The sequence below is a fragment of the Anabrus simplex genome, chromosome 1, assembly GCF_040414725.1.
Source record: "Anabrus simplex isolate iqAnaSimp1 chromosome 1, ASM4041472v1, whole genome shotgun sequence".
Classification (NCBI taxonomy): domain Eukaryota; kingdom Metazoa; phylum Arthropoda; class Insecta; order Orthoptera; family Tettigoniidae; genus Anabrus; species Anabrus simplex.
The window spans coordinates 42,815,753-43,392,468 of NC_090265.1; the positions used below are offsets into that span (position 1 = coordinate 42,815,753).

Below are 576,716 nucleotides of genomic sequence, written 5' to 3' on the forward strand. Positions count from 1 at the left end.
GGTCTACCAGATCTCCAACTTAAGTATAAGATTTGGGGATGGAAGAGTTAAGGGTGGGTTATTATGGTGGTTGTTGGGGTTGCATAGAAACAAAGGATGGATCAGAAGCAAAGAGAACTCTCAGTGTATTCTATGCAAGGCTAAGAATGATGATTTACATTTACTTTGTGACTGTATAGGAACAGAGGAACTAAGAACAAAATTTCTAAATACTAAGCAAAAGAAACTGTGTAGACAAAAAGATGAGCAGAAAATTATTATATGAATAGCGAATCAGTGGAGAAACGACAGCGGCCTGAATAAGTTCTTATGTGCAGTGAAAAAGCAACGTCTGAGAGAAATACGAGGTAGTATATGATTCAAGATCTTGGAATGTACATAGTGGAGTAGATAGCATAAATAGGTCAGTAGGAGATTGGCACTCAGCATTTTAAATGTTAGAAACGTCAGATTGTAGTAATAATTTCATTAGAAAAGCTGACAGGGTAGGATGCAGATGTAGGTTTACATTTAGGCAAGTGCGTTTCTCTCACTATTCACGCATAGTAGGGGATGGTAAGGAATGAGGGACAAGGGAGAACAGGATATAACCGTAAAAGAATGGGTGGGACGGGCCCACCCGCAATATGTAAAAGAAGGGAGAAATGTGAGGAGTGGGATAAGAGAAGAGAGCGGTTCCAGCTTTGCGTGGCCGGCCGCAATGGAATGGTGAGAGAAACACATTGTTATCTGGTAAGTTGTGGGGGTCTTCCTTAGGGCCTCAAGGATAGGGCCGGTCGTGTCACCATCGGGAGGGCGGCTTCTTCTCACCAGGGGCGATGACACGGCCGGGCAGTAGCGGTAGATTGTCCTTAATTTTAGTTCTTGTTTTTACTTTAGGATTAGGGTTGCGGGGTTGGCCCTTACATGTGGACTGGTCATCCGCCCATGTAAGAGGCCGCTTAGTAGATTTAGTTGGCGTGTTTATAGATCTGTTTATAATTGTTTAGTTTCGTTTATTTTAATGGTTCTTTCTGTTTCATGTAGTGGCAACTTAGTAGATTTAGTCTAGGGTTGGTGCCTTGCATGGAGACTGGTATCCCGCTCATGTGGGGGGCCACCTAGTTAGTTGTTAGATTATAGGGTTGCAGGGTTGGCCCTTACATGTGGACTGATCATCCGCCCATGTAAGCGGCCACTTAGTAGATTTACTTGGTGTGTATATAGATCTGTTTATAATTATTTAGTTTCGTTTGTTTTAATGGTTCTTTCTGTTTCATGTAATCTGGCACTGTGAACATGTATCTGGGCGAACAGCCTGTCATGTTCAATAAATTACTACTACTACTAATTTGCAGACCACACCCGATTCGTTCCACCTGCTTACCCAGTTTCATTCACCATGATTAATTTCATCTTCATTAGATTCTCAAGTGAGGTTTGCGTCGGGAAGGGCATCCGGCCGTAAAACATTCCCTATACATTCATCACACTCCATTGGCAACCCCAAATCAAGAAACAGAACTAAGGGGTACACAAACAACAACCTGACGGGATTTGAACTAATTTTCTTCTGGATGAATCAAGTACCACCTCTCCAACTAGTCATCCCTGTGGATGGGGCGGTAGAATACATCCACGATACCCCCTACCAATTGCGAGAGGCGACTAGATTTGGAATCTAGATTAGCGACCACTGTTCACTTAACTGAGCCTGGCAATGTTTCCACCTACTTGCGTCAGGCTCCTCACTTTCAAAGTTTCTACTGACCTCTCCTGGTCAGCTCTTAATCTTTTCCGACACCGAATATATTAAGTTTCTGAGGGATAGGGAATCTTTCATTTTCACGCCCGTCATGACCTTTCATCTCCTTTTACGGATACCTTAATTCTTCGAAGTGTCAGACCTCTTCCCTTTTTCCACTCTGATTAGTGTTAAGAGAGAATGGTTGCTCAGTTGTACTTCTTCTTAACTACTACTATCACCACTAAATGTTTTCATTCCTATCCTGAAGGGGAAGGCGGGTCTCTTTGACGGCGACGCCGTCTCTCAGGCGAGGAGATTTGTTAAGGTGAAGGAGATGTTCGGAGAAGGTGAGGGGCTGGCGACCGTGGCCTATACTAGGAACTGCCCCAGCATTCGCCTTAGTGCAGGAGAATGGAAAACCACGGAAACCCATTCTCAGCCCCACTCCGTCTCCCGAATCAGAGGCGTAGAGCCACGGTAGAGACGTGGCCACCCACGGCACGCATTGCTTATTGTACTCTTGTTCTTGTTGAGTAATTATGTTTTTAACTTTATTATCACCTGTAGTGTTAAGTTAGTAAGTTCAACCTAGAGTATTGTAAGCTGTAGTGTAAGCAGTGGAAATACTTAAGTTGTGTGCGAATTTGTATATGACGATACTGGATTTAGAATGTTGAACTAGTAGTATTTCCTATAATAGTTTATTTCCAGGGAATTGCTTGTTGTGCTCTTCTTCTTGTTGTTGTTATTGGGCAATTATGTTTTATTTTTACTTTATAATCAGTTGTAGTGTTAAGCTAGTACTAAGCTCAACCTATAGTATTGTAAGCCGTAGTGTAAGCAGTGGAAATACTTAAGTTGTATGTGAATTTGTATATGATGCTGGATTTAGAATGTTGAACTAGTAGTATTTCCTGTAATATTTTCTTTCCATAGAACTGCTTGTTGAACTATTCTTGTTGTTGTTGGATAATTCTGTTTTATCTTTACAATCACTTGTAGTGTTAAACTAGTAGTAAGGTCAACCTACAGTATAGTATTGTAAGCCGTATAGTGTTAAGCACTGCACCGGGCGAGTTGGCCGTGCGGTTAGGAGCGCACAGCTGTGAGCTTGCATCCGGGAGATAGTGGGTTCGAATCCCATTGTCGGCAGCCCTGAAGATGGTTTTCCGTGGTTTCCCATTTTCACACCAGGCAAATGCTGGTGCTGTACCTTAATTAAGGCCATGGCCCCTTCCTTCCAACTCCCAGCTCTTTCCTATCCCATCGTCACCATAAGACCTAGCTGTGTCGGTGCAACGTAAAGCCACAAGCAAAGAAAAAAATGTTAACCACTGGAAATACTTAAGCCGTGTGTGAATTTGTACATGATGATGATGATGGATTTAGAATGTTAAACTAGTAGTATTTCTTGTAATATTATCTTTCCATGGAATTGCTTGTTGTAATCTTGTTGTTTTTGGGTAATTGTGTTGTGTTACAACAGTAAGTGACCATTACCACCGGAATATTTCCCAATTGCGATGTATTTGATGATACTAATTATTTAAAAAAAAACTCCTCTGCTCGGTTGGTCGACCAGAATGCACAGCTGTGGAACCATGGATGAGCCTTGGCCATCTGTAGGCCGAAGCCTAATCTGCAATCGCCGACCTTCCTCTTAAAACAGTAATGACCACCAAGACCAATACAACTTGGGAACGTGGAATTAAGGACATGTGTCTCCTAGCTGATTCTGATTTTTCTGTGCCAAGCTCCTCACTTTCATCTTTCCTATCCGACTTCCCTTAGTAGGGGAAGGGAGGGTGGCAAGACGGGGTGGGGATTTCCTTGTCTCTATGGTGCTGCCACTGGCCTGAAAACGGAAAAAGCTTGAAGGGCAGATGTCGGTTACACAGTTCGTATGACTTTTGGTCATTGTGAGCTGTCTGTATGCGTGGAGTGGCCTTTTTACTGTTTCTCACCCCTGTGATCTTAAACATCTGTATCCTTTGGACTTTGATGAGGTAAGCTGGAATTGCAATACATTTGTTCTTGAACACTATCCATTGGACTGTACCTTAATGTATATACAGGGTGAAGCGTAATTCGCGCACTTGGGCGTCGCAGCGCGACTCCTCACATGCCAGCAATAAAAAAATGTATCTTACAAAATTTCGTCTTGCGAGTGTATCCGGTAAAAAACGGACGTTGAAGAGTAGCGATCTGGCAACACTGTAACCATATGTAGGGTAACTACCGCTGTCAGCATGTTCTCGTCGTGCCGTACAGTTGGTGCAGGGGGTAGAGTTTTTGGTTGGCATGCAGGAGGTCGATGGTTCGATCCTGGGTTGAGGAGCATTTTTTATTTGCTAATTTCCATCTGACATTACCTACTGTAATACAGTAAGACACCGTTTCTGAGGTCACATGTATCCTACATTTACAACATTTTGTAACGCTCAAACAACAAATACCTGGTTAGACTAATAAGAAATAGACAGCTGAAACAAACAGGTTACACATCTAGTAGATGAAGTGGTGCGAATAAATTCACGCCCACGACGTGGAAAGGGCGCCTTTCAAAGTTGACCAATGAAAACGATTGTTCGTCCATTTCTAGGATCGTAGTATGTAAGTGCAAATGGTTTCTAGAGGACCCGCTGCAATCGCTGTTGACGATTAAGATGCCAGATACCATACCACCTGGACTACATTTCATCATCATCATCATCATCTGTTTACCCTCCAGGTTCGGTTTTTCCCTCGGACTTAGCGAGGGATCCCACCTCTACCGCCTCAAGGGCAGTGTCCTGGAGCTTCAGACTCTTGGTCGGGGGATACAACTGGGGAGTATGACCAGTACCTCGCCCAGGCGGCCTCACCTGCTATGCTGAACAGGGGCCTTGTGGAGGGATGGGAAGATTGGAAGGGATAGACAAGGAAGAGGGAAGGAAGCGGCCGTGGCCTTAAGTTAGGTACCATCCCGGCATTCGCCTGGAGGAGAAGTGGGAAACCACGGAAAACCACTTCCAGGATGGCGGAGTTGGGAATCGAACCCACCTCTACTCAGTTGACCTCCAGAGGCTGAGTGGACCCCGTTCCAGCCCTCGTACCACTTTTCAAATTTCGTGGCAGAGCCGGGAATCGAACCCGGGCCTCCGGGGGTGGCAGCTAATCACGCTAACCACTACACCACAGAGGCGGACTGGACTACATTTACGAAATAAAAAACACACGCCTCAACCCAGGATCGACCACTCGACCCCCTGCATGCTAACCCAAAACTCTACCCACTGCACCAACTGTACAGTACGGCTAACTGCTGCTGACAGAGGTAGTTACCCTACATGTGGTTACAGTGTTGCCAGATTGTTACTCTTCAACGTCGTTTTTCTGCCGGATATACTCGCAAGACGAAATTTTGTAAGATACATTTTTTTATTGCTGGCATGTGAGGAGTCGCGCTGCGACGCCCGAGTGCACGAATTACGCTTCACCCTGTATATAGAGCTTGTGGAGGTAATTCATAAATAAATTAAGATATTTTTATCCCGTTAGTCTCCCCATCTTGCCCCTTAGGATAAATAGTATTTCCCCTTTAGGTACTTATATGATTTCTAGTCATATTTCATTTTTATAAATTATGTCCCCTAGTATAGGCCAAGGGATCAAACACTGAGTGCAAAGGGTAGTGGATTTCTCAATCAGTCATTACCGACAGCAGTGGCTACGCTGGCTAAAGCACAGCGATAGGCCATGGGGCCAAGCTCTCTGCTGACTCGGTAGACGCGTGGGTTCGAGCCCCACCGTCGGCTGTCCTTGAAATGGTTTTCCGTGGTTTCCCGTTTTCAACACCAAGTCAAATGCTGGGACGGTACCTTCTGACAGTCCACGGCCACTTCCTTCGAAATCCTTGCCTAGTTTCATTCATCTTCATCCATTCCATCTCTCATCCCGACGCGCAGGTCGCCCGCGGGAGTCCACTTTAAAGTCCTGCACACGGCCTCTCAGGAGGTCACACGAAAGAATAGGCCAATTAAAATCCAAACATTTTTACCATAAGAATTAATTTAAATTGTATTCTTGCTCATTATGCTATCTACGAGCCTTATGATGGTTTATTATGGTGTAATACTTTACGTTAATATTAGTAATTCAAGGTTATGGGAATAGATTCAAATTTAAGTATAATTTTTACTGAAAAATTCAAGTTTCCAAGCCAGTGCTAGCACCATGGAGGCAAAGAAACCTCCCTGCACGATTTTGTGTGTGTGTGTGTGTGTGTGTGTGTGTGTGGAGTTTTTGTGTTTGACTTTTCAAAAAATATTTTGGTGCAATATGAGAAACAGATAGTGACGCAACAAAATGGAACTATTTAGGAATATATTATCAACATGTATAGGCTAATGCACCTGAACTACTTTTTTCTTAGCATCCCCATCTTGCTCCCCCCTTCCCCTACTTACTTTCCGTGTCCAGGTCAATAATGCAGTATTTCGAAAATTCAGCAGTCGAAACAGCATTTCCATTTGCTTCCAAGAGATCCCGATTCGTGTAGCGTTCGTCGAGTCACCTGCAGATTAGTAGATGTGCATGGTCGTGTCAAATCACATTATTATTCAGTGCAGCTCCCGGCCGGAAGGAGCCCTCACTTCTGAAGATTCATTTTGCACCTTGAAACACTAGTTCTAAACCTGTTAATGGTTCTCCAGATGGGGTAGGGTGATCTCGTTCAGGAGGTAGTAATTCACAACTCCCACGTCCAAATTTCTCGTTCGAACTCGAAGTCCAAGAAGTCTTTCATTTTCACGTCCCCTTACCCCAACCTGGTAGCCATGATCGTTAAAAGGTCAAGTCTTTATGGCCAGACACCGTGAGAGGGTATATGACGCTGTTGATAGTGATTCGCCCGTCAGATGGACGCCTTAAGCCTTGAAATGTACTTGGTGTTTTTTGACGGGAATAGGCTAACACCACGGTTCACCCTCTCCCTATCTACTTGTCACCATTATTCACAATAATGCGCAGGCTGTCCATGGGCATGAACTATAAAGTCCTACGCCAGGCCTCTTCGGACGCCACGCGTTATCACCACGCCCTTCCCTTTTCTTTGCCGATACCTTCAGTTTTCGAGGGTTCGGACGTGTTGCATTTTCTTCTCTGATTACCGTTGACAGGATGGTTTCCTAGTTATGCTTGAAGCAATAAACACCACCACCTACCATCTCCATTCAGCTCGAAAATCAACTGAAGATTCATTTTATGTATTGTACACGAAGAGCATTCCTGATTTGTTTGTCGGTACAGTTTTGATACAGCCTGCATATTCGTCGGCATTGCGGAACTGTATAACGTGGCAGTCAAAGTTCTAAAGCAGACCCTACACGATCAATAAAACTGTCAGTACCGAAAAATATTGACAGTAATACTGATCGCGTGTGGACTAGAATGATGGAATGAAGGCCAGTACTGAAGCAGATCCGGATTTCCTGATCTGCGAGCGTCAGTACTGTAGAGTGGTGGGGATACTGACAGTTATACTGACCGTGTGAGTGCGCTTGTCATTATTTCTGTCAGTATCAACGGAGCAGCGGTGGACGACAAATGCGTTTCTCACCAAGGCCAAGTAGAGGTGCTTGTGAAACCGTCAAGTAGGCCTATTGCAAAAGTTTATCGAGCTATGAAACGCTGCCAGAATAAACGTACTTAACACAATACTTTACACGTTTCCACAACTGCTGTTCTGATGGAAACTGGTGACATTATAGCGGAAAACTTTAAATCTTCAAAATTTATACCAGTTGTAAGATACCTCACTGTCACCGCTAATCTCTCTGCCACCGATAAACAGCACCTCATGTTTGTATTTTGCCTTATTACAAAAGTCTCTACCATTCGTAGTAATTTCGCAAAAGTACCCTTACGCATTTGGAGATAGTTCTGATAATCTTCTGCTTCGGTATATTGTGTTTCCCTCAACACTTCATATGAGAATACTTTTCTCTTTTCCTAAGCCAATCTTTAACCCACCGTTTACGTTTAAAACTGCGTTTCGTGCAGTACTAATATGATAGCTACAAAATGCCCGTCTTTTACGATCCATTTTGATAGAATACCGCAATTGCATGTTATAAATCTCATTCCGTAGTGACGGTTATTGACTTTATTTGTAAAGTGAGAATGCCGCAATGGTAAGCTAGTGCACTGGTACTGACCAAAATATTGACAGTAATAATGATCGTGTAAGGTCGCTACAATATTGATGCGTACTGTCAGTATTACTGACCGTGTAGGGTCTGCTTAATGATTGCATAGACCGACATGCAGTATTTACAGGACTGACACAGTAGATTCTCCTGCTTCAAGACTGTCAGCAAAAGTTCGCTGTACTCACCGACCGAGAAGGAGCAGAAGAGCCGCCCCCCCCCCCCCCCCCCGCTTTCTTTAGTCTACGTTCTCTCTCTCCTCTAGGCTGATACCAAACAGTAGCCTACATTTTGGGAGCCGGCTGGTTTTCGTTCTCTCCATGTGTTCAATCCATTTCTGTTTATATATGGGTCACATTTTCAGGATGAATCTTCGATAGCTCTTTTATGCCGCTTTGTCGTCACCCAGATTTCACTTTCATAAAGCGAGATTTAAAATTTTTATTTATTATTATTATTATTTTTTTTACTTTACGTCGTACCGACATAGATAGGTCTTATGGCGACGATGGGATGGGGAAGGCCCAGGAGAGGGAAGGAAGCAGCCGTGGCCTTAATTAAGATGAAAATGTGAAACCACGGAAAACCATCTTCAGGGCTGCCGACAGTGGGGTTCGAACCCACTATCTCCCGGAAGCAAGCTCACAGCTGCGTGCCCATAACCGCCCGGTCGAGATTTGTCTAGATAGCACTTTACTGAATCTTGTTTGGCTTTTCTTAAAACAAGTCTTCTTGTTGAACCACAGGTTACCTGGAATCTATTCAGTTTCTTTTCGCTTTGTTTATACAGGCCTACTAAGGACTGGGCTTTGATCTTTGCCCAGTGCTCCTTTATTCATTGCCGATGTTTTCACGTCTTTCCCGTCCTTAACTTTGGCCTTTCTTGAAAACCTGGTGTCTTAACTCCCCCCCCCCCCCCCGCCGAGTGGGTTTCGTTCTTGTGTGTCTTCATAACTGATCCCCATCTCATGTAGGTCCCTTTTCACCTCTTTGAACCAAGTTGGCTGGGTCTTCTTATCTTTAAAATATGTAAAGATCCGATCTGATAATCATGTTTGTTTCATTCTTAGTAAGTGGCCATAAAATGCAATTATCCTGATCCGCATGACGTAAGAGATCTTTTGGTTATGGTTATACGACTCATGGCTATGCTGACGTTTATCTTCGTCTTTAATTGGGCCAATAATTTTTCTTAAGATACTTCTCTCTTTAATTTTCAATTTTTCTGTCAACGCATTCTTCTTCATATCAAGGCATTCCACCGCACACAAAGCCTCTGATCTTATGAAAGTGCAATAATATATGAATTTTGCGTTCAAGGATATGGACTTTTTGTTGTAAACGTCTTTGATCAGTTGATAAGCCATTCAATCAATCAATCAATACTGATCTGCATTTAGGGCAGTCGCCCAGGTGACAGATTCCCTATCTGTTGTTTTCCTAGCCTTTTCCTAAATGATTTCAAAGAAATTGGAAATTTATTGAACATCTCCCTTGGTAAGTTATTCCAATCCCTAACTCCCCTTCCTATAAATGAATATTTGCCCCAGTTTGTCCTCTTGAATTCCAACTTTATCTTCATATTGTGATCTTTCCTACTTTTATAAACGCCATTCAAACTTATTCGTCTACTAATGTCATTCCACGCCATCTCTCCGCTGACAGCTCGGAACATACCACTTAGTCGAGCAGCTCTTCTTCTTTCTCTCAATTCCTCCCAACCCAAACTTTGCAACATTTTTGTAACGCTACTCTTTTGTCGGAAATCCCCCAGAACAAATCGAGCTGCTTTCCTTTGGATTTTTTCCTGTTCTTGAGTCAGGTAATCCTGGCGAGGGCCCCATACACTGGAACCATACTCTAGTTGGGGTCTTACCAGAGACTTATATGCACTCTCCTTTACATCCTTACTACAACCCCTAAACACCCTCATAACCATGTGCAGAGATCTGTACCCCTTATTTACAATCCCATTTATGTGATTACCCCAACGAAGATCTTTCCTTATATTAACACCTAGATACTTACAATGATCCCCAAAAAGAACTTTCACCCCATCAACGCAGTAATTAAAACTGAGAGGACTTTTCCTATTTGTGAAACTCACAACCTGACTTTTAACCCTGTTTGTCAACATACCATTGCCTGCTGTCCATCTCACAACGTTTTCGAGGTCACGTTGCAGTTGCTCACAATCTTGTATCTTATTTATCACTCTATAGAGAATAACATCATCATCATCCATTTTATTCCTTCACAACGCAAAACCTTCTTTTTCAGAGAAGTTTGATTCTATCCACTCACCAAGATGTCTGTCCGTTTGACTGTCCCTGGTTTACTTTTAGCTCTATTGGTGCTGGCTTGATGTTAGTTACGAATTGTGTTTCCTCCAAAGAGATTTGGAGGCCTGCTTTTTCTGCCTGTGCCTTAACGTAGTTAATTTGCTTTGTACCTATTATTATTATTATTATTATTATTATTATTATTATTATTATTATTATCATCTAATGGTTTTTCCCCACTTTTCAGGTTTCCACGTTGGGGTCAGGGAAGGGAAACACTTGAGTAGAGAAATGTAATACTAGAGTTGAGATATAGAAGGTAAATAAAATAGGATCACTTTATTTAAATATAACAGTTCACTAACCAAAATAAATAATAATATCCCATTCAAAATAACTTTGAAAAACGCTCATGAGCTTGTATCCAAACACAGGAGAGAAGGCAGACTACTGTTTATTGTCTCCAAGAGAAAACATTAAATCCCTTCTCATTACAGAGCATTTGTATAACATAAGAACAGGTACAGTACATTCCCTTCACTGTCGACAAGAAAGAGATTAAAACCAATCAAAATGAATGAAAGGAAACAGTGAACGTATCTAATAATTATTAGATTTAAGAAAAACACATGGAAATGAGATAGTAAATGCTAAAGTAAATTCAAGTTCTCGGTAGCAATTTATGACTGGATATTACTAATTTCCTAGAACATGAATTCAAGTAACAAGGAAGTCTCCCAAATGCAACATTATTACTGTGTTTGAGTATGCTCATTTTAAAGGTCTTGGAAGTGTTCTGAGCACACTTACATCCATCTAAGCAAAGCCAAAGAAGTACCATAGTTAGCAGTAACACTTTTAATTCACTTGTTTTGTGCAAAGAAAACAAAGTACCAGAATCAACTAAAGTACCAATTAACTTTTACTTTTTCTGAAATGGAAATGATCTAGTATATTCACATTATGAACACTTCAGTCTTCTATGCCATGACGACGATAATTTACACACAAATCAACGTGAAAGAGTTGATGAGTAACAGCTGGATTGATTTGTTCTTTATTTTAATAACATGGTCATACAATAAATAAAATAAACAAACCCAGCATTGAAAGTAACAATATAATTAAAAATAAAATAATATATTTCATTAAATTTATGTAAAAACGATGTGTTAATATTTTTATCTTTTTCATTTAAAACATCTAATTGTTGAATTAATCAACGCAGGTGAAGCCACGCATACATAAATGTATAATAATTATTAATAATTAGTAACTAATCACAGAAAAGGCTAGAGAATTCAATGTTCCAGTATACCTGTGCTTTATTGATTACAAAAAGGCCTTTGATACTGTCAAATGGAACCATCGGGTTTGCCACTACATTTAACTGATCTCCGCAAGTTCTTGTATAAGGAAAATACAGCCACTGTGAAGATTCAAAACGAACAGTCTCAGCAGTTTCGTACAAGGGCTGGAGTTCGCCAGGGATGTATCCTGTCACCGTTACTTTTCAATCTCTATGGTGAAAATGCAATGAGAACCGCTTTAGATGGCTGGGACAAAGGGTCTTCCATTGGGGGATGCAAGATCAACTTGAGATTTGCTGATAACACCACCTTGATGGCATCATCTGAAGAGGAGTTGACAGAGCTGATCAAGAGAGTAGAGGAAGCAAGTTTAGAAATTGGATTACGCCTAAATCGACAGAAAACTAAAGTCATGATTGCTGATCGTAAGAACAACAACAGTCCACATATCAAACAGATTGGAGGGTGTGAAGTTGTACATCAGTATGTATATCTAGGCTCCTTACTATCCAATTCTGGTGGTTCCAAAGATGAAATAAAGCAAAGAATTGAAATAGCAAAGTTAGCGATGATCCGTCTGCGGAAGATCTGGAAAGATAACATCACCATCAATACAAAAAAGAAGCTCGTTGAATCTCTAGTCTTCTCGGTCTTCTTGTATGGTGCAGAGACGTGGACCATCCTCAAACGTGATCGTGAACGGATAGGAAGCTTTGAAATGTGGTGCTGGAGGAAAATGTTAAGGATTCCTTGGACAGCTCATCGCACGAACACATCAATCCTGAACCAACTTCAGATAAAAGTTCGTCTATCGTGTAAGGTCTCTCAGCAGATTGTACGCTACTTTGGACATATAATGCGCCGAGATGGTAGTCTTCAAAAGCTGATTGTTGAGAGCAAAGTCCAGGGAACCAGACAACGAGGACGAGTACAACGCGATGGATTGACATGGTGAACAGCCCCCTACAGAGTTCTCTCAGAGCAACCACATTGAAAGCTTTAGATAGCGAAGAATGGTGGAGTATGGTTCATCGGCTAGAGGGCTGAATATTATGATAGTCACGACGCCTCAGTCATGAGGCAAAACGAAGAAGAAGAAGAAGAACTAATCATAATTAATAATAATCATCAGAACATGACATTCTACTAGTCACGATCATGGAAGCGATGTGAAACCAAGCAATGTCGCCACGACATCACAGCTACTAGGTAAGGACAGAGCTCTCGAGATATTTCTTGAGACACATCCAAGCACACGCTTTCAAATGAACCCCTACTTTGCAGTCTAGCTTTGAACTAACATGAGCTATCTGAAAATCATTATCAGGGATTTACAGTTTATATTCTCTAATATTTTGAAAATTCTAATACAACTAGGACCTGTTTTGAATAGCAAAATTCATTTAGGTTTCTGGGAATTTTCACTTGATCCGTGACTGGTCCAGGTAAGAGAGAAATGCGATGAGAACCTTCCACGGCAAATTTTACGATCAATCGTGAAAATGAAAATCTTGCTATTTTGTCCCATAACAATTCGCAAACATTGAAAGATACTCTTCATTTCATCTCAATCAATAATGTATTCTTGCTTTGTTCTATATTCCTAAAAATTGTGAAGTTATGCCACTCAAGTACACAGGAGAGTTGTTAACAAATTACTGAACGTAAAACATTAAATGAATGAGAGATTTATTCATAACGGTTTCATTTATAAGTACTTTATTACAAAAAACAATACATAAATATACGAATGGTAGGCAAAATACCACCCAAAATTATAAAGAGGACCGGAATAGTTAAAATGAGGCTAGGAACTAACACTCTAACTCGTAATTTTCATCTAGAGTCAAATGGAGCAAGTACAGTAACCCCCGAACTACAGGGTGCAGAGCCATTTCGGATAAACCATGGGAACTATTGCTGAGCGAAAGGCACAAATATTCCACTCTTATGTGCATGCAGTATTGTTTGAATTCAGAATAAACTTTACTTAAACAACCCAAAGTACAGACAGTATTTAGACACATCGGAAATTTTCTTTTGAACGCTTGCGAGCAGCTATATCACAACGCTTGATGATCATTGTAACAGCTGGTGTGGATTCGCTGCTTTGTTCGACAAACCGTAAGTATAGTTCCGCAAAACACATTCGTTTAGCGCGTTGCTGGGTAAACCACAGATACAGGGCTCCGTTTAATTTCTCATATTCAGCCTTTTTTCGTACTTCTGTGCGTTGAAATTTTCGAAAAATGTTCCTGAAATTTTGGCCAACGGCATAATCTGTTGCTACGTTTCGTAGCAGCCTCATATCTTCCATCTAACTGATTTTCTGTGCAATTGTTATCAGAACAGGTTTCCTTCTTGCAGCCATGTTACACTGATAAACGTTAAAAGTAAAATGCAACAGTATGTAGAAGGACCTTCCCGTCAATACACTGTGAAGCAGGCACTGTAACACTTGTTGTGACAGCAAATGAGTGGGATATTCCGTAGAAGGGGAAATTAACGGTACGCAGGGTACTGGAATGTGGGGAAGGGGTAGAGAAATATGTCACTTTGTGCAAGCAATGTTGCCAGCTTGATTCTGAGCACCGGTGCCACAAATTTTTTCATCATAGTTTCGGTTAAGCCAAGTTTCAGTTGAGGGTAGTTCGGTTAATCAGGGTTTTATTGTAACGCAGTATCGTTTTAGACGAAGTCTACTGCTTAAATGCCTCAAAAAGTACCCTCACGACGTCTTAAATCACAGTTACGGTATTCGGTGTCTGGTGGTCATGAGATGACAAAATCTGTCACAAACCAGACGTCAAATATTTGCACACCGTCGTTCGAAAGTTAAGAATCGAACCAATAACAAGCAAAACGATCGCGAAGAGTCACACCTATATTAAGCAAGATTCCATTACCTTACTTTTCCCAGTTGACTCTCGATGAAAATTGCAAGTTAGAGGGTTGCTTCAAGTTACGGGTGAAAGAACTTTATGCCATGTTGTGTAATAGGATATGAACTTGTGATACAGCCTCTACTTGTCACGAGCGGATTTTAGGCGGAAGCGTACCTATTTTTAAACATATGCGGCTAATTTGGACTTATCACCGTATGTGGTTATGATTAACCTTATTGGTTGTAAAAAGAATTAAACGCTCGTATGTCTGGTCCCCTTTCTCACAGCCAGCGATGTTTGTTGTTTAAAGGGGCCTAACATCAAGGTCATCGTCTGCCAGTGATTTATGGACAGCATTTTTTCAAACACACTGTTAATGATGTTAGATGTTGCTAGGAGAGACTCACCGAGATTATCAGTCATTAGATTCTTCATCTATAAACAATACTGCTATAGGGCCTATATACAATATTTCAAGTATTTATTTGGACTTCAGTCGACTACATGTGAGGGAGGAAAAGTCATACTAAAAATTATATAGCTTTGAACATAAGCTACGAGCTACTCCGGGTTTATACATGGAAATGCGACCAAAAAAAAATTGTGCGCAATACATGTAACAAGGAAACCCTTTCATCTGTAAGTCTCCGAACTGACAGATTTGGTACAACGACTGCGGTAGGAATATTTTATTCAGTCATATCGAATGTAGATGCAGAGTCGTATATTTAGTACCGGTTTTGGGTTGTCAGGTTTAAGCACCGCATAGACAGGAGTGAGCGGTGGGAAGCAGGTAGAGGCGGCGTGCGCTACGCTGTCACTCTTTCTCGCACAAACATTACTTCCCTTACCTCGGCTTCCCGCACCTCACTGCTGTCTATGCGGTGCTTAAATGAGCACACGTTGACACTCCAAAATCGATGCTAAATGTACGACAGGGCATCTAATTTTGATATGGCTAAATAAAGCATTCCTACTGAAGTCGTCGTACCAAATCTCAATCAGATCGGAGACTTACAGATGAAAGAGTTTCCTAGTCAGTACAATGTACTCTTTTAAAGAGTATTTAAAGTCACAAACGACATAAAACAGAAACATCGTGTCTACTAAAATAGTCACTTCGCTTTTCTTGAAGTCTTTCTGAGCGAACTGGTCAGCCCGTCTCAGCGTTCTGCTCCTCACCATCCGTAGCAGAGTTTACATATTCTAGAGCCATGAGCCGTACTTTCTCGGCGCCTTCAGGAGTGCCGTGCTGTTCTTCGAACTGCAGGAACTTCTTGAACAAGACCTTCATCTTGCGAGCGGGCAGTTTCTGTACCACAGCACGTTCCAGCACTTGTCTGCAACAAAGAAAGGATTTCTGTTTATAACACTCATCGACATACAACAATACACTAACGAGTAAATACGAGACGAGTCTAAGGTGTTCGATTCCGTAAGTTCTAAAACAAAACAAAAATGCGCAGGTTTTGGGCAAGCATTAATGCAGTTTCCTCTACTGTAGATCAGCATAACAAGGCCACGGCCTAACCGAAAGCTGTTACGAGTGCTAGCACAGGACGTTATCAGACAGCGCGAGCCAGGAGAGGTGTACAAAGTATATTACACTTTCACAACTACAGTACTCCGTACAGTACATGTATATATTATTTCATTTAAGGACGTACATAATGTGTTCTACAAGGCGTTTGTATAAAATGTGCCGAACACCATGCTCTGTAATCACCGTGGAAAATAAATAATTACTTTAAAGATTGCCATAAGCAATAAAGTACAAAATAAACGGCATTTATTTTTCAGACGTTAGGGAACCGGGAAGTGTGAAACGATAGAAAAATGTAACTTCCGATGTTTAGTTACATATCTCAGAAACTAAAAGAGGTATTTCCTTGAATGTTCTTTTGATATATTCAGAACACATTCATCATTATTTGGGTAGGTAGAATATGAAGCATCTATGTTTAATATTTCGTGTCAGAAAGAACATTATAAAATATAATTTTTAAAAATATTGTTAAAAATTCCCTCAACGAATGTGCCTTTTTTGAGAAAATACTCAAATTAGACATAAGAAACTTTGCATGCATAATATTTAGACCTTTTTTGAACTGCTGAACTAAAATTATTGTCCTATTGCTTACAGGAGTTCAGAAGTTATTTTTGTATCCTAGTTGAAAACTTAGTTTCTGTAAAATTTTAAGTGCTCTTTAAGCTGGCCTCCATGAACTAATCAAGATATCTGATTAAATTTACATCAACAGGAAGGTCTATATAGTGTCTAAAAGACTATACCAAGTTTCAAAATACATTGATGTGATAGTTTCTGAGAAAAAGGTACACAACGTTTCAAAAAATACGACTTACGAAAAATTCATAAATGATATTCAGCGTGCAGAGTTATGTTTAAAATTAATGTTATTGCCTCAAATATAACTTCAGCACAATAACTGATACATAAAATTCTTCAGGAAAGACCTGAGATATTTGTAAGCTCAAACACGAAAATTGAAATTTTAGAGCCTATCACACTTCCCGGTTCCCTTAACATGCTCAACTCTTCTATGAACAACTATGAAGCAGAATAATACCGAATACTATGTCGCTACCATATCGCTTCTGCAGCAAAACGGAATGCTTTTTATAAACGTAAACAAAAGAAAACAGGCTACGATGAAAGAGGCTACGATGAAAGTAGCATCTCTTCAACCAACAACACACCAACACACTAACAAATTACTGTATCAATCATTATGCCACAGTCTATGTAGGTGTATGTTTCAACCATTACATGTAGACCAAAACAGGTAAATAGTGCCTATCGCCGGTATGCGTGCACAATCCTGAGTCAGCAACGTTGGAAAGTACAAGCCCACTGAGGAGAAGGGACTTGCGCCCTGGTGCACAGGTATTTCTAGCACGGCCACGGCGCTTACGGCGGGCAAGCTTATACACTCGTGCTCTAGATCAATCCAGGAATGTTATACAAACACTTGGAGTATGATCTTTTTAAATATTTCTTTCTCGTAGAAATAGCGTATTTCTTCCAATGTCATAAGCACCTATTCTATGAACAAATTCAGGATCAATCCAACATTTCCAACAGTGCACTTGTACATGAAAAACCTTCTAGCGTCCCTATTATCTTTTTTTTTTCTGGCGGGAGGGGGGCGTGAAGTATCAATTAACTTTTGAAAGAGGTATCATAGGATTTGCTCCGCTTCCCCACGCCCATTTCGTCTCTTAATAAACACTCCAACGTCTTACCAACTGATCGACAATCACTGAAATGGCGTATGGCTTTTAGTGCCGGGAGTGTCCGAAGGCATGCTCGGCTTGCCAGGTGCAGGTCTTTTGTTTTGACTCCCACGGGCGACCTGCGCGTCGTTATGAGGACGAAATGATGATGAAAACACACACACCCAACCCCCGTGTCAGCGAAATTAACTAATGATGGTTAAAATTTCCGAACCTGCCGGGAATCGAACCCGGGACCCCACGCTAACCATTTAGCCATGGAGCCGGACGACAATTTCTAACTCCATCCCAATCGTTTAATCACTGATTAATGTATTTGAAGACGTCACGATTGTTATTAGTTGTACAGGCCTAACTAAATATGGTTGCAGAACTACATTACCGTACTTTACTTTCCCTAGTTGATTCTGCATGAACATGGCGAATTAATGAATTGGTTCCTATCCTCATTTTTATTGCTATTATCTCTTTTACCACGACCCGTGGTGTTTCTTTTTTTATGGACGACAGTTTCCGTACACTTCCAGTCTCTATTCGCCTTTGTTAAGGGCGCATTTGAATATTCAATTTATTTAAGAATACTACACGTTCAAGGCAGGTTACGTCTGCTAAAATTAACATATCGAGCAATTTAGACATTCAGTTGAACTTCTATTGGCAGCCTAAAGTGATCTGGACTCGAACTGAATATTGCATTATTTTTATTTTTTCTTTTTAAATTGGGGTGGGTAGGAATGCGAGCAAGTAAGGAGGAGCTGATATCGGATGGGATACGCACCATACTGATAACTCTTGTAGAAATGTTCATATACAATAGATGTACAATTAGTAATGTTTAAATTATTTAATCTGTAATGCTCGTAAATCTAGGTATTTAACAAAATATATAAGTTCATCGACAAATGATCCCGGTCCCCCACAAACAAGTTTCCCAAACCGTGTCAGAATCTTAGGTCATTTATTTCATCTCTCACACCCTTTATCGCTGTCACTAAATTCCGTGTAAGTTAATTACACAATTAAATGAGGCTGTTAATTTTACGTTTTAATGTCAATCTAACAAGTATCGTTACATTATTTAAATCGACCAACTGTACGAAATCAGAAATGTATCACGTTATGACCGACTGAAAAGCCCACCTTATTATTTACGAACACAATGTTATTTGCTGGTGATGTAGTGGGTTGAAAAATAAACACGAAATCGTAGTCAATTAACAGCTTGATGCAGTAAATGAAAAATAAATGGAATGAAGATCAGTGCGAAAAAATTAAGTTGTGATACAGGGAAACAGGAAGGAAAAGAAAGATAAAAATCGAAGACGGAGATACTGAAGTTCCGAATAATTTTAGGTAGGCCTACTTAGCAAATGAATTAATGGGGAATTCGCGGTGGATATTGAAATCAGCAAGAAGATAATGTCTAGGAATGGTTTTATATCTCAGAATGCACAATCTATCACGGAACGAAGATGGCGCTACGGATGGTTTAACAGCCCAGTAGCACTATCAATAGCTTCTGAGCAAGGCGCCCGCAGTTCGAATCACTGGCGAAGCATGTGGAATTTCTAAAATGAAAAACTCATACATGTGGTTCAGATTCCAAGTAGAACTGTAACTCCCGTGTCTATGATCACGAAATAAGTAGTCAGGTAAAATTACAATCTAGCTAGCTTGCTTCCTTGCTTAAGTAGCAAGCTATGACAATCCTGAACGTAGGTTTTTCTTCAGAACTGTCCGCAAACTTAACCTTAACAGTGTTTGTAATTTTCACTTCGTCTTCTCGTTTTATGAGAAAGACGTCACCAACATCGTAACCGAGCTCGTTCAATGATTCACTGAAAGGCAGTAAACCGTCCAAATACCCTAACACCGCTGAAAGTCATTTTTTAAAATGTTTTATTTAATTATTAGATACAGCCGTGAAGCAGTGCGCCGGCCTCTCACCGCTGGGTTCCGTGGTTCAAATCCCGGTCATTCCACGTGAGATTTGTGCTGGACAAAGCGGAGGCGGGACCGATTTTTCTCCGGGTACTCCGGTTTTCCCTGTCATATTTCATTTCAGCAACACTCTCCAGTATCATTTCATCTGTTAGTCATTAATCATTGCCCCAGAGGAGTGCGACAGGCTTCGGCAGCCGGCACAATTCTTATCCTTGCCACTAGATGGAGGCTTCATTCATTCCATTCCTGATCCGGTCAAATGACTGGAAACAGGCTGTGGATTTTCATTTTCAATATTTTTCATTAGATACAGCCGACGGAGGGCTATTTTACACTAATAAAATAATACATTTAAGTACAATAGGATAACAATCGGTATAAACAACAATATTAAGCATCAACAACAATTAACAACAATAACTATTGCGTTGGCCACAGATTACTCCTGGTTTTCACCAGACCCTGAAAAATGCGGAGATAGTACCCTTTCCTTATGGCACCTATTAAGATGGATATTCTCTACCGTCACGACGGTGACGTACCTGAGCATCTTAAAATAACAATCGGACTGGGCTGGGATCGAACCCATCCAATCGAGCTCACAAGGCCAGTGTTTCACCTTCTGACCCAATCGGTCCGGCAAGAAAAAGAAGAGCACTTTTTGGAAGAATTAAGATATTGGCAAAAGAGGAAAAAAGTCATAAATGTGTGAAATGAAGACTGTCAGAAGACAACAGGAGTTGACCAATGAAAGTCGGATAAGAAATATGTTAGTGAGGAATCTGGCAGAGAAAAAAATCGGAATTTTACACTCACGTGCTTGCTGACCTAATGTATTCCAAGATCTCAAAAAGTTACATGTACTACTTTGCCCGCCAAGACTGCGGACTAACCCGATGGCCTGTGGACAATAGAGAGTCACGTGGTCGGCGCGACGATAGCTTCAGCTAAACTGTTGCCTTTTAAGACCGGGAAATGAATCTACAACAATACAATAACTGAATTCATTCAGCACACCCGAGCGAGTGAAAGGAAGGAATATTCTCTCGCTTCCTACTGAGAGAGATTCCACCCAACCTTCGAGTTCCATGAGTAACATACCATTATTGTGCTGTGTCCGGCAGAATTCACCCCATGGCTGTCACTGAGACGGAGCAATTCATTGTTGACGCGAGAGTGGGTCGCTCGGTGGCCTACTTCCAGGCGCAGGATCCGGAACACACCTGCTGTATGTAACACAAACCAGTGCGAGTGGCCCTGGGCAGAGACGAGTACAGTCGTAGCCAAGAGCTCATAGCAGGAAGTGTTAACACTCGATTATTGGAAATAATCTTCCGTGAAGACTGAATGAAAAATATTCTCTCCCTCTCTCGCCAGAACTTTATCCTGGTCAAACCATACATTTAAAATAACGTCGGGAAGTTCGCGGCATTAATGCCCATTCTGGAATTTGTTAAGAAGGAAGCCATACTTTCCAGTGTCGACTCAGCTAAATGTAAGTGGAAAGCTTTTTTGTCTGTCGAACACACAAGTTAAATATACATTTTACACTAGAACATAACTGTAAAGAAAAAAAACCCCACATTATTAAACTAGGAATATAAATATACGCTATTAACCAAAGAATGGCATGTTTCGTTCTTGAATTCGATAGCTGCAATCGCTTAAGTGCGGCCAGTATCCAGTATTCGGGAGATAGTGGGTTCGAACCCCACTGTCGGCAGCCCTGAAGATGGTTTTCCGTGATTTCCCATTTTCACACCAGGCAAATGCTGGGGCTGTACCTTAACTAAGGCCACGGACGCTTCCTTCCCATTCCTAGGCCTTTCCTGTCCCATCGTCGCCATAAGACATATCTGTGTCGGTGCGACGTAAAACAAATAGTAACGTTCTTGAAAGAACATCAGGTTCCATCGAACCACACTCAGATATTTAAAAAATTATGTTTATTTCTGTTTAATACTTAACTCGAAATCTGGAACTTATCTTACCAAAGGGTACCATTAAGATAAGTTCTCCTTTGATAAGTCTACTGGAACTTATTTTATTGATGTCCTTAGATAAGTTTCAGATTTCAAGCTCCTAAGTATTAAACAAAAATTAACATAATTTTCTAAATATCTGAGTGTGATTTGATAGAATCTGATGATGTTCTCTCAAGAACGAAACATGTCATTCTTTGTTTAAGTGTGTATTTTTATTCCTTATTTAATAATGTGGGATTTTGCAGATGTGTTATCTATATAAATAAAATCGTAACGACCGTGTGTCTGTATCCCGGTCTAGAAAGCCGAGAGGATCCGTCGTGCTGACCACACGACACCTCGTAATCTGCAGGCCTCCGGGCTGAGCAGCGGTCGCTTGGTAGGCCATGGCCCTTCGAGGCTGTTGCGCCATGGGGTTTGGTTTTTGGCGTGTCTGTACATTGACTATTTTGGCGAAATTTTCAATTTTCATCTGCATAGTTTTTAGCTTTGGTGTCTATTTGACTGTTTGTCACTTTGTCTGAGTTCTTATAATTCGAAAACTACCAGATATATTTCTACCAAACTCCATATTTAGAATCCACCTGTCCTTGGGTAGGTTTGAAGGCCAAGACTGTTTCTAAATCCCTGAACTGACTGGGGGTTTATACGAAACCGAAATCGTGATTTTGCACTCCCACAAAATATACACAATCAAACTTAACGGAAATCTACTTACCTTAATGGAAATAAATGTCTAAATCTTTTTTTTCTCATGCGCACCATTTCGATACGAGGATTAATATGGGATATAAGTAATCATTATCGGACCGTTTTTCACTCTAAATCGAGCCGACTATTTTTAAGCTTTTTTTAGTCGATTTGTCTGTTCGTCCGTTTGTTGAGTTCATTGAACTGGGAAATTACTCTGTATATTTCTACCAAACTTTATATCCGTCCTTGCGTAGGTATTAGGGTCAATATTATTTCTAAATCCCAGATTTGGGGGTTTATATGAAGTCGAAACAGTGATTTTACCCGCCCACAAAATATACATGATCAACCTTACTGGAAAACTAGCAACCTTAATGGAAATCAATTTCAAAGAATGCTTTTTCTCATCTGTTCCTTTTCGATAGGAGGACAACAAGGAAAGGTACAGGCTGCGATGTCATTTCAAGTTGGGTTAAATGGTTTAACCAACGAGCCATTTTATTCCTTTTGATAGAACAGATAATAAGAGAGATTATCGTCATCGATTGGTTTAACGAGTTTCCAACCACTGTGACACTCCCCGTTTCAGATGAGCAATATGTAACCGAGAATTACGCACAACCTCGGACAAGAAACTTTGTCGTTCAATAAACTCTGTGATCTACCCCATTCTTTCTCCACTTTGTTCAGCTTTATTGCACTTCACATTACCACCACCTGCTTTCGTAGAAGAATATCAGTTTAACATGCCGCATTAAACGTCAGAATACAGGCATGTAACTTCGCATAAACTAATGTAGGAATCGTGAAATCGATTACAAATTCCCGTGCGAAGAACGGGTACATATGCTAGTAGTGAAATATTTATATTTAACTTGTGTTCGACAGACTGAAAAGTTTTCAAGTTACATTTATTCTAGAACGTAATGCTTCGTGTCCACCACGCTACAAGCTATAGGTATTTGTTAAAAGTCTGATACATCCGATCACTGATTACGGATTAGTTGTGTAATGATTTATCTGTTTTTAAAATGTAATTTTTATTATTTTTGCTTGAGATTTAACATTGCGCCAACTCAGGTTTTCGGCAAGGAAGGAAAACGAAAGGACTAGGACTGAGAAGGAAGCAGCCGTACCACGCAGCGAACTCGCTCGACGAACAGAGAACAGAGGCAAAATGCACAAGCTTATGAATGCCAACATACAATTGCCATACTTGATATTTTACCAACGTCAGTAGATTTCAAGCACTACGAGCGGAATAAATCTAAACACAAAGCTCCGTTTCTACCTTCATATTGAACCCTTTGGTCCACTATGAAGGATACCTACCTTCCTTACCTATCAGCAAAATTTCATGAGCTCTGTCTCTTGGTCGTATCGGGTTCTTCGTCACTTGCTGAGGTAAAAGGTAGGGTTCAGTAATTATAATATATATACTCAAATGAAAGGTCTGTTTAAAAATATTCCTATTTATTCAAGTAATCTCTGAAGAATTAATAATTTATCATCGGTATCATTGGGATCCAATCGTGTCCCCTGGACACCACAATCATTTTACACAGGTCAGAACACTGGTGAGAGCCTTTAACATAACCGCCTGATGGGCATCCTTACTAGAAACCATTGTCTCAATTATTAATTAAAGAAAAGAAAGTCTGGAAATCCTTAAATTCGGCTTCCATGTGAGACTACATGTACCATCATAGTGATTCTTTATGGTCCAGTCCTCGTAACACGAACTCTGGACTCTGGGTATAATTAAGGCAGTCCAATCGGTGTGTGCCACACACTGGTTATACGGCATGGACCCTTAATTGAATCGATGTGACCTGCGACTATGTCATGGACCGACATCTAAACTTCTAAGTTACTTTAAAATCATTGTGGATGATGACCGCAAGGAAAATGATGCTACGATGGCATATGGCCCTACTCTAAGTCACTGAGGTTGATGACCCCATGACCATTCAAGTTTCTAAGCTGAAGGCTAAACACAATTAAGTTACATCGGTTAATGCCCAAAGTTTCCACTTTACTCACCCCAGCACATTTACTGCCCATCAATCAAAGTCAAATAATGCAACAACAACAATGCTCACAATACTTTGTGGCAGTAAAATCCATTGCCTTCGGATATGTCCCCTTAATCGTTACGTTAACATTTACATATTCCCCAGAAAAATAAACTAAGATTTCCAGAATGCATCTTCAAGTTATTCGCTTGATTTAAAGTTATTTCAAAATGTTTCCACTGAATTTAATAATTAAATAAATTTAAATGATTTAATGAAATCTTAATGAACAACACATTCTATCTCCGCGGACGAATGGTTTCTTTCACAAGTCCCTATACAAGTCTTGACGTAATTCATTTTTAATCATGTTGGATGTATATCGTCGGTTGTTGATTCCTGTAGCTGAAAAAAAAATACATCATTTATTTCCAGTATTTACCTTGTTTCGTGACATCACACTTTAATTTAATCTAATACTAACCATGATTACTACTTGGATAACCCTGATAATCAAGTACAAAACCATAAGTAACTCGCCGTACAATGTAAACCGATTACGATGTCATATCTTGTGATAACATTTCCGTGAAGCTTTGTGCGCCCCTTACAAACAAAACAATCATCATTACCATCGCTCTATATTTTGGACAACCCTGAAGTTGGCTAACCTTACTCATTCTACTCTAAGTTTGTGGTCTCAAATTTACATTACAATCTCAATTAAACAAATTCACAGTATCTAATAACCTACACGTTATTCCAGGATGAAAAATTCAACTAGATTTCGTAATTATTGATATCCACTGCCAAGAAATGCGATCTCAATTCTAACACACTACCCAAATCCCGTTATTCTCGAGCTGCGAACTCCTATCAGCTGACGGCATTGAAACACGACCCCCGCTCCGCTGTGATATGAAACATCTGTTTCGTCTTGCCTGACTGGCCTCTCAGAATGAAACCTTTAACTTCGCCGACATAATTAAACAAAATACTATATTTCTGACCAATAAAATGCACATAGATTATACTTCAAAATGCCCTACAATAATTGTACACGTCGCAAATTAATACCGGCATGGATTCTCTAGTTCTACTTTCCATCCCAAACATTAAACAATATCTCCCTCGGGCTTATACATATCCAGGCACATTTACAGACTTCCAATCACCTGATTAACAAATCCTATCTCGCTGACAAAAAACTGGAATAAAAATACTTAGAATCCACGACGCATAATACGCACGAATACATTAATAATGAACGCTTCGCATAATGATCTCGTATTTTCAGAACTGGATTTTCACAAAATGACTGTCAAAATTCTACTATTATATATTGTCAGTCAGACACAGTTTAAATGGTCATAGAGTTACGTTTCACTTCGTGACAAAATTCACCACTCTACGTTTCTCAACACGACAGCGCGCTTCCACTCGATTGGAAATGGGTAACCATGGATTTCTTACATCATTTACGTCAAAATTCAAACAGAAAGATTTTACGTCAGATAAAATATCTTAATTTGACATCACAAAAGTATAGGCAATAAATTCACGGAAATGACGATCTACTCTGGACGTGATATCACTTCGAAACCCTCACTAATAACTTTTACATGTCACACGGCACTCGCAATATTTTAAAATTTATCCAAGCAGAAAATTAAACAAATGACCTTTCGTCAAATTTCTGACATTCGCCAACAAGAAGTATGGGTGACCAACTGAGTCATAAAAACCCATTTCAAATGCACATAAGTTTGACATCACAAAACAAGATATAGTACGTGGTAAGATGGCAAGGCACCTACCTTAGGTTTCGTCGGATTCCATCTTTCGGCTCACCCGTGACCTTCCGTCGCTTATCAAGCCATTTTACATTTCTGGCTGTACACCATAATATTTATTTTTCCTGGAAATAAAACATTAAAAAAAATACCCTTCACACGTGTCTCCGTTGATCGCACTCGACTGATGGTAGTTACTGCCCGCACACGAATTACTTTTACTACACACACACACAAAAAAATTACCACTCTCTAATACTACTTCTGCAGTACCTTGACCGTCCATTTTATAAGACTACTTTTGCTCAAACAAAATCCACTTGGATCAAGACCCCAGCTACATCGGCCAAAAATCTGTTCGTCGGACTTAGTCTACTTTTGTCGCTTGATTTGCAGAACAGTCTAACTCTCTCGCTCAAGATTCAATAACACAATGCAGGGGTTTCAAGATGGCGTCCCTTCTATATTTATAGCCATTACCCACTCTCTCCAGGCATTTTCCCTTTGCCGCCAAGAAAATTTGCGTAACTTTTTCGACTTAAATAAACCGTATTTAAACGAGTTTTGGATGTAACCACATACTTGCTACATGGCTATCGGTAGCGTTCCTGGACATTTAAAATTTATGCATATTAACTTAACTGGTTAGATGACCTTATTTGATAGGCACTACTTTTCTGTCGACTTCGCGTGGGGACGCTAGACACGCGCGCCCTTCTGAAATAATCCACCAAAATGGCTTAGCAGTCTCAAATCTGTCTTGCTTGCTAAAGACCAATGGGCCTATAGATAAATACAGGACCCTCATTATATTGCATTCACCACTAATTCTTTCATTTAATTATATTTATTCAACATAAACTTGTTTCCGTATCCTTCCACTGCCGACACGTGCGGATGACGTCATATCTCAGAGCGTGGGACGGAAAGTAGCTACCTCCTTGCCACGTGTCACTCCCGTGATATCAAAAAATGTTCAGAAATGTAGTAACTTTTCATACTTAAAATTCTTAGGGCACAAAGGTCATGGGTTCAATATCATACTTAAACTTATGGAGTATGTTCATAAGAGAGGTAACAAGATTACAAAGACTACTCTTCAAATTTCCATCCGCCGTACCTTTAACATCAATTCCCCGCTTCACAAATACCGCAACTGTACCCCCCCCCCTAAAAAGTCCTTAAATTCCTTTTTTTCTGTAGGGGTACACAAGGGGCCACTCTAAATAATTACTTCTGAGAAGTAGACGACGGGTAGTTGTCAATCAGAAACTCGGTAGTCTCTTAAAACCCTTGTTTTTATGCATTTATTTCATTATTTTCCTAGTGAGATATCAGCTTACAAACAGTAAGTGACCACGGGGTTCCTGAAATAAGAACACAATTACTTGCATTGTTGAGTATCAGTAAGTGACCACGGGGTTCCTGAAATAAGAACAAAATTACTTGCATTGTTGAGTATCAGTATGCATAGTTTAGTAATAACATTGACTCCCTATCGCGTGACGTACAAACGGTGATGGAGAATTTTAAGTGAATCTTTAAAGTTTAGGGCGATGTCATTTAGACCAGTTAAAGAAAATCGGAGGCTTATCATATGTTTTCAGGTCAACAGCGGCACAGCATCCTTACTATCAAACAGTGGTCCTATAACACACCAGTTTTTCAATGGAACATGATACCGATCAGAGACTCACGGTAGACAGGGTTCGTAGATGGACCTCTTCTCCTGGTTGACTTCAGTTGTCTGATGTTGATACCTTCCAAAGCGAATTGTTTGAGCTTTTCCGGTGCGCCGGTTTACTGCGACAAAATCAGCTCGTCTAAACCATCCTTTAGAGAATTCACAGTGTACTTTCTCATGGGTTTCCCATCCTAACGATCTCAAGGATGAGGCTAAAGCACTTCTCAGTTTGTGATGTCTTGCGTTCACCAGCATAGTATTTTAAATTCTCAAAAATAATGTTAGCAATATTTTAGTTTCCAACTTAACGGATCTTCTAATCCAAGCCAATTCGTGCCAATATACAAATACAATCCTAGCATAAACAACATAAAGATTAATTATGTTAATATATGTTCAGACGTATCTTTGCAGTCGCTGCGTAAACATGCTTTTCAGTCTCAGTGACATACCAATAAATGTAATTCAATTCCCTCTGACCAACGGCCGTAGACGTGTTGAAACACCGGATCCCGTGAGATCTCCGAAGTTAAGCAGCATTGCGCGTGGTCAAGATTTGGATGGGCTGCCACGCGCTGTTGGTGGGGGGGGGGGGGTAAGGGAATGGAGGAGCGGGAAGGAACTGGCCACTCTACCGTACAAAAACTCCGGCTCAGGCACACCTCCGTGGAGGTTCGGGCTTGCCTTCGGGCAGAATACACCCGTGCCTTACAACTCCCTCTCTGAAAAGCTGTGGTGAATCTCAGGTTTATTATTTAAAAGCAAGCCTGTATTAACAGGCTGCCATGAAAGACAAGGTAATACAGATCACATGTGGTGGGAGGCGTTACAAAGGAATAAAACACAGAAATTAGAATATTTCGAAAGTTTTTGTTAGTAAGGACGTTATGCACTTAATATGTAGTAACTAAGAAGTACCTCGTAGGGCCATCACAACTATTTCGTTAATGTCCTCCATGGGTAGCTAGAAACGCTTCCACGTGTCGGCGAAGTGTCGAGGTACGTGCCGCAGTGCTCCACTAGTACTATAACTTATTTTACAGTTCACATGACTCTGCAGAAGATCGGAAGAAATTACTGAATGGTATAGACACAGCCTTGGAGAAGGAGTACAAGATGAAAATAAATAATCCCAAAACAAAGGTAATGGAGTGCAGTCGAATGAAGTCTGGAGATGCAGGAAATAAGTTATTCGATTACGAAATGTCTTAAAGGAAGTAGATGAATATTGTTACTTGGGCTGTAGAATAACTAATGATTGCAGAAGTAAGGACATACAATACAGACAAACACAAGCAAGGAAGGCCGTTCTTAAGAAAGAAAAAAAAAAATACTTCGAACACTGATACAGGAATGAAAGAAGTTTTTGAAGACTTCCGTCTGGATCGTGGCACTGTATAGAAATAAAACATGGACAATATCTAACCCATAAAGAAAGAGAATTGAAGCTTTCGAAATGTGGTGTTACAGAAGAATGCTGAAGGTGAGATTGGTAAATCGAATCACAAATGAATGATGAGAGGAAAACGATTTGCGAAATTTGACCAAAAGAAGAGACAGAATGATAGTGCACATCTTATGACACCCAGGTCTTGTTCAATTCATTTTTTTTTATTTTTTTTTTGATTTACGTCGCACTGACACAGATACGTCTTATGGCGACGATGGGATAGGAAAGGCCTAGGAATTGGAAGGGAGCGGCCGTGGCCTTAATTAAGGTACAGCCCCGGCATTTGCCTGGTGTGAAAATGGGAAACCACGGAAAACCATCTTCAGGGCTGCCGACAGTGGGGCTCGAACCCACTATCTCCCGATTACTGGATACTGGCCGCACTGCAGCTATCGGGCTCGGTCGATTCGTTTTTGAGGGAAGTGTAGGCGGTAAAAGCGGCAGGGGTAGACCAAGGTATGAATATGACAAACAGATTAGAGCAGATGTAGGATGTAGTAGTTAGATAGAAATGAAAAGGTTGGCGTATGATAGCGTGGCATGGAGAGCTGCATCAAGCCACTCTATGGACTGATGACCTAAACAACATGACATTCAGTTAACATAGGCTACAGTAAAGGACGGCTAAAACAGTAATCGAAATACTACAGTTCATTCCATGCTAAGAAAACAGTATTGCTCTTATGACAACAGGGTTGCCATATCGAACAGCTCTGCCCAACAACATCACTGGAAAACGGCAACACACAAATTTCTGAAATTCAGTATTTAAGTTCAAGATAAAAAGCGGAAGAAACTAAGCTACACATTATTTTTATGAACTAACGGGGACAGCGAGTTCACAGGGACTATTTTTGGTTTATACAGAATCAGAGGTAAGCTACGGCACATAAAAGAAACGTCAGCATTGAAGTGTACGGCAAATTGTGGGAGAAAATAGACAAATAATTTTTATGGGATGCATTTCATAGCATTTAATGAATTTCTCCAGGCAATACGGGCTGGAAAACAGACGCAACAAATACATACTGTAGATGACTCTACAAAAGATCCCAGTATTAATGTTAAAGAGAGAAATCGCAGACGTGGGCTCATCGCACAACTCTCACTCAACATAGAACAATTACGCACTGATTTAAAGCCTAAAAACACACATGCAATAAATAAATACTGTAGATGACTTCACAACAGAAGTGAGCTGCCGGCGGTTCACAGAGTGAGATGCTACACGAGGCTTGTATCAGAACAACACAGAAGAATGAAAATGAAGGCAACGAAGAGATTGCTGTTCCCGCCATTGTGCTTCCTCCCTACAAACGTATATGTGAAAAAGAAAATGTTAAATAATTACTTTAATAACTCACGGGCAAAAACGCCTCATCCTTTTTATCTGTCCTTCATAATACATGACAAAGTACAGTATAATATCCCTTTAACACGAGGAATTATGGATGCCTCAGAGGGGGTGTGTTCACTCCTTGTAGGTCCATAAGAGCAATGCTGTTTTTTTTGTTTTTTGTTTTTTTTTTTGCTTTACGTCGCACCGACACAGATATGCCTTACGGCGACGATGGGATAGGAAAGGCCTAGGAATTGGAAGGAAGCGGCCGTGGCCTTAATTAAGGTACAGCCCCGGCATTTGCCTGGTGTGAAAATGGGAAACCACGGAAAACCATCTTCAGGGCTGCCGACAGTGGGGCTCGAACCCACTACCTCCCGATTACTGGATACTGGCCGCACTTAAGCGACTGCAGCTATCGAGCTCGGTCAATGCTGTTTTCTTAACGTGGAATCAGCTATAATAGAGTTGTGTGTGCCCTTGAATTTACTTGTTAACGAATCATACCACCGCACAATATATAAGGATGTGCAGTGACGCAGTTGGTAGTCGCTATCATTCTGTTCCCAAGATAGAAGGTCGATCCTGGCACTTGCGCCGAGCTCCCGGTGCATCAAAGAAATCCTGAGGGATTCCGGCATTTGTCGAGGCCGTTAGGCATCAGTAAGGACGTTAAACGCTTAACACTGCCATCTGTTGGAGTGTGAAACATCCTTTCCTGGCCAGCTGCAGCATGACTTTGAACAAGAGTTTTTGAGACAAACACCGCAACAGAAAAACAATATTAAATTACTGCTGCAGGGACGTAACGCAATTACGAACGATTTAGATATACTCCCAATAACACACAATAAAAACCACTAACTGTAGCGTGATATATTATCATGATTAAGATCCGGAGATCGCGCGCACCGTGGGAAAAGTCTGATACCTGCATGTTTAAAATAATTCTCATAAAAGCAATGTAGGCTACTACTAAAGATATTCGCACGTACTTCATTTATATCACTCATCAATGATCTGCATTTAGGGCTGTCGCCCAGGTGGCACATTCCCTATCAACTGGTTTAGCTTCTCCTTAAACGTTTCAAAGAAACTGGAAATTTATTGAATATTTTCCTTTATAATTTATTCCAATCCCTTACTCCCCGTCCTAAAAATGAATATTTGCCCCAATTTGACCCCTAGAATACCAACTTTTTCATATTATGATCTTTCCTAATTTTACACGCTCCGTTCAAGCTTATTCGTCTACTGATGCCATTCTACGCCACCCCTCCACTGACAGCTCGGAAAATACCACTTAGTCGAGCAGCTTGTCTCCTTGGTCCCGAGTCTTCCCAACAAGTTAGCAACATTTTTGTACCACTATTCCTTTGTCAGAAATCAGCCAGAACAAATCGTGCTGTTTTCCTTTGAATCTTTTCCACTTCTCGTATCAAGTAATCCTGGTGTCGGTCCCATACACTGGAACCTTATTCTAACTGCATTTTGGCAGACACTTACACGCCTTCTCGTTTACATCCTTACTACAACCCCTAAATCTATATATGTAAAAAAAAATAGAGTTTCGTCTGTACATTGCCCAGAATTGAAAAAGAATGGTATTTCAGTATCGATCATGTCCACAGTAACAAGGAAATGCACTTTTCAATTTTCCGTCATTTCTGTCTTGTCTGTATGTACGAGTATGCAAGTATGTATGCATGTATGTGTGTATGTGTGTGTGTGTACGCGCATGACGAGAAAATGGCTGAAGAGAAATTCATGAAAATCGGTACGTAACATCGGGGAATGAGCCACTATAATCTAATCTAGACTATAAATAATTTTATTCACGCTGAGGGAAATCGTAGTTTAGGGGAAGGCCTACAATTTAATTCTCTAATATTTATGTTATTAGTGATCCTATCGATAAATATTGCATAACAAAAGTTACAGAAAATTAAATTTCCGACCATTCATGTCTTATACATTTTTACCGTACCGGCTATGGTAACAGAGATATACATGAATTTCGATTTTTGTTGCTAAGTCCGTATCAACGCCGAACCGCGAGAAAATGGGTAAACAGAATTTAATGAGAATCGGTATGTAAAATCGGGGAATAAGGAACTATAGTCTACGCTATAAATAATTGTATTCACCCTGGATGGTGTGGCAATTTGGGGGAAGGCTTCTAAAACTTAATTTTTAAATACCTATGTTATTATTCCTATCGAAAATAATAATAATAATAATAATAATAATAATAATAATAATAATAATAATAATAATAATATGATTGGCTTAACGTCCCACTAAGTACATTTTTACGGTTTTCGGAGACGCCGAGGTGCCGGAATTTAATCCCGCAGGAGTTCTTTTACGTGCCTGTAAATCTACGGGCACGAGACTGACGTATCTGAGCACCTTCAAATACTACCGGACTGAGCCAGAATCGAACCTGCCAAGTTGGGGACAGAAGACCAGCGCCTCAACCGTCTGAGCCACTCAGCCCGGCTACTACATGACAAAAGTGATAGAGAATACAATTTCCGATCATCTATGTCTTATTCAGTTGTTTTAAGAGGAAGTACAACTAGGCAACCATCCTCTGGGTATATAACACTAATCGGAGAGAGAAAATGGAAGGGTTCCGACACTTAGAAAAATGGAGATATCGGCCTAAGAAAGACAAGGACCACAAAGGGCGTGAAAATGAAAGACTCTTTAGGCCTCCAATATGTAATAATGTCGGGGTCAGAAAAGAACAAGAGCTGACTAAGGGAGGTCGGATAGGATAGAATAGGATAGATGAAAATGAGTAGCATGGTACAAGTAAGTGGAAGTAACGCCAGTAGGCTACTCAGCTAAGGCCCCCATGGTCGCAACTCACGCTCCCAAGTCCAGTGCCCCCTGGCGCCAGTCTTAGTCGCCTTTTACGAGAGACAGGGGTTACCATGCGTGTTATTCTACCGCCCCCACCCACAGAGGGACGACTGTGATAAGGGAATTAATGAATTTACATTAATTTAGACTTTTGTTGCTTAGTCCATATCAATGCCGAGCATGGCTGACGTGGATATATTGATCAATGGTGTTAACTGGCGATGGTTTTTGTCATGTGTAAAAGCGCGTGGTCATCGGTCCATGTCGACAACGATAATTGTGAAGTTGATTACAAAATATGAGAAAAAAAGTACAGGAATGATCGCCTGAAGAATAATATAAGAGGGATTCATGAAAGGAAGGAGGACTCCCTAGATGCTCTAATATCACAGAGTCGGAAGACAACTAAATATGTGAAGATCTACAATATCAAAAGCTCATAAAATTAATCAACAATAACATTACATTGGCCACTGTTTGTTGTGATGTGCTTTCCCTCTTCTGCTGCCGCTCATCTCCGACAGATGGGATTACTGCTGCGTACCGAGTACAACAGCCTGCCTGAACATTGGCGGGAAGTAGCTGGGGAACTATATAACTTAGTTTTATGCTCGACGATGCCGAAATATAAATATTATATGCCAGAAAACTGAATCTTAATGAGGCTCATTATACTTCAAGTTTCATTATGATACAGGTTCTCCACCAATCAGAGTTCAGATTTTCATTGTGATACAACTGTTTGACCAACGCACTAGCTTCGCATTTGTTTCCAAGATCAAACATGTCGGACACACACATTAACATCAATGCACCTTCTTCCAATATTCCACAACCACACGGCAAATTCCCGCAAATTCACCAACTGTACAATAAACAATTCGTATTTGAAATAAAGCTACGTTATGATAACCTTCTATCGAAGCTTTGAAAATATAGGACATTGTCAAGGTCTCTGATCCACTCACGGAATATCAAACAACCCAGCGCATGCGCTCTGCGCTCTGTTCAGTAAACTCAACTGTCAAGCGACATCTCGGCAGAAATTTATGAATATTTGAAAAACAGATTTATAATTTTCGTCGAGCATAAACAGTCTTATGCAAATCGCCTATAATGGTAATTAAGACACTCGTATGGAAATTATAAAACGAGCGAAGCGACGTTTTATAAACATACTCGTGTCTTAATTATCGCCATTATAGACTTGTTGCATAATGCACTATTCTATCATGCCATTCTTCTGGTTTATAAATTTTCTGATACTACTCGTACGCAACGCACTGGTTCATCATACTATTCCAGCTATTCGATACCAACTCTGGGGCGTTGATTGGAATGAGCAGTGTGCACACTTAACGGAATAATGGCAGAGGAGTGTTCACGGCTGTCTGCTGGCTGGTCATTCCAGCTTTGTAACTTTGGACTGTTCGATCGGCAGCGTAGTCATGTTCGTTAAAAGAGAGAAAATGTGCAGTTTTTCATTTGATCGAGTATTTCATATTATAACATTGATTGTAATCGCGACATTCCTACTGACGTCATTGTAATGATCTATGTTGATTTCAGTTGGGAGAATGTAAAACGGCAGGTGGAGTGTGTCTGCCATTATAATGAAGACTCCCCAACTTGATTGTGAGTGATAGTAGGCAAGAGGGCCTGCGACTACAATGAAAATAACCCAGTCTTGACATGAGAAAAGACGTATGCTGACTTACCCGTCGCGTTTCTGGGGTAATGTTAAGAGCTATTAAATTCAATACAATCGTCCCCACAATGTGTACACTACTTAACCTAGAATTCTGTATACATTTTAGGACTGTCGCCCAGGTGGCAAATTCCCTATCGATCGTTTACCTATCTTTTTCTTAATCATTCCCAAAGAAATTGGAAATGTATTGATATTTCACTTGATAATTTATTCCAATCCCCAACTCCTCGTCCTATAAATGAATATTTGCCCCAATTTGTCCTCTTGAATTCCAACTTTACATTTACAACGTCCGCTCAAACATATTCGTCAACTATTGTCATTCCACGCCATCTCTCTACTGACAGCTCGGAATACACCCACATAGTCGAACAGCTCGCCTCCTTACTCCCAAGTCTTCCCAGCCCAAAGTTCGCAACATTTTTGTAGCACTACTCCTTGTCGGAAATCATCCAGAACAAATCGTGCTGCTTTCTTTTGGATCTTTTCCAGTTCGGGAACAGTTATCTCATTTCGTTTACCTTAAAAGAATAATTATCTCCATCATCAACAACAACTTGGATCATTCACGGAGGCCTGTAAACTGAACGCTGAAAAGTATGGCAGCCTATGATTAATGTTGCAGTTGTTATTTTTAAAGACGTGTAATAATGTGTGGGTGAAGATACTGTAGAAGGCGAGGCACAGTGACCAGCTGCCTGGAGAGACTAATTACCTCGGATCGAGAAGGGGTACATCAGTGACCTTGTAAATATATTGGAGACGTCGGCAACCTGTACTTAGGTAGCCTACATAAAACAACACAGCCCTACCAGGAAAAAATTAAAAAATAGTAATAATGTAATCAGATTAAATTCCCCTTCCATTGCTACCTACTTTAAGAAGGGCTGGGATGTCGAAATTTAATCCCACAGGAGTTTTATAACGCGCTGGGAACCAACATCGCGGATTTGACGCATTTAAACATCCTCAAATAACGCCCATCTCAGCAAGCATCGAACCCACTACCTTGGGAACAGAAGGACGATTAACCGATTGTGCCACAGATTGGCAACAATTTTCATGAATGGCAGTGCTGCCAACCGTAAACAGTGCAATCCTCCCACATCGTGCAGAAGCTATTCCATATTTTTAATATGAAAGAAATTTTAGACATTAAAAAAGGTGGTCACCGAGACTGTCTTGTATTATCTGATACGACCGTAGTACCAACTTCTTAAATTAAGATCTTACCTTATTATTATTTATTCATATTTCACTCGCTATGACAATTTACCGATCAGGAGACTGCAAGTTCTCCCGATCTCTATTGCTGTGTTGGGAAAGGATGCGGCAGTCGTCACAATGACAGCCTTCTGTAATTGCGGAAGAGTACAGGTGCTGATCAGATTCTGCAGGTGTTGTTGCAGCTTACTGTGCACAAGTCTTGTGGCGGAGATGACTAAATGCCTCATTGTTGCCACGACTATTTGCCACAGTTATCTAACTTCAATCTCCTGGACACAGGCCTGGTGGACAATGCGAACTGAAGGGACCGTCACATCCAGGAGATCAGTCTTCCTGAGCTGTCTGTCAATAAGGACAATATCCGGCAAGTTTGATCCTGTCTGCAAAGCTCGATTCCAGTACAGCTTGAACCTTCCGTTTTCGAGCACACGAGATGGTCTGCACTAATATTACGGGATTTTCTCACCCATAAGCCCCAACTTGATTCCCAGTTTTTGGAGCACAGTTTTCGCTACCCCATTATGTCAATGAGCATATTCTTTACCGGCCTTACATTCAACCACAATTACGATCTCAGCCGTTTCTCCACATCTCCTGCATCTGTCGGTCACTTCTTCCTTTAAGATATACTTACAACAGTTAAGGGCGCTTACGATTTTATCCCGGATTGCTTTCAAGAACCCTTCTGTTTCTCCGTAAACGTAGGCGTGTTTTAGCAAGAATGGATTTCAGTCCGTCAACATATGGTTGACTCAGATGGAGAGGATGTGAACCATCGAGTTCTTTTTACTTCCAGGCATGATATTGTTGTTCTGTACTGGCGAAGTTTGGAGGAGTAGTTGACATGCTTTTAAGACTGAGTGAAGTAAACTTATCATCGGCACAACAGACAACTACGAATATATATTGATCTCGCTTTCAGTGGAAGTATGTTCGTAAGTTTACAGTCTATTCGTGGATATCTTCCTGAGATTGAGTATTCCTCTTCCTCCATCATTATTATTATTATTATTATTATTATTATTATTATTATTATTGTTGTAACTGTAGTACGGCCTCCCTATAGTTGTAGGCAAACCTTCCAACAAGCTGAACTAAACTATGTCCACTTAAATTACGGAGTCATTACTAGATGCCACTACTGTTGTGTTTAACTTCGTTGAGAACTGCTTCTGTATTGGGGTGGGCGAGTGTTTTTTGTTTCTAATTTGGCACTACTGTCTGATAATGTCATTAACTAATCAGCCTACTGCCTGTTTACATCATCTCTACCGCCCGTTATGCCATTTTCTACCAATCAGCACTCAGCCCATCCTTATAAATACTGTGAGTTCGAACGTAATGAATTTGTCATGATCTGATCTGGGACTGTGCAACATTAAGTAAGGCTCTCCTTCAAGGAGAAGAGGTTGGAGCAGCAGCGATAAGGTAAGCAGCTATCTAAACTCACATGTGACGTGTGACGACGAGAAGATAACAGCGCTGTCCTCTAGCATGTAAGTGTTAGAATGTGTAGGTTTTCTAGGCTGTCTGCGGACATGGTGTAAACCACTTATGGGGACCATGTAGTTTTAAGGACGCACGAGTGTGTACCTTCGTTTTCCTTATTCACTTTGTTTGCTGGTGACTAAGTTTCCTTACTCTAAATTTCCATCCTGTGTTTCGGATTTTAACTTCCTTTTGGTCTTAGTCACCTTGTTCTATGGTACATCCTCTGTCACATGAGGTCTCCTGCCCTTCTAAGTTTCATGACAAGTCATGTCACGGGACTGCTTGAGGTGTGCAGCACCCCTTTCCTTTTTATCTCGACCTTTCGATTAACCTTCTGTTTTTCCTTTCCTCGGCCGACCAGGATAAGCTTTGGTTCCTGTTTTCTGGATCTTTCGATCTCCAAGTAGTGGATGGCTCCCCTACAGTGTAAGGCTAGCGAGTGTAAAGGCCGATTAGCTTTTAAGTATTACAAGAGGCGTTCTTGTGTGAACTCGTAAGTGTAAATTTAAGGCTCTTTACAATACACTGAAAATGAAATTATGGTTCAGGGTTCGACAACCTTCTGACATGTCACTTCTCAAATCTGAGGGTTTGTTTCCCCTTTTCATAAATTTGTTTTGGAAACTCTAGCTTCTTAATTTGTAACAAGATTCAATATTCCTTCCGAATGGTAACCTTATTCGTAGAGGCTAATGCATCATTGTTTTCTTTCAATAACCAAAGATGTGTAGACCTATTGGTCAGGTAAAGACCTAGCCTTGTGTGGAAATATGGGAGCTTCTTCCCCTCGTTTTGTATACTAAGAGCTGCCTCTGTGGATCAGTGGTAGTGTGTCGGCCTCTGGGTCCCAAGCTAGCGGATTCAAACCCGGCAGAGGTAGTCGGATTTTCGAAGGGCGGAAAAAAGTCCATTCGACAATCCGTGTCGTACGATGTCGGCATGTAAAAGATCTCTGGTGACACATTTAGTGTTTACCCAACAAAATTAATTAAATCTCAGCCATAGACGCCCAAGAGAGTTTCGGTTTACTCTGTCCGCCATCTAGTAGGCCTAAGAGTAAAACAGAACGTCGAAATTGACGAGCAGACAGCCAGATGGCGTCAAATTGAAATGTCTGCACACGGTAGCTGAGGCCATACGATTATTATTATTATTATTGTATACAGTACTAAGCTTTAGAGCTCCATTATTATTTCTTGTTATACCCTTTCTATTGCTTGTTAAAACCTTCCTGTTCTTGTTGTTCTGAAAAAATTGCAATCTAAAAAAAGGAAAGATAACCTTGAAAATATATTCCAAATTTAAATTTTCTTGATGTGCTTATATCCAGTGCCTGGCCCTGCCGCTTCTTCCCTCTCTCCTGCCACCTGGTGGTTACAATTATTATTATTATTATTATTTCAGAACATTCTCGAGCAAATCACAAGTTTGGTCAAATTTCGTACACAGCTGTTGGTAAGTGATACGAGAATATTAAATAAAACATAAATGATACGTAACCAAGAATCACCCATCGAGGGTTGATATGAACTATTTATTTATTTATTTATTTAATTAATTTATTTATTTATTTGCCTTGCTTCGCTTGACAGATCCACCGTCAGTAACTATACACAGCCTACGCGCCAGAAGCCAGGAAGAGTTTACATGTCAGTCAGTCTGCCAAGGTCACTGAAATGCGCACACAATTCGACCCTACAAACGACACTTTTATAGCGTTCACCACAGGCACTGGCAGCATGAGGAATGGCGTTACTAGCATCACTCATAGTCTACTTTAATCAGTTTCGAGAGGTCAATGGTAGTGAAGATTGTTTTAAGAGGAAGTACAACCAGACGATCATTGCCTATTAACGCTAATCAAAGGGAAAACATGGAAGGGGTCCGACACCTCACAAAATGACGGCATCGGCCGAAAGAAGATAATGGTCACGAAGGGCGTGAAAATGAAGGACTCCCTGATATTAACAAACTTGATACCGTCGGGGTCGGAAAAGAACAAGAGTTGAACAGGGGAGGATGGATAGGATAGATGAAAGTAAGGAGCCTGGCAAAAGTATGGGGAAGCATTGTCAGGACTCAGCTAAGGGCCCCGTGGTCGCCAACCCACGCTACCAAGTTGAGACTCTAAAGGCCCTTTTAGTCAACTCTTGGGACAAGTGGGAGATACCATGTGTGTTATTCTACCACTCCTCTCTAGAGGGGGAGAGGTTAATGGCAGTAACAACGTCGTTCTAGCCCATGCCAGACACAAAGTGCAAACACTAGGTCTCGCCAGAGATTGATATGAGCTGTCATTTTTTTGACAGAGGTGATACTACAAAATAGGCAACATTCGTCCGGTTCCATGACTAAATGCTTAGCATGCTGGTCTTTGGTCCATGGGATCCCAGGTTCGATTCCTGGCCGGATCGAGGATTTTAACTATTATTACTTAACTCCTATGGCTCGGGGGCTGGGTGTTCATGCCGTGTTTTAGCATTAGAAGTCATCTTACGTAGGGCTCCGTCCTAATAAAGGCGCAAGTCGCCTATACAGAGCCAAGTCGCCTATACAGAGCCAACTCGCAAGTTCTACAAGCCAACTACACCAGGCCTTCTTGGAGGCCACATGCCATTCATCTTCAGCAGCTTATCAAGTGGCTTCTTTATTCGTTCCGCTCGGCTGTGTAATGAACTCAAACCACAGAAAAACGAGCTTCCTACCGTAAAATTTTGTAAAGAGGTAAAACGAATGTATATTTAACGAAACCTTCAGTACATAACGTATTTCTCTTATGTAAGTGAATGTTCAGTATGCGTGGGAGGGTGAATGAATGGTTATCTGATATCGAGTGTGAGCCTGTACGTGGGTGTGAATGAGTCGGCCGACCTGGAGTATACGTGGGAATCACGTATGTGCGAGTAGAATTACTCGATAATGTTCAACAGATCCTGTGAATATTATGTAAATAATACATTATGTAAACACGGTATTTGTATATAAGAACATTCTGTAGCCTTCGTGTACGCGAGACTGTGACCTTTCTTTATTCACCATCTGTGAATAATATAAACAATTTGCGGAAAATAAATAAATAAGTAAATAAAATAAAGCCCACCTGGTGGCCATAATTGTTAAGGCGTCAAGTCTAAAAGGTCTGACACCGTAGGTAGCCGGTTCGAGTCTCCTTGGCCGAAAAAGTGTTCATCAGAATGTTGGCCAGCAGGGTAGGATAGGAGAGGTGATGGTATACAATTTCTGATCACTAGATTGCGAACCAAAAAACTCAATTTCAAACTTCTCCACACTGCTCATAGGGAGTGACGGCATATGACACCGTTGATAGTGATTCGTCCGTGGGATGGAGATGTTAAACCCTGAGCTGACCCCTTGGTGCTAGCCAACAGGAGTAGACTATGTTCTGGCACCGGCTTTCAACCTCTCCCTTCCTACTATCAGATACCACGTCAATCATCTCATCTCATCTCATTGACTCATCTGACGAAGGTGACAACAGGAAGGGCATCCAGTCGTAAGACTCGATAAGAAGATTCATCTTAAGTCATACCCGACCCCGTAGAGAAACGGGACAAGGGTTAGTCATACAAATAAATAAATAAATAAATAAAAAATAAATAAATAAAATATAATCTTCCTTATATACTATTACGCCTTTCAGCGTTCAGTCTGCAAGTTTCTGTGAATTTAGTAAACGCTACCACAATCCTTTTTCTGTAACTAGGTCTGTTGCCTCGTTTAGTTCTATACTTTATCTTTAAATCGTTAGAAATTGAGTCTAACCACCGTCGTCATGGCCTCCCTCTACTTACCCTCCATAACAGAATCCATTACTCTCCCAGGTAACCTATCCTCCTCCATTCGCCTCACCTGACCGCCACCACCGAAGCCGGTTCATCCGTACAGCTTCATCGATTGAATTCATTCCTAACTTAGCCTTTATCTCCTAAGTCCTAACTTAGCCTTTATCTCCTAAGTCCGAGCGACCTCCTGCCATAGTTCCCACCTGTTGCACCAGCAATCATTCTCCCTACTTTCAGATCTGTTACTTCTAACTTGTTTGTTGTTTGAGTCATCAGTCCATAGACTGGTTTGATGCAGCTCTCCATGCCACCCTATCCTGTGCTAACCTTTTCATTTCTACGTAACTATTGCATCCTACATCTGCTCTAATCTGCTTGTCATATTCATACCTTGGTCTACCCCTACCGTTCTTACCACCTACACTTCCTTAAAAAACCAATTGAACAAATCCTGGGTGTCTTAAGATGTGTCCTATCATTCTATCTCTTCTTCTCGTCAAATTTAGCCAAATCGATCTCCTCTCACCAATTCGATTCAGTATCTTTTCATTCGTGATTCGATCTATCGATCTCACTTTCAACATTCTTCTGTAACACCACATTTCAAAAGCTTCTATTCTCTTTCTTTCTGAGCTAGTTATCGTCCATGTTTCACTTCCATACAATGCCACGCTCCACACGAAAGTCTTCAGAAACATCTTTCTAATTCCGATATCAATGTTTGAAGTCAGCAAATTTCTTTTCTTAAGAAAACTCCTCCTTGCTTCTGCTGGTCTGCAATTTATGTCCTCCTTACTTCTGCCATCGTTAGTTATTTTACTACCCAAGTAACAATATTCATCTACTTCCTTTAAGACTTCATTTCCTAATCGAATGTTTCCTACATCACCTGCCTTCGTTCGACTGCAGTCCATTACTTTTGTTTTGCACTTATTTATTTTCTTCTGGTACACCTTACCCAAGATTCATCCATACCATTCAGCAACTTCTCGAGATCTTCTGCAGTCTCAGATAAAATAACAATATCATCGGCAAATCTCAAGGTTTTGATTTCCTCTCCTTGGACTGTGATTCCCTTTCCAAATTCCTCTTTGATTTCCTTTACTGCCTGTTCTATGTAAACATTGAAAAGGAGAGGGGACAAACTGCAGCCTTGCTTCACTCCTTTCTGGATTGCTGCTTCTTTTTCAAAGCCCTCGATTCTTATCACTGCAGACTGATTTTTATACAGATTGTAGATAATTCTTCGTTCTCGGTATCTGATCCCAATCACCTTCAGAATCTTAAATAGCTTGGTCCAATTAACATTATCGAATGCCTTTTCTAGATCTACGAATGCCATGTACGTGGGCTTGTCCTTCTCGATTCGATCCTCTAAGATCAAACGTAAAGTCAGGATTGCTTCACGTGTTCCTAATCTCTTTTGAAGGCAAATTGATCTTCTAATAACTCAGCTTCAACTTGTTTTTCCATTCTTCTGTAAATAATACGTGTTAAAATTTTGCAGGCATGAGATACTAAACTAATGGTGCGGTAGTTTTCACACCTGTCAGCACCGGCTTTCTTGGGAATAGGTATAACAACATTCTGCCGAAAATCGGATGGGACTTGTCCTGTCTCATACATCTTGCAAACTAAATGAAATAACCTTGCCATGCTGGTTTCTCCTAAGGCAGTCAGTAATTCAGAGGGAATGTCATCAATTCCCGGTGCCTTGTTCCTATTTAGGTCATTCACAGCTCTGTCAAACTCTGACCTAAAAATTGGGTCTCCCATTTCATCAGCATCCGCAGCCTCTTCATGTTCCAGAACCAAATTATCTACATCTTTACCTTGATACAACTGTTCGATATGCTCCTGCCATCTTTCTGCTTTGTCTTCTTTCTCTAGAAGTGGCTTTCCATCTGAGCTCTTAATATTCATACACCAAGATTTCCTTTCTCCAAAGGTTTCCTTGATTTTCTTGTATGCAGCATCTACCTTTCCCAGGACGATACAGCCTTCGACATCCTTGCACTTCTCCTTCAGCCATTCTTCCTTAGCTACCTTGCACTTTCTGTCCACTTCATTCTTTAATCTTCTATATTCTTTACTGCCCTCTCCATTTCTAGCATTCTTGTATTTTCGTCGTTCATCAATCAGGTCTAGTGTCTCCTGAGTTAACCACTGATTCTTAGTTGATCTTTTCTTCCTTCCTAACATTTCTTCAGCAGCCCTACTGACTTCATTTTTCATGACTCTCCACTCTTCCTCTATAGTGTTTCCTTCAGCCTATTCATTTAGTCCTTGTGCAACACGTTCCTTGAAACAATCCCTCACACTATTTTCTTTCAACTTGTCTAGATCCCATCTTTTTGCATTCTTTCCTTTCTTCAATTTCTTCAAATTCAGATGGCATTTCATAACCAACAAGTTGTGGTCAGAGTCCACGTCTGCTCCTGGGAAAGTTTTGCAATCCAACACCTGGTTTCTGAATCTCTGCCTAATCATAATGAAGTCTATTTGATACCTTCCAGTGTCTCCAGGTCTCGTCCACGTATACAGCCGTCGTTTGTGGTGTTTGAACCAAGTATTGGCAAGGACTAAATTATGATCAGTGCAGAATTCAACCAGCCGACTTCCTCTTTCGTTCCTTTGTCCCAATCCAAATTCTCCTACTGTACTACTTTCTCTTCCTTGGCCTACCACTGCATTCCAGTCTCCCATCACAATTAGATTCTCGTCACCTTTTACATATTTTATTAAATCTTCTATCTCCTCGTATATTCTTTCGATTTCTTCATCATCCACTGAACCAGTAGGCATATAGACCTGCACTATTTTGATGGGCATTGGTTTGGTGTCTATCTTGACAACAATAATTCTTTCACTATGCTGGTCGTAGTAGCTTACCCGCTGCCCTATTTTCTTATTCACTATTAAACCAACTCCTGCATTTCCCCTGTTTGATTTTGTGTTGATAATTCGGTAGTCGTCTGACCAAAAATCTTGTTCTTCCAGCCAACGTACTTCACTTATACCAACTACATATAACTTTAGCCTATCCATCTCCCTTTTCAGATTCTCTAACCTACCACAACGATTCAAACTTCTAACATTCCACGCTCCGACTCGCAGAATGTCAGTATCCATCTTCCTGATGATCGCCCCCTCTCGTGTAGTCCCCACCCGGAGATCCGAATAGGGGACTAGTTTACCTCCGGAATATTTTACCCGGAAGCCATCATCAGTACACCATTCATACAGAGAGAGCTGCATGTCCTCGGGAGGTAGTTACGGCAGTTTCCCGTTGCTTTCAGCCGTGTAGCAATATCAACACAGTATGAACAAAATATCCTGAGTCCATCCAGTTTTCATTCCCGTACAGCAAAGTTGGTCTGACCACAGGTGTAAAGTTAATTTCGTCCTGGAGATGATTTCCTTGTTATTAGTCTCAACTAGTCTAGTTGATTGCAACTGGGAGCTAACTGCATTAGCTTTGCTGCGCCTTGATTCAATCTCACTTCCCGTATTATACTACCATCGAGGGAGAATACTTGAAATGATCCACCCGTGCCAGCTTCGTGTTACCAACCTGACATTCAATTCTCATACTTCTCTTACCTATTGACACCACTTCAGTACCGTCGCACCGACACAGATAGGTCTTATGGCGACGATGGGATAGGAAAGGCCTAGGAGTTGGAAGGAAGCGGCCGTGGCCTTAACTAAGGTACAGCCCCAGCATTTGCCTGGTGTGAAAATGGGAAACCACGGAAAACCATTTTCAGGGCTGCCGATAGTGGGATTCGAACCTACTATCTCCCGGATGCAAGCTCACAGCTGAAATATTTTATTGCTGTCTTTCTTTCTTTCTTTCTTTCTTTCTTTCTTTCTTTCTTTCTTTCTTAATCTGTTTACCCTCCAGGGTAGGTTTTCTCCTCGGACTTAGCGAAGGATCGCATCTCTCTCGTGTCAAGGGCAGTGTCCTGGAGCGTGAGACTTTGGGTCGGGGATTACAACCGGGGAAGAGGACTAGTACCTTTCCCAGACAGCCTCACCTTCTATGCTGAACAGGGGCCTTGTGAAGGCATGGGAAGATTGGAAGGGACAGGCAAATAAGAGGGAAGGAAGTGGCCACGTCTTTAAGTTAGAAACCATCTCGGCATTTCCCTGAGGAGAAGTGGGAAACCATAGAAAAGCATTTCGAGAATGGCTGAGGTGTGAATTTTATTTTTTTGCTAGCAGCTTTACGTCGCACCGACACAGATAGGTTTTATGGCGACGATGGGATAGGAAAGGTCTAGGAGTTCACGCCCATAAACTTACTTCACGATGGGTGAAACGTAGTTTAGGGAAAGGCCTAAAATTTAATTCTCAAATATTGATATTATTAGTGGTGCTATCGATAAATACTACACAATAAAAGTTGTAGAGAATACAGTTTCCGATCAGTGTGTCTTAGAGTTTTACCCTACTGGTTATAACAGAAATAGTCATAATTTAGACTTTTGCGGTTTATTCCATGTCAACGCCGAGCATCGCTAACATGGGAATATTGCTCAGTCGTGTTAACTTGCAATGGTGGTGTATTTGCCATGATTGTCTTAAGGTGCTTCAGGCAAGCAACTCGATGTTGAAAACATACTGGGGATATGAGCTACGAATTTTAGGTAAATAAAATATAATTAAGTATGATAATATATTCTTTATTTATTCCTAAAATTTACATCCTTTTCTTAATCATCGTTATCCGGTCGATTAGATTAGCAGTTTGCCTTTTTCTACCACTACGAGCGCTAATGTGAGTAAATGCAATGTTTCACTTAAGCACCACTACGAGCGCTAATGTGAGTCAATACAGAGTTTCACTTAAGCTCTTATAACTACATTCGGCGTGGACATTAAAAAAAAAAATCAAAACGCCTGAGGATATTGAACCAGCAACAACTTTGTTTTGCCCAATCACTTTCTGTGATGTTAAGAGATTTCTCTCACTACAAAACATTCTGCCCGACAGGAGAACAAGATTGTTACCCGAAAACATTGAAACGTTGCTTGTTGTAAATTCATTTTATAGTAATTGAGTGTTACTGAATTATAAGTATTTTTTCATGCCTATTTTGTTGCCTATTTTACACGTTAGTGCCTATTTACATGCCTATATTGGCTAATTTAAGAGCCTATGTGCCTGCCTATTTTAACTGTTTTTAGTGCCTATAATTCTCGTCTCTAGTGATGACTCAAAAACAATATCATCACCGGGCGAGTTGGCGGTGCGCGTAGAGGCGCGCGGCTGTGAGCTTGCATCCGGGAGATCATGGGTTCGAATCCCACTGTCGGCAGCCCTGAAGATGGTTTCCGTGGCTATACCTTAATTAAGGCTACGGCCGTTTCCTTCCAACTCCTAGGCCTTTCCTATCCCATCGTCGCCATAAGACCAATCTGTGTCGGTGCGACGTAAAGCCCCTAGCAAAAACAAAAACAACAATAACATCATGCGTTACTTGTTCACCGATCTACTCACAGAAAGACTCGCCACGGGCAATGTCATCATGTCGCAGACGTTGAGTTGTGACCCGTTTGAACGGGTGCTATTGCAAATTATGTTTAATCATTCTATGACCTTACAGCATTCCTAATGCGTGTGGCATAGCTGTACTAATTGTATGAGGTTCTAAGGCAACAGATTCTCTCATCGCATTCACTTCCTCCGGTTATCTTTCTCGTGTCCTTAATGGACGAGTTGCGTAGTCTCTTCTCCACATTTCGGAACATACTTAAAGCAAAGCTGCTTGTTCATTCTGATTAGTCTCCAAACACAAGTGTCCGGCTCCATGACTAAATGGTTAGCGTGCTGGCCTTTGGCCACAGGGGTCCCGGGTTCGATTCCCGGCAGGGTCGGGAATTTTAACCATAATTGGTTAATTTCGCTGGCACTGATTGCAATTTATCGCTTCTTATTTAAGGTAGATTGAGAAATCAATACTTTTTGAGTGCAAATCAAATGTTATAGTTAACTACAACCCTAATATGCTCATTCTAAGGCTCCTTGGTTTCATTCGTGATATAATCCTAATAATAGAATTAATAAAAATGTTGTACTAATAATTGATCATGATAGGATAATTGATCAACTTATAATAATAATAATAATAATAATAACAGGAAGAAGTAAAGCAATTTCTACGTCAAAATAAGGAAATTACAGCAATTAGGAAGAATCGTCCTCATCACGACGCGCACGACGCCTACAGGCGTCGAATCAAAAGACCTGCATCTGGCGAGCCGAACTTGTCCTCGGCACTAAAAGCCATACGCCATTTCATGTCCAAACACAAGTAGCATATCCGTAAGTTCGTCATCCGTACCCTGAGCATTGCACAGGGCCCTCAAACAGTGTTTCAGCAAACTGAGTTTCTGGTTACTCTGCAGACCCTTCAACTCGGCATAATCTCCACGTTCACACATTACGTTGTTGCGCGTAGCTGTTTCATGCATGACAATGAAACGTCCTACATTGGACCGAGATAGACCACCCATTCTACCGCGGAGTACGTAGCATCCAATGTAAATGGAGTCCATTTTCTTCTTTTCATGGCGTCACTTCACTATTTTCTCATTTTAATAGTCATACTGTATTTACAATTTTTCCTGCCGAAATGGCTGATCATGCGGCTTTAACGTTGTACCGTTTTCATCGTCCTGATAACGGAATAAAGGTTGTCATACGACATTAAAAGTTTGCCATGCACGGTAATGAGATCGCGAAGATTGCGGAATTGGGACATACATCTAAAAAGAACGAATATATTAAGTGAAATAGGCCGTGATTTCAGAATATATATATAATACGAACGTATAAAATCAAGGAGGCCATGCACGTGACGGCAAAGATGTTCATTTGGCGAATTAAGTATGCCTAGGTCATGGAGTGAGACGTAAAGTTATAAAGGATCCATGCGGCCGTGATAAAAAAAAATAATAGAAAGTTTTTAAAATTGTTAAAAAAGAAGAAGAAGGTGAACAATAAAAAAATCTGGTACGCAAAACTACGACGTAAATTTATCCACGAGAAAAAAATAATCCTCGCAGAAAGAAGAAGGGAGATATTTCAGTTATTAAGAGCTGAAGAACCTGCACAGTGAAGAAATATTTGAATTACACCTATATCTGAACAAATATCGTGACGGAAAATCAGAGCAAGTTGAATAGTATCCGGACAGTAGTCGGAATATAGACCGAAGGCCGTTACGAGATATCAAGTCAAGTTTAACGCATTATAGGTTGATTAGCTGGATAAAAAAAATTTAAAAACTAATTTGATGATTTTTACCCGTTAAAATCTGTCACAAGGAATTAACATTGAATTACTGATTTAATAACCTGAAACAAAGATATAATCTAGATTCTCATTCTCAAGGATATGGACGTGATATTAATTGCCATTTTGGAAATGTTTCTTTCGCATATGACTAACGGCTACAACATGAGAGGCTAAATCGGAGATGGAGCCGACTTTCCGACGTAGACCGCCCAGCTGTTTCTACTATCCCGGGTCCCAAAACTACAACCTGATGGTGACGTAACGGATGTTGGAGACGATCTACGCAGTCCTAAGATGACAACATCGAAGCTTAACCCAGTCATCTAACGTCAGCAGCCGCAAGCTAAGTTCCAAAGAATTACTTTATTATCTTTAAATTAATGTGTCGTAGATGTAGTATTCATATATTTATAGTGAACATCGGTATGTTGTTTTTTACGTAGTTCTTCGTAATGAAATCTCAGTCGATGCTATCTTTGCAATGAGATTGTCCTAATTGATTTATCATTATGGGAGTAGGTATTTCTTCCAGAATTTACAATCAATATCATAATATAGGAATGTTTATAATTGAACAAGGAGAGATTTAGAGTGTGATTTTCAACCATTATGGGACTGAAACAACGTATACAAAGAGACGTATCCCAGATTTAATATTTTCAAAGAAGATAGTTGATTTCTGAGTAACTAATATCTGGTTGATGTTACGACGCGCTGACATGTGAGTAAATATTAACTTGTTTAGTTTATATATGTGTTTCATTTTCAGGATAACGTGTTTATGTGTATTACATATGAAATTTAACCCAAAAGTGTACCGTTGCAGTACATTAATCATATGTTAAGATGATTTGCCGCCTTGTTGGAAATGATAAATGTTTACGTAGGGAAGTTAGGATTTGAGTGGCATGTTGATGTGGATTTACGAATAATTATTCGCTGAGATATATTTGTGGGAAAGAATGATAATATATTATGGTAATTAATATTGATAAATGGAGAGATAGATATGCTTAAGGATAATTTTGGCGGTAAATACGGCGTATTACTGGCCAATGGTGATGTTTGACATATGCGGCAAGATATTAATATGGTAATGCGAGATATATTGGGTTAGTGGTACATGAATACAATGAAATACATCGTAGATTTCGTATGTGGGTTACCGTAAACTGTCTTCAGATTAAATATCCAAATAAGAAATAAAAGAAGGGAAACTTGTTGTCTTCATAGAGAATATGTCAACGTTGTACTGAATATTATTTGAAGTTTGGTGTCGAGAATGTATTTAATTCATAGAACAACTTCATAATTTAAATCTCTACCACAATTATATAAAATAGGTTACCAAATGCATTCCTACGGAATTTTTGATATTTGATTGGATATTGGTGAAACCATAAATCATGTTAGGTATAATTTCTATTTGAACTACGATAATAATTGATCTTTACACGATACCTACAATTAATTTTAGGATGTTATCTGAATATTTTAACCAAATGACATGGTCAAGGTGACCAATATTTCTCATTTAATGAACGATATATATTTTGTAACTTTTTTGATGTGCTGATAATAATTATAAATAAAAATATATAAATAAAATTACTCAAAAACTTAATAAAATTAATAAGCATAATTAACCGAAATGTCCGTAGTATGGGCGCCAGAGTTCACCAGAATGGATCCCTCGAATTTAGATAAGAGCATGATAGACTTTATATCCCAGGGCGTGTACATAATGCTGCGTACTGGTACATCTGCTGCAGGCCTTACCTAACCTCCTGAAAACGACTAATTAGGTAGGAACTGCACCTAGGTTTATCAATAACACTGATTCTAAAATAGCTAACTATATTCTGAACAAATTCCGTGCATGAGCACCTCAACAACATACAACATTATACATATAATACACACATAAAATATTGCTGGAAGACTCCATATTTACAACAACAACAATAATGAAAACCGTGGGAAAACAAAAGTGAGAACTAAGCTACCATTTGTAGATGGTCCGATGAACAATGTACATGTATGAAGATAAATACCCTTCACTGTCTCTTTATCAATTCGATTTACCGATTCTCATAATCGGCAGTTATCACATCACACAGATACTGTACCTTGTACTACTGTGTTCACATATTTTAACACTTGTAAAGATATATACACACGTCTGTCGATCCTCAGCATAAATTATGGAAAGTCTCGGATAGCTTTCACCAACATATAATGCTAGGCCGCCACAAGTGCTACAATACTTAATGCGCAAGCACTCTCCACAATCAGCCACTTTCCACAAACATAACTAGACTACGCTCCACGAACGTTTGAAGTCCAGTCCATTGCTGCCGTGTCACTCCAGTACCGTGTATCAGCACCACTTCCTTCCCGTACAGTGCCTCAGTTGTAGTTGTAGTTGTCTTCCTTCTCGTTCCTTCATACAGTGTTACTGCTTCTAGTTGTAGTAGTTACCTTACAATCACCTTCACAATCACTCTTACAATGTTTCTTCACAATGTCCCATACAATGTGCCGGTTGCCGCCGTATGATCAACCTTTATACACATCAACATCCCCCTCCTCTCAGATGATACGTCTGGATTGGTACTTGCCAGCCAATCATGAGTGAACCTCTTGTCAAGACATGCCCTGAACTTCTCCTTTCTCCCAAGAGATAAACAAACACTCGGGAGTTTTACATGAATCACCAAATTTTCCCTGGTACAACAACAAGCTTATCTCAACAGGCTGGGATATATACATGCCTAATGGAATTTCCCGACACAAGTACATCACAACAAGCACTGGGGCAGCCAGATGACTCATTCAAATTACCAGAGTTATTAAAGCAATGTTTTCCCACTCATGCAAAACAAATTACTCATACCTACAAATGTGGATATCTTTCAGCTTACCAATATAAATGGCAAAATATACAAATGAAATAATAATAATAATAATAAAAATCGAATACTGACAATAATATCTCTAACTTCTACATATAATTCGGGGGTGTGATATATGTACTATCACATAACGCCCCCTTGGTGAATCGATGATATCACATATTATGATTCACCATAAAACAGAACTTCATACATAACCTTATAATGGCATAACTGAACACATAATTTACTGTAATAATGATATATACATTGCGTCTACTGCATTGTATTCGCACACACGAAATACAATTTGTCCAAACAATAATAATAATAATAATAATATGGCTATATACACACAACTCCGATTGTTTCATATACCATAGAATACAATCCCTTCTTGCTACTGTACACGTACATTAATTCATAATTGATAATATATACATCCAAGGTGCAGATCCTATCTCTTATATCTGCGAAGGCTATAGATATTAAATGTCCCAAGAACCTTATTTTCAGCGGTTAGGAGCCTATAAGCACACTTGCCTATTCTACTGTCCACAGTATACGGACCCTAATGTAAATTATAAAACTATACATAAACTTAACATTGGCATCGATAAGCGAGGAATGCGTACCGCAATAAAACTAACTACTTCTAGAATACACTCTATCTCACACACAAACATTCGTACCATCCAGTCACACAAGAATCATACAAGCTTTCATTCAGGACATTCATAACAAAGAAATCCCTCTTTCTGAAATGCGCGGGAATCTCACAATGTTTTCTCCTCCACAAAACCATAATTAATGCAAATAAACAGATCACATACTTTTTCACACATTCCACATCGCTATCACTCAGCACGTCATTCACACAACTCTCAGTCTTAAATAAAACATTACGCACTCGCTTGTCAAACATACGCACTTCATTCTCACTCACGCTCACTGGATTACTGAAATTCTTACCATAATACACCTTGAAATTGCTGTCATTACTACTTAATGACCCAACAATTAATCCATCTTCACCACATTCCATGTCAGCTCCCACTTGCACCACTTTCATGCCAACAACACTGCTACTTTCGACTCTCTTATCAGAAGTTTCATTAATCTCAAAGTCACCATTTTCACACATAATGGTCCTAACTTTACTCTCCTCACTTACACTTAAATCAACAAAAACATCCTCATGATGTATACTCTGTAAACACTCTTCACTTACTAAACAACCTTCATCAACTTCACAAAAAACTTCACTTTCAATTTCAGAAACTTCTACAAGATTATCGATCGCAGCACCGCTATTACCATCACCACTAGCACAAAGTAAGTCATCCGACACAGCTTTCTTACCTTCATCACGCCCCCTATACACAAAATCTCCCTGAACACAAAACATATGGTCATACAATAATTCCTCTTTCACGTCTACCTCGTAACTTACCTGTTTCATCGCGTGAATAGGAATTTCGGTATCGGACTGCCTATCTGACCCAACTAAGAAGTCCGATTCCGGTTTAAATTACTTGACGTGGACTGTTCACTATTATCATGTCTCTGCACTTGATCTGGAGGTCTTTGATCCGTACGCCCCCTACTTTCTGATTCCGCTTGATTAGGTCTTCTGCCATAATATTCCTGGTGATTAACTCCCTGATTAGACTGTCTGTTTCCCCTTCCGGAATTACCACCCTGGTTCCCTTGCCTAGAATGACTGAAATTCTGATTATTCCTATCTCCCCCTAGCTGATTACCTTGTCTCCCATTATCCCCGTAATTCCTACCTTCACTTTGCCTAGTCCTCCCCTGCCCTTCCAAAGCATCAAACCTCTCTAACAGCTGCTCTAATTCTTTGATCGTAACAATATTCTGCATACATGCAGCTAATCCGACCTTCTCAGGAAAATGCCTCAACATCTGGCGGACTGTATCTCTCTCCGATGCTAGACCTTCAATATTCTGGCTGATCAGAACATGCGCCAAGAAATATTCCGTCATAGATACACCTTCCTGAAGTTTATACTTGTCAAACAGCACGCGATCTCTTTCCCTTCCCTGAATAGCTTCACTCCAAAATTTAGAACTAAATTTCTCCCTAAATTCCTCTAAACTCGAAATACCCCGTCTATAAACTTGAAACCAGGATCTCGCTTCTCCAACAAATGCAATATCCAACATCTCATCAACCATACTCCACTCAATCAAACCATCGTCAAGATTCTTGGAAAACCGTTTCTCCACCGTTTTCAAGAATTCCATCGGATTAAACTGCCGACCATTAAACTTGGGTAATTCAGAGTCCTTCGTACAAGATATGTACCTATTACATATGCTGCTACCTACTTGGATTTGACTGATCTCCTGCCTTAACTTTACATGACATGCTTTAATTCCTTCTTCAACTACTATTCTGGCATTTCCTTCTACTGACTTGAGGTCTTTCTCCAATTTCTCAGTCTTTTCATCTATTCGCTTCGCTAAAACATTCTGGCTGGTTTTAATTCTATCTATTTCTTCGACTTTATCTTCTACTATTTTTATTCTCTTATCACATTCCTTGCTGTTTTCAACAAATTCCTTCCTAACAACATTAAATCGGCATTCGATTTTCTCAGTCAATTCCAAGCGTTGAGATTCAACCTTATTATTGACTTCCTGAATTTCCCTGCTTTGATGGTCAAACTTCTGGTTCAATTCATCTATTCTACCATTCACAGCACTACTTAAACTATCAATTTTACTAGACAATTCAACACTCACTAAATTTAACTCCTTACTTTGATTCTCAATCTTACTGGACAATTCCGTACTAACTGAATTTAATTCACTATTAATACTGTATATTTCATTACTTAAAAAACTCAATTCACTCTTCAACTCTTTACTCTGACTATCAATCTTGCTAGACAATTCAACATTATTATTATTATCGATTTTAATGGACAATTCATCACTCTTACTATTAGAAACAACACTCTGATTATCGATTTTACTGTTAACAGCATTTAATTCACCCTTCAACTCATTACTGAACTGATTAAATAGTGATTGAAGCATACTAAGAGTTAAGGTCGCCCCTTGATCCCCTACATTCTGAGTTTGAGACGGCTTACTCTGTTCCTCACCCATCGTTGCCAATAGATCCTTCCTACTATCAGCCATTTTGCTACTCTCACTTAAATTAGATGAACTCAATGTGGTGGAATTCTTTTGACTTCTCTTATCCTGATTCATAGTACCAACAACTTTAACAACCACTCTGCTTCTCAATTTTATAATACTCGACTCGCTACAACATTTCTTCATACTCCAACATACATATCACGTACATATAAAACACTTCACTGACATAGTTTGTAGAATTCCATCCACACCTGACAAGTGCACCTACGCTTATAAGCCTAACAGATGTACCAACCATTCAGCCCCACGTTGGGCGCCAATTGTAACTTTTTTGATGTGCTGATAATAATAATTATAAATAAAAATATATAAATAAAATTACTCAAAAACTTAATAAAATTAATAAGCATAATTAACCGAAATGTCCGTAGTATGGGCGCCAGAGTTCACCAGAATGGATCCCTCGAATTTAGATAAGAGCATGATAGACTTTATATCCCAGGGCGTGTACATAATGCTGCGTACTGGTACATCTGCTGCAGGCCTTACCTAACCTCCTGAAAACGACTAATTAGGTAGGAACTGCACCTAGGTTTATCAATAACACTGATTCTAAAATAGCTAACTATATTCTGAACAAATTCCGTGCATGAGCACCTCAACAACATACAACATTATACATATAATACACACATAAAATATTGCTGGAAGACTCCATATTTACAACAACAACAATAATGAAAACCGTGGGAAAACAAAAGTGAGAACTAAGCTACCATTTGTAGATGGTCCGATGAACAATGTACATGTATGAAGATAAATACCCTTCACTGTCTCTTTATCAATTCGATTTACCGATTCTCATAATCGGCAGTTATCACATCACACAGATACTGTACCTTGTACTACTGTGTTCACATATTTTAACACTTGTAAAGATATATACACACGTCTGTCGATCCTCAGCATAAATTATGGAAAGTCTGGGATAGCTTTCACCAACATATAATGCTAGGCCGCCACAAGTGCTACAATACTTAATGCGCAAGCACTCTCCACAATCAGCCACTTTCCACAAACATAACTAGACTACGCTCCACGAACGTTTGAAGTCCAGTCCATTGCTGCCGTGTCACTCCAGTACCGTGTATCAGCACCACTTCCTTCCCGTACAGTGCCTCAGTTGTAGTTGTAGTTGTCTTCCTTCTCGTTCCTTCATACAGTGTTACTGCTTCTAGTTGTAGTAGTTACCTTACAATCACCTTCACAATCACTCTTACAATGTTTCTTCACAATGTCCCATACAATGTGCCGGTTGCCGCCGTATGATCAACCTTTATACACATCAACATCCCCCTCCTCTCAGATGATACGTCTGGATTGGTACTTGCCAGCCAATCATGAGTGAACCTCTTGTCAAGACATGCCCTGAACTTCTCCTTTCTCCCAAGAGATAAACAAACACTCGGGAGTTTTACATGAATCACCAAATTTTCCCTGGTACAACAACAAGCTTATCTCAACAGGCTGGGATATATACATGCCTAATGGAATTTCCCGACACAAGTACATCACAACAAGCACTGGGGCAGCCAGATGACTCATTCAAATTACCAGAGTTATTAAAGCAATGTTTTCCCACTCATGCAAAACAAATTACTCATACCTACAAATGTGGATATCTTTCAGCTTACCAATATAAATGGCAAAATATACAAATGAAATAATAATAATAAAAATCGAATACTGACAATAATATCTCTAACTTCTACATATAATTCGGGGGTGTGATATATGTACTATCACAATTTGAAATAGCCATTTTGAGCTGATATATATTTGGAACTTACTTGCGATTGCTAACGTTATAATATCGGAAAATACGCGTGTGTTAATGACAGAATATCAATTTGATAATGATGAAAATAAGCATTTTTTAAAAGAAAGAAACAGGAACTGATGGACTCAGATTAAGCATATTTATTATGTTTACTAAGGCTTAGGGACTTAGATTTATTTTTTAACCTATATTAACTTTTTCTGCTTATCAATTAATTGTTATTATTATTATTATTATTATTATTATTATTATTATGAGATAATCAATTTCAGAGAACGTTATACTACGTCTTCAACAGATAGAATATGTACTTTCGATTTATGTAATTAAGAGAATTTATCCTTTATTTTTGTGATGCGCATAATTAATGCAAGAGGAATAGTTGAATCAGATCGAAGATTAAATTTAAATTTAATTTTTTTTCATATAGAGAGAAGGAAGATAATTGATGACAATAAATATTACCAGATTTTCTTTTATGATTCTAGAATCATGAAATAAATTATATATTATCGAATTTAGATGTTATTATTTTAGGAGATAGGCTAATATCATTATGATATAAATGATTTTGAATTAATTCATTTAAAAACATATTTTATTTATTTTCTTTTCTTTTCTTCGAATGATTGGACTTGGAAAACTTGATATTGATTCTGGAGGACGAAGGGTATCGATGGTAATTTATTAAAAAGGAAATGTGGTGTCCCAGTTGACCTCACGTAAAAATTATACGGTTCACAGATGCAATTTAATTATCGCTGAGAGGTGTCGCGTCGCGTGGCAATTTAAGGATTATCATATCAATAGATGTGATAAGAAAAATGAAGATTACGATATCGCTTAAATTTTATGATGCGGTAACTGTTGATACAATGAATATTAGAAGCGAGCATAGCTACCGACACTTAGCATCGTTCTTTTTAAATGCATTGATCCATTTAATGATCCGTAAAAGTGATGGTTGAATGAGGGGAAAATAGCCGGAGCAATTGTTAGGTCACCCAATAGGGTGCAAGAAAGAAAACCCCTCAGGATGGTGCAACGTTGAAAACATTTCTTAGCAGACAAAGTATAGTAGAGTCCCTATACTACGAAAAACGTAAAATTATCAATTTCCTCAAATGTGCCGAGAGTTGAAGGGCTAAATGGTCCGGAAAGATTTCAAATTGTGAGCCTTGGGTGTATCTATTTAAAAAATCGAAAGATCACTTCCGGTCTAAAAGCAGTTCCGGAAAAACAGCGTAAAATCGCTTGTTTCTTTGCTCGTTTTCTTTTTTATTCAAATCCTTGCTAAATTCATTCTTTCTTGGTTCAATACCCTCAGGCGTTTTGATTTTTTGAAAAATGTCCAAGACGAATGTAGTTATAAGAGCTTAAGTGAAACTCTGTATTGACTCACATTAGCGCTCGTAGTGGTGCTTAAGTGAAACATTGCATTTACTCACATTAGCGCTCGTAGTGGTAGAAAAAGGCAAACTGCTAATCTAATCGACCGGATAACGATGATTAAGAAAAGGATGTAATTTTTAGGAATAAATAAAGAATATATTATCATACTTTATTATATTTTATTTACCTAAAATTCGTAGCTCATATCCCTAGGATGTTTTCAACATTGAGTTGCTTGCCTGAAGCACCTTAAGACAATTATGGCAAATACACCACCATCGCCAATTAACACGACTGAGCAATATTCCCATGTTAGCGATGCTCGGCGGTGACATGGAATAAACCGCAAAAGTCTAAATTATGACTATTTCTATTATAACCAGTAGGGTAAAACTCTTTAAGACATACTGATCGGAAATTGTATTCTCTACAACTTTTACTGTGTAGTATTTATCAATAGCACCACTAATAACACCAATATTTGAGAATTAAATTTTAGGCCTTTCCCATCGTGAGCAAAATTATTTATAACCTAGACTGTATTGCCCTTTTCCCCGACTTTGCATACAGAATTTCGTCCAATTCTGCACAGTCATTTTCTCGTGGTTCCGCGCTGATATGAACTAAGCAACAAAAATCTAAATTCATAAAAATCTGTTGACATAGCCAGTACGGATAAACTGTATCGCAAATTGTATTATTTATAACTTTTGTTACGTAGTGTTTATCGGTAGGAACAACAATAAGATTGAATTAAATTTTAGGCCTTCCCCTAAACTACCATTTCACACAGCGTAAATAAAAAAATGTATAACCTAGATTGTAGTGCCCTATTCTTCAACTTTGTATACCGATTTTCGAACATTTCTCTTGAGCCATTCTTTCGTGATGAGCGTACATGCATATATATAGAGATGGCGGAAAATTAAAAATTGCATTACGTTTTCAAATCTTACCTATTTTCGTCTCGCTCAACTCTTTAAATCGGCATTCCCATTTACAAGACGCGTTTGCATTAAAATTAAAACAAATTAAAAAAAAACAGCATCTACTAATCTACCAACGAATTTAAAAGAAAACGGATTAAAGATTCACAAAACAAGACGGATTAAATGTTCACGGCAGAACAGACGGAATTTTCTTACACAAAGGTAATGATTATACTGTAATTTGAATATTTAATTTTCGCGACCGATTTCAGCCCGGAAGTAAAGTTTCGATGTGCCGTATTTATTTTTTACTTTAATAACTGATAACATTTTTCTTCCCAGCCTTTTTCCCAATTTTCTTGAAAAGTCGACCTTTGAGTAAATTTGCCGGATGCCCTTCCCGACACCAACCCTATGCGGTGGAATGTGATCACTGATCACTATTGCGTATTTCTGTGGTGGCTGGCAGTGTAGTGTGACGTGTGCGTAAATGAGAAGTGTATTCAGACGAATACAAGCACCCAATCCTCGAACCAAAGGAATGAAACCTACAATGCTTAGAATTCCCCAGCCCGGTCGGGAAGTGAACTCAGGGCACTCTGAACCGAAGACATAGAGGCGGACAATAAATAGTAGCATTATAAGAACTAATAACACACTAGCAACTCTGTCATCTAACAGCCAAGAGCAAAGAAGCAGGCGGTTATAATATTCACTCCTTTCAAATCTGTAATATTATTTCTTTCGAACAGCATACTTCGGTGTGTTGTAGAAGGCTGAGTCTATGTTTCATCTGAAATATATATTGTCACTTTCCCACATCAATGTGAGGGAGGTCTGCGGTGGACCCAGGGTTCATTTAATACTTGGTGAAATCACACCCAAAATCGCTGAGATTCGAACCTCGGTCAGAAATCTGAAATTTGCAATTCCCACTTCATATAGCACTCAATGCCAGGCATGTAGATCAGCAAGCTTCAAACCTGTCTGATCTGTTGATTACTATGCAAGCTGGTGTACTACTTTCGGAAGTATTGTGATGGCACCACTAAAATTAGTAAGAAATGGGGCACTGCTTGAAAGTGGAATAGTTGAAATACCACTGCAGTTTCATTTTCATGACTCACTGAATATTTAATCACCACGCAGCTTCCAAGACAGTATCTCTTAAGAGCAGGAGATGACAATGGCAATACGGCTCGAAGTGTTTCTATTGTTACAGTTTCACAATACAGCTTTGGCATGTTATTCTTGGCTTTTGTTGGCATCCGATTTAGAACATAATGAAGTAATTAGTTTTGCGTACCATTTTTACGGTTTTTGGAGACGCCGAAGTGCCGGAATATTGTCTCGAAAGAGTTCCTTTACGTGCCGGTAAATCTGTCGAAGTCAGCCAGGCCCTAAATTCGATTCCTGGAAAGTCCAGGGATTTAAATTCTTGAACACAGTTCACTCAGCCTCGTGAAACGATCCGAGGAGTTGTGTGATACAAAAAGGATGGGGACCCTGTCAAGAAAGCCAAGCAATACGGTGAGGATGCCGTCACGGCGATCATGTGGCACTCCAGTATCTGTAGGCAATCTGGCTGGGCAGCACTAGCGGCAGTAGTTTTGAAAGGCCGAGGCCTTTATGGGAAGAGAGGATCTATAACAGTAACGAGGCGGAAGAAGATGCAAAGAATCGCCTCAACAACATTAGCAAGATAGCCAGAAGTGTTGGGATACGGATCGCCTACGGAAAGATTAAGACTCTGAACACCAGAAGGCACCATGCAGAAGGTAGAAAAGTTTAAATACCTTGGAGAATATGTGACAGGAAGGAACAAGAACAGCGACAGGTTAAAAGAGAGGGTGAAAAAGATGACTACCTTGTGACCAGAGAATAAAAGGAACATCAACAGACAGAAAGTTCAGGCATTACAAGGCAACAGTGAGGAACGCAGTACTGTACGCGGCCGAGACGATGATACTACGAAGGCATGGGGCAGAGTAACTGGAGAAAGAAGAAAGAAAAATAGAAAGATACTGAGACCGAAAAAAAAAGGGGGGAGTGAAAGATGTGAACGAAGATCAAGGGACAAACTGTACCAAAAATGAGGACGATCTCCGAAGAAATAAGACTCAAAAGAACATGTGATCAGTATGGGAGACAACGGATAGGACGAGAGGAAAGACAGGAACTAAGTGGGATGTCGAACTCCGGAAGAACTTGACTGAGATGGGGATCAAGGTGAAAAGGACAGTGGCAGAGAAAGGTACAGGAACAGGATAGAGAAGCACCAATAGGGGAGACAAACTGAAAATATCAGCGGAAGAACGGGAGAGAAGGAGAGAGAGGATGGAAATGCTCTGGGAGAAGAAGAAAACCCAAACCATGACAAGGCTGTCCGTGGTCCTACAGAGGTCGTAAGGGAAAGAGAAGAACAAACAGAAAAGGAAGGAGGAGGAGGAGGAGGAGGATGAGGCTAGTGTGTTTGAACACCGTCAAATACCACTGCTCTGAGCGGGGATCGAACTCACCAACTTCGACACAGAAAGCCAGCATTCTAATGTCCGACTGTGAACCATTCAGCCCGGCTCCGATTTAGAGGTTAGTTTTATAGCCATCTTCCACATCCTGTTAACTGTAGTGAAATTTCTGTTCGGCTGGGTAGTTCAGAAAGCTGAATGCTGGCCTTCCGAGGGTAAGGTTCGATCCTCGCTCAATCCGGTGGTATTTGACGATGCTCAAATGCATTCGTCTCGTGTCCGTAGTCTTACTGGCACGTGAAAGAACCCTTCCCGAACAAAATTCCAGCAACTCGATGTTCCCGAAACCCTTAAAAGTAGTTAGTTAGCAGGACGGATCTTTTCTTTTTACAATTTGTTTTACATCGCATTGACACAGATAGGTCTTATGGCGATGATGGGATAGCAAAGGGCTAGGAGTGGGAAGGAAGCGCCCGCGGCCTTAATTAAGGTTCAGCCCCAGTATTTGTCTGGTGTGAAAATGAGAAAAAACGGAACATCTTCAGGGCTGCTGACAGTGGGGTTCGAACCCAATATCTTCCAGATGCAAGCTCACAGCTACGCGCCCCTAACCGCACGGCCAACTCGCCCGGTAGGACGGAAAACACTACTAGGGACCAGTTTTGTCACAGAATCTTGATTTAAGAAGTAATTCGTAGATTCCAGAAAAATTATTGAATACCCATGCAGTTAGTACTAGTATTATCCCTGGAAAGAAAGGGAAGGAGCATACAGGGCACTGAAAACAGATGTCAACAAAAGAGATGATAGAGAGGAGCCAGGCACAAATAAATGGGTGCAGATTAACCTGGCCCTCCAGTAGTGATGGGTCGAACTAGCTCTTTTGAGGGAGTTAGCTCATTCGCTCCCGCTCCTAACTGAGAGTCGTTCAAAAGAGTCGACTCTTGGGAGCGGGAAGGTAGGAGCGAGCCAGGAAGTCAGAGGCCGCTCACCGCTCCAGGTTCGTTCGTTCATTCGTTCATCCGGTTTAGGGCAGACGGCTCTTTATGACTTCCGGTCGCTCTTCATGACTTCCGGTCGCTCTGTATGACTTCCGGGAACGAATGATATAGCGCAAATAGTTTATATTTTCCACAACAGATGGCAGCACAACGTACAGTTTAGAAAGCTACTCTTGAAATAAAACAACTAATATATGCACTCCTGGCAACATTGGCAAATAATCTAACGATAAAGCTTTATATACAGTAACGAAGAAATGTTTAACAAATATACAGTATTAATGGATAACATCTAATATTACTACTTTGCCCATGTTCCTTTCTTCTTAAAATGATGCTTTTCAAGACTGAATGCACCGTGACGAGACGTATGTTCATGATATTGGCAATACTTACACGTTAATAAATAATTGTTTAAGAATGTAATGGGATGTAAGTTACTATAGTATACACTAAGCCATGAGTTATTTATTCATAAACGCCCAAAATAGCGTGATTTTACATTTTCTAGATTAATCATGACTCCCGATTTTATTTGAAGGAGCGAGATGGCGCGAGATAGTTCACCTTTCCCACAACAGATGGCAACACAATATACAGTTTGGTACGCTACTCTTGGAATAAAACAAATGTACAATGCTGGCAACATTCGCAATTAATCCAATGATAAAGTTTTATACACAGTAACGAAGAAACGTGTCAAAAATATACAGTGTTGATTGATAACATCTAATATAACTTTGCCTAAGTTCCATTCTCCTTAAAATGATGTCTTTCAAGATTGAATGCACCGTACGGGACGTATGTTCGAGATATTGGCAATACTTCCGTTCGACCCCGACAATCCAGATAAGCATAAGAAGAATCTCTATTCTGTGCACGTAGTTTACATTTCACTCAAAAGATGTCATCAGAAAATCCTCTTTCGACTGGAGCTACAGAAAGTTTCTCACTTGACATTCCGCGTTGAAACAACAGATTCTTTCATTCATTAATGGAGCGTAGAAACATAGCTGATTAAACGCGATCTTTAACGAAAAAAATGGAAACTACTATCAGCACAAATGTACATATAACCAAGTATACTACAGTACGCATAGCATTTTGCCTATTTTTCGTGTACAGTATGGTCACACTCTCTTCTACTATTTTTTTCAAGAACGATCAAACCGTATGAGTCGTATATGTTCGATATATTGGCATTCCTTACACTATCTAAACTTACTTCTTCTTCTACTTCCGCTTCGACCACTTTTCCCACACTTGTGGGTTTGCGGGTGCGAACTGTTCCGCAAATGTGGATTTGCCCCTGTTTTATAATAAGTAATAATGTTACCGGCTTTACGTCCCACCAACTACATTTATGGTTTTCGGAGACGCCGAGGTGCCAGAATTTAGCCCCGCAGGGGTTCTTTTACGTGACAGTAAATCTACCGACACAAAACTGACGTATTTGAGCACCTTCAAATACCACCGGACTGAGCCAGGATCGAACCTGCCAAGTTGGTGTCAGTAGGCCAGCGCCTCAACCGTTTGATTCACTCAGCCCGGCTGGCCCTGTTTTATGACCGGATGTCCTTCCTGACGCTAATCTGATGCGGAGGGATGTAATCAATATTGCGTGTTTCTATGGTGGTTGGTATTGAGGTGTGTTGTCTGAATATGAAGAGGAAAGTGTTGGGACAAACACAAACACCCAGTTCCCCAACCAGAAGAATTAAATTCCCGACTTGGCCGAGAATCGAATCCGGGACCCTCTGCAGTGAAGGCCTCAATGCTGACCACCCAGCTAAGGAGTCGGACTTCTTACACGTCAATAAATAATTATTTGAAAATGTACTGTGGTAAACACTTTGATATGAGTTATTTAGCCTATATTTTAAAGCCAAAACTAGTGTTATTTTCTATTTGCCTTAATTCGATTTAAAACAACGGTATATTATTGTATCCACTGTACCGTAAAACCGAAAGATTTTGGCAATATGTTAATTCATAACTACGAAAGCATTTAAGAAACAGGTGAGGATTTGTCAGAGTATTTCTTAATTATTTCAGACAGAATAAAACTACGCCGTTTCTACTTGCCGAGTGGTATATTCAGTATTCTGGATAGTGACTGTTCGTGCTTAGTTGAGGTTAGTTAACCCGAACTTCGTATTGTTTATTTGCTCCTAACCTACTGGATCTATACTAGGCCCTACATCCTTCATAGATTATGAGTGCATACAGGAAGTGAACAGGTAAGTATTGCTCAATAACATGTTGTTTATTTCATTTCATTGTTTCGTTACGTTGCAAGTTGCCAGAACTATGGCACAAAAACGTACCTAACAAACAGAACGCAACCACCGCGCTCAGAGCACCGACTGAATAGTGAATACGGGAAGAGGCTAGACTGGGCAGCCTATAAAAAAGAAAGCGGCTTCTGTACGTCACGTGATTATCTGAGGCATGGTATTGGCTAGAAATGAACGAGAGTCGATGTGACGAGCTAGCTCTTTCTTGGAGTCGCTGTTGATAAAAGAGTCGGCTCATGTTAGCTCTCAGGGAGCAAGGAGGAAGCTAGCTCATACAAGAGTCGACTCGTAAATGAACGACTAGCTCTCAAGGAGCAAGGAGGGAGCTAGCTCTTACAACAGTCGACTCTCATTGAGAGAGCTAGCTCTGAGCTAGCTCTCTCGAGCTAGCTCTCTCCAATGAGTCGTTCAAAAGAGTCAGTTCGTTCATGAACGACCCATCACTACCCTCCAGGAAGGCTGGAAATACATTCCACATATCGATCATCTGCAACGTTCTGTGACAATTCATTCACGGGTTAGTATTTGTACAATTGCAGCAGCAATGCCCTTCAGCGGAGATGAGTGGCAGCAGAAGATAAAGAGTACACCTCAACTATAACACTGTTACTGTAAAGCTACTGTTTGTTTTCTTCCGACTCTGGGATGTTAAAGCATCAGAGGTCTAGTGGAGTTCCTCCCTTCATTTCCCCCTCATTCTTCGATTGCTCATTCTTGAACGTGTGGCCGGGCTGAGTGGCTCAGACGGTTCAGGCGCTGGCCTTCTGACCCCAACTTAGCATGTTCAATCCTGGCTCATTCCGGTGGTATTTGAAGGTGCTCAAATACGTCAGCATAGTGTCGGTAGATTTACTGCCACGTTAAAGAACCCCTGGGGGAGACTAAACTCCGGCACCTAGGCGTCTCCGAAAACCGTAAAAGAAGTTAGTGGGATGTAAAGCCAGTAACATTATTATGATTACCGGTATTATTATTATTATTCTGTAAGAAGGAAGTGAGCTCCCAGACGAAACTATCTTTACATCGGTCTGTTTTCAGACCAACTTTGCTTTACGGGAGCGAAAGCTGGGTGGACTCAGGATATCTTATTCATAAGTTAGAAGTAACAGACATGAAAGTAGCAAGAATGATTGCTGGTACAAACAGGCGGGAACAATGGCAGGAGGGTACTCGGAATGAGGAGATAAAGGGCTAATTTAAGAATGAACTCGATGGATGAAGCTGTACGCATAAACCTGAAAGCCCACTTACTCTACAGTGCCATGAGGAAAGTGCCGAAAACCTGTTCGGCAGTACGATCGAAAAAATGTTAAAATATAAACATCTAACCCTGGACATAATGTGGACGTTTTATAAGTGCGAACATTTGACGAAACTCATTCCGTCTTCAAGCAGAGCTGTCGAAATGCACTATGTCTCCTTACAATTGTTGTGGCCACACTCTGCTTTATGATTTTCCGAGATTCTCTAAACAATACCACCCGAATGCGATGCTAAGATGGTCCCTTATGTAAGTTCACCGCTGATCGCTTTTCCAGTACCGGTACAGTACTTGCTCTAATTATTGCAATGACAGGGCGTTAACGCCAAGATCCATAAGTATGCCATAGCCGTCCTTTCGTGAGATACAGTTTATTAAAAAACAACTGGTCGAGGATTTAGCGTTCAAGGGACTGGGAATTCTGGACGGTTGATCCTGGAAATCGTTTCTTCGAGGAACGGATAATGCGGGATTTTTACGTGATTTAATTACGATGCTCGCGGGACCATGTAATTTGAACGCATATTCTGGGAAAACGTAGTTTCCGGGAACGGGTAACGAGGTTCCATTGTACTTATTATGATGCTGACTGACAGTTTACAAACTCTTTTGTAGATATAGAAATATTTTTGTGTGTATGGTTTAAGCTTTAATTTGAGATTATTTACTTTTATGTTGAACTATTTACTTGTGGCACACCAGATTGTCTGGGAAGTAGTTGATCTTTCCCAGCAACTAATTAAAGTTATAACCGTATGTATTTATGCATCATGCTATGGATATGACTAGCTGATGAACCCGCGCTTCGCTAAGGGATTCTCAGAAAGACTGAGCTTGTGCTTTTCCTAACTGAAGTAAACAAAGGCCATTACAAAAACGTCAGTAGGAAAGTAGCGATGTTATAATAATAATAATAATTTCATGTGGCTATTTCTAGCCGGGTGCAGCCCTTGTAAGGCAGACCCTCCGGTGAGGGTGGGCGGCATCAGCAATGTGTAGGTAAATGCGTGTTATTGTGGTGGAGGATAGTGTTATGTGTGGTATGTGAGTTGCAAGGATTTTGGGGACAGCACGAACACCCTGTCCCCGAGTCAAGGGAATTAACCATTTAAAATCTCCGACACGGGAATAGCACCTGGGACCTCTGGACCAAAGGCCAGCACAATATCCATTTAGCCATGGAGCCGGACAATGTTATCATATAAGATACTCAATCAAATGAAAAACCGCCTCTTTTCTCACTTTTAACGAACAGTACTACGGTTGTTTATAAGTTTCATTTCCGTATTGATAGATATTACTTTACAAAAACAATATAAATATAAGTCACCACCTTATCAATACAAAATTTATTCACATTCAGCTAGTAAATATGGTCAAGACCGGTTTCGACCCCTAAGGGGTCATCTTCAGTTGACATGCATAAAAGATATATTTTACAAAAACATCACATATAATGATTAAAACTTAAATTAAGTCCAACTAATCATAAATGTTGGTATGTATCCTCTATTGTTTTTGTAAAGCAGTACTACGGTGCCGATCTAACAGTCCCAAGTTCCTGAGCTGGAATGACCAGGTCACAGACATCCGTGATCACTCTTCTGCCATGATTCTCATATATATGTAAACTGCTCGTTCCAATCAGTGCCTCAGAGTACGGATTGAATAGCTCGAATGCTATGATGAACCAGTGTGTTATGTACCAGTAGTATCAGAAAATGTATAAACCAGAGGAATAGCATGCTAAAGAAGAAAGTTATCTAACTCCCCAGCTACTTCCCGCTAATACTCAGGCAGGCTGTTACCCTCAGTACGACAGGGCGAATTGGGCATGTGGTTAGGGGCGCGCAGCTGTGATCTTGCATCCAGTGGATTCGAACCCCACTGTCGGCAACCCTGAAGATGGTATTCCGTGGCTTCCCATTTTCACACCAGGCAAATGCTGGGGCTGTATCTTAATTCAGGTCAAGGCCGCTTCCTTCACACTTCTAGCCTCTTCCTATCCCATCATCGCCATAAGACCTATCTATGTCGGTGCGACGTAAGGCAAATTTAATCCTAACTAATGTACCTGAGTGGCAGTAGAAGACACAAAGCCCACCACAACAAACAATGGTCAATATAATGTTATTGTTGATCAATGTTACGCGCTTTCAATTCTGTAAGCCCTCACATTTAGTTTTCTTCCGACTCAAAATTGAATAAAACATAAATGGTCGGAAATTGTATTCTCTATAAATTTTGTTATGTAGTACTTTTCGATAGGACCAATAACATAGGTATTTAAAATTAAATTTTAGGTGCCTTCCCCTAAACTACAATTTCATACAAGGCGCATAAAACTGTTTATAGTTCAGACTGTAGTTTCTTATTCCCCGACTCTATACACCGACTTTCATTAAATTCTGTTAACCCATTTTCTTGTGGCTCGGCGTTGATATGGACTTGGCAACAAAAATACAAATTCATGAATATCTGTGTTATCAAAGCCGGTGCGGTAACAATGAATGACACAAATGGTCGGAAATTTAATTCTATATAACTTTAATTACGTAGTATTTATCGATAGGAGCACTAATAATATAAATATTTGAGAATTAAATTTTAGTCCTTCCACTAAACTACCATTTCACTCAGCGTGAGTAAAATGATTTATAGCCTAGACTGTAGTGGCTCATCCCTCGACTTCATACCGATTGTCATTAAATTCTCTTCAGCCGTTTTCTCGTGATGCGTGTACATACATTCATACATACATACATACATACATACATACAGACAGACAGACAGACAGACATTATGGAAAAGTAAAAAGTGCATTTCCTTGTTACTGTGGACACGACCGATACAGAAACACCATTCTTTTCAAATTCTGAGCAATGTACAGACAAAAACTCTTATTTTATATATAGATGTACATGATTCCAGCAGTCAGTGGGTCTGTCACCAATCAGTCCAGGGACCCTGAAAACTACAGAATCAACATTCTTCTCTCTTCTCTCGTTTTGGACATTTTCTACCTCACCCCCTTCTGAAACCCCATGCCGATGGAGACCTGAACTTGGACTTAAACAGCATCCACAGTGTCACTTTCATCTCAACAACCCTGAAAACTATATATTCGACACCAATATCAGTTGTTTTTGATTAATTTTATATGTCATCCCCTCTCCTAGGGGTGCAAGGGATGTCTTACCCCCGCAGTATTTTTTTCCAGATAGTAAGTCATATGTGTACCAAGTCTGCTTGACAGCTCTGCTGGAATATTGTCATACATCCGTAATCGCAGTCATTTTGGACATTTTTCACCCCTTACCACCCCTCTTGCCGATGGAGGCTGAACTTAGATTGAAATGACAGCATCCGGAGTGACAATATTCATCTCAGCGACTCCCAACAACTATGGTTCTACCATTAATTGGACCATATTCTATTATTTTTATAATTTACCCCCTTTCCACCCCCACCACTCGGGCTGCTAGTGGTTATCTACCCCCACAGTATTTTTGCCACATACCGTATTTACTCGCATATTAATACCCACCTTTTTTTTTCTTTTTCTTTTAACTTTTACAGTCAAAAAACGTAAGGGGGGATCCAATATGCGATAACCCCAAACTTTGTGCACTGAACACACAACTTCAAGGCTATAAATTGTACATGTAAACATTCTACTCTATTCTTTAACAAACTTATAAATGTATTCCGAGTTTTACCAGCTATTTTCGTTGGAAGACAGTATTTCTAAATTTAAAGAAAAACAATAAATGGTGAACACATGCCTTTCAGGCCTAAAGTAAATATAGTCAGTTTTAATTACTCTTATATCACGTCATTCGTTTCATCTCAAACTCCTCCAATGAGTTTGATGTCAGGAAGGGCATCGGATCATAAAAATCACTATGAAGATTCGTCTCACTTCTTACTCGACGCTGTAGAGAAAAGATGTAAGGGTATCGTATGATCGTATTATGCAATATTAATCAAGAGAACTTAATGGCCAGTAATTTGTCTACCGGGCGAGTTGGCCGTGCGTGTAGAGGCGTGCGGCTGTGAGCTTGCATCCGGGAGATAGCAGGTTCGAATCCCACTATCGGCAGCCCTGAAAATGGTTTTCCGTGGTTTCCCATTTTCACACCAGGCAAATGCTGGGGCTGTACCTTAATTAAGGCCACGGCCGCTTCCTTCCAACTCCTAGGCCTTTCCTATCCCACCATCGTCGCCGACCTATCTGTGTCGGCGCGACGTAAAGCCCCTAGCAAAAAAGTAATTTGTCTCTGTCAGTAGAGCAGTAGGCCTACCACACAGTAAACCTGATCAATACTTTCATTTGAATTATCGTCATCTTGTGCCACCATTTTCCCTGCTACCTGCGTGTCATCATTCCAAATGATATCATCTTCACTATCTCATTGGCCATGCACTGCCATCAAGAGAATTCCAGATCTCATCTTTTTTTAAATTTTGAAAATAGTTTCATTCCCGACTATGCAGTCCAAAAGTGAGAATCTATTCGCGAATGGTTTCTGGAGATGGTTTCCGTTGTTGCCAGTTGGTGTATGTGTAGCAAAAGCACCCGCCCTACCGAATAAAGTCGTGCTGTAGAAAGCGTGCCAACCCACCAACTGATAACTGGCGTATCTTATATTTTGTACCTCCAAACATAATAAATAGTGACTGGAAGCATTCTTTGAATAATTGCGGCTGTTAAAAGCCAGAGCTTTATTTTTAAGTATATTTCATGCTTGTTCTCTACATTTGTCACATCAGAATTTACCTAAACAGCTATAATTGAGCTGACCGCAATGTTTAGGTGAGGTATGCTATCAAGTGCCCAGATAGTGCCAGTAGTTCCACGACGGAAAGAATAAAAATAAATAACAGGAAAGCTTGCAGCATTTATGGATATCTACAGGTGTAGTGGTAATGCGTTTTATTATCATTATGTTTAATTTTGTACGTTCCTTGTCTCCATTTTTTATTAACGCATAATACGGTATGTTTTGCTTGGCGTCTCCAAAAATCGTGAAAGTAGTTAGTGGGGGACATAAGATCAATATTATTATTATTATTATTATTATTATTATTATTATTATTATTATTATTATTATTATTTGTGAGGTAGGCCTACATTGGCAAGTAAAACATTACCACATTTCATACCTACTTCTCTCCAAAAATTACGCATATTGGCTCGAGTTACGAAATATTAAACGATCACTTTGTTAATGATTTTGCCTGCTATAGCAACAACCATGAATATTTCTTAACTACAGTAAACTCGTTTCTTCATTCCTAGGTGGTGCAGCTCTTTTTTTTTAAGCACGCCCCCAATTGAGGGGATTTGCATGTACCATTTTTACCGCATATCAATCTTCCTGACATTTGTAAATCTCAGGCAGTACGGTACCAGGAATTGAATTCAGGCCCCCAAGAACGGCAACTATTTGTGCTAACCATTACGCTGGCAGACATTCTTAACTACAAAACAAGACACACAGCACGACTGATGCATGCTTGCAATACGTTGGTCGAACATGAAACTATTCACCTATTTGTGCAGCATCATCAGAGCTGCAGTAGGCCTACGCTATGCAGGCGGACATTTCTTAACTACGAAACACAGATATACCGCATGACTTTGACGCGTGTTTGCATTGCGCGGGTCGTACGGACAAAACTATTAACAAATTTGTGTGATGTCATCGGAGCTGCAGCAAGGCTTGTACCCGCTTCAAAGCGGAATCATTCTTCTCTGCCAAATTACATTGGGGGTCTTGTATGCAAGATTTATTTTTCGTTTTCTTTGTCTCAAAACGCCAGGGGGTCTAATATGCGAGGGGGTTTAATACATGAGTTAATACGGTAATTAGTCATACACACACATCCATAATCTTGGTCATTTTGGACATTCTTTGTCATCCCTTCTCAACCTCCATTCCGACTGGGGCTGAACTATGACTAAAACAACATCCAGAGAGTCACAGTTCCTCTCGGCGACCCCAAAAACTATGGATTTGACACTAATATCGGTCATTTCCACTTATTTTTTACATTTCACACTATTCCCTATAGGTAGTGTCTTGCCCCCATAGTCTTTTTTTTTTTTTTCCTTTTTTTTTTCCCTTCCAGATAGTAAGTCATATGTGTACCAAGTATGGTTGAGAGCTATACTGGAACATACTCACATTCACCCGTAATCTCCATCATTTTGGATATTTTCTTTTTTTAACCCCTTCTCACCTCCGCGCCGATGGGGTTCAACTTGGGCTTAAATGACATGTGACGTGTGTCAATTCATCTCAGCGAACCCAAAAACTATGGATTCTACATTAATATTGGTTGTTTTCTATTCTTTTTATACTTCATCCTCTTTACATCCCCTCCCAAAAGGGTGCTATGGGTGTCTTACCCCGACAGTATTTTTTTTCTAGATACTGTAGTACGTCGTGTGGACCAATTTTGGTTGACAGCTATGTTGGAACAAACATCCACAAACTCACTACTGTAGAATCCTTCAGCTGACATTGCCATGGTTATGGCTGGTCATTTCTTCATCCAATTCCTAGAGCAGAGGTAGTGTGGTGCCAATATCTTCATACGGCAAGCAGGGCTTTACCGAGTTTTGTTCTTCGCATCGTGAGGCTTAAAATGAGCTCTGTCTCGTTCTTGTATGACAAATCTGATATTTCACCTGTATTAGCCTACGACAATGTGCCAAGGGACCTTAATCTAGAGAATGGATAGGGCTGTTAAAATTTCTTGTAGACAGGGCTACCCACAGGGTCCTAAAAGGTGTGGGCCAGTCTTAGTTCCATCCTTGTCTTTGACAATATGAAAGTAACTGAGGTATGAGCAATGCTAGTAATGCCATTCCTTACGCAGCCAGTCCTTGTAATGAATAGTGTAAAAAGTGTTGATCATAGGATTGACAGGTGCATGCATTTAAGTGGGCTTTACGGACTGATATGAAATAGCACTTTCTGGCATAGTAAGGAAAGTAATAGGGAACTTCACTCCCCATTTCCAACATACATCTCTTCAGTGATGACTGAAGTGATGAGAGTGGCCCTCATTGCTGAAAAGATGTTGGAAAGAAGACTACAATGGTATGGGCATATTAGGAGAGCACAACCCACTTCTGTGACAGCAATAGCAGTCAAATTTCAGGTATATGGAAAAAGACCTAGAGGAACCACCAGCCTTTGGGCTGAGAACTCCACATACACAAGCTGGGAACTCAACTTATATCTCTGACTCAGGGAAAATTCAAAGCAAAAGTTCAAATGAGGGATATTATTTACCTTGCTATATCTAGAGATCCTGACTTCACCAACATGTCCACATAGCTGCTCCACACATCCACACGCTTGGGATATGAGGTCAGGATGTGCTCCATCAGGGTATGAGCCCTCTCAGGTTCACCAAACTTGTTCTCCAACAGTGCAAATTTCATGATTATTTCCACATCTGTAAACAGAGAAAAAACAATTTTACTATGCAAACAATGACATTTGTAACCAGTAGAGTTTATAATTTTCTAAATGTTGAAAACATTTCTTAGCAAAGTATGTGTCTCCGAAAGTTGAAGGGCTACAGGGTCCGGAGAGGTTTCCAATTGTGAGTCTTGGATAGTTCCATCAAACTTTAATTTTTTTTTGAAAATCACTTCCGTCCTAAATGCAGTTATGGAAAAACAGCCTAAAATCACTTGTTTCTTTACTAATTTTCTTCTCGATTCAAACCCTAGTCAAATTAACTTATTTACATAATTCTTTCTGTAATGTTGAGCCTCCGTGGTGCAGGTGGTAGCGCGTCGGCCTCTTACCGCTGGGTCCCGTGGTTCAAATCCTGGTCAATCCATGTGAGATTCATGCTGGACAAAGCAGAGGCGGGAAAGGTTTTGCTCCAGGTACTCCAGTTTTCCCTGTCAAATTCCATTCAGCAACACTCTCTACTATCATTTCATCTGTCATTCATTAACCATTGCCCCAGAGGAGTGCAACAGGCTTCGGCAGCCGACACAATTCCAATCCTCGCCGCTAGATCGGGGCTTCATTCATTCCGTTCCTGAATTGGTCAAATAACTGGAAACAGGCTGTGGAATTTCATTTCATTTTCTGTAATGTGTTCCTTGGTTCAATACCCTCAAACTTTTTTGATTGTATGAAAAACGTCTACACCGGATGTAGTTATAAGGGCTTAAGTGAAACTCAGCATTGACTCACATTAGTGCTCGTAGAGGTGCTTAAGTGAAACACTGCACCGACTCACATCAGCACTCGTAGTGGTAGAGAAAAGGCAAATAAAAGGTAAATAAAATTAACGGTTGTGGGGTGAAAAGGGAGTTGTGACTAATTGATTTTACAGTTCATAATGTACTTATTCTGATCATAAACCAATCATTTTTAATCTTTCCTGGGTTCGTTTTCAAGAGCCATCTTCAGAACTTAAAGTTAGATTACAGTAGAATCTCCTGGCATATAAATAAAAATTTAGGCACATTTAAAATAAACGATAGAAATGATATTGACCATGCAATTTTTACCTCTATAATAAGGTCAATAATGCACAGAAGTTTATAATTCGTATCACCAGAAAACCGCGCACTTGCCTACGCGCGACAATTGTGCTGGTCACATTTTCAACAATGGCAATAGCAACAGATGTAATTTACCTCCAAGTAGCGGTCTTGCATCTTGCTGTGGGGTCCAGAACATAAACAACAATAATAATGAGAAGAAAAAGAATAACCTAAATTCAACTAATATCACCCACCCTAATAATTATGTTCTGGACCGTCGTCGAAATGAGCGGACCGAGCTGGAAACGGGTCCTGGCCGGGTAATTACTACGAATGAAGTCCAGCCGCGGGTTTAGTACCGCCAAGGCACCCAAAATGACACCACGCCGGATCTCCTCAAGGATCTGATCCATATTAAAAATGCTTATAAAAAAAGATGGCAAAGATTTAATGACCCAACTGACCGGGTGGAATACCTAGACCTAGCCCGGCAAGTACGAAATCGATTTCTGGAAGGAAAGATTGAAAAATGGGTGGAACTTTGGCGTAATCCCTCAGAAAACGAGTCAGATCGCAAATTTGGCAGGTTCAGAAAACGAGTCACGTCGCGAATTTTGGCAGATTATATATAAAATGTTAAGCATTCAATTATTAATTTCAGTATAATACTGTAGCAAAGCACGGGTATCTTGCTAGTTTCGGAATGATAAAGAATATACCTCATATTGTATTATATTTTATTTACCTAAAATTCGTAGCTCATAATCCTTAGGATGTTTTCAACATTAATTTGCTTGCCTGAAGGGCTAGAACTATGGATTTTGTGAGGTCTGACTAAATTCCTATTCTCCCCATATTAATTTATTTCAAATACACGTCTTTCATTTATTTGTTTCTTTACACTTATGTGGACATCAAAAATATCACTTACATGTTTAAATATTCATTTTGAAAAATACTACATTCGATGCAGAAAACTATGCTTTAATGCAAATATTTGCCACAGACTACTTTTTAAGGTAACAGTCCCTAGAAGCCTAAAGGGTGCTTGCCCAAGCAGTAACCTTGAGGATATTAATCTGTTCACTGCCCAGTATGCGTCAGTAAGCCATTACCGCTGGTATCGTTCCCACATCATTAATTACTGTGCATCTTGACAACATGACTGGTAGAAAGTGTGTTACATTCACTATGATATGGTGCGTGGTCTCCAAAGAGGGCTGGTGCAGGTCTTTCAAGCTGACGCCATACAGAAGACCTGCGTGTCTATGAGGACGGGGCCCTACCTATAATTAATTTCCGAGCCATCACAATGAACCAATGAAGGTTAAATTTTCCAACACGACCGGGATTCGAAATCGGGACCCCCTGGACCAAAGGCCAGCACGCTAACCATTTAGCCATGGAGCTGGACGTTACAGTCACTGAGAAGTTGGGAAGGAAAGTGGCAATAACTAGCAAGCAGACATTGCTAAGGAATTAGGTACTGCCCCATCCCCCTTAAATTCTTCATCGTGCAAGCTGGCCGTATGGTTAGGGGCATGCAGCTGTGAGCTTGCATTCGGGAGACAGAGGGTTTGAACCCCACTGTCGGCAGCTCTGAAGATGGTTTTCCGTGGGTTCCAATTTTCACACCAGGAAAATGCTGGGGCTGTTCCTTAAAGGCCACGGCCACTTCCTTCCCACTCCTAGCCCTTTCCTATCCCATAGTCGCCATAAGATCTATCTGTGTCGGCGTGACGTAAAGCAACGTGAAAAAAATTTAAATGCTACGGTGGCGAAAGCATCTGAGACTGAAGAAAGTGCACATGTATTCAGAGTGGTCAGCAACAAATGTACCTGGATGCAAGACAGAAAACACGAACGCCTTGAAGACGATTTATTACAGAAGTTTCAGCAGAACAGAGCAGAAAATATCCCTAGTAGTGGACCTATGCTTCTTGAAAAGAGTAACTGAACTAGTGACCAGGCACGGTATAGAAGATTTTCATGCCTTGTTGGGCTGGTTACATAAATTTAAGACCAGGCTTGGAATTAATAGCAAGTGAAAGTGGTAGTCACTGGTGAAATTATGGTACATGTTAATTAATTAATTAGATTTATTTATTTATTTATTTATTTATTTATTTATTTATTTGTATGAAGCACTTATAATGATTGAAGTTAATAAGGTAATAATAATGCAGAATATGTACATGATACAATATAACACTGAACTGACAGTTAGTTTACACTTTTGCTGCCCAGAAGTTAGCAACATCGATTGCATTTGGTGTAGCACTAATCAGGTCCTTCAGAGTACACGATGCCGGATACCAACTACACTGGAGCAGGTGGGAGGATGTCTGCACCTCGCCACACTCACATAGCGGCAACTCCGTACGGAAACCCCACTTTACAAAGTCATTCCTGCATTTAGTAACACCTGAGCGTAATCTACTGAGCGATCTCCATGTGGTCCATTTCTCTGTGTATCCAGCAGGAAGTTTTTCACATGGTGTGAACCATCCCTCAGGGCTGTTAAACCTTGCACGCCAGAGATCAGTTCGAGAATGCTGTGGTGTCCCGATAAGAGCCTCTGTTGTTCTGAGGATGCTGTTCCTTGAATTTAGCCATGGGGTTTCTGGTTGACATCCATGATAAGGATGTGCTTGAGAAGTGTGCACCTTGTACATCTCATGTTTTGCCGTTACCTCTCTACGGATGTCAGGAGGTGCAATACCAGCAAGGCTATAAAGCTTGTCAAGTGGAGTGGGCTTTAAGCACCCGGTGATGATCCGACAATTATGTAATGGGAAGCAAAGAGACAAAGCCCTTACAGTTTGCAGACGACATAGTAATATCAGAAGATGAAATGGAAGTACAGTAGAGTCTCGATTATCCGATGTAAACGGAACCTGGAGTACGTCGGATCACCGAAAATGTTGGATAATACAGAATAACTTTGAAAATGAACTGAAGAAAACAGGAAGGCTAAAATAATGACATCTTTTACGGTGCTCTATTTATTAAATTACCAATTCAATTGTACAGTACATGCAGTATTAAACGAAAACTTTCCAGATGTCTTACGAAAAGAAACTTTTCTCCACAGATATTAAGCTACCTAATACCGTACCGTTTTTGCCACCGATCACGCCACCCAGCACTGGCAGGAAAATTAGGGTCCCCTTCTTTAAACTCCTTCTGGAAATACACAGCCTTTTCCTGCAGAATGGTGCCAGATATTGGCAGGCCCTTTTCCCGGTGTTCAGATACCAAAGAAATAGCGCTTCACTTACTTTTTCGTACTGATATTTTTCATTGTTTTTCTCTGCTCTGGTAGAGCACAACTTTTCAACTTCTTCCCTCTGTTTTTTTCAGTCCCCCACTGTAACACGTCCAACACCATAATCTGAAGCTACATTTTGAAGAATTTCCCCTTTGTCCAGTCTCTTTAATGCACTCAATTTGTGTTCCATAGAAACAGTCACTTTCTTCCATTTACTCGCCATACTCACAGAGGATATGAAAACTATAACATCCGCACCCAACCAATACTACATTGATTGAAGACTCACTGCACCTGTCCTTGAGAAAAACCCAGTCCTACCGCCAGCGTTCAGGCCAGTGCTTGTCCCATGGTCGCACCCTCCACAGCGGGTGTGTCTGAATTTAGTCTCCACTAAAAGTTGAAATTAAGTCTAACAGTGTCGGATAACACGGAATGTCGGATAAGCGAAGGTCGGATGAACGAGACTCTACTGTACAAGGACAAGTTACTGTATGGAATTGGGAGATTAAGGAATATGGAATGAAAATACAGTAAAACTTAATTAATTCAAAGTCATTGGGATGCAAAAATCGAGACTTCAATTACGTGATTTCAAATTAACCGCCGCCAACTCGAAATTCAGAAATTCCAACCCTTCCTGCATTACAACATATTCTAAGATCGTTTAATGCATGCAATCACCTCGATTCACAGTAAAATCTTTCAAATACTGTGGAGAAAATTTATATTTCCGAAATGTACCCAACAAGGTGCATTTATTCAAATAATGCTCTTGGATAACGCCATACACTGTCAAATGTAACTTCACACCCGGGAAAAATAAAACACGATTCAAAGACAAAGAGTAATCTACTGTATACGCACGACACAATTTAAGTACAGTATAAAGCACTTGCACAGGGGAGCCAACAAGACTGTCCAATTGGAAACACATGACATCAACAAAACAAACTTAAAAACCCAGACATGTACATTACACAAATATCAATAATAATAAATGACTGTACAGTACCTGAAAAGTTCGCAAATATTTAATGGTCCAGTAGGGTGGTTTTTTTTTTTTTTGTCACACATTAAGCTTATTGCCTATAAAGAAAGAACCTATGAGAGATTGCTCCATCTTTTTTAAAATTTTATAACACTAGCTACGAACTGCTCCATATGGGCCATAGCATTAATTGTAGCATAGCATCACTTGCAATTATCACAGAATCCAACAAGGCTAGAGCGGCAAGTACATAATTTTTCGACGGAATAGTTGCCGCCTGCACAGTATCTTCGTCATGTTCAACATCAGCTGTAGCTGCATCTCCCTCTGGCATCACATGAACACAGCTGATCATCATGGCGGTATTCCGCTTTTCTGAAATAGTCTCCGCATGGTCTATGGTGATGTATTCAGCGAAAGTTATACTGACATTGGACTTGTGCCATAACTCCTCCCATTCATCTTCATTGCCGTCTTCTTCTTCTCCTTATTCTACTTCATTTAACGAAACAAAGCCACGCTTGACGAAGCAGCTCTTGATTGTCAATGAAGGAATAGTGTCCCAGGCAACTGTCACACTCCGCATAGCATCCATCACATTCCACTTGCGTATTTCTCCCTCTGGAATATTTCTAGCAGCTTCACAGAGAAAGTAATGCACCAGTCGCTTTCTGTAGGCACATTTCAAAGATGAAAGTATACCTTGATCTAGGGGCTGCAAGTAGCTCATAGTGCTGGCCAGAAGAAAAAGAAGCAGCACATGTTTTAAAATTAAATTATGTTTGTGTGTAGCGCACTGATCCAACAACAGAAGTATTTTTCTGTCCTGGAATTCCATTTTGCGCTCAAGGCATATCATAATTCAATACGGACCAAAACCATAATGTTTATATCCTATGACAGGGCATATCAACCACTCCTCAAAAATGTTGCCTGTCATCCACGAATTTGAATTTTTAGACGCCTTGTATTTGCACGGAAAGTGCCTGATGCCCTTAAAACATTGTGGGTTCTCAAACTTGCCTATGATGAAGGGAGGAAGTCTCTCGCTTTCGTCCGCATTGCAACACAAGACTGTGGCCCTATCCTTGCAAGATTTCCTGCCATGGCATTTCTCTCCTTTAAAACCGCAAGTCTGTTTGGGCTCGGCATTAAAAACAAATGCAGTCTCATCGGCATTGAAGATACTGTTCGGTGCATATGAATTAATTATGTGAGCTATGCTTTCTTGCCAACTGTCTGCATCGCTGTGTTCACCGATTCTGCTTCTCCGCACACTGCTTGCCACATGATATTGTGACGTTCCTTAAAACGCTGAAGCCACCCGTTTGAACACAAACTCTAGCCCCATATTTAACGCCAGTTCACTCCTCAAATATGCTGAAACCACTCGATCAATTCCAGTCTTTAGCTCCTTTAATGCGCATTCGCTTTGCTGTATTTACACCCTGCATTTCTTGAGTTTCTATGGTCTCACGATTTTTTTTAAATGTTGAAAGCATGGACACAGGAATTCCAAAGTCTTTAGCTAGTTCAGTTTTCGTTTTTTGTCCTTTGTCGACCTCACTTATAATTTTCATCTTCTCAGTGTCTTGGAAGAATACTGTCCCTTAGCCATCTTGCAATGGAAAAACGGAATACATGTGCCCTAAACTAAAATACCGTAACAATAAACGAAAACACGGTAATAATAATATACCGTATAATAACTTCGAAGTTTATAACTGCACATGAAAACTTAAAGTAAAATGAGTAACTACAAGAATACAAAAGAACTATGACTTCACTAGAACGCAGCAACTCTGAAGCACTTTGTATGCACACCAAAGTCAAAGTTCGGAAAGATTCTATCATGACATGCAGAATTTTTAATTTAAATTATGCCGTAAAATACTATTTTTAACAAAATGAAAGACAATTTTGAATTAAAAGTCTGAATTTCAATACTGGGACCAACATTGTTCTTTGAATTATGAATTATCTGTATTTCGAATTAATTTAAATAACATGCAAAACCGTACCTCGTGTCTCCAAGAACGAGAGATTCTTCGAATTAGGCGGCATTTTGAATTAACCGATTCCGAATTATCGAGGTTCTACCGTAAATGTGGAGAAGAGTGAGACAGTAGTGATGACGAGAGGTAACAGAGAAAGAAGAGGGAATATTGAAGTAAATGCAAGACCATTAGAAGTTTTAAAAAGGCTTAAAATATTTGGGCAGTATAACTGTAGAAGTCAGGTAGCAGGTAGGGACCCCTCTTCGGAGGCAGCCCTGCCCACGGAGTGGCGCCCGTGCCTATGCGAGTCTCAGAGCACAAAGACCCAGTGTGTATAATCTGGTAAGTGTCCCAGCTCAGTGTTACGAGTGAAGACCTCAACAGAATCTACAGTGGAATGGTGGAGATTGTGGAAGAGGCAGCCCAGTACTCAGGGAAGAATATGAGTATAGTACAGTATACTAGTCATCAGCAGCATTTGTTTCCCATGTTAGGGACGGCTGCAAGGGCATTTGTTCACCATGTAAGGGGCGCCCTAAATAATTGCTGACAGTAGCTCTAAAATGACTTTGGGAGTGGTAACCCCATCATCAAGGGGAAATGAAAATGATGATGAATTAGTGTTGACCCTAATACAGTACTGTACGCGAGTGGAAAATCAGTAGTGTGACATCCTAGCATCGTCCCAAAGAGATACTGAATAACGACAAGTTTTATAATTCAATGCCTGCCCAAACAATGGCATTCAAAGGTGAGAATTGTCACAGCAGGAAACGCAGTGAGGAATGTGCGACAGTGTTGTTATGCACAAATAATGATGGAACAAAAAAGCTGCCTCCTTTAACTGCAGGAAAATTCTCAAAGCCACGATGTTTTAAAAACAATGCTACCCTTCCGAAGAAGTACACAAGTAACAAGAAATCATGTATCATGATGGGCGTGTTTGTACATTGGTTGAGAAGAATTTATGTAAAAATGGGTGAAAAAGGTAGGAAGATTCTCCTGCTTGTGGACAAATGTACACTACACTCTCCTGGCACATCACACCCGAGAAATGACTGTAGAATTGGGATCATATGTCATTTTAACCCAATGGTTGCCAAGATCCGATGTAAGCCGGTTGCTCTGTGAATCGTAAAACTGCAATAATCCGATGAGATCCGATGCTGCAAAGGCTGGTTTCGAAATAGCGTTTGTTCAGATTTAATGCAACAGATGACTCGCGTATGCATGTTGGCTGATCCACGAAATCTCTAACTACAAGTACTGTAAATACCATTTTCTCTCTGACAAAGAGAATATAACATTCTTATTTTCTATTTCTTTGAGAGGTTGCCATGCGCTGACCATGTCATGTGTGCCACGAACGTTGTGTGGCAAGTTTGTTTGATGCGACGTATTGCTTTTATCATGTTTTTTTTCGTATTATACTGCTAATTTATGTAGGGCAAGATGTTAAAATATTATTTGGAGCACTTGCATGAAAATACTTTAGGCTATGTTGTTAGGAAGTGACAGTGATATATCTTCTAGCGATGAAAACAGACATACATACATACATACATACAGGCAGTAACAGTTCATGTCACAGATATTAGGCCTTATGGTGTTATCCTACCTCAAACTACTACTACTACTACTACTACTACTACTACTACTGCTGCTGCTGCTGCTGCTGCTACTACTACTGACGAAAGTGAAGATGACAATGATCTTAATGTTAACCAGCAAAATGCAAGTCAACATGATGACGAATCTAAGCTCAATTTTCAATTTCAAAAACTAAAATAATTTGGACATTTTTAAATATGAAGATTTAAAACTTTTAACATTAAAAGACAACACAGTTCAGTGACCAACAGTGACATTAACATGTACGTGAAATAATTATTACTATGCCAAATACTAATTCAAATTTGCAAAATTATTACAAAAAGTGGAAATTAATAATTCATTAATTTTTTAATATAAAGACATAAGTGCCAACAAAGTAAATCACAGGACATATACAAGGATATATCATGAATCATTAAAAAAAAAAAGAAAATCATCTATATAACTTCAAAACTGAGACAAAGTACAACATTTTCAGTAAGACCTTACACTTTGCCTTGATTTAGGTTGCCAGTTTCAGCAGTACTATAGCATTTTAGCTTGGCAGGGAAAAGGTTAAGCTCTACTATCATATGATGTTGGTGCAACACACCACTTGCTGTGTAGACAGGATGCAATGAAGATCATTTTACAGGTAGGATTTTTTGCTTCTTTCTCCCTAGTAACCAATGATGTGGTAGTCACACACATTTCAGATGCTTTCACACTCACTCTCTCTCTCTTTTTTCTCTCTTTTTTTTCTGGTATTAGTAACTGTAGTTCCAAAATTGTACTGTATAGACTTTCAAGCGCAATTTCTAAATAATGGTTCAACAATTGTTTAATTTGTATGTTTACATTTTAATAATGTGTCAATTGAACATATTAAATAATGAATCCATGACATTGCAGTTTCATAATGAGGACTGCAAGTCACTATATACAACTGTTTTCATAAAGTGGTATTCAGCATTTGCAAAGACTCAGGCAATGAAGATGATGGTGGTGCTCTCAGTGGTGACAAAGAATGGGACAGTTTGGGAGAATGGGCATTGTTTGAAGAATACATAGGCGTTGACAAGAACGTCATTACTACAAAAACACACAACCATAAGTACAGTAAAATTGTTGAAGGAATTCAGCAAGAGTTGGGGGAGGAAGGGGAGATAATGATGATGATGATGATGATGATGATGATGGCCAGTTCTCGAATACTCCCGTGCCTTTTAATGAGGTTTTTAGTGCCATAAAATAGTTTAGGACACATCATAATGTGTCTGATGAAATAAACGAAGAGTTATCACTATTTGACAGCGTAGTTAATATGATATATACAGTACTGTAAATAGATAGTAATTTTTCCAATGTCATGTATATTTCTGTAACTTACGTTCTTTCTTTTCCAAAGCACCAAGGGCTTTCTGCATAAGAGCTCGGGCCTTATCTATCTGCTTGAACTTCATTAATATATCGCCCGCCTGGAGCCAAGTGTCCTTCCTATCTCTGAACTTCTTCGTTAAGAGATGGATGAGTTTATCAGCTTCCTAAAACAATAAGTAATTTACAATGAAGCAAAAATATAAGAAAATCTGTAAGAATGTGAGATAGGGGTTTCAAATTCAAATTTTAAACATTTCAAATGACTACATCTAGGAATCATTAATGTACAAAATATATCTTAAGTGACATATATCTACACTGGATAAAATCATTTACTATTTCAATTTTCCAAACATCTGTCCTTTTAGTGAAGCTTCTCTTTTTCAGTTCTTTTACTGAACATTTTTGACTCCAACTAACTACACAGTAAATTCCTTTAGAATTACCATCTTTGAAAGATTCACCTACACTAACTCTTATTATTCTTTTATACATTTTGCATTTACACATTTCTTACGATTTTTTTTTTTTTTTTTTTTTTTTTAAGTCCCGATAAAATTCCTAATTCTTCCCATGTTAATTTATTACAGATGTATGTTTTTTGTTTACTCACTCTTTACATTTAGCCATGCAATCATATTTTAAGTCTTTGGGAGACATACAATGAGTCAAAGTGAAACTCATATATCACTGTAAATAGTTTGTGTTTATGAATAGAAATGTGGACAATAATTTATGTTCGCATTTTATGTGTAGAACAATAAGGGCATGTCTTGAATTATTAAGTCACCACAAGGCTAGTTAGCATATCTCTTAACTTAGTAAGATATAACAGATGCCTTGTCTATATGCTGCTGGGACGCGTCAAAATGAAACTAATGGGCAGATAATAGGGCAATGCAAATGCTGTATGTTTGTATTTTGACACCACAGTCAGGTCAGATTTTTCAACCCTGTGTTAAATTTTACTTAACAAATGTTAACTAACACTTGTTATTCATTTAACACCGGTTAAAAGTACCCTGTTTCACTAACATATTTCCAACATTAGTTACGAAACAACTGTTATAAGACAAATTAAGACATTTCCGTGAGATTTCTGAATGCGTTTGACAGTGAGCATCTTTTGTTTCTTTACATAAAGTGCTCCTTGTGGTGTGTTGAAATAGTATTTTGTCACACAGACACATGGTTGACATTATTATAGGTTATGGTTACCAGAGACCACTAAGATGTAAACATGTAAAGTAAGAGGCAACAAAAGGGTTATTATGATGAATGCGAGACAAATGTTGTTTTAGTTAATTTGAAAGCATGCGAGTGTGCTTAAAAAATGAAAGAACGGACTGTCATATCATAACATTCGATATAGCCTATTCTTGTATGAGTGCAATCTAAGGCTCCTACATTTTTTTTTGCTAGTGGCTTTACGTCGCACCAGCACAAATAGGTCTTATGGCGATGATAGGATAGGCCTACGAGTTGGAAGCGGCCGTGGCCTTCATTAAGGTACAGCCCCAGCATCTGCCTGGTGTGAAAATGGTAAACCACAGAAAGCCATCGTCAAGGCTGCCGACAGTGGGATTCGAACCCACTATCTCCCGGGTGCAAGCTCACAGCCGCACTCCCCTAACAGCACAGCCAACTTGCCCGGTAGGTTCCTACATTATCGGGAAAATATGATAATTGATATGTCTTGAATGATTTTCGGGCATTCTTTTATTGCGAGGAAAATAATGTAATGCCTTGTTAATGCTGCAATGGCAGTAGGAATTCTTTGCAGAATTCTACACACACTTATCTTGCACTCACAAATATAGTCGCCTACAATTACATGAAAAGTGTCTCAAGCATAATATCTAACAAGGAGAGGTTCAATGTACCTGTGTAATTACACAGGATCCATTTCGGACAAAGTGGAGGTGATAGAACACTAAAAGGCAAACACATTTTACTTAAACATGTCAGGTCTGTAACCTAATATTTTCTGAAAAATTGATGAATCCCCAATTACAATGCAATGCATATATACTTGGAGTTACATCACAGTCAAACGAAGTGGGGTCACCGTACTTGTCTGCGAACTTCGTAGACATGAGTTTGTGTCTCATCGCAGCTATAATTGTTGTACAAAATAAATATTTGAGGGAACGTTAAAATAAAAATTGGAACAAAAATATTACGCAAATTGCAGTACACTTTATTTTCTACCTGAAATTAATATACGCCTAAACGTTCTCACAGTTACTGCTGGATCTCCTTCTCTGTGTATATATATATATATATTTATTAGAGGTAGAAAATAAAGTGCCATTGCAATTAGCTTAATATTTTTATTCACATTCCCTGAAATAATTTAATTTGTACTGTAAATAGATATAAAAGTACATGCAGCATTGAAAATAAAGTGAGTGGGAGAAAAATTTTCAACTTTAGGGAGGAATGTTGGATAGTAAGACAAATGAAGAAAAATCCAGTGATAAGTCCTCCAAAACTGGCTGTGATGGCTGAGGAACATACCGAGAGAGCACATCCAAAAACTATTGGACTTATCCTAAGGAAAAGTAACAGGCATGGACAAATAGCTACAAATAAACCACTTGTTAGCAAGATTAATAAGAAGAAAAGGTAGATCTTTATTAAGGAGTACACGGACAAAGATTTTGACTTCTGGAAGGCCGTTATTTTTGCAGATAAAAGCAAAAACAATCTCTTCGGATCAGATGGAGGAAACCAAATGAGGAGTTGAAAGCTAGTAATCTGCGTCCAAGTGTCAAACATAGTGGAGGTAGTGTAACTTTCAGGGGGTGCATGTCAGCTAGTGGACCAGGAGAGTTGACTTGTTGATGGGACCATAGATCAGCATGTGAATCTAAATATACTGAAAGAACATTTACAACCTAGTGCTCAAAAGCTTGGAATACTTGAACGATTTAAGTATTACCGAGATAATGAACCAGAGCACAAAGCTCATAAAGTACAGATGTAGCTGCTGTATAATTGCCCAAAAGTACTTGAGACACCTCCACAGTCACTACATTTAAGTGTGATAGAAAATCTATGGCATTACTTGGAAGTAGCGATAAGAAAACACCAGATTTTGAACAAAGATGATCCAAAAATGGCTTTATGTGAAGAATGGAAGAAAAGAGATCCATCTTACTGTGAAAAGTTGGTATAATCTATGCCTAATCGTTTAAGAGCCGTGGAAAGTGCTACAGGGCATCCTAGAAAGTAGTGACTGTTAAAAACATTGTGTTATTAGAGATTGCTGAGGAATTACTTCAAGGTGTATGAGTTTTACTCTGATCTGTTTCATGCATGTTTAAGAATAATGTATTAATTTTCTTTGTATGTATAAGAAATAGCGGTTGATTTACTTTGTACCTTAGCAGAGAAATGTGTATTTGTTAAACAAGAACCAAAGATGGTTATATTTTTCTGTCAAATCCAAATAAACAAGCTTTCCTCTACTGTATGAATTTCATTTGACTTACTGTATATCATCATTTATCCCCTTTAAGCATTTATTTTGATTTATGCTGTGTTTGCTCAGTAAGAACATATGTTAGAATGTAAATAATTACCAGACACTACTTTTCCAAGTAACTATCCATTACTGCCATGAGGGTGAGCAGCGACCTTAAAGATATTTGTGGAATCTGTTTACTCTAGTAGTGTTATTAATCCTCCCCCATGGTCTGGTACCTTGACGTGGTGGGGAGGCTTGCATGCCTCAGTGATCTCAAGAGTAATGCCGGCGGGAGCTTCGGCTCCTGGCAGGGTCACCCTTGCCGATAAAGCGAGAGTGAGGGGCCAGACTAAATGACAGACCTTCAGCTGTAGGCCATGACGGAAGAAAATCTTTGTCTCAGGGAGTAGGGAATGAGAACACCATCAGTCCTGAAGTCGCAGCATGGCAGGGGCAGAGGCCAAAAGAGGGCAGCCCCCTCACTGCCCTATAGGCACTGTGGGCCCATATCTCGCATGCCCAAAATAACTTCCATGAAAAGTCAAAACGAGAGATATACCGGACTGCTGAACCCGATGGCAATGTAGCGAGGAAAAAGGATTATGAGATTTGGAACATGGAATATACGAGGAATAGCTGGAAAGGAGAATGAACTAGTGGTGGAATTCAAGAGAGCAAGAATTGTAGTGCTGGCACTGACAGAGACAAAAAGGAAAGGGCAAGGGGTGGATACAATGGTGAACGATCATGTACTCATTTATAGTGGAGTTAGCAACAGACTAAGGGCCAAATCAGTAGTAGCACTACTGGTCCACAAGAACTTCAGAAACAAGATTCAAGAATGGAAATTCCACATGGATAGGATTCTCACGGTCAGCATACGATTAGATCCTGAGATAGAGCTGATGACGTTTATTGTGGTTTACGGAGTGAACGACGATGTAAGAAAGGAGGAGAAGGATAGGTCCATGAAGATCTCCAGAATTTGGTGGACGACACTCGAGGGGAAATCATTCTATTAGGAGATCTCAGCAGCAGAGTCCAAAACCAGCCAGAGGGGTGTGGCGGAGCTGTTGGCCGGCATGATGAACACGTGGTTAACAACAATGGTGAGAATGGAAGATAGGAAAACTTAAAAGGGTCCACCTTTTCAATACAAAAATGTTATAGTTTATTTATAACATGTGTTTGCACTTGGAACTAGTTTTGACGCTGTTTGGCGTCATCATCAGCCAAAATGTGGGAAATAGGCCAGCATGTAGGCATTTATATTACACAAGGCGTTACATTAAGCAATACACATCTTACAAGGAGATAAAAACAGGGACGAATACAGAAACAAATGAATCGTTGAGAAAGCAAAAGTTATACATATTAAAAATAACCTTAACCACACATCTTGCAGTGCGAAAGTATTCTTCTTGAATGATTCCTGAATATAAAACACACGCGCACACATTTCTGAAGAGCCAGCAGGCAGGACAAAGTGAAGTGAAACCTTAAGAGTTCTTCTGAGAAGAGTTCATCATTTTTTCTATGTTCCGACTAACTAATGAAGTCTCCCTTGAGTTCCTGATAAACATACACAACAGGAAATTCTCCTTCACTCTCAACAATAGCTATAAAGACCAACGGTAAATTTCATTTTAAATACTGTGCAGAGACGTGAAAGCATGATCTTGAACATGATATAACTCCTTCATTTAACCCAATTTTTTACACAAGGTGTTACATTACATAATACACATCTTACGAGGAGATAAAAACAGGGACGAATGTAGAAACACATGCATCGTTGAGAAAGCAAAAGTTATACATATTAAAAATAAGCTTAACCACACAACTTGCAGTGCGAAAATATTTGCCTTGAATGATTCCTGAATACAAAACGCACGCGCACACACTTCTAAAGAGCCAGCAGGCAGGAAAATGTAAGGTGAAACCTTAAGAGTTCTTCCGAGAAGAGTTCATCATTCTTTCTATGTTCCGACTAACTAATGAAGTCTCCCTTGAGTTCCTGATAAACATACACAACAGGAAATTAAACAATACACATCTTACAAGGAGATAAAAAAAAGGAAAGTTATACATATTAAAAATAACCTTAACCACACATCTTGTAGTGCGAAAATATTCGTCTTGAATGATTCCTGAATACAAAACACACGCGCATACATTTCTGAAGAGCCAGCAGGCAGGAAAAAGTAAAGTGAAACCTTAAGAGTTCTTCTGAGAAGAGTTCATCATTTTTTCTATGTTCCGACTAACTAATGAAGTCTCCCTTGAGTTCCTGATAAACATACACAACAGGAAATTCTCCTTCACTCTCAACAATAGCTATAAAGCCCAACGGTAAAATTTCATTTTAAATATTGTGCAGAGACGTGAAAGCATGATCTTGAACATGATGTAACTCCTTCATTTAACCCAATTTTTTACACAAGGTGTTACATTAAACAATACACATCTTACGAGGAGATAAAAACAGGGGCGAATGTAGAAACAAATGCATCGTTGAGAAAGCAAAAGTTATACATATTAAAAATAAGCTTAACCACACAACTTGCAGTGCGAAAATATTTGCCTTGAATGATTCCTGAATACAAAACGCACGCGCACACACTTCTAAAGAGCCAGCAGGCAGGAAAAAGTAAGGTGAAACCTTAAGAGTTCTTCTGAGAAGAGTTCATCATTCTTTCTATGTTCCGACTAACTAATGAAGTCTCCCTTGAGTTCCTGATAAACATACACAACAGGAAATTCTCCTTAACTCTCAACAATAGCTATAAAAGACCAACAGTAAATTGTATTTTAAATACTGTGCAGAGATGTGAAAGCATGATCTTGAACATGATATAACTTCTTCATTTAACCACCTTTGAAAGTCTCTCTCTATATTACATAGATTCATTAACACACCATTCTGTAGATGCACAAAATAATCTTGTAATCTTCACAGGTCCGGTATTCAGCTCGACAAGAATATAAAATTGGTATTAAGGAATACGTTTTTGAGAGTTTGGAGGTTGACCGGACCTGTGAAGATTACAAGATTATTTTGTGCATCTACAGAATGGTGTGTTAATGAATCTATGTAATATAGAGAGAGACTTTCAAAGGTGGTTAAATGAAGAAGTTATATCATGTTCAAGATCATGCTTTCACATCTCTGCACAGTATTTAAAATACAATTTACCATTGGTCTTTTATAGCTATTGTTGAGAGTTAAGGAGAATTTCCTGTTGTGTATGTTTATCAGGAACTCAAGGGAGACTTCATTAGTTAGTCGGAGCATAGAAAGAATGATGAACTCTTCTCAGAAGAACTCTTAAGGTTTCACCTTACTTTTTCCTGCCTGCTGGCTCTTTAGAAGTGTGTGCGCGTGCGTTTTGTATTCAGGAATCATTCAAGGCAAATATTTTCGCACTGCAAGTTGTGTGGTTATGCTTATTTTTAATATGTATAACTTTTGATTTCTCAACGATGCATGTGTTTCTACATTCGTCCCTGTTTTTATCTCCTCGTAAGATATGTATTATGTAATGTAACACCTTGTGTAAAAAATTGGGTTAAATGAAGGAGTTATATCATGTTCAAGATCATGCTTTCACGTCTCTGCACAATATTTAAAATGAAATTTACCGTTGGTCTTTATAGCTATTGTTGAGAGTGAAGGAAATTTCCTGTTGTGTATGTTTATCAGGAACTCAAGGGAGACTTCATTAGTTAGTCGGAACATAGAAAAAATGATGAACTCTTCTCAGAAGAACTCTTAAGGTTTCACTTCACTTTGTCCTGCCTGCTGGCTCTTCAGAAATGTGTGCGCGTGTGTTTTATATTCAGGAATCATTCAAGAAGAATACTTTCGCACTGCAAGATGTGTGGTTAAGGTTATTTTTAATATGTATAACTTTTGCTTTCTCAACGATTCATTTGTTTCTATATTCGTCCCTGTTTTTATCTCCTTGTAAGATGTGTATTGCTTAATGTAACGCCTTGTGTAATATAAATGCCTACATGCTGGCCTATTTCCCACATTTTGGCTGATGATGACGCCAAACAGCGTCGAAACTAGTTCCAAGTGCAAATACATGTTATAAATAAACTATAACATTTTTGTATTGAAAAGGTGGACCCTTTTAAGTTTTCCTATCTTCCATTCTCAGTTCAATACGGACAAAAATGAAATTCTTAGGTTTAAATGAAATTCTTAGGTTTAAACAATGGTGAGAGGATTGTTGATTTCTGCGTTGCCAATAATCTCGTTGCAGTGAACACCATGTTCTCATATGAGATGATACATATGTACACGAGGAAGGAACCCAGCCAAGATGAGTGCTCCATCATAGATTATGTGTTAGTGAAGAGAGATCACCTCCGCAAGGTGACAGATTGTCGAGTTTACCGTGGCTACGAAATAGGAAGTGACCATTTTCTTTTGATAACAACAATGGAAACCACAGCAAAGGTAATGAGGAAACAACCTAAGAACAACAACCAAGAAAAGATTAAGGTGTACAAGTTAAGAGAGAACAAGGAGGTACAGAAGCAGTTCACACAGGAAGTGGAGGAGGAGTGTCAGAGGATAGAGGAGGGGATCAAGGGAACGGTCCTGGAGGGAAAGTGGAACAAAGGTGGAGGAGTACAAGAAAAGAACAAGCTGGTGGAATGATGACATCAAGGAAGAAGTAAGAAAGAAAAAGGAAATATGGAAGAAATATTTAAAAAGCAAGGATGCTGAGGACCATGAGATGTACAGGGACAAAGAAGAAAGGTTAAAGACCTAGTGATAATAGCGAAAAGACAGTCTTGGGAAGAATTTGGACAAAGAATGGAGTTAAATTATAAAGAGAACCAGAAGCTGTTCTATAGAGGACTGAAAAACATGAGAAACAATGCCCTCTAAAATTTATAAAAGACTAGCTGATGTACCCGTGCTTCTCAGAAAGACTGACCTTGTGCTTTTCCTAACTGAAGTAAACAAAGGCCTTTACAAAAATGTCAGTAGGAAAGTAGCGATGTTATAATAATAATAATAATTTCGTGCAGCTCTTGTAAGCCAGACCCTCCGGTGAGGGTGGGCGGCACCTGCAACGTGTAGGTAAATGCGTGTTATTGTGGTGGAGGATAGTGTTATGTGTGGTATGTGAGTTGCAAGGGTTTTGGGGACAGCATGAACACCCTGTCCCCGAGCCAAGGGAATTAACCATTTAAAGTTAAAATTTCTGACCCGGGAATAGAACCCAGGACCTCTGGACCATAGGCAAGCACAATATCCATTTAGCCATGGAGCCGGACAATGTTATCATATAAAATACTCGATCAAATGAAAAACTGCCTATTTTCTCTTTTAACGAACAGTACTACGGTGCCGATCTAACAGTCCCAAGTTCCAGAGTTGGAATGACCAGGTCACAGACATCCGTGATCACTCCTCTGCCATAATTCTCTTAAATATGCAAACTGCTCCTTCCAATCAGTGCCTCAGAGTACGGATTGAATAGCTTGAATGCTATGATGAACCAGTGTGTTATGTACCAGTAGTATCAGAAAATTTATGAACCAGAGGAATAGCATGCTAAAGATAAAAGTTATCTAACTCCCCAGCTACTTCCCGCTAATATTCAGGCAGGCTGTTACCCTCGGTACGACAGGGCGAATTGGCCGTGTGGTTAGGGGCGCGCAGCTGTGAGCTTGCATCCAGTGGATTCGAACCCCACTGTCGGCAACCCTGAAGATGGTATTCCGTGGCTTCCCATTTTCACACCAGCCAAATGCTGGGGCTGTATCTTAATTCAGGTCTAGGCCGCTTCCTTCATATTCCTAGCCTTTTCCTATCCCATTGTCACCATAAGACTTGTCTATATCGGCGCGACGTAAGGCAGATTTAATCCTAACTATCGTACAATACTGTAGGGCCCTCACATTTAGTTTTCTTCCGACTCAAAATTGAATAAAACATAAATGGTCGGAAATTGTACTCTCTATAACTTTTGTTATGTAGTACTTTTCGATAGGACCAATAACATAGGTATTTAAAAATTAAATTTTAGGCGCCTTCCCCTAAACTACAACTTCATACAGGGCGCATAAAACTGTTTATAGTTTAGACTGTAGTTTCTTATTCCCCGACTCTACATACCGAGTTTCATTAAATTCTGTTAACCCATTTTCTTGTGGCTCAGCGTTGATATGGACTTGGCAACAAAAATACAAATTCATGAATATCTGTGTTATCAAAGCTGGTGTGGTAACAATGAATGACACAAATGATCGGAAATTTAATTCTATATAAGTTTAATTATGTAGTATTTATCGATAGGACCACTAATAATATAAATATTTGATAATATATTTTAGGCCTTCCCCTAAACTACCATTTCACTCAGCATGAGTAAAATGATTTAAGCCTAGATTGTAGCGGCTCATCCCCCGACTTCACATACCGATTTTCATTCAATTCTCTTCAGCCGCTTTCTCGTGATGCGTATACATACATATAGACAGACAGAGAGAAATTACAGAAAAGTTAAAAGTGCATTTCCTTGTTACTATGGACATGACTGATACAGAAACGCCATTCTTTTCAAATTCTGAGCAATGTACAGACAAAACTCTTATTTTATATATATAGATAAGAAAGGGGAAATCTTAACAGAAGAGAAAGAAGTACTGGAGTGATGGAAAGAATATTTTAATGATTTACTGAATGGAAATGAGAATGAAGACAGGCCACGTTCAAGTGAGGAAAGAGAGGAGACGGGGAGATTAGGAGAACAAGAAGGAGAAGACTTAAGGATAAATGAAATGCAGCTGGCTATTAAACAACTCGAGAATGGAAAGGCCCAAGGGCATGATGGAATCGCCCCTGAAATGATTAAGAACTTGGGAAAGAAAGCAGAAGGCTTTTTATTCAAGATTATGGTGGAGGCCTGGAGAACAAAAAAGGTACCTAGGGATTCGGAGGTAGCAGTCATCACCCCCATCTTTAAGAAAGGAGACAATCGAGAGTGCAGTAATCATCATGGCATATCCTTGTTTTTATCAGTCCCTGGGAAGGTCTTCTCAAAGATTCTGGAGACTAGATTAAGAAAGGAGGTAGAGGCTAAACTTGAAGAAGCCCAGTGTGGCTTCCGTCCAAATAGAAGCACACAGGATCCAGAATACAGCCATCCGGAAAGTATTGAATATGAAGCCACTAGAGAAAACCATCCAAGAATATCAATTGAGATGGTTTGGCCACGTCCACCGAATGTCGACAGACCGCTTGCTGAGGTTAATGAGGGAGGTGAGAGTGGAAGGAAGGAAGGAAGGAAGGAAGGCTCAAGGAAGACCACGGAAACATGGGAGGAGGGGATTAGAGAAGCACTGCAGGAGAGGGGACTCTCTGTACGAGAGGCTGTTGCCATTACCGGAGGATGGAGATCTCTCATATCCTCGACATCTCATAGTACAAGAGGACCAGATTAAGTAAGTAAGTAAGTAAGTGTTATTAATGTCAACACTTTATGTGTTAGGTTTCATGTTATTATGTCATTTAATTTTCATTATGAAAGGGGATTTTTTATTGAGCTGTAAGCATTCACAAAAATGACACAACATAAGTATAAGCCCATGAGAAAAGAGAAAAAGTGAAGGTCTGTGCTGGTCTACACTCTACAGCTGACAGTTGATTTAAAACTGTTGCTTGTAGCCAGATAGGATATAGGTTATACAAGTACACTAACATAAAACAACTTTTTTTGTACTTGTCTTCACAATTTACTTCACATGAAATTGATGTCCATATGTTAGCTTTCAACACTGTATCTCTGTGTGATGTTATATAGTGGTTTTTCTTCTCATACGGGCAGAGATGAGTCTGATAAATTGAATGTGCAACTACGAGCATCTAAACAGCTGTGTGTTCTGTTTGGCTGATTTCTTAGTTCATTAAGTTCCACATAAACTTATGAGTAGAAGCTTGGATCTTGCAAGATCTTATGTTAAAGTTTATTTTTGTTTATGTGAACAGTTCCAGTATATTACATAGCACCCAGATTTTTTACGTTATGTTTAATTTTATTTCGAATGGGGATTGCAAGGGTGTTCATGTTCATACCATATGGTACATGATTGGAAAGGAGGTCATTGGTAGGAACTGACATCGTAGTATGACACACCAAAGACATATTTAATGCTGATGGACGAGGCAGTGGGGGAGGAGTGTGGCAAGAAGAATGTAACGTTGTTATTTGCAGAAAACGACAGAATAAAAAAAGCTACCTTTTTTATAGTCATGTCCTAATTCGTGAACCATGGAAAACGGCTGAGTGGCCTAGTACATGGCCCTGAGAGTCAGGATACCAGTTGCTATGGAATGGGAGTGGGCACCTTGGACATATTCTGAGTCCTGGCCCTCCTTGTGCTCAGGCGGCTAAGACTATACAATCCACCGGTGGTCCATAACCCGTTGGAGGAGAGATCCTCGCTTGGACTATGTGCAAGTAGGGTAGCATCCTGCTTCATGAATTTACCGAGCTCAGAACATTTTAAGCAAGCCTCGGACCTATGGGAGTAATGGAGTCCCACTCCCATTTGATAGGCAAGGGACTCCTTGGAAACAACTTGGCGAACAAAATGGAATTCGATGGGGAGCTATCAATATTAATGGGGCTTGTGGAAGAAAGAAAGTAGAACTGGCTGAGTCAGCAAGGAGGATGCATCTGGATGTGCTAGGAGTAAGTGATATTCGGGTAAGGGGAGGTAACGAGGAAGAGATGGGAGATTATAAAGTGTACTTGACGGGTATTAGAAAGGGAAGGGCAGAGTCTGGGATAGGGCTCTTTATCAGGAATACCATTGCACGCAACATAGTTTCTGTTAGGCATGTAAATGAGCGAACGATGTGAGTATATTTGTCAGCTGGAGGAATTAGGACGACAATTGTATCAGTGTATTCACCATGTGAGGGTGCAGATGAGGATGAAGTTGACAAGTTTTATGAAGCATTGAGCGACATCGTGGTCAGAGTCAACAGCAAGGATAGAATAGTGCTAATGGGCGATTTCAATGCGAGAGCTGGGAATAGAACTGAAGAATATGAAAGGGTGATTGGTAAATGTGGGGAAGATATGGAAGCTAATGGGAATGGGAAGCGTTTGCTGGACTTCTGTGCTAGGGGTACCAGATCCATAATAGACTATATCTTAACAGACTTCAAATTCAGGAAATCTGTTAGGAATGTACGAGTTTTCCGGGGATTTTTCGATGATACAGACCATCATCTGATCTGTAGTGAACTAAGTATTTCTAGGCCTAGGGTAGAGGAAGTGAAATCTGTCTGCAAACGAATAAGGGTAGAAAATCTCCAGGACGAAGAAATTAGACAGAAGTACATGGATATGATTAGTGAGAAGTTTCGAACAGTAGACAGTAAGCAGATTCAGGATATAGAAAGTGAACAGGTGTCATATAGGGATGCTGTAGTAGAAACAGCAAAAGAATGCCTAGGAACAACTGTGTGTAAAGATGGGAAAAGGCGAACATCTTGGTGGAATGATGAAGTGAGAGCAGCTTGTAAACGTAAAAAGAAGGCTTATCGGAAATGGCTTAAAACAAGGGCCAAGGCAGACAGGGATTTGTATGTAGATGAAAGAAACAGAGCGAAACAAATAGTTGTTGAATCCAAAAAGAAGTCATGGGAAGATTTTGGTAACAACCTGGAAAGGCTAGGTCAAGCAGCAGGGAAACCTTTCTGGACAGTAATAAAGATTCTTAGGAAGGGAGGGAAAAAGGAAATGAACAGTGTTTTGAGTAATTCAGGTGAAATAATAGATCCCAGGGAATCACTGGAGAGGTGGAGGGAATATTTTGGCTAGTTGATTTACGTCACACCGACACAGAAGATAGGTCTTATGGCGACGATGGGACGGGAAAGGGCTAGGAGTGGGAAGGAAGCGGCCATGGCCTTAATTAAGGTACAGCCCCAGCATTTGCCTGGTGTGAAAATGGGAATCCACGGAAAACCATTTTCAGGGCTGCCGACAGTGGGGTTCGAACCTACTATCTCCCGAATACTGGATACTGGCCGCACTTAAGCGACTACAGCTATCGAGTATAGATAAGAAATGTGTTTTTCCACCATTCAATATTGAATGGTGGAAAAACACATTTCTTATCTATACTTTGAATCTGTCAATACGGAAAATGAAATTTATAAATAATAATACAGCTATCGAGCTCGGTGGAATATTTTAAACATCTTCTCAATGTAAAAGAAAATCATCCTGGTGGTGTTGTGAACAGCCAAGCTCATGGGGAGGAGGAAAATGATGATGGTGAAATTATGCTTGAGGAAGTGGAAAGGATGGTAAATAAACTCCTTTGTCATAAGGCAGCAGGAACGGATGAAATCAGACATGAAATGGTGAAGTATAGTGGGAAGGCAGGGATGAAATGGCTTCATAGAGTAGTAAAATTAGCATGGAGTGTTGGTAAGGTACCTTCAGATTGGGCAAAAGCAGTAATTGCACCTATCTATAAGCAAGGGAACAGGAAGGATTGCAACAACTATCGATGTATCTCATTGATTAGTATACCAGTCAAAGTATTCACTGGCATCTTGGAAGGGAGGGTGCGATCAGTCGTTGAGAGGAAGTTGGATGAAAGCCAGTGTGGTTTCAGACCACAGAGAGGTTGTCAGGATCAGGTTTTCAGTATGCGCCAGGTAACTGAAAAATGCTACGAGAGAAATAGGCAGTTGTGTTTATGTTTCGTAGATCTAGAGAAAGCATATGACAGGGTACCGAGGGAAAAGATGTTTGCCATACTGGGGGACTGTGGAATTAAAGGTAGATTATTAAAAGCAATCAAAGGCATTTATGTTGACAATTGGGCTTCAGTGAAAATTGATGATAGAATGAGTTCTTGGGTCAGGGTACTTACAGGGGTTGGACAAGGCTGTAATCTGTCACCTATGCTGTTCGTAGTTTACATGGATCATCTGCTGAAAGGTATAAAATGGCAGGGAGGGATTCAGTTAGGTGGAAATGTAGTAAGCAGTCTGGCCTATGCTGACGACTTGGTCTTAATGGCAGATTGTGCCGAAAGCCTGCAGTCTAATATCTTGGAACTTGAAAATAGGTGCAATGTGTATGGTATGAAAATTAGCCTCTCGAAGACTAAATTGATGTCAGTAGGTAAGAAATTCAACAGAATTTAATGTCATATGGGTGATACATAGCTAGAACAGTCAATAATTTCAAGTATTTAGGTTGTGCGTTCTCCCAGGAATGTAATATAGTAAGCGAGATTGAATCAAGGTGTCGTAAAGCTAATGCAGTGAGCTCGCAGTAGTGATCAACAGTATTCTGTAAGAAGGAAGTGAGCTCTCAGACAAAACTATCTTTACATCGGTCTGTTTTCAGACCAACTTTGCTTTATGGGAGCGAAAGCTGGGTGGACTCTGGATATCTTATTCATCTTATTCATAAGTTAGAAGTAACAGACATAAAAGTAGCAAGAATGATTGCTGATACAAACAGGTGGGAACAATGGCAGGAGGGTACTCGGAATGAGGAGATAAAGGCTAATTTAGGGATGAACTCAATGGATAAAGCTGTACTCATAAACCGACTTCGGTGGTGGGGTCATGTGAGGCGAATGGAGGAGGATAGGTTACCTAGGAGAATAATGGACTCTGCTATGGAGGGTAAGAGAAATAGAGGTAGACCAAGACGACGATGGTTAAACTCGGGTTCTAACAATTTAAAGATAAGAGGTATAGAACTAAATGAGGCCACAACACTAGTTGCAAATCGAGGATTGTGGCGACGTTTAGTAAATTCACAGAGGCTTGCAGACTGAACGCTGAAAGACAAAACAGTCTATAATGATAATGTATGTATGTTTTAACAGCAGGATGTGCAAAGCTGCATTTTGAAAACAAGTAACAAGATCCCATGGATCACGACAAAATTGGCTGAAGATTGGTTGAGAGGAATTAATGAAAAAATGGGCGTGAAAGGTAGGCCGATACTCCAGCTTGTGGACCGACGTACAGCGCACCATCCTGACGCATCATACCTGAGAAATGTGACTGCAGAACCCTTCCCTGTACATTGCACAAATGAACTGCAACTGGACATTGGGATCGTATGCAATTTTAAATAACACCGTTGCAAGATATTAGTACAACATGCCATCTGCTGCACAGATACAGGAAAGAAAGATGCAATGAAGATTCGCATTTTACAGGCAAGATTTTCCCTGGAGAAATCTGATTGGCAAAACTTCAGCAGCTGACAAAAATGATAATGGCGCAAGATATCAAATTGTTTATCAGTACGACCAACCCTCTAACGCTCATTTACCCAGTTCACATTGTTTCCGACCACCCTGTATTTTAGATCAAGAATAATGGTACCATTATAGTACATTACATTAACAGTTCTACAAAAAAATCCATGTTTTACACTTTTCTTGCTTGTCAAGTGTATATCTATTAATCAGTGGGTGAGGGAAAGAATCTAGTACAAAGACCTAGGCCTATTCTGTAAAGTGGTTTCATTTTCCAGGTAATTTCCTCTTTTCTCAACATTACCAAATGCTAATGGTACTTCCTGGAGGATCTAAGTGACATACTCTCATCCACAACCACCTATATACAAATGCAGTAAATACAGAGTGCACAAGAGGAAAGATTTCTCAGAGAGTACCTATTTAAATCATACTAACCTGAATCTTACTGCTTTCTGCATAGATCTGTAACATCTGTATATAGACTTTGAAAGCATCATTCATCTGAACAGCATCCTGCAAGACCTTATCAAGGCTTTCCTGTAAAAAAAAAAAAAAAAAATCGAGAAAATATCACAAGATTTACTGAAAATAGTGCCAGCTGTATTTATGATCTCTTATCATGAACACTACTAAAAAATGAGGATTTTTAAAATATCCTTTGGAAACCAGTCATACACTCATGTCATAATTAACTTCAAATGACAATCAATTTCGTTTCAGGAGTTAAAATATGGCTTCTCTCAGGAGTATGATACATTTTGAGAAGAGTTGCCTTTAAGGTACCCACAGCAGATTACTAAGTACCTATCGTCTTGCGCCGTCAACTTCCCTGCTACCGGCGTGTCATTATTCCAAGTGACATCATTTTCACTGCCATCTCGTCAGCCAGGCACTGCAATCAAGAGCATTCGAGGTCCCGTCTTTTTGAACCTTTTAAAAATAGTTTTGTTCCCGACTATAGAGTCCAAACAGTGTGAATCTATTCCCAAATGATTTCTGGAGATGGTCTCTGGTATTCCCAGTTGGTGTATGTGTAGCAGAAGCCACTCCTTCTGAATAAAGCCATGTAGAAAGCATGCCAAACCACCAGCTGATAACTAGCGTATGTTATGAGTTGTACTTCCAAATGTAATACATTTGTAAGCATTCTTTTGATAACTGCGGTTGTTGAAAGCCAGACCCTTATTTTTAATTTCATGCTTGTTTTCTATATTTACCGTATCAGGAGTTACCTAAACAGCTGTAAATGAGATGAGAGACGGCATTGTTTAGGTTAGGTATGCTATTGCTCGGATAATGCCAAAGGTTCTATGTCAGAAATAATAAAAATAAAAAGCAGGAAAGTTCCACGACAGAAAGTATAAAAATAAATAACAGGAGAGTTTGCCACATTTATGGATATCTACAGGTGTGGCGGTAATGCATTGTATCATCATGTTGTTTAATTTTGTACGTTCGTTGTCTCCATTTTCTTATTAATGCATACCCTAGCATGTTTTGTTTCGCATCTCCAAAAATTGTTAAAAGCAAGCGGACACATAAAATCATTACTATTATTATTATTATTATTTATTATTCGGTAATCGGCCAACTAGGGACCACGATAAGCTTCATTATACAGTCTGGAGTTTACTCAGTTTTTGATTGATCCAGTAGGTTTTCATTCTGCTCGTGTTGAGCACGGCATTCATCCGATCACTTTGCACCTGCTGTCCACTTCACATCCTGGAAAGTCCCAAAAGTCACAATGCTTTTTCTGAAAAAGTCTCGTTTGTGTGTGTCATTAATATTACTACTATAATACTACCAACTAAGGACCACGATGTTCATTCTGCTTGGAGAGGGACTTGATATTTTTCCAATAATCGTGCATTCTCTGGCTATGCTTCTCTCTTCTTTCCTTTGTCCAAAGGGCACCTCTTTTATTTACATGATGGTCTATCCTGAAGCCTCTTTTGTTTGATTATTCTTCTGAGAGGTGGTCGGTTTCTGATGTCATTTTCAATTACTCCCAGTTATTGAATGTCTTTTTCACTTCTGTAAATCATGATGTCCCTATCTTTCTGTTTGCCCAGTAGTTGAGAAGCCGGTAGGTCATCCTAGTTAGGTTCATTCTCGTGACATGTCCATAGAAGATCAGATGCCTCCTCCTGCCTATGTCTGTGACTTTTTCAGTATAACTGTATAGCTCCTGGTTTGGTCGCCTTCTGTACTCGCCATCTACTTTTATCGGTCCTAGTATCTTTCTCAAGATCTTCCTCGCCTGGACCTCCAGTTTATCCAACAATCCTTTCCTGTTCATCATCAAGCATTCTGTGGCGTATAGGGCTTCTGGGCAGATAACTGTCTGGTAGTGCCTCAATTTGGTGTTATAAATGTTCTTGGTCAGTCGATATGCTAACTCTAATTTGTTAATCTAGGTTGTTAGTGCTACAATAGCAACCTTCAGAAGATTACTTAGTATTTCCTCCTCCTCCTCCTCCTTCTTTTATGACCGCATAGGATCACTTTAGTCAGCCCATCGTTCAGGTCTCTTTGAAGGGATTGTTCGGGCTATGCGGTCCTCCCAATACTTCTTCAGACGCTCCAATTTTCGTGCCCTTTCCTCAGTTGAAAATATGCGTGTTGTTGGTTTGTTTCGTGTAAGGGTAAAGTGGAGGTTGGTATTCTTGAGTTTTGTATTCAATTTTATCTTATTTGTGGTGCCTTCTGTTGTAATGCCCATTTCCTTCAGATCCTCTCTTACTTCTCCGATCCATTACATCCAGTTGTGGTATTTTTTGAGATGAGATTGTGTTGTACTAGTTGTTCCAGAAGTCTCGAATCCTGCATCCTCATGATATGTCCAAAGAATCCCAGTCTCCTCTTATGCATAGTATTTGTAATGGGTTCTAGCTATTTGTACACGACTTTGTTAGGTATTATCCACCACTGTCCATCTTTCTGGTATTTTTTGCAGATGCAGGTCCTTCTAATCCTCCATTCAATTTTCTGAAGTCTGTCAATCTTTGATTGTTTATTCAGGTGAAAAAGTGTTTCTGCTGCATATGTACCTTCCAGTTTTATAACTGTGCTGTAGTGTTTTATTTCAGCATTTATTGACAAACATTTCCTTTTGTAGATATCCCATGCTAATTTTTGTGCTTTAGCTAATCTATTTGTTCTTGTTTGGATTGAGATTTTTCATTTAGGTAATGAGTTATTACTTCTCCAAGATATTTAAATTGAGTTACTATTTTGATTTTACTACCATTTATGGTAACTTCTTTTAGTTGTGTTGGTTTTTGGGGCATAATTTCTGTTTTTTCAAAAGATGTTTTGAGGCCAATATTATTTGCAAATGTTTTGAAGTTCTGATATCTGGGTTTTCGCTTCTTTTATGTCCACTGCTAGTAATTCTAAATCGTCAGCGAAACCCAGGCAATTTGTTTTGATTTTTCGGCCAATCTTTATTTTTGAGGGACATTTCCTAAACCATTCCCTTATTACCATTTCTAGAGCACAATTAAATAAATTTCTTTCATTAGAAAAACATCAATAGATTATCCACGTGTTCTACAAAATGTGCCATTTTGCTGGTGTTTTAAGTGGAATAGTCTTTCTTCCTCCTAATTGTCATGTTCATGATTTAACAATCAAGAATCCAAAAATCTGGAGGCAGTGGATATGAAATATGCCACAATCAAAAGGGCTACCTTTTTCTATTAATGTTCAAGTGATTAACGATGCCAACCTCCAAATCAGGGAGTATATAGTTCTGGCCAAGTTCTGTAAATATCCGAGGCTATATGAAGTGGGGACAAGTTACAAAGGAATCCTGAATAGTGTGGAAAGAATGATAAATATCTATAAAAGATGGTTTCCTGTTCTTAGCTGAGGACTGCGATTCAAATATTGAGACAGCCTGAGTATTTATGCTGATTCCACGCGCCATCTATCACATATGTACTCAAACATAATTGTATTGGAGCCCGCTGAAAAACAGTTTGGTTCTGCCACTGCTTTCTAGATTTTCCCTGTTCGTAACTCTCGTAAGGGTTAACGAATTATATCTGCCATCCCAGAAAATGCTTGAAGAAACCGACGGGAGCAGTGACGGAGTGGCCATGGCTGGCCTGCGGCTCTACAACTCTGCATTTTGACCAATCAACTGAGTAGGGGCCTATTTTGAAATGCTGCTGGACAGTACTGTGAGTGTTAAGGGGTCAAAAAGTGTTACCATCAGAATGGGTGGTAATGAAAAACAGAGGTGTACAGAAATGTTGATGGAACTAAACTTCTACCGTACGTTGTCTTGAAGAGAAAGGCGCTTCCAAAAGAACATCTACCTGCTGGTGTTATATTCAGAACTCAGGACTCCGGTTGGATGGACAGTCTCTTAGTGGAAGACTGGCTGAAATGTGCTCTGCAAAGTTACCCTGGTCGATTGCTTGGACGGAAAAGCTTGCTTGTTATGGACAGCTACCGCGGTCACACAACAGAATCTGTGTAGAAGCAATCCAAGGATGCAAAAACCGATCCAGCAATCATTCTGGGTGGATTGACATCATGTTACAGCAGTTGGATGTCTGTGTAAACCATCCATTCAAAGCAGCCTTGAAACAGCTGTATACCGAGTGGGTGGTGGCTGACAATCATGCACTGACGCCAACTGGTCGTATTAAGCACCCAGAAATTCAACTGATTTGTTCGCGGGTAAAGACGGCGTGGGATCGTAGTATCTCTGGTGACCTTGTCCAGAAAAGTTTCCAGAAGTGCAGTATTTCTAATGGTGTGGATGGCAGCAAAGACGATGTTGTGTGGGAAAGTGATGGTGAAAGTGATAGTGAAACCTCCGCAGTTGGTGCCAATGCACTATGAGAGCTATGTCTCATTTCCAAAAATAATGTCCAATAACGGACCATTATATTGGTATTATAAATTTACTCATTCAGGACAAATATTTTAGGTTCCCTATGGGAATCAAAATCTAAATCATTTGATGGCCAGGCAGGCATCTATTTTTGGAAATGAGACATAGCTCTCATAGTGCATTGGCACTGCTGGTGGCTTCAAATAGCCTATGTAGTGGCCTCCACGGTATGCACTAGCCTTGCGTCTTGGGTGGTGTGCTAAGTCCCAACTGACGAGCCTAACTTAGCACACGAGGGCGAAACGCAGGCAACCAAGAATGAGTTAGCTGGAAAATTCATCATGTCCAATAACGGACCATTATATTGGTATTAACATCACTGATCTCAGGAAATAGTGAAAAGAGAATGGCGTTCTATTAGCCTCTACAAAAACATTTCTCAAATCTACAGAATGGCATCAAAACATGCGAGCTTACAAATTCTTAGAAAGGCCATGGCTCAGTGGCAGAGTTATAATGCGTTTACTGTATCTGACGTTTAGTAAAATTAAGTTTTATAGACAGCACGGATAATTTCGTGACGGATCGTCGTATTGTAAAGATATGTGTAATGGGTATTTCCGGAAAAATTTTCATTGGGTTCTCGTCGATACTAATTTTCAGTTAATGTTTATTAAACACTTGGAAATGTAGAATAATTGTGCAGCCGCAAGAAAATATGGCATAGGCCTAACTAAAGCCAATATTCGGCGTTAGCGTTGTCCCAATGGGGACACGTTTTTTAGCCCCTCTCCACCACCCTTTTGCCCTGGCTAAACTGCCATTGAAATTAGTATCACTTTAGAATTTTATTCCAACTCAGTTTTAATTTTATTTCCCGTGCGACTTGTGTCACTAACTGTAATTGCATCTTCTCCGTCTCCGGAGTTATTTTCCATCGTTATCTTTTGGTCTGGTGTTGGGCCAGGTGTGGGACGAGTTTCTGCTGAGGCTCGCGAACCTTCCTCCCAGCCGTGCTTCGCGTTGCTTGCTGGCGGAGTCATAGTCGATTGTTGCCCGCCATTAAGGTTGGTTCGGTTGACCAAGATGCAATGAAGGCATGCTTGGTGTCTTCTCTGGTGCTGGAGTTTAGCCCAAACCATGGATGTGGGTTAAATTCCCATTGAAAAGGGGGTCTTCTCACCCTTACATCATCTGTAATCGTCCTCTTAATTTGGATTTTATTTGCATCCTTCTGATAACAAACGTCGTGAGTATTGTATCCGGGAGCTAACGCGTCCCCATCAGTCTGCTGGAAAATGTTTCTTATCATTTACTTGGAAGTGACCTTCAACATCTGGACTGTTGACTTCGGAAATCATATTATTATGGATTTTGGTGCAAGCTATTTCTCTCAAGTTTCTCGGCATTTTCTTTAGTCTGTTTTACTTATCACCATTCTCGGGTTTCATTTGTTATATTGTGTTTGTTTCATACTATGTGTACTGAACTTTAGAAAATTATTTGTAGCTTGGTAAAATCAAAATATATTTATTATTATTATTATTATTATTATTATTATTATTATTATTTGTATCAATTTAGGAAGGCTTGGCTTGGGCTGACTCGGCCTAAGCAAGGAGTCACCCTCTTTATTATAAAACTACAGGTACATATATGTACAAATATTTACAACAGAAATAATTACAACATATACATTTATACAATACATACAAACAACTTCAGACTTCTTATGTCCCCATTTTGGGAATCTGTTCTTCAGTATTACTGGAACTGCGGCCTGGAACTTCATGCTGTTTGGCGTGAGTCAGAGGAAAAGTCGTTCCTAGGAACTTTCTCACAATGTGGCAAGTGCTCAGGAGGGTGGCTTTCTGTAGTTCTACGTATGTGTGATGATTCAGGTTTAATGTGGCCAGAGAGCTGTGCAAAAATTTTGGAATAACACCGGTACATGATATTACTATTGGAACTGTGGTGACTGATTATAGTTTCCACAGGCGTTGTATTTCTATTGCCAGTTCTGTGTATTTTGATATCTTTGTGGCTATTGTTTGCAGATTGGAGGTATTTGGACAAGCAATTTCTGTAAGGGATGCGGATCTTTTTGATTTATCGATTAGAATAATATCTGGCCTATTGTTGCTGAGCGTGACATCGGTTATGACTTCTCGGTCCCATAGTAGTTTATATGAAGAGTTTTCGAGAATGGGTGGAGGTGTATATTTCCAATATGCAGTTGATGACTGAAGAAATCCACATTTTACAGACAGTTTCAGGTGAATGATTTTTGCTACCTGATCATATCGGTGCTTATAATCGGTGTTGGCCAAGTGTGGGCAACCAGAGACGACGTGCTGTATGCTCTCTGTAGTTCTGGAACAGCGGCGGCAGTTGTCTGAGACAACTGTCGGATCCTTCATGATAAATCTACGGTAGTTCCGTGTAGCAATTACTTGAACTTGGATGGCCATAACAAATCCTTCTGTTTCTGGGAAAAGACCGGAGTAGGTCAGCCAAGCGTGCGACGCAGGTTTATCGATATGAGGCTGATCCAGTTCATGGGGGTATTTCCCATGAAGAGGTTTTTGCTTCCACATGGCCATATTCATCTCTTTTGTAGGTGGGGTAGAAACAGGCATTTCTGGCGACGACAGATTGAGAGGTGTATAGTTTATATCAGCTCTGCAAACAGCATGATGAAGACACGATGTATCAGCTCTCGAGTGGAAATATTCTCTTAGACTTGATATCAGATTGCTATGTAAATTGACAATGGATAAGAAGCCCCTACCACCTTCTGATCTCGGGAGTGTAAGACGTTCGGTTGCACATTTAGGATGGTGCATATGGTACCGGGTGAGTGAAACTGCTGTTTTCGTTTGTAACTGCTGAAGTTCTGTTTGGGTCCATTTTATGATACCAAAGGAGTATGTGAGCAGTGGTACGGCGTACGTATTGACTGCTTTGGTAAGATGTTTAGCTGTCAGTTTTGATGATAGTACCTTGTTGAGGAGTATTATATATTGCTGCGTGACATTTCTCTTGATGTCGGCACGTTTCATACGAGTGCTCTGATGAAAACCGAGGTATTTGTACATTTCTTCTTCCTCCAGCTGTTGTATGGATTCGTCGCTTAAACTCGAAGGTGTCCCTTGTGCTGAGGAGGATCCTCTGATGACAGTTTGGGTTCTGCATTTGTCCAATCCAAACTGCATGCCTATATCTAAAGAAAACGTCTTGGTAATTGAGATGTTGGAGATGGGGTTTGGTAGAGGCATACAGATTAATGTCATCCATATAGAGTAGGTGGCTGATTTTGAATAGTTCTTCTCGCTTATTCTTAATGCTAAATCCATACCCACTTGTGTTCAGGAGGTAGGATAGTGGATTTAATGCCATGCAGAACCATAATGGACTCAGTGAGTCCCCTTGGAAGATCCCTCGTTGTATTGGTATGGGTCTTGTTGCAACACTGCAGTTTCTTAGAGAAACGTGAAGTGAGGTGTTCCAGTCTGCCATTACCATCTTCAGGAAGTGAATGATTGAGGGGTCAACTTTATATAGTTCCAGAACATGTATGAGCCAAGTGTGTAGTACTGAATCAAAGACCTTTTGGTAGTCAATGAAGCACGTGTATAGGTTCCTGGATTTATGGTGTGCTTGTTCCCGGACCACAGTGTCTATAATCAGTTGCTCCTTGCACCCCTTGGTATTCTTCTTGCAACCCTTTTGCTCCTCGGCAATGATGTGGTTTTCCTCGCAGTGTTTCAGAATTCTGTTGGGTATTATAGATGTAAATATCTTATATAGAGTAGATAGACATGTTATAGGCCGATACTTCGCTGGATTTTGCAGATTTTCATCCTTTGGTTACAGATATGTGATGCCAGTGCACAGGAAAGCTGGGAATGTTGCCGGGTTGTCTAAAAATTTCTGGAAATGTTGAGTCAGAAGGAAATGAGTACATGTAAATTTCTTGTAGTAATAATTGTGTACACAATCAATGCCTGGGGCCTTCCAGTTCTGCAGTTTCTTGATGCTCTGTTGTATTTCTCCGATCTCAACAGCCTTGGTTGCCATATGCTTCACTTCTTCTTCTTCTTCTTCTTCTTGCGTTCCGGCCTTCTAAGGACCACGTTACAATTTCAATTGTTCCTCCTTAGTTCTTTCCTTTTCTTCCAGTATTCTTTCATTGTTTCACTGTGTTTCTTTTTCCTGTCTTCAGTCCACTTTGTGCCTGTTTTCTTTTCCTTCCTCCCTTGGAATCCTTCCATTTGTAAGACTTTCTTCCTAAAAATCTTTCTTTCCAATAATTCTTCTTCTCGTATGTTGTTCCTTTCCAGGTCTTTCTTGACTTCTTGAATCCAGGTGGTAGTTGATTTCTTTTCCCAAAGGTACTTGAAGATTCGTTTAGTTAGTCTATTGTCATCCATTCTGTAAATGTGTCCAAGAAATAGCAATCTCCTTTTTCTTATTGTTTCTGATATGTTTTCTACGTTCTGGTAAATTTCATTGTTACTTCTTAATTTCCAAAACTCTGCAATTCTTGGAGGACCTAATATTTTCCTTATAATTCTTCTTTCTAATATTTCTAATTTATCAAGCTTGTAGTTCAGTGCTAGACATTCGCTGGCATAAAGGCATTCTGGTTTCACTACTGTGTTGTAGTGCTTTATTTTAAGTTTCCTTGATAAGCACTTTTTGTTGTAAGTATTCTTAGTTATACCGTATGCTCTTTCCATCTTTTGTATCCTCTCCTCTATAGCAGATTTTTCTAAACCATTTTCTTGAATTGTCTCACCCAAATATTTGAATTTCTTTACCTTTTCTATTCGACCAATATCCGTTGCTAAAAACTTTGGGGCACTTTTTATATTCGTCAAAAATTTTGTTTTCTCGGCAGAGATTCTCAAGCCTGTCATGTTGGCTGTCTTTTCAAGGAGATTGACTTGCATTGCTGCATCTGTAAGGCTTTCTGAAAGTATGGCAAAGTCATCTGCAAATGCTAGGCAATTTATTGCAACACCTTTGCTCTTCTTCCCCAGCATGAGTGGCAATATTTTATATTCTTTCAGTTTTTCATTCCAAATTCTTACAATTTTCTCCATGACACAATTGAAAAGGAGTGGAGATAGACCATCGCCCTGCCTGACACCTGTATTTATTTTGAAAGGTCGAGATACTTCACCCATAAATTTTACTTTCGAGATAGTGTCTGTAAGTGTTTCACGAATTAGGTTTGCCAATTTAGTTTTAACTCCAAATTCACGGATTACTTTATCTAGGGTTTCCCTATCAACAGAGTCAAAGGCTTTTTTAAAGTCAATAAATGTTACAACTATGTCTTTGGAGTTTATTAATCTGTGTCGAATTATAGATTTCAGGTTGAAAATCTGTTCGGAGCAAGATCTTCCTTCTCTAAATCCACCTTGATATTCACCCAATTGACTGTCCAGTGTCGATTTTACTCTATTTAGTAGTATTGTTGAGAATATCTTGTAAGCAACTGGCAAGAGAGATATACCTCTGTAGTTGTTGACATCCTGGTTGTTACCCTTCTTGTGTAATGGGTGTATTAGAGCCACTTTCCAATCCTCTGGGATCTTTTCTGTTTCCCAAATTTCTTCAAAGATTATTTGTAGATCTTCTATAATTTTTGGTTCAGCCCATTTTAAAAGTTCAGCTGTTATGGAGTCTTCCCCACTAGCTTTGTTATTTTTAAGATTTTTTATTGCTTCCTTTATTTCTTCCGCTGTTGGAGGTGAATCAGCTTCTAGATTTTCCTGAATTTCTGAAAATTCTAATTTATGATTTGGCTCAGGGCAGTTCAGCAGGTGTTCGAAGTGTTTTGCCAGAATCTCACAATTCTCGGCATTGTTAAGGCCAATATTACCATTTGCATCTCTGAAGCAAATGCTCCGGGATTGATAACCTTTCAGGTTATTCTTAAAGGTCTGATAGAAATTTCGGGAGTTATTTTTTACAAAATTATTCTCAATTTCTACTAGCTGCGATTTTTCAAAAGATCTTTTAACCTGCCTTATTATTCTTGTTGTTTCCTTTCTTTGTTGTTTAAATAGCTCATAGTGTTCATTCTTTCCTGAACATTTCCATTTTTTCCACTTTTTCACTCTTTCCATAAGTGCTTCCTCACATACGTTATTCCACCATACTTTCTTTTTAGTTTTAACTGATCCAAATACTTTCTTCGCTGCACTATTAATCTGTTTAGATAATTCTGGCCATTTGCCATGCTGAGTTATTTTAATTTCTTCCTGAAAGTTTTCTATAGTTGCTTGTGTAATGTTGAGCCTATCTATGTTGTATTTCATTAATTTTCTCGGCCTTCTTTGATTCCTGCGAGGTAGAAGCTTTAGCTTAATTTTAGAGAGGTAATGATCGGAGTCAAACTCCCCACTTCTTATTACTTTAACATTCATAATTTCCTTAATACTTTCTTGAGAAATAGCTACATGGTCCAACTGAAACTCACCTAACATCAGATTTGGGGACACCCATGTTTTAGCCTTTCTTGGAAGTTTCTTGAAGAAGGTCGACATTAATTTTAGGTGAAAGGATTTACAGAGATTAATTAGTCTCATGCCATTTTTGTTTGTTCTTTTGTGTGCCGGATATGCCCCTACTGTTTTGCTGAAAACTTTTTCTTTGCCTATCTGTGCATTAAAATCACATCTTTCAGTTCACAGATCCAATGGGCTTCCGCATTGTGCTCTATTGGGTTCGACCATACTCCCGACCAATAGCTGTGAATTTTTTCTTCGCTGGGCGTATTTCCATCTCGTGCTGCATCTTGTGTTCTCTCGTTCAGATTGATGTAGAACTGTTTCTCATTTCTTTCGAACATTGCGTTCTGTGATTTTATCTCTGTGGTGTCTTGGTATCTTTTTATTATTATTATTATTATTATTATTATTATTATTATTATTATCATTAATTTGGTAAGAAGTTAAATGTATCCGATCTTCAGTTTTAAAGTATTTAGCCTGTGTGGGTTTTAGGCCTGTGTGTGTTTTCACCCAGAAGTCCGGGTTACATTTGTGCTTTTCTTTCCCCATGGTTAAGTTTTTATTTTTTTATTTTGGTTCTGAGGCTTGTGCCTTTGGGTAACGATCTGGGTTTAGCATTATGTGGATTGGTGTGGCATTCCTAGTTTGTTTACGTTGCCATCACAATACCTATGTACTAGTGGTTATTATTCTGCGGTTGTTTCCTGTGTTGTCTTGGGGTTGATTTGTACCTTTGTGATACTGTGGAATTTTGGTTATTTTGACTCAACCCTTTATGTTATTTTATTAACCTTTCTACTTTCTCGGGGTTGGCAATTATGTCCTTGCGACAGTTTTGTTTTCATTTTACGTTGACGTATGTATTTTGCATCGAACTCTTTTGGGGAAACTCACCGGATTACACTGTAGTAAGTTTAAAAAGGTTGAAAATTGTTCCTTTTAAGTGACCTAAGTAAATGCTAGTCAGTTATACCTCTACGGTCGTCATGTTATCAGAAACATAGTATTAGTTTATTTTATTTGTAAGTGAGCGGCTCACAACTAGTTGATATTTGATCCTTCTGTTTTGTTTTTGTTTTTTTTAAGATCGTTAAATCATTTGAAGTCTATAAAGTCTGTATTTGTTACGAGGACGATGTTATTGATTTACAATTTAATTTTATGAATTAAAATTTTCTCATTTTTCTTAATGTAAAGGTGTTCATTCTTTCACTCATTTTATGTGTTCTGATGTCCAGTACAGTGGTTGGTTTTAATTATCCATGGCTTGTCGTGACACCCCTCCACTAGTTAAGGTAAGTCCTTGTTTATTTGTTGTTTGGTGTGGAGTGAATTGTGTCTGTGATTCCACTTGTTACTGATGAACTGGGCAGTAGTGTAACTGCTAGTTCGTATTTTGGACTGCCATTACGGTAGTACTTATGGTGTTTAACCACGTCACGGGTCAGTGTGAAACAAAGATAGCTAAAAACTGCGTACTACTGTATACAAAAATTGCATTCAATAGCCCGCAACAAGGACGCTTTAAAGAAGTCGAAGATGAAATTGTGAGGTATGTGCTCGAAAAACGCAAGGGCAACTCATTCGTTGCCCTTCAACGCCCGCGATTAGGCGTATATATCGCTAGCCGCCGAAGTTGGCCGAACCCGGCAAGCGAGGCGTGCGTGTCGCGGCCGGTTGTAGCTGACGCTGAGTAAAAGTAACAGTTTTAGAGACAGCAAGAATATTTTCCTGATGGATCGTCGTATTGTAGAGACACGTGGAATAGATATTGCCGGCAAATTTTCAACGGGTTCTCTTCAATAATACGATGCCAGTTTTCATTTTTCATTTTCACACCCACGGAAATAAAGAATAATAATGCAGCCGCAAAAAAATACGGCATAACTAAAGCCAGTGTTCAGCACTGGCATGAAGACAAAGATAGTCTAAACATATGATTTTACAAAATACTTTTTAGGCCTGATTTACATTTTTGAAGGAAAAAGTGGAGGTCATATTGCATTCAGGGTAGTCTTAGATGAAATTAAACATACACTTTCACATAGTATCAGGTTTCGAAAAACAACAAACAAGTGAGCCGTAGTGTGGGTATCATCCGTCAAAACGCAAGTTTTGAACAAACTGATTGCCGTTTCATACCGATTTTAATGTGTATACGGGTTTTCCAGACTTTTACAAAAAATCGGATATAACAACAGTCCTCTATAGCGAGTACATTTTTTGCTATTATGAATTCTCGCTATAGCAGACTTCTACTGTATTTGTGTCGTCTTTAACATTAGAATTCACCTAAGATAGAGCCCTATCCTCGCAGATATGCAGTTTGCCCATAGGGCATCAACCTGCAACAGGCCTCTCCAGAGGCTATACGCCATCTTGTGCTTCACAGAATACATAGATGGTAGCTTGTTTACTGGTAAACACTGGTATCACAATCACTGAATTTTGCAATAGATTTTGCAGAAGTTTCTCATTCATCCATTTTTCGAAATGTCTAATGTTCATTTGATCCAGTCGCTCAGCCAACTTTCTACAGAAGCTTAGAATTTGGGAAGAAGACATTTGAATTATCCACATTAACAATTGAGACTCTGTTTCCTGAATCTAAATTAGCTTCTTCCACTCCAACTTTTCCTACTGGCCAGGGTTGAAGAGCTAGGAACTGCACAGTAGCATTGCTCCATAACTCACTATTTCCTATCTATTACTTTCCCTTTGTTGTATCACAAAAAAAAAAAAAACAAAAAAAAAAAATCAAGGATTTTTTTTAAATCCCATCATTCCAAATATTTAGTACAAATTAACTGTATAAATCAACAATGCCTAATAAAAATTTGACTATTGTCTAATGTTTCTTCCGGAGTGTATTACACTACACAACATTTCACCCATACTAAGACGTAAAAAAAGCAAGACATAACAACAACAACAACAACAACATCAGACACATAAACCTATAAATGGAGATTGTCAAGTAACTACTGAAAATGTCTGCTGAAATAAGTCCTCCTGAAATGGAAAAATGAGCAGATAATATGATGTTACTAACATGGAGTGGATAACCTTGTACGGTCATTTCCCTTCTTATTTCTGACTCATGAGAGTAATTTGCTAACCTTTGTTCCATAAAGATTCTCCAAATTGAGTAGCGCAACCCACACATTTAACTTCTCTTGCTCCTCTCTGAAAGAAATGGTCTTCAGTGCACGATCTGCAACTGCTCGTGCCTTTTCAATTTCAGTAGCCTGGAAAAGACAAAAAGAATAACAGAAGATAAATTTCAGGCTGGAAAACATAGGTCACATAAATTCACAGACTACACAAATAACACCACCAAAATGTAACACATTGTTACCAGATTAATACCTATTTATTCTTTCATTAACACATTGAGTACTATAACTATTTTATCAAACTCTTTAGCTTTACAGCTTAAAAAGCATCCCAACCCCAGCATTTTAATTTTCTTTTGAATGTTTAAACATTACCTAAGATTAAGGTGTGGGAACTACAACAGATTGGAAAAAGACCAACTATCAGGACCGTATAACAGGACAACTGCCTACAGAAGAAGTGGAGAGTGGTGAGGCAGAGTGGACAAGATTTAAAAACACCCTGATAAAAGAAGCAATAGAGGTCTGCAGGAAGACAAGTGCGAGAGTAAGGGAAAAAGAGACACCCTGGTGGAATGAAAGAGTAAGATCCTCAATAAAGGAGAGGAACATAGCACAAAAAGAACGAGATAGAGAGAAATCCAAGCCAGAACAAGTAGGGGACAAGGGGAAGATCAGAGACCTCGAGCAAGTTTACCGGGATAAGAAATTGAGAGTTAAACGAGTAGTAGAAGAGGAGAAGATAAAGTGCTAGGAGAAATTTACTCAAAAACTGAAGGAAGACAGCAGAGGCAATATGAAACTATTGTTCAGAGTGATGAAAAACAAAAGGAATTCAGTTGAAAGCATGAAAGCAATTGAGGATCTTAATAGAAACCTGGCTAGGAAATAAGAGGACATCAGAGAGGTTCTGAGGAATCATTTTGATCACCTATTGAACAAGGACAAAGCAGATCAGAAAACAAAAGCACTACCTGTTGAAACCTGCACAGAGGAACCTCCCATTACATGGGCAGAAACAGAAGCAACCCTTAAGAAGATGCCGCAAGGGAAATCCCCAGAAATCGATGAAGTCAGCATGGACATGATTAAAGCAGCAGGAGTCCAGGGTTTACAGTGCCTACACAGAGTGCCCAATGCAATTTGGAAAGATGGCAAGATACCTACTGATTGGAGCAAGGCTGTCATTATCCCCCCGTTTAAGAAAATAAATCACCGAAAATGCTCCAACTACCGGGAAATAACACTCCTTTCTCATGGGCTTAAGATTCTTGAGAAAATCTTAAGAGAGCAGATTGCGAGTCATCTTACCTTATCTTCAGTGTCCGTATGTTAGCGGGAAAACATTGAGGAAAAGGAGATGATCTGTTTATTGTTTTCCTTGACAATGAGAAGGCATATGACAGCATTGCAAGAGAGAAGATATGGGAATGCCTGAGAAAAAGGAATGTGCCAGAGGGACTGATGAGGAAAGTTCACATGCTGTATGAGAACGATACCAGCTGTGTGCAACTGAGTGATGGACATTCATCCTGGTTCAAGACCGAAAGTGGAGTCCAACAAGGCAGTGCACTATCCCCATTATTGTTTATCCCCATCATGGATAACATAATGAAGAACATCAAGAAAACCTCTGGTGAACTAAATGCAATGGCCTTCGCTGATGATGTTATGGTCTGGGGAGAAACTGAAGAAGAAGTACAGTAACCTTAACAGGAAGGTTAAGTTCCAGGAGTTCAATCTCAAGATAAGCGAACTCAAAATAGTAGTGATGGCACGACCACCGAACATCATGCTAGGAAACCATCCACTAGAAACTGTGGAAAGCTTTACATACCTCAGCAGTGTAATATCTCGAGATACACTAGCCACAAAGGAGGTGGCAAACAGAGTGCAAAAGAGCTCTCACTTTTACCAGCAAGTATGAACACTCCTCTGGGATACCAAAGTACCAACAAAATCAAAGCTGGTGATGTTCATCAGTACTTCATACCAATCTTAACCTATGGTATTGAAACCTGCACCCTCACTAAGAAAGACTAATCAAGGTTGCAGGCATTCGAGATGAAGTTCCTTAGGTCCACAACTCAAAAAACCAAACTGGACAATTTAAGGAATGATGTGGTTAGGAAGGAAGCTGGGATTGTTACACCATTGTTAGATCAGGTCAGTATGTCCAGACTGAGGTGGTTTGGGCATGTAATGAGGATGGAGCCAACAAGGACGGCATACATTAACTTGGAGCGACATGTGGCAGGGAAACGGATGTTGGCAAGACCAAGAACCCGCTGGACGGACATTGCAGATCAGGGAAGGACACTGGAGGACGTCAATAACAACAGAATGTATCTCAATAAGCCAGAATGGCAGGAGTTCATTAACATGCCAGTAAATTTACCAATAGGAGGCTGACATATCTGAGTCCGGATTGAACCCACTAACTTGAGCTCAGAAAGCTAGCGCCCTATAGTCTAGGCCACACAGCCCAGCTAGCTTCCAAAATTTCCCCCACATTCATTACTTTGTCATATCCTTCAGTTTCATTGCCGATTCTTGTGATGAAGTCGCCCATTAACACTATCTTGTCCTTTCTGTTAATCCCAACTATGGCATGTCTTGGTTCTTCATAAAACTTGTCTACACTTTGAATATACCAAGATGGTTTCCATTCTAATTCCTGCAACAACCAAATCTCCACAACATTAATTCATTTACGTGCCTCACAGAAACCATTATGTGTGATATAGCTTTCATAATGAATGATCCCACCTCACACTCTGCCCCTCGCATTTCAACATCTGCTAAGAACACTTTCTTAAGAAGGAAGCCATATGTTCCAGTGTCGAAAGACTGAAAAGCTGTCAAGTTACATGTTAAGAACGCCTCATAATCTAAAACATGTAAACCTATCTTCTTTGCTGATTCAGCCACTTCTACTCTGTGTCTTCCAGAAGCCCCATTAATATTGATAAGCATCCCAGCAAATTCTGTTTATTTTCCTAAGTTTTTTCCAAGGTGTCCCTGCTCATCAATTGAAGTGGGATTCTATCATTCATATAGGTCTGTGGCTTACTGCTAACATTCTTACTTATACCTACACCCAGTGATCACTCTCACTATAACAGTTTCTGGACCACAGTAGACTGGGTAGTCCTAGCCACATGAGCAGGAGGAGGAACAGAAAAATGTCCAAAATGCTCACTTTTATCTCATAAAAACTGGTATACCAGCTCTCAGGACCACGCACTGGGCCACTCGGCCATTGCTCATCGATGGCGATCTGGTATGTAATCTCTACTCCAATAAATATACCTTTGATAATTAACAATCAGTCTTGTCAATACTTAAAGAATTGTTTAATTAATTATTATTTTTTTTTTTTTGTCACCTCATACACTGTACATGTTTTGAGGACCTTACTGTCCTCTTCCTCACTGGTTTTTCTCTCTCACTATCAATTATCTCTTGGACCTCTTTATTACATATCAAACACCAAAGTTCTAAACATCTCTTAATAGAAATCCAATATGTGTCATAATTAAAATAAAATAAATCCCAAATATCATAAGAATACAATCAAGTTATTAAAATCAGCATCTCATAAAAATTTTACTACAATCTTTATCGAGGACAGAGGGAAATACCAGCAAAGTTTAACTGACATGATCTCTGAATTGGAAGATTTTAGTAAAAATTTTATGAGACACTAATTTTAATAAATTGATTGTATTCTTAGGTAATAGACAAGGATGATATTTTTAGAAAATTGTAAATAGAATAGTGTAGTTTTAGTGTTCTTTTATGACATTTAGGATATATATTATTTTAATAATGACACACATTAGAACTTTGGTGTCTGATATATTATAAAAAAGTTCAAGAGATAACTGGTAGTGAGAGAAAAAAAAACCGCTGAGGAAGAGGAGAGTAAGGTCCTCAAAACATGTATGATGTATAATTAAACAACTCTAAGTACTGACAAGGCTGATTGTTAATTATCAAACGTATATTTATTGGAGTAGAGATTGTAGTCAATACAGGCCATTATAAAATCAAACCACAATGGTGAAGATAATAAACTAGTATACAATGACAGAAACAACACCACGGACCAAGATTAAATAGTTAACTAGGGAAAAATATGAAGATGAAAACTGATTTGATTAGAGGATAAAACAAATGATCTGAAACTGAAGAAATAGCAAACAGCAGCAGTTCTTTAAGAATAAGCAGACCAGACTCACATAGCACTGTATACCCATTGCGTGAGTGAACAATCAGTCTGTAAACACACTGTTCATATCAGAATGTGATCGGAAAAAACTGAAATCATTTTTACTTGCATAGCTAGTATCAAATTATACACAAATTATAATCTGAGGATCCAAAAACAGAGCAATAAACACAGTGATAGAATTGTGGAAACGAATTAGGTCTCTCCAGAGGAATGCAAGTTTCTAATTCCTGTCTTTTTTTTCTAGATTCTTTACCTGAAGATGGAAAGCCATATACTTGATCCAATACATGGAGTTGTTAGGAGATGCCAATACAAGGCGATCGAAGTCATCGGCAGACTGTGGGTTTCTTTCCGAGTCCATCAGCTGTTGTTCCACTTCCCTCAGGCGCTTCTCTTCCAACCGAGCAAGCTCACGCCTTTCAGCAGGAGTCAGTTTCTTCTTTTTCTTAACTTTCTGCAAGGAAGAAAGAAAATTATTTGTGATGACCTTCAAGAAAATAGCATGTCAAATTCAAGTAGAAATATATCAAGCCATAGATCACTGATCGTCTATGGCTTCAACTACAGAATGAAGGCATTTTGATTAAATGCCATCTGGACTGCCCACGTGTCAATTATGATGATCCATTTTACTCCACCAGTTGGCAGAGAAAGAGATCTCTGTTGAATGCAACTTATTAAAAGCAATAGATTAATCAATGTTCATGAGTTTGATTTTTAAGCGACTTGAGTTTTTTGGCTTCGTAATTTGCCTGACTGGACAAATAATTTGTTAAGAAGGAAGCCATACTTTCCAGTGTCGACTCAGTTAAATACAACTTAAAAGCTTTTCAGTCTGTCGAACACACAAGTTCAATATAAATATTACACTATAACACAGCTGTAAAGAAAACACATTATTAAATGAAGAATAAAAGTACCTTTTGACGAGTGCACGGCATATGCCATATTTGAACATATTTGACCGGTAAACAACCTCTGGGGAGTAAGAATTAAAAAAAAATAATTACAATAAACTTATTTATTACAACTTTGAGAGACTTTGAGACACATGAAAAGACATTTTAGATTGAGAAAACACTGTCATTTCAAAACTTTTTTAATTTATCACCTTCACTAATATCTCTATTTAGTTCATCTATAATATCACTTGTGTCCAGAAACTCCATAGCATCACTTATAATTTACTAAAGAAGAAACATCCACAGTTACATTTACAAAAACCAAAAATATTTACAGCTACGAAGAGCACAAACAACTATCCACATCGGCGGCAATCATAACACTGCGGTAACCTGTAGGCTAATGGCGCATCAAACTCTTACACCGTAGGGAGTATACGCATTTCTGTCAGAGATCACCACCATACAGAACTATTCAACACTATTCGAATAATTGAAGAAGTTCCAAAATATGCCGCCAGTTGTCATATTACATCAGTAAGCAATTAAGTTTTTAATATTAGCCTAAAACGACAAATGGAAGATGGGAAAACTTAAAAGGGTCCACCTTTTCAATACAAAAATGTTATAGTTTATTTATAACATATATTTGCACTTGGAACTAGTTTCGACGCTGTTTGGCGTCATCATCAGCCAAAATGTGGGAAATAGGCTAGCATGTAGACATTTATATTACACAAGGCGTTACATTAAACAATACACATCTTACAAGGAGATAAAAACAGGGACGAATCTCCTTGTAAGATGTGTATTGTTTAATGTAACGCCTTGTGTAATATAAATGTCTACATGCTAGCCTATTTCCCACATTTTGGCGGATGATGACGCCAAACAGCATCGAAACTAGTTCCAAGTGCAAATATATGTTATAAATAAACTATAACATTTTTGTATTGAAAAGGTGGACCCTTTTAAGTTTTCCCATCTTCCATTCTCAGTTCAATACGGACAAAAATGAAATTCTTAGATTTAAATAAAACGACAAATGTCGTGCTCCCTCTTGTGGGACCAAACGGCAAATGCCGTGCGCACTCTATTGACTGTCCTTAGGTGCACATGTCAACGGGTTAAACAAGGAATGACACGTTTCATTCTTAAAAGAACATAATCAAATTGTACCAAGTCACACTCAATATTTGGAAATATTTATGTTTATTTCTGTACAAACAGCTACGACTTTAAAATTTGGAACTTATCTTAAAGAAGTTCTCCTTTGTCTCCACTCCAGCATACAATGCGAGGAGTTTGAAAAACTGCTCTCTTTCATTGGCTTGAATCCAACTGACTGCCAGTCTGCTGAACTTCCATTACATCACGCCTCTCACCCTGGTCAGGCCAATGACACGTTGCACTTCCCCTTAAGCTGCTTTACTCCTAGTGTTCCCTCAGTATTATCATTGTTGTTACTATCCTTATTATGATCATTATTATTATTATTTGTAGTACAATTCTTTTTTTAAAAACCATGCAAGGGTTCGTAAAGAGCATTTAATGGTCTGCCTATTATACCGGTAATTTTATTATACCTTCGTAACAAAACAAGTCTCTGTTGGGCAATCTATAGCTGAGCTTTTAATTATTGACAGCATTTTGTTAGGTAAACACCAAATAAGCCACCAGAGACATACCTGCCAACATCACAAAACATGGAGTGCCAAATTACATTTTTTCACTCTTTAAAAATGAGACTACTGCTCACTTCGAACATTGATATACGAATTAGAAAGATGGTTTTGAAGACTTTCATCTGGAGGGTGGCATTGTATGAAGTGAAACATGCACAATAACAATCTCAGATAAAAATATAGAACAGAATCTTTTGAAATGTGGTGTTACAAAAGAATGATGAAGGTGAGATGGGTAGATCGAATCATGAATGAAGAGATACTGAATGGAGTTGGTGAGAGATCAATTTGGCTAAATTTGACCAAAAGAAGAGATAGAATGATAGAACACATCTAAAGACACTCAGGACTTGTTCAGTTTGTGTTTGAGGGAAGTGTAGGTAGTCGTAGTTAGGTAGAAACTAAAATGTTAGCAGGGGATAGGGTGGCATAGAGAGCAGCATCAAACCAGCCTATCGACTGGCGGCGACATAGGGAGAGAGATAGAACATGAAAAGGATCACAATCAACATACATCTTGATTTGATTTAACTTGTTTGTTTCTTTCCATTACTCATACACATACAAAAATGGTACAATCAGTCTCAAGCAAAACCTTAGAGCTTCAAATATAAATCCATTGAAATGTTCAAGAAAACATCAAGAAGGAGATAATTAAAGTTTTGCTATTGGCTGACAGCACATGCCTGTCACATCGGGTATAAAGACAAATAAATGCTTACAGAATAAATAAATAATAATAACAATCGCATGGCCTCAGCTACCGTGTGCAGACATTTCAAGTTGACGCTGTCTGGCTGTCTGCTCGTCAATTTCGACGTTCCGTTTTACTCTAGGCCCACTAGATGGCAGACCGAGTAAACCGAAACTCTCTTGGGCGTCTATGGCTGAGATTTAATTAATTTTGTCAGGTAAACACCAAATGTGTCACCAGAGATCTTTTACATGCCGACACCGTACGACATGGAGTGTCGTATGGACTTTTTTCAGCCCTTCAAAAATCCGCCTACCTCTGCTGGGTTTGAACCCGTTATCTTGGGATCTGGAGGCCGACACTCTACCATTGATCCACAGAGGCAGCTTACAGAAAATGCCATACACTATTCTTCAGCAGGATAAAGAATGAAGTGATGGTCATAACAAGAGATTGGCCAGTAGGAGAATGTGTTGAAATGCAGGAGAAACAGCTGCCACAGATTGTAATGAAGCCTCCATGGCTCAGGCGGCAGCACGCCGGCCTCTCACTGCTGGACAAAGCGGAGATGCGCCAGGTTTTTCTCCGGCTACTCCGGTTTTTCCTGTCATCTTTTATTCCAGCAACACTCTCCAACATCATTTCATTTCATCTGTCAGTCATTAATCATTGCCCCAGAGGAGCGCGACGGCTTTGGGAGCCAGCACAATTCCTATGCTCGCCACTAGATGGGGGCTTAATTCATTCCATTCCTGACCCAGTTGAATGATTGGAAACAGGCTGTTTTTTCTTCTTTCTTTTTTTTCTTTTCTTTTTTTCTTTTCATTTCCACAGATTGTGAAGGACTGTATATAGATAGATAGCAGAGTTGCGCGAGTTTAGTTGCTTGATCCTGGGTATCTATATTTACGTTGATGTGATTATAATTTTTTGGAACAGTTTATAGTCAAAATTCATATTATTAAACCTAGTTGGCTTAAGAGACGACAAAAGAATAACTTTTTCAAATCAAACATCAGGAAGGAGAAAATTAAAATCTTGCTATTGGCTGACAGCACATGCCTGTCAGATCGCGTACAAAGGCAAATAAATGCTTGGACAGAAATTGCCATAGGCTATTCTTCAGCAAAATATAGAATGAAGTGACTGTCATAAAAAAAAGGATGGCCCAGTAAGAAAATGTGTTGAAATACAGGGGAAACAGCTGCATATGGTTAATAATTCTATGTATTTGGCAGCATTATATTAGTGTGTATTTTTATCCCTTGTTAATAATGCATTGTTTTTTTTACAGGTATGTTGTAGTCATCATCAGCTGTAACTTGATCCGAGTATATATAACTTCTTCCTGAATAAAGTGAGCAGCTCAACTCATTTATGGATGTGTTCGCAATGACTAAACAGACCAATCTTGGCATAAAACATATGCCCACACACTGAATGGATGCAGGAGGGCGGGGTTGTAATTGACAGAGTTTTCTTGCTTGTCACTTGGCCTCTTGATGTCTGCGGCGTTCTCTTCCAAACGATTTTACAGTGGTGAATGTAGTGCTCCGCCACAGTGAACGGTCCACAGCACATTCTTCCCATGGCTGTGTATTTATACCAGTTGTCTCCATGATGTTACTCAGCTGGTCCTTAAAACACTTAAGAGAGGCTCCATGAGGTCTACTGCCTGAGCAAAGTTCACCATAAAGATTTTGGCGGGGAAGCCTGGTATCACTCATGCGGTGAACATGGCCTAACCATTTCAGCTGATGAGCGATTGTTGCCTCAATGCTATTTAACTGCGCTTTGTCGAGAACTGCAGTGTTGGTCACACAGTCCACTTGATATTCAAGATGTATCTCATTTTTTGTTGGTGGAAGCACTCAAGTTTTTTGATGTCACGGCAATAGTGTGTCCAAGTTTCACAACCATACAGTAGCGAGAAAATGACAACAGCTTTGTACACCATGAGTTTGGTATGCAATTTTAGATCGTTATTCATGAAGACTCTGGGCATTAACCATCCGAATGGTGCATAAGCAGCCCCAATTCTTTTATCAACATCTTGTTCACAGGTACACCATTTAGACAAGATGCTTCCAAGATATGAAAAGTGATCAACCTGCTCCAGTGTTATGTCTAAGATGGAGGTACTGAATTCTGGAAAAATTAATCCTGGGGCAAGTTGTACTGAACTCTGGAAAAATTAATCCTGGGGCAAGTTGTGCAAGTACCTTCTTTTTTTTTTTTTCGCATTAATGACAAGACCAAAGTGATCACATGAAGTTTTAAAGCAGTTGACTGACTGTTGTAGTTCAGCAAGTGTTAGAGCAGATGTGGTATCAGCATATTGCAGTTCTGTCACCCGTGTAACCAGAGTATGTCTTTGTGAGCGGAGTCTTGCCAGATTGAAAAGGCCTCCATCAAAACAAAATTTAATCTCCACGCCTAAGTTGTTTGGAGATGGTTCATGCAGCATGGCAGCCATGTACAGTGTGAAGAGTGTAGGAGCAAGCACACAGCCTTGTTTCAATCCATGAGTGATTGGGAACGAATCTGATACTGACTTACCATGAAGAACCTGTCCAGACATACCATCATGAAGAGCTTGAACCAATTCCACATAACATTCAGGACATCCAAAATGTCTCAATACTTTCTACACAGCAGATCTTGGTAGTGAATCAAAGGCTTTTTCCAGATCATAGAAAACTAAATACAGAGGCTGCTGTTGCTCTCTGCATTTTTCTTGAGTTGTCTAGCACAGATCATATCTGTTGTGCCTCTGGAGGTTCGGAAACCACACTGAGATTCAGGCAAAATCCTCTCCGAGATAACTTGGAGCCAGTTTAATACAATTCTTGCAAGAATTTTACCTGCAGTTGACAAAAGCGATATACCACGGTAGTTCCCACATACATTACGATCGCCTTTCTTGAAGAGAGTTATGATGGTAGCATTATTCAAGTCATCGGGTACTTCTCAAGTTTCCCAAATCAAGAGGATAAGTGTGAAAAGTCTAGTCTTCAAGGGTATACCTCTATCTTGTATCAGTTCCAGAGGGATGTTATCAGGACTAGGAGCCTTTCTTGGTTTTAGTTGATTGAGTGCTTTGGTGAAGTCTCTGTATGTGGGTGGAACTGCCATCCATGGTTGTTGGGGCTGCGGAGGGACATTACGAAGAAAGTCCTCAGGGACACTGGAGGTACTATTTAGAAGTGCAGATAAATGTTCCTGCCAACGCTCTAAAATGTTTCCATTATCAGTTAAAATGCTGGAGTTGTCAGCAGTCTTCAATGACCCCGATGATGATCGAATTGGACTATATACAGTATCTCCTTTATGCCAGCATAGAAGTTTTGCACGTTACGGGCATCAAATAGTCTTTGTAGTTCTTCATCTTTCTTTCTGTTGCCACCAGTTATTCTTGATTTCCCTAATCTGTGCCTGACATTTTCCTTTAAGTTCCAAGAAATGTGATTTCTTCAATTGGAAAACGGATCTTGAAGATAGGATAGATGGACTTCCTGTTTGGCATTGATCAGACACTTAATTTCTTCATTATTTTCATCAAACCAGTCTTGTATTTTTTTTCCTCACAAAACCAATCATTTCCTCAGCTGACTCAGTGATGACTTTCTGAAGTGTGGCCCACTTCTGATTTGTACTATTACTGCTGACTGGATGTCTTGCCAGTTGAGATTGCATTTCAGTAATCTGTAGCAATGGATTCAATTTGAATTTTAGAAGTATCAAATTTCTTTCTGGGCAGGTTGTGGATGGATCTTTTTGGTTTGCGACAGACTGAGATTCTGAACCGGCAAAAATGGAAGTTATGAGCTGTCCAGCAGTCATCGACATTTCTTGCAGTCCTTGTAACAAGGACATCTTTTTTATCACATTGCCTGGTGATGATATAGTCAAGGATGTGCCAGTGCTTTGAGCGAGGATGCATCCAAGTGGTCTTGTAGCAATTAGGCAGGCAGAATTGAGTATTAGTAACAAACAGTTCATGTTCAGCAGATAAACCAAGCAGCAGTAGACCAATGGCATTACAGTTGCCAAGTCCAGTTGCCCCATAATTGGTCATCTTTACCAACTCTGGCATTGAAATCACCAAGAAGTAAGAGTTTGTCTCTTGGTGGTACTTTGGTGATGGTAGTACTCAGCAGGTTGTAGAATTGGTCTTTAGCTACTACATCAGCATCTAAGGTGGGAGCATATGCGGAGATGAGTGTCAGATTTAGCTCCACAGAGTGGGATTTGGAGGGTCATAATTCTTTCACTGACAGCAGTTGGAGTCAGCTGATAAACATTCACCAATGTGGTCTTCACAGCGAATCCAACAACATGAATGTGGTGTTCTCCCTCATCTTTTCCCTTCGAGAAGATTGTGTAAGCTGAGCTGAACTCTGTCAGTTTACCTTCACTGGACAGTCTGGTTTCACGTAAGGCAGCAATATCGATGTCATTTGTCCAAGCTCATGGGTGATAAGTGCCGTTCTTCTCACATGTCTATTATTGTTTTTCAAATCGAATAGGGTTCGAACATTCCACGTTCCTATAATCAAAGTTTCGGCAATCTTTGTTTTTCGACCGCATAAGAGCTGACCCCGTAGGTGCGGCCTCCCAGCCAGCCGAGAGTGTGACTACCGATGTTTAGCCCACATTTTCTAGGCCTTCCCCATTCAGGGTGGGCAGCCATGATCCTAAATAGGCCTGCCCAGACACATATGCAGGACTGAATTCCTGAGTAATCACGGGGTCTCACAAAGACGACCATCACACATCTGCTGCCAACGTACAGGTACAAACTAGAGGCTTCCAATTTCACCCAAAAACCTGCCTCCACCATCCTTATCTCATAGCCATTAGGCTTGAGTTGAAGGGCGTGAGAGTAGGAAAAAGTGCCACAAGCGGGATTTTGTTTAAGGTGAATCGCAGCGTGCAAGGAAGTGACCCACACACTATGATCTTGGAACTATACCCTGCGGCACGAATGAAATGTGACATGCAGGTTCTAGTACCACGACTGTAACGGACTGCCGCAGACTCAAAATACCATTGAGTTGCGCCTTCACAGCCAGTCCGTCTGGCATGACCTCATCCGCCTTCATAACCATTGATAACCACAAAAAGACGGTTCCTCCGTCCGTTTTGCTGTTGGGCCAAAAACACAGATGATGGGTTCCAGTGTCATTTCCTACAATGAGGGGACCATCATCCCACCCAAAGGGGCTCATCCGCCTGAAGCCGTTAGCCCTTATTCGGGGGGGGGTCTAGTTATTTACCGCCGCTCAACACTTGGCGTTGTGTTGCAGTATAATATTTATATTTAACCTGTGTGTTTAACAGACTGAAGAGGTTTTAAGTTACATTTGCGCAAGTACTCTATTTTCAAGTTTTTGTCAAGCTCAATAAAATCCTTAAACTCAAGTACAGCTTTTTGCAAAGTTACAAACTATATAAACAATATTGATCATTACAGATAGTGTATATGAACAGCTGATGAGCATGTTTGATAATATTTCTGTCGATCACCAAATTGGTTGATTAGTGACTGAAGAAGAAGAAAAGGAAATGGGTAGGACTTCCATGGCCAAGAAACCCTGAAACAGAACTGAAAACAAAATACCCTGTGTTGCCTTAAAAAGTGCAAGGTGCACATGGAGTCATGCATAATCTCATTCATCTTTGCTCACATGAATGTGCATTCAGTTCACTGTTTTTGTGTAATGTGTGTGAATGAGCAACTTATTTTCTGAAAAGTTATTGGACTCTTGAACAAAAAAATGGGAAACAAAAGTCCAGTTGTGGGATGTAACAGTTGGATCCAGGCTGCCAGATTAAACTAGCGAAGCAACATGCAATCCTAGCCTCAGCAAACTGTTTAAACGACCCACAATGGCTGTTATTAGGAAATACTTCACCAAAAATCATAGGACAGACGGTACTTGTAACTCTTGCTAAAAACCTCAAAAACTCTGAATGTCAGTACAACATTGTTCAGATGACATTCACAGGTTTATCACCAAAGCATATTTTTGAGGTACTATGAAGAGCAGAAAATTCAATAAATCACAAGATAAACAATACCCAAAAAAACTTAGCAATATGATAGGTTTGCCCAGTAAATAGGATGATGAAGACAAAAATGTACAACACGTTATGAATATGATAGGTGAATAGATAACAGGAAGCCTTCATTCTTGCAGTATAGAAGAAGATAGTTTTTTTTTTTACTAAACCCAAATATACAATTCATTATACAATATTTTCATGGCAAATTATTCCAAAACGTTTGTAGTGAAAAAATCCCCAGAAGGAAACTGCAAGAAATGAACGAATAACATCACAGGGTCTACTCAAGGCTTTACAACCCATCCAATGGTCAAATCACACGATGTGGAAGAAATTTCAGAAAAAAAATCGGCAGTATGCTTTCAGAATGGGAAATAAAAGGAACATGGCCTTATGCCTATTTCTTGTGTTAGAAACAAAGCAAAAAAAATAAAAGTGCAAAAATTTTCTTTTTCTCTACATAACGATAATTTCAAGCATTCGACATGTTTTGCTACTGCAATTCAATTGGCATTAAAAGATACTAAAATGAACTTTCATAAACGATGTTCAAAGCTTGGAGTATTGTAGGGCACTGCAAGCACAGTGTAGTACACCAGCTTAATGCAGGCTGCATACCATTCAAGAAAGTTTTGGAAAGAAGCCACTAGAATTCAGGATTGTAAAACTTGCTGGAACAGTATAATATGAACAGGTTACTTGACCAGAAACAAGCAATTTCAGCAGAGCTGGTCAGCAAAATATAACATTAATAATCTAACTACTGAGGAATGTGATCTGGCTGAATGTTACATTAAAATCTTGAAACCGGTAGACGATGCAACCACTAAATCCTCCAGCAACTCTTTACCTATCTTTACAATGTATGATACTCAATCGGATTGTATATTTTCTTGAAGAAAAGCTTATCCTACAGCAAGGGTAGGATTTCAACCTGGAAGATTTCTAAACCTCAAACAACAAATACTGAAGACGGTTTTGAGCAAAAGAAGAGTGTAGGAGTTAATTTTATAGACCTTACAGTTGTCCATTACACTGTACATCACAAAAAACAGTTGAAGGTGTATTATTACATAAAGAACTACAAACTGGCTTCACTAATTGGTATTTTTCAGTGTATCAGAAGCTTCTTTGTCAGTCTTCTTTGTCAGTCTGAATGTGAAATGGAGAAGATGAAGAAATCAGAAGCACGGTTTACCACAGGGAAGTGTTTTTACACCAGCTCTTTACAACATCTACACCCCTCCAGGCATTACCAATAATATCAGGCAGGTAAACATTAACTGCAAAATATTGAACCTACAGTATTTTAGTATTATTATCACTACAAACATGACATAACAGATTATTTTGAACTTCTAGCGTTCTATCGTTCGTTCATAATCATGTAACACCCAAGCTTACCCTTCGGTTGCTGTGGAGTACAACACGGCTTTACGATGTCATACAGAATTGAATGCTCACATGCTATTCCACGCTAATACAGACACCGCTCACATACGACACTATGTGATAAGAAATTATTATATTAATAAAACCACCCTTCCAATACACAATGTCCTTTATATTTAGGATAAAACCATTTAATTACAAGTAGGACATGTTTCGCTCAATCTTAGTGAGCATCATCAGCTATAGATAACATAATCCATGGTGGGTCAGGGCCCAGATCCTGGTATATATAACAAAAAAACGCCTAATATACATTGATAAAATACGAATTTTAACAATTTAAAAATAATCAATAAGATTATATTATGTCTATTAAAACAAATATTGATCATTAAAATTGCTTAAAATGTAAACTGGAATGAATGACATGAAATGTTACTATAGCATGTAGTGATTAAATGTTCGTATAAATCAATGACCATAATAATCTTCGCTCAATTGCATTAGACTCTTTATGATTAAAAACAGTTATTCACATAAGGATGAGCTCTTGTAATGAACTATGATGATGATTTTTAAAATAAACATGATGAGGAATGCTAAAATCACATATATTGGTTGAAAAACGAACTGCACTGATGATAAAACGTCGTCTGGATCGGCGTAAATAACCTTATGGGACTTCCTCGCGTTGTGTTTCAAACATTATTTTGTGTAGTAGTGTGTTAATATTGGGCTTCTAATGGGGAACTACTGATCTCGTAGGTAAAATAATATAAATCGGGTGTATCCTGTAAAATGAAGAAAAAGGAAGAATAGTATGTGTGCCAGGTGCTGGAATTTAAAGGCCGTACTACTGTAAGGAAATAATAACAGAAGGCGCTTACCCGTGTGTGAATTGAGGGGAGATTAGACCCTTGGTTGTTTACTGAGGTTTGATGGTCACTGACTTGCTGCTACGCGTGTTGTACGAATGCGATCGTAGAGACGGGGAAGGTAGCGGGAAGGGGAAGGGAGGTGGGACGTTACGCGAGTTGTCAGCCAATGGAAGGGATGCAGTACTAGGGGGCGTTGTAGGTGTGGCTACTGTTGCTGTTGTTACTACAGGAGGATTGAAAGCATGTTTATAATGGAAAATCTTCATGAAATTATTGGCATTAATTCCAAAGTTAGCAATTGGATTGGGGATTTGCTCAATTATGGGGCTATTAATGTCCGAGACGTCATTTAAATTACTATTTTTATTAAAGTACTGGTCCAAAGAAATGTAAGCATTTTCATACCCAGTCATTAGACTGCTTTTATTTACGTATTTGAGTATTTGCATATCTCGATCGATAGTACTGAAATTATGCCCTGTGTCCCTCGTATGAATACTCATGGCGGTATGCTTTTTGTGTTTCAAGGCATTATAATGTTCTAAATACCTTATTCTAAAGCTACGGCCAGTTTGCCCTATATAAGAAAAATTGCACTGTGTGCATCTGAGTCTATATATTCCCGAGTTTGAGAATCTGTCGTAAATTGTATTAACGGAGTTGGAATTGAAAAAAAATATTACGGTTGGTGTTGCGGGTCCGGTATGCAATGTTAATATTGTGCTTTTTTAATGGTTTTGTGACATTGTGAATAGCTGGGTTGGTGAAAGTAAAAATAGCGAAATTCGTTTTTTTTGTTTTTTTGGGAACTAATGTAGTTGTACTCTTCGATCTAATTTTGCCTATGATTCTGGAGATATGCAAATATCAGATCAAAAATTAGATGTATGGCTTTTCAGGCGTTTGATCTATTAACCAGCGTTTCGTCTTAGGTCTGGCACTAGACTCATCAGAGTGGGATGTGTCAGACCCTACCCACTGACGCTGGGGTGTATGCAGGTGAACTTATCAGAAGCCTATTTAAGAGGCACAGTCTGATAACTGCATACGGAAGATAAGACTCAACAATGGAAATTAATGCCTGCCTAGCAATTCCGAATGGAAATTCTAAGTTCCCATGGAGGGAATTAGATATATATTTTCCACCAATAGAGCATATCAAAAACTGGATAAAAAATTAGATGTATGGCTTTTCAGGCGTTTGCTCTATATGCAAATACTCAAATACGTAAATAAAAGCAGTCTAATGACTGGGTATGAAAATGCTTACATTTCCTTGGACCAGTACTTTAATAAAAATAGTAATTTAAATGACGTCTCGGACATTAATAGCCCCTTAATTGAGCAAATCCCCAATCTAATTACTAACTTTGGAATTAATGCTAATAATTTCATGAAGATTTTCCATTATAAACATGCTTTCAATCCTCCTGTAGTAATAACAGCAACAGTAGCCACACCTACAACGCCTCCTAGTACTGCATCCCCTCCATTGGCCGACAACTCGTGTAACGTCCCGCCTCCCTTCCCTTTCCCGCTACCTTCCCTGTCTCTACGATCGCATTCGTACAACACACGTAGCAGCAAGTCAGTGACCATCAAACCTCAGTAAACAACCAAGGGTCTAATCTCCCCTCAATTCACACACGGGTAAGCGCTTTCTGTTATTATTTCCTTACAGTAGTACAGCCTTTAAATTCCAGCACCTGGCACACATATTATTCTTCCTTTTTCTTCTTTTTACAGGATACACCCGATTTATATTATTTCACCTACGAGATCAGTAGTTCTCCATTAGAAGCCCAATATTAACACACTACTACACAAAATAATGTTTGAAACACAACGCGAGGAAGTCCCATAAGGTTATTTACGCCGATCCAGACGACGTTTTATCATCAGTGCAGTTCGTTTTTCAACCAATATATGTGATTTTAGCATTCCACATCATGTTTATTTAAAAAAAAACATCATAGTTCATTACAAGAGCTCACCCTTATATGAATAACTGTTTTTAATCATAAACAGTCTAATGCAATTGAGCGAAGATTAGTATGGTCATCGATTTATACGAATATTTAACCACTACATGCTATAGTAACATTTCATGTCATTCATTCCCGTTTACATTTTAGCAATTTTAATGATCAATATTTGTTTTAATAGACATAATATAATCTTATTGATTATTTTTAAATTGTTAAAATTCGTATTTTATCAATGTATATTAGACGTTTTTTCGTTATATATACCAGGATCTGGGCCCTGACCCACCATGGATTATGTTATCTATAGCTGATGATGCTCGCTAAGATTGAGCGAAACATGCCCTACTTGTAATTAAATGGTTTTATCCTAAATATAAAGGACATTGTGTATTGGAAGGGTGGTTTCATTAATATAATAATTTCTTATTCTGAAATCCAATACGGTTTTATAATGAGATTTATAACTATGTGATAGTCAAACAATTTTTTTTTTTTTTGTGTCGCACCGACGCAGATAGTTCCTATGGCGACGATGGGATAGGAAAGGCCTATGAAGTGAAAGGAAGCAGCCATGGCCTTAATTAAGGTACAGCCCCAGCATTTGCTTGGTGTGAAAATGGGAAACCACGGAAAACCATTTTCAGGGCTGCCGACAGTGGGGCTCAAACCCACCATCTCCCGATTACTGGATACTGGCCGCACTTAAGCGACTGCGGCTATTATGCTTGGTAGCAAAATATCTTAACTCCAATGTAACTGACGCAACTATGCTGACAATAATGAAGATTTTTCACTTAAATGAACAGTTTTATAGTACTTACGTTTTAATTTGGAGAAGCCAATGACTCAAATATGTATGAATATGTAATTAGCACATATCTAGGTCACATTTGCTGCGCAGTTTGTAAAAACGGCAGGAAAGTGTGACCATTAAAATGGTCCTATGGGGAACACTGTACACCAATGATCAGCCACTGCCAAAACATACCAGTCCGTTCAAGTTTTCCAGAAGTCAAGGAGAAACTAAGGCAAGCTCTGGATGAACTCTCCCTCTACTATGCTGCAAAACCCCATCTCAGGCCAAATTCAACTAAAATACAGGTAAGTACCTTCCATCTAATAAGAAACAGACAAGCAAGAAGAGAACAAGAAGTCGTGAGGTGATGCAGCAGTCCCCAACACTGCCAAACACCAAAATATCTGGATACCATGCTAGATTGTAATATGACATTTAGACAGCTTTATGCCAATATAAGGGGGAAAAGCAGCATCTTGAAATATCATCAGGAAGTTGACAAATAGGAACTGAGGTGCCAACCCTCACACGTTAACCCTTTGAGGCCCATGACATGAAAGTCGGAAAATAAAAATATACCTTTTCTGAAAATCTACTAGTGAGGACTAGAAATACATTAATATCAACAACAATACTTCAGATTTATTGACCATTGTTACAATTTCCACGTGGTTTCTGAATGAAACCACTGGGAATCTATGCATCTGTTACATGATTCATTGTTGTAAGTCACTTTCAAACCAGTTCTTTTTTTCAATGAACAAATTGTCATATCGCATGTGTTACACTTTGAACTAACGTACTTACAATCTTCTGTGGAACTATGCAAAGCAGTTCTTGGTTTTCAACAGGCAAGGTCCCACTGTGCATGTTTCACACCATGACATTGTGCGGTGAGGTTGATTATCTTCGCTATAACTACTGTTCACACACTTATTGTTATCAGCAAAGTTAGCTTCCTTGACATTCCCACCACGTGTCACAGATGAATTTTCATCATCGTCAACGTGATAACAATCTGTGTTTCTAGCACTAATTCTTCTTCACTCTCACTATCCACATCTGAAATTTCTGATTCAGGATCACTGAGTATTTCATCAAGAATCTGAATAATTAACTCATTGTTGAGGACGCCTCTTCTAAAAGAACGTGAACCTTCCATAGCAACACCTTATAAAGAAAAAAAGTTTTAGAAAATTTTGCTGTAAATGCACTGCGTCCCAGTGGTTTCAAATTGAAACCACGTACATTTATGTACAAAGCCTCTACAGTCAATTTTTAAAATGCTCAAAAATCATTTAATCTAGTCCAAGATATATGTAATACAAAATATATTACTTTCTGATCTTCATACGCACGGTTGAGACCTCAGAATAAAAATTTATTTACTTCACGCTTGAACAGCCACAGCACAGAATGCATCAACTAGGAACAATGGCATCAGGTCAGTCACTAACAATCTAACAGTCCTGCTGTTGTGCGCACTCTACGCTAGAGGACTCTACAGAGCTGCGCGCGCGGCTGGTATCAGTCTGAAACCAGTGGGCCGCGTTAGCAAGGCCAATGAAAATGTGGTTTCAAAGTGAAACCACTGGGCCTCAAAGGGTTAAGAACCTCAGCCCTGGCCTTATGTGTGTCTGCTGTAGAGTATGTTGCACCAGTATGGGAAACAGGTTGATGACACAGTGAATGAAACTGTGAGGTTTGTGCCTGAGATGCCTTATACAAAAACCTGTTCAGAAACTTTATCCAGTAATTGGAATAGCACCGCCTCACATCTGGAGAGGAGGAAGCAGTAAACAGACCCGCGTCATCCAATTAATGTACAACACACAGCTTAGAGAGACAAAGCTAGGAAGAGGTTTCCTAACTATAGTGGAACCTTGATTATCCATTCCCGGAAACTAGGTTTTCCGAGATTATTCGTTCAAATTACGTGGTCCCGCAAGCATCCTGATAAAATCACGTAAAAATCCTGCATTATCCAGTACTCACGTTACTCAAAGAAACTTTTTTTTTTTTTTTTTTTTTTTTTTTTTTTTTTTTTTTTTTTTTTTTACGCTTTCCCTCCAAAAACAGACAATCTAGGTTCCACTGTAGATTGCAGGTTCTGGACGGAACGCCAGAAAGGAATCATATCACCAACTGGAGGAATGAATCGGGCCACCAGGCCATCATCATCATCATCATCATCATCATCATCACCACCACCACAATTTTCCAACTCCAGTTTCCCAGATGTGGTGTATAAGTGCTCACCATTCTCTTCTTGAATGCATACTTCTTCTGTTCCAGGACATCTTCTCATCTGAGACCTCTCTTCTCCACATCTGATTTCACTGTCTCTATCCAGCATTTCCTTGGTCTCCATCAGAACATCCAGGTCAAAGAAAAACTAGGTGTCAGCAGTGATCAACCCTACATGATATGGAAGACCATGAAATGAATGAGAGTGAGTGTGCCACAACATGCAGCATGCAGAGATGGTACCTCCTACCAGCTGATGCAGACGTTCTGTGCGAGCGCGGTGCTGTGCAAAATCCAGATTATTTGAGGACCTGCCCATGGCTAGAACATTCCTGTACAGTTCAAGATATTATGTAAGCCAATGATGCAACCATGTCTGCTCATATCTTTTGGAGAACTATTGTTGGATGGGACATGAATATACATACATATTTTCAAAGGCAAAAGTTTTAGGGAAGAAAGGGAGAGGTCGAGCAAGACAAAAGTGTCTGGTGGACATCAGATGGAGAGTGGGATATGGAAATTACACGAAGATCAAACTAGCAGCAGAGGACACAGAAGAGTGGATATATCAACAAGGCATAGCCTTGAGAACATGAATGAATGAATGAACGAACAGGTCAGTCATTAGAAAACAAAAGAAAGAGCATCTTTAATGTTGACAGGTAGTTCTAAAAAGTATTAAATAACGAGTTGTGTGTGCAATTGGAAAAGTACTTACATTAGTATCATCTTCCTCATCATCACTGGAACTCTCAGCATCAGCTTTACTTCTTGCTACAGCTGGAAGGAGATTTGGCTTGGCATCCCAGACAAACCCAATGCTTGCTGAAAGAGTCCGTGGTTTGGAAACATTGTTGACTTCATGACGATCTATAATCTCCACCTCACTTTCCCCTTTCTTAGCTTTCTCTTTCTCACTTAAAGTAACAGAGTCTGTCTCCCTTTCACTTGAACTGGTTCTTTTTCTTCTTTTACTGTTCTTATTAACCTCTTCCGATTTACTGATACTTTGTAATGGTTCTTTACCTCTCGCACTCCCTACTTTCTCATCATGAGATTCTTTTTCAGGCACAGCATTGTCCATTTTATCGCTTTTGATTTCCTTTCCAGTCCTCTCACTGACGGCTAGCTCCTCGAGTTCCCCTCGCTGTACATTTACTTGCTCTTCGGACAACTGCTCCGCACGAAGATTTGTGTTGCCACTTTTCTTCAATTTCTTCTTCCTTGGTTCCATTGTACTATCATTCATGTCGGTATCCGTTAAACTAATAACACTTGTTTCGAAACAATTCGAACTCACCGATCCCTCCTCAGAAATACTTTTACGCTTCAGTTTCTTTCTTTTCTTTTTCTTGGCTTCAGATATATTTTCCTCAACTGTAGGATTTAATCTGGAGTCCTGATCACTTTCCATAACAATGTTCCCTGATGAACTGATATTATGCTTTAACTTCCTCCCTTTGCTAGAATCCAGAGCACTGTCTTCATTCGCAGCAAACCCAGACTCAGCTAAACTAGTTTCATGTATTTCTACACTGTGCTGCTCAGGAACATCTTTACTTTTAGACTTCTTTGACTTCTTCTTAGCACTGCCTCCCTTACTTTCAGTAGTAGACGTATTCAGTTGATCTGCCTGAATATTTTCAAGTTGTTCTTCAGGACTATATTTCAGTTCAGATTTCTTCCCCTTCTTTTTAGTGGAATCAACTGTACTCTCTTTCTTCAAATCAATTACATCACCAAGACATTTTTCAGAATCACTGACTAGTTCCATGGAATTTTCTTTATGTTTAGTTTTCTTGCTCCTCTTTTTGTTCCCCTCCCTCAGGTCAATTCCAAGATCATTGTCATGCATTAAATCCATATCCAACAGTGAATTTGAACTGACATTTGGTGAACCACCTTTTTGTTTATATTTCTTTGACTTCACGTCAAGGTCTATCTTGTCCTCATTAATTCCAGCATCAAAATTAAAGCCATTTACTTTTGTTTCAGTTTCACTTTCGCTTTCAGAATTTTGTTGTTCAGTGACACTTTCATCCTTTACGTTTGTAATTCCACTGTTCTCCTTATCAGTTTTTAATTTTTTAACTTTCTCTGCCAGGTTTTCCAAGTCACTGCTTGCTTCTACATCTGATGAATATGCCTCATCTGTTTCACTGTCTGTCACTTTGACAGGTGCAAGTTTGGAATTCTCTTGTTTTATATTTGCCTTTGTCTTCTCCAAAAAGTACCTACTCCTTTCATTTTCCTGGATCACCACCTTTGGCAGTCCTATGATGATACCACCTCCCACCCTGGAACAAGGAAGAAAGAAAAAACAAGAAGTAGTATATAATTAAGGATCTTCACCCAGTCACAAATTACATATGCATGTAAAACATTATTTAAAACAACAAACACAGTTGCGATAGAGCACTCAAGTTAGAAAGGAGATTAGTGACAATATGTTTAAATAAAAATTATCAAGTAAACGCAGTCTGGAGACTAGCTTCCAATAAAAGTTTATAAAGAAATAGAATCTGTGACTAGCACAATGAAAAAGAAACAAATATCATTCTTACGGCATCTAATACAGTCACCAGAAAATAGAAAAAATAAGAGAACAATTATGGAAGAGCAAGAATAATACTAAATGGATCACAGAACTTAAAGAAGACATGGGAGTGTTACATATTACAATAGAAGATTTAAGGGACACTGGGACTGAAATTTCCAAATTCTATATAAACTGAGATACAGCTTTGAAATTTTGTATGCTTATGAATAGTCATAACATAAACCACTGTGGTAAATTTGAGCATTGCAAGTTGATTAGTTCTTGAGATATTAATTATTTTATACATTTTCATGTGCAAATTATTCAATACTTATAAAGGTCTGCCGCATTAAACCAATCAAGATAGTGTAACTTTTAGGTAATATTCTATTGCATTAATACAATTGGAAGAAACCTACGGATTCTTTTTTGAATTGCATTAATGAGTATGAAGAAATAAATTTTTTCATATCCAAGTTTTTAATCTACAAAAAATCTTCAATTTTTTAAGTTTGAAATTTTTTTGCAGCCAGACCAAAAGTGCAATCCAAAAATTGATCCGCAGGTTTATAGTCAATGCAATGAAGATAATACATGCAAATTTTGAAAGCAATATCATAAGATTTATGATGCGTGTAACATTTTGAATGCCTGAAAAAGTGAAACAGAGAAAAAAGCAATTTTTTAAAATAATGGACAATGCTCATAACCTGTATTGCCAGCTGAGAATCTCAAAGAAATTTCTTGTTTTCTCCTACTTTTGGATTTTGGCTTACGCCACCGAGAACTTATTGTATGCATTTCACCACAGAACAACACCAAACAATAGTAGAAAATACTCGCATACCTCAACACAATCAAACTGGAAAACAACTTGTTTGTAAACAAACAGGATTTGCACATGGTATGTATGGAAATAGTCATAAATAATGTTGAAACTAATAAATATTTCTTTAATAAGTAATCACTGTCTTTGAAAATAGGCATAAAAATTTACTCAATATATTTTGCATGGCCACACCACCACCTGTAATTTTCATTCAGATTTTTCAGACTTTTGTAGTTCTTATATAGTTTACGTAGTAAAAGTGCCCACTTCCTCCAGTAGAAAGCAGCAAAATGCAGACCGACAGATGTAGGAGGCCTTTTTGAATTATTCTTATGAAATGAAATCGTGAAATCTGCTTGAATACACCACTAATGTGTGCTGATCGTGAGTTGAACGAAAGTGGGCGTTTAAAGGACTGCACGCCAGGCATTTAAAAGCTACGCTAGAGCTTTAAAAATGGAGGAATTTGGATAAAAACACTGCTATCTGATCCGCGGGGGTTAGGGGTGTATTGATATGGAAAAAGCCGAAAATCAATATTTTACATATATTTCGCCAAAATTTCAGTCCCAGTGTCCCTTAAAATACAAAACAAATGCACAAGATACTGAAAGATAAACACACTAGACTACAGACGAAAATCAACAAGCAGAGAATAGGAAGAGTGATTTCAGAAACAGAAAGAAAATTACATTCAGAAAGGATGAAACAGTATTGGGCTGACAAAAAGAAGAAAACCTCCATAAACCTGACTAAAATAGTCCCATGTTGGCTAAGAAATTAAAATAAATAATAAATTAAGTATCTGCAGATGACTTAGCATTACTATACTGAAATTCAACTCAAGACCTTAGGAAAAGTATCCTTCTGCACGTGAGCACATCCCCTGTTTCCCCTTCCCGTCTCCGTTCTCCATCTCCGCCACAACTAGCTTATTATTAACACCGTGTGTATATCTGACAAGTACTTCATTCTGAAATAGTGAAGCATCAAACAAAATCACATCCTTTCACATAGCTGTACTTTGATTACGTACCGCACCTATTTATTCCTTTATTGACCATGTAAAACCTACAGATTACTGACGAATACCAAGACAAGACAAGACAAGCAAGGTTTATTTTTAATTCATACTGCAATTTGTCCGCCTGTTGCCATTTCTTGATGGATGCAATATTTTTGTATCCGTCTCTTGGCACAGGCCAGAGCAAAGTGTAGCTTCCACCAAAGTCCCAGTCTTGTCCATGGTTGTGACAATATCGAAGCTGCTGGGGTGTAAGTGGTGCTGATTAATGACAATCAGAGCACGAACAGTGTGTCTAAGTGTTATGAAAGGTGTTGCTCATAGGGTCAGTCGTGCTGCAGTAGCACCCTCTGGTCCAGTGAGGAAAGCAATAGCAAACTACCTCACTCCTCATCTTGCCTAGTACGCCTCATTTGGGCTCTGCCATTGGTTTTTGCAGTTTCCCTATAACTGCATAGCCTTTGGTGGTGCTATCTGAGGATCCAACCAGCCTCTGGGCTGATGACCTAGCAGACAGACAATGCAATTTGTGTGAGGCACATGGGGATTTACAATATAAGTATACGATTCCGCTCTCGTGCAACGACTGCCAGTGGCAGTTTCTCACAGTTCAAGAAGCTGAAAAAACCACCTGTGAGTGGGATTGCAAAATACAATGTTTCCAGGAATGTTGTAAATATTGTAGTCTCATCATTCGGAAGATAAGAACGAACTCATCATCCCCTCATGACAACATTTCTGCAGGTAGAGGGCGGTTACGAATATAAAGCGAAGTACAAACTATTATTATTATTATTATTATTATTATTATGGTACAAGTCAAGTCATGCCAGGAAGGTAGATGTTGCTCTAAACGATACCTGTCGCATCATTACCGGCTGTCTAAAACCAACTCCGTTGAACAAATTATATAGTCTTGCTGGTATTGCCCCTCCTGATATCCGTCCAGAGGTTGCAGCAAAAAACGAGAGGAAGAAGGCGGAAACTTCTGAAGCTCACCCTCTGTATGGATACAGGCCAGTTACTTCAAGACTCAAATCAAGGAAAAGTTTCCTCAGAACAACAGAGGCTCTTAATGGGGCACCTCAGCAATCCCGAACTGATATGTGGCGCACAAGCTGCACTCGCTCCGAAGAATGGTTGACACCAAGTGAAGAATTACCACCTGGTCACATGGAGAAATGGAGTACCTGGAGATCACTGAACAGATTACGGGCAGGCGTGACTAGATGTAAAAGCAACCTGAGGAAGTGGGGTTTCAACATCGAGTCATCATTGTGTGAGTGTGGTGCAATCCAGACGACGTCTCATTTGTTGCAGTGTAGTAAGTGCCCTAAAACATGCACAGTACAAGATCTACTTCAGGCAACAGAAAATGCACTGGATGTCGCCAATTTCTGGGCAAAAGTAGTATAGACCTTTGTTTTTTGATAAGTGTGACTTTGTATATAATGTATATAATTCAGTAAGAGTATATATGTATATGTATTTATAGTATTAATGCTTCTGATACGAATAAATAAATAAATAAATCATCATCGAATATGCAAAGGATCCTATTCCCATACCTTGTTAAGGCCCTTCCTGTTTTATTTACGGTGAGTCTGAGCTGACACAGACCTTTCGCAGGAGACTTGGATTTTCCGTGGAGTTTAAATTCCACGCGAGCAGCGTAAACACTGTACACAGACACGCTGGTCAGCTTTGCGGTGTTTTTCACCATGTCTTCCACAGTCCACAGTGGATTCTCATCTTGTAGGCTACTGTAGACGTTTAAAACAATTTGGTTTATATTTCCTACTTAATTTTTCTCCACTTTTGTTAGTTTTAAAGTATTTCACAGGGGACTCAAGCGTCACAGCATCACACACATCTTGCTCAGAGCTGGCAGCCATTATGAATACTGAACATGCTGTTGCAGCCAGTATTGCCAACAGTTTTCTTGGATCAATCTTCAACGTCGCACATATTATGCAAACTTATCAGCAATGGAATGAACTTGAACAAAGCTTACTAAGTACACAGTGCATAGAGATATCAATATCATATTAAATTATTATTATTTTGTCACATACACCCCTGAGAACAATAACTATTCATAGCCATCTACGTATGAAATATAAGAGTTGGTAACGAACCCGAATAACATACAACCTGTGATATATTTTCCATATTTATAGGCAAAAAGTTTTAATTTGTCAAGTCAGTTCACCAGAATATCTAACCAAACTGAAGAAAGCTCCTAACTTCAGGAGCAAGTAACAAACCTAGGGAACTATTTGGCGCTGCGGAAGCCATTTCACCGACCAGAAGTCTGACTAATATCAAAGGGACCGCTAAGGTCTTGAGTTGACTCTCAGTATAGCTTATAACCTTCAAGAAGCCAGAAATCAAATAAGTCTACAAAATATAGCACAAAAAAATAGGACTAGAAATATCATTCGAAAAGACCGAGATAATGGCAGCAGATCCACTGGTAATAAACCACATAACAGTGAATAACAGGAAAGTAAAAACAGTGAAACAATTTAAATACCTAGGAGAAATTACGACATACAACTTGGACGAGAAACCTGCATGGTAAGAAAGACCTAATAAAATGATAAAAGCTCAAAAATTAACATGGTCTACATACAATTTAAAAATGTCTATTGATCATAACAAAATTAAAACATTACAAGATGGTGGTTCATCCACATGTGACGTATGGAAGCAAAACTTTTTAAAAAGTCACTCAGAGAAACAAAATCGACAAAATCCTAGAATTAGAGAGAAGAATAGCTAGAAAAAGCATAAATAAAAAATATCAAAAAGATGGACAATGGTGGATAATGCCAAATGAAGTGGTGTACAAAGAACTGGAGCCCATCAGAGATACTATACGGAAGAAGAGGAATTTTTTTTTTTTTTTTTTTTTTTTTGCAAGTTTTTGCAAGTTTTTCAATGTCGCACTGACACAGATAGGTCAATCACTTCAATCACTACTACTGATCTGCATTCAGGGCAGTTGCCCAGGTGGCATATTCCCTATCTGTTGTTTTCTAGCCTTTTCTTAAATGATTGCAAAGAAATTGGAAATTTATTGAACATCTCCCTTGGTAAGTTATTCCAATCCCTAACTCGCCTTCCTATAAACGAATATTTGCCCCAATTTGACCTCTTTAATTCCAACTTTATCTTCATATTGTGATCTTTCCTACTTTTAAAGACATCATCCAAACTTATTCGTCTACTGATGTCCTCCCACGCCATCTCTCCATTGACAGCTCGGAACATACCATGTAGTTGAGCAGCTCGTCTCCTTTCTCCCAAGTCTTCCCAGCCCAAACTTTGCAACATTTTTGTAACGCTACTCTTTTGTTGGAAATCGCCCAGAACAAATCGAGCTGCTTTTCTTTGGATTTTTTCCAGTTCCTGAATCAAGTAATCCTGGTAAGGGTCCCATACACTGGAACCATACTCTAGTTGGGGTCTCACCAGAGACAAATATGCTCTCCTTTACATCCTTACTACAACCCCTAAATACTCTCATAACCATGTGCAGAGATCTGTACCCTTTATTTACAATCATATTTATGTGATTACCCCAATGAAGATCTTTCCTTATATTAATACCTAGGTATTTACAATGATCCCCAAAGGGAACTTTCACCCCATCACGCAATAATTAAAACCGACAGGATTTTTCCTATTTGTGAATCGCAAGAGACCAAAATTGTTATCAAATTAGACAAGTTTCTGCATTACACAAAACCTTATGGCGATGATGGGACAGGAAAGCCGGAAAGGGCTAGAAGTCGGAAGGAAGTGGCTGTGGCCTTAATTAAGGTACAGCCCCAGCATTTGCCCGGTATGAAATTGGTACACCACAGAAAACCATTTTCAGGGCTGCCAACAGTGGGGGGTTCGAACCCACTCTCTCCTGAATACTGGCCGTACTTAAGCGACTGCAGCTATCAAGCTTGGTATCTCTCTTGTTGGTCGCATTATGAGGATACCAGAAACCAGATTACCAAGAAAAATTATAGAGAAACTCTGAAATCTGAAACAACAAGTAGGATGGATTAAGGAATTTAGCAAGCATATGAAAGAAGTAGAAATAACTCTGGATGATTTGCAAAACAAAAAAGAAAAAGAAAATGAAAAACATAAAAATAAGACTTAAACCAAAAGTAAGACAAACGACATAATGAAAAGGGTATTTACAGATAAGGAATGACAGAAAAGATCAGAACAAATGAAAGACTACTGAGTAATTCAGAAAGAAAACTTATCATGATGACCAAAAAATAATTGACTGAAGAATTCCAATGAGGACGTATAACAACAACATTAATGATAATAATAATAATAATAATAATAATAATAATAATAATAATAATAATAATAATAATTGTACCGGCTGGTACACCTCTACGCCACACATTTGAATTTTCTGCCTTAAAATACTCTTCTACAGGAGAAACTGTGAACTTAAAATCGGATCTACTTAAACTTTGGCCTGAAGAAGTCTCTGTGTTAATTTCGTCGTGTTTTGTTTACTATTTATCAAGAAGTTTGGACATTGTCTCATAGATGTCTCTACTACAAAACTATGATCATGCACCCTGGTGCAGGAAATTTTCTTGAAGATATTTTGTACTCATAAGTTTTCTTATTACTAAATTTCGTTCTTTCATTTGTAGGTTGACAATATTAATCTTTTCTTTCCGCCAGTTTTGAAGTTAGCCAATCAATTATTTCTGTAATTAATTTTTGACCAATCATGTCTTTCTTCTTCGATTTTGAGTCTACGGTCTACACTGACCAATAAAATTGAGTGGGTGTGGCTGTTTTATTCATGAAAGGTTTCGAATTTTCCTCGAGGGTATAAAAACTGCCGATTTTCTTGTCTCTCGGCCACTTCATCGACATCTAACTTAGTGTATGGATGTATAGCAGGAGGCGGGAAGCGCCTCTTTCTTCAGGCAGCAGCTCTTCAATAAAGTAATGGCCGCTTAACATCTTTATTTCTTGCTAGCTCAGCAGTTTAACCCGCGGGGAAGGTCCGAAACCTTTACTATGTAACCTATCTCTTAAACATGTAAAATTATGTAAAAACTTCATATATCTTTAATGGTAAATCAGGAATAGAGAGTGCTTTACCCTCTCGAGCTCCCCTTCATTTTGGATTCGAGGTGACTACGTTTTCGTAACCGTTTTTCTACTCTTCCTTAATGTGTTAAATTTATTCTGTATACGAGTCACCTCCATAGCTTGGGAATAGCCCCTGTTTCATCGGCCTAGTGCCTTTTACGTTTTAAAATGTGTATTTAGGAGTGCAAGTACTCCCCTCCATTCATTTTGTATTTTGGACCATTAACTTAACCTATTATTTTTCTAATAAGGCCCAGTAGGTTGGGTACAAGATACCCCTGTTTCTTTGTAAGCGTGCCTTGAGAGCAGTTAATGGTAAAATCTGTTGTGGCCTTTGGTAGGCTCAGAACATTGAGAGCGGATCAGCTGTTTTATTTATGGTAAACGTGCCTCAGAGAGGCTTGATATTCAAAGGTTCGAGCAAGTGCTCCATGTTATTAGGGGTTTTCTGCCCTTTGGTAAATATGTGGTGGTGAGCTGAGAGCTCAGAAATTGTAAAAACTGGGGCTTGAAGCCCAGATTGTTAATTTGTCCCTAAATCTTGGCTTTACTGGTCTTGTACCTGATTGTCTGTTATTTGTTGACTTCTTGTTACTTGTTAAATTTTCAAATTCTATGTGAAAATTGTTAAGTTCTGCTATTTTTGATAATATAACCTTTATTGAAATTTTAATTCATATCTCGGCTTTGTGGATAGACCCATTCCAGCCCGCACCTTCTTTCACCTCTGCTGTTCCACGGGTATCCCTGTAACAATAATAATAATAATAATAATAATAATAATAACAATAATAATAATACAGCTTGGCGTAGGGATGTGGCGAACCCATCGCCCAGTGGGAAACCCCTGCAATTAGCCACCCGAGTATTGGCGGCAAATCCATAACGATTCGGGTAAGGAAGAAATGCCTGCCCGCAGCCGGAGAACATCTTGAGACCCTCCAGGGCTAACAACCTTGGTTGTATTCAGAATGAGCAATTTGCTCCAAGCTAAGCTAAAGCTTCTCAAGCATGATGGTAAAACAAAGACATGAAGTTAATACCCCAGGTGGCAACTTTTCAAAGAAATCCACCATCACCGACAAATGACGCATGCATCCCGTTCGGATTCTGGGGGGGATGCAACATCATGCTAAAGACGAGTATGAGCGTCTTGGAAATCCTGAACAGTCACAAAAGCTGAAACCCATATCTAAGACTTTTTTGGCAACGTTCAACATAAACAGTCTAATACAAACTGGTAAGATGAAACAGCTGACCAATGCCCTCCACGAAAATAAAATCGCAGTAATGGCTCTGCAAAAAACTCGCTTCACTGACGAAGATACGTTTGAGTCTGAAGGGTATCGTGCAAAAAACTTGCTTCACTGACGAAGATACGTTTGAGTCTGAAGGGTATCGGTTCTTCAAGAGCAAATCCCATAAGAGCGTAACGAAAAATACCCGTATCTTTGGTACAGCTTTTGCTGTCAACACCAGAATCCTTAGGTCAGTCTCAAATTTTGAAGCTGTTAATGGTAGGTTATGCCTACTATTCTTGCGTTGTGCAAATAAAACATATATGCTAGTCAATGCACAGGCTCCAACTAATGAACAAAACAAAAAAGATCTGGAAGGCACAGATAGATTCTGGAAAGTCCTGGATGCCAGATTAGCGAAAATCCCGAAACACCACGTCAAGATCCTAATGGGTGATTTTAATGCACAGGTAGGACGTGGGTGTTTTTAATGCACAGGTAGGACGTGAACAGAAACACAGGAAAGTTGTTGGGTTCTATCCAGCACTCAAAAGAACAAGAATGGAGAACGCCTCGTTGAACTATGTGATAACCACAACCTCCAACTGACGTCAACACACTTTCATCACTTACCGAGAAAACAGATGACATGGAGACGCCCTAACAAACCAATAGGAGAATTCCAAATACACCATGTTGCTATATCTCGAAGATACAGTCCGGAAATCATGAACGCTACGGTAAGAAAGGGAATAAACATAGATTCAGATCACTACGTATCAGTAATCAAGTTTTGGCCAATCCCTCTTAACAAAAATAAGAACGAACCTACCATAATTCGCTCTGACACAAAAAAGCTCAGAGAAAGAGAGAATGAATTCAAAGAACTTGCGCAACTAGTGGAGAAAGACTTCAACAGCATGAGAAAGCAGATGATACAAGCTGCAAAAGGAGTGGCCGAAATCAAGAAGAGGAAGAAGCACATGTGGTGGAACGATAACTGCGAGAAGACCTTAGGTAATCGTCTGAATGCCTGGAAAAAGTATTACACCTCGAAAAAAGAAGAAGATTGGAAGATGTACAAAACACAAGCACAAACTGCAAAAATAATACGCAGTGAGAAACGCAAGTATGAAAAGGAACTACTGGACAAGATTGAGCAAGACTTCTAGAGGTGAGACCCGTGAATACTTCAGAAATTTTAAAAAGAAGGTACAAGGATACAAGGCACCTTCCCTTTGCTTTCTAAGAAAAGATGTAACTCTTGCAACATCAAATGAGGAAAACTGCGAAATCTTAGCTAAGTATTTTAACGAGCTCCTAAACTGTGAAACACCAGCCAACCCCATCAAAACAAACAAACCAGTGAGCCAGAACCTGCCATCTTCTCCACCAAATTGCGATGAAATCAAACACCACATAAAGAGACTGAAAAATAACAAAGCTCCTGATGAAGACTCCATGATTGCGGAACTGTGAAAGCATGCCCCGGAAGAAGCAATTGGAATCCTACACCAAAACATTGTAGATATATGGGAAAAAGAACAACTACCAGAGGACTGGAAGCTAGCCTTGATCCATCCTTTACACAAGAAAGGAAATATAAGAGATGTGAACAATTACCGTGGAATTTCTCTTCTGTCAGTAGCCTACAAGATCCTGTCACTATCCATCCCTGAAAGACTAGAACAGCAAGTTGAACACAAACTCGGGGAATACCGAGCAGGTTTTCGGAAAGGCCGATCAAGTGGAGAACAAATACTTAACCTAAAAACCATAATAAGATACCATATGCTCAGAGGTCGAACCTATGTATCTACATTTGTAGACTTCAGGAAGGCATACGACTCCATCGACCGTGATGTGTTGCTTAACATACTTGCAGAAATGGGAGTTGGTGAGAAACTGCTGGCGAAAATAAGGGCAACACTACCTAATACCAAATCCAAAGTAAAATTCCAAGGATGTGTCTCTGAACCCTTTGAGATCAAGACAGGCGTTCGACAGGGAGATGGGCTGTCACCTCTTTTGTTCAACTGCGTACTTGAAAAGGTAATACAGGAGTGGCGAAAGACGTTAAAAGAAAGAAATCTTTACAAATCCGTAAAGATTGGGACAAAGAAAAATGGAGTGGAAATAGATTGCTTAGCGTTTGCTGATGATATAGCCCTTCTGACAGAAAATTTTGAAAGTGCAACAGAACAAACAGGTTTACAAATTTCCTTTCAAAAGACAGAAGTAATGTCAAATATCAAAGATGATACGGCACAACTAAACACCAAATATGGAACGATAAACCATGTTAGTAAATTTAAATACTTTGGGGAATGGATTCAGCAAAATGGACTTGACAAAGAGGCCGTAGCAGCAAGAATCAAGAAAATGGAAGTCACTTTCCACACCACCCGCAAGATATACAACAAAAAGTGCTTTCCCCTGAACACAAAAATTCGTCACTACAACACTGTCATCAAACCAGTATCGCTGTATGCATCTGAATGCCTTATCCTGTCTGAGAAATGTTTGCTTGCGGATTTAGAGAGGAAAGAATGATCCTGCACACCATACTTGGTCCAAACTACAAAAATGGCATCTACATTAAAAAATCCAGGCAAGAAATATACTCTAAGATAGAGAAGATCACGGACACAAAGCGTAAAGGCAGAGTTCGCTTCTACGGTCATATACGACGGATGATCGACTCTCGATGGACGAAATGTATCTTCAGTATATTTGACTCAAAACCAAAAACGGCAATGCCATGGTACGTTAATGTCAAGAAAGATCTTAAAGAACTGGGCCTACAAGCAGAAGATGCACAAGACCGAAATCTTTTCAGAGCAGCCATCAAGACTTTTGGGACTTTCCGGGACGAAAAACGAGCAACTGGTGCTAAATGGGCAGAAGAACGTCGTGCTTTACACATTGAGCTAATGAAGACTATGTGGATCAAGCGAAAAATGAACAAATGCCAGAAGGTAAAGTGAGGCTTATCGTGGTCCCTAGTTGGCCGATTAGCAAAGTTGAATGAATGAATAATACAGCAAAACTTGCTCAAAGCAGAATTGCAAGAGACCAAACTTGTTATCTGAATTAGACAAGTTTCTGCATTACATAAAACTTTTTTTTTTTTAATCACCACCACCATTTCACAAAACATAATACAGTATACAGTATTTTTAAACATTATTTAGAGCTTGACTGTATCTGCCTACGCATGACGCTCGGCTATCAAGAGTGATGTACACTGTACTGTAGTACACTGATTTGATTATTATTATTATTATTATTATTTCGTATTGGCCTACTAAGGACCACGTTATTTTAGCTGTCTTCTCTCGGCTTTGATCAATGCCCCAGCGCACCTCCACAAGCAAGCAAGCAAGCAAGCAAGCAAGCAAGCAAGCAAGCAAGCAAGCAAGCAAGCAAGCAAGCAAGCAAGCAAGCAAGCAAGCAAGCAAGCAAGCAAGCAAGCAAGCAAGCAAGCAAGCAAGCAAGCAAGCAAGCAAGCAAGCAAGCAAGCAAGCAAGCAAGCAAGCAAGCAAGCAAGCAAGCAAGCAAGCAAGCAAGCAAGCAAGCAAGCAAGCAAGCAAGCAAGCAAGCAAGCAAGCAAGCAAGCAAGCAAGCAAGCAAGCAAGCAAGCAAGCAAGCAAGCAAGCAAGCAAGCAAGCAAGCAAGCAAGCAAGCAAGCAAGCAAGCAAGCAAGCAAGCAAGCAAGCAAGCAAGCAAGCAAGCAAGCAAGCAAGCAAGCAAGCAAGCAAGCAAGCAAGCAAGCAAGCAAGCAAGCAAGCAAGCAAGCAAGCAAGCAAGCAAGCAAGCAAGCAAGCAAGCAAGCAAGCAAGCAAGCAAGCAAGCAAGCAAGCAAGCAAGCAAGCAAGCAAGCAAGCAAGCAAGCAAGCAAGCAAGCAAGCAAGCAAGCAAGCAAGCAAGCAAGCAAGCAAGCAAGCAAGCAAGCAAGCAAGCAAGCAAGCAAGCAAGCAAGCAAGCAAGCAAGCAAGCAAGCAAGCAAGCAAGCAAGCAAGCAAGCAAGCAAGCAAGCAAGCAAGCAAGCAAGCAAGCAAGCAAGCAAGCAAGCAAGCAAGCAAGCAAGCAAGCAAGCAAGCAAGCAAGCAAGCAAGCAAGCAAGCAAGCAAGCAAGCAAGCAAGCAAGCAAGCAAGCAAGCAAGCAAGCAAGCAAGCAAGCAAGCAAGCAAGCAAGCAAGCAAGCAAGCAAGCAAGCAAGCAAGCAAGCAAGCAAGCAAGCAAGCAAGCAAGCAAGCAAGCAAGCAAGCAAGCAAGCAAGCAAGCAAGCAAGCAAGCAAGCAAGCAAGCAAGCAAGCAAGCAAGCAAGCAAGCAAGCAAGCAAGCAAGCAAGCAAGCAAGCAAGCAAGCAAGCAAGCAAGCAAGCAAGCAAGCAAGCAAGCAAGCAAGCAAGCAAGCAAGCAAGCAAGCAAGCAAGCAAGCAAGCAAGCAAGCAAGCAAGCAAGCAAGCAAGCAAGCAAGCAAGCAAGCAAGCAAGCAAGCAAGCAAGCAAGCAAGCAAGCAAGCAAGCAAGCAAGCAAGCAAGCAAGCAAGCAAGCAAGCAAGCAAGCAAGCAAGCAAGCAAGCAAGCAAGCAAGCAAGCAAGCAAGCAAGCAAGCAAGCAAGCAAGCAAGCAAGCAAGCAAGCAAGCAAGCAAGCAAGCAAGCAAGCAAGCAAGCAAGCAAGCAAGCAAGCAAGCAAGCAAGCAAGCAAGCAAGCAAGCAAGCAAGCAAGCAAGCAAGCAAGCAAGCAAGCAAGCAAGCAAGCAAGCAAGCAAGCAAGCAAGCAAGCAAGCAAGCAAGCAAGCAAGCAAGCAAGCAAGCAAGCAAGCAAGCAAGCAAGCAAGCAAGCAAGCAAGCAAGCAAGCAAGCAAGCAAGCAAGCAAGCAAGCAAGCAAGCAAGCAAGCAAGCAAGCAAGCAAGCAAGCAAGCAAGCAAGCAAGCAAGCAAGCAAGCAAGCAAGCAAGCAAGCAAGCAAGCAAGCAAGCAAGCAAGCAAGCAAGCAAGCAAGCAAGCAAGCAAGCAAGCAAGCAAGCAAGCAAGCAAGCAAGCAAGCAAGCAAGCAAGCAAGCAAGCAAGCAAGCAAGCAAGCAAGCAAGCAAGCAAGCAAGCAAGCAAGCAAGCAAGCAAGCAAGCAAGCAAGCAAGCAAGCAAGCAAGCAAGCAAGCAAGCAAGCAAGCAAGCAAGCAAGCAAGCAAGCAAGCAAGCAAGCAAGCAAGCAAGCAAGCAAGCAAGCAAGCAAGCAAGCAAGCAAGCAAGCAAGCAAGCAAGCAAGCAAGCAAGCAAGCAAGCAAGCAAGCAAGCAAGCAAGCAAGCAAGCAAGCAAGCAAGCAAGCAAGCAAGCAAGCAAGCAAGCAAGCAAGCAAGCAAGCAAGCAAGCAAGCAAGCAAGCAAGCAAGCAAGCAAGCAAGCAAGCAAGCAAGCAAGCAAGCAAGCAAGCAAGCAAGCAAGCAAGCAAGCAAGCAAGCAAGCAAGCAAGCAAGCAAGCAAGCAAGCAAGCAAGCAAGCAAGCAAGCAAGCAAGCAAGCAAGCAAGCAAGCAAGCAAGCAAGCAAGCAAGCAAGCAAGCAAGCAAGCAAGCAAGCAAGCAAGCAAGCAAGCAAGCAAGCAAGCAAGCAAGCAAGCAAGCAAGCAAGCAAGCAAGCAAGCAAGCAAGCAAGCAAGCAAGCAAGCAAGCAAGCAAGCAAGCAAGCAAGCAAGCAAGCAAGCAAGCAAGCAAGCAAGCAAGCAAGCAAGCAAGCAAGCAAGCAAGCAAGCAAGCAAGCAAGCAAGCAAGCAAGCAAGCAAGCAAGCAAGCAAGCAAGCAAGCAAGCAAGCAAGCAAGCAAGCAAGCAAGCAAGCAAGCAAGCAAGCAAGCAAGCAAGCAAGCAAGCAAGCAAGCAAGCAAGCAAGCAAGCAAGCAAGCAAGCAAGCAAGCAAGCAAGCAAGCAAGCAAGCAAGCAAGCAAGCAAGCAAGCAAGCAAGCAAGCAAGCAAGCAAGCAAGCAAGCAAGCAAGCAAGCAAGCAAGCAAGCAAGCAAGCAAGCAAGCAAGCAAGCAAGCAAGCAAGCAAGCAAGCAAGCAAGCAAGCAAGCAAGCAAGCAAGCAAGCAAGCAAGCAAGCAAGCAAGCAAGCAAGCAAGCAAGCAAGCAAGCAAGCAAGCAAGCAAGCAAGCAAGCAAGCAAGCAAGCAAGCAAGCAAGCAAGCAAGCAAGCAAGCAAGCAAGCAAGCAAGCAAGCAAGCAAGCAAGCAAGCAAGCAAGCAAGCAAGCAAGCAAGCAAGCAAGCAAGCAAGCAAGCAAGCAAGCAAGCAAGCAAGCAAGCAAGCAAGCAAGCAAGCAAGCAAGCAAGCAAGCAAGCAAGCAAGCAAGCAAGCAAGCAAGCAAGCAAGCAAGCAAGCAAGCAAGCAAGCAAGCAAGCAAGCAAGCAAGCAAGCATGTTCTTCTTACACACTTTACCTTACATTGGATACATATCTGCATGAATGCCACTTTCTGCTTTTCAACTTATTTGTCGCACTGAACACACACACACTTTGCTTGGTCACCTTTGAAGTGAACTTAACAACAGACCAGTTGCTTTAGAGATTGCACACCTTTCAATTATCTTGTTCCCTTTGCACACTTCTTCCCTGATTGATGAAAAACTCAGCAAGACGTAACACTACGTGTTCACTTAGGGTCTGATCGTGGGTCGCATTTCATCTTTTCCAAGATAGAAAAACCGTTTACAAAATACTTGACGTCCACATCCACAGCCAACCAAAATTTCATACCAAACTTTTCTGGTTTATTGGCCATATACTGCATAAATGGGCATCTAGCATTCGATGGAAAGAGCTGTTCATCCATGGTAATGTTCTCACTTGGTCTGAAGCAAATAATAAAATTAGATATAAATTTGTCCCGCACAACAGGTACAAGCGCCAATCCATCAATTTTCAGATGATCCCTGCTGGTAGATTTGTCATCGAATCGAAGAAACCTCATGATATCCAGGAAACGGTTTCGTGCCACAGTTTGGGAGAAAATTCCATGACCTCACTTCTGTGACCACAGATCGAGAACGTTCGTGTCAGCTCCATACGTTCCATGTGCGTATAAAATACCAATGACAGCGTCCAATTCTTCCAAAGAAAGTGTCCATTCAGGATTGTTCAAAACTTCACGGGCTCCAATGTCAGTATATCATTCGATGTGGCGCTGCTTGGATTCGTCAATAAAAAGACGATAAGCTGTAGCGGCACAAGTTCCTTCAATGTGGCGTTTTGCATGTCCTGTGGGACCTCGGACTTCCCTCAGTATATTTTACTGTCCTCGACGGCCTGGCAGGCTTGGTAGATCAACAAGAGTCTGCACTGTTCCAACCAAAGCGACTTCTTTCTCGCTGACCGTCATATGCTGACCATGGCCATATGTTGACACACCACAGCGTATGCTCGGCCTTCTGTAGTTGATATCGTGCTCCTTGCTAGTAATTTGATTATCTTACTTAGTGTTTCCTTCACCTGAAAAATGTAATACCAAACTTACTTACACTGTGCACAGAATTATGTAAATACAAAATGACTATCTTCAAACCTTTGTCATCAGCTGCTTTGCTAGTGTGCGTGCATCGCCATTTGGCAGGTAGTTCCCTATCCTTTGAGGTCGAAGGCTGCTGTGTGATTTCATGTTCACGTGGAAATTCTGCAGGCTCGACACAACTGGAATCACTATCCGAACTATTTCCGTCTGTCAAGTTATACAGGTCTTCTCACTTATCGAGGTCTAAATCAGTCCCAGCTTCATCGCTTGATTGTGATGGGTAAATTATATGCTTATGCTTTATAATTTCGGCATCCATTTGCAGACTACGCGAGAACATGCTTCTTCGAGGGAATTACAATCGGGAAATCTAGTTTGAATGTTTGTAACGAGTGAACATGACAATTGACTGCTGTTTACGATTGCACACCTTTCATTACTGAACAAATACTGACTATATTTTCCTGTCAGTGTATTTGTATCATGTTTGAAAAGGAGCCATCGGCTGTCCCATCGCAGCACAACAATAAGTTCTATCCTATACTACGGTAATAAAGTACACTGTAACAGCTTGTTAGAGTGATATCCCGTTCTAAATGAATGCCACAAAAGTCTGATGGGGTAGCTACTGCAATACCGGTCAAAATGACCGCCCGGTAAAAGTAGGTATATGACCTCAAAGCGCTAACTAGAAAGGAGTTACGGGTTTTTGAAGCTATGTGCTGAAAAGTACACTAAATATCGTTAAAAGCCACCGAAGGTTTTGTATGTGTTTTTTTTTTTTTTTTTTTTGCTAGGGGCTTTACGTTGCACCGACACAGATAGGTCTTATGGCGACGATGGGATAGGAAAGGCCTAGGAGTTGAAAGGAAGCGGCCGTGGCCTTAATTAAGGTACAGCCCCAGCATTTGCCTGCTGTGAAAATCGGAAACCACGGAAAACCATTTCCAGGGCTGCCGATAGTGGGATTCGAACCTACTATCTCCCGGATGCAAGCTCACAGCCGCACGCCTCTACGCGCACGGCCAACTCGCCCGGTTTGTATGTTCTAACCATATAACGAGAGTGATAGAGAAAACAAAACTGAAAACGGTCATTTTGACCGCTGCGGTAAACCTAGTGTTAAGAGAACACGGCAAAAGAACTAAATCATAAACAATTATAAACACACAAATATAAGGCTTATTCACAGTCAAAAGGGTGTACATAGAAATATCAACACTGTTTATGAAGAAGTAAATTCAGTTGAAGGTCATCTGTTACATGACAGTCTTGTATATTCCTGCTGTGCTGTAATCCTGTAAAAAGACGGTGAACTGATGGTAAATAAAGAGTCAAAAAGCTTGATCTAACATAAAATCTTAAGGGATGCCTCATTAAAAGATTGATCTTGAGAGATGCAGCTTGTGTACAGTCTTACAGGTCTTATAGGCATTTGTTTTATCACCACGTTAAAATAAATGGCGTATGGCTTTTAGTGCCAGGAGTGTCCGAGGACAAGTTCGGCTCGCAAGATGCAGGTCTTTTGAGCTGACACCCGTAGGCGACCTGCGCGTCTTGATGAGGATGAAATGATAATGAAGACGACACATACACCCAGCCCCCGTGCCAACGGAATTAACCAATTATGGTTAAAATTCCCAACCCTGCCGGGAATCGAACCCGGGACCCCTGTGACCAAAGGCCAGCATGCTAAACATTTAACCAAGGAGCCGGACATCACCACGTTGAAGAGTGGAAAGCGACATACGTGAAGTCCTAGGATACAGTGTACAACTTAAGTTCCTCAATTCGATATATGAAGCCTAAAGAAAAGGAGCTTTAAATAGAAATGAAATAAGGGGTAAGAAATTTAGAAAAAGTTTAATTATGAGGCTCACCTTTATCAGCGTGTCGTGATAATTGACATGTGTAGGGGAGGCAAAATGTGAAGCAAATAAGGAAGTAAGGAATAAGTAGAGGTAGGGGAGGGATAAAGGAAAACTACCAAAAACCTGTTATATTTTATTGCATTAACGTTTTCAGAGTATCAAATTTTGAAGTTGCGACAAGTTTTGCCCTATGTAAGAAGAGTTTCAGTTGTTGCATTTAAACCGGTATAGCCTGACCTTGAAAAAACATTAGTTTTGTTTATTGAATTGGAGTTACGTAATACTTCCAAACTTCTATTGTTAGTTCGAAATGAAATTTTGGTATTATGTTTTTTGAATGGGTTGCGTTCTTGTAATCTTCATAAGTGATCTCCACCTCCTGTAGGTCCCTTTCCACCTTCTTGAATCAAGTTGGCTAGGTCTTCTTATCTTTAAAATAGGTAAATATCTGGTTCGATAAACATATGGGTTTCATTCTTAGCAACTTGCCATAAAATACAATTCTCCTGATCCGCATGACATCAGAGATTTTCTGGACATGAGTACTGTATACAGCTCGGCTATGCCAACATCTATATTAATCTTTGTCTTTAACTGGGCCAAAATTTTTCCTACATATTCCTTTCTTTTCTATCAGGCCTTTCTTGTTCATAGCAAGGCATTCAGCTGCATACAAAGCCTCTGGTCTTATGACAGTGCAATAACGTCTGAGTTTTGCGTTCAAGGATATGGACTTTTTGTTGTAAATGTCTTCGGTCAGTTGAAAAGCCATTTCCAATTTATTCAAGCATGACGTGAGAGCTTCTTTTTCAGAGATGTTTGGTTCTATCCACTCGCCAAGATATTTAAACTTATTTGTCCATTTGACTGTCTCCTGGTTTACTTTTAGCTCTCTTGGTGTTGGCTTGATGTTAGTTACGAATTGCATTTTCTCCAAAGAGATCTGGAGGTCTGCTTTTTCCACCTGTGTCTTGAGGTGATTAATTTTCTTTGCATCCATGTTTAAAGAATCAGAGGAAATTGCTAGATCATCTGCAAAAGCTAGGCAATCAATTGAAAGGTTCATATTCTTGTAACCCAATCTCACACCATTTTGGAGCCCATCGTTGTTAATTTCTTTGCGCCACTCACAGATTACTTTCAAGGACGCAATTGAAGAGCAGGGGCGAGAGCCCATCTCCCTGCCTAACTCCTGTCTTTATCTTGAAAGTGTCTGAAATTTCTCCTCTGAACTTAACTCTGGAGGTTGTGTCAGGCAGGGTCTGTTCGATGATTGCCCTGGTTTTGTTATCCAAGCCAAATTCCTTTAGAACTTCAATAAGAGTGATTCTATCAATGGAGTTACAGGCCTTCTTAAAGTCAACGAAGGTCACCACAAATTTCTTGTTCCTTAGTTTCAGATACGAGAGGATAGATTTCAGATTCATAATTTGCTCGGGACATGAGCGCTCTTTCCTGAACTTGGACGAGATAGTAGAAATATTCCCTCCACCTGTGTTCCACGTCCTGCTAGTGTCTGAGTCATGGTTAACAGATAATAGCCAGTCTTCTTTGTGTCATCTTGAAGGCTACTCGCTTCTGAGAAATGACCGCACTCACAAACGGGGTGGAGGGGTATGTGGCTATTTCCTAACCAGCCTCAAGCCTAAGTTGTTAGGTCATTCACCAGGCAGGTATGAGAGGAAACCAGAATACATGTTGGTAGAAATAACAACGAATGGGATTAAAGCCCTTGTAGGAGTAGTTTACAAACCTCCGAATACAGGTCACTTAGAAGATTTTGAAGCTGACTTAACTAAACTACTGCCAGACTACCCTCACACAATAATTATGGGAGACTTCAATACGGACTTAACTGATGCAATTTCTTCCGAATCCACACGACTCAAAACATTGTTTCAAGCCTACAATATGGAAATCTTACTTCTCTCTCCGACTCACCACACATCTCATTTGCACACACTATTAGATCTTATAGTTACCAGCAACTCAGACAGAGTTCTCAATGTAGGTCAAACCTCTGTACCAGGTATATCTGCACAAGACGCAATATACATCTCACATAACCTCCGGCCACCGAAACCCTACCAGAAATTTATCACCTATCGACCATTCAAAAATATAAATAAAGATAGACTCTTAGAGGACGCAGGCAAAATACTCTAGCATGACATAACAAACTACAACAATCTAGATGACAAAGTTGACTTCCTTAATAGCAAAGTAACGGAACTATTTGACAAGCATGTCCCACAGCGGTGAGCGAGAATATCGAAAGGATCCTCCCCGTGGTTAAATGACGAAATTAGACAATTAATGAAACAAAGAGACTGCGCTCACAGACATTACAGAAATGACCCTATCGTACAAAACTTTGACAAATATAGGAAGTTACAAAATAAGACAACACAACAAATATGAAATGCTAAACTGTGACACGCTTACAGTTTAATTACGCCTGATGGTAGAACAGTGACGACATTTTGGAAATCTATTAACAAGCTTGGACTTACGAAGAACAAGAACAGAGAAAAAATTACAGTACCTCTCGAGACTCTTAACGAGTACTTTACTGCTAATTGCTCCGCAGTACGACCTGACAACAAACAGAGACTTATGAATTATTACGGTACACAACCTACCCCTGACAGAGAGAAATTCTATTTCAGTCACGTGACGCCCCTCCAAGTCAGAAAAGCAGTCCTCAGAATAAGCACGAAAGCAAAATGAATTGATGACATTGGGACTGACATGCTCAAACTAATTCTTGATTATATGTTACCAACCTTAACTCATACAATCAATTTCTCTCTTCTATACTCCATATATCCAACTCTCTGGAAGAAGACTATTGTGCTACCTCTTCCAAAAAGTCAAACGCCTTCAAACAAGGGAGACTAAAGTCAAATCCGTATTTAATCAGCTTTATCTAAAATCTTAGGATATGTAGTCCATACACAAATGTCTGAGTACCTTCGAACGCACAATCTCCTTAATCCTCTCCAGTCCGGTTTCTGACAAGGACATAGTACAACTCCAGCCTTACTTAAAGTGACTGAGGATGTCAGACAAGCAATAGACAGAGGATGATTCACAGTTCTGGTACTACTAGATTACAGTAAAGCTTTCGACAGCGTAGACATTGACATTTTACTTGTAAAACTGAAGGCTCTACTGAACCCTTAACTTACCATTCCATCGTTGGTCGGCCACAGCTGCTGCAGTAGAGCAATATTGAACTCTTAAGCCCTGGGGTCGTTACGGGAATAATTCGGTCATGATCTTAACCAAACGATGGAGTTCAGAAGAGAGCCTAACTACTTGAAATGAGGAGCAAATATGTGCTTACTAACTTTTATTGAATCCATTAATTGCACAAACACATTTTTGTTTATATAAATCCTTGACCAAAAATTAATTATTAAATGTTTCAAATGCCTTTGCTGGCAGGACCTAGTGTTTACAGTGCACTATGTCTTCTGGTATGGGCTAGAGCAATTTTGTTACTTTCATTGATCTGTCTCTGTCCTATCCTTGGCTTTGACAATATGAAAGTGACTGAAGTATGGGCGATGCTAGTAATGCCATTCCTTGTGCAGCCAGTCCCTGCTATGAATGGTGTGAAAACGTTGCTCAAAGGGTCGGTTCGTACATGCATTTCAGTGGGCTTGGCAGGCTGATATGTAATAGCAACTTTTGGCTTGGTGAGGAAAGCAACAGGAAACTACCTTGCTCCTCATTTCCCTAGTACACCTCTTCAGTGATGCCTAGGCCATCTATGACAGCTGATGGCAGAGCTGTTGTGGATCCAACCAGCCTTAGGGCTGAAGACTGAACATACATACAAATGTTTCAAACGCAGTCACATTGCATAGCGTTATTTTATTTATTACAATATCGAAGAATTTTCTTCAGAGAAAGTAGGAATCTCAAAAATTAGTGGACAGCGGAAATGAAAAAGTGAAGAAGAAAGCCTGAAAAATTGGGCACCTATTAATCCAAACGATAACCGAGAATTAATCCACACGATCCGTGGAAAATCTGACTTTCAACAAGTAGAACGCTGGATTTCCTCTTAACCCTAGAACTGCTGCAGGTTTTTCTGTCAAATGCTGCAGTTATTTTTCTCAACATCCACCATGAAAATAAAATCATGCCTGTAATCACATATTAATCCTAATAAATCCATATTATATACCAATAGAAAGCTAAGAGACTGAACTAAATGAAGAAAATACAAATAATGAAAAACATTGCCACGATTTCTAACTATCGTAAAATGCATTTTAAAAATTTTTTAGAGAAAGGAAACTGTTCAAATATTTTGCTCAAATAAAGGAATTTGTGATAGATCATTTATTTCTGAAACATGATATTCTGAAACGAACAAGTATTTTCTTACGTACTCCTCCACAGATATCCACTTTTTATTTCGTTTGCAAAATAAAACTCAAATTTTCATCGAAACGAATTTGAGTTCTTTTCACAAATTTTGAACCTACAGCTTATCTTAGTTTTCTTTAGGTCAAGTTCTTCTTTCCTGTGTGGTGATCAAATTCCTTATAACAATCTACAAAAATATCAACAGTTCACACTTTTCCCTTCGCTGGTTTCTTCAAATATTGACGTACTGCCAATAATAACATAACCTGCACCGACTTGAACATCATTCCGTTCATCGGAAATTCCCATTACTTCCAAGGCACCTTGTACTTCGCTGTCACTTTCACTATTTTCAGGAATAATTTTCTCGTCGGAATTAAAACAATAACCACTGTCACCATCAGTATTGTCACTAAGATCTTCGATAATCGAGCGCTTGATTTCAGAATCGTCAACAAAGCGGGCTGCCATCTTGATTCTAAGAACATGTGAAAGTACTTTCACTTCTACAGCTAAATAAACTTGTCCAGACCGATGTTTGTGTTTCAAAGACTTTCAATATTGAAGATAAAAGTATAAGTATTCAGCTGGTACCTTTATTATTACCATCTGGTTACCAATTATAAACCTACAGCGGAAGAACAACACCGTCTCTCAGAAAGACTATCGCACTTGACGAAACAGTGCACCGTCTTCCAGAAAGACGGTCCGCAGTACTAGGGTTAATTAAGGTTATCCATCAGTCGAATACCCTTTCGGATATGGAACACCAGCTGAATGGACCCTTAATGGAACCAAATTGACCATCAGTTTCTTTGGATAGGTTGCAAAATATTATTGGAAAGCTTGGTGTTCACTACCAGTTAACAGCAACATTCACAACTGAAACAAAAATTCCACCATGTATTGTCATTTCATGACACCCTTAAGTTTTACAATAATCCTGATGCCAAAACATGCATCACCCAAACAGCTGTTCAGAAGGAACCAACAACAACACGATCCGAGAGGATCTTACGTTACGTCGTTCTGACGGAACCAAAACTGCGAAATGAGGAAACACATATTCATCACGCATTTAGAAGAAATGCCAAACACTGAAGTTAATTAAAAAGTGGTAAATCACTTGAAAAATATTATTATAAAACCGACTTTCAGGTTATAAATGGTTACGTTATGCTTAATATAATTACAAGTCCACATGGTAAAATAAAATAAACTAAAATTCTTTCCTTTTTTAACAATGACAACCATCACAGATCCATCTACTTATTGTTTGTCCCAACACACTACCTACAAAGTTATCAATTGACCAAACTCAACTATGTATAAAAATGAAAGAACGACAAAAATTGAAAATAAAATATATTACCGGCTGACGAATCGAACCCGCATTCGTAACTCAAGTCTCTCACTAATATGCTGAGTGTCAACACGTACAATATCAAAGCAAAACGGACGTCAGAACGACAAAACAATTAAGTCCGTAAAATAAAATAAAATATTGAAGTTCATTGAACTCAAACACGCATGGCGAACTCAGTAAATATTCAATCACCGCTAGCTCAGTATCCAATATTGGACAACCCTCATGTTCAGGCCATTAGTGATTCCATAATCTTAGGTAAACACCTTCCAGCTGTTGAGGACTGCACACAAGCTTGGCATCAAATTACTGAGCTAAAACACTTCGCATTGCATACACTACTGCAGACACTACCATCGCTCAAGTCATTTCGCAAAAACATCTAATCTAAAACTTGAGTATGTACAGCTGACATCCCAGACCTATCGTCGGGCTTATCTAACGTCTGCACACCCTAACACTAACCTCTATGTACACACACACCTTACTAACCCTGTCCTTGAGCGTGAACTAGGACGTCTCATCATCAGTATACTCCTAGGATAACATGTGACGTCCTAAGTCTATTGTCAAGTGGAAATTGGGTCGTGTATTCTTCCTCTAGCATATCAGGCGAAATCGTAACTTCAAACACACTCTTAGATATTTTAGCTGTAAACCTTGTCGAAAATAATAGCACACGATGAAACGAATCTTGCCACAGAATGATCGCAAGTCGGGAAATGCAACTAAGTCCCTATCTTGTTACTAAAACGTGAAATTGAAAATAAATAACCCGTGGTGAGCAATCCACAACTCAAACACGATCTCAGCATGCGCATTGACGTTTGAAAAGATAATAATAACTTCCAACACACGTCTGACACTACTTGACTATCGCCCAACAATAATTATCACCACCGCAAAAATCCACACTGTAGTTTTAGGGTGAAGCCCTCAAATCGCCTACCGTCTCATAATTCCAAATATTCATATCCATGACTATCCAGTGAAACGAAATTCAATAAATTTACACAGCCAAACATATCGCTTTAATAACGTCCAATATCTCATCCCACAATGTTTCAGATTTAATGATAGATTACCGTCGCATAATTTATGAACTTTACTGATTGGAAACTCGTCATTACAGTCAAACAACACCAACCGTGCATTCAGAATGCTCTTCTATCCTTGAGATCATTACTCTAATATTCATTATACTGACTTTACGTAACTAGTCACTTGGATTTTTACTACCAAGAGTTACCATCTTCACCAATAAAACATTTTTCACTTAGGATCCTAACTTGAAATTTTACTGTGCCTCACACAATAATCTCGAACCAACTTTCTCCAGTTCTCAGTTTTTGGATTGTTAGCGGAATATACTACAGCCTGTCACATAAATATCACATTTAATATACAGCCTGTCTCAAAAATTCTTCGCCATCAGCGAATATAGCCTGTCTCAAAAGTTCATTCTCATTGCCTTCTCACGGCGGCATTATATGAAATATACAGGCTTCCTTTGCCTTCGACATCTATACACTCTTATCTCAACATATATAAATTCTTCGCCCTCAATCCATTTTTTTTATATTTCAAGACTTTTCAAACCTCAATCCTCTCATGACAAACAACTTTTATAAAAATATCTTTTCATTTATTTTTACTACAACTTTCAGACCTCAGGAATACAACAACACACCGTGATTTTCCATATCACCGACATACACGATGTCACGAATTTTTACTTCCCATGAATAAAACATAACTTTTGTCGGATTTCACTGGAAGTTTCTAGACACACGCCAACCTTGTGGAACATAACTGTTAAATCCACTTTTAACATAGAAAAATTCTATCCCGCGGCAAACATTACTACCGGTATTATTATTATTATTATTATTATTATTATTACGAAAAAATTCTGAATTCCGACGATATTCGAAATTAAGACATTCACCACGACTACGTTATCGTTATCACCTTTCTAATTTTAATCAATTTGGACAATATCTCACAAAATACTAACACAGTATTTAAACTTCGCATTTTATAGTTTCTCGACATGAATTTTACAGCACTGAAGAGTTTCACATGACGACCAGAAATGTAATACCTTCGCCCGATCATTATTAAATATCAACCCGACATACGCAATGAAAATTGGTTGGGACAAACTATGTTCTAACTACAACATTGATACAAAATATTCACAGACCTGTAATCGTAGTCACCATCCTGGATTCTGGCTGCATCTAGCCAGCAGACCTCTTTGTGTAGCCTTCCATGGCTAGCTTAGACGTCTTCTTATAAATATATTAAATTACACAACACTTTATAACGCACTTTCAACACGTCTAACAGGCGACGAGCGCTCTTCTCAAAATTAATGCGGCCACTGCGTTCGCAAGACTCTGTTCCCTCTCGCCGTACTAAGGGCCAGGTGTTCCAACAGATAAGAAACCAGACCTCGCAATGAACTCCCAGACTTTAACAAATATTATACGCACACACTCCATACAGAGAGAAGAAAGTCCCCATTAGCGGCAGTTCAGAAAATCTCTATTATCTTCTACTTTAACAGTATATTTGAACCATAGACACGAACATGTAAATAAGTTACTGGGAGAACAAATCTCCGCACTTTTCTGCTGACGAGTGACGTGGGCTTCGCTGCTCCAACAACCAGACAGAGAATGTGAAATATACAAAGGGAGATTTCTTTTATACCCTATGGAAAACTCTACTCACACTATGAAGCTTGATTGCACAATCTGCTAATTCCGCATCCAATAGACCAATTTTCCTGAAATTTGTTCCATAACTTCGGACAGACTTACGAATTAATACCGTGTTAATTTCATATTTTCCCCAAACTCGCAACAGGCGAAATGAATTATTTCTGCCCGGGCGTTTCGCGGGTTTTCTTCATCCATCGGCCTTGGCACGTGTCGCTGATCCGCGGGCCGGACACAAATTCTTCTCTAGGCTTAACTGCATTTATTTTTACCCTAGGGGTTCTGTCTTCACGTAGGGTTTAAGAATAATTTAGATTCTTTATTCCTTGATTTACCACGTCGCCAAAATCTCTCGTTACAAAGAATTCCTTGAATTTGATAAATTCTTCAATGTTCGAAGTCCACCGAAGGGTCCCGGTATTTCACGAGCTTGCGGCTGGCTCGACACGGAGAGCTTGTTCCCACGAGACAGCCAGACTCTTGGAATAAAAACATGGCTGCTCTCAAAAAGTAGTTTGTGACCGAGCTCGATAGCTGCAGTCGCTTAAGTGCGCCAGTATCCAGTATTCGGGAGATAGTAGGTTCGAACCCCACTGTCGGCAGCCCTGAAAATGGTTTTCCGTGGTTTCCCATTTTCACACCAGGCAAATGCTGGGGCTGTACCTTAATTAAGGCCACGGCCGTTTCCTTCCCAGTCCTAGCCCTTTCCTGTCCCATCGTCGCCGTAAGACATATGTGTTGGTGCGACGTAAAGCCAATAGCTAATAAAAAATTTAAAAAAGTAGTTTGTAGCTGAAATAAATATTTGAAATTAAAATATAATTTTCTCATCGTAGAATTATGGGTTCACTACATTTTTCTCAGAGTATGATTGCTTGGATGCATTCTTATCTTCACAGACGTCAACAATGTGTGAAAGGTAATAATGGAATCGTTTCCTAGTGGTGCCACGTGAACAGAAGAGTCCCTCAAGACACTGTACTTGGTAGTCTTCTTTTCGCACTATTTGTGAATGACATATCGTCGAATTTAAGACACTGCAAATACCATATGTACGCAGACGATCTTCAACTCTACACAGACTCTACAGCACGAGACCTTCAGGAAAATATCGACTTACTAAACATTGACTTACAGGCTGTTAGTGATTGGTCGACTGCGTATGGCCTGAAATTGAACCCTACAAAGTCGCAAGTAATCCTTCTTGGCATCAAAGTCAAATAACAACTATAACTAAACGTCCGTTGCCAAGAATAGTCCTTCAGGATGTTCCAATTCCTTTCGTATCACAAGTAAAGAATCTTGGTGTTATCCTGGACGAACGCATGACTTGGTCTGCACCTGTCTTACATATCTGTCAAAAAGTTTACTCAACTTTACATTCTTTATATAAATATAAATATATATTTCCAATAAAGCTTAAAAAGAAATTAATTGAAGCTCTTGTAATGCCACATTTTGGCTATTGTGATGATGTTTTCAATGACGTGAGGCCACAATTTTCCCTAAGGCAACAGCGCACTCAAAATGCACGTGTGAGATATATATGCAATTTAAGAAAATATGACTACGTCTCACCATCTTTCCTAAAATTAGAGTGGTCGCGACTCCATGTTCGCCGTAACCATCATACTTTGTCTCTCCTCCATCGAGTTCTTACTACATCTTGCCCACCTTACCTTTCTTCGCGTTTCCATTACTTCTCAAATGTTCATGACAGACATACCAGGGCTCAAACATCCAACCTGCTCATCATCCCTCACCATCGGACTGCCGCATATAACAGCTCATTCTTGGCATTTGCCGCACGAGAATGGAATCGTTTACCGGACGACGTCAGAGGAACACCAACTACAGTGTCATTTAAAAGAGCATTAAGGGGTACAGCAGGATGCAAGTGACCTGTGCATTTATGGCCTTTCAGTGATCGTGCTACTACAATATCATATATCATTACTAGCTATTATTATTATTTCTTTTTTTTTTTTTTTGATTCGTTGTGCCCAGCTGTGGAGCGCGTTTGAACTTATTTTGCACAATGTTTCTTCTTCTTTTCTTCCCAATATCTCTTCATTTTTTCACTGTGTTCCTTTCTGCGTGTTTCTGTCCAGCCTGTATTTTTTCTTGTTGGTTTCTCTGCAAATTTATGTTTGTTTACTAAGCTTCTAAATTTCATTCTATCTTGAATGGTTTCGTCCTCAATACCCATTCCTTGTAGATCTTCATGAATTTCTGCTAACCAATTGTTGCGGATTTTCAGGGTTAGAGCTAGATTTAGAATTTTCTTCGTCAGCCTGTTGTTATCCATTCTGTGTAGGTGTCCGTAGAATTTTAGTCATCTCTTTCTGATGGTATCTGTGATTTTTTCTGTGAATTGAAAAATTTCGTGTGGTTTCTTTTTCATCCAAATTCCATTTTCGAACTTTGGTCCTAGAATTTTTCTGAGAATTTTCCTCTCTTGTTTCTCAATGCTTTTCATTTGTGACCTGCCACCAATGATCAGTGTTTCAAATGCATAAAGTGCCTCTGGTTTGATGACTGTATTGTAGTGTCGTAATTTTGCATTTTTTGATATACATCTTTTGTTGTATCTGTTCCATGTGATTTTGTAAGCCCTTTGCAGTTTAGCAGTTCTTTCTTTGTTAGCTTCCTGATTTAACCCTGCTGGCTGAATAATTTCACCTAGATATTTGAATTTGTCTACTTGGGAAATTATTCCACAATTGGTGATTAATGGTTGATTGTCGAATCTTGATTTAGTTCCTTCCATAAACTGCGTCTTTTCAAATGAAATTTGAAGTCCGGTTTTTGCGACTATTTCATTCAATTTTTCTATGGATTGGATTGCTTCTTGTCTGTTGTTCGAAAGGATCGCAAGGTCATCAGCGAAAGCTAAGCAGTCAAGGTGAATTTTGTCTTTAAGAAGTCTGCCAATGTTTATACCTTTAGTTTCTTTTCTCCATTCACGAATCACTTTTTCCAAAACTAAATTGAATAGTAGTGGGGATAGTCCATCTCCCTGTGGGACGCCAGTTCTGATTTCGAACGGTTCAGAAATTTCTCCCAAGAACTTAACTTTTGATGTTGTGTTGGTCAGAGTTTGTTTAATCAATTCCCTCGTTTTCCTGTCGACTTGAAATTCCTCTAGTATGTTGAACAGGGTCTGCCGATCTATGGAATCATACGCTTTTTTGAAGTCAACAAAGGTGATTACTGTTTGTTTGGTTTCGCGAATCTGTAGTATGGTTTTTAGGTTTAGGATTTGTTCTGCGCAGGATCTCCCTTTTCGGAATCCAGCCTGATAATCTCCGATCAAGTGGTCTGTTTGTTTCTCTAATCTATTAAGTAGAGCTTTAGAGAAGATTTTATATACGAGTGAGAGGAGAGAAATTCCTCTGTAGTTGTTAATATCTGATTTGTCTCATTATTATTATTATTATTATTATTATTATTATTATTATTATCATCATCATCATCATCATCATCTTTATTATCATTATTATTATTATTATTATTATTATTATTATCATCATCATCATCATCATCATCATCATTGCTGTTGTATGTATGTCTCACTGTGGTGGAATTTTATTTTAGTTATATTTTGATTGTGTTTAAATTGTGTCTTCTAGTATTAATTACGGTAGTATTACTTATGACTTTAATGTATACTAATTGGTTTAGTGTAAGAGAAGGCCCAATGGCCTTAACTACGCCAATAAAGACATTTATCTATCTATCTATCTATCTATCTATCTATCTATCTATCTATCTACCTACTTTCCCAGTTGTGGATCAAGTTGTTGTTCTGCCCTAATCAGCATTGCTTTTGAGAGAATTTTGTAAGATACCAATTGTAATAATTGTTAACATCCATTTTGTCCCCTTATGCAGAGGGTGAATCAATGAAGGCAGAAGTCCAGTCATGTGGAAGTTTCTCAGTTTCCCAAATCTTGTTGATGATTGTCAGTCAATTTATCAATCCTCACCTGGTGCTTTGTTATTCTTGAGGGACTGGATAATCTGCTTGATTTCTTCTTTCGTTGGAGGAGATGAATCTGGGTAGATGTCTATGTTATCTTCAAATAAGAAAGTGGATATTGGAATTTCACAATTGAGAAGAGATTCGAAGTACTTCGCTAGAATCTGGCAATTATCTTTGTCATTGTAAGCCAGTTTCCCATCCGAGTTTTTGAACTGTAAGCTTGTTGGATTATACTTGTTTGGATTGCGTTCGAAGGTTCTGTAAAAGTCCCATGTGTTGTTCCTCTGGAAGTCTTGTTCAATCTGTGTTAGTGGATTCCTGTTGTAGGCACATTTTACATTGCAAATAGTTTTTGCCACGCTCTGTCTCTTGTTCACGAAGTTTTCCCAGTTATCTTAGTTCCTTTCTGAATTCCATTTTTGCCAGGCGAGTTGTCTTTGTTTTACCACTGAAACACATTCATCATTCTTCCAAGCATATTTCTCTGACTTCACCGGTGGGGCTGTTTCCTTTGCTGTTGTAACCAAGGTCTGTTGTAGCTCTTCCCAGTTCTGCGTATTCAGGGACTCCAGTTTGTTAGTAAATTCAGGACGAGCATATTTTTTCAGTATCAAATTGACTGATCTTCTTCAAGTGGACCTTTAGGGTGTTTCTCGGAATCAGTTTAACTTTGATTTTAGACAGATAGTGATCCAAATCTAGATTGGCATTTCTTAGAACCTTCAAGTTCTGTATCTCCCTTTGAGCTTGGAACGTGATAAATTTGAAATTTCCCGAGATTGGGATTCAGAGATGTCCAAGTCTTCTGCTTCCTGGGCAGGTGTTTGAAAGCTGCAGATTTCATAACCAACTTGAAAGCCTTACATAGCTCCGCGAGTCTCTCTCCATTGCGGTTAGTTCCCTGGTGCACCGGATAGTTTCCGATAATGTTTTGGAAATTTCTCTCTTTACCCAGCAGTGCACTGAAATCCCCAAGTAGTATAATCGTCTGTTTGTCTGGGATCCTACAGAGAACGTCATCAAGATCTTCCCAGAATCTGTCTGTTCTCTCTGGGTCTCTCTTATTCGCTTGTTTGACTGGCGCATCAACATTCACAATAGTATAAACTTTGTTTGCGCTCCAGAAGGAGAGTGTTGAAACTCGGCTACTAGATGAAGTGAAGTTAATGACTGAATCCAGAATCTTCCTACTGACTATGAAACCTGCGCCAAGGTGGGAACAGTGTTTAGAACATGTTTACCAGCTTTTCCTTTAAGGATTCTGTAACCCTCTGACTCAAAGACTTCTTCATCAGTGAACCTTGTTTCTTGAATCGCTGCAATCAATATTTGATGATGGGATAAATTATCAGTTAGTTGTTTCAATTACCAAATCATCTGAAGGGAATTTGTGTTAACACTAGAACAGCCGAACATTCCTCATACCTATAAAGGCCGCAGGCAGTCATTTTGACCGCTGCCGCTTACTGACATATACCTAGGATCCAGGATCTGGGAAACATGAGAATGTTCAATAATTTATTTTTAAAAAACAGTTAACCATTAGGATGTATTGTATACAGATCAATCCATTGTTAAATATTAATAATTGTTCATATTCTCTCACTTCTAATAGGTAACAATGAAATATTTCAGAAGACTTGCTATTGAATGCCTTTGTGAAAAATTATGATAAAAATAACGGTCTCTATTTGTTTACAAGCCTATTTAGGCATTTGACAAGCAATTTACGCAGAGTAATTACCTTACACGAACATTTTCCACAGACTACTTTGTTGCACGAAGAACATGTGTCAGAAGTTTTGTTCTGTTTACAATTGGAGTTCACTTGACATTGTCGTTGCTTACGACTGGCACATTGAACCTGAATCTGAGGCTCAGGCTGAAGTGTAGGGAGTTCAGTCAACCGGGATCTTGTCTTCACAAAATCAGATCTTAGTTCTTGTATTACTTCAAGAATATAATCATGTCGAGAGATTCTCTGTCCCGTACCTTCCTTGTAGACTATCCATGAATTTATTGCTGCTAGATCAAGTACGTTCGGCATCCAGCTCTAGTAGAGTACTTACGCGCCATTTGATCAACTACATCCACACCATACTTAGTTCCGTTATAAAATTCAGTAGTACTAGGGAGCTTCTTGTTATCTTCACTAACTTGAATGCTTGGGTGTAGAGTGCTTAGCAGAAGCACATTCTTGTTCACTTTTCCTTGATATACTGTGAGAGTAGTGTGATCTTCCTTCTGAAGTACGACAGTCTCGTACAGATTCATACGTAGTGCTTTGATTGAAACCGGGATTTCCTTCCTCACTCGATTGATTGTTCCAACAATACTAGTTTTCTTCTCTTTCAGTCTCTCAGCCCACTTTACCGATGTCAAGAAGTTATCAATGGTCACGTTACATCCTTTCATGAGATATGGGTCCATAAGTTTCATGACAACATTTTCAGGCAGTGACTCATTGGCAGGTCGTATTTCGTCTTTCCCAAGATAAGGAAACCCATTGCACACATACTTAGGATCAACGTCTACCAGTAGCCAGAATTTTATGCCAAATTTATCTGGCTTGTTGGCCATGTACTGTGTGAACCCGCACCGAACTTTGCTGGGGAGGAGATGTTCATCAGCTGTGACATTCGCTCCTGGCTTATAGCACGCATAACAATTCTCAATAAATCTATTCCAAATAGCCGGAGCCAAAGCAAATTCATCTGTCTACAAACGAGTGGATCTAGTTTTAAGGAGATCAAATCACAAATACCTTAGAATTTCTTTGAAACTGTTTCTTGCCATAGTGTTAGTGAAAACAGCGGGACCCCATAAAGAAGACCACATATGATCTACAGCTAGACTAGTAAGTTTATAAGCTCCACGGGCGTATAACAAAGCAATAAAAGCATCTAATTCTTCCAAAGAAATAGATCAATTATTATCCGTTGTCTGTCTACGAGCTTCGGTCTCTGTGCACATCTTTATACGCTTCAACATGGATGCATCGATGAATAAACGCCAGGCACTAACCTTGCTGTTGGTCTCCACGTTACGCTTAGCGTGAGAAGTAGGCCCTGCTGCCTCTTTCAGTACATTCTGAGCAGCCATCCTTCCAGGGGGGTTCCCACTACTGTCGACAACAGTCCAAATAGTTGTTCCATCATTACCACATAACTGATCCCCTGGTGCAAATGAAGAAGACTTTACCAGTTCATGACCTCGCCCACCTCGTTCCCATCCTCTTCGAACAGGTTGCCTGTTGCTAAGAGATCGTCCTCTGCTGCAAGATTGATCAGGGCTGGTTGAAGGAGTAACTGTGTCTATCGTAGGTGCGAAGTCCACTGCGTGCATATTTTCATCAGCCAAATCACCATCACTATCCGACATATTATCACACTGCCGAGGTATAAATTCCTCATTGTCACTCATTGCGTCTATATCTGATAATGTATCTTCGTCACCTGATTTGTCTTCTCCTAGCTTTTCAAGTTCTGCTAATAATTGAACAAGAGTAAGTTTTTGCCGCTGAGCCATTATTACGCACTATACGACACAAGGGACAGGCACTAACTCGTCCACTCGCAACCACTGCTAGAGGCATACTATTTACTTACATCATACACCCCTATAGCGCCACTTGTAAATATATCACAGGAAGCAAGCAGTGAGCAGAATAGAGCTCTCCGTATCCAAGGAAGTGAAGCGGTCAAAATGACCGCTTATGGCCTTACTAGGTATAAGGGACAATATCAGATTTAATTTATGGCATGAATGTACATAACCCTAAAAGAAGTCACAAAAGAACAACCTCGTGCGTAAAAAATTACGAGCGTGGAAATACCTTGAAATTCGCTAACGGTCAAAATGACCACTCTGGCCATTCTAGTGTTAAAGGTAGCAAAGAAATTCCGGCATTTGTGTTCGATATTATTTATTACTAGAGCTCAGATTTCCATGCAAATGTATATTTTTAAATAAACCTATTACACTTCTCAAACTTTGCAAATATTCATTTTATGACTTAATGATTCTAAATAATCGTTGTTTTTCTCTGCATGTTTGCATGTTTTCATCTTTTTAGGGGAAAATTCATGCATAATGCATATTTTGAAGATTTTGGATTCAATAGCGAATATTTAAGACATTCATATTGCATAATATCACTTTTCTTCTCTCTTTGGCGCACATATGATGTTAAGTTGCATGATAGTGCCTTTTATAAAAGTTGGTATGCAGAATTTAGGATCACTTTCCCACATTATACAGATTATTCGGAGACGGAGAGAATGTATTCCTGGCATCCTGTTTGACAACCAAAGTTAGTACATACAGTAGAGGTCCTATAAACCAATTAACCAAGCACTTTCTTATCTGTTGCTTGAGTAACACAAAATTAGAACATGTCACAAACAAACTGATATACAGATTGTCAATTTATCTGTAATGTACTAGCAAAAGTTTCATCACTCTGAGAGGTATGTTCTTCAAAATGTTAGGGAAAATGTATTGGCATGCAATCATTTGGACATCAAAGGTCCGTCACTTTCATCTTCCAGCAAATACACACCACTTCTTTTTTAATTTTCCGTAATGAAGTGAAGATGCTATATTTAGACACACACTCTACTAAAAATGCATATAATCAATCAAATAATAATACTGTATGTACACAATAGTAAATAACTCACAGTGAACTTAAAACTTTGAAATACAATGAAATAGGATAGCAAAGCAGAGCCCATGAAGGTTTGTTTACAAACACTACAGCCATGGCTCTCAAACAGATGGTCAGAAAACTGCACTCATTTATTTCTGTAAAATTGGACACAAAGAGGTTGTAAATATGAATGAAACTGAACGCACAGCTACTGTGGACATCAAGAACGATAAGATGTAGACTGTCATGACGTCTGTTGAAGAAATGAGGAAATTATGAGAAGAAATACGAACATGTCGAACATTCGACAGTGCCACTACAGCAAAGACCAAAGTGTCGAATATTCAACAGTTGCCAGTTCTAGGGTTAAATGTGGAGTATTACTCTAAATTAGTAATCAGTGAAAAGTATTTTAACTCTGAAGTGAAAATGTCAGGTTAGACTAGTGCAGGATCAAGAATAGAGAGACATGTATGAAGAGAATGAAGTCTGTAGTCAACAGTACAGTCTGAACAGACAACTTACCCACAAGAGAGAATACCACAGTGTGCAAAAGAGTTCTCTCTTCTACCAACAAGTAAGGACTGTTTGTTGGGATGTTAGGATCCCTAAGAAAGAAAAATTAGCAATGTTCAACAGCTACTTCATACCAATCTTGACTCTGGTACAGAAACATGCACCCGCATGAAGAAAGACTCGTCAAGACTTACTCCTTACTCTTGAGCCATTCCAGCCCAACGTTTGCAACATACGGGAAGGACACTAGTTGATGCAATTTAAATAGATATCATGAATAACGAGAGCGGTGATGATTATTGAAGTCTGTAGACAATTTGTAGATAATCCAAGCAATTTTGTTGTTTAAATATTTGCATGGCAGTGTTTAATGTGGAATCTCACAGCCATTCTCATCAATAATTTATACCTTTGATGTGAGTTACCTCTTCAACCGCTCTCTCTGGAGTGAATTAATCTAGTTTTTTTTTTTCTAGTTGCTTTACGTTGCACCGACACAGGTAGGTCTTATTGAGACAATGGGATAGGAAAGACCTAAGGAGTTGGTAGGAAGCGGCTGTGGCCTTAATTGAGGTACAGCCCCAGCATTTGCCTGGTGTGAAAATGGGAAACCAAGGAAAACCATCTTCAGGACTTCCGACAGTGGGATTCGAACCCACTATCTCCCAGATGCAAGCTCACAGCCGCGTGCCCCTGACCACACGGCCAACTCGCCTGGTAATCTAGTTCTAGGTCCTTAGCAAAGACAATTCCAAAGCAGATGCACAAATGCAATTTTTCATTATATAATTATAGTTCAATCCATTTACTACAAGATAAGGGCAGTACTAACTTTCGAACTAAGTGAAACTGAGAAACTCCCATACCCTGTACAGGAGTAACAATGATCAATTACACTGTTGTTTAACAATATTCAAAACTATGTTTTAAAATTACTTCCTTCATTCACCATTCTTCATTTGTTATCAAAATAGTTACAGAATTTCTCAATGTAAATCTCATGATTCAAAGTCAATACTCACACTTGGATGATAATTTTGGTTACAACTCCGAGTTTGTGGAGCGGAGTGAGAGGGATGAAGTCATTAAGATGACGACGGACAGGAACAGACGCCAACTGTTGACGACCAGCTCCTTTGAGACACACCACCACCTGGTGAGGTTTGGTAACCATAGTCTCCCCTCTCAAGCACATACCCACTCCTACACCTCCTCGAATTACACCATCTAGTAGAGAGAAAAGCAAAATTTACAGTTACACCTTCAGTTAAAACCAGCTAGCCAATGACAGAATAAAGCAGGTGTTGAACATGTTGAAATCATCTCCCTGAATTGTCTAAGCCTGACAGCATAATAATGGATGTCAAATCTTTAGCATTTTGTCCTTTACACTGCTCCCGCATTTATGAATTGGAAGTCTGCCGCACTGCCCAGTTAGAAGGAGAACTGCACCTCACAGCAAAGTGTAGTTATTTTCAAGCTGGCGAGCGTACTGTGAATGTGTCCTTGAAACAACGGGTAGGTTTGAAATCGCTTGAGGGCTTGACATACGTTTGTTGGACAGGGAGGGAATAAGTAATAGAATGGTGAATTGCTTTTAGTGCTGGGAGCGTCCAAGGACAAGTTTGGCTCGCCAGATGCAGGTGTTTTGATTTGACACTTGTAGGCGACCTGCGTGTCATGACAGGATGACACGAGGATGAAGAAGACACATACACCCAGCCCCCATGCCAGCAAAATTAACCAATTATGGTTGAAATATCCGACACTGCTGGGAATCGAACCCGGGACCCCCGTGACCAAAGGCTGATATTACAGCAGCATGAAGCACCATTGCCAATTCTTCGTTACTGGATCATAACAGATCGTACCTAGCATGCTGCTCATAAATGATATTAATGCTGCCAAGGTCTGCAGCAGATTGAACGAAGTGGCATGCCTTGCTCTAGTACCTCCTCTGCTCAAGAGAATATTCCTACTTTTTGGTCTATCCTAAAGCAAGAACTCTGAAGCTTACGTTGTTCAGTTTGAGACATTGAATATTTCAGGTGGAGTCCCGTGCATTGTAAGGCTCATTTTCTGGAGCGAGTTCTACTGTTTAATATCCACAACAAAATCATCTGAAAAACTTAACGATAGATGTAGTGGCAGCAGGAAAAGGATACACAGTTCTTTGTCACTCTATATAATGGGTGTTAATGCAGGCAGTTGAAGGCAATAGAGCAGGAATACTGCAGAAAAGTTAGCGTCATGGAAGTGGCAGTCATATAGATGCTACCAAATGGAGTTCCAGTACATAAGATATTTAAAGTTTTATATCTTACGTCATAGTTACACCCAAAACAAACAGCCATAATTATAATGCTTGCTTTAACTGTTACCTGATGGCTATTTTTCTTAGTTTCAAATTTGATTCCACTGCTCAGCAGAAATATAAAGTTCCTCCAGAAAAATAATAATAATAATAATAATAATAATAATAATAATAATAATAATAATAATAATAATAATAATAATAATAATAATAATAATAATCGTATGGCCTCAGCTACCGTGTGCAGACATTTCAATTTGACGCCATCTGGCTGTCTGCTCGTCAATTTCGACGTTCCGTTTTACTCCAGGCCCCCACTAGATGGCAGACCGAGTAAACCGAAACTCTCTTGGGCGTCTATGGCTGAGATTTAATTAATTTTGTCGGGTAAACACCAAATGTGTCACCAGAGATCTTTTACATGCCGACATCGTACGACATGGAGTGTCGAATGGACTTTTTTCCGCCCTTCAAAAATCCGACTACCTCTGCCGGGTTTGAACCCGCTATCTTGGGATCCGGAGGCCGACACTCTACCGCTGATCCACAGATTATTTTGTTCTACAGTTGGCAGCACAGCCTCAAACATGACATCAAAAATGAAATGAACTAAAATTCCTTCCATCGAAGGAGTAAAGTAGGCATAAACAAACATTTCATATCACTTCGCGAGGTCCACATGATCTTTACGCAAATATGAGCGTGTAAATTTATTGATATAGCTGCTTTGCCTGAACACATTTCAGATGATAAAAATACATTATCACTGCTATAAAATATATTTGCCATGAAAATTAGCAAGTAGGCCTCAGTATTTCATTAATGTGAACTTGCAACAGGCTCGATTCTCTGTAGAATGGAAGATTCGTTGTCTCTTGCATAACTAGAATCCTCTCCTAAATTACTTACAAATTCCTCACACTCCACATCTAAAACACTTTTCACACGCGATCTCTTTTTACTCAGATATTAACACGACCATTGGCCGATAATTCATTTTGTGAAATGTAAACACTTGAAGAAGTGAATACTGATGTCAGTTTTGCAATACAGTAAAACCTCGTTAATTCGAACTCTTTGCGGCGCAAAAATCTGACTACGAATTAAGTGATTTCAAATTAATTGCCAACTCTTGTTTCAGAAATGCTAACCCTTGCCATGTCAGAAAATATTCAAGACCCGTTACTGCATGCAACAAACATTGATTCACAGTTTAAACCTTTCAAATGACATGGAAAAAATTATTCCAAAATGTATCCAACAAGGTGCATTTGCAGTATTCAAATAATGCATGTGGATAACTCAGTGGCAAGCATAACCTCACGCAACAAAAGAAACAAACACTAATTTAAAACGAGGACAAATTATGCTGGCTCCCCTTTGCAAGTGTTTTATTTTTTGGATTACTGTACTTTTTGCATTTTTAGAAAGTACACGATGCCCTTAAAACATCGTGGCTTATCGAGCTTTCCTATGACGAGGGGAGGAAGTTTTTCGCTTCCATCTGTATTGCAACACAGTACAGTGAATCCATCTGCTTTAAAAACGTGCATTTTGGCTAGGCATAAAAAACGAATGCAGTTTCATTGGTAATGACAGTATTGTTTAGCGCGTATGAATTGATTATAATTATGAGCCATGCTTTTTCGCCAGCTGTTGGCATCGCCAGTGTTCGTGGATTCTGCTTCTCCGCACACTGCCTATTACGTGATATTCTGGCATTCCTTAAAACGCTGAATACAAAAGAATTACAATTCCACTCAAACTTAGCAACTATGAAACACACTGTAACACACCGAAGTGAGAGAAAGTGTGGAAAGCTACCCCTGCACATTCCGGAAGATGCATTCTATTGTGACACAGAGAAATTTTGAATTTAAATTACTCTGTAAAATACAATTTTTAAAAATGTAAATGGTTTTAAATTAATAGTCTGAATTGTTTCCTGTTTAAATATGACATATGGAGGTGGTTTTCTTCCATCTGCAGTTACACAAAGCGTAACTGTACATCAAACATCGAAAACTTGGCAACCTTGAAGCAAATAAAAACCGCACCCCAATTTCGTTGCAGGCTATGAATCTCACTGTTAAATCCGTATCGACGGTTGAACTTCTTACAAAATTGTACAAAACTGCTTTAAACCTTCTAGTCAATACTACATATTTTTACGTCCAATTAAGACTAAAGTTCACATGTATTAAATATGTCACTAGATGATACGCGACCACAACTTCTGTGGCACACCTCATACATACCCGCATATTTTAATGCTTTTAACATATAATAAATAGGTCGAAAATCTTCAAACATAGCATATTTCAATATTATGCTTTAATAAAGAAATAGGTCACAATTAATTCTATGGCCACAGTTTTTACAAATTTTATTAGGCCAAAACAGAAATATAAGTTATTCCTAAAATTTACCTGTTTTTAAAAATATAATTTTGCAAATTAACCCTTAACCCTCCTTTTCTTCTGAACACTCCTGCCTCTCCAGCTCCATTTAAGAATGTGCTTGCAGAGGGATAACAGACAGCACAAACATACTGACAGCATATTTATAAAAATCAACTAAAGCAAACACTAAATATAATACAATACAGTATTCAGGTACAATGTTCAGCATTTTCAAACCTGAAATTATCTCAGTCACTTTTTGACTGTAATAGTGTATTGTCTGGAACTTCCCAAAACACTCGCCGGGATGTAATCAAGGCTCTTTCCTGCAATTTTGCTAAAAAACACAGTCTAGCGTCATAATTTAGGCTTACTGTTCATTGCCATATTTAGGATTACGCCCAAAAATGCTTTGAATTCAAGAAGAGTAACATATATCCATGACCTCCTAATAGACTTATGTGTGAGGGGCGTAACCTTTTGAATGTTTACATTAGCATACCGGTTAGTCTCGCGCACAATTTCCGGCAATAACTTGATATCTATGCCTAATAACTTGTCAGTCAAGAATAATAACTGGGAAAAGTCAAGTTCATTCAACCTTAGAGTGGTTTATAACCTGACGTACCTGTGAAAGGGCTTTCGAAGTCCAATTCATTGTCACGGTATTTCCTCCATCCATCAGAAGAGGTACCAGCATTGCCATTTAGCATAATTTTCTCATTATTGGGATTTTATCACTCAACTCACCAACACAATCTCATTCCGCAATATCTTCCTCACCACTTAATTGAAAATCACTCTCACTATCGCTGAAATCAACGTCACTTTCACCTAAGAGTCTGGCTATTTCTTTCTCACGCTGCTCGAACGACGCCATGTTGCTAAGCAACGTTTGTTTACAAACTCACATGGTCTTCAAAGAATATGGACAAAGCCTGATTTCAAAGAGATTATAGCTATACATGGCTTCAAATTGTCGTCGAAGGAATGCAGTAGCTTACTATACCTGTAATTCATACACACATAACCCGACAAAGGAGTTATATAGGGAAGAATATCATGTCGGGCATTGCCCGACATAGGATCTATGCGGGATATTGTCGTTGTCGCGCATGGCCCGCAGCGTGATTGCTAAGTGTTAAGACCATGAAACATTCGGTCGAATGGATTTATCCCTACACTAGGGTGATCACACACCTGCACCCGAACAGACCTTTTACAGTGCAGCCTCATTCCAGAACAGTTCACTTTCCAGCTCGTCACACAATCAAGATCGTACTGAATCACTATAGTACTCGCTGACACACAGGACTCACAACAGTCTCATAACTCACCCGCAACTGACTCAACACTGACTCGCCCAAGAATGAAACTGCAAGACTTGCTGGATTCATTCTTTATATAAGCTAGCAGGAAGATCTCCTAGTTTTCACTTCTATAACGTTCCGGGTGCATTCTTCATCGTCAATAGCTTCCAGTTTCTTCCAAGAACTTCCTTACCATGAGCCTCAAGAATTCATTGGCGCTATTGTTTCACTGTTGGCCCCCTCACATTTTCGCTGCTCCACCAGTATGTTGTTTATCGGAAGCCATTTCTTTTCCGTTTTGACTCAGTTAATGTATAACTGTTAGGTTCTTCAGTCTGCTAAAAACAGATTTTTAATAAATAAATTTATGAACTACCCGAAAAGGAAACAATTAAACCATACTCCTGCTGTATGTATGCATGTATATATGTACAATTCTGTTACCATATGTTTTCTTTTCGGGTAGTTTATGAATTTATTTATTAAAAAACTGCTAGTATTCTAGTCATCCACCAGCCTAGCATATTCTGAAACTTCATTGTCACTACTCAAATGGAATCTTTTCAGAGTCACAGTGCCTTAGGCATCTTGAATCTATACTGACCTACTTGTAAAAAGAGACAAAAGGATGCTGGAAGGAGGCATATACGCTAGGGAACTGCCTTAGCTTCACAGTGTAGCAATTTTGAATTTAAGGTGAAAGACTTCATAAGATATCCTGGTAGACAACATTAGTTGTTTTCCTCCTGCTGTGTGGATGTATCTACCATATTTACACGAATAAACCCAGCATTTCTTTTTTTTTTTTAATTTGAGGCACGAAACTGGATGCGGGTTTTATTTGCATCAAGGTTGGCAACACGCTCCTGGTTCATGTAGTTTTCGATGTTGGGTGTACAGTTATGTTTGTGTAACTGCAGATGGAAGAAAACTGGCCCCATATGTCATATTTAAACGGAAAACAATTCAGACTATTAATTTAAAACTGCCTTCACATTTTTAAAAAGTAGTATTTTACAGAGTAATTTAAATTCAAATTTTCTTGGCATCAGGATAGAACGAGTCTTCTGGAACATGCAGGGGTAGCTTTCCAGACTTTCACTTGCTTCAGTGTGCCTACAGTGTGATTCATAGTTGCTAAGTTTGAGTGAAATCATAATTCATTTGTATTCACCATTTTAAGGAACACCAGAATATCATGTAGCAGGCAGCGTGCAGAAAACCAGAATCTGCAAACACTGGCGATGCCGATAGTTGGCGAAAAAGCATGGCTAATAATAATAAAAATAATCAATTTGTACGCACCAAACAATACTGTCAATGGTGATGAAACTGCATCTTTGTTTCTCCACTGCAGTACAGTGGGGTCACAGTACTGCAGATGGAAGCGAAAAGACTTCATCCCCTCATCACAGGAAAGTTCCAATATAGTTGGTCCGTTATTGGACTTTATAAATTTTCCAGCTAACTCATTCCTGGTTGCCAGCGTTTCGCCCCAGTGTGCCAAGTTGGGCTCATCAGTTGGTAAATGGCACATCCACCAAGACACATGGCTAACTCGCCATTTACCAACTGATGAGCCCAACCAACTGATGAGACCAACTTGGCACACTGGGGCGAAACGCTGGCAACCAGGAATGCGCTAGATGGAAAATTTCTAATGTTCAATAATGGACCAACTATATTGGTATTATAAATTTACTCATTTGGAACAAATATTTCAGGTTTCCTATGGGAATCAACATGTTTATCATAGGAAAGTTCGACAAGCCACAATGTTTCTGTGCAAGTACAAGCATCTAAAAATGCATACAGTAATCCAAAGAATAAGGCACTGGCAAAGGGGAGCCAGCATAATTTGTCCATGTCTGAATCTTTATTTTCTTTCTTTTTTTGTTGCGTGAGGTTATGTTTGCCAGTGAGTTATCCAAGTGCATTAATCGAATACTGTAAATGTGCCTTGTTGGATACACTTTGAAAAAGTTTTTTCCATGGAATTTGAAAGGTTTAAACTGTGAATCAATGTTAATTGCATGCAGTAATGGGTCTTAAAATATTTTGTGATGCGGAAAGGGTTGGCATTTCTGAATTACGAGTTGATAGCTAATTTGATATAGCATAATTCGAAGTCACATTTGTACGTCCCTACGACTTTGAATTAAAAAGGTTCCTACTCGTCTGTCGGGTGAGGCCCGGCATTACGATACTTCCGTTACGGTCGCATGTTGGGGGAGACCCGACATGATATTTTATCGCCCACCGCTTGTCTGCCATCTCTTAGCCGACAAAATACACGATGATATACTGTACTGCCATCTTTTGATTCCGCGTGGAACTTTGTAGAATCCAGATACTATTTGACAGTCAGTCAAAAATCTATTATTTAGATGGCAGTGTAGCTGTCAGCTGTCCACTCACGCACATGAAAGCTCGAGCGATAGTAAACAAACATGGTCGCCATATATATGTTCTATATGTCAGGCAACACACAAAACCATAGTATTTTTGCACCTCTGCTCCTAATGAATATATATAATAGCATTTCACGATGCCTCAAAGTGAACTGACGATGGTCGGTTTGTGTACCATAACCCAACATGTACCTGATGCTGACAGCTGGCACAATTATAAATCAATAGCTCCCGATTTCAAGAAATCGCCATTTACAATGGTTTCAGCCTACAAACTACAGCGAGGTATGGAACCAGAGACTGATTAGAGTTTATCAATTGCTTTTTAGCGATAATTTGTACACTGAAATTAACTAAACCAATCGGTAAGAGTTAATGATATTAATAATAATAATAATAATAATAATAATAATAATAATAATAATAATAATAATAATAATAATGCAAAATAATTTGTCCTAAATTCCACATATTGCTCTTATTTGCTCCAGTATAGCTTGCTGTAAATGTGTATAGCCTAACTACATCATTTAAAAACAAGTGCTATCTCCAAAATCGTGAAAGATGAATACAGGTCATATAAGATAAAACACAGAGAACTTCAATTCGAGGGGTAAGGGTTAATGTATCGCAAAACTAACAAACGAGTTCGCAGGTGTGTCTTTTTCAAGTGTTTATATTGCATGAAAAGAATTATCCACCACTGACCGTGTTACTTTCCGAGTAAAAAGAGACACGTGTGTGAAGTGTTTTAGACGTGAAGTGTGACAAATTTGTAAGTAATTGATGAGAGGATTCTAGTGATGCAAGAGACAAAGAATCTTCCGATCTGCAGCGAATCGAGCCTGTTGCAAGTTCGGATTAATGAAATACCTGTCACGTTGAAGGCCTACTGGCTAGTTTTCGTGGCAAATATATTTTATAGCAGTGATAATGCATTTTTATCATCTCAAATATGTTCAAGCAAAGTAGCTATATCCGTCATGTTCATATTTGCATCAAGACCGCGTGAAACTCGAGAAGAGATATGAAATGTTTGTTTATGCCTACGTTACTCTTTCGATGGAAGGAATTAATTCATTTCATTTTTTTTTTCATAATAATCCTTCCTAAAATTAGGATGCGAGGATTATTCAGCAGCAGGGATTATTTGCGTAAATAAGAAATAGACAATGGGAACTTAATAAATTTAATGTCAGAAATACCAATGGTCTTGTTGTGTTTGGGGAACTGTGGTATCATTTACACCCGTTATTGAGAGAGTATCCTCAAAACTGTACCCATCTTCTTCTGTAACGAAATGTGAAAGACACAGCATGCTTGAACTATTTTTGCATTTCTTAAGTATAGAAGGTAAATGAAGACTATGATGGTCCATATTTATCACCTACACTGAGAAGAGGGTTGAAAAGGATCTGCTGGAAAGTGCAGGGAGTTTTGCATCACTCAACCCACTGTGTGTGTAAGAGTCGACGAAAGCAGGTGCCCCCGCACGTCCAGATGGGCGTGTTTTACTTCCGAGCCATCTGAAAGAGGCCTGAGTGACTTGTGTAACAATGTACGTAAATTAGGCCTACTATACTTACATGTGTAACAAGTAACAACGTATGTAAATTAGGCCTGCTGTACTTATGTATATAGCTGACATATTGGTGCTTAATTTAAGGTTCGTAAGTGAACAACATACAGAAATTAGGCCTAAGGTACCTAGGCATAGTGGTTTGCAGGACATTCAATTATCGAAAAGAAAGCCAGAGAGTTTATACATGATGAAAAATTAATAAAGTTTATTGAGAAAGTGGATGCTGATTCACACATGAAACTTGTACAAATCCCCCAGATGTTAGATTTTCCTAAGACAACTTTAAACATAAGCAGAGATGCTAACTATTACGATTCAATCGTAATAATTATGAATTACCCATCATAATTATGCCTTTACGAATCACACTTCACAAATTATGAATTTTTGTTGATTTTAAAATTTAAGTGTATGAAGTGTTCAAAAGGATCCACAAGGAATGCCATTAGAGTTTGAATTCTCAGAATATTATTTTCGGATTTCTCAGTTATCATTTATACCCCTTTCATGTCCCTCGTTTAAGAATATTTCAAGATTTCATGTGCCGAACACTTGTGTGCTTCCAGTACCGGAAAAATACGCACCTGTGAAGTGGTATATCTTGCGGAGCTGTCGTCTTTGTTCGTCACATGATCAGACTTCCATACAAGTATGCGAGTTCTTTTGTCTTCGTTTTGCCGGCAAAGTGGTGACAAACTCCATTTCATTGTGAATACTGTGTGCGTGACTGTTTAAGTATTTATTGCGATTTTGGCTGCCAAATTTGCATATGTTAATAATGTGTTATGAAATGTGAAAGGTTTGAAATAATGAAGCGATTTCTTGTGCAGAAAAATACGTGATGATGATGTTACCGTGACTAGTGATGCTAGTAATAAACCAAAAATAGTTCAGAAATTTAAGGAGGTATACTCGAAAGAATGGCCCTGTTTACTGCGTTCCTCAAAATCTCATTCACACGTGTTTTTGTAGTGTGTATAGCCGCGATTTTTCAGATGTATATGATGAGGAAGAACAAGACTGAATTCCGTGCTAATATGACCTCCGAACTGTTAAGTACTCTGTTAGTGCACAGGATGCACATGATATCAAAAGAAAAAGCATGTCACCGGTGTATGTTTACCAAACAGGAACTACAAGCTGCTAAGGGAGCAACTACAGTACGAAACAAAAGAAATGATCCTTCAACCTTCATCCAGATATGTACTGCAGATCACCTGTTACTTTAGCAGGTAAGAATCATACACTCTTTATATGCCAGTCTTTGAATATGTTGCACCTGAATTGTATGTTGTTCATTGATTTTTCAATGATATGTAAGTTAGTAAAATCTCAGGAAAAAGAAAAATTCTATGGTCAACCCCCCCCCCCCAGGAGACCTAATGGCTGAATTACGAATTGCCATTCTTGAAAGTTGGCATCTCTGCATAAGGACATGTATAGTTCGCATTGCTAAGAACTTTTTTCCTTGATGTTTTACTGTGTTGGTGTTCTTAAAATGTATTATTTCTTCATTTATTTCATTAATTATAATTGTTAGCACTTGTTTCTTTGTTCTCATTGTAATTATTTTTTCATTCAAACCTAACCTTAAATTTAACAGCGAAATTGCTTTTCATTTTTGAACACGTTCCCTCTTTATGACGTTTTTTCGGTCCCCACAAAAACGTCCTAACCAGTGCAGTTTTGGCTGTACTGTAGATATTTTGTAAAAGTGTGATTTATTATTTTCTATGTTGAAATTTTACGAATAAATTGATATTTTTCTTGAACATGTATTCCTATAAATTAATTCCTATTTACTCCTTGTGAAATATTCATTGGTAATTTAGAAGATGTAATTATGCTCATATTTATGCTAAATTGAATGAAGCAAGTGTCAAGTATCAGCTCACAGAAATTGGTATGGGTGCAAGGATTTGGAACGAATCTGTGTGGCCTATTGATAAGGTAAGTATAAGCATGGAGTGGGAATGGGAAATAACAGGAAACCATAAACAGGTTTCCCGACAGTAGGACTCAAACCCGCTATCTTCAAAATCCGAGCTTGTGAGTTAGCTAACCCAGCACACTTTTTTTTTTTTTTTTTTTTACAAGTTGCTTTATGTCGCTCCGACACAGACAGGTCTTATGGCGACAATGGGACGGGAAAGGTCTAGGAGTGAGAAGGAATCGGCCGTGGCCTTAAGGTACAGCCCCAGCATTCACCTGGTGTGAAAATGGGAAACCATGGAAAACCATCTTCAGGGCTGCCGACAGTGGGATTCGAACCCACTATCTTCCGAATACTGGATACTGGATACTGGCCGCACTTAAAAGAATGCAGCTATCGAGCTCAGTACCCTAAAGAGCATGTTTGGACAAATAATTACATCTTACTAAATACTCACATATCACTAAATATTCACATATTACTAATAGAAGGAGGTACGACTAATAAAAAATCATTTGGAAACAAAGCATGACATGACTGACTGCGAGGCCAAAGCGGTATGCTAGCATAGCGAAATCAACTGCTCAGTAGTCCGCTGGCCCAGAAGGGAAAGTCAAACAGCAACATCTATCAGCGATTCTTCATACCCACATGGCCTGTTAATTAAAGCCGCTTCCTGCCCACTCCTAGTCTTTACCTATCCCATTGTCGCCATAAGACCTATCTGTGTCGGTGCAAAAAAAGAAAAAAACATGGAAAACGCAATGTATGATCTACGCTGTGGTGATGTACTGTCGGTAAGATTTAGAACACCAGTGACAAAAGCATGAATCTGATGAAAGAGATCATAGAATAACGTGAAAATCTACAGCAACTATGAACTTCAGGAGCTTTGATAGCTGCTTCTATGGATCAGTGGTAGTGTGTCAGCCTCCGAATCCCAAGGTAACAGGTTCAAACCCGGCAGAGGCAGTCGGATTCTTGAAGGACCAAGAAAAGTCTCCGTGATAGCCCATGTTGTACGATTCCAACATGTAAAAGATCTCTGGTGACATGTTTGTTGGTTACCTGACAAAATTCATTAAAACCACAGCCACAAACACCCAAGAGAGATTCAGTTTACTCTGCCACCTAGTAGGACTAGAGTAAAACTGAACACACACGGTAGCTGAGGCCACGATTATCATCATCAGTAGCAGCAGCAGAGCATGGTTCTAGAACTGGTAGATCTTCAGCCATCTAAGAATCTGTAACTGGAGACCTCAATGCACCCAGAAAACATCATCATACTTTGACAGTTGGTAAAGTCCATGAAAATAATCCAGAATCATCAGGACAATCATCAATAAGAAACACCAAGTTTATGGCCAATAGAGATTATTACCTAATGAAATGGTATATTGTGAAAGTGAATCAATAATAGATACAATGTGGAAAAGGAGAATTGGTTTTTTGGCATGTATTCAAACTGCCAGAAACCCAACTAGTGAAGCTTTTATTTAGTTATTTCCAGAAAAATAAAACAAAGAACACTTGATTCACAGAGATCACGAATGATTTAGAATTAAATTTATCAATGCTCCAAATTGAAGGCAGAGAAGAGAAGAGGATTCTAAGGAATAAACGAAGGAAGTACACCATTACTGACAACCAAAGGGCAGCCAGGTCCAACAGAATGAAGAAGTTTTGGGACCAGAAGAAGAAGAAGCTGAAAGGCTGACTCTATTTAATACTATTACACTTTAAAGTATATGACTGATTAAACTTTCCACTCCCACGCAGAAGTTAACTCGGACATCCGAGGGTCTTCCGCTGTCCCAACCACGAGTTAACTCGTGTTTCAAATGCCCTGCTCTCTCCCGGTGCCGAATTTAGTCGTATGTTCCAGTTCTGTCACTGAACGTGAGATGGCATCATCTGACAGTGCTCAGAGAAGAACACAGCTATCTCAATACATCGCAAGCGCCGTATATTTAGTCTCAACCCTTACACCATTCTTTGACAGCTGTCTTGAGTCACCCAAAATGGCTACATCCACAAGCACTAGTAAACAAGGTTTGACGGAAAGTGATATTTTAGATGTTTTAGGTAATGATGACAAGCCTGACTATTACGAGGATAGTGAAGATGATATATTAGTGAATGATTCTGTGGAAAGTGATAGTAGGAGTGATTTATCTGAAGGTGGGGAGGACGAGGAATTAGAAATCCAACCTGATCACATGGTGCGGAAACGACCAAGATTAGTGCCACCACATACAGTTTCTCGTAGAACCTGGATAAATTATGCTAATTTTACACCAACAAAACATGATTTTGACCCAACCCAGTCTGGCATTGGGGACGAACTTAACCTCAATGAACATTCTACCGAATATGAAATATTCATTACGTTATTCACAAAGGATTTGTTTTCCCACATATCAAAGGAGACAAATATTTTCGCGAGTTGCAAGCAACTCCTAATGTCTCACAACAGCAAATGAACGCATGGCACGATGTAGATGAGGCTAAATTGATTGTTCTTTTTTTTTTTCTCTCTCTAACCATGCTGATGGGTCATGTAAGGAAGCCCAGTGTTGCAGAGTACTGGAGCCTAGATCCTCTCATAAATACTCCGATATTTGGAAACATCATGTGTCGCAACAGATATCAGATGATTCTAAGAATGCTACATTTCAATGACAACAGTACAATGACACCTGGAGATAGGCTACATAAAATTAGACCAGTAATAACAGCTCTGATGCATCCAAATAAAGTGATAGTGCCATTTGAAAACCTTGCCACTGATGAAACATTAGTGCTTTTCAAGGGCCGTGTGTCATTCCCTCAGTACATACCATCAAAAAGGTCGAGGTTTGGTTTGAAACTCTTTGTGTTTTAGCTGACTGTGAAACTGGTTACATTCTGGATTTTATCATATATGTTGGTGAAGGTACAGAAATTGACTTTGAGGAACTGAAAGAGGCTGGAATATCAGGAAGCGTTGTTTTGACACTGATGAGGCCATATTTTGACAAGGGGCATAAGCTTTTCGTTGATAATTGGTATATGTCTCCATATCTTTGTGAGAAACTCCACGAGAAAGGTACAAATGTATGTGGAACTGAGAAGAAATAGACAAGGCTTGCCAGGACCAGTTGAGAAAAAACTCAAGAAAGGAGAGACAGAAGTTCATCATACTGATAAATTGTTATTTATTTGCTGGTGTGACAAGAGAGAGGTGTATACACTTTCAACAATGCAAGACAGTGAAATGGTGACCATAACAAAGTGTGATAAGCAGACCCTAAAACCCAAATTGATAGTGGATTATAATGAAAACATGGAACCAGTGGATTCTGCTGATATGCAGCTCAGCTTCATCGAGCCAGGAAGAAAGTGTAATCAAATGGTCCCAAAAAAATTTTCATTCATATTCTGAACATTATTGTTAGGAACGCCTGCATAATAATGAAGATGCTAACATGATCAAATGTGTCCCTGAAGGAGTTCAGACTGAACTTCATTCGCCAAAAGCTGGAGCAGTTTGACAGCCGCCATGAAACTACCAGAAAAAGAGGCCGTCCATCATCCTGTTCACCACCAATGAGACTTGTGGAAAGACACTTCCTGTCTCTTATACCAGTTTCAGCGAGCAAGAAAGGGCCTACCAAAGAATGCGTAGTGTGTTTGAAGACAAATAAGACAAGCCATAACAGGAAGGAAACTAGATATGAATGTGTCAAGTGTAGTTCTTCACTTTATGTACACCCCTGCACGGAAATTTACCACACAGTAGTGAAGTTTCGATGAAAATGTGAAGGGATAATGTTTTAATTTCATTTTTGGTCATAAAACTTTGTAAACAGCTGTAAATATAAAATAAATATTAGCTTATTTCAGCTAGTGTGAAATTATCCAAAAACCCCAGGATGGGGCATGCATAAGCAGGAAAGATACTTGGGAGTTAAAGTGCTTCAACAGGAACGTAAAACTACGAAGGTCGATCAATTATAAACAGGATTTTTGTTCCTGAACATCAACAGTTGGTAGGACTGGCCCTGCACTTCTGCTATGCTTAGGTGGGACCGTTAGGAGTGGGGAGAGCACGCTGTTAGTATATTTCCCGCCGTTTCGTCAGTAGCGCTCACGATGTCGGAGCAACAGGTGCACCCCTCCACTGTGCAACACATAATTATAAAATTTCTTGTTTGTGAAGGAGTTATAGCAGCAGAAATTTGCCAGAGATTGACTGCACAATTCGGTTATCAAACATTGTCAAGGAGTAGCGGAGGAAAGGGGAGGCAGCACCAGTGAAAACCCAGACTCGACTGTCAGCTGGCAAGGTTCTTGCGACCGTTTTTTTCGATCGGCGAGACATTTTGCTGACTGATATTTTGCATGAGCGACACACAATCAATGCTGCTTACTACTGCGAGCTGTTGAACAAGGCGAGGGTTGCATACTACCGCAAAAGACTAGACCAACCAATTCGACAATGCGCAGCCCCATACTGCAGCTCTGTCTCCAAGCTAGAGGAAATGCACTGGACTACACGTGATCATCCTCCTCCAGACTTATCGCCCTGCAATTTCCATATGTTTGGACCGTTTAAAGGAGAACACAACACAAAAATCAAGTTGCCTCAGAATCAAAGAGTGTATCAGACAGTGTTCAACTATATATTTGCTTTTGCTGTGCGCCGCTCCGCAGGCCGGTGAACTAAGGAAACACGAGTAGCTGTGACGTCACTGCGCTGTAAGCGCTGAGTGAGCCATCCAGTTGATTATTGCAGTACGCGCTCAGCCGCTGTTCCGTTTACTTGAAGTGTTGTTTATTATAATAGTGCGGTGACTGTTTGTCGAAATGCCTTCCTGTAGTGTGTACGGCTGTAACAACACAACGAGTAGAAACCGAAAGTGTAGAGAGAAAGAAATACATTTCCATAGGTTTCCAAATCGAAGTAAGTCGCCTCAAAGGTTTAACAGTTGGGTACAATTTTGTAAGAGGAAACACTTTTCTCCCTGTAAGGGAGCTACTGTGTGCTCAGTGCATTTTAAAAATACAGACTATGATGAAACACAACTTTTGAAAATGAAGGTGATGCCTACGGAAAAGCTGCAAGGTCTGAAATTGAAGCCAGGGTCTGTTCCTTCAATAAGATGTCTGGCATCGACAGATGGAGATACTTCTCAGGCAGGAAGCCGCTACACAAAATACGCTGTGGGAGTACTTGTCAGAAACTAAAAAGAGCAGGACGGAAAGGTATGAGGCTAAAAGACGAAGGGAGTTTGTTGACACAGTATTAAACGAAAGTGATAACGATAATGATGTACACAACATTCAGAATGATATGAGTGAAAATATTTCACCAGACAGACACGAATGTAGTGAAGAAATACAGTTAGGAAGTGAAATACCGTATTTCACGGCATAATCGTCGCCACCGCGTAATCGTCGCATCCTTCATTTTCAATACAAAAATCGGACTTTAAACCTTTAATTACATAATCGTCGCACGTCCAAATGTAGTTCACTAATCTGGTTAAAAGGTAAATGGAACTGCAACGTAAGTTGCACATGAATACGCAATTTAAATACGTGTATGATTTATGGGCAATTTGGCAACACAGTCACGTTTGCGACATGTTGCACAACGTATAAATAAATAATACCGGTATATGTACGACGCATGGCTTACCGGTAGACTATCGGCAGTTTGACAACGTGGTCGCGAGACAGTGTACTATTTATTCACCACCTACATATTATGAGTTCCCATTTGAAATACGTAAGGCTGTAAGTTATCGCTTATCGGCAACGTCGCCAGGAAATACCGGCTAGGTAGGTTGAATGGACCTCGAACCAGCCCTCAGATACAGGTAAAATTCCCTGACCCGGCCGTGAATTGAACCCGAGGCCTCCGTGTAAGAGGCAAGCACGTTACCCCTACACCATGGGGCCGGCTCCTGTGTTATTGCGCACGAAGTGAAATCCAAGACGTTAACGCAGATTTCCACGGAATTATTCAGCCGAATTATTTATGATGTCTCAGCTGTCATCGCTAGACTCTTATCTTACTACTATGTCATAAGTGTCAGGGCATGGGATGAAAACTTTTATCCAAGCAGTCAAGATAATTATTATCCAATGCTATTAAAGTTTTATTTTATAAACTCGTCAGTAATGTAATGTAAAATAATCAATAACTGGGAAGAAATATTAACCTAATTACCGTATGTTTAAAAGAAATTGAAAAAAATCAATGTTTGTTACTGACGTCTCTGAATACAGTCAACTATACAGAAGATCTACACCGCGCTAGCTAGAGCTCCGGTTTGAGAGCTTTGCGCAAGCGCAGTAGTGTGTCGCAACCAACGAGCTAAAATGATAAATTGTTGCATGCTTCCTTGCTGCCTAACAGTATTGGCTGCTCTGGAATGGTCAGATCACAGATGCATTTATTTGTTTCAGATTTACGTGATTACTGTAGACATGTGTGCGTGAGAATTTAAGTTTTTAATTTGTGTTTTGGGTGTTTGCAGAAATAATTTGTTTTAATAGTGAACAATTACGGAAAGTCATTTATATCGCAAAACATTAACGTGTGAAGCATTTATAAGCGATTATGGGTAAATATAGAAACTATTCTGCGGGCTTCAAGCTAAGCGTAATTCCCTCCGCTGAACAGCACGGGAACAGAGATGCAGAAAGAAAATTTTCTGTGAGTGAAAAGTTGGTGCATGACTGACGGAAAGTAAAAAACAAGCTAAAAAGCACAAACCCTTCTAGACGCGCGTTTAGAGGTCCTAAAACAGGGAAGTTTCCTATAATTGACGAAGAAGTGTTTAGGTACGTCAGTGAAATACGTAACAATGGCTGCAGTGTATCATATGAAATGTTACAAATTAAGGGACAGGAGGTAGCGCGCAAACACAACATACCGGTAACTCAGTTTAAGGCGACTCGTGGGTGGATTAAGGGGTTCATGTGACGACACAATCTGTCAGTGCAAAGGAGAACAACACTAAGCCAAAAGTTGCCTGCTGATTACACGGACAAGATTGTAAATTTTCACCGATTTGTCATACGTTTGCGCAAGGAAACTTCGTACTTGCTTTCTCAAATCGGTAATGCCGATCAGACTCCAATCTTTTCTGATATGCCTCGCAACAGCACTATTGCGCTAAAAGGATCACTGAGTGTATTAATGAAAACCAGCGGTAGTGAGAAGTTGCGATGCACGGCAATGCTAGCCATTACAGCTGACGGGAGAAAGTTGCCACCTTACATCATTTTCAAGAGGAAAATGATGCCTAAGAATATACAGTTTCCCCGTGGAATTCATGTATGAGTGCAACCAAAGGGTTGGATGGACGTAGAACTCATGCTGGACTGGGTTAAAACTGTGTGGAATAGAAGACCTGGTGCACTACTAAAACAACCAGCTCTGCTTGTTTTAGATAGTTTCCGAGGTCACCTCGTGAACGAAGTGAAGCAAATTCTCACTAGAAATAAGACACGACAGATAGTCATTCCTGGTGACCTAACATCTGCTTTGCAGCCACTAGACGTATGTGTTAATAAACCCTTTAAAGACCACTTACGTCGATTTTACAACGAGTGGATGATGAGCGGCGATCAGCAATTGACGCCCGCCGGAAATATCAGGCGTCCACCCTTGGACTTGTTATGCTCGTGGGTGAAGAAGAGTTGGGATCTTATACCACCTGAACTAGTCTCCAAGAGCTTCAAAAGGACTGGGATTTCGAATGCACTAGACGGTTCCGAAGATGACGCAGTGTGGCAGGGAGACTAAGAATCTGATACTGGTATTAACAGAGGCGAGGACGGCGCACCAGATAGCGAAACCTGCAATAGCGACACCGAAGATTTGGAATAAATTGCGTACCGGTAAGTCCGCATTTCACAACAAAGCGATAATTTTTTGCAAGTGTAATATTTTAACTTTAATACTCAAATTAATGACAAATTAACTTAATACGTTCATTTTTATTTTCAGGTTGGAAAAACGTTCGCCGAATTGTTGCGAAAAATTATGAATTTTGTTTTAGACTATTTTAATTATTTTGATGTATAAACGCAAGTATTACGTGCATCTTAAATTTGTATCAAATACAATTTAGTTATAAATACATTTTTTGAGTAATACAAATACTGGTATTAAATATTCATCGTATAATGGTCGCACCCTACAATTTTTTTCAAAAATTTTGGTATAAAAAGTGCGACGATTATGCCGTGAAATACGGTAGCTAGAAAATACTTCGACGTTGCAACTTCTGGTACAGCCTTGAACAGTGACGTAATGGGAGAACAGTTGAATGAGAGTTTCTATGAAGCAGATGAAAGTGACAGTGAAAGTTATATTAGTGACACTGATAATGAACACACTCAGGACGTTGTACATATTACAGGTTCATATTTCTTTGTAGCGGGGACAAGTTTGCTCACACTCTTTGAAATTTGTTACATTTGTAAAAGTAAAGTGAAAAACATTTCACATTACACTCAAGGGACTATGTTGTGCGTAAAATCACTTTGCGATTGTGGTAATAAAGTCCATTGGTATTCTGAACCTATGGAAGGAAAGAAATGTCTTAATATCATCAGCATTGTTGTTGTCAGACATTCTGTTTGAACCTTTTTGGTCATTCTGCAAGTCCATTAACACTATGCGCCCGCCGGTAGTAATATTACTACCACGCGGCGTGAGCCTGAGTGCCGCTGTTAGTAATACTACTACCACAATATTTGAAATTCAGACACTCGATAGCTATTCATGTTATCGAATTAGTTTTTGCTTTGACGTGTTGTCGATTTCCTTTACTATCGTTAGATGGTGGTGTCGATCGATAGTGATTGGTGGTGCAACTTAGGGACGATGTTTCGTAGCCACGTGCGCTCAGTTAGATCTTACTTAATTGCTGACGTACATACTCCTCGCGTGCTCTGGTTAGATAAGCTCAAATTTACGTGCGTGTGTTCTAATGATAGATTATATGACTTCACAGATTTAGAATGAAAGTGTAGTGAGTCAACAGTCTGCAATCATCTCTCAAGTAGTCGATTTATACTGTATAATTATTGAGATATGGATCCCGGACCTTGTACAAGTAAAGGAAACCCTACACATGCTTACAGCCCACGGATAAGTGAACAGATTATTACGGAACTTGTGAACGATTCAGATTCTGATCTGTATGAAAGTGATCGTGAAGAAGAGAATGAAAATATACAAGTCCCTCAGGATGCTGAATCATCAGATTCATCACCAGAAGAACCAGTCGCAAAAAGACGAAGGGAGGTGAGAAGCACGGGAACACAATGGAAACAAGATGTTACTCCTGTGAACAGGCCCGTTTTTTCTGGCGCACCAGGACTGAATGCTAATAACCTTGGTATTTCTGCAGAATCTTCACCTCTAGATTTCTTTAGTTTATTTTTTTGACAGTAATGTACTGAATGTTATCCGAGTGGAAAGTAACAGATATGCCCTACAGCAAATACATCTAAAGAAGCAAGAAGGCCCTTTGAAACCTAAATCAGTGCATGCACAGTGGAAACCAGTGACTCTGAATGAACTAAACTTATTTTTTGCAGTAGTGATTCACATGTGTTTGATTCGTAAACCTTTTCTCCGGGACTACTGGAGCACAACACCAATTCTAAAAACTGACTACGCAAAGTCCATTGGAATGTCAAGAGACCGATTTCTTGCTATTCTGACAATGTTGCATCTGAATGACAATGATAAGCAAAAACAAAGGAGCCATCCAGGCTATGATCCTCTATTCAAAATCCGACCAATACTAGACTGCCTGAAAACAAGTTTTCAGGATTGTTACTCTCCTGATGAATCATTGACAATCGATGAAGCGATATGTCCATTTCAGGGACGTATATTTTTTCGTGTGTTCATGAGAGGAAAGCAACAGAAGTATGGAATCAAGATCTTTCAACTCTGTGAAGCAACGAGTGGTTATGTTTGCAACATGGAAGTGTATTCTGGGGCTCATGTCACAGTGGAGGATTACAATTCTTCCTTCAATGTTGTTGACAGACTGTGTGAACCAGTAAAAAAATAGGGGGCACACAGTGTATATGGGCAGATGGTTTTCAAGCCCCACCATTTATGACCATCTGTGGGACTGTCAGACTAAAGCAGCTGGCACTGTGATGCCAAATCGGAAAGGAATGCCAAAATCAGAGTTCGCGAAAAAACTGAAAAAGGGTGAAAAAATGTCATTGCAGAAAGACTAAAGCAGCTGGCACCGTGATGCCAAATCGGAAAGGAATGCCAAAATCAGAGTTTGCGAAAACTGAAAAAGGGTGAAAAAAATGTCATTGCAGAAAGAACACCTTCTAGCAATAAAATGGCGAGATGTTCGAGATGTGTATATGCTGAGCACTGCACATTATGACATGATTGAAGTACCCGCAGCAAGAGGGAGCCACGAGAAATCCAAACCATCAGCAGTAGTAGACTATAACAAATTCAAAATTGGTGTTGATAAGTCCGACCAATTGTTGGCATATTATGCATTCACAAGGAAATAGATCAAGTGGTGGAAAAAATTATTCTTCCATCTGTTTGATCTTGCCATAGTGAATGCCTATAAACTGTACCATAAGGCTTCTTCACAAAAAATTCCCCTTTCGAAATTTTGTGAACGTTTAGCGAATGATTTGGTGAGTAGTGTTGGGGCCGAAATTACTGAAGAATCACGAGCATCAATTGCAGGAAAGCTAGTAGGTAGAGATCATTCTCCACACAGAATACCTGCAGTAGGCGCGAAGAAGGAAGGACACGCGCAGCGTACATGCAAGGTTTGCTACAAGTCCAAACATAACACCGGTCGTGCTGTGAAGAAAATGACAACCATATATTGTCGTAAATGTGACGTAGATCTTTGCATAGGAGAATGTTTTGAGTGTTACCATACCAAAGCTAAGTATTGGGAATAACAATGTGTAATTTCTGTTATTCAGTGACTAAAAACTATCAAACTTTTCTATAGAAATTCAAGTGCGTGAACAAGGATATCAGAATGGACCAATATTGTAGCCTATGTTTCTTTCCAATGCTGAAGGTAAGCATTTTTTATTTGATTTCGTAGGATAGCCCACTCTTTGTAAAATATGTATAAAAATTTGTTAATTTATAATGCGAAAACAGACAGAACTGTGATTTTTTTTCTGAGAGTCTAAATTACGCCGGCACAGGGTAGGGACGCCATCTTGAAACGTCCGGCCTCATAGTGTTAACTTACATATGATGTCACGAACTGTACATGATAGAATTATTCATAGAGTAACTGGTCCAATAGTTGAGGGTGCTTGGGATCAAGAAAGGACTAATGTTATTGTTTGTTTGAAAAGCAGTGCCAAACCCATCTGGTTAGCCGGAGATTGCCAGTACAATTCTCCTGGATTTTCAGCCAAATATTTAGTGTATTCACTAATGGATATAAATACAGGCCGCACAGCTCATTTGGAACTTGTTCAGAGAGTGATGGTGAAAAGTGATCTTGAAAGGGCTGCGTGTGAAATCGCGATGAGGAAGATTGTACAGGAGGAAAATTGCAATATAAAACTCTTCCTTTCCGATAGAAACAAAGGAGTAAGGTATTTACGGAGAATGCAGTATCCTGATATTGAACACGAATTTGATGTTTGGCACATATCAAAATGTCTAATGAAAAAGATGAAAGATCTCAATAAAAATCATCCAGAAGTTCAAGCGTGGAAGGCCAGTATAAATAATCATTTATGGTGGGCAGCACAAATATGTAATGGAAACAGATATGTGTTAATCAATAAATTTACGTTAATTTTGCACCACGTAAAAATGAGCATAAGTGGTTAGAAAACGGTGAATGGAAATCCTGTGAGCACGATACATTAACGGAGGAGGAAGAGAGAAAGAAAATGTGGATTAAAGGAAATTCAAGTTCATATGAAGCCTTGAAGAAAATAGTTTTAGACAAATCTTTTTTAAAAGATGTGTAACATATAAAACACTAAGTTCACACCGGAAGCCTAGAAAGTTATCACAACCTTCGTTTGAAATACGCTCCTAAAAGAGTTCATTTCTCATACAGAGGCTTAAATCTCAGGTCAGTGATTGTTGCATTGGACTATAATTGGAACATCAATAAATTGAAAGCTGGTATCAAAACTCAGTACTCAAAATCAACAGGAGCCTGGGTGATAAAACAGAAATATGAGGCGTCAAGCGATGGATGGAAGAAGGCAATATGAACAAAATAAATCTCTTGCAAACGAACTATACTAGAGCCTCACCTGAAGATCAAGCAATGGATCTGTCACTGCTTAAAAACATCGCTCCAATACCTCGACCTTCCAATGACAACCTGATCAAGAAGCACTTCTCACGATTTCACTCGCAACAATAAATGAAGTACCGTACTTCATGTCAAAATAATGCATTATCTATATTTATCATACAAACAAGCTTCGGAAACTCTTACATAATTCTACTGTTTTAATTTCATTTTTTCATTTACAGCTTGAAGCCCAGATAGGTGCCATCGGGTTCTGGAAATGTGTTCCTTATGGTGTTGACAACACATGATGGTATGACAACTCTGTTCTTTTTACCAATCGCAGTCCATGAATTTACCCACGAAATGAACTGTTTGTAACAAATAAAACACCAAGTTCTATTTGATGGATTTAAAGCTGTCAGTACGCATTTCCTTGCCATGTTCTTTGTTTTTAAGCTCATGTTATGCCTTGTCATTGTCAATACTTCACGGTCTAAATTAAGCCTTGTAAATGAGGGATTTCTTGTTATACACATAAACTTCTCAGATTTCACTGCTGTTACATTGTCTAATTCACAACAGCATACACTTTCTTCATCCGTATCCATGATGGTACACTCACTACATTTACACCAAATTAGCATATCCATGTCAAAATCGCTATCTGAATGGACATCAGCAAACGTCGTTCATTCTGGCTCATGCTGATACGGACGAATGATATTTACATCCATTATAAATAAAAATAAGCCCACTAACACTGGCAACAGAAGAACACGGCTGTAGCAGATGGAGTGTGGAAAAAGACTGCGCGAGTTTACTCCCAGCGTCAAGGCTACCAGGTAGACTCTACAGCGCAGTGACGTCACGACCAGTTACTACTTCTGCACATAACTTGAGAATGGTTGAACATAGAGGCACCAGAGTAACGGCTTTGTTATTACATTCCCATAATACATATTTAGCAATGAATAACGAAATATGTGTTTTTGTGTTGTGTTCTTCTTTAAAGAAGCTTTAGGACAACAATTTGAAGATGACAAGAGTATGGAAGACTTCCTGCACAAGTGGCTGGTGACAACACCCCATTCTTTTTATGATGAGGGCATCAAAAAGCTGCCCATATGCTGGGACAAGTGCATTTCCAAAGCAGGAAACTATGTGGAAAAATAAATTTTAATGCCTTGTATATTTCAATAAATAAATTTAAATAAAAAATAAAATCCCATCTATATATCTCTCCTCGTACGTACTTTAACAAGACACAATAACATGTCAGCGTGGAAAGAAGGAGCAATAGAAAAGGAAACGCATACAAATATGAAAAAAGAAAAAAAAAAAAAAAAGAGAGATAATTTCCACATCTTTATACAGTGGCATCCTCAAACAGATAGGCTCTCCCTCATCAATCCCAATTCTTCAACGTTCATTTCTTCTCAACTCCAGACAAGGTTGTTTCTACTTCCCAGCTTCTAAAGGAGGGTGGGCATTAACACTCACAGAGCAGCCACTTTGACAGATCCTCAGTCTTGATGCAGGAAGTGTGGAATAAAAGATGGTTGGATAAACACTGTTCAAGGGAAGAGACAAATGGATAAATATGAACACAGATGGTAAAATAAAAACACAGTAGAAGTGCGATATAGCGAATAGGGCATATAACGAGAACCCAATTATAAAATCAGTTTTTGTCTGTCCCTTCAAAACTCCTATATAAAAAAACTGTGTATTATCCTTCGGTTACAGCAAAAGCCTTATCATTGACACAACCATTATTACGAGCAATTAAGCGTGCATGATTTCCGTTACTGATATGTATGCACCCAGCCAATGTATTTCATGTGATCAATCATCTTCGGTATCGTTTCCTCACTATGTCCACTAACGAGTGCTCTCGTCAACATTCGAAGGCGATGTCGGAGGCAATTAGTGCTACCCGTAGACTGTTGTCCTGTAGAGAAAATTAGAAATGAAATAGAAGAACATGTTTTCGTAACAAATGCGTAAATAATGTGATATATAGCAGTTGTTTACTCGTTAGAAATGAAGACTAAGTAAACGATCACTTCATTTTAATACCCTACACTGAAATTAAGTAAGAATGTGATACACCTCAAGATATGGCAGAGCGCATCACTGATTTCGCAGGTTAGATTATATTTTTTCGCGCCTGGTTAAATTTCGGTAAGGCTATTCTCATATAAATTTATAGCAACAAGGTTATCGCTTTTCTACCGGCGCTTGATACAGTATATGTTTCCATGGTACATACGCGGTTACGTTAGGTTAGGTGACGTTGTTTGAATAAGAAAACAAGTGTTTGCCATAAAATACAACCTTCGGTATCATTTTCTTGCTATGTGCCCTTGTGAGCTCTCTCATCAACATTCGAAGGCAATGTCGGACTTGATTACTGTTACCCATCGACTGCTGTTCTGTACAGAAAATTAGAAATGAAAGAGAACATATTTTCGTAACAAATACGTAAATAACGTGGTCAAAAGCAGTTGTTAACTCGTTAGAAATTAAAGCTAAATAAACGATCGCTTTATTTTAATACTCTATACTGAAATTCAGTAAGAATGTGATACACCCTAGGATATGGCAGAGTGCATCACTGATTTCAGAGGTTAGTTTATTTTAACTTGTGTCTGGTTAAATTTCTGAGAGGCTATTCCCATGTAAATCTATTGTGAGAATGTTATCATTCCTCTACATGCACTTGAAATTTGTTTTCATGACACACATACAGTCAGGTTAGGTGATGCTGTTTGAAGAAAAAAGCCAGGCTGAGTGACTCAGACGGTTGAGATGCTGGCCTTCTAACCCCAACTTGGCAGGTTCGATCCTGCCTCAGTTTGGTGGTATTTGAAGGTGCTCAAAATAGCGAGTAAATTTTTCGCCATTATGAATTCTCACTATAACTATTTTCACATTTTTCAGAGACACCAAGGTGCCAAAATTTAGTCCCATGGGAGTTTTCACATGCCAGTAAATCTACCAACGAAAGGCTGACATATCTGAGCATCTTCAAATACCATTGGAATAAGCCACAATCGAACCTGCCAAGTTGGGGTCAGAAGGCCAGTGCCTCAACCGTCTGAGCCACTTAGCCCAACACAGGTGATAAAAGACTAAGAAATGGTTGGAAAAGAACTGGAATTGATGAAGAGAAAGGCTACCTATTTGAAGGCAGCAGTGTATGAAAACGTTGAGATCATCCTTGTCCTTTTGTGTTCTGTTATTGTGGTTTTTTTTTTTTTTTTTGGCAAGATGCTTACATCGCACCGACATAGACAGGTCTTATGGCGACGATGGGATAGAAAAGGTCTAGGAGTGGGAAAGAAGTGTCCGTGGCCTTAATTACGGTACAGCCCCAGCATGTGCCTGGTGTGAAACTGAGAAACCACGGAAAACCATCTTCAGGGCTGCCAACAGTGGGGTTCGAACCCACTATCTCCTTAATACTGGATACTGGCCGCACTCTATCCTATTATGTAGTCTTATACATGTTCCTATCTTGGAGAATCATGTTATTTGATGATTTGACCGAAATATGATCTAATGCTAAAATATTCATTCAGAGAACCAATAAAAAACATGTTCACGAATGCTAGAAATGTGCTAAAATCAACTTAAAACATGGACAAGAAGGATAAAAATGTCAAAATCCAAACTCTAGGTTACATCACCTTGTTTCTTGTTCACTCGAGCCATTATTTCTGTGAGAAGAGTTAGCTCAAGACAATGGTTGACAACATCCAGCAGCAAAACCATTCCTTCTACTTGCTTTCCTGGCTTTATACTGAGACCTAGACAAAAGAACAATAGAAAGACAGTTTTTAAAAATACAAAAAATTAAAGAAATTTGACAAAAAACGATTACATGGACAAAAACTGGATCAAAAAACATTAAAAGAAGAACCTTTCTGTACGAGTGGGGGAGAGGGAAACAGTGTAGACCACAGAGGAAGAGCATGTAACTCGGGCAAGGATGCCAAGTAGAATAAAAAAAATGAAATATCAGTCTGAGAGAGAATAATCCAGTATGGGGGAATGACCTAGACGACGACCTCTCAAATGCCCAGAATTCTATTCGTGTGAAACTAGGCGCAGAGACCTGCACCGGCCTGACTCGAATTTCTTTGGACCAGTGTTTTGTCACGGGGCGACTCAGCTCAACTCAGCTCGGATGATGGAGTGCTGCAGAGCAAGTGAGGAGGGGGGGGGGGAGAGAGACAGGCGGTGCGAGAGAGACAGGCATAGGGAAAGAGAGAGACAGAGCTACTGTGGCTCAAAGTCGAGGAATGGGTGATCTGCACACTGGCCAACCTAGCGAAGTCGTCTTTTGCACCTTGCGCCACTCAATGCACCGGTGCATGCACCCTGAGAGGCCCTGATCTAGACTGTCCTCTCCTTTTTCTTATGGTAAACCAATTTCGTATTCTGTTAGTATGTAATGATCTCATATCTTTGTTTATTCTGCACATGCAAAAAATACATTTTACATCTGGGTGGACAGAACAGTTATTCTGCAGCTTAATACAATAATACTAACCTATAAACAATATTCATTATGATAAAGACAATACAATATAAATAATAACAATTACATTCCTAAAAATAAAATAAAAAAGGCAGAAAGACTGTGCTGAAAATCTACAATTGTCAACTCTCTCATTTTTTTCAATTCCTGCCATCAATATACCTGCTTTTTCTATGCGGCTTATCACCATGTACTTGGTCTTTTTAGTCGTCATCATTTCATGATTTAATCTAATGCGGAAGATTCGCTTGTAGTTCTCACTTGGTCCACCAATGCTTGCATATCCTTCAGCCAGGTGGCTTGCAGGACCGTGTCGTCTGTGTACCATATGTTGTTCAGGTACTCCCTCTTAATTCGGATGACCACACTTACACCAGTCAAAGATTCTGTAAATATCTCCTCAGAGTAAATACTGAACTAAGTATGGGAAAATATGCAATCTTGCCTCTGTGTCGTCGTCGTCATCATCATCATCATCATCATCATCATCATCATCATCATCATCATCATCATCATCAATGTCCCACTCCACTCGCCTGGGTGTGGTTAACAAGCCTCTTCCACTCCTATCCGTCCTTCCACTTTTCCTGCTCCATTACTTCTGCCACATCCAATACAGCTTCTCTAACGTCCTTCCAAATCTGATCCATCCACCTTCTTCTCACCCTTTCCCTTAACTTCTCTTTACAATTCTCTTCATGCTACCCGTTCCTTTCCCATTCTTCTGACATGTCTGAACCATCTCAGTCTTGCTTTCTGTATCTTCTGTATTAACGGTTCTATATTTAGCTCTACTCTGATTTTAATAATCTCTTCTTGTCTTTTTAACCGATGTTCTTTTTTTTTTTTTTGCTATTGGCTTTACGTCGCACCGACACAGACATGTCTTACGGCGACGATGGGACAAGAAAGGGCTAGGACTGGGAAGGAAACGGCCGTGGCCTTAATTAAGGTACAGCCCCAGCATTTGCCTGGTGTGAAAATGGGGAAACCACGGAAAACCGGGGCTGCTGACAGTGGGGTTCGAACCTACTATCTCCCGAATACTGGATACTGGCCACACTTAAGCGACTGCAGCTATCGAGCTCGGTAATTTCATTTCTACTGCTTGGATCTTACTATCTTGTCTCTTATTAATTACCAGCATTTCTAGACTGTATGTTACAATTGGTATGAAATACTGTTTACATAATGTTAATTTTTTTTACTTGGGTACACTGTCATCCCATAAAAGTTCTCTGACTTGATAAAATGTTGTACTTTTACTTAGTCTGTTACCCTAATTTCAGGGTTGATTTCATTATACAGATTTCACCCAGAGAACCAGTTGTGATGTAAACATAAGCACATGCTTGGGTTAACATTTATTGGTTAGTGCTGCCGCGGGACACCTACGCGGAGACATGAAACTAGTTCGTTAGCCACATCATGGCTAATGCGATCGTAGATGCAAAATGTCCGAAATATAATTCCTCAAATAATTTAAGTCAGAGAAATATACAAAAAACTATTTGTATTCAATGTTATTTAATATAAACAAGCATTTCAAATTGAAGAGCACCAGGGATGCATGAGCTCATCCTTGACCCGCCATTTTGTTAAGCTGTGAGCTTGGGAAGCAAGCAGATACAGTGAGTGAGTGAGCGAGTGAGACATTACTTGTTCTTGTGCAATGTGGATCACCGAATTGAGTTCGTTAAGCATCGCAAAGGGAAACCTTTGAAAAGTGGCGAGAAGGCAATTGCATTGAATGTGTTTCATAAATTTTGTACGAAATAACCGACTTTAGCTTTAAAGGATTTGCGAAGCTGACATCCGAGTTCACTTGTGTTTCGGAGTGGAGCATTAATATCGCGCGCAGCGTACGAATGCACCAAGGATTGTTAAGAACACCTGGGAAATCAAAGAAGCGCCGACTTGGGAGGCGTTCGTCCTTTGTCACATTCTGATTAGGTAAAGTACTGTACATTTTATTGTTTTAATATTGCCTTTTCTATGCTGTAAGTTCCTCGCTAGAATTTTATTCGATTAGAATATTAAATGTGTGAAGTTTTACTTAAATGCGCTGTTGTGATTGATTTATTACGTATTTACGTTTCGGCCATAAATTCAAATCTACCTTTCTTTTCTGATATGTTAAATATCGAGATGCCATTTATCATTCATTGCTGGTTATTTTTCGCGGACAGTGAGTATAATTTGTGCAGTAATCCGCATCACAATTGCCTGTCAACTACATGTTGACGTCAGTGGTATCCGGCAAGTCTATGTATAGCTTATCCTGATGTAATCGCCGCAATCAAGCGAAGTAACGACAGTTTCAGTACTGCCCATGTGGTTCCTGCCATGTGTCCGGGAGTAGCCCAGTGATTCTCCAATCACCATTTAGACCGCGGATGGATACATACGGATACACATTTTTCTTTGTTTACATCAGGTTTGGTTCTCTCGGTGACGGGAGAATACTTCCATTAATAATGCTACCCAGATACATAAACTGTTCTACATTCTCTAACCGTTCTCCGTCTATGTTCACTTGGCTTCTCTTTTCCACAGTGCATATGACTACAGTTTTCTTTTTACTAATTACCATTCCAAACTCGCCCTACGACAATGATGATCGGGGACCTGATGAAACCTAGTTTTAATCTGAATTATAAGTTCACAGTGGTGATACCCACAAGGGAGGAGTGGGCTGCAGATGCTGAGGCCCGTCTTGGGTCTGGGGGCTGTACATGGTACACAGATGGCTCGCGGACAGAGACGGGCACAGGCACAGGGTTCTGGAGGCCTAAGACAAGGCTCTCCCTTCCCATGGGTAAATATGCTACTGTTTTCCAGGCCGAAGTATATGGAATACTGGCCTGTGCTGTATATATATATATGGAACATGCCTGGACATAGAAGATGCATCACCATTTGCAGTGATAGCCAGGCAGTGTTAAAAGCACTATGCGCAGTTAGAACAACATCAAAAATGGTATGGGAATGCCAAAGGATGTTAGATCAGCTGTGTGAAATAAGCTCAGTTACACTATTATTTATGGGTCCCTGGGCACACAGGTATCAGTGGAAATGAAGCTGACAAACTAGCGAAACAAGGCTCAAAAGGTCCTTTCATAGGACCAGAGCCCTTCCTGGGAGTGCCACTCCGAAGCGTGAAACTGGTAATATCCCAGTGGACAAACCAGTCTCACTTAGCCATTTGGAAGAGGTTAACTATAGCAAGGCAGGCACGTGAACTTATCAAAGGGCTTAGCCAAAGTTATAAAAAGGTCCTGATAAATTTGAATAGGACCAGAATGCGAATGGTAGTTGGACTGTTGACAGGCCACAATACCTTACAGAGACACCTACACATCATGAAAATCAGTCAGGATCCGATGTGTAGAAGATGCGGTAGGGAGGAAGAGACCTCTGCGCATGTGTTGTGTCAGTGCGAGGCTCTTGCAAGCACTAGAAATCAATATCTTGGCTCACATTTCGTGAGCCTGGAAGACATCAGGAATGCCAACATCTGGACACTGGTATCCTTTATAGGAGTACTAGGGCTGGACTAGGCAAACCCGTTTAAGAGACACAAAGGGTCTTCACAGACCTACAGACCTGCAAAAGCAGGGCTCACCCATTCTTTATCTATCTATCTATCTATCTATCTATCTATCTATCTATCTATCTATCTATCTATCTATCTATCTATCATTCCAAACTCCTTCATATTTTCATTCCAAATGTCCAGTCTCCTTTGTACATCCTTTTCTCCCTTTCCCCCAATCACCACATCATCTGCAAATACCAAAGCATTCACTTCATAACTACTGATACTCTGTTTTACATGTTATATGATTCCATCCATCAATGTTATAAACAATAATGGCAACAGTGCACATCCTTGCTTGAGACCTTATTTTTTGTATAAAATGTTTTAGTCACCACTCCCCACTTGTACACTGCTTTTACTCTCATGATACAACATTTTATCTTGTTAATTAATGATTTTGGTACATTCCTTTTCTCTTAACTGTATCATAAGCTTTTTCCAAATCCAAAAATATGAAGATGAATTTCTTGTTCCTTTCCAGACGTTTTTCCATTATCGTAAATATCAAGTCCATTGTTGATCTATTTGGTCTAAAGCCTTATTGTTCTTCCTCTAACTGTGTTTCTATTATATCCCTCAGTCTTTTGACTATGACTTTCTCCATTATTTTTAGCCCATGCGATAATAGGGTTATACCTCTATAATTTTCACATTTCATCCTATTTCCTTTTTTGAACAGTGGTACAATGCTTCCTTGTTGCCAATCTTCAGGTATCCTTTCATCCATCCATATGGCAGTAAGGGCTCCGTATAGCCACTATAGTCCAATGCTTCCCATTGCCTTAATCGAATCAGCATTGAATTTATCTTTTTCACTTGCTTTACCTTTGGTCATTGCTTTCACTGCTCTTTCAAGTTCCAACAATGTTATCGGGTTCTCTTCTTTTTCTCCGTCTATAATTTCCATGTTCTAATCTCCTTCTTCCTCCAAGCAGTCATCCTCATTATAAAGTTTTTCTAAATACTTAGCCATCACCTTCTGAAGACCCTTTTCGTCATGTACTATGGATCCATCTTCTCTCTCTAATGCCTTAATTTTTTCTTGATTTATTCTTTTTGATTTTATTACTCTGTGTAATAGTTTCTGATTTCCTTGACTATCTTGCTCAATTTTGTTGATAAACTCTCCCCAACTTTTCTCCTTTTCTTCCTTGATACTCCCCTTTACTTGTAGTTTCAATCTTTTGTATTCCACATGCAACCTTTCTATCTTATTCTCATCGCTCTGATACGGTTTTTGCTTTTCCTTATCCATTTCTTTCTTCACCTTGTTCCTTTCTTTTATTTCATTTTTTATTTTGTCTGTCCACCACCATGTCTCCTTTCCCTTAACCTTTGCTTTTGTTTTCCTGCATACCTCAATTGCTGCTTCCACAAATGTTTGTCTTAAATTGTCCCACTCTTCTTCTCCACTCTGTATTTCCGAGTTAGGCAATTTCCTTTTTATACAATCTTGGAATGCCATTCTTTTATCCTCCTCCTCCAATTCCCAAATCCTGATGTCTGGTTTCTTCTTCAATACAATTTTAGGGAGTTTTACTTGTTTTAATTCCACAACTAATAATCTATGATCACCTTCCATACTTTCACTGGAGATTATCTTCGTATTCATGACGTATCTTCCCCATTCTCGGTGTGCGTATTTCTACTAATTCTGTCACCTGTTTTTTGACTCGGACTTGTGCAACCTGGTATCACTGGAGACTGGTAATAAGTTGGATGTCTTTTTCATCCACATCTACTCTACAAAGGGCCTGGATAATCTTCTAGTGCTGACAGCAATCAAATGCCTTTGTGATGATGAAACACAAGAACACATCACAGCTCATGGGGCTCACAATAGGGCCTGTTCCCCTTCCACTACTGAACTTCATATTCAAATCAGACCAGGCTTACCTTCAATTTTACTGTTGGCAGGATTGACATCTCCATCCATCAGCTTGTATAATATTTTTTCCCAGTCATTCAAATTTATGGGCTTGCTTCCAGTTTCCTTCCAGTCTGCCTTCTTTTGCAGTCAAATTTCCATATTGGACAGATTTGCAATTGATTACGAGTCTGTTACAGAGATGCCAAACAACTTCTCACAATTCTCTCTACTGCATGCAGATAGAGAAGATTCCTTCTGGTAGCATGGGTAGATTCCTAGCCTTTTTCTTAAATGATTGCAAAGAAATTTGAAATTTATTGAACATCTCTCTTGGTAAGTTATTCCAATCCCGAACTCCCCTTCTTGATGATGATGATGATGATGATGCTTGTTTAAAGGGGCCTAACATCAAGGTCATCGGCCCCTAATGATACGAAATGAAATAACAAAAAATTCAAATTCATCCACTGACCAAAATAAAACAAAAAATGTCATGAAGAATGAATGGGTGGACATGAACCCTAGAAGAAGAAGAAGAAAAAAAGTGAATCAGACACAAAAAAACAAAAACAAAAATCGTGAATAATAGTATTACTGACCAAGGGACCACTTACAAAGCACAATGATGCTGGATGTCTATAGGGGTGCAAAATCCACGACTGCAGCACCACAGAATGGTACATGTCGCGAGTAAAGTAGAACCATGGTATTTGTCATGTTGGGGTACTAATCAAAAGTAGAGAAGACTCACGGTGTTCCACACAAGATGGTACTACTCACAAGTATTGCACTTCGTACACTGAACGCAGACCTATGGTTTTTCTCACACAATGGCACCACTCAGAGCCAACGCAAACCGAGGAGTTTCCTCACCTAGGTGTACTAGTCACGGGTGCCGGTCCCACGGGCTCCGTGGTGTTCCGCACATAGTGGGTACTAATCACAGGCAACGCAGACCAATGGTGTCGCTCATATAGTGGTACAACTCACAGGCTACGCCCAGACCCATGGTGTTGCTCACATGGGTACGACGCAACTTCCAAGTACAGGCAACCCATGGTGTCCCCGCATGATGGTACGAATCCAAAGTAGTTTCATGGTTCTAATTCAATCATCCCTTGGTCGCCCCTTGTAGCCGCCTCTTACGACAGGCAAACTCCCCTTCTTATAAACGACTATTTGCCACAGTTTGTCCTCTTGAATTCCCCTGCACAGAGGAATCAGCATAGATTTCTCCTTGTCTTTGAAACAAGCTGCATTTTTTTTTTGCACGAGATTAAGTTTATCAGTGAGTTATTCAAGTGCATTACTTGAATAGTGTAAACGCACCTTGTTGGATACATTTTGAAACTAGTTATTTTGTGACGCGAAAAGGATTCGCATTTCAGAATTACAAGTTGGCGGTTAATTCGTAATCACGTAATTCAAAGTCCGATTTTTGCGTCCCAACGACTTTGAATTAACAAGGTTTTACTGTATTCTATGATTAAGGGTTATAAATTTCATGTTGTTGGTCCGTATTGAACTGAGAATAACATATGAGTAACAACACAGTAAAGGTTTCCACCTATTCAATACAAAATACACTGACTGACAGAGCAAATGCAACACCAAGAAGGAGTGGTCAGAACTTTATGCCAATTGCAGGGTAGACTGACGTCACTGAGGTATGCTCATGATGTGAAATGCGCCGCTGTGCTGCGCACGTAGCGAACGATAAATGGGACACGGCGTTGGCGAATGGCCCAATTCGTACCGTGATTTCTCAGCCGACAGTCATTGTAGAACGTGTTGTCGTGTGCCACAGGACACGTGTATAGCTAAGAAGGCCAGGCCGCCGTCAACGGAGGCATTTCCAGCAGACAGACGACTTTACGAGGGGTATGGTGATCGGGCTCAGAAGGGCAGGTTGGTCGCTTCGTCAAATCGCAGCCGATACCCATAGGGATGTGTCCACGGTGCAGCGCCTGTGGCGAATGTGGTTGGCGCAGGGACATGTGGCACGTGCGAGGGGTCCAGTCGAAGCCCGAGTGACGTCAGCACGCGAGAATCGGCGCATCCGCCGCCAAGCGGTGGCAGCCCCGCACGCCACGTCAACCGCCATTCTTCAGCATGTGCAAGACACCCTGGCTGTTCCAATATCGACCAGAACAATTTCCAGTCGATTGGTTGACGGAGGCCTGCACTCCCGGCGTCCACTCAGAAGACTACCATTGACTCCACAGCATAGACGTGCACGCCTGGCATGGTGCCGGGCTAGAGCGACTTGGATGAGGGAATGGCGGAACGTCGTGTTCTCCGATGAGTCACGCTTCTGTTCTGTCAGTGATAGTCACCGCAGACGAGTGTGGCGTCGGCGTGGAGAAAGGTCAAATCCGGCAGTAACTGTGGAGCGCCCTACCGCTAGACAACGCGGCATCATGGTTTGGGGCGCTATTGCGTATGATTCCACGTCACCTCTAGTGCGTATTCAAGGCACGTTAAATGCCCACCGCTACGTGCAGCATGTGCTGCGGCCGGTGGCACTCCCGTATCTTCAGGGGCTGCCCAATGCTCTGTTTCAGCAGAATAATGCCCGCCCACACACTGCTCGCATCTCCCAACAGGCTCTACAAGGTGTACAGATGCTTCCGTGGCCAGCGTACTCTCCGGATCTCTCACCAATCGAACACGTGTGGGATCTCATTGGACGCCGTTTGCAAACTCTGCCCCAGCCTCGTACGGACGACCAACTGTGGCAAATGGTTGACAGAGAATGGAGAACCATCCCTCAGGACACCATCCGCACTCTTATTGACTCTGTACCTCGACGTGTTTCTGCGTGCATCGCCGCTCGCGGTGGTCCTACATCCTACTGAGTCCATGCCGTGCGCATTGTGTAACCTGCATATCGGTTTGAAATAAACATCAATTATTCATCCATGCCGTCTCTGTTTTTTCCCCAACTTTCATCCCTTTCGAACCACTCCTTCTTGGTGTTGCATTTGCTCTGTCAGTCAGTGTATATTCGCAATATTTTAAAATTACATGGAACTAGTTTCGACCCATCTAGGGGTCATCATCAGCCACATCAAAGCAAAGATCACTCTTGACGAAATCCTAAGAACATGTTAATTTTAACAGTAAGATTATTATGGAATAACAAGTGAATGTGGTAAATGAAAAAAGATGTTAGTATGGGACAGGTGAGTAATAGCTAATAAATATACAAGGAATATACATAAGAGGTTTGGAACAAAGTATAAAAGTGTTGTAAAAATTATATAATCATGGAAAACAGTAAGTCCTTATAATGAAGAATGCAATGTGAAATGACACACATAAAATTATATATAGCTTAGGAAGAGTGGAGGTGGTTTAAGAGGGGAAGAGGGCTTAAGGTGGGGTTGAAGCGTGCGGGAGAAAGGGTAATTGTCTCGGAAAAGTACCTTTGATTAAAGTTAGGGTTGAGTTTTGGTTGGCTGCATTATTGTTTCTGAGGAAAGTGATAAATAGATCGAAGAGTATGTTGGGTTTCTCTGAGATTTCATTGTGACTGGCATTAAAGTATTGGTCTAGGTGTATGTAGTAATTTTCCATTATGTCGAGTAAAGGGCCCTTGTTTGCTAATACGAGGATGTCCATGTCTTGTTCGATATTGGTGAAATTATGGTTATAATCTTGCATGTGTTGGCCGATGGCTGAAAACTTGTTGTATTTTATTGCGTTAGTGTGCTCGTGGTATCTGATATTGAAGTTTCTACCGGTTTGCCCGATGTAGGTTTTTCCACAGGTGTTACATTTGATCTTATAAACTCCTGATTTTAAAAAACTGCTGGTCCTGTTGATGTGTGAAGTATTGTGTAAAACGTTCATGTTCTTATAGTTGGTTTTGAAGGCTATTTTAACGCCTTGTTTCTTAAAGATATTGGTTAATTTGTAGATATCATTGTTGAACGTGAAGGTGGAAAATGTTAGAGGTTTAGTTGTTTCTTTTTTGAGGGTAGTTTTTGGGCGAAATTTATGTTTATTGATTATCCTTTCTATAAAATGGTTGCTGAAGCCGTTGAATTTTGCGATTCCGCGGATTGTGTTGAGTTTGTTCTTTAGATCTTTCTTGGACATAGGTATGCTGAAGGCTCGGTGAACTAGGCTGTTGTATGTGGCTCGTTTGTGGGACTGGGGGTGCACTGAATCTTGGCGAATGGTGGAGGCTGTTTGAGTGGGTTTTCTGAATATTTTATAACTGAAAGAATCTGAGTTTCTAGTGATGGTTAAATCTAGAAAGTTGATTTTTAGATTTGATTTGGATTCTAGTGTGAATTTGATATGAGGATCAATATTGTTGAGTCTTAAGAGGGTGGTGGATGCATTAATTGTTCTCATTCATGATTACAAAGACATCGTCAACATATCTGGCCCAAAAGAGAATGTTTTCAAATTTATTGTCAATTTTGGTGTATTCGAGGAAATCCAGGTATATTTCTGCTAAGATACCTGAGGCCGGTGACCCCATTGCCAAACACGCCCTTAAGTGAAAGTGAACACTCAACTTTATCCAAAGGACCAAAACACAACTGGCCAAACTTGAACAGCCTCAACATAGCCGCTACTATGATCACAGCATCAGAGCTAGCAATTAGCAAAATGCCGGAAGATACGGAAAATGAGGTTAGAATCGATGTTAAAAGGAAACTGACTGATATCCTCCACAATTTAACCAACCCCGCAAATAACCTCATTAATAGAGAAAAAATAGCTGAACAAAAGCGCATATACGCCCTCAAGAAGAAAATTAAAGACAACGAACTCATCGTAACCAAAGCTGACAAAGGCAATGCAACAGTTATCATGGATAAAAAAGTATACATTGAAAAAACAAAAAACTTTTCCACAGACAGCTCATTTTCCATAATCAAAAAAGACCACAGCCAAAAAATTCTAAAACTACTTAAACTCTTAAGACGATGTCACCCCATGTGCGGTGACGGAGCCTTATACAAAATATATTATGTCACCCCTCATGGGGTGACAAGGCAGTGTGTCCAGGCCTTTCAACTTTAGGCTGTCGCACGAAACTAGCGCTACCATTCGCTGTTGTATTGCATTGCTTGTTCACGAAAGGTGTTCATAGAGTGCAGCGCAGTGCCCATTCCTTTCTCAGCACGCTGGGCATTGCGCAACAAACAGTGGAATTTCTCTGATATTTGTCACCCCATATGGGGTGACATACGCAACCATCAGAATTCAATTTATAATGGCAAGGAAAATGATGTGGATTGGAGTCTATTATTGCTTTATTCTTACATACTGGTTGAGATTTAGCACTCAGATGAAATTGTAAACCGGGGCTACGTGTGAATAAAAAGAATGTTTCTGCAAACCTGGGAATATTCCCCAGTAATTGTCACTGGCTGATGATTTGGTTGAATCATTGCCCGATGCAGCACCGGAATCTTTGCTAGTGTCCTCGCTACACAAACTACTGTTGAATTCTGACTCGGAAAAGATGGCATCACATTGCAAATCCTAAATGTCAACATCTCTTGATTCAACACTCGAACCCTTTTCAGGTTGTTCTTCTATCTCTCTATCGGTAATCATGGCTTACTCAACACAGAAACACATAACATCAATTAATTTCTTGTCATAAAACTGTAAATTACAAGGAACTCGTTGAAAGGCGCGTAAATCAACAGCTCACAGTACAGCGCACAGTGTTCCACAACAACAAAGGTAAAAAGGCCGTCACCCCTGTAGGGGTGACATGCGCTTTCTCTGTTGCATAGTCAACCTAATAACCATATGTCACCCCAATGGGGGGACACAAAAATAGTAACTTTGAACATAAAATATGTCTTTGCTTATCATCTACGAATGAAATTACGAACATCCGTAGCCCACAACAACCTGAAAAATGTATACGGTATTTCAGCAGTTTACCGCGGAAAAAGCAAATGTACACGTCGACGCTAAAGTGTTAAAAACACTTCATTTTTATTTACCGAACAGGAAAAATCCAAACTCATACAAATGAACCCAAGACTCCCCACTGCTAAAGCTCTTCCCAAAATACACAAAGCCGGAGTTCCCATCTGCCCAATTATCAACTATAGACCAAGCCCCTTATACAAAATATCACAGTTCATCCAATGTTTCTTAAGAAAAAATTATCAATTTGTATCCAGAAAGTCTATTAAAAACACATCAGAGCTAGTAGAAAAACTTAACAAGTTCAATTTGCAACCTGATCACTCTATCCACTCTTTTGATATTGTAAACATGTTCCCAAGCATACAAGTATCAAAATTAATTCCGATAATTATAAACAATTTAATCAAAAACAGCCACTTAAGCAAACTAGAGATACAAGACTTTATCACAGTATTGAAACTAATCCTCAATAATAACTTTTTCACTTTAGACAATGTCATATATCAACAAGATGGTTTGGCAATGGGGTCACCGGCCTCAGGTATCTTAGCTGAAATATACCTGGATTTCCTCGTATACACCAAAATTGACAATGAATTTGAAAACATTCTCTTTTGGGCCAGATATGTTGACGATGTCTTTGTAATCATGAATGAGAACAATTAATGCATCCACCACCCTCTTAAGACTCAACAATATTGATCCTCATATCAAATTCACACTAGAATCCAAATCAAATCTAAAAATCAACTTTCTAGATTTAACCATCACTAGAAACTCAGATTCTTTCAGTTATAAAATATTCAGAAAACCCACTCAAACAGCCTCCACCATTCGCCAAGATTCAGTGCACCCCCAGTCCCACAAACGAGCCACATACAACAGCCTAGTTCACCGAGCCTTCAGCATACCTATGTCCAAGAAAGATCTAAAGAACGAACTCAACACAATCCGCGGAATCGCAAAATTCAACGGCTTCAGCAACCATTTTATAGAAAGAATAATCAATAAACATAAATTTCGCCCAAAAACTACCCTCAGAAAAGAAACAACTAAACCTCTAACATTTTCCACCTTCACGTTCAACAATGATATCTACAAGTTAACCAATATCTTTAAGAAACAAGGCGTTAAAATAGCCTTCAAAACCAACTATAAGAACATGAACATTTTACACAATACTTCACACATCAACAGGACCAGCAGTTTTTTAAAATCAGGAGTTTATAAGATCAAATGTAACACCTGTGGAAAAACCTACATCGGGCAAACCGGTAGAAACTTCAATATCAGATACCACGAGCACACTAACGCAATAAAATACAACAAGTTTTCAGCCATCGGCCAACACATGCAAGATTATAACCATAATTTCACCAATATCGAACAAGACATGGACATCCTCGTATTAGCAAACAAGGGCCCTTTACTCGACATAATGGAAAATTACTACATACACCTAGACCAATACTTTAATGCCAGTCACAATGAAATCTCAGAGAAACCCAACATACTCTTCGATCTATTTATCACTTTCCTCAGAAACAATAATGCAGCCAACCAAAACTCAACCCTAACTTTAATCAAAGGTACTTTTCCGAGACAATTACCCTTTCTCCCGCACCCTTCAACCCCACCTTAAGTCCTCTTCCCCTCCTAAACCACCTCCACTCTTCCTAAGCTATATATAATTTTATGTGTGTCATTTCACATTGCATTCTTCATTATAAGGACTTACTGTTTTCCATGATTATATAATTTTTACAACACTTTTATACTTTGTTCCAAACCTCTTATGTATATTCCTTGTATATTTATTAGCTATTACTCACCTGTCCCATACTAACATCTTTTTTCATTTACCACATTCACTTGTTATTCCATAATAATCTTACTGTTAAAATTAACATGTTCTTAGGATTTCGTCAAGAGTGATCTTTGCTTTGATGTGGCTGATGATGACCCCTAGATGGGTCGAAACTAGTTCCATGTAATTTTAAAATATTGTGAATATATTTTGTATTGAATAGGTGGAAACCTTTACTGTGTTGTTACACATATGGTATTCTATGAAAAAATTTCAATCCTGCGTTCTCACTATATTTCACCATTTCCAGTCTAATTTCATCTATTTCTGCTGTTTTATGACAATGGAGTTTACTTAACAGCCTTTCCACTTCCTCAAGCATAATTTCACCAACATCATCGTCCTGCTTCTCATGAGCTCAGTTCTTCAAGATATCACCAAAAGATTTCCGTTTATGTTAAGAAGATTTTTAAAATATTCCTTCCACCTGTCCAGTGATTCCATGGGAACAAATATGAGTTCATCTGATTTACCCAAAACACTATTCATTTCCATTTTCCCAGAAAGGTTTCCCTGCCACTTGACAGAGCCTTTCCAATTTTATTACCAAAATCTTCTCACAACCTCTTCTTGGATTCAACCATTATTGGTTTTACTCTGTTTCTTTCATCTACGTACAATTTTCTGTTGGCACCAGTTGTTGTTTGTAGCCATTTCCAATATGCCTTCTTTTGTTCCGTTTTAAACTGCAGCTAATAATTACTATTTTTTAATTATGAAAATATCATTTTATGGCAAAATGACCATTAGCATTAAGTTTATAATGTTTGAATTGACCATCCTACCAAGTTTCACTGAAATTGGTCTGGTCCAACTCAAACAGTTCCCTTCAAAGGGGAATAAATGCCGACAACCGACATATGAAATGTGCATGCGAGAATATTGGAGGAACCTTTCAGTCTGCTTAAGCCACGTGAGAGCAGTAATTTTTATTCATAAGAAATTTGTACGTAGAAGGTAGGGACCCTCTTCGGAAGTAGCCCTGCCCAGGGAGTGGCGCCCGTGCCTGTGAGAGTCCCAAAGCACACTGACCCAGTGTATATCATCTGGTAAGGGTCCCAGCTCAGGGTTATGAGTGAAGACCTGAGCGAAATCTACAGCGAGGAAGATGGACTTCGGAATGGTCGAGTTTGCAGAAGAGGCAGCCCAGTACTCAGAAAATACCATAGTGAGAGTACACTATTCATCAGCAGTGCTTGTTTCCCATGTTAGGGGCGACTGCAAGGGCATCTCTTCTCATGTAAGGGGTGGCCTGAATAATTGCTGACAGTAGCACTAAAACACCTTTGGGAGTGGCTACCTCATCATAACAATTGCCTAAAAATGAGTGATAGTATACCATCAACAACTCGACCTGGCAGGAGCTGGACAAGGGGAAATTGAAATGAAATTTGTGGGCTTCCTCACATCTGCAAGGATGTTCTCGTTAATCATGAGGAAGGTGAGTCAAGTTATGACTATTTTATTCATACCACACAGGGACTTGAAATTGTACCTTGTGCCCCAGATAGCTGTCCAATTATTACCCAGTTCACTTGATTTACTTCTTTGAAGATCACATAGAAACTTGTTGAAGGAACACAACAGCAAGCCAGACAAACTTTATAGCGAGCTAGGGTTGAGCATTTTGGACGATGGGAAAACACCTCATGAAGAATTACCAGCTGGACATATGGAGTACTGGATGACTTGGATATCTTTAAATAGGCTCCCTTGGGTGTTACTAGGTGCAAGACCAATCTGCACAAGCGGGGATATTCGGTGGATTCTGTTTTTGTGTGGCTGTGGTGAAGTGTAGACTAAGGCCCATCTGCTAGTTTGTCATCTCTGTCCTGCCACATATCTGAGAAAGAGCTGCTTGAGGTGACAGGGAATGCACTTGACGTTGCTAAATTCTGTTGCACCACAATGTGAACCTTTGGTGCACAATTTATTTTTATTTATTTTCCATATTCATTTTTTGTACATCTTTATGTATATGTAACTCTCCTTCCGACACGATATAAATAAACCTGATTTACCTAAAACACTATTCATTTCCTTTTTTCCCCTCCCTTTCTAAGATTCCACAAAGGTTTCCCTGCCGTTTGACCTAGATTTTCCAGGTTATTACCAAAATCTTCCCACGACCTCTTCCCGAATTCAACAGTTATTTGTTTTGCTCTGTTTCATCTACATACAATTCCCTGTCTGTATCAGTCCTTGTTTGGACCCATTTCTGATATGCCTTCTTTTGTTCCATTTAAAACTTCCATCCCTTTTAAAAAAATATTGGTAATTTAGCATAAATTATTACAACTGAATCAAACATCTCTGAATACATTTTAAATAATATAATCAACTCACCTTTATAATGATGAGGCATGACTACCCCATGGATTCCATCAGCCAGCTCAACCACAGCTCCTATCTCTGTTACAGACTTCACAACGCCTTTAACTATGCCTCCCGGTGAATATTTAGCTAATGGATCAGCCTGGTTTGCCAGGTGAGATAATATCCTCTTCTGGTCTGTTAGATAAGACTCCAAGAGCGAAACAGCTGACTAAAAGGAAACAAATAAAACATATTTCACAGAAGTTTCTGAACTAACGTAAAGTAGAAAAAAGCTAGCACACTTTCATGGGGACCCAAGTACTATGACGGACAAGAGTAAAGCAATATTGGTTACAAAAAATAAAAGGCAAGGAAGAGGAGTAATCAAATTACACCAAAAGCCATTAGAAGTTGTAGAGAACTTCAAATAACTGGGAGTTGTACTGTCACAGGATGGAACAATAACCAAGGTGGTCAACACCAGGTCGCAACTTACAGGAAGATTCCATCATTGTGTGGGAGACCTAGTAAGGAATGAATAGGTACCAAGACGATAAAAAGAGATGTTGTACACACTACTTTGTCCCAGTTTTGACTTATGGAGCACAAAGATGGATCACAACTGCCTGAGAGAAAAGCAAAATACAGGAAATTGAATTCCAGTTTCTGCAAAGCATGCTTCAAAAATCAAGGAAGAATAGTATAAAAAACACAGAAATACACGCAGGCTGAGAATGGAGAAACTTATGGAATAAAAGAGAGAAAAAACAGGCTGAAATGGTATGGCTATGACAGAAGGATGGAAGAATTCTAAGATCAATGCAAGGAGACCAAGAGGTAGGCTAAGTAGAGGATGGATATAGATAGTGACAGGAGTAGAGAGCAGAGCTGTTGATGTTGCCAGAATAATTCAAAGGAGTTGTGGAAGAACGTACAAACCTGAATTTTATTATAGTCCATATTGACAATTGATCACTATCAAAGGGTAGAGAATGGTCCACCTATTCAATACCATTAGCATTACCATTATAAGACACTTTACAAGCTAATGGTATTGAATAGGTGGACCCTTCTCTAACCTGAAGGTCAGTGCTCCATTACCCTACCCAACAAGGAATCTGATGAAGGGAGGAGGAGGAAGGGAACACTAATCTAAAAGTCCACGCAACCTTCTATTGAATTTTCACTGTCACCAGCTCCTAAAAAGGTGCCTAATTTAGCCAAGGTCTGCTAAAGACAAGCACCGTCCTCTTTCCACAGCAGGTGTCAAGATCCCAGGCAACTGCAGCCTAGTGTACACAGGAACTACGAAACTCAGTTTTGCCAGCTGACTGAAGGAGCAAAACAAATGACTGGGACAAACAGAAAGGTCATCAGTTCCTGAATATTTGCTGCTAGCAGGTCATGACATATAAATCAGCAACACCAAAGTACTGTCAACTACTGTGTCTTATCACACCCTGCTAAAAAAAGGAGCCAATGAAATCCTGAAGCAAACCACCAGCTTCAACTGAAAGGAGGAATCTGAATGGATCTACAAAGCCTGTTTTCCAATGCTAAAACCCTTAAAACATGGAGGACACTGTGGCAGCGGCAAGCCAGAAAAAAAAAATCAACATACACTTCCCACCCATAGCCTGGATTTCTAAACCCTGTGCTGCGACACTTTTAACCAACTTCAACCTTCTTTCTCTATATAGTCACTGTTTCCCAGGTTGCACACTCTTCACTGCTAGGTCTTGTCTTACCCAAACAGAAATTTACACAAAATATAATGATGCACATATGCAATATTCCCTAACTACAAATTCTTCTTACAATTTTATGTTCCTACATCTTAATTTAACAAACTCGCATGCAAATTATTTTACAAAAATTTCCTAACCTAAAAATGGTTCATGTTTGTGGGTTACTGTAGTCACGTCCTAGTTCGTGAACCATGGGCAACGGCTGAGTGGCCAAGTAAGTGGTCCTTAGAGTCGGGATACCAGTTGCTATGGAATGGGAGTGGGCATCTCAGACATATTCTGAGTCATTGCCCTCCTTGTGCTCAGGCGGCTAGGACTATACAATTCACCGGTGGTCCAAAACCCGCTAGAGGAGAGATCATCACTTGGACTATGTGCAAGTAGGGTAGCATCCTGCTTCATGAATTTACCGAGCTCAGAACATTTTAAGCAAGCCTCAGACCTATGGGAGTAATGGAGTCCCACTCCCATTTGACAGGCGAGGGACTCCTTGGAAACAACTTGGCGAACAAAATGGAATTCGATGGGGAGCTATCAATATTAATGGGGCTCATGGAAGAAAGAAGGTAGAATTGGCTGAGTCAGCAAAGAGGATGCATCTGGATGTGCAAGGAGTAAGTGATATTCGGGTAAGGGGAGATAACGAGGAAGAGATAGGAGATTATAAAGTGTACTTGATGGGTGTTAGAAAGGGAAGGACAGAGTCTGGGGTACAGCTTTTTATCAGGAATACCATTGCACGCAACATAGTTTCTGTTAGGCACGTAAATGAGCGAATGATGTGGGTAGATTTGTCAGTTGGAGGAATTAGGACAAGAATTGTGTACGTGTATTCACCATGTGAGGGTGCAGATGAGGATGAAGTTGACAAGTTTTATAAAGCATTGAGTGACATTGTGGTCAGGGTCAACAGCAAGGATAGAATAGTGCTAATGGGCGATTTCAATGTGAGAGTTGGGAATGGAACTGAAGGATACGAAAGGGTGATTGGTAAATGTGGGGAAGATATGCAAGCTAATGGGAATGAGAAGCGTCTGCTGGACTTCTGTGCTAGTATGCATTTAGCTGTTACGAATATATTCTTCAAGCATAAGGCTACTCACGGCTACACGTGGGAGGCTAGGGGTACCAGATCCATAATAGACTATATCGTAACAGACTTTGAATTCAGGAAATCTGTTAGGAATGTACAAGTTTTTTGCGGATTTTTCGATGATACAGACCACTATCTGATCTGTAGTGAACTAAGTATCTCTAGGCCTAGGGTAGAGAAAGTGAAATCTGTCTGCAAACAAATAAGGGATGAAAATCTCCAGGACGAGGAAATTAGACAGAAGTACATGGATATGATTAGTGAGAAGTTTCGAACAGTAGACAGTAAGCAGGTTCAGGATATAGAAAGTGAATAGTGGCATACAGGGATGCTGTAGTAGAAACAGCAACGGTATGCCTAGGAACAACTGTGTGCAAAGATGGGAAAAGGCAAACATCTTGGTGGAATGATGAAGTGAGAGCAGCCTGTAAACGTAAAAAGAAGGCTTATCAGAAATGGCACCAAACAAGGGCCAAGGCAGACAGGGATTTGTACGTACATGAAAGAAACAGAGCGAAACAAATAGTTGTTGAATCCAAAAAGAAGTCAGGGGAAGATTTTGGTAATAACCTGGAAAGGCTAGGTCAAGCAGCAAGGAAATCTTTCTGGACAGTAATAAAGAATCTTAGGAAAGGAGGGAAAAAGGAAATGAACAGTGTTTTGAGTAATTCAGGTGAAATAATAGATCCCAGGGAATCACTGGAGAGGTGGAGGGAATATTTTGAACGTCTTCTCAATGTAAAAGGAAATCATCCTAGTAGTTTTGCAAACAGCCAAGCTCATAGGGAGGAGGAAAATGATGTTGGTGAAATTATGCTTGAGGAAGTGGAAAGGATGGTAAGAAAACTCCATTGTCATAAGGCAGCAGGAATAGATGAAATTAGACCTGAAATGGTGAAGTATAGTGGGAAGGCAGGGATGAAATGGCTTCATAGAGTAGTAAAATTAGCATGGAGTGTTGGTAAGGTACCTTCAGATTGGACAAAAGCAGTAATTGCACGGATCTATAAGCAAGGGAACAGGAAGCATTGCAACAACTATCAAGGTATCTCATTGATTAGTATACCAGGCAAAGTATTCACTGGCATCTTCGAAGGGAGGGTGCGATCAGTCGTTCAATTTTTTGAATTGAATTTAATTTATTGATCGTGATTTACATGCCACTGAGGCTGAAAAGCCCCTTTATGTAGCGTCTTCTTATAATACAATACAGGTTTATGAACACTGTAACTACATTTTTATAATATTAAAGTATTAAACTAAACATGAAACTTTTAAAAAATGAAAATACAGATACCAAATCCAGTAAGGTTAAGACATACATTATATAATAAGTAAGAAAGTAAATCATTAAGCCCTTTTGTTATTTTGGACTACATGGATTTAAAGAATATAAAGCTAAAGCAGAGAAACAATTTTCTTCGAAATATACATATTTCTGATTGTTCGACACAAGAATGTCTGATCTCAGCCTCTTACGTACTCCTCCAGAAAGATAGATGTCAAGAACTGCTTTAGTTGGGTACAGTTAATGTTATTTGCGAAACGGTGAAGATTAAAGACGTTAAAGATACGTGATGCAGTGCAAACAAAGGATTTGTTAAATTTAGTGGTACGATGAAGGGGAATTTGAAGAGTGGTTTTTGTAAACCTATTATCTCTGTTATGTACCGACTCCATAGGTTTAAATGCATTATAAAGGTAGGATGGTGTCTTCAGTTAGAGAATTTTCTGCGTAGCAATAGCTACTGAGATTTCTCGACGTTCATGGAGTTTCAACCATTGTAGCTGTATGTAATAGGGTGTTACGTGTTCATCACGCCTGGCATTTGTAACGTAACGAACACATGCATTTTGTACCCTCTGTAGTTTTATGTTCAATGTTTCAGATAAGTCGTCGTATACGACTGAACCATAGTCAATTATTGGAAATATAATACTTTGAACAAGTAGTTTTCGCATGAAAGGCGGTGTGCATGACATGTAGACCACAGAGAGGCTGTCAGGATCAGATTTTCAGTATGCGCCAGGTAATTGAAAAATGCTACGAGAGGAATAGGCAGTTGTGTTTATGTTTCGTAGATCTAGAGAAAGCATACGACAGGGTACCGAGGGAAAAGATGTTCACTGTACTGGGGGACTATGGAATTAAAGGTAGATTATTAAAATCAATCAAAGGCATTTATGTTGACAATTGGGCTTCAGTGAGAATTGATGGTAGAATGAGTTCTTGGTTCAGGGTACTTACAGGGGTTAGACAAGGCTGTAATCTTTCAACTTTGCTGTTTGTAGTTTACATGGATCATCTGCTGAAAGGTATAAAATGGCAGAGAGGGATTCAGTTAGGTGGAAATGTAGTAAGCAGTTTGGCCTATGCTGACGACTTGGTCTTAATGGCAGGTTGTGCCGAAAGCCTGCAGTCTAATATCTTGGAACTTGAAAATAGATGCAATGAGTATGGTATGAAAATTAGCCTCTCGAAGACTAACTTGATGTCAGTGGGTAAGAAATTCAACAGAACTGAATGTCAGATTGGTGACACAAAGCTAGAACAGGTCGATAATTTCAAGTATTTAGGTTGTGTGTTCCCCCAGGATGGTAATATAGTAAGTGACATTGAATCAAGGTGTAGTAAAGCTAATGCAGTAAGCTCGCAGTTGCGATCAGCAGTATTCTGTAAGAAGGAAGTCAGCTCCCAGGCGAAACTATCTTTACATCGGTCTGTTTTCAGACCAACTTTGCTGTACGGGAGCGAAAGCTGGGTGGACTCAGGATATCTTATTCATAAGTTAGAAGTAACAGGCACGAAAGTAGCAAGAATGATTGCTGGTACAAACAGGTGGGAACATTGGCAGGAGAGTACTCGGAATGAGGAGATAAAGGCTAATTTAGGAATGAACTCTATGGACGAAGCTGTACGCATAAACCAGTTTCGGTGGTGGGGTCATGTGAGGCGAATGGAGGAAGATAGGTTACCTAGGAGAATAATGGACTCTGCTATGGAGGGTAAAAGAAGTAGAGGGAGACCAAGACGACGATGGTTAGACTCGGTTTCTAACGATTTAAATATAAGAGGTATAGAACTAAATGAGGCCACAACACCAGTAGCAAATCGAGGATTGTGGCGACGTTTAGTAAATTCACAGAGGCTTGCAGACTGAACGCTGAACGGCATAACAGTCTATAATGATAATGTATGTATGTATGTATGTATGTATGTATGTATGTATGTATGTATGTATGTATGTATAATCGGGAGTTCACTTTACAAAGAAAAAAATTAAATGTATCCTCCTAATTCAATACGAAACATAATTCCATCATTAGATGGAGCAATAAAATTCAAACATGTTTTGACTCGTTTGAGCCATCTTCAGTGAAATAAGGGAGGTTAAAGAAATCTACATAATACTGTGCCGTATCAGAGCCATGAATTAGTGATCCAGGTACATACATTCAAAATTTTATTAAACATGTTCTGTATTTGGCGCGCACGGATCCGAGAGGGGAAACGCGTGAGGATTGAGAGCCAGGGGAAGTTCCATCCATGGAACGAATGCAATGGAGATATCTGTGTGACGAGAATAGAAGATTGCCTGTCTCGATCCCGTACCATGTGATAATGCAGTGGGGGCAAAAATCGCAGACAGCCAACATTCCGCACGGAAATTTTACGTAGGAAGCCAGCTTGACGGGACGAAAAGGCGAGGAGAGATTAAATTATCATCTCAAATTATATTATGATTAGGAGAACAAAGGACACCACATGCATCTTTGGAATTATGTAGAGAGATTGTCCGAAAGGGGTATGCTAAATATCCCGTGGAATTTAAATTACGCAGTAGTGACTCTATCACATAAAGAAAGCGTCCCACGTGATGCACTGAACACGTGGCCTGCCTGTCGCGGGAAGTCCCGCAATTGCTTGAGAGGCAGGGATGATGCTATGGATATTGCGAGATAGTTTACGAATGGATCAGCTTCCGCATACAATCAAGATTCATGAAATACGTTTAACTACCTTACTAATATTCACGATATCAATAGAATAGATTGATATCCTCTCTGGGAGGAGTCTAGGGTCAGCCATTTTGTTCCAGTGTTAATAAATATACCGACAGCAGGCGCACCCCAGGTCAGTCTGGAACTAGTCTTGGAGCCTACTTCACGTCACTCGTTACCGGAATCCGCTCCTTCATACAAAGAAATTGTTAAGATATAAGCTCGTATGCGGAAAACAGTACACAAATGTATGTGTTTGGGAGCAATAAAATAAGCAATAAGTTATATAACTGTTTAATCGGATGTTGATAATTTTATAGATAATAGGGCATAACTTCTAAGCATGACTGTAGCCCTGAGCTCACTATAAAAGGGACATTGTAACATTAAGTTCATGAGTGGATAATATTCTGTGTTGGTGTAACAGTGTCTTCAGTGCAGAACGAGAGATTCAACCATGTTCCAAGAAACAGCTACCCAGCTCTGGACCCTTGGTATACCAGTGAAGATCGTTGCTGATATGGAGGGCTAAAATCTCCCAGCATGGACCCGCCCGAGGCTTGAATGGAAGGCATCATGCAGCATCCAGCTAAGTGCATTCCATTTTTAGTAATTATGAATGTGTATCTTGTAAATAAGTTAATAGTATCAGAAATAAATTCGGGCACAACTCTCAATAATATGATTGATTAGAAAAATTTATTAAAATATTCTGTCTCAACACTACACTCAACAACACATTGCGCCATTACTTAGCACAAGTAAAAACAAACGAATCACAGTTTTAGTCACAGAGTAAATATAAATTTAGCACGGTTCCGGTGTGAGAAGGTTGGCGACACAATCTCTGGATAAAACAATTTAATAATCAAGAACACTACCAGATATGAAATATACTACACACACTACGAACTATTTTTCTCATCACGTCAAATTTTAAAAGACACTCAATACAGAAGAAAATTCCGTTCATTTATTTTTTGCAAATAAGTTATTTTATTTTTAATTTCATTTTTTTCCCCGTAAAGAATGGCTAAGGAGCGCAAGTGTACTTACTGTGGGTGTGGCGAGGCATTGAGGAGTATGAGGGAGGAGTTGGAAAGTTTGAGGGAGATAATTAGGATTCTCACAGAAGACAGGAAGGAAGATAGGACTCCCTCAAACAATGTACAGGTTACAGTAGGTGTACAAGAGGGAAGGGAAGGAAAGGGAGGAGTTGTAGAAGACAGGTGGTCTAATGTTCTAAGGGGAAGGAGATTGCAGGCTAAGGGCTCTATTCAGGATCAGAATTCAGGACAGGTGTCTGTGCGAAATCGGTACGAGTCACTCCAGGTAGAACAACAGAGGGAAGATGAGGGACAGGGAACTGTTGCTGAGATGTGTGGAAGTAGGAGGAAGAGAAAAGGTAGGAAAGGAAAATGTAGAGTAGAGGATAGGAAAAAACAGGTGGAACAGGGTCATGGGAAGGAGAAAAGGGAGGAGGAAGTAGCTTCTGCAGCTATCAGGAAAGATAGGGCTGACCAGGAGGGGAGGGGATCAAATGAGGTGGGTAGGGTTGAGGCTCTGGTCATGGGGGATTCCATCGTTAGACACGTGGGGAAAGTATGTGGAGGAAAGGGTACCAGGGTAGAGTGTTATCCACGAATTAGGTTGAGGCAGATGTTGAGGAAAGTAGAAGAGAGGGAGAAGGGGAAGGAGAAGGTGGTAGTGTTTCACGTTGGTACCAACAACGTAAGGCAAGCTGATATAAGTACCAACATAGTTGGAGATGTGTGGGATCTGGTAAATGCAGCACGGGTGAAGTTTAAGAAAGCGGAGATTGTTATTAGTGGAATACTGTGTAGAAGGGATACTGACTGGAGGGTGATTGGGGATTTAAATGAGACTATGGAGTGGGTATGTGGGAAACTGGGAGTGAAATTTCTAGATCCTAATGGGTGGGTAGGAGATAGGGATCTGCGCTCAGATGGCCTTCATTTAAACTGCAGTGGTACGTATAAGTTAGGATATTTGTTTGGAAGGGTAATAGGGAGGTACATTCAGGGAAACGGGATGGCCTAGGGAGCGGTGATAAGGGAACAGGGAACTGGAAATCAAGTAGGGATGACATAAAATTGTTAGTGTTGAACTGTAGAAGTATTGTAAGGAAAGGAATAGAATTAAGTAATTTAATAGATATATATTTACCAGATATTAAAATAGGAGTTGAATCATGGCTGAGAAATGATATAATGGATGCAGAAATTTTCTCACGGCACTGGAGTGTGTCCAATTAATTGAAGGGACAAGAATCCACCTGATCGATACTTTCACTTTTATTTAGCCTTAGGCTATTTCAATAGACATTAGATTAAAAGTTCAGAACATGTTTCGAATGCGTTGCATTCATCATCAGCTGCTTGCATTTGGCAAAAGTAAAAATTAGCTAAAAACAGTCTCACAATTTTCTTAAAACCTTAAAAACAAGTGTTAGTAGTGCGTGTGTGAATGGATGGGGGGGGGAAGAGGGGGGGGGATGCATTGAAGGCGTTTGTTAGTTAAACTAAGACTTATTATTAAAAATCTTAATGTTAAAAACACTGATGGACTAAAATACAATTCACTATGCGTCTTGTGAATTTTCCATGAGTTCGTTGATTACTGAAGAACTTGTATGCACTGTGAAGTATTTCTGTTGAGCTATTAGTAAAAAGTTTCCTTGAGAAGGCATCCGGTGTTTTCACGTCTCTTATCTCGTGTTGAGTGGAGAGGTGTGGCTTGTTTCGAATATGAAGTTTGCTAATTTGTAGTTTGTATGAAAACAGTTGGATCGTCTGTATCAACTTGATACATTTGGAGTGTACAGATCGGGAAAGGGTAGCACTGACGCGGATTCGGAATTATTTGATAGGATAGTCAGCTATGTGGGAAACGACATGGAAAGAAATGTGATTGTAGCGGGAGATCTGAATTTGCCAGATGTCAATTGGAAAGGAAATGCGAACGACAGGAAGCATGACCAACAAATGGCAAATAAGTTAATATGGGAAGGACAGCTGATTCAGAAAGTGATGGTACCAACCAGAGGGAAAAATATCCTGGATGTCGTACTGATAAAACCAGATGAGCTCTATAGGGAAACTGAAGTAATAGATGGTATTAGTGATCATGAAGCTGTTTTTGTGGTAGTTAAAAATAAATGTGATAGAAAGGAAGGTCTTAAAAGTAGGACTGTTAGGCAGTACCATATGGCTGATAAAGCAGGCATGAGGCAGTTTCTAAAAAGTAACTATGATCAGTGGAAAACGGTAAATAAAAAGGTAAACAGACTCTGGGATGGGTTTAAAGAAATTGTTGAGGAATGCGAAAACAGGTTTGTACCATTAAGGGTGGTAAGGAATGGTAAAGACCCACCTTATTATAATAGAGAAATAAAGAGACTAAGAAAGAGGTGCAGACTGGAAAGAAATAGAGTTAGAAATGGCTGTGGAAGTAAGAAGAAATTGAAGGAACTTACTAGAAAATCGAATCTATCAAAGAAGGAAGCTAAGGATAACATGATGGCAAGCATAATTGGCAGTCATACGAATTTTAGTGAAAAATGGAAGGGTATGTATAGGTATTTTAAGGCAGAAACAGGTTCCAAGAAGGACATTCCAGGTATAATTAATGAACAAGGAGAGTGTGTATGTGAGGATCTTCAAAAGGCAGAAGTATTCAGTCAGCAGTATGTAAAGATTGTTGGTTACAAGGATAATGTCGAGATAGAGGAGGAGACTAAGGCCAAAGAAGTAATAAAATTTACATATGATAACAATGACATTTACAATAAGACACAAAAGTTGAAAACTAGAAAAGCGGCTGGAATTGATCAGATTTCTGGGGATATACTAAAGACAATGGGTTGGTATAGTACCATATCTGAAGTACTTATTTGATTATTGTTTGGTCGGAGGAGCTATACCAGATGAATGGAGAATTGCTATAGTAGCCCCTGTGTATAAAGGAAAGGGTGATAGACCTAAAGCTGAAAATTACAGGCCAGTAAGTTTGACATGCATTGTATGTAAGCTTTGGGAAGGCATTCTTTCTGATTATATTAGACATGTTTGTGAAATTAATAACTGGTTCGATAGAAGGCAATTCGGTTTTAGGAAAGGTTATTCCACTGAAGCTCAACTTGTAGGATTCCAGCAAGATATAGCAGATATCTTGGATTCTGGAGGTCAAATGGACTGTATCGGGATTGACCTGTCTAAAGCATTTGATAGGGTGGATCATGGGAGACTACTGGCAAAAATGAGTGCAATCGGACTAGACAAAAGAGTGGCTGACTGGGTTGCTATGTTTCTAGAAAATAGATCTCAGAGAATTAGAGTAGGTGAAGCTTTATCTGACCCTGTAATATTAAGAGGGGAATTCCTCAAGGCAGTATTATCGGACCTTTATGTTTTCTTATATATATAAATGATATGAGTAAAGGAATGGAACCGGAGGTAAGGCTTTTTGCGGATGATGTTATTCTCTATAGAGTGATAAATAAGTTACAAGATTGTGAGCAACTGCAACGTGACCTCGAAAATGTTGTGAGATGGACAGCAGGCAATGGTATGTTGATAAACGGGGTTAAAAGTCAGGTTGTGAGTTTCACAAATAGGAAAAGTCCTCTCAGTTTTAATTACTGCGTTGATGGGGTGAAAGTTCCATTTGGGGATCATTGTAAGTATCTAGGTGTTAATATAAGGCAAGATCTTCATTGGGATTGGATAAATGGGATTGTAAATAAAGGGTACAGATCTCTGCACATGGTTATGAGAGTATTTAGGAGTTGTAGTAAGGATGTAAAGGAGAGTGCATATAAGTTTCTGGTAAGACCCCAACTAGAGTATGGTTCCAGTGTATGGGACCCTCACCAGGATTACCTGATTCAAGAACTGGAAAAAATACAAAGAAAAGCAGCTCGATTTGTTCTGGGTGATTTCCGACAAAAGAGTAGCGTTACAAAAATGTTGCATTGTTTGGGTTGGGAAGAATTGAGAGAAAGAAGAAGAGCTTCTCGACTAAGTGGTATGTTTGTGATACAATTCCTTTAGGTTTGCCAATTGCCACCTTTTTAATACAATAAAAATATATTACAAACTTACATATTTATTATGATGTTTACATGGTACATGTTTCGCTCCTTTTCGTGAGCATCATCAGCCAAACTATCATTAATCTAAGATTGTGTAAGATCATAAAACAATTCTATTGGTTCGAGATTACTCTTATAAAACTAATTGACAATCTTATAACATTTTAAAAGTCATACAATAATAAAATTATGTCTTAAGTTAACACTTTTTGTCTAAAATCTTCTTCAGTCCAAACATTTTATGGCCGAAACTCATCCGGTGAACATCTTTTAAAATTGTTTAAAAATAAGAATAAAATAAAAAACTTTGAAATATGGCTAGTTGTGTTGGTTCCCGTTGCTTAACTTGTATAATTATCATTAAAACTTCATAACAGTATTGAATATTTTCTGCAGTTGATAATTGTCATTATGGTCGATAGATTTGTTCTCGTTGCTGGAGTAACATATATAAAATGTATTGATATTAATTTATATTATCAATGGGGTAAAACTGTTCGTGAACAAACTTGTTGATAAAACACTTTTTGATGTGATATTGGATTTAAAATGTTCTCGAACATTTCATAATGGCTCGTTGGTGTATTTTCCTTTCTGCTTCGTAATTGTTTGGTGTTACTCCTAGCCTCTTGAGAACTACTTGTTATCCTGTTTGCACTTCTTGTGTTGTATGAACAAGATAGTTTGGCTGATGATGCTCACGAAAAGGAGTGAAACATGTACCATATAAACATCATAATAAATATGTAAGTTTGTAATATATTTTTATTGTATTGAAAAGGTGGCAATTGGCAAACCTAAAGGAATTGTATCACAAGTAGATCTTCAATACGGACAAAGAAAATGAAGATTATAACCTGCAATAAGTGGTATGCTCCAAGCTGTCAGCGGAGAGATGGCGTGGAATGACATTAGTAGATGAATAAGTCTGAATAGCGTTTATAAAAGTAGGAGAGATCACAATATGAAGATAAAGTTGGAATTCAAGAGGACAAACTGAGGCAAATATTCATTTATAGGAAGGGGAGTTAGGGATTGGGATAACTTACCAAGGGAGATGTTCAATAAATTTCCAATTTCTTTGAAATCATTTAGGAAAAGGCTAGGAAAGCAACAGATAGGGAATCTGCCACCTGGGTGACTGCCCTAAATGCAGATCAGTATTGATTGATTGATTGATTGATTGATTGATTGACTGATTGAAATTATTAATTCCAATAAATAGTAGAGTAGGATGTATTTTAAAAAGAAAATTATATTTCAGGGCTTAGTGTAGGAAGCTTGTTGAGTGAGTTAATGTTATTGGTTTGCTAGAAATCATGGTGAAATTGGTGTAATTAATCCACTTTCACCATTGGGTTACAGTAATCGCGTAATTCATTTTGGGAGCAGGTTAGTTGTACAGTTTTTATTATTTTTGAATAGAAGCTTTTAAAATTTACCTGATGAGTGCATTAGGTTAAAGATTAAGATGGTGGAATATATATCGTAGGCCTGCAGTCACTACAGGTAACTATAGTATAAATAATTCATGTATTTTCTCTAGAAGTAGGTATGCACTCAATACATTTTCCTTTAAATATCAAATCAGTAGTAGATTTAGAGTATTGTTTTTTTTATATTTTTTTTTTAATTTTTATATATATATATATATATGCTGTATGATGTACAATGAACAACGCTGGGATTCGAAACTGACGACCTCCATTTTAGATAGGGGTTTCCGTAAGGAAACATTTTATGTTACTTCTTCTATTCCCCTGCATTGTAAAGAAGTATAATGTTTCTTAGGTGACTAATTATCGAGTTTAAAAGCACTGTTTCTTTATTATTCTTCGACGTGCTCAGGTCACGAACCCGGGTCTATATTGCTTGAGTCTGTGTCAGTGTGAATAGTGAGAAGATCCCTGTTAATTATCTAATTATTTAAAGTTGTGATTTGTTGTTTTACAAAAAGGCTACTGATATGGTTTATATATGAGAAATTAAAAGCAGGTGATTTGTTTTCAAGAGAATGAGAAGTTTAGAATAGTGTGTAGGCTCAGGCTCACACAGGGATTTAACACTTTGAAGACGATGTCACCCCATGTGGGGTGACGGACCCTCATACAAAATATAGTATGTCACCCCTCATGGGGTGACACGGTAATGTGTCCAGGCCTCTCAACTTTAGGCTGTCGCACGAAACTAGTGCTACCATTCGCTGTTGTATTGCATTGCTTGTTCACATAAGGTGTTCATAGAGTGCAGCGCAGTGCCCATTCCTTTCTCAGCATGCTGTGCATTGCGCAACAGGCAGTGTAATTTCTCTGACATTTGTCACCCTGTGACATAAGCAACCATCAGAATTCAGTTATTAATGGCAAGGAAAATAATGTGGATTGGAGTTTATTATTGTTTTATTCTTACATACTGCTTGAGACTTAGCACTCAGATGAAATTGTAAACCGGGGCTACATGTAAATAAATACAATGTTTCTGCAAACCTGAGAATGTTCCCCAGTAATTGTCACTGGCCGGTGATTTGGTTGAATCATTGCCTGATGCAGCTCCGGAATCTTTGCTAGTGTCCTCACTACATGAACTACTGTTGAATTCTGACTCGAAAAAGGTGGCATCACATTGCAAATCCTGAATGTCAACATCTCTTGATTCAGCATTTGAACCCTTTTCAAGTTGTTCTTCTATCTCTCTATCGGTAATCACGGCTTACTCAACACAGAAACACATAACATCAATTAAATTCTTGTCACAAAACTGTCAATTACAAGGAACCCATTGAAAGGCGCGTAAATCAACAGCTCACAACACAGAACACAGTGTTCCACAACAACAAGGGTAAAAAGGTTGTCACCCCTGTAGGGGTGACGTGCGCTTTCTCTGTTGCATAGTCAACCTGATAACCATATGTCACCCCAATGGGGGGACACAAAAATAGTAACTTTGAAGATAAATTATGTCTTTGATTATCATCTACGAATGAAATTACGAACATCCGTAGCCAACAACAACCTGAAAAATGTATATCGCATTTCAGCAGTTTACCACGAAAAAAGCAAATGTACACGTCGACTCTAAAGTGTTAAAGAAGGAAGCTGTTAATGAGGGTAGACCAGTGGGTGTGGATACCCATTTGTTTTGGCTGTCACTCTGAAATATGTGGCTGAGGGAGACTATACTACAGTAAAGACAGACCCGGGAACAGAATAGTATTTTCTGTCACACGGAGTTGTAAAATGCATTATGCTTGTGTCATACCTTGTATACAAATAAATTGTTCGGTCGTAGGGCGAGGTAATCAATGAATGAATTTAGCCGATAGGATCCCTTTGCAAATAAAATAGATAGGGTGTTTCTTTCAGCAACCCGCTACGATACCAGAAGACCCATGATCGAATCCCGGCACATCCAACGTGGAATCGTTCAGGTTCCTTTGACCAGGACAGATATGTTCATACAGCTAATGTTTGAATGTGTATTTTTATTTTATTGTGTTTCTTTGTGTTTCTTAATTGCTTATACAAGTGATTACATTGTTTGTTTTGAGTAAAATTTGACTTTACTCACGTAATGGTGTTGGGTTCGTATTTCTTTGTCGCGAGTAGTGGAGCACTCTATTGTGTATGTAATTTCATTTCAAGTTTTTTTGTTTTTTGTTTTATCTATTAATGGTAAAGGGGGATTAACCACTCAACTAGTTTCAATTGTTTTTCTTGTTTAGTTGTAATTTGGTTCCCAGTGTTGAGGAAAATGTCATGTAGGTTTCGCTGACGCATTCATAATAATAGTAATTTAATGGATATATTTGGGATGCATTTATCTGAATAAAGACTAACAATCATCTTGTCTGGGAAATTAATATTATTTTGTTAATTAATGTAGTTCATAATCACATGTAATCGGTGGCATGGTCCCCAAAGACTTGTATATTATATCTTAAAATTTGCTTTTATTTTGCCAAGGACATTAAAATTTAGTTTGTTCCTATTGGAAGAATTTCATTTTGCCGTAATATAGTGCGTCCTGAATTTCCTCCACACCCTTAAGCCTGTAAGCTAGATATAAATTTTTAGATCCGGACAAACCACCCCAGGAGATCCTATTGTTAAGATCAAGGGTGCAGTGAAGTGTGTTCGAATCCTGCACAGGCCCTGGGTGTTGCCACATTTATTGTCATGAAAACTTGAACTTTGCTTTCACTGCGGCTTCGTATCCCAGGCCAGAAAGGGTTCAATACAAGCTAAAAATGTGCTAAAAACATAATGAAGGAACAAAAGAAAAAACAAAAGAGACATGACAAAAATAAAAACAATAACAATATACAACATTTACATCACTAGATGTAGCAATAAATAACTTGCCGAGACAAATTAATATAAAACATAATTGAATCCAAAAAGTGTGCTAAAACCAAGAAGAAAAGAAAATAAATGATACAGACAGAAACGAAACAAGTGCTAACAGAGAGGTTGCGGACCTCTTAGTCTAAAAATTTTAGTTTGATAACAATTCAAAAACAAGGCTAAATCACTGTGTTGAAAATTCACTGACAGTCTGTCTTTGTAGAAACACCATCACCACGAATGGCTAGGAGGGGAGCAAAAAAGCTTGAGAAACCAAGTTTGAGAGGAGACAACGTGCCAGGTGAAATGTGTGTGATAAGTGATGGAAAAATGCCGAAGAATTTTAAATTTTAGAATAGCAGCATTCTCAATTTCCTCTCAATTTAGCGGTCACGTTCCCGAAGATTGTTTCTCATGTTGGCTAGGTGTATTTGCCTTAATTTAAATGGTCGGGAGGGCAGCGACAAAACTGAGGAGTTGTGTTAGAGAAGTAACAGATGCATGGTAAACCGTAAGTGACCATAGTGGAAACCGTCAATGAAGTTCCAATCTGTAATGGAAAAAACAAGGTTGTGTGAGAAACTTGGGCTGGTAAGTTAAAAATGTGAAATGGGTATGAAGAAATCTTTAAACTTACGGTACTTAAAAGGTGGTTGTCCTCTCGAACCGGCCTGGCCTTCTCAAAGATAACGGTTCCGGGAGATCGTCATATACAAACATTTCCTAACCTAAAATTGGGGATCATACTCTTGTATGGTTACAAGATGAATTTAGACCTAAAATGGTGAAATACAGGTGGGGATGAAAATAATGGTTTTACAGAGTAATTAGATCAGCATGGAATATTGGAAAGGTACATTCAAATGGGAAAGAAAGCCGTAGCATATTTGCATCTATCTATAAGAAAGGGAACAGGAAGGATTGCAACAACTATCGAGGTATTTCATAGATCAGTACACCAGGCAGGGGGCTCACTGATATTTTCAAAGGGAGGATGCAATTAATGGTTGAGAGGAAGTCAGATGAAAACCGGCAAGGTTTCAGACCCCAGAGGGGCTGTAATGATCAGACTTTCAGTATGTGCCAGGTAAGTGAAAAATGCTATGAGAGGAATAGACATTCACATTAATGTTTCGTAGATCTAGAGGGGGCATATGACAGAATACAGAGGGAGAAGGTACTGAGGGATTATAGGGAGATTATTAAAAGCAATCAAAGGCATTAGATTTATGTCAACAATTGGGCTGCAGCGGGAATTGATGGTAGAATGAGTTCTTGGTTCAAGGTACTTACAGGGTTCACCTTTGTTGTTCATAGTTTACATGGATCATCTACTGAAAAGAATAAAGTGGCAGGGAGGGATTAAGTTAGACGGAAATATTATTATTAACAAGTACATTGCAATTAGGAAATATCCTGGTGGCAATGGTCACTTACAGTAGTATGATAGTACGGTCAAGTTAAAACATAATTAAACAACAACAACAAAAACAAACAAAGTACAACAAGCAATTCCATGGAAAGAAGATATTACAAGAAATACTACTAGTTTAACATTCTGAATTCAACATCATCTTATACAAATTCACACACAACTTTACCAACACTTAGTCCTATACAGTACTTCATTTCTAATTTTAAGTGAGAATTTCATTACATAACTCAAGCAGCTGATGATAGTGATCAATCATAAACTTGTTTGTAGCACGACCATCAATTCCTTGTTTATAGTCAATGTTATTGTTGATGTTGTTGTTGTTGTTGTTATTATTATTATTATTATTATTGATTATTTCATATCTTAGATGGTGCATGTTTTAATTTGTCTAATTTTTTCATTACAGATTTTCCTTGCATAAAAGATGCATCCTAGATTTTTAAAATATAAATTGGAGGCAACATGAGTCTTAATACATGGATAAATACGATATTATTTTCAAATACAAGTATGTTTCAATACATTACCTCTAAATTAAAATCCCAACACTGAGACAGCTTAGTGGAGGCTTTGAAGATGTTGGTCTCTACGTTGACAGAAGATAGTTTGACCATTAGCACTTGGTGAGAGTCCAGTCCAAGAGAAAGAGGGTTCATTTCTTTGATGCCCATATATTTCCTACCGACCCAAATAGCTTTAGTCAAACCGGGGATAGGTGCATTCAGCAATATACCATTCTCGTTCACCATCCGCACGCTACAAGGAATCACTTCACCTCCCTTAAGAGCACCGACCCCTTTGGCTGCAATACTACTACCTAATTTAGATTGAAAGAACTGAGCCACAGAATTCTGTACGGAGAACACCAACTTGTCGTGAACACTAAAACAATATGCTGATGACAGTATATCACCTTCTTTATAAGTAGCCAGCAAGAGCTTACTTAATGACGGGTGATCAGTCAAATGTTGTGCCGGTATTATTCCTCTTTCGGATGAATTGCACACTTGGACATGGAGACAATCAGGGCCAACAGAAACAACTTCGACACTAAAGGCCCCTCCTATGTGAACTTGAGATGAACTGGTACGAGCGAATGGCACCAAACTGAGAGTCATTTTATGATTCGTTAAATCTACATCTGTGACGTAACACTTCACCACTTGTCCAATATAGTAACGTTTAGTGGGATCCACGTCAAAATCTTGACTTAACTTGTGCACTGGCACCCATCCTTTTACATTATTAAAAAACTCCACCAGAAGACCTTGAGCAGTGACAAGAATGACGACACCTTCGTACGGTTGGTCTCTCTTGACTTTCTCATAGTTACAGAGAGGAGGAAGAGTTGAACTCACAAGAGAGGGTTTGAGTGTTAGCCATATCCTGCTATTCTTCACTTGTAACACCTGCAAGAAACAAAAAAAGAAATTAGCCAATTCCAGTACAGTATTTCCCTTCCTTTTGAGAAAATGTCTTCACGACCAATAAGAAATATTGTAAATAGAATTATAGGACATATACAGGGTGGTTAGGAACAATGTGAACCAGTTATATGTTAGAGGGTTGGTCATACTGATGCATAATTTGATAAAAATAATTCAACATTTTGCCCCGTTTTCAGTTCATCATGTGCTGAAATTAGCCAAACAAATCACTTGGCGGGTGAATTAAAATGGGTACTGCGAGGTGGTGTTGCTAAATCCGCACATGGCTTAAGACCAGCTTGGGAGCCTTGCCAAGAATCCACCATCAAAAACAAACACACCGTGGGTTTCAGCCAGTGTCACCATAGCGTACTTGCTTTGGCGCGATCCTGTCAGCTTGGAGGTCAGAGTTCAAATCCCTTCCCTGGTGAAGTTTTCTTTTCTTTGATTGGTGCTATCAAGCTGGTCGTAAGCCATCTGATGAGGAGACACCACCTCACAAAGCCTGAAGCGTTATTTAAGAAAAGACGCTAGTTATGTCATATACTTTGGACAATCAACTGTCTACGCGACATATATTTAAATTGTGTCTCTTATCGGTATTTGTAATTTTTGGTGAATTATTGCATTCTGCTATGGACCTTGTATTCGCGGCTTAGTGACTGTACAGAGCTGTGATATTACCACGATTATATGAGACTGGAATTCTACTCTGTTTGAAGTATTGGATGAATAAAACTTGTATCTGGTGGACTCTGATAAATTGTGCCTGAGCATTCAGAACTCTCTGCCTACTGGTCATCTACTCTGTCTATATATGGTGAAGTGGACCTTTCGTCACATAGTTATACTGTGTGTTATTACCTCTAAGGGTATAATTTCATTGCGGACGGCTACACGGACTCTTACGCCGTCTATGAGACTACATTTCTACTAGAGTGTGTGTGTAGACAGCGCCCACCAGGGCTAGTATCGGGACTACTACGTGTTGCTCCTAGCGGGAAACTTGGAAGTGCACTGGTCTACGCTTGAAGGTGTTTGAAGGCAGATGTTGTCTCAGAGCAATGGCTTATATTACCACTGCAAATACAATGCATCTGCACACTGGTATAGGGTGATGCCCTAAAACCTTCCCATCTGGGGAATTATCTTTTTTTTAAATGTGTAGTTTTGTACTATAGTTCTTCTAGTGTAAATATGTAGTTGTAAGAATGTGAATATGTAAAGTTTATTTCTTACTGGTGAGTTGTAGTGATAGTTCAGAACACGGTTTCCTTACCTAGGCATGTATGGATTAAAGTAAGTACGCCGTTATCATTTCCTTGTGCTCATATTATTTTTCTTGTGTAAGATTGTATATGCTTGTGCGTGTGTTCGTTATGACTTAAATATATATCTCAGTTTGATGGTAAGGCGTCATGTTTCCAAGGTGTTCTGTGCGTAAAGAAGTAGGCCATTATTGCCTAGGTAATTTCAAAATTCTCCTCCGCCTTGACTGAAAGTTGATTTTCCCTTGGGTTTATTTGTTTTCTATATTTTTGCAAGTGATTATGGCCTTTGTTTGATGGTTCTGTGCGTAACAAAGTAGGCCATTATTGCCTAGGTAATTTCAAAATTCTCCTCCCCCTTGATTGAAAGTTGATTTTCCCTTGGGTTTATTTGTTTTCTGTATTTTTGCGAGTGATTATGGCCTTTGTTTGATGCGTGTGCAGTTCCTATTTGAATATTTCGCTGTCGTGCTGTGTGTTTAGTAGACAAAGTTTATTATTATTATTATTATTATTATTATTATTATTATTATTATTATTATTATTATTATTATTATTATTATTATTTTCGATAATTTGAAAAAAAAAATTCTCTCTTTAGGAATACTTATTCGGGTTTAGTTAGTTCATTTTCATCCCTATTGCGGGCTTTTAATGAGATCCTTGTTCTAATTATTTTGTAAACCCGCATTTATGTTAACGGTTGGTCAACAATGCCATTGTAACGTGTTCATTTAATTGCGGGCTTGGACAACCCTAGTGCGAAAGATATGGAGCCTGGTTCTTATCTTACCGATCCTGATTTTTGGTTTTATCTCTTCGTGCCTGACGGTTACGTAACCTTTTATTATCATTGGGGATATTGTGAATTGTCGCAGGCGCGATAAGAGCATCTTGTGGATTGCTCCGTGAATGCTATTATGACTTGTTTCCTTCTGAAACTGTGTATTTATTTTTTTGGTTGTTATGTCAACTGGTTCTATCCTGTAAATTATGTTCCGGTCTCTTATTTTATTGTCTCTCCTTAACATGACTTTGTGGTCATAAATTTTGGTTTTATCTGGGTTTCATTTTCATTTTCAGGGCGTGTCTGCTGTGGGGACATTATGGTCGGTATTTGCTGTGTTCTGTGTTAATGGTGATATGTCGGGTGTCCCTCATTAATATGTGGTTTTGTGGGATTTTAGCTTCCACTGGGGTGTTGTCAAAAGCCCTCGATTTACAATCCAAACACTTCCTTTTTCTGTGTTAACTTTGAAATTCAATATTAATATACTTCAAACATGTGTTTATCATGGGTAATTGTTAAGCTAAGCTGATGCATCAGTATATTTTTGGGGGATTTATTTATTTATTTATTTATTTATTTATTTATTTATTTATTTATTTATTTATTTATTTATTTATTATTTACTAGCAAGATACCCGTGCTTCGCTACGGTATTATACTGAAAGTTATAATTGAATACGTTGAATGAAAACGAACCCAGAAAAGATTAAAAATGATCGGTTTATGATCAGAATAAGTACGCTGAAAATCCACAGCCTGTTTCCAGTCATTCGACCGGGTCAAGAATGGAATGAATGAAGCCCCCATCTAGCGGCGAGGATGGGAATTATGCAGGCTGCCGAAGCCTGTCGTACTCCTCTGGGGCAATGATTGATGAATGAGAAATGAAATGAAATGAAATGATATTGGAGAGTGTTGGTGGAATGAATGATGACAGGGAAAACTGGAGTAACAGGAGAAAAACTTGTCCCACCTCCGCTTTGTCCAGCACAAACCTCACATGGAGAGACCGGGATTTGAACCACGGAACCCAGCGGTGAGAGGCCGGTGCGCTGCCACCTGAGCCACGGAGGCTCCTAGTAAGTGCATTATGAACAGTAAAATAAATTGGTTCAACTCCTTTTTCACCCCACCGCAGTTAAGTCAATTCCGCCCCATCCCCAGAAAAATAAGGCATTTTTTTATGTTTAAAGGAGATTCCAAATACCAATGTTCACGTCTGTTACCTTCAGTTTTGAAATGTATTTAAAAAAAAAAAAATTTCATTTCTTTTCACAATCTCCCCCACCCCCTAGTTAATTTTCCGGCAAAAAGTACTTGTTCTTTAATAGTAAAGGATTTTCTATATACCAATTATAACGACTCTAGCATCTTCAGTTTTTGAGATATGTGTCCTCATAAAAGGAATTCAACTCCTTTTTCACTCCCACCCCAACATGTGTGTCCGCCCCTCCACCCCAACGCGTTTTTCTTTGCTTTTAAAAGAGATCCAAATACCAATTGTCCTGTCTGTAACAACTTTAGTCTTTATTAGATATAAGTATCCTCATACAATTAATTCAATTAATTTTTTAATAATTTCACCCCTTCCCCCCCCCCCCCCCCAATTCATTGAATTTTCCGAGAATACATGTTTCTTTAATTTTAAAGCAGATTCAAGTACCAAATTTCACATCTGTAACATCTTCAGTTTTTGAGATATCAGTATCCTAATTAAAATAATTCATCCCCATTTTCAGTCATTTTACCCCCACCTCCACCCACCCAAGTGGTTTTACTGAAAACAAAAAATACACGTTTCTTTATGTTAACAGAGATAAAAATAACATTTTTCTCTTCTGTAACATGTTAAGTTTTTGAGATATACTGAAGAAAATCTCATTTTAAAATTTCACCCCCCTTTTTAGTTCCACTTAAGTGGATTTTCCAGGAACAAATCACCTATGTTTCTTTACATTTACAGGAGATTCCAAATACCAATTTTTACGTCTGTAAAATATTTAACGTTTCTGAGATATACTGTACATATAGTCTTTCTACAATTCGCCCCAAATTGTCCCTCCTGTTATACCCCATTAATTGGATTTTCCAAAAACAAAACAAATACGTGTTTGTTTATTTTTAAAGGAGATCCCATATACCAATTTTCAGGCCTGTAATATCTTCAGTTTCTGAGATATAAGTATCCTCATTAAAGGCATTCAACCCATTTTTCACCCTTTTTCACCCCTCCTATTGGAATTTTCAGAAAACAAAAAATACATGTTTCTTTATTTTTAGAGAAGATTCTAAAGATCAATTTTTGCATTTGAAGTTTTGAGATATAGATACACTCATTTTAAAAAGTCACACTTTTCCTCCCACTATTTGGATTTTCCAAAAAAAAATACCTTTTCTTTATTTTTAAAGTAGATTCCAAATACCAGTTTTCACGTCTATATATCTTCAGTTCCCGAGATATAAGTATCTTCATTATAAGACATTCAACCACTTTTTCACTCCTTTTCACCCCTCCTATTGGGATTTTCTGAAAACGAAAAAATACGTGTTTCTTTATTTTTAAAGGAGATTCTAAATAACAATTTTAAAACCGGTACACTTTTAAAGTTTTGAGATATAAATACACACATTTAAAAAATTCAACCCCCTTTTCACCCCCCATTATTTGGATTTTCCAAAAACAAAAACAAAAATATGTTTTTCTGTATTTCTAAAGGGGATCACAAACACCAATTTTCAGGTCTGTAATATCTTCAGTTTCTGAAATGTAAGTAGCCTCATTTAAGACATTCAACCAGTTTTTCACCCTTTTCACCTCCTCCTATAGGGATTTTCCAAAAACAAAAAAATATGTGTATTTATTTTTAAAGAAGATTCTAAATACCAATTTTTACATCTGTACACTTTTAAAGTTTTGAGATATAAATACACTCATTTAAAAATTTCACTCCCGTTTTCACACACCCCCCCCCCCCACATTATTTGGATTTTCCAAAAACAAAAAATGTGTTTATTTTTAAAGGAGATCCCAAATACCAATTTTCAGGTCTGTAATATCTTCAGTTTCTGAGAAATAAGTATCCTCATTAAAGGCATTCAACCCTTTTTTCACCCCTTTTCATCCCTCCTATTGGAATTTTCCAAAAACAATACAATACGTGTTTCTTTACTTTTAATGAAAATTCTTAATACCAATTTTTACACCTGTACACTTTTAAAGTTTTGAGATAAATACACTCATTTAAAAAATTCACCCCCCATTATTTGTATTTCTTTATTTTTAAAGGAGATCCCAAACACCAATTTTCAGGCCTGTAATATCTTCAGTTTCTGAGATATAAGTATCCTCATTAAAGGCATTCAACCCATTTTTCACCCTTTTTCACCCCTCCTATTGGAATTTTCAGAAAACAAAAAATACATGTTTCTTTATTTTTAGAGAAGATTCTAAAGATCAATTTTTGCATTTGAAGTTTTGAGATATAGATACACTCATTTTAAAAAGTCACACTTTTCCTCCCACTATTTGGATTTTCCAAAAAAAAATACCTTTTCTTTATTTTTAAAGTAGATTCCAAATACCAGTTTTCACGTCTATATATCTTCAGTTCCCGAGATATAAGTATCTTCATTATAAGACATTCAACCACTTTTTCACTCCTTTTCACCCCTCCTATTGGGATTTTCTGAAAACGAAAAAATACGTGTTTCTTTATTTTTAAAGGAGATTCTAAATACCAATTTTAAAACCGGTACACTTTTAAAGTTTTGAGATATAAATACACACATTTAAAAAATTCAACCCCCTTTTCACCCCCCATTATTTGGATTTTCCAAAAACAAAAACAAAAATATGTTTTTCTGTATTTCTAAAGGGGATCACAAACACCAATTTTCAGGTCTGTAATATCTTCAGTTTCTGAAATGTAAGTAGCCTCATTTAAGACATTCAACCAGTTTTTCACCCTTTTCACCTCCTCCTATAGGGATTTTCCAAAAACAAAAAAATATGTGTATTTATTTTTAAAGAAGATTCTAAATACCAATTTTTACATCTGTACACTTTTAAAGTTTTGAGATATAAATACACTCATTTAAAAATTTCACTCCCGTTTTCACACCCCCCCCCCCCCACATTATTTGGATTTTCCAAAAACAAAAAATGTGTTTATTTTTAAAGGAGATCCCAAATACCAATTTTCAGGTCTGTAATATCTTCAGTTTCTGAGAAATAAGTATCCTCATTAAAGGCATTCAACCCTTTTTTCACCCCTTTTCATCCCTCCTATTGGAATTTTCCAAAAACAATACAATACGTGTTTCTTTACTTTTAATGAAAATTCTTAATACCAATTTTTACACCTGTACACTTTTAAAGTTTTGAGATAAATACACTCATTTAAAAAATTCACCCCCCATTATTTGTATTTCTTTATTTTTAAAGGAGATCCCAAACACCAATTTTCAGGTCTGTAATATCTTCAGTTTCCGAGATATAAGTATCCTCATTAAAGGCATTCAACCCTTTTTTCATCCCTTTTCACCCCTCCTATTGGGATTTTCTGAAAACAAAAAAATACATGTTTCCTTATTTTTAAAGAAGATACTAAATACCAATTTTTACATCTGTAAACTTTCAAAGTTTTGAGATATAGATACACTCATTTAAAAAATTCACCCCCTTTTCACCCATTAATTGGATTTTTTTTAAACAAAAAAATTCATGTTTCTTTATTTTTTAAAGAGATCAAAAGTACCAATTTTCAGGTCAGTAATATCTTCAGTTTCTGAGATATAAGTACCGGTATCCTGATTGAAGGCATTCAAGCCCCTTTTCACCCCTCCTATTGGGATTTTCTGAAAACAAAAAAATATGTGTTTCCTTATTTTGAAAGAAGATACTAAATACCAATTTTTACATCTGTAAACTTTTAAAGTTTTGAGATGCAGATACACACATTTTAAAATTTCACCCCCCTTTTCACCCACTTAGCGACGGAATATCCAAAAATCCTCTCTTAGCGAGCACCAGCATGCTAAACAAGCTTCACCACCCATGTTGAGCTGAGACAACTTTAAAATCAACCTTATTCAACCTCTCAACGTCAGGTGTCCCGATCTTAGATAAATATTTGATGGTCTTGCCAACCACATACAACACTGGACCTGGACTTATATATATCTCCATTGAACAACAATAGAAGAGTGGACAATTTTACTGCATCGTTTTATTATCATATGAAGACTTTTATTCTCATTCATCAGACCGATTTTATTGTACAATACTCACCTGCCTCATTAGACGATAACGCCTCTGTGTGTTATATTGTATCACCATGTTTTACACATCATTCCTCTAGCTTTTAATGAGAAAACAGCCTATCATTTGTACTTTGCAATGTATGTATTATCTATACAACTTTTATGACATGTACTCTGCCCACTTTGTGATTTCTAGCTGATGACGCCATGAAGCGTCGAAACCGGTACTAGTAATAATAAACAACATGTTGTGAACACCTTGTACAACACATTTTGTATTGAATAGGTTGAACCTTTTCAATTCTAATTGTGAATTACGATGTGCTAAGCGGGAAAACGTATTAATGAGGGAGGAATTAACGAGGTTTCACTTTAATTATTGGTCCAGGGATCATCCAATTTTTCTTGCCATCAAAAATAATTTTAGTGTTACTTACGATATACTTTTCACCCCCATGTTCCTGTTTGAACTCGTTATGATGGACAAAGATATTCAGAATTCACAGACATAGCACTTCCATTTGTTGGTGTTAGCCCTGGGCTGATAGAGATGTTGATTCCCATAGGGAACATAAAATATTTGTCCTGAATGAGTAAATTTATAATACCAATATAATGGTCCATTATTGGACATTATAAATTTTCCAGCTAACTCATTCTTGATTGCCAGCGTTTCGCCCCAGTGTGCTAAATTAGGCTCATCAGTTGGTAAATAGCACACCCACCAAGATGCATGGCTAGTGCATACCATGGAGGCCACTGCATAGGCTACTTGAAGCCACCAGCAGTGCCAATGCACTATGAGAGCTAAGTCTGGTGGCTTCAAGTAGCCTATGCAGTGGCCTCCACTGTATGCACTAGACTTGCATCTTGGGAGGTGTTCTAAGTCCCAACTTAGTACACGAGGGTGAAACGCAGGCAACCAAGAATGAGTTAGCTGGAAAATTTATAATGTCCAATAACGGACCATTATATTGGTATTAGCCCTGGGCCTCCGGAAGGAACCAAAAGAAGCAGAACGGCACAGAAGAGAGTCGTGCCTACAGTGAAATATTCGCCTTAGATACGTATCTATACTTCTCTAGTAACAATGGTATTTATTAATTTACAGCTAATTTTAGTGTTATTATCCTCCATTTAGGACAAAAATTACAATGAAGTTTCAGGGATACAATTCATAACCCTGTTCAGAAATATAGAAAGTGTATAAAATGTTCTCTACAACTATCATAAGATGAGGCATACAGTTGGGAGTGTTGTTGCTGTGTGGCATTGAAATGAAGGGTATTGATTTCACTGCTCTAAAGCATAAAAAGGTGATCAGTGTTCACGGATTAAAACAGAGATTGCCCGTGGCAAAAATGCATCAGAACATTACTGAGGATTACATGAAATATGTAGCGAGAATGCAATACCGTATAGGACAGTTATGTGATGGGTCAAAGCATTTCGTATGGATCGGAATGAGACTGCACCGCACAGGTCGGCTGTCTATTCCTCAAGATCAAATTGACATCATGAGTGGTCCCGTTTCCGAAGACCGTCAATGGACTGTCCAGGACTTATCATTAGAGGTTGATCTCACAATTAGTCATCAAACTGTGAGCTACATAGTGATGAAATGTCTTAACATGAGGAATATTGCATCTGTTGGGTCCAAATCAACTCACCAACATACAGAAATGGCACCGGTATGCACTGGTTGGCATCGACCTGGACAGATACCGCAATGAAGGCGACTCATTTCAACAGCATATTGTCGAAATTGATGAGACATGGGCAGGAGTCTATGAGCCTGAATTACAGCATCAATCGAATGAATGGTATCGCCCAGGTTCGCCCTGTCCACTGAAATTTTGACAGGAACCCAGTCGGGTGAAGCTTAAGCTGACTGTGGCATATGACTATGAAAGTGTTATTCTTACACAGGCTGTGCCTGAGGGACAAACCGTCGACAGTGATTATTACTGCCGATTACTGCAGCGACATCTGCATCCAGGTATGTGGCGCAAACGTCCACATTTATTGAGAGATGATCGCCCCATGATGTTGCACGACAACATTGTCATGTCACAAACAATGTCAAGCTCTTATTGTAATGGCGGCATTGGGAGGTCTTGGAGCACCCTCCGTACTCACCAGACACGAGTCCTTGTGACCTTGACCTGTTTCTGAAGTGGAAGGAATCCCTCCACGGCCGCCGACTTCCTGACATGGCACCTGTACTCCACGCCATCGAGTGCTCCATAGTTGTTGGCGACAGAGAACGCCTTGCTAATGGTCCCCAACGGCTTCCCGAAATTTGCCAAGAGGTAATATACTTTGTGGGTGACTACACTGAAGGAATGTAATGCAATTGTACTTGTTAGTTCATTACATATTGCGTTCTGTCACTACTGCCACTACGTTATTTGCAGAGCCTTCGTACTTAAAACAGTACTGTGCAGGATATATACTTAATTTCTTACTGCTCGTTCATTTTATCTATCAATAATTAGCTAACCAATTACTCATTCAATCATTCCTGTGCTTGCATACTTTCTTTCACTCTACCAGTCTGCCGTTTACTCACTCCTTTCCTCACATACTTTTTTTCACTCTACCAATCTGTCATTCACTCATTTACCCACACACACTCACAGACACATGCAGCAGTTCCATTAAATTATATTTTTCTTTATACAGTAGAACCTCGATTATATGTTCCAGGAAATTACACTTTTCCGGATTATTCATTCAAACTATGTGGTCCCATGAGCATTCTAATTAAATCATGTTGTAAAAATCCTGCATTATCTGTTCCACAAAGAAACGATTTCCCAGATCAACCGTCCAAAACTTTCAGTCCCATTAATGCTAAATCCTCGAACAAGCATTTTTCAAAAAACTGTATCTCACAAAAGGACAGCTACGGCATACATATGGATCTTGGTTTAACGTCCCGTCATTGCGATAATTAGAGCAAGTACCGTACTGCACAGGAAAAGCAATGGGGCGAACTTGCATAACGGACCATCTTAGTGTCGCATTCGGGTGGTATTTCTTGGAGAATCTTGGGAAATCATAAGGCAGAGAGTGCCATGACAATTGGAAGGAGACAGAGCGTATTTTTACAGCTCTACTTGAAGACTGAACAAGTTTTGTCAAATGTTCGTACTTGTAAAACGTCTACATTATGTCCAAGGTCAGATTTTTAATTTTACTTTCTTCGATTGTATCGCCGAACAGGTTTTCGGCACTTCACTCAAGGCACTGCATAGTCACTGGGCTTTCAGGCAGGGATTGAAACTGCTCCTTCCTAACATAAATTTAGTATTTTAATACTATCATATACGATTACGTTATCGAGGCCAGAACAGATGTTGCACCTCACATACCGATACATAAAGACATGGGAGGTCTTGGGACTGCCTATTAATGTTTTGGTTGGTCCTAATATAAGACTGGGAATTTTAAGTTTTTGTGTTAAAATGTTATAAAAACCGCAGTCATTTTATTTGCGCACGTTACTTTAAAAAAAAGTTTGTATCATTTTCCACTCGTACTGACTTGTACAGCGAGCACGCTTTCCGGCTGAGCTCAAGTACATGAATAACCGTAATTTCTGATATTTTTTCTCTTTCCAATTTGATTGTGATTAGTGATGGGCGGAACTGAATATAATGCATACGAGAACTTTTGAGAATCGATACTTACATTCGAAACCATATTCTTGAGTCCAACATAACCTTTAAAATTCTATGTAGGCCTAATTTATAATACCAATAAAATTGGTCTCCTATTGAACATAATAAATTTTCCAGCTAATTCATTCCTGGTTGCCAGCGTTTTGCCCCAGTGTGCTAAGTTGGGCTAATCAGTTGGTAAATAGCACACCCACCAAGACGCATGGCTAGTGCATACTGTGGAGGCCACTGCATAGGCTACTTGGAGCTACTGGCAGTGCCAATGCACTTGAGAGACTGTCTCATTTTCAAAAATTGACGCCTGCTTGGGCATCAGATGATACAGATGTTTGCACTGCCCGTGGCTCCAAGTTGCCTATGCAGTGGCCTCCATGGTACGCACTAGCCATGCGTCTTGGTGGGTGTGCTATTTACCAACTGATGAGCCCAACTTAGCACACTGGGGTGAAACGCTGGCAACCAGGAATGAGTTAGCTTGAAAATTTCTAATGTCCAATAGTGGACCAATTATACTGGTATTATAAATTTACTCATTCGGAACAAATATTTCAGTTTCCCTATGGGAATCAACATCTATATCATCTGAAGGCCTAATTTACGCGATACAAGATTTCCAGAAACTAACTATGAACAACAAACTGGTGACAAATTATAATGAAAGATTTTAAAAAAAAGGGATTTCGCCGTCCTGATGGTCGTTTTTCTACCTAATGTGCTTTATTTTATTAGATCAGAGAATTAAAAACTACTTGTGGTCGACTGTTCTTTGGCTTGGCGTTATTAGATTTTTTGAAGAGTTTGGCTAATTAAAGTTGCTGAACTGAAAGAAGTTTTCACGAGAAACTGACAAAGTTTCCTCGGTAAAACTGATTGTAAAGTTTCGAGATTTTTAACTCGCGTACCGGATATTAATGTTTGAAGCTGGCTCCATGGTCTAACTTGCCTGCCTCTCACCCAGAACGCCCGGGTTCGATTTCCAGCCAGGTCAGGAATTTTTACCTGGATATGAGGGCTGGTTTCAGGTCCACTCAGCCTACATGATTACCTTCAACTGAGGAGCTATCTAATGGTGAGACGGTGACTCCAGTCTAGAGAGCCAGGAAAAACGGCTGAGAGGATTCGTCACACTGAACATGCGTCACCTTGTAAACTGCAGGCCTTCGGACTGAGCAGCAGTCGGATGGTAGGCGAAGGCCCATTAGGGCTGTAGTTTGGTTTGGTGCAGCAGTGTTCGCAAGATTATAATTACTGTATACATATTTCATTTTTGTGACGTTTAGCCAAACTGTTGAAAATTCATTCATTCCCGGATTTTCCGTTTTCCTGTGTCGTACCTTTTTATCCGTAGTACCGGCAAAAACGGAGAATCTAGGTTCCACCGTATATATCTGAAATTTTGGAAGAGGCTAGTTCTCGACATCCCCTGACAGCGAGCTCCATAGCTTTGTGGAATGCTAATAGAAACTCTTCTGAAAGGCAGAAGTATGAGCAAAAGGCAGACAAAGAGTAACTCTACTGCCTCTCTGAGCTGAGTGAGAAACAAGCGATAGACATTGGATGGGAGCAATTTTTATAGAGGCAGAAGGGGATTTCCAGGGAAATAATATTATTATTATTATTATTATTATTATTATTATTATTATTATTATTATTATTATTATTATTATTATTATTATTATTTCTTGTGACCCTGGATGTGAAGAATGCCTTCAATTCAGCAAGATGGAGCGACATGTTGGTAGCTCTTGAGGAAATTTTCAAGCTACCACAATATCTTATGCGCATAATGAGAGATTACTTCAAAGATTGCACTCTGTTGTATGATACGGAAGATGGAGAAAAGACAAAACGCCTAATGGCTGGTGCAGCGCAGGGATCGATCCTTGGTCCAGATCTTTGGAACATAATGTATGATGGCTTGTTACGATTGGAGATGCCAGAGGACATGAAGCTTGTGGGCTACGCTGAAGATGTGGCCGCCTTGATAGTAGCTCGTAATGTTGAAATGGCTCAAATCAAACTGAACCAGGTGATGCAGCGCATAAAAGAATGGATGATGAGCCACACTACCATTAGCCAAACACAAAACGGAGATAGTTCTTCTGACGAGGAAAAGGATCGAAACTCTTGTACCAATGACTGTTGGAGAGTTAGTGATTGAAACATCTGCGAGCACAAAATATCTAGGAGTGACACTTGACTCCAAGCTCACATTCTGGAATCATATTCAGAGAGCGACAGACAAGGCAGTAAATACATGACTGCACTTAGCAGACTAATGGGAAATATTAAAGGTCCGAAACCCAGTAAACGACGTCTTCTCATGTTGACGGTTCAGTCAGTGCTCCTATATGGCTCTGAAATCTGAGGTGAATCCTTGAGATTTGCTTGGTATCGGAGAAGGATAGCTGCCATACAACGGAGAGCGGCTTTACGTATTGCATGTGTATACCGCACGGTTTCCGAACCTGCAATCATCACGGTGGCAGCAATAGCCCAAATAGACCTACTTGCATTGGAGCGACATGAAATCTGGCGTACCCAAGGAGAGCTGGGAAAGAAATGTGCAAAGAAGCGTGCCTTCAGTCAACGGATGAGGCGATGGCAACTCAGATGGGAAAGTGACCCTCGAGGTAAATGGACCAAGCGACTAATACCACGCTTGGATATCTGGATTGAAAGGGCCCATGGTGAAGTAAATTACTACCTCACGCAGCTTCTAACAGGGCATGGACATTTCCGGAAATTCCTTCATAAAGTGGGCAGAGCGAGTGATGCAGCATGCATATACTGTGATGACATTGACGACGTATTTCACACCTTTTTTGTATGCGGCCATTGGACGATTCAGAGAAGATGTGTGGAAACTGAACTAGGAGAATTGACAACAGATAATATTATTTCGGTGATGCTGCGAAACCAGGAATCCTGGGATCACGTGGCAGTGTACGTCCTTCGTCAGAAGAAGAAGAAGGATTTGGAAGCATACGAACTTCGTAAAGGAGAAATGAAGAAAGAAGACTTCTGAAAGACAAAGCACGATATCACCCTGAAGTAATGCGAGAACGGTTCTGGGGTGATGACACACATCGCGGGTTAAAGGGTGTGTGGTTTTTAGTGGGTAAGAATCCCACACACTTGTGGAGTGCGGACCCTTCAGAAGTGTCTTTTGAAGATTTTCCACAATCCCTCGTTAAACAATATATATATATATATATATATATATATAATTATTATTATTATTATTATTATTATTATTATTAACAAATACAGTAAAACCTCCCTATAACGGACACCTTTGGAACCGAAAAAAATGTCCGTTATGAAGGGAGGTTATGAAACCGGTACCATTAAACATAAGTTGGAACACAATAACCCATGTATTGTATGTGTTAACAATTCTCGCAAATGTACCTTTAATTGTATACTGTATACAATATTGTACAATATACTGCACAGTACTCACATGAGAAAGTTGTAGGTGGACTGCTGCAGCTGCGATGCACTGTATTAAAGAGACAAAAACACTTCTATGGAAACCTCTATTGAGCACACTGTACACTATTACCGTTCACCATGTTAAAATTAAGAAGAATGTATGAGTTTTTGAAACTTCAAATCAGTATGTAGATGTAGCAATCTCTAGCACAGTACAGTAAAACATTTAGCACTTGAAAAAATCCTTAATGTTCGTTTGTTTTGTCCATTTCGGTTTAGCAATGATGTTTTCACTATGTGCAATAAATCCTGGGTCAAATTTACACCTTTTTCATCGTTTTGTTTATAATAAAATTCTTTCAGTCGCTTAACAAAGCCGAGAGCCTCACTGTACAAAGTTATTGGCAGCACATTCATTTCCGTATTTTCTTCAAAGTCGTCATTAGCATCACCTTCACTCCCGCTTTCGTCAGAATCTTCATTTTTGTCCTTCTTCCCTTGAATTGACTGAAGAATCGTTTTCGCGTCTCCACTCTCACACTCTGTTGGAATATCTGAATCAATTTCGATATAGGTGTTCACTTGTACACTGTATCCTGCTGCATTAATCAATTATATCGGCAGGACTGACCACAAATATAAAATTAGAAGGAATTTTAGCAGAAGCGATTGGGGTAAATTTTCATTCATTGGGAAGGGTGTGAAGGAGTGGAACAGTTTACCAGGGGTAGTGTTTGATCCTTTTCCAAAATCTGTACAGATATTCAAGAAGAGAATAAACAGCAACAGAGAAAATAAATGAAGTGTTAGAGGGCATTCGACCAGTGCAGGTTATTGTAAATTTTAAAAAATGTGTGTGAATAAATTAATTCCATCCCCTGGTCTAAGGAGTTTGGACAGCCAAAGTAGGGGACTGCCTGTAGGGGTGAAGTACAGTGGGGACTTCGAGGGCCCTGGGACCGCTACGTTAGCTGTGAAGGCCCTTCAGGAACTCTGAAAAGTGGTGGCAAAAGGGGCTCTGGTTAAGGCGCAGCAGGTCGTTATGCTACTTAGGTTCCAGAACGGGTAAAAAAAAAAAGTAAATTAGTAAATAAATGCAATGTAAATATTAATCTTATACCAGTCGTACAGTATCATTTGAAGTGATTCCACATACTGTATATCAGTTGACTATATTTGTAAGTAGTACACGAGATATTATAAGTAGAATTTTGTAAACAATATAAATTTATTAAGGATGAGCTGTGTGTTTAATAGGAAACATTGTTAGCGTAAATTGTAAAATATTGTATTATAGGAAAATTTTCTTCTCTTGTTAATTTAATATTTAGTGCTTGACAATAATGTATTTTAGTGTACCATTTGCCACCGAGGTAGACACCTCATTTGCAAATAAAGAGATTTTGATTTGATTTGAACTCTTGTGTTGTTTCCAAGCTGTCAGGAAGGGTATCTGATTCTATTTCGGGATGTCCACCACTAGCCGGAAACCCAGCTTTCAGAAAGCAGTTACGAACTGTTGAGGCCGTGACGTTTTTCCATGCATTGGTTATCCATGAAATTGCTTGGAGTACATTCAGCCCTTTTGTCAGTGTTTGAAGGGTTACTTCATTCCCGTTAAGTTCTGATACTATGTGCTTCATCACTAACTGTCTGTACATAACCTTGAAGTTCTGGTTCACTCCTTGGTCAAGCTGCTGAGAAACTGATGTTACATTTGGTGGAAGAAAGACGATCATCACATTTTGCAACTTAATTGTATCCGCATGCGATGCTGCATTATCGAGGAATAACAACACTTTTCGCTCCTGGCGTATCATTTTTCTGTCCAATTGTCCTAGCCACTCTATCATTATTTCCCTAGTCATCCATGCTTTCCAATTCGCTTTCCATTCAATGCCAAACTCCGTAACGTCCATATTTTTAAAACACCTTGGTTTTGCAGCTTTTCCTATCACAAGGGGCTCCTCCCGTTCTCCACTCATACTTGCACATAACAAGACCGTAAGACGTTCTTTCGCAACTTTTCCACCAGTACAACGATTTCCTTTGAAACACAAAGTTTTGTCGGGTAAAGCACGGAAAAATAATCCAGTTTCATCGGCATTCAAAATATTTTCCGGAGCATACCCGTCTATGATTGAAGGTATTTTTTCTTGCCAGTTGTCAACAATCTCCATATTAACACTGGATGATTCTCCGCAAATCACTCTGAAGTTGATACCATGTCGCTTTCTGAATCTTTCTGGCCAGCCATTCGAAGCTTTGAAATCTCCAATACCTAATTCTGTCGCGAATTTTAACGCTTTTGCTTGTATCATTGGTCCTGACACAGAGACTTCTTATTTTAGCGAACCACTCTAGCATTGCCTTATCAATGAGAGCTCCACTACCACTTTGAAACAGTTTAATGCGCTGTTCGTTGCCATTTAAATGCCATTCTTTCACTAGTTCCTCTTGCTTTTTCACAATTTCAGCTGCCTGTGTCTTTCCAATCTTAAACACTTCGGACAGTTTACGCACACCACACTTCTCACGTTTATGATAGTATATTATGCCTACCTTTTCTTTTAAGGTTAAAAACTTCCTCAGAGCCATGTTTACACCAACTTACTAACGTAAAATTGAACACATCAAAAGCCCACGAGTCAATGAAAAGTAACCTGACAATGAAGTTACGAATTCCAGCGCTGTCGAGCATGTCAGATCACATAACTTCCGGAAGTGGTAGCGTAGCTTAGTGTTGCCTTCCAAGAATGTGTACAGCCAGGATCAAAAGTTACGGTATCTGTGATTCTTGGAAGTACCGGCTGTGCAAAAAGTAAGCGAATACATACTGTACAGGACACAAATACAGAATTTTTTGAAAAAGAAAGTGTCTGTTAGGAGAGGTTTAATTGGAGTTTCTCGTGGCTATGGTGTGTCCGTGTCCGTATAAAGGGTGTCCCTATAAGAGGGGTAAATTACTCATACACAACATGGCATTTAATTACGGACCTAGAAAATCGTCCGCCAATGAGGGGTGTCCGCCGGTGAGAGGTGTCCGTTAAGACAGGTTTTACTGTACATCACAAATGGGAAATATAATGGTGGCAATGGTAAAGTAAACATAACCAACAACAACAAGAGTATGACAAGCTATTCCATGGAAGGAAATTATTACAAGAAATGCTACTAGTTTAACATTCTAAATCCAGCATCATCACATACAAATTCAGATACAACTTAAGTATTTCCAGCACTTAACACTATGGCCTACAATACTAAAGGTTGAGCATACTACTAGCTTAACATTACCAATGATAATAAAGTTAAGTTACACTATAATTACCTCACAACAACACCAACACCAAGAGTACAACAAGCAATTCCATGGAAAGAAAATATTACAAGAAATATGAATAGTTTAACTTTCTAAATCCATCATTATATACAAATTCACACACGACTTAAGTATTTCCAGTTCTTAACATTATGGCTTACAATACTATAGGTTGTTTCTTTTTTTTTTCTTTTACGTAACACTGACAGGGATAGGTCATATGGCGACAATGGGATAGGAAAAGCCCAGGAATGGGAAGGAAGCGGCCGTGGCCTGAATTAAGGTACAGTCCCAGCATTAGCCTGGTGTGAAAATGGGAAACCACGGAAAACCATCTTAACGGCTGCCGACAGTGGGGTTTGAGCCCGCTATCTCCTGGATGCAAGCCCAAAGCTGTGTAATTTCACCATTCAAGTGGATACGAATTTGCTTGGGCATTTCTGGGATGCGAGGCTAACAGTAAGGCCATCTCTGAGCAGGATTTGAACAGAAGGTCACGGCTTGTATCCGTATACCGATGAAAGAACAATGCCGTGCATTCTGCAGAGCATACACGCATACATAAATCTGATGGCTCCTACCTGTCCTCACCAAATCATTCACCAAAATATGTTCCACGCGAATAATCCCCGCCACCGAATAATCCCCGCACCCTAACTTTAGGGAGGCTGATTTTGAAAAGAATGCCAACATTGACGCAAATAAAATCCACACCCTAATTTCGTGCCTCAATTATTTTTTTAAAATTATGCGGGTATTATTCGAGTAAATACAGTATTTATGCAACTGATGTACACGTAAACCTGACTAACACAATACCTACAAGCATGCATTACATTACAGTGTCATTGCTGCTGAAAATCTATACATATATAATAAAAGTTTTGTCTGTACATTGCTCAGAATTTGAAAAGAATGGTATTTCTGTATCGGTCATGTCCACAGTAACAAGGAAATGCGCTTTTTACTTTTCCGTAATTTCTGTCTGTCTGTCTATCTGTATGTATGTATGTATGTACACGCATCACTAGAAAACGGCTAAAGAGAATTTTATGAAAATAGGTACGCAAAGTCGGGAAATAAGTCGCTACAATCTAAGCCACACATACTTTTTTTTTTTTTTGCTAGGGGCTTTACGTCGCACCGACACAGATAGGTCTTATGGCGACGATGGGATAGGAAAGGCCTAGGAGTTGGAAGGAAGCGGCCGTGGCCTTAATTAAGGTACAGCCCCAGCATTTGCCTGGTGTGAAAATGGGAAACCACGGAAAACCATTTTCAGGGCTGCCGATAGTGGGATTCGAACCTACTATCTCCCGGATGCAAGCTCACAGCCGCGCGCCTCTACGCGCACGGCCAACTCGCCCGGTCTATACATACTTTTACTCACGCTGACAGAAACGGTAGTTTAGGGGAAGGCCTAAAATTTAATTTTCAAATATTTATGTTATTAGTAGTCCTTTCTTAATAAAAACTGGTGTGCAAAGTCGGGGAATAAGTCGCTACAATCTAGGCTATAAATAACTTTATTCACGCTAAGTGAAATGGTAGTTTAGGGAAAGGCCTAAAATTTAATTCTTAAATATTTACATCATTAGTGGTCGTATCGATAAACCAAAGTTATATAGAATTGTATTTCCGACCATTTATGTCTTATATTTTTACCATAACGGCTATGATAACACAGATATTCATGAATTTGTACTTTTGTTGCTAAGTCCGAAGTCCATACCGACGCCGAGCCACGAGAAAATGGGTTAACAGAATTTAATGAAAATCGGTATATAGAGTCGGGGAATAGGAAACTACATTCTAAGCTATAAACAATTTTATTCACCCTGGATAAAATTTTAGTTTAGGGGCAGGTGCCCAAAATTTAATTTTTAAATACCTATGTTTTTGGTCCTATCAAAAAGTACTACATAACAAAAGTTACAGAGAATACAATTTCCTATCATTTATGTTTTATTCAGTTTTACCGTACCAACTATGATGAGTGGTATTTCAGAGTCGGAAGAAAACTAAATGTGAAGGCCAAAAGCGCTTAACAATGGTCAAAAATAACATTACATTGACCATTGTTTGTTGTGATGTTATTTGTCTCTTATGCTGCCTCTCAACTCCGATAGAGGGGATTACTGCTGCGTACCGAGTATAATAGCCTGACTGAATACTGGCGGGAAACAGCCGGGGACTTAGAAAACTTTCTTCCTTAGCATGCCATACATTTTCTGATACAGCTGGTAAGTAACACACTGGTTCTTCATAGTATTCCAGTTATTCGATTCCTACAGACACGCTGTTTTAAATGAACAGTGTGCATACTTAAAACAGATGCTGACATAGTAGTAGTAGTAGCAGCAGCAGCAGCAGGAGTAGCAGTGTGGCCTGGTCTAGAATAACAATCTAGGCCTATTCCAAATTATAGCACCACAACTCACTAAATAACCCTGAAAAGAACTGTTTCTTAAGAAAAGCTTCTTCCTCTTTACTTTTATTAAATTCTACATTCATTTTATTCCAAATTATCAGTGAAGAGGGGGTTTCTCCTCCGGCTTGGAGAAACAATTTGCCTCCAAATCAGACAGATTTTTCCGCCGCCAGTGTAGTGAACTGATATTTTCCAACTCATCGGGTACTCCTAAGAAACAGATTAGTAAAAGCGCATAGTTTTTCCCCTGGGAGTCTCCACTATTTGTCCCTCTCCCCGCCGAAAAATGACGAGGAGTGTTCATGAATCACAGCTGTCTGCGGCTTGTTTTTCCAGCTCTGGAACTTTGGACTGTTCGTTCGGCAGCATAGTACTGTCCATTAAAATGAGAAAATGTGCAGTTTTTCATTTGATCGAGTATTTTATATAACTGCTTTTAATTGCTACATTCCGAATGACCTTTTTGTAACTACCCATGTTGACTTCAGTTGGGAAAACCACACTCAGTCTTTCTGAAAATCCGGTAGCGAAGCACGGGTACATCAGCTAGTTTATAATAAATGTGCTGACACAGGCACAAGAGTTGTGGAGTTTCCATAAATTGACAGAAGTTATTTCCTGTATGGAAATAAATACCTGATTATTCATTACACCTAAAGGATTTTGTGAAATTATTCCGTATGGGCATCAAATATTTGATTTTTCGTATCAAATAATTTTACGCTGGGGACGACACATGAGCACAACAAAAATTATGATCATCTTGCTACCAAAGTGTATTTTTGAAACATGCCTGCCAAAGCACTGGAGCCGATATCTGCTAATGGAACACGAATGTAGCCAACCTCTGTTCACACTGCCCAAAGCGCTTGCAAACACTGCCCATGACGTCACCCCACTCACACTCTTTGGTCAGTTTTCTCACCCCTAATCATGACTATTAAAATATCTTAGGACATCAGCAGTGCCAATGCACTATGAGAGCTATGTCTCATTTCCAAAAAATAGATGCCTGCCTGGCCATCAAATGATGTAGATGTTGATTCCCATAGGGAACCTAAAATATTTGTCCTGAATGAGTAAATTTATAATACCAACATAATGGTCCGTTATTGAAGATTATAAATTTCCCAGCTAACTCATTCTTGGTTGCCTGCGTTTCGCCCTCGTGTGCTAAGTTAGGCTCGTCAGTTGGGACTTAGCACACCGCCCAAGACGCAAGGCTAGTGCATACCGTGGAGGCCACTGCATAGACTATTTAAAGCCACCAGCAGTGCCAATGCACTATGAGAGCTATGTCTCATTTCCAAAAAATAGATGCCTGCCTGGCCTGTCGTGACTCAGGCTTGCCACGACGAGAAATGATGAATAATCAGATTGACTTCCTCCGAGCGGTAATGAGGGGTTGTTCAATGGGCCTGGGAGATTTGCTACGTGTGAAGAGACGAAAACCTCTGTTTCCCAAAACCTTCCTTTAATAATAGACTGATGAGTATGTATAATTATATACAGTATTTACAATCTCTCTTCCAACTTCAAATATCGCTAACATAGAAGAATTGGCGTGGTCGAAGTATTGAAGTGAATACTCTAAGTCCACACTTGGACCTTATTATTATTATTATCGGTGACCTGACTGACAGGGCTTCCGCCCGCACTTCTAGTCGACTTGTTCCAAAAAAGCCTCGATCAGGGTGTGTACCCCTGTTTTATACCTTCACTAACTTTCGCCTCCCTTCGAGAAGGCCATCGAAGTTCTCATCCTATGGAGACTGTCCTCAGACACACGAAAACGGAATTGCCTCCTTCCGTTCACTGTCTACCCACCTTTTCTGAAGATATACTACGCACCTTTAGCAGTGTGCAGCATATGATTCACCTACTTCGACCAAGCCTTACTTTAAAGTTAAGAACTTCATTTTGGTCCGTATTGAATTTAGATTTACACTATAAATTGAGGATAGTTATGTCCACCTTTTCAATACAAAAACAATGTGAGGTCATTAACACATCACATATTTATTACCTTTCAAACATTGGGACCGGTTTCGGCATTATTTGTATGCCATCATCAGCCATAGGAAACTTAGTGACAAGGCCTAAGTACAATATTAACATAACTTACAACATACATATATGTATATATAAAAATGAACATATTCTTACAATGCCTATTAAAAAATTTTTTGTTGTACACCATAAAACCTTGTATTAAAATTGGTAGCATATTTTATGCGATATATTATGACTTTATACAATTATTTGACTAAAGTTAAAGCTTATTGTCAGTTTTTCTAAATATTACCAAATGTTAAAAGAGCATCCAGATAACAATTTTCAATCTTTAAAAACTTTTATAACTCCTAGGCGTTAAAGATAATAGTACATTTGTTTGGTCAATAGTACTAAATTGACATGCATTAAAATGAAATCGCCTACTGTCAGATGGGAAACAGTGACCTATTTTTACTAGGTATGGAGATAAGTTACATTATAAGTCTGTAGTAATTCTATAACTTGCGTTAATATAGTTTGGTTATTTAATAACAAGTCGAATAAAATGATAAATTCGGCTGATATTTTAAACTTTAAAATATTAATTGTCCATTGTAGAGGTCCCTTTTTTCAGTGAAGATATATAGTGAGCAAAGCAGTTCCTCTTAGAATCGATTGCAGGTTCACTCTATTTTAGGTGGATTTTGGATTGAATAAATTTCTTATTTCGTAATGTAATGTCGTTAAGCAATAATCGTAATGTAATATTCCGTCATTTATGCTAATGTTATAAAATGTAGATCGACTTGGTCGAAGTGGACTGGTGAACCAAATTTTCTTGGACCATAACATTCAAGGTCTTGGAGGTTCTAGAAATATCTCGATCCAAGACGGACCTAAGAAGAAAGAATATATATACTGTGTATTAGCGTAAGAATAACTAAGTTTAATAGGCATTATTTTCGTTAAAGTAGAAACTCACCCTAAGCACTGTGTTGTCGAGAATGAAGCCGATGAGGAACTGTCTACCGGAAAGGCGGAAAGCAGACTACGAGTATTAGAAGAGGGGCGGAGCATGTTATGTAGGGGAAGGGGGATCGCGATAATGCGAGGTTATTGGTCGGGAGGGCGTGGATTACGGAGGGGATGGTATATGAGCATATTGCGCACCATTTTGTGTACTGGTTGATTTATTGGTCTTTTTAGACTGTTGATCACTGAAATAAGCGTATCAAACAATATCGTGGGCTTTTCGGAAACCTCATTCAGATTATAATTCGGGTTAAAATACTGATCTAATGATATAAAACATTGTTCCGTTATGTCAAGTAAGGGCCCTTTTTCCATTATTTCTACGACGTCAATATCATGGTTGATGTCATGAAAACTGTGTTTATAGTCATTGATGTGTTGTCCTATAGCTGAAAATCTCCTATATTTAATGGCGTTGACGTGCTCATTGTACCTAACCTTAAAGGATCTCCCTGTTTGTCCAATGTATGTACTATTACAGCTGTTACAGTGAAATCTGTATACGCCCGATTTATCATATGGGTTTGGTGCGTTGACCAGTTTAGCGTTATGAAATATGTCGAGATTTCTGTTGTTGGTTTTAAAAGAGATGCTAATCTTATTCTTCAAAATGTTTGTGATTCTATAGACATTAGGGTTAAATGTGAATGTTGAGTAGACTTTTGGTCTAATTATTTCTTTTTGTAGGTTTGATTTCGGTCTGTGCTTGAACTTATAAATTATTCGTTCTATGAAACTACGATTATAGCCGTTATGGGCTGCAATACTACGTATTGTTTTTAGTTCTCTATTTAAGTCTGATTTTGACATGGGAATGCTAAAAGCTCGGTGTATCATACTATTATAGGTTGCTCGCTTTTGGCTGGGTGGGTGTATGGAGTCCTTATGAATGGTTGTAGCGGTGTGTGTTTGTTTTCTATAGATCTTATATTTAAAGGAATGCGGGAGCCGAGTGATTGTTAGATCTAAGAAGTTAAGAGCTCTGTTGTCCTCGGATTCTATTGTAAACTTAATATCTGGATCAATATTATTAAGGTGTGCCAGGGTGGTAGGTGCGTCTGAAAGATGCTGGTCCATAACTATAAACGTATCATCAACAAATCTGATCCACAAGAGAATGTTATTAAACTTCTTATCATTTTCTATTATAGTATGTTCAAGAAAATCAAGATATATATCAGCCAAAATACCAGACGCTGGTGACCCCATGGCCAGTCCATCTTGTTTGTTAATATTGTACTTAGGCCTTGTCACTAAGTTTCCTATGGCTGATGATGGCATACAAATAATGCCGAAACCGGTCCCAATGTTTGAAAGGTAATAAATATGTGATGTGTTAATGACCTCACATTGTTTTTGTATTGAAAAGGTGGACATAACTATCCTCAATTTATAGTGTAAATCTAAATTCAATACGGACCAAAATGAAGTTCTTAACTTTAAATAGAACAGCTTACCAAGCAAAGATTAAAGCTCAACATTATATGAGCTTAAAAATAAAAATAGGAAAGTTAGGCAAGGACATAAACTTTATTAAAAAATGTATCGTAAATAACCTGACGCCAAATTTTCTGAAGAATAACAAACAACATATTTTACCACATCAGAGAAGAGTACACCAAAAAACAAACAAACTTTGGCTGCAAAACGAACTTAAGTTTCTATACAAGAAAAAATCCTTTTTAAACAATCGCCTATATGAAACCCACCTTGAAGTCACTGCGTTGCTGACCAATGTACAATGGAATATTTTTCAAGAAAAAGTGCACAGCAAGCTAACCACTACACTTTCTCAGAAACAGCATACAATAGACCATAAATTCCAAATCCTAATCAATAAATCAAATACAGAAAATAGACCGTCCAGGAACGCTACCCCTAATAACGCGCATAGCCAAATTTTAGCTCAATTTCACCCACCCCTCATTAATCTTTCCAACACTAACTTTGACGAAGAAGAAATCGCTATTCTCTCCAAAGGCCCCAAGTATAATTGGCCTAACTATAACTTAGCGAACATGACTAAACAACTAGTAATAGAAACAGAAGCGGCAATCAACAAAATACCTATTGATATTCAGAATGAGGTTAGATATGAAGCGAAGAAGCAATTAAACAGTATACTCAATGCACCAATTTACACCACTAATTCAATGCAACACGAAGACCGGAAAAAGATCCTACAGCTTAAGAATAAGATTAAAGATACAAAAACCATCATCACCAAAGCGGACAAAGGAAACACCACTGTTATAATGGACAAAACTGATTATATATCCAAAACAAAAAACTTTTTTACTGACAGTTCGTTTACAATAATAGAAAAAGATCCAACTAAATCTATTCAAAAACAGTTAAAACAGACACTAAAAAACATAACCTTCCTGTTGACTGATAGCGAAAAAAACAAGCTGATCAACATGAATCCTGATCTCCCCACGGTCAAAGCCCAACCAAAAATCCATAAGGAAGGAGTACCTATACGTCCCATAGTAAATTTTAGACCGAGCCCTCTCTACAAGACAGCGCGATTTATACAACAGTTCCTAAGAAAACACTATACTTTCCAAGCAAACAAATCCGCGATGAACACTCTAGAATTAGTTAAAAAACTAGACAACTTTAAAATGCAACCCCATTATACGATGCATTCATTTGATATTATCAACATGTATGCAAACATAAAACCAGAAAAATTACTACCAATAATTTCAAAAAACTTACGTACTTACAGCAAACTCAGTCAATTAGAAATAGCAGATTTTATAACCATCCTTAAACTGTTGGTTAATAGCAATTACTTTACATTCGACAAAGTGATATACAAACAAGATGGACTGGCCATGGGGTCACCAGCGTCTGGTATTTTGGCTGATATATATCTTGATTTTCTTGAACATACTATAATAGAAAATGATAAGAAGTTTAATAACATTCTCTTGTGGATCAGATTTGTTGATGATACGTTTATAGTTATGGACCAGCATCTTTCAGACGCACCTACCACCCTGGCACACCTTAATAATATTGATCCAGATATTAAGTTTACAATAGAATCCGAGGACAACAGAGCTCTTAACTTCTTAGATCTAACAATCACTCGGCTCCCGCATTCCTTTAAATATAAGATCTATAGAAAACAAACACACACCGCTACAACCATTCATAAGGACTCCATACACCCACCCAGCCAAAAGCGAGCAACCTATAATAGTATGATACACCGAGCTTTTAGCATTCCCATGTCAAAATCAGACTTAAATAGAGAACTAAAAACAATACGTAGTATTGCAGCCCATAACGGCTATAATCGTAGTTTCATAGAACGAATAATTTATAAGTTCAAGCACAGACCGAAATCAAACCTACAAAAAGAAATAATTAGACCAAAAGTCTACTCAACATTCACATTTAACCCTAATGTCTATAGAATCACAAACATTTTGAAGAATAAGATTAGCATCTCTTTTAAAACCAACAACAGAAATCTCGACATATTTCATAACGCTAAACTGGTCAACGCACCAAACCCATATGATAAATCGGGCGTATACAGATTTCACTGTAACAGCTGTAATAGTACATACATTGGACAAACAGGGAGATCCTTTAAGGTTAGGTACAATGAGCACGTCAACGCCATTAAATATAGGAGATTTTCAGCTATAGGACAACACATCAATGACTATAAACACAGTTTTCATGACATCAACCATGATATTGACGTCGTAGAAATAATGGAAAAAGGGCCCTTACTTGACATAACGGAACAATGTTTTATATCATTAGATCAGTATTTTAACCCGAATTATAATCTGAATGAGGTTTCCGAAAAGCCCACGATATTGTTTGATACGCTTATTTCAGTGATCAACAGTCTAAAAAGACCAATAAATCAACCAGTACACAAAATGGTGCGCAATATGCTCATATACCATCCCCTCCGTAATCCACGCCCTCCCGACCAATAACCTCGCATTATCGCGATCCCCCTTCCCCTACATAACATGCTCCGCCCCTCTTCTAATACTCGTAGTCTGCTTTCCGCCTTTCCGGTAGACAGTTCCTCATCGGCTTCATTCTCGACAACACAGTGCTTAGGGTGAGTTTCTACTTTAACGAAAATAATGCCTATTAAACTTAGTTATTCTTACGCTAATACACAGTATATATATTCTTTCTTCTTAGGTCCGTCTTGGATCGAGATATTTCTAGAACCTCCAAGACCTTGAATGTTATGGTCCAAGAAAATTTGGTTCACCAGTCCACTTCGACCAAGTCGATCTACATTTTATAACATTAGCATAAATGACGGAATATTACATTACGATTATTGCTTAACGACATTACATTACGAAATAAGAAATTTATTCAATCCAAAATCCACCTAAAATAGAGTGAACCTGCAATCGATTCTAAGAGGAACTGCTTTGCTCACTATATATCTTCACTGAAAAAAGGGACCTCTACAATGGACAATTAATATTTTAAAGTTTAAAATATCAGCCGAATTTATCATTTTATTCGACTTGTTATTAAATAACCAAACTATATTAACGCAAGTTATAGAATTACTACAGACTTATAATGTAACTTATCTCCATACCTAGTAAAAATAGGTCACTGTTTCCCATCTGACAGTAGGCGATTTCATTTTAATGCATGTCAATTTAGTACTATTGACCAAACAAATGTACTATTATCTTTAACGCCTAGGAGTTATAAAAGTTTTTAAAGATTGAAAATTGTTATCTGGATGCTCTTTTAACATTTGGTAATATTTAGAAAAACTGACAATAAGCTTTAACTTTAGTCAAATAATTGTATAAAGTCATAATATATCGCATAAAATACGCTACCAATTTTAATACAAGGTTTTATGGTGTACAACAAAAAATTTTTTAATAGGCATTGTAAGAATATGTTCATTTTTATATATACATATATGTATGTTGTAAGTTATGTTAATATTGTACTTAGGCCTTGTCACTAAGTTTCCTATGGCTGATGATGGCATACAAATAATGCCGAAACCGGTCCCAATGTTTGAAAGGTAATAAATATGTGATGTGTTAATGACCTCACATTGTTTTTGTATTGAAAAGGTGGACATAACTATCCTCAATTTATAGTGCAAGCCTTACTTCTAATTACACAACTTGTTGCTTACAGCTTTTGGTGTGCCTTCAAACTCTTAAATCTTATATGATTCTTAATTTACTTATATCAGCATTATAATTATGATTCCTTGGCCCTGTTGCCATTACATAGTCATTACTATTAGCTTATAATTTCCCCTATAATATCAGTGTATGTCTCAGCGACACCATTCCTCCTACGTTCCCGGTCATGGGTTCGATCCTCGGAAGAATGAGTCCTGAGCTCCAATCTGGGGCGGACACAACAGGCCATCAAATGATGTAGATGTTGATTCCCATAGGGAACCTAAAATATTTGTCCTGAATGAGTAAATTTATAATACCAATATAATGGTCCGTTATTGGACATTATAAATTTCCCAGCTAACTCATTCTTGGTTGCCTGCGTTTCGCCCTCGTGTGCTAAGTTAGGCTCGTCAGTTGGGACTTAGCACACCACCCAAGACGCAAGGCTAGTGCATACCGTGGAGGCCACTGCATAGACTTAGCACACGAGGGCGAAACACAGGCAACCAAGAATGAGTTAGCTGGGAAATTTATAATGTCCAATAACGGACCATTATATTGGTATTATAAATTTACTCATTCAGGACAAATATTTTAGGTTCCCTATGGGAATCAACATCTACATCATTTGATGGCCAGGCAGGCATCTATTTTTTGGAAATGAGACATAGCTCTCATAGTGCATTGGCACTGCTGGTGGCTTTAAATAGTCTATGCAGTGGCCTCCACGGTATGCACTAGCCTTGCGTCTTGGGTGGTGTGCTAAGTCCCAACTGACGAGCCTAACTTAGCACACGAGGGCGAAACGCAGGCAACCAAGAATGAGTTAGCTGGGAAATTTATAATCTCCAATAACGGACCATTATGTTGGTATTATAAATTTACTCATTCAGGACAAATATTTTAGGTTCCCTATGGGAATCAACATCTACATCAAACCCTTGATACTCGTTAAAAATGACCTCCTACTACATGTTCATTTTCACCCCGCCACTTAATAAGAAATATTTTTTCCTGCAACACTCACCCGTGCTTTATGTTTGGAACCTTCTTTGAACTTCTTTTCAGGATGCCTGAGAGGTACATCTGCCATATGCATCGCAGGCACAAATGCAACCAGGTGACGAGCTTTGGAACCCAAGGTGACATCAATCCCAGAATTCTTCACAGTGTTGATGTAACATGACACCACACTTCCAGGTTTGCAGTCATCAGGACAAAACAGCTTATCTTTCAACACGGACCTGTGGAAGAAATTATGTCAATGAGATACCGTTGATGAAGAAAAATAAATTTTATTTAAAGCAAAATAACATATTTTCTCACATTATTAACATGCTTTTCTGATGAAAAATACAGGCAAAAACTTTGGATGCGTAAATTATTAAAGGAATTCAGTTATTTAAAAATTATACATCAAATATACTACAAACACAATTGGTTCAACTCATTTGCTATTATCGTCATTTGGAGTCAAGTTCTGGCGTGATATTTTTTCTGGAAATCAAATAGGATACATCAGGTAAGTAAGACACGTGCGTGTGAAGTACTGACACTGGAAAATATTCTTCCCATTACGAGCTGATAATACGACCTGAGGTGAAATAAACATAAACTAATAAAAGTACAATTCATGTAATGTTATAACAATGACATACCGGCAAAAAAAGAAAACTGTCCAACATGAGAAGGGCCAGGCATCGAAGGAGGGACCCTGCTAGATTTCCCCAAACCGTTTGTATCCAATCTTATACGAGTTACGTGTCCATCCACCCTTTTTCTTGAATACGAACGCGGATCACTCACGGAAATTTTGTTTTATGCATTGTTAATAACGTGTCGCAAGTGCGATACCATGTATAACTTGAAAACAATGTTATTTCACCCATGGGTAACTAACACAAATATCGAGCTGTGTGTGAGGTTATGTCATTAAGTATGAGTGGTGTTATTATTTACATAGTCGAATGATCGTATTGTGTGTGAGGTTATGAAACGTGTTGTACCCAGACACTGATATCAGTTCCGTTAATGTAAATACCTGTAAATTAATATAATAATTTATTCTTACCTGTATATATTGTGTCAGTTTACTGTCATAAATTGACACTTTGGAACTAAAATGGACGCAGTTGTCACGAGACGAATAGATACGGCACATAAATTCAATCATCGATATCGAGAAAGTGATATATATAGCATAACTGAAACAAGAAATATCAACGCGTCAGTGAAAAAAAAAAGTAAAGCCTAGGATTGTTATATCATTATTACTACTACATCTCGTAAAAAGACGGCAAACTGAAAGAAGCAAGGCACCAATCGTGTTAAAATAATCGTATAATACGAGAAGCATATTGAGATTTGAAGAAAATCAATACAATATTTGGGAAAAGAAGACCTAAGATACAGACTACTACGCTCAAACGCGCAAAATGAAGGCAAATAAATTCAAGTTGCATATCGATAAGGAGATGGTGGCAAGGATGAAGTCATGAATCCCGAACAGCAGCAAATAACATTCATAGCTGACCAGAAAGAACAATTTAAGTCACAGCAATTACTACTTTTTTTTTCCTTGCTAGTTGCTTTACGTCGCACCGACACAGATAGATTTTATGGCGACGATGGGACGGGAAAGGGCTAGGAGTGGGAAGGAAGCGGCCGTGGCCTTAATTAAGGTACAGCTCCAGCATTTGCCTGGTGTGATAATGGGAAACCACGGAAAACCATTTTCAGGGCTGCCGACAGTGGGGTTCAAACCTACTATCTCCCGAATACTGGATACTGGCAGCACTTAAGCGACTGCAGCTATTGAACTCGGTTCACAGCAATTAGTAATATCAATGCATCAAATAGAAATCATAATAGATAATTGAATTTCAGGTGAACATACTAGTAATCTACAAGGAAAATAAGAGTTGAAACTTAAGGAAACATCTACAACACTCATTCTCTTTGTTATAAGCTACAAATACAGTACGCGCACGTGTGTCGTTCTCTCTACACTATACTAAAATTTATATAGTCAGAAATGGAGTGCAGCAAGGAGATTACTCTGGACTTAATGATATAACAGAAAGGCCTTGCAGCGCCTCCTAGAGAACAAGGCCTGGCAATACGAATGAGAGTAGCTGATGACGTATGTTGAAGTTGGCCCATGCCAGTAACTCAGTTAGCTTGTTGCTGCTTGGTGTATGAGGACGCGTTTCCCTATTATGTGTGTTTTTCATCGATTATATTAATGTTAATCGAGTCTTGTGTGTTAATACTCGCTTAATATTCCTATTAGTGTAAGTTCAGTTAAAGGTGATAGTACTTATAAATTGTTAATATTGATAAATTGTGTTTAAAGTGAGGTTAGAACTGAGTTTATTTTTAATGGTGTGTTGTGAATTGCGATCACTGTTTTTCAAATTATGAATAACGATGCCTCAAAAATGCAGTGTTCCAAAACTATAAGGGCAATTATCGCACTGGCCCTAAAGTGAGTGTTTTCTCGTTTCCAACTGACGACTCAGAGAGAGCTAAGTGTTTACGAGCTATTCGCCGGGATGATTTCGTTCCTTCCAAAACTGCAGAGGTAAGTCTTAGTTATTAGTGTATTATATATGATTCCAATCATTCAATCACTTAAGTTGTGGAATGGTCCTTGAAATGGAGCCCTGTGTTGTAGGTGTGCGAGCTCCATTTCAAAACTGAGGTTGAAAAGACGACCAGCATGTATGATGAGAGAAATGGGAAATTACTGACTGCACCTTTATCTCATCCAAGGCTTGTGAAAGGTTGTAGATAGGTCTCTTATATTTTTGCTATTGATGAATGAAATAGTAGATTTTTTAGGGTGATTTATATCTTACTGATTTAAGCATTTGCTGTATTGAATTGACCAGTTATTACATTTAGTTTGGAATGTGCTGAGTATTCACATAACTTCAAAGGACTACTGTTGTGGGTATAGTGATATGGTTCATTACCTTGGTGGCACATATCCTACAAAATCATTAACCATCCTTTCCTTTTGTCTGTGGTAAGCTGAGGCTTTCTAATTTTTTTTAGTACATTACTATTATTAATCACTGAGTTGATGAACCTCTATGAATTCCATTCAAAGGGAATGTGTAAACTCTGAATTCAGGGCTAATCACTGTAAGTTCCTTCAGTAGTAAACATTCCTGTTTGAGTAATTGTGAATTCAATTATGAATTTCCTCTTCCAGCATTATAGCCTATTCACACTCTGGTTATGAATTTCCTCTTGGAGAGAGTACTCCTTCCAGCTTTTGTTATGTACTGAATCTAACATGCATCTGTGAAAAATTGGGGATTAATTACTTAATTGATCTCATGTGTGTCATATCTATATAGTGCAGCTGGTTCATAAAGCATGAAATGAGTAGTTCAGTGTGTGTTCTGCTACTTTTTTATTAATGTAATGGCAGGGATGCAAGTTCTTAATATGGTTTCTTAGGATTTTAACAATTACTGTTCATAGAGATTTCCTTTTATATTTTCTTATATAATGTTCACCTCATGTCCATTTCAATTTTAAGCAACCTGGTGAAGTTAAATTGAAAACAATTTCAGAAAATGTCTGGCTGAAGGTCAGTTCAAGTGTAATAAGAATTGGCATGCTACTTTTCAAATTTAAGAATTTCAATTTTTTTCCTGTTCTGGTTATTTGAATCAGGGTCCAAAATCATATAAGTACATTTATTTACATTAGGGAATGCGAATATAATTTTGATGACTTGATGAACAAACTATTGTTGGCATGTACTATAATCATTCTCTTTGCATAACAGCCAAATTGTGTGGGGTCTTCACGCCCTTAATTTATGTGAGGTTTCTATTGTAAAAAAAAATGTTTACCTGTTTTCATGACCGACAACACTGAGCATTACAGCTTGCATGTTCCTGGACTGCTACTAATATACTGTAAGTAAGGTAGTTTATACGTTATTATTTTTATTTAATAGCTTTTTCTGTACTTACATGTTGTTTTTTACCTTTCATCAGCAAGTTCAGTTCTGTAAAAGCTTGCTTTTTCTTTTTTTTTTTTTTTTTTTTTGGCGTCGCACCGACAGAGAGAGGTCTTATGGCGAGTTTTGTAAAAGGAACTGATCATTTTTTACTCTTAAATATACGCAAGAAAGTGTCATATAAACATATTATTAAAGTTGTCCAGTATTAAGACTCTTAAAAAATTCTTTGCATTTTTAATTGTTCTTTCTAATTATTACGGTATATTACTCATTTCGCTTCCGATATGCGCGTCTATGAGAAAGAATATTCGTAGGAATGCACTTTAACCAGCGTATTTTTCCATTTTCCTAAGGAATTAGCTTCATCTACTATCCACTCGCACTGAGCCGTGGTGGTCACGTCTGAGCCCAGTCGGGTGACGTCACGAATCGTATTGCCAGGCCTTGTTCTCTAGGAGGTGCTGGGCCTTGTTTGTGGGATGTCTCATCAAAGGAATACAGAGATAAAGTGAAGAGAGCCGACAGTTTCCAAGAACTCGAAATTATCTATAACTGTTCCCGTGAGTGCATCGAATAAACCTAGAATCCCTCCACTCCCAGTACAGTCGAGAATTGCAAAAAGTTCAGAAAAGTCGGAAGTCAGGGGCGGATGAAGTTTATACAGTAGAACCTCGATTCTACGTACCCGGACGCTAAGTTTTCCCGTATTATCCGTTCAAATTACGTGGTCCCGCGAGCATCCTAATTAAATCACATCGTAAAAATCCTAAATTATCTGTTCCTCGAGGAAACGATATCCCGTATCAACCATTCAGAAATTTCAGTCCCATCAACGCTAAATCCTCGATCACGTGTTTTTCAAGAAACTGTATCTCACGAAAGGACGGCAACGCATACTTGCAGTAATTTGAGGAAGCGGAAAAGCGATCAGCGGTGAACTTGCATAAGGGACCATCTTAGCATCACATTCGGGTGGTATTGTTTAGAGAATCGAAATCACAAAGCAGAGTGTGTCCACAACAATTGGAAGGAGACAGAGCGCATTTCCACAGCTCTACTTGAAGACGGAACGAGTTTCATCAAATGTTCGTACTTGCAAAGCGTCTTCATTATGTCCAGGGTTAGATGTTTACTTCTCCCCCCCCCCCTCCCCCCCGAGTGTATCGCCGAACAGGTTTTCGGCACTTCCCTCAGGGCACTGTATAGTCACGAGCTTTCAGGCAGGAATCTAAACTGCTCCTTCTTAAGTAACACAAATTTAGTATTTTAATATTATCGCATATGATTACGTTATCAAGACCAGAACAGATGTTGCACCTTCTTACATACATAAAGCCATGGGGGCTTTGGGATTGCCTATTACTGTTTTGGTCCTAATGTAAGACTAGGAATTTCACGTTATTGTGTTAAAATGTTAAAACCGCAGTCATTTTATTTGCACACGTTACATGTAAAAACCTCTGCATCATTTCGCACTCGTACCAACTTGAACAGCGAGTATTTAAAGATAAAAATTTCATTGTTCCATATTGAAAGTATTAACGTTAAAAATTAAATAATTGAAAAAGAGGTTCAACCTATTCAATACATAAAAGAAAGAAATGTAGTGATTACATTCTTATTTAATAGTAAATATAAATGGGACCGGTTTCGACCTTAGTCCAGGTCATCGTCAGCCGTAAAAACATGTAAAACAATGCATATGAAAAAGAAAAAGATTAAGTGAACTCTGGATCGGTATAAGATGAAACATAAATTAACGATGGGGGTAGAAATTGTGAGTCACTTAAAAGAAAACAGTACGTAATATTAAGAATGGTAGTATGGCACACGCAATGATAGGCGAAGTCTCACAATGTTTATGAATATTGGAGAACGGTCAAATGGGTCAGTTTCCACACCCATTCTGTCAGACAGAGTGTGGAAACTGACCCATTTGACCGACACCCATTCTGTCAGACAGAGTGTGGAAACTGACCCATTTGACCGTTCTCCAATATTCATAAACATTGTGAGACTTCGCCTATCATTGCGTGTGCCATACTACCATTCTTAATATTACGTACTGTTTTCTTTTAAGTGACTCACAATTTCTACCCCCATCATTAATTTATGTTTCATCTTATACCGATCCAGAGTTCACTTAATCTTTTTCTTTTTCATATGCATTGTTTTACATGTTTTTACGGCTGACGATGACCTGGACTAAGGTCGAAACCGGTCCCATTTATATTTACTATTAAATAAGAATGTAATCACTACATTTCTTTCTTTTATGTATTGAATAGGTTGAACCTCTTTTTCAATTATTTAATTTTTAACGTTGAACAGCGAGCGCGTTTTCCAGCTGAGGTCAAGGTCGTGAATAACCGTAAATTCGGAAGTTTTGATGATATTTTTTCTCTCTCCATTTAATCGTGATTAGTGACAGACATAATTGTATATAATGCATTCGAAAACTTGAGAATCGATACTTACATTCCAAACAATATTCTCGAGTTCAACATAACCTTTAAAAGTCGATGTAAGCCGTAGGCCTAATTTGCGCGGTACAAGATTTCCACAAACTGACTACGAACAGTATACCGGTGACCAAATTACAATGGAAGATTTAAAGAAAAAGGGATTTCGCCATCATGTTGGGCGCTTTTGTATCCAATGTGCTTTATTTTATTAGATTAGAGAATTAAAAATTACTTGTCGTCGATTGTTTGGCTTGATGATGTAAGATTTTTCGAACAGTTTGACCGATCAAAGTTGCTGAACTGAAAGAAGTTTTCAGAGGAAACCGATGAAGTTTCCCCGGTAAAACTGAATTTAAAGTTTCGAAACTTTTAAGTCGCGTACCGGTAATTAATGTTTGAAACCGGCCCCGCGGTCGAACTTGCCTGTCTCTCACCCGGAGAACCCAAGTTCGATTTCCTGCCAGGTCAGGCATTTTTACCTGGATATGAGGGCTGGTTCCAGGTTCATTTATTCTACAATTACCTTTAATTGAGGCTCTATTTAATGGCGAGATGGCGACCCCGGTCTAGAGAGCCAGGAATAACGGCCGAGAGGATTCGTCACACCGACCATGCGTCACCTCGTAATCTGCAGGCGTTCAGACTGAGCGGCGGTCGCTTGGTAGGCGGAAGGCCCATTGGGGCTGTAGTATGGTTTGGTTTAGGGGTGTTTGTAAGATTTTAAGTATACATATTTCTTTTTTGTGATGTTTAGCCAAATTGTTCATGGTTCATTCATTCCCGGATTTTCCGTTTCCCATGTTGCATGTTTCTTTTCAGTGGTCCCTCTAAAAACGGAGAATCGAGATTGCACTGTACTTCAAAGTGGTTTGCTTTTGAAGCAATAAGCAGGATGAGGGAAGGAAATGTGCCTAATAAAAATGCATTTCTAAATCACAACAAGAAGCAAAAGTGGCAATAACAAAGGCCAAATCCTCGTCATCTGAGTCCATTGTCCTTGTTTGGAAATACTAGACACCACCTAAATGTATTACCACAAATTGATATGATGAACTACCTGTACATAAACAAAGGAAGTCATGTTTAACACGTTTATTATGTCTGGACACAATGTTAAATGAAACAGTATTTTAACACTTAACATTTAACATGATGATGGTGTCGCCAGTTAACATTTAACATGTTGTTAATGTTAATCAGTGGAGACCGGCCTCAATGATTAATGTAATAAGCAAGTTAGGGTTGGTATTTTTTTAAATGGAGGTAATACAGTGCCATATGTAGGTTATAGTCGGATTATGAGAAGATATATGAATGATACAAAATGAAACAGAAGTGAATTAAGAAGAAATGGAATATTCAAGCAAATAGATGATGGTTATGGAATTCTATGCGTCAAATCAACGTGTACCTGAAGGTAGTTGATATGAAAGAAGAAATATGATAATGAGATATGAAGGAGATTATATATATATATGAAGAATGAGTGAATATGAAGAAGAATAATGATTATGATAGTTGTTATTTCGTCGACAAAGAAAATAATGATTTATTACAGTGGTTATAATAAGAGGATTGATGCAATTTAAGGTTAATAATATATTTAATTCCATGCTGAGTGATCAATCTTAGATATTCTATATCCAACACTGAATATGATTTGTATAGCTCACATATAGAATGTAGGCACGTATAAGTCGTCAAGATAAATCCATACAAGGAAAGTTGAGTAGAATATTAACCAACATTAACCCAGATTTCAACCATAGTCATGATTACTTAATAAATAGAAATATATCTTATTTTATCACATTTATGCTATTGGTAAGGTTAGTCACATATAACTGCTAAAGATAATGGTTCTTAGAGTCTTCTTAAATGATATACAAATAACTATTTTCATAAATAGCGATGACTGAGGTGTTGTCATTTATTAATGACCTGTTGACATGTTTCATGTGACACATTTATACAGTTCACCTAACTTATAGAATTTATGAGAGGGATGATATCCACATGAGCTACTGGTAATGATGATAGATGATAATTTTGAAGAGTGCACATGTAGTAAAATGACTTATCGCTAGCGACCTGAAAAAAATCGCATTTTGAATCTTGTACTGAATCCAAGCCTACAGTAATTCTAATGTTGAATAAAATCATTTTTACGCATGAATAGAAGTACGACAAAACATGAATTGTGGCCCAAAATGCGAAATTAGTATGAATATGCAATTTTGGTGTGAATTCCGCAAAAATATGCTACTTTACTGGCAAAAACAACATATTTTGGCAAAATCGTCAGAAATACTCAAAATATGATGCATAAATCTTTCGACCGTTCCGACCGATGAAGAAAAGTAGCCGATCGATTGCTGCTTGCTGACTTTAATCGATATTTACAATGGGAATAAGATCTGTATCCATTATTATCGAAATGTAAATCGAGTGTCACGGAAATAACAAGATAGACGCACTGTTGTTATTCTGTTGTTCAAAACTGAAACTAGTGAAGAGTAGAAAGTCGAGCGATCGTTTAGGTTACGGGGTGCACGACACAAACTGGGCATGAAAGGGCTCAGCAATATGCAAAGGATGGTTTATATGCCACAGATTCAGCAACAGTGTTTTGCAAGTATTGTAATTGCCGAGGTGGGCGGGAAAAAAATAAAAGATAGCGTTGTGAAACATGTTAAATCTGAAAAACACATGGGTAAGCGATGCGATAACGCAAGTTCAACCCCTGCTGCTAGTACGTCTCAAAGAAAGCAATCTTCTGTGCTTACACAAATAGTTGTAAACGACGAAAAATTTCCAGCGATATCTTCTCGAAACGCACAGTTTCCCAAAGCAAATATACCTCTGCAAAAGCTGGAAAGCAAAGAGCTAAGAGTCTGGACTGCATCTGACCATCAGAAAAGAACAGCAGAGGCTCTAGTGGGGAAGAACATCAACATACTCTGTGATGAAACTAAAGATAGAATGGGCCGTTGTGTTATCATCATCATATTCCAAGTCCCAGCCGGATCGAAAAGAGAGCTGCACATTGTTTCTGTGTACTATCTTGATGCAGGAAATTTTACAAACTGCTCTCGTGCTGTTTTAGAAGCTCTGCACAGTTATAGTGTACCATATGATGCAGTTAAAATGTTTGTTAGTGACAGTGCCCCGTGCATGACCCGGTGTTATGAAACATTAAATGTGGTCATAGGGGATCATTTAATGCATGTACAGTACTGTGCACTTAACATCAGCTTGGTTGGCAATAGTTGGGTCGCAGTGATGACAGATTTAAATCACGGGGTTGCGATGGTAGAGCCTGCATTTTTGAACATAAGAAAGCGAAAATATAATGATTTACAATTCTTAACATCAAATTATGGTGCTTCAAAGGAAGCAAAGCTTTTTCCTGCACCTGTCATAACCCGGTGGAATAGCTGGTTTCACGGCTGTCTTCTATCTGAGTTCTTACTTTACTGATGATGGTACATTTTTCAAGATGTCTGACATGAAAGACATCAACAACTGTGGTATTAAGTACCCGACTGATCCGAGTGACCGAGAAATGAATACGCTTCACTCCCGCATGGTTTATGTCACAAATCATGCAGCTGGATTGGTTGACCCCTTACTGAACTTGAAGGGTCTCTGTATCCTACCTCTCATCTCCTTTACCCCAAACTGCATAACCTTGATGCCAGTTTTACCTTCATTTGTGAGGGGAATTTTTCGGCAGCAACTAATGATGCTTTGAATAAGCTCACTCCTCTACAGCAGGCTACATGTAGAGACACATTTGTCAAAGATGCTCATTCTTCACAGTGCAAGCTAGCCACATTGAAAGCTAAAGACCCCAACCATAAGCATTTTGTGTCCATTTTTCAAGCTTTGTATCCAAGGAATATAATTTTGAATAACACTGATAAATTAGATGAGCTTGAGAAATTGTCTGGAGTAACAGATCTCTCATGAAATATCTGGTCTGGTTACTGTTATCTGAAACATGCAATTCAAACCCAGATAAAGGAAAGTGAAAAATGTGGATGTCATGCTTCATTAACTGCCGTTCAGACAGAGTTCAGCAGATTTGCTACATACTGTCTTGAGTTGTCGTGGACCCCAACCAACAATGTACAGTAGATAGTGAGCGCATGTTGTCCCATTACAACACAGTGGTTACAGACAGACAGACTGTGCAATTTGAAAATAAGCAATGCCGAAGTATTCACAATGCTTTCGTTTGAACAATGAATTTGTATTGTGTGTGAACCAAGGACAATAATTGCACTTCATAAAGTTGAAATCGTTAAAATTAATAATATGATGCGATTATTTTAACTTTGTAAGTAGATGCTATTTTTGGAAAAAATAGATGCTAATTTTGAAACAAATAGATGCTAATTTTTCAGGTCCCTACTTTTTCCTGATGTATCCATAAAAAGCTGTTCCAGAATGATAAATGATCCTTATCCTCGATATATTTGAGATTCGATATGCTCGATGTCACTTGATATTACTTGATATCACTGATATTACTGATGTGATTGATATCCTCGATATTATTGATATTATGGAAATGTGAGGACATAAATATTTAAGATCAGGATATTTAATTCAAGATAACGGATTGATGCTTAGTAATTCTTCCAGATAGATCTGTGAATTTTACAATAATAATTAATGTAGGAATAGTATCTCACTCATTCATTTATTTTTTAAAAATGAATCAGAGATGTGAATTTAATTTATAGGAACAGAATTCACAAAATAAATTTAGAATTACTTTCTACTTTTCAATGTACATAATTGTAAATATCTTTTAGACAATCAAAGATCTATGATGAATTGATTCAACACAATTAACTAATTTTAACTGAAGATAGATGTTTTCTTTCCAAAGATACCTCATTTTCTTTTCTTTACTTGATTTTCTATTATAATTATTGGCATTTTATAATATACTAATATAAGCAGATATTATATAGTCTACCTTAGGTTAAGTATTGCGAATTATACTATGTGAGATTGATTGATCGGCGTGCCTGAGACGTCCATTGACTTTATTGAAAATAAATCAGCCATCGAATACAACTGTCTAATAATCTCTGCGAATCCACGACTTCGAAACGAAATGGAAATTGGAAATTAATTGGTAATGAGCTAGTCTGGATTTCTTCGCAGGACCAGCGCAATATAAATTGTAATCCATAATCGTGAAACACACTCCAACTTCCAGAATGGTATAGGCGCTAGAATAACTGACAATATTCTGTACATTATGACCTATGTACTATGCACTCCAGAATATTCAAGAAGGTAGTTTTTTTGTAACGTATCTTTCTGGAAACCTGGCCAAGGGGACGATCTTGACGGTGAAGTTAGTTTTTAGTTACTTGTGGTTTGGAAGTTACTGGAAGAGAGTTATTGTTTAGTAGCACGTGGCTGACACGCCGAGCCAGGCAGTCTCCATGCTGAATTGATCGGTAGTCATCTGTTTTCAACGGTGTTTCAAACTGTAACCTCTGTGGTATTCGGTGTCAGTTGTCAACTGTTTAAGGATAGCGGCTTGGTTGATATCCTACAAGTGAAGTGTTTTTGTTCTGTGATACGGTGATTACGGTTATGTGTATATTAATTTGTGAATATCTGTAAATAAAAGTATTGTACCAACTGACAGCATCTCTTGTGCGTCTGTGTGGCTACGTTAACTGGCGACTGTGACGAAGACGTAAAAATTTACGAGTGAATACGAGTGTAGTAGTTCAAAATACAAGTCATTTTAGAGAATATGACACTCAAACAGCTCAAAGACGAACTTATCAAGAGGAATCTCCCGACAAATGGGAAGAAGAAATCGCTACAGGCGTGACTACGGGAAGATGCCGACGAATCAGAAGATGAGGCAAATATAGCCGAAATGTGTTTTAACATAATGACTATGATCAGAGCACACAACGAACAGAATAACAAACTCGCTGACAAAATTTCAGACGTAAATGACAAACATTCAGGCAAATTTTCAGAAGAAATTTCTCAATCTAACTCAGTTTTAACGAGACAAATATCACACGTGTATACAAAGGTTTACAAAATTGAATAGGGCCTAGAATTGACCATTTCAACCATAAATGACATTTCAACCGAAAATGACAAAATTTCATCGCTTTTTTTTTTTTTTGCTATTTGTTTTACGTCACACCATTCATCGCAAATTAGCGACGTCAATGATCGTTTAACGGAGCAAATATCGGACATCAGGTCAAAACTAGAAAAGGTTGCCCAGATTGATACTAGAGTAAGCCAGCTGGAAGGGGATATCTTGGACCTCAAGAAAGAGGTGGAAATTCAGGTTTCCGGAATAAAACAACAGGTTGAGAGGAGGATTTCTAATATCGAGGAAACTTTGAAAGCTGTACATCTGCCGTCGAGGGAAATCTTGGGAGCCATATTTCTGCTGTTGAAGGAAGGACAGAAAACCAGATTTCGACAATCAAGGAAGATGTGCAGAATATAAGGGAAAGCATCCTTCACACAGTAGAAAATAGACTGACTCAAACAGGACATACCACCACACCTCTAATCTCCTCAAACCTAACCGGCAGTACAGCACACCTAGACCCGAAGGTGATTATAGAGAGCCTTCCGGAATTCCATGGGCGACTGGAGGAGAACCCGACTAGCTTCGTCAAGGGATCGGTCAACCTATTACGAAGGACTAATTTACCAGAGGACATCTTCGTGCAACTCATCACACCGTGATTAAAGGGGCAAGCCGCTACTTGGTGAAACAACTTGAAGGGATTAAATCTAAATGGAACGGACCTGAAGAGGGAATTCCTCGCTAGGTTTAATTCTGAAGGGGTGAAGAGCTCCTTGAAAAAGAAGCTACAGACTGAGGCACAACCCACTGGCATGAGAGCTAGCGCCTTCGTCCTACAGAAGTACCAACTCTTCAAGCGTGTGCATCCTGAGGGAAGCAGAAACGAGATCTTACCAGATATCACAGAGCTACTCCATGATAAGATTCGGCCCCTAGTGAAAGTATCACAACCCAGATCCTTTGATGATGTACGCAGAATCATTGCCCAGCTGGAGGAGGAACATAAGAGCAAAGCTACGAAAGAGCCCAGCGCAGTTAGGAAGTGCTACCCGTGTGGAAGAGCGGGACACCTGAAGAACAAGTACCCAGTCTTGACCTCGGAAAACTAGGTCCAGCCCATTCTGGATTGAGGGGAGATGGGATCAAGAACGGTAATGCACCTCAAGAACTGACAGATAAGTAACCCTGTCAAGTAAGAGAGGAATTGGTCAGATAGTGAGTCGAATATGACATAGATGTTGATTCCCATAGGGAACCTGAAATATTTGTCCCGAATGAGTAAATTTATAACACCAATATAAATGGTCCGTTATTAGACATAATAAATTTTCCAGCTAACTCATTCATGGTTGCCAGCGTTTCGCCCCCGTGTGAGTATGCTAAGTACCAACTGATGAGCCCAACTTTTGACACCATTCTGTAGGTCTGAGAAACGTTTCTGTAGGGGCTAATAGAATGTGATTCTCTTTTCGCTATTTCCCGAGATTAAGTGGTGTTACACAGTGGCACTGTACAACCGGTTGCCACGGTTAGCGATGTATAGTACGCGAACCTGTTCATGATCCCTGAGCTCCATAGTGCTGAATGGGAACTTGGGATCAAAGAAAGGTTTGCGTACTATACAATACAAAGGGCACTAGGAAAGTTTTGCAATGTGAGTGAATGCTTTAGACTTTTTCAAAATAGTTTCCACCACACTCAATACACTTCCCCATACGTCAAAACCAGTCACTGAACCAACTATGCCACTTTTCTTCGGTTACATTTTCACACTCTTGATCCCATGCTGCCAGAAGCTCCTCGTTGGATGCAAACCGCCACCCTTTCAGCTTCATCTTCACTTCTGGGAAGAGTGCGAAGTCACATGGGGCAAGATCAGGACTGTATGGAGGGTGATCAAGCACAGTCAACCCTGATCTGCCAAGAAAATCCAATTGTTACATTAGAACGATGTGCTGGAGCAATGTCGTGATGCAAGAGCCAAGTGCTGAGCCGTGACCTCGGACAGAGCTGCTTGAGAGCCTGGATGACCTGAGGCAGACAAGACTCACTGTACCACTTCGCAGTAACTGTCCTTTGTGTTTCTAGCACAACCCGAGTCAGGATGCCCCGTTTAGTGAAGAATACTGCAATCATCCTTTTCTTCACTGACCTTGACTTTCGTACAGTCACAGGAGTACGCTCAACTTCAAACAGCCACACCTTGTTCTGGGATTTTGTTGGGACATCGTAATAATAAAGCCAAGTTTTGTCACCTGCAACGATGCTATTGACGTTACGTCAAGTCCCATTTTCAAACTGTTTTAGCATTTTTCGGCAACATTTCACTCGATGTGCCCTTTGTTCCTCTGAAAGTGAATGGGGGCACCCAAAGGGAACAAACCTTTCTAACATGGAGATGGTCATGTAGAATAGGGAACATGCATGATCCGGGGTTTTAATTAAAAATATGCTAATCTGATTCAAAATTTCATGCAGAATTCAAAAATGTGATCAGAATGTACAAATAATAACTCCAAACATGATAAAAATCTACGAAAATGTCACGTCACGCAAGTACGCGATCTCATTGGTCTGACGTCATCGTACAGGTTGACTGAATTAGCAGACGAAATAACACATAGTGTGCTGTGAGAAGCAGGATACACTTCGCGTATTTCTACTTTACGTTAGTGTCTAGTATGGTTAAATTCGAGGTCTATACATTGGATAATAATCTGAGTGGTATATTTTAGACTTAAAATGAATCCTGCGCAGACAGTGAGGCAGAAAACTTGTAAATGGTGTAGAGTTCCGATGTGCAATAGCACATCGCATACCATACCAAAAAGTGTTTATACATGTTCCAAAGACGCTAAAACTATGGAGAAATGGATTTTGGCGAGCCGGAGAAATGCTGGTGATATATCGGAAAAGTCTACACTTTATTTTTTGAAGATTTTAACGTATGATGAATTTGTTTGAATTTTCAAATCACTTTTCCATGTCAGCTGTTCTAGCGGTAAAACTTTAAATTTTAATGTATGATGCTTTATTTAAATGCTTCAATTACATCTTGGAATATGAAAGTAATAAACAGTACATTAAATAATGCTGATTATTAAAGTATTCTCCAAACCTAACCTATGTTTTGGGTGATCCATGTCAAGATAATAAATCAAAGGGGTTATGAACCATTTTGACAGCTCTAATTCTACCAATATTTCTTGGCATGGGACAGTTATGTATGTCTTTATTGAAGAGCTTAATTGGTAAAGAAATTTAGGCCATATCTAAATACTCTATAATGTAGCAAAGAATAGGCGTGTACATCATGAAAGGAAACAACGTGAATTTAACAAATGTATAACTCTACACAAAACCAATGCTTGTCTGTTGGGGTCTTATAAGTTAACAATGCTCAATTATAATAATTATCATAATATTAATGAAATAAATAACATAATTGCACACAGGTGAAAATAGTGATGTAGGTGTTTAAAATATTATCCAACTTTGCCTGAGTTTCAGGTTATACAAGCCAAGTCAATAAACCGAAGGGTAAAAATACCGCGCGAGTTGGCCGTGCGGTTAGGAGCGCGCAGCTGTGAGCTCGCATCCGGGAGATAGAAGGTTTTGAACCCCACTGCCGGCAGCCCTGAAGATGGTTTTTCGTGGTTTCCCATTTTCACACCAGGCAAATGCTGAGGCTGTACCTAAGGCCACGGCCGCTTTGTTCCCATTCCTAGGCCTTTCCTGTCCCATCGTCGCCATAAGACGGTGTGACGTAAAGCAAAAAAAAATAAATAAATAAATAAAAGTCACAGCACCCAGAGACATTCCTGTATTGAGCGACTAAAATGTCACCAGGACACTTTTCTTTCCTGATATGCTCAGCTTGTTAAAAGCCAAATGTAATTAATGTTATTGGCTTCACGCCCCGCTAACTACTTCTACGATTTTCGGAGACGCCGATGTGCAGGAATTTAGTCCTGCAGGAGTTCTTTTACGTGCCAGTAAATCTACCGACACGAGGCTGACGTATTTGAGCACCTTCAACTACCACCGGACTGAACCAGGATCGAACCTGCCAAGTTGGGGTCAGAAGGCCAGCACCTCAACCGTCTGAACCACTCAGCCCAACTTGTGAAAACTAGATGAAGTCATATTTATCTTTATCATGTTTAACTTTTTCCCTCCACAAAGATATTTAATTATCTTTCATGGGCCCCGGAAATGGGTAGGCCAGTTGCCCCAACACCACAGAAGCGGACTAGTACTATAATGCTACCTATATGTTTATGTTAGTGCTGAAATCCGATTTCTTACTTTACTAATGCTGAAAGCCCGAAAATGTAATGTTATTCTTTAATAGGGGAATCAGTCTAGAAGGAAATGTTAAAAGTGATGTGAAATCTATCCAGGTTCGTTGTTATCTTAATACTATGGTTTACAGTACATTGCACGTATATAAAGAACGCCACTTACAAACTTGCTTGTTATCCGCTAATTTCTGCGGCCACAAAAGTCACATTTTTCAAGAATGATGACATCTACACATGGTAGATTGTCTGACTGTGCTGTTTTGAACCTTTCTTCTGTCATTTCGAAGTTATTCGCGATCATGAATAATAAACAATCGGCTTTTAGCAACGGCTGATGCACAACGGCTGGCAGAGCTCCATGCGGTACTGGATCGTGACGTCACAGCGCGCCGCTTACGTCAGAGGCCGTTTCACTCGCCTTGCGGAAAGGCACTATTAAATATTTTTTTAATGGTAGAAAACAAGGCAACATACCACAATGTAATACGTTTACGTACTATTTCATTGGTGTACTTTTCAAAAAAAATATTTTTGAAAATGATGCATGTTCCCAATTGAATGAATAACTGGTGCAGGGTTGTGGAGAGTCTCTTCTACCTGCCGATATGTCAACCGCCCCTCTTACTGCAACATTTTCCTCGCAGTTTCAATGTTTTCCTCAGTCACTGATTCAGATGGTAGCCCAGAACGAGGATCATCTTCAACCCCAAAATTTCCCCTCTGAAACTCTTTGTACCAGCGGAAAATTGTTGTCCGATGTGGACAGTCTTTCCCCAGCACAGGAGTCATTTCCTCCAGGCACTGGTCAACAGTTAATCCACGAGCAAAATTGTAGCGGATAATTGTGCGATATTCACCTTAAGACCACACTGACATCTTAACTTGCTTTCAATCCCACTGCTTGGTAACAATTGGTGTGAAGGCCACACCTTGCTGTCTTCTAGACCGGTTTTCACCCCTCTTTTCATCCCTCACCATAACAGGGGTGTCCAGCCAACCGTTTTTGCATATTGCAAAACTTTCCTAATGCCCTTTGTATAATAAAGAGGCAGTCGTTTGTCAGCGAGTTTTGTGTGAGTGCGGGGGGGAGGGGGGTGAAAGGAAGCAGCGTGGTTACTGCAGTAGTTGCCAGTGGTGTTTATTACTGTTAGGCCGCAAATGTAAGACCACCCTTGATTTTTCACATGAGATTCTGAGAAATAAACGTCGTCTTGGATTCGGAGAAATACGGTATCACTCCAGAGGCTTCTGTGGCAAACATTTCGGTTTTCTTCTTCAAACGGCGTCAGCTAACCGAACCATATATGTATCATGAAAACATTTCAAACGCATGTAGAGAAATAATAACCTCCTCGCTAAAACTTTACATGGGAATAACCTTTCCTAAATTTAACTAGACACGAGAAAATATAAACTATCCTCTGAAATCAGTGATTTACTCTGCCATATCTTGAGGTGTATCACATTCTTTCTTACTTTCAGTATACAACATTAAAATTAAGAGATTTTCACTTCAGCCTTTATTTTTAACGAGTTAACAACTGCTATTGGCCACGTTATTTACACATTCATAACAAAAACGTGTTATCCTCTTTCATTTCGAATTTTCAATAGAGAACAGCAGTCCACGGGTATTACTAATCGACTCCAACATCGCCGTCAAATGTTTATGGGAGTGCCCGCAATTGCACACAGAGAGAATACCGTACCGAACATGATAGATCGCATATTGTGGCAAATGTTTCAGTTTTCTTATTCAAACAGAGTCACCTATCATAACTGCGCCTGTTGAAAGCCAGATCCTTATTTTTAAGTATATTTCATGCTTGTTATGTACATTAATTACATCAGGATTTACGTAAATAGCTGTACATGAGATCAGAGAGACCACATTGTTTAGATTATATGCTATCGCCCGCATAGTGACAAAAGTTCCAGGAGATGGAAAGAATAAAAATTAATAATAGGAAAAGTTTGCCACATTTATCGTTATCTACAGGTGTGAGAGTATTGAGTTTTAGTATCATAAAGCTTAATTTCGTACATTCATCGACTCTTTTTTATTTTTTATTTTTTATTAATGCATACCCTAGTATGTTTTGTTTGGCGTCTCTGAAAATCGGATAAAGTACGTGGGGACATAAATTATTATTATTATTATTATTATTATTATTATTATTATTATTATTATTATTATTATTATTATTTGCTACATACGATGGCGAATAAAACAATCGTTATAATTGGATAGCTTTGATCATGTTTTAGAATTACATCTCTCCAAAAAATACCTATATTGGCCCGAGTTAAGAGATATTAAACGATCACTTTGTTAATGATCTCGCCTGCTATATAAATAGCAACAACCGTGAATATTTCTCAACTAAAGCAAACTCATTTCCTCATCCCAAGGTGAGGCAGCTCTTTTTAGACACACCCCCAATGTAGGGAAGTTACATGTACTGTTTTTACCACATATCAACCTTCCTACCATTAGTAAATCTCTGACAGTACGGTACCAGGAATCGAACTCAGACTACTGAGAACGGCAGCTAATCGAGCTAACCATTACGCTGGCCGACATTAACTACAATACACAGACATATAGCGTGACTGATGCATGCTTGCAATGCGCGGGTCGGACACGAAGCTATTCACCTATTTGTGCGATGTCATCAGAGCTGCAGTAGGCCTACGCTACGGAGGCAGACATTTCTTAACTACGAAACACAGATGTACCGCATGACTTCGATGTGTGTTTTCAGTGCGTAAGTCGTTCGGTTAAACAATTCACAAATTTGTGTGATATCATAAGAGCTGAAGTAAGACTCGTACCCGCTTCGAAGCGGAATCGTTCATCACTGACAAATTACATTGGGGGGGGGGGTCATGTATGCGAGATTTATTTTTTGCATTTTTTACATCTCAAAAAGCCAGGGAGGGTAAAATACGTGAGAGTATCTAATACACGAGTAAATACAGTAATGAAGAAGATGCCCAAGAATGATCTGCATATGGAAACTACAAGAATCTTCTGCAAGAATATATAAAAGAGCAAAGCCAGCGAGAGTCCCAGTCAGCCTTGAGAGAGTTAGTTGTGAGTGAACACATGCAGTCAGTCACAAGATAGTTGCGAGTTTGTGACGAGTCGTTTCAGCGAGAAGCGAGTATGTCAAATGGCAATGTGGAGCTCAGCTCAGGTTGTGATCTGTGAAGTGAGCTGTTCTGAAATCACTATTGGAGAACATAAATTCGACATGCCACATGCAACATGAACAAAGTGATCGTAAGTAGTGATTATTACAGTTTATGAATTTCATACTCTTTGTTGTTCTGTACTGTGACTGTCGAGTGGAAAACTGAAACGAGAGTGATCATGTAACTAAAAGTAAACAGTAGTCTAATAAATTTAGTGGATAGTATGCACACTTCCTTTTCTATGAATGAATGAATGAATGAATCAATCAATCAATCAATCAATCAATCAATGAATCAATCAATCAATCAATCAATCAATACTGATCTGCATTTAGGGCAGTTAACCGGATGACAGATTTCCTATTTGTTATTTTCCTAGCCTTTCCTTAAGTGACTGCAAAGAAATTGGAAATTTCTTTTCGAGTACTGACTTTAGTTTTAGGAACCCTAATAACCTCTACATTATTATCATTTTTTAAATTTTTACATTTATTTATTTGGGAAACCAAAACAGCGAGAAGCCGAATTACAGAGTTCCGCAATGAAATACATATTTACAATAGAGTAGAACAAGGCAAGCATAAAGAAAAGTGGAAGAATAATGACGAAAAAACATCTAACGATAAAAATAGAGGAAAAAATGAAAAACTAACAAAATTAGAGACACAACATATAAAAACAAAAAATAAAGGCTAAAGAAACAACAAGAAAAATTGTTGAACGTAAAACGAAGAGAAGAACTTATAGCTAGGCACAGTAAGATAAATACAGATATAACACTTAAGTAATGGTATAGTACAGTAAAAAATAAATAAATATTATATTATGTACAAAAGAGAGGACAGCAATGAGAAGAGGAAAAAGGAATATGACGAAAATGAACTAGGTTAAGTTAAGGAAGAATCGATTAAAGGAGACATACGAAGAAAAAACGTCCAAGTTCCTGTCAGAAGATAAAGAGTTAAGGAGGGTTGGTATGCGGATAAATGAACTGTTTTGGACTAGAGAGAGGCGGGAATACGGAATATGAAGGGGCGTATTAATCCTGGTTTTGCGAGTTGGAAAATGTAAGGAAAAGAAGGATGCAGGTTCAGGGGAACGAAATAAACCATTAACAGCGTTATATAGGAATCTAAGGTCGGCTACTTTCCTGCGACTAGATAACGGGTGAAGGTTTAACTTGTCTAGTATCTGATTACTGCTCAAGTTTCGACTATCAGATACTCTGGCTCTAACAATGGCACAGAAGAATGACTGCACGCGGTCAATATGATTCAGATTAGTGGGTGAAGAGGTAGACCAAATGGGAGGCGCGAATTCAATTATCCGTAGGATGCAAGATACATAGTAGGCTCGGAGGGCGTGGATATCGGTGATGTCAGAAAATCTAAACAACAAACCGAGAAGTGACATTGCTTGTGCGGTTATCTTTTGTATATGCGGGACAAATAACAATTTACTGTCAAACATCACTTCTAAGTCATTTTGTTCTGTTAGAGTTGGGAACGGGTTACCGAGGAGGGAGTATTTACTGAGAATAGGGGATTTACGAAGCGTGATCGAAATAGAGGAACACTTGGCAGGATCAGGCTTAAGACTCCATGTGGAGCACCATTCAGAGAGTGAATTAAGCCCACTCTGTAAGGAGTTTACGTCTGATAAAGAATCGATTTGTTTGAATATTTTACAGTCATCTGCAAATAGTAGAATTTCACAAGAAACGGAGGATATAGAATTAATGAGATCGTCAATAAATAAGACAAAAAGAAGCGGACCTAGGACACTGCCCTGTGGGACGCCAGAATGTACCATAAAAAGAGTCGAACTGAACCCATCAAGAACCACACGCTGAGTTCTGGTATTGAAGAAGCTCTGCAGGAGAGTTAGCAAGCGACCATGGACATTAAAACGTTCTGAGAGTTTATAGGAAAGAAGTGCGTGGTCTACGGTATCAAAAGCCTTAGCAATATCAATGTAGCACACGTCCAATTGAGAACCGGCGTTAAGAGCAGATGTTGCACGATGGAGAAGAACAGCCAGATTAGTTAGGCAGGAGCTACCAGGAAGAAAACCATGCTGTTGGGATGATATATAAGGAAGTGTGAAAGAAAGAAGGCGCTGGTGGATAATCTTTTCACGGATGAGTGACAGAGTGGGTAATATAGAAATCGGACGATAGTTTCTGACATCAGACCTCTTTCCACTTTTAAACACCGGAGAGATGTTAGCGATTTTCCAATCGTCAGGAAAGTAGCCGGCTAAGAAGCAACGGTTAAATATAACAGCAATAGGATGGGCAAGAGTCGTAGCGGTATTCTTAAGGAAGACAGGACTGAGACCATCCGAACCAGTAGGTTTATTTTCTGGCAGGGAGGAAAGTATGTTAGGAAAAACTTAAAACGGTCCACCTTTTCAAGTAACGAATAGACTTCTGACTCAGAGGTGGAAAGATTACTGAGACTATGAGAAGGAACAGAATCAATAGACGGAAAATCTGGGAACTGAACAGGTGCAACAAAATGAAACGCAAAGTAATCGTTGAAAATTTCCGGTCTGTTACTACCACTGGCTAAATTATCACCCCAAGTCACTGTGTCTGGCACACGCTTTGTATTTTTTCTGCTGTTTATCAGAGACCAGAATCTTTTACTATTACTTCTCACTTCTAGGCAGGCAGAGTTTATGTAGTCTTGGTAATCCCGTTTTAGAAGCTGTTTATGGTGTTTGCGAAGGTCAGAAAAAGTTTTATAGCTGGCTTCAGAAGTTGAGAACTCTATCAAAGACAACTTTGTAAAATGTAACTTCTATCTCCCGGATAATCTTACAAGTAACAGGAAAAACTTTCCATCATTCTCCTCACGACATATACTAGATAACACATCTGCCACCCCACTTACAGGAACCATCTCTGTTTAGGAATAGTATACAAAAGATATCCTCTAAAGAGATATAAATGGCAGTCTCCTTACGCTTTGAGAGTGCAGCTGTAGAGCTGGACCAAGTAGTCATACCCCAGGATACGACACTTATGACGGGAACCTGATGGGTAGAGAGAATTCAGCTGCTCGATAAGAGGTTTCTCCACATCACGCTGTAGTTCTTCGGAGGCATGACGGACTGAGACAAAGCCTCGCAATCCTCTACCGAGTTTCAACAACACGCCTTGTGAAGCTACCCGGATAACCTGCACATACACGTATATCCAATAACAAGAGGTAAATTACACAAAGAGATTTGATACAGATTTTAAAAAAATGTATATACCGTATTTACTTGCGTATTAGACACCTTTTTTCTTTCACTTTCACAGCCCAAAAAAAGTAACGGTGGTGGTGGGGGGGTTACAATATGCAATAAATTCAAATTTTGTGCAGTAAACACATAGCTTCTAGGCTATAAATTATACATGTAAACATTCTACACTATTCTTTAACAGACTTATGATTGTATTTGAGTTATACTGGCTATATATCATTGGAAGGCAGTATTTCAAAATGTAAAAAGACAAATGGTGAACAAGATTTTTAGGCCTACATATAAAGTAAATAAACTTATAGTCAGTTTTAGTTACTCACAGCATGTCATTCGTTTCATCTCATTAATTCCTCTGATTAAGTTGACATCAGGAAGGGCATACAGTCTAAAAACTCACTACGAAGACTCGTCTCACTTCATAATCGACCCGTAGAGAAAAGGGATAAGGGTATATCATATTATCAGAGTGAAAAGGTTAACATAAATTAACATATTAGTTGCCATGGGGTCTCATCAGACCTGGACCTAGGCTGACATCAGCTGGTTGCTTGGTAATGTGAAATGGAATTCTTATACTAACTGCACGCATTCTACTGTGGAAAAGTGAGCCGCGGTATCTCAAGAGACTCTTGGGCAATCCGATGATGTAACACTGTCACACAATTCGGTTGGCTATGCAGAATAGAACACTTACAAAATGACGCAATATGTGACGTTCCTTCCATCCGGTCAGCATAAGATTTTATGTTGCAATGACCAAGCAAAATTGACAACTCGAACGAATTATTTTACATTACAATGCATTTCAGTTCAGTAGGGAGGTGTGACGGTGGATGGTGAAAAGACCTGTTTCCTGTGGAAGGCCTGCCGACCAAGTGAGAGCCAGTGTTCAGCGGCCAAAGAAATATTAGTTGGAGGACAGTCAGCCGGCCAATGGAGCAAAGCAAGTTTATGCCCCGCAGGATGCACTCTTTGGTGGTGGGTTACGAAGTGTATTTTTAGCTCTCCAGCCAGCCAGCTCCCTGGTGGCATCTAAGTTATCTCTCATTTTCATAGACACTAACATGCAATAGACTGATGTAGTGGAAGTAAGCAGACAATATGGCTTGAAGTTCTCGCGCTTAATCTCCTACAAAAGGCTAAATACTGGCCAATGCCTGTTTGGGTCGGCAGCTTTATTTCAAATGCTTGGCACATTAAGAACTCATTACTTAATTATAACAGGGTTTTTTTTTTTCCTACAACTCTCTTTACGTCGCATTGATACAAATAGGTCTTATGGCGATGATGGGATAGGAAAGGGCTAGGAATGGGAAGGAAGCAGCCGTGGTATTAATTAAGGTACAGCCTGGTGTGAAAATGGGAAACGACAGAAAACTATCTTCAGGGCTGCCGGCAGTGGGGTTCGAGCCTACTATCTCCCGGAAGCAAGCTCACAGCTGTGCACCCCTAACTCCATGGCCAAATTATTATTTTGACAAGTTGGAAGATCTTGAGGCTTATAATAATCATGCAGATAAAAGACTTATCTTCCTTGAGCATACTGTTAAGATCCTACTGACCTTCCTTCACTTTAATTTGAAGAAAACCATGTTCCAAACACCAGTATTACAAATTAAAAATAACAAATGCCACACTTCTGTATTGTCCAAGTAACAAGATACCATATTTCTCCGAATCCAAGACGACTGTTTTTTCTCAGAATCTCATGTGAAAAATCAATGGTCGTCCTGCATTCGTGACCTTAATAGTAAAAACACCAGTGACAGCTACCACGGTTGCTTCCCTTCACCTGTCATGCACAAATAAAAACCTACCTTCAACATCTGCATTTTTATTAAGCCTATAGGCTACATCGCTAACTGTGCCTCTGGTTAAAGTCATTAATTCTCAGGAAATAGTGAAGAGAGAATGAAGTTCTATTTGGCGGGAGACTGACTCGCAGCACAGGCGAGCGACAATCCCCTAAATTTTTTTAAATTTAAATATCCCTGTATCATCTTCCACAAAAACATTTCTCAAATCCGCAGAATGGCATCAAAACATGCGAGCCTTCAAATTCTTAGAAAGGCCATGGCTACTCAGAGGCAGAATTGGACTGTGTTATGCATCACTTGACCAAGCGCCAATTCTCAATTTTCCAGATATCTACACCACCTGGTAGCCGAGGCTTCAAACTACATGAAAAAAAATATTCGTACACTCGAACATCGTTTATATGGAAAATAAATCGATTAGGACCATGCGCCAATCTAAATATCGCCTGAAGATATTTTTGCATCAACTGACCAAAGACACTCTCATGCAGTTGAATTTTGCATCACCTGACTAAACGACATTTGGCAGTCGCTTGATCATGTTATGCGTATTGCTCTTTCCTGCCTTTTTATTCCTGTGACAACAGTGAAGTTTCTCCGTGATTGTCTACCATCTTCATATCAACAAAATTATTTAGTGAGTGCCTATTAACACTATTCACTTCTGTTTTGGCATGGATCACTTTAGGTCTTCCTCAAGAGCTCAACGAATCGTCGAGTTAGCAAGGAAGGAAATCTACTTGCAAACATTATTGCAGGTTAGTTGTTCAACCTGTATCACAGTACCACTAGCATACATGACAAATGCATTTTACTTATGGATTGTTTTTCAAATAGTTTCACCATTCTATATTCTCTTCTCATTACGCAGGAATGATGAGCTGGATTTACATCCAGACACCAGCTATTGCGACACCCATTCACGAATCCACAAAAGATGTAATTTTTTCCAGCAGTCTAACAGAGCTGAGTCCAATAAAATGCTGTCATGCTACCCAAAGTACTGTTCTGAGGTGTAATACAGCCACGCCTAGCAATCTTCAGAATGATTATTCAGATTTAGAACTGAGATGCTCTAGTGATTCAAACTTTGTTGAGGGCAGAATGGATGCAACAACATTGTTGAACGTAAGTACGATTTAGTTAATGGAAAAGAAACACATCATATCCTATAGCATTGCCAGACAGATACTGTAGATCAGAGTCGGGGAAGGTTTTTCTAGGAAGAAATACATTCTTACTCCACAATATAATATTTCTGTTTTACAGGAAAATTCACAGTCTGACGATCAGCAGCAGTCTGTTCCTGTATTACTGGACGAACATCACTTCTCTCATTCCCACACAGACGTTTGTTCCGATGTACTAATGAATATGTTGTTTTAGGCTCCAGCATCTCTAATTATGCAGCTAGCCAGACCCATTGTTCAACTCCTCAGCTGATGAATGAAGCATCTCAAATATTGGAAGCTCAAAACAATGATTCTCTGGGAGAAGGGAGACCAAGAAAAGGTCGGAAAAGAAAATATCCGTTTCAGAATCGAAGAATTAGGAAGATGAAATGTATTCAAAATGAAACCTATATCACACAGCTGGGAAATCATAAGAACCCAACGGATTTAGAGAATACATTTGTTCATGTAAATGTCTGAACAAGATAGGAATGCACTGAAAGAAGAGTTTAAAAACTTCTACTGTACTACATCACAGGATGCACAAACAGCTCTTATTTGTGTCACGGTAACAACAAAAGATGTCAAACGGAAGAGAGTGAAGGACTCCACCAAAAGAATAGCCACATGAACTTACACCATCCGCGGCGTCAAAGTATGCAACAGTTTCTTCTTGCAAACATTTAGGATCTCCAGTGGAAAGGTTCATCTGGCAATTAAGAAGATACAGTCACCAAGGGGCGTTGTGGATCGTCGTGGATTGGCTGGTGGAAGGAATAAACTCCCTGAAAATAAACTGAAAGAAATCATAGACCACATAAAGAAGTTTCCACGTTACAAATCTCACTATAGGATAAGCAAGACACAAGCAGAATTTCTTGCCCCTGAAATAACGGTCAATGTAATGTATGATATGTACAAGGACGAGGTTTCAAATCCTGTATCAAAAGCAAGAAGATATTCCTCACACAGTTCAACATCAAAAGGAAACCACTGAAAAAGGACACATGTAATGTTTGTGACACATTGGAAGTTCAGATCCAAAACACAACTGGATGCGAAGCCAAGAATTGAAAAACAAAAATAGAAACTCATCTTGAACAAGCCAAAATTACGCAGGATATGAGATCATCGGACATGTCGAAGGCAAAACAAGATGGCACCGTGGAAGTTCTTTGCTTTAACATAGAGAAAACCTTGCCATTGCCTAGAATTCCTACAAATACAGTCTTTTATAAAAGGCAGTTATAACTTAGGAATACACAGCGGTAAGGATGAAAGAGGACACTGCTATGTCTGGTTAGAGGGTGAGGCAGGTCGAGGGTCACAGGAGGTATCCTCATGCCTGATGAAATATTTAATGGAACAGCTACATGCTGTTGAAGAAGTCATTTCGTGGTCAGATTCCTGTGGAGGACAGAACGGAAACATAAAAATGGTTTTGATGTTAAAAGCTATCTTAGAACAGCATCCCACAGTGAAAAAAATCACTCAATGTTTGCTTGTTCCAGGACACAGCTTTCTCCCCAATGACAGTGATTTCAGGGACATAGAGTGTGCACTGAAACATCAGCTAAGGTTGTATACAGCAGAGGACTACATTAATGTGATGAAATTGTGTAGTTGTTCACAGAATGAAGTCTGAGGATTTTAAAAGTACAGATTTACTTGAGAAATAAATTGTGAATCGGAAGAGAAATAATTTGAGAGGGAAGATAAACTGGCTGAAAGTAAAAGAGATAGAGCTACATAAAGACAAACTATTTAGCATCTTCTTCAAGCAGGAATATAAAGGACAGCCAGTTGAAATAAACATTCAGAAGAAGAAAGCTGTTGGTTGTCCTTCACAAAATGGCGTGACCCACTATTTTAGCAATGTGTTAACACCTCTGTGGCCGAATAGAAAACCCATTTCAGAAGCGAAGCTCAGCGACATACGCTCTTTGATGTCATTTATTCCAAAAGATGCCACTGATTTTTATCGTAAACTCTGCAGTCATCCGGGTATTGAAGATGATATTGATGGATTCAATTGCCAGCAACTTTATTTCATTGTTGAAGATGAAACTTAGATGAAGCTGATGATACTTCCCATTCCTGTGTCAGATTGAACATTCTGAAGTTTATTTCAATTTCTGTTATTAGTGATATCAAGTAGATAGGCCGGCATAAGTGAAACCCATCTGTAAAATATCAGTATGTAATTGTATAGATAATATGTTTCTTTGTATGTATTGTAATGGTATTGTAGAATAATAAACAGAAATTTCGTTCAACATTACTCATAAAACTGTTTATACGTTTGTTTACCTAGATTATTACCCTTTCGTAGTAACAATCCCCAATGTAAAATATAAGTAAAAGCATAACATTAATATGCATCACATGACCAAGGGACAAAATTGTCACTTGGTCAGTTGATGCGAAATAGAAAGAATGAATTACTTCAGAAAGTTAAAATTGACTAAGCGACATTTTATGGAAAATCAGACACTTAATGACTTGCTACGCAGTTGGTAATTGGTCTGTAAATAGAACTGACCTTAGTCCTTCTTATGGTGAAAGAAATCTGCCAATTCATTCAAAACTCGAATTTATATGCTAACAAACGCGTTCACGTCAATATCTCGAAATGACAATTTGGCGCTTGGTCAAGTCATGCATAACACCGTCCAATTATAACGTGTCTACTCTACCTGACACTTAGTAAAATTAACGTAATGTAATATTATTGTGTCGCCTTAAGAAAAGTATGTACTCTACTGTTCCTATCACGAGCCACAGGCTCATGGGACCTTTTGCAATCAATCAATCAATCAATCAATCAATCAATCAATCAATCAATCAATCAATCAATCAATCAATCAATCAATCAATCAATCAATCAATCAATCAAATCAGGTATTGCAGGCAAATTTTCAACGGGTTCTCGTCGATATTATGATGCCAATTTTAAGTTAATGATAATTAAACACACAGAAATGTAGAATAATTGTGAAGCAGTAGAAAATACGGCATAACCAAAGCCAATATTCGGCATTGACACGAAGACAAAGAGTGTCTAAAAATGTGTAATGTACAAGAAAGGCATTCATATCATTTCACAAAGCACTTTTTAAGCCTGATAACATTTTTTTTTTTTTTTTAAGGAAAATATGGGGATCACCTTGCATTCAGGGTCGTCTTGGATTCGGAGAAATACAGTACTATCATGGGGTTCATTTCATGATTTTTGGCATCTAATGTGTCTTGATAAATGTTGTTAACCTGAACTTAATACAGTACATTAAAAAAAACTAAAACTAACCTTTGCATTGTCAACAACATCTCCAACGTTTAAAACTTCAAATGGTGAAGGAAGCGGTTGAGCTGGACAAACATCGTTCAGCAGAGTCAAGTAGACAGTCTTCACAATAGGCTGGATATATAGTATTCTTGCAGGATATGAAGAGCCTACAGCTATATCTTTCAACAAGCTGAATGGCTCATTCAGATGATCTTCGTGGACATAACCAACTTCATTCTTGCCAAATCTCACCTGAACTCCAGACTGCACAATCTAGATAAAATTATATTCAGCATGTAAGTGACAGAAATAGAATAAATACACATGCGAATATAAATAATCAAAGAAAACTAGGAAATAGGAAAGGAACACACACACACAGGAGAAAACAACAAGGTACTGCATGCTAAAGTAACAAAAGAAAGGTAATGTAAAGACAAAAGTTCTAAATCAATCTTCCTAAGTATACGAGGAAAAGTTCTCCGAATCACCGCTAGATGTCAGTGCTAGAGCAACGAGGTTCCCGCGCAATAATCACACATCCTTTGTGAGTGAACACGTGGCGCGTCAGTGCTCTAGCTGCAGGAGTGTGGTAGTGACGATTCTTTGTTGTTGTTCTGGCGTAGTGATTTGTGACAATGGGAAAAACTGAGATTCGAGCAGTGATTAAATACTTTGTAAGGAAAGGTATGAAAGCAAACAAAATTCATGCCGACTTTCAGAACACACTGGGGGACTCTGCTCCTTCATTTTCAACTGTTGCCAAGTGGACCAGTGAGTTTAAATTTGGTCGGGAGAGCTTGGATGATGATCCGCATAGTGGACGGCCAAAAAGTGTTATGACCCCAGAATTTATCGCAAAAGTGCATAAAATGGTCATGGAGGATCATCGACTGAAAGTGCAGGAGATTGATGAAGCTGTAGGGATGTCTTCTGAACGGGTATGTTATATTTTAACCGAAGAATTGGGTATGAAAAAATTATCCGCAAGATGGGTGCCACGGTTCTTGACATTGGACAATAAACGCACCAGATTGGAAATGTCCGAACAAAGTCTGGCCCGTTTTCAGTGCAACCAACAAGATTTTGTGCGCTGGTTTGTGATTACAGATGAAACTTGGGTCCACTACTATACCCCAGGGACAAAACAACAGTCAAAGCAGTGGAAACATGCTGATTCACCACCACCAAAGAAAGCAAAAGCAGTGCGTTCGGCCGGAAAGGTCATGGCCTCAGTTTTCTGGGATGCAAAAGGCATTCTGCTGATAGATTATCTTCCTACTGGCCAAACAATTACGGGGCAATACTATGCAAACCTCCTAGACCAACTACAGGAAAAGATACGCGAAACAAGGCCTGGTTTGGCAAGGAAAAAGGGTCATCTTTCATCAGGACAACGCTCCACCGCACACAAGTGTTATTGCCATGGCAAAACTTCATGAACTGGGGAACGAATTGTTGCCACATCCACCTTATTCACCTGATTTGGCACCATCAGACTTTCATCTATTCCCCAAGCTGAAAATTTTCCTCGGTGGACGGAGATTTTCTACAAGGGAACAACTGACAGCCGAATTGGAGAGGTATTTTGCAGGCCTGGAGGAATCTCATTTTCGAGATGGGATCAAGGCATTGGAACATCGCTGGACCAAATGCATTAGTCTACAGGGAGACTATGTTGAAAAATAAAAGCAGTTTCACCGAGGTAAGATACTTAATTCTAGTACATTCCGAGAACTTTTCAAACCACCTACATACATCTAAAATCTATCTTCACAAACAAAACCATAAATAAATATCTGGAGAAAGCAAAGATCACTGAATATCCTCTGGAAATAAAGAGCAGTACCCACACATAGACTGTATAAAGCTAGAAATCCCTGCGTCCATATCTATAAAGAAAAGGATTAAAGGAACAATTAGAGATAATAATAATCTTATTTGTTTTACTTCCCACTAAATTTTTATGGTTTTCAGAGACACCAAGGTGCCAAAATTCTGTCCCACAGAAGTTCTCTTATGCGCCAGTAAATCTACCAACACGAGCCTGATGTATTTCAGCACTTCCAAATACCACCAGACTGAGCCAGGATTGAACCTGCCAAGTCCAGCTCAGAAGGCCAACGCTATACCATCTGAGCTACTCAGCCTAGCAACAATCGAGATTAAGAAATGAAAAGGTTTGAGAAAAATCTTGAGGCCATGAGTTAAAAATGGAATTCATCACCATAAACATAACTGAGAAACTCCGCCATTGTCCGGTCCCAAGTCCGGAATGAGAAAGGAGGAGGGTTTGCTGGTCTGGCACTCAGCTGTAAAACTGCCAACGCCGAGCGTAGGGCGGCGGGAAATAACCTGACTCCCTAAGAGGGCCAACGGCTTCGCGCGAATGAACCCCTTTGGGTGGGGTGATGGTCCCCACAGTGGAGGTAATGCCACTGGAATCCATTACGCAGCGTCTGTTCTCCAGGTTAGGGGCGGCTGCATAAGGTGTCTGTACTCCAGAGGAGCGGCCTCATTATCATCTCACTGGATCACATCCAGATTTGTAATTTGGGACCTAGTCCCACACAGGTGACACCTTGACAGTCAACCATGGAAGGTCTTTTAAGGAATACTCCACCAGCTGAACAAAAAGTTCAGAGAAGGCAGCATTCGGATGCGGTGGGCTGCCACCTGAGAGATACCAGGAAGTCGGAGGCATGGAAATACCCCAGTACCACATACATGAACGAGACAAAATCAAGAATCAAACCAAAGCAGATAACTTACTTCTCTACACACAATATAAACTCACTCATGCAAACCGGTAAACTAAAAGTGATCACCGACATAATGGACCAACACAAAATTCTTATCATGGGATTACAGGAAATTAGAAACACTGAACAGGATGCCTTGGAATCTCAAGGGTACAGACTTTATAAAGGTATACCCAGGAAGAGTGCGATGAAGAATGTCCCACAATTTGAAACAGGATTTTTGGTCAGCCTTAAAATAATAAAGTCTGTTCAAGAATTCAATCACAGTCTCCACGACTCTCAACGCTCACCTTAAAGGCATCTAATAAAATCTATACTATAATAAATGCCCATGCTCCCACTAATGATAAAAACAACTCCTCAGAAGACCATGAGGAAACAGAAGAATTTTGGGACCTATTGGACCAGATCACAGATAACATCCCCAAACACCATGTAAAATTATTAATAGGCGACTTCAATGCTCAACTAGGCAGAGAAAGAAAATACCGTGACATCATTGGAAAATGGCCAGCACACAAGAAAACAAATAAAAATGGAGACAGACTAATTGACCTGTGTAGAAACCATAATTTAATCTCAAAATCTACATGTTTTAAGAGGAAACCTCAAAAACTCAAAACATGGAAACACCCTGACTACACTAAAAGGAGAATGGCAACTGGATCACATCTGCATGGACAAATACCAGCACAAAGAGATCTATAACGTCAAAGTCCTCCGAGGAATACACACAGGTTCAGATCACTACATAGTTAAAATTAAAATTAAACTCACTCCCCAGAGGAGACAACAAAAGCAAGCCCTTAAAACTAAAAGAAAAATAGATCCTACCTAGCTAATCAACAATAAAAATTACCAGAAAGCAACTGAAAATATAAAAATCACAGATAAACTTGAAAACTTAGTACACAACCTTAAACAAATTGCAGAAGATCTGGCTCCAATTAAACCATGTAAAAAACACCAATGGTGAAACAGTGAATGTGATGAAACAGTGGAGAAAAGACATCAGGCATGGCTATTGCATCAATCCCAAAAAACAGAAATATCCTATCAAAATCTAGTAAAACAGAGAAAAGAAACTACCCAAGTCTTAAGAAGAGTAAAAAGACAACATCATAAGGACACACTGCAGTTAACTGAAGAACAATTCAATAAAAATTAAGGGACTACTACAAAACCTTCAGAAAGCAGCTCCAAAAATATGAACCCCCGATCCTACTGATGAAGGATGAAAATGGTAAGCTGGCTCATAACAAAGACAATGCAGAAATTTTGGCTAAATATTTCAACAAGCTTTTAAATTGTGAGGAACCTACAGAACTCCTTCATTTGGACACCAACACCCCGATAAAAACACCACCAGAGAACATCAATCTCCCCACAATAAAGGAAGTCTACCAAGCTCTGGATAAATTAAAAAACTACAAAGTGCCAGGAGAAGATCAGACCTTTGTGGAAATCTGGAAATATGCAGGAACATCACCAAACGTTGCCCTCCATCAACAACTTGTCTCTATCTGGATTAAAGAACTACCAGAACACTGGACAACAGCCCTCATTCACCCATCGCACAAAAAAGGAGACAAAACCGACCCTAATAACTACAGGGGAATCTCGCTCCTAGACATAACATACAAAATATTTTCAATAATCATCCTTAATAGGATAAGTTTACAACTTGAGAAAGAACTAGGAGAATATCAAGGAGGTTTCAGACCCTGGAGGAGCTGTCCTGATCAAATCATGAGTCTTAAGTTGATAATGGACTATAACAGAAGAAACACAGATATGCTGATAACATTTGTAGATTTCAAAAAAGCTTATGATTGCTTCCATAGAGAATCTCTGTTTAAAATTTTAAGACACCTTGGACTACACCCCAAATTAATAAATATGATAAAATTGACTCTCACCAACACCAAATCAAAAGTGAAGTTTAGTGGTGAAACATCAGAGACATTTGAAATTAAAACTGGTCTACGGCAGGGAGATGGGCTCTCACCACTATTATTTATTTGTGCTCTGGAAATGGTAATGAGGGAACCTGTACAGTGTAATATTTTGGTAACATATGGTATTTGTAAATAGTATATTTCAGTTCTATATTTACTGGAAGAGTCCAGAAACTTGTCACATGAATTTTTGAACAGGGTGTGTTGCCTTTTGTTGGTTATGTATTCTAGAAAGTATTTTCTGACTGTTCTGGAAATGGAAGATTCGCGATCGTGCGTATTCGAGAAACTTATTTAAAGTTTGCGACTGAAGTAGGAGTTGTAATTGGTGAATCTGGGTGGTGATAGGCGGCCTCATGCGTTCTGATTGGCTACTCCAAGGCCAGGGTTTACCTTTTAAAGAGAGCGAGGCAGCATTTCGTGGTCTTGGTCTGTCTGTGGTCTGTCTGTCTGGTCGCCCGAAGTTTTGACGACGTCTAGCTACTGGGATGCGCCACTTTGGGGTAAGCACTCATGATTTCTGTTCCAGCTTAAATTTCCTGTAATGTTCGCTTGCTTTTTCATATAGGAGTCTGCCCTAAACTCACCTAGATTCGCCACTTAATTATTTATGATGCCTTAGCTTTTCAGCTGGGCTTGCCCGTTTGTTTTCGAGGCATTCCCCGTTCCTTGTTTCGCTAAATATGTAAATTGTAGTTTATATATTTACCTTGGGGTTTTGCCTCTGGTAGTTCCGTGTCACTTGATGTACGCCAGAGTCTTTGAAAAGTACGTTTAACTTCACTGTAAATTGTAATAGCGTATTACGTTTCTTCTTACCTACTAAATTGCATTGTACAACTGGATTTGTAACTAGATGTATAGTTTGTTTGAATCTTTGAACTTATAGGAAGCTATTCTCAAAGAACGTGTATTAATAATTGGTGTGTCTCAGCGATTGAGGTGATCCAGAAAGTGACCAAGATTGGATTGGGACAAAGGAACAAAAGAGGAAGTCGGCTGGTTGAATTCTGCCCTGATCATAATTTAGTCCTTGCCAATACTTGGTTCAAACACCACAAACGACGGCTGTATACGTGAGTAACAACACAGTAAAGGTTTCCACCTATTCAAAATATATTCACAATATTTTAAAATTACATGGAACTAGTTTCGACACATCTAGGGGTCATCATCACCCACATTAAAGCAAAGATCACTCTTGACGAAATCCTAAGAACATGTCATTTTAAAATATTGTGAATATATTTTGTATTGAATAGGTGGAAACCTTTACTGTGTTGTTACTCATATGTTATTCTCAGTTCAATACGGACCAACAACATGAAATTTATAACCCTTAAAGGCTGTATACGTGGACGAGACCTGGAGACACTGGAAGGTATCAAATAGACTTCATTATGATTAGGCAGAGATTCAGAAACCAGATGTTGGATTGCAAAACTTTCCCAGGAGCAGACGTAGACTCTGAGCACAACTTGTTGGTCATGAAATGCCATCTGAAGTTGAAGAAATTGAAGAAAAGAATACAAAAAGATGGGATCTAGACAAGTTGAAAGAAAAGAGTGTGAGGGATTGTTTCAAGGAACATGTTGCACAAGGACTAAATGAAAAGGCCGAAGGAAACACAGTAGAGGAAGAGTGGAGAGTCATGAAAAATGAAGTCAGTAGGGCTGCTGAAGAAATGTTAGGAAGGAAGAAAAGATCAACTAAGAATCAGTGGATAACTCAGGAGATACTAGACCTGATTGATGAATGACGAAAATACAAGAATGCTAAAAATGAAGAGGGCAGAAAAGAATACAGGCGATTAAAGAATGAAGTGGATAGAAAGTGCAAGGTAGCTAAGGAAGAATGGCTGAAGGAGAAGTGCAAGGATGTCGAAGGCTGTATGGTCCTGGGAAAGGTAGATGCTGCATACAGGAAAATCAAGGAAACCTTTGGAGAAAGGAAATCTAGGTGTATGAATATTAAGAGTTCAGATGGAAAGCCACTTCTAGGGAAAGAAGACAAAGCAGGAAGATGGCAGGAACATATCCAACAGTTGTATCAAGGTAAAGATGTAGATAATTTGGTTCTGGAACATGTAGAGGCTGTTGATGCTGATGAAATGGGAGACCCAATTTTGAGGTCAGAGTTTGACAGAGCTGTGAGTGACCTAAATAGGAACAAGGCACCTGGAATTGATGACATTCCCTCTGAATTACTGACTGCCTTAGGAGAAACCAGCATGGCAAGGTTATTTCATTTAGTGTGCAAGATGTATGTGACAGGAGAAGTCCCATCCGATTTTCGGAAGAATGTAGTTATAACTATTCCCAAGAAAGCCGGTGCTGACAGGTGTGAAAACTACCGCACCATTAGTTTAGTATCTCATGCCTGCAAAATTTTAACAGGTATTATTTACAGAAGAATGGAAAAACAAGTTGAAGCTGAGTTGGGAGAAGATCAATTTGGCTTCAGAAGAAATTTAGGAACACTTGAAGCAATCCTGACTTTACGTCTGATATTGTATGGACTTGACCGTTAACTTCTTTCTTACTTATGCATTGTTTTTCGAGTTATAATCGGCTGATGATGACCCAGAATGGGGTCAAAACCGGTACCATTTCCACTTATAATTAAATAAGAATGTAATCTCTACATCTCTTATTTACTTGTATTGAATAGGTTGAACTACCATATTTATTATTTTAATTTAACTGTGATCTTAGAGGATCGAATCAAGAAGGACAAGCCCACGTACATGGCATTCGTAGATCTAGAAAAGGCATTCGATAATGTTGATTAGACCAAGCTATTTATGATTCTGAAGATAATAGGGATCAGATACCGAGAACGAAGAATTATCTACAATCTGTATAAAAATCAGTCTGCAGTGATAAGAATCGAGGGCTTTGAAAAAGAAGCAGCAATTCAGAAAGGAGTGAGGCAAGGCTGCAGTTTGTCCCCTCTCCTTTTCAATGTTTACATAAAATAGGCAGTAAAGGAAATCGAAGAGAAATTTGGAAAGTGAATCACAGTCCAAGGAGAGGAAATCAAAACCTTGAGATTTGCCGATGATATTGTTATTTTATCTGAGACTGCAGAAGATCTTGAGAAGTTGCTGAATGGTATGGATGAAGCCTTGCGTAATGAGTACAAGATGAAAATAAATAAGTCCAAAACAAAAGTAATGGAGTGCAGTCGAACAAAAGCAGGTGATGAAGGAAATATTAGATTAGGAAATGAAGTCTTAAAGGAAGTAGATGAATATTGTTACTTGGGTAGTAAAATAACTAACGATGGCAGAAGTAAGGAGGACATAAAATGCAGACTAGCACAAGCAAGGAAGAGCTTTCTTAACACGTTCAGTACCTGCTTCTGAGCGGGACACTTGAATGCCTGGACCAGCCATTTTCATGCCCGGCCCTCTTGACGTGCATCACTTAATAAAATTTACAATTACTCCTAAACTATGAATGTTAGAAAAATGATACTTCGTGCTTACCTCCAGTAAATATTTAGGGTATGATATCTGGTGTCATAGGTTTCAAAATACATCTAATTTTATACAGCCTACCTGTATTTTCGGCGTAATGATTATTGTCACTGAAGTGAAGAAATGAAAGAATATGAAGGAAGCGTATTCGGAACATTGTTTTAGAAAATATCGGAGTATGAAAAACAGGGTCTTCGGTCCAGTATATTTTTATATCAGGATTTTGGACTAATCGGTTTCCACAATTGCATGATCGAATTCTTTGTGAAAGGCCGGGGCGCCGCACTTATCACTTGACTCGCGTATTGATTGGTATGCTCACACGCATACTAATAAAATTCGTCATTCATGAAAATACTCACGTAACACAAAATATCCTGCTTATTTTTTATTTGAACATTTATAACTGAATTCTCTGTAAATAGTGGAACAGGTAGACAATAACTAGGATGATATGTATCAGGCACGTCACCTTCCTCTATAGGCCTATCGGATTTGGGAATCGGAATTTCCTCGTCACTCTCACTTTCACTATCTGAGTCTATTTGAGGAATAAGTTCATCGCCAGAATAATCATTGTGAACAATATGTAATAATTTATCTTCCGTAAGAAACTTTGTTTTATAAGCCATTATACTACACTCGGTAAGAACGACATGCACTGCATTGAAATCTCTAGTACCGACTTGACGCGCGAGGAAGTGCTGAGATATTCCCGCTAAAACAGCTAAGATAACATGAGCCCACTCAACGCCAGGGTTATCTCAAATAGGTAAACCAACTTCCTGCTACAACCAGTAACGCTGACTAAGGTGTCAGCATTGCTTCGCGCGGAACATTAAACGTCTTACGCCGTCCACGGTCCGCAATGAGTTAAGAAAAGAAATTTGCTCACTTCAAACATTGATATTGGAATTAGAAAGATGTTTTTGAAGACTTTCGTGTGGAGCGTGGCATTGTATGGAAGTGAAATATGGACGATAACTAGCTCAGAAAGAAAGAGAATAGAAGCTTTTGAAATGTGGTGTTACAGAAGAATGCTGAAGATGAGATGGATAGATCGAATCACGAATGAAGAGATACTGAATCGAATTGGTGAGAGGAGATCAATTTGGCTAAATTTGACGAGAAGAGGAGATAGAATGATAGGACACATCTTAAGACACCCAGGACTTGTTCAGTTGGTTTTTGAAGGAAGTGTAGGTGGTAAGAACAGTAGGGGTAGACCAAGGTATGAATATGATAAGCAGATTAGAGCAGATGTAGGATGCAATAGTTATGTAGAAATGATAAGGTTAGCACAGGATAGGGTGGCATGGAGCGCTGCATTAAACCAGTCTATGGACTGACGACTCAAACTACAACAGTAGTAGGCCTACTGCAGGCCTACTTGCATTGGCAGTGAGCATATACTTTTATCGTGGGATTGTTTTTAATTAATGATATTACATTACATGGAACTAACAAGTTATATAATTATGTTAATCACCCGATATATATTGTTATACTGTGATCAAACAATGTTCATATTTTGTAATAACAGGGATGAGATACAGTATACGTATAAGGCTCAGTGCAAACTGGATTGCGCATGACATGTGCCACTCATGTGCATATTTCATTAGAAATCCTCAAACAACGTCAAATTCTTCTGACAGTCCTTAAACACCACGAAACTGTCACCCAGTTCTGCAGGAACTAGTCGAATACCCATTTCTTGCTGCATGGCAAAGAGGGGATAATAGGAGCTGTATAGAAAGTTCAAATGCGATGCATTACTTGTGGGCATGCGCCTGACAATCTAGAAAACACACCTAATGCACAAAAACAAAGCAGTACGAGGGGTGGCATCTAGTGTGTGTATATGAAACTTCAATGAACCAATAGTTGACAGTTCGATAAGTTAGCTGCTGTTTCGCTGTGCAACGCAGCGAAGATTTATCGAGTCGACAGCTGTAACAAAGCAATAGCTATCGGAAAGATATCTCAACATTCCAGAAACCGGGCATAAATGTGGTAAATGGTCGGAGGAATGAAAACATGCATGGTCCTTCAGAATGGAGAAATACCGGGCAAGACGGAAGGCCGAAAAAGTGTTGATTCTTTGTCCTAGATGACCAATACGTGAAGATGAACAAGAAGAAGAAGAAACATTTCATGACAACAGATCCAGATTGCTCTGGGTGGTGACAAAAATGATATAGCGACGCCATGGTTTTAGAGCAATCCATAGTGTCTAGTCCATTTACAGTGCCCTACTTTTAACAGATTACATAGAATAAATTAATTGCATAAATTATGCCATCCATGTGTGTGGTGTACAACTGCAATAACCACAGAAAAGTTGGTATGATATTTCGAATAAGTTTTTTTTTAGTGAAGTACACACTTTTTGGTGATTAGCAGAATTACAGTATACTGCTTGTGCTTGCAACACAATCCAGCATATGTAGAGTAGGCCTACTTTTCTTTTCTTGCAGGAACTGACAAAACAGCAAAACGCCAAAACGGTATCCGGCCAGGCTGAGTGGCTCAGACGGTAGAGCGCTTACTTTCTGAGCCCAAGTTGGCAGATTCGATCGTAACTCAATCCAGTGGTATTTGGAGGTGCTCAAATATGTCAACCTTGTGTCTGTAGATTTATATGCCAGCAAAGGAATTCCTGCAGGACAATATTCTGGCACTTCTGCATCTCCGAAAATCGTACAAACTAGTTGGTACGCTGAAAGACCACTAACATTATTTACCGTTAAATGGTATCCTACAGAACAGAGTTCCCCGGGATTCCGAAACTAAATATATAGCGAACAATGATGACAGAAGATGCTTGCTGTCCAACGCCACAAGTGTTTTGAATTTCCTTGTCACCGCAACCCCTCTGCCAACGTTACAGAGTAATGTGAGGAATTTCAGTCCTACACCGCCACTACTACTGAGCAAGTTAGCTTGTATTCGGGATACAGTGAGTTTGAATCCCACTATCGACAACCCCGATGGATGGTTTTTCATGGCTCCCATTTTCACGTCAGACACTGCCACTTCCTTTGCAGTCCTAAACTTGTCTTATGCCGTCGTAGCGATTCAAAAATATGGAAGTAAGTTATTCAGGTAGGTATGAGATTTTAGATCATTAACACAAGGAGGACTGGCCTCTTTTTAAACAATTAATTTAAATGACTTAACCTACAACTGCTTGTTTAGGATATTATTATTATTATTATTATTATTATTTATTATTATTATTATTATTATTATTATTATTATCATCATCATTCATTCATTCATTCATTCATTCAATCATTCAACTTCGCTAATCGGCCTACTAGGGACCACGATAAACCTCACTTTACATTCTGGCATTTGTTCATTTTTCGCTTGTTCCACATCGTCTTCATTAGCTCACTGTGTTTAGCACGGCGTTCTTCTGTCCATTTAGCACCAGTTGCCCGTTTTTCGTCCCGTAAAGTCCCAAAAGTCTTGATGGCTGCTCTGAAAAAATTTCGGTCTTGTGCATCTTCTGCTAGCAGGCCCAGTTCTTGAAGATCTTTCTTGACATTAACGTACCATGGCATTGCCATTTTTGGTGTGTAGGATCTTTCTTTCTTTCCTCTCTAAATCCGCAAGCAAACATTTCTCGGAAAGGATAAGGCATTCAGATGCATACAGCGATACTGGTTTGATGACCGTGTTGTAGTGACGAATTTTTGTGTTCAGGGAAAAGCACTTTTTGTTGTATATGTTGCGGGTGGTTTGAAAAGCGACTTAAAATTTCTTGATTCTTGCTGCTATGGCCTCTTTGTCAAGTCGATTTTGCTTATTCCATTCCCCAAGGTATTTACATTTACTAACACGGGTTATCATTCCATATTTGGTGTTTAGTTGTGCCGTATCATCTTTGATATTTGATATTACTTCTGTCTTTTGAAAGGAAATTTGTAAACCTGTTTGTTCTGCTACTTCCTTTAACACATTGATCTGTTCTGTTGCACTTTTGAAATTTTCTGTTATAAGGGTTATATCATCTGCGAATGCTAAGCAATCTATTTCCACTCCATTTTTCTTTATCCCAATCCTTACGGGTTTGTAAAGGTTTTTTTCCTTTTAACGTCTTTCGCCACTCCTGTATTACCTTCTCAAGTACGAAGTTGAACAAAAGAGGTGACAGCCCATCTCCCAGTCGAATGCCTGTCTTGATCTCAAAGGGTTCAGAGAGACATCCTTGGAATTTTACTTTGGACTTGGCATCAGTTAGTGTTGCCCTTATCAGCAGTTTCTCATCGACTCCCATTTCTGCAAGGATGTTAAGCAACACATCACGGTCGATGAAGTCGTACGCTTTCCTGAAGTCTACAAATGTAGATACATAGGTTCGACCTCTCAGCATATGGTATCTTATTATGGTTTCTAGGTTAAGTATTTGTTCTGCACTTGATCGGCTTTTCCGAAAACCTGCTTGGTATTCCCCGAGTTTGTGTTCAACTTGCTGTCCTAGTCTTTCAAGGATGGATGGTGACAGGATCTTGTAGGCTACTGACAGAAGAGAAATTCCACGGAAGGGTAGGACTGAGGATCGCCTACAACAAGACAAAGACATTGAATACCACTGAGGATTGGACAACACTGGAAGGCACCGTGCAAAAGGTGGACAAATTCAAGTACCTAGGAGAATTTATAACAGGAAGGAATAGGAGCAATGAGGGAATAACAGAGAGGATAAAAAAGATGTGATCGGCCTTCTGTATGACCAGAGATATATAAAATAAAAAGAATATATCTACAGACGCAAAGATTAGACATTACAAGGCAAAGGTGAGAAATGCAGTATTATATGCTGCTGAGGCAATAGCACTAGGAAGAAATGGTGCGGAACAACTAGAGCAAGAGAAGAGAAAAATATTGAGGAAAATACTAGGCCCTAAGAGAGGAGGTGAGAGATGGATGAGGAGACCCAGGGAAGAACTATACCGGAACATGAGGACAATCTCAGAAGAAATCAGACTGAAAAGAGCAAGGTTTGCGGGACATGTAATCAGGATGAATATGGATAGAATGACGAAAAGAGTATGGGAAACAACAGCGAGGACACGAGGAAAGACAGGAACCAAGTGGGTAGTTGAACTCCGGAAAGATTGGTCGGAACTGGGGATCAAGGTGGAAGAAAAGGAAAATTGGAGAAGCAAGTACATACCGACCAATATGCCAGAGATCAATGATAGGGATGGATACAGGAAAAGGATTGAGAGTCACCAGTGGAGTAGACAAGAGAAGAGGATATTGAATATCTCGGAAGAAGAGCGGGAGAGAAGAAGAGAAAGGATGAAGAGGTTCTGGGAGGAGAAGAAAATGCAATCCATGAAGGAGCTGTCCGTGGTCCTACAGAGGCCGTAACGCAAGAAGAAGAAGAAGAAGAAGAAGAGGAAGAAGAAGAAGAAGAAGAAGAAGAACTTCCTTTCTTGTGTAAAGGATGGATCAAGGCTAGCTTCCAGTCCTCTGGTAGTTGTTCTATTTCCCATATATCTACAACAGTTTGGTGTAGGATGTCAATTGCTTCTTCCGGGGCATGTTTCCACACTTCCACAATCATGGAGCCTTCACCAGGAGCCTTGTTATTTTTCAGTCTCTTTATGTGGCATTTGATTTCATGGCAATTTGGTGGAGAAAATGGCAGGTTTTGGCTCACTGCTTTGTTTTGATGGGGTTGGCTGGTTTTTCACAGTTTAGAAAGTCGTTAAAATACTTAGCTAAGATTTCGCAATTTTCTTCATTTGATGTTGCAAGAATTCCATCTTTCCTTAGAAAGCAAAGGGAAGGAGCCTTGTATCCTTGTACCTTCTTTTTAAAATTTCTGAAGTATTCACGGGTCTCACCTTTAGGAAAGTCTTGTTCAATCTTGTCCAGTAGTTCCTTTTCATACTTGAGTTTCTCGCTGCGTATTATTTTTGCTGTTTGTGCTTGTTGTGTTTTGTACATCTTCCAATCCCCTTCTTTTTTCGAGGTGTAATACTTTTTCCAGGCATTCAGACGATTACCTAAGGTCTTCTCCCAGTTATCGTTCCACTACGTGTGCTTCTTCCTCTTCTTAATTTCGGCCACTCCTTTTGCAGCTTACATCGCCTGCTTTCTCGTGCTGTTGAAGTCTTTTTCCACAGGTTGGGCAAGTGCTTTGAATTCATTCTCTCCTTCTCCGAGCTTTTTTGTGTCAAAGCGAAATATGGTAGGTTCATTCTTTTTTTTTTTTTTTTGAGAGGGATTGGCCGAAACTTCATTACTGATATGTAGTGATCTGAGTCTATGTTTATTCCATTTTTTACGGTAACGTTCATGATTTCCGGACTGTATCTTCGAGATATAGCAACATGGTCTATTTGGAATTCTCCTATTGTTTTGTTTAGGCATCTCCATGTCATCTGTTTTCTTGGTAAGTGACGAAAGTGTGTTGACATCAGTTGGAGGTTATGGTTATCACATAGTTCAACGAGGCATTCTCCATTCTTGTTGGTTCTTTTGTGTGCTGGGTAGAGCCCAACAACTTTCCTGTGCTTCCGATTATTCTTCTTATTATCATCATCATCATCATTGTACCGGGAGGTACACCTCGACGCTGCGCATTCAAAATAAGCACCTTAATGAACTCCTCTATCGGTCAAAAGGTGAAGCTGATACCACACAAAATTGGAACTTTAATCAGCAGATGTCACCATTGAAATATTAAGTAATTTTGTTATTGTGCAGTTTCCTAAACTGACTGAATTTCTCCTTGTTTTGTTTGCTATACATCAAGAAGTTTGGACATTTTTCTACAGATGACACAACTAAAAATTTTGATCATGCACTCTGGTGTAAGGTGAAAAAACTTATAACTTAAAGAAGTTTTGTATTCCTAAGTTGTCCATAACTGATCTTTGTTCATTTTTTGGATTGGCAACACTTCTTTTCCTTTCCGCCAGTTTCAAATCGGACCAATCATAAATTTTTGTAATTAATTTTCAACCAATCCAGCATTTCTTGTTCACTTTGAATCTGCCAATAAAAATTCAGAGGGTGTGTCCTGATTAGTCTTGAATCATCTCGAATCTTCCCTGAGGGTTTATAAACTGCAGCTTTCCATATTTCCTTGCCAACTGATCACCGTCTTGATATGAGAGAGAGAGAGTGCGTGCGTGCGTGCGTTTTAGGCAAGAGGCAGGGCCGCCTCTTTCTTCGGTCAGCAGAACATCTATAAGGTAATGGCCACATAAAATCATTCTTTCTTGCTACCTCCACAGTTTTATTCGAGGGGTAGGCCCGAATCTTTAATTACGTAACAATACTTTTCTAAAATGTAACTTTTCTTTCGGCAAATGTAAAAATGTCAAAACAAATCAGATGTAAGGCTTTTCAGGCATTTGCTCTATTAACCAGCGTTTCGTCTTAGGTCTGACACTAAACTCATCAGAGTTTTCCATTTGGAATTGCTAGGCGGGCAATAATTCCATTGTGGAGATTTATCTCCCGTATGCAGTTATCAGACAGTGCCTCTTATAAGGGCTTCTGATAAGTTCACCTGCATACACCCCAGCGTCAGTGGGTATGGTCTGACACATCCCACTCTGATGAGTCTAGTGTCAGACCTACGACGAAACGCTGGTTAATAGAGCAAATGCCTGAAAAGCCTTACATCTGATCTGTTTTGACATTTTTGACATGCTCTATTGGTGAAAAATATCTAATTCCCTCCATGGGAATTAAGAATTTTCCATAATGTAAAAACTTCATAAAAGCTTTAACTGTAAATCAGGGATAGAGAGTGTGTTACCCTCTCGAGAGCTCCCCTTCATCCTGGTTTGAGGTGTCTGCGATTTTGCAACCTTTTTGTAATGGATTACAGTAATTCCTATATGAGCCACCTCAGTAGTTTGGGAATAGCCCCTGTTTCATCAGCCTAGAGCCCTGTAGGTCTTTTTTCATTATCTTGGAGCACAGTGTGCGCCTCCATTCATTTTTTATCTGGGCCAGTTTTTTAACCTGTTCTTTTTCCATGAAGGCCCAGTAGGTTGGGTATTAAATACCCCTGTAAAAGTAAGTTCAATTTGTGAATGGTGGCTTGAGAGGCCAGAGATTGTAAATTTTGACTCAATGTTGCCTTGAGTGGGCGGTAAGAAACTGAGAGCCTGTTTGCTCTTTTTCAAAGTTTTGTAAGTTTAACTAGTGCCTCTAGAAAGCTAGATATTGTATTTAGGGAGCAAGTGCTCTTGAATTAGGGGATTTCTGCTCTTAACTAAATAATACCATTTCCATTTATAAAATTGTAAAACTAGGGGCTTGAAGCCCAGAATCTGTAAAAATCACTAATCTTTGATTTTCCTAGTCTTGTTTCAAGATTCTTTTGTACCTGATACGTTATGTTCACTAAGTGAAAAATTGTTAAGTTGTTGTTTTCTGAAGAAATATAACCTTCAATTTAAGTTTTAAATTAATTTTGGTATTGCAGATATACCCATTCAAGCCCGCACCTTCTTTAACCTCTTTCTGCTCCAGGGGTAAACCTGGAACAAGTGGTAGCAGAGCGTGGTTGAACGGGTCTAAATTAAGCCTCTTTTGACGGCTAAACATAGGATCCAATCCGAATTCTTTGAATTTTTCTTGGACGCTGGAAATTTTTTTTCCCCTTTCTCTAAATTTGTAGTTCTCTATCATCTCTGGCCCTCGTGAAGTCCTCCATCCCGGGTACTTGCACAAGGAGGAACTGATTTATGAATTACTCATTAGAAATGTTCAATCTGGAGGCACGGTTGCGGCAGACACTGCCAAACTTAAAGATTCCTTAGAATTGCCTATTTGTATCCCAATTTTGGGGGAGAAGAAAATTGATGAGGCTCTATCCACTATCACTGACAATGCCACCCAATTAGCCTCTGGAGTTAGTTTATTTGAAGTAAGCGATCCATCTGCTAACCAACTTAAAAGAGTACAGGCAAGATTATTCCATTTTTATAATAGGGTTTGGGACCTACTGTCTCTCAAAGTAAAAGAAGATCATGCTAAGGAGGCTAGTAATTTAGTTGACCATCTGTCAAAAATGTCAAATAGAGTTAATCAATTGTTGACTGGGGCAGATACTCCCAAAACCGATTAAGCCCCTTTAATCAACTTGCCTGCTGAGGAGGATTCTTCCAAAGGTGTAGAAAGCAGGAAATCTGTGGCAACTCAACAAACTTCTGCCCCATTAGAAAATGAGTCTGATCGTCATACACAAATCCCAACTTTTTTTTTTTTTTTAACAATGCTGTGTCTGAAGCCTCTCAACCATCTAGGGCATCACCGATTATGTCACCCTGTTTTAGTAGTCTGCCCCATCCACTGGCTACGTTGCTTAGGGAAATTTCTAAATTTTCAGTAAACTCCACCAGTGATATTTCATTTCTTAGGTTCCTTGTGGAATTTCAAGATCATGCTTTAGTGTTTACACTCTCTCACTCTCAAATTCTTCAAATTATGTACCCGTATTCTGTAGGCATCCTATCAGACATGATAGTTAAGGCTATAGCCGATAGATCATCCGTAGAAGACTTCCATGCTCACCTTTTGGCAAATTTCATTCTGACTAGGGTAATGTCCTCTCTAATACAGAAATTCTATTTTAGGGTATAACGTCTGGACGAAAATCTTGCGGAGTACATCCAAGGTATCAAATTTTATACCTGAGTGTTCGCCCTGCATTTTTCGGAAGACCAAATAGTGCAAACGATTGTTGAAGGTATCTCACCACCTTACAGATCTTATTTATGTTTTGAGTCTCGTCCCCAAACCTTGGCAGAATTAGAGGCTATGGCTGTCTCAGCCGAAGGAGTGCGGTATGCCGACACCTTAAGAGTTGCGAAGGAACCCCCTCTGTCTTCTAATAATTTCCGGCCTTCACCTCGCCGAACTTTCACCATCCGTAAGTGCTACGCCTGTGGGTCTATGCAACATCTGCGTAACAAGTGCCCAGTGATAAAATCAAGTGAGACAAAGAATGGAGCAGGGCCATCACAAGGTTGTTTCAAATGTGGCTCTTTTCCTCATCTAGCCAAGAATTGCCCTAATGCCAATAGCACCCCCTCCTGCTCAACTTCTGACGCAACCTCCACGAACTCCAATAATATGAAGAGACTAGTGTCATCGGCTGAGTCGGCAAGTTCATCTTCCCAAGGCTCAGCCCCCATTAAACCCACCGAAAGCTTTGGTAAGGTTAAAAGTTCCTCTAATCCACCATTTGAATGCCCTAAAGAATGCCCCAGAATTGCAGCGGAGACCCCCCGCACTAGTACCATTTCTTAAAATTGAATTGTGAACCCGTCACGGCTCTCTTAGACTCTGGGAGCGTGTGTTCAATAATTTCGGCTGGATGGTATTCCAAATTAAAGGCTTTTAGTAAGTTTCCTGAATATTGTTCATCTTCTGTCCAATGCGTTTCGGCTAATTCCTTTGTATTTAATAGGTGGACACAATATTTTTAATCTTGAAAGAGTTTACTAATTCCTTTCCATTAGAAATTTTAGGTTTCATCTTTGCCAAAATTTGTATTTCTAAATTCACTTGAAAAATAAAATTGTTTGTGGTTAAGCACTTGTCTTGCCCAGTAATATTAGGAGCCCATTTCACGTCTTCTACTGGCCTGGTGCTCGACATTCAGAGCAAGTCGTGCACCTTCAAATTTGCTAATGATTGTAAAATTTATTTGCTTAAATGGAATTCTGTGTCATGCTCATCTGTTTCGCCTACCCAGGATGAGATGATGTTAGACCTTACGACATCTACCTGAGGAGCAGGCTGAAAGTATTCGTAAATTGTGTCAGTCGTTTCCTGATGTATTTTCCAATACTCTTGGTGTTACTGACCTTATAGAATACAAGATTGAGGTTACAGACTCGATCCCTGTTAGGTTTTCACCCTATAGGCTGTCTCCTCCTAAAATGAAGGTTCTTAAGGAGATCATCAATCAGATGCTAAAAGATGGTATTATTCGACCCTCTAAGTCAGCGTATTCATCACCTATTTTCCTGGTGCCGAAACCCCAAGGTGGCTTCAGGCCTGTGATTGACTATAGGGCTTTAAATCGTAAGGTGGTGTTACAATCTGTGCCTCTTCCTGACCTTCATTCTTGCTTTTCACGGTTTCGAAAAGCCAAGTTCTTTACCATAAAACCAGATCCCTCTAGCTGAAGAATCGAAACATCTAACAGCATTTGCCACAGATTGGAACTTGTACGAGTACAACCATGTGCCTTTCGGGCTCCCCACGGGGGCAGCTGTGCTCACTAGACTGCTAGATAGGGTCTTTTCCCACATCAAATTTGAATACCTGTATCACAATCTTGATGATGTCGTCGTATCTTCTGAGACCTTTGAAGAACACCTAGATCATCTAAAGGAGGTACTCAATCACCTTCGTAAGGCCGGATTGACTGTCAAGTTATCTAAGGTAGCTTTTGCTAATCCTTCCGTATCTCCTAGGGCATATTATGTCGCCCGATGGGGTTTCTATTGATCATTCGAGAACACAGGCCATCCGTGATTTCAAACCCCCTAAAGGCGGGATTCCACTGAGGCAACATTTGGGCGACATGGAGCATGCGACAGTGAAGCATGCTGCAGTCGACTTTCAATTGAAGAAACACGGCACGACATGTAGCGTGCGGCTCTGTGGCATGAGACATGTTGCCATCTGTCGAACACTCTCTGGTGTCGCATGCCTCAAAAATATGCTTGTCGCACAATGTCGCCCGGGATCCAACAGTGTTTGGATCGGTGCTACAATTTCTGTGCGACAAGATGAAGTGAGCTATTGAAAACACTGCGAATTTAATTGGGGATTATCACAATGCTCCGGAATTGCGGAATGTAACATTGAGTGATTATAAAAACAGTAGAAAAGAAAGCATATGTCAAAACGGCCCCCAGAAAAATATGACTGCAGTGTCCATGAACTGAAGAAAATTTTAAAAATGTGTTCAGCTTTCCACCAAGAGCATAAAAAATTCAGAAAATGAAAACTGGTGTTGCTTCTCCATTGAGAGGAAATCTGTGGTTCTCATATAATCTACTTACCTTTCTTCTTGACATCGATGCTCCAAACGTCAGGTTACAATGAGGAACGCGAGATGAATTGATTTTATGCTACTGTTTTCCTCTAATAAATGAAATAAGTTAACTGCTTATGAACTTTTGCAAATAAAATTGTGATTTATTCAATGCCCAGCGGGCTGAGTGGCTCAGACGGTTGAGGCGCTGGTCTTCTGACCCCAACTTGGCAGGTTCGATCCTGGCTCAGTCCGGTGGTATTTGAAGGTGCTCAAATACGTCAGCCTCGTGTCGGTGGCACTTAAAGGAATTCCTGCGGGCCTAAATTGCGGCACCTCGGCATCTTCGAAACCCGTAAAAGTAGACAGTGGGACGTAAAGCCATTATTATTATTATTATTATTATTATTATTATTATTATTATTATTATTATTATTATTATTATTCAGTTCCTGGTTTTATCCTTATTAGTACTGGCAATAGTTTGCATTAGAAATAAATACATTAGAGATAACTATTAAAATAGAATTTAATGACATCATAGTACTAACTACAACAATAATAAACTTGGCAGGTTCGATTCTAACTCAGTCCGGTGGTATTTGAAGGTGTTCTAGTAGACCTACGTCAGCCTCGTGTCGGTAGATTTACTGGCACGTAAAATAACGCCTGCTGCACTAAATTCCTGCACCTCGGCGACTCAGAAACCCGTAAAAGTAGTTAGTGGGACTTGAAGCCAATAACATTATTGTACAATAATAATAATAATAATAATAATAATAATAATAATAATAATAATAATAATAATAATAATAATAATAATAATAATAATAATAATAATAATAATAATTACAATAATAATAATAATAAATTCTACATATCAGTATATTATGGCATTTCCATGCCTATGGATTTCTCGCAAACACGTCGTTTAATAGCATAACAACAAATGGTTCTCTTTTCTACAGCGTTAACACACAACAATTAATCTACTTTTTATTCGGATATTCTTCGCCGCTACTCTAATTACGCAGTCTTCCAACATTGTTTCATCATAGTCTTTTTCTTTCTCACTATGTCTACTTATTGCTGGCCCCGTGGTGCAGGAGTAGCGTGCCTGCCTCTTACCCGGAGGCCACGGGCTCGATTCCAGGCCAGGTCAGGGATTTTTACTTTTGCCTGAGGGCTGGTTCGAGGTCCACTCAGCCTACATGATTAGAATTGAGGAGCTATCTGACGGTGAGATAGCGGCCCCGGTCTAGAAATCCAAGAATAACAACCGAGAGGATTCGTCGTTCTGACCACACGACACCTCGTAATCGGCAGGCCTTCGGGCTGAGCAGCGGTCACTTGGTAGGCCAAGGTCCTTCAAGGGCTGTAGTGCCATGGTATTTTTGTCTACTTATTGTCATAGTTGCTACGAGTTATCTTTCATTAGCCTAGTACAGTATAACTGTATTAGAAATGTGAACTATAAGGGGGTAAAATAATCAAAATAGGGTTAGGATATTCTGCTTAAAACTAATACATTTTAAATTTAAAATATCATTAAATTCCAGTGAACAATAAGTTTCTAAATCTTCCCGTACCTCTAGGCATACAGATTCTGTAATGGTACACGACCTTCATCTGACAAAGTATTCCAAAAAAATCATCACTAATGGCTTTCGCCTCTTGAAAATTCCGACGTGGTTTGTTTGCCAAGGGCTCCATGCCTTATCAGCTTGGATCACTCCGCGCCATGTACATTTCCGGGATGATTCGTGAGATGATAGGTTGAGAAATTCGAAACAAGGAAGTATAGCTGTCACCAGCCGGTCAAAGTCGAGTGAGGAACTGTTGTCTTGGTTGCCTTGGTGGAATAACGTTTGTAGTTGGTGACAAGTCTCAACAAGTGACGCATGCTACACCCGGCAACACATGTAGCATACCACATCTTTTGTGTCCGACTGACAAGCCGCATGCTACAAAGGGCAACATTTGTTGCCAGCCACATGCTCCATGTCGCCCAAATGTTGCCTCAGTGGAATCCCGCCTTAAGGACATCAAAGGGATTGCCAGGTTCATCGGCCAATTTATTCCTAACTTCGCTAACAGAGCTGCGCCCTTAAACTTACTCCGTAGGAAAGGCATCAAATTTGAATGGGGACCGTCTCAACAAGCCGCTTTTGAAGATCTGAAATTAGCTCTTTGCAACGCCCCTGTCCTTGCGATGCCTGATTTCTCGAAGAAATTTATTGTCCAAACCGACGCCTCATCATCGATGGTGGCTGCTGTCCTTCTTCAGGAAACTGAACTCGGAAGACGACCCATAGCTTATGCATCTAGGACATTATCGGCTCAAGAGGCCAAATATTCCATCTATGAACTTAAGGGTTTGGCAGTTTTATTTGCTCTAGAGAAGTTCCGACTCTATCTGGAACATGTCAAGTTCGACCTAGAAACTGATAACAAGCCTTAAGTTGGGTATTAGTTAGGCCGCGTCGTACTGGGCATATAGCCCGCTGGACCATCAGGATTTCTGCATTCCAGTTTGATGTTAGGCATATCAGAGGATCTAAAAATGTCGTGACGGATGGACTAAGCTGCATGTTTGCTCAGGATGTGGAGACCACGGAACAGGAAGATAATTCTACTCTTCCCACGCCCATACCTTCGGGCATTAATGGCATTCTAACTGATGCCCCCATGCTTTTTAGGGATATTGAAAAATATCAACATGGAGATCCTGTGCTGGCCCCCATTAATGAAACCATTTTTCTGGGGAACATGTCATCCCTTATGTATTGAGAAACGGGGTTTTGTGTTGCCCGTCAAGGCATGACCAAAAAATGAAAGTGTTCTTGTGCCTATGATCTTCAAGTATTATCATGAGATCCCATTAGGGACGCATTTAGGCATCTTCAAAACTCGGGAAAAGATCCGAGAGATGTTCACCTGGAAAGGTATGGACGGTGAAATTTGAGAATTAGTAAAAGCTTGTAAATCTTGCTTGCCTAGCAAGCCCACCTTGTCCACTAAGCTAGGTCTATTATCTTCTCATCAAGCGTCACGCCCCATGGAGCGTATATATACATATATATATAGACTACGTAGGACCCTTCCCCCAATCAAAGGGGAACGCCAATAAATTCATTCTTGTGTGTGTAGATGGTTTCACTAGATTTTCTTGATTATTTCCGACTAAGCTGGCAACCGCTCAGTCCACCATTTCTTATTAAATACTATATTTGCGTCTTTTTGCCCCTGTCAATATATTGTTTCCGATAATGCCAAGGCATTCTAACTTATTCCGTAAACTCTGTTTTGATCTGTCTATACCACATGTAACTACTTCGGCGTATTATCCTCAACCATCTCTGGCTGAGCGGGTCAATCGTAATCTGAGATCTGCTTTAATCGCATTTCATTATGAAGATCATTCCAGGTGGGATACGTCCTTGCATTAGTAGGCCTTTGCTTTAAATTCAGCAGTTCATTAGTCTCACAAGTTCACACCAGCTTCTCTTATGTTTACATTTGTTCCTAACACGCCGCTCTCTAACCTTTGGTCACTTAATGTATTACCAGAGACAATAGATCCCGATAATATTAGAGATCTATGGAAGAAGGCTAAGCACAACCTGAAGGTTTCTCAGGAAAAGGTTAGGGAAAGTTATGATCATGGACGGAGGCCCACCAATTTAAAAGTCTGAGATCAAGTTATGGTTAGAAACTTTGTTCCCGCAGGCAAGCTTGTCCCCAGATTTCATGGCTCGTGCATTATTTTAGATTTTTTGACACCAGTTACACTATTGGTAAACAATCCAGCCACAGAGAGAATCTTTAGGGTTCACCTCTCCCAGGTGAAACCTGTATATTTGCATTACTATGTTTGTTAGCCATCAACATTTAGCAGGAGTTTGAAGGTTATTTTTTTAAATTTGAGGCCTTCTGTCCCAATGATTTTATTTAATTATGTATATGACCTGTTATGTACGATTTTCCCCCTGGTTTTCCTGCTGTCAATTCCTTGGTGGCCATTACCTAGCCCCGTCTTCTGCATCCACACATTGTTCACACACACATGCATTATCACCAACGCCGCCCGCACCCCTGCCTCTCAAATAAAGATCGTACTCTCCAATCTCAAGCAACAACACTTCTCCATCGCCTTGACCTTACTGTTTCAGTGTCCTTCAGCTGTCTGCCGCCATACTGTAACATCTTGTAAGGAACACAAGAGAGAGGAAAGGGCCCACTTCGCTCTAGTAATGCCTCCTTCTGAACGGCGCGCCGGAGTCCATCTTCCCGGCAAAGGCTGAAGTGCGGTGACCCTACCGCCAACTCATCTGTAGACTGCAAACATACATCTCATCTGCGGCGAACATCACCACGCTTACCCCTCTCATAATAGCGGGAGAGGTGTATCTGAGGGTACTTGGGGGGTCCGGGCGACCTCACCTGGGTATCGGCAGCGGCGGCAGCTCTTGCCGTCAAATCTTTCAGTATGTATTTAACTTCAATGAACACAAGGACACTCTAAATTCAGATCTAAAAACTTTTCTACAAACCAACTTCCAGAAAAACTTTGAAAATTTTTTCTCAAAGTGGAAATGCTTTTACAAAATTCTTCTGTGTCACCCCAAGGAAGGACATTTGGCGGGGGAGGTCTGTACCGGGAGGTACACCTCAACGCCGCGCATTCAAAATAAGCACCTTAATGAACTCCTCTATCGGTCAAAAGGTGAAGCTGATACCACACGAACTTGGAACTTTAATCAGCAGATGTCACCACTGAAATATTAAGTAATTTTGTTATTCTGCAGTTTCCTAAACTGATTGAATTTCTCCTTGTTTTGTTTGCTATACATCAAGAAATTTGGATATTTTTCTACAGATGACACTACTAACAATTATGATCATGCACTTTGGTGTAGGTGAAAAAACTTATAACATAAAATAGTTTTGTATTCCTAGGTTTTCCAATAACTGATTTTTGTTCATTTATTTTTGGATTGGCAACACTTCCTTTTCTTTCCGCCAGTTTTGAATCGGACCAATCATAAATTTTTTTAATTAATTTTCAACCAATCCCGCATTTCTTGTTCACTTTGAATCTGCCAATAAAAATTAAGGTGTGTCCTGATTAGTCTTGAATGATCTCGAACCTTCGCTGAGGGTTTATAAACTGCAGCTTTTCATGTTTCCTTGCCAATTGATCACCATCTTGATAAGTGTGTGTGTGTTAGGCAGGAGGCGCAACCGCCTCTTTCCTCGGTCAGCAGAACATCTATAAGGTAATGGCCACATAAAATCATTCTTCCTTGCTACCTCTGCAGTTTTATTCGAGGAGAAGGTCAGAATCTTTAATTATGTAATAATACTTTTCTAAAATGTAACTTTTCTTTCGGCTAATGTAAAAACTTCATAAAACCTTTAACTGTAAATCGGGCATAGAGAGCGAGTTCCCTCTCGAGCTCCCCTTCATCCTGGTTTGAGGTGCCTGCGATTTTGCGAATTTTGCAACCTTTTTGTAATGGATTACAGTAAATCCTATGCGAGCCACCTCAGTAGTTTGGGAATAGCCCCTGTTTCATCAGCCTAGAGCCCTGTAGGTTTTTAAGTTTTCATTATCTTGGAGCACAGTGTGCGCCTCCATTCATTTTTTATCTGGGCCAGTTTTTTAACCTGTTCTTTTTCCATGAAGGCCCAGTAGGTTGGGTATTAAATACCCCTGTAAAAGTAAGTTCAATTTGTGAATGGTGGCTTGAGAGGCCAGAGATTGTAAATTTTGACTCAATGTTGCCTTGAGTGGGCGGTAAGAAACTGAGAGCCTGTTTGCTCTTTTTCAAAGTTTTGTAAGTTTAACTAGTGCCTCTAGAAAGCTAGATATTGTATTTAGGGAGCAAGTGCTCTTGAATTAGGGGATTTCTGCCCTTAACTAAATAATACCATTTCCATTGATAAAATTGTAAAACTAGGGGCTTGAAGCCCAGAATCTGTAAAAATCACTAATCTTTGATTTTCCTAGTCTTGTTTCAAGATTGCTTTTGTACCTGGTACGTTATGTTCACTAAGTGAAAAATTGTTAAGTTCAATGTTCAACTTTTCTGCTTGGAGAGGGACTTGATATTTGCCCAATACTTGCGCATTCTCTGGCTATGCTTCTCACTTCTTTCCTTTGTCCAAAGGGTCCTTTTTTTTTTTTTTTTACGTGATGGTCTATCCTGAAACCTTTTTATTATTATTATTATTATTATTATTATTATTATTATTATTATTCTGAATGGTGCTCGGTTTCTGATGTCAGTTTCAGTTACTCCCAGTTCCTGAATGTCTTCCCTCACTTCTGTTTGCCATGGCATCCCTATTTTCCTTTTTGCCCTGGATTTGGTAAGCCGGTAGGTCATCCTAGTTGGGTTCATCCTCGTGACATATCCACAGAAGGTCAGGCGCCTCTTCCTGGCTACGTCTGTGATTTTATGAGTATAACTGTATAGCTCCTGGTTTGGTCGCCTTCTGTAATCGCCATCTACTTTGGTCAGCCCTAGTATCTTTTTCAAGATCTTCCTCTCCTGGACCTGCAGTTTCTCCAACAATTCTTTCCTGTTCAGCATCAAGCATTCAGTGGCGTATAGGGCTTCTGGGCAGATAACTGTCCGGTAGTGCCTCAACTTGGTGTTATAAATGTTCTTGGTCAGTCGCTATGCTAACTCTAGTTTGTTAATCCGGGTTGTTAGTGCTACCCCTTCTGACATACTTGGTTCCAGCCATTCTCCCAGGTACTTAAATTTATTGACTTTCTCAATATGGCCCTGTTCCAACTGTAGTTTGCTGGAAGTATCACTGATATCTAGGGGCAAAAGATCTCTATAGGTCGACGCCCGAACAAATAGCATTTTTTTTTTTTTTTTTTTTTTTTTTAAATCCCTGATATTTTGTATTTTGTCTTTTCTAGAGATACCTGTAATCCCACCTTGGCAGCCTGGTGTTTAAGTGCACTGAGTGGTTTCACTGCTACTTCTACAGAGTTCGCCAGCCAGTAGTGCCAGGTCATCTGCGAACGCCGAACAGTCAACAAGTAGCTCCTTCCATTTGTGTCCCAGGTAAATACGACTTGGTATCCTTTGTTTATCCCATTCTTTCCGCCACTCTCTGATGACCTTGTAAAATGAACAGTTGAAGGGAAGGGGGGGAAGTCTGTCTCCCTGCCTAACTCCTGTTTTTATTTCAAAACTTTCCGAAAGTGTTCCTCTGAACTTCACTCGTGATCGCGTATTACTCAGGGTCTTTTGGATAAGGCAGTGGGTCTTCTGGTCCAGGCCCATTTCCTGCAGAATTCTCATGAGGGTAGTTCTGTCTACTGAGTCGTATGCTTTCAACAAAGGTGACCACATACTTCTTGCCGGCTAGTTTAACTTCATTAATACCAACTTCAAGTTGAGGATCTGTTCAGCACAAGAACGTCCTTTTCTGAAACCACCTTGGTATTCCCCCAATTGTGGATCCAATTGAAGATCGGCTCTGTTCAATAAGGACTTTGATAATATCTTGTAGGAAACTGGTATTAATGAGATCCCTCTATAGTTGTTCATGTCAGTCAAGTCACCCTTCTTGTGTAAGGGGTGGATCAGAGCAGATGTCCAGTCATCTGGTAGCCTCTCAGTTTCCCAGATGTTCCGTCCTCGGCCTGTTTCCACAGTTCGGCAACTATTGCATCTTCTCCCGGTGCTTTGTTATTTTTCAGAGATTAGATGATGTTTGTTACTTCTTCTTCTGTTGGAGGAAGAGAGTTTAAGATTATTATTATTATTAAGGGATACAAGAGTAGTAGAGGAGGAGGAGCGGCAGAGCCTAGGTAACTGGTCAAATGATAGAGAGGAACACTGGTATCTTCTGGTCGCCACACGCAAGTTCACATGATAGAGTAAGATTTAGCCACCTATCTCAGGAATTGCTCAGCTTGCCTGTAGCATTTAGTGAGGAGTACCTCGCTCGTTGCCGCACTGATCAAGATAGATATGTAAGGTCCAATTTTGCTCCAATTTATAGGGGTGAACTAGGCAAGGATTGGTTAACTTTGAAATCACAATTGTGGGATCTTAGAAACAGAAGACATACGATAGCTCATGCCACTGCCTTCCTGACATCCAGGCCGTACAATAGCAAGCGCAGGAAAGTGATCAGCTAATTGCTAGGGTAGAAGATTAGCATGTGGGTTAGTTGAGTTGGTTGTGAATTTTTTGGTGTTCTTTTGAAATTTTCAACGTTGGCCAAGTAATTACTCAGAGACATAACAAGGAGTCATGATAGACGGAATTTTTTCAATTTGTTTTATGTCGCACTGACACAGACAGGCCTTATGGCGATGATGAGATAGGAAAGGCCTAGGAGTGGGAAGGAGGAGGCGGTGACCTTAATCAAGGTAAAGTCCTAGCATATACCTGATGTCAAAATGGGAAACCACAGAAAACCATCTTCAGGGGTGCCGACAGTGGGGTTCGAACCCACTATCTCCCAGATGCAAGTTTACAGCTGCTCACCCCTAACTAAATGGCCAACTCATCCAGTGAATGCATTTTTAAGTGAAAAGTGATTAATTAGCGAAGAAAACATAAGTGTGAGCGTGTATTCATGTGAGCGTATAGGTTACAAATATCGCTCTTCAGTGTTTTAATTTTGTAGTTAACTTGTGTAGTGTTACATTCATAGTATAAAATGAATTGAGATGGTGCATTTGGTGTTTTATTATCAACCACAATGTATATACAACTCATTTAAGGTGATCAGCGAGTGAAATCACCATGTGGAAGAGCTGTTGTATGTCTGGATGCAAAGCTAATTATGAACGAGGAGAATATACTCCAATGTTTGGTTTCCTTATAATAAAGAAAGAGTTAGATTATGGAAGAAGGGGAAAATATAATAAATCAAAACAGTTGTGTGTATCAACCACTTTCCTGAGGGAAATATGAGTGTTTCGTCTAGATGGTGAATTAAAATTTATTATGCCATAAGCATGGATAACGTTAGGTACATTTTTTTAATGTAATCAAACTTAGGTTTATCTGAGTTCAGTGTATTTGAAAATTCAAGTCCAATTTATGCATTTTTGAAATGTAATGTGGAATAAGACTGCTGAGATTATTCCTATCAAATGTCATATCGTAGGCTATGGTACTGGGTTATTCCATGAAAGCTGAAGATGAAAGTAACTGTATAGGCATAATTTGCTGTTTCAAAATCTACCATTTTTAACAAAAGCTTAATTTCATGACAGTAACAGTAAATATTATGTTTTGTTATTCTTGGAAGTTAGAGGTGAAAGAAAGCTGCAGTGTTCATGGAGTGGAAACACTGAGGTACAGAAGTAATTTATACTTGTAATATATTGTATTGGTAATTGGTTGCATGTTTTCCATCAGTGTGTTTGATATAAATGCTCCAGTTTACTAGAAAATGGATAGAAATTGCAAAAATATTTTGGCAAAGTATACACCTATACTCACGGAGAAGTAGAACGTTTCAAGGAAGAATATGCATTGTATGTCAGAATTAAGAAATATTTATGGATAGTTTTTGGTTTTATAAGATGTTGACAGTTTCTTAAATAATTTAAAGGAGGATGTTACTCAGGGGGAGCGAATGCGTATCACCTTCAAGTCCCACTTAAAGTGTGACATCATCAGAGCTACAGTACGGCCTGGACATCACGAAGGCAGTGCTCGTGCCAACCCCTAACAGTTGCAATACTCTACTAAAGAGAGTTCAATCCAAGTCTCTAGGTGGCACCCAAAACCAAAGTAATGACATCTGTTAACAAACTTTAAAAATCATGTGTTCTTCATAAAGTTCAGTCTCCACAAGACTTCACCACCCTCAGATGTTTAAAGTGTTGCCTACCAATGGGGAGAGACCTCACTTGTTTTGCCCAACCCTCGTCCCATTTCTCTACGGGGTCGGATATGAGGAGAGATGAATCTGTCGTGGCTGGTCTTTTATGACCAGATGCCCTTCCTGACGTCAACCTCATCAGAGGAGTTAATGAGATGAAATGAATGACTTGGTATATGATAGAAGGAAGGGAGAGGGTGAAACCCAGTGCCGGCACATAGCTCACTCCTGTCGAATAGCACCAAAGGGCAGCATCATATGCCCTCACGCCATATGAGCACTGCGGAGAGGTTTGGAATTTAACCCAGGCTTTTGGCACGCAATCTAGTGATTAGAAATTGTATACCACAAACCTCCCTTACCCTGCCGGCCAACATTCTGATGGTGAATATTTTTGACCAACGGGAGTCGAAACGGCTAATCTCGGTGTCAGACCATTTAGACTTCAATGCCTTGAGGATCATGGCCAGCAGGCAGGCTGGGAGAGACCTCACTGATGGTACAATAATAGGGTTTGGTTCCCTGCACTTACTAATTTATCAGACTTAATATAATTCACCTCCCATGTAGACACAAACCCTTCGTATACTCACAACTTACAACATTATATATTTATTTGTTTCAGAGAAGTATATCTGTGAGGAACTTGTATAATACCATGCTCTCATTTCTTTTTGAGTGACTGTACGTACCAGACTTTTCTCTACAGCTTTCTATGTTCAACTATTCTTCTGCATATTACCAGGGGTTTATCGATGACAGTTTAGGCATATTATGCCAAGAAAGAACAGGTTTTTCTTCGACTTCCTTCACTAAAATCGCCACTCAGGGGGCTCCATTTGGTTGCAAATTAATGTTTCATATACCAAAACATTTCTCAAAAAAATGCTCTATACAACTGTGAAATCCATGTCAAAATCTGTTCAGTGGTACTTGAGATTAGCCACACAAATACAGATAGACATCGGCCAGAGACTTTAATTTCTAATATGTATAGACAGCACAGTTAAACAAGTGAATGTGTGTGTTCTTACATGTGTGATTGTAGCAGTGAACAGCATCCCAGGGGTAAGTGTCTGCATTGTTACTTTAGAAACATCGGCTTCAGCCCCAGCTACATCTTCTGGGTTAGCAGACAGTTCGACTGTAGTGACAGTATCAGTAGAAACTGATTTTGTAACTAAGCACCTCACAATTTGTCCAACATCTGAAAAATAAAATATATAGTTGAGTAATACTGTACTAGCTTTGGTTGAGTAATACTAGCTTTCTACTGAACATTCATTAGCATTATTAGCTGCCGTCCTTGGTAGCCTAGGTCTAATTCCCATTACTACCACAAACTTAAGAATGTTACGTGGTTAAAATGGTTCATGCAACTCACCTCCATTGGGAGGTGTGCCTGAAAAGAGCTGCACTACCTCAGGACGAAGACACAAGTTTACAATATTTGTACTGAACATCTAAATTTTTTAAGATTAAAAACAGTCATCAGTTTAAAAACATTTAAGCTCTTTAGGCTTTTCCAATCATGAAATTACCAGCGTTTCACCCTTGTGTAGCAGTGGGCCCATCAGTTGGATTGCTACACTCTTCCAAGATGGTGGCAGCAAGTGCGCCATAGAGACACCACTGCAAGCTTCTTATGTAGAACAATGCAGTGATGGCGCACTAGGTGAAGCATGTGCCTCCACTTGTATAAATGCCTGCCTTTGGCCAATATGTCAAAAGTAAGGTTCCTGGAAGGAAACCATAATTTAATTTCATCGCTTGCAAATGTTAAAAACATCTGAGCTCTTTAGGCACTAGCGGCCAGCATCTTGGAAAGGCGTAGCAATCCAACTGATGAGCCCACTGCTACACTGGGGCGAAACACTGGTAATTTCACGATTGAAAAAGCCGAAAGAGCTTGCAGTGGTATCTCAATGGCGCACTAGCTGCCAGCGTCTTTGAAAGGTGTAGCAATACAACTAATGAGCCCACTGCTACACTGGGGTGAAACGGTGGTAATTTCACCATTGAAAAAGCCTAAAGAGATTAAATGTTTTTAATATATGCAATCAATGAAATTAAATTACGTTTTCCTTCTAGGAATCTTTTTTTTCTTTTTTTAGTCATCAGTTTACCACAAATAGCTGAACAACTGGCTAATGAAAACAGAGTCACCTCCATACAGACCATGAAGTACCTAGAAGAGGGAGAAGTGAAGGCCAACACTATTTCCAATGTGGGCACTACGCAGGATAAAGTAGTTAGTTCTTCCATGCTCAGTTGTCTTTGCTCCAGGAGTTAACTAAGTACTTGACCCTCTCACAGGCTGAGGGAGCCCCAGAAATGGCAGTCACATTTCTAAATTATTTAACTTCCTAATGTGGAACAAAATCTGTTCCCTTCCAGATGTTTTGAACAAGCTTTATAACAAAAGCTAGGCAAACCTCTAAAAATGAGCAGTCCTACAGTACTTACCTTTTAGATTTAAAAAAAACTCAAGCTCCTGAAATAACACAAGAAATTCCCACAATGATGTACAGGATGAATTTATATTACATAAAAGAATTGAAAACCATATCTGCTTTATCCACATAGGCTATTGTTACGATGGACTCGCCACACCCAAAGGCATTTAATACCTACTGCCAGGTTCAAAATTAGGCCGCCCCTAACATGGAGACAGGCGCCTTTCGTAGCCGCTCCTCTGGAGTACAGACGCTACGGGTTTGCCCCTTTCTCCATCTCCACTGTACCGAAGTTCATCATCTCTGCCTCTCTTGGGCGTCCAGCAAGACGAAGCACGGAACAGTTCCGTGGCTCGGACCAATGAGTTAAGGTGATTAAAGGTTGATGTTCATGTTAATTAATAATTTTCTCTATAAAGGAGCTGTTGTAGCCATTAAATTCAGCTATACTGCGAATGGTGTTTAATTCATTTTTAAGTTCTTTTTTAGACAGCGGGATGCTAAAAGCACAGTGTGCCATACTATACCAAGACAAGAAAATTCTCAAAGTTATACAAAATGGGCCCTGCTCAATATTACGGAAAATTGTTTTATTCATCTGGAACAGTTTTTCAATTCTAACTCCAATCTAAATTAAATTTCAGAGAAATCAAACATTTCATTTGACCTTTTAATTCCTATCTTTAGTAATCGTGTCTCAGGTAAAAATAATTTCTTTCTCTTATAATCTCTTTAAATTCCCCTCTCAGCAGCAGTCTTTCTTTCCGTATCCTTCAGCCCCACCTTAGACACCCCTTCTCTCCTCCCTCTCAATTCCCTTCTTTAACCCCTCCCCTTCTCTCCCTATCTACTCCTTTGTTTACATTACCTGCTTCCTCCAGCAAGTCACTGCTTGTTCTCCATCAGACATTAGATATACTGTACATTTCACTACAGAGATGAGTCTCATAAATAATTTTTCTCCTTTTTGATTTATTTTTTGTATGTTCATTCATTTCTAATTCTGGCTATCATTTCCAGATTTAGTTCTTTGCCTGAGGTCCTAAGTCAACTTAAAGACATTATGACAAGAAGATCAAAACCATAATTTTTGTTATTATATGTATTTTAGGGTGGTGTGCACCGTCTTGGAGTAAATTACTATGGTAGTAGCGTTTACTAAAAAAGTCCATACTACAGAAGTAAATTACACCGGGAGTTATTTACTCCGGAAGTAACGTCGGAGACTTGAAGTACAATTTACCCTTTTAGTTACTACTATAGAAGTAGTGTCCGTTACTCGCGGAGTAGTGTTGTGTTTGAGTATATTCTTTAAACAAATCTAAATGGATAACGTTCTGTGCGATAAGAAATGGGGGCAAAAAAGTAAGCGAAAAAGATAAATGCTTGTTAATAGAGCTAATGACAATCTATCCAAAGGATATAGGGTGTAAGAAACACAACATAAAGATGCTGGATAGGAAAAGAAATTCGTGGAAAGCCGTGACAGAAAAATTCAATGCTTCGAGTGACGGAAAACGCACTGAAGAGCAAGTTAGGATTCTGTGGAAGGACTTAAAAGAGAAGGCGGAAGCAAAGCAGAAAGTGATGGACGCGTGGGAAAAATTAAAACTGATGGTGGTTTCTTCATACAGATCGCCTACATCCACAGCGAAATTTTTCCATTTTCACAACAGCAAATGCTGGATCTGTACTTTAAGGCCATGGCCGCTTCCCAATCGCTAGGCCTTTCCTACCCTATCGTTGCCACAAGACCTATCTGTGTTGGTGCGACGTTAAGCAAATTGAAAAAAAAAAACAACAAAAAAAAAAAAAACAATAAATACCTCTTCCGATTTCTGAAAAGTTCACCGTTGTCACCGAGAGGGCAAAAAATGGGAATTTGCGTGCAGTCACAGTCAATTGCACCCACGGTGTGTGGAAACCTGCCAACGTGAAGAATATCCTTTTATTTTCCGAACAATCATCATCATTTGCAGGCGTACCTCCCTCTTAGCCTTAACTAGTGCTTTAACCACGCAATGAAAGATACGGCCAGCAGTTGTGCGGTAAACGTTAATTAGATCACCGGCAACTGTACTGAAATGTTCCGGTACAAAACACTCGTAGGGCACACAGCAACTGTAATTTGAGAGATACAAGAAAATTAAGACAGGAATTCAGCTGTAAGTGATCTCGGGATAGATTCAGAAGGAAAGTAAAGGATTCCTTCCTAAGACCAAAAACGTTCCTGAAACTCTCTGTTTTGGACAGCAGGTTAGTGGATTTTTCTATGTCCACAGTTTTACACAAGAAGCTTAGATTGGCAGATATAAACGCCAAATCATTTTTCAAAGAGCTGTCTTTCAATATCTCTTGAAAAATCTCAATTGACGACGCGTCGTTTTTAATTTAGTGCATTCACAACGGATGCAAAACTTTCGAAATTGTCTGCGTAGTATACCACAGCGCTAAGTGATAGTTACAGTTGAGGATTTTTTAAAAATGATTACTGTTTATATTAAGAGATGACAATAAGTTAGCGCAAGATCCGGGGTTTTCTCTTTAAACAGAGCGATTCTTGACAGAGCTTTTATGAAGACTTTTTTCCCATTAGACACTAATTTATCCACTTGAGGATACTGATTCCGCACAGTTTCACATAACCTGTGTAGAGCATGAACAACGCAAGTTACGTGTATCATTTTTGGAAAGCTCACAGAAAGACCTCCGGTTGCCTTTTTCATGTAAACTGCACTATCAGTAAGGAAAAGCAATACATGGTCGTATTTTATACCTTCTGGCTTCATTGAATAACCTAGCTACAGTGACAAGGTTTGCAGCAAGCATTTCTTTACACGCTAGCAAATAAGAATGCTCACAAGCAGTTTTGTCATTCTTCAACACAACAACTACAACATTTCCTACTTTTCTGCCACTTGAATCAGTGGTTTCGTCAATGTTTACCCACAGGTTTTCGCTATCACATACTGCTCGAATTCTCTGTAAAGTTTCTTCATAACATTATTCGTCTGGAGGCTCAAAATTAATGTACTTTGTTAGGAAATTTCTCAGTCCCGGATTATTTATTTTGCCAAGAGGAATGTTGGTGCAAACAAATACTCTGCACACATCTAAATAATACTGGGAATATTTAGATAGGCCTGCATTTCAAGTAGCTGGTTCAGCTATTACTAATTGTCGTGAACGCACGCGTGAAGCAGCCACACTATGCTTATTTCCAGACAAATGCTGGATTACTTGAGAACGTTGATCTATACCTACCGTTTTACCACACAGTTGGCAACATAATACTTTTCCATCAGTAGTGAAAATGCTTTTAAATTCCACTACATATGTTGAAGACGCAACCTTGTACTCGACTTCTCTTTTGGCATTATTTTGCAGGTTCGACACATGCATTTACAGTGAATAACTGTTTCAATAAAAAGAACAGCAGTGGACACTAAAGGAAATATTTCTTAGAAATCCATACAAAATCACATGACCACGGGAATGATATATGGACCCGAACAGCTAACCTTACTCTACCTAATGGTCAATATACTTCCCAGTCTCCCATGTCGTAACGGTATTACGTCACCTTATCTCTCCGCGATTGCCTTCCACTGATACTCTATAAACAAAACCCGAGCAGGCTGACTCATAAAAGCGAGTTGGAATGACATCATGCGAGTAAACATCCTGTGCAGCAAATCAAATTGGTGCCTAAATGTAACGAAGTAGTCAGTGACCAGCAAGTTTTAGAACTTCTGTAGGGAAGTCTATAAATAGCTGAAACATTCAGATACATGATGTTAAATACACTGTTAGAAACAATACCGAAATCGTAAAATGAAAATATGAGCATTATTTTATAATACAGAAGCATTTTAAATTGTATTGATTAACAAATATTGCCGATTTATGTGCTTACTATACATTTTCTTAAAATATGTATTTACATATTTAAAATGTGAAAATATGTGTTTTTATGTTAAATAAGATTTTTTACACTTGGGGATGCATAATAGGAATAATGTACTTTTTAACTTGCGTTAAAACTTCCGCAAAAAATATGTAATTACATAAAAATCTGCTCCCTAGTTATAATTATTCCCGCAACATTGTCTTGTATACATATGTTTTAGTTATCACATGATCTGTTAAATTTTATTTGCCTGAAGATGGCCTCTAAGTGGCTGAAACTAGTCCCAAGACTGATGTAATATTATTTACTTGATATATTGAAAATTTATTTCTTATAATTGCACTTCAATACAGAACAAAAATGAAATTTAAAGCTTAAAAAATGGAAGAATGAGACATTCCCTGCCCTAACATGATGAGTAATGCTACTTGTACCATGAATTTCATACCCTCACCATTCGCCTTTTCTATTTTGGATCTGATGTGCTCCTGCAGGTTGCTCTGAATTAATTGCTGAATTATTTGTGTGTGTTATCTTTCTAGGTAAGATGATGTACAATATTATAGGGAAGGATCCACCTTTCAATACTCCGTAGTAAAAAGTAGTTACAACCTGTTTATTGGGACCGGTTTCAACACATTTCAAGTGTATTCATTAACTGAATTGCTACAATATGATACAATGTTAATATTTTGCCTGTGTTCAATATATTAGTTGTTTTAAGATCTTCGCTAATTGGCTGATGATGACACTTGAAATGTGTTGAAACCGGTCCCAATAAACAGGTTGTAACTACTTTTTACTACGGAGTATTGAAAGGTGGATCCTTCCCTATAATATTGTACATCATCTTATTTCTCTATTCAATACGGAACAATCATGAAGTTTTTAACTTTAAATCTTTCTAGGTGTTTTAAAAAAATTGTATTACTTGCCCCTTTCCCCCCCTTTATGGCTGTGGGGTAAAGGAAGTTTTCTTCCACCCCGCAGCGCTCCCTTTCATTTATGCTGTCTGACCTGCTCCTTCCTTCCACGCGCACGCTGATACGCCCTGGCTCTCTTGGCTCGCCCAATGAGAGTCGTATATGTTACGTATATACAGTAGAACCTTGATAATTCGAAATCGGTTAATTCAAAATCTCGCCTAATTCAAAACAGCTCTCGTTTCCGGAAACATGAGGTACGGCTCTGCATGTTATTTAAATAGTTTAATTCGAAATACGGATAATTCGTAATTCGAAGAACAATGTCAGTCCCGTTACCGAAATTCAGCCTATTAATTCAAAACTTCCTTTACATTTTGAAAAAACAGTGTATTACAGTGTAATTTGAATTCAAAATTTCTCCGCGTCATGAATGAACACGTCTTCCGGAATGTGCAGGGGTAACATTGCGCACTTTCACCTACTTCGGCATGTCTACAATGTGCTTTGTATCTGCTATGTTTGAACAGAATCGTAATTATATCGTATTCGGTGTTTTAAGGAATGCCACAATATCACGTAGGCCTATCAGACAGTGTGCGGATAGGTAGAATCTGCGAACACTGGCGATGCCGACAGTTGGCGAAAGAGCGTGGCTTATAGCCTATAATAAATTCATACGCACCAAACAATATTGCCAATGCCGATGAAACTGCATTGTTTGTTTGTTTTATTTTTTTAAATGCTGAGGCTAAACGGACTTATGGTTTTAAAGAAGAGAATTGCCAGCCGGGAAATATAGCCTACTGTGTTGCTATGCAGTGCACACGGAAGCGAAAAGCCACGACGTTTTAAGGGCTCGGGCACTTTCCATGCCAGTACAAGGCATCTAAAAATGCAGACAGTATAGTAATCCAAAAGATAAAGCATTTGCACAAGGGAGCCAGCATAATTTTTCCTCGTCTTTGAATCATGTTTTCTTCCTTTCGTTGCATGAGGCTATGTTTGCCATTGTTTTATACAAGTGCATTATTTGAATAATGTAAATGCACCTTGTCGGATAAATTTCTGAAATAGTTTTCCATGGCATTTGAAAAGTTTAAACTGAGAATGAAGGTGATTGCATGCATTAATGGGTCTTAGAAGTGCCATGGCAGGAAATCGTACAAGTATAGTCATTGTACTGTTGTTGTAATGTGGACGGAAGTGAGAGACTTTCTCCCATCGCCATAAGAAAGTTCAATAAGCCGCGATGTTTTAGGGGCATCGGGTACTTTCCGTGCAAGCACTAGGCATCTAAAATGCATACAGTACAGTAGTCCAATGAATAAAGCACTTGCACAGGGGAACCAGTATAGATTTCTCCTCGTCTTTGAATCATGTTTTCTTTCTTTTGATTCCATTGCATGAGGTTATGTTTGCCAGTGAGTTAGCCTATCTAAGTGTATTATTTGAATACTGTAAATGCACCTTGTTGGATACATTTTGGAAATAGTTTTTTTACATGGCACTTGAGAGCTTTAAACTGTGAATCAAGGCTTATTGCACGCAGTAACGGGTCTTAGAATATATTGTGACGCCACAAGGGTTGGCATTTCCGAAGTACATGTTGGCGGTTAGTTCAAAATCACGTAATTCAAAGTCCAATTTTTGCGTCCCAACGACTTTGAATTAACGAGGTTTTACTGTACTGGGGTTATTGCCTCGCTGAGGCTGGTTCCTTACATCGCTGAGTGCAAGCGACTTGACTTGGCTGTTAGTGCGGGCTGGACCCGCTTGCTGCTCGACCCCTGGACTGCTACGGGCGCGGAAGGTAGGAAGTTGGGTTGTCGAAATGCTTTAAAGACAACGCGAGGGCTATTTCTGATAATTGCAAGTTGTATCATCGCACTGAAATGAGATCTTGTGTTGCCTAAGGCAAAATTCTTTCAAACTCAGCACTCGGTTGTAAACTATCATTGTGTCAGCTTTAACTGGGTCATTTCTAAATTGTTCTAGTAATTTTATAATATCTGCTTGTGGCTGAGACCCTTTTTGGTATGTTTGTACTTAAGTTTTTACAGAGATTGGGCATAGTATGTGATTTTGCCCTCTTTGAAGTGAAGTAATGTATCTAAATATTTTAAGTGCTTTGTATGCACAAAGGTTGTAAAGGACTAAAAATTTTTAGAAGGTCGTGGTTGAAGCCTGTTAACTTTCCTTGACAGGAAGTCTTCTGCTTCCTGGGTTCAACCTTCAGAGTTATGCGTTTTAGCGTGCTTTGTATCAGAGGGAGAATATATATGTAATGCTTATGTAATGCATCTTAATCTTTACTAATGAGTTAAGCGAATCTTGGAGGCCCTCCTTAAAATTTTGGAAAAGATTAAAACTGTTGGTTGGTTATGGGGGCTGGTCCCCCTTTGAGAGAGTATGTAACAAAGGGGTCAGTATCTCTGGCTATTGTAACTGGGTGCATTTTACTTATAGCAATAACATGTCTGGTCTGTTCGAATTAATTTATATCGTGTCAGAAGCATACATAAGTTTAAAATTAAAGATAAGGAAAAACATAAAACATAATATAAATACTCCAATGGCGAAGAGCCACATTAAAGTATGTGAGCCCAAAACCTTGCAACATCAAGTGCATTTGGCTTCGCTTTAACCAGGTCTTCTGTTGTGCAGCTGAATGGGCATGAACTGCATTGCAGCAAATGGTCTGTGGTCTGCTCTTCTCCACATACACACAAGATACTGTCCACTTCGAAACCCCATTTCTTCTGGTTTACCCTGCACCGCGTAACACCAGAGCGCAGTCTGTTCAGTGCTCTCCAATTCACCCAATCTGTGACATGGCCAGGAGGGAGTTCGTCTTTTGGTGTCATCCATTGACTGATCCTCGTATGTTGACTCCTGACGCGCCATTCTTGAATTCTTGCTTGCTCCGCTGTTCCTGCAAGTGTTTCGGTTACTCTCAAGAAGCTTTTCCTAGATTTAAGCCGCTGGCGTGGTGGCTCATATCCAAACAAAGGGTGGGCTTCCGATGTCAACACCTTTCTCTTTTCTTTCTTGGCTGCCACTTCACGGCGAATATCGGGAGGTGCTATCCCTGCAAGGCAATACACTTTTTCCAAAGGTGTAGGTCTCAAACATCCAGTAATAATGCGGCAGGTTTCGTTGAGTGCTACATCAACTGCTTTGGTATGGCAAGATTTGTACCACACCGGGCATGCGTATTCAGCTGCGGAATAACAGAGCGAAAGGGCAGATGTCCTCACTGTGTCTGGTTGTGCTCCCCAAGATGTTCCAGTTAGCTTCCGCACAATATTGTTTCTAGCAGCCACTTTCTGCTTGATGTTCAAACAATGTTTTCTGTAGGTTAAGGCACGATCCAGAGTGACTCCGAGGTACTTCGGGGTAGGATTGTGTTGTAATGCTATGCCTTGTCAAGTGACCTTCAGAGTTTGGGAAGCTTCTCTGTTGTTTAGATGGAAAACACAGGTTTGCGACTTAGTTGGGTTTGGTGTTAGTTGATTCTTCATGTGTCTAGAGCTGTGGACAATGTTTGTTCAATCTCCTCGAAGTTATCCCCCTGAGATGTGATGACACAATCATCAGCATAGATGAAACTATTCGTCCCGGCAGGAAGAGGCTGATCATTTGTGTAAATATTGAAAAGCATTGGTGCCAACACGCTTCCCTGAGGTAGTCCGTTCTTCTGTATCCTCCACCTGCTTCTTTTTCCCTGGAACTCAACGAAGAAACTTCGATTTTGAAGTAGGTTTCTAATGGCACAAGTCAGATGGAAGTCCTTTGTCATGCTGTATACCTTTCCAAGGAGAATTCGGTGATTAACAGTATCATATGCTGCCGAGAGATCTATAAATGCAGCTCCTGTGATTTTCCGGCTTTCAAAGCCATCTTCTAGGTGTTGACTTAATTTCAACACCTGCGATGTGCAGCTTTTCCCTCTCCTGAATCCAGCTTGCTGTGGAATCAGAAGTGGCTCGATTTTATCAGTCAACCTATTGAGGATTAGTCTCTCCAGAATCTTAAAAAGATGGCATAATAAGGAGATTGGCCTGTAGCTCCTAGGGTCATTTTTATCTTTGCCTGGTTTTAAAATGGCTATGACCCTAGCCTTCCTCCATATTTTAGGTATCATGGAAGACTGAATGCAGTTATTCATGAGTTCTAGCAACCAGCACTTCGCAGTAGGACCAAAGTTCTTAATTTGTTCCACTCGAAGGTCATCAAGTCCTGCTGACTTCCCAATCTTACACTTACTGAGAGCTAATTCCAGTTCAGTTAGTGTGAAATGCTTAGATAACTCACTGCTCTCGTCTGGTTGTCTGACTATAGGATTCTTCCCTACTTTCATGGAAAGCTTTTCGAATTAATAAATTTTTGGCATAGCAATTAGCCCTGGTCCGCGTTAATTTATCTATTATGTTTGTTGCCCTACTGGTAAACACCTATTCAATACTAGTAAAGTTTTTAGGACTATACCACTGTCATTATATTAAGTTTAAGTATGGTACATGTTTCACCTGTCATTGCAAGCATCATCAGCCATGAATTCTAACTCCAAGTCAGAGCTCTGAGGTGGATGCTATACTAGGATTATTCATAAATCAATATTTTTTATATAACATTTTGCACTGAAGTACAAGAACATTAAGGTCATAATTTGGAGTGAATAAGCCATCCATGTCTTAAAGTTCTAATGTGACGTCCAACTCATGTTCACATCCAATGGAAATAATACTAAGTGTCAACTCTCATAATGCCAATAATGAGAACGGCATGAAACATCGATACATTTTTTCAGCTTATTAGGAGATTAACTTGTACTAGAACTATTCCCAAAAACTATTTTTTTTTTTACAACAATTTACACTAATGTATATAACATAGAATTTGGAAATGGACTGGCCAATCTTGTCTTAAAATTCCAATGGGACGTCCTACTCATGTGCACGTCAAATGGAGATAATACAAAATATCAACACTCATAATGACAATACTGGGATGGCAATTGTAGTCTATTGGAATCATAACATTTAAACATTTCTTTTTACATTTGTAGGAGATCAAATACGTTCAGCTTATATGGTTTTGGGATGGCCCAAATATTCCATAGATCAACATCACTTCCCTGAAGAATGAGAATCACTACTAAAGTGGAGTGCCGGTTGGATGGCAAGAATACTGGTAGAGAGCTTGGTCGAGTTTCATTAAATAACAGATTATTTCATCTCTGTATAAACATGCTGTATGTAATGTTGTGAAGCTTTTTGAAGTTATTCCGTGTAAGCCTGAAGAGGAGTTCAACTGGATTCTCGATGTAAGTGTGCAGCTAGCGAGTGTTTTGAAATCTGTGGAATAAAACGAAAAAATGTGTAAGTGCTATCTTAGGATGGTTTATTAGTGGATTTAATATTCCTGACACTTGCCCTTTAGACGTTAGGAGGAAGTCCAGTTGTGTTGCTTGAGTGAGGTGGTGTGACAGTCGCTTTATCTCTGCTTCTCGTATTGTAGGGGTGTGTCATTGATGGCCGGGATTGTGTTGGGTGGAGTGGGGTATGTGGGGCATTAAGATTACTATTGGTATGAGTGGGGGAAGGGGTGTCGCTGGGCGAGGGGGCAATGGCTGCTGTTGATATATGGGTATTAATGTTAGATTTATAGTTGAAGATTTTTAAAAAATATTACTGTTTATGTTATTAGTAATAATGAAGACGTATGGCCTCCGGAGAGGCCTGGTGCAGGTCTTTTTCTAGTAGACGGCCTATTAGGCGACCTGCATGTCTGTGAAGATGAGGGCCCTTCCTAGGATGACTTCTAATGTTGAATACGCCAAACACACCCAGCCTCCAAGCCACTGGAATTAACCAATTAAGGTTAAAAACTTTGACCCGGCCGGGAATCGAACCCAGGACCCTCTGAACCGAAGGCCAGTACGCTGACCATTCAGCCAATGAGTCGGACACTGTTTATGTTAAGAGATGACAATAAGTTAGGAATTTGTTCCATGACCGGGCTCTTTGTTTCTACGATGTCAATTAGATTTTTATTTTTATTGAAGTGTTGGTCTAAAAAGGATGTAGGTATTTTCAAACCCAGTCATTAGACTACCTTTATTAATAATCTTTAGGATTTGAAGGTCCTGGTCTATGGTGGTGAAATTATGCCCTGTTTCTTATGAATACTCATAGCGAAGTGTTTGTTGTGCTTAGATGCATTGTAATGCTCTAATATCTTGTATGAAAGCTGCGTCCAGTTGCCTAACATAAGAAAATTCACATTGGGCGCATTTGTGTCTATAATCACCTGTAAAGAAGCATGTAAAGAAAAAAATAATCTCAAACTTGTTATTTCGTCCAATAACAATTAACATTTGAAATGTTCTTTACAGTATTCCGAAAGCAAGATCTCTACAGTTTTGTGACCCACATTCTCTTCTAAATACTCTGACTTCTTAGCCGATTCCACATGCTTTCTTAAAACATCTCTGAACTTGTTATTGGACCACTACAACTTACAACTTAGGGCACTGTTCTCCCTGTCTAATTTCTGTAAACTCGAAATAAATTTACCCCCTGTATGTACAGCAATTTAACTGAAGTTAGGAAGGTCATTTCCCTTGTAGGATTGCATCATCCTTCAGTGAACAAGAAGCAGACCTACAATTGTGTTGTTCCTGGGCAGGACTGCACCTTCATTTTCCATTTCTCACTGGCATATTTTGTATATTTTGTTTAATTAATTCCCATCTTGATGTTACTGTTGTAGTCACTTGACGGGGTGAATGGTTTGAGAAAGTACTTGGCATTCTACCTGGTTTTAAAACTAAAAATTTCAGGTTTTAGTTTGCAATCGTATTCCGAATAATATTCACTACAAACTACAAATAAGTTAAGGCTTCATGTTGGGCTCAAACTTATCTGGTGAAATTATCCACTTCCTTTACAGTTCCGGATCCACAGGAAATTCGTGGTAACTAATTTCGGTACCGTTAATGTTTGCCTCCACCATCTGAAGAGAATGAGACTGTATGTCTTCAGTGTGGCATTGGTAATGTATGGTAGCCACTATAAGAACAGATAACTGTATGAAAAAATTCAATGCGATCTAGAATATTTCTATTGAAAAATATAATTTGATAAAAGTAACTGTTCCTCGGTACTGTACTAAGACATTACCTGAAAATCCCTACTAAAGTATAAAAACTCACCAAAAAACTGAGTTTCATTTACCCCAGAAAATCTTTGTAAACCACGTTTGTGGTATTACCTTTTGGGGAAAAGATGACCGTGCGACATGGAACTGTACATGTGAGAAACAGTCTTCTCTCAAGTCAAAAGAAACCATGTCTTTTTATATTTAAAGGAGATTCCAAATACCTATTTCCACGTCTGTAACATCTTCAGTTTTTGAGATTTTTTTACACACCCCGTTAAGTTGATTCGCCCCCTCCCCAAAATGCGGGTTTCTTTATTTACAAAGGAGCTTCCAAATACCAGTTATGACTAACATCTTCAGTTTTTGAGATATACGTATCCTCATAAAAAGAATTAAACTCCTTTTTTCACCCCACCCCCAAGCTGACCTTCCCGCAAAAATGCATGTTTCTTTATATGTAAAGGAGATTCCAAATACCAATTTTCACCTCTATAACATCTTCAATTTTTGAGATATAAGTATCCTCATAAAAAGAATTCAACCACTTTTGCTGTCCTTTTTATCCCCCGCCCCTTAAGAGATTTTTCCAAAAACAAAAACAGATACGCGATTATTTTTAAAGGAGATTCCAAATACCAATTTTCACATCTGTAACATGTTAAGTTCTTGAGATACACTGTCGATATGCTGATTTTAAAATTTCATCCCCTTTTCTCTTCCCCTTAAGTGCATTTTGCAAAAACAAATTATGCGTATTCCTTTACTTTAAAGTTTTTTTTTAGATATACTGTAGATATACTAATTTTTATACTTCACTCCCACTTCTCACACCCGTTCACCCCGCTTAAGTGAATTTTCGAATTTCGAAAAACGAAACATACGTGTTTCTTTATTTTTAAAGCAGATTCCAAATACCAATTTCATGTCTGTAACATCTTCAGTTTTTTTAATATAAGTATCATCATAAAAGGTATTCAACCCCTTTTTTACCTCTTTCCACCACCCTTAACCCTCCAGTACTAACAAGACAAATCCTAGCATGAGTGCTAACATTAGTCTGTGAGTTCGAAGTAGTAAACATGCATACTTCTTACATTTTAAAGCAAGTAAATCACTTACTAAAGAGAAACCACACTACAAAAACTGATTACTAAGCCTTGCATTATTACTATTAACAATAACGAGGAAAAGAAATAAAATCACCGTTGTCAGGTGGAAGCCACATCTTCTCCTAAAGCCTCAAGTTTTTTCGTCAACTCCAATGGGGTGTAGTTCGCTTGAAAATTTGCCACCAAAACGTCAAATACATGCCGAATTGCAGCCAATTTATATGTTTCTTGTTGGTGCAATCTAGTTTCTTTATTGTCAAATCTAATATGCCTCAGCAGAAACCTAAAGCTATCCAGTGACTTAGTGAGCCGAAACATCTCGATTGATGTAATGTTAGTTTTACGTAAGTCCGTTGCGTTCAAATGATTTGCCTTACATACACCAGAAATATACAAGAAACCTAGCAAAGCCTTAATTTCCAATAAGTCAGTAAGTCTTGCAGTTCGATATTCTTGGTCATAAGGTTCACGGGTTATAGAAAGATTTGTACAATTGACCAAAATATTTAGAATTCTGGCATCAAAAAAGCAGTTCCATATATCTACAATAGAAGTAAAATTTCTTGCCAGTCCTTTCACCCCAGGCACAAGAGTTAAGTTTCACTGAGCAAGTTCTCACATTTTGAGGAGGAATATGCATTTTCAATTTTGTGACACCGTCTTTTCCAATGAAGTGCAGAACATTACGTTGTTGTTTTTGTTGTGTAGAAGTCCCATTATCAATATCTTGTTCATCCTGTATCTCCTCTAGTCCTGCTCCGAATCCGAATCTTCTTCACGACATTCAAGGTGATCTTCTTCCACAAAATCTTCAAGATCTTCTGCAGCCACGTCATTTTCTTCAGATTCCAGTAGTAATTTCAGCAGGCACTCTTGTTCACGTTCGAAATTCATTTCGTTTCATTTCCAGCAGAAAGTAGCACAAATACTAACTTCCGTCTGAGAGACCAAAATAAAGAAATTCTTGCTAAGAACTTGAGGTAAGCACTTAAAATTCATGCAACAATAAGTAAACTGACCGATTTGAAGGTGCCAATGTGCAAAGCATAAGTGAAGCATGCGCACTGAAGTTATAGGAGAATAATTGGGCGGGCGGTCTCGGAGACCGGATGTTAGTACTGGAGGGTTAAGGGGATTTTCCGAAAACAAAACCATGCGTGTTTTTAAAGGAGATTCAGATACCAAATTTTAAGCCTGCAAACTGTTAAATTTTCGGGATATAGTGTCCCCTTCAAAAGTGGAAATAATTTATTAAGGGAGAATGATTTATTTCATCGGTGAGTTGAAACAATATTTCGATCGCCAGGAGGGTGAGATTTTACACTCCCGTGCTAGCGTGAACAAGCCGCCTGCGAACCGGTTTTCCCGACCTACCAAGAGAACGAGGAAGCAGGGTGAAATTCCTGTTAGGTGTCCTTCAGACACGTGTGTGTGCCACGTGATCGGGCGGGCAGCGTGATTATAATCGATCAATATTTGCAAGGTCGTATGACGTGAAACTAGGGCAGCCAATAAAAATGACAACCTTCACAGGAATGCAACAGATCCACCAATCAGATATAATCAAGAGGCACACCTCCGTCTTAAGACAGTGAATTTATGGTAATTCTAAAGGAAATTTTATAGAGGGTTTTTACTTCTAAACACTTGATTTGAGCGTTACTCTGAATGCAGCTACGGTCAAGACTGGACGCTGTTTGCTTTACTGGGAGACTTTGCATTAGAGAAGGCACTGAGGACTGAATAAACTGCAATTCAGGCATTTGAAAAACTTCTCTACGATTTATTTATGACTGTCATAAGATAAGTGTCCATCTCCAAATTATTAAACATCGCGTGTGTATCCTGGACTATTGCTAAGACCTTTATTAGTTTCAGCTTTTCTACGAGAACTCAGAAGAAGGAAGGTCGTTGGTCCGAGCTCGCTTCAAGATGGCTATCCCTTTCCGAGATGAATCCTACTGTTTCCTGTGCACCTTCATCTCCTCCACGAGTCACTAATTATGTAAGGCGTCGGACATGGGCAAGACTTTGTTCGATGGAAGGTGATGTGACCACGTACTAGGTCATCAGCCAGAATCCAGTTAACACCAGCCACATGAGTATTCTTTAAGAATTCATCTTTCTATCTTTCTGTAAAATGTCTGTAAAACGTAGCCTTACCTAATTCATTTAGATTTTCTATTAGTTTAGCAGTAGATTGACTTTTCATTCTTCTTTCCTCGGTGGGAGGTAGTTTGTGCTCTGGAATGAATGTGTATTCGGTTCTATTAGTTAGAGATAAGAGTGAATGTCATCGAGAAAGACCTCAACTGTCCTAAAAATTTAAGACGGCAGGAGAAATAAAAGTAAATGACCTCCGCGTTAATCTTGAATGATTTTGAAATAGTTTGAAAATTAATTGAGACAGATTAGGACAGTGTTCTAGTGTTTTTCTAAATGTCAAATTTCATTCTACGATTATACGACATTTCTATGGACTTTAGTTCGTTTAGAGTCATCTGAATAATTTCGTACAATAGCTTTGCAAGTGCGATTAGGCACGGTCAATAAATATAATAATAATATAATAATAATAATAATAATGAGTAATAAGAGAGTGGTGAAAGGAGTTAGCTAGGATGGAGATTCCAAGTGGCATTTATTTGGGACATAAGCGCAATGAGCTCAATGTTGACTGTCTGGCGTATGCCGATGATCTGGCCCTGATATCTAATTCAATAGAAACTTCAGTGAAACAACTAAATGTTCTCAGACAACAAGCAGCAAAGGTTGGGCTACATGTGTCTCTCGAAAAAACACAATTCATCACGAACATCGGTGAATCTCCTTGTACGTTGCATCTGGAACAGGGAGAGATCAGGAAAACCAATAGGTTTAAGTACTTGGGAGAATGGTTGGAATCCAATCTCTCTGAAGGAACAGCTTTGTCAACTCGAGTTAACAGGCTTGAAATGGCCTACCAACTGACCAAGAATACGTATAATAAAAAGTGTCTCTCTCGTAATACTAAGATGAAGCACTACCAGACAGTCATCCGCCCTGAAGCCTTATATGCTTCAGAATGTCTAACATTCAACAGGAAGGGACTCATGGAAAAACTTGAAATCCAGGAAAGAAAGATAATAAGGAAGATACTGGGGCCAGTCAAGGAAGGGGACAGTTATAAAAGACGGCCTAACCAAGAGCTCTACAAGTACTGTGAAAGAATAACGAATGTAGCAAGGAAGAGACGCCTAGCATTCTATGGGCACGTCTACAGGATGCATCCTACCAGGTTGACCAACCGGATTCTCAGCTACTGGCAAAATAGGAAGACCAAGTCACCATGGTTGATGGAAGTGAATAAAGATCTACAGGAACTGGGAATAACAGAAGGAATCTTAAAGGATCGTACAGCACTCAGGAAGATGCTTAAACATAAGAAGTTCCAGGACAGATTATCAACAAAGAAGACTGGCGCCCTTTGGACAAAGGAGAGGAAGGAGCAACACAGCCTGAGGATGCGCAACTACTGGGCAAACATCAAAGCCCATTCCAAAATGCAATAGTTGAATGTCGTGGTCCTTAGCTGGCCTATACGAAACAAGAAGAAGAATGAGTAAAAATAATTAAACCTAATTACGGGCTAAAATTTGCATAAGGTCATGGGTTTAATGTTGGGTTGTTCTTGGAAAGAATTATCGTGTGCTCACTTTATGTAAAGTAGGCCTGGAACATGGCATCCTCCGGACGGAGTAATGATGAATTATACGTATATTTTACTGTGCTATTAATTTGATTATGACTTGCAGATGGACATTATATATTGTGTGATAATTTATGCATCCATTAGAGTCATTTTTGGAAGAAATGCGTCACTGGACATGATTTCTTAGAGCTTGAGTGCAGATTAATCGAGAGCCACAATATAGTAGGAGAATAAAAATAAATGCTGCAACTCATGTACCGTAAGCGTGTATTCTAATATTTTGACCTGTGCTGCAGGTATTTTACTCGCTTATTTTGAATGATTTCTGTTTAAAGGATTCCCTTGAACATCGTTGTATAATTAATTTCTGCATAAAAGTGATAACCTCAACTCTATCACGTTCTAGATCGATACCTGGAATATACATGATATTGTCATCTAGAGAATGATTTCCCTAATTTGGAATAAATCCAAAATTTAATAATAATGGGTTAGTGTTCGTGTAAATAATATGATAATATTGTCGTGTACCTATGTGTGAATGTGTGATGTGTGATTTGATTATATTCTGTGTTTTGTGAATTTTATTGAATGGTTTTATGATGATGTTCTCCACTGCGCGCATCAAATTTTGACCGATTTACGTTATTTTCGCGTGTCCATGATTTGATGAATTATGGATCTTTAGAAGTTTTTATTATAATTTAAGGTAGATTAGGAATTCACTAAAATAAATTGAATAAGAGAAGGCAACGTCTGTGGATTGATGTCACGAGGCTGAATTTTTAGTTATTGTACAGTCACTTATTGCATAACAACGAGTAACGTTTAAGTTGATATGAGATCAAATAAGAATTAATTATGAGAAGTTCAGTCACTTAATAATTATAAAAATGAATTGATTGATGAAGGGAAAGTCTAAGGAAGACTTATTAACCACAATTTCTTGAATTAAACATTTTTCAATAATTTTAATAAGGGAAAGAAAATGATCATTCTCTTGTAGAATTAAGTGAGATCCAGAAGGAATATTTTAATTTAAGCAATTTAATTATCATTATTTGAGGGAGTGATACCAGATAGTATTTTGATTTTCAATCCAGTTTATAGTAAATTAACGATCCCTATTATTATTATTATTATTATTATTATTATTATTATTATTATTATTATTACAGACAGGAACATTCGTTGAGCTTTAATTTGATCAAGATTCCTTATAGACGATAGCACGAGGAGAAGAGATTTTCAAGAATTAGTCCGAAATTTTGTAAATTTAATTGTTTATTGGAAGAGTGATAGTTTTTAATAAATGTATAAACCTATTTTAGTTTCTTTTCATTTGTCGCTAGTCCTTCATCTATTCCTGCCTTTAAAATTTTCTGCACAGCCGATAAGCGAACGGTCTACCTCTGAAACCCTCGCTCTCCGGCGAGCTGAGCCCGGCATGATGGGGGCAATAGATATACTCATTTTTATAATTCATCCCCTTTTCTCACACCAGTTCACCCCTCTTAAGTGGATTTTCGAAAAACAAAAAAAAATAAGTTTTTTATTTTAATGGCGATTCCAAATACCAATTTTCATGTCTGTAACAGCTTCAGCTTTTTAAGTATCATCATAAAAGGTATTCAACCCCTTTTATAACTTTTTCATCCCCCTTAGGGGATTTTTGAAAACAAAAAAATACGTGTTTCTTTATTTTTGAAGGAGATTCCAAATACCAAATTTCATGTCGTTAAACTGTTCAGTTTTCGAGATACAGATACACTCATTTTAAATATTTCCCCCCCTTTTCACCTCCTTAGCAACGAAATATCCGAAAATCCTCCCTTAGTGAGCACCCGCATTGTAATATGAATCTATCCCCAAAATTTCATTCCTTTATGTCCAGTAGTTTTGGCTTGGCAATGATGAACCAGTCAGGACAAGTTATTTTATAGACTACTAGCAGGATACCCGTGCTTCGCTACGGTACTGTACTGAAATTTATAATAGAATGCTTATTGTTTTAGATATATAATCCGCCGAAATTCGCGATCAGACTCGTTTTCTGCGAGAATCCACCAAAATTCCCGATCTGACTCGTTTTCTATTAGATTACGGCACGTTTTCTCCCATTTTTCAATCTTCCTTTCCAGCAATCGATTTCGTACTTCCCGGGCTAGGCTCAGGTATTCCTCCCGGTCAGTTGGGTCCGTAAACCTTTGCCATCTTTTCCTATAATCATTTTAATATGTATAAAATCCTTCAGGAGATCCGGCGTGGTGTCATATTGGCTGCTTTGGCGGCACTGAACCCGCGGCCAGACTGCATTCTTAGTCATTACCCGTCCAGGAGTCGTTTCCAGCGCGGTCCGCACATTTGACGACGGTCCGGAACATTATTATTATTATTATTATTATTATTATTATTATTATTATTATTATGTGTTGCTGGAATGGCTGATGACAGAGAAAACCGGAGTATCCAGAGAAAAACCTGTCCCGCCTCCGTTTTTTCCAGCACAAATGTCACATGGAGTGACCGGGATTTGAACCACGGAACCCAGCTGTGAGAGGCCGGCGCGCTGCCGCCTGAGCAACGGAGGATACTTATAAATACATTAAGAACAGTAAAATCAATAGGTCTCACCTACTTCTACACTCCACCGCCGTTAAGTTTATTTACCGCCCCCCCCCCCAAAAAAAATTAAAAAAGGCTTGTTTCTTTATGTTTAAAGGAGATTCCAAACACCAATGTTCACGTCCATTGCCTTCAGTTTTGAGATATAAATATCCCCATAAAAATAATTTACTTTTTCACTTCATTTCACACTACTTCCCCCCCCCCAAGTGAATTTTCCCGCAAAAAATACTTGTTACTTTAATAGTAAAAGATCTTCTAAATACCAATTATCACGACTCTAACTTCTTCAGTTTTTGATGTATGTGTCCTCATGAAAGGAATTCAACTCCTTTACACTCCCACCCTCCAAGATGGTTTCCCCACCAAAACGCGTTTTTCTTTGTTTTTAAAGGAGATCGAAATACGAATTTTCACGTCTGTAACAACTTTAGTTTTTATTAGATGTATGCATTCTCATACAATTAAGTCAATTAAATTTTCAATTCTTTCACCCCCCCGCCCCCCTCCCTTTCATTGGATTTTCCGAGAATACGTCTTTCTTACTTTTAAAGCAGATTGCACATATCAAATTTCACGTCTGTAACATCTTCATTTTTGAGATATCAGTAGCCTAATTAAAAGAATTCAACACCATTTTCAGTCACTTTTACCCACCCCCCACCACCCAAGTGGTATTTCCGAAAACTAAAAATAAATGATTCGTTATGTTTAATAGAGATAAAAAATACCATTTTTCACTTCTGTAACATGTTAAGTTTTTTTAGATATACTGTAAAAATTCTCATTTTAAAATTTCACCCCTTTTGAGTTCCCCTTAAGTGGAGTTTCCTAAAACAAATCACCTATGTTTCCTTACATTTACAGGAGATTCCAAACAACCATTTTTTACGTCTGTAACATTTTACGTTTCCAAGATATTCTGTAGATATAGTCTTTCAAAAAATTCACCCCAATTTGTCACTCCTGTTTAACCGCCATTAATTGGATTTTCCAAAAACTAAAAAATAGGTGTTTCTTTATTTTTAAAGGAGGTCCCATATACCAATTTTCAGGTCTGTAATATCTTCAGGTTCTGAAATATAAGTAGCCTCATTAAAGGCATTCAACCCATTATTCACCCTTTTACACCCTTCCTATTGGGATTTTCCGAAAACAAAAGAATACGTAATTCTTAATTTTTAATTAAGATTCTAAATACCAATTTTTACATCTGCAAACTTTAAAAGTTTGGAGATATAGATACACTCATTTTAAAAATTCACCCCCTTTTCACCCCCCCATTAATTGGATTTTCCAAAAACAAAAAAAACACGTGTTTCTTTATTTTTAAAAGAGATCCCAAACACCAATTTTCAGGTCTGTAATATCTTCAGGTTCTGAGATATAAGTAGCCTCATTAAAGGCATTCAACCCCTTTTTCACCCCTTTTCACGATTCCTATTGCAATTTTCCGAAAACAAAAAAATACGTGTTTCTTTATTTTTAATTAAGATTCTAAATACCAATTTTTACATCTGCAAACTTTAAAAGTTTGGAGATATAGATACACTCATTTTAAAAATTCACCCCCTTTTCACCCCCCATTAATTGGATTTTCCAAAAACAAAAAAATACTTGTTTCTTTATTTTTAAAAGAGATCAAAAGTACCAATTTTCAGGTCTGTAATATCTTCAGTTTCTGAGATATAAGTACCGGTGTCCTGATTAAAGGCACTCAACCCATTTTTCCCCATTTTCGCCCTTTTTCACCCCTCCTATTGGGATTTTCTGAAAACAAAAAAATACGTGTTTCCTTATTTTTAAAGAAGATTCTAAATACCAATTTTTACATCTGTAAACTTTTAAAGTTTTGAGATATAGATACACTCATTTTAAAATTTCACCCCCCTTTTTACCCCCTTAGCGAAGGAATATCCAAAAATCCTCTCTTAGCGAGCACCTACAACTTAATATGAATATATCCCCAAAATTTCATTTCTTTATGTCCAGTAGTTTTGGCTCGGCGATGATGAATCAGTCAGTCAGTCAGTCAGTCAGGACAAGCTACTTTATATATATAGATTTACCTAACCTTCAAAAGTACAGGGAAACATTAGATTTAAAAACAAAGAAACTCTCAAGTATCGACAATTTTGTTTCAGAAATACATGTGCAGTACATCACAGGAAACGTCTTCGTAATGTGTACTGGCACGTGCTTCCGAGAGGGTATGGCTATCAAAGCTCCTAGCGACAAGAAACAGAACAACTCCCATTCGCTAGCTGCCGTAAGATCCGGTGAACTGCTGAGGCTTCAAGGACATCGCAGGTGGTTACAGGCAAACTGAAGAACTGAACAATTATAACTTAACAGAGTCAGGACAGAAAAGAGATGCTTCAGATACCACAAATATTTTCCAGAGGGTGCTCCACTCCCAAAGATGATCTGACATCCTTGTTTCTCACATGATCATGCCATGTTTCCTGCATGGCATTCCTAAGAAATTTCATTTCACAGGCCTGCAGTTTACTAAAGTCTCTGGTCCACAGTGTGCAGGTTTCAAAGCCATATAGAAGTATGGGAATAAGATACAATTTATACTAAAACATCTAGATTCGTAAGGGTACTTTCTTGTTCCAGACCAGGGGATGTATTAAGTGGTTATAGAATTTAGACACAATGGCCACTTTATTAAGTACTTTGTGTACTGCTCCACCCTTGTTTGAGACCATGCTCCCAAGTTACATGAATTCTTGTACTGTTGTAATGTATTATCAAGTTCATCATCATCATCATCATGTTTGCCCTTCCAGCGAGCGAGGTAGGGTGTTTGAAAATGAGTGTCTTCCAAAGTTGCCTATTCAAAAATATTTTATTGTCCCTGATAGATTCCCAATTCCATCCTCTTCTCTCCACAGTTGGTCCATCCATCTTCTTCTTGGTCTTCCAGCTGGTCTTCTACCTGTTATTCTCTGGTCTTCCAGCTGGTCTTCTACCTGTTATACTCTTTTCCAAATAAACACATGGTAACCTTGTGCTATTCATTCATTTAACATGACCAAACCACTTAAGTCTAGATGACCTAAGTCTTACCTCCATCTATTCATTAAGACCTAGGTTAGATCAGATCTAATCATTTTTCACGTGATCAAGTCATGTCTTTTGGAGGGCAATTCTAAAAATTTTCATTTCGCAGGCTTGAATCCTACTACAATTCTTTGATGTTAGTGTGCAGGTTTCCAGAGAATATGTAAGGATGGGAATGAAATATGACTTGTACAGAATCATTTTTGTTCTTTGTGGGACCATTTCATCCCATACTAGGTGTCTAACAATACTGGTTACTCTATTTGTTATTTCTATCCGTCAAGTTGCATTTGGCAAACCAGTATTGTCTCTACTCATTTTCATGGCAACGGTTTTTGTTTTACTCACTTTCGTCTCAAAATCAATGAACTTAGCTACCCATTTGTTGAGCCAGAATTATATACCAGACCATAATTTTGTACAAAATAAAATCTACATTTATATATTTTGGTATGAAAACATCAAGAAAGTATTCTACAGGACAGAATTTCTTCCATGGAATGTAAATATCACATTTTGCAAATTAATAATTTTGTAATTATGATGTTAGAGGAGGATCTTAAGCATTCCATGGATTGGAAAAAAATTACCAATAGACATGTCCTTGACAAAATGAGATGGCTAAGGTACTTACTAAGCAGCTATAAACTCAACAGCCTGAAAAAGCACACAGTTAAAGAAAAATCATAACATTAAAATTATAATTATCTCTCCCCTACCTGTTCTGTTTCCTCTAAACGATAAAAACTAAGGATAAACATTCCTGTCCAAGTCACAAAGCAAAGAAATTAATGAATATTGAATTTTCACAACCGCACTGTAATCGAAACAGAGTTTCAACCTATTAGGTCGTGTTACGTACGTCTAATACGTGTAGAAGAGATGTTAAATAAAGAACAAAAATGGCCAACCGGACACCAGTGGGATCCGAACGCACAATCTCCCGATTTTGCGTTGGTTGTTCTACCAATTGAGCTATGGTGGAAATTATTATTTCTGTTGGAAAGGATCTAAGCTACAGGTCTGGCACTACTGGCATCACACCGTAGAGTGCGTGCAAGTCGCCCGTTGTGGCCCAAGCCAATGAATATTGAATTTTCATGACCGCATTGTAATTGAAACCGACTTTCAACCTAATAGTTCGTGTTACGTACATTTAGTACGTGTAGAAGAGATGTTAAGTACAAAACAAAAATGGCCAACTGGACACCAGTGGGATCCAAACACACAATCTCCCAATTTAGCATTGGTTGCTTTACCAATTGAACTATGGTGGCCTAGGTCATTCTTGTTCTGTTGGAAAGGATCTAAGCTACAGGTCTGGCACTACTGCCATCACACTGTTGAGTGTGTTCAAGTACCCATTGTGAACCAAGTCAATGAATATTGAATTTTCACGACCGCATTGTAATCGGAACTGACTTTCAACCTATTAGGTCCTGTTACGTACATTTAGTACGTGTAAAAGAGATGCTAAGTACAGAACAAAAATGGTGAACCGGACACTAGTGGGATCCGAACCCACAACCTCCCGATTTCGCGTACACATACTGAATGTACGTAACAAGACCCAATAGGTTGAAAGTCGGTTTCAATTACAATGCGGTTGTGAAAATTCAATATTCACTGACTTGGCCCACAAGGGGTGACTTGAACGCACACTATGGTGTGATGGGAGTAGTGGCAGATCACAGGATATAATTTAATAATTATTAATCATTTAATAATTATTATTGTGAGTAATGCCAGACCTGTAGCTTAGATCTTTTCCAACAGAACAAGGATGACCTAGGCCACCATAGCTCAATTGGTAGGGAGAGCAACCGACGCAAAATCAGGAGGTTGTGGGTTTGGATCCCACTGATGTCCAGTTGCCCATTTTTGTTCTGTACTTAACATCTCTTATACGCGTACTGAACGTACGTAACACGACCTCATAGGTTGAAAGTCGGTTTCAATTACAAAGAAATTAAAAATACCAATATAAATGGTTCGTTATTGGACATTATAAGAAATTAATACCGCAATGTGCAGAAATCTTTTGAAATGAAAGTTGCATTACCTGTTCCAGATATAAACTGAGTTTCTTGAGACACCCAACTGTGACCAAATACATAATGAAATCAAAGATGATAAAATTAAAAGTCACCACAGAAGGAAAATCAAAGGAATAATGCTGCAAGCACTGTTGTCACAAGAAATCCCGTCACTGCAGTTATGTAATGATAACGGTCAGTTATCAGGCATAATACTTACACAGCTGGTTCCCATTATTCCATACTTCCTCATACTGACGTGCTTTCTTCATTTTCAAGAATGCTCGAACACCACTGATTCCTACATCCATCACATATCCATGATCTTCAACACTACTTACAGCGGCAGACAATACTAAACCAGTTTCAACATTTCTGTGTGCCCAGTTTGAGTGTATCTCTTTAGGAGATGATGTTAAGATTACTTTTACATCATTGTCTTCAGTTTGCTTCACTTGCATAACCTTTGTTACGATGTACTGGCCGACTTGAAACATTTCATTTAACTGATAACTAGGCTAGAATAGAAAATAGAGGAATTAGTAGATTTCAGAAGTGTACACTATAACAATTCAAGAAATTGAAAATACATAGGATTTATTATACAAAATGAAATAACTGTTACAAATTTCATTGTGATCCATATTGACAGTTATCAGTTACAAAATACTTTGTCAACACATTGGTAACAGAGTAGGAATGGAGGCTGCTACCCCCTGCAGACCGGATAATTCAAGCCTGCAAGAACAAAATCACACTGCTAACCTCAATTGTAGACAGTGGCCTCAAACTTCTAAACTATGAACCAGATTATCTTTTGAGAAGCTGCAGACTGTATCTGTACCTACTACATACTATAAGTGCTATCTGTACTTGAGTTGTGTCTGAGTCACTGCTGTATTACAACACATGAGATTGTTGTCCACGATTTGAAACAGATAGACCAAAATCATTGGAAGAATCGTGCCCATAACAAGAAATATCAAAATCACTGTCTCTAGGTACATCTGATAAACTGTCTGCACATAATTCATCACAAATATCCAACTGAAGCTCCAAGGAATAGCTGGACATTTCCGATTTTATTATGTTAACTAGATGAAGGTTTAAAGAAAATAAGTTGATGGAACAATAGCTGCCTTTTACTATTTATTCCAAGACTATACAATTTAAAACATAATTTTGCCACCAGATTGTTGCAGCGATCAAGGAAATATGAGGTGCATAAAAATGAGAATTCTTGTAGCCCGTCACGCACCATAGGCAAGAAACTATGAGAATTCTCAGGGCCCGTCACCAATATGTAAATTAACAAAGTATTTTCAAAACTTAAATAAAGACATCACGTTGTAGATCCATAACATTTAACTAATACTCAAAAGTGAAATGTCCTCAAAATTTAATAGAATTTCAACTAAACTAAACCCCATGGTGCTATAATCCTAATGGGCCTTGGCCTACCAAGAGACTGCTTCTCACTGAGATAGCATACAGATTACAAGGTGACAAGTGGCCGGCACAACAAATCCTCTTGGGCTTTATTCTTGGTTTTCTAAACCGGGGCCGCAATCTCACCATCAGACAATTCCTCAACTGTTCTCACATAGGCTGTGTGGACCTCAAACCGGCCCTCAGATCCAGGTGGAAATCCCAGACCGTACGGGGAATCTTACCTGCTACCTTCGGGTAAGGGGTAGGCTTGCTACTCCAAGTCTGCAGAGCCAGCAATTTAATAAAAGTACACAAAATAATTTGACAATGCAGTGAAAGTTGGAGGCAGCAAAATCAACCTTCAATAGACTGATGATCAGGCCAGCTTATGGATAGTGATGAAGAACAGAAGATAAGAGAAATTATAATTTTCTCGAAACATGTATGTTGATGAAATGAATTAAATCAGTAATCACCCTATACTAATTGTGTAAATCAATTGTATCGACTGGTGGATCCTCATTAGCCTTGTTTTCTCATGGGTTGTTAAATCATTAGTAATTGGAATTCAGGAAAAGTTCAACCTAATCAATAAAAAGTATATCGTATAAGATGTTTACAACATGTTATTTCAAGGTAACTAGAATATAAGGTAGGCTACTCCGGCGGTTGAAGCTTCCATTGGCTGGAGCACTCTGACGTCCGCGGTATGAACGATAGCGAGTAAGGTACACAGTCGCAGTACAGCAAGCCTGTGAGTTCTTGTGCCTGTGAAACATCTTCTCAATCTTTCATCAAATAATAGTCTGGTTTAGTCCGATTCGATAAGTAACGGCACTTCCAATAGATTTTAAAACGTGAAAATGCGTTAAATTTCGTCACATGATGAGCAGGTAGAACATCAACTATCAAATACACGACATATATTACGATAAGAAATAAAATATTGCCATGCAACTCAAAATAATTTATTTATTTCCTGATGAAGTAAATATTTAGATCAAATGGCATAGGAAAATATGCATCATATCGACATATTTATGGAATTAAATTAAATTATTAAAACGTACATGTCAGGAGACTTAATTACTTGATGAACCAGCCCAAAGCTTCGCCTTCTTATTGGCATATTTTCTCAGTGCTAGCTCCTTACTCTTTGTATTAAAATGCCATATCCTAATAAATGTCCTGGTCCTTACGTAGAGACAAATTATTTTGTCATAGAATACTGGAAATTTTGACTTTATAATAGAAATAAGAGTTTTCACGTTTTTGCATCTGGATACAGTCTTACCGTAAAACACACCAAATGAAATTTCGAACTGGGCTATAATTTTTAACCACTCATGACTGGGATGTGTGAGGCCCCCTTTTGAAATAACTGAGATCCAGTAACAGGTCTCTTCTCGCACAACATTTTTGTCTCTTTCTTCGTATTTACTGTATATCGGATCACGGATACTGTATTATTTCACGAGCTTCGAAATTGTTACAAGTGAAATATGTAATGCAAGTGGAATGTATTTTTTTTTTTTTTTTTTTTTTTTGAAGTCTTTGTTTGTAAAATGCAATATGATGTTTTATTTTTATTGACCTAACCTGTACTGTATAATGTTGTGACATAGGCATTTGTAAATAGTAGAATTCTGTCTATAGTTCCTGGAAAGATCTAGAGAGTTACATAACTTTTGTACAGGGTGTGTTTCTTTGTTGGTATGTGTTCTAGAAAGCATGTTCTGTCTATTCTGGAAAAATACGACTTTCGCGATCATGCGTATTCTAGAATGTTAGTCAAAGTTCTCGATCGAAAGTAAGGTTGTGATTGGTGAGTCTAGGTGGCGATAGGGAACACGTGCACGCTGATTGGTTGCCTCCAAGGCCAGTAATTCCTATATATAGTGAGCGAGGCAGTGTTCGAATGAATTCGGTATCCTGATATCTAATACCAATATAAATGGTCCGTTATTGGACATTATAAATTTTCCAGCTAGCTCATTCTTGGTTGCCAGCGTTTCGCCCTCGTGTGCTAGGGTGGGCTCGTCAGTTGGTACCTAGCACACCTACCAATACGCTGGCTAGTGCATACCGTGGAGGCCACTGCGTAGGCTAACTAGAGCCACCGGCAGTGCCAATGCACTAAGAGACTTTGTCTCATCACTAAAAATTGATGCCTGCTTGGCCATCAGATGATATAGATGTTGATTCCCATAGGGAATCTGAAATATTTGTCCTGAATGAGCAAATTTATAATACCAATATAAATGGTCCGTTATTGGACATTATAAATTTTCCAGCTAGCTCATTCTTGGTTGCCAGCGTTTCGCCCTCGTGTGCTAGGGTGGGCTCGTCAGTTGGTACCTAGCACACCTACCAATACGCTGGCTAGTGCATACCGTGGAGGCCACTGCGTAGGCTAACTAGAGCCACCGGCAGTGCCAATGCACTAAGAGACTTTGTCTCATCACTAAAAATTGATGCCTGCTTGGCCATCAGATGATATAGATGTTGATTCCCATAGGGAATCTGAAATATTTGTCCTGAATGAGCAAATTTATAATACCAATATAAATGGTCCGTTATTGGACATTATAAATTTTCCAGCTAGCTCATTCTTGGTTGCCAGCGTTTCGCCCTCGTGTGCTAGGGTGGGCTCGTCAGTTGGTACCTAGCACACCTACCAATACGCTGGCTAGTGCATACCGTGGAGGCCACTGCGTAGGCTAACTAGAGCCACCGGCAGTGCCAATGCACTAAGAGACTTTGTCTCATCACTAAAAATTGATGCCTGCTTGGCCATCAGATGATATAGATGTTGATTCCCATAGGGAATCTGAAATATTTGTCCTGAATGAGCAAATTTATAATACCAATATAAATGGTCCGTTATTGGACATTATAAATTTTCCAGCTAGCTCATTCTTGGTTGCCAGCGTTTCGCCCTCGTGTGCTAGGGTGGGCTCGTCAGTTGGTACCTAGCACACCTACCAATACGCTGGCTAGTGCATACCGTGGAGGCCACTGCGTAGGCTAACTAGAGCCACCGGCAGTGCCAATGCACTAAGAGACTTTGTCTCATCACTAAAAATTGATGCCTGCTTGGCCATCAGATGATATAGATGTTGATTCCCATAGGGAATCTGAAATATTTGTCCTGAATGAGCAAATTTATAATACCAATATAAATGGTCCGTTATTGGACATTATAAATTTTCCAGCTAGCTCATTCTTGGTTGCCAGCGTTTCGCCCTCGTGTGCTAGGGTGGGCTCGTCAGTTGGTACCTAGCACACCTACCAATACGCTGGCTAGTGCATACCGTGGAGGCCACTGCGTAGGCTAACTAGAGCCACCGGCAGTGCCAATGCACTAAGAGACTTTGTCTCATCACTAAAAATTGATGCCTGCTTGGCCATCAGATGATATAGATGTTGATTCCCATAGGGAATCTGAAATATTTGTCCTGAATGAGCAAATTTATAATACCAATATAAATGGTCCGTTATTGGACATTATAAATTTTCCAGCTAGCTCATTCTTGGTTGCCAGCGTTTCGCCCTCGTGTGCTAGGGTGGGCTCGTCAGTTGGTACCTAGCACACCTACCAATACGCTGGCTAGTGCATACCGTGGAGGCCACTGCGTAGGCTAACTAGAGCCACCGGCAGTGCCAATGCACTAAGAGACTTTGTCTCATCACTAAAAATTGATGCCTGCTTGGCCATCAGATGATATAGATGTTGATTCCCATAGGGAATCTGAAATATTTGTCCTGAATGAGCAAATTTATAATACCAATATAAATGGTCCGTTATTGGACATTATAAATTTTCCAGCTAGCTCATTCTTGGTTGCCAGCGTTTCGCCCTCGTGTGCTAGGGTGGGCTCGTCAATTGGTACCTAGCACACCTACCAATACGCTGGCTAGTGCATACCGTGGAGGCCACTGCGTAGGCTAACTAGAGCCACCGGCAGTGCCAATGCACTAAGAGACTTTGCCTCATCACTAAAAATTGATGCCTGCTTGGCCAAGTGATGAGACAAAGTCTCTTAGTGCATTGGCACTGCCGGTGGCTCTAGTTAGCCTACGCAGTGGCCTCCACGGTATGCACTAGCCAGCGTATTGGTAGGTGTGCTAGGTACCAACTGACGAGCCCACCCTAGCACACGAGGGCGAAACGCTGGCAACCAAGAATGAGCTAGCTGGAAAATTTATAATGTCCAATAACGGACCATTTATATTGGTATTATAAATTTGCTCATTCAGGACAAATATTTCAGATTCCCTATGGGAATCAACATCTATATCATCTGATGGCCAAGCAGGCATCAATTTTTAGTGATGAGACAAAGTCTCTTAGTGCATTGGCACTGCCGGTGGCTCTAGTTAGCCTACGCAGTGGCCTCCACGGTATGCACTAGCCAGCGTATTGGTAGGTGTGCTAGGTACCAACTGACGAGCCCACCCTAGCACACGAGGGCGAAACGCTGGCAACCAAGAATGAGCTAGCTGGAAAATTTATAATGTCCAATAACGGACCATTTATATTGGTATTATAAATTTGCTCATTCAGGACAAATATTTCAGATTCCCTATGGGAATCAACATCTATATCATCTGATGGCCAAGCAGGCATCAATTTTTAGTGATGAGACAAAGTCTCTTAGTGCATTGGCACTGCCGGTGGCTCTAGTTAGCCTACGCAGTGGCCTCCACGGTATGCACTAGCCAGCGTATTGGTAGGTGTGCTAGGTACCAACTGACGAGCCCACCCTAGCACACGAGGGCGAAACGCTGGCAACCAAGAATGAGCTAGCTGGAAAATTTATAATGTCCAATAACGGACCATTTATATTGGTATTATAAATTTGCTCATTCAGGACAAATATTTCAGATTCCCCTATGGGAATCAACATCTATATCCTGATATCTGTCGGTCTTGGTCTACCCGTCTGCGAGCAGCCTATCTGGTTGACGTCCCCCGGTTTTCGGGATGGCACTCTCCTCGGGTAAGCACTCTTGAATTCCGTTCCTGCTAAAATTTCCGTAATGTTTCGATTTGCTTTTCATACAGGAGTCTGCCCTAACCTCGCCTAGATTCACCAAATTAGCTACTTATGACGCCTTAGTTTTTCAGCTAGACTTACCTGTTCGTTTCCGAGGCATTCCCGTTTTGTTTCACTAAAATATGTATATTGTAGTTTAATAGTATTTCCCTTAGGGTTTGCCTCTGATAGTTCTGTATCACTTTAGGTACGCTAGATTTTGGATAACCTGTAAATTGCATTGTACTACTGCATTGGTAACTAGATGTACAGTTCATTTATAATTTGAATTTACACTGCTACGAATAACCTATGTATATCACTGAACTTATAGCTCATAACTTGGAATGTATATGTAGAATTATCTTGTAAATAATATTTTAAAAACTAAGGATCACGGTGATTCATTTCGGAATCCGCTATCTAAGCCATGTCCATGCCTTTGGTAGGTTCCCAGCCCTTCCATCTTCCCGTTTTGTCGTTCACTAGTTGGGCCTACTGATAGTTACGTACTTGTTTTGTTGGAGATCCGCGTAAAGGCTAGTTACTGTTTTTCCAAGTGTGTAGTGTTTTCTTATATTGTGTATTGTACTCTTACCTTCAAATGTTACCTCTACTACAGTGGTAACACCAAACAAGGTACAAACACAGTTAAAAGGGGAAGGTAAGAGTACAATACACAATATAAGAAAACACTACACACTTGGAAAAACAGTAACTAGCCTTTACGCGGATCTCCAACAAAACAAGTACGTAACTATCAGTAGGGCCAACTAGTGAACGACAAAACGGGAAGATGGAAGGGCTGGGAACCTACCAAAGGCATGGACATGGCTTAGATAGCGGATTCCGAAATGAATCACCGTGATCCTTAGTTTTTAGAATATTATTTACAAGATAATTCTACATATACATTCCAAGTTATAAGCTATAAGTTCAGTGATATACATAGGTTATTCGTAGCAGTGTAAATTCAAATTATAAATGAACTGTACATCTAGTTACCAATGCAGTAGTACAATGCAATTTACAGGTTATCCAAAATCTAGCGTACCTAAAGTGATACAGAACTATCAGAGGCAAACCCCAAGGGAAATACTATTAAACTACAATATACATATTTTAGTGAAACAAAACGGGAATGCCTCGGAAACGAACAGGTAAGTCTAGCTGAAAAACTAAGGCGTCATAAGTAGCTAATTTGGTGAATCTAGGCGAGGTTAGGGCAGACTCCTGTATGAAAAGCAAATCGGAACATTACGGAAATTTTAGCAGGAACGGAATTCAAGAGTGCTTACCCGAGGAGAGTGCCATCCCGAAAACCGGGGGACGTCAACCAGATAGGCTGCTCGCAGACGGGTAGACCAAGACCGACAGATATCAGGATACCGAATTCATTCGAACACTGCCTCGCTCACTATATATAGGAATTACTGGCCTTGGAGGCAACCAATCAGCGTGCACGTGTTCCCTATCGCCACCTAGACTCACCAATCACAACCTTACTTTCGATCGAGAACTTTGACTAACATTCTAGAATACGCATGATCGCGAAAGTCGTATTTTTCCAGAATAGACAGAACACGCTTTCTAGAACACATACCAACAAAGAAACACACCCTGTACAAAAGTTATGTAACTCTCTAGATCTTTCCAGGAACTATAGACAGAATTCTACTATTTACAAATGCCTATGTCACAACATTATACAGTACAGGTTAGGTCAATAAAAATAAAACATCATATTGCATTTTACAAACAAAGACTTCAAAAAAAAAAAAAAAATACATTCCACTCGCATTACATATTTCACTTGTAACAGAAATATATTCAGAAATATAAGTTATTAGCACATAATAATGTTAATGTTATTGGATTTTACGTCCCACTAACTATGTTTCTGAACACCTTCACCACCGGACTGAGAAAGGATCGAACCTGCCAAGTTGGGCTAAGAAGGCCAGCGATCTACCATTTGAGTTGCTACTCAGCCCGACTATTAGCACATAACAATAATTATAGAAAATATGATTTTCATTCAGTCATTTACATCTGACACCTCTTTACCGTACGAGCTGTAATAATGGAGATATTCAAGAGTTTATTACAAAGTGTTTCAATAACCAAGCATTGCTGACGAGGAAGTATTGTTATGCCATCACAGTAGCAAACTAACTGGCTATGATGGTTGTTGTCGTTATTGTCTTTATAATATGCAAAATAATAATAATAATGTTATTTGCGGTACGTCTCACTAACAACATTTACGGTTTTCTGAGACTCGAGGTGCCATAATTTTGTCCCACGGGAGTTCTTTTACGTGCCGACAATTTATAGCACCACACACACAGAACTGAACACTACCTAGGACGTATCTCATGCTCCTTTTCAAGCAACTTTTCCTGGTACAATATTCATAAAAAGAAAGTAAGAGAGACAAAAAGTTGTGAGAATGATTGCTAGTACAAATAGGGAGGAACAATGGCAGGGGGTTACTCGGAATGAGGTGATAAAGGGTAAGCTGGGAATAAATTCAATGGATGATGTTGAACATATAAACTAACTTAGGTTGCGGCGCCATGTGAGGCTAATATTGGTGAAGAGGCTACCTAGGAGAATAAACAGATTCAGGGATGGAGCATAAGAGATGCAGTGGGAGACCAAGGCAACAACGTTAGACCTGGTTTTTATTAATTTAAAGATAACAGGTGTGGAACAAAAGGAGGTTGCTGTAAACAGAAGACTGTGGAACTGTATAGTTAATTCACAGGGGCTTGCAGACTGACTGCTGAAAGACATAACATTCATTAATGAAAATGTGTGTATGTGTCATCAAAGCAGACTCTTCAAGACAAGTACCTAAAGAAAGCAAAAGCACAAAAGAAGAGTCTACTTGAAAACGTCACAAAAATTAAATATGTAATTATGAGGGAGCAAGAATGATGGCACATAAGTACTGAAGAGTGCAAACCACTCCAGTTACAAACAGATTCCTTAGCTTAATAACAGTAGAGGTAATATTGCATTTTTAATATACCTTATTCAGGAGGCTTACCTGCATTTGATTTCCAGCCATAAGCTTTTCAAGGACCTTAGTATAGGAATTAGATATGTCGTTAATAGGAACTTCACCAAATATTCGACCTGGCAGGTTAACTTTGAGAGCGAAGTCGGTGATCTCCTTTACACAACCCAAAATCAGAGTTCCTTCTGTTATAGTCTGCCAAGAAGAAAATAACATTGAAACAACTGGGTAAACCAAAGTTTTTTAACATGAAATATTAACTAAATATGAAAAGTTCCACCCAAGACATACAGTTACTGTCTGTCATTACTTGACCAAGTATTGTGCCAACACTAAATAACTTGTTCTATGAAGCTCCTAGTCTGACCATAAATACTGCTACAAACTACCCAACAAGTTCCATCATTCTTCCCATAATACCAGTTGGTATTATATAGGGGGACTTGGTCTGTGAACAGTCTGTCATTAACCTTGAAAGCGATTCTGTTGCATACGGTGTCTTGCAATCACAGAATGGGGATATTATGAGGCAGTCTTCACACATCTTTTATCTCCTTAAGATTGGCATCAACAAAATACCTTCCATTCATGAATAATCCCTGCAAGGTTGTTGTTTTTTTTTTTTTATGGCAAATAGTTGGGGTGCAGGGATCATTTGCATCAAGGTTGGTACAGTGCTCCTAACATACAGAAATCTGAAAGCATGACACAATCCACTCTTCCACATATAAATAATTATAAATATTACACTATAACATACCTGTAAAAATAAAAATAAAACATTAAACAAGGAATAAAAATACACACTATTCAACAAAGAATGACATGTTTCATTCTTAAAAGAACATAATCAGATTCCATCAAGTCACACTCAATATTTGGAAATATATATGTTTATTTCTGTACAAACACCTAAGAATTTGACATTTGAAATTTATCTTAACACACTGACAGCCGGCCCCAGAGATCTCCATAGTACTGCAGCCAGCGGTTGTTGACGGTCCCTGGAGATCTCCGCTTTTACGCACAGGCAGCGTTTATAGCTTATTGTGCTATCTGTTGGCTATAATTTTAACTACATTCAATCACGTCATGGAGTAGAAGGATTGCAGATTTTAGTGTTGATGTATTTTTTTTAATTGTACGATCTATGTAGCCATGGAAACTTCGTATATACATGGGTGTTCTTACACGCTGAGGATCATTGTACGAGATGGTGCGACCATGATAACGTGCACTACGTGACGACAAATTATTTCAACATTTATTTGCATATTCATTATTTGATGTGCCACAAGGGTGACGAGCACTGAGGATTCTCGTAGTTGCTCAGTTGACAGTAGGTGACTGCCGACAGTAGTTCACTGGCTACAAGAATTCTCACTTTTATGCACCTTGTATTTCCTTGATTATTGATGAAATTATGAGATAGATTATGAGTTGCAAACTGTGTAGTCATGGAATATAAATTATGGTTGCATCTTTCTTTCTTTAACCCTCTCCCACCCATAGCGTAGTAATGCGTAGCGCGAAAGCTTAGGGCCTCCCGCCCATAGCGTAGTAAAGTGTACTTGTACTTCTAGTCGCATGTATGAGCCATCTATCGGCCGATAGACAAATATAACTTACTGTTACTAGCATGTGCACTTCCTAGAGACCAAAGATATTATTAGTTTTCTTCTTTTAAAACCTTAGCAGGCGTATTAGAACACGAAATACGGAAGGCAGTGACATATTGTAAACAAACATGTCGACGCTTAATTCACGTGAAAACATTTTATGTTATAACGACATTGAACGTTTGGTGAACGATAATTCTGACTGTGAAACGGTTAGTAGTGGCTTAAGTGAACTCAGTGAAGTGGAAAGTGAAAATGAAAGTGACAATATTTCAGGAAATGACAACGTACACATGCGTGATGACATAGATTGTAGGCCTAACTTTCAGTGGACAAATACATTGTCTTACGTCGAACCGGCGGACTTTACTGAAGAGGTAGGACCTTGCCATTCTCTTCCTGTGGGTAGTACAGCATTAGTACAGCATATTTCTATGTTCATTAATTTTTGTACAATATACATTTTTATAAATGTCTGCATTATCATTATGATGGCTTAAAATAATTGCTTTAATTCTGGGGAAAACATGCATTTTAATATTGGCGGGAAAGGGTTAAACCTTCATGTATTTAACAAAATAATGTCAGATATGTAGAGCTATTCCTTGGAACTCCAGTGCAGATGTCAACATGGTGCGGCGTATTCAGTTGCCAACGGCTACCGATAATTGTAATTAATTATGTACAGAGCAGTTATAATAGGTACCGAGTGACAGAGAATTAGATATTTCTAATGATTAATGGCTAACACTAAACGGGGAGTAGCCACGAAGAGAAATCCTTGCATACTTGAAAACAATGAGTATGCGAATGGCACAAATACGCCATTCATACTACACTGCGCTTAGAAAGACTATTAAATGCAGCCACGAACGGTATTGCTTTGAAAAGTATCACAATGTACAGACTACGAAGCAACCTAGTGAGTACATGTTCCAAGTTTGAGGTTGATATTTCAAATTACACTAGTTTGAGTGCAGCAGTGTAATTTCTTTCTTGGAGGCTTGAACTATCCGTCAATGTGGGGTAGCAGCCTCTGTTCGGGGCCTGTCGTCAATGTGTTAATAAAGTTCTGCTTTGTCTCCACACCAGCATACAATACAAGGTGTTTCAGATTACTGCGATTCTACTCTATAATAATGTAAAAATATTATTTTATGGCCAAACTAGGTAGCTAAATTATTTTCTACTTTTGCAACTCGCAAGCTATGGAGTCCATAACGTTAGAACAATACATTACCTTATAGTTTAGTAATTTTGCTGAATTCTGCTTCAGGACCTTGATTCCTTTTCCTTTTGATTTTAACTTAGCCTCAGATTTCTCCTTTTTCTTGGCCTTTGATTTCAACTTCACTCGTCCAGGTCTCTTGTGGAATAACTAAACACAGGAACAAATCATTTATAATGGCAGTAACTATTAATAATGTATAATATCCTCCTGAGACCTGGTGTCCTTTTAAAAGGATACTGCTTAAAAATGGAATATCTCATAAAAATTATTTAAAAAATGAAATAAATAAAAATTGAGCATATGTTTGTGTTCAAATTCTTCAGAAATTCATTTACAATAATAACGTTATTGTAATGTTATTGTTTTTACGTCCCACTAACTACTTTTTGACAGTTTTTTGGAAACACTGCGGTGCCAGAATTTTGTCCCGCAGGAGTTCTATTACGTGCCAATAAATCTACCGACACAAGGCTGACGTATTTGAACACCTTCAAATACCAACAGGCTCAGAAGGCCAGCGCTCTACCATCCAAGCTACTCAGCCAGGCAAATTCATTTACCTTGGCGTGGAATGCTTCTCACTTCACTGCCTCCCACGAAGACACTGTTAGAGAAGTACACACTTTTATGAGATTTGACCAAAAGAGAAATGTTCTGCTCCCCAGAATGCAATAGTATGTGCTACATGAATAAAACAACTCTTCCTTTGAGTGCACTCTTAGGTTTTTGTTATAGTGGAAGCTATTTATTTTTAGTTTTGAATCAGTTAATTTATAAGTATTAGGTCCTTCAATCTGTCAAAATTAATTTATGATAAAAGAAAATACAGAAATACTTGGAAAATAACAATGGCGTGTGGTCTTCGAAGAGGCCCGGTGCAAGTCTTTCAAGTTGACACCGTATAGGTGACGTGCACATCTATGAGAATGGGTCCCTACCTATGATGAATTCTAATGCTGAAGAAGTCACATAAACCCAACCCCCGAACAATCGGAATTAACCATTGAAGGTTAAAATCCCCGACCTGGCCAGGCATCAAATCCGGAATCCTCCGGACCAAAGGCCAGCACGTTAACCATTTAACCATGGAGGAAAACATATAACTTAACAGATTATACCCGATAAAGAAACAGTTTTTTTTTTGCAATTGGCTTTACGTCGCACTGACACAGATAGGTCTTATGGCGACGATGAGATAGGAAAGGGCTAGGAGTGATAAGGAAGTGACCGTGGCCTTAATTAAGGCACAGCCCCAGCATTTTGTCTGGTGTGAAAAATGGGAAACCACGGAAAACGGTCTTCGGGGCTACAGACAGTGGGGTTCATCTCCCGAATACTGGATACTGGTAGCACTTAAGCAGCTATCGAGCTTAATTACTTAATTAAATTAGAATGACATGTTTCATTCTTGAAAGAACACCAATGGATTCCACTAAAAAGAATAGGCTATAATTACAACTCCAGGAAGACCTGTGACATCACCAGAGCATGATGCAATGGAAAGTTACAGTAAAGAGGCTAGCTGGCACAATGTCAGTGCCAACGGATTGTATGACATTGCACTCCTAGGCAGACCAGTGAGGAGAAAAGAACAACACTGAGGAATACTACATTAACATAAGTTATAACATTCAAACGATTATTGGAAGAATGGACACAGGTTATAACATAAATGGTTTTACACTCCTCAATAATATTAATCAATTCTTAAGTTATTATTAAAAATAAAGTGTTTAAGTAATATCTTGGAACTTGAATATAGGTGCAATGAGTATGATATGATTTCCAAGACTAAAGTGATGTTAGTAGGGAAAAGCATATGAAACTGGAGGCCAAGAAATCTGTGGACAGACACAGTGAAATCAGAAGTCTACAAGAGGAATGTAAAGTGGGAGGTTATAGAGCAACAGAAACTCATTACAAGAAGGAAATAAGAAATTGAATCTAATTACTTCAAAACCAAGCGAATACCATTTAGAACAGATGTTTTGCAGGGATCTCCAGCATTATACAGTCTTGCAATGGATCATATTTTGGAAGAACTCAACGAGGAACCAGTTGCAACAGAATATGGATTTCCCGTAACACCCAGCCTTAAGCAGTTAACAGTCTTAGGATTTGCGTATAATACTGTCATCAACAGCAAAGATAAACAATCTGCTCTCGCACTTGCACGAATGGCAGTTCAAGGATTCAATGAGACTGGTTTGAACATTAATCTATCCAAATCAGTATGTATCAATATTGTTCAAAGCAAGCTCATTTATGATGATATTTTAACTTCCAGGCGAGACATCAAGAGTATCTCTCCGAGAGAATCAATCAAATATTTGGGAGTGAATTCTGAGAGTATTATTACATTCAACTTTCAATTTTCAATGAATGATCTAAGAAACAAGTTAGAATCTCTGTCATCCTCATCTCTTTTGCAAACTAATAAATAATTCTGTGTTCTGTATACCACAATTTGTTCATGTCTTGTTTACCAGTTCCAAACTGAGCAAATGCCTGTAAAATTCCTCAAAGATACAGATAAAAAGATCAGATGCACATTGAATGAAATCTTACACAATTTCCCGTCAATATGCTGGACACTAGGCTACACAATCCTACGAAATTCAACAGACTAAGACTGTTCCCTTTGTGTTGAAAGGATGTTCTTCAACACATTAGTGCCATTAAAATACTCTTTAATTCCAGAGATCCTTAGATACTAAATACAAGGGAATTAAAAAAAAAAGCAACCCTCAACTGTTTGAAAAGGCTTTATCTAACACCAGATAACGGCGTGTTGAATACAAAGGATGGGGTGTTTTTTTTTTGTTTTTTTTTTTTTTTTTAGGCCCCTGGAAAATAAGAGAAGTTGAATTTAGTAAGTGGTGTGACCTCCCACAAAAAAGGGAAAGTAGTTACCCTTTTTTTCATCAACAATCTCCAACCAATCAGTGGTTTAGTCGCCTTCAAGGATTATCTTGTAGCGAATAGAATGATGCCTTGAAAATGACAGGCAGTATAGTGGCCATACGAGCTATTCTAGGCAGGCTCATGGACACTAACCGTTGTCGCGCTGCCACAACTAGGCTTGAACACTTGTTCATGTCCTCAGTTACTGCACGCATTGGGAAATTCTATGAAATACAAGGCATCATAAAATACGATGTACCATTGCTGAAATACTAAAGGACTAACTTTACAGGCTTTGAGGAGGTTCACGGTCTCTGTTATAGACAGCACCCATCGAACTGACATAATACCCTTCAAAAGACCACCAAAAGGGCTTTACAAAAGGTCGATGATCAGATATGAAATATCTGAAACACAACCCACTGAGGTACACGAGGAAAAGAAAAAAAAATATGAACCATCCATCCCATTCTATCAAAAAGAATACCAGTTGGATACCAAAGTCATCAGATTAGTGGTTGGCATTAAAGGAACCATTCCGCTCTTTTTCATCAAGTTCTGTAAATGATTTAACCTCAATCTGGCATTAATAAGAGAAGTTGCAGTGACTGCCATGAAATATTCAATTCAAATTCCAAAGAACCATATCTCTCAAACTGTTTAATGCAACAACATGTGTGTGTGTGTGTGTGTGCGCGCGTGCGCGTGCGCGTAAGAAAAGGGACCACTTCTCGGTCAACAATTCATGACATAATTGTTAAAAAAAACCTCAAGGAAGTAAAATATCGAATTTTTAATACCTATGCAAAGCTTAGACCGTCATCTACTCACTGCGTGAATTTAAAAGCCCTCACAATAATCACTGCTAAAACATGAGGTTTATTTAATACTAAGAAAAGGGACCAATCTTCGCATCGTTAGTGAGACTCCACACACTCGCTCGCGCTCATAGCTGCGTGAGCATACGATGACTCGGATATCTTATCTTATGATAAATAAACCCTAGATGGGCATTTTTAATAAAGGTAATAGGTTTCATAAACATCCTGTCTGCTCCAAATATTTCCGATACCGATGCAGTCTTTAGTGTATTTCATGCTGTGGAGAAGTGTGCGATGAATGCATTAGTATGAAACCAACCAATGACGACAGCTACTAAGAGAAAAAATGATGACAGGAAAGAAACTTACACATTTATCACTTCAGAAGGCAGGAGGTGTGTCAGCCATTCTTTCAATTTGTATTCGCTTGTGGCTCTAAGAGGCTAAAAAATGTAAAGGAAAAATTCAAGAAAGAAGGGGTGCAGCCTAAAATTCACTGAAACATAAACATACAGTCGACTTTATGAATAATTTCAGTGAACATAATGCACTCGTCATGCCAGGCCGGATCCCTACACAACGAAGAAGTGATCTCATGCTTCTCCCCACCAGCATGTTACGTTCATACATTATACTCTGACAGTTGTAAATCATTAGAGAGAATTCCTGTATCACTCTCGTCCTGGTATCCCATCTGGCATACATTTTGCAGTAACATTGCAGTGCAGAAACCCAAGACTGATCTTCGTGTGACTTGTAGAAGCAATCAAACTGTAATAGGGAAACTGTCAATTATGGATGAGGAGGAAAAATGAAATCTGATGGAGAAGGCTATATAACATCTTAAATCACATCCAAGCAGAGCGGACTGCTTATAAAAACACCATAGACAATTGTAGACGAGGGATGAGACAACTGGAAACTCCATTGTCTCTTGGGCCTCATAGCTGTAACACATACAAAGGCACAATGCATTATAGATTTTTTAATTTTGCCCAATACGATCCACAATAAGTTGGACCCATTTTAATTCTTACAGGCTACAAAGTGGGTCTCTTTGGTGTAGCGGGTCAACCACTTAACAAATTTGTTTTGTACATTATTCCAGAAGTTTGTATTGCGGGTAAAGAAGTAAATATTGTCTTATCTCTTGTACATCACTTCTTGGAAAAAATTTCAGTAGGTGAGGAGCATTTAGAATTCCATGCTGATAACGGTGTTGGGCAAAATAAAAACATCTTAATGAGATACCTCATGTGGACAGTTATGACAGAAAAGAAGAGCAGTTGAAAAATTTCATTTTTGCCAGTGGGACACATGAAATTTCAACCTGATTTGTATTTTGGTTGTTTCAAGAGAGCATTCCGGAAAAATGAAAGTGAAGTTACTGAAGATGAAATTTATGTCGCCCATAAAAGTTGTCAGGTTTCTAGCTCTATTATTCCTGTCGCTGTTGGCACAGAATCTGGAAATGTAACAATTCCTACTTATGACTGGAAAAACAAGTTCCGTGCTGGAATGAAAAGCATTCCACAAATAACCGGAGATACATCACATTGTGTATGTGAAAGAGCACCCTGATGTAGTGTTGACAAGAAATTCATAGTTTCTGACGAAGTATCCTACACCATCCTTCCAGAAGATCCACCGCCTGACTTCAGTGACCTTCCGCAAGTCACCAAACCTCAAGAAAGCATCGATAGACAGATGTATCTCCATGAAAAAATTAGACCCTCATATCAGAAGATAAGAAAGATATACTATATCCTGCTGTAACATCTTTCCCTGCTCCAACCACCTCAAGTGAAAATCTTACGGAGTCAGCTTTGTTTCTCCTCCTCTGCCAATAATTACACAATCATCATCATCTTCAAAAAGTGTAACGCCTAAAAACACAAGTAAGGCTCAGAAGAGAAAACCACCAACTCCGAGAAAATTTTCCCCGAAGAAGACATCTCGACCTACCTGCAACTACTGTGGAGAGGCAGAACAACAGAATCAAATGGTGAAAGGGCATACAATATGCCCAAAACGCAGGCTTCAGCATGAATAACTGATATTCCTGTCTTATGCTGGCTGTGATTAACCATCATTAAGGTATGTGATAATTTTTATAAAGTGCAGTAGTGTTGCAATTAGTTTTCAGTGACCTTCTGCAAGTCATAAAACCTCAGAGACTTAGCATCGATAGATAGATCTCCACGAAAAAATTAGACCGTAAATAATATCTGTTGATAATTTTCATTTTAAAAATTCTGTCAGAATATCAGTGAACATGAAAATGTAAACACCAGTATAACTTCCAAATAGTTTAGAAGTTATTTGTGTCACAAAGTAACTACATTTTTAAACAGCTCTATTGAAAAGTTATGAAATCTTACGTTAACATTACAAGCTAATTTAAGGCCTTCATTTCTTTCGGAGGCATTCAATTCAATTACATGATATTAGTTACATATTCTGGACCACGACAGTACCTTTATCTCAATACCCGACATGTGGTCCCTTTTCATGCACACACACACACACACACACACACACACACACACACACGTCAATGTGCTAACCAACCATTATATAATCAACTCGCAATTGCTTTTAAAATCTATCTTGTTTTAATTTATACTTTGTCCAGTTGAGGAAAGCCAAAATAAATGAAAAACATATTTTATTTTCTGGAATTAGGTAATTTCTAGAGCACATCCTTCAAGTATCAAAAGCTATATGTACAGATAAATGCACAAGAATTTCCTTTCCATAACAACTGGGTGGGGTTTAGTTCCAATAAGTAACCAGGAGAACCTGACCCCTACAGAGCACGTCCCCAGGTGGTGGATAGGGGCCCCTAAAGTACGTAGGGCTGGTTGAAATACCAAATACAACCCATGGACCAACAGGTAGCCCAATTCCTGGGAGCTTTAAAATACTGGGACACCCTCTCTGCAGGGTTCATAAATATGGAGGGCCCTTGCCGGGTGAAGATCTCAACGGCATCTACGGTGGAGAAGATGGACTTTGGTACAGTGGAGATGGAAGAAGGGGCACACCCATAGCGTCTGCACTCCAGAGGAGCAGCTACAAAATGCGTCCGACTCCATGTTAGAGGCGGCCTAATATGAACCTGGCAGAAGGTAATAAAGTGCCTTCGGATTAGTGGATTACAGAGAAGAGTGGAGAAGACGAATTTCTACCAACCAATGTTAGGATTGAGAATTAAGAAGAAGGGAGTGCAAACCCTTCATACAAACAGCCTATAAAATGAGTGCGAGTGAATCGAAGCGTCAGAAAATGCTAGGGCGTTCCCCAGAAGTCACACGCAGTTCCCAGTTCTCTGTGGGAACTGTGAGAAGTGGGCTGCCAGAAATCACCAGAATTAGTATCATCAATAAATGGTAAGATAGAAGAACCGATAGAGTATATGGAGAAGAAAGACATAGCGATGATGGGAATGAGTGAGACAAAATGGAAGGGGAAAGGTCAAAAAGAATTGAAGAAAGGGTATAGAATGTATTGGAGTGGAGGAAGGATGGCAACAAATGATGGTGTTATATTGAGAGAAGACCTAGCACAATATGTGGACAAATTTGACCAGATCAGTGACAGGATAATTAAAGTTAGACTTGGGCTTGAGAGTAGAATCAAGGATTTTATACAGTTTTTTTTTTTTTTTTTTGCGTCACACCGACACAGACAGGTCTTGTGGCGAAGATGAGACAGGAAAGGCCTAGGAATGGGAAGGAAGCGGCCGTGGCGTTAATTAAGGTACAGCCCCAGCATTTGCCTGGTGTGAAAATGGGAAACCACGGAAAACCATCTTCAGGGCTGCCGAAAGTGGGATTCGAACCCACTATACAGGTTTATGCACCCCAATCGAGGAATGCAGATGAATGTTTAGAAAGAACTGGAAAGCTGTATTGAAGACAAAAAGTTTATCATAATGGGAGACATGAATGCACATGTTGGAACAGAAAGGGAAGAGATTATTGGCCCCTATAGTAATGGAAACCAAGATAAAGGAGATTTGGTAATAGATTTTTGTAGAAGGAATGGATTAATTGTTGGCAATACATGGTTTAGAAAAAAGAACTCACAAAAAATAACTAGATATGGTTGGGGAGATAGAAAGACAAGGAGATAAGCAGGAGAAGGAGAAGGACAAGGAGAAACTTAGACAACTGGAAGATGTGACAGCAATGCCAAGAGACTATTTCAAAGGAGACCATGAAGCGGTGGTAGCCAAATTAAGACTTGGTAAAAATAACGAAGTTAATAGGAAAAAGGGAAAGAAAAATAAAGGGATGGAAGTTAAAGAGAACCGTTTCAAGAGGATATGAAGAAAGAAATTCCCCAAGGCGACGTGAACAGTGAGGAAGAGTAATGGACACGTTTCAGAAATGGTTTTGTAAAGTGTGCAGTAAACACCTGTGGAAGACTATCAGGGAGTAAAACAGAAAAGTAGACACTGGTGGAACAGCAGGGTAAAGGAAGCAGTTAAAGAAAAACAAATGGCTTGGAGGAAGTGGACAGGCAGCAATAGTAGAGAGATTTGGCAGAAATAAAAAAAGAAGTCAAAAAGGTATGTTAAAAAAAAAAGTACAAGAGAAACGGAAGAGCTGGGAAAGTTTCACAGGAACTTTACAGGAGGATATAAAGGAAAGTAAAAAGGTTTGGTATGGTTTGGTGAAGAATAGTTTAAGAACTAAAACACGGCAGATATTGATGCAAAAAGATGACATACTAAAAAGATGGAAAGAATAGCCTACTTCTCAGAATTGCTAAATATTAAACACAGTGAACTGGTAGAAGGGAAGGAGCAAGAAGAAACAATGGGGGAAAAAAGAAGAAGAAAAGGAGATATCAATATTAAAAACAGAAGAAGCCATACAAAAGATGAAGAGCGGTAAAGCAGCAGGAACAGATGAGGTAACTAGGGAAATGATAAAAGCAGCAGAACTAGGGAAATGATAAAAGCAGCAGGACCAATAGGGCTACAGTGGCTGTATAGATTATTTAGAATAATCTGGAGGAAAAAAGAGATCCCAGAAGAGTGAGGAAAGAGTTTAATTATCCCGATATTTAAAAAAAGGTGTGGTTCATGTTTGTGGGTTTCTGTAGTCACGTCCTAGTTCGTGAACCATGGGCATCGGCTGAGTGGCCTAGTAAGTGGTCCTGAGAGTCGGGATACCAGTTGCTATGGAATGGGAGTGGGCATCTCGGACATATTCTGAGTCCTGACCCTCCTTGTGCTCAGGCGGCTAGGACTATACAATTCACTGGTGGTCCATAACCTGTTAGAGGAGAGATCCTCACTTGGACTATGTGCAAGTAGGGCAGCATCCTGCTTCATGAATTTACCGAGCTCAGAACACTTTAAGCAAGCCTCGGACCTATGGGAGTAATGGAGTCCCACTCCCATTTGACAGGCGAGGGACTCCTTGGAAACAACTTGGCGAACGAAATGGAATTCGATGGGGAGCTATCAATATTAATGGGGCTTATGGAAGAAAGAAGGTAGAACTGGCTGAGTCAGCAAAGAGGATGCATCTGGATGTGCTAGGAGTAAGGGGAGATAATGAGGAAGAGATAGGAGATTATAAAGTGTACTTGACGGGTGTTAGAAAGGGAAGGGCAGAGTCTGGGGTAGGGCTCTTTATCAGGAATACCATTGCACGCAACATAGTTTCTGTTAGGCACGTAAATGAGCGAATGATGTGGGTAGATTTGTCAGTGGGAGGAATTAGGACAAGAATTGTGACCGTGTATTCACCATGTGAGGGTGCAGATGAGAATGAAGTTGACAAGTTTTATGAAGCATTGAGTGACATCGTGGTCAGGGTCAACAGCAAGGATAGAATAGTGCTAATGGGCGATTTCAATGCGAGAGTTGGGAATAGAACTGAAGGATACGAAAGGGTGATTGGTAAATGTGGGGAAGATATGGAAGCTAATGGGAATGGGAAGCGTTTGCTGGACTTCTGTACTAGTATGGGTTTAGCTGTTACGAATACATTCTTCAAGCATAAGGCTATTCACCGCTACACATGGGAGGCTAGGGGTACCAGATCCATAATAGACAGGGGTCGAAAAATACCGGGCGCCTGAAAATTTTTACCTGGCGCCCGAATTTTCAAATTTGGTTTTGAAAATTTATTTTTTGAAATCCGGATTTCCCTTTCATGTACGTTCCCACCACTTTACAAAGTAACAAGTCATGTGGTGTTTCACGTTTCTTTCTGTAGCTCATATATTCTAATGTTCGCAATAAACATTTTCATTGCTTTTGGCAGAGTCTTGAATTCTGTAATTGCTCCTCGTACCTTGGAACTGGACGTTTCAGTTCTGCGCGGGAGCTGCCTAGCGGTCATGGGTGATATCGTTGTAACCCATCAAACAAGTATCCTTTCATGTGGACATACCGTAACACATCGAGTTCCATTTCAAATTATCCGCGATCGGTAGCAGAGTTCAAAGATCAGACCAGAGTTGTGGAAAATGCAGAGAACTACTACGTTAAATAATTCCACAAACACTACATTACCGCCTTCCCTCCCGTGACTAGCCGTTTCTCAACTATTGCCGCCAAAGAAGTGCTGATAAATTCCCGTGGAATTCATTCTTTGCACCTAGAACATACGGAATGACATGTTTATCAATTCTTGTATTTTCACCGAACAATATTTCTACTTTTAATTTAATTACAGCACCTCGGTATTGAACGGTTTGCACTTTATAAATACGGTTGTTTTTATTCCTGTGCGTTTATGGAAAATTGGCAACGTAGCATCAGATATCGAAGCCCGCGAACTCGGAAGCCATTTAACGCTGGTGTATTTTACGTTTCTGTGGCATACTTGAGGAAATCGGCAAAATGAAACGAACAAACCCAACAAATTGACTGATGCGAGTAAATACAGTGTACTCTTTCAGATTTCTTCGTAAGTAGGGCCCGTAAATGTAACACAAAGTGATGTGATACAGAAGCGAGTGTATGTGAGAAAACACTTGCTGGAAGTGCCGACTGTAGTGTTCAGGTGATAAAAATCATGTTATCCGTATTGAAGATACTGAATGTAGGATGTTAAAAGGTTTGTTTTTTTTCACCTATTCAATACATATAAATTTTATAAATTAGGAATTTATTGTAGATTCCACTTGAGACATGTTTCGCCCTTCATTGAGGGCATCATCAGTCAAAATATCACCTCAAGGTAAAAAATCAGGTAACTGGTTAGTAGTAGACATGTACAAATTATTACATATTATTAACAACAATATAAAAATTAAGTATGGGAAAAAATTTTCACAAAAGTGATGGTTGAACATGTAGGTTTAGATGAAAAGTCAGCACCAATGCCTAAAAATAACAAAGTAGAGTTCTGCAGTGGTGCTCTGGAGAAACAGTTGACGCAATCATATGAAAATAAAAAGTTTAAAAAATATTTACAATAAAACAATTAAGGGAGAAAAGGTGTAGTGTTTGGCATCAATGTTAGTAACCAAAAATTGATGTCAAAGGTTGGTAACTATACAGTATTTATATAGTTCAATTGAACAGTTAAGATAAAGTTTTTTAAAAATATTTACATTTAACATTCAGCGTAAATGTTTGTAATAAAAACTAATGTTAATGATTGGTAACTATATAGTAATTACATTATCTAATTGAAAGTTGAGAATTTACAATTATATACATATTTACACAAGAGCAGCTGGTGCGCAAGGATAAAAAATTTTAGTACCAAGTGCGTCCTGATGTTTTAGAGGTTGGAAGAAAGAATTAGCATTGACATTTCAGAAATATGTAGAGCAGATTATTTTAGTTAAAAATCACCGGGGGTAGGGGAAATTTTTATAGCCAAATGAGGTTTTATAGGCATCAAGCTGAAAGTTTTCCAGTTGAAGCGCCGAGATCGGGACGGAGACTGGTCAGTGTGGCTGGAGATTCATGGGTAATCCGTGCGTTTGAACGACAACAATGGTGACAGTTAAAGTGGGTAATTGCTAATTAGGAAAAATGTTGTGGGTTGAAACTTCTGCTTATTCTTTTAGTTGATTTCTGTAGCATCGATTGTGATGTGGAGACATCGGTGTGAAATGCCGGTGAGACAAAATGATATTGTTCCGTGGAATAAAATAAGGCGGACTACGGGATGAAGTTGTTGGTCTTTGCTGGTCTGGTGAGATAGAATAGAGTTGCTTGTGTTGTGGATTGCTGTGGAGAGATTAGAAAGTATACGGCAACTGCAGAGTCAGAGCGTTAAGCTGAGGTGAGGCATCTTCTTATTCTGACTGCGAAGAGGAGCCGTAGTGGCCCGCCATATTTGTGCCGATGTGCACTGGGTTCCGGCGAGTTGTTGAAAGTTGGATTGTAAGAAGTGGAAGTTATCTGTAATTGAGACGTTAATAGTATTAGTTTGTGTGTAAGAAAGGTTTATGGTAAGTAATGAAGAGTGAATGTTATGTTACATACCTGATGTGTCGCTGAGAGGTGATTGTTGATGAGTATTGGTGGACTAAGAAGGAGGCTCAGTCGGTAATACGCACATGCGGTTAGCAATGGCGGCGGGAGGAGTGGATAGCTTTGGGGGGAAGGGGCATGGGTGGAGTCATGCGCAAAGGTGAGCTGTCAGAATGGAGGAAGGTAGAGTGGAGGGGCGAGCTAGTTGTGTATTGGGAGTGCAGGTTGATGTAGTGTTGGTTATAAAAAGAGGGGGGGGTGGGATAAGGAACCGAAAGTTACGCGGATAATATTGATGCCTTTGGTTAATGTGATGAATGTTATTTGCTTGTGTTGGGTGTTGTATTGTTTTTGAAGGTCGAGTGGTTCTTATTTCTCGTGTTGTATCGGTGGGGTCGTGGTGGAGGGGGGGGTGCTTGGGTGGGAGGACGTGTGGGCTTGCTGTCGTTGTGTGTGGGGGAATTGGTCGGAAAGGGGGAGGTGGGGGTAGGGGGGTAATTGTCGACGTGCTGGGTGAGTTAGTTAATGTGGTATTGAAGATTTTAGACAAGTTGTTGCCTTGAAAATTTATTTTTTGTAGTAAGGTGGGAATTTGTTCATAAAGGGGGTTTTTTAAATCTATTATCTCGTTGAGGTTTTTATCCTTGTTGAAGTGTTGGTCTAGATAGATGTATAGGTTCTCAAACTCAGTCATTAGTTTGCCCTTCTCGACTTTTTTTAGGATTGTTATTGTGGTAATGTGGTGGCCAGTGTCCCTCATGTGGGTGCTCATTGCGGAAAATTTATTATGTTTTTGGGCATTGTAGTGTTCTAAATAACGGGTTTGGAAGCTTCGGCCAGTTTGTCCGATGTACGAGGAGTTGCATTGTGAACAGGTGAGTCTGTAAATACCTGAGCCCGCGTAGAGGTTTCTTCTTGGGTTGACAGAGTTCTGGTTGAAAAATATGTTCTGGTTCGTGTTCTGCGTTTTGAAAGCAATGTTGACTTCGTGCTTTTTTAGGGGGTTGGCTATCTGGTGGATAACTGGATTAGTGTATGTGAAAGTTGCGTATTTGTGTTTATTGGGTTTTATTGGGGAAAGATTTGTTGTTAATTTTAGTTTTACTTTGTTGATGATCTTGTTGATCATGTTGGTGTTGAAGCCATTGAACTTGGCAATATCTGTTATGTAATCAAGTTCTTTTTTCAGATTGGTAGGTGAAAGGGGGATTTTTAAAGCTCTGTATATTAAACTGTAGTAAGGGGCTTGTTTATGGGAGTTTGGGTGTAAGGAATTATTGTTTATTGTTAGTGGGGTGAAGGAGGGTTTTCTGTGTATTTGAAACTCAAAAGCGTTGTCCATTCGTGTGATGTTGATGTCTAAAAAATTGATGGAGCCGTTGTCCTCATCTTCTTTTGTGAATTTTATGTTGTTGTCTAAAGTGTTTAGGAATGTGAGGATGTTGTCGCTGTTGTTGCACTGTTTATCGATGATTACTAGTGTGTCGTCGACATAGCGGAGCCAAAGATGAATACCATCGATGGAGTTTATAATTTTATTGTGTTCTAAGTTGTCCATATAGATGTTTGCTAGAATGCCAGAAATAGGGTCTCCCATAGCTAAGCCATTTTGATGGTAAATCTTGTTGTTGAACGTGAAGTAATTATTGTTCAATACAAAGGTTAATATTTTAATGAACTCATCAATTTCTATTTTGCTTAGTCCACTGTGTTTGGAGAGGTTGTTTTTTATGATGTTGATGGTTTCGAGAACTGGGATGTTCGGATACATGTTAGTGATGTCAAAGGAACATAGAATGTGGTTTGGTTGCAGTGTAAATTTATTCAGGGTTTGACATAGGTCAATTGAGTTCTTAATGGGGTATTTGTTGTTGAATTTGTAGTGTTTTTTGAGAAAGTAGTGTAGAAATCTTGAAGTTTTGTATGTTGGACTGCCTCTACTGTTGATAATTGGTCGGATGGGGATGTCTTTTTTGTGGGTTTTGGGTAAGGACTTGGCTGTGGGTAAAGTTGGATTCATGTTGACTAGTTTAAAGATTTCATGGTCATTTAAGAGGAAAGTTGAATTTTTGAGAAGGGTTTTCAAGTTGCGTTGTACTTTTGGTATAGGATCCTTGTTGATGGTGGTGTAGGTTGTGTCGGAAAAGAATTCTTCAGTTTTTTTGATGTAGTCCTGTTTGTTCATGAGTACAGTTGTGTTACCTTTGTCGGCTTTTGTTACTATAACGTTATTGGTGTTTATTTTGGTCTTTAAGGCATGGATTTGTTTTGAGAGGGTACTGTTTTTGTTGGTTTTTAACTCATTAACTAGGGAGGGCAGTTTCTTTTTTATTTCGTGTCTGATGTCATTTTGTTTCTCTGTGGTGATCTGTTTACTAATGTTGGATTCTACTTCTGCAATAGTGGTGGTTAGGTCATCGATAGTATTGGGATTAGGCCAATTGTGTTTAAGGCCTCTGTTTAGGAGGTTCATTTCTATGTCAGAGAAGGTGGTGTCAGACAAATTGATGGTAGTAGGGGTGTTGTTTGAAATAATGGATGTAGTATCATTGTTCTTATTGTGGTTTGATGTGCTTGGTTTGGTTCCCTTCAGATGGGCTAGTTTGAGGTTTAATGTGTCTTGTTTCTTTTCTAGTACGTTGGTTAATTTATTGTCAGTATGTCTTAGGAAAGATTGCCATTCAAGAGGGGATAGGTGTTGTGCAAGGGTTAAATGTGTTCGATAAAGTTGTAAATTTAAGAATGATTTTTTCCTGTATAGTTGTTTAATCTCGTCCTTCAACCAGATGTTGTTGACTTTGTTTTGGGTGATAGTCGAGTTTTGAAACGGAATGCTTTTCCTTTGCAGTGGTCTCAAGAATTTGGGTACTAAATTTAGCTTAACACATTCTTTAAGGAAATTAATGTCTTTTGAAATTTTGCCGATTTTTACCTTGAGGTTTAGGTATTTGTTGGTTTTCACTGTAGCCTGGTTGGCTTTGACGTTGCAAGTGATAAAAATCATGTTATCCGTATTGAAGATACTGAATGTAGGATGTTAAAAGGTTTTTTTTTTTCACCTATTCAATACATATAAATTTTATAAATTAGGAATTTATTGTAGATTCTACTTGATTCCACTTGATTCCACTTTTAACATCCTACATACATGTAGTGTTCAGGACGACAATGACCAGCATGACATTTATGGTGTTCAAGACATTGATATGTCAAACATTAAAAATCCGTCGAAATTTCAATTTTCAGGCAAACGGAAATTTCAGCACTTTTAGCGTAGTGCGTAAAGAAAATGAATGCTAATATGTTACAGCATTTGAATGCACTGTTCATGACATCTTATCATATTGCAAAAAATAACTGACCTTACACTGATTTTGAAGATTTGGTTACAATGTTATGCAAGTTGAATGTTACTGATTCGAGAAGGATGTGAATGATACACAATGCAGAGAATCGTAGCTTGAATTACAGCCGTGGCTGTGCTATGAAGAAGGAATTGCGAAATGTAAATTATGCAGTAACTTTCGCAGTATTGTCGACAGACATTCTAATAATAATGTTATTTGTTTTACATTATTATTAGAATGTCTGTCGACAATACTGCGAAAATTACTGCATAATTTACATTCTAAAGTTGTATCCGAATTTTCAGGACCATTTAAACTGGAAACATTTAAAACATACGAAAAATCCTATCCTCACTCGAAGTGTCAGGAGGCTGAACAAAATAGCGTAACAGACCCAAAGGGCTTGGTCTACCAAGCGACCGCTGCTCAGCCCAAAGGCCTGCAGATTATGAGGTGTCATGTGGTCAGCATGCCGAATCCTCTCGACCGTTATCCTTGGCTTTCTTCACCGGGGCCGCCATCTCACCGCCAGATAGCTCCTCAATTGTAATCATGTAGGCTGAGTGGACCTCGAACCAGCCCTCAGGTCCAGGTAAAAATCCCTAACAGGGCCGGGAATCGAACCCGGGGCCTCCGGGTAAAAGGCAGGCACGCTACCGCTACACCGCGTGGCCCGCAGGAGGCTGAAAGTTTCATGAAAAATCCTGAATGTGCACTTTTAGCGAAGTGCGTAAAGAACATGAATGCTAATATGTTACAGCATATGAATGCATTGTTCATGGCATCTTATCATACTGCAAAAAAAAAAACTATTTTGAAGGTTTGTTTGCATTGTTAAGCAAGTTGAATGTTACTGATTCAGAGAAGTATGTGAACGATACACAATGAAGAAAATTTATTTCATACATTGCCTCAGATCTTCGTGAAGATTTTATATGTGGCATTAAGGAAAGTTCATGTCAGTATCTTACTCGATGGATCAACAGAAATTTGATGCTGAGGAGCTGATACTTTACATTCATTTTTTTAAATAAGCTGACTTTCAATCGTGTTATTGGAGGATGCAACAAGTGATAGCTATATGGAGGCTCTAAAAACAGAACTGCCTCATTTAGGAGTTGGAGAACTCTTTACGGTACAAAACTATTAGGTATAGGGACTGATGGAACACCATGTGTGATTGGTGTCCGTAATGGTATGGTTACAAAAATATCTGAAAAAATTGAGAACTTGGTAAAACGTTCACTGTGTTGCACATCAACTCCAACTCTTTGTTCTTCACTCACTGAAAAATGTGAGACTTAAAAATCATTGATAAAATTGATTCTATACTCAGGAAACTATATATGTTTTATCTACATTCGCCAAAACGACTTCGCGAACTGAAGAAAATTTTGGAGTTGCTGGAATGTGTAATATCCAAATTGGAGTACTTACACCAAGTTAGATGGGTAGCAAGCAAATTAAATGCTTCGCAAGGAGTCAAAGACTGGGAATGCCTAGTGGTGCATTTATATAATATTTCTGAAAGGAAAGGTGAAGACGGAATCACGGCTAAAGATCAACGACTTCAAATTTGTCATCAAATCCCTTCTTGTATGACTTCTGAGTATATTCAAAAGACTTTCACTTGTATTTCTGAGGCATGTTCTGATTTTAAGTCAGATAACCGTGCATGAAAATAATGCAATTAATTCATTGCAGCAACTTCACAACACCAAGGGCCCAATGGTAGAAAAGTTTTTTCTGCTATAGCACTTTCAGGAGTTTTCAGTAGAATACAGTTATCAGGTGTGTCGAATAAGAATTTCACGGGCGACAAGGAACTTTGGCAACTGGGATTACCTTTCTGAAAGACACATTTCTTCAAAATAAGGACGTTCAAAGTGCCACTGGTGTTATTGACACACATTTCTGGCCATCAGGAAAACTAGAAAATTATGGCAATAGTGAAATACAGCTTCTTGTCACTCATTTTTCAAAAAACCTTCCAATTGAGGTGAACAACGTAGAAGACGTATTGAGCGGGTGGTAGGCGTTCAACGTAGTCGGGAAAGGTCTTCCAATGAACGATCTACTTGAAAAATGGCTGTCTGCGAAAGGACGATTTCCGATTTTTGGAAAGCTCCTTAGTATATAGTGGCAACAATTCCTGTATCGACTCATCATGTGAGCGAGGGTTCAGCACGATGAATATTATTAAACACAAACTGCAAACCAAGCTTGTCGACAAGAACTTAAGTGATCTCATGATATCTTTGAATGGACCATTTTTAAAGGACTTTGATGCAACAAAATGTATTGATCGTTGGTGTTTTGGTGGGAAATCATACAGGCACATGTAGTGTAATTTTAAAAGACACTGACATTGAAGGTGACTGGTGATTATTTGGGTTAGTATCTCTTAAAATATAAATTTTCGTTCTTACATGAACTGAGACTATACTACTTAATTTCAAAACCAATACGTAGCTTTATCTTAGTCTAACCTGTGATTTACATAATGTATATTTGCAAAAAAAAAAAAAGGTGCTGGTTCCTGATAAAAAGGAGCTGGCTACTGAATTATTTTTATTTTCTTCTACCCCTGATAATAGACTATATCTTAACAGACTTTGAATTCAGGAAATCTGTTAGGAATGTACGAGTTTTTCACGGATTTTTCGATGATACAGACCACTATCTGATCTGTAGTGAACTAAGTATCTCTAGGCCTACGAGAAAGTGAAAACTGTCTGCAAACGAATAAGGGTAGAAAATCTCCAGGACGAGGAAATTAGACAGAAGTACATGGATATGATTAGTGAGAAGTTTCGAACAGTAGGCAGTAAGCAGGTTCAGGATAATAAGTGAATGGGTGGCATACAGGGATGCTGTAGTAGAAACAGCAAGGAAATGCCTAGGAACAACTGTGTGTAAAGATGGGAAAAGGCTAACATCTTGGTGGAATGATGAAGTCAGAGCAGCCTGTAAACGTAAAAAGAAGGCTCGTCAGAAATGGCTCCAAACAAGGGCCAAGGCAGACAGGGATTGGTACGTAGATGAAAGAAACAGAGCGAAACAAATAGTTGTTGAATCCAAAAAGAAGTCATGGGAAGATTTTGGTAATAACCTGGAAAGGCTAGGTCAAGCAGCAGGGAAACCTTTCTGGACAGTAATAAAGAATCTTAGGAGGGGAGGGAAAAAGGAAATGAACAGTGTTTTGAGTAATTCAGGTGAACTCATAATAGATCCCAGGAAATTACTGGAGAGGTGGAGGGAATATTTTGAACATCTTCTCAATGTAAAAGGAAATCACCATGGTGGTGTTGCAAACAGCCAAGCTCATGGGGAGGAGGAAAATGATGTTGGTGAAATTATGCTTGAGGAAGTGGAAAGGATAGTAAATAAACTCCATTGTCATAAGGCAGCAGGAATAGATGAAATTAGACCTGAAATGGTGAAGTATAGTGGGAAGGCAGGGATGAAATGGCTTCATAGAGTAGTAAAATTAGCGTGGAGTGTTGGTAAGGTACCTTCAGATTGGACAAAAGCAGTAATTGCACCTATCTATAAGCAAGGGAACAGGAAGGATTGCAACAACTATCGAGGTATCTCACTGATTAGTATACCAGGCAAAGTATTCACTGGCATCTTGGAAGGGAGGGTGCGATCAGTCGTTGAGAGGAAGTTGGAAGAAAACCAGTGTGGTTTCAGACCACAGAGAAACTGTCAGGATCAGATTTTCAGTATGCGCCAGGTAACTGAAAAATGCTACGAGAGGAATAGGCAGTTGTGTTTATGTTTCGTAGATCTAGAGAAAGCATATGACAGGGTACCGAGGGAAAAGATGTTTGCCACACTGGGGGACTATGGAATTAGGTAGATTATTAAAATCAATCAAAGGCATTTATGTTGACAATTGGGCTTCAGTGAGAATTGATGGTAGAATGAGTTCTTGGTTCAGGGTACTTACAGGAGTTAGACAAGGCTGTAATCTTTCACCTTTGCTGTTCGTAGTTTACATGGATCATCTGCTGAAAGGTATATAATGCCAGGGAGGGATTCAGTTAGGTGGAAATGCAGTAAGCAGTTTGGCCTATGCTGACGACTTGGTCTTAATGGCAGACTGTGCCGAAAGCCTGCAGTCTAACATCTTGGAACTTGAAAATAGGTGCAATGGGTATGGTATGAAAATTAGCCTCTCAAAGACTAAATTGATGTCAGTAGGTAAGAAATTCAACAGAATTGAATGTCAGATCGGTGATACAAAGCTAGAACAAGTATTTAGGTTGTGTGTTCTCCCAGGATGGTAATATAGTAAGTGAGATTGAATCAAGGTGTAGTAAAGCTAATGCAGTGAGCTCGCAGTTGCGATCAGCAGTATTCTGTAAGAAGAAAGTCAGCTCCCAGACGAAACTATCTTTACATCGGTCTGTTTTCAGACTAACTTTGCTTTACGGGAGCGAAAGCTGGGTGGACTCAGGATATCTTATTCATAAGTTAGAAGTACCAGACATGAAAGTAGCAAGAATGATTGTTGGTACAAACAGGTGGGAACAATGGCAGGAAGGTACTCGCAATGAGGAGATAAAGGCTAATTTAGGAATGAACTCGATGGATGAAGCTGTACGCATAAACCAGTTTCGGTGGTGGGGTCATGTGAGGCGAATGGAAGAGGATAGGTTACCTAGGAGAATAATGGACTCTGTTATGGAGGGTAAGAGAAGTAGAGGGAGACCAAGACGACGATGGTTAGACTCGGTTTCTAACGATTTAAAGATAAGAGGTATAGAACTAAATAAGGCCACAACACTAGTTGCAAATCGAGGATTGTGGCTACGTTTAGTAAATTCTCAGAGGCTTGCAGACTGAACGCTGAAAGGCATAACACTCTATAATGATAATGTATGTATGTATGTATGTATGTATGTATGTATGTATGTATGTATGTTTAAAAAAAGGTGATAAAAAGGAAAGAAATAACTACAGAGGGATCAACCTTACTGCACACTGAGAGAGTATTGGAAGGAATACTGAGGAGGAAGCTAGAAGGAGAAATGGTTTTAGGAAAGACAGATCAACGTTTGAATTGATCTTTACAATAAGACATATGATGGAGAAAAGATGGAAGTTTGGAAAAGACATGGTGATGACATTTATTGATATTGAGAAAGCTTATGACAGAGTGCCCAGGCAGTTGGTACGGGACACATTAAGAAAAAAACAAGTTAACAGAGTGGAAGTGCAAATGATAAAAGCTATGTACAAAAATTGTGTTACTAGTGTGAAGACTAGTAGAGGGAAAACAAAATGGTTTCAAGTTGAAACTGGTCTCCAGCAGGGAAGAGTACTATCCCCCATACTATTCATCATAGTCATGGATGAAATTCATAAGAACATTAAACAGAGATTGGGAGGACAGGCAACAAAAGCCATGTTGGTTGCAAATGATATAGTGATATGGGGCGAGGGTGAAATGGAAGAGCAAAAGCAAGTAAATGTATGGAATCAAGAGATAGAAAAATATGGGATGAAAGTGAGCACAGAAAAAACTAAAACAACGGTCATGACAACGGGAAGGAAGGAAGGAAGGAAGGAAGGAAGGAAGGAAGGAAGGAAGGAAGGAAGGAAGGAAGAGGAAAGGTAAAAATGAATGGGAAAATTGTGGAAGTGGTAAGTTTCAAGTACTTGGAAAGTATGATCAGACAAGATGGAAAGATAACCAAGGAAACTGGGAAAAGAATACAACAAGCAAATAGCTTCTACTAGAGTGTGAGGGGTATTTTGTGGAAACCGAAGAAATGTAAGAAAGTATTATATACAACCTATTAAGAACCCACACTAACTTATGCACCTGGATCGTAGACTACAACAAAACGAGAGGAGAGTAGAGTAGAATACAGGCAGCGGAGATGAAATTTCTAAGAGGTATCGAGGGCAAGACCAGAAAGGATAAAATTAGAAATGTACGGATAAGGACGGAAATCTTGAAACTTCAAGGCAGGACAGAAACAATAAAGCTAAAGTGGTATGGGCATATGATGAGAATGGGAGGAGTGTGCCAAAAAAAAAAATTCTGAGAAGTTGAAAGAGACCACGAGGATGACTCCGAAAGAGATGGTTAGATTCAGTTTGGGAGTACATAGAGAAGAGGGGAGGAAAACCAGAATATGTATATAAAAAAAGAAGAGTGGTGGAGAAACAGGCAGCGATGAAGGTTCTCGATTCCCAACCCGACCCAGGAAGCTAGAAACGGGAAATGAAGATGATGATGAATAACTGCGATAAGAAAAATCGTCATTGTTCTAGACATCACAGTACTGACCAACTGAAACACTCTTTCTCATGTCACCACTGACAATCAAAAGTAAATAAATGCATTATCATGCCACTAGCAGCCCAAAACATAGATAATTCAAACTGTTGATATTCACTCTACTGGGAATGTGTTAAATATAACTTACCTCAAGTTTCCCTTTACTTGGCATAAAAACTCCAGGCTTCTGACCACCCCTTGGAAATGCTTTCTCCGTTGCCACTTTCATTTTGAACTTTGAAACTGTTCTACTATTTTCTCAACTATCTGAAAAAGGATGTAGAAAGAAATTAGGAAAAGGAATGAAGAACAAGTTTCACATTGCAACAGAACTATGCAATTAACAGGAAACTGCACCTAATGATGCAAGGTGAAATGAAATGTAATAATAATTACAATTGTAAAATGTATCCACTGACTAGAATTTAAAACAAACGATTAAGAAAAAATATTATGAATTTAAAATAATCAGTGGATCTAATTTGTAATGCCTTATTTTCTTTTAAAATGATATAAAAAGAGATTAAAATTGAATAAGGCATTGCCCTGAAATGTAATCATATACAGCATTCACATTAATAGTTAAAAAGCATCCGGGAGATAGTTGGTTTGAACCCCACTGTCAGCAACCCTGAAGATGGTTTTCCATGGTTTCCCATTTTCACACCAGGCAAGTGCTGGGGCTGTACCTTAATTAAGGCCACGGCAGCTTCCTTCCCATTCCTACGCCATTCCTGTCCCATCGTCTCCATAAGACCTATCAGTGTCAGTGCGACGTAAAACAAATAGCAAAAAATAGTTAAAAACACAAATACACAAAATATAACTAAAACAGTTTCAACACAAAGTAGTAAACAATAAGATAAAAATTAACAGCAGATATAAAACTCACTTTTATACATGATAAAACAGACCACTATCCCTCAAAAAATGGAAAAAATTAACAGCAGATAGAAAACTCACATTTATACATGATAAAACAGACCACTATTCCTCAAAAAAAAAAAAAAAGAACGGATGACGAGGTCTGCTGACTGATCGTCACCTCGTAGGATGAGGGAGAGGATACTCAGAAGTTTCAGACTATGGCGCAGATGGTCAATGTCAATTCACCAAGTAAGGATATGTACCACAAAAAGATGACCGCCACAAGTACACACCAGGTGGGTTTCTCCCTTCAGTAAGTAGGAGTGCGTTGTTATACAGTGGCTGATCGGAAGACGACATAATACCACTGCTTCTCTGCGAGAAACCCCAAGGGAAGTCCTCAATACCTTCATAGTTCCTTTTATTGTTCCCAGCTTATTTGGAAAAGGGGTGGCCTGCTGTTCAATCTCCCAATGGGACATACCAATCGTTTCAGCTGAGAAAGAATATCACTGGCTGGAACCTTGTAAGGCAATGGGGGCAATGTGACCGCCTCCTTGGCAGCCCTATCAGCTAACTCGTTTCTCGCTACACTCATGTGGCTTGAGAGCCACAAAAATGTGATTCTGATGCTAACACTCCAACACACAACAGCAGGTCCTGGATCCGCTGCTCCAGAGAATGCTGAGGGAAACATGCATCAATAGATTTTAATGAGTTCAAGGAGTCTGTACACAGCAGAAGGTGCTGGCGTTCATTCGACAGAGCGTACCACAGAGCTTCAAAGTTAGCATTACAGCTCTGTTGTGTACACACTACAGGTTTCCAGTATACAGGAAAAAGAAAACTTATTATCAACAACAAACACACAGCCTACTTTCGCTTCTGCCCTCGAACCATCCCTGCAAATAACTAATGAATCTGGATACCGGCCAACAATGGACAGGAAGACCCTCCGAAGAATGGAGGGGTCAGTGTTCACTTCTGGGTCGGTGTGCAGATCCTAGATTATTTCAGATCGTCATATTATCATCGGAGGTACCTTACTTGGTCGTCTAATAGGCCTATGACAAGGAACTGAAGGTACATCAAACAATCTGCAAATGCTATCCAACATATACCAATCGGTTCTGTTACACATAGATAAGCAGCGTACAGCCAACGGTTTGCATTGATAATAGCTTCGGTGAAGTGGCATCTGTTGCAAATTTGCAGCATATGACAATAATATTTGTTGGCGTCTCAGGTGTACAAGCAGCACACCAGATTCAGCGAGCAGGCTAGCAATGGGGCTTGTATGGAATGCTCTCATTACCAACCTAACTCAGCTGTGGTGGATGGTATTCAGTTTCACAAAGACGCTTTGCCTTGCTGATCCATATGCTGCACTGCCTTAGTCTAATCTGGATAAAATATGTGCCCTTAGAATCGTACGAGCACAGTGCAGTCTGCCCCCCCCCCAGTAGTGCTGCTAAGAAACCTCAAAAATATTCAGTTTCTTAGCACATTTGGCTTTTAATAATAATAATGTTATTTGCTTTACGTCCCACTAACTACTTTTACGGTCTTCGGAGACGCCGAGGTGCCGGAATTTAGTCCCGCAGGAGTTCTTTTACGTGCCAGTAAATCTACCGACACGAGGCTGTCGTATTTGAGCACCTTCAAATACCACCGGACTGAGCCAGGATCGAACCTGCATTTGGCTTTTAACCAACGCACATGTGACTCCCATGACAATTTACTATTGAAAAGGAGTCCAAGAAATCAGTATGTTTCAACTACAGGAAGAGCAATACCTCCTAAATAAAGCTCAGGATGGGGGTGAAGAGTGCCCTTCAGGCAGAAGTGATCAACAGAGGTCTTTGCTGTTGAAAACCGAAAGCCATGTTCTAATGTCCACTGTTCCACTCGCCTAATAGCTTGCTATATTTGTCACTCTGTGACTACCATGTTTTGTAAGCTATAACGCGGAACAAAATTGTCTGCATATAGCGACAGTATTACTACTAAACCAGTAGCAGAGACAATACTGTTTATGGCAACCGCGAACAGAATGACACTGAGAAACAATCCCTGTGGAAGTCTCATTTTCCTGAACATTATATTGCACGTAATAGACGGAGGGACAAAAAATTTGCAATAAATATTGGCACGTTACCTCAGAATCTCTGTTGATGCAGGACTGAAAGCATGCCGTATGCCATGTGGTATTATAGGCCTTTTCTAAATCAACGGAAACAGCCACCAAATGCTGTTTTCTTAGAAATGCATCCTGGACAGGCCTTTCCCGCTCATGCCAACTGGTCAGTGGTGGAGCGGGTAGCTCGAAAACTACAATGGTACACAGACGAAAGTCCTCTTTGCTACAAACAGGACACAAGTCGGCAATTCATCCTCTCAAATAGTTTACACAGACAGTTAGTGAGACAAATACGTCTGCAACTTCCCGCATACTTAGGATCTTTGTCAGGTTTGATGAAATGAATTACTAATCCTCTCACCACCGCGACGGAAACTCACCCTCTATCCAGATTCGGTTGAACACTTCAAGAAATTATACATAATAGGCTATCCTTGCTGAGGTGTTTCAACATCTCATAATGAACATTATCTTCTCCAGGGGCTGTATCTTTGCAAAGTACCAAGGCACTGCAGAGTTCCCACTCCATAAAGGGCAATGTTATAATCCTCTAAAGCTTAAGCAGCAAAACTCAGATGATGGCATTCTGCCTTCCACTTCAGAACCAGGAAATCAGAATGGTAATTCTGGAACCAGATACATCTGCAAAGTGACTTACTAGATGATTATCAACCAAGGTTAGATCAGTGATGATACGGCCTGCAATGGATATTCCCAGTCCTTGTATTCTTGAAATGCGTTGAAGTTTAGTCCACACTTGAGATGACGGTGTATGTGATGGATGATACACATCTTTTCCATGAAGCTTTTTTACTCTGTCAAGAATTCATACCTTAGCGCAGAATTTTTTAAATGTTAAGAAGTTGGTCAAAATAGGCTGCCTACAATAGCATTTATGAGCGTGACGTCGTTTTCTTATTGCTGTTGCAACTTTTTCTTTCCACCAAGGAATAAATTTTCACCGAAAAGTCAAAGAAAAACATGGAATGGACTCCTCAGGAGCAGCAAGAATAACTTGTGTGATATAAGTTATATCATCATCTATGCTCCGGCTATCTGCGTCATTAAAGACAGCTAGTGATGTGTACTTTGCAAAATCAGCACGTTTAAGAATCCATCATGGTGGAGCCTTGATGGATATCTATTTCAACAAAGTAAGAATAAAGAATAATGAGGAAAGGGTCACTATCACAGAGGTCATTTTGTACATCCCACCGAAGCAGGGAAACGAGCGCTCAGTTGCACAGATTAACGTCAACGTGGGAGAATGTACTGTGCGCTATGCTAAAAACTGTTTCCTCCGCTGCATTTAAAATGCATAAATCTAGCTCTCTCATTAACTGTTACAACTCCCTTCTTCTGCGGCAAGGCATTTCAGAGCCCCACAGTGGGTGGCGGGCGTTAAGAGTCACCCATTAAGAGGAAGGAATGTGAGAGCTGATCTATGTGATCAATTACTGTACATCACTGATAGTAAGAGGCTGGCCCAGTGGGATGTAAACATTACAAACTGTACTGGCAAGGAAACACCACTACTGCCTCCAACTGGGTTCTTAATGGAACCACTTCACTGTAGGTATCAGGACAAATAAAAATACCACTGCCACCAGAGGCCCGGTTAGCATAATCCTGTTGTGTCAAGTATAATCCAAAATTTCTCAAGACCATATGATGACCTGGTCTGAATTAAATTTCTTGAATACAGACTATACTCATTGCGAACTGACTAATTAGCTGGCAAAACTCAGTAAGATGCCTGCCATAATGTTCCAGTTCCACTGCAACAGTGCCATAATGTAGACTTTTTAGGGATTTTTTTGGTTATAAGCTGTGAGACGCTTTTAAACCTAAACATCAACATCCGTGAAGGTAGATGAATGCTCAATGTTCAGCACCTCATCAGCAGAAGAGTTGATTAACGTCGAGGACTTCTTTGATGATTTACAGTGGCGGGCTTTCCTCTTACGAGGTAAGCGCAGAGTTTTATGAGCAGATGGACCTGCTGGCGCTGATGTAAATCCTCCTGATGGATAGCGTGATTCCCCTTTCGCAGGAGGATTAGGGGAGCGCCTGATAAGGGCATTCCTCTCTTCCCCACCTTCTTTTCTTGTTTAGACGGGCAGCCCCAGTCAAAAATCAGGTATTCTTCAGATCCAAAATTCACAAATAGCAAACTGATCAAGAGGAAAGACCAAAGAGGAAGCCAGGAACACCCTGATCTAAAAACAGAAAGGAAGCCCACAGTAAAATGAAAGAAATAGGGCACAAAGGAAGACAAATTCAACTGTCTAAGTACTGTGCTTAGTCCTAATGGGCTTATTCGCATATATAATAATAATAATAATAATAATAATAATAATAATAATAATAATAATAATAATAATAATAATAATAATACCGGTCGAAGATAATTTTTCTCATAATGCACATTGTACTCAAATATCAGGTCCTGAAAAGCTATCACAAGTGCCACTGCATGTATCTGCCCCTCCTGAAAAGTAGTCATCGACTGCAACCTGTGGGTGCAGTGCAGCAACAACTACTATCATTTTTTTCAATACAAAAGATAGGGAGTGATATACAGAAAAAGACACTGGACATGCTACTGGAGAGGGTTTGATGAAAAATAGAGCTTAAATATTGTCCTAGAAAGTAGTATAGCTATGTCAATTGAGCCAAAGGCCTTAGAGAAGGCAAGAAGAGCTAGGATTGCAACTTTTCTCCTGTCCATTGCATTGCGAATGTTGTCTGTAACCATAATTAGTGTGATACTAGTAAGGATTGCATTGAAAACCAGTCTGGTATTCATCAAGGATATTGTTTCTAGGGCTTTTGAAAGAGCCAATATATACCAGCTGGTTGGTAGTCGGTTACATCTTCAGGTGGTAACTTTTTAGGGAGCAGGAAAACAAAGGCAGCTTTCCATAAGGAAGGATATATGTCAGTCATTAGTGAATGATTAAAAATGAGAGTTGTAGTAGGTAAAATTATGTCAATTATTTTCTTAATTTCCATTTCAATGTTGTATATCCCTTTCGACTTCGATTTAATTCTAAATAAGGCTTGTCACATGAGAAAAGTAAACATTTTTTCTGTTGGGTGGAGTGGAGTTTTAGTTGCTGTGTAATGTTCCATGTTTCTTCTCTCTGTCAATTGTATGTCCAGAAGTGGTGAAATATGTACTGAGCAAGTCCAAGGGTAGGATAATAGGATGGTCATATTTGTTAACCTATTCCTATTTTTCTTAGTTCCTTCCATGCCATAGCAGGTATAATAATATGTTTTAAGAGGGTATGTGCATGTCTGATTCAAGTGTTGCATACCACTTGCGAAGTCTCATTATGTAGCCATTTAAATGCATCAAAATTGTCTTGTGTCAGTTATCGCTTAAACTTTCTGTGTGCAGCATCTCGTCTTGCCACCAGTTCTTTAAACTCCATCTTTAGCCATGAAACTGAGGCTTGTGTTGCCCGTACTGTTACGTTGGTCAAAGAGCGTGGTCAGATATTTGTTAAATTTGTTTACTTTAATGTCAATGTTGTCAACTGTCTGTATATGGTGCCATGGAACAACTAGAGCATCTTCAATAAACATACATAGTCAACTATAGAGATCTCTAAATATGATAGTCCTTCGTTTAGTCTTTTGGGTCTTTAGGAGTAGGACATGTATATTAAATCACGAGCTAAAACTCCTGGTACAGATATCTGTCCGTTTAGTAGTAGTTTGTCCATATACTTTACAATCAATAAGGCCATTGTCTTGTGTAATGTGAGGGTATGGTGTACAGGGAAATTCTGCAGAACAGTCATATCACGGAACAGCCATATTTATAAGCTGGAAGGAAGGAAAGCCAGCCTTACCATGGATGCAGAAATATTCTCACGGAACTGGAGTGTGTATTGCAGAGATAGGATAGGAATGCTAGGAGGGGGAGTATTCATTCTGGTGAAAGAAGAACTTGTAAGCTACAAAAAAGTTAAGGATGAAAAACATGAAATTCTGGGTGCAAGGCTCATCTCTAAAGATAACAGGCAACTTGATGTCTTTGGAGTGTACAGACCGGGAAAAGGTAACGCTGATGCTGATTCAGAATTATTTGATAAGATAATCGCCTATGTGGGAAACAATAAGGAAAGGAACGCGATAGTAGCAGGTGATCTCAATTTACCAAATGTCAATTGGGAAGGTAATGCGAACGAAAGGAAGCATGAACAACAAATGGCAATTTTGTTAATATGGGAAGGGCAGCTGATTCAGAAAGTGATTGAACCAACTAGAGGGAAGAATATTTTGGATGTGGTGCTGGTAAAACCAGATGAGCTCTATAAAGAAACGAAAGTAATAGATGGTATTAGTGATCACAAAGCTATTTTTGTCGTAGTTAAAAATAAAAGTGAAAGAAGGGAAGGCCTTAAAAGTAGGACTATTAGGCAGTACCATATGGCTGATAAAACAGGCATGAGAGAGTTTTAAAAAAGTAACTATGATCGCTGGAAGATGGTAAATAAAAATGTAAACAGACTCTGGGATGGGTTTAAAGCATTTGTTGAGGAATGTGAAAAAAAGTTTGTACCTTTAAAGGTGGTAAGGAATGGTAAAATTAAATGTCGTATGACTTTTAGTGCCGGGATATCCCAGGACGGGTTCGGCTCGCCAGGTGCAGGTCTTTCTATTCGACACCCATAAGCGACCTGCGTGTCGTGATGAGGATGAAATGATGATGAATACAACGCATACATCCAGACCCTGTGCCGTAGGAATTAACCTATTAAGCTTAACATCCCCGACCCAGCCAGGAATCGAACCCGGGACCCTCTGAACCGAAGGCCAGTACACTGACATACATTCCGTAGTTAAAGCTGAACGCTTGTTAGTAATCGACCAACAGCTGAGCACGAAGGAAAGCCAGCCTTACCATGGTATGTCCATAAATTTTTATAACAACATTGTAAGTTTACATGTATTGATTTCATAATTTTACACTTGTTTTCTTTTTTCTCATTTTACAGTTGATGTCAACAGAGCTACAAATTTAAACTCCTTTTTAACTCATTTTGACGACGCACTTATGTGAAATTAAATTTAAATATTAACACTGATGATGGACCTTAGTGTCCGAAAACCGGTTATGTTTTAACAACGTGTGTGCTGATACAACTGTATATACCAATTATAATATTAAAAAAGATAAAGATCACAAATCTCACCAGATATCTTAACATACCAACATCGTATGATATATAGTGCCATATGGACTCTTTTCAGTTCTTCAAAATTCCGACTACCTGTGCCACTTCTGACCCCTCAATTTTGGGATCTGGAGGCTGGCACTATACAGTGACCCTTAGGAGGAGCAATTGTAAATAAAATATTACCTTTCTTTGTGTATTTGCACTGTAAATAAACTGAAAAAACACAAACAAATAGCAGGCAATTAGCTGCTAAAACCCATTATAAACAGTATGGGAAATGAATTATACTGAGTTATCCTGATTCTTTTCCCAAAAACAAAGGTAGTTAACAGTGTGACCAAGTGCACTAGCCTTGCGTCTTGGGTGGTGTGCTAAGTCCCAACTGATGAGCCTAACTTAGCACACGAGGGCGAAACGCAGGCATCCAACGAATGAGTTAGCCGGAAAATTTATAATGTCCAATAACGGACCATTATATTGGTATTATGAGAACTGCTGGGTCCGGCAACTACAAGATGAGCCTCATTGGCATAACCTTTCCTAAACCTGAACTGCCTTCTATCAAACCAGTTAGTAATTTTGCAAATGTGTCTAATATAATCAGAAAGAATGCTTTCCCACAGCTTACAAACAACATGTCGAGCTGACTGACCTGTAATTATCCGCTTTACGTTTGTCACCTTGCCGGCCCCGTGGAGTAGGGATAGCGTACCTGCCTCTTACCCGGAGGCCCCAGGTTCGATTCCCGGCCAGACCAGGGATTTTTACCTGGACCTGAGGGCTGGTTCGAGGTCCACTCAGCCTACGTGATTAAAATTGAGGAGCTATCTGACGGTGAGATGGCGGCCCCGGTCTAGACAGCCAAGAATAACGGCCGAGAGGATTCGCCGTGCTGACCACACGACACCTCGTAATCTGCAGGCCTTCGGGCTGAGCAATGGTCGCTTGGTAGGCCACGGCCCTTCAAGCGCTGTAGTGCCATGGGGTTTGGGTTTGGTATGTTTGTCACCTTTCCCTTGTACGCAGTGGCTATTATTACAACTCTCCATTCATTTGGTATTGCTCCTTCATGCAAAGAATAATCAAAGAAGTTTTTCTATATCCCAACCAATAGTTTTTAATATATTCCCAGAAATCTTATCAATCCCAGCTGCTTTTCTGGTTTTCAACTTTTGCATCTTTTTTGGAAATTTCTTTAATATCATAGGTAAATTTCAGTAATTCACCAGTATTAATCGCCTCCTCTATCTGGACATTATGGCATAAAACTTACAGCAAATGTAGTTCCAGTTCGTGCATTACCTGGCAGGTTCCAAGACAATAACCACTGTCGGCACTGTCACAGTGAGACTGAAACACTTGGCCACATCTTGGGTACCTGTCCTTTTAATGACACCCTACGGAATTCACGACATCATCGTATACGATCTATGAATGCTGAAGCCCTGAGAGAAAAGCGTCATACAGTCTACGAAGAGGTACATGGATTGTCTCAGATAGGGTCAAGCTGGCGGATTGACATGATAGCTATATCACCAGACTCAAGTAAAGGGTTCATAATAGACCCCACAATTAGAACCGAAGCATCATCCACTCGACTACATGATGTACACAAGGAGAAATGTGATATATATGAACCTACAATTCTATACTATGCCAAAAAATATCATCTGGACTCCATTGATGTTTTAAGATTAATGATAGGAGCAAGAGGCACCATTACTCACGCATTCCACAACTTTTGTAAGAAATTTAATTTGCTCAACCAATTTATTAAGGACTTTGGGTCAGCAGCCCTAAAAGGAGCGTTAGCAATAGTAAAAAATCATTTATACTCTTAGTTATATCTTTGTACTATGAGGAATTCCTCATGGATTTCAAATTTATTGACTGATATAATTTATTATCATTAAGTAGGCTGTAACTTACTATGGTATATCTATCATTTATAGACATATTTTGAATGACTGTTGTAATTATTATTCAAAGTTTTATGTAAGCTTTGTCTTTTTGGCAGCCTCCAAATGGGGGAAGCAGAAATAAATAAATGCATTTCGAAGTATATTCAACTACCTTTACATACTGCTGACTGAATACTTCTGCCTTCTGTAACTCCTCATATATACACTCCACCTGTTTTCATACACGATAGTTTTAAACCCATCCCAAAGGCTGTTTACATTTCTATTTATCATAATTACCTTTTATAAATGACCCCATAATTCTCTTATCAGCCATGAACCATGAGTTTTATCTCCCCCCGCCTTAAAGAACTTGATATATGTGTGTGTGGCGCTCCTAGTGAGCTCATTGAAATTTATTGTAATTAATTGTGCGCGTTTCCTGACTATCTTGGCCATTGATATGTTATAATAAATGTGTTCTCTCCCTGTTCCTCACTTATGGCTCCAGGGCCAGGAATTCGTTCCGTCCTGGGTCGTCCCTCCGTTTTTGTCTTTCTTTTCGTATCTCGATCTTCTGTCATGCCCCACTCGCATGCGCGGTGCGCCTCGCCGGGCGATGGACATACTCACTCAGCTGCTGCACTTGGAGCAGAGCACTTCTCTTCCATCGAACCAAGGACCGTGAGGGGGGCATGGGAGGTAAGATCTTCTGGTTTTCTAAATGTAGGTAGGATGATGGGAGGAACTAGGAACTAAGAAACAGATATGTAAAGCCATGTATCTGGCGACTTTAGTTTGTGAACTGATAACAGAAGGCTTGGTGTAGAGACATTACTGAGTAATGAACTTGAACCTAAGTGTTCTAGCCCTTAAATTCTATGTTTCTTGTATCATAAGCTATTGGTGCCCACTTGAGCCTACGTTATCGATGTTTTGGTTTGAAATCAAAGTAGGAGCTAAGGAATGAGCTCACGGAAATGATATGTAAGGTGCCAGAATGTTCTGGGCGTTTAGTTCGATGTCTTATGTTTGCAAATGGTACCCTAATGGGATGTTAACCTTATGTTCACTTTTAGATGATGTTTCTTTACACAAGGTAGCTGGTGAACTGTATATACATAGCAGCCCAGTGGTGATATGTTCGAAATTTATCTGGTACTAAGGCGAATAGTTTATGTTCATGTTAGACCTCTTGTAGGAGGAGAGGATTACCTTTCTGTTTTACATAAGGCTGTTCCCCTACTTACAGATGAATGAATGAAACGGGTCAAAACCCTCCTTTTAACCATGTTAGTACTCAAGCGCTTCCGAATATGTTTGTTCTTAATTATGTGTAAAATAAATGTTCTAGTCAAGCTGTTTAAAACTTTGTCTTGACATTATACCTCTGGGTTGGTCCTTACGTTTATTAATCCAGATCTCTGGCCCGCTCTCCTTTGGGTTGACCTGCCGGTTGAGTCACGGCACAAGCCATATGGTATTGCCTAATAGCCCTACTTTTACAATATTCCTTTCTATCATGTTTATTTTTAATGACCAAAAACAGCTTTATGATCACTTATACCATCTATCACTTCAGTATCTCTAGAGAGCTCATCTCGTTTTATCAGCACCACATCTAAAATAATTCTCCCTCTAGTTGGTTCCATCACTTTTTTCTTCTTCTATCGCTTTTCCCACATCTGTGGAGTCGCGGGTGTGAACTGTGTCGCACAGGTGAATTTGGCCCCGTTTTACAGGTGGATGCCCTTCTTGACGCCAACCCTACATGGAGGGATTTAACCACTCTTGCGTGTTTCTGTGGTGGTTAGAAGTGTAGTGTGTTGTCTGAATATGAAGAGGAAAATGTTGGGACAAACACCCCAAGCCAGAAGAATTATTAGACGCGATTAAAATCCCCGACCCGGCCGGGAATCGAACCCGTGACCCTCGGAACCGAAGGCCTCAATGCCGATGCGTCAGATGGTTCCATCACTTTCTGATTCAGGTGAATTTCTCACTGGATTGGAAAACTAGCTTGCTTATGAAAATCAGGATTTATTTCATATGACTGACTGAAGGATTAAATTATAACATATTATTATTCTTAGTACCGGTTTCAATGCTGGTGTGCATCATCATCAGCCACAAATAAGAAAAACATACAATGACAAGGTTACAAAACACAATGCATAAAGTATACACAAATTTTACAAAACTGGCAAGACTTAACCAAAAAAAAAAAGTTTTTAGGTTTAAGTCATAAGTTAATGTTTACGGATCTTGTTTTTTAATTAAGTCTTGCCAGTTTTGTAAAATTCCTAATGTGTTTTGTAAATATGTATATATTATATATTGCTTATTTATAATTAGTGGTAGTAGTAAGTTCTGTTAATATTGTTATTATTTGAATGTATTATATCATCTGTAATTGGAGAATCAATAACTCTGTTGGTGATAAATAAACAAATCAAATCAAATCAAATCAAATCAAATTATGCAGTGTTTTTTGTAACCTTGTCATTGTACGTTTTTCTTATTTGTGGCTGATGATGATGCACACCAGCACTGAAATGGTACTAAGAATAATAAAATGTTATAATTTAATTTATAACACTGAATGGTATTGAATAGGTGGACCTCTCTTGTTTCCATTATACTCAGGTAACGGAATATTTTATTATTCATTTTTTTTACAATTAGCTCTTTGTGGCATCAAAAGAGAGGTCTTGTGGTGACAATGGGATAGGAAAGGGCTAGATGTGGGAAATAAATGCCCATGGTCTTAATTAAGATACAGTTAGGCCTACACCATTTGCTCAGTGTGAAACAGAATTAACCATCCTCAGGGCTGCGAACAGTGGGATTTGAACACACTACCTCCCGAAAGCAAGCTGACAGCTATGTGACCCAAAATATGCAGCCACTTGCTTGGTGGTAAGGGAATCTTCAATACTGCTACTTACATTACAATTAAGCTAGTTTGTTTTGGTAATGTTTGGTGATTTGAATAGGTAGCTGGCAAAGATGACAACTGTAATGAGTCATACTTAGGGCAGTCAAATTTACTTTTAGGGAGCAGCCTTACATGTTTCCAAGTAGGGCCTATACCCAGGGTCAGCAATTTTTTAAATGGATTCAGCCCTGCTTTACGATCGAATGCCCTTCCTGATGCCAACCCTTTGTGGAAGGATGTATTCACTTTTACCGGTACGTTTTTTTTTTTTGTGTAGATGAAGACGTGTATTGAACACCAGGGCCCGAAACAGATGATTTAAAATACGCAGATATACCCGGGGCCCTGGACCGAAGACCAGAACGCTGACCATCAGCCAAAGAGCCCGACTTATGATTCAATTTTGTAAAATGTACATTACAACTTGGGGAACAATGTTGAAGTTTTACCGAATGATCCTAAGAGCTTTATATTGTTTTCTTCGGATTCGGATGTAAAACCACGTCATGGCTATAAAAAATGACGAAAGGAATAGTTTACCCAGGTATTCCCTGCCAATTTCAATAAGTTTTCTAGAAGTAAAACCAGTGTTAAGTTGTGCCCCCAGATTATTCTTTCCGTGATAATGCATTTCACGCAGACAGTTACGTAGTGTACATGCACACATTGGTGCCTATTATGATTAACTAGGGAAACAACTCCGTAAAATTCGTCGAAAGAAACGAAAACACATTTAGCACCCAAAGTGCACCTACCTCCTAAATCTATGGTGAAAAAAATAAATTAAAATTATCTTGCAAATCAACATAACCTACAAGAGTCTACTTACTTAACTGTGAAGTTGAACAGAAGAAAACAACAAATAACTTCAAGAAGCCTCCGTTACAGAGTCACGTGGATCATTCCTTCATAACCTCACTTTCAGTATTTAGATTTACACCCGTATTCCATACGAAAACACATTCGTGATGCCGCTGGCAAATGTTTTTCAAAGACCTTGTATGATCCTTGACAAAGACTATCTATAGGTCTAGAGGTTGCCTAACTGAGCAGTGTGATAAACAACTATGAAGATTTCCTTCCTTTCATGAAAAAAATCCTTTCCCTCCTATTAAAAATGCTAATCTCTGAAAAAGATACAAGGACACGTCAGAGAAACTAAATTTAATAGTAGCTAAAGATGTAATGTAATTTACCTTCCTGAGTACGGATATTACACGTTAAATATGAAATTTTACTCTTCCACATGGGAATTTTCATTCTGGATTTCTAGTAAAAATCTGACAACACTACAGGTAGTTCAGAATGGCCAATATGACGGTAACATTTGTGCATAATTTGTGTTTATTTTATTGACCTTTCCCCTTATGCATTTTTATAATACTTACTTAGTAAATATGATCTTATGATAAATGTGCATAAAGCAATCTACGTTGTTCAATTCAAATATCTGAGTAGTCAATGCTAATTTCATTAGTTAATTGCGTGGTTGGTAATCCACGTGGATCCGTTAACGTCATTATTCACCAATATTTAAAACTTATGTATTGTGTGAAGACCGAAGACCACTGTTAACTACAGTAAGTTTGCGGCGGACTTCAATTCATTTCATTCACATTACATATTCGTGGTACGTACTTTTTTTTTTCTCCTCGATTGTTGAGTCGGCATTGTGTTCTGCTGAGTATATTTACCACCAATTGTTGTGGGGAGGGAAGGTACATAGATTCACGACATTCTTGGCATGTGTGTCTTGTTTACGATCTCGGTTCATCTGTTAATAGTTTTCAAAATCTAATCTAGTTTGATCCTATGCTTAGGAATAACTTTTCTTAGGTAGTGTCTTGCTCGCCTTGCTATTCTTATTAACCAGCGTAACGCAATCAAGAGCATATATAAACGAGTCTACCAAGATATTGATAAAAACAGCTGATACTTTTCAACGCAAAAATACTCCCAGTAATAACATACGGCTTAGAATTAATTTGGGAAAGTCTAACAGTAGATGACTTGAACACAATAAAAAAAATATGTGAAAGCAAGATATTTAAAGCGAGCTCTTGGAATCTCCAAAGTGACAGCTTTAGGATTAGCATATGAGCTAGCCAACAAGCCATTCTTAATAGAAGAGATCAGAATCAACTTACAACTACTACCTTTTACCCGTCAAGACAGTGATTTTTTCAGGGGGGGGGGGGGGGGAGCGGGAAGCAAACTCCCCCCACGTGGCATTCAGCTCAGTCTACATTGCTTCCGACATGCTGTTAATTTCTGAGAAGAAAAGAGATAGCAGGGAAGAGTGGGAAGTGCTCGCAATCACGGTGAGAGTTTGTGTTGGTAAGGTGGTATTAAGGGTCAGGGAAAACAACATAGGCAGAAAAGATAAAGAGCATACATGTAAAACCTGACAAATTTTGATAGCACATTCAAGGATGTGGGCTGAAATCCAGTGGTTGTTAGTTAGGAATATGTGACATGCAATCATAACCATTTCCTTGCCATTGTCAATTATTATGGCGATCAGTCTTTCTTTGTCATTGCCAGATCGGCTTGGGTCCACTAGCATCTGGGCTTTGGGCCACAGGTTTGTCCCATTGCCAGCAGCCAGTGGTCCCTGGTGCCAAGTCTCTTGGGACACGTGGGTTTTGTCTTAAAACCAGACAAGAAAAGAAAGAAAAAAATTCACCTGGACTTTATTCTACAGATGCCATGTTAGATCGAAATTGGACAGGTCTGAATAATCGCCTGCGCAGCGCTCTTAAGATATGCATACGAACAAGTTTTCACAAGCCAAGTGTACAATGTGTGTGCGCTTTGTGCGGGAATTTGTTGAATGGTATCACTTCAACAAGTGTAAAGAAAGAATATAAATCACTGCTGGAATATAGTGAAAATTAGATTAAGCCGATCATACTTATGTCATTTTATGGCCTTTTGGCTGAAATAAATTCTTATTATTAACCAGCGTAACACACATGAAAACTGAATATAGAGTTGTGTTGGGCTAGCCAAACGCTCTTATTTTGTTGACATTTTCAGTGTTACACATGGCCTTTTTTTAAATGAAACAATGTTTAGGTGTAAATTAAACTTCTCCATTTTCAGTTAAATAAATTTAAGATTACTGCTTAATGTGGTTCATGGTTTGGATAACTGTAGTCATGTCCTAGTTCATAAGCCATGGATAACTGCTGAGTGGCCTAGTAAGTGGTCCTAAGAGTCAGGATACCAGTTGCTGTGGAATGGGAAAGGGCATCTCTGACATATTCTGAGACATGCCCCTTCTTTTGCTCAGGCGGCTAGGATTGTACAATTCACATAGTTCACAGATGCACACTAAGGCTGATTCATGGAAGACTTTGGTTTTACACACTCAGAAGTGGAATCCATGCACTGAGGAAAGAGTTATCATAATTATGTGGAAGATCATAGTCGGGTGCTTTCCAGTCTGAGGGTGTCATGACTTCAATTGCATAGAATTCAGACCAGATTTCTTTCTTCTTAGCTTGTAGCTTTGTTAGCAGGTGTTGGTAGGCAGATCTGTAATTTTATATCCTTCCCTGGCTGATTCAGAAGTTAGTATTGCTACAAACACAAAATTTTCTTCAGAAAAGTTGCCTCTTTTTTTTTTTTTCTTTTTTTTTTTTTTTTTTCTCTCAGTTTCTTAAGTTATTTTTGACGGGCCAATTGAGTTGTATGCTGTAAGTGACGATGGGACTTAGGTATATTTCTAAAGAAGATCTTCATAGCCCTGTCTCACCATAAGACCTATCTGTGTTGACGCGATGTAAAGCAACTAGCAAAAGAAAAAAAACCATAGCCCTGTCAATTGGTAGACTTTGTAGCAGTTTGATATCACTCATCGCTATTACTGCTGCTGTTCCCCTCTTTATTACATGTTTTGTGAAGGAGCTTCTGGAGATCTGCAAGGTTACACCAAGATAGTTGAAATCATTAACAATTTTTAGGGAGACTTGTTCGTAGGACAGTTGATCTGTGGCGGCAACTCTACCACCCCTTCTCAATATCATGTGAATAGTTTTGTCCATATTTAGCTGAAATTTGTTTCTTTTTGCCCAGGATACTAATAGATCCCATCATTTCTGTAAGTCTTCTAAATTCGAATAGCCAGGGGCCATATCATCTGCATAGGTATGTAGAGATTTGTCCTTCGGATCCCTTCAGTATTTCCGTGACGTCTGCAGTAATCAGGTTGAATAAGAGCTGATTAATCGGGTCACCCTGTGGAACACCCCTCGTCTTGATGATAGGTCGTGAAGATTATCTTACAGTATTATCCTGTAAGATGTTTGCGCCAATATATTTGTTAGATAATTTCTTTCTAACATCTGTCCAAGTTTATCAATAATAATCTGATGATCCAGCAGGTCAAAAGTCTTTTTGTAGTCTATAAGAACATGGTATTTGCCTTTTTTATGTCTCAAAGGTTCTCAAACTTCTTCCTGCAAGTTCTGTATTGCATGTAAAGTTTGACCTGCCTTTCCTGAACCCATATGGGTCATTGGGAATGATTTCTGTAGTTAGCAAGACGAGCCTGCCCCTTAGGATTTGGGGAAAAGATTTTTATTTTCTCAAGCAATACCTCTATACGAATCGGGAGAGTCTGATTTCCTTTACCTTTATACAGTAGCCTCATTATTATCATCATCATCATCATTGTCCCACTCCAGTCGTCCAGGTGTGGTTAACAGGCCTCTTCCACTCCTTTCTGTCCTTCCACTTTTCCTGCTCCATTACTTCCGCCACATCCAATCCAGCTTCTCTAATGTCCTTTCACATCTGGTCCATCCACCTTCTTCTCGGTCATCCAACTGGTCCCTTTCACTTAACTTCTCTTTCCAGTTCTCTTCTTGCTACCCGTTCCTTTCCCATTCTTTTTACATGTCCGAACCATCTCAGTCTTGCTTTCTGCATCTTCTGTACTAACGGTTCTGTATTTAGCTCTTCTCTGATTTTAATATTTTGAATTCTATATCTTCTTGTCTTGTAACCAATGTTCTTAAAAATTTCATTTCTGCTGCTTGGATCTTACTACAGTATCTTCTCTTATTGGTTACGAGCGTTTCTAGTCCGTATGTTACAGTTGGTATGAAATATTGTTTATATAATGTTATTTTTGTTCTCTTGGGTAATTTGTCATCCCATAAAAGCTCTCTGACTTGATAATAAAATGTTGTACCTTAGTCTCTTATCGATTTCATTACTTCCATTAATAATGCTACCCAGATAGGCCTATGTAAACCGTTCTACATTCTCTAACCGTTCTCTGTCTATGTTCACTTGGCTTCTCTTTTTCTCTTTTCCACAGCGCGTGACTACAATTTTCTTTTTACTAATCACCATTCCAAACTCCTTCAAATTTTCATTCCAAACATCCAGTGTTCTTTGTACTTCCTTTTCTCCCTTTCTCCAAATCACCACATCATCTGCAAATACCAAAGCATTCACTTCAACACTACTAATACTCTGTTTTACATGTTTTATGATTTCATCCATCAATATAATAAACAATAATGGCAACAATGCACTTCCTTGCTTGAGACCTTTTTCTGTATAAAATGTTTGTCATTATTCCCCACTTGTACACTGTTTTTACTCTCATGATACATTTTTATCTTGTTAATTAATGATTTTTGTACATTCCTTTTCAGTAGGCATTCCCATACATGTTTCCTCTTAACTGTATCATAAGCTTTTTCCAAATCAAAAAATACGAAGATGATTTCCTTCTTCGTTTCCAGATGTTTTCCCATTATCGTTCGCACTGTAAATATCAAGTCTATTGTTGATCTGTTCGGTCTCAAGTCATATTGTTCTTCCTCTGAGTTTCCATTATATCCCTTAGTCTTTTGTCTATGACTTTCTTCATTATTTTTAGCCCATGTGATAATAGGGTTATATATCTATAGGCTAATTTTCACATTTCTTCCTATTTCCTTTTTTGAACAATGGTACAGTGCTTCCTTGTTGCCAATCTTCAGGTATCCTTTCATCCTTCCATATGGCATTGAGGGCTTGGTATAGTCAGTGCAGTCCAATGCTTCCTCCCCCAACAAACTAGACACAGTTTTAATGTCAGGTATCTTGAACACCTCAACGCTGTGAAAGATAACAGATTCTCAGCCGTTGGCCAGCATGCCCATGAGCATAAACATAAGTTCACGTACATAGATCAAGATCTCGAGATCATGGAGACGCTAGGTAAGGGACCGAGGCTGGACGTTACAGAAGCGTGTCTAATACATGTAGACCAGTATTATAACGCTAATCTTAACTTCAACGAAATTTCGGAAAACCCCAAAGTCTTATTCGATTGCTTGATCATGTTAGTTGATAAGCTAAGAATTCCAGAAAATTCTACTGTTTTTCGAACTCTACATAATTTTTTCGTATTTTTGTTTTCATCCACAACGTCCCCCGGACCCTCTCCCACATCGCCTTTGTTCCAGAAACATTCCCTTTCCGCCCCTACTTCTCCCTCCTTAGCGCTTTGCCATGCAACACGACACGAGCAGACACAATCGTTGTGCTGCAGTCGCCGTGCCACGTACACGGCCGTTGAGGTGAGTCTGCCTTAAAAACAAGTTTGATTAGATTATGTTACAGTCAATTTCTTTTCGCTAATATTGGGCTTTCATCATTGCAGGGATTGGTATTGAACTGAGAGGTTAGACCCGTTTAACTTCTTTAGGGGAAATATTCACAGTTCGAACCAATTAGATATACAACACAAGTTATATGTTTCTACCATTCAACAAGCTCAGAAGACGGCGCATTTTATTACAACATTTTAACGGAACACGACGAGTTTTTATCCATAAAAATGTCCAGCACTGTAGCTTTGAAACAAACATTTTAATAGCATACAGCTGGACTCGGATCTGTTTTGTTCAACCCTAACATTATAATTGAGCTTCAGTGCTCATGAGTGTTTAAAATATTAAGTTAATATCTAATGTTTGAAGATAACTCATCACCTTGAGATGAGATTTTTGAACTATTTTAAAATTTTGACTCACATGTGTTATATGATTGCAAACTAGAGATTTTTAAACTTGATATAAAATGTAACCGTTACTTCAGCGGTCACACAAACACAGTTAAAGGAGGAAAGTAAATCAAATTACAAGGTTCCTTAAACGCTATATACACCATAATCGTGTAATGAACTGTGGTGAAAACAGTGCGAGTAAATATCAGTGAGGGCAACTTGACGATAACGACAAGGAACGTGGAACGGTACCAGGAACCTACCAAGGACATGGAGATGTCTAGGTTGCGGTTTTCGGAAAATCAACAGTGATCTTTGATTTTTTTAAATATTATTTACCAAATGGACCTTACAAAATAAATTACGAACAAGTTCAGCAAGTGATAAAAATCATTGTTAATCTGTATTGAAGATACTGAATGTAGGGTGCTAAATGGTTCATTTTGTCACCTATTCAATACATATAAATTTTTACATTTAGGAATTTATTATTAATTCCACTTGAGACATGTTTCGCCCTTCATTGAGGGCATCATCAGTCAAATCACCTCCTCAAGGCAAAAATCAGGTACCTGATTAGTATTTAACATGCACACATTAATATACATTACAATGGGAAAATTAAGTACGAGAAACACTTGTACAATGGTGATAGTTGAATATAAGTTTATAGCCTAAGTAGTCGGCACCAATGCGTAAAATTACTGGGTAATTTTAGCAGAGCTAGCAGTGGTGCTCCGAAGAATAATTGACGCACTTGTAGGAAATTATAACGTTTTTACAAATTATTTACATTATAACAGTCAGGGGAGAAAGGGTATAGTGCTCGGCGTCAAGGTTTGTAACAAAAATTACTGTCATGGTTGGTAACTATACAGTAAATTTACATTATCCAATTGAACAGTTGAGAATTTACAGTTTATATACATATTTACAAGAGAGCCGCTTGGTGAGCAAGGATATAACAATGTCTAGCACCAAGTGCGTCCCGTTGTTTTAATCGTTGGAAGAAAATTGCAGCATTGACATATCAGAAATATGCAGAGTGGTTTACTCTTCTTTTATAATCACAGGGGGCAGGGAAAATATTCCATAGCCAAATGAGGTTCTATAGGCATCAAACTGAAAGTTATCTGGTTGAAGTCCCGGGTTTGGTACGGTGAACTTAGTCAGCGTGGACGGAGACTCATTGGGTGTCACTGAGTAAACTGCATTTGAATGGCAACAATGATGGCAGTTATTTGTTATTTGACAACCAAACGTGCGTATTACCGACTGAGCCTCCTACATAGTCAACCAATACTCACCAACAAATAGTCTCTCAGCAACACATCAGATAACTTCCACTTCATACAACACAACTTCCAACAACACGCTAGAATCCAGCGCACACCGGCACGAACATGGCGTGTCATTACGGCTCCTCTTCGCAGACAGAATGAGAAGATGCTTCATCCCAGCTACAACGCTCTGACTCTGTAGTTATACATTCTAATATCTCCACTGCAGTTCATAGCATAAGCAACTCCTTTCTATTTTCACCAGACCAGCAACAAAAACAGTAACTTCGTCCCGAGGTCCTTCATACTTTCATTTACGTAATAATATCATTTTAAGTCTCACTGGCATCTCACACTGATGTTTTCACATAACATTCCAAGCTACAAGGAGTTAACTAAAGTAAAAGTGAAAGATTCAACCCTCAACATATTCCCAATAATACAATTACCTACAAATAACCACTCTGCATATTTCTGATATGTCAATCCTGCAATCGTCTTCCAGTGATTAAAACAACGGGACGCACTTGGTGCTAGACATTGTTATATCCTTGCTCACCAAGCGGCTCTCTTGTAAATATGTATATAAACTGTAAATTCTCGACTGTTCAATTGGATAATGTAAATTTACTGTATAGTTACCAACCGTGACGGTAATTTTTGTTACACACATTGACACCGAGCACTATACCCTTTCTCCCCTGACTGTTATAATGTAAATAATTTGTAAAAACGTTATAATTTCCTATGAGTGCGTCAATTATTCTTCGGAGCACCACTGCTAGCTCTGCTAAAATTACCCAGTCATTTTACGCATTGGTGCCAACTACTTAGTCTATAAACTTATATTCAACTATCACTATTGTACAAGTGTTTCTCGAACTTGATTTTCCCATTGTAATGTATATTAATGTGTGCATGTTAAATACTAATCAGGTACCTCATTTTTGCCTTGAGGAGATGATTTGACTGATGATGCCCTCAATGAAGGGCGAAACATGTCTCAAGTGGAATTATTAATAAATTCCTAAATGTAAAAATTCATATGTATTGAATAGGTGACAAAATAAACCGTTTAGCATCCTACAAGTTCAGCAATGCGGAAAGTACTGATACACAGTTTGTAAAATACAAATTACCTGTTCCTTGTCACACAACAAATAGATGTTCTTTGACAAGAGCTTCTTATAAGTTCAAAGAGTCAAGCGAATAACGCACATCTAATTACAAACAAAGTCGTACAATACAACTTTGAAGGTAAGAAGAAACACAATATGCTATTACAATTTAGATTGAAGTTAAACGTACCTTTCAAAACATCGGGTTAATAGAGTGACGATTAGGGTAATTTCCTGAGTGATACTTTAACGAAAATTAAATTGCAAATTAAAATGGGACCGAAAACAACCGTGCTCACCCTAAGGTCGCCCATCCTGAAAGCGAGGAGTCGCCAATGACGTCAAAACTCTGGCAGACCAAAGACAGGCTCAAGACAGACGAAGTGCAGCCTCGCTACGTTTTAAAGGGAAATCTGGCCTTGGAGTAGCCAATCGGAACGCAGGAGCTTGCCCAGATTCACCAATCGCAACTCTTTCTGCGGTCACGATCTTTACACAAATTTCTCGAACACCTCAATCGCGAACCTTCCATATTCCAGAATAGAAATGTTTCTAGAATTCCTAACAGACAAAGGCAAAGACACCCTGTTCCAAAGGTTTGCGTCACAACCTTTCTGGACTGTTCCAGTAAATATAACACAATAATCTAGTAGTTACAAATACAATATGTTACAACAATATTTACACTGTACAGGTTAGGTGGTTACATAGAATACAAATAAAATATTCTAGCACCACTCTCCAGATCATACAGAAGATATTACTAAAAGATTTACAAATAAAATCTTCTACAAACACAAGATTTACAAATAAAATCTTTTACAAACACTTTCCTCCTCCAAGAGATTCTACACCTGTGTCATAAAAAATTAGTGTAAGACATAAGGAGTTAATTGTATCGATATATTGTTGTATATTGTTTTATCGCCAAGTTTCTCTTCACTTGTTATGCAGGTGATGACGACGTCATAATGAACGCCGAAACTAGTTCTGTAATTAAAGATAAGTTGTAAAAACATCTGACAACATTGTATTTGAATTGAAAAAGATGGAACCTATAAAATTTTAAATCAACTGAACGAAGTTGAGCGCACAATTCGAAAGCTATTGCCCCAATAGTATACTTGTAGGATCAAAATTCAATCGGGTGAGTTATCGTGCGCCACCCTGTAATACACTGAAGATAAGTTACGACATAGATTTGGGCGTGAAAGAGGTGCAAGGGCTGCAGATGAAATAGAAATGCTTGCCTTTCTCGGTGTTTTGTTTCTAACAGGGTGTTTTGGTTCTAACAAAAAGAACACAAAGCAAATATGGGATAATTTTTGTGGCTGTGGGGTAGGAGCCTGTGTAGCTATGAGCAAGAACAGATTTCATTTTTTTATGCTGTGCAGTAGATTTGATACCATCCGTGACAATGCACAGAGAAGAGAAATTGATCGATTAGCACCTGTTCAAGAAGATGTTTGAAATGTTTGTGAACAACTTCTAGCATTTCTGTTCACCCAGGGAATGCCTAACTATTGATGAACAGTTAGTGAAGTTCTGTGGCAGATATCCTTTCCACCTCTACATGTCAAACAAACCAGGGAAGTTTGGTATTAAAATATATGCCTTGATTTGTAGGCAGAGTATTTATACCATGAATCTTGAGGTACGTGGGTACTCAACTAGATGGTCTTTACAAGATACCCCATGCTGCTGCAGATGTTGTTCTGAGGATGGTTCACCCAGTTGAAAGTAAGAATCAACAGGTGACAACTGGTTTACCTCTATTCCCGCTACAAGAAACAAAGCTGATCTACATTGGCACAGTGAGGCAGAACAAACTGGAGATCCCACGTTATTTTAAACCAAGTACTGATCGGGAAGTAAAGTCATCCTGGTTTGGTTTCCATCAAGATTTGACTCTGGTCTCCTACTGCCCAAAGGAAAATAATACAGTTTTGATATGAAATGTCATATGGCTTTTAGTGCCGGGATATCCTAGGACGGGTTCGGCTCGCCAGGTGCAGGTCTTTCTATTTGACTCCCGTAGGCATCATGCGCGTCGTGATGAGGATGAAATGATGATGAAGACAACACATACACCCAGCCCCCATGTCATTGGAATTAACCAATTGCGGTTAAAATCCCCGACCCGGCCGGGAATCGAACCCGGGACCCTCTGAACCGAAGGCCAGTACGCTGACCGTTCAGCTAACGAGTCGGACAGTTTTGATATTATTCTCTATTAACCTTAGAAGAAGCTGCTCACAATGATCTGGAAGCGGAGACTGAGTATTTTCTGCAGATCTATATAAATTACAGAAAATAGATAGACGAATCATTAGAACAATTCTAAACAAAAAACTCAAAGTAGATGGACAATGGCCATTACTACCTAATGAAGTTGTATACCAGGAGACTGAATCTATAATAGATACAATGCGAAAAAGAAGAGTTGCTTTTTTCTGTGACATATCACGACTGCCAGAGACTAGGATACTCGAACTACTTTTGGAAAAGTAAAACTAAAAATCACTGGTTCAAAGAAGTCCAAGAAGATTGAAATGAATTAGGCTTGACAATTCAACAAATTGAAAACAGAGAAGAGAAGAGGATCCTGAGAAATAACGATGTGAGACTTAAACTGAAGACCTATACACGCAAACCGTACAACATAACTGACGAAGAACGGGCAGCCAGGTCAGAGAGAATGAAACATATCTGGGAACAAGAGAAGAAACATCAACCAAATTTGTAACCAATATTCGTAAGACCTGACTGTATATAGATTGATTTCAGTGCTCCAATGTGGACGTAAAATAATTTTTTTTTTTAAATGTACACTATGTGACCGCCCTCTGGTGGGTGGTCAGACAGCAAGGTTAGTTCATCTGACAGTGGGAGCAGGGCCAGCAATAAACAAAACCTCGAATGGTACCATCATACAAACATACTGAATTTGGGATTGATGTCCTTGATCACATTTCCGCGATGTATGATGTATCTCGCAACCCCAGACGTTGGCCATTTTTTTCTTTTTTTCTCCCTCTTTTGAATACTTGCGCCATCAATGCCTTGCGTATTTATATTGCCTATCATGATTGTGCGCTGGTAAGGGGAAAAACATACCTAAAAACTGTCTCATGGGAGCTAATGAAGCCACAAATTGCCAGACGCACTATAGATAACAGCATTCCAGTCACTCTGAAAAGACAAACGCAGGATCTTCTAGTAAATGAAGAGTAAGTCATTTAGCTTCCACAGTAAGGCAGGATAGGACTGTGCTATTTGTGTGGTTGGAGTAGACACAAATAAACTAAGAAAAGTTGCAACGTAGGAGGAAAATCTGCTTTCATCATTCAGCTCTTGTATGTAGAGTGCTTAGATGAGATAGTGACCTAGGTTGTTCTGTGTTTCCGTACAAACATATCATAATAGATTGAATAAAGAAAGATAGCAATGACTTCCAGATCTTTTGAGGTTGAAAAAATTGTTTTTATAATACATTGGCTCTCATTTAGTTATTTCATTAGATATTTGTGTACTAATCCATTCACAATAATCAATCAATCAATCAATACTGGTCTGCATTTAGGGCAGTCGCCCAGGTGGCAGATTCCCTATCTGTTGCTTTCCTAGCCTTTTCCTAAATGATTTCAGAGAAATCGGAAATTTATTGAACGTCTCCCTTGGTAAGTTATTCCAATCCCTAACTCCCCTTCCTATAAATGAATATTTGCCCCAGTTTGTCCTCTTGAATTCCAACTTTATCTTCATATTGTGATCTTTCCTACTTTTATAAACACCACTCAAACTTATTCGTCTACTAATGTCATTCCACGCCATCTCTCCGCTGACAGCTCGGAACATACCACTTAGATCAAAAATTAAGATGTATGGCTTTTCAGGCGTTTGCTCTATTAACCAGCATTTCGTCTTAGGTCTGACACTAGACTCTTCAGAGTGGGATGTGTCAGACCCAGTTATCAGACTGTGCCTAATATGCGGTGAAACATACATCTTAATTTTTGATCTGATTTTGATATGCTCTATTGGTGGAAAAATATCTAATTCCCTCCATGGGAACTTAGAATTTCCACATACCACTTAGTCGAGCAGCTCTTCTTCTTTCTCTCAATTCTTCCCAACCCAAACTTTGCAACATTTTTGTAATGCTACTCTTTTGTCGGAAATCACCCAGAACAAGTCGAGCTGCTTTTCTTTGGATTTTTTCCAGTTCTTGAATCAGGTAATCCTGGTGAGGGTCCCATACACTGGAACCATACTCTAGTTGGGGTCTTACCAGAGACTTACATGCCCTATCCTTTAAATCCTTACAACCCCTAAACACCCTCATAACCATGTGCAGAGATCTGTACCCTTTATTTACAATCCTATTTATGTGATTACCCCATTGAAGATCTTTCCTTATATTAACACCCAGATACTTACAATGATCCCCAAAAGGAACTTTCACCCCATCAACGCAGTAATTAAAACTGAGAGTACTTTTCCTATTTGTGAATCTCACAACCTGATTTGAACCACTGTTCAAAATATGGAAGGTTTATTAAGTTTTGGCAAACCAAAATTCTACAAGTTTTCAAATCTAGGCTTTTTTAACTGTAAAATTGGAGATTACATGATTTTACTAATTACAGAATTAAGTGTATAAATCTGAAAAGTGCCTTGAACTGAGTGTAAGATGTATATTAGATTTGAATTTAATTCCTTAAGGCCTAGGCCAGAGAAAGTGAAATCTGTCTGCAAACGAATAAGGGTAGAAAATCTCCAGGACGAGGAAATTAGACAGAAGTACATGGATATGATTAATGAGAAGTTTTGAACAGTAGACAGTAAGCAGGTTCAGGATATAGAAAGTGAATGGGTGGCATACAGGGATGCTGTAATAGAAACAGCAAGGGAATGCCTAGGAACAACTGTGTGTAAAGATGGGAAAAGGCTAACATCTTGGTGGAATGATGAAGTGAGAGCAGCCTGTAAACGTAAAAGGAAGGCTTATCAGAAATGGCTCCAAACAAGGGCCGAGGCAGACAGGGATTGATACGTAGATGAAAGAAACTGAGCGAAACAAATAGTTGTTGAATCCAAAAAGAAGTCGTGGGAAGATTTTGGTAATAACCTGGAAAGGCTAGGTCAAGCAGCAGGGAAACTTTTCTGGACAGTAATAAAGAATCTTAGGAGGGGAGGGAAAAAGGAAATGAACAGTGTTTTGAGTAATTCAGGTGAACTCATAATAGATCCCAGGGAATCACTGGAGAGGTGGAGGGAATATTTTGAACATCTTCTCAATGTAAAAGGAAATCATCATGGTGGTGTTGCAAACAGCCAAGCTCATGGGGAGGAGGAAAATGATGTTGGTGAAATTATGCTTGAGGAAGTGGAAAGGATAGTAAATAAACTCCATTGTCATAAGGCAGCAGGAATAGATGAAATTAGACTTGAAATGGTGAAGTATAGTGGGAAGGCAGGGATGAAATGGCTTCATAGAGTAGTAAAATTAGCGTGGAGTGTTGGTAAGGTACCTTCAGATTGGACAAAAGCAGTAATTGCACCTATCTATAAGCAAGGGAACAGGAAGGATTGCAACAACTATCGAGGTATCTCATTGATTAGTATACCAGGCAAAGTATTCACTGGCATCTTGGAAGGGAGGGTGCGATCAGTCGTTGAGAGGAAGTTGGATTAAAACCAGTGTGGTTTCAGACCACAGAGAAACTGTCAGGATCAGATTTTCAGTATGCGCCAGGTAATTGAAAAATGCTACGAGAGGAATAGGCAGTTGTGTTTATGTTTCGTAGATCTAGAGAAATCATATGACAGGGTACCGAGGGAAAAGATGTTCGCCATACTGGGGGACTATGGAATTAAAGGTAGGTTATTCAAATCAATCAAAGGCATTTATGTTGACAATTGGGCTTCAGTGAGAATTGATGGTAGAATGAGTTCTTGGTTCAGGATACTTAGAGGAGTTAGACAAGGCTGTAATCTTTCACCTTTGCTGTTCATAGTTTACATGGATCATCTGCTGAAAGGTATAAAATGGCAGGGAGGGATTCAGTTAGGTGGAAATGTAGTAAGCAGTTTGGCCTATGCTGACGACTTGATCTTAATGGCAGACTGTGCCGAAAGCCTGCAGTCTAATATCTTGGAACTTGAAAATAGGTGCAATGAGTATGGTATGAAAATTAGCCTCTCGAAGACTAAATTGATGTCAGTAGGTAAGAAATTCAACAGAATTGATTGTCAGATTGGTGATACAAAGCTAGAACAGGTTGATAATTTCAAGTACTTAGGTTTATGTTCTCCCAGGATGGTAATATAGTAAGTGAAATTGAATCAAGTTGTAGTAAAGCTAATGCAGTGAGCTCGCAGTTGCGATCAGCAGTATTCTGTAAGAAGGAAGTCAGCTCCTAGATGAAACTATCTTTACATCGGTCTGTTTTCAGACCAGCTTTGCTTTACGGGAGCGAAAGCTGGGTGGACTCAGGATATCTTAATCATAAGTTAGAAGTAACAGACATGAAAGTAGCGAGAATGATTGTTGGTACAAACAGGTGGGAACAATGGCAGGAGGGTACTCGGAATGAGGAGATAAAGGCTAATTTAGGAATGAACTCGATGGATGAAGCTGTACACATAAACCGGCTTCGGTGGTGGGGTCATGTGAGGCGAATGGAGGAGGATAGGTTACCTAGGAGAATAATGGACTCTATTATGGAGAGTAAGAGAAGTAGAGGGAGACCAAGACGACGATGGTTAGGCTCGTTTTCTAACGATTTAAAGATAAGAGGTATAGAACTAAATGAGGCCACAACACTAGTTGCAAATCGAGGATTGTAGCGACGTTTAGTAAATTCTCGGAGGCTTGCAGACTGAACGCTGAAAGGCATAACAGTCTATAATGATTATGTATGTATGTCTATATGTATGTATGTATGTATATAAAAAAGACGCATTCCTGTTACAAAATGTTGCGAGAGTGCCACAATGTTAAAAAGTACATTGCATGCGCCCTTATCCATTAGTTGAGCTACTTTTTCTGCCATTGGCTGACATCAGTGGGAAATTAAATCATTCCCAGAAATGAAACTTATCTGTTATACTTAATTAAGCTTTTTGCCACTATGGAACTTAGAATGTGCTGCTGTCACCCTAGGGAATGCTAAGCTGGGACATTTAAAATTGAAATAATAAATAAAGAGGTTGCATCTCTTTATTTATTATTTCAATTTTAACTGTGATACTTTTCAATACGGAACAATGAAATTTTTATCTTTAAAAGCTGGGACATGCACAAACCAGTGAAGGAAATACTCCCATGTTCTTTTTTTCACCATCCAGGAGCGCATGGGGCCAATGGCTGACATGAAATAGTGTATTGGGGGGGGCTCGCTCCCTTCAAGATGCTTCTTGCTGAACACCCATCGTTTTTGTCACTAGTCAGGACATGTGCAAACCAATGAAGGAAACACACCAGATACGTGCAGCCTCCACAGCTATAGCCATTGTTGAAATAAGCAATTATCAGCCCCATCCCACCATAGTTGATAGCACTGTTGGTGGTACTCCCGTGCGTGAATTAGCAATAAAAGAGCATCACCTTGCATTGCCACTCTCGGCACAGAAGAAGTCACCATGCACCGAGTCTCCTTTATTTTCTAGTGTTGTAGTGTAAAATCCTATATCCAACACATGTCTTGTACAAGCAAAAGGTCTTTCAGTAGACTATATCTTGAATCTATGTTGATTCTATGGCATGCTGTGTTTTGAATCAGGGGGAAAATTCACCATAGTTTTAAGAAATCTTATAATAGCTGTTCTTGGCAAATCATTTTCAGATTTACAGTCTTTTTTTTTTTTTTTTTTCTTGCTACAAATGTCTTATCTGTAAAAGTTTTGGGCTGCACACTTACATGGTTAATTAACAGAATTAAGTTAAAACTTCCAAAACTGTAACTGAAACAAGTATTGCATTTACAGTACAGTATTTGTGGGATGGGACTGCATGGAATTTCACTGGCTTTCGCTTGAAGAATAGGTCCACTGGTTGGCACATTATTTGTTTAAACCATCTAAGTAAAGATTCTTCAAAATCTTTGTACTCGGATAATCCAGACTGCTTGATTTAATAATTTTCTTTGAAAAGAGATTGTCCATCCAAATTGTAGAAATCTTTCAGAGTGATACACCCAATTCCTTTGTGACGTTGACGTTTGTTTTCCCCATTTTCTATTCACCATATTATGTGTGACTTTTCTTCAATATTAACCACTTCCCTTTTTATCCAAGACACATTCACAGCATTGCTTGCTTTGACTATTTAACAGACAGACTGGTTTGAAATCTAGAATATACATTATTGTTGTCAGCAAACCCCAAATAACTTACATAACAGACAAAAATCAACACTGGACGTTATAGCCAATGTATTTCTCCTAAAGTGTGATCAAGATATGTTGTAGGCCTATACAATATGCCATACTAAGCGATATTTTAAATATATAGGCTATATAGGATATAGACAGGGCCGTTAGATGTTGCTGTTATATCCAATACTGCGCTGCAGGCAATGTCCCAATAAACGCTTCGACTTTATTTTATTGTTTCTCAATATTGGTTTTTTGTCAAAATTGTATCACTATTGTTGAAATGGAAATGCTTGTTCAGTTAATTTTGTGTGTTGTGAGAATAAATATTGTAAGCACCCCTTGCAACTAGCTGACTAGATTTTTCTTCGTTTTTAGATTGCTTCAATTAGGTATCAGCTAGATCGAGGCATGGTTGACTTTTACATTTAACCGTTTACCTTGACATCTTGTATGTTACCCTGGGCACATATGATAGCATGAATAATGCCCCTCATATGATTTTTTATTAAATTTTATTAAATCTTCATTATAGATTGTAATGTTTTTCACTGTTTAGTCTGCAAGCCCCTATGAATTAACGTAGTGCATCCAAAATGCTTCGTTTCAAACTAGCTCTGTGGCCCCATTAAATTTGACCCCTACCATCACTAAATCATTAATAGGGCTCGGATCTTTAGGAAAAGTCATATTTTTTCTTTGTCTCTATTTTCTTGTCTGATTGGATTTTGGTGCAAATTAGGTGATTATCGTCACAATTAAATTATTTTTATTTGTCATATAAATGCTTATTTTGGCTATTTTTGCCATAAGGTCATATTTTGAGCTATTTTTGTCAAAACGTCATATTTTGGCAGTTTGACGACAGCTGTAATTGTGCAAAATCATCTTCAACTTGCCAAATGCAAACTAGTGTTCACAAAACTGCTTCTCGGTATCACACTGTTCATACAAGTGAATACCCTTTGTATATACAGTGAAGGTCACAGACCTCATCCTAACTATAACCCACTGTACTCGAAGACGCGGTCTCCCAGGTAGAGACAGGAATAATCCGGAAAACCCCGTCCCAGCAGTGAGCTAATTACTTCTGGTAATCGCTCACTTGTCTTTGTTCAGATATTAGAACCTCAATCTCCTTTCTCTTATACAAGCGTCAGTTTGCAGTAAATCGTATCCTAGCACACATTCCAGTATGCCTAAGGAAAAGTCTTCTGTGAGTATTAAGTTAGGAAGCTTTGTTAAGGAATTTGTAGTAGAATATTTCCGTACAGACGGTTTACTTCTATTTTGCACGTTGTGTGAAGTGAAAGTTGTGCCTGAAAAACGTTTTATTGTACAACAACATTGTAACACGGCAAAACACAGCAGCAGCAATGTCAAACGACAACGTGTCGATAAGAAGAGGCAGCAGTTGATATTCAATAAGGCTGTTAAATCTTCAGCGATGGACAGATGTTCGGATTTTTCAAAGGAACCTTGTGAGATGATGGTGTCTGCAAACATTCCTCTAAACAAGGTGAACAATCCCATTTCAAGAAATTCCTGGAGACATACACTTAAAAAAAATCTGTTCCTACAGAATCAACACTGCGAAAAAACTATTTATCGCGTTGCTATGAAGATACTCTAAATCGAATACGACACAGTGTACCAGGCAATAAGATTTGCATATCTATTGATGAGACGACGGACACTGCAGGTAGATATATATACAAAGACAAAGTCACCTCGGTACAGGCCATGAAGGCCCTTGGAGGAGTGGAAGGTAAAGGCTTCCACCATTGTTAACCGTGGCACATGATGGGGTAGAGTGGTTAGCTCTACGCCCGGACGCCTTTGACCCCAGGAATTAACCTGGTACTCATTTTGGTGTAGGCTGAGTGAACCTCAGGGCCATATGCACCTTCGTAAGTGGAAATCTCGTTTCTTAAATTTTACGACTTCCTGACGGGGATTCGAACCCACGTCCTTCTGGGCGAACCGAGCACGCCTTTACCGCCTCGGCCAGGCAGCCCCTGGTAGATATAGAGGGAATGTAATTATTGGAACACTCCGTGCTGATCGCCCTGGGGATATTTTTCTACTATTCTCAAGTTTTAGAGAGAGCAAATCATTCAACAATTGCAATTCTTTCCGACAATGCACTAAAATTTTTATGGAAGGATGAAATTAATTGGGAAAACGTTCTTCTCTTTGCTACTGATGCTGCTCCATACATGGTGAAAGCTGCTGAAGGCCTTAAGGAAGCTGTTTTATCCAAGAATGATTCACGTCACTTGCCTTTCGCATGCTCTGCATAGGGTGGCAGAAGAAATTCATGGAAATGTTCCTGAAGTCGATAAATTAATATCTAACGCCAAAAATATATTTTTGAAAGCACCCCTTCGGGTTGCGAATTTCAAGGAGTTAGCTCCTTCGACACCACTCCCTCCACAGCCAGTTTTTACTAGGTGGGGGACGTGGCTCGATGTTGCCGCGTGTTATTGCGAAAACTACTCCACTCTCAGAAACATTGTCAACGGCTTCAACAAAGATGATGCCTCTTTTATCAAGGTTGTACAAGAATTGTTTTCCAACAGTTTGTCATAAAATCGGGCATATAGTAAGTCGAACTTTGGAATTATATCGAGTGCAAGTACTCGTTTAGAATCTGCTGGGTTAGAAATTCATGTAAGTATTGCAAGTATATTCGTGTGTTATCTTTCGTGTGTATCTATTAGACCGTAATACTAATAATAATTTGTCTAAGCATTTAGCTTCGTTGGTAATCTTTGAGTACAGTAGTTCTTGCAAATTTCATTTCTGTTGTGCTTAGTAATTACATACGGTACCGGTATCGTAAATTAGGATACATCTGGAAGTAGTTAAAAATTACTGTAGTGTACTGTACAGTAGTATACGAGTAATATTCTATTAGAATTTAGTGTGCTTATTTTATTATTGTAAAATATTTGTATAGGACTGCTGTAGTAGAGGTATCCGTAGAAACTCTTACTAAAATACTGTTGTTGTAATTAGGATAGGCTTAATTGCAGTTTGGAATTGTGTAGTTCTTGTGCATTACTTTCGATATTCAGTAATTAGCAGCAGTTTTTATCCTGTTAGGGGTTGTAGGATTAAAAAAATAGAGCATGACTAAGTAGTATTGTAGTGTCGTCGTATATTAATTACCTTATTGTTGTGTACTATCCCAGACAATATATCCTTCTGTTCATTTATTTTTTGCAAATAAGTTATTTTATTTTTAATTTCATTTCTTTCCCGTAAAGAATGGCTAAGGAGCGCGAGTGTACTTACTGTGGGTGTGGCGAGGCATTGAGGGGTATGAGGGAGGAGTTGGAAAGTTTGAGGGAGATAATTAGGATTCTCACAGAAGACAGGAAGGAAGATAGGACTTCCTCAAATAACGTACAGGTTACAGTAGGTGTACAAGAGGGAGGGGAGGGAAAGGGAGGAGTTGTAGAAGACAAGTGGTCTAATGTTCTAAGGGGAAGGAGATTGCAGGCTAAGGGCTCTATTCAGGATCAGAATTCAGGACAGTTGTCTGTGCAAACTCGGTTCGAGTCACTCCAGGTAGAAGAACAGAGGGAAGATGACGGACAGAGAACTGTTGCTGAGATGTGTGGAAGTAGGAGGAAGGGAAAAGGTAGGAAAGGGAAATGTAGAGTAGAGGATAGGAAAAGACAGGTGGAACAGGGTCATGGGAAGGAGAAAAGGGAGGAGGAAGTAGCTTCTGCAGCTATCAGGAAAGATAGGGCTGACCAGGAGGGGAGGGGATCAAATGAGGTGGGTAGGGTAGAGGCTCTGGTCATAGGAGATTCCATCGTTAGACACGTGGGGAAAGTGTGTGGAGGAAAGGGAACCAGGGTAGAATGTTATCCAGGAATTAGGTTGAGGCAGATGGTGAGTAAAGTAGAAGAGAGGGAGGAGGGGAAGGAGAAGGTGGTAGTGTTTCACGTTGGTACCAACAATGTAAGGCAAGCTGATATAAGTACCAACATAGTTGGAGATGTGTGGGATCTGGTAAATGCAGCACGGATGAAGTTTAAGAAAGCGGAGATTGTTATTAGTGGAATACTGTGTAGGAGGGATACTGACTGGAGGGTGATTGTGGATTTAAATGAGACTATGGAGTGGGTATGTGGGAAACTGGGAGTGAAATTTCTAGATCCTAATGGGTGGGTAGGAGATAGGGATTTGCGCTCGGATGGCCTTCATTTAAACCACAGTGGTAGGTACGTATAAGTTAGGATATTTGTTTGGAAGGGTAATAGGGAGGTACATTCAGGGAAACGGGATGGCCTAGGGAGTGGTGATAAGGGAACAGGGAACTGGAAATCAAGTAGGGATGACATAAAAATGTTGGTGTTGAACTGTAGAAGTATTGTAAAGAAAGGAATAGAATTAAGTAATTTAATAGATATATATTTACCAGATATTGTAATAGGAGTTGAATCATGGCTGAGAAATGATATAATGGATGCAGAAATTTTCTCACGGCACTGGAGTGTGTATCATGGAGATAGGATAGGAATGGTGGGAGGGGGAGTGTTCATTCTGGTGAAAGAAGAATTTGTAAGCTACGAAAAAGTTAAAGATGAGACACATGAAATTCTAGGTGTAAGGCTCATCTCTAAAGATAATAGGCAACTTGATATATTTGGAGTGTACAGATCGGGAAAGGGTAGCACTGATGCGGATTCAGATTAATTTGATAGGATAGTCAGCTATGTGGGAAACGACATGGAAAGAAATGTGATTGTAGCGGGAGATCTGAATTTGCCAGATGTCAATTGGGAAGGAAATGGGAACGACAGGAAGCATGACCAACAAATGGCAAATAAGTTAATATGGAAAGGACAGCTGATTCAGAAAGTGATGGAACCAACCAGGGGGAAAAATATCCTGGATGTGGTGCTGATAAAACCAGATGAGCTCTATAGGGAAACTGAAGTAATAGATGGTATTAGTGATCATGAAGCTGTTTTTGTGGTAGTTAAAAATAAATGTGATAGAAAGTAAGGTCTTAAAAGTAGGACTGTTAGGCAGTACCATATGGTGGATAAAGCAGGCATGAGGCAGTTTCTGAAAAGTAACTATGATCGGTGGAAAACGGTAAATAAAAAGGTAAACAGACTCTGGGATGGGTTTAAAGAAATTGTTGAGGAATGCGAAAACAGGTTTGTACCTTTAAGGGTGGTAAGGTATGGTAAAGACCCACCTTATTATAATAGAGAAATAGAGAGACTAAGAAGGAGGTGCAGAAGAAGGTGGAAGTAAGGAGAAATTGAAGGAACTTACTAGAAAATTGAATCTAGCAAAGAAGGCAGCTAAGGAAAACATGATGGCAAGCATAATTGGCAGTCATACGAATTTTAGTGAAAAATGGAAGGGTATGTATAGGTATTTTAAGGCAGAAAGAGGTTCCAAGAAGGACATTCCAGATTTAATGAACAAGGGGAGTGTGTATGTGAGGATCTTCAAAAGACAGAAATATTCAGTCAGCAGTATGTAAAGATTGTTGGTTAAAAGGATAATGTCCAGATAGACGAGGAGACTAAGGCCAAAGAAGTAATAAAGTTTACATATGATATCAATGACATTTACAATAAGGTACAAAAGTTGAAAACTAGAAAAGCGGCTGGAATTGATCAGATTTCTGGGGATATACTAAAGACAATGGGTTGGGATATAGTAGCCTACCATATCTGAAGTACTTATTTGATTATTGTTTGGTTGAAGGAGCTATACCAGATGAATGGAGAGTTGCTATTGTAGCCCCTGTGTATAAAGGAAAGGGTGATAGACATAAAGCTGAAAATTACAGGCCAGTAAGTTTGACATGCATTGTATGTAAGCTTTGGGAAGGCATTCTTTCTGATTATATTAGACATGTTTGTGAAATTAATAACTGGTTCGATAGAAGGCAATTCGGTTTTAGGAAAGGTTATTCCACTGAAGCCCAACTTGTAGGATTCCAGCAAGATATAGCAGATATCTTGGATTTTGGAGGTCTAATGGACTGTATCGGGATTGACCTGTCTAAAGCATTTGATAGGGTGGATCATGGGAGACTACTGGCAAAAATGAGTGCAATTGGACTAGACAAAAGAGTGACTGAATGGGTTGCTATATTTTTAGAAAATAGATCTCAGAGAATTAGAGTAGGTGAAGCTTATCTGACCCTGTAATAATTAAGAGGGGAATTCCTCAAGGCAGTATTATCGGACCTTTGTTTTCTTATATATATAAATGATATGAGTAAAGGAGTGGAATCGGAGCTAAGGCTTTTTTGCGGGTGATGTTATTCTCTATAGTGATAAATAAGTTACAAGATTGTGAGCAACTGCAACGTGACCTCAAAAATGTTGTGAGATGGACAGCAGGCAATGGTATGTTGATAAACGGGGTTAAAAGTCAGGTTGTGAGTTTCACAAATAGGAAAAGTCCTTTCAGTTTTAATTACTGCGTTGATGGGGTGAAAGTTCCTTTTGGGGATCATTGTAAGTATCTAGGTGTTAATATAAGGAAAGATCTTCATTGGGGTAATCACATAAATGGGATTGTAAATAAAGGGTACAGATCTCTGCACGTGGTTTTGAGGGTGTTTAGGGGTTGTAGTAAGGATGTAAAGGAGAGTGCATATAAGCCTCTGGTAAGACCCCAACTAGAGTATGGTTCCAGTGTATGGGACCCTCACCAGGATTACCTAATTCAAGAACTGGAAAAAATCCAAAGAAAAGCTGCTTGATTTGTTCTGGGTGATTTCCGACAAAAGAGTAGCGTTACAAAAATGTTGCAATGTTTGGGTTGGGAAGAATTGAGAGAAAGAAGAGGAGCTGCTCGACTAAGTGGTATGTTACAAGTAATAAATCTCCACTATCCCCTTCTAACCGAAAAAAAGAGTTTGAACATATAAAAAAAAACTTGCAAAACTTAACGGCTATAAACCTAACCTGATTGATAAGATTATTGGTAAAATAAAATCAAAAAATACTACAAATTTAATTCCAGATAAGCCCAAAAGAATAAACACTGCCACTTTCACCTTAATTAATCCCGCCATACACAGCATTACTAACCCATTTAAGAAGCATAACATCAGAATTGCCTATCGAACTCGCAACACTAATCGGAATATATTCTTTAATTCCAACTTGGTAAATACTTCTCAAGACAAATTTTCAAACTCTGGTATTTACAGACTCAAATGCCCCCAGTGTGAATTTTCTTATATCGGACCAACTGGCCGCAGTTTTAGAACTATATACTTAGAGCATAAAGCATAAAAAGTGCTCTGCCATGAGCAACCACTTGAGGGATTCCGGCCACAATTATTCTACAATTGATCAGGACCTCCACATTATAAAATATGTAAATAAAAGCAGCTTAATGACTGAATTGGAAAATACATACATTTTCTTGGATCAACATTTTAATAATAATAATAATAATAATAATAATAATTTGAATGATGTCCCTGAGAACAACAGCCCATTAATTGAACAAGTCCCCAATTTACTCACTAATCTTAATATAAATCATAACAATTTCACAAAAATCTTCAATTATAAACCTTAAATACCCCTCCAGTCGTCATAACAGATTCCACCTTACCCCCTTCCCATAATACAGCTCCGCCGCCAGCTTGCAGCACTCTCATTGTTGTGCCTACCCCTCCCGTCCCAACTTACTCTTTGCCTAGGCAAGCACACAGATACAACACACGCAGCAACGGGCATAAATTTAACAGACCCCCTTGAACGGCTAATGTCTCCGCTCAACGCTCATCCAACATAAAAGGTAAGCGATCTTAGTCTCCCATTCTGAACACCCTATTTTCAAGGCCCCAGTACATCTTTTCCCTTTTTCCATTTTCAGATTTCAGTGCACGCACTTGGCATCTTATTTTTTCCGTTTTGGTCTTGAACTCCCAGCAAAAAAGAAGTGGCTTCAGGCGTGATCAATCCTGTTTAAAGTGTTACTACTCCATGTCTGCTACAACATATGATTTCTCTCGCCCGTTCTCACGTATCTATACAAGAGTGGGATTTAATTATTTCTTCACTTAAAAGAATATAACCATCATGTTTTGTTATATATGAACATTCTTATTAACTGACTGGCAGCCATAAATTTGATATTACACTGCCAGCTCTGTGTTGTACCTTATGTCTTTAACCTCTGGCAACACGATTACGTGTTTTTTCTAATTCAGCCATGATGAACACTCATATATTTTCACTCTTGTTTTTATGTTTGAACATTCTGATTGACTGACTGGTAACAATGATATCCTAATGATTTTAATTATTTCACTACCAGCTCTGTATTGTAGCCTACTTTCTGTTCTTATCCTCTGTCTCAACTTGATTGTGTTTTTTCTCTTAGCCATGTTGTAACATTCCATGTTTTTTCACACTAGTTTTAAGCCTATTTTCATTTTATAAATATAAATGTTGATTCTTAGGGTGCCATATATGTTAAGGACACTAGGTTCAGGGCCCTGACCTAACTTTAGGCTAAGATTTATTTTTGGCTGATGATGCTTACGACTGTTAAGCGAAACATGTCCCATCTTACAACGCCTGTTGTAATGTTTATTTCCTAAATATAGGAAAGATAAGTATTGGAAAGGTGGTGTTAACTATTATTCTTGTTTTAATGTTCATAAGTGGTATGTTCCGAGCTGTCAGCGGAGAGATGGCGTGGAATGACATTAGTAGACGAATAAGTTTGAATGGCGTTTATAAAAGTAGGAAAGATCACAATATGAAGATAAAGTTGGAATTCAAGAGGACAAACTGGGGCAAATATTCATTTATAGGAAGGGGAGTTAGGGATTGGAATAACTTACCAAGGGAGATGTTCAATGAATTTCCAATTTCTTTGAAATCATTTAGGAAAAGGCTAGGAAAGCAACAGATAGGGAATCTGCCACCTGGGCGACTGCCCTAAATGCAGATCAGTATTGATTGATTGATTGATTGATTGATTGACATTGTGAGAAGTGTTGAACTTTCAGTACAACAATCACATGGAATAGTTGGTGACAGTGTAAAACAGAAACTTCAAAATGTGCTTAATCGAAATGATGGTTTTCATCCTGTGCGCAAGATAATTGATGTTCTTAGGGCCAGTTGCATAAAAATCGCTAACTGTAGTTCAGTTTTGATCGAAGAGCAGAAATGAACTTCGTTCTTTTCTCTGTGTGAGTTGTATAACACTGCTCTCAGATCACTGAATCACCGGGCGAGTTGGGCGTGCGCGTAGAGGCGCGCTGCTGTGAGCTTGCATCCGAGAGATAGTAGGTTCGAATCCCACTATCGGCAGCCCTGAAGGGCTGTACCTTAATTAAGGCCACGGCCGCTTCCTTCCAACTCCTAGGCCTTTCCTCTCCCATCGTCGCCTTAAGACCTATCTGTGTCGGTGCGACGTAAAGCCCCTAGCAAAAAAGAAAAAAATCACTGAATCAAGTTTCGTGTTGAACAAAGGTCGACAAAACAGAGTTGACAACATCGCTAAATAAGAGAGATATTTGCGATTGTATCGAATTTAGTTGTATCGAACTTGCGATTTAGATAGGAACGATCGACAATTCTCGACGCCATTCGACATTCATTTGTCTGCGATACGTAAACAAAGCAGGAAAATGGAGAAGCCTTTCTCGACGAACTTATTCAATGCTTGTCTAAGATCTGGAACTATTCCTGAGGAATGGAGAAGATCATCAGTGAAAATCCTATACAAGGGTAAAGGACAGACAAATGATCCCAGTTCTTATAGAGGCATTGCATTGGAGAAAAACATCCTCAAAATATTTATGAAGATCCTTACAAAGAAACTGCAAGATTCTGTAACAATCCAGGAATGCCAATTCGGATTTATGCCCGGAAGAAGCATAATTCATGCTGTAAAATACCTGCTACAGGAAATAGAAGAAGCATTAAGACTATCCAAAGGAAAATACTATGGAGTTTTCGTGGATTTCACGAAGGCTTTTGACTCTATAAATCGAAAAATTCTCCTAACCAAGATCAAAAACATGATCGGCGAAGCCCATCCCCTTTTTAAGTTGCTAAATAACATCTTGATAGTGAACTACATAGAGATTGAAGATGGAGTCGACACCTCGGACCCAATCAGACAAACGAATGGAGTACTGCAGCGTGACCCGATGAGCCCTTTACTGTTCAGCCTCATCACTGCAGACATCACGAATATAGTAAAATCTTCACCCGTCACGACAGTCATCCTCTATGCAGATGTCATGGTACTAGGGTCATCAAACAAAGACAGCTTACAAGCCTCCTTACTAGAGTTAGAAAAGTGGGTTAACGAAAATCACCTCATGATCAATCTTCAGAAGACGGTGCAAATGACTTTCAGAAAAGGAGGGAGACTCTACAAAAGACACTCTTACCCTCTGTAACAACGATCTAACAGTAGTCAGCAAATTCAAGTACTTAGGAATAACTCTTCAAACCACAGCTCTGTCTTTTAATTACCACATAGAAGAAAGAACTGCAGCAGCGATAAGGGCCATCTACAAGATAAAAGATCTCGCAGCACTATTTTTATCCACGGCAATAATGTTATTCCACACAGTAATATCACCTGTCTTGTCTTACGGATTGGAACTAATTTGGGACCATCTCAAACTCAGATCTCGAAAGGATAGAGAAAGTAAAAGCACGCTTTCTTAAATGTACTTTACGAGTTGGAAAATCGGCTTCATCACGTCTAGTATATGAATTGGCCAAAGAAACTTTTTACATTCAGGACCTCAGAATGAGGCTCCATCTGCCATCTACTGGAGCTTACAGTGAACTTCTACACAGGAGGGAAGAAAAGAAAAAGGAAATAGACCCTGACTTTTACACCTCAGATGCCATGTTGGTGCGAAACTGGACCAAAGAAAATCAAGATCAAAGGCATATCATAACACGACTTTCTATTCATGGTTTTCACCATAAAATATGCACAGTGAAGTCTTTTCATAATCCAGATGTTAACTGTATATGCATTTTATGTTGCAAACAGTGTGACAGGTATCACATCAAGACTTGCAACAAGAGAATCATGTCGATAAGTGAATATAGTAAACCCTAATGCCCATTCGGGTGCCCTTTCTCATAATAATAAAAATGGAGAAGCAAGAGTGTAGTAAGACGACGCGTACTGCAAATTTTAAGAAAGAGGAGAAAGATATGCTAATTGATATTGCGTTAGAACACAAGGAAATCATAGAAACTAAACAGACCGACAGCTCCACTACAAAGTCTAAGGATGAAGCTTGGAAACGAATAGCATTGGAGTACAATTCCAGGAACGTGGTCCAGCGGGAATGGAAGTCTCTCAAATTATGTTACAAAAACACGAAGAAGAGGGCAAGACAGGCAAATGCCGAAGATAAGGTACAGTTATACAAAACGGGGGGCGGTCAGTATGTGCCGCCTTCCTTAGACGAAAGTGGGCGAAAACTTATTGCTGCACTTAAGCCGCAGTTTCATCCCATCGTCAGCGAGTTCGACGATGATGTTGGCTTCAATGCAGAAGTTATCACCAAAGTGAAGGACATGGAAGTCATCACTGCAGATCCCGAATGTCCTTCAAGTTTTTTAGTGATAACTGAAGGTGAAGAATTTCAAGTAGACGAGCGAAATGGAGAGACCATGTGCAGTTCCATTCCAGGACCTTCAACTTCACTGCCTGAAAAGAGGAAGAAAGAAGACTTTTTATAACTGGAGGCTCGAGTGTCTGGAAGAAGAGCATGCAGTGAAAATGAAGATATTGAACTTGGAACTAGAAATGAAAATGAAAGAATATCAGAAAAATGAATAAGCGTTAATAACAAGTCCATAGTGTAATTAAAAGTTCAGAAATACCTGAAAGTGTTGTTAATCAGTGCAGTTCTAAGTGATGTGTTTTCTCTTCCATTTCCCTAATTTACAGCATGTTCAGGCAGTTTTTAATAAATCATTCTTCCTCTGAAAACAGCATAATCTACATCAGGAGTGTCATCATCTGCATTAATGGCCAAGGTATGTAATACAAATGTTGCCACTATGATAGGTGGAACTCGAAGTAACTTTACTGCTAGTTTCATTCTTAAACACGGAAATCGTCTTTTGACAACACCAAAAGACCGTTCTATTACTGATCGTGTCTTCCTGTGTGCCCTTCTGCCGTATAAAACTGAGAGATCATGCCTTAGTTCAATTTGGTTAATAGGGAATAATCTAGCAGCAATTTCAAATTCAGTTTGCGGGAACAGTATCCTATACCTCAGAAATAAACTAGGTTGGAAGAGTTTGGCAACAGACAGATGGTCACTGAACAAAAAACGGTCCTCTATCCCGGATAAAATAACATCGCACCCTTCTCTCGCTGCAATCTTTCTATCATCTTCAAACCGTGCGTGTTTCTGACTTGAGCCTGCTGGATTTTCATCGGTGGTGTCTGTGCCATTAAGCCAGTGATAGTCATAATCGAGAGAGTTTCTGACTCATTGCACCGATAACTTGAAATCAGATATACTTTTTTGAGATTTTATACTATCAATTTCGTGGTGCTGAGGCTCGTTGAATAGAAAGTCACAGTGAGGCATAACTTTAGAGAATAGTTCTAGCCAGAATAGAAAATCAGGATCCTTCAGTAGATTCCTTATGCCTACGGCTTTTCTCATTGTCTAATAGTCATTATTGTCATCGGCGATCTTCTCGAGACACTCAGATATTTCATTTCTGTACATAAAAACCATACTTAAACATCGTGCCTTGAAGTTCCACCTTGTGATGGCATTTCTTGGGATCCGCCTTTTTACCACTTCGTCTAAAACAGCAGTTCATTTCGCAGATTTTGAAAAAATGATGAAAACCCTTCTAAGTTACTAAAAAAGATCCTGACCTGCTTATTCTGAGTAGCACATCGCTCAACAATTAAATTTAATTGATGCACGTTGCAGTGCACAAAATGAGCGTTTTTGTAAACGACCTTGACCCTTGCTTGAATGCTAGTCCGCCTTCCACTCATCACTGAATGGCCGTCGTACGTCTGCGCAATGACTTTGTCCGGAGTTTGGTCCAGCTTAAGTTTTTCCAATTCCTGGAATACTGCAGAGGTAATGCCTTCTGCTGAGTGATTATCAGGCAACACAAAACTTATGAATCTTTCATTTATTTTGCTACTCAGCTCGTATCATACAATGAAAAGGTGGAACAATTGGTGGTTTCTTCAACTTGAATTGCCACAAAATTTGAGAGATTTCTTCCTAAATCATTTGATGGCGCACAGCATAGATTGAATTCAGAACCTCATTCTATATGGTATTAGATAACCCAACAAATACTCTGTTACTTGCTCTTTCAATATGTTCTTTCAGTGTGGTGTCTAGCTCTGACATTAAATTGACTAAACCTCGAAAAATGCCTGGGTTATCAGACGCGTATGTCTCATTGTGGCCCCTGAGCGCTAGTTCAGACTTCCCACAGAACTTAATAGCATCAATTAATTTACGAAGAATGTATCGATTCTTCGAAACCTGTTCATTTGATTGTTTAATTTTAAGTCTGTATGCACTGTCTAATTGGCATCGAATATCTCCTCTACCAAGCATAGCGAATTCAATACCAGTGTTTATATGTTTCTCGCTCATTCTATGCTTTTTTACTTTTTCACCTAGGTGTTTTATGTCTGATGCCCCGATTGATGTCCATGGAGCATCAACGACATTCATTGCTAAACAAGAGTAACAGAAGAACGCTTTCCTTATCTCGTATCCGCACAGCCAGTCAGCCTGCTTATAAAGTGATGGACTGAATTTCCTAGTATATGCATTTTTGTTCTTGTAACTCTTCTGTTCCTGTGAAATATTTAAATTTGGTCGAGGAAGCCCTAATTTCTTTAATTCTATCCTACGTTCAAAACTTAAATTCGCCGGGCTGAGTGGCTCAGACAGTTAAGGCGCTGGCCTTCTAACCCAGCTTGGCAGGTTTGATCCTGGCTCAGTCCGGTGGTATTTGAAGGTGCTCAAATACGACCGCCTCGTGTCTGTAGATTTACTGGCACGTAAAAGAACTCCTGCGGGACTAAATTCCGGCACCTCGGCGTCTCCGAAGACCGTAAATGTAGGTAGTGGGACGTAAAGCAAATAACATTATTTATTAAACTTAAATTCGCGTCACTACTTAAAATACTATTTACAGAATTCATCTTCCTTGTCTTCCTAAATTAAGACTGTAACATTTAGTTTTCAAATGGGCAGATAAGTACTAAACACACGAATGAAGATATTAATATGACACTTAAAATTGAAGGTAGAATTTACAATGTTATTTAAACTATTATGGTACCATAGTTTTATCTTCTGAACACTTGCACAGCAACACTACACTACAATGGCATTTAAACACACACACATTAGCCGGCTAACAGCTACTGCAGTCACGGCTACTATGGCACTCAACTGTTTCACTGATCACAAACGACAATGACATTCACGAGAACAAATAAACAATGCACGCCCGAGTTCCTTTCGGCTTCCTCAAATCTCAAAGCAATGTGACCAACGTACAAATAGTGCCGTCACCTTATGATTAGATTTTAAATCTTTATTTTAGCTTATTTTTAGAACTGAATTGTTTAAATAGTCAGTCTAATGGAATCCATTATTTTGTAAACAGTTTTGGAATTAACCTCTAACAACAGTTAACGTAAGACGTGTGGGAAAAGGCCTAGGTACATTGTAAAGTGGTTGGCGACGTTGCTACGGGCTCTGCCGGACAGACAAAGTATTAAATGCTTTAAGCATACACCCCGCCTGCACTCTTCCTTCCCCTGACAAGCCCAAATCGTCTTCCAAGGCTCCTCCCGCACCCCTCACTTTTGTTAAACTCTAGGAACTTACTGCGGGCTCTCCTGCCAGCACCCGACCGCCTAATGACTAAAGAGAAAACATCATACTTACTGAACAGATGCCACGGTCAGACAGCCTTTACCATGTCTTTGAAAATAAAAAAGCCAAACGTTTACAGCCAAAACAATAAAGATAACATTGAGTAACTGAATAACACAGTACCATAAGTTAGACTTTGCTACATTTGTCCATCTATTTATATAATCAGCTACGGAGTGAAATTATGTTATGTGTTTTAGTAAAGGGGGCGGGGTGACGCCCAAAAGCCCTTTATGCACTGCACCCGTCATGCCGGGCTCAGCTCGGCCGGTGAGCGAGGATCTCCAGGGGGTAGATCGTTCGCTTATCGGCTGTGCGAAAATTTTAAAGTGCAGGGATAGATGATGAACTAGTGGCAAATAAGAGAAAGCTAAATAGGTTTCACACATTTATTACAACTACTGCTCTTCTCAAACTTTACAATAATTTACAAAATCTAGGAAATTTTTATCTGACTTGTCTTCTTTTATGGCGTTATCAACATGGACACTCCATCGATAAACGAAACAGCAAATGCCTGAATCTGTAAATATAATATTTATATTTTTAGTTGAAAATTAATTAAGTGATTAATAATAATTAATTTGAGATTATCTCTCCCATAAATAATTAAATAATCTGAAAATAAATTTCCTTCTTTAATGGATTTAACTTAGATCGAGTTTGAAAATGATCATTTTCATTCCTTTCTGAAAATTAAATAAAAAATTTTCTCCCATGAAATTATGGTTAAATCGTCTTCCTTGACCTTTAAATTAGTTAATAAACTCTCTTTTATAATTATTTAGTAATTGATTTTCACATCATAACTCGGAACTTGACATCATGTCAACCCACATTTATTCATTGATTGAAATAATTAGTTATATTACTCTTACAATTTCGATTTTGTGCAGAATTCAACCAGCCAACTTCCTCTTTCATTCCTTTGTCCCAATCAGAATTCTCCTACCGGGCAAGTTGGCCGTGCGCGTAGAGGTGCGTGGCTGTGAGCTTGCATCCGGGAGATAGTAGATTCGAATCCCACTATCGGCAGCCCTGAAAATGGTTTTCCGTGGTTTCCCATTTTCACACCAGGCAAATGCTGGGGCTGTACCTTAATTAAGGCCACGGCCGCTTCCTTCCAACTCCTAGGCCTTTCCTATCCCATCGTCGCCATAAGACCTATCTGTGTCGGTGCGACGTAAAGCCCCTAGCAAAAAAAAAATAAGAATTCTCCTACTGTATTACCTTCTCTTCCTTGGGCTACCACTGCATTCCAGTCTCCCATCACAATAGGGAACTTGCATGATCCGGGGTTTTAATTTAAAATATGCTAATCTGTTTCAAAATTTCATGCAGAATTCAAAAATGTGATCAGACTGTACAAATAATAAATCCAAACATGATAAAAATCTAAATCAATGTATGAAACTGTCACGTGACGCAAGTACGCGATCTCATTGGTCTGACATCATCGTACAGGTTGACTGAATTGGCAGACGAAATAACACATAGTGTGCTGTGAGAAGCAGGATACATTTCGCGTATTCTACTTTGTTAGTGTCTGGTATAGTTAAATTCGATGTCTATACATTGGATAATAATCTGAGTGGTATATTTTAGACTTAAAATGAATCCTGCGCAGACAGTAAGGCAGAAAACTTATAAATGGTGTAGAGTACATCGCATACCATCCCAAACAAATTGTTTATAAATGTTCCAAAGATGCTAAAACTAAGGAGAAATGGATTTGGCGAGCCGGAGAAATGCTGGTGATATATCGGAAAAGTCTACAGTTTATTTTTTTGAAGATTTTAACGTTAGATGAATTTGTTTTAATTTTCAATCACTTTCCCATGTCAGCTGTTCTAGTGGTAAAACTTTAAATTTTAATGTATGATGCTTTATTTAAATGCTTCAATTACATCTTGGAATATGAAAGTAATAAACAGTGCGTTAATGAATGCTGATTATTAAAGTATTCTCCAAACCTAACCTGTTTTGGGGGGGGGGGGGGGGTGATCCATGTCAAGATAATAAATCAAAGGGGTTATGAACCATTTTGACAGCTCTAATTCTACCAATTTATCTTGGCATGCAACAGTTATTTCTGTCTTTGTTGAAGAGCTTAATTTGTAAAGAAATTTAGGCTATATCTAAATACTCTATAATATAACAAAAAATAGGCGTGTACGTTATGAAAAGAAACAACGTGAATTTAACAAATGTATGACTCTACAAAAAACCAATGCTTGTCTGTTGGGGTCTTATAAGTTAACACTGCTAAATTATAATAATTATCATAATATTAATGAAATAAATAACATAATTGCACACAGGTGAAAATAGTGATGCTGGTGTTTAAAATATTATCCAACTTAGCCTAAGTTTTAGGTTATACAAGACAAGTCAATAAACCGAAGGGTAAAAATACCGGGCGAGTTGGCCGTGCGGTTAGGAGCGCGCAGCTGTGAGCTCGCATCCGGGAGGTAGTGGGTTTCGAACCCCACTGCCGGCAGCCCTGAAGAGGGTTTTCCGTTGTTTTCCATTTTCACACCAGGCAAATGCTGAGGCTGTACCTAAGGCCACGGCCGCTTCGTTCTCATTTGTAGGCCTTTCCTGTCCCATCGTCGCCATAAGACCTATATGTGACGGTGTGACGTAAAGCAAATAGCAAAAAAGAAAAAAGTAAAAGTCACAGCACCCTAAGACATTCCTGTATTGAACGACAAAAATGTCTTCAGGACACTTTTCTCACCTCTTATGCTGAGCTTGTTAAAAGCCAAATGTAATTAATGTTATTGGCTTTACACCCCGCTAACTACTTCTGCGGTTTTCGGAGATGCCGATGTGCAGGAATTTAGTCCTGCAGGAGTTCTTTTACGTGCCAGTAAATCTACCGACACGAGGCTGACGTATTTGAGCACCTTCAACTACCACCGGACTGAACCAGGATCGAACCTGCCAAGTTGGAGTCAGAAGGCCAGCACCTCAACCGTCTGAACCACTCAGCCCGACTTGTGAAAACTAGACGAAGCCATATTCATCTTTATCATGTTTAACATTTTCCCTGCACAAAGATATTTAATGTTTCTCTTTCATGGGCCCCGGAAGTGGGTAGGCCAGCTGTCCCAACCATAAATATATATTTTTTGGGCAATGATAGATTATAGCCCTATAGTACTATGATCTTTCTTTCTTTCTTTCTTTCTTTCTTAATCAGTTTATCCTTCAGGGTTGGTTTTCTCTCGGACTCAGCGAGAGATTACACCTCTACCGCTTCAAGGGTAGTGTCCTGGAACGTGAGACTTTGGGTATGGTGATGAAACTGGTGAGGAGGGCCATTACCTCGCCCAGGCGGCCTCACCTGCTATGCTCAACAGGGGCCTTGTTGTAGGGTGGGAGGATCGGAAGGAATAGACAAGGAAGAGGGAAGGAAACGGCCGTGACCTTGTGCCTGGAGGAAAAGTGGGGAAATCCGAAAAACCACTTCGAGGATGGCTGAGGTGGGATTCGAAACCCCTCTGCTCAGTTGACCTCCCAAGGCTGATTAGACCCCGTTCCAGCCCTCGTATTTGTTTTCAACTTTCATGGCAGAGCCGGGAATTGAAACCCGACCTCCAGGAGTGGCAGCTAATTACATTAACCACTACACCACAGATGCGGACTAGTACTATAATGCTACCTATATATTTGTTACTGCTGAAATCCGATTTCTTACTTTACTAATGCTGAAAGCCCGAAAATGTAATGTTATTCTTTAATATGGGAATCAGTCTAGAAGGAAATGTTGAAAGTGATGTGATATCTATCCAGATTCGTTGTTATCCTAATACTATGGGTTACAGTACATTGCACGTATATAAAAAACGCCACTTACAAACTTGCTTTTTATCCACGAATTTCTGCGACCACAAAAGTCACTATTTTTCAAGAATGATGACATTTGCACATGGTAGATTGTCTGACTGTGCTGTTTTGAACCGTACTTCTGTCATTTTGAAGTTATTCACGATCATGAATAATAAACAATCGGCTTTTAGCAATGGCTGATGCACAACGGCTGGTAGAGCTGCGTGCGGTACTGGATCGTGATGTCACAGTGCGCCGCTTACGTCAGAGGCCGTTTCACTCGCTTGCGGAAAGGCACTATTAAATATTTTTTAAATGGTAGAAAACCAGGCAACTTACTACAATGTAATAGGTTTACGTACTATTTCATTGGTGTACTTTTCAAAAAAAAAAATTTTTGAAAATTATGCATGTTCCCTATTAGATTCTCGTCACCTTTCACATATTGTATTAAATCTTCTATCTCTTCATAAATTCTTTCAATTTCCTCATCATCTGCTGAACTATACTGAAATTCAAGTCAAGAGCTTAGGAAAAGTATCCTTCCGCATGTGAACACGTCCCCTGTTCCCCCTTCCAGTCTCGTCATCGTTCTCCATCTCCGCCACAACCAGCTTATCATTAACGCCATCTGACAAGTACAGTACTTCATTCTGAAATAGTGAAGCATCAAACAAAGTCACTTCCTTTCACATAGCTGTACTTTGATTACGTACCATACCTATTTATTCCTTTATTGACCATGTAAAACCTACAGATTACTGATGAATACCGAGGCAAGAGAAGCAAAGTTTATTTTTATTTCATAATGCAATTTGTGTGAGGCACATGGAGACTTACAACATAAGTATACGATTCCGCTCTCGTGCAACGACTGTCAGTGGCAGTTTCTCACAGTTAAGAAAGCTGAAAATCCCACCCGTGAGTGGGATTGCAAAATACAATGCTTCCAGGAGTGTTGTAAATATTGTAGTCTTGTCATTCAGAAGGTAAAAACGAACTCATGATCCTCTCATGACAACATTTCTGCAGGTAGAGGGCAGTTACGAATATAAAGTGAAGTACACATTATTATTATTATTATTATTATTATTATTATTATTATTATTGTTGTTGTTGTTGTTGTTGTTGTTATCATCATCGAATACACAAAGCATCCTATTACCATACCGTGTTACGTACATGTAGTACGTGTTGAAGAGATGTTAAGTACAGAACAAAAATGGCCAGCCGGACACCAGTGGGATCCGAACTGACAACCTCCCGATTTCGTGTCGGTTGCTCTGTACTTAACATCTCTTCAACACATACTACATGTACGTAACACGACCTAATACGTTGAAAATCTGTTTCGATTACAATGCGGTCGTGAAAATTCAATATTCATTGACATGCCCCACAACGGGCGACTTAAACGCACTCTGCAGTGTGCTAGCAGCAGTGCCAGACCTGTAGCTCAGATCCTTTCAAACAGAACAAAGATGGCCTAGGCCACCATAGCTCAATTGGTAGAGCAACCGACGCGAAATCGGGAGGTTGTGGGTTCGGGTCCCACTGGTGTCCGGCTGGCCATTTTTGTTCTGTACTTAACATCTCTTCAACACGTACTACATGTACGTAACACGACCTAATACGTTGAAAGTCTGTTTCGATTACAATGCGGTCGTGAAAATTCAATATCCCTTCCTGTTTTATTTACGGCGAGTGCTGAGCTGACACATCGATCTTTCGCTGGAGACTTGGATTTTTCTTGAGTTTTAATTAATTTAATTTAATGTTATTTGCTTTACATCCCACTAACTACTTTTAAGGTCTTCGGAGACGCCGAGGTGCCGGAATTTAGTCCCACAGGAGTTCTTTTACGTGCCAGTAAATCTACCGACACAGGGCTGTCGTATTTGAGCACCTTCAAATACCACCGGACTGAGCCAGGATCGAACCTGCCAAGTTGGGGTTAGCGCCTTAACCGTCTGAGCCACTCAGCCCGGCTTTCTTGAGTTTTAATTCCAAGCGAGCGGCGTAAACACTGTACACAGAAACACCGATCAGCTGCGCGGTCTTTTTCACGTCTTTCGCAGTCCACAGTGGATTCTAATCTCGTAGGCTACTGTAAAAGTTTAAAACAATTTGGTTTAGATTTTTTACTTTATTTTTCTCCACTTTTGTTAGCTTTAACGTATTTCACAGGGGACTCTAGCTTCACAGCATCACACAAGTCTTGCTCACAGCTGGCAGCCATTATGAATACTGAACACGCTGTTGCAGCCAGTATTGCCAACAGTTTTCTTGGATCCATCTTAAACATTGCACATATTATGCAAACTTATCAGCAGTGGAATGAACTCGAACAAACTTATTAAGTACACATTGCAATAAGATATCAATATCATATTAAATTATTATTATTTTGCTACATACACCACTGAGAATAATAACTGTTCATAGCCATCTACGTATGAAATATTCGAGTTGGTATCGAACCCGAATAATATACAACCTGTGATATATTTTCCATATTTATACAGGGCAAAAATTTTAATTCATCAAGTCAGTTCACCAGAATATCTAACCAAACTAAAGAAAGCTCCTGACTTCAGGAACAAGTAACAAACCTAGGGAACTATTTGGCGCTGCAGAAGCCTTTTCACCGACCAGAAGTCTGACTAACATCACAAGGAACGCTAAGGTCTTGAGTTGACTCTCAGTATAGTAGGCATATAGACCTGCACTATAGTGGTGGGCATTGGTTTGGTGTGTATCTTGACGACAATAATTCTTTCACTATGCTGGTCGTAGTAGCTTACCCACTGCCCTATTTTCTTGTTCATTATTAAACCAACTCCTGCATTACCCCTGTTTGATTTTATGTTGATAATTCAGTAGTCGCCTGACCAGAAATCCTGTTCTTCCTGCCAACGTACTTCACTTATTCAAACTACATCTAACTTTAATCTATCCATCTCTCTTTTCAGATTCTCTAACCTACCACAACGATTCAAACTTCTAACATTCCACACTCCGACTCGCAGAAATCGGTATCCATCTTCCTGATGATCACCCGCTCTCGTGTAGTCCCCACCCGGAGATCCGAATGGGGGACTAGTTTACCTCCGGAATATTTTACCCGGGAGGAAGCCATCATCAGTACGTCATTCATACAGAGAGCTGCATGTCCTCGGGTGTTAGTTACGGCTGTAGTTTCCCGTTACTTTCAACCGTATAGCAGTATCAACACAGCTAAGCCCTGTTGAGTGTTACTACAAGGCCGTATCAGTCAATCGTCTAGACTGCCGCCCTTGCAAATTCCGAAAGGCTTCTACCCCCCTTTTGATGAACCATTCCTTAGTCTGGTCTCTCAACAGATACCCGTCCGGTATGGTTGCACCTGCGGCTCGGCTGTCTGCTTCATTGGGACGCGCAAGCCTCCCCACCACGGCAAGGTCACATGGTTCGCAGGGGAGGGCAAATGTCTTAATGTCTGTTTAACAACAGTCTTGCTACTTTCCTCCCATAGCAATTTTAAATTACTTGATGTATACTGAAAACCTTCTTACCGTCCCTCTCAAAACTCCATGGTCCAGCCCACTCTCCACTATTGATTGCACCTAAGTGTGTGTGAACACCTTGCCTGGTATACTGATTAATGAAATACCTCGATAGTTGTTGCAGTCCTCTCTGTTAAGCCGCCTGGCAGCTGTGGTTGTTACGGCATCAAGTTGTTATGGCCTGACACCATGGTTAACTGGTTCAAGTCCTGTTCGTGAAAAAAAACGTTCACCGTCAGAATGTTGGTCTACAGGGTAGGATGGGGGGGGATACAAGTTCTAATCACCAGGTTGCATGCCAAAAACCTTTCTGCAGTGTTCGTATGGAATGAGAGCATGTAACACTTGATGGTGATTCATCCATTGGAATGATGACATTGCAACCGTCCAGGTTTCTCCAGCCATACTTTTACGCGATATTACTCGATATCAAGATTATCCGCCATCGGCAATTATTCATATGACGTATTTATTTTAACTTCAATCATTTGTAAATAAGGCTTTTGGAATCATATTGTATAAATTAGAACATCATTTATTATTTAAATTATTATATTACGTAGGATAGGAATTCATTATGTACTGTAAATATGGTCAATATGTTGAGACATAGTTGTTGTCATTTCATCTCATACTTGTGTACACGGAAAAGTTATTCTTGAAGCAGGAAAGTTGGTTGAGTCACTGGGTTAAACTCATGAGCAAAGGTATTACATAGCGCCCCGCGTGCAAGGCTAGCCAGCAGACTACATCATCGCCACGCCTACTGGACTTGTCAAGAAGAAAGAAGAGGGAGATGATAATGCGATCTACGAATCAGATGCTTCATTATATAGAGGATTGGTATTGAGCTTTTATCAAGAGTGGGGGAGAGGCCGGTGATATATTATCTAGTGCGGAGCAACCCTCGAGAGACTGATACACACACACGACTACCAGAACTACAACTACTTTATTGACTTTTGAGACAGTGAGTGCTCGCTTCGAGACATAGGTATTTTTCGTACAGTGTGTTGTCGCTTCGACACACTACTTGGCTGCTGTGATGCTGTCGGATCTGCGTGAGACGAAACAAGCTTACGGCTTGTGAGATATTCAGTAATTATTCCGGACGAAGAACTACGTTTAGTTCAAGTCCATGGCATTTGGTACAAGTCTGTATAGTATCAATATATTAGCTAAGTTGGATTGAGTTTTCTGCTAACATGGAAAAATTCATATCTCTGAATTTTCTCCTCCTATTATCAACACTGATCAATTTTCACAAGTATAGGGCAAATGTCTAATTTAAAGACTAGGCAGTTAGGGAGTGCTACTCCAGATAGCCCAAATCACATCACAGAAGGAAGGAAGGATGTCCATGGAGCCAGTTCTACGAGAAGAGGGGAGCGAGTAACCACGGAACACAGATGACCTCAACGGATGCTGCAGTTGGTGAGCTTCAATTAGATAAAGCAAGCAACAGTAAATTCATTGACGTAAATTCTAACTTCCCTCCAAGCTTAAAGGAAATTTTCCGATTCATCTCATTTTTTAAAAAAATAATAAATTCATTTGTATTTTATATTGCATTAATTTTCTTTCTTAAGCAATACTTAATGGTTAATTATTTAAAATCCTACCCCTGTGATTTAAGTATAAGTATCTATGCTAGTAAATATAAATTTTGCTTTACAGTTTTGTTTAAAACTGTAACGCTGGCGCCCAAACATTACATAGAGAAATGGGGAAACCATGGAATGATAATTATATTTGCGGGCAAGCCACATATAGTTTATATTTATATTCATGTGTCCCCAGGTATTAACTTTAATCTTCTCTAGTGTGAAGCTTAGGAGAGTGAACAGTTACAACATTAGGTTGTGAGCAGACCCCTTGGTGTAATTAGATAGGAGTAGGCCATGTGCCTTCACCCTCTCCCCTACCTTGTCATTATTGTTGTTTGTTTTTTCTCTACCAGAAACCTGTAGCATGTACGCAGCCAGAGCTATATGCTATCTTTGAAGCTCTGAGGTATGCGCTGTCCAATGTACGTCGGCACTTTCTGCTGTATGCTGACTCCTTGAGCTCGTTACAGTCTATTGTTGCGAGTTTCCCATGGCACCCTCCGATGCAGCAGATCCAGGACCTGGTTGATCAGGTGTTGGAGTGTTAACACCTAAATCATGTTTATGTGGCTCTCAAGCCACATGGGTGTTAGAAACGAGTTAGCTGCCAAGGAGGTTGTCACATTTTCCCCTTTCCCTTCCAAGGTTCCAGCCTGTGATGATGATCATTCTCAGCTGAGACATTTAGTAATGTTCCATTGGGAGCTGGAGTGGCAGGCCCCTCTTTCAAATAAGCTGAGACCTATTAAAGAAACTACGAAGGTGTGGAGGACTACCTTTCCAATTTTCTTTAAAACTATAGAATTTATTCGAAAAAAATTAATTCAAAGAAAGTTTTGTAAAATTATCAGGAATATATATTTTCAAACCTGCTTGCCGAGTAAATTGTAGTTCATCAGGGATAGGAACAGAATCTGCAACTTTGGAGAATTTACAGTAGTGTGAAGTCCATCACCACCCATGCCAGTAAAACAATATCGAGACTACGACTGTCATCTTTATCACAATTGATATTTGCATCATCACTAGGTTCTCTTGAACTCCAAGAAGGAAGCCGTATTTTCCACTGTCGACTTAGTCAAATGATCGTAAGTTATGATCTTCCATAAGGCCATACCATCACCATACTACAACAATAATAGCGACGACCGTTACAACTACAATAGCAAGTATACCATATTGAAGGATGTTCCCCCAGCTCTTCAACCAGCTTAATTCTACTAATAAGTTCATTCCATCTATCATAAAACACTGCAAGCTCATGTAAACTAAAACCAGGGATTCAGGACCGACAATTAAGTTCCATGTTCCACTAACACACGGTAACAATTTTAATATAGACCAAAGATCTCTCTTAAATACTAAGCATCTCAGACCAGTGTGTAACTTCAGCTGTTCACCAAACGTTTCATGTGATGTGTGGTTGTAATAGTCAACAGGGTCTTTTTTTAAAAGGTTCACATATTCTGGTTGATTGTGACAAGACCGCTCGACAAGTCTATGCCAAGTTGTGTAAACATACAACGATATTTTACTCAGATCCAAGAATATTAAAGTGCCAAATGTTTCGCATTGGTGTATAAACTTTCAATCAATTAATTTCAACTGCATTAATGCATTAGTTTCCATTAGACAGAAGCAGGACCAGCAGTTCTATTCTGTGTTCCACGAACACATGACAATTTTTGAAACCAAAAACCAGAACTTTAAATACCCAGTAGTTTATCTTTAACATTCAATGTATATTTATTTCACTAGTTTAGTCAGGGGAAGCAGGACAGTCAAACCCATAAACGTTCTTGTAACGCCAATATTTCATATAGTTGTAAGTGTTTTCATTTGAACGAGTATGTTATCAAACAATACAAGTGTCTTTATACATTTTGCTTCATTGTGTGTATTTCATCCAACCTTTTTCAGACAGAAACAGGACTGTCAAATCCAAGAATGCTCTTAGAGAGCCAAGTTTTCCACACCATTATAAGTGTCCTTATTGTGTTTTGTATATATTTTCAACCCAGTACATGTAATTCCAGTGTTCCGTGTTCTATGAATACAAGACTGTTAGAGCCAGAACTGGGAACTTTCTAAGCTCCAAGTTCTCCTTGCCAAGTGTATGTTGCATTTCAAGGTAATATCTATCAACTCAATGATCAACCTACTGAATGATGGACTTCCACAAGGATCTGTTCTGGCACCCTTACTTTTCAACCTCTATACTGCTGACTTACCAACAACTAAGTCCAGGAAATTTATTTACGCAGATGATATACTACTGGTTAGCCAAACACCTAGTTTTCCAGAAGCTGAACAAATTCTTACAGCAGATCTAAAAAAGCTAGATACATACTTCCAAAAGTGGTGTCTCCGTCCAAATCTCCAAAAGACTGTTGCATCTGTGTTTCATCTCAGAAATAAATTTGCCAACTACAAGCCTAGAATAACATTCAGAAATCAATCCTTACAACACTGTCCCTTCCCAAAATATTTAGGTGTCCCTAACACATAAACATCATATTAACAACACAGCCGCCAAGATTAAAAGTCGGAATAATATTCTTCAAAAATTAGCCGGCACATCCTGGGGCGCAAACAACCAGGTGTTGAGATCTACTGCTCTAGCTCTTTGCTATTCAATTGCCAAATACTGCGCTTCAACTTGGGTGAACAGTGCTCATACTGCGAAGATTGATGCTCAACTAAATCAAGCAATGCGCATTATAACTGGTTGTATTCGCTCTACAAACGTGGCCTGGCTGCCTACTCTCAGTAATATTCCACTGCCTTGCTTAAGAAGGTCTGAAGCTCTTCTAAAACTGTGGAAGAAGACCAGCCAGGACTCCAACCTCCCCGTTCACCAGGATATTACTCAAACTGCCCCTCCACGACTTAAGTCTAGATCTCCATCCTAGCACACTGCACTTACGCTGGAAGAATCTGGGTTCTCCATCACGAACGCCTGGTTACACCAATGGCAGCAGTCTTCTGTTCCTAATCAACATCTTGTGACTCTACCTCATGTTCAACCTCCCGGATTCCATCTACCCAGACGTCAATGGAGGACTCTAAACAGGATAAGAGTCAATCAAGGAAGATGCGGCTATACTCTTTATAAATGGGGCTGGCAGAAGTGTTTTGGGTGTGATTGTGGAGTTACCTCACAGACCATCCACCACGTAATTGCTGAGTGTCCACAGAGAGCATTTCAAGGTCCTTTGGAGGACATACACAACGCAACTGATGAGGCCTTAAAATGGATCAATGGACTTGATTTGGAACTATAGTCTTCTGCTTGTATATATTATGTATATATTGTATACTTATTTATATAATATATCTGTGCACATCATACGATAAATAAATAATAACCCCCTAAAGTGCATGGATTTTTCATTATGATGATTATCAGTTCCCCCTTAATTTAATTTTGACCAAGAACTGATGATGACTCCATGGGAGTCGAAACCGGTCTTCTTATAATTGAATAAATTGTTGCAATGTGTTGAATGGTGGAACATCCCTCAAACTCTACATTATTAGTCAAATGAGACATAAATGTAAATTATAGTGTTTTTACAGGTATGTTTATAGTGTTATAATTTAAATTGAAATTTTGTTTGTTTGACAGACTGGAAAGTTTATATGTCTCATTCACTTGAACTCTCACTTTCACTACATAAATCATCATGGTACAATTCTCTTTCATTATCGTTATTTAGCAAAGAACACGAAGCACCACACGATGAGGATGTCCTCAGGCTTCCAACCATGTGCAACAGATGGCATTTGCTTTCATTTTCAGCTACAATCAAAGCAATTAAGGCAAAGTTGCACAAGTCCAAGTTTTTATTCGGACTGACACTGTGCGGCGGTAATGGGGAGCCTGAGTACGTACTCAGGAGTAGTTAAGCTCTACCTTAGGTTCTTGCTCCATTATCAAAGAGGGCATGGAATCCAGACTCCATCTTGTCAGTTACTCTAAAGATTTCCTTGTACTAAACACACAACATATTTAATACCATTTCTGATGCCAGTTGTGGCAGGCTATCTGAGTCTTTAAAATAAAATTACTACTCAGAGAGGAGTATGTTTTTCTATCAAATAAATTTATTGAACTACTATTTACAGTTACTTACAAGTTCACTTGCATGCAAGGTTTCCACTCAACACAGTGTTTTACTCGCAGGCATAATCGAATATATAAATACTACCAGTAAATTTAGGTCTGACTTGTCGATATATTCTCGACATTATCTGTGGTATTTTTGAGCTTAGTCAATGTGGACCAACTGAGGACAAAAAATGGTCAAATTTTGTTGATTTGGCGTAATTGAATACGCAGCCTTTTCGCTCATGGAACTCCTGCTCTCCAACACGGCCTACATAACGCTCACTGCCTGGCTTGCTCTACTGATGCACTCCCAAGTGACTTGTCACTTGTCACGACCATCTCGTAGCTCCTTTGATTGGAAACTGACTCTGCACTCTTTATATATATCTTCAGAAAAAACTCATGGTCTCTGCTTTCAGATCATTGTGAACAGCTTCTTCTAAGGTGCTTCCTTATCACGAATCTCAACAGTTCGCCAGTGGTATTGTTTTGTTTACTGCTGGCCCTGCTCCCACTGTCACTGAACTAACCTTGCTGTCTTACCACCCTCACAGCACTTGGATTCATTGTCATAGTATTAAGATTTCTTATAGTATCATTATGTGTGGTTAATTAGTTACCTTTTCTTATTTTTATATATATTACAGATGCCTGGCATAAACAAACAGGAGGATTTGACCACTCGTCTGTATAAGTTTGAACAGAGACTGAAGACTTTTCATTCATGGCCATTCGGAAGAGATTGTGCTTGTACAGCAGAAAAGGTAAACTTTTACGACATTTCTATCGTCAAATGTTTTGAAATAAGGTTACTCTCATTGAATTTTTCTTTCATTTATTTAAGTCTGTGTAATTGGAAAGCTGTACAATTAGGTCTACTTGTTTATTTGAGACTTGGTAAACATTGTAATTTCCAGTATTATTGTGAACTTAATTTGCTCAAATAATCTGCTTCTGCTTTTTATTTCTTCAGTTCATACTGTTCCATAGTATTGGTGATAACAAAGGTAATAAAAAAGATATATGACATATTTGTAATAATGAAGAAGCATTCTGACAGTTCTTTGAGGGAGGTCCGTTTACTGCCTGTGTGAATGGGGAGAAGAGAGTAGGGAAATGAGGGCGCATCCACTGCGGTTGCCTTGCAAATAAGTCTGTTGGTTGGCTCGTGTTGCTTGGATTTGCCAAATCTCTCACTTCTTAGTTACGTACAATAGAACACAGCGGTCTGAACGAACGAACAAGTGCGCCGGAAGCGAGGGGAAGGAGAGAGGAATGTAGGAATGTGGCAGCATCATGCAGTGCTAATCCCTCCAGCTGTATCTGTCAAAACGCATATTTTAATATTACGGGTATAATTTATATTACTGTAAAACCTTGAACTTGGTCTGTGAGTGTTTAGCAAGACAAGTGAAGTTTTGCTCTATGAATAGTGCTGATCTGTCTGCTGAATGTCACATATCCATGATTGAATCGGTAGTTTCCCCTCATGCTGTAGGATGTAGGGTATCTTCTCCCATGCTAGAGTTCATTTAGCATGCCTCGCTCTATTACACTGTAATCACGTGTTGCTTAATAAAGTTATTTTCAGTTTTGTGTCAATGTCTAGTGACTGTTATTTAGGAACTTACTACAGCAATAGGTCCAGTGAAGAAAAGAGTTGAAGAGGAATGCAATAAGAAGATGATTATGATGAAAGTTAAGAAAGAAAGTGAAAAATACAAACAAGGTGTACATGTGTCCGATATTACAAGATTTTACAGTCTACATCAACTATTTGCACAATATTAAATAACTAAAGGGTCTGCATGCAGCAAAAGAATTCATGATAGTATCAATGCAACAACCACAAGTTGCTTCTCATGCTGATCATTTTATACCAATACATATTTTCGGCTTGTGGTATAAATCATCTGTGTATCAATCACAGTATTTCTTATGCGAAAATTCACTTTGGTATAAAAGTTCGTTGGGTTATAAGTGCATTTGCAGAACAAATTATGCCTTGCAGTCCAAGGCTTTACTTGTAAATCTATTTAAACAGGTTACTCAAATTTATGTAAATATACATTTATGCAAGTTGGTGTGATGCAAAAGCTTTGGCTTTGGAAACAGACATTTCTACCTGCTCAATAAGTAGAGTTGTTTGGCTGTTTTATTGGGCCTGTTTGAGAGAGGTAAATGAAATTGAAATATTAGGCCTATATAAATGGTCATACTGTCCGGCTCCATGGCTAAATGGTTAGCGTGCTGGCCTTTGGCCACAGGGGCTCCAGGTTTGATTCCCGGTCAGGAATTTTAACCATAATTGGTTTAATTTTGCTGGCACGGGGGCTGGGTGTATGTATCGTCTTCATAATTTCATCCTCATCATGATGCACGGGTCGCCTATAGGTGTCAGATTGAAAGACCTGCATCTGGCAAGCCGAACTTGTCCTCGGACACTAAAAGTCATACGCCATTTAATTTTTAATGTTCACACTCCGCCTGTTGCCAGTTCTTGATGCATGCAGTACTTTTGTATCTGTCTCTTGGCACAGGCCAGAGTGAAGTGTAGCTTCCACTGAAGTCCCAGTCTCCTCCATGGCTGTGACAATATGGAAGTTGCTGGGGTATGGGTGGTGCTGAATAATGACATTCGGAGCACAAATAGTGTCTTGAGTGTTATGAAAGGTGTTGCTTATAGAGTCAGTCATACTGCAGTGGCACATTCTATCCCAGTGAGGAAAGCAATGGCAAACTACCTCACTCCTCATCTTGCCTAGTATGCATCATTTGGGATCTGCCATTGGTTTTTGCTGTTTCCCTATAACTGCATAGCCTTTGGTGGTGCTATTTGAGGATCCAGCCAGCCTCTGGGCTGATGATCTAACAGAAATGGTCATACCTAACCTAATCAATTACAGTGTTCATTTCAGTAACTAGACTTGGACTCGTTTCAGTAAAGTTACCAAAAAAAACCTGAAACTAATCAAAATCATGATGTTGCAAGAAAGTGTTTTATAGCCACAAATGCTATAGAGTTTTCTCTGTAGATTTTACTTCTGGGTTAACATTGCACAAGTTTCAACTGTTTCTTCCTTTATTGTTCTCTGATAGTTGTTAAATCAAGATAGCCTAACAATCGCACATTTATTTTTTAATTTAATTTGGAATACCCTCTGTAGTCTGGATGCCATTCTGTAAATCTTACATGAGTAAATTAAAGAGAATTAAGAATAATTTTTTCAGATATCTATATTTCAAACAGTACAATTGCTCATTGTATCAATAGAGAATATAATTTGTGTCTGAAAAACCGTGCAGACGTATCTCAACAAATTTTAAAATTGTAAATGATTTAGACCTATTAGAAAACAGTACATCTCTTGAACTATTATGCTTTGATGACAAAAATTATAATTTTATGAGTAAAGATAACTTTATATTGCATACAAAGTACCACATTATACCACAAGTTCACCGTTAGTGAGAATGTGCAAAACATTTAAATATTTGATGTTATGGCTACTAAGGTTTATTAAATCAATAGATAAAAAGTGTTTTCTTTTTTAACACATCCTCCAATGAGATAGTCCAGAATGCAGTAAAAAGTAAGTTTGCATACAGTTTGAATTTAAGTATCTACATTAGAAGTATATGAAGTCCTAGTGAAACGACAAGCTTTCTGCTGTGGCAGCATCTTAGATGGGTGGTCCAAACAGTAATCATGGAAAGAGTGGAGTGGTAGAAGGAGCAAGCGTGGTACACATTTGGCTGTTGGTCTTGAAACGGAGAACCTGTCAAAATGGGAAAATGAAATAAGTTTTGTCACGGAATATGGAATACAATTTAGTTACCAAATGGTAGGGTAATCTGTTTCAAGAGAGCAGAGTTACACAAAATACTGGACCATTAGAGGAATACATGTAGATCAGAGATACACTCTCTGAAAAAAAAAAAAAAAAAAAAAATACTGCACTGTGAATTTTAGACAAAATTAAGTTAGTCCATTTGAAACCTGGTAAAAATAAAAAATGATATTACAACCATATGGAAATTTATTTAAAATTAAATACAGTAGCCCATTTGAAAATGTTAGCTCAATAATTGATCGTGACAATTGCAACAGTCCACCAACACAAATTTGTAAATGTCAAAACCTGGAACTCTGCACAGTTTCATATGCAGTCCATTTGTCCACATGTTTTCAACACATTTCCATTGCCTGAATAATGGGTATTACCACCTCTAGCCACAGTTACAGCTGTGATTCAATCAGGCATGCTCAGGATGCAATCTTGAATGTTATGAGCTCCCTTTCTGGCTGGAACGCAGTTGAGCCATTGTGTCAGGGGAACGACTTCTTGCACATCTCCCAAGCATATCCCAGACATGCTCTATCAGGTTTAGGTCGGGACTACAAGCAGGCCACACCATACTCTTAATTCCGACTTAAACGTTGTGCCCATTTACATCTCGTAGACAACTTTCAAAGTGGCGCCGAGTGAAGGTATGGCCCATCTGATCTATAAGATGCAAGGAATAGATATCTAATGCGATATTATATGAAGGCCATACACGTCACGGAACGGTCATATATTGAAGGCACTACGGACAGTGGACTGTCAAATGAATTTTTTTTTACAAAAAAATATACAACGGATTGTTAAAAAACTCCATCTTAAAAATTTTCATCGGAGGGTGAAGACGCAATTGGCGAACGCGCTAAGTAATTTGAAGAAGACGGAAAAATTTAGTCGAAGTACTTGAGAAAAAGGGATCGTCGTAGTAAAGAAACGACGTAATTCACCAGCCGATGAAAGAAAGCGATAAAAAAAATATAAAATAGGCAAGATACGACGAAATACGCGTGGGAGGATCTAGACAGCAACTGAGCTACATTCCACAAGGAAGAAGCAAGTGAAACTAGGAAAAAGATTCTCATACGGGAAGAACAACAATTTTTTTTTGACATTTGCGGGAAGCAGCCGATATAGATATATATACGCAGAACTTAAACCCGACGAAATTAAATTCACCTCTGAGAGCAGCAAAGGAAATAATAATTGAGGAATTATCATCGAATGGAACATACCATGGCTATTTACTGCTCTGAAATCTGCATTTTTGTTGCTAACAGAAGTAGCATGATGATGGCTTGCTAAATACGCATGATGGACCGAGCTGGAGGAGCAGTACATCCTTTCCAGAAGACCAGACCACCAACCCACAATGAGGAAGGCAATGGGAAACCAGACCACCAACCCACGATGAGGAAGGCAATGGGAAACCAGACCACCAACCCACAATGAGAAAGGCAATGGGAAACCAGACCACTAACCCATGATGAAGAGACCGAGGACCTACCAGGCGACCAACCCGTGACCTGACCGCACAGCCAACTACATCTGAGTGGAGGCGGAACAGCTGGACCAGATGTAACGATAAGCGAGCCAAGTCATTTACATTATTTAATTACATAGTTTTTGGTTCGCGTAGACAGGTGCTTTTGGCATGTGCCGATAAGTTGGTTATAGAAACCGTGGAATTTAAAGTGCAAGTGAATAATGAAAGTGATGTGTGAGATATTTAAGTCCATAGTAATATGATTAAGCAATGTAGAATAAGATTCTTGTATGTTATATATATCCATCACCGCATTTTGGTCAGAATAACTCGTGAGTAACTACAAGCGGAAAGAAGTGTCTTTAATAACGGCTGATAGTAATGACACATTGTGGAATTGCAATGAATTCATATTTGTTATGCTATATGTCTACGTCACGTGGTATGCGCTGTGGTAATGAATGCATAGAATCACGTACTCTTTGCTTCGCAATAAGTGCATTGAACTCAGCTTTAGGGTTATGATAAATAGCGATATTGAAATGTGTTTATGAGAAAGGAATTGTGGTATTTTGACATGGTAAAGTGAAGATAATCGCGACATATTGTTATGGAGGCTATGATAGTTAAGATAAGTGAATGTGGAAATATGGTTACAATAGTGGTAACTCGACGAAGTATGTTGTATATGAAATGCGAAGATTTATTAATGTATTACGTAGAGGCCAAGGAGTGCCTGCAGCTTAGGATATGCCATGCCACACTTATTATAGGGAAGGAATTATGTGAAAGGATACAGGTACGTGAAATTGACCACACCGCGCTGATGAGCTAAACCAAGGTATGGATGGAATTCATTGAAGTAGAATTGAATTTATGATGGGATTATATGTCAATTGTAGATGCTTTGTTCCAATTACGAGAATATTATCATATGTTTTATGACAATGATTTTGACCAAATGCATTCAGGATACCCATAAATGTGGTGATATATTCCCATGTACAAATACGTATTATTTACATTACGACTGCGCATAAGAATTCGGTAACTTGCCTAAACGAGAAATGTTATGGAATATAACAGAGAGAGGGCATATTGAGCCTCAAATACGTGTGTATGTCGACCAAAAACTTATGTTGAAGTTAGATAGATAGCTCATTTATCCTGAAACGGAGTTTGTTGGAATTTACATTCTTTCAATGAGTAATGGTTAGGGAAATGATAGGCTAGGAGCCAGATTTAATAGGCACTAGGGCAAAATGCCTTAGTCCGTAAATCGTTAGCCATGCGCAACATTGAAGAAAGAACAAATAAACGAGTTCAGATTTATGATTTGCAATGTATAATTTAAATATTATTCATAATTCAAATATAATTGAGATATATAGTTCAAAGTTATAATTCAGAATTATTTTCAAGCTTCGATCTATCTGTTGATCTTACATTCACTTCAGATTAACTGTATGTCTACTCAGATCTATTTAGCTTAGGTTTATAATGAAACTGAGCAATCCTAACAACATAATGATATTGGTGTCGTCTCAAGGACTTGATTTCAAGGAGGACCGTAGGAATCCAGTGATTAATTGTAAATATTTGTATCCGATTTTGAATTCATGACGGAACTGATGTACATAACTTAACGTCATATTTTTCTTTTTCTACGAGCCAGCGCTGACTCTGAACTTTACTTGTTAATAATACCAGACTAAATACTACCCCAAATCAGATTACGTTTTCATAGGGCATCTGTTTATTCAATAAATACTATTATTGTGCTTTTCTATAATTTGGTGTGTTATGAATTCTTTCATCTTGACATAGTTGATAAGTTAGTTGATAAGATATGCGAACTAACGAATGGGTATTTACCCAATTTGAATATATTGAATTCTCACGTCATTGGTATCTTAACTAAGGTTAAGTTATGAGTAAGTTCCCACCTTCCAATACTTATCAATTTCTATATAATAGGTTTATTAATTACACAATATAAACCATATAATCTCTAGTACATGTTTCGTTCCGATTATGGAACATCTTCAGCTAAAATTTGACAAAATGGCAAGACAATTAAAATACATTGATGTTATGATGATACAAAAGCTAAAAGATATGATAAAATGGCACGAAGATTAAAACATATAATTATGATGATGAAATAAAGTTCCATTATGTTGGTTAAAAATTCAACAAGTCAGTGTTCAAATGACGAATTAAAAACGGCGATAAGGTTCTTCTTCATGTTGGAGACGTGTACATTTTGTTAATCTTGAAGATAAATTGGAGAAATACAAGATTTTCTTAATGTATATTTATCGGGGGAACTCTTGATAAAATAACCGTAGTTGAACTCAACCTCTTTTCATTTTGGCTAGTTTGTTGTTCCACCACCTTACTTTTTTGGTGTTTTTCTTTTCTTTTAGAGGACAGTTGTCATGGAATGAGTCTATAATGGCCTCTTCTAATAGTTCCACTGCCCCATCCAATTCTTTCTGTCCTCTCATGTTAGTTGGAATTTTTTGTACAGTCTTCCCTAGAACTTCTCTGTATCTATCCCAGTTAGTTCTTTTTGGGTCTCTGTACATCTCAGTCCCACATAGTCTCGCATCTATTGGTAATTGGATGTGCTGGTGGTCTGCCAATGTTGGTTCCTCCAGCAGCTCCCAGGCTTTAATAAAGTTTGCAATATGTGTAGTGCTTAGTGTAATGTCTATTACTTCCCTACGATTTTTATTTATAAATATAGGCTTGTTTCCTAGGTTTAGTATCGTCAACTCAGTTCCAGTAATAAACTCTAGTAAAGACTCACCTCTTGCATTGCAGTTTGTGCTGCCCCATGCCGTGTGGTGTGAATTTCCATCTGCTTGAAGGATTGGGTAATGCCTTTCCTCTTTGCATTGCAATTAGGTTCTCACCTTCTGATGGGGGGCAGATTAGTTGAGTAATATGGGAGGTATGCAGAGCCTATGGTTATTTCTCTGGGTCCCTCCCATTTAGAGAGTTCCTAAAGATCACTGTCAATATTGACAGAAGTAAGGACTATCAGCAAAGGATTGTGGCTACTGCAATCACTGGACCTATCCACTTCTGACTTTTATCTGTGGGGCAGTCGGAAGCAAAAGTGTACACAAATAATCAAAGGACATAGAAGACTTGAAGGACAATATTCGTAATGAAATTTTGAGAATTGGTGCAAAAGTGTATGTGCATTGAAGCATAATCTAATTTTCAGCACTTATTGTAAAAGACAAGATCATTTAACTACATAAAGACCTTTACATTAGTTCTTCTTTTATTTGTTGTTTGTATCTGCTCGTCACAGGCTGGTTTTTCGTGTGCCACCCCATACCACTGCTCAGACATACAATATCTTCCTGTTGCATACTGGCACTTGATGGATCACTGACATAGGTGTTCTACAAGGCATTTCTAACATGTCGGCAAGATGTTATTGAAAGTACTGGAGTTAGTGCGAGAAATATACATTGTTAGGTAATTTTCCAACAGCCAAGTGGTCGCTGGTCAATACAACCTGTAAAAGGACATGACAGTTTAATTATGATAGGAGACTGGAAAGCAGTGATAGGCCAAGGAAGAGAAGATAATGCAGTAGAACAGTATTGAAGAACAAAGGAATGAAGGAAGTCTTGCTTGTAGAATTCTCTACCTATCGTAATTTAGTCCTTAGTAACACTTGGGATAAAAGCCACAAACAACAGCTATATACGTTAACAAGAGCTGGAAATACTGCAAGATAGTCTTCTTTATGGTCGGGCAGAGATTCAGAAACCAGATGGTGGATTGCATGACTTTCCTAGGTGCATTCACAGGCCTAGGGTTTTTTGGTCACTTGGTCTATTTCTTTGTAGAGTCTTCTGTAGACTTTCCCTGTTGTAGAATGTATTAATAAATATTTAACCTCATTAAGAAGTATGAATATAAAACTATGCACTATTCAATTCAATCAATCACTACTGATCTGCATTTAGGGCAGTTGCCCAGGTGGCAGATTCCCTATCTGTTGTTTTCCTAGCCTTTTCTTAAATGATTGCAAAGAAATTGGAAATTTATTGAACATCTCCCTTGGTAAGTTATTCCAATCCCTAACTCCCCTTCCCATAAACGAATATTTGCCCCAATTTGTCCTCTTGAATTCCAACTTTATCTTCAAATTGTGATCTTTCCTACTTTTAAAGACACCATCCAAACTTATTCGTCTACTGATGTTCTCCCATGCCATCTCTCCACTGACAGCTCAAAACATACCACTTACAAGTAACTATTCTCGTTTTGGTTCCGTATTGAAGTTGACGTATGTCTCAAGTATTATTACAATATTATAAGTCCACCTGTTCAATACAATACAATATGATCCACTATTTCATATGGTCAAATATTTTTTATACATAATACATAAAAGTCAAAGGTACATGTTTCACCCTCCTTACGGGCATCATCAGCCTATATCAATCTTAAAAATAATACATATACTTATAAATTATAGGTTAAAATGTTGAAAAATGATTTCGTAAAACATTATATAATAACATCTAAAACAACGATAATGCACCAAAGTATGTTAAAAGAGAGTGAATTAACAGTTTTGAAGATTAAAACGTGATTAAACATGAAATTTTGAGAGTTTAAAACTAAAATGGATCCATATTTTCATAATATCATTAAGACTGTGATGGCCTTGAGTGTAAACACAATCATCAAAGGGGGATGTTTCTTCAATTCCCAAGTTGAATCCAAGGTGGTAAAATCACTGTCAGTTATTTAAAACGGAAATGTGAATGTAATAAACAAGTTAAAATGTATATGTTTGGGATATCTGAAAGTCGAGAAGAAAATGGAACTTCTGGAGAGGCCTTGCTTATGATAAAACGTATGTCAAAGCTAGCGGAGTTCGGAAATTATGTGGTAGTCGAATGGATCTAGAAGATAGTCAAGTTGATGTTATAATTCCGTTGAAACATTTGTTGGAAGAAATGTTCAGGATTTTCTGAAACAAAATGTAGAAGAAAGTTGGTGAACAATACCGTACTGTACAAGAGACTTCCCGTACGTCAAAGATGGCTAATGCGGTACTTACTCGTACGGAGCGTATTAAGTACGTCAGGTTGTTACAGCAGCGCTAGCTTGACTGGGTTTTCGACTTCTAGTATTATAACGGTGTGGCTGAGGCAGTGAAGGACATGGAGGGGGGGATAATGGTGGGTGGATCCTTGCGCGCATGTGTTGTTATTGGCGGGCTGTTAGGAGCAAGATGGGCAGGCCTATCATTTGACGAGGTGGTGGAAGCTTTAGAACAAGAAGTTCTAAAGGTTGGCGGGATTGTATTATGTTTTGAATTCACCATGCCTAATTCAAATTGATACAAATTGATGGTTTTACTCGACAAGAAGCAGGCCACTTTAGACAAGAAATTATCACATTTAAAAGAATCTCAAACGCTATCCATTGTACAGAATACAGATAAACAAAGAACTACTACTTCAAATGTCCACACACCCACAATTGTTAATTTAACCAACGTGCAGTTTTCTGGAACAGAAACGGAACTCCTGAATAAAGGTCCAAAGTATAACTGGCCTAGTGAAAAAAAGGACTTAGATATTATTACCACAGTGGCTGAGGTAGAAGCTAATATCTCTAAACTCCCCTTTGAAGTTCAAAATGACATTAGATTTGACATAAAAAAGAAATTACCTACACTAGCTAAAGAACTTAATGCTAAATCCGACTCTGATGAAAAATCTTTACTACGTAATTTGAGAACGAAAATAGAAGACAACAACATCATAGTCACAATAGCTGACAAGGGAGGGTCTATGGTGTTAATGGATAAGGACCATTATATAAATAAAACTGAAGAATTTTTTAAGGATAAGATTTATACAATAGTTAGCAAAGATCCTATCGTAAGAATACAACGTAATTTAAAATCTCTAATTAAGAACTCCACATTCCTTCTCAATGAACAGGAACAACAGAGACTGATCAACATGAACCCCAGCATTCCAATAGCCAGAGCCCTACCTAAAATCCATAAAAACAACATTCCCGTACGTCCGATTATTAACTGCCGTAATAGCCCTACCTATAAAGTTTCCAAATATATCCACGGTTTTCTAAAACAACATTATAAGTTTAATAATAAACTTCCTTTAAAGAATTCAATCAAATTTTGCGATATTTTAAGTAAATTTGACTTACAACCTAACCATATAATGTGTTCCTATGATGTCATAAACATGTACCCGAATATACCTACTAAAGAAACAGTCAAAATTATCTATGACAATATTTCAAAACATAGCACCCTGAGTAAGCTGGAAATTGATGAATTTATGAAGATCCTGAATTTTGTATTGAATAACAACTTTTTCTCCTTTAATGGTAAGATTTATCAACAGACTGGCTTAGCCATGGGTGACCCTTTGTCCGGCATCTTGGCTGATATTTACATGGACTCAATAGAATACACGAAAATTAAAGAACATATAAAAGGTATATGTTTATGGCTGAGATTTGTGGACGACACTTTTGTAGTTATTGACAAGAATGTTACTAACAGCGACGAAGTTTTAGAGATTTTAAATAAAATTGATCCTAATGTAAAATTCACTAAAGAAGACGAAGTTAAACAGTCCTTAAATTTTTTAGGTATAACGATCACGCGCGCCAATAATACTTTCGATTTTCAAATCTACAGAAAACCCACACAGTCTCCTATAACCATAAATAATTCCTCTTTACATCCTAAATCTCAAAAACAAGCGTCATTCTATAATTTAATACACAGAGCCTTAAAAATCCCACTATCCCCTAACAACTTAAAAATAGAATTAAACTATATAAGGAACTTGGCCAAGCTTAATGGGTTCAAGGTTGAAATGATTAACCAGTTAATCAATAAAGTTAAATATAAACTATCCACGAATCTCATTCTGGATAAACCTAAAAAAAACTAGTTTCGCTACGTTTACATATAATAACCCAGCCATCCACCAGATCGCCAACACACTGAAGAAATACGACACTAATATTGCTTTCAGAACAGTAAATACAAATCAAAGTATATTTTTTAATCATAATAAAGTCAATTATAAAAACAGCCGTTTTTCGAGATCTGGTATTTACAGACTCACTTGTGCTCAGTGTGGATTTAGTTATGTTGGACAGACTGGGCGCAGCTTTCTTACGAGATATATGGAGCATTATAATGCCTTAAAGCACAACAAATATTCAGCGATGAGCTCACACATGAGTGAAACAGGACATCAGTTTACATCAATTGATAAAGATCTCACTATTCTAAAATGCATAGGCAAAGGAAAACTTATGAATGAATTAGAAAATCTTTACATCTTTCTAGACCAAGCCTATAACAAAGACCATAATCTTAATGATATCACGGAAGCAAAAAAATCCTTTATATGAGCTAACTCCAAAGTTATTAGGCATGGTGAATTCAAAACATAATACAATCCCGCCAACCTTTAGAACTTCTTGTTCTAAAGCTTCCACCACCTCGTCAAATGATAGGCCCGCCCATCTTGCTCCTAACAGCCCGCCAATAACAACACATGCGCGCAAGGATCCACCCACCATTATCCCCCCTCCATGTCCTTCACTGCCTCAGCCACACCGTTATAATACTAGAAGTCGAAAACCCAGTCAAGCTAGCGCTGCTGTAACAACCTGACGTACTTAATACGCTCCGTACGAGTAAGTACCGCATTAGCCATCTTTGACGTACGGGAAGTCTCTTGTACAGTACGGTATTGTTCACCAACTTTCTTCTACATTTTGTTTCAGAAAATCCTGAACATTTCTTCCAACAAATGTTTCAACGGAATTATAACATCAACTTGAATATCTTCTAGATCCATTCGACTACCACATAATTTCCGAACTCCGCTAGCTTTGACATACGTTTTATCATAAGCAAGGCCTCTCCAGAAGTTCCATTTTCTTCTCGACTTTCAGATATCCCAAACATATACATTTTAACTTGTTTATTACATTCACATTTCCGTTTTAAATAACTGACAGTGATTTTACCACCTTGGATTCAACTTGGGAATTGAAGAAACATCCCCCTTTGATGATTGTGTTTACACTCAAGGCCATCACAGTCTTAATGATATTATAAAAATATGGATCCATTTTAGTTTTAAACTCTCAAAATTTCATGTTTAATCACGTTTTAATCTTCAAAACTGTTAATTCACTCTCTTTTAACATACTTTGGTGCATTATCGTTGGTTTAGATGTTATTGTATAATGTTTTACGAAATCATTTTTCAACATTTTAACCTATAATTTATAAGTATATGTATTATTTTTAAGATTGATATAGGCTGATGATGCCCGTAAGGAGGGTGAAACATGTACCTTTGACTTTTATGTATTATGTATAAAAAATATTTGACCATATGAAATAGTGGATCATATTGTATTGTATTGAACAGGTGGACTTATAATATTGTAATAATACTTGAGACACATACCACTTAGTCGAGCAGCTCGTCTCCTTTCTCCCAAGTCTTCCCAGCCCAAACTTAGCATCATTTTTGTAACGCTACTCTTTTGTCGGAAATCGCCCAGAACAAATCGAGCTGCTTTTCTTTGGATTTTTTCCAGTTCCTGAATCAAGTAATCCTGGTAAGGGTCCCATACACTAGTTGGGGTCTCACCAGAGACAAATATGCTCTCTCCTTTACATCCTTACTACAACCCCTAAATACTCTCATAACTATGTGCAGAAATCTGTACCCTTTATTTACAATTTCATTTATGTGATTACCCCAGTGAAGATCTTACCTTATATTAATACCTAGGTATTTACAATGATCCCCAAAGGGAACTTGGTGAGAAAGACAATACCTTGAATGCTAATAAAATATAAAGCAGTGTTTTATTATAGCAGATTGGTGCTGATACTTTTGTTATTGCAATTTTATCTAGTGATAAGTGTTTCTTTCATTATATTTATTTTTTCTCCCCAGATGGCTGAAGCAGGATTTTATGTGCTTAATCCCAAGCGTGAACCAGATTTGGTAAAATGCTTCTTCTGTTTAAAAGAATTGGATGGTTGGGAAGAAGCTGATGACCCATGGTTAGTATTTCTTACATCTTTATTAATATTTTGTATTTTTTCTTTTATTTGTAAGTGTCTTTGTAATGCAAGCAAAAGAAGGTAGTTTTGTTTTAAGTTTTTCTATTCATTCATTGAGTAATAAATAATTATAAAAAATTACCAGGTGTACAGCCTTCACATGCACATGTCACTTTTTTTTTTTTTTTTTTTTTTTTCAATTGCATGGGATTGAACTGTTGCTAAAACCTTGAAGATGGTTTTCCATGATTTTTTTCATTTTCACTCCAGGCAAATGCTGTGGCTGTACACGGTTGGTTCTTTCCCAGTCCTAGACCTTTCCTATCCCAGCTTTGCCAAAGAACGTGTCTGAGTAGGTATGCGAGACATTAAACCTTCAGCAAAAAGTAAAATAAATTTAAGCATGGTCTTCAAATGTAAATTGCAGTTATTAATAATTATTTCATCTTCTCTTCTATCTTCTCTTCTGTTAGTCAATACTTGCTTCCCTCTGACCGGTACAGTAATAAGTAGCTGGGGTCAGATGTGTTCTTAGCTGGGCTGAGTGGCTCAGACAGTTGAGGCGCTGGCCTTAGGACCCCAAGTTGCCAGGTTCGATCCTGGCTCAGTCCAGCGGTATTTGAAGGTGCTCAAATACGTCAGCCTTGTGTCTGTAGATTTACTGGCACATAAAAGAACTCCTGCGGGACTAAATTCCAGCACCTCTGTGCCTCTGAAAATCGTAAAAGTAGTTAGTGGGGCGTAAAGCCAAAACAAATCATCGCTTTAAAATTAGCCGTAGCATATTACAAGAAACAAAACAAACCTCTTGCAGTAACCTTCGTCGACTTTAAAAAAACGACTGTATCCATAGTCCTTCAATGTTAAAAACTTAAGAAATTTTGGTCTCCATCCAAAATTAATGAAATTGATAGAACTCACCTAACTGGCTTGCCAGCGGACTTGAGGAAAATAAAATACCTCTCGTGGACCAAACACACTACCCCCTGTGGGTGAGGGACGCAGACGAAGAATACACCCACTGTATCCTCTGCCTGTTGTAAGAGGCGACTAAAAGGGGCGACCAAGGGATGATCAAATTAGAACCATGAAACTATTTGTGATTAGTACCACCATGCGGGGAACACCATGGGTTGCCTTTACTTGCGCGTAGTACCACTATGTTGGGTACCAAATAAGTTTGTGATTAGTAGCAAATGTGGGGACAACGACATTTACAGTACCTGAGATTAGTAGCACTATATGAGCGACACCGTGGGATGAAGGAACTCGTGGTTCTGGCTTGCCTATGATTAGTACCCACTCTATGAGGAACACCACGGGATAATACGAGTCCCTGTGGTTAGTACACTTAGGTGATGAACACCATAGGTTTGCGTTGCCTGTCAAGGGCGCCGCAGTGTGCGAAACGCATTTAGGTCTGTATTACATGTGCAAATTTCATTACCTGTGAGTCGTACCTTAATGTATTGAACACCGCGAGTCTACGCTACTCTTGATTAGTACCGCAACATGGGATATACCATGGTTCTACTTTTCTAGCGATAAATACCATCATGAGGGCCGATGACGTGGATTTTGGGCCCATTTCGAGAATGAGCCATTTCTAATAGATTCAGCACCGTGCTATAAAAGCAGTCCCTTGGTCTGTACTACTATTGTTTTGTGCCAGCTTCTGTGCATGTGAGGCACTGTGGGTCAGATCCACTGATCGTTTTAACTTCATATCAATCCATCCATTCATTCTTTGTCTTCAGGCTTTGAATTCTGGTCAGTGGAGGATTTTGGACTTTTAATTTGTCATCTCATTTCGTACCATTAGGGGCCGATGACCTCGATGTTAGGCAATCATCAATCAGAACTCACCTTAACCAACACTAAATCAAATGTCAAGTTCAGAGGGGATTTCTCTGAGCCATTCATCATAAAAACAGGTTTAAGACAAGGAGATTGCTTGTCACCACTGCTGTTCAACTATGGCTTGGAATATATAATGAGAGAATGGTACAAGATTAACCCAAAGAATATCTGAACTGGAAGACCCAAAGACAACATAAGTTTAAATTGCCTAGGATTTGCTGATGACCTTGCTCTCTTGTTCAACAATATTCAGGAAACCAGACAAGAAGTTATATCACTACAGGAAATAGCACAGAAAATGGTCTTGGAATATCTTTTGAAAAGACAGTAATCATGTTAACTAAGCCCACCACTCATAAACAAAATTGCTATAGGAAACCAAGAAATCTAAATTGTAGATAAATTTAAATATCTGGGAGAAATCATAACATATAACCTCAATGAAAATCCAACATGGCATAACAGAATGAATGAATAAATAAATAAATAAATAAATAAATAAATTGATCAGAACACAATGTCACCAAGAATACCTACAACAAACAGGGCCTGTCAATAGCAACAAAATTAAAACACTACAAAAGTCACTCAACCAGAAATAACATATGAAAGTGAAACCATCTTAAAAACAACTAACACTGCACAAATAGACAAAATACTCAAGATAGAGAGAAGAATCATTAGAATGTGCGTCAACAACTCACACCAAAAAGATGGACACTGGAGACTAGCTTCTAATGAAACATTCTACAAGGAAATAGAATCAGTAATGAGCACAATCAGGAAGAAATGCATTTCAATTTTTGGACATCTAATCAGGACACCAGAGAACAGGATCATCAGGAGAATAACAGAAAAATAATGGAAAAGTAAGTGCAACATTAAGTGGATTACAGAAATCAAGGAAGAAATGGATGAACTACAAATTATTTTGGAAGACCTAAGAAACAAAACTGACAAAATCAAGAAATTCACAGACAAGCAAACCAGACTGCAAACCAGAATCAACAAACAGAAAATAGGAAGGGTGATTTCATATAAAGAAAGAAAAATAAGATCCGAGAAGTACTGGGCTGACAGGAAACTGAAAAATTCTTTGTATAAAGTTGGCTAGAGTGGTCCAATGAAGGCCATAAAATATAAATAAAAATATCAGTATTGAACAAGAAGACCTTGATAAACGTACTAGTTTACTTTCGGCTTCCAAAATAGGAGCAGAGCGTAGAAACTGTGAATTCAAGAGATGGTGTAAATTACCACACAAAGGAAAAAGTGTGATGCTATTTGAACAATAATAACCCGCTAATAACTGGGTTACCGGGCGAGTTTGTCATGCGGTTAGGAGCGCACGACTGTGAGCTCGCATCCGGGAGATAGTGGGTTCGAACCCCACTGTCAGCAGCCCTGAAGATGGTTTTCCGTGGTTTCCCATTTTCACACCAGGCAAATGCTGGGGCTGTACCTTAATTAAGGCCACGGCTGCTTCCTTCCCATTCCTAGGCCTTTCCTGTCCCTCGTCACCATAAGACCTATCTGTGTCGGTGCGGCGTGAAGCAACTAGCAAAAAAAAATAACTGGGTTAGAATTCATACTGGTTTATTAGTCGGTGAATGGCGTGAGTGAATGAAAATGACTGTTAATGTGTGCGCTGTTCGATCTATTCCTGGCAGGATCCAGAACGAAAACCTCTGCCGGCATTGCCGAAGAGAGATACAAACACTTCCTCATTTTTGGGATCTTGTTCTCGTGCAGAGATGCTGCGGAACGCCAGTCATAACAAGATTCTGTCCTTTATAGCAAATTCACTGAGAAAGAAAAATTATAGGGTTACCGAAGAGGTATCTAGACTTGCTGATAACAGTAGCAGAATTGGCATCATAGCCTATAAGGAATAGGAGGATGTGGGATATATAATAGACCCCACAGTTCGTTTTGAAATCTCCAGAGACCAGCCAGAAGACATTGATAGGGAGAAGAAGCTTATCTATGAACTGACCATAATTTATTATAAAAGTACATTTGTACTGAAGGACATTAAATTGATAGAATTAATTATAGGAACTTTAGGGAGTATTCCTCGATTCGTTGCAAATTTTTAGTAGCAGTTTAATTTAGAAGTTCCGAAACTGCAAACTATGTCTTTTTTTAGCTTTACAAGATTCCATTTCATTGCTGAGAAATCATTGCTACATGTTATATAACTCTTATTGTTTAAAGACTTTATGGGAAATAATGTAATCAACAAAATTATTGGAAACCAAAATTATAATTTTGTTTCGTTATGCTTTGTCCATTGTGGCAACCTTCAAGTGAGGGAAGTTTTGTAAATAATAAATTTAAAAAATAATTTTAAAAATTATTATTCGTGCGTTCTTAATATTCCTCCTATTTGTAGTCATTCTATTTTGTAAACTGACATCCTCATAGTTTATGCTATCTGAACGGCAACTCTTCCTTTATTAGTATGATTGACCACCATATATACAGTGAAACTCTGTTAAGAAGTTTTTCAAGGGACTCCAAAAAACAAACTTCTTAAGCAGGAAACTTCTTAAAAGGGGTAATGCCCAAAAACTTATTCTGTACTTTGAAATACGTGTGAAAAACCCAGCCAACAGATTTCCTTGTTTGTAAACAATACCGAAATAGGCCGATATATAAGAGCTGCTAACAGAAAGCCACAATATAAAAATTCAGTTATCATGACAGTATTTTAAGAGATAAAGTAAAATAATTGAACATACCATATTATAAATATATTTCATAAGAGAAGGGAACATATTAAGTTATATAAAAACGTTGCAAGGTTTGCTTATTTTAGCAGGCAGAACCATTTCCTTCCACACTTTCCTCTGCACTTACAGCCCCTGCTTCGCAACAAATTGTTTTGTAAACGATGCCGGCTCTATTTTTAAAGCGGTCCAGCCACCCGTTCGACGCAGTAAAAGGTACCCTTAATTTGCGTGCGGCTTTCTCCTGCACAATAGTCCCCCTGAAAGGTATGTTTAAACTTCGCTGCTGTTTAAACCGCATTAGCAGAGCTTGTTCTATTTCATCGTACTTTTCAAATTTAACTTCCTTACAATTTGCTGAAGTATTCCCTGCAGAAGCAGAGATCTCTTCTTTCTTCGCTATAATACCGTTCAAAGTAGACGGCGGCATCCCCAGCTCCTTTGCCAAAGCAACACGGGAAAGTGTAGATGACTCCACTTTCCGTATAATCTCCACTTTGCCTGTCTTTTATTGTTAGTGCCTTTCGCTTGATCTCTTTCCTCTGAGTTCCGCTCATTTTCACTTAAAAAGTTTGTACGTTGATATTACAAGTACAACGAACTTCACCGACTCCTATTCATACTAATTATGACGCTACACTATGCTTGGCAATCCGTAGCTTAGGCTTACAAGACGCTAAGACAAGACGTGTACTACAGTTTGTTAGCATGTGCTTTCTATCTTCCTCACACCTCTGACAACTGCTTCAAGGATAACGGCAGCAAATGGGAAATCTAGCAACTTATTCTTAGAGATCTTAGAACCTAGGCCTAAATCACCCCTGCATTCCTACTGGTTGTCACGGCAACTGGCGTAGTTTCTGGCTCAAGTACCGCATGGCCAAGCCAGTATTGAGTTTTATTTTCCCGCTTCAATCCTCTTCATGCTATAGGTAATGAAGAAAAGAAACACAGGTTCGAAGTTGCAGAAATGAGTGCATGGAAAAGTATCTGGGGTATTACGTGGAAGTGATAAAGGCGCAGTAGCAATGCTAGCACATCTAAACGTAAACAGTGTCTTTCCCCGCGAGAATTTTATTTCATGTCTCCTCATCCTTGTGCTACGTTCTAATAATGTGATGTAATAATTACGAGTGACACGATAATACAATGTTTAGCTCGTATAAAGGTAAAATTAAAAATAACTTTCAATTTTATGCCAACACGTGGTATTGCAATGCGTCTGCCTCCCACCAACACCCAGTTGGCTATCAACATTCGTTCAACTTCGTAAACGATTGGGTTCTTTCGGCCGGCTGTTGCAGCATGTCATGTGTATCAGCTGGCTGCTGGCAAGTCGACTGTTTCCTGCATAGAGTCGGGAAGTTGTTTTTATTCACCTCACTAATAATGGACACGGAAAATCTTATCAGTTTAGTTCAAAAACTTAATTTCTTCTACGGCAAGACCCATAAGTATTATTGCAACAACAACGTAAGAGAGAATGCCTGGAAGGAAATAAGCAAGGGAATGAAAAATCAAACGGGTTAGAATATTCAATTTTGTGGTAGATTAACAGTAATGTTGTGGACAAATACACTTTACGGTTTTTAATTAATGTTTAGGCCACCTCGTTAATGACTTCACTGTCGCGGCCCGCAAATTACTGCATTAAAGTTTTCTCAAACCATCCATTGCGTGTTTCATATTTCCCACGTAGAATCCCGTTCGATTCTATTCCACTAGATGGAACGGTGGAGTGGAAATTTCGACTGATGGGTTCAATTCGATTCCACAAGGTGAGAGTGAGAGCATCTGGTGTCCGTGTTGTCATAGTGTGATGTCATATGGCCTTGGCAGGCCCGCACATGTTCAGTGACACCAGACACACACCGCGAGCGCACGAACGGTCTAACACAGGGTGCTACTTGCGCGGAGACTGGAGGGTTCTAACCATGGGCTGCTTTGAGCGGACGTTTTCTATCTCAAGGGTCTCTAAAATCTGAACTGTTTAACCAGGAAATATATTTACAACAGAACACTTTAAACGGGAAAAATATACATATATCTTAATGCAACTGATCAAGATACCAAAAATATCACACTTCTTAGGCGGGAAAACTTCTTATGCGGGAACTTCTTAACCGAGTTTTACTGTAGATACCTCGACATCAGTCGAGTTTCTTCTTTTTTGGCATTGGTCTTAGATGTAACATTCTGTGGTGAACACTTCATAATTTGTTTCAGGAAAGAACATGAGAGTCATTCCCAAGAATGTTCCTTTATAAAACTTGGGAAGGAAGAATCCGAGATGACCCTTGGAGAAATTTTACAACTGCTTGTGGACCGTACGCTTCTTATATCGGTATGTAATGAGCCTTACTCTTGGTATGATAATTGTATGTTACTGGTAAGGTAATGTGTCATTAGGAAGCCAGAATATCGCAACCACAATGTTTTAACCCTTTCCCTGCTAAGCTCAATAATGAATAATAATCGTATTGCCTCAGCTACCCTGTAGAGACATTTCAATTTGACGCCATCTGGCTGTCTGCTCGTCAATTTCGACGTTCCATTTTACTCTGGGCCCACTAGATGGCAGACTGAGTAAACCGGAACTCTCTTGGGCGTCCATGGCTGAGATTTAATGAATTTTGTCGGGTAAACACCAAAGTGTCACCAGAGGTTTTTTACATGCCGACATCATACGACATGGAGTATCGAATGGACTTTTTTTCCGCCCTTCAAAAATCCGACTACCTCTGCCGGGTTTGAACCCGCTATCTTGGGATCCGGAGGCCGACACTTTACCACTGATCCACAGGGGCAGCTCCCTGCTAAGCTGAAAATGTGGCAATACTGCTAAAACTTCCAACCTAAATTAAGGCAAAAAGTAAGGTTTTACTGAAAATTTTTTACTCGTCTTGGTTTTGGAGCTATATTGTTTTATTTTTAAAAATTTTAAATTCATGATATATCCATATATATATGCAGGCTACTGTAATTTGCTTTGTTGTCACTAATGTGCACAAGAAACTAAAATAAGAAATGGGAATAATATTTTATAACTTTCATTGTCTTGTGAGGAATAAACCTGGTGGTGACCAAAAGTATTTAGAGTAGTTACTGGCTTCTGACTCAGATGTTGTGCCCTGCTCTAGGAGTTTATCCTTAACTGTTAAATACTTCTTTTAGATATCTGCACACTATAGCCGAGGCCATAACGATTATTATTATTATTATTATTATTATTATTATTATTATTATTATTATTATTATTATTATCATCATAATTTCGTAGAGGTTAGGCTGTTATCATGTAACAGTATTTTGGTGGGTTGCGAGGGTCCTTAAAACTAAATGCAATGTTCAACAGAGGTAGCACATTTTTCTGTCAACTAAAATTTATTTAACTGATATTTACTGTTATTTACAGGTTTGCTTGTATTTGAGTGTTTCCTCTAATCACAGTTTGTACTCACGAGTGTAACTCAACACATAGCTTCTTGTTGCATTTTGTGGATGTTTAACTTAAATGTAGTGGATTTTTCAATACTGTTGATGTAAATAACATATACAGTAGTGTAAAAATGTATTTCTTCTCTTTTGCAGAAGAGGCAATATGAAGCTGCACGACAACAGTTCACGGAAGGATATGAAAATGTAAAGGAATTGCTCAATAAAATTTAACCAGATCTATGATAAAAATGCCATATCATATATGACATGTCATATATTTTAAGTTTTCCTGTTTAGTATGTTCCCATTTTTTAAATGTTTTGTTGTGTGGGTGAGAGATTCAGTTGTGAGATTCATTTTCAGTATGTTTCTTTAGGAAGAGTACCAGTATTCAAATCTTCTGTAAAATATATAGGTATATAGGTATAAGAAAACATTAATAAAATTATCCACATAAATTCGTGTAACACTTTGTGAATTTTTAACTGAAATGTAGTGGATGTTTCAATACTGTTGATATAAATAACATATACATACATACATGCATCATACATACACATTATCATTATAGACTGTTATGCCTTTCAGCGTTCAGTCTGCAAGCCTCTGTGAATTTAGTGGACGTCGCCACAATCACCTGTTTGCAACCAATGCTGTGGCCTCATTTAGTTCTATACCTCTTATACCCCAGCGTCAGTGGGTAGGGTCTGACACATCCCACTCTGATGAGTCTAGTGTCAGACCTAAGACGAAACGTTGGTTAATAGAGCAAACACCTGAAAAGCCTTACATCTGATATGTTTGACATCTTATCTTTAAATCGTTAGAAACTGAGTCTAACCATCGTCTTCTTGGTCTACCTCTACTTCTTTTACCCTCCATAACAGAATCCATTATTCTCCTAGGTAACCTATCCTCCATTCGCCTCACATGACAACACCGAAGCCGGTTTATGCGTACAGCTTCATCCATCGAGTTCATTCCTAAATTAGCCTTTATCTCCTCATTCCAAGTACCCTTCCACCATTCTTCCCACCTGTTTGTGCCAGCAATGATTCACAATTGAAATATCAAAGAGGTTCAACCTTTTCAATACAAAACGTGTTGTATAAGAAGTTCACAACATAATATTTATTGAATAATAAGGACCGGTTTCGACGCTCACTGCGTCATCATCAGCTAACAATGACGCAGTGAGCGTCGAAACCGGTCCTTATTATTCAATAAATATTATGTTGTGAACTTCTTATACAACACGTTTTGTATTGAAAAGGTTGAACCTCTTTGATATTTCAATTGTGAATCTCAGTTCAATACGGGAAAATGAAGTTTTTAACTTATAACCAGCAATGATTCTCGCTACTTTCATGTCTGTTACTTCTAAGTTATGAATAAGATATCCTGAGTCCACCCAGCTTTCGCTCCTGTAAAGCAAAGTTGGTCTGAAAACAGGCCGATGTAAAGATAGTTTCGTCTGGGATCTGACTTCCTTCTTACAGAATACTGCTGATCTCAACTGCGAGCTCACTGCATTAGCTTTCCTACACCTTGATTCAATCTTACTTACTATATTACCATCCTGGGAGAACATAAACCTAAGTACTTGAAATTATCAACCTGTTCTAGCTTTGTATCACCAATCTGACAATCAATTCTGTTGAATTTCTTACCTACTGACATCAATTTAGTCTTCGAAAGGCTAATTTTCATACCATACTCATCGCACCTATTTTCAAGTTGCAAGGCTGTAGGCTTTTGGCACAATCTGCCATTAAGACCAAGTCGCCAGCATAGGCCAGGCTGCTTACTACATTTCCACCTAACTGAATCCCTCCCTGCCATTTTATACCTTTCAGCAGATGATCCTTGTAAACTACCAACAGCAAAGGTGAAAGATTACAGCCTTGTCTAACCCCTGTAAGTACCCTGAACCAAGAACTCATTCTACCATCAATTCTCACTGAAGCCCAATTGTCATCATAAATGCCTTTGATTGATTTTAATAATCTATCTTTAATTCCATAGTCCCCCAATACGGCGAACATCGTTTCCCGCGGTACACTGTCTTATGCTTTCTCTAGATGTACGAAAGATAAACACAACTGCCTCTTCCTCTCCTAGCATTTTTCAATTACCTGCCGCATACTGAAAATCTGATTCTGGCAGCCCCTCTGTGGTCTGAAACCACTCTGGTTTTCATCCAACTTCCTCTCAACAACTGATCGCACCCTCCCTTCCAAGATGCCAGTGAATACTTTGCCTGGTACACTAATCAATGAGATACAGTAGTGTAAAAATCTTGAAGTCATCAAGGAAGATACACAAATTTTCAGCTTATGTAATTTCCTAGATTATTAATAATGAGAATATTGCACAATGTGTTTAATTGTTACAGAGTGCCGTTATAGACTTCTTACATTCACTGCAGATTAAAACATGGTATCTTTCACAAAATTTCTAACACAGTACACACACACAGTTTCAATTCGGCTGATGATACGTCTTCTCTTTGCAGACTTTGAAATAAAAGCCGTGCACCGCCATTCGTGTAATCATATGGCGGAGTTCATAATTAGAGTTCATCCACTCGTAGGTTGTCATGGTGTCTGTACAGAAAGAGTCACTCCAGATATCCTTCTTGTCGTGAAGTTCGCACAGAAGTTTATCGTATGCTCCAGTGGTAGGCAGCATCTGTTGGCTTCTCAAATCTTCTATATAAAATGGGTGATTGGCTAACACATATACCAGACGAGAGGATGTATATTTTGAGAGGTGGAGTAACTTCTTTAAAAAAACTGCCTTCATTTTTTCAATTTTTATTAGGTCCTTCTTGGTCAGGTGATCCCATATATTTTCTAATGCATATGTCAATATTGGTGTATGAAGCGATAGTTTCCCAATTTGTCTTGTGTCGTTCATTACCATGATTGCTGTGTCAACTTTATCTTGTATGTGCTTCTTAAACACAGTTCCCTGTGTTTGAAATATTACTCCTAAATATTTAAAGTTATTTACTGATTGTATTCTTATTCCTTTGTATTCTACATAATGATTGGCTTGTAGTCTGCCCCCTCTTCTGAATGTCATTAACACTGTTTTGTTTTTGTTCGGTCTACTTTCATTTTTGTCAGCCCAGTTTGCCAGTCTATTAAAAGTTGCCTGTAACCTCTCAAGTGATTTGGATACCAGTACCATGTCGTCAGCATACATAAGAATAGAAACGTCTTGATCCTCAATAATTTGGGTCACATCAGTGCTCGCTATATTAAGCAGTAGGGAGCTTAATGGGTCGCCTTGTAGTACCCCTAATTGTTTGCTCAATAGGATTAGATTCCATTCTGTTGTCCTCTATTCGTACAAAGTTGTTAGTCAAGATATTCCTTATTAGTCTTGTTAAGTAGTGCTGCTGTCCTAAGAGAGAATCCAGTTTCTCCAGCATCATCTTCCTGTTCACTGAATCAAAAGCTTTCGAAAAGTCGATAAATACCACATTCAGCTTGCCTCTTTCATGTCTTAAGGCTTCTTCAATTTCATCTTGAAGACATTTAATTGCATGTATGGTCGACCGTCCTCTCCTAACTTCAAATTGTTCCTTGGGGAACTGGTGTTCTGTTCTGTCCGTCAGTCTGGAAGTAAGTAGTTTCGTTAGCAATTTAAGTTCGGAGCATTCCAGTGCTATGCATCTGGAGAACCTGCATCTCCCTTCCCCTTATACAATGCTTTTATTATGGAGTGCTGCCAAATGTCAGGTATATTTGCTTGTGTTAAGCACTGATTGAGGAGGGCTAGCCATTCTCCTTTCATTTCTTCATAACTGTCTTTTACATATTCATTATATATCGTATCTGGACCGCAGGCTTTATGGTTCTTTACCTGTTGAACTGCTGACTTAACCTCTTCACATTGCTGCTCTGACATTCGGTGCCGAAGACTGGTCTCATGTCTTTTGCTTGTATTACTTCTTTAAAATGCTTTTCCCAAACCTCTAATGAAATGTCTCTGGGGAATCGTGATTGCCTTGCATCCAGTGCAGGACCAAAGACCTCGTTCATCCATTCAACAAACGAACAGGGGAGGGGAAAACGTAGGCCCACGTGACGCTCTTATTGCAAAACCTCACTCGCTTATCAAGTTACAATTTATTTAAAATGTTTGCTCATCTTGCAAAACACTCGTAGACCAAGTTACTCTCATTCCGAGGTTTCACTGTATATTTAATGGCATTAGTATGTTCTGTATATCTAATTTTAAAGTTTCGTCCTGTTTGATCTAGATATGTGCACCCATTATAAGTAAATACTGCGAACGTCTTTTGATTAGGGTTGTCTTTGAGCAAAGTCGTTTGTAAACGGTACCTGAACTTGTTGATGATACGTTCTATAAAGCATTCACTAAAACCATTAGCCTTTGCCATTGAACGGATTATGTTAAGTTCTTTATTCAAATTAGCTTTTGTCATGGGGATCCTAAAAGTCTGTTCTACTAAACTATTGTATGTAGAGGTTTTTTGACTCTGTGGGTGCTCTGAGTCTTGTCTAATAATAATCACCGTTTGTGTAGGCTTTCTAAAAATACTATAAGCAAAAGAGGAATCCGACGAACGGTATTTTAATCCAAACCTCAATTTAAATGAGATTTCTGAAAAATCAAATATTCTATTTGATTTCCTTATTGTGTTATTTAAAAACGTACATATCCCGGCAAATAGGTCGGTGTTTCATATTATGCGCAATAGCTTTGTTAGTTGCTTCTTACGACCACGCCCTCCAGAGCTCCAACAAATTGCTGTTTCTCAGTTACTCCTCCCACTTTCCCCTACTTCCCCTCTTCTGTCCCGTCCAACCTTGGGCACTTGATTAGTATCACAACACTGCTTGCCTTGTTTCATTGCGCTTCGCATGGACGGTGATCTTTTGAGGTGAGTCACGTAAGAACGATTACATTATAAGACGCAATTTTATATCTTGCCTCTTCAGTGAAGTGATAGTTTATTACATTCTATCATTACAGGTCCGCATTGAACTGGGAACGTTGTCCTTAATAACATCTCAAAGGACTTGTCTCATTTCCACCTCACTAGGATTGCTCCATTAAAGGGACACTAGTTTTTATTGAATCATTTCTACTACGATTTTACGTCAAGTTTTAAGAATCGCGATTAATTAAGCACAAAGTACTTCAAGACTATTTTATTTTTAAATTGTTCTTTTAAATCCATGTTATTTCATAAGTGAGCAAACCGGTTGGCATATGTTTTTATAAGTTTATGGCTTAAGACTCGCAAGTCTTGGACTTATAGAATAATATAATTTTAACACAGTTTCATGTTGTGAATATGGTTGTAAATTGTGATCAATTTGAAGTAGATAAACTTATATGATTGTCGATTTCTCCACAAACTTATATCAGCTGATGATGACGCAGAGCGGCGTCGAAACTAGTTCTGATTGAAATATATGTTGTAATTGCATTTAAGCTACAATTTTTATGTACTGAATAAGATGGCCCCAAATTATAATAAAAGTTGCAATCTTGGTTCGATACGGACAAACAATGAAGTTTATTCATTTAACTTTGAGGAAAGCTTCCAGATCACCCTTTGTTGTGCTGGGGTGAAGTTTTCCTATATATGCCCATCCTTTCCTTTCAGCTGCTTTTATCCTATAGTATCCTCTTTTGGTCCCTTTTATTATTGACCTCTTCTGTGTTGTCTTGACACACTGTTTGTCTTCATATTGGGTGGTTAGTTGGGTCCTCTTGCAGTTGATCCTAGTCTTCCAACATTCTTCCTTGTCTATTGTATTTTGTTGGATAACATCTTTCTCTTCTGGAATATTCACTACACTTTGTTCGCATTTGTAATCTCATCCATGTGCGCCAGTAAGTTCACTATTGTAGTTTCTTCTTTTTGTGGTGTTGGAGCTGACTTTTTATTGACCCCATTCTTAGTTTGGAGCACCATAGGTCGCATCTGGCCATTTTCTCAACACGCTTGTATTGTCCTTTGAATTTCTGTCTCTATTATGTGTTTCAAATCTTGGTGCATTGCTTTGATTTCCTGTTTCAAAGCAGTTAATTCCTCTCTGTTGCTTCTAAATGATGACAGGTCCTGTCTACTTAGTTGACATAACCACATAAATGAGCAGCTATGTTTCTGTAGTGTCAAGTAATCTCCAGCTCCCATCCTTGCATTCTGTATGGAACCAAGCATTGCATTTCCCTTTGCAGCCGACTGCTGCGTCATCTACATCAAATAATTTATTGCACACACTGCGGGGAGTGTTGTCTGCTCTTGTTTGCATCTTCGTTGCTTTTATACACCAGTTATACACTCTATGACTTCCAGTGATTGAACACGAAAATAGTGGCTAACCTCTAAATTGCACGCTAATACTGTAACCTACTTGAATCGTTACCGTATCTTATAAGATGTATAGAAGATGACACTTCCCGGTTCTGTTAGCACTACTTTCTCTCTTAACTCTACTTCTCACAACGAAATAACCTAATTTAAATTGCTTAATTCACATTGAGATGAGCACAATAGTTTCAGTTTCTTTCGCATCTAAACCTCCTAGATTATTATGTAATGGTTATGTAAGTACTGGACTCAAGAAAGGTAGTGATTGAATATTCTCTTCCTCCATAATAACAATTGTAGTAAAACTTGTACTTACTTTGCTGTTTAGTAAAACTTAAAAAATATGACAGTTTTTTGTGGATCCAGACTGTATTATAAATGAATGTTGTATTCATACTGCACAATGCGTATTAAGATATTTTTATTGCTTAAAGTTTATTTCAACATTATAAGTAAATGCCTTGTTATAAAAGTAATTAAACTGATGTAAAGATATACCATTACATGACCTCCAGTTTTGCAGGAACTGAGAGGTCAGTCAAGTGGGGGGTGAGAAATGAAAAGACAAAAAGAATCCAGTGAAGAATACTTGAATACGATATAATTAGATTGCTGCAAACCCTATTGTCAGAGGAATCTATCTTACAAATGTAGGCCTATATGTCTTGATAAGTAAAAGTTTTACAAGAATTATTCTGCTGAAAGAGAGTATTGAATCACTACCTTTCTTGAGTCCAGTACTTACATGACCATTATATAATAATCTAGGAAGTTAAATAAGCTGAAAATTTGTGTATCTTCCTTGATGATTTTAGCATCATAAGAATGGTACAAGGACAGGATGAGATGGAGGAGGCTCATATACCACACCCAGGAAACTGGAGATGGTTTAGGATGATGATGATGAAGATTGTATTGTATTGTATTTTATTTCGTCCAACTGATCATACAGTGATATGGGACACGTCAATAATCATATTTACAGTAACAAAGGATAAAACAGTAATATACATGCCATGATAAATAAAGAGAGAGATACAATGTGGTAAAGAGGCACAGATGTAAAAAAAAAAAAAAAAAAAAAAAAAAAAAAAAAAAAAAAAAAAGAAAGTGATATATAAGTTAATTTTCAAGAGCTAAGTATTCTTCAATAGAATAAAAACAATGGTTAGAAACAAATTTGAATAATTCTTTCTTAAATTTTGAACATGGTTTTATCTGCTTAATGTAGTCTGGTAATTTATTAAATAAATGTACTCCTGCATAACTCAAACTTGATTCATATAGCTTAGTTTTGTGTGCTTCTATGTGCAAACTGTGTCTATTTCTAGTATTATACCTATGTACATCAGAGTTTATGGTGTAGCTGTTTACATTCTCCTCCATATATACAAGTGTATGGAAGATATAAAGGCTAGGCAATGGTAAAATAAAATAAAGTTTAAAGTATTTCTTGCAGCTTGTCCTCCTGCCGACACCGGCCATTCCTCTAATTATTTTATTTTGTAACTTAAAGACGACTTCGCTATATCATGAATTCCCCCAGTAAATGATTCCATAGGTTAGTATGGGATGGACATATGCAAAATACATAATTTGGCAAGCCTTTAAATTAAAACTATTTTTCAAAGATATTATCATGAAATAAATTCTACTAAGCTTTTTCCCTATAAACTCTGTATGTTTTTCCCAGGTTAATGATTCATCCATCCACAAGCCAAGAAACTGTTGATGATGAGTACTCAATTATGGTCTCTCCAAATGATATTGGACTAATTTCCATATTTAAATTAATCTTATGGTGAAATCTAATCGCAGAAGTTTTCTGTTTACTTAAAATTAATTTATTATCTTCAAGCCAGCTCAGGATATTACTCACTGTATTGCCTGCCTTCAATTCTAACCCTTCAGAACTTTCATCAGCTACAAAAACAGTAATATCATCTGCAAACAAAATTAATTGCACTCCTTGAATATCATCGACAATTTGGACGATATCATTAATAAATACTAAAAATTTTAAAATAATAATCATGTAATTGTTAACAAAATCGTAAATTTGAAATAGGCTTTCATCAGTTAAATTATTTGGAGAACTTACAGTATATGCTAAATAAGTACAGCACAAAAATTGCCCAACCAGCCACCGTAGTTCAGTTGATAGCGAATTTGTCGCAGAATCAAAAGTCTGTAAATGTGATTTCGACCAGTGCATTGTTAGCTGTTTTTGCTGTATATTTAACATCTTGGCATTTCTTCAGTATTTGGATAATTTTCCCTTCTTCTTTTCAGCAATTTTTAACCTCAAAAACAGGGAGGAGAAAATATGCTAATTTAATTTTGAATTGAAAATACCTATGGAATTCCACCACATTTTTGGTATAGTCCTTTAGCAATCACTAGCATAGAGATGTCCTCTTTCAAAGGGAAAGGTTGTTCTTCATGAAACCACACAGCCACTCTCTGCTTGCTATAAGCAGATAATCTTATATTATTTTTTTCTCTGTACCTCCAGCGCACCTAATTGTAACATTTCGTGCAAAGCTAAATCGCTGCCACTTCAATATCACCCTATGAACTTGCATATTAGACCCCGTCTTTTTTCTACTTTTACATCCAAAAAAAGTGGTGAGGGTCCAGTATGCAATAACTTCAAATTATGTGCAGTGATCACATTACTACTACAGAGCTATAATCAGTGTTGCCAACTTATATTTTCAACATCCGCTAAATACTACTAAAAATTCCGCCAAGAAATCCGATCTCTAATAATAATAAATGTCTGCACTCACCTGATCTGTGAGTTTCACTGGGATGAACCCCCTGCCTGCGAGCCAGCGGGCTAAAACTTGTAGGCGTTTTAGTGTCGGGTGCAAACTAGGTGAATCCCCTACCTCAAGGGCCACACACAGAACAGGCCAGTTCATTAAACGGTCTCCCTTCATAGCATAACTCTCTCACAGTTTCATTATCTGTCATTCGTCAACTAAGAGATAAGTACCCTTTCCCCACTCATTACAAATTTATGATACCATGATCTCAGAACATCAAATCCAAATAACACGTTTTCCTCATCTGATTAGTAGCTCCTGATAAGAAATACGGAATAACTCGGAGACAGATTGGAGTACAAATTTTTTTAAAATGTAAAATTGATAAAACGCTAAATTCCGCTAAAATAAATTTAGAATTCCGCTAAATGATACTTTTCTCCGCCGACAGTCTTTTAATTCCGCCAAATTTAGCGGAAAATTCCTCTAAGTTGGCAACACTGGCTATAATTGTACATTCTACACTTTTCTTTAATAACGAATGTATTCTGAGTTTTAATGGCTATTTTCAATGGAAGGCGGTATTTCTAAATTTAAAAAGGGAATAAATTGTGAACACATGGCTTTTTGGCCTACATATTGTACCGGTTACGACCTGTACATGTCGTATTTTTTTGACTGTTCATTGTACTTAATCATCACGCAAGACGTTCAGAGCGAACTTGGTTTGTTTACGTTCGGAGGAGCGAACAGGCGAGCCAGCGACAGCTGTGTGTGTGACGTAGCTGCAGGGACAGGATAGTCTACCCGCCTGACGCCACGTGTAGCCTGCATGGCCTGGTATGTTCTGGATATGAACATCACGTCTTCACGAACATTCGATGTTAAAAATTTTTGAACTTTTGTAATGATAATCGCAGCGACTTGAACGATACGTCAATTTGAAGAGGATAACATAAACGTCTCAAATTGTGAATCTCAAGTAAATCCGTTGTGGGATTCGAGAGATAATCAGCCTCAAAGAGGTCACATTATGTGATGACTAGGAGCCCCAATCTGAATACAAGGAGAGCTCACTTTACCCAGATCAGACTCATCACTCATCGGCAGTCCACGGAGCAGCACGCTTGGAGAGAGGAGAGGAGAGAACGAAGAAGCACAGCAGCTCTGATTCATCGCACTGGCAAGGCCAGGCATATCAACGGGTCAACGCTCACAGCGCTCGCTCTGGCTAAGCTAGCCTGGGCACAGTACGGTCCCGGCGACATCTTGGGAGCGCGGACTAACCTGCGGCGAGGCGGCACTAGCTCCCGGTGGGGGCCAATACTCCTACTCCCGGATTGGTACACTGTTTCTCGGTGTGTCACCTGGAACTTGTGGAGAGCAAATTTGTCTTGCCGGTCCGCCGTCCATCGGACCAACCCTCACCCAGGCTACTCGCTTGCTTTCTGCCGTGGGAGGCACCACTTAAAAAACGTACGCCTAAAGCAACGGTACCTGTGTGCTGGGACCCCAAACCTCGTCTGGTGGTCCGCCTACAGGCGTTTGACCCTCCCTCCCCTACCCCAATGGCCGGCCTACGGGCCCTTGGTCTGTATAGCTTGGTGCAGGTAGGTAGGTAGGTAGGTAGGGCTCACATGTCGAACAGACCCCTGGGCACACACACACAAATAAACACTGCCGCAATGTCAGTAAATGGCACTCACTCACGCACTATGCCTGGACCCAACCGAGCCGGGGTGGACCGAGTAGCTCTGACCGGGGAAGGTTCAGGCATTCAAAACTCTACCCAGGGTAGTAGCAGAACTTCGTTCCTGAAGAAGAATTCACATAAGGACCAGAAAGGAAAATCACAGAAAAAGAAGGATACGGGTACAAAACTACCTGAGAAAAAGCCTGCTGACAAGAGTTATTTCTCCTCAGCCAGCATTATTTCTCCTCAAGGAAGAAAATCAGCGGAAGAATACACGAAGGAAAACGACCCGAAGGACCCAAGACTTGCAAACAGGCAGTACCGAAAGGAAGTCGTGGAAACCCCCACTACCATAAATTCAAAAACCCCGAAAAGAACAGCGGATAACTTCACCCCGCCGTCGAAGGAAAAAACAATCGAAAAGAAGACAAAGAAGCAAGAGGACGATGAAGAATTCATTCCTGTTGGCAAAAAGCATACTGCCAAGGCACACACTACCCAGCCTAGTACAACAATACCTACGAGAAATCAGTACCAAGTACTGACTGAGGAGAGGGAGGCCTCGACCAATCCTGTGACGAGGGTGCGCCCTCCACCAGTAATAATACAGAAGGACCCGCTCAAATCATCTGAAGGGCGAGAGTTTATGATTCGACACTTCAAGGACAAATACAACGCACACACGATGCGTTCTGGAGTAATCAAATATATATTCCACACGATGACGGACTATAAGAAACTTACCGAACTGCTCAGTATGGAAGAGGTAGAATACTACACATATAGCTGGAAACCGCCTAAAACCATACAGGTTACCAATAGACACACCAACGGAAGAACTACAACAAGCACTAATGGAAAAGGGCTACCCAGTCAGGGCTGTTATACAGCTGGCTAAACCCTATCCAGTAGAAAATGCCAACGCGGAAGAGCCACCAGAGAGAGTGAGACGCCCTATGCCATTGTACGTAGTAACCCTCGACAACACTGCAGAAGGGAAGAACATTCATAACGAAACGACGGTCCTAGGCCACTTCATTACCGTAGAGCGATACAGGAGGCCGGCTGGGCCACCACAATACAAAAGGTGCCAAAGGCCGGGCCATACGCAAAGTAATTGTCACCTGGCACCTAGATGTGTTAAATGCCCGGGACGGCATGCAACTGAGGAGTGTCCTGTAAACACCTGAAAAGATTTCAAATGTTGTAACTGCGGTGGCACGCACACAGCAAACTATAGAGGGTGTGAAACCCTCAAGGCGGCAATGGCCAAAGCTAAGCTAAGGGACCAGAAGAGGAAGGAAGCCACGCAACCCACCATCAACATTGACAGCAGGACTGACTTCCCACCGCTTCCCCAGTCGGGCGAAACTGTGGTAGACCCAGTAACTGTTACTTTAAACACCACCAGAGTACCAGTGAAAAGGCCACATCACACGCAGGTTCTAATACCTGCACGGAGAAAAGTCACACTATCAGAAGACAGCAGAAGCCGAAAGACAGCTAAATAATCTACCAAACCACGAGCAGTTTTATCTCTTATCAGAAAAACTGCACACATCAGGTATTGCAGCACAAATCAACAGTATGCTCTTCAACATCATATACCCCAAGGAAGGACAGACAGCGCTCGAAGTGGCACTTCAATACATAATGGTTAACCATGGCCAACAACAGACAGAATAATCCCCATGTACCTCGCAGTACACGTTGCTTTGTTTGGAACGCTCGAGGCTTAAAGCCTAAAACACAAGAGCTGCAATACCTCCTACAGGAGTACAACATAGACGTAGTACTTCTCCAGGAATCCTTTCTAAAACCGAACCACAAGCTCTCGATCCCCGGGTATGTGGTATACCGCACTGATCGCCAAGGTGTTAGGGGAGGAACGGCGATCATCATTAAAAAACATATCAAACATGAACAAGTGGCCACACCAGCTCTTGAAGTACTCGAGGCCACAGCAGTAAAAATTATTACGCATAATGGACCATTGACACTAATATCAGTCTACAAGTCACCGAAAAAGTCCCTCAAAACAGGCGACCTGGACTTTCTACTCAGCTATGGAACTCCAATAATAATAGCTGGAGACCTAAACAGCAAACACGGGACCTGCAATTCAAGAGCCGAGAACGCGGCAGGTAGACTATTCCTCGACTATGTGAACAATAATAATATCTACGCCATAGGACCCACAGAGCCGACCCGGATACCAACAAATGAAAATCACCAGCCTGACGTACTTGACATTGCCATGTGCAAGGACGTCAGCTGCACGGTGGAAATGAATACTGTGGTAGCCACTGACTCTGACCACAACCCGGTACTTCTTACCTAGGAGACACGACAACCAAAAACCATGCACAGACCATAAAATGGAGAAGCGTGGACTGGAAGAAGTACAGGGATATCATGGAAGAATACTATAGCAACCTCCCATCTAAACCCAACATGGCTGACGAAATAGACCAAGCCATAGAAAATATAAGTGCGAGCATAATGTCGGCAGCCAAGCACGCTAGACTGCCACCTGAAAATCGCCCCACAACGGACATACCAGACCAGCTTAAGGATCTCTTGAAACACAAACGACAAGTACGGAAAAGATGGCAAACGTGCTGCCTACAAGCTGACAAAACCGAGTACAACAGGCTTGTAAAGCGGTGCACAGATGAAATTCGAGCTCACAATAACAAGCTATGGGAGGAAAAAATAAAATCCCTGCAGACTCAAGACGAAAGTATATGGGAAATGACGAGATCACTAAAAAGAAGTAGTCAGAACCTCCCTATACTAAAGAAAAACAATCAGGTAGCACAAACAGCACAAGAGAAAGCAGAACTGCTAGCCGTCACCCTCGAACACAGGTTTCAACCGAACCCATCACATCCACAGAAATTAGAATACGACCAACATGTGGAAAACGCTATGAGACTACACTACAAGAAAAACCTGCAAGGAGCACCACGACTCACCACAGTCACAGAAATTAGAAATCTCATTCGTAAATTGAAAAATTAGAAAGCCCCAGGCCCCGATCAGATCGCGAACAGGGCCCTGAAGGAGCTTCCTGTAACAGCGCTACAACACTTAGTTGATATCTACAATGCAGCACTACAACTAGGCTACTTCCCAGCTAAGTGGAAATTAGCTAAAGTTATTACACTTGCTAAACCAAACAAGGACCACAGCAACCCAGACAACTACAGACCTATAAGCCTGCTGGATGGATTAGCTAAGCTATTCGAAAAACTAATCCAACTCAGGCTCTTGGAAACTGAGAATATCAAGAAGGCCATCCCGAATGAACAGTTCGGTTTCAGAGCGGAACACTCCACGGTTCAACAGCTCATCAGAATAATAAACACTATTACAAAATCACTCGACCACAGGAGAGCTATGCCAGTGGTATATCTCGACGTAGGCGAGGCCTTTGACAGGGTCTGGATAGCAGGGCTACTCTTAAAACTACGAAGGCTGAACTTAGACAATACGTATTGGAGGCTACTATCGGATTACCTCACCAACAGAAAATTCTTCGTCTCCCTAAATGGGGCCAACTCGACACAAAAGGATATTAGGGCGGGTGTACCGCAGGGCAGTATCATAGGCCCCCTGCTCGACGTCCTATTTACAGCGGACATCCCAATTACGAAAGGTACCGAAGTCGCTCTATACGCAGATGACACATTAATAACAGCAGACTCATTTAAAGTCGAAATTGCAGTGAGTAAAGTGCAAGAAGCACTCAACAACATCCATGAATGGATGAAGACGTGGAGAATCAAACTCAACGCAAGCAAAACTGTAGCTGTTCTTCACACGCTGAGATATGACCATAAACCAACAGTCAACATCCAGCTAAATGGAACAGAAATATCATGGTCACCTGAAGGGAAGTACCCCGGCGTCATACTGGACAAGAAACTAACCTTCAAGAGCCAAGCTGAATTAATCACAAACAAAACAAAGCAGGCAGCAAGACCGCTGTACTGTCTGCTGTCCCGCAAATCTAAACTAAATAGAACAAATTAACTCTTGCTATACAAAACACTCATCAGGAATGTGACAATGTATGCTGCCCCAGCCTGGGGAACAGTGCGGGACACATACCTCGAAAGGCTACAAATACAACAAAACAAACTTCTGAGAATGATAGCTGACGTCCCATACCACATTAGTAATGGGAAAATCAGACAAATATTGAGTACCCCCACACTTAAAGATGAAATCCGAAATGCCGCTAAACAGTTCTATAGCAAACAGGCAGGAACAAGCAATCCACTCATTAAGGAGATCCATGATATGGATGAACAGGTATTTTACAAAATCAAACACCCCAAGACACTACTAAATTAAATCGAATTGGACGCACATATGTGTGTGACGCAAAATACCCAAGACACAATCAACTGTAGTTCATGATTAAGAAATGTATATAATGTAAATAGGCATAGCTAGTATTAATCCTGTAAATATAATATTAGTTAAGTCAATTAGTGAATGTAAATAGGGCCAATGTTAAAACAGTTGGAGAACAAGTTGGATTAACTCAAATCTAACAATCTAACACGAAATAATACAACACTAGAAACACGCTCATATCGAGCAAATTATAACATAAATAAGAAAACCAAGTTGCACCAAGCAAATTACCCCCCAGTAGGCATGGGACAAAGGACCTCAGAAAGGTCGGCGGTCCCACAAAAGATTCAAAACAAAACTACGCGACCCCCCTTCGGGGGTCACGTGGTCTCGCTCTTCAGAGGCCCAGATCAGACAGTCATAGCTGGGTGTTCGTCGAAGTGCTGACAGAGTCTACCTTTGAATATTTAAAGACTTCATTTGGGACTTAAACTCTGTCAAGTCGAACTTATAAATTGTGCGCGTGTGAACTCTAACGTATAGCAGTCTTTATAATGGACATTGAGTCTATCAATCAAGTTGAACTTATAATCTGTGCGCGTATTGAAACTCTGATTATGACAAGTCGTGTATTGGACTTAGGTGACAACAGTCAAGTCGGACTTATATTCTGTGCGCATGTAGAAACTTCTCAATGCAACTTACTTTTGTTCTTGTAGAACTGAGTTCATTACCACGTTGCCTGTATGAAACTTAGCATCTGAACAAACATAATTAATGTCAATGTGACACTACTACGTTATACTATTAACTGTGACATTTTGTTAAATCTCAGTTAGCATAATTTCATTGGGATGTAGAGTGTTTATGAAAGTGTTCGAACTTTCACAAGAGTGTTAATGCAAGTGATTACCATAATCGTGTGCTACGACACCAAGGATTCACTCCAAACTCAAACTGTGTTCTTTATCCAATTCAAACAAAATTGTGTATTATTTCTTATGAACAGTGTGTAAATTATTTGTGTGTGACTGACAGCAGTGTCTTTGATAAACTCTAGAGCAGTCATACATTTCTTTCAATGTCAAGTGCTACTTTATTTAGTGGAAAATCACCATGAATTGTGCCAAGTGCGTAAACAATTTTCAGTTTCATTATTTCTATTCATAAACTGTGCTTTTTCTTCCAATCTCGATGCTACCCGCATCTTCATCTTTAGTGAACTTATACATTCTATCTACAAGATTAAGAGTGAATTCGACTGCATATTCCAACCATATTAAATGAAACAGTACTGTTAAACCAAAGTGTCGGGGGACTGTGTAAATTTGGACACTCGCGTAAGTTATGTGACCAGTGATTACCCCGCAACATCGTCAGAGATCGTCCAGAACGTCGAAAGTTCAAGACTCAAACCCATATCAAACCAACCTGGGTGTTCCGGCCTTATCTCAACCTAATATTGGCAACTTCCAGAACGTGTTCCAGCCCCGTTCAGCCTGGTGAACTGGGAGCACGGGTCATCAAAAGGCGTGTTGAAGGTAGCGACTATCAACAGTAAGGTGATGTGCACTTTGAAATGCATTGTCTGAATAAAAACTGTTATTCAATCTATTTACAATTTTTCTTGTAGATAGGACCCTGCCTCCTGTACCAAGCCCTAGCTAGAAACCACCCAGAATTGCCCTGAGACCTACTTCATGCTAACCTTAATGACTTCATAAAGTCGGGTTATTTTACTCGTACAATATAAAGTAAGTATATAATCAGTTTTATTTACTCTTGTATCACATAATTCGTTTCATCTCATTAACTCCTCTGATGATGTTAACATCAGGACGGGCATCTGGTCATAAAAACTCGCTAAAAAGATTTGTCTCACTTCATACTCGACCCCATAGAGAAAAGGGATAAGTGTCAGAGTCCTGCAGCGAGGCCCAGCCCATGAGCTGCTTCAGCAGTTCACTGCAATGGGCTTTGAAAGGCTCGAACAAACGAAGCCCGTGACGTCATCGCACGGTCTGGGCTACAGTGACTCTATATGTACAGTGTGGCCAACGAGTGCTTCCCCCTGATTGGCTCCGCCATGTTTTTGCCAAATGTTCAGTCAGCTGATGTAAACATGTGTATTCTGCACAGTGTAAGATCTCCTTTGACGGCATTTCTGTGAAGTTTAAACTACATATTTTATCATTAATAATACCGATAATGTTTCATTATTAACTACGAAGGTTTATTAGTTTTGAAACGTGTGAACATCTATGGATTTAAGTGATCTGAGATCAAAATAAATAACATGCCTGGCTGTTGTGCTTATGGATGTACAAACAGACCCGAAAAGGGTTTTGTAATGAAATCTTTTCCGCGGGACCCATCTCGAAGGAAACAATGGGGTGCTATGGTTAGAAGAGAAGGTTGGAATCCTACAAATTATTCCTACTTGTGCGAGGTAAGTACCAAATATGGCACAAAATTCATGAGATTACTTTTGTTTGTGTACTTCCTTCCAATTTGCCAAATGAAAACTAGTCATTATATACTAGTGTTCGTATTTTTATAGGCTCATTTTGAAGCAGACATGTGGGAAAAAACGAGGGAAGATGGAAAAAGAGCCCTCAAATGGAACGCAGTTCCAACAATTTTTTCACACCGAGAACAACCAAAAATAAAAAGGAATCCTCCCAAACCTCGTAAACTTCCAAGCCCAAAAAAGCAGCTTATCAACACCTCAGGAAATGTAAGTGAAATATTCCCAGTGCCTGTATTGAATGAATCTGTAGCATCAGATATTTCTTTTGTGTCTTTAAGTGATGGACAAAAAGTGAAGTGTTTAGAGAGTAAGCTTGAACAGTATAAAAATAAGTATGACAAGCTTTTGTTACAGAACCGTAAGCTTAAAAATAGGTGTAGTAAATATAATAAACTTATAGAGAAACAACGTAAAAAATGACAAATACACAAAAGAAGGTTTTTGGGGATGACCAGTTAAACTCTTTAGGGGGAAAAGTATCAAGCTGGTCAAACACAACTATTCAAAAGGCACTTAAATTAAAGTTTTTATGTGGAAGGAATGGATATGGAGAGTTATTAGAACAAAATTATCCTCTCCCTTCTTTAAGAACCCTCCGAAGGAAAATTCAGAATCTCCCATTTCAGTCAGGAATTTTGTATGTTTTCAAATTCTTAAAACTAAAAACCGATCTCTTTAAATCTCCTCAGGAAAGGCAATGTGTTCTTTTACTTGATGAAATGTCTATTGTACCAGGAAATGAATATGACACCTCAACTAAACAATTTATTGGGGATATTACATTACCAGGTCATAAAGGTGAAGCTACACATGCCATGGTCTTCATGTTAGGTGGCATATCGAGTAAATGGAAACAAACAGTAGGCTATTATTTAACAGGGGATAGCACTAATGGTGCAGTGTATGGAAGTATTGTTTCTGAAATTACAAAAGAGGCGGATGAAATTGGTCTTACCATATTAGGAATCGTATCAGACATGGGATCACCAAATCAGGGCTTTTGGAGGAGTGTAGGTGTTAAAGCTGGTCGTTACTGTGAAACTGTTAATACATTTGTCCATCCTGTTGATGAAACTTCAAACATATATGTCATTCCAGACACAGTACATTTGTTTAAAAATATCAAATCTATGATTGCAAACAATAAAGTAATCACGGTTCCTGAATCCATTGTAAAAGAATTTGGTTTAATCTCCAGTAAGGTAAACTTTTCTCATATAGAGGAGATTGCCAAACATCAAAACAGATCCACTTTTAAATTAGCACCAAAGTTAAGTGAGAATGACTTGTCTCCTACACATTTGAATAAAATGAGGGTATCAACCTCTACTAATGTGATCAATCACACAGTAAGCAGCAGTCTAAAATTCTTAGCAGAGGAAGAAAACAGACCTGATTACTTCACAACAGCATGGTTTATAGACTTGGTAGAAAAGTGGTTTGCAATTTTGACCTCCCGCTGTCCAACTATGGCCTTAAGTAAGCATAATATAGTATCATATAATGAAAGTATCCTCTTTCTGGAAAGGTTTATTGACATTTTTTCCTTACTTAAAATTGGAAAGAAAGGTGTTTGGAAACCAGTGCAAACTGGTGTTAAGATATGTACTAAATCCATATTAGATTTACAAAATATTCTGTTAAATGATTGTAATTACAAGTATATTTTGACTTCCAGGTTTACCCAGGACTCTTTAGAAAACCTTTTCAGTCTTGTTAGGGCAAAGCAGATAGTCCCAACTGCATTACAATTTAAACAAAATTTGAAACTAATTATGCTCTCCCAATACATGAAAGATGTAAACAGAGGAAGTTACAGTGAGGATGACAGAGAAACAATGGCAGGTTTTCTTGAATATATAAAGCATATTGAGCCCTCAAAGGTAACAAATGAACCTAACTTACCACAGGGTTTGGTGTTTAAGAGATTAGTCATGAGCTCAAGTGAACAAAATAGCATGTATTGTTTATTGGGTTACATTATTAAAAGCATAAGTGAAAACCATGAGCATTGTGATAAATGCTTAATGAGTTTAGGTGGTTTGAAACCCTATGGCTTACCTTATGAGAAACTGACCAGGCTGAAATGCTTCAAAGATAACACATTATGGTTTGCTAATGAACCTACTTTTCAATTTATTTTTAAAGTAGAAGAGATATTTTCTAACTACATAGGTATTGTAAAACCTCAAAATGTAAACTTAGTACACTATTTTGAATGTAGAGTAAAAAGTGAGGTTAATGTGTGCCATATTCCTGACTGTCATGATTTGCAGAACACTTTGTTGAACAGATATATTGTTTTAAGGTTAAAAATCACCTCCAGAACAAGAAAAAGCAAAAACATTTTTAGCAGCAAGTCTGTAGCAGCTCATTCATCTTTGATTTGAATGAAGGTATTAACCTCATTGTACTGGGCTGTATTGTCATGATGTGTGTGAATAATATGTGATGGAAACTGTGAAAGTACTAGGCTATCGATTTGTGTAATAATGCTATAATTAATTTGTAAATACAGTAATATTTGAGGATTCTCTTAAAAAGGATTTTGTGAGTAATGAAAAGATGTGTTACCCTATAATTTGCCTAGGCCTACATTAACACATTACAGGTAGGCTAAATTCTTTTTTGTATTGTACCATATATATTCTGAAAAATAATTAATTTGAGTTACTTACTCATGGGATCATATTATTCTGATAAAAGTTATGCAAATGGAGGTTAAGAAGTTGACCTTACATTTGGTAACACTATGTCTTCCCAATTTCAATATGTATCCAGTGTATGATTTTGTATGATATTTCCAAACTCTTAAAACTGAAAACTAATCTCTTCGAATCTCCTCAGGAAAGGTAATGTGTTATTTTACTCAATGAAATGTCTATTGTACCATGAAATGAACTTGGTATCTCAAACTAAACAATTACTTGTCTAAAATTTATTTAACTAGTACCACTTCTACATTTAACACAGTAACAGTAACCTATTAATCCTTACTGAAAATGTTACTTACAAGATTTGCTTAATTTTTCTGTTATAATTGTGCTATGAGTGGAAAGATATATCATGTTAATGTAATGTAAATATCGAACTAGCTAGGTAATATAATATTGTGTATCCACTGGATAATATACATACAGTAGGCCTAATTTACTAAAATTATTTCCAATGTTCTATGTGTGTTTAGCTTATATACATATCAACAGTATGTGATATGTGAAAGAAAAATCTCATTGTATTCATCACACAGTATTCAAGACAATGAGTCTACCATTATGTATAGTGTCTGTACGATCCCATATGTATTATAATATAAATATCATTATAGGCCTAGCTGCCTACCTACACAGAATTTTTAGCTACCAGTACTTAAGTAATTGTAAATTTCTGTATGCCAAGAATTATTTAAATGAAAAGTCAGCTACCAGTATTCAGGTAACCTAAGTCTAAATATGCCCAGTACCGATATATACATACAGTATAAGCAAAAATAAATAACATTTTAAACACTGAACTATTCTTTATTGAAATAATTACTACCCATATCAACCTCCTTCATCAGTCTACTGTCCGCATCTGTAGCCTAACGGTTAGCACTATAACTTGTTGTCTTCGAACGCACAGGTTCGATTTTCGCTACTGCCAGAGATTTAAGAAAATCAGGAGGACTGGTGTGTTGTTTAAAAAGGTATGTGCAGCTCATCTCCATTGGGATGTGCCTTGGGAAATGGTCACGAGTTTCCTTTTATCAAATTTAATCTAGTGTGTGCTCATGTCCTCAGGCACTTATTAATATACGGTACAATCTATATTTAATCATGTAAGTGCCCACCAGAATATAATGACCCATATAATTCCTCTGTATGAGCCTGCAGTCTCGTTGTAATTGAAATAATGAAAAATCAGCTGATTGAGTACTTGGCAAAAACATGGCGGCTGGACTGGCCTTGGCCACACTGTACATATAGGGTCACTGTAGTCTGGGCCAGCGCTCTGTCATTCGTACGCGGTGAGCCAAGGACAACGCTGTGGTAGTTCTATGGGCTGACTGCTTCAATGTGTACAGTGTACTGCGTGTCACCGGAGTGCGTTGCAATACGGTCGAGTAGAGCCAATCAAATTTGCTGTGGTTTTCAGTTTGACTTCTCCGTCTATCCTGTTATCGGAAACGAATGTGGACTGTAATTCCAAAAGAAATGAACCGTGGCAAAAAATCGTGAAGGAAAAAAAGAAGCAACAAACGAACTAAAAACCGCACAATACAAGACTTCTGAATCGGATCCTAAACTTAAAAGTCGTATTTGGTTGGTATTCAAGCCTGCAGTTGACGGTGATGGGAAAGACGATAATTTTGTGTGCTGTACGATCTGCGGTGAACTTTATGTACACACTAGCAGTTACTCGCGGCTTCTCGCTTTGATTTCGTAATTTGATAAAAGTAATCGTTCCTCGGTACTGTACTAAGACATTATCTGAAAATCCCTAAAGTATAAAACCTCACTGAAAAATTGAGTTTCATTTACCCCAAAAACTCTTTGTAAACAAAGTTTGTCGTATTGCCTTTTGGGGCTGAGATGACCATGCGACATAGAACTGTACACGTGAGAACGTCTTCTCTCAAGTAAAAAAAACACGTTTCTTTTTAAAGGAGATTACAAATACGTATTTCCACATCTGTAACATCTTCAGGTTTTGAGATATAAGTATCCGCATAAAAAGAATTCAACCCCTTTATCAGCCCTTTTTCCACCCCTTCCAAAAACAAAAAAGTTTATTTTTAAAAGAGATTATAAATACCACTTCACATCTGTAACATGTTAATTTTTGGAGATATATTGTAGATATGCTCAGGGATTATGTATACAAATTTTGGTTGGCAGGTATGCCCAAACGCACACACATAATCGCGCTGCTGTACAGTAGAACCCCTGGAGCTGGCGTTGCCATGGTTACGGCAGTTCATTTCCTTATCCGATTCCGAGAGCAGGGGTAGTGTGGTGCCAATATCTCCCTAACGGTCGGTTTCAGGGCCGTAAAACATAGTTTTCGGGCCCATAGGGCTTACCGAGATTTGTTCTTTGGGTCAAGGGGCTTAAAATGAGCTTAGTGTTGTCCTTGCACGACAAATTCGATATTTCGCCTATATTAGCCTATTATTCTTATGCCATCCCTGTCGCCCCCACCTCGAATTGTCTTGAAAATAAAATACAGCCCATGTCCCTCAGGGATAATATATGTTTACATTAATAAAAGGATTTTTAGAATCGGCCCAGTAGTTAACAAAATTCGCGCGCTCTCTTTATTATATTAGTGTAGATTAAAGGAGTCGGACTGATTTTGTCTTTTTTATGATAAAATCTTACGATGAACGAGGTGTGCTTGAATGACGAGCATTCTAATGTTTCCGTGTCCGGCTCCATGGATAAATGGTAGGCGTGCTGGCCTTTGGTCACAGGGGTCCCGCGTACGATTCCCGTCAGGGTTGGGAATTTTAACCTTAATTGGTTAATTTCGTTCGCACGGGGGCTAGGTACATGTGTCGTCTTCATCATCACTTCATCCTCATCACGACGCGCAGGTCGCCTACAGGGGTCAAATCAAAAGACCTGCATCTGGCGAGCCGAACATGTCCTCGGACACTCCCGGCACTAAAAGCCATACGCCATTTCATCAGACTCCACGACTATATCACAACCTGCCAAAGTAATGAAATGTTCTTCGAGGACTGACGTTCATGATGCTCCTATTCCAATAGATGAGCTGGAAAGATATTTAAGGCAAAATTGTGGAATGCAAGGAGATAGATATAGCATCCTAGTGGAGAACAAATGCACAAAACTATCCAAAATTTCACCAGATCGCTAAGAAAGTAATATGTATGCAAGCATCATGTTCAGCTTCAGAGATAAATTGCAGTTCAGCGGGCTTCATTATCAACGCACGACAATGCTGATGCTCTTCTTTTCATTCACAGTAATTCCATTCCACCACATTAACAATGACGAATAAACTACTCACACTAAGTAAAACCTATGTTCAGGATTGTGTTTGTTGTTGGCAAATTGCACGTCATTTCTGTTTATATTTTATTTCGAGGTAAACGCGAATGAAGTCCTATGAATATGCTTCGTGTTATTTAGATTCATTTTCAGTTAAATTGATGTCAGTTGCAAACGAATATTACTTTATAATAAAGTTTCTGTTTGTTTTCAATTATTAACTATTATTATTATTAATAATAATAGTAATAATATTAATATAGTGCAGGAGAAATATCTACCGTTTAATTTCAAAATGCGATTAGCCTACTTTGCAATATGTTAGTAGCGTACGGAATTCGTAGAGTGAATGATCCGAATAGTAGTGTGACGTGAACATTTCGTTGTGCACAGCGCACATGTTATTGTGGAGAACTATTCAAGGTTATTCCACGGAGCCCGCCCAGTGCGGTGGACTGCAGTGGGCCGTATGAGCCCAGTGCTGTGGGCCAGTACGCTGCCGCGTCAGAAAGAGAAAGGCACTGCACGGGCTGGGCTGCCGGAGCCCGTGGGTTCGAAGTGCTGCGCGGTGGGTCTGGCTGCAGGAGTCTGATAAGTGTATTGTACCAGAAACGCTGGTCTGTACTTAAAATACGCACTGTGCACCAACAGAGCAGCCAACTACAGCAGGCATGTTGCGAGTGACGTAGGAGCCAGCTCTAACTCGCCAAGCCTAAGTTGAGTCATCCAAGGAACCTTCCATACCTTCTACCATAAATAACTTGTATACGGATATAAGAATAACATCACTATATACACCATTTTAATATCTCCAATACCACCAAGTTTCATTAAAATCCACCTCGGATTAAGGAAGTTATTCAAAAGCATTTAAACAGCTGCCTCTGTGACTTTGGTATAAAAGAGAAGCGAGAATTCGACAAGACACAGTCTTGTCCCATAGTTGAACCAGGACGGTTGGCTGATAGAAGTTGGTGCTACGATGTGACATTACGGAATCGAAGTCTGTGGTCTTAACTCTACTAAATTACGGTGATAAGAAATTTGGAACATTTCAATAGTCATGCGAAATTAGTCGTAAATTCGAGAAGTGCGATACTTTAAATATCTTAAAGTGGTTGAAATTTTTCTGCTGATAACAAACTTAGAAACTTAAACAGTGCATTAGGATTTGTATTTTCACAGGTGGAACTTGAATGTTAAGAAAACATTAAAACTTCATGTGTGAATTAACTTGTAATTTCACGGTATCTTTAAATGAACCTAGGACTGTCAGTGAACGAAACTAATTTTCACGATCAAATTATTATAAAGCCTTACCAGTATTATTATTCGTGTTTGAACATAAACATGACAGTGTGAGTGAACGGGACTAATTTCACTCCTGTATTAATGGTTTAATACTGCTACTTGTCATATGTCTACATAACAGTGCATGTAAACGGAACCAATTTCACATGTAAAGCATTTAACTTCTTCTATGAAAGTGAAGTAACTGCCATTCATAGTGTCACAGCAGTGTTGATTAAACTTTGTAAATACATGCAAGCAATTGTAAAGCAGTAGAATTCTACAAACTGTTGCATTATCTTCTTTTAACATTAAAGGCATAAGTAAACTATTTTTTTTTTTTGTGAACAGACATAATCTGTGCAGAGGGTAACTTACGTCAAGAAGAATGCGGGTTTGATTCTATTGAGATTCGGCTGCTTCAAAGTTAATTTATTTTCTCAAGTGACCAGTTTATTTGCCTTAAAGAAACATTTGTTTTCGATTCCAATGACATTCGACACTGCATCTTTGCATTTATTTTCTTATCCCTCCAGGGGAATGATTAAGAGTTCAGAAATTTACACCTCCAATATGTTAAAGGGCTTAAATGCATGTGTTCGCGCTATCCTTCCGAGTGAATGACCTCGGCGAACCAAACTCCTAGACCTTCAAGAATTTCTAGAACTTCTACAGCTTCCCTCATTGGAGCGTATGTGGTCCCATGGTGCTGAGAGCTGATCCATGGAGAGGACAAGAGGAGTAGCAGAGCAACGTGGGACATCGCCAGCCGCAGGACGGAGAAATGTCACGCCCAATCCATCTTCTACTGTACTGAGGTGATATGAACTTGACTTTACAGAATAAAAGCAGTTTTTAAAAAAATTCAGAACTTCATTCAAAACAAATCCTCACAATGTCTGTACCCACTCCATTTTGATGTGCCGTACACGCCCTGCATACCATCTCAAGCTCCTCAAGCTATAAAGTACGGGTATTGATAAATAAAATAGAGCTTTATTGGAGTGTGGTTAATATTATTATTATTATTATTATTATTATTATCGTATAGCATTTACAAGCATAATCTGTAAAAAATCTACAATTAACATACAAATTAAAATATAGAGGCAATTAAACTAGAATGTCCAGCTTCGACAACCAGTCCAGTGCACTTGGTGTCAATTCATGCAGAGTCCGTAAACCGTCCTTAAATGCTGACAGTGGACAGCTCTCAAGAACATGAAGCCATATCTGCTTCTCAGCACCACATTCACACGCAGCACTTTCACAGAACCCCCACTTTTTCATCATATATCGGCACCTGCCGTGGCCTGTTCTGAAACGGTTGACTTTTGACCACTCATGTCGAGGAAGATTGAAACCTGGCACTTTCTTCGTTGGGTCTTTAATGAAAGGCGTTGGTGGGTGGACATTGTTCCCATCGCTGTCTCCATTCTGCTGTAGTTAATAAAATGACGTCTCAGCCGTCTTGGGCTTCATTGGAGTGCAATTAATAAAGTGGCAACCTAGGCAAGTCAAGTTCGATTCACTTGGAGCGAGAATAATAAAGCGACTCAATTTACTCGGAGCAATCGTACAATAACATTCAATACTCGTGAAATTTCAGGTAAAAAACTGTGTTTCCAAGAAGTTAACAAATATCAGGCACAATACTAGGCCAGTAATTGAGACAATATTGAACTTTGATTTTTTCCAGTATAAATAATTAATGGGTGAGAGTGTGTTGAAATACTTGAGTGGATATTTCTAATTGAACTTGAAAACATTGGACATTAATGGTAAAATAAAGATCGTGTACATGTGAATGATTGTAGTTTCTGCTGTAAGCCATTTTCTGCCATTCAAATATAATGCCAACAAAAATGGAAAACATATTAGCTGCTATAGAAGCCTTAAAGGTTAGTTCAAACGAAAGGATCACCAAATCCAACACTAATTTAGGATGGAGAATAAGTGACTCTAATGCTAGCATGAATCAGCTAACTAATACCAGTCCAGGGTTAGGTCAGGTTGTGAGTTTCACAAATAGGAAAAGTCCTCTCAGTTTCAATTACTGTGTTGAAGAGGTGAAAGTTCCTTTTGGGGATCATTGTAAGTACCTAGGTGTTAATATAAGAAAAGACCTTCATTGGGGTAATCACATAAATATGATTGTTAATAAAGGGTACAGATCTCTGCACATGGTTATGAGGGTATTTAAGGGTTGTAGTGAGGATGTAAAGGATAGGGCATATAAGTCTCTCGTAATCCTTTGCTGGCGAGATGTAGTGTTTACAGCGCACTATGTCTTCTGGTATGGGCTATATCAAATTTGTTACTTTCATTGACCTGTCTCAGTCTCATCCTTGGCTTTGACAATATGAAAGTGACTGAGGTATGAGTGATGCGAGTAATACCATTCCTTATGCAGCCAGTCCCTGTTATGGTGTGAAAATATCGCTCATAGTGTCGGTTGGTGCATGCGTTTCAGTGGGCTTGGCAGACTGATATGTAATAGCAACGGCTGGCTCGGTGAGGAAAGCAACGAGAAACTACGTCGCTCCTCATTTCCCTAGTACGCATCTTCAGTGACGCCTAGGCTATTTATGACAGCTGTTGGCAGAGCTGCAGAGGATCAAACCAGCCTTCGGGCTGAATACCCAACATACAACAACACAAGACCCCCAACTAGAGTATGGGACCCTCACCAGGATTACTTGATTCAAGAACTGGAAAAAATCCAAAGAAAAGCAGCTCGATTTGTTCTGGGTGATTTCTGGCAAAAGAGTAGTGTTGCAAAGTTTGGGCTGGGAAGATTTGGGAGAAAGGAGACTAGCTGCTCGATTAAGTGGTATGTTCCGATCTGTCAGTGGAGAGATGGCGTGGAAGGACATCAGTAGACGAATAAGTTTGAGTAGTCTTTTTAAAAGTAGGAAAGATCATAACATGAAGGTAATGGAATTCAAGAGGACAAATTGGGGCAAATATTCATTTATAGGAAGGGGAGTTAGGGATTGGAATTACTTACCAAGGGAGATGATCAATAATTTTCCAATTTCTTTGCGATCATTTAAGAAAAGACTAGGAAAACAACAGATAGGGAATCTGCCACCTGGGCGACTGCCCTAAATTCAGATCAGTAGTGATTGATTGAGGAAATGGCATCGCTCAGCTAAGGGAATCTAATGTTTATGTTGAAGGCCGAATTGCTCAACTTAATGAATTTAATGCTACAACCAATACTAGTATCACCTAACTCCAGAAGGGGATTGACACAAAGTTATCAGAAGTCAACGTCAATCTAGAGCGAGGCTTTCTCAAGCTTGTACCGGAATCGAAAAACTGAGTTCAACGCGAAAATGTATTCTAAGTTAACGGAAATCAATGAAGGACTTCCACCTAACTTAGAAGCCATGAAATCCAAGTAGTAGAGGACTTGAAAGCTGCCTTTCCTACTTCTCAATAAATTGTTTAAAAGGTAGAAAGCTTGAAAGCAGACTTCAAGGAGTACGGTATCATGGAAAGTTGTCACTAACACAAGCTAAGATAGCATCCATCCATACAAGGGAAAATTGAAACACTTGACAACAACGTATCTCAGATAGAAAAGGAATTATCATCATCCAATTCCCAAGGCGTTAGTGGAGAAAAACCTAACATTTTTCAGTAATGGGGATGTCGGAAAATAAACCAGCGAAAATTTCCGGGAAGGATGAATATACAGAAAATAATTTCTTCCTAATATAGAGGAATATTTCAGTTACGTATTAGGACGGGGGTTATCGTGGTACACTGCGTTTAAATTTAATATAAAGACTTGCAATTAGTTTGAAGAGGCACTAATCATAAGAATTTGGAACGCAAAAACTCAGAATTTAATTAAATTCCTATTATATTCTCGGAAATACAATACAGCTATAAATTCTTCACATTCTGATTTTGCAATTAAAGGAGATGCAATTCTGGTATCCTCCCCTACCCGAGCAAGAATGAATACAGGTGGTGACATTGCATTTTCCAGAAAATGTACAGGAAATCTTGGTAGCAGCCAAGATCTGGAAGAGTTAGACAATGTTCTGAGTAGGCTTGACATTGACCATACTCGGAATTTACCGAAACCAAGCAGGACAAAAGATGTTACGGCTACTCTTGTAGAAGTTAAGACCCAAGTTAGACTGAACCTCGAAGCTCAAGATGTGAGAGAATTTCAGAGAGACCCATCATATCGTTATAGGAGATTCAGGAGACGTTCGTATGAAGGAAGGACACCATACGAACGAGAGCAAACTTGAATGAAGCCTCTAACCGGCACCACCCTCTAGGTCCCCGGTACGACCTAGGGATGATGGGTCAATAACCTTACCCACCAGAGTGAGAGGAGAAGAGAGAGGAAAAGGGACAGAGCGAGAGAGAAAAAGAGAGAGAGAGATAGAGATAGATAGATAGATATAAAGAGAGAGGTAGACACCCTGGTGAGAAGGTTACTAGCGTGTCCGCCCCAAAATGGGAGTTTAAGCGAACACGAGGGAGAACGATGGGCACAAGAAAAACGACAACAGAGGTCCGAGCACAATAAAACAACAAGAAACCGTAGAAATTACCAAAGTATAAAGTTACCACACCTACCGGAAGCAGCGGAGGGAGACGACGTAAGGCCGTGGAAGCTAATACACAAGAGAATCGGTGACAGTGCTCCACCGAACGTGGCGAATGAAAACCAACACTTAAATGGAATTAAAGAACTTTAATTGAAAGGTAAATTGAAGGTAACAAATTAAATCTTTAAGCTGAGAAAACCTATGTTTATTTTTAAAAGTAAAACCATAATCAGTAAATAACAATTAATAAAATGAATCAGAAAATACCAGGTATAGTGTGAAAAAAATTAATTCATTAGTCATCAACAATTAAGGAAAATAGATATTCTTTAACAGATAATAAATTATAATTATTGTGAAAACAACAAGAAAAGAAAAGGATGACCTCCGTACCCTAATGTGATTTGAAAACAACAGGAAACAAGTTGACCTCCTTACATAAATATTACCTTGAATAAGGTTAAAATAAAATGTGATCGATCACGGATAATTAATTAATTAAAAATGCCATACTCAGTTAACAAGGTTTTTAGTTAAATTGATTTTCAACGCGGCCGCTTCACATGATTACCATAATTAAATCGTTCAATTTCCACCGAGGACAGTTTCCAAGACATATAGAAAATTTACGTAGAAATACACAACCACCCGGGCCAAGAAAAGGCAACACAACATTAAAGGGTGGCCAAAATTAATTAATTAACCTTTAAAACAGTAAACGATACACTCAACTCAGAAATATATAATTCAAGATCCACACAGGCTCCATACGCCAGACTACATCAAAATCCCGACAACAATACACACACAAAACCGTTGCCAAGGTAACAACCAAACAAAGCAACGCCTCCCAAAAACAAGGAGGAAAACCGGCAAGAGAAAAAAAATTCACAGAAAACCCGGGGGGTGGAGAAAACATACCCAATGAAGAGGAAAACAAATCACAGGAAGGCAAACAGAAACCCCAAAGAAAGTTAAGCCCGCTATCTTGGAGACTGTACCTTGGTTCACAAGGAAAGTTACAATTTAAAGTGCCAAAAAAACTCATTTTAATTTTAAATTAAAAATCCCAATTCAGTTCACTGTGGACCTTCCACATTAATGTGATTAGTTGCCGAAACTGTTTTTCAGACTTTCATAACCGCACACGTCAATAAGTACTAATTTAACGACGAAGTTTAGATCATAATTATTATTATTATTATTATTATTATTATTATCATATTTCCTGAAATCGCCGAAAATACCAAAATCCTCTTCTGGACGACACTTAAGACGTTTCAAACACTGGTACATACCTTTGGTGGTGAAGAAATTGTGAGAAATCCAAACCAGGCCATTGTTGAAAAAGAATGCAGTCACGCGGCCAGCAACCAAGACCTTGTTAGCAAGAATCCAGGAGAAATATAGTTGCAAATATATAATCGGAGGAAATGGTAGGAGGTCTCCAACTAGTTCTACGGGGGAACATCCCCGTTAATGACATAATTACGGCGGTTTAAAGATGATCCACCACTCCATGGCGTAGCACACAATCACACTCACGTTCATGATGGCTGCCCCAAGCGAACTGGCTCTCGCGTCAGAAGCGAGGTGGAGGCAAGTCTCTTGGTAGCAGGCAGGCGCATGCGCAGTTACGCGCAACCACACGAAGCCAGGACAATGGTGCGCAGCATACATTAGCTTAAAAAGGTATATTGGCGAAAAGCCGATTGACACAAATTTTCCATGGCACAAGTCCAGTCCAAAAAGGTTATAAAGGGAGGCTCACACTACTTAATATTGTCTCAAGCCTACAAACACATCAAACCATGATAAAGATTCCCAGAGGTCGGAACTTCAAAAAGATAGAGAGACACGTCAATATATTCAAAACCGAAATAAGAATGAGGGATTACCAGGAGCTATTTCTCTGGAATACCAAGAAAACATTAGGAGGCGAAAACAAATCCAGAATCAAAGGGTACAATAAAAAACACCAATGACACAATAAAGAGATTGCCTAAAAACCGACGTGATGGAGAGGTACTTTGTATTACAGCTATTAACTACTGGTATCTAGATAATGCAGACTCCATACCAGAACAACCGAAAATACAGCGTAGTCTTCCGGTCATCAACATTAAAATAAGCAATATCAATGTTACTTTTTGATAGATTCTGGAGCTCAAGTTTCCCTGATTTCTGACAAACTGATAATAGAGAACGTAAAGGGGGAAGATGATGTACTTATAATACCTGTCGCTCAGGTGATAAAGGGAATTGTACCAGATAAAAGTATCAAATGCAAATTACAGGCATTTGTGGAGTTTGAAATTGAAGGTGTCCGAATTCAACACATATTTCTAGTATTAACTCAGATGAAGTACATCATCATCTTGGGATCTGATTTTCTTAAAATATGGAGGAATAATTGATTAACCTGCCAATACGATAAGGTTTTTCGACATGAGCTCTGTAGAGTTGCAGTTGGTTAATTATGAAATTGTGCGGTGCCAGATATTTGATACGCCAGTAGAAGAAACCGAAAGCAAGATGAGCGATTCTCCGCCTATCGAAGATATTGAATATGAAGGTGGTAGACCCGATGAAGTGGGACCCGTCGAGGGCCAAGAATTGTCCATCATAGATGATGATTTTAACGTAGGTCGTGATTACTTCACTTTTTTTACCAATGCAGCTGAAAGCCCTGAGTTTAATTCAGAAGTGGCAGAGGCAACACTAGAAATCTTGAAGAGTGCCCCATACTTATTTAATTACAAGCCAGGGGTTATAAAGACTTCAAGTATCATCTGAATGTAACAAACAATTCTCCCTACAGAATGTGACCGTATCCAGTTCCAGAAAAACATCTGAAGCTAAGATACTAATTAAGAGAAATTGAAAGAGACGGCATAACCTCCAAATACGTCACTCCATTCATTAATCCCCTTGTAATTGTCAGGTAATCAAACGAAAGCCTACGCATATGCCTTGATCCTGCGGTACTGAATGAAAAACTAGTCTTGGAATATGACCACCTGCCTTACTTCGGGATGTCATAAAGAAGTTTCGTGGGCTGAAACTCTTTACAATATGGATCTGACTTCATCTTGTTTCATATTTTACTAGACGAAGACAGCCGGATTTATATTTGAAAATATTGCCTATGTTTTATCAGATTCCATTTGGAATCAAAAATTCAGGAGCGGTCCTTAGGCTCTGGAGGATGAACTGTCGGATGAAATCAAAGCCATCGCTACGATTTATGTGGACGACATCCTCTTAGCGTCCGAGTTCATAGAACAGCATATCGAAGATATTCATAAAGTGTTACGTGAACTGAGGGAGAAAAATGTCAAGATAAGTGCCAGTTTTTCAAGACTGAGGTACTATTATTAGGTCACCTCATTAGTGGAGAAGGGATCAAGCCTAATCCGACTAAAATTCAATGCATCCTAGATTTCCCGAAACCAACTAAAATAAAACATTCGACAATTTCTAGGACTCTGTCAGTTCTTCTCTCAGCACTGCCCCAAATTTACTAGAATGGTGGCACCTTTGCGACAGTTGCTGAGAAAAATAATCATTCAAAATGGTCGGAGGATTGCGAAAAGGCATTTATTGAGAATAAGAGGATGCTCAAGGAGAATGTTCAGTTAGCCTATCCCAACTTTAAGTGGCTGTTTTGTATAGAGTGCTATGCCAGCTCCATCGGGATCGGTGCACCAGGTGAATCCTGAAGAACCCGATGTCCGAATATTTATATATTTCATGAGCCGAAAGCTGAGATCATATGAAAGGTTTTACACCGTCACCAACTAGAAGCACTTGCCATTTTTCATTCCTCGCTTGGAAAAATCGTCTTTGGTTATCCAGTAACCATCTGCACTGATCACAAGGCCCTTACATTTATTATGTCATCAAACAACCAGTGAGAGTAACCCATTTGGCACTATTTATACAACTTAATATTACTGTAGTTTACAGGCCCGGGAGGAAAAGTCTTAGCTGATGCGTTAAGCCGCAATCAGGTAGATGTGATCGCAGCTTATCCAACAGAAGTAATGAGTGGAGAAGATGAGGAATTTTGAGGAAAACTATATATCTGCCTCAAGCGCAAGGAAGAGATAGAATGACCCATGAACTTATTCTATTTTTCAAGTGTTCGATCCCAGTCGATGATGACAACTATCTCCGCATATTGCGGATAGTGCGATCATTTTGTTACCATGATGGATAGGTTCATAAATATTTGGATCACGCAAGGACCAAACATAGAATTTATGCCCCTCCGAAGATAAGGTGAGATATTGTGTGGCACTGACATTCCATTTCCGGACACATCGGAACAGATAAGCTGACGATGCTTATTAAGGAAAGGTTTATTTGGGAGTGCATGAGACGTTATGTGCGCAACATCACTAGGACCTGCGATGTTTGCCAACGAATCAAATCCAACAACAGGCTCTTATGAGAGTTCCCGAGACCTTTGATCCCTCAGAGATGAGGTGAGGCTCTGGCTGTGGACCTATATGGACCCCTACCTAAAGCAGCCCATGGCAATCGGCACACCATCGTCACTATTGACGTCTTGTCTACGTATGACGCAAGTGTGAATAAAAAACAAATACTTTCACTATCTCTACCCACTCCAACTTGATGTGCCGTGCACGCCCTGTGTACCATCTCATGCTCCTCAAGCTATAAATTTCGGACATTTCCTGGTACAGTATAATACAGTAAAACCTCGTTAAGACGTTTCTGCAGGGGACAAGGAAAAATCACTTATTAAATGAGAAAATGAATATATATTGAATATATAAATTGAATATATGAATAAAAACTATCCAGCATGGATATGGAAACACTAGATACGATTTTTTCCGACATCGCGTTTAACATCGTGTATCGCGGGTACAGTAAAGACTATACAGTATCTATTATTTCTAAAGATGAGAGGAAAGTATTAAAAGGTGTGGAAAAACACGAGAGAACAAATATGAAAACCTTTTCCGCTGGCACTTATAAAATAACTAGTGTACTGAAAGGTGTAATAAACACAAGACAACACACATGAAAACCTGTGCACTGGGGCAAATAAAAATATCGGCGGTATTATTGCTGATCATGCTCTTTTAAAAACAACTGTTAATAGAAGCTTTGTATTTTGGAGCAGTGGGTTATTAAGCATTATTTTTGGTCACACTCCTGCACAAGGAATTGAAGCTTACGCTCGGCCATGTGCGACCGGGGCGAATGACTTTGGCCGCCATTTTTAATCACAATTTATAACTTTCATTCCGTGTTGACGTTTGACGTATATCATAAATGAATCAGTCGAGGGATTTTCCACTATTCAACACTTCATATACGGTATTTACTCTTGTATTATACCCCTTTGCCTTTTGGAGACAAAAAATGAAAAAAGTCTTGCATACAAGAACTCCCAACGTAATTCGTCAGAGAAGAGCAACGATCTCTGAATAATTTCGTCCGTACGACCCACGCACTGAAAACATGTGTCAAAATCATGCGGTACATCTGTGTTTCGTAGTTAAGAAATGTCCGCCTCCGTAGCGTGGGCCTACTGCAGCTCTAATGATGTTGCACAAATAGGTGAATAGTTTCGTGTGCAACCCGCACATTGCAAGCACGCATCAGTCATGTATATATGTCTGTTTGGCAGTTAAGAATGTCCGCCAGCGTAATAGATAGCACAATTAGCTGCCGTTCTCGGGAGCCTGAGTTCAATTCCCTGTACCGTATTGCCAGAGATTTACGAATGGCTGGAAGGTTAATTTGCAGTAAAAATTGTATGGGCAACTCCCTTCCACTGGGGGCCTATCTAAAAATAAGCTGCGCTACCTCGAGATGAGAAAATGAGTTTAGTTAAGAAATATTCACGGATGTTACTAGACCTATTAATATAGGCGGCAGGATAATTAACAAAGTGATCGTTTAATATCTCGTAACTCGGGCTAATACAGGGTTTTTGGTGGAGAAGTAGGTTTAAAACATGATAAAAGCAATCTAATCACAATTGTTCTACTCACATATGTGCCTAACAAATAATACACTGACTGACAGAGCAAATGCAACACCAAGAAGGAGTGGTCAGAACTTTATGCCAATTGCAGGGTAGACTGACGTCACTGAGGTATGCTCATGATGTGAAATGCGCCGCTGTGCTGCGCACGTAGCGAACGATAAATGGGACACGGCGTTGGCGAATGGCCCACTTCGTACCGTGATTTCTCAGCCGACAGTCATTGTAGAATGTGTTGTCGTGTGCCACAGGACACGTGTATAGCTAAGAATGCCAGGCCGCCGTCAACGGAGGCATTTCCAGCAGACAGACGACTTTACGAGGGGTATGGTGATCGGGCTGAGAAGGGCAGGTTGGTCGCTTCGTCAAATCGCAGCCGATACCCATAGGGATGTGTCCACGGTGCAGCGCCTGTGGCGAAGATGGTTGGCGCAGGGACATGTGGCACGTGCGAGGGGTCCAGGCGCAGCCCGAGTGACGTCAGAACGCGAGTATCGGCGCATCCGCCGCCAAGCGGTGGCAGCCCCGCACGCCACGTCAACCGCCATTCTTCAGCATGTGCAAGACACCCTGGCTGTTCCAATATCGACCAGAACAATTTCCCGTCGATTGGTTGAAGGAGGCCTGCACTCCCGGCGTCCGCTCAGAAGACTACCATTGACTCCACAGCATAGACGTGCACGCCTGGCATGCTGCCGTGCTAGAGCGACTTGGATGAGGGAATGGCGGAACGTCGTGTTCTCCGATGAGTCACGCTTCTGTTCTGTCAATGATAGTCACCGCAGACGAGTGTGGCGTCGGCGTGGAGAAAGGTCAAATCCGGCAGTAACTGTGGAGCGCCCTACCGCTAGACAACGCGGCATCATGGTTTGGGGCGCTATTGCGTATGATTCCACGTCACCTCTAGTGCGTATTCAAGGCACGTTAAATGCCCACCGCTACGTGCAGCATGTGCTGCGGCCGGTGGCACTCCCGTACCTTCCGGGGCCGCCCAATGCTCTGTTTCAGCAGGATAATGCCCGCCCACACACTGCTCGCATCTCAAAACAGGCTCTACGAGGTGTACAGATGCTTCCGTGGCCAGCGTACTCTCCGGATCTCTCACCAATCGAACACGTGTGGGATCTCATTGGACGCCGTTTGCAAACTTTGCCCCAGCCTCGTACGGACGACCAACTGTGGCAAATGGTTGACAGAGAATGGAGAACCATCCCTCAGGACACCATCCGCACTCTTATTGACTCTGTACCTCGACGTGTTTCTGCGTGCATCGCCGCTCGCGGTGGTCCTACATCCTACTGAGTCGATGCCGTGCGCATTGTATAACCTGCATATCGGTTTGAAATAAACATCAATTATTCTTCCGTGCCGTCTCTGTTTTTTCCCCAACTTTCATCCCTTTCGAACCACTCCTTCTTGGTGTTGCATTTGCTCTGTCAGTCAGTGTAATAATAATATTGATTTTTATGTCCTACTTTCAACGATTTTCAGACGCCAAAAAAACATACTAGGGTACCAGTATACGTTAATTAAAAATGGGAGGCAACGAACATACGATATTAAACATATTAATAAACGCACTACCGCCACACCTGTAAATATCCATAAATTCGGCAAACTTTCCAGTTATTTATGGATTTTTTCCATCGTGGAACTTTTTACACTATCCAGGCTATAGCATACCTAACCTAAACAATGTGGTCTCTCTTATCTCATTTACATTGTTTATGTAGATCCTGATGTGATAAATGTAGAGGACAAGCAGGAAATATATTTAAAAATAAGGATATGGATGTCAACAGCTGCAGTTATTAGAAGAATGCTTCCAGTAACTATGTATAATATTCGGAAATACAACTCGTAAGATACGCTAGTTATCAGCTTGTGGTTTGGTACGCCTTCAACAGCACGGCTTCATTCAGAAGGAGTGGCTTCTGCTACACATACACCACCTGAGAATATCTGAGACCATCTCCAGAAACCATTTGGGAATAGCTTCACACAGTTTGGACTCTCTAGTCGAGAACGAAATTATTTTCAAAAGGTACAAAAAGAGAGGACCTCGAATGTTCTCGGTCTCGATTTCAGTGTATGGCTGACTAGATGGCAGTAAAGATGGAAAAAGGACAGGTCGGTAGCAGGGAAGTTAGCGGCGCAAGACAATTAAAATGAAAGCTGTGATGTGATCAGTTTTACTGTGTGGTAGGCCTACTGCTCAACTGACAGAGACAAATGACTGGCCATTGACTTATTTTGTATCAGTATTGCATAATATGATACCCTTTTCTATACGGGGTTGAGTATGAAGCGAGACGAATCTGCGTAGCGAGCTTTTACGACCGTATGCCCTTCCTGACGTCGACCTCATCAGAGGAATTAATGAGATGAACGAATGGCATGATACGAGTACGCAACTAAAACGGATTATATTTAATTTATATGTAGGCCAAAAGTAGTGTTCACCATTTATTGACTTCTTAGATTTATAAATACTGCCTTCGAACGAAAATAGCCAGTATAACTCAAATACAATAAGTTTGTTAAAGAACAGTGTAGAATGTTTACATGTACATTGTACATTGTTTAATTTATACCTCTCTATATCATAGAACTCATGTGTTCACTGGACAAAATTTGAGGTAGTCGCGCATTGGTTCCCCCTTTACTTTTTTGGCTGTTAAAAGTTGGGAGAAAAGGTGTCTAATACACAAGTCAATACGGTAAAATTTATTAAATTATGTATTTATTTATCGTATGATGAATGTATGTACACACATAAATGTAGTTTCAGGATAAATGTGCGTAGTCACAAGTCCGTACAATACTACATCTCTAGGTCTAGCATTTTGACCCAAACAACTGCTTCATCCGATGTGGGGTGAATGTCCATTAGCGTTCCTTTGAAAGCTCGAAATGGGCAGTCAACAACAGTATGGCAGATTGACTGAGATGAGGCACCACAATCACAATCTGCAGAGCTAGTCCAACCTCATTTGCTCAATAGTTAACCATATCTGCCTTGTCCAGTTCTTATCCGATTGACGATTCTCCACTGTCGCCTTGGACCATCAAATCCTTGTACACGTTTAGAAGGGTTCTCAACTAGATGTTTGTTGAACACTGAAGACTGAAACCATTAGGCTTCCCATAAACTGTTAACATGAAAAAAGGTTCTTTCAAGATCGGTTGCTGTACGCCAGAGTGGTTTCCTTAATTTCAGTCGTTGATGTTCAGTGTTTGTAATATCTTGATGGATGGTGTTTGACCGAGATGAAACTGTTGTTTTGTTTCCGATCTAACCTTACCTCTGGTGGTCGCATATGATAACCACATGATAAAGTACTTTCGGAGGACCACTTAAGTGATATTAAGAAAATACAGTACGTATAAACATAAAGAGCATACAAGTCACTTATTTATTCAGTTGTACGTAAACTAAAAAAACTGTACTGTACTATAAATATTTCTTGTACATATACAATTATATACTTACACATGAGGTACGCACTGATACTAAAAAACACTAGAAATATTCTTTACACTTGAAGACGTAATTGTTATTGTGGCAATGGTTTGGCAGCATTTGAAATGTTAGCACTGTTGTGCAATTACATTATTTTATGAGACTGTTGTCTCCACATGTTACTCGCGGCATGTCTGACGCGCTTCTCCCCTCCCTAGCCAGTCACTTGCGCCAGAAAACAGTCCCGGAAGCGAAGTGCTGCTCTCTATACACAATTTCAACAAATATAAATAAAATACTACAATAATGTTAAGTTAAAACACAAATAAGTTATAAAAATACTTGAATATAATTGTTAATTCGATATGTGCAGTAACAGATGGGTAGTTGGGGGTTTTGCTGAATGTTTGTCCATACCTTTAGGAGAGCTTCTGATCGTCTTAGGGCTGGAGGTGGAATGTTGCTGAGAACAGGAAGCCACAGCGTGTTCGTGCTCCGAATGCATCCCATGATTAAGCGCGTTGCCTGATTGAGTTGTACATCAATCTTCTTAGTGTGAACACTATTGATCCAGGAGGAGCAGCAGTATTGTAACAGAATATGATAAGGCTAATGCTGTTGATATTAGAACATGAGTATTGGCTCCCCATGATGTACCAGCAAGTTTCTGAAGAATATTATTTCTAGTTTTAATTTTAGCAACTACATTTGAGAGATGTTGCTTGAAAGTCAAAGTAGTATCAAGTGTTATTCCCAAGTATTTTGGTGTACTGCAGAACGGCAACACTTGACCTCGGAAATTTATTGTTGGTTTGTAATTAGACTGTCTGTTGCGTAAGTGGAATGTGATATATAACTGTTTTTGAGAATTTAGGTGAAGGCACCCTTTCTTGAAGTATACATCCAAGGCTTCTATTCTACATCAGTGGCTAAAGTAGTTTCAGGGTCATAAAAGTTGGAGCACTGAGTCACCAAACAAATGTCATCACCATAAATGAATTTTTTTGATGATGACCCTGGGAAGTCGCATATGTACAGACTGAAAAGAAGGGGAGACAGGACTGATACTTGTGGTAAGTCATCGTTTAATTTAAACACACTTATTCTGTCATTATCAGCGTAGAACTGGAAGTACCTATTGCTAAGCATATTGCTAAGTAAGGCCGTACGTTTACGACATGGGATAAGACTCAAAAATTTTAGAAGAAGTCCTTCTCGCTAGACAGTATCATTGGCAGCTGATAGATCCAAAAAAGCAACCACGCTTACTGATTTCCTCACATATCCATTTCGATATGTTTGGTGAGAGACAGTACTTGATCATTACAACTTCTTCCGGGTGTAAATCCAGCTTGATCTATAGGAATGTAGCTGTTGATTGTTTCATAAATTCTATTGTAGATCAGTCGCTCAAGGAGTTTATATGTGACACTTAGAAGTGCTATTGAACGGTACCTTTCCACTTCAGATAGATCTTTATTTGGTTTCACTATGGCTATTAAACTTTGTTTCCGTCATCAAAGGTGGGGTGTTTCCAGTTTGCAGAATACTAGTGAAGAAGTGGTTAACCACTTTATTGTGGCTGGTCCGCAATGAGCCAGAAATTCAGGATAAATTCCATCAAACCCTGCAGTTTTTCCAAGTTTTATACTTTTTATTGCGCCTTTATTTTCCCTTCTTTGAATGGAGTAGGGAATTCAGGAGACTGCGGCGCTGCTCTTTTCATTTATTAAATGAAAACCGGTTTTGATTCCCTTGAAATAATCATCAGTTCCAAGTAAATAAATAAATCAAAAGGATATTAACACAACATGAAAGGGGCAAAAAATCTTTCTAGTTTCGACGCCCGGAACAAATAGCATTAAAAAAATAACATAACATGAAATCTGCCTTTAAACACACTTGGATCTTGGATGCTCTTTAAAATTGAATGTGTTTTTAAATCATATAAGTTATGTCAACCATTCTAAGTGTTTTTGAAGGCATATTTCATTTTGATGATGTTTCCAAGAGAATCGAAACCGGTTTTCACTAAATAAATGTTATATATTATATAAAGTGTTGAATGGTGGAACATCCGTGGATTGTTTCCTATTACTGTATATATGTAATTCTGATGTCGACAAAACTTCGACCAACTTGAGTGATCGAGACGAGTTGAACATTTGCGAATTCTGCGCGCTTAAAGAAGCGGACGCTAGTCCACTTTCTGCCTGACTTTCATTTTGTGTTCATTAGTAAGGAATTTCACGAAATTTTACTTATCCATAACTAGGCTGTCACAAGACCACTATGCTAGTCAGTTTCGCACGATTATGTTCCTAATTCAGATATAGGCTACTGTATCACGCGACAAATATTCGCTACACTTCACTGTACCACTTAACGCAAAATAAATTTCTAACTTCTGAATGGAATGCGAAATACACACTCAAACAGGCTGACAGTTTTCAGCAATCTCACTGCTAACCGGCAAGCAAAACTGAACATTTTTGAGGCTAACGGCTCACTCGCTGAACGTGCAACTTATCCTGTGAAGTTCAGGAATTCAAGGCCTGTTCTTGTAATCATGCAGCTGTAGCAACGGCTATTACCCGAGTTGGAAATCGCGTTTCTCTCACGAAAAACATTTTCAGGGCTAGGAAAAATTTTATCTCACTAAGCGGTAATAGCGAAAATTCGTGACGCGATAAGTGAGTTATTTGTGCATAGATTTAACACGATGAGAATCGGGACTTTGAATTAATGATGTGCTAAGCGGGAAAACGTGTTCGTGAGGAACGCACCAACGAGGTTTCACTGTATTATCGTATTATCCACTATTAATACAAAAGAACTTAATGGCCAACCATTTGTCATTTGAGCAGTATTCGTACCACACAGTCCAATCAATCAATCAATCAATCAATCAATCAATCAATCAATCAATCAATCAATCAATCAATCAATCAATCAATCAATCAATCAATCAATCAATCAATCAATCAATCAATCAATCAATCAATCAATCAATCAATCGATCGATCGATCGATCGATCAATCAATCAATCAATCAATCAATCAATCAATCAATCAATCAATCAATCGCTACTGATCTGCATTTAGGGTAGTCGCCCAGATGGCAGATTCCCTATCTGTTGTTCTCCTAGCCTTTTCTTAAATGATCACAAAGAAATTGGAAAATTTTTTAACATCTCCCTTGCTAAGTTATTCCAATCCCTAACTCTCCTTCCTATAAATGATTATTCGCCCCAATTTGTCCTCTTGAATTCCAACTTTATCTTCATATTGTGATCTTTCCTACTTTTAAAGACACCATTCAAACTTACTCGTCTACTGGTGTCCTCCCACGCCATCTCTCCACTGACAGTTCGGAACATACCACTTGATCGAGCAGCTCGTCTCCTTTCTCCCAAGTCTTACCAGCCCAAATATTGCAACATTTTTGTAACACTACTCTTTTTTGTTGGAAATCACCCAGAGCAAATCGAGCTGCTTTTCTTTGGATTTTTTCCAGTTCTTGAATCAAGTAATCCTGGTGAGGGTCCCATACACTGGAACCATACTCTAGTTGGGGTCTTACCAGAGACTTATATGCCCTGTCATTTACATCCTTACCACAACCCCTAAATACCCTCATAATCATGTGCAGAGATCTGTACCCTTTATTAACAATCACATTTATGTGATTACCCCAATGAAGATCATTTCTTGTATAATCACCTAGGTACTTACAGCGATCCCCAAAAGGAACTTTCACCGCATCAACGCAGTAATTAAATCTGAGAGGACTCCTCCTATTTGTGAAACACACAACCTGAATTTTAACCCCGTTATCATCATACCATTGCCCACCGTCCATCTCACAACACTATCGATTTCACCTTGCAGCCGCTCACAATCTTGCAATTTATTTATTACTCTGTTCAGAATAACATCATCTGCAAACAGCCTTATCTCTGATTCCACTTCCTTACACATCTCATTGATATATATAAGAAAACATAAAGGTCCAATAATACTGTCTTGAGGAATTCCCCTCTTAATTATTACAGGGTCAGATAAAGCTTCGCCTTCTCTAATTCTGTGAGTGCATTGTTGGATGCGCTTGAGAACGGTTGGCTGTTGAGAGAGCTCTTGCATTATTGTAGTGATAAAGTAGTGAAAACCTATTGAAATAGCTTAATTTTGTGTATATCTGATTCATTTAGTGCTGTTTATATAGTGGTGTTTAGTGCTTGTTGGTAGAAATTGGGAGTAGTAATAATTATTTAAATTTTGTAACAAGTAATTCAGTTGGTCTTCAGTAAATTACGTTTTCTAGGTTAAGTAGGCTAGCTAGGTGCACCTTGTTTCGAATTTAGGTTTAGGTAATACTTTAGGTAACAATATTAACTTTAAAAATATTTGTAAATATCTGTAGATTCGTTGGTTGTACTTACAAAGGCAGATTATCATTAGGAATAGTACCGTAACTTCTGCAGCAACTTCTCCGGTATTTCGTATAGATATACGTTGAAACTATCGCGAAAGTAATAATCAAGGTTCTTAAACACTACTACTACATTACTACATTAAAAAACACGATACGCCTGTAAACTTCCATTTAAAAAGAAGTTAAAGAGATTACACGGTAATAGTTAACAGTCGTATTGTTATTGATTATTGTCGCTCCTCATATTCAAATATTGCATTGTTGGCTACAGTCGAGAACAAAGGGTGTAGTGTAGTCAAGTAAATATAAATAAAAATCAGCTGACCTTGTATTCCATTCATTTGTACTTCTGAGTAGGTAGTTAGTATCCGTAATTTATATTTCGCTCCCTCGATCTTTCAGTATTTATGAGCGGTTAGCTAATAATAATAAAGTTCATATATCCCAGTAATTGCAGTTCAAGTCCCTGGAGTAGTAGTAGTAGTTTTGATAGAAATATTTGAGAAATTATTGTAGACAACCTCGTATTTTTCAGTAGGCCTAATTAATTTCTCAGTCCCGTGGAGTAGGGAAAATAATAGTAATCCACCAGCTGTAATAATCACATAACCACATTTCAGTAGAATTGTAGTGAAGATAAGGTATAATATATTAGTATCTTGCCAGTTATATTCGTGTTTTTCTTCGTGTACGGCAATCCTTTTGATACTTAAGCATTTAACCAAACGCAGTGTAGTGTAGTGTAGTGTAGATACATTGTAGTATAGATACAGTACATTTAGATAGTGCCGTATCTTGCGTGCTATATTCGTGAGTTATCTTTCGTGTATATCTATTAGACCGTAATACTAATAATAATTTGTCTAAGCATTTAGCTTCGTTGGTAATCTTTGAGTACAGTAGTTCTTGCAAATTTCATTTCTGTTGTGCTTAGTAGTGACATACGGTACGGTACCGGTATCGTAATTAGGATACGTCTGAAAGTAGTTTAAAAATTACTGTAGTGTACTGTACAGTAGTATACGAGTAACATCCTATTAGAATTTAGTGTGCTTATTTTATTATTGTAAAATATTTGTGTAGTACTGGTGTGGTAGAGGTATCCGTAGAAACTCTTACTAAAATATTGTTGAAATTAGGATAGGCTTAATTGCAGTTTGGAATTGTGTAGTTCTTGTGTATTACTTCCGATATTCAGTAATTAACAGCAGCTTTTATCCTGTTAGGGGTTGTAGGATAAAAAAAAAATAATAGAGCACGACTAAGTAGTACTGTAGTGTAGTCGTATATTAATTACCTTATTGTTGTGTACTATCCCAGACAATATATCCCTCCGTTCATTTATTTTTTTTTGGCAAATAAGTTATTTTTTTTTTTTTTTTAATTTTCCCCCCGTAAAGAATGGCTAAGGAGCGCGAGTGTACTTATTGTGGGTGTGGTGAGGCATTGAGGGGTATGAGGGAGGAGTTGGAAAGTTTGAGGGAGATAATTAGGATTCTCACAGAAGACGGGAAGGAAGATAGGACTCCCTCAAACAATGTACAGGTTACAGTAGGTGTACAAGAGGGAGGGGAAGGAAAGGGAGGAGTTGTAGAAGACAGGTGGTCTAATGTTCTAAGGGGAAGGAGATTGCAGGCCAAGGGCTCTATTCAGGATCAGAATTCAGGACAGGTGTCTGTGCGAAATCGGTACGAGTCACTCCAGGTAGAACAAGAGAGGGAAGATGAGGGACAGGGAACTGTTGCTGAGATGCGTGGAAGTAGGAGGAAGGGAAAAGGTAGGAAAGGGAAATGTAGAGTAGAGGATAGGAAAAGACAGGTGGAACAGGGTCATGGGAAGGAGAAAAGGGAGGAGGAAGTAGCTTCTGCAGCTATCAGGAAAGATAGGGCTGACCAGGAGGGGAGGGGATCAAATGAGGTGGGTAGGGTTGAGGCTCTGGTCATGGGGGATTCCATCGTTAGACACGTGGGGAAAGTGTGTGGAGGAAAGGGAACCAGGGTAGAATGTTATCCAGGAATTAGGTTGAGGCAGATGTTGAGGAAAGTAGAAGAGAGGGAGGAGGGGAAGGAGAAGGTGGTAGTGTTTCACGTTGGTACCAACAACGTAAGGCAAGCTGATATAAGTACCAACATAGTTGGAGATGTGTGGGATCTGGTAAATGCAGCACGGGTGAAGTTTAAGAAAGCGGAGATTGTTATTAGTGGAATACTGTGTAGGAGGGATACTGACTGGAGGGTGATTGGGGATTTAAATGAGACTATGGAGTGGGTATGTGGGAAACTGGGAGTGAAATTTCTAGATCCTAATGGGTGGGTAGGAGAAAGGGATCTGCGCTCAGATGGCCTTCATTTAAACCGCAGTGGTACGTATAAGTTAGGAAATTTGTTTGGAAGGGTAATGGGGAGGTACATTCAGGGAAACGGGATGGCCTAGGGAGCGGTGATAAGGGAGCAGGAAACTGGAAATCAAGTAGGGATGACATAAAATTGTTAGTGTTGAACTGTAGAAGTATTGTAAAGAAAGGAATAGAATTAAGTAATTTAATAGATATATATTTACCAGATATTGTAATAGGAGTTGAATCATGGCTGAGAAATGATATAATGGATGCAGAAATTTTCTCACGGCACTGGAGTGTGTATCGTAGAGATAGGATAGGAAAAGTGGGAGGGGGAGTTTTCATTCTGGTGAAAGAAGAATTTGTAAGCTACGAGAAAGTTAAAGATGAGACACATGAAATTCTAGGTGTAAGGCTCATTTCTAAAGATAATAGGCAACTTGATATATTTGGAGTGTACAGATCGGGAAAGGGTAGCACTGATGCGGATTCGGAATTATTTGATAGGATAGTCAGCTATGTGGGAAACGACATGGAAAGAAATGTGATTGTAGCGGGAGATCTGAATTTGCCAGATGTCAACTGGGAAGGAAATGCGAACGACAGGAAGCATGACCAACAAATGGCAAATAAGTTAATATGGGAAGGACAGCTGATTCAGAAAGTGATGGAACCAACCAGAGGGAAAAATATCCTGGATGTGGTGCTGATAAAACCAGATGAGCTCTATAGGGAAACTGAAGTAATAGATGGTATTAGTGATCATGAAGCTGTTTTTGTGGTAGTTAAAAATAAATGTGATAGAAAGGAACGTCTTAAAAGTAGGACTGTTAGGCAGTACCATATGGCTGATAAAGCAGGTATGAGGCAGTTTCTAAAAAGTAACTATGATCGGTGGAAAACGGTAAATAAAAATGTAAACAAACTCTGGGATGGGTTTAAAGAAATTGTTGAGGAATGCGAAAACGGGTTTGTACCTTTAAGGGTGGTAAGGAATGGTAAAGACCCACCTTATTATAATAGAGAAATAAAGAGACTAAGAAGGAGGTGCAGACTGGAAAGAAATAGAGTTAGAAATGGCTGTGGAAGTAAGGAGAAATTGAAGGAACTTACTAGAAAATTGAATCTAGCAAAGAAGGCAGCTAAGGATAACATGATGGCAAGCATAATTGGCAGTCATACAAATTTTAGTGAAAAATGGAAGGGTATGTATAGGTATTTTAAGGCAGAAACAGGTTCCAAGAAGGACATTCCAGGAATAATTAATGAACAAGGGGAGTGTGTATGTGAGGATCTTCAAAAGGCAGAAGTATTCAGTCAGCAGTATGTAAAGATTGTTGGTTACAAGGATAATGTCAAGATAGAGGAAGAGACTAAGGCCAAAGAAGTAATAAAATTTGCGTATGATAACAATGACATTTACAATAAGATACAAAAGTTGAAAACTAGAAAAGCGGCTGGAATTGATCAGATTTCTGGGGATATACTAAAGACAATGGGTTGGGATATAGTACCATATCTGAAGTACTTATTTGATTATTGTTTGGCCGAAGGAGCTATACCAGATGAATGGAGAGTTGCTATAGTAGCCCCTGTGTATAAAGGAAAGGGTGATAGACATAAAGCTGAAAATTACAGGCCAGTAAGTTTGACATGCATTGTATGTAAGCTTTGGGAAGGCATTCTTTCTGATTATATTAGACATGTTTGTGAAATTAATAACTGGTTCGATAGAAGGCAATTCGGTTTTAGGAAAGGTTATTCCACTGAAGCTCAACTTGTAGGATTCCAGCAAGATATAGCAGATATCTTGGATTCTGGAGGTCAAATGGACTGTATCGCGATTGACATGTCTAAAGCATTTGATAGGGTGGATCATGGGAGACTACTGGCAAAAATGAGTGCAATTGGACTAGACAAAAGAGTGACTGAATGGGTTGCTATATTTCTAGAAAATAGATCTCAGAGAGTTAGAGTAGGTGAAGCTTTGTCTGACCCTGTAATAGTTGAGAGGGGAGTTCCTCAGGGCAGTGTTATCGGACCTTTATGTTTTCTTATATATATAAATGATATGAGTAAAGGAGTGGAATCGGAGCTAAGGCTTTTTGCGGATGATGTTATTCTCTATAGAGTGATAAATAAGTTACAAGATTGTGAGCAACTGCAACGTGACCTCGAAAATATTGTGAGATGGACAGCAGGCAATGGTATGTTGATAAACGGGGCTAAAAGTCAGGTTGTGAGTTTTACAAATAGGAAAAGTCCTCTCAGTTTTAATTACTGCGTTGATGGGGTGAAAGTTCCTTTTGGGGATCATTGTAAGTATCTAGGTGTTAATATAAGGAAAGATCTTCACTGGGGTAATCACATAAATGGGATTGTAAATAAAGGGTACCGATCTCTGCACATGGTTATGAGGGTGTTTAGGGGTTGTAGTAAGGATGTAAAGGAGAGTGCATATAAGTCTCTGGTAAGACCCCAACTAGAGTATGGTTCCAGTGTATGGGACCCTCACCAGGATTACCTGATTCAAGAACTGGAAAAAATCCAAAGAAAAGCAGCTCGATTTGTTCTGGGTGATTTCCGACAAAAGAGTAGCGTTACAAAAATGTTGCAATGTTTGGGTTGGGAAGAATTGAGAGAAAGAAGAAGAGCTGCTCGACTAAGTGGTATGTTCCGAGCTGTCAGTGGAGAGATGGCGTGGAATGACATTAGTAGACGAATAGGTTTGAATGGCGTCTATAAAAGTAGGAAAGATCACAATATGAAGATAAAGTTGGAATTCAAGAGGACAAACTGGGGCAAATATTCATTTATAGGAAGGGGAGTTAGGGACTGGAATAACTTACCAAGGGAGATGTTCAATAAATTTCCAATTTCTTTGAAATCATTTCGGAAAAGGTTAGGAAAACAACAAATAGGGAATCTGCCACCTGGGCGACTGCCCTAAATGCAGATCAGTATTGATTGATTGATTGATTTCTAGTCCAATAGTACACATTTTTACCAGTAGTCTTCCATGATATACATCTAAATATCTACATACATATCTTTATTACCCACCCTAGTGTACACCATCGGTTGCAGGTAATAAAGACAGAGGCAGAGCGAAACGCAGAACGCACAAACAAACAATAGGCACTATATCTCTCCTAAAACTACTTAACTAAATTATCTACCTCTACATCTACTCAGTGTCCTCCCATACGTACGCGGATAGCCAGCATACGTGCAGGAAGCACCGCACTACAAACTATCCTAATCCCCTACTCCTACCTACTACCTAAAAAAAGAAAACTTTAGTAGACTGGTCGCTGCGTCAGCCCTGGTATGGAATACATGCCCACCAACCCGTTGACCGCAGCAACCAGCCTAGCCACGTGAGAACTGATTTCATATCTCACCTACACTTGCTTACAATGTATTCCTACCCTACCATGTGTGACAAGCCAGCTGGCGGAAACCGGACCTAACACATGGCTTGCCACACACTTCCGCTAACTACGTCACACCTACTCTGTTCATTGTCAGCTCTCTATCTTCCCTCCCCTTTTTCTTCCCGTTCAGACATGCTCAAGCCTAACTTCTTTGGGTTGGATCAAGGCCCAACCCCTCCCTCTTCCCTCGATACGTCACCTTCTCCTCTCTCCACATTTACATCACACTGTTAGACTTATCCCATTTCTTCCATCTTATTACACTTAGTACATAAACATCAAGAATCCAATCAATTTTACACCCCTCATCAAGGCATCTACACCATTTTACTTTTTTTCATATGACTTACTTTCATCATTTCCATACTGCCAACATTTTCTCCTTAACTCCAGTCTCACTTAATCTATCTCAATTCTATTACATACACCTTCGTTATACTCCCTCCTCAAACAAATACACTTAAACAATCCATTTTTTTACTCTTCATTTACACACAAACAGACAGTACTTCATTCCAAGTCCATTAGTTCACTCAGTCATCTCACATTTTTTCTTTTTGTCTTTTTTTTCATTTCAACTATCCTATTAAACGTAGTACATAAACATCAAGAATCCAATCAATTTTACACCCCTCATCAAAGCATCTACACCATTTAACTTTATTTCATATGACCTACTTTCATAATTTACATACTGCCAACATTTTCTCCTTAACTACAGTCCCACTTAATCTATCTCAGTTCTATTACATACAACTTCTTTATACTCCCTCCTCACACAAATACACTTAAGCAACACTTAAACAATCCATTATTTTTTTACTCCTCATTTACACACAAACAGACAGTACTCCATTCCAGGTCCATTAGTTCACTCAGTCATCTCATAATTTATTTTTCATTTCAACTATCCACTTAAACTATATATCAACTTCTTAAATTTACACTACCCTCAAGCCTACTCAACCTCCCCTTTTCTCAACTCTTACCTAATTTTCCCAGGCTTTCCCTTGTTACCAACTCTTCTTATAAACACATCCACTCTCATATTCCTCAAGTCATTAATCAATCACCTCCTCCCATCCTACTACGTCTCCATCTACTTCCCAACAACTTGCCCCAGGCGGGTCTCCTTTCCACAGGGCAAGGTGTTCTCCTCCTTTCCCCTAACACTACAGCCCCCTCTTCTGGTATCATGGTTACCCTGATACCCTTCCCGCATCTGCTCAAGGCGGATATCCCTTCCTCTAAGCAGAATGCCTACCCCCTTTCTCCCTCGGCAAGAACCACATTATCTGCACAATCCCTGTTACTCCCTCAATTTCTGTATAAATCTAGCTCTGGTCACATTTAAGAATTTCGCTATATTCGTTCCTTTCTCCCACTCTCTACGTAACCAAGATGTCATCTTTTAGCTTCCCCCTACCATGTCCAGCTCCTTCTTAGTAGTTTGATCTTTATCTCCGCCAAAGCTCGGCATTGATTAAAAATAAGCAGGTCCTCCCACATCTCTCCACATAACACACATCTATCACTATTCTCACTACCTACCCATCCCCTGTTCCTCGGAACACCCAATACCCACCAATACAAACCTCTCTTATCCCTTCTACCCTCAAACTCCGTTTTCGGGTTTATTACTTCCACCAATTTATTTAATACTGATAAAGAGACTGTCTCTCTACATTCCCCTATTAAGCTCTGTCTTTCAATACCTAGTAGTCTTCCCTTTATCCTTTCCCATACCCATTTATTCCTACCACCCCCCCAGACCTCTCCATATACCCCCAATCCAATCTTTTGTAACCATTTTTTGCACTTATTCACCCAGTAACCTTCATTCGTCATACTTTTCTGAAAACGAAACGTTTCTTGTACTAATGCCCCACCCTTCCTCCAATCTTTTTTTCTAGGGGCTTTACGTCGCTCCGACACAGATAGGTCTTGTGGCGACGATTCCTCCAATCTAATCCAATACTTGAACACCCTCTTAGCTATTTCAACCTCTATCGATTCAACCTCTATCGATTCTTTACAGACTAATCTAGCACCGACATTGGCTGTACAGTTCGGAAGGTCCATCATGATCTTACTAAATTTCGCCACCACCTGGTTAAGTTCATTCCTGCCCTCCTCCATTCCCCATACTTCGACCCCAAATAGCATTTTGTCAATTACCAGTGACGTAAACACCGTTTTCTGAATTTTGTATTTAATATCTGGAAATTTCTTTTCTAATACCCCTACTGCCGCAAGAGCCCATCTTCCTTTAAATTTTGCCCTCTTACACTGATTTTTCCAAGAAGCATTCTTACTAATTATCACACCTAGATACTCAATTTTTCCCCCTGGTCTAATTTCTTCCTGATCTAGCCTCCAGACTTGCTTATTCTTTCTCCCACCCCTTTTCCTACACAACATTATCTGAGTCTTTCTTACATTTACTCTGAGAGACCATTTCCTAGTATACTCAACTACCTTGTCCAACCCTTTTTGCAACCCATTTGCAGTCAAAGCCAGAATCAATAGGTCATCCGAGAATAGCAACCCCGGAACCACCATCTTCCCTACCCAAAGACATTGCCATGCCTCTCCACCATGACCCTCTAAAATATTATTTATCTATATATATAAAATAAGAGTTTTGTCTGTACATTGCTCAGAATTTGAAAACAATGGTATTTCTGTATCGGTCATGTCCATAGTAACAAGAAAATGCACTTTTTACTTTTCCGTAATTTCAGTCTGTCTGTCTGTCTGTCTGTCTGTCTGTCTGTCTGTCTGTCTGTCTGTCTGTCTGTCTGTCTGTCCGTCTGTACACGTATCACGAGAAAACGGTTGAAGAGAATTTAATGAAAATCGGTATGTGAAGTCGGGGGATGAGCCTCTACAATCTAGGCTATAAATCATTTTACTCACGCTGAGTGAAATGGTAGTTCAGGGGAAGGCCTAAAATTGAATTCTCAACTATTTATGTTATTAGTGGTCTAATGAAAATCGGTATGTGAAGTCGGGGGATGAGCCGCTACCTTCTAGGCTATAAATCATTTCACTCACGCTGAGTGAAATGGTAGTTTAGGGGATGGCCTAAAATTGAATTCTCAACTATTTATGTTATTAGTGGTCATATATTAAAGAAAATGGGTATAAAAATTTGGGGAATAAATTGCTATAATCTAGGCTGTCAATAATTGTATTCACGCTGAGAAAAATGGTAGTTTAGGGGAAGGCCTAAAATTTAATTCTCAAATATTGTTGTTATTAGTAGTCCTATCTTGATGAAAATCGGTATGCAAAGTCAGGAAATAGGTCGCTATAGTCTAGGCTGTAAATTATTTTATTCACGCTGAGTGAAATGGTAGTTTAGGGGAAGGCCTAAAATGTAATTCTCAAATATTTCTTATTAGAAGTGTAGTCGATGAATTCTAGATAACTAAGGTTATATAGTATTACATTTCCTATTATTCATGTCTTATACATTGTTACCGTACTGGCTATGATCACCAAGATATTCAGGAATTTGAATTTTTGTTACTAAATCCATATCAGCGCTGAGTAACGAGAAAATGGGGTAAACAGTATTTAATGAAAATCGGTATGTAAAGTCGGAGAATAAGAAACTACAATTTACGGTATAAAATATTTTACAAACAGAGTCGAAAGAAAACTAAATATGTAGGCCTAAATTATAGAAAGCTCATAACACTGATCAACAATAACATTACATTGAGCATTGTTTGTCGTGATGTGCTTTGTGTCTTCTGTTGCCCCTCATCTCCGGTAGATAGGAATACTGCTGCGTACAGAGTATTTTTATTTGATTTCCGTCGCACCGACATAGATAGGTTTTATGGCGACGATGGGATAGGAAATGGCTAGGAGTGACTTAGGCCTTAATTAAGGTACAGGCCCAACATTTGACTGGTGTGAAAGTGGGAAACCACGGAATACCATCTTCAGCGCTGCCGACAATGGGGTTCGAATCCACTATCTCTCGGATGCAAGCTCACAGCCGCGCACCGCTAACTACACGGTCAAGTCGCCCAGTCGGACAGAGTGTAACAGCCTGCCTGAATATTGATGGGAAGTAGCTGGTGAGTTAGATAACTTTCTTCTTTACCATGCCATTCCCCTGGTTTATAAATTTTCTGATACTACTGGTACGTAACACACTGGATCATCATAGCATTCGGGCTATTCAATCCCTACTCTGAGGTACTGATTGGAATGAACAGTGTGCATATTTAGCGGAATAATGACAGATGAGTGTTCATGGCAATCTGCGGCCTGGTCATCCCAGCTCTGGAACTTTGGACTATTAGATTGGCACCGCAATCTAACCGCAGCACTGTTCGTTAAAAGTGATAAAACGTGCGGCTTTCCATTTGATCGAGTATTTTATATGATAGCATTGCTGTTAATCGCTACATTCATACTTACGTTTTTGTAATGACCTATGTTGATTTCAGTTAGGAAAACCACAAAGTCAGTCTTTCTGAGAATCCCGTAGCGAAGCACGGGTACATCAGCTAGTAAGTAATATAAATAATATCGGGGATAGCTTACACCCCTGTCTCACCCCGCTTTTTGATTCAAAACACTTACTCAACCTTCCATCCTGCAATTTAATCATCACCAACACTTCCTCATAAATTGTTTCTATTGCCACCCTCATTTTCTTCGACATTCCAATCTCCCTCAATCTCAAAAATAGCGCCTCCCTGCTGACCGTATCGAATGCTTTTTCTAAATCGATCGCTGCTATATATAATTTACGCCCTGCTATCCGCACATGCTTTGTAATCAAAGTGTCCAGAATCCAATCATTATCGACTGTGTTTCCTTCCTTTCCTAAATCCATTTTGGAACTCGGATATCCTACCATACTGTTCCGCCCAATTTGTTATCCTAGTCGCCAAAACCCCTGTGTACACCTTCGACAACGAGTCTAGGAGTGTAATTCCTCTATAGTTGTTAGGATCACTACTAGCTCCTTTATTTTTATAAATAGGGCATAATACCCCCTTCCCCCATTCTCTAGGAAATTTCCCCGTTTCCAGCAACCAATTAAAGAATTTCACAATCCCCCTCAACATCGGTTCATTTGCCCCCAACCTCCTTCCATACACTATTGGAAATACCATTCACACCTCCTGCAGCCTTGAGTCTAGCATTTTTAATACTCTAATTACCTCCTGCCTTGTTATCTCCCCATCCAATGCCTACTTCCAATTCCCTTCCTATACGTGACTTGTCTATTTCTCTGCCCAATTTCCCCTCCCCTTCTAAAAGCCTTTTAAAATGCCTAACCCACTCGTTTTCTCCTATTTTATTCCTCTTCCCCACCTGTTTCGTTCTTCTGATCTTGTTTATTGACTCCCAAATCCTCTCAAATTTCTTCTCTCTACAGTATCTATTTATTTTTTCAGCTTCCCCCTCCTTCCATCCTCTTTTCTTCTCATTCAATACCTCCTTATATTCCCTTCTCAATTTACAATATTCCTTCCTTTTTTCTTGCACACCCTCCTTCCCAAACTCCGCTAGGGCTCTCATTACAACCTCACGTTTTCTCCTGCAGTCTTCATCAAACCATCCATTCATTTTATTCTTTTTTCCCTCTACCCTTCTCCTCACTTTCTTCCCCACCCTCCATATAGGGTGTTCTATTAATTTTAGCACGTTATCCATATCATTCCCTTCTGCCGCCCTTTCAGTTCGTACCCTTAATATATCTCCCTCCTCTTTCAAATGCCGTCTCAATTTCTCCTTAGTATTATCATCCCATACATACTTCAATCCTCCATTCCTATATCTCTCCCTGCTTTCCTCCATCTTTCCCTTCCCATCAGCAACCAAAGTTCTCAATTTTATTTTGATAGGCATATGTTCCGTTAATCCACATTCTAACACCTCAAAAATTATTCTCCTTAACTTTATCTCTGAGCTTATTCCTGTATCCACTACACTCCCTCCATTTGTTGTAATATACGTCAAATCTCCCACACTATCCCCCTTCATCCACCCATTTAAATAAATGTTCCATAGCACATAACTCTAATAACCTTTCTCCATAACTATTTACACCATTATTCTTACTCTTTCTTTGCAGTTCCCCGTCTACGTTTACTTCTTTACCGTACACCTATACCCTATTGCTCACTCTCGCATTCCAATCCCCCAATAAAATCATCCCATCTTCAACATACATCCCTTTAATTGTGTTTATTTCTTCAATCTGTTCGTCAAAAAATGTTTATTTGCATAATCTGAATCGCTCGGATGGTTATAAAGCAGTGCCAGACAAATTGCTTCCGCTGCCCCTTCCCCATTTTTGCTCTCAACCACACTACCCTTTCTACCCTAGTCTGTAACGTCTCCACCCATTCAGCTATCTAATTTCTTAATAAAACTACTATGCCCTCTGTGTTTCGGCCCCTCTTCCCTATTTCTTTTTAACACGTTAACTACTCTATAGCCGTCCCATGTAATTTCAACCCCCTTCCCTAACCACGTCTCGACTAGAGCCATTATCTCAAACTCTTTCACTAAATCCACGATTTCCCTATTCCCTAACTTCCCCATCAACCCCTCAATATTCAGCACCCCTATCACCATCTCTAGTTATTTATTTCCTCCCCATCCCTCCCTATACTTCTGCATTTCACCACTTCCCCCCTTACTTCTCGTGATTCTTCCTTTTGGTTCACCCCATCCTTCTCTCCTTCCCTCTCTTTCTTCTCCCCCCACCCTTACCCTTTTCCTTACCAGAGCCTTTTTTCTCACCCCATAGATCTTTTAAACTTCACGATCTCGCCTTATTCAACGCCTGCTTTCTCTCCAGGTTTATTTCTGCATGTCTCTTATTCGGGGAGGTTGAGTCACTACCCTGACTCGTTTCCCTTCCCGTCATCTCTTCACTACCTATATCCACTTCACTTCGGTCTAGTGTCCTACTTGTTGATTCACTCCTTCCTGGGTTGTTCTGACTCACCAAGGACCCTGCTGTCTCCGCTACCTGCCCGCTGACACCGCAGTCCCGTCTTCTCTCTTCCTTCTCCGTACAGATGTCGCCCTGCTCTCGATTTCTGCAACTCATTTCCTCCTCACATTTTTCCATCCTCAGCAGTTCTTCCTGTGTCCACGATCGCGACCAATTTCTGCCTGAAGTTACCAGACACCTCCCTACTATCTTGACTCGCAATCCCTGAGCTCTAGCACGCCACATATGCCGTTTATAAACATCCAACCGCATCCTGTCTTCTTTCTCTATCTCAGCCTTCAAATAAATGTTCGATCCTTTCAAATTTCCAGCATTCCTCAGAATTATATCAGCCATCAGTGTTGATATTAATCTTAACTTCACCGGCCTATGTCCCTTGTTCCTTCCCACTCTATATATATCATCTATATCAACCTCAGAGAAGTTTATCTTCATTTTATTCGAAACTATGTCCACCACTTTCAATACTAATTCCACTTTTGATTCTCTTCCTTCCTCAGGTACACCATACACAAACACATTTCTTCTTGCTGATTCGTTCCTCGCTAATCTCACTTCTCTCTTCACTGCTGTTAATTCCTCTTCCAGTACCACCACCTTCTTTTTCAAGCTCCCTACCTCATCTTCTATCTCAGTTAACTTGTCATTTATCCTCCAATTTCTTCTTTTATAAAAATTTTTAAGTCCTTCATCTCCTTCATTTGAGTTGCCTGGTGTTCCCGCATCATTTCCTTTATTTCTTCTCCTTTGCCCGCTTCCTCACCACTCTCTTGATCTCTTCAAGCTTCTCCCAACCGAACGGTCCCTGGGTTGGATTCGGGTTCTTTCCTATACCTCCTACCACCAGCAACTTCGCAATAACCGTCGCACACAACATAATCTCCAACAGTCCTTCATAACCACTAATTTCTCTTCCTCTCTCAGCTCCACCTTCCTTCCAACACCGCCTTGCACCATGCCATCTTCCAATTCTTAGCCTGTATTGCTGTAGCGTTATTCCCATATTGCGCACCTCAGCTCACTCACACGTCCGCACTTCCCGATGTCTCGCTCGTGACTGCTTCCATGATATACCCTATCAAATGCCTCAGATAGGTCAATCGCAATGCCGCCATTTGGCCTCCTGAATCCAGGATATCTGCTATATCTTACTGAAATCCTACAAGCTGCGCTTCAGTGGAATAACCTTTCCTAAACCCAAACGACCTTCTGTCTAACCATTTATTAATTTCTCAAACACCCATGTCTAATATAATCAGAAAGAATGCTTTCTCAAAACTTACATGCAATGCATGTCAAACTGACTGGTCTGTAATTTTCAACTTTATGTCTAATCACCCTTTCCTTTATACACATGGGCTACTATAGCCATTCTCCATTCAATTGGTATAGCTCCTTCAACCAAGCAATAATCAAATAAGCATTTCAGATATGGTACTATATCCCAACCCATTGTCTTTTGTATATCCCCAGAAATCTTATCAATTCCAGCTACTTTTCTGGTTTTCAAATTTGTATCTTACTGTAAATGTCATTGTTACCATAAGTAAATTTTAATACTTCTTTAATATTACTCACCTCCCCTATCTGGACATTATCCTTGTAACCAACAATCTTTACATACTGCTGACTGAATACTTCTGCCTTTTGAAGATCCTCACATACACACTCCCCTTTTTCATTAACGATTCCTGGAATGTCCTTCTCTGAACCTGTTTCTGCCTTAAGGTACGTATACATACCCTTCCATTTTTCACTAAAATTTGTATGCTTGCCATCTAGTTATCCTTGGTTGACTTCTTTGCTAGATTCAATTTCCTATTAAGTTCCTTCAATTTCTCCTTACTTCCATAACCATTTCTAACTCTATTTCGTTCCAACCTGCACCTCCTTCTTAGTCTCGTTACTTCTCTGTTATAATATAGTGGATCTTTACCATTCCTTACCACCTTTAAAGGTACAAACCTATTTTCACATTCCTCAAGAATTGCTTTAAACTCATGCCAGAGTCTGTTTACATTTTTATTAACCATCTTCCAGCGATCATAGTTACTTTTTTTAAACTCCCTCATGCCTGTTTTATCAGCTATATGGTACTGCCTAATAGTCCTCATTTTATTACCCTCCTTTCTTTCACATTTATTTTTAACGACAACAAAAACACCTTCGTGATCACTAGTGCCTTCTATTATTTCGGTTTCTCTATAGATCTCATCTGGTTTTATCAGCACCGCATCCAAAATATTCTTCTTTCTAGTTGGTTCCATCACTTTCTAAATCAGCTGCCCTTCCCATATGAACTTATTTGCCATTTGTTGTTCATGCTTCCTGTCGTTCGCATTACCTTACCAATTGATATTTGGTAAACAGAGATCATCTGCTACAATCACATTCCTTTCCATATCATTTCAAACATAGCTGATTAGCTTATCAAATAATTCTGAATCAGCATCAGCACTACTCTTTCCCGGTCTGTACACTCCAAATATATCAAGTTGCCTATTATCTTTAGAGATGAGCCTTACACCCAGAATTTGATCACTGATTTCATTTGAATTGTCATCTTGTGCCGCCAGCTTACCTGCTACCGGCTTGTCGTCATTCGAAATGACGTCATCTTCACTGCCATGCACTGCCATCGGAAGCATTCGAGATCACGTCTTTTTGACATTTTAAAAATACCGTAGTTTCGTTACCGATTATAGAGTCCAAAAGTGAGAATCTTTTCGCAAATAGTTCCTGGAGATGGTATGTTATTCCCAGTTGGTGTACGTGTAGCAGAAGCCACCCCTTCCGAATAAAGCCGTGCTGTATACAGCGTGCCAACCCACCAGCTAGTAACTAGCGCGTGTCGAGTTGTACTTTGAATATAATAAATAGTGACTAGAAGCCTTCTTTGGAGAACTGCGGCTGTTGAAAGCCAGACCTTTATGTCAAAATATGTCTTTTGCTTGTTCTCTAAGTTTATCACATCGGGATTTACCTAAACAGCTGTAATTGAAATAAGAGAGACCGGGTTTTTTAGGTTAGGTATACTATCAAATGCCAGGATAGTGCCAGAAGTTCCACGGTGGAAAGAATATAGGCCTAAATAAATAACAGGAAACTTGCCGCATTTATGGATATCTACAGGTTTGGCGGGAATGAGTTTTATTATTATAATATTTAATATCCTACGTTCGTTGTTTCCATGTTTTTATTAACGCATAGTGTGTTTTGTTTGGTGTCTCCAAAAATCGTAAAAGTTGTTCGTGGGGACGTAAAATCAATAACATCATTATTATTATGGCCTATGTTAGGCAGGCTGCCTAATAAAACAATCATTATGTGATTATTTTTAACATGTTTTAAACCTACTTCTCTCCAAAAATTACCTATATGGCCCGAGTTACGAGATATTATACGATCACTTGTCCCTGAAATAATAAGGCTGTCTTCTTGGCACACTGAAACTATCTCCCTTTGTTAATGCCAGTGGCATATATATGTGATAGCTCTACACAAGGCTCACATGAACATGATCCCTGTGAACTTAATCTGTGCACTGTAATTCCTGTTTTCTTTATCCATCACTAACCACTATTCACTTATACAGGTAAACCCTGTTATACGCGGATTCGTTATCCGCGATTTCGCATATACGCGATTTTGGTGTTGAGTCTATGCTGCCATCTGTTAACTGTATGTGGATGCTGTAGTGCCTTAAGTTGGTACAGACATTCGTGCTGAATTCTAACGTACACTACGTCGCGCGCCAAGGTTAAACTGGGCAAGCGCATCTCTACGCGCATCTTCTGTCGTGTTTGTCGAGACGTGAATCGTCAGTTCCGGTCAGTAGAGATGTGAAGTTGCATTTGACAGGTTTCGTATTTACAACACCGGTAAAACGAAAGAAAGTATGCCTGTCGAAAGAAAGAAGCACGTACCTAGTCGTATTCGTTTAGAAACAAGGAAGTTTTGGATCGCTATGAGAAAGCTGAGTGTATTGTTGACATTCAGCGTGCTTTGGGAGTTAGTCAATCCTATGTGTGAACTATTCGTGACAATGCGGAATCAATTTGAAAAACTGCTCTATCTTCTACTAACTTAAGTGTGACTTGAGTGGTCAAATCTCGCTCGGAAGCGATGTAAAGAAAGGATTGGATTGAGAATCACAGCCAACAACACATGCCTCTCTCTGGAGCTGCTATTCAAGCTAAATCCAAGAGCTTGTATGCAGAGTTTAGTTTTTATTGTGTGTTTCAGTGTTAAATTTTTAAGAGTATAATGTTTCCATTAAAATGCGTTTCAGAAACATGATAATGGTTATATTTTGTAAAAGTGCTAAGGATCTTTACTGTTTTTACCTTAATATGTGAGTAAACGGAAACCTAACCCTATATAATATATATAAATGACTTTCGATTTACGCGAATTCGGTGTGCGCGGCAATTCTGCGGAGTGGAACTATCGCGTATAACGAGGTCTACCTGCATATGTACAAATAATTGGGAGATATAGAACATGCACACACTTTCTGTGGGGTTGTAGGGGAAAACTTATGCAATTTTTCGTTTCAGACAAATATCCAGTTCAGAATTAAAAATGGGGAAATCTACACAGGTAAGTGCAGTATAATATACTGTATGTAACCATCTCAAGTACAATCAAAATTTTCTTTTACAGAGTTCCAGCACAAATTTCGAAGAAGAAATTGACAGCAATTGAAGATTTCTTAACCTAGTAAATGATAAAGAACCTAGTATTTAAAAAAATCAGAAACTGCGTGATATGGAACTTGGATCGTGGAAAAGCTTACCACGTTTCGGCAGAGATGACTGTGTAAGAAATGTAACTGTTGTATATCAACAAAGAATGGACTATCTTCCTCTCAAAGGACAAGCACCAGGAAGATGAACTGCAGTGTTGCTGCAGTTCGAAATATGGTATTCTGACAGAAGAAAAAATACCATTTGCCGTGATTGCCAAGAGTTTGAAACCCTTCCACAGTTTAGTCTCTTTTCATGAAGGAAAGCTCTTATGAAACAACAGGCACCTTAGGCTCAGTAGAAGTATTTCTGACTGCTTTAGAGAAACAAAAATGCATGAAGAAGTAACCAGTAGGTCAACTAAAGGTTCAGTGAAACCAGAGGGGCTTTGGGTTCATTTATTGATCCTACAATCAGATTTGAGCACGATGAAAAGCAATCCCAAAGAGGTTTATTTGAAAAAGAAATAACACTAAGGGCATTGCTTTCATGGCTTTTACAAGAGTACCAAGTTAATGACTTGGAGGTTATTGGTATGTTGTTTAGCGTTTACAGAACACTCCATTTCAGGAAAGTCTGACTGCTGGAGAATCATTATTGGATCAGATAATGGTATGATTGTATATCCAGCCCTTTTCCCTACAGGGTTGGATATACAGAGGGATGAATCTTCTTAGTAAGCTTTTACGACCGTATGCCCTCCTGACATCAACCTTATCAGAGGAGATCATCCTCATAATCATCATATCCCTCGTAAGAGGGTTAATAATTATTGCAGTCTGGAAAACGGAATACCATTGCAAGAAAGCCCTGATATTAAACTATGATTCTGCTTATGTTCATTGTGCTTGATTACAGATCCCAGTATCTCTTAACCTTTCAAGTGGTAATGAAGGAATAAAACGTCAGCTTGCATGGCTTCCTAAGTGGCCGTGACGGAAATGAAATGGCGTATGGCTTTTAGTGCCGGGAGTGTCCGAGGACATGTTCAGCTCGCCTGATGCAGGTCTTTCGATTTGACTCCCTTAGGCAACCTGCGCGTCATGATGAGGATTAAATGATGATGAAGACGACACATACACCCAGTCCCCGTGCCAGAGAAATTAGCCAATCATGGTTAAAATTCCTGACACTGCCGGGAATCGCACCCTGGACCCCTCTGGCCAAAGGCCAGCACGCTAACCATTTAGCCACGGAGCCGTGACGGAATATTCCATCATCACATTGTAAATGTCTTTTGGCGATGGGTATGACGACTTGTTTAGTCCTAGGATCCGAGATCGCTTTCCTTTGTGCTTGTATGTTAGTTTCGAGCTTTACCTACAGCAGCACTCTCCTAAAACCACGTGACCGGGCGAAATGCTTTCATTCATGCCAACCACCCAACCAGGGTGAGTGTTAGATAGTGCATTCTGGCAGGTTCAAGCGGAGCTCGGAAACGTCTGCGAGAAGAAGAACTGTTTTATTTATTACACTGTGGAAATTCGGAGAGTGATACGTCATCTGACAGTGAGACTAATGTTGAAATGTCAGAAGATATCAAGTGAAATGGTGAAAGTGACTCAAGTGAACGTTACGGTAGCAGTAGCGGTAATATTCAACTTGGTGTATGGACAAAGGTAGGATCTGAGCGGCCGAGATTTACATTTACGGTGCAACCTGGACTAAATGAACAAATTGAAGACGTAAACAATCCGCTAGAATATTTTCAATTATTTATCACTCCTGAATTAGCGGAACTAATAAGTGTAAAAACCAACCGGAATGCTCAACAGTTTTTAGAAAGCACACTGACATTGAAACTATATTCGAGAGTGAATCAGTGGACTGACACGAATAAAGATGAAATTATGACTTTACTTGCATTCTTTCTCTTGCAAGGCATTCATCAGGTACTTGACAACAAGAGCAACTTTTCTCGTAGACAGATAATTAACCCCCCAATATTTTTGGAGCTTTTCTCTGAAAGAAGATTTCATCTCCACAAATTCTTACACTTTGTCGATAACGAAAAATACGATGAGGCCACGTGTGGTTCGAAGAAACTCTACAAATTGAAACCTATTCTGGACCACTTGAATAGCAGATTGCGAAGTGTGTACACACCTGAAAGTGATGTGTCTGTGGACGAGTCTCTTATGTTGTGGAAGGGATATTTGTCGTGGAAAGTTTTCATTCCGTCTAAGCGCTCAAGATTCGGTATCAAATCATTTGAACTGTGCGAATCTAAGTATGGTTACATGTGAATTTCTTGGTGTATATAAGAAAAGACACCCAGTTTGATGACTCGCTGAAAAAGAGCCATATGGTTCAAAAGTTAACATATGCTGTCCTTGTTTGATCCATCCTCATTGCATGCCCAAACCACATGTCTGGACATGATGATCTGATCTAACACTGATGTAACAATCCCAGCTTCCTTCCTAACCACATCATTCCTCAACTTGTCCAGTTTGGTTTTTAGAATTGTGGACCTAAGGAACTTCATCTCAGATGCCTGCAACCTTTGTGAGTCTTTCTTAGTGACAGTGCAGGTTTCAATACCATAGGTCAAGATTGGTATGAAGTACTGATTGGACATCACCAGCTTTGATATTGTTGGTCCTTTGGGACCCCAGAGGTGTGTTCGTACTTGCTGGTAAAAGTGGGAGCTCTTCTGCACTCTATTTGCCACCTCCGTTGTGGCTAGTGTACCTCAAGATATTACACTGCCGAGGTTTGTAAAGCTTTCCACACTTTCTAGTGGATGGTTTCCCAGCATGATGTTCGCTGGTTGTCCCTCTCTGTTCATTGCCATCACTACTGTTTTGAGTTCGCTTATCTTGAGATTGAACTCCTGAAACATAACCTTCCATTCATTGAGTCTCAACTGTAGGCCTACTTGTTCCTCAGTTTCTCCCCAGATCATAACATCATCAGCAAAAGACATTGCATTTAGTTCACCAGAGGTTTTCTTGATGTTCTTCATTATGTCATCCATGATGGTGATAACCAATAATGGGGATAGGAGACTGGAGGTCGTAATAACAACAGAACGTATCTCAATAAGACATAATGGAAGAGGCTAGCCAGCAGTACCCAGGAAATTGGAACTGTAAAATGATGATGATGATGATGATGATGATGATGGATCAAAAGTTGTTTTGCAACTCATGGCACCGCTTCTAAAAAGGCTATCGCGTAACATTGGATAACTGGTTCTCGATCCCAGATTTGTACAACAAGCTATGTGATAAGGAGACCGATGCAGTGGGTACTTTGCGTCGAAATCGACAGGGCGTTCCATTGGAAATCAAAAACAGCACACTCAGGAAGGGAGAAAAGGTGGCAGTTTATAACGGGAAACTTGTGATAATGAATTGGAAGGATGAAAAGGATGTGTGCCTCTTAAGCACTACGCATGATGATACCATGGTGTCGTGTAAGGAGAGAGGGAAAGGAACCACAAAACCAAATTTAGGTATTGACTACAACTGTCAGATGGGTGGAGGTGACCTGAGTGATCGTATCTCGTGAGCTACTTGAAGTACTCGTAAAACATTGAAGAAGTACTACCAGAAGCACTACCGCCATATGCTGGACACATGCTGCCTAAATGCCTACTTGTACAAGAAGTCAGGAAGTCAGGATACCCGATTAGAATTCCAGATGAGACTTATTGAGAACATCATAATGAAGTACAACAAAATGAAAGACCGCAGCCAGAAGACTCCTCTCCCAACAAGAATCAACGCCCCCTCACTATCCCTCATACATTGTTGCAACAGTACGCAAGGAAAACTCTACTTAACGGTGTGTTGTGTGCTACCAAATGGGACAGAGACAAGAATCTAAGTATTAGTGTGAAGATTGCAAAGTAGCCCTGTGCACCGCACCTTGCTTCCAGCGCTGCCACGCAGTTGTGGACTTCTGAGGACTACTTTTACTGAAGTGCAAGCAATGCTTCAAGATTTGTGAATACGAATAAAGTATTGTAAAGTAAAGAATAAGTGTTGTGATCGTAATACCTAAGACAATATATTTATCCTGTAAGTAACTATGTTATTTGAAGAAGTGTTAGTAATGTAATGCCCTGACTGAACTTTACTATGGAGGGTTCTTTGGAACTGTAATAATTTTTGGTAAGTTGATATTGAGTGTGTATTTTTAAAATTTGATAAAAATACTTGACTACACAAGAGTATATTATTATAGGTTTCCCATTGCTTTCCTCATTGAGCCAGATTCTCTTTCCTAGGCCTTGGCACTGTAATCATTTTAATAGCTTGAAAGTGAAACTTTGCATTTTTAAACCTGATCAAAATGCCTGACCAATTAAAAGTATCTCACCGTAAGTTCCCATTGCTTTCCTCAGCGAGCCAGATGCCTTGTCCTTCGTACTCTGATCATTTTTGACAGCTTGATACATATTCTGTACCTTTTGAACCTGATAAAAATATTATACTGCACAAGAGTATCTCAATATATGTTACTTCCCGGTCCGTATGGAAAATGTGCCACTGTGTTAGTAGCTACTCAAAAGAAATGCACCACTTGAAAGGTTAATTTAAGACACATTTATACAACACATTTTACCAGACCTTTATCAGAGTTTTGTGGAATTGATTCAAGCTCTTCATGATGGCATATCTGGACAGGTTCTTCATGGTAACTCAGTATCAGATTCGTTCCCAATTACTCATGGATTGAAGCAAGGCTGTGTGCTTGCTCCTACACTCTTTGCACTGTACATGGCTGCCATGCTGCATGAAACCTCTGCAAACAACTTAGGCATGGAGATAACATTTTGTTTTGTTGGAGGCCTTTCTAATCTGGCAAGACTTTGCCCACAAAGGCGTACTCTGGTTACTCGGGTGACAGAACTGCAGTATGCCGATGACACCACATCTCCTGCTCTAACACCTGCAGAACTACAACAGTCAGTCAACTGCTTTAAAACTGCATGTGATCGCTTTGATCTTGCCATTAATGAAAAAAACGAAGGTACTTGCACAACCTGCCCCAGGATTAACACTTCCTGAGTTCAGTATTTCCATCTTAGACACAACACTGGAACAGGTTGATCGCTTCATATCTTGGAAGCATCTTATCTAAACGGTGTACCTGTGAATAAGACGTTGATAAAAGAATTGGGACTGCTCATGCAGCATTCAGACGGTTAATGCACAGACTCTTCATGAATAACGACCTAAAACTGCACACTAAACTCATGGTGTACAAAGCTGTTGTCATTTCCATGCTGCTGTATGGCTGTGAAACTTGGACACTCTATCGCCGTGATATAAAAAACTTGAGCGCTTCCACCAACAGAAAATAAGATTCATCTTGAATATTAAGTGGGAGGACTATGAGACCAACACGGCAGTTCCCGACAAAGTGCAGCTAAATAGCATTGAGGAAACAATCATCGCTCATCAAGTGAGATGGTTAAGCCTTGTTCACCGCATGGGTGATACCAGGCTTCCCCGACAAATTCCTTATGGTGAAATTTGCTCCGGCAGTAGAGCTCATGGAGCCCTTCTTAAACGTTTTAAGAACCAGCTGAAACACATCATGAAGACAACTGGTATAGATATACAGACATGGGAAGAATGTGCTGTGGACCGCTCATTGTGGCGAACACTACATCCACCGCTGTCAACCTGTTTGAAAGAGAACGCCGCAGACATCAAGAGACCAGGCGGCAAGCAAGAAAACTCCATCAATTACAACCCCGCCCTCCTCCATCCATGGTTTCCTCACACATTCAGTCTGTCAGGTATTTTCACACACCACCCCGATCCTGTAGTTGTATCTTCCCTCCAAACTTGGACACCTTGAAGTATTTTGGGTGGACGTTCAATGGAGAATCTGGTTCCACAATTAGCTGCTTCATTGTTGGACACAACTCCAAAGGATAAAGATGTTGAAGTGGCCCAATCCTTTCACCATGAGCAGTCCTTACTCTTATTACTCATATGTTGCCCTCTGTTCTGGGTAGGTATCTAACTCCAGACCGAGGGGCCACTTGAATTTCCTCACCCCATCTGATTCAGTCAGCACAATCTCTCCCACCTGTAGTGTTCCCTGATTCTGCATCCTCTGATGGGCCAGCATGGCCAAATACTCATTGCGGAAACGCCGATAGAAGTCACCTCAGAGCTCTCAGCCTTCTGTTCAGGCTTTGAGCATCCATTTCATCTAAGTCTATGACATCATTTTTTGGCAGACCTTGCATAAACATAGCCAGCATCAATAGTTTCAGTCTCTGCCGTGTCTTAAATACTTAGTTGTGAATTTTAAATGAAGGTCAATTGTCTAAGAGTTTAACGTGGCCTCAGAGTCGCACAGTATGGTTTCCAACTCTTCAAAACTTACAACTTGTCTGCCTAGGATTCTTCGCAAGAGTTCTATTACCATATATAAATTGTAGATCCACTTAATATTCTGTACGCTGGACATAGGGTTACCAACCGTCCGGCTTTCGCCGGACATGTCCTGCTTTTCAATAATTTTGGTTATGTCCGGCCGGCATTTCTAATTTATCGACATTGTCCGGCATTTTTCGTTACAAGATTGCTCACTTAGGTTTTAGGCTGAAGACAGCATGTTAATGTATCGTACATCAACTCCATGTGCTCAGGGCGCTACTTCCGAGGGTGGAAATAAGTAATACTAATATTCGATATATTGAACTCGAAGTCCAGGCATCGATCAACCAATCAACGCGCTTCATTTCCACGTTTAGGTTTGAGAGAAATCGGAAGTGTCGAGAGCTACACTACAGTTTACATGTGCTTGCCATATGATTTGCAGCTATCGTGTTTGGTTATCTGGTTGTCGCCGTAAATTATAGCGCGAGTATGCAGCGAGTGGAGTGAAATATTAAGATCATTGCATCCTATTACCTACCGGTATGTCATATTTGCAATCTGAAAGGAGTGAATCTAAAAAAAACAGTGAAAATTTTCGGATAAACTAAAACGTAAGTATCCTTGCTTTACTCACGGACGCAGTGAAAGTGAAGCGAAATGTGCAGTGTGTGATAGTTATGCTAATGTCGGGTACAAAGGTTTTGGTGACTTGGAAAGACACGTTAACAGTGAAAAACACAAAAAGACGGTGAGAACTAGGTCAATATCATGTTCAATGTTATCATTCGTCACTCCCAAATATTCACCAGATGATAAAAATGTTCAAGCCGCAGAAGCTACAATGTAATTTCATACAGTTTTCCATCACCAGTCGTACAAATCAATGGACTGCAGAGCTAAATTGAATAAGAGTATGTTCTTAGGTTCTGAAGTAGTACAGAAACTGACCTGTGCAAGAACTAAAACAGAAGCCATAATAAATAATGTTATTGCTCCTCACTCGACAGATATTATAATTGAAACTCTTAACAATATAGTTCCATTTTTTGGCCTAGGAACAGGTGCAAGCAATCATGGTGCACTAAAGTTGTTTCCAATTGTCATCCAATTCTTTGATTACAAAAATAATGGCATTCAGGTAAAAGTTCTTGATTTACAAGCATGTCCAAATGATAGTTCTGAATGTATTTCCTCCTATATTTCAGATACTCTCAAAAAGCATAAAATTATTTCTAGATGCATTGCATTTTCTGGAAACAATGCCAATGTTAATTTTGGAGGCCTTGCACGCAGAGAAGGGAAGAATGTATTCTCTGCTCTCAAAAAAAGACTTGAATGAAGACATAGTAGGTGTTGGATGTCCTGCTCACATTCTGCATAACTGTTTGCAACATGGAGCTGATGCTCTTCCTGTTGATATTGAGTCTGTGGTGATGAAAATTTTCAACTTCTTTCATATATATGCAGTGTGCACCGAGGAACTGAAAGACTTTTGTGAATTTGTTGATGTAAATTACCTGCAGCTTTTAAATCATTCTAAGACTAGGTGGTTAACATTGTATCCAGCAGTTGAAAGAATCCTGCAATTGTTCCCAGCTCTGAAATCCTACTTTCTTTCTCAGAGTAGGAAGTCAGTGCCTTCATCAATTAGAAACTTCCTTGAAAATGACTTTTCAGAGCTCTATCTTTTGCTTCTTTCCTCAACCATGCACATTTTTCACTATAAAAGTTTGTCACTTGAGAAAGAACACAATTCAGTTGTAGAAGTGCTTGAACTATTAGAATCTGTCCAATCTTCATTGAAAGGCAGACTTGAAGGTCAATTCATTCCCCTTAAAGTCAAACATATGTTAAATACATTTTCAGAAGATGGTTTGGATAAAGAATGCAAAATGTTTATGGAGAATGTATCTTGTTTCTATAAAACCTGCACTGAGTACTTGGATAAATGGGTGCATCCTATAGAGGAATTCAAGTGTTTCAAATGGTTGAAACTTCAAAACATTAAAGACCTCAGCTTTGACGATGTTGTACCATGTATTCAGTACTTACAGTCAAAAGGTGTAGAAATACATGATTCAAAATTATTCGACCAGTTCTGCAACGTAAGGGCTTATTCTAAAACTTCAACTTTGGATAAGGATACAACACTAGACCAACAATGGTCTGTTTTTTAATAATTGCCAGAACATTGAGGTATTTTCTGAACTTTTGAACATTTGCCAGTTTTTCTTTGCCATACCAGACAGCAATGCCTCCACTGAACGTGTGTTTTCATTCATAAATGCTCAATGGACAAAGGAAAGGAACCGTTTGTTGATAGAATCAGTGAAAGGAATGCTACTTGTGAAGTTCAATGTGTCGTGTGAAGAATTTTATAAATATGTACTTCAAGAAAATAACTCGCGTCTTCTTTCAAAAGTAGGTTCTGTTGAAAAATACAGCTTCAAGTAAATGAACTGCAGCAAGGACTGATCATTAAGTAAGGTATTTCCTTCTGTAAAACGTTGTGTGTAATATATGTATAATTTTGTTATCGATTGAAATTGTCAGGCATTTTTCTTAAATGTCCTGCTTTTTGCTAAGCGATGTCCTGCATTTGGAAATTTTCAGTTGGTAACCCCAGCTGGACATAGCAATTATTTCCTGCCAATTCAGTTGTTTCAGGCTGTTGCATCTCACCTACAAAGTTGAACACTTCTCCATCTGGCAATAAATATCCTCAAGGCCATCGTGAAGCATTCTGTGGATAGAGACCTGGCAAACTCAAGGTGCACTGCTTGGTAGACAGTGCATGTGAATAGTAATATCCATACCTTATCTCCTGAGTGCAGGTATAAGGGATCCGCCATATCAGTGCCAGTTACTTCAAATGCCCCTGCACTTTTAACACGGTCTTTCGGTAATGGTGCAAAAGGAGGTTCAACAGGTTTGATTCGATATCATCTACAAATCACACATTTCGTCATGATGATTCATACCAACGTTTTGATGCCAATAATCCAGAACTTTTCCCGGATGTTGGTGATGATTATATGGCAGCCAGCATGCTGCATTTGAGAGTGCTTCTCAAATACCATTCGCTGGATTAAGATGTCATCATGAAGTATAACGATTGGGTGTTTGAAGTCGTCTAGTTCGTCGCTAAGCAATAACCTTGTTCGGACTCTCATCAGCCCATGTTTGTCTCTGAACATCTGCCTTCGGGATTTTGAAGTCATCATTTCTAAAGTCATAACAGCGTTATTTCCGCATTCTCTACTTTTTCGTCGTGAAGTTTTCCTGTTCCTTTACTCGAACTAGCACAGTTGTGTCAAAATCTCAGTACCCAAGGAATCATTCTTAGAATCTTCACATAACTAGAAAAATAATGAAGATCACCACAGAATCTTGAGTTGCTGCAAGGAACAGTGCACAAAGTCATCTTATTTATTTCTTTGTTCACATCCTGTTCTGGAGCAAGTAATTGTGGCCACTGCCCTTTCTCTTCCTGAAGCCAGTCAGGGCCTTCCCACCATCAGCTGAGGAACAAAACCTTTGCATCACACCCTCTGGAAGGAAAGTCAGCCGGATTGAGAGCACTTGGAATGTAGTACCATCCATCTGGATTACTGTTTTATCTGATCTCTCTGCATCTGTTACTGACAAAGAAATTCCAATCATCTTCTCTCCTTATCCATGCAAGAATGACCGAAAAATCACTCCAACTTATGGCTTACATCTTTCTAGCCTGTAGGTCTTCTTCACTTCATAGTACAATCTTGATGCAATAAGGGAAGTTCTATTTGTTATTTCACTAGCTTCCTTTGTCACTGCATGTGGGAGAAAATATCCTGACCTGCTGTCTTCTGCATCTGGAACCATTTTTATGATGCCATCCTTCAACCAATTTTCAAAAAATTCATGATATTCATTATTTATTAAGCCTATCAATTCTGGAAAGATGTCTTGTCACTGACAGTAGTCTTCTCTCAGCCATTGTCCGATTATCTGTTAACTCAGCATGTCCTTCCTTCCATGGCAAGCAGACTTCATATCTATTGTCTTCATCTGTAGATAGCTGCAACAATTCTGAAATCTCTTCCTCTTTTCGTGGTTTCGATTTCAATTCTGCATGGTCTTGAATTCCTATGAATACCACAGATCCTGTAAACTGAAATTCGCTTTAGTGAGCCCAACTGCTTGTCCACTGATAAGGAATAAATAAGTTTTTGTAAAAAGTACTTGTCCACCTTCTATTTCTTCCTGCATACCATGATGGTCCATCCTAACCGTGTCTCAGTTACCATAATATCATCACTTTTCATGGTATTGCCAGTCCAAAGTTTACTGACAAAATCTGCTCCTAATAGGATTTCAATGTCTGGTGCATTGTGACCTTGATCTGCGAGTGTAATGTTCGCTTCTTTCAACTGCAGATATATTTCCTGATTTTTTTAGTCAAGGAACAAAATTATATATTTTACTTTGATCCAACACTGTTGATGAACATTCACATTTATTTGTCTAAGTTTCGTAATTTGATCTCGTAGACTTTATGTTCCTGCTCCCTCAACCCTCCTCCACCAAACACGTTATGACTTAATGTCTCTTCCCGTAAACATTTTAGATTGAGTTCTTTGGGTATATGATCTACAAATGTATGATCCCTGTGGGCCAGAATCTAGAAGAACCCTTGTCAAGCGTGTCATCCTACCAGTGACTATAGTTACAATAAATGTCTGTAGCAATGTCCGTCCTCCCTGCTGAGTTAGTAAACTGTCTGTTCCATTGGTTTTTGAGTCTCTGAGTGTATTGTTGGACACTTGTTTTACTTCTGTACACAACTGTGGACATATTATTGTAAGCCTATTGCTTTATCAATCTTCTTGCCGTCTTACTAATAAAAAGTCCTTATACAGTTGTTTAATACTTGTATAGTTATACACTGAATAAACCCTGTATAAGCGTTGTATACTTTTCTTACTAATAAACATGGTATACACATTGTATTATTGTACAGCACGTATACACTCGTTCCAAGGCGTAGGAATCTCTTCCTGCAGTTCACTGACGTATTTCGCAGGTTCACAGCCTTTATGATCACTTCCGCTGGTTATCTACGAGCAAAACTTTCCGGAAAGTCGCGCAGTAGCACAGCATTTCGAAAAGGCAGTGTTAACATAAAGTGTGACAGCTGTGACAGCTGGAAATTGGCTTATATTAATATCAACATGTCTTCAGCTTGCTTGTGTAATGAAAGCCAGAAAAAAATGGAAAAGCTTAAGAAAAGATCAAAAGTTTTCTAACTGGGATAGTACGGAAAACGTAAGCAAATGTAATTGAATCGGCGAGTTGAAAAGGTTACACAGTCCAAAATCCTTACTTTTCAGGAGAAAGGAAAACCTGTTTTGTAGCTTAAAAGTAAGGTTTGATAAATAAAGTTTCTATTAGGCATTTATAAATCATATTTCTGCGTATTCAACTACAAAGTATGGAAATCATATTACGTACTGTTTTCAAGTTATATCATTTTTATGTCAAGAAATATGTCCCTTTTTATTCTCAAAATTTGAGAAAGATCTTTGTAGAGGCAGATGATGTATAATACACTCGCAGTTTCAAAAGTCTATTAACCAGTTACATATTATTACACAAAAATACGCCCAACTATCATTTCTTTTATAGTTATTCATTGTGATTCCGTCTCTTTAAAGTGTTTTACATTATGAAGGTGTCTAGCTTCTATAACCTCTGAATTAGGGATGGGCTTAGCAGTTACTTTTGATTAACGGTTATAACTGTCCCAGCATTCGCCTTAGTGCAGGAGAATGGGAAACCACGGAGACCTATTCTCAGAACAGCTGTGTGGTCCAGTCCAGTCCCATCTCCCGAATACAGAGGCTTAGAGCCGTGGCCACCCCACCTCTGCACGGATGGCCGGTCAGAGTGAAGAGCTGTTGGACCATGGATCAGCCGTGGCCCTTTGTGGGCCGAGACCCACTCTGCATCTACTGACGATAAATATTATGGTTGAAAGCTCATAAGACGAATGCTGCAAAGCAAACCTCGGATGAGTAATAGTACTAGGGAGTCCACACAAAATGAAAAGTTTAGTGAATAGTACATACCTTGTGTCTGCAAGAAAATAAAATTATTTTATTTATGTATTTTTCCTGGTGATGTGACCAAAAATCATATTTTGTACAGCACAAGGGATCCACAGGATATATCAGCAACATTGCTTTCAAGAAAGGAGCAATTTTTCATCGCACCATCCACTAATTTCCAGTTTTTCTGGCACTTCAAAGGCGGATAATTTTAACATCCGTTTATGCGAAGCGCTGGTTTCGGCAAACGTGCCGTGTAATGCACTACATAATCCTGTGTTGAAGGAATTACTTGAGGACATCAGTTGCCGTGAGATACCAGACAAATCCATGTTGAGAAAAATTTATTTGGGAAAACTGTACGAGAAAATTATCGAAGACATAAGATGTGATATAGGAGATCGTCACATCTGGCTTTCGGTGGATGAGACCACAGATAATTGTGGTAGTTATATTGCAAACTTTGTAGTAGGTAAATTAGATGCCACAGAGCTTGGTAAACATATTAGACAGTGCAAGATGCTTAAAAAAACTATAGCACCATAACTTGTACCGTCTGAGATGATGTTCGCATTCTTTGGCCGAGAAAAAATCAGGATAACAAGTTTTTACTTGTTCTAATTGACAGTGTGGCATGCATGATCAAAGCTGGTGAAATATTGAAGGTTTTCTACGCTAACCTGCTTCATGTAACTTGCATAGCCCATGGTTTACACAGATTGGCTGAAGAGGTTAGAAATAACGTAAAGAAATAAATGAATACTGGATTAAAGCCACTATATATATTTATTTAATGAAGTCGAGCTTTCAGCCAATTTGCATTGGCCGGGCTGAGTGGCTCAGACGGTTAAGGCGCTAACCTTCTGACCCCAACGTGGCAGGTTCGATCCTGGCTCGGTGCGGTAGTATTTGAAGGTGCTCAAATACGTCAGCCTCGTGTCGGTAGAATTACTGGCACGTAAAAGAACTCCTGTGGGACTAAATTCCGGCACCTCGGCTTCTCCGAAAACTGTAAAAGAGTAGTTAGTGGGACGTAAAACAAATAACATTATTATTAATTTGCATTGGCCTTCATCAGGGCATGTTAAGTTCTGCCTCTGACAGTGAGCAAAGAATTTCGAAGGAACGCGGAAGTCATGACCGTACTATCCACAGCTAGCCCGCTAATTGGACTAGAGGATCGTTGTGCTGTGATTCACCGCCCTCTGTCGACAGTTTCGTGAGTGTGTCCCGCTGTTCCATGGTGGTGTTAAGCATGTATTTCTGCAGTACATGTCTCCATGTATTTGATAACTTAAAGCCGTCTTCCCTGTTGATGTTATTTGGGTGCAGCTCTATCTCTATGACTTCCCTTACCAGTCGAGCATAGAAGTCTTTTACAGGCGCGATGACCTTCACCTGGTCAAAGAAGATTTTATGGTCTGTACTGTAGAAATGTTCTCCTATGGCAGACTGGCTTATGGCATTCTCCGTGGAGGATGAAAGAGTGACATTCTTTACAGAACGGGTGTGTTCTTTCACCCTGGTGCTGACAAGCCTTTTCGTCATGCCAATATATGAGTAACCTTAAACCACATGAAACTTCATACACGCCCGGAGTTTCAAGATGTGGTTTTTCTTTGAATGGCCGAAACAGGGATTTGAGCTTCCGGTCTGTGGTGAAAACTTGAATGATATTATACTTCCCAAGAATGTGCCCTATTCTGTCAGTTATACCTGCCATGTCAGGAAGAAATACTTTCTTCTTTTTACTGTAGTCCTGGTTGGTACTCTCCCTGTTGGGCTCCTTGATCTTTAGAGATCGTGCTATGTTTCCTGATGTATAGCCGGTTTTCACCATGGATGTCAGTTATCGTAATGCACTTGAGCGATTATCAGCGTCTGCAACGTTATTCACCCTAGTAAATAACATTCGAAGGAGAGCTGCTTTTTGGCAGGGGTGGTGATGTGAGGACTTATGAAGGTATCTTTCAGAATGTGTAGGTTTCTTGTACATTGCATGGCCTAGTGTACCACCATTCTTCTTGTATACTAGCACGAACTTAATCTTACTGTTAATGGAATTTAGGTGCTCCAAAAATTCATTTAATGCTTCTCTTCCATGTGGCCAGACCGAAAATATGTCATCTACCTAACGATAGAACCACTTTGGTTTCAGTGGTGCTGTAGTTAATGCAGCAGACCCAAAGTGTTTCATAAAAACATTAGCAGCCATTGGTGACAGAGGTGAACCCATTGCTGCTCCTTCTGTCTGTTCGTAATAATTCCCTTTGTAGCATAAGTAAATAGATTTTAAACAAACTGCTGCCAGATTGGTCAAGTTCTCAGACAGGTATTGTTTGATGTAAGCAAGCGTTTCTTCTGTTGGTATATTAGTAAAAAGTGACGTAACATCAAAGCTTACCAGGATGTCACACCTTTGTCCACCTGTAGCTTACGTAACTTCTGCAAGAAGTGTGTCAAATCTTTAATGTGACGTTCTGTCTTCCCTGTTTCTGGCTGTAACAGTGATGAAATATAGCGGGCTAACTCAAGGGTCACAGAACCAATGGCACTCACGATTGGTCTTAGTGGCACGTCATTCTGATGAATTTTTGGGAGGCCATAAATGACTGGAGGTACCAGGTCTGAATTCAGTAAGGTTGTGATCTTTCCTACTTTTAAAGACAACACTCAAACGTATTCGTTCACTAATGTCATTCCACGCCATCTCTCCACTGACCGATCAGAACATACCATTAATTAGCATCCTACATACCACTTACACGAGCTGCTCATCTTCTTTCTCCCAAGTCTTCCCAGCCCAAACTTTGCAACATATTTGTAATGCTACTCTTTTGACGGAAATCACCCAGAACAAATCGAGCTGCTTTTCTTTGGATTTTTTCCAGTTTTTGATTCAGGTAATCCTGGTGAGGGTCCCATACACTGGAACCATACTCTAGTTGGGGTCTTACCAGAGATTTATATGCCCCCTCCTTTACATCCTTATTACAACCCTTAAATACCCTCATAACCATGTGCAGAGATCTGTGTCCTTAATAACAATAATATTTACCCCCAGTGGGTGGGGGAGACAGACGAAGAATTCACCCATGGTATCCCCTGCCTGTCGTAAGAGGCGACTGAAAGGGGCGACCAAGGGATGAATGAATTAGAACCATGAAACTACTCTTGATTCGTACCATCATGCGGGGAACACCATGGGTTGCATGTACTTGCGAGTAGTATCACTAACTTGGTACGAAATAGGTTTGTGATTAGTTGCAGTAAAAAGCCTGGCCTGGTGGATTCCAGTACCCGTGCGTTGTACCCATGTGGGCAACACCGCGAGTCTGGGCGTAGCCTGTGAGTTGTACCACTATATGAGCGACACCGTGGGTCTGCGTTGCCTGTGATTAGTACTCACTATGTGAGGAACACCACGGGGCCCTTGGGACCGGTACCCGTGACTAGTACACCTAGGTGAGGAAACTCATCCGTTTGCATTGGCTGTGGGTGGCGCCATTGTGTACGAAACACCATAGGTCTGCGTTACCCGTACGATGTACAATACTTGTGAGTAGTACCATCTTGTGTGGAACACCGTGAGTCTTCGCTACTTTTGATTATTACCCCAAAATGACAAATACCATGGTTCTACTCTACTCGCGACATGTACCATTCTGTGGGGCCTTAGTCGTGGATTTTGCACCCCTATTGACATCAAGCATCATTGTGCTTTATAAGTGGTCCCTTGGTCAGTAATACTATTATTCATGATCTTATTTTGTGTCTGATCCACGGTTTTTGTTTGTTTGTTTTTGTTTTTTGTAGGGTTTATGTTCATCCATTCATTCTTCATGACATTTTTTATTTCATTTTGGTCAGTGGATGAATCTGAATTTTTTGTTATTTCATTTCGTACCATTAGGGGCCGATGACCTCGATGTTAGGCCCCTTTAAACAACAAGCATCATCATCATCAACAATCATATTTATGTGAATACCCCGATGAAGGTCTTTTCTTATACTAACACCTAGGTACTTACAATGATCCCCAAAGGAACTTTTACCCCATCAACGCAGTAATTAAAACTCACAGTACTTTTCCTATTTGTGAAACTCACGACTTGACTTTTAACCCTGTTTATAATCATACCATTACCCACCGTCCATCTCACAACACCATTGAGGTCATCCTGCAGCTGCTCACAATCTTATAACTTATTTATTACTCTGTACAGAATAACATCATCTACAAACAGCCTTATCTCTGATTCCACTTCTTTACTCATATCATTTATATTGTGACATTATATTAGGTCTATTGTAATTGGCAGTGAATTTTATGTGACCGGACTGTACGCCATGTGTTCCGCGCAGAGTGTCGGCAGCGGAATCGAAAGGGATGACTTTCTTCTTTTTCTTTTTGTATAATCTGTTGAGGGGTGGAAGACAATGTTATCACCACAAGAGAAGACGGGAAGTATTTTAATACTGCGGAACTCTCCATCCACGAGAAGTATTACATTCAAAATCTTTCGTAATATCACAACTTCAGATTCGACGTCTTAATAAATATTCTCCAACAAGTGTGCATAAAAGCTGTGATATCACATTTCAGGAAGGCATAAATAATAATATTTGGAAATTAAATTAATTGTGTAATGAATTAACTAATTAATTAACAAGAAATTAGGAGGCATGTTAATTACAACGTCGAGGAATTCTGGTCGTCAATCGAATCACGAGGTATGACGTCAGAGCTCAGAATATAAGTGGCGAACCGAACTAAAATTTCTTACTCTTGCTTATCTGCTGGCTATGCGCCATTGTTCAGAAGCTCTTTACGCATGGAGGTCTTTTATAGATCTGGACAACTGATACTTGCACCACGAGGAGACAGTGTCATTTCTTGGCAGTTTAACAGACCATCTACAGTCATGGCAGACGTCAATAATGTCTATGAAGAAAGTACGTATCATTACATGTCAATTGTGAAACCACGAGTGGGGAATTCGTACTAACATTTTTTGTGAAAGTTTCAGTGCACATCAAGCAGTACCAGTTCGATACCGGCCAAGGCAATGAAGACCTACAGAAAGAATTTCTCTTTCCCCCTTAGACATCCCCCACATCAGGATGCAGTACTAAAAGATAGGACCAATGCCGACAGCGTCCTAATGCCATGAATCCAGCCTAGAAGGAGACCTGGGTAATCAAGACATCCAAGTTAAGTCGACATTTCATTTATACTGGGTCTTATCTGTTCTATGTAGCGGTAATAAGTAGTTAACTTTCTTCTTGAAGGGATTATTGATTGAACAGTAGTTTGAGTAGATTTCTAGTACCTTTACCTTGTCATTTTCTTGTGTTATATGACGTTGAATTTGTATTTTATCCCACTATACGATCTTAAAGTGCGTGATGACGGTATGTCATCATCGACCACGCGGGTTTCAATAAGTCATGTCATCGGACAAGTATCTGGTTTAAATATCAGCCATCGGCTAACCTTTAAGGAATATTACGTTTCCATTCGATTACTATAATACTGAGGATTGTGTGTGCGTGATATTTTTATTCTTCGGAATGTATTTCTCCTATATTTTACCGAAAGTGTTTGCAACATTTTTCATGAGGGAATGGGCTCATCTGACATATTAATGCTATGCTAACGATACGAATAGCTTTCTTTTGGATCCGATTTGATACTGGCAAGGGAGCACATTGTCTGATTATTATATTTACGTGTGGTTCCAGTCATTTATGAGAATTTTCCCTGATATTTTGGACGGATGTGGCGAATTATTTTCGATATTGTACCTCTCACGTTGTGCCATGTGGAGAAATGTTGCATGGATTATGGTGATTTTATATGCTATTTGGGGCGAATCTTCACGTCTCTATGATCAGAAGCACATACAATCTATTTCTGCGATGTTGTGTGCAATGATGAAGGATATTTAGGAATAATTTATCGTCATTTTTTATGTATTTGAGAGTTGTTGTTTCCATGAGAGAACCATAGGCGATAGCGACTTACTTACTTACTTACTTACTTACTTACTTACTTACTTACTTACTTCCTCTTCATGGATTAGGCTAATAGCCTGTTCCGACCTCAGATTTCATTCCATCTCTTCATAGGACGACCAATATCTCTTCTTCCTGTAGGATGGTATTCCAGGGCAAGTTTTGGGATTCTGTCGTTATCCATCCTCAGAACGTGGTTTTTCCAATTTATCCTGTTTTGGAATATTCTTTCATTCATTGAGAATATATTTAATTTTTGTCTTATCTCTTCATTTCGTATTTTATCTTTTAGGGATTATCCTTTCACTGATCTTAGGAAACTCATTTCAGATGATTGTATTTTATTCCTATAGCTTATTTTATCTACCCATGTCTCACTTCCATATAGCAAAGTTGGTACAGCCATAGTCTTATAGAATTTAAGTTGAGTATCTTCTCTTACTTTTCCTTTCAGTGTTCGGCGAATTGTCCCACACATATATTGAAATCTATGAAGCTTCTTCTTCACCTCGTCATCATCATTAAAAGATATTTCACAACCAAGGTACTTAAAATTTGTGACTTGTTCTACTGGTTGATTGTCGATTACTATCTTCGCTCTTATGGGATATTTCCCTTGCCATGCCATAACTTTGGTTTTTGTTCTGGATAGCCGAAGATTATAACTTTTACAAATGGTGTTTAACTGATGTATTGATTTCTGGAGTTTATCTTCATCATAAATTGATCATCTGCGAAGAGCATAGTATTTATGTATGTGTTTGTGTTCAATGTTATTCCAGAGTGCACAATTCGTTTCCAATTTCTGATTACTTCATCTATATATATATTGAATAGTATTGGAGAGAGGCTGCATCCCTGACGTACACCTTGATTAATTAATATTTCTTCCGTTAGTTTGTATCCTAAATCTAACACAATTCTCGTCCTTTTGTACAGACTTTGGATAACTTGAATAAGATATTTAGGGAATCCATTTTTTACCATTATATTCCATAACTGTTCTCTATCTACCCTATCAAAACCCTTTTCATAGTCGACAAAAGCGACATAAGTATTCAAGTTAAATTCTCTTCTCTTCTCCAGTATCTGTTTGAGGCTAAATATATTATCTGTACAGGATCTGCCCTTCCTAAATCCACATTGTTCTTCCAATAAGAGATTGTATGGAATGATTTTAAGTCTATTATTTATTATTTTAGCATATATTTTATAGCCAACATTTAATAAACTTATTCCTCGATAGTTGCTGCAAAAACTTCGATTTCCTTTCTTGAAAAGTGATATTATTTTAGCTTTTCTCCATTCTTCAGGTATATTTCTTCTTTTCCAACAAAGATTAATTAAATGTAACATTCTAAATTTAAGAATCATCCCACCATATTTGAACAACTCCATATTTATGTTGTCTAACCCTGGTGCTTTTCTATTTTTGAAAGATTTCAGAACAGTATTAAGTTCTTCTATATCTATTAGGTCAATTCCTTCAATGTCGATATCTATATCTTGATCTTGATCATGGGATAGGTTAATAAACTCAATAGAGGATGATATCCATGGTAGGCAAGAGATGGCATATAAGTTAATGAAGCACCTCAACAGTGATGAAAGAGAAACTGCTAATATAAATGTAATCAAAGAAGAATCGTGGATACAACACTACAAAGAATTGTGATATAACGGAGAGTATGGAGAGAGTCAGGAAGACGTTGCCACAGGTGCCTTCATTGTCTCTTTCAAGTTGTCAGTGTTACCAGAGAAAGTCAAGGTAACAACTTACTGTTGCGATGTGAGGCCTACATCCCGCCTCCTATGCGATGCTATCAATGCGAGCGGTTCGGACATATGGTATCTCGCTGTTCGAATCAGTCTGTATGTGGTACATGTGGACGAGTAGCTCACGGCGCGGAGGAGTGCAAAACCCCGTACAAGTGCACTAACTCTTCCGGTTTTCATTCTCCTCGGGATCGGAACTGTCCGACATATCTGAGTGAGAAGAAGATCCAGGAGATCAAGACCCTGGATTATCTTTCCTACCAGGAAGCGCACAGTAAGTTTAATTCTACGAATACACCTGCCCGTACACTCGACTATAGCATGATAGCTCAGAGTCTTCCAGGGTCGTCATTTACAACATCGTCACCTGTGCTGATCGCTGCGCCCAAGGCGACTGTTGCTGCACCCCACCTTCGACCAACCAGAAGTCTGTGCCGGCTGGCAATTCCCAGCCGGCACAGCAAGAGGTAGAAGGCTAAGTCTCCCCTCCCTAAGAGGTCGGCGAAAGCCGTGCCCCAGCCGGCGGAGGCGGCATCGTCGACCAGGGCTGGGAAACCACCTTCCAGCCCGTCTAAACCAGAAAAAAAGAAGGCGACGAAGAAGAGCGCCCTTGCTGAGCGCTCTCGCACTTCCCCTGCGAAGGAGAAGTCATGCCCCCCACCTGGGGGGTATGATTCTGCGCCAGGAGGTACTCCTGCTCCAAAACCTGCGCGCTCTCCTCGTAGGGGACCTGTTCGCCTCCGAAAAGCGTCGAAGTTCTGGGCGGCATCCCCACCGTCAGTTGATGACGGGATGGATGTCGCGCTCTCCTCTACATGTAGATGTTGATAGTGTTTAGGCTTGCGAGCATTTTGTCACTCAAAACCTAACACTCCTTTTATAGTCCACACGATGGCACTGTTACAGTGGAATTGTAACGGTTATGACAGGCATCTTGCTGAGTTACGTCAGCTCATTAGTGAGTACGCAGTGAGTTTAGTCTGTATTCAGGAGACAAACTTCAGACCTGGTCATCATACGGTCTTGAGAAATTTCAGACTATACTCGACAGAACGATATTATGTTCACCGGGCTTCCGGTGGCGTTGGCATTGTTGTACGTTCTGATACCTACAGCGAAGAGATTCCATTAAGAACCCCGCTTAAGGCGGTAGCTGTTCGCGTTCCGCTGCCTGTCATAGCAACAGTGTGTAATGTTTATTTTCCACCAGGCCAGCATCTGAACATAAAAGATATCGCTGATCTTATAGATCAGCTTCCACCTCCCTTCCTCTTATTGGGAGATTTTAACGCCTATCACCCCATATGGGGCTCTGAGACGCCTTGCCCCCGGGGAAGAGAACTGGAAACATTAGTAACAGAGCTGGATTTATGTATTTTGAACACAGGGGATCCAACACACTTTAGTGTACGTTACGGCACATATTCTCGCATAGCCGAACGTTGGTTCCACTGTTTCGGTGGAATACACACGATGATCTCTGTGACAGTGACCATTTTCCCATCATCCTTACTTTGTTGAAACATAAATCCGTCGAGGCTCCCCCCTCGATGGATTCTTAAACATGCTGATTGGCCAAAGTACGCATACCTAGCTGTCTTTAATGACGATATCAGGCGGACCATCGGCGAGGAAATAACTTACGTCACCCAAGTTATTCTTGCTGCTGCTGAGGAGTCCATTCCGTTCTTCTCGGGGACTCCTCGCCGAAAACTCGTTCCTTGGTGGAACGATGAAATAGCAGCAGCCATCAAGGAACGCCGTCGCGCTCATAAACGTTACCGTAGACAGCCTACTCTGGCCAACTTGGTAGCATTTAAGAAACTCCGCGCTCAGGCGTGAGTTCTCATTCGACAAAGTAAGAAGACTTCATGGGAGAGATATGCGTCATCTATGACGTCACATACTCCATCATTTCAAGTGTGGACTAAGCTTCGACGGATTTCGGGTATCCAAGGATCATCTCCTGTACCGGGAATTTCCATTGCAGGCAGTGTCGCCACTGACCCTCTCGCGATTGCTAACCATCTAGCTAGTAATTTCGCGGATGTATCTGGCTCCGGGAATTACCATCTTGATTTCCCCGCTCTGAAGCGGAAGGCAGAACATCATCACCTTCGTTTTGCCACCCAAGCTTTAGAGGACTACAACGTGCCCTTTACGGAGTGGGAACTCCGCAGCGCCGTAGCGCTTTGCGAGGGCACGTCTCCTGGACCGGACAACATCCATAACCAGATGTTAGTGATGATAGTCTACTATATCTCCTTCGTGTGTTCAACTGAATCTGGATAGAGGGTGATTTTCCGTCTCAGTGGCGAGAGGGCATAGTCATTCCTGTCCTCAAGCCTGACAAAGATCCTAAGTATGCAGGAAGTTACAGACCGATTTGTCTTACAAACTGCCTGTGTAAGCTATTTGAGAGGATGATAAATCGCCGACTCCTGTGGTGTCTGGAGAAACAAGGACTCTTGTCCGAGTACCAATGTGGTTTTCGAGCCGCTCGCTCGATTACTGACCACTTGGTACGCCTGAAGAGCTCTATCCAGGATGCGTTTCTCCACAAACGGCACTTGGTAGCTGTTTTCTTTGACTTGGAGAAGGCCTACGACACCACATGGTGATATGGCATCCTTTCAGTCCTGCATCAATTGAGATTCCGAGGTAACTTGCCGGTATTTATTGCGAATTTTTTGTCCCTTCGTCTATTCCGTGTCCGAGTAGGGAGGACATATTCGCAATACCACGTTCAAGAAAATGGAGTCCACAGGGATCGGTCCTTAGTGTCATTCTGTTCGCGATTGCCATAAACGGTATTGTCGCTGCTGCTGGTCCAGCAGTAATACCATCCCTGTATGTGGACGATTTTGCTCTGCAGTATAGCTCGTGCAGTATGGCAGTCGCAGAGCGACAATTACAGCAAAGTATTAGGAGGGTGGAGCAGTGGACATTAGAATATGGCTTTCGGTTTTCTGCCGTAAAGACCTCTGTTGTCCACTTTTGTCGTCAACGTACTCATCACCTCCATCCTGAGCTTTATTTAGGAAATGTCGTTCTTCCAGTTGTTGACACCTACCAATTTCTTGGGCTCCTTTTTGACAGTAAATTATCGTGGGAGCCACACGTGCGGCAGTTAAAAATGCAATGCACTAAGAGGCTGAACATCATGAAGTTTCTTAGCAGCACTTCTTGGGGGGCTGATCGCGCAGTGCTCCTACGATTCTACAGGGCACATATTTTATCTCGGCTAGACTACGGCAGTGCAGCATATGGCTCAGCAAGACCAAGCGTTCTTGCGAAGCTGAACAGCATCCACCACGGCGGGGTTAGGTTGGCGATGGGAGCCTTTCGTACAAGCCCCATTGCCAGCCTGCTCGCTGAGTGTGGTGTGCTGCCTTTACACCTGAGGCGCCAGCAAATGCTTTTTTCGTATGCTGCAAGTTTGCGACAGATGCCACTTCATCCAAGCTATCCTTGCTTGTTCAACAATGGCAACCGTTTGCTGTACGCTGCTTGTCCTCGAGCGACGCGGCCGGTTGGGATACGCTTGGATAGCAGTTACGAATTGTTTGACGTACCTTCGGTTCCTTGCCTTGTCAGACAACCAAGTGGGGTACCTCCGTGGGTCGTACGACGACCTGAAATAATCCTGGATCTGCACACTGGCCCAAAGGAAAACCCAGACCCTTCGATTTATCGGAGGCTCTTCCGGTCCGTTGTTGGCCGCTATCCAGGTTCAGTCGTCGTCTACACGGATGGTTCAAGGACAGATACGAAGGTGGGCTGTGCGTTCGTTGTCGACAATCATAGGTTCCTTTTTGGTCTCTCGGCAACCTGTAGTGTGTACACAGTAGAGCTCTATGCTATCTGTGAGGCTCTGAGGTACGCACTGTACAATGAGCGCCGACACTTTCTTGTGTGTACTGACTCCTTGAGTTCGCTCCAGTCTATTGATACCTGTTTCCCTCGGCACCCTCTGGTCAAGCGGATCCAGGACCTGCTGGCCGGGTGTTGGGATTCCAGCACCAGAATCACGTTTCTGTGGCTCCCAAGCCACATGGGCATAGAGGGAAATGTTTTAGTAGATCAGGCTGCCAATGAGGCAGTTACACTGCCCCTGTTGCCTTTCAAAGTTCCAGCAAGTGATATTCACTCTCAGCTGAGACATCTGGTTATGTCCCATTGGGAGATGGAGTGGCAGGACATTCCACTTCCCAATAAGCTGAGAGCGATAAAAGGAGCAACGAAGGTATGGAGGACTTTCCTTCAGGCTTCGTGGAGGGAAGCCTTGGTATTATCTCGTCTTCGGATCGGCCACGGTATCTTGACTCATTCGCATTTTTTGAAAGAAGAACCCCCCTCCGGTGTGTACCTGCGGCGACCATCTTACCGTGTACACATCCTTACGGAGTATGTGGACCTGGTCGATCTGCGCCGTAGTCTTAACCTTCCGAGTACAATCTCCCTTATCTTGTGAGATAACAAGCAGTCAGCAGACCTCGTCATCTGCTTTATGAGGGATAGTGGTCTGTTTTATCGTGTGCGATAATGTCCTTTGTCCTAGTGTTTTTTGTGTCACTTGCGCTTTTATCCCATTGACTTCATTTTAGTTTGTGTTGCGTATTTTAATGTGTTATTTTAACGTCTAACGTAAATTGTGTGTATATATCTGTACTACCAGGCAATGCATTATTCCTCTATTTTCCTGTATTTTCTCTTATTTTATTAGAAAATAAGGCATTGTGTATTAGATCCACTGATAGTTTTAATCTCTCCCTCATTTTTCTTCATCACCATTTTTTAAAAACTCTAGTCAGTGGATACTTTTTAAAATTTTAACTTCATATCTCATGTCGTTCATCTCGTTCCATTAGGGGCCGATGACCTTCGATGTTAGGCCCCTTAAAACAACAAACATCATCATCATCAACCTTATTTTTGGCTCATGAATGTTACTAGAGGCTACTACAGTAAAACCTCGATTATTCATTCTAATGTTGCCATTGATGCTTTCACGGACCGTACTTATGATGATACTGTATAGGCTTTTGGGCATATGCCGTGTCAAGAAAATAATGTGAAATTCTTTACGTTTCGCAGAGAACTGTGGTCTGTCTCATCAGAAGAAAATCTTGACTGTCCACGAGAAATGCTTCTTAAACAATGACTTTTTGAAATTTAGACGTTACAATAGAAGTGGAAATGGTACGTTCATTCATCACCAGATGGCTCCCCAGACGTAGCACAGTGCTAGCATTCGAAGCGGAAGCTGACCAAACCATCAGTTTAAGAAGGTCACATAACTGATCCTGGTGATAAATGAACGTACCATTTCCACATCTGTAGTAACGTCTAAATTTTATAAAAGTCGTTATTTAAGAAACCTTTCTCGTGGAGAGTCAAGATTTTCTTCTGATGACACAGAGCACAGTTCTCTGCAAAACGTAAAGAATTTCACCTTATTTTCTTGACACGGCATGAGCCCAGAAGCCTATACAGTGTTTGTTCTAATGCCCGGGAAGGGGTGAACGGTTAAAAAAACCACGGATAATCCATAATACTAATTTTAATGGACTTGAAAGTACATAAAATACATACCACATAACTTAAATACATTGCATTAAATCCTCTTTAAAACCAAAATGTAGGCAAAGCTACAACAATACATACTAAATATTCACCTAAATTACCAGCAGACCATAAATACAGTAGAAGTCCGTTATAGCGAGAATTCACAACAGCGAAAAATTTACTCGCTATAGCGGATTGTCGTTATATCCGATTTATGTATAAAAGTCGGAAAACCCTTCATGCACTTTAAAATCGGTATGAAACGGCAAACAGTTTGTTCAAAACTTGCGTTTCCGCAGATGATATCCACATTACGGCTTACTTGTTTGTTATTTTTCGTAATCCGGTACTACGTGAAAGTGTATGTTTAATTTCATTCTGAAAAAAAATATAGTTCCGTATTTCTCCGAATCCAAGATGAACCCCACTTTTTCCTTCAAAATAGTTTAATCAGGTTCAAAAAGAGGTTTGTAAAATCGTACAGGCCTACGCTTTTTTTTGACTATTTTTAGACGCCGAACATTTACTTTCGTCACGCCGTATTTCATTCTTTTTTGCGGCTGCACAATTATTCTTTATTTCCGCGGGTTTAAGGACCATTAACTTAACATTAGCATCATAATACCGAAGAGAACTCGTTGAAAATTTTCCGGCAATACCTATTCCATGCGTCTCTATAATACAACGATCCATCTGGAAATTATTCTTGCTGTCTATAAAACTGTTACTTTTACGCTGCGTCAGATATAACCGGCTACCGCTACACGCACGTCTCGCTTGTCGGGTGCGGCTACATTCAACGGCAAGCGATGTATAGGCCTTAATCGTGAACGTTGAAAGTCAACGAACGAGTTTATTGCTGCACGGTATGGCCAATCGCCCTTGCGTTTTTCGTGCAAATACCTCACAATTTCATCATCGACTTCTTTAAAGCGTCCTTGTTGTGGATCACTGAATGCATTTTTTGTACAGTACGCATTTTTTAGCTCTTTGTCTTCACGCTAACGCCAAATGTTGGCTTTAGTTAGGCCTATGCCGTATTTTCTTGCGGCTGCACAATTATTCTACATTTCCGAGTGTTTAATAAACATTAACTTAAAACTAGAACCCGTTTGTAACTAGAACCCGTTGAAAATTTGCCGGCAATACCTTCAATCAATCAGTCAATACTGATCTGCATTTAGGGCAGTCGCCCAGGTGGCAGATTCCCTATCTGTTGCTTTCCTAGCCTTTTCCTAAATGATTTCAAAGAAATTGGAAATTTATTGAACATCTCCCTTGGTAAATTATTCCAATCCCTAACTCCCCTTCCTATAAATGAATATTTGCCCCAGTTTGTCCTCTTGAATTCCAACTTTATCTTCATATTGTGATCTTTCCTACTTTTATAAACGTCTTTCAAACTTATTCGTCTACTAATGTCATTCCACCCCATCTCTCCGCTGACAGCTCGGAACATACCACTTAGTCGAGCAGCTCTTCTTCTTTCTCTCAATTCTTCCCAACCCAAACATTGCAACATTTTTGTAACGCTACTCTTTTGTCGGAAATCACTCAGAACAAATCGAGCTGCTTTTCTTTGGATTTTTTCCAGTTCTTGAATCAGGTAATCCTGGTGAGGGTCCCATACACTGGAACCATACTCTAGTTGGGGTCTTACCAGAGACTTATATGCCCTCTCCTTTACATCCTTACTACAACCCCTAAACACCCTCATAACCATGTGCAGAGATCGGTACCCTTTATTTACAATCCCATTTATGTGATTACCCCAATGAAGATCTTTCCACGTATCTTTACAATACGACTATCCACCACGAAAATATTCCTGCTGTCTATAAACCTTAATTTTGGGTCGTATTCATGAACGAGACTTTGACTTAGACTCAGACTTAGAAGGCGGCAAGTCGCCATTTCCATTTCATAATCGCTACTTGGAGGTAAGTAAACTTAGATGGCGACTTTACTTCCAAGTCGCCGATGTTCCGTACTTAAGTAGACTCTGAGATCAGAAGAATAATAAAATGACAGATATTGCCGATGTAGTTAATTTTGTGGACGAAATTGAAGAGATCCATGAAATTATTCAATACGTTGTGCCTAATCCTCGGCGTATTATAAGAGATGCACGGAACCCAGTTCAATTTTATACAGAAAATGAGTTCAGAAAACGACATAGATTCGACAAACGTACAGTATTAGATCTACTTACGATGTTTGAAGACGAATTACAGAAACATAATAATCGAGGATCACCCATACCTCCAATGATACAGTTGCTAATTTCGTTAAGATTTTTTTTTTGCTATTTGCTTTACGTCACATCGATACAGATAAGTCTTATGGCGGCTGTGAGCTTGCATCCGGGAGATAGTAGGTTCGAATCCCACTATCGGCAGCCCTGAGAATGGTTTTCCGTGGTTTCCCATTTTCACACCAGGCAAATGCTGGGGCTGTACCTTAATTAAGGCCACGGCCGCTTCCTTCCAACTCCTAGGCCTTTCCTATCCCATCGTCGCCATAAGACCTATCTGTGTCGGTGCGACGTAAAGCCCATAGCAAAAAAAAAGTCTTATGGCGACGATGAGACAGGAAAGACCAAGGCCTTAATTAAGGTACAGCCCCAGCATTTGCCTGGTGTGAAAATGGGAACCTACTATCTCCCGAATACTGGATACTGGCCGCACTTAAGCGACTGCAGCTATCGAGCTCGGTAACATGAAAATTAAGGTATCGTTTATTCAGTCTTTAGTTTTACGAGTTAACAACTGCTATCGGCCACGTTATTTACGCATTTATTACGAAAACGTGTTATCCTTTCATTTCGAATTTTCTTTAGAGAACAGCAGCCGATGGGTATTACTAATCAACTCCAACATCGCCTTTGAATGTCAACGAGAGAGCTCGCAAATGCACAGTGAGAAAACTATACCGTACCGAAGATGATCGATCGCATTTTGTTGCAAACGTTTCAGTTTTCTTATTCAAACAGCGTCACGTATCCTAACGTAACCGTACTATATGTATGATGAAAACACACTTCAAGCGCCGGTAGAGAAATTATACCTTTCTCGCTATAAATTTTCATAATAGCCTTTTCGTAATTTAACCAGACGCGACAAAATGCAAACTAACCTATGAAATCAATTAAGCACTCTGACATATCTCGAGGTGTATCCCATTCTTAATTGCAGTATTTAGCCTCAAAATTAAGCGGTCGTTTAGTCGGCCTTAATTTTTAACGAGTTAACGACCGTTATCGGACACGTTAATTACACATTTATTAAGAAAATATATTCTCTTTCATTTTGAATTTTCTTTACGGAACAGCTGTCGACGGTTATTACTAATTGACTCCGACATCGCCTTCGAATGTCGACGAGAGAAATCGCTAGTGCACATAGCGAGGAAACGATGCCGAAGGTAATCGATCGCATGCAATATCATCGCTGCAGTGCATAAATATCAGTAACGGAAAAAATCGCGCGCGCTTAATCGCTCGTAATAATGGATGCGCCAGTGATAGGGTTCTCGCTGTAACCGAAGGACGGTACACAGGATAATATAGGAATTTTGAAGGGACTGAAAAAAGTCGTCGCTATAACGGAGTTCTCGTTATATGCCGTACTCGCTATAGCTGACTTCTACTGTAATTAATTTACCTGGTGTCATTTAAGCTGCTTTAAGAAAAATCCGTTCCTTTTTTTTGCACACTCCTACAATTTATTTTCTTCTTTATGTCCATTCTGAGCCTTCTAATTACAAGAATGTCTGAAAAATCTGTATTGTCTTCTAGCTCCAAGAATTCCATTAACATTTCAGCCAACTTCAGTGCGGTCTGAAGCGGTACGCGATTGTTTGTGACACACTCTTCTTCCCCATGACCCCATACCCTTCACTTTCACACGTCACTTCGCAGCTGACTGACGAGTTCCCATTCGTGCTTTTATTTACTATTTCGTTATCAGTTAAAATGTGATGCCCGGGCAATACATCGTCAGTATGAAGCCACCCCTCAATGTTACTTTCATCCACTTCTCCAAAATGAATGTTATTTTCAATAGTCTTCAGGATATCTTTGATCATCAATCCCTCATTTTCATCAGTGAATCCATGAAAATCGTCGGCGAGCTGTTCGACATCAACATCAATTTTCTCCATGATCGAGTGATGTTCTGAGCGGTTACTAGATCCCATGAAAAAATTAAATGGCGTATTGCTTTTAGTGCTGGGAGTGTCAGAGGACGTGTTCAGCTCACCAGGTGCAGGTCTTTCAATTTGACTCCCTTAGGCGACCTGCGCATCATGAGGAGGATTAAATGATGATGAAGATGACACATACACCCAGCCCCCATGCCAGAGAAATTAGCCAATGATGGTTAAAATTCCCGACTCTGCCGGGAATCGAACCCGGGACTCCTGTGACTAAAGGCCAGCACGCTAATCATTTACCCATGGAGCTGGATATTAGATCCCATGATTTCTGGGCAAGATAAAGCGCTTCTTTAAGACTGAGTTTTTTCCAGAACTCGACCATCGACGTTTCTTCGGAAAGTAAGTGACCTAGCAATTCCCGCTTATAATGCGCCGCCTTGAAGATTCCGATGACGCCTTGATCCATCGGCTGAATTAATGAAGTTACATGAGGTGGCAAATAGGAAACAAAAATGTTTGCATCCTCTGTATCAACGGGGTGCGAGGATGCATTATCACGAAAAAGGACAGTCTTTAATATTAAGCCTTTGGACTCCAAGAAATCTCGAACCCGCAGAACGAACTTAATATGGAACCAAGTTCTTAAAATATCGTGTGTTATCCATGCAGATTTGTTATGACAATAATCTAATGGGTAATATTTCATCACTGTTCCTTTGAAAGAACGCAGAAATTTTTCATTACCAACAACATCTCATTTTAATTTATGGTCGCCACTAGCGTTCGCACAGCACAAGATGGTTACGCGCTTACTAGATTTGTGACCAGGAGCTGATTTCTCTTCAGCAGCTGCTAGTGTTTTACAGGGTAAGCACTTCCAATAAAGTCCACTTTCATCGGCATTGTACACTTGACTTGGAACAAAATTGTATCTCTCAATTATGCGCTTAAACTCATATGTAAAGTTTTCTGCTGCACTCCAGTCACCACTTGGTTTTTCTCCTTCGATGTTTAATTCTCGAATGCCATGTCTGTCCTCAAATCTCTGTAGCCAGCCGTAATGCTGGTGAGGACTCTGAGAGTGCCATCTTTTCGTGAAAAATTTGTGCCAGCCTTGTTATACCACTGAAACCACGTGAATAACACAGTATCCAGTTTTTTTTAAGATAATGCTTTCATTGTTTTTCTTTTAGCGATTCCATACGAATTGTCAGAACTCGCCACAAACTGCAACACTGTCTTTATTCTTCGTTAGGTCCCGCACTGTTGTTACACCCACACCGATTTCTGATGCTAAATTTGAGACTAGTTCACCTTTTTTTAACTGTTTGATTATATTAACTTTATTTTGTATGGTTAAAACTACACGTTTTCTTTTTACTGCAGATTTTGATCTCAACATTTCTTGGCTGTTAGAATGGAAAATAGATGTTCAACTTTGTCAGTCACTCTCACATTTCCTTACTTTGCACTACAGTACAGAATGTAGCCTACCTGTCTACTAATAGCGGAGGTTGACTATGACGGACCTCTAGACTGGTTTCCAATTCCTGTGCATTGTTAAATATTTATGATGCAGTAGCCTATGGTGAAAATATTTAATCTTGACAGACGATATGAAAGATCTACGTACGGTACTCGGAGATGTTACACGCTACCAAATAAGTTGTAGATATCATTCTGAAGTAGAAATGACCAATATACCATACTCTACGCTCCGTGGGCTGGGAGAGGGCACATTCCAGTACTCTATTCGTCAACAATGGAATGGATAATAAAGTTTGTGACTGTTGAATCTGAATAGCATCCCTTTTCTATCGTAACAGTTAAGTTAAATAATTTTACACAACATCAAATTACATAGTAAAAAAATGTATGAAGTCATGTCTCCAATGCCGACTGCTGGTCTATGCGCGTGTACGTACAGTACTTATTGTATGTAATGATCGTAGACTCAGGAGTTGGAGAGTCAATGTACAGTCGCTCCAAAACAGAACACTGTATCAAGATACCTTGACGTCAAGACCCCAACTTGGCAGGTTCGATCCTAGCTCAGTCTGGTGATATTTGAAGGTGCTCAAAAATCAATCATCAGTCAATCAACCAATACTGATATGTATTTAGGGCAGTCACCCAGGTAGCAGATTCCCTATCTGTTGTTTTCCTAGCCTTTTCTTAAATGATTTCAATAACATTGGAAATTTATTGAACATCTCCCTTGGTAAGTTATTCCAATTCCTAACTCCCCTTCCTATAAATGAATATTTGCCCCAATTTGTCCACTTGAATTCCAACATTACCTTCATATTATGATCCTTCCTACTTTTAAAAACACCACTCAAACTTATTCATCTACTAATGTCATTCCACGTCATTTCTCCGCTGACAGCTCGGAACATACCACTTATTTGAGCAGCTCGTCTTTTTTCTTCCAGTTCTTCCCAGACCAAACTTTGCAACATTTTTGTAACGCTACTCTTTTGTCAGAAATCACCCAGAACAAATCGAGCTGCTTTTCTTTGGATTTTTTCCAGTTCTTTAATCAAGTAATCCTGGTGGAACCATACTCTAGTTGGAGTCTTACCAGAGACTTACATGCCATCTCGTTTACATCCTTACTACAGTCCCTAAACACCCTCATAACCATGTGCAGAGATCTGTACCCTTTATTTACAATCCCATTTATGTGAATACCCCAATGAAGATCTTTCCCACTGTTCTCCCCGGGATCTTTTTAATGGGCTCACCCCCTTGCCGTTTTCAGCTCACATAACCTAGATAAGTGTTAGTTACATATTCATTCATATTTGAGTCATTAGGTGTTCCAAATATAAATGTAAATAGTGCAAAACTGTTTATTTAAATGATAAATCTTCGTTATTTGTCAGCATAATTGCATCAGTTACATCGGAGTTTAAATGTTTAGTTTGATTATCACTTAGTGTTGTGCGCGAGCGATGTCTGTATTAGCGTGGAATCGCATGTTTGCACTGGATTCCGGCCGACATCACAAAGCCATATGAAACTCCAGAGCAACCGAGTGGTAAATTCCGGTGTTACATGATTGTGAATGAGCAGTAGAACACTAGAAATTGAAAGTACTCCGTTATGTCTTGTTCGTGATAATAACGCTGAAATAGTTCAATTTCGGCATTAATATTATTGTTATTGCCCTGAGGGGACAAAATTGAAATGTTATCATTTTCATGTTTATGTAGTATTCCCCACCTGGCTACTCATTCCTACCACCCAGCTGAGGAAAATTTCTGGAAGAACACTGTTTCCTTATATTAACACCTAGATACTTACAATGATCCCCAAGAGCAACTTTCACACCATCAATGCAGTAATTAAAACTGAGAGGACTTTTCCTATTTGTGAAACTCACAACCTGACTTTTGCAGTTGCATTTTGCATTTTGCATTTTGCAGTTGCTCACAATCTTTTAACTTATTTTTTACTCTATAGAGAATAACATCATCTGCAAAAAGCCTTACCTCTGATTCCACTCCTTTCCTCATATCATTTACATAGAAAACATAAAGGTACAATAATAATGCCATGAGAAATTCCCCTCTTATTTATTGCAGGGTCAGATAAAGCTTCGCCTACTCAAATTCTCTGAGATCTGTTTTCCGGAAATATAGCAACCCATTCAGTCACTCTTTTGCACTCTGTTTTGCCAGTAGTCTCCCATGATCCACCCTATCAAATGCTTTAGACAGGTCAGTCATGATACAGTCCATTTGACCTCCTGAATCCAAGATATCTGTTATATCTTGCTGGAATCCTACAAGTTGAGCTTCAGTGGAATAACCTTTCCTAAAATCGAACTGCCTTCTATCGAACCACGTCAGCCTTGTGTCGGTACATTTACTGGCACGTAAAAGAACTCCTGCGAGACAACATTTTGGCACCTTGGCATCTCCAAAAACCGTCAAAGTGGTTAGTCGGATGTAAAATTAATAACATTATTATTATTATTATTATTATTATTAATATTATTATTATTATTATTATTATTATTATTATTATTATTATTATTATTATTATTATTATTATTATTATTATTGTACCGGGCGGTACACCTCCACTCCGCTAATTTAAAATGTGCGCCTGTTGAAACTCCTCTGCTGGAGGAAGTCTGAACTTTATTGACAGTATTAATTTTCTACCGTCTCAGAAGATGTCACCACGTGGAAAATTTTGAGTTTTTGAACTGTGTCATTTTTGATGTGTTTTTGTTTCGCTTGAAGTAAGAAGTGTGAACTTTCTCTTCTAGAGGACACTACTGAAGATCTACAATAGTGCAACCTAGTGCGGAGTCAAAGAACTATTTTTTGGAGAAAATTTAATTTCAAGAGTTTGTTCTTTGTTAAATTTTTTTCTATCATTGTTTAAGTTGGCAATATTTACCCCTTTCTTCCCCTTGTTATGAATGTATCCAATCCCGAATTTCTTCAATTAATTTCTATCCAATCAGATGTATCTTCCCCCAACTTGAATCTGTTGCGGGGTCCTATCCAATAAAGAGTTTGTGGGAGGGTGTTTTCTTTCCCCTAACGCCTAGAAACTTCCGCGAGAGTATTTAAACTGCTGATTTTTGGGTCTCTAGGCCACTTCTGTTCCATCTTTCAGTGTGTTAAGTACATAGCAGGGGGCGGGAAGCGCCTCTTTCTTCTCCAGCCGTTCAACACAAGGTAATGGCCGATTAATAACTTCTTTCTTTGCTAGCTCAGCAGTTTAACTTTCGGGGCGGGTTCTAAGCGTTCAGCCATGTGACCTTTTCCTAAAATGTAACTACTCCTTTCATATATTCTCTTTTAAAACGACATATTGGGATAGAGAGTGCTAACCCTCTCGAGCTCCCACTCACATTGTCTTGAGGTGAACTTATTTTCTCAACCTATTTTTCGTTAATGTAAAACAAATTGTTCTTTTCTTAAGTCACCTCTTTAGCATGGGATTAGCCCTTGTATTAACGGCCTAGTGCCAAGTTGGTCTTAATCAAAGTGTATTAGGAGTGCAAGTTCGCCTCCTCTCAAATTGTTATTTTAGAGGTCATTTAATTAACCTGCTTTTCTTTTAATAGACCTCAGTAGATTGGGTATTTTACCCCTGTGTTTATGTCCGTTGAGGACAACTTGAAGGTGGAGTTTGGTGTGGCCTGGGAGAGGCTTAAATTTTGAGAGCGAGTGGCTCTTTTGAAAATTCTGGGTTGTATGCCTCATGGAGGTTTTTCAGTGTAATTTGGAGCAAGGGCTCCTAGGTATGAATGGGGTTTTCTCCCCCTCTGTTAAAACTTGTGTTTGAGGTAAAACTGAGCTGATTGCCCAAGCATTGTGAAGTCAGGGCGCGAAGCCCAAATTCTGTAAATATTGTAACTAACCCCTTTTGAATTGCTACTTTGTACCTGCCATGATTGTTATTTCTTTGTTTTCGAAAAGAAAATATAACCTTGTTAAATTTTAAATTAATTTTACATTGCCCTATAATTTCGTAGCTTGAAACCCATTCACACCCGCACCTTCTTTCACCTCTACCTACCACGGAAAAGTCCGTAACAAGTGGTAGCAGAGCGTGGTTGAATGGGTCTCAATTTAGCCCCTTTTGACGGCTAAATATTGTTTGTTCCGAACTCTAACTATTTTCCCAGTTGCTGGAATTTTTTGAGTTTTTCAAAATTGGTCTGTCATCATGCCCGGCCCTCGCGATGTTCTCCTTCTTAACTATTTGCGCAAGGAGGAGTTGATCTATGAATTAACTATCAGAAATGTGCAATCTGGAGGCACGGTTGCAATAGACACTAACAAACTTAGAGAGTCCCTTGATTTGCCCATTTCCATCCCCAATTTGGGAGAGAAAGAAATTGATGACTCTCTTTCCACGATCACGGAGAATATTACTGGGCTAGCTTCTGTAGTTAGTTTTTTTGATGAAAATGATCCGTCTCCTAATCAAATTAAGCGTGTGCAAGGCAGGCTATATCATTTTTCGAATAGGGTTAACGATCTGTTGTCTCTAAAACTGAATGATGTTCAGAGGAAGGAAGCTAGTACGCTCCTGGAAAATATTTCCGAATTATCTAGTAAGGTCACTCAATTGTTAACTGGGGAAGTTCCTCCCAAATCTGATCAACCCACCATAGTAAATGCAGGTAGTGAGGAAGCGCCTCCCAAGGGAGAAGTTAATAGAATAACCGTTGCTGCTCAAACTATCCCTGCCCCACTGGACAACGAGTCTGAACGCCGTGCATCGCTGAGTAACATCCGTTCTGAATTAACTTCCTTGCCATTGAAACCTTTACCTACTATGTCACCCGGGTTTAGTAGCTTGCCTCATCCATTGGCAATGTTGCTCAGAGGTATATCTAAGTTTTCCGTTAATACCACCAGTGACGTAATTTCATTTTTAAGATTTCTAGTGGAATTTCAGGATCATGCCCTTGTTTTTTCTCTTTCTCCATGTCAAATCTTGCAAATTATCTATCCGTATGCTATTGGTATTCTCTCTGATAAAATCGTAAGAGCCATTGCCGAGCAATCATCTATTGAGGATTTCCATGCCCATTTGCTAGCTAACTTCATCCCTGCTAGGGCCAGGTCCTCCCTTATTCAGAAGTACTATTATCGTGTACAGCGCTTGGATGAAAACTTGGCTGATTTCATACAGGACATTAAGTTTTATACTAGGGTGTTTGCCCTTCATTTTCCTGAAGATCAGATTGTACAGGCTATTGTAGAGGGAATTTCACCTCCCTATAGGTCATATTTGTGTTTCGCGGCGTGCCCGCAAACTTTCTCGGAACTTGAAGCATTGGCCGTCTCAGCGGAAGGAGTTAGATACGCCGATTCTTTGCGTGTCGCGAAAGAACCCCCGCCTTCCATTAGTAATACTCGGCCTCCACCTCGCCGATCAGTCACCCCCCGTAAATGTTATGCTTGCGGGTCGCCTGACCATCTGCGCAATAAGTGTCCTCTGATCAAAACTAGTAGGGCAAATAATGGAGCTGGTTCATCACAAGGCTGTTTTAAATGTGGGGCTTTCTCACATATCGCAAAGAATTGTCCCAATTCGAATAGCACCCCCTCCTGCTCAACTTCTGGTGTAACTTCCATAACAATCAAAAGTGACTAGTGGCTGCGGCTGAGTCAACTAATTCTGCTTCCCAAGGCTCAGCCCCTGGCAAAAAGGTCGAGAATTCAGGGAACGATACGTCTTCGAATACATCTTTTGAATGCCCCAAAGAGTGCCTTAGGATCGCGGCGGATACCCCCGCACCTGTTCCTTTTCTTAAGATTGAGTTAAATAACGAGCCTATTACAGCTCTCTTAGATTCAGGCAGTGTTTGTTCGATTATTTCGGCTGAATGGTATTCTAAATTGAAAGCTGTTTGTAAACTACCTGACTACGTCTCATCTTCTATTCAATATGTTTCGGCTAATTCATCTCCATTAGAAATTCTAGGTTCCGTACTGGTCAAAATTCGTATTGTTAAGTTTACTTGTAAAATTAAATTGTTTGTGGCTAAGCACCTGTCTTGCCCCATCATATTGGGAGCTGACTTTATTTCTCACACTGGTCTTGTGCTCGATCTCCAGTCTAGGTCGTGCACATTCAAATTTGCTTCTAGTTGTAAAATACCACTATTAAAGTGTAATTCTGTGTCATGTTCATCTATTTCGCCTACCCAGGATGAGATGTTGTTAGACCTTAGACATCTACCTGAGGAGCAGGCTGATAGTATTCGTAAATTATGTCAGTCATTTCCAGAGGTGTTCTCTGATACTCTTGGTGTTACTGACCTTATTGAATACAAAATTGAGGTCACGGATTCGATTCCTGTCCGTTTTCCACCTTATAGGCTATCTCCACCTAAAATGAAGGCTCTGAAAGAAATTATCGATCAGATGTTGAAGGATGGTATTATTAGGCCCTCTAAGTCGGCGTATTCATCGCCTATTTTTCTAGTCCCGAAACCCCAAGGAGGCTTCAGGCCTGTCATTGATTACAGGGCTCTCAATCGGAAGGTGGTGTTGCAATCTGTGCCCCTTCCTGACCTTCATTCTTGCTTTTCATGGTTTCGTAAGGCCAAGTTCTTCACTATCTTGGACTTGAATGAGGCCTATAATCAAATTCCCCTTGCCGAAGAGTCTAAACACCTTACAGCGTTTGCCACGGACTGGAATTTATATGAATACAACCGCGTGCCTTTCGGGCTCCCCACGGGGGCAGCTGTGCTCACTAGGCTACTAGGTAGGGTCTTCTCCGACATCAAATTCGAGTACTTATATCACTATTTAGATGATGTCGTCGTATTTTCAGAGACTTTTGAAGAACATCTAGATCATTTGCGAGAAGTTCTCGATCGCCTTCGTAAGGCTGGGTTAACTGTTAAGTTGTCCAAGGTTGCCTTTGCTAAGCCCTCTATGTCATTCCTAGGGCATATTGTGTCACCCGATGGTGTAGCAGTCGATCATTCTAGAACACAGGCCATCTGTGATTTTAAACCTCCCAAGGACATTAAAGGTATCGCCAGGTTCATTGGTATGGTGAATTTCTTCAGGAAGTTCATTCCTAACTTTGCTAATAGAGCGGCGCCCTTAAACCTTCTTCGTAGGAAAGGCATCAAATTCGAGTGGGGACCTTCTCAACAAGCCGCTTTTGAAGATCTGAAATTAGCTCTCTGTAATGCCCCTGTACTTGCTATGCCTGATTTCTCGAAGAAATTCATCGTCCAAACCGACGCGTCGTCGTCAGCGGTAGCTGCAGTCCTTCTTCAAGAGACTGAACTAGGGAGGCGACCCATCGCCTATGCCTCTAGGACCTTGTCGGCTCAAGAAGCCAAGTATTCCATCTATGAGCTCGAAGGTTTGGCAGTCTTATTCGCCTTAGAAAAGTTCCGTCTCTATTTGGAACACGTCAAATTCGACCTGGAGACAGATAATCAAGCATTAAGCTGGGTCTTAGGTAGGCCGCGTCGTACTGGTCGTATAGCCCGCTGGGCTATTCGTATTTCCGCCTTCCAGTTTGATGTTAGGCATATCAGAGGTACCGAAAATGTTGTTGCTGATGGACTCAGCCGTATGTTTTCAGACGACGTTGAGAACCATGAACAGGTCGACAGTTCATCACCTCCCGAGTCCATGCTATCTGAGGTTAATGCCATCCTAACAGATGCTCCCATGCTTTTTAGGGATATTGAGAAATACCAACGTGAAGATCCGACGCTGGCTCCGATAATGGAAACCCTTTCTTCTGGGGAACATGTTGTCCCTTATGTTCTGAGGAATGGTGTTCTATGTTGCCCATCGAGGCATGATAAGATGATGAAAGTTGTCGTTCCAGCTGTTCTGGTACCTATGATCTTCAAGTATTATCATGAGACCCCACTAGGAGGGCATCTGGGTATCTTTAAAACTCGTGAAAAGATTCGTGAAATGTTCATCTGGAAAGGTATGGACGGTGAAATCCGTGAACTTGTAAAAGCTTGTAAATCTTGTTTGCTCAGTAAACCCACCATGTCCACCAAGGTAGGCCTTTTGTCTTCGCATCAAGCGTCGCGCCCCATGGAACGTCTGTATATCGATTATGTAGGACCCTTCCCCCAGTCAAAGGGTAATGCTAACAAGTTCATCTTTGTGTGCGTAGATGGTTTTACCAGATTTTCTTGGTTATTTCCGACTAAGCTGGCTACCGCTCAGTCTACCATTACCTGCTTAAATTCTATTTTTGCTTCTTTTGGTCCGTGTCAATATATTGTATCTGATAATGCTAAGGCTTTTACATCTAATTTATTTCGTAAATTCTCTTTTGACTTATCAATCTCTCATGTAACTACTTCTGCTTATTACCCTCAACCATCTCTGGCTGAACGGGTTAACCGTAATCTCAGGTCAGCACTTATTGCCTATCATCATGAAGATCATTCCAGGTGGGACACGTCCCTGCATTGGTTAGCTTTTGCTTTGAATTCGGCGGTTCATGAATCTCACAAGTTTACTCCAGCTTCTTTGATGTTCAAGTTTGTTCCCAACTCGCCGCTCTCTAACCTCTGGTCTCTGAATGACATTCTACCCGAGACAATAGATCCGGATAACATTAAAGATCTTTTGAAGAAGGCTAAAGCCAATCTTAAAGTGTCTCATGAAAAGGTTAGGGAAAGGTATGATCGTGGACGGAGACCCACCCCTTTGAAGGTAGGTGACCAGGTTATGGTCAAAAATTTTGTTCCCGCGGGCAAGCTTGCCCCCAGATTTCATGGGCCATGCATCATCCTCGATTTTCTCACACCGGTTACATTGTTAGTAAGCAATCCAGCCACCGAGAGGATATTTAGGGTTCACCTGTCCCAGGTGAAACCGGTGTAAATTTTGTGTCAACTTGCTTCATATAATTTGATAGGAATATGAAGGTTATATTTTTTTTTGAGTTCCACTCTTAAGGCATTCTGCTCCTTCTATTTTATTTTATATGTAAGCATTTCTTGTAAACCTCCCCGATTGTTAAACTGCGATCCTGTCCTTGCCACGGCCATTACCACGCTCCCGTCTCCTGCGTCAATACACACAGTGGCTTGACTTATGCCATGGATATTTGCACGCCGCTGGCCCCTCAACCTCTCCACAAGCCTGTACCCTCAAAAAAGATGATGGTCCAACACAATTCTGCCGCCAAGCTTTAATGTTTCAGTGCCCCCGCAGCCGCGCGGCGCCGTGCAGCAACTGGAGCTGAGGACGGGCCCCCTCGGCCCCAGCGAGGACGACGTGTGCACGGCGAGCCGGAGCTCTCCTCCCGGCCAAGGCTGATGCGCGGCGCACGACCTGCTACTTGCCCGCAGCCTGTATATGTTCACCGCGGGCGCGGCGTGCTTCAACACCTCTGCTCCCCTCATAGTGCGGGCGAGCGGTATCTCAGGGTACTTAAGGGGTCCGAGCGGCCTCCTTTGTACGCAAGCCGCAACGGCCGGTCTGGCAATCCCACTTCATCACCATCTACTACATGAACAGATACCATAAGTAATGACTACACTTGGGAATTCAACTGCAATATTTGGTGGACTTTGAAATTTTTTTCTTTCACTTTCAAGTATAAAAAGTTATCTTCAGAAATTCAACTTCTACAAATATAAAGACCTTACTTCATCTGCAACAACAAATTTTGAAACCAAATCAACCCAAATTAAGAAATTCTTATAAATTTTTTTTGGCAATCAATCTTCATACCCACAGCATAACTCGGACCTTGTTTCAAACTGATTTCATGTGTCATCCCTGGAGGAACTTTTGGGGGGGGAGGTCTGTACCGGGCGGTACACCTCCACTCCGCTAATTTAAAATGTGCGCCTGTTGAAACTCCTCTGCTGGAGGAAGTCTGAACTTTATTGACAGTATTAATTTTCTACCGTCTCAGAAGATGTCACCACGTGGAAAATTTTGAGTTTTTGAACTGTGTCATTTTTGATGTGTTTTTGTTTCGCTTGAAGTAAGAAGTGTGAACTTTCTTTTCTAGAGGACACTACTGAAGATCTACAATAGTGCAACCTAGTGCGGAGTCAAAGAACTATTTTTTGGAGAAAATTTAATTTCAAGAGTTTGTTCTTTGTTAAATTTTTTTCTATCATTGTTTAAGTTGGCAATATTTACCCCTTTCTTCCCCTTGTTATGAATGTATCCAATCCCGAATTTCTTCAATTAATTTCTATCCAATCAGATGTATCTTCCCCCAACTTGAATCTGTTGCGGGGTCCTATCCAATAAAGAGTTTGTGGGAGGGTGTTTTCTTTCCCCTAACGCCTAGAAACTTCCGCGAGAGTATTTAAACTGCTGATTTTTGGGTCTCTAGGCCACTTCTGTTCCATCTTTCAGTGTGTTAAGTACATAGCAGGGGGCGGGAAGCGCCTCTTTCTTCTCCAGCCGTTCAACACAAGGTAATGGCCGATTAATAACTTCTTTCTTTGCTAGCTCAGCAGTTTAACTTTCGGGGCGGGTTCTAAGCGTTCAGCCATGTGACCTTTTCCTAAAATGTAACTACTCCTTTCATATATTCTCTTTTAAAACGACATATTGGGATAGAGAGTGCTAACCCTCTCGAGCTCCCACTCACATTGTCTTGAGGTGAACTTATTTTCTCAACCTATTTTTCGTTAATGTAAAACAAATTGTTCTTTTCTTAAGTCACCTCTTTAGCATGGGATTAGCCCTTGTATTAACGGCCTAGTGCCAAGTTGGTCTTAATCAAAGTGTATTAGGAGTGCAAGTTCGCCTCCTCTCAAATTGTTATTTTAGAGGTCATTTAATTAACCTGCTTTTCTTTTAATAGACCTCAGTAGATTGGGTATTTTACCCCTGTGTTTATGTCCGTTGAGGACAACTTGAAGGTGGAGTTTGGTGTGGCCTGGGAGAGGCTTAAATTTTGAGAGCGAGTGGCTCTTTTGAAAATTCTGGGTTGTATGCCTCATGGAGGTTTTTCAGTGTAATTTGGAGCAAGGGCTCCTAGGTATGAATGGGGTTTTCTCCCCCTCTGTTAAAACTTGTGTTTGAGGTAAAACTGAGCTGATTGCCCAAGCATTGTGAAGTCAGGGCGCGAAGCCCAAATTCTGTAAATATTGTAACTAACCCCTTTTGAATTGCTACTTTGTACCTGCCATGATTGTTATTTCTTTGTTTTCGAAAAGAAAATATAACCTTGTTAAATTTTAAATTAATTTTACATTGCCCTATAATTTCGTAGCTTGAAACCCATTCACACCCGCACCTTCTTTCACCTCTACCTACCACGGAAAAGTCCGTAACAATTATTATTATTATTATTGACATCAAGAGTACACTCATTCAGTTTTGGAGCGAAATTACATTGCTTTTAAAAAAACATGATTTTTTTGGCGATGGATAATCCACAGAACGGTTAGTCGAGGTATGGATAATCGAGGTTTTACTGTATGCAAAAATATGAGTGAAACAGAATCAGGGCAATTTCTGTAATTGTATGCAGATGTATCCAGACATATGATAATAATGACATTTACAGTAAGATACAAAAGTTGAAAACTAGAAAAGCGGCTGGAATTGATAGGATTTCTGGGGATATACTAAAGACAATGGGTTGGGATATAGTACCATATCTGAAGTACTTATTTGATTATTGTTTGATCGGAGGAGCTATACCAGATGAATGGCGTGTTGCTATTGTAGCCCCTGTGTATAAAGGAAAGGGTGATAGACATAAAGCTGAAAATTACAGGCCAGTAAGTTTGACATGCATTGTATGTAAGCTTTGGGAAGGCATTCTTTCTGATTATATTAGACATGTTTGTGAAATTAATAACTGGTTCAATAGAAATCAGTTCGGTTTTAGGAAAGGTTATTCCACTGAAGCTCAACTTGTAGGATTCCAGCAAGATATAGTAGATATCTTGGATTCTGGAGGTCAAATGGACTGTATCGCATTTGACCTGTCTAAAGCATTTCATAGGGTGGATCATGAGAGACTACTGGCAAAAATGAGTGCAATTGGACTAGACAAAAGAGTGACCAAATGGGTTGCTATATTTCTAGAAAATAGATCTCAGAGAATAGAGTAGGTGAAGCTTTATCTGACCCTGTAGCAATTAAGAGGGGAATTCCTCAAGGCAGTATTATCGGACCTTTATGTTTTCTTATATATGTAAATGATATATGTAAAGGAGTGGAATCGGAGGTAAGGCTTTATGCGGATGATGTTATTCTCTATAGAGTGATAAATAAGTTACAAGATTGTGAGCAACTGCAACGTGACCTCGAAAATGTTGTGCGATGGACAGCAGGCAATGGTATGTTGATAAACGGGGTTAAAAGTCAGGTTGTGAGTTTCACAAATAGGAAAAGTCCTCTCAGTTTTAATTACTGCGTTGATGGGGTGAAAGTTCCTTTTGGGGATCATTGTAGGTATCTGGGTGTTAATATAAGGAAAGATCTTCATTGGGGTAATCACATAATTGGGATTGTAAATAAAGGGTACAGATCTTTGCACATGGTTATGAGGGTGTTTAGGGGTTGTAGTAAGGATGTAAAGGAGAGGGCTTATAAGTCTCTGGTAAGACCCCAACTAGAGTATGGTTCCAGTGTATGGGACCCTCACCAGGATTACCTGATTCAAGAACTGGAAAAAATCCAAAGAAAAGCAGCTCGATTTGTTCTGGGTGATCTCCAACAAAAGAGTAGCATTACAAAAATGTTGCAAAGTTTGGGTTGGGAAGAATTGAGAGAAAGAAGAGCTGCTCGACTAAGTAGTATGTTCTGAGCTGTCAGCGGAGAGATGGCGTGGAATGACATTAGTAGACGAATAAGTTTGAGTCGCGTTTATAAAAGTAGGAAAGATCACAATATGAAGATAAAGTTGGAATTCAAGAGGTCAAACTGGGGCAAATATTCATTTATAGGAAGGGGAGTTAGGGATTGGAATAACTTACCAAGGGAGACGTTCAATAAATTTCCAATTTCTTTGAAATCATTTAGGAAAAGGCTAGGAAAGCAACAGATAGGGAATCTGCCACCTGGGCGACTGCCCTAAATGCAGATCAGTATTTATTCATTCATTCATTCATTCATTCATTCATTCATTCATTCATAAGTGATTTCTGACGGAAATGCTGTTTGAAAGAAAGCTTTTAAGTGGAGACATAACGAAACATGAGTATCTGGTGTATTCCTGCAGCCAGTGATCTGTTTTTGTGCTCCTTGTAAACTTTGTAGTGGGACATCCCAATTTGCAACAACTGGCTTCAATGATAGGAAGCATAGAAATCAGCAGTTAATGGAACGTGAGAATTTCCACTCTCATCGTGGTAACACGTTAATGTTTAAAAGGCGGGGTAGCGAATTGTGGAGAATGGAATGGAATTGAATGGCATATGGCTTTTAGTGCTGGGAATATCCGAGGACAAGTTCGGTTCACCAGATCCAGGTCTTTTGATTTAACTCCCGTAGGTGACCTGCGCGTCTTGATGAGGATGAAATGATGATGAAGACGACACACACATCCAGCCCCCGTACTAGGGAAATTAACCAATTATGGTTAAAATTCCCGACCCTGCCGGGAATCGAACTCGGGACCCCTGTGACCATAGGCCAGCACGCTAACCATTTTGCCATGAAGCCGGGCAATTGTGGAGAGTTGACAGATGTCTGCTCTCTTAGTTTTATTTTTATTATTATTATTTAATGGTATCAATGTTTGATATTTTATTTTGGAGGCAATCTACTGGATTAGTTTATTCATTATATAAATGATATTGCAATTTTGTCTTATCAAGTTTAAGGAAGGGGGTGCAAAATTATTTGGGCCCAAGGCATTGCAGTAGTTAAATTTGGCCCTGGTTGTAACAGTTGTCATTATTGCTTTTATCATTGTTATTAGTTCCTTGCCAATGCCAGTGTGTGTGTCAGGATAGCCCAAACTTTTGTTCTGGGAATATTGTCATATGCTTTTTCTAAGTCTATAAAAGTCATTACTACATAGTTAAAAAAAATTGGGGGAACATGTTTTGTAACATCTGGTGTGTGAACGTTAATTTGGTAGATGGCGTTCCAATGGTCATACAGCATACCTTGAGACCTTAGTTACTCAGGGTATGTCAAATTGAAGTCATACTCCACCTGTAGGCGTAGCCATGCATTAAACTGTCAAGTGATCCCTCAAAACAAAGTGAATAGCGGTACATCCATGTGCCGTTGTGAGGTACACAGACTACCGTGGTCTTTTGAACAGGTTGTACATCAACTAGCACATCCCATGAGACATCTTAATGAGGTTCAAGTCACTAGGGTCGTCCCCTTAATCCAGGAAGAATGGACTTTTCATCGTGTTGCTATGGATCTCAATGTCTCTCCGTCAGTTATTCACCGTTTGTGGAATCACTACAATGAGAGGCCAGTTCACAAGGAGGGTTAGACAAGGTCGTGGACGCATGACAACCTCACAGGATGACCAATATCTGACCATCTGTTTGTTGCAGCGTCGTTCAGCAACTGCCAGAGAACTGCAACCAGACCTCAGGAGTGTCACTGGAGTCACAGTGTCTGATCAGACAGTAAGGAACAGGTTAAGAGAAGTGTCCTTACGACCCAGACGTCCTGTTCGAGTGCCCCGTTTAACGCAGCAACATCGCGCAGCTCGCCTTCTGTTTGCCCGTAACCACGTCAGCTGGCAACTTTACGAATGGAGACCTGTATTGTTCACAGATGAGTCCAGATTTCCCGACACAGTGTGATGGATGTCAACGTGTATGGAGACGCCGTGTTGAGCAGTACATGCCAAATGTTGTCCAGGAAGGCGACCGATTTGGACAAGGTTCTGTGATAGTGCGAGGTGGCATCAGTATTGATGGCCGTATGGATTTTGTCGTCGTCCGTGGTAATCTTACCGCTGCGGGGTACATCGAGCAGATACTGCTACAGCATGTGTTGGTTGCTGTATATGGTGTCGGCCCTGAATTCGTACTCATGCGTGACAATGCCAGGACTCATGTAGCACGCATCACCAGACCTGTCTTGCGAGAACTGGACATTCAAGAGATGGAATGGCCAGCAGTGAGTCCCAACTTTAATTCCATCGAGCATGTGTGGGATAGACTTGAAAGAAGTGTTCATGGGCGTCCTTTTCCACCACAGACTCTCCACGACCTCGGAAGGCTCTCATTGAAGAATGGGACCTGATACTGCAACGTGACCTCCGTCGACGTACACGGAACATGCCACGTAGGTGCCAAGCTGTGATAAATGCTCATGGAGGACATATATCATACTGAAGCTCTCCATCTGTGATAAAAATCCACCCTGGAGTACTGTTATCACTTTGTTTTCGCCCCTATTTGGACATTTCCGTTTGTGTTCTTAAAATGAATGCGAATCCATCAATGTTTTTTGTATACTTCAACAGTAAAGAATAAAGGTTTAGTTGGTAATATACCTGGGTGTGAGGTATTATTTTATGGAGCATGGCATATGTTCAAAAACATGTTCCCCTATTTTTTTTGAACTGTGTATATTCTTTCCATTTTCCCAGCTCTTTTCCATGATCTGTCTCATAATGAAAATGGGTTCTACTGTTGATCTTCCACTTCTGAATCCAAATTGTTCCTCTTGTAACTGACTTTTCACCTTTTACCTAATTCTTCTTAATCTGGCAACATGGGAGATGTTGGTGATTCGTTGGTAGTTATTGCAAATCTTCTTACCTCCTTTCTTGAATGTTGGTATTATATCTCTCCCTTTCCCCAACCCTCAGGCATGTTTCACTCTCTCCATACACACCTGAATATACTAGAAATCCACTTAAGTCCACTGGTCCTGTAGCCTTGATCATTTCTACAGCTACTTCATCTGTTCCTGCAGTTTTGCCCATCTTAATCTCTTTGACTGCCCATTCCACTTCTGTCATTGTAATGTCTGATTCCTTCTTTGTTACTTCTTCTATTCCTGCTGCCTGGATATCTTCTCCAAATATCTGGTTTCTCACGTTCAACAGTTCACCAAAATATTCTTTCTATCTGTAAATCATCTCTTCTACTTTTGGCAGTATTACTCCTTTATTCTTTATAAACCCTCTGTTCACTGTTGTATTCCTACAGTTTTTTATAATTCCAAATAATTTTTTCCCACAGTTCACATCTTCCTTTACTTCCTGGATGAATATTGAACTTTTCTTTTGTTTGGCTACTACCTTTTTGCAAATATTTATCTTCCATATATCTTG

General features: G+C 39.3%; 2 protein-coding genes across 3 annotated transcripts; one reads left to right on the forward strand and one right to left on the reverse strand.

Moving 5' to 3' along the window:
• Window positions 1-15,534: 15,534 nt before the first annotated feature.
• On the reverse strand, window positions 15,535-400,578 carry Rrp5 (Ribosomal RNA Processing 5). Its single transcript, XM_067156013.2, has 20 exons — window positions 400,478-400,578; window positions 386,756-386,874; window positions 364,789-364,926; window positions 361,960-362,124; window positions 352,655-352,952; window positions 326,483-326,655; window positions 295,353-295,604; window positions 288,771-288,985; window positions 265,778-265,994; window positions 235,462-236,343; window positions 217,228-217,426; window positions 200,777-200,896; window positions 173,859-174,063; window positions 135,790-137,368; window positions 118,671-118,871; window positions 114,184-114,312; window positions 100,121-100,222; window positions 83,942-84,095; window positions 73,480-73,645; window positions 15,535-15,731 (listed from the first exon to the last, which is right to left on the reverse strand). The coding sequence occupies exons 2-20, from the start codon at window positions 386,834-386,836 to the stop codon at window positions 15,545-15,547; spliced, it is 5,463 nt and encodes a 1,820-aa protein (XP_067012114.2). The 5' UTR covers window positions 386,837-386,874; window positions 400,478-400,578; the 3' UTR covers window positions 15,535-15,544.
• A 568-nt stretch (window positions 400,579-401,146) lies between these two features.
• Window positions 401,147-468,787, forward strand: Det (Deterin). 2 transcript variants are annotated; one of them, XM_067138777.2, is made up of 5 exons: window positions 401,147-401,228; window positions 446,140-446,256; window positions 459,844-459,953; window positions 466,772-466,889; window positions 468,137-468,787. In XM_067138777.2, exons 2-5 carry the CDS (start codon window positions 446,140-446,142, stop codon window positions 468,212-468,214), a joined length of 423 nt encoding a protein of 140 aa, XP_066994878.2. In that variant the 5' UTR covers window positions 401,147-401,228; the 3' UTR covers window positions 468,215-468,787. The 2 variants fall into 2 exon arrangements, with proteins under 2 accessions (XP_066994878.2, XP_066994877.2); XM_067138776.2 differs by having other exon boundaries at window positions 401,149-401,278; window positions 468,137-468,786.
• Window positions 468,788-576,716: the final 107,929 nt, after the last annotated feature.

Bases quoted from the DNA above. Each gene is read 5' to 3' on its own strand.
- Det (XM_067138777.2), top strand. From the start codon at position 446,140: ATGCCTGGCATAAACAAACAGGAGGATTTGACCACTCGTCTGTATAAG. The intron at 446,257-459,843 runs GTAAACTTTTAC...TTTTCTCCCCAG, and splicing joins GTGCTTGTACAGCAGAAAAG to ATGGCTGAAGCAGGATTTTA. The intron at 459,954-466,771 runs GTTAGTATTTCT...AATTTGTTTCAG, and splicing joins GAAGAAGCTGATGACCCATG to GAAAGAACATGAGAGTCATT.
- Rrp5 (XM_067156013.2), bottom strand. From the start codon at position 386,836: ATGAAAGTGGCAACGGAGAAAGCATTTCCAAGGGGTGGTCAGAAGCCT. The intron at 118,872-135,789 runs GTAAGTACTTTT...TCTTCCTTGCAG, and splicing joins ATGAGGAAGATGATACTAAT to AAAGTTAAGAAAAAGAAGAA. The intron at 73,646-83,941 runs GTAAGTTACAGA...CTCTGTTTACAG, and splicing joins TGCTTTGGAAAAGAAAGAAC to ATGTGGAAATAATCATGAAA.